Source organism: Vicugna pacos, chromosome 7, assembly GCF_048564905.1.
Source record: "Vicugna pacos chromosome 7, VicPac4, whole genome shotgun sequence".
NCBI classification, from domain to species: domain Eukaryota; kingdom Metazoa; phylum Chordata; class Mammalia; order Artiodactyla; family Camelidae; genus Vicugna; species Vicugna pacos.
Window position 1 is genome coordinate 21,418,390 of NC_132993.1, and position 511,131 is coordinate 21,929,520.

At 45.5% G+C, this 511,131-nt stretch overlaps 4 protein-coding genes, 1 long non-coding RNA gene, 1 other non-coding gene and 1 pseudogene across 11 annotated transcripts; 3 read left to right on the forward strand and 4 right to left on the reverse strand.

Moving 5' to 3' along the window:
- Positions 1 to 2,596: 2,596 nt before the first annotated feature.
- LOC140697544 (uncharacterized) lies at positions 2,597 to 35,140 on the reverse strand. Of its 6 annotated transcripts, none has more exons than XR_012074687.1 (5): positions 35,004 to 35,140; positions 34,655 to 34,730; positions 4,024 to 4,193; positions 3,504 to 3,622; positions 2,597 to 3,401 (listed from the first exon to the last, which is right to left on the reverse strand). XR_012074687.1 is itself a non-coding variant. In XM_072965410.1 (5 exons), exons 1-5 carry the CDS (start codon positions 33,965 to 33,967, stop codon positions 2,659 to 2,661), a joined length of 588 nt encoding a protein of 195 aa, XP_072821511.1. In that variant the 5' UTR covers positions 33,968 to 33,996; the 3' UTR covers positions 2,597 to 2,658. The 6 variants fall into 6 exon arrangements, 3 of the variants coding, with proteins under 3 accessions (XP_072821511.1, XP_072821510.1, XP_072821512.1); XM_072965410.1 differs by lacking the exons at positions 34,655 to 34,730; positions 35,004 to 35,140 and adding an exon at positions 33,923 to 33,996 and having other exon boundaries at positions 2,597 to 2,809; positions 3,009 to 3,114; positions 3,504 to 3,619; XM_072965409.1 differs by lacking the exons at positions 34,655 to 34,730; positions 35,004 to 35,140 and adding an exon at positions 33,923 to 33,996 and having other exon boundaries at positions 2,597 to 2,809; positions 3,009 to 3,114.
- Positions 35,141 to 43,984: 8,844 nt separating this feature from the next.
- LOC116278836 (small nucleolar RNA SNORA33) lies at positions 43,985 to 44,114 on the reverse strand. Its single transcript, XR_004188192.1, has one exon. It is a non-coding gene; the product is annotated as a small nucleolar RNA SNORA33 (small nucleolar RNA).
- Positions 44,115 to 101,256: 57,142 nt separating this feature from the next.
- On the reverse strand, positions 101,257 to 480,660 carry SND1 (staphylococcal nuclease and tudor domain containing 1). Its single transcript, XM_006202257.4, has 24 exons — positions 480,330 to 480,660; positions 453,620 to 453,769; positions 447,993 to 448,113; positions 444,385 to 444,463; positions 441,785 to 441,945; positions 441,001 to 441,092; positions 440,229 to 440,387; positions 438,853 to 438,959; positions 436,514 to 436,604; positions 425,555 to 425,668; positions 344,216 to 344,305; positions 311,528 to 311,628; positions 280,427 to 280,537; positions 265,312 to 265,384; positions 245,217 to 245,358; positions 195,843 to 195,952; positions 116,477 to 116,665; positions 110,739 to 110,880; positions 107,397 to 107,520; positions 106,431 to 106,500; positions 105,213 to 105,326; positions 103,526 to 103,729; positions 101,946 to 101,990; positions 101,257 to 101,832 (listed from the first exon to the last, which is right to left on the reverse strand). The coding sequence occupies exons 1-24, from the start codon at positions 480,405 to 480,407 to the stop codon at positions 101,767 to 101,769; spliced, it is 2,733 nt and encodes a 910-aa protein (XP_006202319.1). The 5' UTR covers positions 480,408 to 480,660; the 3' UTR covers positions 101,257 to 101,766.
- On the forward strand, positions 158,339 to 163,600 carry LRRC4 (leucine rich repeat containing 4). Its single transcript, XM_006202256.3, has 2 exons — positions 158,339 to 159,739; positions 159,921 to 163,600. Exon 2 carries the CDS (start codon positions 160,021 to 160,023, stop codon positions 161,977 to 161,979), a length of 1,959 nt encoding a protein of 652 aa, XP_006202318.2. The 5' UTR covers positions 158,339 to 159,739; positions 159,921 to 160,020; the 3' UTR covers positions 161,980 to 163,600.
- Positions 183,385 to 188,434, reverse strand: LOC140697344 (uncharacterized). Its single transcript, XR_012074293.1, has 2 exons — positions 187,780 to 188,434; positions 183,385 to 183,857 (listed from the first exon to the last, which is right to left on the reverse strand). It is a non-coding gene; the product is annotated as an uncharacterized lncRNA (long non-coding RNA).
- Positions 397,326 to 398,082, forward strand: LOC102535980 (small ribosomal subunit protein eS6-like; annotated as a pseudogene).
- A 24,453-nt stretch (positions 480,661 to 505,113) lies between the features above and the next one.
- PAX4 (paired box 4) lies at positions 505,114 to 509,381 on the forward strand. Its single transcript, XM_006202337.2, has 9 exons — positions 505,114 to 505,425; positions 505,721 to 505,936; positions 506,260 to 506,335; positions 506,907 to 507,032; positions 507,259 to 507,341; positions 507,646 to 507,715; positions 508,401 to 508,456; positions 508,736 to 508,877; positions 509,200 to 509,381. Exons 1-9 carry the CDS (start codon positions 505,117 to 505,119, stop codon positions 509,379 to 509,381), a joined length of 1,260 nt encoding a protein of 419 aa, XP_006202399.2. The 5' UTR covers positions 505,114 to 505,116.
- Positions 509,382 to 511,131: the final 1,750 nt, after the last annotated feature.

Consider the following 511,131-nt stretch of genomic DNA (forward strand, 5'->3'; position numbering starts at 1 on the left):
GATGAGGCCACCTCTGGGGAGAACAAAGGACGCTCTGTAGGCTCTGCTGGGAGGAGAAAGCTCACCCCCGGGAGAAAGGCAGGAGGAAGGCGCGGCAATGTTGCCATACATGCTCGTGATATTATCAGGTTGGTGTCTAGGATTATGTGTCGTTAGGATCACAGGGTGTAATAACTTCAAGTGCATTTGACATTTCTATTCAAACCGTTCTCTGGGGAAACCTATAGGTTTCATTGCTGGTAATTTCTCTGACTCCTTCCTCCCAGAGCTTGGCGTTCTGCCTCAGCCTCCCCTCCTCCCTCCTTGTCTGGCATGCCCACAATCTCCTCCCAGCTCCCACCCTCAAGGGCAGCAGGTGGGCCTGGGAGGGGAGGAGATGGTAGCTGAGGGAAGGAATCCAGCACATTCCTCTTATGTTTTGGATGCAGAAGCTGAGACCCGGAGAAGGAAGAGGACTGGAGCAGGGATTCTCCACCAGCTTGGCCCGCGGACCCGAAGGGACACTTTGCCCAGGTGCTGCTGGGGCACTGTGAACAGCCCAAGAGGGGGCACTGGCCACCTGGAGAGACTTCCCATTTTGCTGTGAACTCTCCCTTTCCTTCCCTTCCTTTCTTGACTTTCTTTCGCCCTTTCTGCACCCTCTCCCCCTTTCTCCCTCTTCTGAAGACTCAGCCTTCACCCTCTGGCTCACTCAGGCTCTCAGCACACCTCCTGTCTGGTGGGCCAGGCAGAGGGCATGCCACCATGGCTGGTTTCAATCAAACAGCTCACAGCCAAATGAACACATACTCACAAATGCAGAAAGACACAGCAATGCACAGGCAGCCAAGCAGCTACTCCCCAGAGCTGACACCCCCAGACTCAGAGCTGCGGGCCTTCCTCTCTGTGGTCGTTGTACTGGCAGTGACTCCTCTCCATGCCCCTGCAAGGCGAGCATTATTATTCCAATATTACAGATGAGGACACTGAGGCACCCACAGAGAGGGTAAAGGGCCTTCCCAAGGAGACACAGCTCATAGAGGGAGGACCTGCGATTTGAATCCAGATCTGACTGATTCTGAAGGTCAGGTTCTTTCCATTAACATTGGAAGCAGGAGCCTTTCCCGGATACTCCCTCTCCCTGGGCCCCACTCCCTTGCCTGGGAACAGCTTCCCTAGGGGGCAGGAATCTGAGTTGCAGTTGAGGGGCTCAAGTGAAGGGCCAGGGACAGTCAAATGCCTGGGACCTGGACCCAGACACTCACTTTGAAAAGTGACCTAGACCCAAGGGAGTGGCCTGGCGTGCAGACACCTTCCAGCAAATTTCCATTCCTCCTTCCCTCCCTCTCACCCCCTCACCCTCCATCTCTCTCTCTTCTCCACCACCCCTCTCAGGCACTGATACGCTCAGGACTGAGCCTCAAAGAAACTTCAGTTCCAAAGGCAAGATCTGCCTTGCCCACCTTGAACAGAGTGGGACTCCGCACGGGTGGAGTGACCCATGCATAGAGCTCTTTGGAGGCTGTGGGGTGCGCTACCCCATTATGACCACACGATGGCACCCTTGAGCTGCATATGCATTCCCCACAGGCGGGCAAGTGGCAGGGCACGATCGCCTTCGCAGCTGGGTGGGATTGGGAGGTCAGGGTGGACCAGGGGTAGGAGCTCTGGCAGTCACAAGCACTGGTCAGCAGGCTTTGTCACCATCTTACCATCTTCTACTGATACCTGACTGTGTCCAGGTGGCAGCTCAGCTGACCTCACACACCTACAGTAATTGCTCTGGGACCCATACACCCATTCCTCCTTCCCGAGCCCTCTCACCCCTAGTGAGTCCCCAGCCTCACTCAGGATCCTTCAGCACCTTTGAACTCAGTGTGGGCCACACACCAGCTCACTTGTTGTCTTACACTTGTCTCTAGTGGCTTCTACATGGGGAAGGAAACTTCCAGCTGCCTGGTTTCCTGTAGGATGTGGCTGGTGTGACCTGTAATGGGTAATGGGCTTGGGGAGGCCCGACACTGTGTCCCTCACCTTGGGCTGCCCAGGCACAGCAGCCAGGTAGGGCCAGGTGGGAGAATTCCAGATAAGGAGGGGCGGGGGAGCCGGGCGTTTCCGGGATGTAGCGTGTCAAGGCACTCAGGACCTCTCTCAGTGGAACATGAGATGGAGCCTGTGCAGCCATCCCTGGTCTGCCGCGGACTCACTGCAGCTGCAGCAGCGGTCTCCAGACACCTGGCATCCAGCAGGCGGGACAGCAGTCCACACCACCTGCAGCTGTCATAACCCATCTCCCATCTGTGCCGCATTTAGGAAACGAGGACCCTATTTATCTATATTTTGCATTTCTCCACATTATATAGGTCCTCCTCTGTCCCGCATCCCAACATTGTTCTCACCTTTGGGAACATTTCCTCGGACCCTAACCCAAGCCTTGTATGTGACCTCTGCCCTCTGCTCTGTCCCCTGTCCACTGGGGACTGACACCGTGTGGGCCTCCCGAAGGAGGGTCACTCAGCTCCCTCAGGCCCCTTCCCTTCTCCAGGGTAAGCAATCCCACCTCCTGCCTCTAGAGGTCTCTCTATCCTGAGCCAAACAACTCCATTGACTGCTTAACTAAAGCAATAAAGGATTTTATTGGAAGGTTTGGGGGTGGTTCACAAGATGAAAGCAGGGCAGTTAAAGGCTAGGGAAGGGAGGTGCCAGGCAATTCAGGGGACACAGGCGGCACAGCTCACCGTCTTCTCGTCCGCACAGCCGCTCGGCAATCAGTGTCGATTGTTTCATTTCCAATCTTGAATCCCTCCGCACAGCAGTCCAATCCCCAAGGCTGGGTTTTGTACCCAAGTGGGCAGGGAAAGTCAAGATACCTCGAGTGACAATCCTCAGAGAAGTGCCCACGGGGTCGGAGAGGTAATTCCCCAAAAGGAGCCCAGAGGGAGGTGGTGTACAGACAGGACAGAAGGCTAGAGCCAAGCCTCCACAAAACATCCACCACCTTGAACTGAGCCACTCCTGTTTCTTCTTACCTGGTGGAATCTCCCATAGACCTGCCCTCAGGTAGTTGATCGATGGCGCGGTGGAGCACTGAGGCACAGAGAGGTTCAGCACTTGCCCTAAAGCCACCCAGCAGCTCTAAGGGATAGCCAGGTTGATGGCTCCACTTGGTGTCTGGGCGTTTGGTGTGTAACCCACTTGGAGCCCTTGGGGGGACGTCCCCTCTCTGTAGACAAGGCCTCCCGCAGATACTTTTTGGGGTAAGGGCTTCCTGACTGCTGCAGAGAGGAACAGCAAGCCCAGACCGCAAAAAGATCCAAAGGAGACTGCGGCCCTCCTGGGGCAGGAGGGCAGGAGGGGAAGGTGCACCCCTCAGGCGTGCTGGGCTTGCAGGAGGCCTTCCGTCAGGGAGGTGGGGCCAGGACCTGGGGGGGGGGTGGCGGAGCTGAGAGCCCCAGGAAGCAGGTGAGGCTGGAATCCCAGTCATCCCTCCCTCCACCCACCCAGGGACACAGCCTGATTCTTACCTGATTCAGAGCTGGGAGGAGAGTAGTGTGCCCCAGGCAAGGGGCTATTTGAATCTGCATGTCGCCTCTTCTGATCCAGGCCTCCCTGTATTCTGATCTTGTGGAATTTTAGTCTCCTGCTGTGATTGGAGTTCAGTTAGATAATTTGGCTGGTGATGGGGGAAGGGTTCACTGCAGCATCAGTGCACCCAGGTCCCTGTGGGAACTCTCCCAGAGTCACACAAAACACCAAGAGCCCCAAGGAGATGTTGCTGGGTGAGACTTCTGAGGCCCGATACCTCTGGTCTGTTCTGACAGTGCCCTTTGTTTCGGCAGATGAGATTGTTATGGCGAAGTCAGGAATCAAGCGTCAGCAGGCTTCGCCTGATAAACCTCCTCTGCCTGTGTCAAATGGGCCACTTCACGTTGGTGGCAACTAAACCCCCACATCTCAGTGCCCTCCTGCTCCCATGATGGGGGGAGTCGGCCGAGCTTTCCAGAACTCCCTGAGCTGGCCTGGCCTAGGTCTTACCTGCCTTACCTGGAGGACCCCCCCGGAAGCCACAGGTGCTGAAGAGAGGAGGAAGTCGTGGCTGAGCCAACATCGCAAGTCTGCACAACAGACGGCTTCGGCCTGCGGTCCATGCAGGGCTCAGGATGGGATGGTTTGACTTGTGCTTTTCCTGAATGAGCTGAAGAGGCATCCGGGTCCTGCCAGAGAGAGTGGGCCCTCGTGCCTCCCAGACTCTCAACACAGGCTTGTAGAAGGGGCTCCCTAGGGGCTCTGACCCTGCTCCTTGGACTGGTCTAGGGGAGAGACCAGAATGTGGGACCCGTAGCCAGAAATGAGAGCATATGGCCGCCGGGCAGGCTGCAGTGGAGGGCACGGGGGTGCCTGTGCCCGGACAGGTGTCCATGCTGCTTCCGCATGGGTGAACCTGAGCCTGCTTTCTCAGGAGGAAGAAGAGGAAACCCTTTCCTGCCCCAGGGAGCGGGCCTCCCCTTCCTTGATGCTCAGCCTTACCCCCATCTCTCCATTCCCTGGAATCCATTCCTGGTGGTGACTCAGCTGCATCAGAGGACCAGAGCCTGCTGCTGCTTCAGGGTCTTCATAGGAGTGGAGAATCACCCACAGCCCCCTCTGAGCTCTGGCTGCTCCCAGTGTCCCCCCGCTAACTGCCGGTTCCACCCTACCCAGCATGGTTCCCGGGGGATCTCTCCTGCCCGCTTCCCTGGCTGCAGTCTGCACCGGAACCAGCACGAGCACGACATTGGGGGCATGGGGGAGGCACACCGGAGGGTCTGAGCTGAGCCACGCAGGCCTGGGTGCTGGACCATGAGGCAGGGCTGCTGAGGGCCACCAGGGAGTGAGCCCGCCCAGACCCAGAGGGCCCCGCAGGGTGGTCTCTCTTGGGCCTCACCTGAGGCCTCCTCTCCGAGGCTCCTCCTTTGACGTCTGCGCTCATGTGCGGACCACCAGCACATGCTGCTCACTTGATCCCCACTGCTACCCGGGGAGTGGGAACTCTTAACCCCCTTACAGGGGAGGACGCTGAGGCCGACCTGTCTAATCACAGCTGGTGAGTGGCTGAGACCCAGCGGGAACCCAGCTGGGGTCCGTCTGACCCTACAGCCCAGGCGGCTCCCTCCACCCTTGGCCTCCAGGACATGACAGGACCTAGACTGTTGCTGATGGCCCCCTCCCTGACTCTTTCCTTCTCCTACTACCTATCTGGGGAGTTTCTGCTGCCTTCACGTCTTAGGCTCAGTTCTAGTTCCACTGCCCAATAGTGGGTACTTGACCTCTCTGTACCCCAGCGTCCTACCCTGTGTCTGGGTCAGACAGAAACACCTCGTGCTCCTGCTACCAAGTCTACCCATCCACCTGTGCGCTTTGACCTCCTCGCCTTCTGACCTACGGTGAGCCATCCTGCCCCTACCTAAGGCCCGCCCCCTCTGGCCACCTGGCAGATGTCGCCCGCTCTCCCCTGACTGGTCAGTCTCCCCTCTTGGGTCGTTCCCACCGAATGAAAGCCTTCCTCTGGTCACGTGTCACTCTCTAGGTCCTGCCCATCTTGCAGGCAAAACTATTTGCTGCTCCACTTGCCCACCTCCCACTCTCTCCTGGACCCCCTGCAGTCACTTTTGTCCCTGAGATCACTCCTATCAAGGTCACCATCATGTCCATGCTGGAAGTCCAGTGGATGATTCTCCAAACTTGTCTCACCTGACCAGTCAACAGCCTTGGACAGTTGATTGCTAGGTCCTCCTGGAAACTAAGGGAAGGTCTTCCCTCAGCTCCTGGAACCCTCTTGCCACCCACCACCCCCCGCCACCCGCAGCTGTCCTCCTGCCCCACTGACTGCTCCTTTGCTGGCTGCATGCTGAGCGCTGCGCCACCTCATCTCCCCAACCCCCCGGTGCCAGAGTCACCCGGGGTGTGGTCCATGCCCCTCCTCTCCTCTCCCTCCACTCTCAGCCCTTAGTCATCTCGTCTAAATCAACTGTGACCCCACCTCTGCACCCCTAATTCCAGTCAGTTCCAGATTCTGCCTCCAAAGGCCTCTCTGATTCCAGCTCTCTGTGCACCTGCCCCCACCCCCTCCCACCGGGACTGGCTGAGCTGTTCTGATCCTGGCCCCTCACCCCTCTGGCAATAAGCTGTGTACTTTGCTGAGATCCTCACCTTCCCAATGTGGCTCTTGGGATTTGGAAAGTGTAAAACATGGGATGGAGCACCGGAAGAGGACCTCGGGTTGCCCTCCTGCTCCAACTCTTCCCATGCAGGCTGGACAAGCTTCTCAGAAATGCTTTCCTCAGGCCATGCCCTTGCTGATGACGGGGCAGGGGATGGGGGTGAGTCCAGCATCTCTGGTCTACTATGGTGTCTGGTGGGGAGGCTGGAGCTCCCTCTGTCCCCCCGGCTCTTCTGCCTGGCACACCGCCTGCTCAGACAGGATCAGCCTCACCAGACCCCAACATTGTCCCCTGTCCAAGCTCAGCCCCAAGCTCTGCTTGTCCCAAGGAGGTTATCTCTCCCTCCCCCAGGATGTCTTCATCCTCCAGCTCCTGCCCACTTTCCCCGTTGAACCCCTCCCCTGCTCAGTCTCCATCAGTTCCACCTCCTTCCTGGCACTTCCCTGGGTTCCCTAATTGTGGTCCTGAATTCCTGACGCATGTGCTTCGGGGCCACTGGTTGTTCACTTGGCAGATGTCAGCTGAGTGCCTGCCACATGCCATACCTGTGCAAGGTGCTGGGGGTGGAGACATGAGCCCACTACAGACCCTGCCCCAGGAGCTCCCAGCTTAGAAGGGAAGTGTAGACACCACCCTCTGGATGCCCTGAGCCCCTCAGACAAAACTCATCCCCCACTGAGCTCCTTAGCCTCCCCAGGAGCTGATCTCCCTCGGGCTCCCCTCTGCCAATGTGCCAGCACACACAGTGACGGGCTAGGTCGGCAGCGCTGGGTGCTCAGGAAGGGAAGACTTCCCCGGGCAGGGTTGGGGGAGCATGAGGAGACTGCCGGGCTTCACCAAGGAGCTGGGAGCTGCACCGGGGAGGGTAGGAGGAGTTTAAACTTCTGGGACTGGCAGGCAGAGAGCGAGACTGGCAGAAGCAAAGGCTCCAGGTAGAAAAAGGCCCCAGGGCGGAGTGTGGGGTGGTTTGTTGGGGCAGGATGGGGAGCAGTGAGAAAAGGTGTCAGGCCATGGCCAAAGCTCAGCCTCCAGTGTCAGGCATTTGCTCCAGCAGGCAATGGGCAGCTTCCGAAGGTTTCTGAGCAGGAAAAATTTATGAAATTGATTGGAGGAGGAAGAGGCTGCAGGTGGGGGAGAAGTTAGAGGCTTTGCAACAGTTCTGATGAGAGGTCATGGGACGGACCTGACCCTGAAAGATGGGAGGAGGGGCCGATGCAGCAAATGTATGAGGATGTAACAGTCAGGAGCGGACAAGGTGCACGTCATCCGGGAGGTGGGGAGTGGGGTCAAAGCGGTGAGGACAGAGGGGCAAACCCAGGGAGAAAGTGACCTGCAGTCCAATTTAATAAACAGAAGTCGAAGGCCCACTGCATAGAGGGGCACTTTCAGCTCGCAAGGTGTAGGACTTGATAATGACCGGGCTATGTGAAGGGCAGAAGGGGCAGAGGGAGGCAGAAATAGAAGCTGGAGGCTGCCCAGAGAGGAGCCACAAAGCAGGAGGCAGGGAAGGGAGCGCGTGGACATGGCCACTGCGCTCCAGGCTGGTGTGGGGAGGCTTCTCTGGCACTGATCCGCAGCCCTGGCTGTGCGGAGGCTGGTGAGCAGGCTGTGCCTGCAGGAGTGGGCCCCAGCAGGCCAGGCCTGGGGTGGGGGGTGCACAGGGAGCCAGCTGGCTGGGGTCTCTTGAGACAGTGGAATCCCCATCCCAGCTTGGAGCAGGGAGCTCAGTGGGGATTTGTGCCCAGCACCACTGAATGGTGGTCACTGGGCACAGGTAGAGCTCTGGGTTCCAGTCCCAACTCTGCCAATGGGCTGGGTGACCTCGGGGGCCTCCTGCACTCCTCTCAAAGGCCAGTTCTAACGCCCCTTAACTGTAAAATGAGAGAGTTTCCGACACTCAAAGGAGGGGGTGCCTCCACCTCCTTGCTGTTCTGCCTCCACCTCCTTGCTGTTCTGCCCAAAATGTAGAGCCCATTATGGGAACCTCCCCTTCCTCACCCCTTATTTCCAATATGTCTCAAATTCAAACTTCTGAATGTATTTTGAATCTACCCATTGCTCCTGCCCTATAGAAGACCCCCCTGCACTGGCGACCTTGTTGAACACAGTAGCCTCCTACCTGGTCACTCCACAGCCACTTGCACTTCGCAATTTTTTTTTTTTACTGCACATCTGCTCATTCTTTCCCCTCCTTAAAAAAAAATCCCTAAATAATTTCTTACCATCTTTAAAATTAAACCCACGTGTGATCGCCTGCCCTCTCCAGCTCCCAGGGCTCCTCCTATGTCAATCTTTCCCTCTCTCCTGATGCTCCAGCCACATTGGCATTCTTCCAACTCCTTGACCATGCCAGGCTTGCCTCAGGGCCTTGGCCCTTGCTGTCCCCTCTGCCAGGCACACCACCCCTCCTGCTCCACCTGGACAACTTCCACTCAGCCTCCAGAGCAGGGCTTCATTGTCACTCCCTCTAGGAGACTTTTCTGAGCACCTAAATGACATCCAGTCTGTTAGTCCGTTGCATAGCACCCTGGACTTCTTCCTAGCACTTAATCTTCTTTTGCAAATATATATTTATTAGTGTGTTTTTTTGTTTGCTTGTTTAAGGCCTGCCTATCCCACTAGACTGTAAACCCATGAGGACAGAAATCATTCTGTCTTGTTGGCTGCTGTATACCAGCCTCCATAGTTAGTGTTGCTGAGATGAAGGAAGAGAGGAAGGTAAGGAGGGAGGGAGGGGGAGGGGGGATGGAGCAGGGACCATGCTTCCTTGTTGTAACTGCTGCTACCCCAGCTGATCCTCTCTCCCCACAGAGCTCCCGGAGACCGCCCCTTCATACGTGCGTCCCTTCTATTCCTGTGAAATAGAGCTCCTGCTAAAATTAGGCATTTTTACATTGTGACTTCATCATTTGCTGAATCACCTTTTCTGTATCTTTCTTCATTTTCGCCTCATATTTTTTTATTTGTCACCTGCCTGGTAACACGTTATTCCTTGTAATTTTCTCCACTTCATATTTACGTTTTCCTCTTTCGTGTTAAAATAGAAACATTCCTTATTCAAGTTTTGCTCATTAATTTATAGACCATTCCTTTTATCAGCTCAGTAATAATATTTCTCGGATCTATTATAAGTCCTTGTTGTCCTCATAGTTTCATTAACCATAAAATGAAGCTAAATAGAGTAACAGTTGTTTAATTTAACATCTGAATCTTATTCTTGTTCAGGAAATAATTTAGATAAAAATAACTGTTGCATACTCTGAATGGTGGGTGAAGCGAGGTACTGCAGTTTATAGAATTTCGTTCTATAAATAATCTTAGCGTTTCCTGATTTGTTTATTTCTGTTGCCTCCCACCCCCATTCTGCCATCTGAACTCACTGGGTCTGGGAATTTGGATTCTGAAAAGAGGGCCTCAAAATCTGAATGCTGCCCTGATTCCCTGGGTGTCTCCAGGATCTGACCTCCAGAAGCAAGAACTTGTCCCAAAGGTCAGATATTTAAGTGTGCAGAGAGAACACTGCTCCTCATTTACATGGAGACCAGGCCTGGAAGCATCGCCCTCTGGATTTAGAGGGAGTAAGATGCAGCTAACTGGCCCAGCAGGGGAGCATATCACACCCGAGGAGGAGTGGTTCCAGGAGTTGTGCTGCTGGACCTGCCTGGAGGGGCCCTCGGGGGGAGTCTGGGGCTCAGAGCTGTGGCCAAGGCCACACCCAAGTGCCTAGGAGTTGGGTCTCAGCAAATGCAAGCCGACCAGCTGGTCTGGAGGAAGCCTGGGGACAGGGAAATGGGAGCAGAGGCTTGGGGTTCGTTTTCCACCCTGTCTGGGAGGGAGGCAGCCTGGGTCTAGAGGAGGGAGGGCCCACGCCTGCGCTCACTCTCCTGTCCCTGCCCACCACGCGGTGCCCTCCTCCTAGGCTTCCCAGATGTCCTCTGGTGACCCACACCCACACAGCAACTTAGGCTGTGGACAGCTGCCAGACAGGAGTGTGCCAAGCCCTGGAAAATTACCCTGACCCTTTCCACCCACAGTCAAGGGATAAACCTGCCTTCAGGCCTTCTCTACTATTAGTGAGCCCTGGCAGTGCTCTGGGAGAATGAATGGAAAGTTGTGATTCTGACGCTGCAAAGGTCACATGCAGACTGGAGACCCAGAGCACAGGCTGGCGTGGAGGCCCAAGGAGAAGCCAGGGCTGCCCTCCCACCTGCCCTGCCTCCCCTCCTGCCTTGCTTGTCTTCCCTGGGAAGAGCTTTTCTCTAGATCGCTGTCTTCTTCTTCTGTTCCCACGTCTCGGTCCTTCTGCCTGTCTCCCCCCGCACAACTACCTCCTATGGAAGTTTGGTTCTCTTCTTCCTGGGGCAGTAAATAAAGCTGAGCGGGGAAAAGGCAGTGAGAAAAGTGAAGTGTTTGCCACCTTGTCCCCACCCAAGGTCTGCAGGGCGTGCAGACCAGGGCAGCACTGGGACGGACACACAGGGACAAGCAGCCACTGGCTGAGTATCACAACGTGGCTGTGACCCACACGGACGTGGGTGAGGAAAGTCTGTTTGACATCATGAGTAACTGTGACCACCAATTACTCACGATGGGGCAGAGGAGGTAAAAGCAGGTGCCGGACTTTGACTCCGGCCACGATAGAGCCGCCAGGACTGGACTTGCCCTGCTGACTTGAACCACAAATTATGTGCAGCAACTGTTTCAACTGTCGGGTAACAGGCAGTGCAAGACTGCAATTATCGAGAAGGGACAGACAGAGGTTAGGTCCCTGTTTGCCTCAGATTTCTAGCCAGGCACTTTCTGCATGGCAGAGATCAGAGTTCAGGGCTGCTGAAGTGGCCAGAATTTGAGGGGCAGGATAGCTGTCATGGGTGGAATTGTGCCCATCCCACAAATTCACATGTTGAAGCTCTAATCCCCAGTACCTCAGAATGTGACTATATTTGGAGACAGGGACTTTAAAGATGTGATTAAGTTAAAATAAGGCTGTTAAGGTGGACCCTAATCTAATCTGACTGGTGTCCTTATAAGAAGAGAAAATCTGGATACACAGAGACACACACACGCAGGACACTTTGACCTCATGCTTCTAGCCTCCGTAACTATGAGAAACAACTTTTGGTTGTTTAAGCCCCTCAGTCTGCGGCACTTTGTTACGGCAGCTCTAGCAGACTAACACAGCAGTGAGGAGAGGGGAGGTGTGCTGGAGGGACCGGTGGCATCTACAAGGTCTCTCCAGGGGCTCCTCTGCGTGGGGCAAGACTCCGCAAAGCCCAGCAGAGAGTGGCTGCTGTGCAGGGTGACTGCGGGTCATGCAAGGTTCAGAGACCAAATTCCAGTCCAGCCAAAAGTAGCAAGACCTCAGGAAGGACTGTGAGCATTCAGGAGGGATCCCAGAAAGGCAGCAGTTTAGGGCTAACAACCATGACTTGGTGCCGTACTCTAAGACCAAGGGGAAAAAACCATATTAGCCTGCCAGCATCAAGATGATACACCTGCAATTTAATGTCTACCAGAACAAAACTCAACAACCTTTAAAGGAACAAAACACAAACTAGACTCCCTAAAATGTCTCATCCATAATGGCCTAGAATGAGAAAACAGTTTAGACATAAGGAGAAGCAGGCAAATGAGACCCATAATCAAGAAAAATAGACCCAGTACAAACAGATCCCCACATAACCACGATGTTAGAATTAGCAGAGAGGAACTTTAAAAAAACTATCATGAATATGTTCGGGCATTTAAAAGGAAAAGATCTTCATAATGAGTGAACAGATGTAGAAATTTCAGCAGAGAATGGAAAAAAGAACCAAATGGACATTCCAGAACTGAAAGCTACAGAATCTAAAACAAAAAATGCACTGGATAAGCTAAAAACATCAGATTGGAATCTGCAGAAGAAAGAGTCATTGAGCTTGAAAATAGATCAATAGAAATTATCTCATCTGAAGACCACAGAGAAAAATGATTTTAAAAAAGGAACAGAGATTCACTGACCCATGGGACCCATGGGACAATGCCAGGTTATTTAACATAAAAAAACTCAGAAGCAAAGGAGGGAGACAATTAAGCAGAGAATATACTCAGAAATAAAAGTTGAAAATTCCCAAATTTGGTGAAAACTTATTCACCTACAGATTTAAGAAGCTGCAGCTCTAAGAATGGTGCCCTGACTTGAGGCTGAGGAGGAGGAGGGGGCTGGGCAGGAGCCAGAGTGCTGGAGAAGACTGGTAATCTGGGGGTCAGACTGGGAGAGTGTAATGGCCCTAGGCAGGGCAAGTGCAAAGGGAGAGAAGAGGGAGGGGGAGGGGAGAAGAGGGAAAAGGGGAGAAGGGGAGGGGGAGGGGAGAAGGTGGGGAGGGGAGAACCAGCAGGGCTAGCTCTCCCTCTCAGCAGCCCTGCGACCTCAGGGAAATGAACCCGGAGCCCACAGTCGGCACTTGAGGACTGGGTGGGGAAGGGGAAAGCGGGAAGAAAGGCAATAGCCTGAGATAATTTATTTTATTGTTTAAAAGTTTACTGCTGAAGGGAAAGGAAGCAGAGAGAGGGCAGCAGCTGAGGAGGGAGCTAGTTGAGGGGAGTTATTGCTGTTTTAAGTTGTGGGGAAGTGATTAAAGACAGAAGAAAAAACAAGTAAGATTTTCAAAAGAGTCAAGCAGGTATGGGGCCAAAGACTCAAGTGGAGCCCCTTGGAAGCCCCTTGGAAGCCCCTTGAAAATACCAGCATGTTTGAAGGAGAAACAGAGAATACAGTGAGTGATGTTTCAACTCGGTGGGAAAGGAGGCTGAGGTCAAATCCCAGAAAGTGTGGTGCAAACCCTGATCTGGTCACACAGTGGCTCATACTTAGACAAGAGCAGGCACTGATCTAGATGTGGACATTTGTCCCCACAGCTGCCTGTGAGATAGGGGTGATTATTTCCCCCATTGTACAAGTGAAGACAATTCCCCAAGGTGTCACAGCCAGCAAGGGGTGGAGCCAGAATGTGAACCCAGGCAGTGAGTCCAGCACCAACGTCCCCCTCTTAACCACTATACTGTGGCATCCAAGGGCGTCGCTGCCCTGCCCACCGCCCAGCGCTGCTGTGAGAGCAGGATGGGAAAGCCCTATGTGAATGCTTACGGGCTCATCACATGTAACTTGGGGTTCCTGTTGATCAGGCATCTTCTCAGGAGCCCGGGAGCAAGGGCACCTGCTGAGGCTTCAGCCCCTAAGGGATGGCAAATGGGAGGGACAGAGGAAGGCATTCAGCTGTGATTTGAACCATCCTGGTTTTGAGTCATTAGCCAACTATGCTCAGATGTGCTAGGAGAGACAGACAAGAAAGGGGAAAGGATGACTGAATCTCAGAAAATGATTTTTGTTATGAATCACTTACTCTGTTCTATGCACTCTGCAGGGTACTTCCCTAAACCATCTCATTTAATCCATCTTCAAAATGTAGCTATTGCATAGGCATAATTATTCCCATGTCACAGGAGAGGAAACTAAGGCTCACAGAAGTCAAGAAACTTGCTCAAGGCCACACAGATGGTGCGTGGCAGGGGTACAGTTTAAATCCAGATGTTTAACACCAAAGCCCATGTCCTCTCCAGGCTCCCACGTGGCCTCCGAGATTAGCACTGGTGTGGCAGTTACAAGATTAGAGGAGGGGGATGAGGGGGAAGGGATTCTAGAGGGGGCTTCTCAGACATGAGCAGGTGGGGAGAGGCACACTGCGGAGTGGGAAGGTCAAGGAAACCCCCTTCTCCACTTAGAATGTGACCCTGAAGTAATGGTTCCTAAAAACTGGGGTCCAAGACCACTTAGGGAAGCTGATAAAAAGTAGACTCTCACCTCAGAAAGGATGCCCACATTTTTTCATGGTATTAGGGAGCTCATGGCTCCCTGAAGTCAACCTATCCATGCAGGGGCTGAGCCCAGGACTGGCTTTACAACTGAAGGACTTATTCTCCCAGCTGCGGGGAGAGCTGCCCCCTGACGGTTCCCATCTCTCTTCTGGAACTGTCCTTGACTGAAGAGGGTCACCTTGCCCGGTCTGTCTCCTTCCCAAGGCAAACCACAGGAGTTTACTGACTCCGGGCAGCTCTGAAGGACGCCTCCCCTCCTGGCTGGGGATCTTGAGAGCAGTCTCTAATAAACCTCCCATCTGCCACGCGTCCTCCCGGAGTCAGCTTCTCCCAGAACCTGGAGAACTTGACTGACTAACCTGTGACACATGGACTCTATTCCTTTAATCATGACAGCAACTGGCAAGGGGAATATAACTCCTAGTTTAAATCCTGCATCTCCTTTTTGCAGGTAAGAAATCTGAAATGTAGATGGCTGCTTGCCCAAGGTTCCAGAGCTGGCAGTAGCTACAGTCAGGATGTGAACCCAGTCCATCCAGAGCCAAACCCTACATTCACTACACCTGCTTTCATCTGAGAGGGGGCAGCCCCAAAAGAATTGCACCAGGAAGGGGACACATGTTAGGCCACTGTAACATAGAGACAGAGCCCCTAGGTCCTAGAAGGGTGCCCCATCCTTTTGCTTCTGGGTTGCGTGGGTACATTTAGGGTCGGACAGTTAACCAAGCCACCCGGCGGCTGCCTTCAGCAGGGAGGGCCAATGGAGGTCTCTGGGCTCAGCTCTGACAGGGTCTTGCAGGATGGGGATGGCAGTGCCTACAGGTCACACTCTTACCCGGAAGGCTGAGACCTGGGTGTATCTCCCACCCCCGCTGCTTATTAGCTGTGTGGGTGGGGCTGGAGTGGGGGACGCTCACGTCCCTCTCTGGGCCCCATTCTCAGGAGGGTCTTCCAGGCCCAACTGCAGGCCGCAGGGCTAGTCAGCATTCCTCTCTCCACCCATTGCATCATTCCAAACATTCCTGCTCTTCTTCCGCAGGGCCTTTCTTCCAGCCATGCCACCTCCCCTCCTCAGTGTCGTCAACTTCCAACTCCCTGGATGTGCCCCATACTCACTGAGACTTACGTCCAGCTCACTGTCTTGCCGTCCATCCCCCAGCCTTGGCATCATTTGGGGGTGACCTCAAGATCATGCAGGAGGCCCATTCAACAGGCCAGCCCCAGGGCCCTGGGCCTCCTCCTCTCCAGCTCCATCATCTTCAGCTGCCCTGTCCCCACGGGTCCCCTTTCTCCCGGTCTGTCAGTCACCTGAACTGTTCCATCTCAGCCTTTCTCCCACATGAGAAAGCACTTCCTGTGGTCCCAACAGCACAGACTTTTTGCAACTGTCAGAAACGTGGCAGAGCATGAAATCAGTTACGTAAGTTATCTGGCTCAAGCCATGGTGCATTCTCTGCTTTGTGACAGGGCAAAAATGGAAAATTTTGCCTCGAGGCAAGATGGAAATTTGAAAAAAGACAACCTATGCTAGCCATCTCACAGAGAGGCCCGGCACGGCGTGTGTGTCCATCGCCAACGTGTGGGACCCATTCAGCTCTGCGGCCCCAACGGCTGCCGTCCACACTCACCCATCAAAACCCCAGCCTCCCGTAGCTCCACAGGCCCTGTCCACTCTCAGTTCTCCAAGAAAAAAAAATGACTTCATCATCTTGCAAATGGATGCCACAAAAAGCCAAGATGTTTAACCTCAGCGGGGCCCTGACATCTGTAATAATCCTTTGATCTGCCCCATTTCTCTCAGTAGCTGTTGTCAACTTCCACGGTTTGCCTCCAGCCCTCACCCTCCAACCTTGGCAGACAACCATGCTTCCTTGACCTTATAAAAACTGAGACCTCCAAACCATGACTGACCTCAACTGATGTGACCTCTCCCACCTGCCCTGGACTCTCCTTCTGGGCTCAGCGTGGGCTGCCCTTCCTCCTATTTATGACCACCTTGCCCCTGGTGTGCTGGTCCCACTGTCTGCTCTTTCCACTAGTATAGAACATATATTCTGGGCACAGGAGTCACTACGGCTTTGGTTCTTTCTGCCCTCGCCTTCTCAGCTAAGCTTTTTGAAAGAGTAACTTGTAGTCTCTTATACCAACATTAATGTGAAAAAATATATATATTACAAATAGAGTCCAGCAGAAGAGTAATAAATGTAATAGTGTAAATGACAAAGTGAAGTTTATTCCAGGAATTCGAGGAATGTCAAACTTAACAAATCTATCAACGCAACTTATCTCAGGAATAGACTACAGGAAAAACATCAGATGACCAGTTGATAGACCCCCAAAAGGCATTTGCTAAAATATAGTATACATTTTTTAAAAATCTCCCTAGAAAACTGGGAATACAGTAATAATTCCAAAGAGGGCTAAAGAACAAATCCAAACCAAGAGCTAATGTCACGCTTAGAGAGAAAACACTGTCCTTTAACTGCACAAAGATGTCCTTGATTCGCGCTATCATGAAAGACTGTGTGGAAGTAAGTTCTAGTCAATGCCATCATAAAACAAAAAGAAAAATTGATATAATTATTGGAAAGGGAGGGTCAAAAACCTGATGAACTCCATAGAAAATCCAAGGATCAAGTGAAAATTATCGTAAGTTTATTAAGGCAGGTAGTTACAAAAGGAAGAGAAAAATTTATTAGATTTTCTATATAGTGGTAACAACCAGTTAGAAAATATTATGGGAAAAAGGGTTGCATTTACAACAGCAACCAAAATATAAAATATTAGGGGTAAAAATCTTAACAGGAAGAGTGCAGAACCTCATAAAAAAAAAAGCTCTCACACTTTACTGCAAAATTCAAAGAAATAGAAGGCCATCCTTGGTTTTAAGATAAGACTTGATGTAAAAATGTCAACCTTCTCCAAATTCATCTATTTCCCACAAGTACAGTCAAACTCTCAATTGAATTTTTGAGTTGAAGCTGATCAAATGAATCTGACATTAATCTAAATGAATAAATGCAAAGAAATACATAAGAAAATTTAGGGGGAAGAAGACTGAATTAGAGCATCCCCTGATGTTTGTCATATCAAATATGAACAAATATATTTTAAACCTATAGTAATTGCAGCAGTAAGGTACTGCTGTCAGAGTAAACAGACAGATCAAAGGAACAGAATAGAAAATCCAATTGGCACCTCAAGTCTGTGAGTGAAAGAATGTGTTGTTTAAGAAACCATGCTGGATTTCATGAAGACTGTTTTCTTCTGATTCGACTTGATTTACTAAAACATTGAAATTTTCCATATGTCAAAGACACTATATTACCAAAATATTTACAGATAAAATGTTACAATATCTGGAATTTGCTTCAAAATAATAAGAGGGAAATGGGAAGGATACAGCTGGAACAAAATTGGCTATATTTTGACTGTGGTCGAAGCTGGGTAGTTGATATGCAGAGGCTTATAGTATCATTCTGCCTTCTTTTATATAGATTTGAAAATTCCCCAAATAAAAAATTTTAAATATGGTATGAATTAAAAATTCGAAGTAGGAAAAAATTTGCAATATGACACACAAAGATAAATGTCTCTAATATATATATTTCTCTTAGAAAGCAGTTTTGACCATTCCAACAGGAGGAAAGAGATGCTGTTGAGTGAGAAAAATCAGATTGAAAATAGCGTGCAAGGTAGGCCATCCTTTCCAAAAGAAAAAGAAAAAAAAAACCATCAGTAAAAATATCTGAAGAATATACACCAAAATGTTAACTGTGATTTCTCTGAGTGATAAGACTAGGGATGGTTTTGCTTTCTTTTTCAACTCTCTGTATTTTTCAGGTTCTTTTTTTATGAGAAGCAAATACTCTTATAATTAGAAAAATACAAAATTCTTTTTTTTTTAAAGGAAGGAAGAAAAGGAGAAAAGAAGGAAGGAAAGAAAGAAGGAAAGAAGGAGATTGGCATCATATATTCTTCCAAAGTTACTCTCCATCTATACAAAATAAATGTGTTTACTTTTTTAAATACAAATGGTACATAGCATGCTCTACACATTGTTCTTTCCTTGCCTTTTCCACTTGACAGTAGATCCCGGTTATACCAATTTAATCTTCCACCAATAATGCACAAGTGCACCCCATCCTTGCCAATACACTATTCTATTTTTGATCTGTGTTGAGGTTTTTTTTTTAACATTTTTTATTGATTTATAATAATTTTACAATGTTGTGTCAAATTCCAATGTAGAGCACAATTTTTCAGTTATACGTGAACATATATGTATATTCATTTTCACATTTTTTTCTCTGTGAGCTACCGTAAGATCTTGTATATATTTCCCTGTGCTATACAGTATAATTTTGTTTATCTATTCTACATTTTGAAATCCCAATCTGTCCCTTCCCAGCCCCCGTGTGTTGAGTTTTGATGGATGAAAAATGACACCTCATTGTGATCTTAACTTGTAGTTCCCTCATTATAAGTGAGGTTGAACATCTTTTTATCTGTGCAAGAACAATGGATGTTTCTTTACCTATGCATTTTATTCACATACTTTGCCCATTTTCAACTGGATTTTTCATTTTTTATATTGATTTGTAGTGGTTCTTTCTATAGAAAAGTAGACATTTGTCTGCCATATATGCTTGCCAGTGTCTTTTAGCAATTTATCATTTGTAAAATCAACTTGTTTACATGTGATTTTTTTCCAATGCATATGTGTGTAATTTTTTTAATTGAAGTATAGTCAGTTTACAATGTTGTGTCAATTTCTGGTATACAGCATAATAGCTCAGTTATACATATACAAGATACATATAATTTTTAAACAGTTGATTTAACTGGTCTTTTGTCAAAGGGCTTCATAAGCACACAGTCCTCCCCTATTCTAAGATTTTATATATATATAAATTATATATATATAATTTTTTAAAACTTTTTTTAATTGAGTTATAGTCATTTTACAATGTTGTGTCTGTATAAAATTTTTAATGCTCTATTTTTTCTTCTATTACTTTTATGGCTTCAGTTTTAACTTTTATATATTTGTTCCATTATTTTGATACAGAGTGAAGTAGGAATCAACTTTTCCACCAGATATGTCTCCAGCTGTGCCCAGATGTATTTATTGAATAATCTGTCTTTCCCCTGCCAATTGATATGCCATTTTATGATACTCTAAACTCCCATATAAATTCATGCCCGTTTCTGAACTCTTTATCTATTCTATTGCTCTGACCAAATATTCTACAGTACCTCTCTATTTTAATTATGTTTTCACATAGGGTAAAGCTGGTGTCTTCTTACAACTCCTTTTTATGAGAACTTCCTGGCTATTCATGCATGTTTATTTTCCCATATGAACTTAAGGCTAAGCTTGTCTGGTTTCAAGAAAAAGAAGTATCTCGATATAATCTAGATATTTAAGTGTAACACACAATTTAGGAAGAATTAACATCATTATATTACTTAGGATCAGCATTTTCCAACCCAAGAAGGAGGTTTTCATCTCCTTTTGATGAATTCTTCTATTATGATCCTCAATGATGTTTTAAAAGACCTCATAATGGACTTTGCCCTTTATTGCTATTAAAATGGGTTTTTCTTTCCATTGTATCTTTAAATTTCTGGTTGTTTTACATAGGAACGCTGTTAATTTGTCAAATTAATTTTGCATCAACAACCCCATAGAATTCTTATTATTTGCAATTTTTTTCCATTGGATTCTCTTGGGTTTGCAAGTTATGCAATCACATCATTTTACATTAGTGATAAAATTTTACTTCCTGTTTTCTAATTCGTTGCCTCATTTCTTTCTCATATTTAACTGCTTTAGTTAATACTTCATCTAACTACTCCCTACCCTAATGGGAATCCTTCTACGGTTTTATCATTAAGCTAGATGATGAATTTGGTTTGAAATAAATAGAAATAGAAAAATAATCAAAACACAGAATAGGTATATCACAGAGTAGGAAATAAAAATGGCTCATGAATATATGAAAAGATGCTCAACCTCATCTAGGGTGCTATTCTTGGCCTGTCCTTTAAATGCTAAAATCCAGGGTTTGGTCCTTGGTCCACTGCTCTTCTCACTGGATGCTCCCCTTGGGCCATTGTCCTTATTGTTCAACACAGGTAGATGTCTCCCAAGTCTACAGCTCCAAGACTGACCTGTCCCCAAAGCATGTGTCCCATTTGTATATTCAGCAGCCTCCTAGAAATCCCACTTGGGTTTCCTGAAGTCCCTCGACTCAACACATACAAATGGAATTAATTATCTTGATCACCAAAACTCCGTCCCATCTTAGTGAGACGCCCCATCACCTGCCCACTTCTCCCAGTAGAGAGCCTTCTCCCTCCTCCTCACTCTGCCCTTTAATCAATCATATATTCCCACATATTAACTTTCTAAAATTTTACTCTGCATTTTTTGGTGGGGGAAGGTAATTAAGTTCATTTATTTACTTATTTTATTTTTTTAATGGAGGTACTGGGGATTGAGCCCAGGACTTCATGTGTGCTAGGCATGCACCCTGCCACTGAGCTACATCCTCCCCCCTTACTTGCTAACATTTTAATTTGCCTACTCCACCCCCACCCGCTGTCCTGGTTCAGTCCCTCATATACTCCTCCACCTAGGTTGTTACAATGGCCTCCTAGAAGGATTTTCCTTCTTCATTCCTGACTCTTGTAGACCTAGCTTCCAGAATTATCACTGTCAAGGTGGATTTCCAAAACACAAATTCAAACATGCCACTTTCCTCAAAATAAGTGGTCCCTGTGGCACCAGGATGGAGTCCAAGCTCTTAACAGGGTCTACAGGGCTCCCGTGGCCTCCCCCGATCTCCCAAGAGCCCAACTTGGATTCTCTGCTCTAGTGATGCTGGACCCTGCACTGGTCATCCTGACTCTAGCTTCATGCAACTTCACTCAAAGCATACTGCTCACCGCTTAACCATATTTTGATTTGAAGTTTTTAAAACAAACAACAGAGTGTATGTGTTTGTTTATCAAACTAATATGTGCACATGTTTTTTTAAAAAAAAAAACAAGTTATACAAAGTCTGATAATGAATAGAAACCAACCTTCCCCAGGACCACCATTCCCATCTCCAGGATCACCTCCTGGAAGCAACCACTTCTAACTTTATCAGTCATTTCTTTTGGTAATTACTTTCATAGCTCTAAATATATGTATTTATAAAGTTATTTCTTAATTTATCAAATTTGTACATCATTGTTACTTCTTATATAACATCGCCCACGCCTTGCCTCACTTTCTAGCACCATCTTTGGTTAAATAGTGTTTATGTTATTGTGATTATATAAACATGGCCACTGCAGAATCAATTAGGGTACAAGGTTTAAATTTGTTGTGTGTAGATTTTTGCTTTTCCAGGAATTTCCAGTTGTCTTTGTTCTATTTTTGTCATGCTCGCCTTCAAACAATTCTCCATGCTTTCTTTAGAAGCTCTAATGCTTCAGGTACTTTATCAAGTTTCCTCACTTTCGGGAGACCCCTGCCATGAGCCCTCTCTCCTTGGGCTCCCACCTGGATGGCGGCTCCCTGGGCTCAGCTATCAGCCTGGACATCTCCCAACTGCTCTCCAGATCAGAGCCAGTGTTTCTGGAGTTTTCTGTCCCCCTTTCTTGGCTTCCTCCTTTATTTTGTAGAGTATGTTATTAACAACTTCCTTAAATGGTGTGTTGAGTCCTTATATAACCTGAAAGATATCTTTATTCTCTATTCATGCTTGATGATAATTTGTCCTGTATTGAATTCTGGGTTGAAATTACTTTCCCTCTGAATTTTGAAGTTCTGGTCCCTTTGCATTCTAGGGTCTGATGTTGCCATGAAGAATTCTCATGCCATTGTAGTGTTCACAGGGATCTTATATTTTCTCTCTGCACATTTTTGGGTTATTCTCTTTATCCCTGATATACTGAAATTTTAGGTTGACATACACTGCTGATTTTATTCTTTCTCCTGCGTGGACTTGGAGCTCTGTAAAGAGCTCTAAACTTCAGGGTTGATAATTTTCCTGTATTATTGATTTGATAGTTTCCGCCCTGCAATGCTCTCTGTTCTCTCTTTCTAGAACTCCTATTAGTCCAGTGGGAACATACCAAATTTATTCTCTTTTCATTTCTATTATCTTTTCCATCTGTCTTGTTATTCTGCTTTCTGGGTTATTTCCTCAGCTTCCAATTCTATTGAATTTTTATCTTCTGCTTTCCAGGAAATTTCCTTAACCTTATCTTTTTTTTTTTTTTTTGAGCAAAGATAGATTTATTCAGAGAGATTCATGCTCTATAGACAGAGGGCAGGCCGTCTCAAAAGGCAAGAGAGAAGCCTAGGAGGTACACATTTCATAGGCAGAATGCGGGCCATCTTACTCAGAAGGGTGAACAGTGGCCTCAGAGAATGAGGTCAGCTAAGAAAAACCTTAATCTTATCTTTTAATTCACCTGAATATTTCATTCTGACCAGCCATTCTTAAAATGTTTTAATTTCCAAGAGCACTTTTGTGTTCTCTGAGTTTTCCCTTTTGGTACTGTCTCTGTGGACAATAATTAGAGGCTGTGTCTGTTTTGTTTGAGTTCTTTTCTGATTTACTTTTCCTCGGGGGTCTCCTTTCTCTGTGTCTCCCTCGGTTTCATTATGTTGGAGGCTCTTCTTGGAGGTGGATTATCTTTGGCTGTGTCTATTCATATGTTGAAAACTAAGACACTGAAATGTCATTCGGGAACTAAGTGTGCGTGGGTGGGGCTTTCTCTGTAGCTGAGTTTGGCTTTTGGGTTCTCGGTGGGAACCAGCTGTTCTGTGGGGATCCTCACATGCCTGCTTCCTGGGGCCATGCAATTTTCTTGAGAAGAAACCTCCAGTCACCTGGCTGAGGGCTGGAGCCCTACCGGTAAGTGTTTGTTTGGTGGTACAGATTGACTGTAACGCAAGTGGACTTTCAAATAATCTCCTTACTCTGGTACCAGATATCATTCTTGCCTTCTGCCACCGCCAAGCCCTGGGGGCTCCAGGTCTCAGGGATTCTCTGGAGTAAATAAGCCCCTTTTCTTCCACACCCCCTTCTCTGAGCTCCTTAGCAGATGCTTTCTCCACTCCTCTACATGACTGTTCCGTACATCCACTTGCTCTTTTTGTTTGTTTTTTTGGTTTGGTTTTTTTTTTTTTTTGGTGGAGGTACTGGGGATTGAACCCAGGACCTTGTGCGCTAAAGCATGCACTCTACCACTGAGCTATACCCATCCCTCTATCCACCTGCTCTTAGTTTTCTAGAATTCTGTGACCCCTCCCCATCACTGGATATTTTTTTTAAAGAACATTCCCTTACTGTAAGTCTACTGGGGTCTCGGGAAAGAAGGGCGATAGGAATGTGTTCAATGTGCCACTTCATGTGACTGTTTCACCACTGGCTGAGCTCCCAGGGACAAAAGCTGTTCCTCAATCACCTTTATGTTCCCAGAGCTGAGCACAGTGAGTGGCATAGGTCAGCATTTTGTAAGTATCCATTGAACAGAACGGAACCTACTGGTTTCTCTGAAGCCCTTTTGCTTAATATAGTGCTTGCTTGGCCAGGATAACAAAGGGCACAAAACTCATGTCAGGTCCAGAATGGTGAAGAGCCTGCAGACATTCTGTCTGGAGAAGAGAAGACAGTTGGAAGGGGATGCCTAGGGGGATATGCTTGGGATTTCTGGCCACATACAAATATCAGAGAGATCTCATGCAGAAGAATTGAGACTTTCCATGTGGCCTCAGAGGACATAAGTAGGACTAGTCGGGAAGGGGAGTTATTAGATGACAGGTTCAGCTCCTTACGGGCAAGCTGCCCCTTCACGTCTCAGCTCAGCCAGCTGCCTGATGATGGGAGAGACTCCCCAGAGAGGTGATGAGTTCTCTGCCCTGGAAATGGCCAAGCAATCTGGACAACCAGCTATTAGAGTTGCTGTAGAGAGAATTCAATTCACTGGTTGACAGATTAGACTAAATTTTTTCAAACTCTACTAGCGTTAAAGCACTCTCTTTTATAGCAAATAGTTGATAATATCCTCTTTATTATGCTGAAATAAAATAATAGAGAGTAAAACCTACTTTAAATATTTTTTAAAAAATCAATACAATGTAAATTGTTGCAACTATTGTATAAAACAGGATGCAGGTTTCTGAAAAAACTAAAAACAGAATGACCATATGACCCATCAATTCCAACCCTGGGTATATATCTGAAAAAAACAAAAACACTAATTTGAAAAGATACATGCACCTCAAGTTTCTAGTAGCATTATTTACAATTGCCGAGGTATGGAAGCAACCTGTGCCCATCAACAGATGAATGAATAAAGGAGATGTGATATATATATACACACACACACACACGCACACACACACACACACACACACACACACACACACACACACACACACAATGGAATACTACTCAGCCATAAAAAAGAATGAAAATTTGCCATTTGCAGCAATATGGATGGACTTGGAGGGCATTATGCAAAGTGAAATAAGTCAGAGACAGACAAATACTGTGTGATACCACTTATCTGTAGAATCTAAAAAATACAACAAACTAGTGAATATAACAAAAAAGAAGAAGACTCAAAGATATAGAGAACAAACTAGTGGTTACCAGTGGAGGGGAAGGGCAATATAGGGGTGGGGGGAAAAGGGTTACTATGAGATTCAATGAAATCATGTGTGTGAACTTTTGAAAAGTGTAAAGCCCTATAGACTTTTAAAAATCTTTCATTCAATAAAAACAATCAATACAATTCCTTAACTGATATATAAAAATTTTAAAGGACACAGTTATAATATAGGAATATGTATTTCAACACATAAATGTTCAAACAAGATGCTGCACAATAGAATAAAATTGTATTGTGAGATGCTTGCATCTATGTGTAGAAGCAGCAAGAATGCGACAGGTGCAAATGCCGATGGATACAGGTATGTTGTGTCAATGGCTCAATTACGGTGAGAGCTTTGCCCTTAGAGAGGTTGGTGAAGTTCTGAAGTACAATCTCTCCTCAAACATCCCTAGCAAAGTCAACTGTGTTTATATGTAGATCAGGGTTCAAAGATAATTATGAACAGGTTTCCACTGCTTGGCAAGGCATTTGAAAGCCATGGGACATGTGGGACAAGCCTTTTCTATGCAAGACAGTCTGGTGCATTACTACTAAATGTTAGTAGCATTGCTCTAATCACTGTGATAATCAAAAAACCCCCTCCCCCCATATTACCAAAATGCCCCCCGGGGGTCACTGCTGCCAAACCCTTGGGCTGGATGATTGCCACGGTTCCCTCTAGCCTTTTTAGGATCCTCTGATTCCTTCAGGAGCTGAAGAAAGTCAGCAGGAGGGGAGGTGCGTCTGACATTTCTGTCTCTAGAGCCATCAGGGCCGGTGGACCCAGAACAGCCTCTGCCTCATCCATCTGTGGGGGCTTCCACTCTCCAAACAGATCTCACTCAGCCAAGATACTGGCAGCCCCAATACCCCCCACTCCCATGAAGTAGGATCACTGAATGGGTGATGCGCCTGCATTTGACCTTCATGAGAAGGGCAGCAAAACTTGATCCTGAAAATGATGGCACTGACAGGGTTCTTCACAGCACCCTGGGTACCCTTGCTTACTTGCCCTTTAGGCTAACTATTCTCAAACCTAAAGGAAAACAGCCCCGTTTATTCTCCTCACCTCACTGGGCCACTGTGGCTGGGAAAAAATGCAATGCTGAGGCCACTGCAGACATGGGTCTCCCACCTGGCTGGCGCTGCCTCTTCTCTCTCGTTCCCCAGGACCTCTTGTGGTTCCTGAGGCTGCCCAGCCCACTACTTCCTCCCAGCTGTCCACAGATGACCTGCCCCTGGCCAGAGAGCACAGAGATTGATGGAAACTACTTTCACATCCTCTCCTCCCCAAGATGGATTCCCCTCTCTCTGTTCTGAATCCCCTCTCTCTGTTCTGAATCCCCTCCTCCCAAGCACCTCTGAGACATGAGCTGGAGGATAGAGATCCTCTCTACCTTTGTGTCTTCAACCACTTTTGACTCTTTCTTCTCAGTTCAGAAACAGGCTTATCTTCTCCAATCTAAACAGGAAACAGAAACCCTTTTGTCTTACTTCTGTTTTAAACTTCCACTCCATCTCCCCCTCTCTTCCCACCAGCACTGGAGATTAATCTACACTCTCTGTGTCCACTTTCTCAGTACCCTGGGCCCACTGTAGTCTAGCCCCTCTCCGCACACACCATTGCAACCACTGGGCCACTGATGACCTAATTATCAAATCCAGTTTTCAGTCTTCATCTCCAAAATTCTCCTCAGCATTTTACTCCATGAACTACACTCTTTTTCCTGAATGTCTCTTTTAATTTTCAGGCATCCTCTATCTCAGAGTTCTTTTTCCTTTTCTGACCCATTCCTGCCAGCCTGTCTTCACTGGATCCTTCCCACTTCTCCACCCTCCTTCCCGTCCCCCTTCTTTTTTCCTCCTCCAATCTCCCCTTAAATAGTAAGGCCCCAGTATTCTATCCCTCCCTCTTCCCTTCCCTCTTTAAATTATCTCACTTACTCCTACGGGTCCAACCACCCTTGGATGCTGTTGACTCTCAGATCTCCAACCAGCCTCAACCTCTCTCCTTAGCTCCAATCCCGAGCACACAGCTGCCTTGCAGCCTGTCCGAAGTTGCTCTTCCCCCGGGTTCTTAGTCCCACTGAATGGTGCCTTTTCCACCTAGTTGCCTAAACTCCACACTCAAGATTCATGCTCAACTTCCCTCACTTCAATGCCATAAGCAATCTGCCCCTCGGTCCTGCAGATCCTTCCTTAAGACCGTCTCCCAAGCCTGGCCCTCTTCTCCATCCCCTCTGCCACCGCTTCCTTCTAAGAGTCCCAGTTGGTCTCCATAGCCACCAGGTTCCCTCCATTCCAGTCCTTCTACTTAATCTTTCCTAGTTCTCTTTAGAAGCCCAATCTGAGTCATGACTTTCTTCTCCATTTTATCTAAAGCCTCATTGTCCACAGCTAAAGCCGAGGCTCCTTGGAGGGGCACAGAACACCCTTCTCCATCCTGCCCGCCCAATTCTACAGCAGCCATCCTGAGCCTCTATGACCCTGAACACACCTGCCCTGTAAGACGATCCCTTTGCTCTGCAGAGAGAGAGCACCATTCCTTGCTCTCTCTCACACAGTGTGTCTTTTCCACTTCTATGGGTGTTGGCACTGCCCTCATGTTCTGACAGCTATGCTCTCGTTGCACCCCTAGCCTTATTCATCTTTGAATAAGCAGCGCCCAGCATGGTGCTAGTATACAGCCAGCACTCTGTGATTATTAGTATAATGACTGAATAAATGAATGAGCAGATGGGTTGATTAAAAAATTATGCCCTCGTCTGCCTCTTCATCACATCATCCCCTAGGCCAAATTTGAATGTGCATACTAATCACCTGGAAATCTTGTTAAAATGCAGATTCTGATTCAGCAGGTCCAGAGTGGGGCCTGAGATTCCGCATTTCTAACAAGCTCCCAGGTGATTCTGATTCTGCTGTCAGCCGACCACACTTAGAGGAGCCAGGCCCTACCCCACGCCAATGATTTCCAAACCTGCCAAATATTAGAATCATTTGGAAAGCTTTTAAAAATCCTGATGCCCAGGGTGCACGCCACACTAAATCCGAATATCTGGGGGAAGAAGCCAGGGGGCAGTATTTTTAAGGATCCCCAGATGACTCCAGAGTGCAGTAAAGTCGAGGAACTCCTCTCTGGGCGTCCCTGACTCCGCCGAGGATGATGCTCGGCCTCCAATGTCCATTAGACTCACCTAGGGAGTTTTTCACACCCGCTGATACCTTGGCACCTCCCAATTAAATCAGAATCTCTGGGGTTTGAACCTGACTGTTTTTAATGCCCCCATGATTCTAATATGCAGCCAGGGTTGCAAGCCCCGTTGTTTTTAGGCACTGGCTCTGAGGAATGGCTGCAGATCTGAGGGATCAGGAGTCCAGGATACAGAGTCAGTGTGAAGTCAGACCCCAGTCTTGGATCTCCAGGTATGGGCTGTGTAATCTTGGAGAAGTTAATTTAGCCTCATCATTAAAATGAGATTAAAAATACACACCCTCCTTACCCAATTTTAACAGAGTCTCGTGGAATAGAATAAGAAATGGAAACAGAAAAAGTGCCCCCACAAGAGCCTGTCTTCACCTCCCTAATAGGCGGTCACTTGTGTCCACACCTACCAGGTTGGCTTCACAGGCCCATCGCTGGGAGAAGTCTGTGTCAGGAATGAGCTCCCAGCTGCAGGCCCAGCTAGGGAGCAGATGGTTCAGTAGCAGCCCAGGCCACCAGAGGGGAAGTCACGAGGACTTGCATCCGCAGGCAGATTGAGAGGTGGAATCAGACACAACCCCTGCAAAGCATTCTGGCCTGTGGCCTGGAGGCTGCACAGTGGGCTGGTTGGCCCAGGCAGGGACAGGGCACACCTGCTGTTCTCTGCACACACCGCAGCGCGGCCACCTGACCCATAGCAAGGAGCCTGTGGGTTTGCACCAGACGCCTCTCTTACGAGCTGTCTCTGCAAATCTGTGCTGGTATGAGATGAAGACAAAAAAAGTGGGGTTCAAGACCAGCCTCCCACCCCACTGCCCCTGGCTGCCTGAGCTTGAACTCAACTTCCTCAGCTGCTGTTATCATTATTTTCTATTTTATCAGCATCATATAAATATATATATATGTGTGTGTGTGTGTGTGTGTATGTATATATATCATATAAATATATATATATATGTATAAGGCCCTGGACCAACCTGCCACATTCCTGTCTCTGGAAGCAGCAGAAACCCAGAGTCACAAGGTATGAAGAAAGGCTGGGAACAGGGTCCCAGATACCAGAGAATCTTGACATTGTCTGTATTTATCTGAAACTAAAATGGACACTAGGCATCCTGCATATTTATCTGATAAATCCAGCAACCCTCCAGTAAGGGCAGGAGGAGTTAAAAGGAACAGCAAGCGCTGCTGCGAGACAGGCCTGCATGGGGGGCCTGTCTGTCTGAGCTGAGTCTGGGCTGCAGGCTTCAGGGCTCTAAAAACCAGCCAGCTTTCTTTTTTGGTTTTCTTGAAAATCAAATTACACAAACTCTTCTGTCCCTAGAGCATCTTCTGGAAATAGGTCTGTTCTGGAAAGAGCCCAGCCAATTCCCTGAGGCACATGAGACCTTGGCTGGGCTAAGGGCTGGGGGAGGGTCTTGATTCACACTCCCAGCATCCCAGCATGTATTCACCCCAAGGCACTAAGTCACTGTGACTCTCTCCAACTCTGAGGGAACGAAAACGCCCTCCTGCTACCTGCCTTCAAATACCTGTACCCACAGGGATCCGGCCTGGCATTCCACAGTTAGAGTCTTTGAGGGTCACAGCACAACAAACCTGAAAGAGCTTTTGAATTCAATCAACCCCCTCTGGTTGTTGTTAAGAACCCTGAGCCCAGAGGAGGACACGTTTGCCCAAAGCCACACAGAGAGTGGGGAGCTGGGCTGAGAGCCAGGTGTCTCCATCCTTGTGGTCAGTCTAACCCCACACCTTGTCCCCACCCTGATCATCAGAATAGAAACGCCAATGACTTTGTGTGCAAATCCACTCCTCAGCTCCACAGTCTAGGCTCAAGAGGAGCCAAAGAGGGCCTTTGGTTCTCTCTAGTTACAACCCAACTAGAAGCAAAGCTGCAGAGAATCCTGCTCTGAAAAGGAAAAGGGCTTTCCCGGGGCATCTGGAGATGGTGGGGTTGCCCCGGGGCCAGCCCTGCTCACTGTGCCTACCTTGAGAAGTAGCTGTAGTTTGTAGGTGTTCTCACGGATGGACAGCACAAGAGAGAGTGAGCTATGGAGTCAGGAGGCCAGGGCACAAAGCCTGATCTGGATGGTCTAGGCTGATTACCCAGCCTCAGTTTCCTCATCTGTGAAATGTAACTCCATCACAAGGTGTCACGAAGATGAAATGAGATGGGGCGCAGGACCTGAGGCATTGTATTATGAGGCCCAAAATTTCAAGTGCTGCCGTGACATCTTTGAGTTCCAAAGCCCTAACTGAGAGTTCTCTGCTCTTTCTAGATATGTCTCCCACCCAGCTGGAAAGACTCCCCATTCAGTTCCCACAGCTGCACCCTGCCTGGTCTTCAACCTAATGGGTTTCACTTCCCTGCCAGGCCAAGAAATTATTCAAATGAGACAATCACAACCTCCCATAAGAATCAGGGGGCAGCCACCCTCTTGTCACTGCATAGCCTGTACGCAGCCCCTGCTGGCTCGCCCTGTTCTGGAGGGCAGCTCCTGAGTGCAACACCCCCATATGGCCCCTCATGTGGCCTGGCATGGCACGCAAAGTCCTCCCCGCCAGGCTGTGAGTGCACGTGACTGATAAATTCCTGCCAGTCTCACCTGTCCATTGTCAGGTGTTGTATGTCCGACCATCTCATACTATCCAGCACAGGGGATTTCTCTTTCACCAACAAAATGACTAGGAAGTGGCCAGAACATATGGCTTAGTAAGACTGTGGGGCTCTGACACTCAACAAACCCCCTAAATCCCTATCCTTCTGGGGAGAGGGTCCTCCTTGCATTTCTGAGTGGCGGTGCTTGACTTCCATGCACAGGGAGTGGCTGAGACCCTGACAACAGAACTTGGCCAGACAGCATTTGGGGAGACGGCATTCTGGGGTCTTCTCATTCTTTCGGGGTCAGCAGCCCTCCATCCACTGACATGCTTATTTTCACTGTACTCATCAGATAGCGGCCGCCTGTGAGGCACTAGGGCAAATACTATATCTCTGTTTCCATGCTGTGCAGAGAGATGACCAGTCCAAGGTCACACACACAGGGAAGGTAGGGCTTAATGCCTGCCCCCAACCCACTGTCAGTGCCAATCCTGTGACCAACAGCCTCTGGGGAAGCAGAAGCACTGCTTGTGGGGTTGCTCCCCTACGCCAAGGAGACAACTCCCCCACCCCCCGTCTCACTTCTGAGGGCTGCAGAATCCAAAGGCTGGTTGACCTTGGGCTGAGAGCCATGTTTCCTGGGAAGCTCCGCATAGGGAAGAGAACACCATGACCTTGTCCTAGCTCACTCAGATCTTGTCTTGGGTCACAATGGGCCCAGGGGTCCCACTGATGGGCAGTGAGGTGATCCGGAGGCCTCTACATGATTCCTTATAGGAGGCAATACCTCGAGCTTCTTGGCCCTAAGAGTAAACTTTAGGACTATTTCTATTTAGCCCTCCTGACCTTTGGGGGAATGGGGACTGCCAGTCAGAACCCTGAGCTGGGAATTAGACTTGTGTCACTTTGCCCAGTGTGGAGCTGTTCCTCACACATGCTTTTCATTGGGCACCTCTCTAACAGCAGTGAGTCCCTGATTTCTCACTGCTATGATGGGGCTTAGGCTTCCATCCACAGGGAGAGGATGAGGCCATGGCCAGGGGGCAGGGAAGTTACCACTGGATGTGGGGTCAGCCTTTTCCATGCTACAAGGCACCTTGAGCCTTCCAGAAACCCAGGCATTTTAGGAGCCAGCTGTCCTGGACAACTCTGATATCAGATGCTAATACACTTTCAGAATAAGGTACCCTCAGAATAAGTTGACCCTTACACTGTGGGGACCATCCCTGCTTCAGCTAATCCCCATTATGCAGATGGAGAAAGTGAGGCTCATCCTAAAGACTTGCTTAAATAATCAGCATGGAGCCAGAAGGCCCCTTGTGTGGGGAATGGTGCTGAATCAGTCCAGCTCCCTGATGAGAACTGATCCAGAAGTGTCTCTGGCCTGTGGTCAAACAAGGACAATCTCAGAGACCTGGGCTCTTCCCCACACCTGGTGCAATGTCACATGCAGGCTTCTTGCAGGGTGGGGTCCCTCATCTTCTCTGGCTTTCCTCCCCAGGTCCCTACTGTGCACAGAAAAAGACAAGCCAGGTTCAGACCCATGGGGCAAACATCTTTCTAACTGCCTGACCTTGGCCAGCCTTCTCCTGAGGCCACAGCCAGATGTTACCTAACTGAGCACAGAAGGAAGCCAGGGAACCAGGGAAGCTTGGAAAGTAGCCAGGAGTGGGACTAGACAGATGGTGGCAACTCTGCTACTCCCAGAGGACCAAATTTTAGCAGCAAAAATCCTGGGGCACAGGGTAGGGGGCACTGTCCTTTAGTGGAAGCTACATTGCTGTTTGCATGTTTGCCCAACTGCCACCTCCTTAACCAAGTCACACACAGCGCTGTCATAAAAATTAACTCCTTTGGGAGAACAGCCATTTCCTGACTCCCCTTGAGACTCGTGGAAACTCAGGATCCAGGATTAAGCATCTACCCTGTGAGAAGGAAGTGTCACTGGACTGGGGTGACTGTCTCTCCTTCCCTTGTCCCTACTCTGGGTTGTTTTTTTTTTTTTTCTCCCTCTCTCTTCACTCTGATAGCTCAGAAGCAAGCTGAACAATGGCTTCTTCAGAGAAAAGGCCATTTCCTGCTGGCAGTGTGCATGCGTCACCCCAGGTCCCAGAGTTCTGTAAAGAGGCACCCTCCTCCCTAAGTGCAGACCTCCTCTAGTGCTATAGGTGCACTAGGACAAAGACAACACTTGGATCTGCCCCTGCGCCAGATATAAAAATGTCAGCCTAATATCTGCTACCTGAGAGAGGAGACTATCTAGGGAGGAAGAAATGTTCTGATTTCCAGGTAGAGAAAGAAATTCATGGTCCCCAGCTTGCCAAAGGCCTCTGAAATAGGGTGGGGTAGGATGGAGAAGTGACTTTTCTTTAGCTTCTTCACGCATCCCTGAATCAGCTGGTTCATCATGCAGACCCTTTCTGTTCTTCCTGGAGGGGTTGGGATGACAGTAAGTAGACACCTGAGCAAGGTGGAGAGGGGTGTCTGGGACAATATTCCAGCACCATCTGTGGTGCTTTCATCAGCCAAAGGAAAGCAGGGGTGGAGAGAGCCACAGGTAGACTGGCTGTGTCTTGGACTCCACTTGGAGTGTGGTAGGGGCTATCTCAGAGGTCTCAGTCCAGCAAGTGTGGTCTACACAGAGCTCTGCCACCACAAAAATTACTTTTGTGGTCTCTTGGGCAGTTTAGGGCACGGCTCTGGTTAGAACTGCAGACATCCCTCCATCCAGAGCCCCAAAGCCGAGAGATGGGTAGGATTCACACCCTCTGCCCCTCTACTAGGTGAGGCCTAGATTTAGGAAAAGAGGAATGAGCGGGGCAGTGAGGATGTCTGGAAAGGGTAACAGGGGCCACTAATTGTTCTTTGAGAATCCAGAAAATCCTGGATCTTGCCAGTGCCTTCTGAAGGCTAGCTCGCTTTTGGGGGGAAAGAATCTGGCTTTATCTACTTATTTTAATAAACTGAGGTGAGAAAGGGGAACTTGTGGCGGGGCCTTAGCAGCCTCTGTTCAGGGTCACTACCCCTCAGAGGAAGCCAGGCCGCCACGCAGTGACACCTGCCAGTCAGTTTAGGAAATTTCGCAAACTGGTTTTTAGCCTCCAAGCTTCCGGCCTCCGGACATAGGTCCAGGATGGGGAGGCACGGGCCAGACTTGTGTGTGTTGGGGTGAGGGCAGTGGAGTGGGAGGGTCTAGGGTCGGGTTCAGGAGTTAGAGGCCGGGTTTGGGGGTGCCCATTCCCAGGCCTGGCGCTCAGCGCGGGGAGGAAAGAGGCGGCACCGGGGCAGGCCTGGAGCTGTCCTCACCCTGGTGCTGAAAACGAAGAGCTGCAGCCGATCGGGTGGAGAGCAGTTAACGAGACAGCCTTGCCCCGAGTGAGAAGGGGTGGATGGAAAGGGATTCCCTCCTCTTCTACTCACGCTCCAAGGAGAGAAGGGCACAAATGAGTTGGAGTAAGAAGGCATGTTGAGCTTTGAGAAGTGTTTCCTCCCGAAACAACAGCCAGCTCCGCGAAAGCAGGCCACGGCCTAGCTGGGGGTAGGGAGCAATCAGGGACAGCTGCTGCAGATGAGCAGGGAAAAGACCCTGGACCTGGGCTGGCCCCTTGCTGGCTCCCTACACTCCAGGCAGGTACCCTGGCTACAGGTCAAGGGAGGGTGCATGAGGTGTTCTCACACGTATGGTACTGACACACTTGCACAGCAGACTTCAGTGAGTGCATACATACACACCCCATGGACACACGGCGTGCTCCCAGAACAGGCACACACCAAGCACACACGCGCCCTGTACACAGGCACAGCTCCCCCTCCAGGCTGCTGAGGCTGCCACTCCAGGCTCACATCCCCAAGTCTGGCCTGGACGTCCTTCCCACTTGGCTTCCTGGCCTCAGATGGCGCCTCCAAGGGAGGCACAGCCAGTGGGAGGCCCCAGTTCTAGCCTGCGACCGATAAGGTGCTGGAGAGGGCCAGGGAGGCGAACCCTACGCTCAGAAAGATGGGGGAGATAGAGGAGGGGCTAGGTCTCAGACACCACTTCTGCTTTCCCCAGACTCCCAGTTAGGGTGCCAGAACACGAGAGGAGTGTGGACAGGAGTGAGTGTGAGTGTCTCCCTCCCCCATGCTGGGGACACCCTGAGAACCAGCGCGTACCTGTGCGTGGTAGGCCCCGCGTGGATCTCCCTCAGCGAGTCCGGACCTGCTGGCTCCTCAGGCTTCCCTGGCTCCCCTGGATAAAGGTGAGGTGGAAGTGGGGATATCTCACTTGCCCTCTACGCCGCCTCATGTCCGTGGGCAGCAGAGAAACTCCGTCCCGGGCAGCGGGAAGTTACCCGGGTCCGGGCGCTGGGAGGGAGCGCCCTCTGGTCCCTGGGCTTGGCCGGGGTTCCCGCGCCCCCGCACCCGCCGCCTTCGCCACCTCGTCAGCGCCCTGTCGCCCGTAGACTGCGCCGAGCCTGAAAGCCGGGAACCCGCCCGCCCTCCTGGAGAGTCTGCTGCTGACCTGCATTGACGTCATTGCGTCATTAGGTTTCCCCTGGAAACACTGGCGCGCCCAAAATAGTAACACATTAATTCAGGCCGGGGGAGCAGGGAGAGACTGTTTGTAACCCTGCAGCTAACTCTGCGCGCGCCAGCGAGCGCGCAACGGCCCCCACCCGTTCCGAGGGCAGCGCTGAGCGCGCTCGCCGACTATTTTGAGAACAAAGGAAGGCAAAATATAGAATCCCAGAGAGAGAGTGCGGGGGACGCCGAGACCCCTTCGCCTTGCAAGCGCGCACACCCACACACACCCACTCACAATGCACAACACACCTGGGTCTGTATACCTCGGGCAGGCGCTCCCTGCTTTCGGGCTCTTTCAGGGACCTAATGGAGTGTGTGTGGCCAGATCTCCGGGGCAAAAGGATAGGTCCAGGTCAGGGCTTCCTGCCCTGCCAGATTTGAAGGACGAACTCCCTCCTCCAACCCTACGACCCGGCACGGCCGGCGGGCGGGGCGTCCTCCCTCCACACGCCCATCCCCATCCACCTATACAGACCCGAGCAGGAAGGACTCCTCTCCCAGGAGGCAGGCGCACCACTGCGCTTTCTCCTTTGGCTGCGCCGGGACCCCACGTGCGGGAGAAACCCTGCAGGGATCCAGCCCGTAGCCAAGCCACACTTTGGCGCCCCTGTACCCTTTGGCAGCGGGAGAGAACTGACTTCGGACGGAAGTACTGAGGGCCAGGGTTGCTGTCACGGGCTCCAGAATCGTTTCTGCTGGGGAGCGATCGACTTTTTTGAGCGTCACCTCGCTCCAGCTCTCGGGAGATTGGTATCTAGCAGAAAAGAGATGTGGCTGAAACGTGGGCATCAGCTTCAGAGGCTCTTTTGTAAGCTCTCCGTCCTCCCGTGACTGGGCCCTTGACTCACGCTGCGAGGGTGAGGAGAACGCTCCTTTGGATCAAAATAGCAAACGTTTAGCCTTGGGCGGAGGCGGGGAGGCGGCTCGAGGGGTGTCGGAACTCTGAGCGCGAGGGCTGAGCCCGCTGGGCAGAACCGGCTCGGCGGGCTCCCTTGAGCTCTGAAGTGTAAGTGGGGGAGCAAGGAGGACCTTTTGAAACGGCTCAGACTTCCCCTTCCTCCCAGAGGCCTCAGAGAAGTCTCTGCTTCATTCCAGCCTGGGCTTCTCTCTGGCTGTGGAGGCGGGGGGTGGGGGGTGGGGGTGGGAGGTGCCTGGGATTTAAAGGCACGTCCCCCAAGGACTCTGTGTCTTTATGCCTGTGTGCAAAGTTCAAAGCAGTGACGTGGCTCACACAGCACCCTCTCCCGCAGCGAGGAGGGAGGGATGCCTGTCAGACAACACCCTAACCGGAGGTATCCTCTCTTGGCCTTTGTTGACCACAAAGGTGACACATAGGCACCGACGCACTGACCTTCGTGGATAAATTCATCTGCCCCTGTCAGCAACCAGATCAAAGAACAGGCTTTGGAGAGGACAGTCCTGGCCTCACCGTTTGTGAGCTGTGTGTCCTCCTGCTGCACATGCCTTTCCCTCCCTGAGTTGCAGTGGCCTCATCTGTAAAACCAGGTCATAAAGCTCACTCCATAGGCTGTTTTGAAGATGACAAGAGATGATTCCTAGAATGTGCTGGAGAAATGGCATGCCCTGTTCCTAGTCCTGACCCCCACTCCACCCCTACCCACCATGGGTCGTTTTTTCAACAGTGAGTGAAACCACACTCCTCAATGTGTACACTCTCTTTGGTGACACCTTTGAAGAAAGCCAATCAAAGATCACTGGGGAAACTGACATCGAGTGCCCTAGCCCCCAGAAGGATGGCATCTGTGATCTTTTCCTCCACATCAACAGCCTCTGAATAAAGCTGCAAAGTATGTGTCTCATGCCTTCAGATTCAAGTTCAATTGAGTGGTGGTGGCAAGGGGTGCGGGTGGTGGGGAATGTGGTCTGGCTTTGCTTCTCTTTCTCTAGGTTTAATTTCCAGCAGGACGTGCACTGAGGCTACATGTTCTGGAATCCCCTCACCCCTGCCCTTCTCACCCACAGCTCTGGTCCCACTGAGCTTTGGCCATCACCTGCCTGTCTGGACCATGGCAGGGACATGTGGCACTCTGTTTCCCCAGCAACTCCTAGCACAGTGCCTGGCACAGCAGCTGACATTAATTATTGATCCCAGTGACTGACAGTCCTTCTTTTGGGGATCTCCTGCCCCAGCCCCACCATTTCCACACTGTCTCCACGTCCAAGTCCACCCATCCCCAGCATTTGGCCTGGGTCAAATGCTGACCCCTCCATGCAGGCCTCTCTGTCCTCTGGGATATGAGCTCACCTGTTCTTAGTTCGTGGATCACTTGGAAGGGCTTTTATGGCTTTGATCATATTCTGCCCTGAATTACTATTCTCTGTGTAATTTCTACATCTCCCTGCTGGGTTGTAACTTCTTAGAGCCAGAACTGGGTCTTGCCCATCTCCATGTGCCCTACATAGCTCATCTGTGCCCAGCCCAGGCACAGAGTAGACACTCAAGTGATGTTTTCTGAACTGAACAATGGACAATGATGCCAATGGTGGTATCTCTGCAGACCTGGGCTGAGAGAAACCTGGGCAGGGTCAGTCTGGAGATGCCCCACTCCACCTAGTCCCAAGGAGGGAGGCCCTAGCAGAGCATCCTTCCTACTTTTCTTCTAACCTGGGGGAAATTGCAGAGCCTGTCTGGCAATCTGGGAGTATGAGGGGGTGGTGATGGAAGGAAGAAACCCACCTGGGTCAAACTCACAATCTGCCCAATCAGCTGTTTGATAGAAAAGCCAGGGTTTTTCAGTCACGTAGGCTGCTCAGCAGCTCATATGTCCCTGCTTTCTTCTGGCCCTCTCTCTGAAGTTCAAACTGCTAAGAAGAGGAGAATCCAAACAACCCAGGTAAGTTAGTCTGGGTCCCTGTCCCAGGCCACCTCTAGGCTCCTGGGATGTCCAGAGACTGACAACACTTGGCTGGTAGGATCTTGAGTTCAGACTGGAGTAGGACCCAGTGGGGTGTGGGGGCTGCCCTCAGCAGAGCTGTAGGAATGATGAGTCCCTTGGAAAGGGTCCTTTGATGTGTTGAGCACTTGGCTGGCTTGTTCAATAAAATCATGCTCTAGAATAAACCTGGACGTCTCCCTCCACCCCTAGCCTGGGAAGATCAGGATATTGCTGATCAGGTGGACAGCAGGTTTCATTGCTGAGCTGATCTTCATGCCAGGCCTCTCATGGGGCCCACAAGACCATGGCTAACCTCACTGTGTGCTGCTGATGGCAATGGGATCAGAAAGGCCAATGATCTTGGGGGGAGCCTGCCAGACCATCTCCCCAGAGGCTGCTCCATGCCCCACTCAGCCCCCACTTAGTTTGCAAGAACAGGTTCAGTCAAAGAAGACCTGGGTCTCCTGTGGAACACAGAGAGGCCAGGAGAAGAGCCACCCAGTCCCCTCATCCCCACTTGAGGCCTTGGTCTGAGCCCCCAAAAGATTGAGACCTTTGGGCTGGGAATGAGAACTGGCTTCTAATCCCAGCACTACCATTAAGTTACCATATAACAAGTCAAGTGACACCCCTTCCCTGGGACTATTTTCACCTTCTGCTTCATGTACTGGTGAAATGAGACAATCAAGGAGAGTCATCAGCACAGACATGGAGACCTGGTCACACCCTTGACTTCAGTGGAAATTGACCCAGACAACAGGAGCCCTATGCCTCTTGAACCTGGGGGCTGTGGTGGGCAGGTGGCAGGATGAGCAGCTCTCTTGGGATTTGGCCTCCAGCTGGCTGGGCCTCTGGTGGCCTTAGGCCCTCTCCTGCCCAACAAGTCATTCATCTGATGCTTTTATAGCCCCTCTTGTCTGGAGGTCTCCTGCACCGAGCAAGGATGCCACAGCACTCTAAGTTCTTCCCAACAAACCAAGTGAAGATCCATTCATTCAGCCATTCAACAATCTCAAATGGTCCAATGCTATTTTTGCTCAAATTGTTCCCCTCTCAGTTCCTGTTCCTTGACCACCAGATTTTATTCTAGGCCCTGCTCAAGCTTTGTTCTTAACATTTCCCAGTCTATGGGTCCAACGTCTCCCCTAGAGGCACCAGCAACTCCTCATCATCTTACCAACCTCCAGATCTGCATCTGAGAGTCCTAGAAAGCTTCCCCCCTTTCACCTGCTGTGCAGTTCTCCTGCCCCTTAACCGCAGTCGTTCCCCACATCCTCCTAGCTTTCCATACCTGTGAGGGGAGCGCTGAGCCAAGGTTACAACTTTGCAGGACCCTAAATTTGGGTCTTGCTTCTGATAGAGGGGCAATTATGCTTGTTGCTCTTTTGGGCAAAGGTGGAGGTAGCTAAGCAGCAAATGATTAAGTATGGAAAACCTGCCAAGGATCCAATGGCATAAAGCCAAGAGCTGGATTCAAATCGAGAGGTAGAATAGGTGCCAGCTAGGTTGGTGTGGACAAGTTTGGCAACCAACATTCAGAAAAGGAAGCACCCAGGCTGGAGAAAGCCAGCCAGCTTCACAAAGGGAGGTGTTACTTGGACTGAACCTCAAGAGGTGAATAGAATCTGGAGTGGGGAGAGGGAACGAGAGAAGGACAGATAGATGGCAGCAACTATATGAAGCAGTGGGTCTCAACCACTGCTCACTCTGAAGTCACCCTGGGATAAACCTAGGCTTAACCCGAAGATGATACAAAGATGCTCAGGCCCTCCTCCCAAGAAACTCAAATTCTACTGTTCTAGGATGAAGATTTGGCATTTGTATTTTTCAAATTTTCATTTGCACTTTGTGATTTATTGACCATTAATTATGTGCCATGCTATCAGAAATTATTTTTAATTTGTAATACTGTAATATAGTTCGAAGGACCACACAGTGGTGGTTCAGAGGGAAGTCCTTTTTTTTGGAATCCTGCCTCCCCTCTCACTGTCCGTCTGACCAGGAATGGTGTCCTAAACTTCCTAAATTTGTTTCTTCATCTGTAGAATGGTGACAATGACAGTACTTACATCCCACGGGACTGCTTTGTGGCTCACATGAGATAATGCTTTCACCTGTTGAATGCTAACACCTGGGGCACTGATTATGTTCAATGGCTCCAGATGATTCAATGTGCAGCCAGGGCTGAAGATCTCTAGCATAAAGCAAACGCCAAAATGGGTTGTTTGGGGGGACTCTCTGGATGTTGGAAAGATCTGTACCAGAGGCAGGAGAAACTCAAAGGGATGGGGATCTATGATGAAACAGTTTCATGGCAGGGTGACATGTTGGGGCTCTATCCCAATAAGCACAACAGGAGGCCAGATTTCAGGGTTTGAGGATGAGGCACGACATGATGAATGTGATACCTCAGGAGTCTGGGGCTTGTGCCGCCTCAATTAGAGGGAGCCAGATGCAGCCGAGAGAGTAGTCTGGGATCAGAACAGACATTGAAAAGAAGGGATGAGTGTGAGGTGAAGCCAAAGGAATAATCAACAGGATTTAGGACCTTTGTGGACATAAGAGTCTAAAGGGATTGAGGGAAGAGAAATAAATTTAAGTTTTCAGGTCTAGCAGGACCAAGGAAGCAACACCTGTGTTGGTTAGGATTATATATTTAACTCTGAGTATCAGGTAACTCAAATCAACAATGACTTAAACAAAATAGAAGTTTATTTCTCTACCAGTTGAAAGTCCAGTGGTGTGCAGTTCAAAGCTGGGAAGGCAGCTTTGTTCCACAAAGTCACAGCTCACTCATCTGCCATCTGGGGCATGGTCTTTATCATCGTGGTACCAGCTGGCACTTGGCTTCTAGCATCCATATGGAGAGAGGAATAAAAAACTGGCAAAAGGCAAGACCCAGGGACTTTTTGAGGGAGGTTTCTTTTTGCTGCCACGCATCACTTCCATTTATATTCCACGGTCCAGAAATTAATCTATGGCCACACCTAGTTACAAGTGAAGTTAAAAGTGTGGTCTTTATTTTCTAAGTGGCCTTGCACCCAGATAAAAAATTCTGATAACCTAATGATAGAAGTGGATTCTGTTTCCATGAAAGAAGAGGAATTCAGGTACTGGGAGAGAGCTAACAGTTGCCTCATTTTCTTAAATTGTGAAGTTGAAAATGGAGTCATTTTGGGAAACTGTTTTCCTGAATATGTTGAGTTTGAAACAGGGGGCAGTAAAGTATAGACTTATGGGCTACGGTAGGCAGAGTTCTAAGGTGGCCCCAAGATTTCTGACCCCTCTGGCATACACACCATTTATAAATCCCTCCCTGTGGATGGGACTTGTGAATATGCTGGGAGTTTTCAAGAGGGCGCTCAGAGTGGCATGATGGGGATGCAAGTCAAACTGTGGGAAGTAAATGAGGGGACGGCTGATAAGAAAGGGGAGGCAGCCATCATGATTGAAAAGCTTCCGTGAGTTGGCCACTATCTCCCTCTCCAGACTCTCCTACCAATCTCTTTCTTTCACATCGTTTCAGAGGATGACTCTCAGGCTTCTGATTCGAGAAACTTAGTGGCCATGGTAGAAAACACTGGTAAAGCACGGATCTGAGGAAGAAGACAAGGAGTTATGCTGGACCGAGTTTGAGGTGTCCGTGAAAATATCAAGCGGAAAGATCCCAGAAACAGTTGGGATATTCAGCAGCACGGGAAAATACAAATGTTGATGGCCTTGAAGGATCATTTCCTCTTTTTTTAATAAATCAGCAGTTTGTTGGCTCAGCACGTCTGAATCAGTTCATGGGAAGAACGGGGTGGACCCAGCACTGAGCTTGGAGGTCCCCCTTCCTTGACCACGGAGCTGTCACTGTCCCAAGGCTGCACAGATGTGTCTGCCCACTGTCTCTATAAATAAGGAGCATTAAGGGAACAGAGTTCCTCTCGACCAAATGGTCTCAGTCTCATCTTTAGATGTCGCCATCAATATCTGTGAAACAGGCTCTAGGAAAAAGACTAAAAAAGCTATCTTTATTTAGCTTGGAGAGGAGAGGGAGGGAGAGCTGTGAGTTGCTAGGAATAAACTGCTGTTTTTATCTTTTTGTCCTCAAGGAGGCCAGAGGAGGTGGACTTGGGATACAGTTGGAGAGTTCATTCTCAAGGGGGTGGGGAATGAAGATTTTTGTCCCCCGCCCCTCACCAAGGGACATTTGGCAATGTCTGGAGACATTTTTGGTTATCATGACTAGTGGGAGGTAGGTAGGCGATGCTCCTGGCATCCAGTGAGTAGAAGCCAGGGACGCTGTTAAACAACCTAAAATGCACAGGAGAGCCCCACAAAACAGAATTCTCTGGCCCCATATGTCAACAGTACCCAGGTTGAGAAACCCTGAGTTAGAGGAATTTTAGTTACCTAATTTCTTTTGAAGCAAAGAAAAAATAGTCACTCAGTCTACTTTAAAGGAAAGGGTACCTTATTTGCTTGCTTAAGGATATATGTGGCTGGCAGCCAGGGTTAGAACAGGACAGCTGTTGGAAACCCAGCTTTCTCAACCTCAATGTCTCTGTTTCTCCTGGTTTGCCTGCTCCTGCCTCCCCTCACTGCTGATAGGCCAAGCCTTTAAAATTCCAAGGGAGGCAGTCCGATAGGCTTAGTCAGATCACTGCTGCTCCTTGAGAGGCTCCAAACAGGCCACCTTCCTAGGTTCTGGTCAGCCTATGGATGGATGATATATGCTTTGGTCAATGGTCCAACACCACCCCTTTTCCAACCAGAAGCTACTCATATACGAAACAGTCTGGACATCTTCCCTGGGTAGGAGATCGTGTGCAGGGCAGTGTGAGTCAGAAAGTGATGATAGAATCGAACATGCATGACCAGCATTTATATTGCTCTTTCTGGCTCACTGGTATCTTTTCCTTAGTGCAGCCAAGATAGGAGCTGAGTACAAAGCTGCAGTTTTCCTTTTTACTCCGAAGCTGTGCTGTCCAATAAAGTACCACTAGCTACCACTAGCCACATGTGGCTATTCAAATTTAAATTACTTAAAATTAGATACAATTAAAAATTCAGTGCCTTAGTCCCATTAATCACATTTCAAGTGCTCAAGAGCCAAAGGTGGCCAGTGGCTACTGCATCGGACAGCACAGATACGGAACATCTCCATCACTGCAGACAGTTCTGTTGGACAATGAACGACATTCCAAAGGAAAATATTGACCAAATTGGAAGGGTTGGTTATAAATGGGAAACGCATTTTAGGGTCAGCCCTAGAGAGAAATCTGAGTCATTTTTTTTATCAATTCAGTCCTTACTGCAGGGTGTGTGTGAGTCTGTGAGCAACCGTGCCTCATATGGAGTTCATGCCTCAGGTTGTGTGTCCCCCAGGGATGACATGCCTCTGCTCGTGGAAGCAAGAGCTCGGAGAATAATTTCACCTGAGGAGGATTGCTGTAACTCACCCATTTGGAAGGGTGCTATAAATGTTTAAGAGTAAGGAGTTGTTGAAGATCTCTGAATAGTGCATAATCAGCTTTTCAAACACCATGGCAATAGATGACACGTAGCAATTTACAGCTCAGGTGAACACAGGAGTGTGACCAGGGCGGTTAGTCTCACTGACATGCCTTTCGGAGCTTCTGAGGCCTTTCTTTCTTGGCTCCCATCTTTCTTGCCTTCTTTTTTTTTTTTTTTTCTCTGCCCTATGTGGTTGTCATTACTGCTGTTTACCAAGTACTCCTACCCCCTTTCAGGCACAGGATAGGATTGCCCTTCCTGTCCCTTGTGGTTGGGACCTGAGCCTGTGAGACCAGCCCTGGCTGGTGGGTGAAGTGCTCCGTGCTCTTCTCCAGGAGAGCATATGAGGTCTCTTTTTGGCAGGGCAACTGGCAGTATTCAAGTTGGCAGCTGCTCTACCAAACTGGATCCCTGAGTGACCACCATGTGCAATGGGTTGGAGATATAAAGTGGCAGGATATAAACCTAACTTGTGTTCTTTTCAGACACCAAGATTTGGGGATTGTTTTTTTTTTTTTTCCTTTGTAACCAGTTTCAGGGACCTTAAAAACCTCAGTGTCTTTAATACTCGTAAGATGGCTTTCCTATTGCCAGCATTTCTTAAATTTCTGCAGAAACATATTCAGGTAAGCAGATTCTTTGGCTGGCTTTGTGTTTTCTTTTTCTTTTTCAATTGTGGCAAAACCTAGTCAATCCAGCCCAGTTACTGTGCTTTTCACATATCCACACCCCCAGCAATTTGTTGTGTTCATTGGCTGAGGTTGTTTCCTATTACTTAGAAAGAAAAGAAAGTGAGTTGAAACTTTTTATATTTGTAGCAACCACCAAACTTGGATGTTTTCAAGATGAATCTTTTTATGGATTGGGTCTCTTGATAGTAGAAGAAGGAGCTCTTCACCTGCTGAAGTATTTCTTTTCTAAACTAGTTAAGTACCAGCTGTCTCCTTGGTTTATTGCAGAATAACTTAAGGCTAACATTTTTGGAAAAGAAACTCATAGTGGTTAATAACAGCAATGGACCCAAGAGGAGAATAAAACACTGGGAAGGAGCCGGTGGGAATTATCTCAATCCACGAGATGGAAGTCGCGCTGCTAGAGAAATGGACACAGTTCCTGGGCCAAGAAAGGTCATGCCTTCATTCATTCATTCATTCATTCGCAAACAATCATTGAGCACCCAGTATGGGCTTTGCCCAGATGGAGCTTCTACCCTGGAGGGGTAAAGGGAAATAAGTAGACAAAAGTGCAATGAAGGAGATAAACACAAATGAAATGGAGCAATGGGGGGAGGAGCAGAGGGCCTCTCAGAAGAGGTGACACTTGAGAGGAGACTCGGAGAAAAAGGAGTCAGTCATGCAAAGAGCAGAAAATCATTCCAAACAGAGAAACAGCAGTTCAGAGGCAAGAGGAGGAAAGAACTTAGCATATACAGTAAATGGGTGGTGGCGGGGTGGGGGGGCGCACAAAGCCAGCACGACCAGAGTGTGATGATGGTGGAGACAAGTGAAAGAATATGGGTCAGGGAGGTGGGCAGGGGCCTTTGGGATTTCAAGTTTCACTCTGAGAGGAAGAGGAAGCCCATGGAGGAGGTTGGGAAGGGGGTGATGCTGGCACACTTTTTCTGTAAAGGCCGTATGATCTCTGTTGCAATGATTCAGCTCTGTAAGAGCAGCCACAGACAATACATGAGGGAATGAGTGTGGCTGTTTTCCAATAAAACTTTACTTATGGGCAATAAAATCTGAATTTCATATTTTCACATGTCACAAAACATTATTCCTTGGTTTTTTTCCCCCTGATCATTTAATAACATAAAAATCACTTTTAGCTCATGAACCAGATTTAGCCTACGGGCCATCATTAGCCAACCCTTGATTTACATCATTCAGGCTGGATGACTGTTGAAGCAGAAAACCTGCTTTGGAGACTTTTGCAAAATAATCCACCAGGTAGTGAAGAAGGCTTGACCTGGGTGATTGTTGGAGGTGGTGAGAAGGATTCAAGATGCGTTCTGGGGGCTGGAGCACAGAACGTGCTGATGAGCAAGACGTGGGGGTGAGAGAGGAGCGGAGTCAGGGATGACTGAGGGGTGATACCATTCTCGGAGGGCCCACAGGGAAGTAGATCTGGGGGAAGCAGGCGTTCCAACACCTGCCGCTTTGGGTTGGTTTGAGTCCTGATGGATGCAGCCACATGTGATCTGGAGCCCAGAGAGCAGGGAAACCCCCTGGATTTTTCCAGAGCCTGTTGCTTACCAGCTGTGTGACCCTGGGCAAGTCACTTCTGTTGAACATAAGATCTCCTGCCCAACCCTGTCTGGATGGTGGTAAGGATCAGCTGAGATTTCACTTAAACCTGATTAGGAATTCCTACCCGAGTCAGGACCTCAGCACTCCCTTCCTCAGCACCAAATCTGACTCTAAAGGCATCAATGGAAGATTCTTTAGGTTCTCTCAGGGAAATGGAGGAGTTGTGTCACTTACTGGCCATCAGAACTTTCTGAAAATCTTCTCTAAACTTCTCTGTTCTCTCCACGAAATCCCTCTCCCAGGCAGCTGCCTCAGTCTTCTAAGATGAAGAAAAAATACACAGTTTCTTCTTTAGACTCAACACTTCTGACACCAAATGTATGGATTTCCCCCACAATAACCAATTCTAGAACTCTCTGAACACCCGCTGGGTGTCCTACAATTCAGTTCTGATGCTAAATACCTGGGGTTAATGTGGATCCCACTGGTGAAGGGCTCAGTCCCACGAGACTGCCCCTACTTCAGCTAATCGCACGTAGTGGGTCCTCAGGTTATTCACAACTCTGTCCATCATGGCTACAAATGGGGGCCACATGCCCCTCTCCTTAGGTTTGATACTTTGTTATGAAGTCTCATAGAACTCAGGGAAACACTTACGTTTACCAATTTATTACGAAGGATACAGATGAACAGCCAGGAGAGAGGTACATAGCGCAAAGTGTGGAAGGTTCCCAATCAAAGGAGCTTCTGCCCCCAAGGATTTGGGGTGCATCACCCTCCCAGAACGTGGATATGCTCACCAACCTGGAAGCTCTCTGAACCCCATACTTTAGGGATTTTTATGAAGGCTTCATCACATAGGCATGATCAATTATTAACTCAATCTCCAGCCCCTCAGGCCAGAGCCCCAGAGGATGGGAGGTGAGGCTGAAAGTTCTAAGCTTCTAATCCTAGCTTGGTTTTTCTTATGACCAGTCCCCATCCAAGAACCCCCCAAGAGTTGCCTCTTTAGACCAAAAAACTTTCCTATCACCCTGGAAATTCCAAGGGGTTTAGGAGCTCTGTGCCAGGAAATGGGGCAGAGATCAAATACATTTTTCTTATTTTATCACACAGGGTCTTGCCCCTTTTTTTTCCCCCTTGAACTTGCTCTCTCCATGGTCTCTCACATTTAACACTTGAAACCCCCTGACTAGATTTGCAGAAACTCAGGGTGACAGAATCACTCTGACTGTGGTGGTGGTACACAGATCTACACACGTGATGAAGTTGTGTGTAGAAATAAACACACACACACACACACACACACACACAGGAGTACGTGTAAAACTGGGGAAATCACAGTAAGATCAGTGGCTTGTATCAGCACCCGTCCCTGGTTGTGGTTTTGTATTATAAGGTTAAGGGCACAGGGGATCTCCCTGTATCATTTCTTACAAGTGCATGCGAATCTACAATTATCTCAAAATTAAAAGTTTAATTGTAAAAAATCCTGCTTTGTAATCCCATTCAACAAGTTAGAAGCTAACCTTTTGAGCAAAATCCCCTCAAGGGCTTTATGAAACAATTTTCTCTACTTTTTTCTAAATCTGAAGTTTTCATCAAATAGAAGTTAACAGATACAAGCCCTCACTAGCCAAGCACAATTACTCTTTTTCAAATCTGAGGAGCTTTAATCTACTTCACCCTAGCAATAAGAAAACGCTTTTAAAAATATGCCCGGGTGAGGAGTTGTATCATGGCTAAAACACCATACATGTATTGGACATCAGGCCTTGTGTTGAAAAGCTAGAAATTCAGGGGATGGTGTACGGAGAACCCAGATCTCAAACAGGTGGGGAGAGAGAGGTGATGGGGGCTAAAGCTCCCCCAGTTGATTAAAACTGGAGACCCCTGCCCTGCCCCATTCTCCCATGATTAACAATCACCCGTCAATCCCAAGAGCATGAAATTGGGTGCTTTGAGCTTGGGGGACCCTCCCACCCGCAGCCACAGTCCGAAAGCCTAAAATCTTCATAAGGCAGAGAGTGATCATCATTCTTTTGATGATGATGATCACGATTCAAAATTGCTGTAATCCAATTACGTAATCTATTTCCGAAACAGTGTTCTCAGACACGGGTTCCATGGGACATTTACACTTATTCCTTGAACAAGAGTCCCACACAGTGCCGGAAGTTTAGGCAGCTGTGTACAGTCCTCCTGTGTAAATTTCTCCCTGAAAAGTCACAAGGGGCAGTAGAATTTAAAGGTTCGGACAAATCCCACAATAAACCTACTTAACTTCGTTGGAGTCAGCAATTCCCCAATTTGTTAGCTACCTGTTAATATCACTTGCTTATCCAGTGTTTGGGGCGGGAAGCACATTTCCTATCGTCTCTGTGCCAGGCACTGCAAGGTCTCAGTTCCTTTGCCGCAGGTGTGGGAGTTCAGACCATCTTCCCTTTGCCTTCCTGTTGTTTGCAGCTCTGGAAGGCCAGGAGGTTTCATCCTTCCCAGAAAGGGGAAAGCTCTAGGTTAATGAGCCATCAAGTGTTATTGTGAAATAACTGAGGAGGGAGAAGGGTTTCCTGAAAGGGCAGTTTCCTAAGAAGTGGCGGGCCCTTGCCTGAAAAGAGCTCAGAGAGTAGACTTTGCCAAAGACCACTGTAAGGAGGATTATTGGAAACCCTAGCACCCAAAGGAAGCCGAGTCATTGCCTGGGACCACCTACCCCCCCACTGCTCCATCTAATAGTTATTACCACCATCTACACGAAGGCATCCCCTCACTGCCCTTTCTGCCAGCATTCAGCCTGGCCTGATAACTGCCAGCAGAAGCAGAGCTTTGCCCAGTGCACCTGTTGGCTTTCCGTGTGTGGAAACACAGCCCCTCCCCTCCCAACCTTTCCATACCCCTCAAGCCCCAGAAAAGAGGGGTGGGATCCTGCATTCTGTCCGAATGGGGTAGAGGTAGGGAGGGGTAGGTACGTGGAGGACTGAACTCAACCAGCTCAAGATCTGCAGAACTAGGTCACTAACTACTAGCACCTCTGCAAAGTAAGCATTATTACTCCCACTTTACAGATAAGAAAACCGAGGCTCAGGCAGCTTAAGTGATACGCCTGAAATGTATATAACTACTTGGGGTTAGAGTAAGAAATTGAACCCAAGTGGCTCTTACTCAAAAGTTTGGGCTCTTGACAACAATCGACCCCACCCCCACCCTGCTGGGCTGCCAGCACCCACACTCACTCACGTCCCCATGTCCACCGTCCCCACTCTGCCACAGCAGAAGGCCAGTGTCTGCTCCATGTGACAGCAAGACTTCTCCAAAGCAGTTGTCACTGCTCCTCCACCTCCAGATCAGCAAATACATATTGGGACTCTATTATAATAACACACATTTCAGTCTATGGGACAGTTTATATATAATAGTTCATTTGCTTTTTGTAACCTCCCTGAATGGCAAAGTTTTAAACTGAAATAATGCCCCTCAAAAATATAAGGGTAAAGATAATCATTATCTGTATTCTCACCCCCAAGAAATAACCTCAGTATGATATTTTGGCATTTTTGCTTTTCTGCCTTGTATTTTATGTTTATATTTTTAAAATTATATAGATAGTTCATAAATACAGTGTTCCCGACCAAAAAACTTTAGGCATAATAAATAAAGCTAACGTTTCCCCTGACCTCTATCACCACCCAATCCTAATCCCTTTCCATTGCCAGGAGAAAAACTATTATGAATTTGGTGAGTTCCTTCTAATTGTTAAAAATGAATTTTATGTACATAATTGTGTCCATAGAAAATATATACTTTGTTTTGCAGTTTTTATTTACATAAACCAGTGTTATGCTGTACATTTCATTCAACATCTTGCTTTTTTTCACTCAATATTATTATTTGAGATCTACTGTGTTGATATATATTGATTTAACTTTTTTTAACCATGAAAGGAGTTGCTTAATCTCAAAGTGAAGAAAGTCTTTTAAAATACAGAACAAAACCTAGATGCCATAAAAGAAAAGATGGGGAAATTCAGCTATAGAAATAAAAAAAAAATGTCTGTAAGGCAAAAGCCACCACAAAAAGAGTCAGAAGACAAATGGCTATACACATGCATTAGCATTTCAAATCATAGGTAAATGGATCATTTTTCTCTTTTTTTGGCTGTATTGAGGTATAAATGACAAATAAAATTGTAAGATACTTAAAGTGTACATCATGATGGTTTGACACATGTATCTACTGTGAAAGGATTCTCCCCAGTCTAGTTAATGAACACATCCATCACCTCACATATTTATCCTTTTTCTTTGGTGGGAACATGTAAGTTTTACTCTCTTAGCAAATGTCAATTATACAACACAGTGTATTCAACAAGGGTCCCATGTTATATGTTAGATCCTCATACCTTATTCATCTTATAGCTGAAAGTTTCTACCTTCTAATCAACCTCTCCCTAATTTCCCCCACACACCAGTCCTTGGCAAACACTTTTCTACTCTTTCTTTCTATGAGTTGGACTTTTTTTTTTCAGATTCCACATATAAGTGACACCATGCCTTACTTGTCTTTCTCTGTGTGACTTATTTCACTTGGCATAATGCCCTCAAATTTCATCCATGTTGTCCCAAATGGCTGAATAATACTCTAATATATATACATCAATATCACATCTTTATCCATTCATCTACTGACAGACACTTAGGCTGTTTCTCTATCTTGACTACTGTGAATAATGCTGTAATAAACATGGATGTGTAGATATCTGTTTGGTATCCTGTTTTCATATTCTTTGGATATACACCCAGAAGTGGGTTTGCTGGATCATATGGTTGTCTTATTTTTAATTTTTTGAGGAACCTCTGTACTGTTTTCCATAGTGGCTGCATCAATTTACATTCTCATCAACAGCGCACAAGGCTTCCCTTTTCTCCACATCCTGTCAACACTTGTTGTTGTCTTTTTGCTCTTGTCTTTTTGATGATAGCCATTCTAACACATATGAGGTGATATTGTGGTTTTGATTTGCATTTCCTTGATGACTGGTGATGTTGAGTACCTTTTCATGCACCTGTTGGCCATTTGTATGTCTTCTTTGGAAAAATGTCTGTTCAGTTCCTCTGCTCATTTTTTAGTTGCATTTTTTTCTATTGAGTTGTATGAGTTCTTTCTATATTTTGGCTATAAACCCCTTATCAGATATATGATTTGCAAATATTTTCTCCCATTCCATCCCAACCTTTTCATTTCGTTGATGGCTTCCTTTGCTGGGCAGAAGCTTTTCAACTAAAAAGCTTCTCAAGATTTTAAGCACCAGTCTGGCAAAGACCTCAGGCGGGTATCATAGGATTCCCAGATGTTGTCGTTACCACAGTCTGCTTTTCCATCCTTCTCTGGTGGGACACGGGGATTGTTGCCACCCTGAACATCCTTGCACAGGTCTCCCTGCACGTGGTTGTGACCAGAAGCAGAGCTACTACCCGATTGCCAGCAAAGCCATTGAGCCGATTTACACGCAGGCCGGCACTATGACAGGGTGCTACTTCACCACTTCACTGACAACCTCTGAAACTGTTAGACTTTCACATTTTTACTCAGGACAATTTACTCAGGACAAGATAAGACAAAACAAACAAACAAACAAAACAACCAAAACCTGTATCCACAAAGACAAATCAAAAATCCATTCTCTCTCCGCGTGCCCTCACGCTGCCACCTCTCACTCCCATCACTGCAAAAGCCACCAATGGGTCTTACTCCCTTCTAATCTATCCCCCACACAGCTACGAAGTGCTTTTTTTAAAAATAAAATATTTCAAAAAATGAGACAAGAGAATAATATACTAAGACACCCATGTGCCACTTTATCAAATACTCACTTTATCAATTTTGAACATTTTGTTGTATTTACTTCCCATCCATGTTTTTATGTTTTCCTACAAATTTATGTAGTAACCATAACCATAAACAATATAGAGAATCATTTTGCATATTTTGAAACTTTTCGTAAAAGGCGTCAGGCAGCCTGTATCCTTCTGCAACTTACTTGATTTAGACACTGGTTTTAGAGGCATCTGCACTGATACATGTTACTCTCGATTCTTTACTTTAACTGCTGCACTGTACTCTGTTATAAGGATACATCACGATTTATCCATTCTCCTGCAATTTCGGTTTTTCATCATTACAAACAGTGCTGGGGTGAGCATTCCGGTTTATAGTCTCCTCATATATATGCATAATAATTTCCCTAGGGAATATGCCTGTGAGGAGAACTGTTGGCTGGAGGGATGTAGTCCTCAGCTCTGCTAGATTTTGCCAAATTGCTCTTGAAAGAGATTGTACCAGCTTACACACCTAAAAGTGTAAACATGTATTCATATTAAATGTTTAATATCTGATAATGTCATGATGTGCATTTAGTGTGCAATTCCCTGATTAGCCTTGACATCAAGCAGGTTTTCAGGCTGATATAGTGACCACTTAGAGTTCTACTTCTGTGAGATGCCTGTTGGAATCATTTGCCATTTTTTGGAATTATATCTTAACTTAAAAATTGATCTGTAGGACTTTTTAAGATATACTAGATGCTAACTCGTTGGTTATTTGCATTCCAAAAAAATCTGTCTTGTCTTTAATTGTGTTCATAGTATCTTTTGTTGTACAAAATTTTTAAATTCTAATGAGGTTGAATTTACCATTTTCTGTAAATGAGAGGTTTTATGTCTTGTTTAAGAAATCCTTCTCTTAACTGGAGATCACAAAGAAACTCTACTATGTTTTCTTCTAAGAAATTATGAAGTTTTGCTTTTCACATTAAAGTTTACATAGAATATTTGTATAGTATCTATGAAGACTGATTATCCCATAAAGATAATAACTTATCCCAGCATCATTTATCATATAGTCTTTTTTTTTCCCCCCACTGGTGTAACAGCCTCTCCCATTTATCGTATTTCCAAACGTGAGTAGGTTTATTTTCTGGACTCTAGCCTATTTTAAGCTATGAAGCTAATTTTTTGTCTCTGTGCTAACATGTCACTGTCTTACTATAACTTTATAGTAAATCTTTATATATTCTCTGGAAAGTCCTCTCCACCCCCTTGTTATGCCTCTTCACAATTGTCTTAGCTCTTCTGTTTGGCTGTGTGTGCGTGTGTGTGTGTGGTTTTTTGCTTTTTGGGATTTTTTTGGTCTTCCACATTAATATTAAAATAAGCTTGTCAAGTTCCACAAAAAAAATTTCACAGGAATTTTCATTTGTACTGCATTGGATTTATAGATTAAATTCAGGAGAGATGACACCTTGATGACGGTATCTTCCAACCCATGAATATTATCCTTGAACATTTTTTTAAAAATCTCCATTTATTCAGATCTTCTTTTATGTCCTCCAATAATATTTTGTCATTTTTTCTCCATAAAGATCTTGCATATCTTTTGTTAGATTTATTCCTACCTTAAAGTTTATTGCAATTGTGAATTACTTTTTAAAATATATTTTCTAATTCGTTCTTATTTATATAGAGAAATAGTATGGATTTTTCTATGTTGACCTCTTTCAGCAATTTTCTGAGTTCCCGTATTAGTTCTATTTGTTTTTCTGGGTATTTTCATGGCAAAGAATTCCAAGGACTTCTATTTCTAGAAATAGCAGCCTAGTTACTGTTACAAGTCTTGTAGCCACAACCATGTCTATCTAGCTCAAAACAGGATTCTTATTACACAGCTGGGATTGCAGGAAGTCAGGGAAACTTCTAGGGGACCAGTGAGCTGAAACCAAAGTGTGACGCTATAAGCATTCAGTAAAGATGGGACTGCCCTGAGTGCCAAGGCCCATGCATATAAGTGCAACAAGATAAACTTTGTAAGGTTAAACTTTCAGCCAGTAGCAAGGAGGAGATGAATCCAAACCCCCTGAAATAAGCTCAAACCTTGAAAGACGGCTAAAGTGACTCCAGCCCTGGGTTGGTTCATCCCTTGGCTTCCAGAGAAAAGCAAATGCAAATCTTCTTAGAGAAAGTCATCTTCAATTAAGTCTCAAAGATTTCCACAGATTACTATCTATCAATGTGAACTGACAGTAAAAGATCTCCAAAGACACTAGGAAGAACTCCCATTAGTGAGAGTCAGGAGAAAAACCAACAATAGGGTTTGGTCCTTAAGGATACTGGATATTAGAATCATTAGACAGAGGGTATAAAGCAACTATGTAGTGAGTGTGTAAAGTGAGAGACTGAATCATGGAAGCAGGCTAGCAATGAAAGGCTATCAAAATTGACTGGGAAGAGCTGACAAATACTGATAAACATGTAATACTCTCAAAAATGAAAAATATGATTTTAAAATTAAAAAGTCAGGAGGGAGTGAAGAGCAGATTAGACCCAACTGAAGACTTAGTTGAAGAGAGAATTAGTGAACTGTGAAATGTGAAGATATTACCAGTAATTCAGCACAGATTAGGACATAGAAGCTATGAACAAGATTAAGAGATAGGAAATAATCTGGTGTATGTTTGACAAGAGTCCAAGAGTAGAAAACAGAGAAAATAAAGGAGAATTGAATAGATAATGGCTGAGAAGTTTCTAAAATTGGTGAAAGACATCAATCTTTATTTTTCCTGAGCAGGATGCATTAAAAAGGAAAAATCCACTCCCAATGTGGTGGATGGAATACCTATGCATTCTTCAACAGTTCACCTTTCAAAAGGTGAAGACTAATTCTCCCCCCTTAAGGTGGACTTACTTTTTGACTTCCACACCTCTTAGTTTTCTATTTTCTCTCTCTGCCTGAACACAGAGGAAAGGCCATGTGAGGATGCAGCAAGAAAATTGTCATCTGAAAGCTGAGCAGAGAGGTTTCAGCAGAAACCAGCCATGCTGGCACCTTGATTTTGGACTCCCAGCTTCCAGAACTGCCAGAAAATAAATTTCTGTTGGGTCAGATACCAGTCTATGGTATTTTGTTACAGCAGCCTGAGCAGATTAACACAATCAGGATTGTATTTCTTTTCTTTTAATAATTACTTTTACATTTTAAATATGAATTTTAAATTATAAATTATTCTAGCAATGTCAAAAATTTAGTATTTCTAGTCTCCTTCTAAACATGAGCCTGCTAGTTTATTTTAACCACCGCTGGACACCACTCCGCCCTATGAATTTACTGTCTTTTTAGAGTTTGTTTCACCCTTTTCAAGTCACAAAAACTTTCTTTTTAAAGTTGACTAACTTTACTAACAGATTTTATCAATGCTTGTGCTCACTATTTTCTGTTGCATCCCACGTCTTCTTTCTGGATTCATTTGTTTTCTTGCTGAATTACTTTTTCTCTTGGTGAACATCTGGGGGAGGTAAATTCTCTTTGTCTTTGTGTGTCTGGAAATATCTTTATTTTGTCTTTGCTCCTGCATGATAATGTAGCTGCATATAAACTCAGGGGCTTAAAGATATTACTCCATTGTCTTCCAACAGACACTGTTGCTCATATGAAGTTGGCTGACAGTCTTAATGAACATGCCTTTAGGTATATTTTATCTTTTCTTTGTAATAGCTGCTGTGGGTTGAATGTTTGCGTCTCCCTAAACTCATATGTTGAAATTCTAACCCCCAAAGGTGATGGTGTTTGGAGGTTGGGTCTTTGGGATGTACTTAGGTCATGAAGGTGGAGCCCTCATCAATGGGATGAGGGCCTTATAAAAGAGACCTCAGAGAGATCTCTTGCTCCTTCCACCATGTGAGGATGTGATGAGGAGTTTGTGACCTAGAAGAAAGCCCTCACTTAACCATTCTGGCACCCTGGTTTCAGACTTCTAATAGAGCCCAGAACTATGAGAAATAAATTTCTATTCCTTCTGCAGTACTGTGTTATAACAGCTCAAAAGGACTAAGACAATAGCGTTTCTTTTTTTTTTTAATGGAGGTACTGGGGATAGAACCCAGAACCTCATGCATGTTAAGCATGTGCTCAACCACTGAGCTATACCCTCCAGCCTTTGACAATAGCTTTTCTGATTCTCTTGATATTCTTCATGTTCTACAGTTTCTGTACAGTGTGTCTAGGTGTAGACTCATTTTCGTTTACCTTGCTTGGCACCCTGAGTGCACTTATAATTAAGGAATTCATGTCCTCTTCAATCTGGGGAAACTCTCAGCTTTCTGTCTGCAAATATTACTTCTCCCTTCTCATCTTCTGAGACTCCTATTTTCACAAGATGGAGCCTCTTCCAATCATGCATGTGTCTTAATTAGCCCTTATTTAAATCTCTTCATTCTCTACTGCCTTCTAGACTAATTCTTTTGTATTATCTTTAAATTTACTAATACATCCTTTGTTTCAATTGTGGAATCTATCCTATCACATTTTTTAATGGCTAATTTTTTTTCTCATTTCCAAGATGTCTACCCTCGGTTCGTTTTTTCCTGTTAGAATGTCTTCGTTTAAAAAAATTTTAATTTAATATAAGATATTCTTCAGTCATCTCCTTGAGCTCCTTCAACACATTTATTTTTAAAAATTGTCAAGCTAGTCTATAAAGTAATGCCATCTACAGTGACTTTGTCTTGATCATAGATTTTGTTGTCTTTCTTAGCATTGGAATTCCTCATATGTTTTATAATTTTCAGTGGGAAATTTTATTGTTTTGGGGTTCCCCCTGCTTTCTCTCTTTGGCATTTTTTGTTGTTATAGTCTCTCCCTGGCACCCCTGAAACCCACAGCTTACAATTAAATTTTCCAATAAACCATTGCCCCTGACTTTGTGGGGCTTAAATGTTAATGGGAAAGGACAGACAAAAAAATAAATCTATAATATGTCAGTTGGTGATAAGGGCTACAGAAAAAATAAAGCAGGAGAGGGGACAAGAATCGCAGCGGTGGGGGCTCATTTGAGCAGAGACCATGATACTCTTAGGATGTAGGCTGAAGCCAGGCTGCGAGAGTGCTGGAAAGCAGCATCCACCCCAGCTCAGCTCTCTGCCCCACCCCATCGTGCAGCCCTCTCCCACTGTGGCTAACCCTCTAGCTGAGAGCCATGAGCACCTCAGCGTGTGCAGGGAGCAGAGAACCGGCTCCTCCACAAGATTCACTCTGAAGTGGAGCAAGGGGTCGGTGGTGGAGCCTGGGTGAGATGAGGTGGGTGACTAGGGGGCAGCCCTCCTGGGTGTGGGTCCCCTGCTGGGACCATCTGCATGCAGAGACCAGGAGCCGCTAGCAAGGCCAGGCCATGAAAGCCTATGAAGATAGAAGAGCTGCTGGGCTGTAGGCTGTGCAGCTGGCTTGGGGCCAAGAGAGAGGAGAAGCAGGGGGTCATTCGTAGGACCTCAGCAGGGGCCTGTACAGCCAGTGGGGGAGAGGAGTGGACAGGAGCTGTGAGAGGTCCTGCCCGGGTCAGCCTGGTCCCAGGTAGGACGTACTGTCTCCAGCAAGCACCTACTGAGCCTGGCACTGGGTGCAGGGCACTGCTCAAGATGAATAAAACAGCCGAACAGCCACTGCCCTTGAAGGGCTTACATCCACTGGTGATGAAACAGTGACCTATTCCACTACAAAGAAAAGGTACCGTAGCAGTCCCAGCTGAGGATAGTCAAGATGTGCCAGTGGTTCTGAGGTCTTAATAGAGCATCTCAGGGCTATCGCGTGGTAAGTCCTATTTCTCCCTGAAACTGGTAAGAAGAAGAGGGGTGGAGGATTAAGTGCCTTGCTCGAAATCACCCAGCTGTTAGGGATTTGAACTTGGATCTGTAGAACTGCCCACAAGTGCTGTCATCACAACTGAAGAGGAGCCTTAATCCAAACTGGGTATCGGGGGGACTGGTTGAGGGCTCTCCAGGAGGAGTGATGCCCAAGCCCCACAGAAGGATGAGCAGTCAGAAAATGCTCAGTCTGAGCAAGGGAGGGCGGGGATGTGTCCTGAGGAAGGAGAATCCCTGAGAGGGCTTGAAGAACTATGCCCTGTCCTGGCACCATCACACCTTGCCTCTGGCCTTGGGGTGGTCTTTAACCTAAAGCTTTCCCAGGAAACTGGCCAAGGCAAGGAAATTCCCTGGGGCCTGGGTCCATCCTATCTCGACTTAGGAGCAGAAACAGGTAACACAGTGCACGTGGGATGGCTGTTCCCCGTCCCCACCATTATTCCATCCTTCCCTTCAGTCATTTCTTCCCCAAATGGACCGCATAAGGCCGTCTAGGCGTGCACTGCCCTCTTCCAGCAGGCTTCTTTTAATACATGACTGTATGGGAATGGAATTAGTGGGAGAGAGAAGTTAAAGCTCGAAATTCTCAGTGTAATTTATGACTCATTCACTCAATCAACAAAATCACGTTAAGGGCCTGCTGTATTTCCGAGGTTAGGCCGATCCTCCAGAGACGCGTGGTTTGCAGGGAACCCACTGGACCGGGCATCTTTGCAGGGAACCCACTGGACGGGGCATCCGGGTCCCCGCTGCGGTCCTCCCGCCGCCTTCCGCGCCTGCCGCGTCGCAGACACTGAGCTCGCGCGCCCCCTCGTGGATCCTCGGGGAACTGCGCGGCGCCGCCCCGGGCCCCATCAACCTGGTACCCTGGGCGGCTCAAGGGGGCAGAAGTGAGGCTCTCTCTAAGGCAAGGGTGTGCTGAGGACGAGGACCTGGCCAAATCCTCCGGTCCCTCGGGTCCCCAAGGTTACTTCCCACGCTCCAGATGCCTCGTCCCCTCAGCCCACCGGGGTAGGGGGTGGCAAAACCTATAACTGCAGTGAATGGACCCTCTTCCTCCTTCAAACCCAGCCTCCAGCTCACCTTCCTGGCTCCAGACGGCGCAGGAGGTGGACACCGGCGGGGGGGGGGGGGGCAAGGTCCAGGCCCACTCAGACACCCCATTTCAGGGTAAATATCTCACTGTCTACTCTCGGCTTGAGGAGGTTCCAGAAGGAGCTTGTGTCATCTCTGAAGACAGGGACTTTTCCAAACACGACCCCAAAATGAGGCTCCTGCTGTGAGAGGCTCCCTCCCTCATCCATATTCTCTCTCATCTGGCCTTTTAAGACTCACACTAAGGATAATCAGGGATGCTGGTAAAGCTGGAGTTAGGAGGATGGTTGTTTACGTAGCAAGGATCCCCTTTCCACCTCACCCCACCCCTAGTATCTGTTAGCATCCGCTTTCACATGAGGGCTGAGACACCTTCGAAAGCAAATCAACCTGACCTTGTGGGTGCTGGGGTGCTGGGGCTGAGCTGCACCGCCACAATCTGAGGGCTTGGCAGAGGGGGGCTGCTGGATGAGGCCACACAATAGGCAGGGACTACGGGGTCTTGTACACAGGTCTCTCTAAGAGAGAAGGGAGTTTGACCCAGCAAGCCAGATCAGCCATGGGTGTCGGCACCAGGAGGAGCCGAGTGTCAGCTTGCGGTGGAACTTAGCTCACTTCACCATCCTGGGAGTGTGAATGTGCCCGAGAGAGAACGAGGGCTCTGAGATTTTCACTGACTCTAACTCTTCAGAGCCCAAGTCACCTTGACCTAACTCAATGTACCCCCGAAGGGGCACCCCTCACCCACCCAGAGAGCCTCTCTGGGTCTATATCTCCAGTTGCTGCAGCTCAGTGCAGAGGCAACGCTACACGGCTGTCAATCCAGCAATCACAGAGCCTGGGTGCCACCAGCAGGGACAGTGGAGAGCGGGCCTTTTGTCTGGCTGAAACAGAAGCAGCAGGGGCAGGAGCCCAGGCTGGGGCGGGCTGGGCTGGAGTCAGAGCAAGGACAAGTGACGGCGAAGATCGATTTCAGAAGTGCACACAGGACTCTCCTTGGTGAGTCCAGAAATGCCTGGAGAAGAGATCTTTGCAAATAATAAAAATTCCTGTGTGAGCAGGTGGAAACATCCAGTCTTCCACTGAGGTTTATGAATAAGTGATTATGTGAACACATTTTAGACTCACGTCAGTGATGTCTGGGTCCTTGAAAGGCCATATTTTTAAGAAGCAGTAAAAAGCTTTATTTTATTTTTAAAGATCCTGTTACTAGTTAAATCTGGTCCAAGATTTTGTGGGACACTGAAAACCAACAATCTTCAGCAAGATGTTAAGAGAGTCCCATAAATAGCACCTCTCTTCTCTGACCAGGTTCTAGAAATTGAAAAATAAGACAGGAACAACGAGAGGGAGAAATAAAATGTCACCTTTCCTGATGACCAAGCCAAAATTGCAGGACTTAGCTCAGTCTGAGAAGAAAAAGGCTTGATAACTGAGCCCCAGTAGGAGGCAGACTTGCCTGCTCATTCCGGGCTGGGATGAGCTGACTCCAGGAGGAAAGGTGAGTAAAGCGGTGTTGAAAAGCCAGCAGTTACACTAGTGGAGACTTCCAGGAGTGTGGATGAGTGTTCCCCCTCATAATAAGGATAAACTTCCCACTGCTTTATATGTTGGTTGGTCCTTTTTTGAAATTTAGAATGTATGTTTTTCCATATGAACTGTTTTACATGTGACCCTGAAAAGTCCATTGAACCTATATAGGAATAGACTTTTAGTACCAACTTGAGCTCTGGCCCAGGGGAGAGAACATGCAGAGGAAAGAGGATCAAGGCAACCATCCCAGTATCCTTATTCCACCCCAGTGTCCCCCTGAAATACCTTGTTTTCCAGTACGTTTCCCTTCCACTCCATCAATCCAACTCCTATTCCCCAGGGTGGGAGACTTCAGTTTGGAGGTTAAACAATTTCACATTAAACTGTCATAACTGACAAACCCTTCTCCTTTTATAGTTAAAAAAATTTTTTTAAGCAGACCAAATCTTATTAATGCAAATGCATTTCTAATACAATCAGTGGACTTTCAGAAAGAGTGAAAAAGTAAAGTGAAAATTCACACAGTAAAAAAGAAAAGATCTTTGACAGCCTATGGGGAGGGAAAGCAGTTACTTCCCATAAGATCAAGTGTGAAATAGATGAGAACAGGGAAGCCTCAAGTTGGATAATTAAAAGGCCTAAATAAATGGAAAGACATCAATAAATGGAAAGACATCATATTCATGGATTGGAAGACTTAATACTGAATATTATTAAGATAACAATACTCCTCAGGTGGTCATCAGATTTAATAACTCCCTTTCAAAATCCCAATGGCCTTTTTTGCAGAAATGGAAAACTTGGTCCTAAAATTCACGTAGGATTGCAAGAGACCCCCAAAAGCCAAAACAATCTTGAGAAAGAACAAAAAGTTGGAAGATTCAGACTTCTGGTTTCCCACAACAAAGCTACAATAATCAAAACAGTATGGTGCTGGCATAAGGCTAGGCATATAGACCAATGGAACAGAATTGAGAATTCAGAAGTAAACCTGTACATTTGTGGTCAATTGATTTTGACAAGGGTGCCAAGGCCATTCAATGGGGAAATAATAGTCATCTCTTCAGCAAATGATATTGGCAGAACTGAAAATCCATATGCAAAAAAAAAAAAGAAAGAAAGAAATTTACCCTTACCTCATACTATGTACAAAAGTTAACTGACAATGGATCAAAGAACTAAAGATAAGAGCTAAAACCATAAAACTCTTAAAAAAAAAACCCATAAAACTCTTAGAAGAAAACATAAGGATAAATCTTCATGACTGGGTTTCGCAAAAATTTCTTAGATATAACACCAAAAATATAAGCAATTAACAACAAAGATAAATCAGACTTTATTAAAATTAAAATTTTTGTGCACCAAAGACACTATGAAAAGACCCACAGAAAGGGAGAAAATGTTTGCAAATCACTAATCTGGAAAATGTTTGTTAATCACTAATCTGGGTCTAATATACAAAATACATAAAAATGTTACAACCCAATAACAAAAAGACTAATAACCCAATTTTAATACAGGCAAGGGAGTGGAATAGACGTTTCTGAAAAGAAGATGTACAAATGGCCAACAAAAACATAAAAAGAAGCTGAACATCATTAGTCATTAGAGAAATACAACTCAGAACCACAATGAGATACCACTTCACACCCACTAGGATGCCTATGATTAAAATAAAAGAAAAAGAATTGGTTAAGATGTGGAGAAATTGGAACCTTTATACATTGCTGTTGGGAATATAAAATGGTTACAGTCACTGTGGAAAACAAGTTGGTGGTTCCTCAATTATATTCCTGGGTATATATTTAAGACAATTAAAAACATATGTTCACATAAAATCCTGTATTTGAATATTCATAGCAGCATTATTTATAATATCCAAAAATATAAACAATCGAAAGATCCCTCAGTTAATGACTAGATAAGTAAAATGAGATATATTCATACAATGGAAAGGTTTCCATTCATCAAAAACAATCAAGTATTAATACCTGCTACATCTTGTATGAGCCATGAAAGCGGGCTCAGTGAAGAAGCCAGACACAAAAGGCCACATGTTGTATGATTTCACTTATCTGAAATACCTGGAAAAGGCAAACTCACAGAGACAGAAAGTATATTAGTGGCTGCCAGGAGCTGAGGGGAAGGGGCAATGGGAAGAGAATGCTTCATGGTTTGGGAGTTTCCTTTTGGGATAATAAAAATATCCTGGGCCTAGATGGTGGTGATGGTTGCACAATGTTGTGAATGTACACTGGCATTCGAGAGCATTAGAAAGCTGTGGGGCCTGGGGGAGGGTATAGCTCAAGTGGTAGAGTGCATGCTCAGCATGCCTAAGGTCCTGGGTTCAATCCCCAGTACCTCCTCTATAAATAAATAAATACCAGATAACTCCTCCCCTTAAAAAAGAAAAGAAAAAGAAAGCTGTGGGGCCAGTAGGTGGAAAGTAGTGATTACCCAGTAAGCAACAGCAGAGATGGCAGAGCACACTGGAAGGAAGGGAGGTCTCCATAGCAACCCAAGTGGCAAAGACTCTGTAGTGAACTTTAAGCAACTCATAATCCAAGGAAGGAGAGATCATCCCAGAATAGCATATAAGAGCACAAAGAAAAGTATCAGCAGAAAATGAATGGCTCCAGAAAATCAATCCAGTCCAAACCAAACTAAGACAATTCTCTAAGTCAAAATTGTTCAAGGTCTTCACCAAGTTTTGAGTAAGTCAGACTTGAAAATTGACACCAGGCTTCCAGTTCAAGGCATTAGGCATCCATTTGTCTTTGTCCCATTGAGGTCCCATTAATATGATGAAAAATCAAAGAAGACTTAAATACTTGGGGAGAGATATTGTGTTCAAAGACTGAAGACCCAACATAGTGACGATGTCAATTCTCCCCAAACTGATCTATAGGTTTAATGCAATCTCTATCAAGATCTCAGCAAGTTTGTTTGGGCAAACATAGACAAGCTTATTCTAAATTTTATGTGGAAGCACACAAGTCCTAGAATAGCTAAAACAACCTTGAAAAAGAATAATAAATTGGGATTAATCGCTCTGCCTGATATTAAGGTACTAACATAATCAATCCTGTGTATTACTGCCGAAAGAATGGAGATAAAGACCAACGGAACAGGATGGAGAACCCAAAAATAGACCCGAATAAAGATACAGGACTGAATTTTTATAACTGTGCAAAAGCAATTCAATGGAGGAAAGATTGTCTTTTCAACAAATGGTGCTGGGCCAACTGGGCTGGCACCGGCCAAAAAATGAACTTTGAGCTGAGTCTCAACACCTCATACAAAAATTAAATCAAAACGGATCACAGACTTAATTATAAAATGTAAAAACTATAAAACCTTTAGGAAAAAAGTAGGAGAAAATCTTTAGGATCTAGGGCTTGGCAAAAAATTCTTAGGCTTGACACCAAAAGGAAGACATAAATGGGACAACTGACGAAACAGACTTCAGTGAAGTTAAGGACTGTTGCTGTGAGAAAGACCTTATTAAAAGGATGAAGAGACAAGCTACAGATTGGCGGGAAATATTTGCAAGCCATATACCTGACCTGCAAACTGGGGCTCCCTAATTCCCGGCATTCCCTCTCTGCTTCCCTGTACAGTTTACTCTCCACTTGAACAGTTTTATCTTCTCTCCTCTCCTCGAATTTCCAACACTTCCTCACTCTTAACTGATGATGCCCTTCTTATTTCACTGAGGAAACATAATCCATTGGAAGAGGATTTCCACATCTGTCCCCGCACCCCCGCCCCGCCTTTCTTCTGGTGGGCAGTACCTCCATTTGTATCATAACATTCCAACCACTTTGTCCACTCCAAGACTTTCACCTGCAATTATCCCCTCTTTTCTCCGTGGTACATCAAATTTTTCTCTCTATTGGATCCTTCCCATTAGCACATGGGTATGCCTTAGTAAAACAGTCATTTTAAAAGAAAAAAGTTACTCCCTTGGCCTCATATCCCACCTCCAGGCATGATCTCATTTCTCTGATGTCTTCTGCAGCAAATTCCTCAAAAGATACATCAATAGTGGGTGGCTCTCTTCATTAACTTTTTCTGCATTTGTTTTTATTATGAAAAAGTTTTATTATGAAAAATAAAATATTCACCACAGTGAGAGAGTGGTATAGTAAACTCCCATGTACCTGTTACAGACTGAATTGTATCCCCACCCCCACCCCTCCAAATTCACATGTTGAAGTCCTAACTCTCAGGACCTCAGAATGAGATGTATTTGGAGATAGGGCCTTTAAAGAGGTAATTAAGGTAAAATGAGGTCATGTGGGTGGCCCCTAATTCACTATGACTGGTGTCCTTCTAAGAAGAGGAGATTAAGACACAAACAACAGAGACCAAGGGGCGACCAGATGAAGACACAGTGAGAGGCAGCCATCTGTAAGCCAAGGAGAGGAGTCTCAGAAGAAACCAAACCTGCCGACACTTTGACCTTGGGCTTCTAGCCTCCACGGCTGTGAGAAAATAAATAAATTTCTGCTGTTTAAACCTGTGATATTTTGTTATGGCCCCAGCTATCTAATGCAATACCCATCGCCCAGATTCAGTCGTTACCAAAGGTTTTTCTCTCCTTAATTGGGACTGATCTCTCCCTTTTTTCTAAAGTATTTTAAAGCCAACCCTGGGCATCAAGTTATTTTGTTCCCATGTGTGTCTGGGGAGGAAAGGCATATTTTCTTATATAATCACAATAGCTTTTTCTCCCTTAGAATGCTAGCAAGAACTACTCTGTAGAATCTAATATTCAGATTTCCCTGATTCTTTAAAATGTCCTTTCAGAGCCATTTTGTTGGAATCAGGATCCACACTGGCTTATTGTGTCTCTTAAATCTTTTTTGTCTAGATTAACCCCTCCCCCTGGATCCTGCCTTTTAGTTCTTATCACAAAGACATTGGAAAAAACCAACCAGGTGTCCTGTACACCAACCCACTTTCTGGATTTATCTCTTGGCTTTCTCATCTCTGTATTTCTTTCTTGTGTTTTTGTTTGTTGTGTCCTCCCTCTTTTTATTCTCAAATATTTCAAACTTAAAGGAAAGGTACAAGAGCAGAATTTTTAAAACTTCCTTTTTCTTGAACTGTTTGAATGAAAGTTGCTGAGATCACACCCCCTCACCCAGGAATCCTTTAGTGCATTACCTACCAACAAGAACATTCTCCTGCAACGCACCTGCAAAATGAGGACGTTAACATGGATACACCACTGCCACCTAATTTGCAGACTCCATTCAGGCTTCACTGATTGTCTCAATAATGTCTTTTCTATCAATACAAGATCATGCCTTTCACTCAGTTGTTATGTCTCCTCTCATCTTGAATAGTACCCCAGGCTTTCCTTGACTGGCAGGACCTTGACAGTTTTGAAGATCCCAGCCCAGTTATTTTGTAGAGGCACCTCAGTTCAGGTTTGTCTGATGTTGTCTTGTGATCAGATTCAGGTTATGCATCTTTGGCAGGAGTATCACAGAAGTGATGCCACATTCTTCTCATGGAGTCCTGGCAGGTGATACAGGATTTCAATTTGTTTCATTACTGATGATGTTAACCTTGTTAGTTGATTCAGGTAGTGACTGCCAGGTTTCTCCACCAAAAGCCACTCTTTTCCTCTTGGTAATCAATAAGTATTTTGATTTCTCTGTAATAGCCTGTTATTTTTCAAACTTTCACTCACTAGCTTTAGTATCCATTGATGTTTCTTGCTGAGTTTGTTATGACTAGGAGGGTTGCCAAATTTTCTAATTCCATCATTCTTTCTGTATTTATTGTTGGCATTCTATTATAAAGAAAACCTTCTCATCTCCTTTCTCTCTCTCTCTCTCTCTCTCTCTCTCTCTCTCTCTCTCTCTGCCTCTTTTTCTCTCTATCAGTATAGGCTCATGGATGCCTATTTTATTCACTGAGTTATAATCTTTTATCATTATTATTTAATTTAATACTCAAACAGCCCCAGACTTGACAGTGAGCACCCATTCAGGCTGGCCTCTATGTCCCTTTATCATGTTCTGAGCATCTTCTTACTTCCTGATACAATATGTTCCAGGCTTATCTTGTACTTTTCTTGCCTCAGCCTTGGAATCAGTCACTTCTCCAAGGAACTCTGCTTCCTTGTAGGGGACAGTGGTATTTAAAAACCGAAATCTGGATACTTGGTGTGCTCTCTGACTTTGAACTGTGCTACTCCCAGGCCCTCTCAGTGGACAGAGTTAGAAAATCTCTCTACACAAGTTTTCGTCTATATTTGCTTCTATATCAATCTATATTGAAAGCCATTAGTTCATACTGATGTGTCTAATTACAGTCCAACATCGTAGAAATTCTTTCTAATTTTCTCTTTTTTGAATTTAACTTTTTTCCACCTGTGAGGAGGTGGAACTCTGTATCCCCTCGTCATCAGTATGTTTGCTTATTTCATCAATTCTCATATGTAACCAATTTACTGATGCTGACATCACAGCTCCCCACCCCCAAAGATGCCCTCATTACCCTGCTCAGGTTCTAACACCCCGCAGCAGGCTCCCCCTCCACTCCCAACTACGCATACTTTCCTGGCCCAGCACTACCTAGGGCTTCAGGACTGAATCACTCAGGAAGAAAGGGAGGAAAGAGGGAAGGGAGAAAGGAGTGAAGAGGTTGGAGCCATTTATTCTTAAACCTACGATAATCAGAAACCAATACAAGGTCACCAGCTATTTCCCATGGTCAAGTCCTCAGTCCTCCTCTTGTTCTCTCAACACTATTTGATGCAGCTGTTGACACCCTCCTCCCTCCCCTACTTCACTGGCTGCTCTTCTGCAGATTTGTGGGCTGGATCCTCAACTTTTTGATCTCTAGATGCTGGAGGGCTCACGCTTAGAATTTTTCTCTTTTGTCTCTCATGTTCTAAGAGATTTCTTCCAGTCCCAAGACTTCAAATACCATATGTAGAGGTCTTCCAAATTTTTATCTCAAGACCCAACCTCTCCTCTAACTTCACACTCAAATATCCAATTGCCTATTTTAATCACACATCTAATAGGAAGTCCAAAGTTAACGTACCCCAAACCAAATTCTTAATATTTGCTCTCAAAGCACTCTCTAATTTTTTATTGAATCCAAAGCATATTCTATAAGTAATACTTTCAAAACATATTCCAAGACCAACACTTCTCATAACTGCCACATCTACCCTCCACTCCACATCAGCACGTTTCCCTAAACCTCTGCAAGAGACTCCTGACCAGCCCCCTTGCTTCTTCTCTTGCTCCCAAATGCTCCATCCCACACAGCAGCAGCCAGAACGGTCCTAAGGATGTGTAAATCCCACTTCCAGTTCCCGTAATAGAACAGACAGAACCTTTTCGGAATTTAAGACTAAAGGACAAAGAGCATATTTATACCACAGAAGTGAGAAAAGAAAACAAAATAAAATGGAAATTTTAAAAGTTAAAATGGAGATTTTAAAAATTAGAAAGTGACAGACGTATAAATGACAGGTAAAGCTAGTCCAACATCACATAATCATAGTCCCCAGAGGAAAAAATCAAAATAATGGAATAGAAAAAATATATTTTAAAATACAAAGACAAAATTTTCTGAAATAAGAGAAGAAAGACTTAAATCTGTATATTGAAAGGACACATTGGTTCAAGGCAATTAACCTGGAAGCATATTTGGGTCTGTCTCTGAGCATCAGAAGGTGCTTCCTAACCAGAGGAGGTAAATCCTGGGAGGCTAGAACCCAGGAACTACTGACTGGGAATTGGTTGAAGCTGCCAGAACATAAGTGTGCAGGCGTGCACACACACACACACACACACATACACACACACTGCACTTTGGGTCAGGCAGCAATAACTTGAGTATTTGTCTCAGGTGAAACAATAATGAGTATAAGAGCTTAGACTGTAAAAAGTACAGCCATACCCCAGCCCTAGTGGTTGGGAGGAGCAAGGAACAACCACAGCAAGGGAGAACCAGGGACCTAGGAACCCAACAGGCTGTGCATGACCCGTCCACTCCCTCCACACACACACTCACTGAAAACAACTATATCCTACCCTTCTTCAGGGCAGGACATTCACACAGATCCAGAAGATTCTCCTGAACATTTGAGGAAAGCCATGATCATTGACTAAGCAACAAACAGAAGAATCAAATCTAAGGAGCACAGGGAAATATACACAAAATGTTATGATAAATCACAGAGAAAAAAATGTGACAATGAGTGTGTATATGTCCATGAATAACTGAAAAATTGTGAACACTGGAATTTGACACAACACTGTAAAATGATTATGAATCAATAAAAAATGTAAAAAAAAATCTAAGGAAGCAGTTAACAATAGAGTGAGCAGGAGAGTATTTTTAAATAAACATTGAAAATATCTTCAGAGGGATGAAAGGATATGGCATCCATAAAACAAGAACAGCTTATTTTGAAAAATATCCAATAAGAGGTCATAGAAATTAAAAATATACCTCTTGAAGATAAAGTCAATAAACGGGAATAACCGAATATACTCAGTAGAAGAGCAAGTTAGTGAGCTGGAAGACAAAGGTGAAGAAGCCTTCCAGAATGTGGCAAAAGGTATCAAGTTATGTACATCACGAAAGAAAAAAATACAAGACATGGAGAGCAAATCAAGAATTCCAACTTGCACTTACTACGTGTTTAGAGGAGAAAAAAAAAAAAAGAGATCAGAGGAAAGTGATATTTAATGGTGTGTAGAAAAATAGATACAGTTTCCCAAAACTTAAGGAAGATAGTATTCTCAGATTGAGAAGCTCACTGATGCTAAATAACTTCATACCTGTCACATCTTTGTATAATTTAAGAGAAACAAGAATAAAGAGAAAGTCTAGAAATTTCCATGACCAAAAAAAAAATTATCTACAAAAGCATATGGTGAGATGGATAGTGATTAGATCTATTAAAATGAAAGCCAGAATTAGCAAAATAATATCAGCCAAATATATTTCAAGGTGGTAAGCATTTACACCCTCTAAATAACTTAGGTTACGCAAAACAAGACCAAAAAAAAAGTTATAAACTATTTATAACTGAACAAAATGAGAGTGTTATATAACTTATGGTATATAGGCAAGTTGTACTCAAGAGGAAAACTTATAGTCTTAATACATATATTGGATAATAAGAAAGACTAAAAATAAATGAACTGTGCTTTCAAATTAAGCTAGAAAAAAACAACAAAAGTAGTACAAAGAAACTAGAAAGAATTATAAAGATAATATAAAAAGATTACATATAAAGAAAGATAAAAGCAAGATCCAAGGAAAGAGAAAAGAGTAGAGAAATCGTTCAACAAAAATAAAACATGGCTCTTTAAAAACGTTATTAATATAGACAAACTTTGGGCAAGTATAATAAAGAAAAATGTAATAAGATTGAATAAGTAGCATTAAGAAAGGTGGATATAAAACTACAGACAGAAGTGATTCTTTTTAAATATAAAAGAACATACAATTATTTTATTTATTAGTAAAATAATAAATAATGACAAGAATAGTCCAAAGAACAAGTGGAATACCCAAATAGGCCAATAAACATGAAAAACAAAAACAAAAACAAAAGCTGAAATGGTGGATAGGGACCAAGTTCAAAAAGTACCAGATCCAAACAATATTTGAGGTGAGTTCTATCAAACTTTCAAATTGCTAAAGAATACCCATCCTCTATAAATGTTCCAGAACACAGAAAAAATGGGAACGTCTCAATCTGATTTTATGAGGATAGGATCCTAAGCAAAGACACAGAAAGCACGTGGCAGAAACCCATAGGCCCCTCCCACTTACAGACACAGATATAAAAGTCTGGATCAATCAGTGACCAAGTAGGGTTGTTCCAGAAGAATTTGCTAGAAGTGACTTGAATAAACAAAAGCAATACCATGTTCATGGGTGGGAAGTCTCCTTATGGGACTTGGACATTTTTCTTAGGTTTTTCCCAGATACTTTAAAGTTGACAGTGCAGTTAAGATGCCAAGTCTCGGGGATACAGCACATCCTGGGTCCAAGAGCATTCAAGATACATGCTAACAAAAGTGGTGAAGAAAGAAGCTCAGTTTCTTGTTAACGTCATGGGGCCTCTGTGCCAGCTTTGGTCTGGATTCCTGTGAACTTACTATGTCAAACTAAAATTCCTATTACAGTAAATGTCTGTTGCCTCTGTTACTCATAGTTGATAGAAATCCCAGTTAAACTTCCCACAAGATTTTTTGTGAAACTTGACAAGTAATTCTGAAATTCTTATGAAAGGATAACACTCTTGCATTTTAGGCAGTGAAAGAAAGAAGTGAAAAAGAGGAAAGGGCAGTGCCTATAGCAGGAGAGTAAAACTGTCTCCAAAATGTCCCCGTAGATTTCTGCTTGCTTTTCCTGGACCAAAGCTAGGCCCATGGGAGCCCCTAGCTGCAGAGGAGATGTGGAAATATTGTTTTCTTTGTGTACACTATTACCATAAAGCACGCTCAAAATGAGTTTTAAAGACCTCAATGTAAAAAGAAAAAGCTTTAAAATCATTAGAATAAATTACAGAAGACCATCTTTTTCCCTTTACAGCAGGGAAGGCTTATTTAAACAAGACACAAAGTCTGCACACCAAATCACAGAGGAGATTTTTACATAAAAGAAACCTTACGAATAAAAATTTTAAATTTGTACAAGATACCATAGACATTTAAAAGGCAGTCAACACACTGATGGCAAACATTTTAAAAATATAGAAAAGGAATTAAAGTTTAGCATTTATACAACATCTATAAATCAACAGGAAAAAAGAAAAACCACCCAATAGAAAAAAAAAATGAACAATAAGGTTCACAAAAGAGAAAATATAAATGCTGATAAACAGAAAGATGCTCAAGCCCAGGAGTGATCAGGAAATGCAAATCAAAACTCCACTATTTTTGATTTTTATATTTTGGGGGGTTTTTATGGGGGGAGGTAATTAGGTTTATTTATTTTATTATTATTATTATTATTTAATGGAGGCACTGGGAATTGAACCCAGGACCTTGTGCATGCTAAGCATGTGCTCTACCACTGAGCTATACCCTCCCCCCACTTCACTATTTTTAATCACCAGCTTGAAGGAAATTTCTTTATAATCTCAAGTGCTGGGGAGGCTGGATGGACATGGGCATGCTCGTGTAACTGCTGAGGGAGGGGTGTTAGCTGGTACAGCCACTTTGGAGGGCGATTCGGGAATACCTATTTAAAATGGAAAACATGCATATCCTATAATCGAGTGATTATGCTTCTGTGTCAGCACTAGAGAGACAGACACACAGAAACACTCACACATGTACACACAGGTGTGCACAAGAATGATCACTGAGGTATTTCTGAAATACCAAAATAGTGATATGGAGCAATAAAGTGTAGTATCTTCTTACAACAGAAGACGACGACACTGCAGCCAGAAGGAATGAACCAGGTTTAAACATATCAATGTGAAAAACATCATAGAGTGAAAAAGCCAGTTGCTGTTGTAGGGTCTCAGAATGTCACCCCCAAATGTACCACTTTGGCGTATTGATTATTTTGAATTAAAGGAACTTGAGAAACAGCTGGGGTAAGAAGGACACTCTGACCCTCCTTTATCTCCCTGAAAAGCAGGAGATAAATCTCCCCCGTGAAATGTCCCTTCTCTGTACCAGGAGGGCAGAAGTCACCCTTATCACCAGAGATATGGAATTTAGGGCGAGAAGGCTGTATAAACAAACCTTGTTACTACTTTACCGATTTATTACTCCAAGCCCAAAACCCTTTGTCTGGTCAATTCTTCACAGATTTATTGTTTCTTTGTTTAAAAGGTATGAAAACCTCCTACTCTGGTCATTTCTTTGAGTCTTGTATCTTTGCGGGGCTCCTGGAGGTCTGTATGTAATTAAATTGGCTTTTCTCCCATTAATCTGTGTTTTATTATTGGGGGAGTGGAAGGGGCAGAGTTCTCAGCCAAGAAACGAGAAGACAAGGGGGAAAATTATTTTTTTTCCCTACATGGAATAAATATGATACCATTTATATATATGTTTTTAAAGCACACACCCAAAATAATACTATTTATTTTCTGTAGGTCTATCTAATGGAGTAAAACAAATATGTTTAATCTAAAGGACCCACACCAAAACCAGAATTGTGGCTCCCTGTGGAGATGGGGAGGGGCAATACAGTTGGGTCAACAGAGACTTTAGATTTATTTTGATAATTTTGAAGGTGAATGGATTCATGTATTGATTTGCAACTGAAATGAATTCAAACTCCAAATAATAAAAAATATAAATTTATATCAGAATGGTTTGCATATTGTCCACAGACTTTTGTGCATAGTTATGAGCAATTGATAGCAAACCCTGTATGCATGCCCACAGTTTTCAATGAATCCTTTTGCTGTCTTCACACAAGGGCTGGGACTGTCGGATGCCAGTGTAGACAAGCAAGCAGGATCCTTGGACACCTTGATGTGACAAGGCCTGTTTTAAGAGGATACACAGCCTCTGGGTGCCCTGCGGGATCTGGCTTTCCTAAGCTGCCCTGATTTCCACAGCTCACGTCCCTGGATTTGCTCTGCCAATGATCTCCAGTCTTAACCTGCTGTGGCTGGCAGCTGAGACCACGGGGCCCCTTTTGTAAGTGTGGGAGCTGGAGGCCCTGCGTGGATGGTCGGATTAACATCCACAGTACCGTGGGTTTCCATTCCCCAGTTGTCTATTCTGTACCAAACACCCTACATCTGTAGCACCTCTCCTGCCCCTACATAGAGGGGGCTCCAGGCTGGGCTGGAGGATGGCTTGCACCATCTCCGCTCACGTGCTGGGCCTGCTCTGGTGCCGACTTGGAGGGGTCAGCAGCGCCGCTGCCGGCCTCAGGGGCTCATGGGCTGCCTGCAGGCCCCGGAGGTCCACGTGGTGGTTGCACTGTCTGTCAAAAAGGCCTCACCCTCAGAATCCCCATTATCCCCAGAAGCTTTACAGCTGTTCATCCCAGCCAGAAACATAGGCCACCAAAGTACCACTGTCCCCTCTGTGAGGGGTGGACTGCACCCAGACCACCAGTTTGTCTCCAGCTGTAGGGACAGGTCTCATACAACCCAGACAAAATGAGGGGAAAGGTTGTTGCCCAGAAGGGCACCCGGCAGAATGAAAGTCACAGGGAACAAGGGAAGATCTGGTATCGGTTTCTAGCTCCTAATTCTCCCCACTGCTCAGAGAGGTAAACTGAGAGCAGGGGGCCTGTCCCTGCATAGAGTCAGAGACTAGAGCCAGGGACCCTCTGGCTACCTTCAATCCCACACATTCCCCGCTTCCCCCAGGCTCGGTCACGTGACCACAAAGCCCAGCAGGGGTGGGCCCTCACCCACCCATCCACACCCTAGGTGTCTCCCCCTAGAGTGGGCCCTGGGCCGGATCCCTGAGGGAAATCAGGATCCCTGGCTCTCCCCCAAACCCAGCCCTCGCCTCCTCCTCCCTCAGAGTCCATCCCTGGCAGGCTTAATTAACTTCCAGAGACACTCGATAGCCCTGGGTGATGGGAGCTATAAAACTGCAAAGTCTGATTAAAAATAATAATGAAAATGCCCATTTCCCATTAGTCTGTGCCTGAGCCCTTAAGGAGGGTTAATTAATTAATCATCCTCCTTGTAGCCTGGAGGTGGGGCAAGGGTTATCTGCAGACTTTCAGAAGTGGGGAGAGGGGGAAGACTGCTTGGCTCACCCGGGACCATTCTAGCTGCCGGGTCACCAGAAGGGAGCTCAGGCCGGCCCTCAGGAATCGCCCCTCAAGGGTGACCCTTAACTTTGTGGCTTGGGAAGGTAGCTCCCTATCCCCAGCCTCAGTTTCCTCATCTGTAAAATTCAGAGATTGGAATGATTGCTTTCCAGCATTCCTTCCAACTTCCATCTTGAGAATAACCCAGGTGGCCCAGAGGCCAGATCTGCTACCACCACCCCGGGGAGTCCCGTATCCCTGCCCCTGCCCTGCAGTGAGACCCTGGCCTGTTTCTCTGGCCTTTCATGCCTTCATTTCTGTTTTTTAAATCGTGGTAAAATACATGTAACATAAATGTTAACATCTTAACGGCTGGTAAGTGCACAGCACAGTGGCATTAAGGACATTCACATTGTACTATCCATTTCTAGAACTTTTTTTTCTGTTTATTGTTTCTGGATTTTTGTTTGTTTGTCTGTTTGCTTAATTCCAGAACTGTTTTTAATCTTGCAAATCTAAATCTGTGCACCCAGGACACAGTAACTCCCTACACCCCTTCCCGCTGCCCCTGGCAAACCATTTTTTCTGTCTCTATGAATGTAACTAGTCTAAGTACCTCATAAGTGGAATCATTTGGTATTTGTCCTTTTGTGACTGGCTTATTTCACTCAGGAAAAAATCTTCGAGGTTCATCCATGTTGTAAATTCCCTTGATTTTGATGTCAGGATTTTCCCACCTTCTGGGGTTCCAGCCTGGGGTGCATGGGGGTGGCAGTGCAGATGGACCTTCACCTGGAGGCTGGTTCTCATGCAGGGGCTGCCGCGTCTTGTTCCAGGGGCTCCTGGAAGATCCAGGATAAAGGAGCATAGCCTCTGAGCACGTCAGTTTTACTTGTTGGTAAATATTGGGAAACATTGCACATTAAAATAAACATGAGTCTAGCACAAGACAGAATACAAAATGCACATGAATTTTTCACTCAAAACCGGGACTTGAAAGAAATTCTGTGCTTGTGGCAAATTTTCTTCCAACTTAGAACTCTGGGGGGTGAGATTTGATGGGAAGTTGAAGGAACATGAGCCCAGGAGCCCCAGGTCTGGCTTAGAATCTGGTTTGCTTTGGTCTGAAGAGTTGGTGGCAGCCGGGGAGGGAAGGGGCAGCAGAGGGCCCACCACACCCTGGGCTAAGTTAGGCCTTAGAAACCAAAGGGGTTAAGATTACTGTAGACATGGCGGTGCTCTAAACCCCACTGCTGCTCATCAGAGATGCAGCTCCTCCAGCCCAGGGACCTGTAGTGGGCGATCATCTGTCTTGGATTCAAGTCTCGCCTTTACCTGGGACCTAACGGAGGAAGCTGACCAACCTGATGACGAAGGCAGGAGTGGGCGTGGCCAACTTTGAGCCTCGGGCTTCCTGTGCTCCCCCCAGCACCTCCCTCAACCAGGAGATGTCGCTAGAGGCAGCAGCCACGGAGGGCAGGTGGGCAGTCGAGGGCCACCCTCCACCCCTGGCCTCTGGGCAGCCACCAGGAAGGGCCAGAATCTGCCCCAAGGCCGTCTCCTCTGCAGCCTGAGCGCCCCACAATAATTTGGCCTGAGAGATGAGCACCGGAAAGTTGCCCATTTAATTTAATTTATTTCAATTTAATTTTAATTTAAGCTATTTCACATTTGCTTCCCCCGCTATCTTTTTTCGCTCTCAGCGTTGTTTAATTATTGCAGCTTGTGAAAAGGAAGATGGAAAATGGTCAGAAAGTCCAGCGGAGCCCAGCCCCTATCCTGAGACCCCCTTCCCCTTCCTGTGCCTGACAAAGCGCACTGTGTGTCCCCTCAGGGCCCTCAAGGCCAGACTGAGGTGGGAAGTGGAGAACCAGCACTTTCAGTGGACCCAAAGCCCCCTTTCCCACTACAGATGAAAACAGTAATGATACAAACAATTCACTGGGTGTCTGCTGCACACAACCCCATCTTACCTCATTTATTCTTCCCACACCCTGCTGGAAAGCGGGCATTGTCCCCATCTTTCAAATGAGACACCTGAGCTCATTTGTCCAAAGATACACAGCCTCTGCAAGAGGATCGGGAGGAGGAGCTTGCTGTGTGTCCCTGGATATGGGAACTGCCCTCTCTGAACCTGTTCCCAAATTGCAAAATGGAATGATAGTAATCATTCCTAAAAGAGTTTCACAGGTATACTGGCCTAAATAAGTGCAAAAAACTTATCAGAAAGACTGAACTTAAAAAATGTTGGAATATCAGGAAGATTGTTCTTTTAGGATTAAAAGCAACTTCTGCCTTGGAGGATGAAGACCTGGCTTTGTCTCTGGGACCAGACTTCCTTTTGTTCTGAAATGAGCCCTTTGGGAAGCCATGTAGTTATGTGGGTGATATAAGGACCTGCCCCTTGTTGGGAGGCTGGGTGGGTGGACACCTGCTGACCTAAAGTCCTAACCCAAAGTGGAGGCTTGTTCTGTGCTGTTTGATCTTCCCTCATCTCATTTTTGGAAGAACCTACGCTTGCAGAGGTAGAGAGATTCTTTTTAAAAATCTAAAACCTAGAAAATTTCTTTGTTTTTGCCCAAAGCCTCAGGGCCTTTGCACCAGCTGCTCCCTCTGCCCTGGACACACTGCCCCAGCTATTTACATGGTAGTCTCTCTCCTGTACTTCAAGATTTTATTTAAATGTCACCTTCTCAATGAGACCTTCCCTGACCACCCTATTTAAAATTGCAGCTCTGCTCCCCTCCTCCCACAATCTCCACCCCTTTCCCTGGTTTACTACGCAGCCCCTGACCTGGGCACTTGACACCTTCTAATATCCTGTGTTATGTATTGATCTGGTGTCCCGTGTGTCTCTCCCACTAGAATTTAAAGGCAATGAGGGCAGGAATTTTGTCCATTTGGTTTACTGCTGAATCCCCAGTGCCTAAGATAGTGTCTGGCACCACATAGTAGATACTCAACAAATGTGTGACTGAATTAAACAAGGGAAAGAACAAGGTGAAGTGAATAAATACATTGGAAAGCAGGAATCCTTAGAGGAGAGATGATCTCAACTACAATGTGAAAACATGTTGCTTCGACAGCAAATGGATGATGCTCAAAACAAAGCCAACAGTAAAGACAAGACAGTAATTAATATCCACGACCAGTTTCAGGATATTGTGAGCATTTTCTCATTGGAGATGAGGAGCAGAAACAGAAACATGGTTGGGGGAGGACAGGGGCAGGCCCCTAGTTCCCTTCACCTCGCACCAGAGGAAAAACCTAGACCAGAACTGGGACGGGTTTCACCAGCATGACCTGGGATGGATGGTTGGTGACCACTTGCAGGAATGTGACCACAAAGACCAGGCTCTGGAAGGACACTGCTGGCCCGTCGGGATGGTCTAGTCCAGACAAGGCCAACCACAGCCCTTTCAGGCTGCCTGTTAAAGTATGGCTGGTCACATAGGAAACAAGGCAGGTCCAGATCTGAGAGTGGGGAGGTTTCTGTTGAATCAAACTCAGCTCTCCATAGAACATTCTCAGGGTGGTACAGAGATGGTCTCTGCTATACAGTGCAAGCTGTGGTAGTCAGGGAGCCAGCCCACCAAGAGCAGGTGACAGTCCGGGGACTCCAAGGACAGCCACTTCTTTTTCAAAAATTTTTATTGAAGTGTAGTTGATTTACAATGTCGTGTTAGTTTCTGGTGTACAGCATAGTCATTCTGATATATATATATATATATACACATACATACATATATACATATATATATTCTTTCTCATCTTCTTTTCCATCATGGTTTATTATAGGATATTGACTATAGCTCCCTGTGCTATACAGTGGGACCTTGTCATTTATCTATTTTATATACAGTGGTTTGTATCTGCTAATCCCAAACTCTTGATTTATCCCTCCCCTACCCCCTTTCCCTTTCATAGTCATAAGTTTGTTTTCTATGTCTGCGAGTCTCTTTCTGTTCTGTAAATAAGTTTATTTGTATTATATTTTAAATTCCACATATATAAGATATTATAATATTTGTCTTTCTCTCTCTTACTTAACTTGCTGCAAATGGCATTATTTCATTCTTTTTATGGCTGAGTAATATTCCATTGTATAAATATACCACATCTTCCTTATCCAATCATCTGTCGATGGACATTTAGGTTGCTTCCATGTCTTGGCTATTGTAAATAGGGCTGCTGTGAACACGGGGGTGCATGTATCTTTTCAAATTAGGGTTTCCTCCAGATATATGCCCAGGAGTGGGATTGCTGGATCATATGCTAAGTCTATTTTTAGTTTTTGAGGAGTCTCCATACTGTTTTCCATAGTAGTTGCACCAATTTACATTCCCACCAACAGTGTGGGAGGGAAAGGACAGCCACTTCTAACGGCAGTTGGCAAGTCTGTCCAGGTTTCAGAGGAAGAGCCAAAGGGGAGAGAAGTGATCTTTTCCTAAGGCTGTGAGGGCCTCGGCCATAGTCAGCAGAGGCTTAGGGATCCAGAAAAGCGGTGACTGGAAGGAGAGGCAACAACGTGTCAGAAGATGAAAGCTGAGCCAAAACAGCCAAAGGAAGCTTTTCCAGAGTGAATGTATGCAAGGCATATTGGCTTATTGTTTATGAATATCCAATTCTGACAAACTACTATATACCAAATAGATAAACAACAAGGTCCTCTTGTACAGCACAGGGAAGAATAGTCAACAACTTGTAATAACCTATAATGAAAAAGAAAATGAAAAATTACATGTATGTACGCATAACTGAATCACTGCTGTGCACCAGAAACTAACACAGCATCGTAAATTAGCTATACTTTTAAAAAACAATTAATTAATTAATTAAAAAAGAATATCCAATTCTGATTTTAAAAAAGTAAGAGAGACTTATTTATAGAAGCAAATAGCTGGTGAAACATTTTAAACATAAAGTAGATAGAATTATGTATGTGAACAGAGGGGCAAAGAATGGAACAGATGAGTCTTACTGATAGATAAAAAGGATAAAAAAAACAGGCATCAAATATCCATGGTACACTAAATACACATGAGGCTCCCAGCATACTCAATATTCACAAGGTCTTCACTCGGCCACCCACTGGTGACACTCATTCTGGCTCTATGTGTCCTACACGCAAGGAAATTAGTACGTTTAAACATCCCAAATACTAACGTCTATTAACTCCTACTGTGGGAAATACCTGTAATAATCTAAATAAAGCACCAAATGGGTTTGAATCTTCAAAAAAAATAAATAGCTCTACCACAGGCTATAATTGGTGAGCCAGCTCAGCCTCTGCGCATCTCTGATAGATTGGGCGCTGGCTGCAGGCACTGCTGTCCGCTGGGCCCCTTTGCTCACCTGACTGGTCCTCCCATCACATCAGTGACAAGGCTGACGCAGCAGGGAGAGGCAGGACGTGTGAACCCGGGATTCGGCCCTGTGCTCCTTCCACCCGAGGGCACCCAGCCTAAGTGGCCTAACTCACTCATCTCTTTCCTCTTGCTTCTCACCGTACAGTTTTAATTGATTTAATAAGCCATGTAATTCGAGACTCCATCCAGTCTGTGAGCCTTTCTGTCCTGTGAGCTCTGGGACAGCTAGCCTGGCCGTGCACAGAGGTAATTTCCAGCATGACAGTGTGACATGGAGTGTCACTGGGACACTTTAACTCTCCAATATACCTGGAGGAGGGAGGGCTTTGGGGGACTCAGGTCATGATAATTTGGACTTGAAAGGGAGGGCTACCTCCTTTTGTGAGCATAGTCTGCAAGCGTGGCAGACTGCCCTTTCCAGGATGGCTGCAACACTATCTCCCATCCCAGACCAAGTAGGGGGATCCATGTCCCCTGCCCTTGACCCTCAGCGCACGTTTGTGGCTGGTGAGGCTGCGAGGTAGTGGTGGACGAGGACGGTGGAAGTGACGTTATGTGGCTTCCAAGGCTGGGTCAGAAAAAGCGATAAAACTTCTGCTTCACCGGCTGGAATGAATTCTCACTCTGGAAGTCTTCAGTGGTCACAGAAGCAGTCTGACTACCCTGAGGCTGCCACACTGGGAAAAAGCCCAAACTGACTCATGAGCAGAAAGGCCACAGAGAAAGGCCACTCATGGCTGTTGTTGGAGATCCCAGCCTCTGCCAGCATCAGCTGCCAGAAGCGGGGGCGAGTGAGCCTCAGAGCCCTGGCCCCCATCGCCCTGGTCTGGAGAGGCCAGGACACTCTGGCTGCAAAGACATTTGTCCCTGGTGCTGCCTTGCCTCCCTCTGTCCAGGCCTCCTCCCTGCCAGCCCGGCACTGCAGGCGGGAGAGGAGTGCTCACATCTTTGACAAAGTCCCTTCCTGGGTGGCAGCCCAAGCCCCCACCGCAGACCATGCCTGGCCAGTGCTACTGTAGTACTCAGTGGCGGTCACCTGGAGCACTGACAATTTGGCTCAGGGAGTGACTCTTCCTGACACATCTCCAACCCCACAAGTCCCCCCAGCCTTTGTGCCCTCAAGGTTGGTGGCACCATGGCAAAGCGGAGATTGAGCTGACTGAGTTGAGGAGAGCCGAGCCTCTGCGGGGCGCTGGCCCTGCTCGGAGCCCATGTGCTGTTTCCTATCGATCTGTCTCTCAAGGCCTTTCTCTTTCTTTTCCTTTAAAACGATCTTAACAAGAGCAGCTTCCAGCCTGTCTCCAGCCTCTCGTTTGCTCTCAATTCCATGTGCATCTCTTGGGTTTAGTCCATTATTTTACCTCAAGGCATCTCTCCTGTCCTGGTTCCCCACCCCCACCCCAGGTCACTCTAGGGGATTTTACTGAGCACCGCACAGGGAAGATTGTTTCATGATGCACCTTGGGGCCTTGCCCCATCTCCGTCTTCCCAGTTCTGGGCTAAAGAGTTGCTCAGAGGATTCACTGAGGACCTATGAGGAATAGAGGCAGTGTAAGAGAGGCATTACAAACATGGCCAGGTCCAAATCCAACTTCACGGCTCACCAGCTATGTGACCTTGGGCAAGTTACTCAACTTCTCTGTGCTTCTGCCTCCTCATCTGCAAAATGGGGTGTAGCGGAACCTACTTCAGAGGGTAAATGAGTGAATGCGTGTGCAGCATTTGGAGCAGGACTCAGCACACAGTGACTGCTGGGCAAGTGTTTGCTATGATGATGATAATGGTCTCTGTGCTGCCAGTGGTGGAGGGCACAGATAGGGCTGGAGGTTCTTGCTTCCCCCTGTAGGGGTCCATGTGCCTGGAATATTTTTGTTTAAAAATTTTTTTTTAATTTAAAAATTTGGGGGTGGAGGCAGGTGATTAGGTTTATTTATTTATTAATTTTTAGAGGAGGTCCTGGGGATTGACTCCAGGACTTTGTGCATGCTAAGCATGTGCTCTGTCACTTGAACTACACACTCCCTCCTTCACGTACTAGAATTCTTTGTGAAAGAGGAGAAAGGTAGCCCACCTTAATATTCACCACAAACAACCCTCCTCCCACACCCTTCCCTCCACCACATGTCCCGTCCAAGTCTTTCTCTTTCGTTGCTCTGGCCCTGCTGGGGAAAGAAATATGGTGGTCTCCCCTTTTTCCAGACAGGAAAGTGGTAGTGCAATGATGGGGTGGTCAGCTGGTTGGGTCAGCCCAGACCTCCACACTCCATCCTCCCTACTCATCATTCTTTCTGCCATCGCCCTGTCCCCTCCCGTGGCCACAGTCGGGGCAGGATTCCAGGGAGCTCTGAGTCCTCCGTTCATGCCAGCCCTGGAGCCTGGAGACACCAGATGTCTACAGGACTCGATTCCTCCCCTGTCCCTTATTTCTTGCTTTGGGGTGCTGGGAGCCCTGGGAAATGGCAGCACGGGAGAGAGCCTCTCTGTTTGGGGACCATTTCCAGCTGAGCGTGAAAGGAGGCTGCTGGTGAGGCCTGGCCCCTCCTGGAAAGAGCTGATGAGGGAAGAGCTGCTGTGGTGGCAATGAGACAGTCGCAGCTTTCCCACGGGGCTGGCCATTTGGAGACAGGTGCCCGGGATGCCTCAGTCCGCCCTCCTCTCCATTTATCCAAGCCCGTGCCATCCTTCCAGCCCTTCTCAGGTGTCCCCTGGGAGATTCTGGCATCCCTTCCCCATGGGATCTTCTCCTGGGTGGCTTTGAGAGTCCTATTGATACATGATGCTGTGATTTGCTCAGCTATTTCCAGTGTCCCTCTGGCTACCCGAGCCACACTGGAGGCTTCCAGAATGCAGGACCTGTGCCACTCTTGACTCTGAATCCCCACAGTCCTGCTTCCTGGGGATGTGGTACAATGACTGCTGATGTGACCTGGAGACTTCAAGACTCTTGTCCATATCTAGAAGCCGATATGGTAGTAAGTCTACATGACTCACAAGGGCCAGGAAGATAAAGTCATCACCATCAGTGCCACCTCCGTACCTTGCTTTTGTCAAGTCTTGCCTTTCTGAGCTGTGACTTAATATCTCTCCACAGCAAGAGGTCCGTGACAGGAGATGGAGTCGAGCTCGGTCCTTCTGAGGGAAGGCAGGGCACAGGCTGCTGCCTGCCCCTGGTGAAACATCAAAGTTGGAGAGGAAAGATGGAAAACGACAGAGGAAAGCTGCTTCCCTCCCTTGGAGCTCCTTTTGACAGATACAGCGCACACTGTGTAGAACCAGGCACAGAGCCGGCAAGCTGGACCCAGGGGTGAGGGGCAGGTGAAGATCATTTATAATTAGTCATAGCCATCCACAGCGAACACTCACGGAGCCCTCACCACCTGCCAGGTACTGGGCTTGGCATCGTCTCACTTACTCCTCACAATAGCCACATGCGACAGAGCCTTTTATTTATCATCCCTATTTTATAGATGAGGAAAATGAGTCACTTGCCCAGAGACACACACACAGCAGCAAGTGGCAGAACCAGGATTTGAACCTGGGAGTTCTGATTCTTTATCACCACATTAAGAGCAACCTTACCCTACACCTAGCATCAGAATTCACTCAACCTGCCTATGGAATAGCTTTCTGCCAAGGCTGCATGCTCAGTCCCATTATGTTCCAGTCTTCCTGGACCCATCTGTCTCAGTCAGCTCTTGGCATAATAATGCTGTGTAACAAAGGACCCCCCCCACCAAAATCTCAGTGACTTGCAACAAAAATCATTTATATCATGGGTCTACAGGTCACTGCGGTTTGGCAGCATTTATTAGATGCCTATTACTGGTGACAGAGGGGAACATGCGCGCTGGGCTTTGGAAAGTTAGTAGAATTTCAAGAGACAGTGAAAGTGGAGAAGAGTGTTCTAGAAAGTGGGAACTGCCTTTAGCCAAAGCAAAGGGGGATGAAGAGACTGAGGTGTTTAGTTTCCTGAGGATCAGGATGCATGGGCAGGCATGGGTGAGGGACTAGATCAGTCACAGATATGGAAGGGTCAGGCCAAGCAGTTTGAGAAGCCCTCGACATTTTTTTAACCTGGAGAGTGGACTTGAAGAGGACAGATGGTTGAAGGCAGGAAGATGTTAGAAGACTTTGGCTGTTCTCTAGGTAAGACATGTTAGGAATCTGGGGTCAGCTGGACCCAGTGCTGGGCGGGTGGGAGCTGGGTGTGCATATTCCCAAGGAGGGAGGGAACAGAAGGGCTCTGGGCAGCGTGTGACAAAAAAGCAACATGAGGATTATTTCTGTGGCACCCACATTCTCCCTCTATTTCAAAAGAAGCATAATTGAGATAAACCCATGTCCCAACCCCTGGCCACAGTGGGGAGGTTTTGCAGAACCCTCACTCAACCAATTCCTTGCTAAAATGTCCATTCTTTGTTTGAAAATAAAATAGCCACTCATACTTTTTTTAAATTGAAGTATAGTCAGTATACAATGTATCAATTTCTGGTGTACAGCATAATAATCCAGTCATACATATACATACATATGTTCATTTTCATATTCTTTTTCATTATAGGTTACTACAAGATATTGAATATCATTCCCTGTGCTATACTGTATAAACTTGTTGTTTATCTATTTTATATATGGTAGGTAGTATCTGCAAATCTCAAATGCCCAATTTATCCCTTCCCACCCTCTTTCCCCCCTGGTAACCATAAGTTTGTTTTCTATGTCTGTGAGTCTGTTTCTGCTTTGTAAATAAGTTCATTTGTCTTTCTTTTTCTGGCTTATTTCACTTAGAACAATGATCTTCAGGTCCATCCATGTTGCTGCAAATTTTATTCCTTTTTATGGCTGAGTAGCATTCCATCATATAGATATACCACAACTTTATTCAGTCCTCTGTCAATGGACATTTACTTTGTTTCCATGTCTTGGCTATTGTAAGTAATACAACCACTCATTCTTTAGAGTCACAGGTGTACATGCTGGACCCTGCTAGAGACTCTTAGAAGACCCTGGGGCCCAGTGTCCACCCTGGGGTCTTCTCTCCATGGGTCATAGACGACATTTGAAGAGAGTCAGCCAGGTGAAGGGTGTGCATGTATCTCGCCACCAAATGCAGACAGATGGGCCCCAGGACCTTTATCTCTGGTCTCCTTAGGTGCCCAACTCCAACACAGGTGCTCAGAAAGTACCCTTTGCCGGTGACCACTGGATGCTCAGAGCTGTCGGGAAGCCGTCTGGTGCCGGATAATCGAGCTCCTAGGAAGCCACCCGGAGTCAGGAACCTCCCACCCGTCCCCTTCTCGTCCCTCCGTCTGTTCTCCCCCAACTTGGCCTGAGACAGGCTATGCGGAGGAGATTCCCATCTGGAGACGAGAAACGCATTTCGCGGTGGTCGGGGGTAAGGGGTGGAGGCGGAAGGAGGGCGTGACCACAGCCATGGGAGGCTGCCAATTTTCAGCCAGTTTATTGGCTGGGGCTTTGCAGACCAAGCCTCCAAGGCTCCTGCCTCTTGCTGATGCTGTTACTTTCCCCACCAGGGCTGGGAATTGGTTTATTTTCCAGGCAGCTACCTCAGCATCGCCCGCTGCAGCGCCAGGCCCGGGGGCAGGCTGCTGTGTGTGTTCGTTTTGATTGCCCGTCTTTTGGGGCATGAAATCACCGCGGGGAACGCGAGCATCCCCAGGCGGAGGCAGAGGGGCGGCAGCAGGGTGGTGCCGGCCAGCGGTCCCGGACTCGCGGTGGGGCTACCACCGCTCTGTGCTTCACGCCCTCCGGCCCCGGCGCGGGCACGTGAAAGGCGGGCACCGCGAAGCAAGAGGCAGGTGTCGGGTGGGAGGCAGGGCGCCTGGCTGGTGCTGTGCGGGACCAGCCCTTCCTGCCCAAGGAGAGCCGAGGCGGTTCGGGGCCTCGGTGTCCCGTTTCTGCCAAGTCCACTGGGCCGTGCTTCCTCTACAGGAAAGCTCTAGGGGAGAATTCCTTGCCTCTTCTAGTCTCCGGTGCCTGCTGGTGTTCCTTGGCTTGTGCTAATGCGAACGTTAACTCCAATCTCCGCTTGCCGAAGGGTAGCAAAACATGCCTGGAGGAGTTCAGGACATGCTGCTCTAAATATGCCACCCTGTTGCATTGATTATTTTAAACTGTAGGCAACTGAAAGACCGCAAATGAAGGGAGAGGCTTTCCCAGAACTCCCCTTACCTGCCTAAATACAGAGCATCCCAAAGGACCTCTATTGTCATCAGTCCCCTCCGCAGTTTCCATCAACCAGGGGGACTGACTGTTATTACAGGAGAGAAAAGTAGAAGTGACACCCAGGGGGATGGTATGCTCAGTGGTAGAGCACAGCACGAGGTCCTGGGTTCAATTCCCAGTACTTCCATTTAAAAAAAGAAAAGAAAATTAGAAGTGACACCACACCCAGACTGTCATAAACTACTCTACTCCCATCTGTTCTTCTGAGAGTCCATTCATCTTTCCTAAAATTTATTTACTTTTTCCTAAGAGGCCAACCTCCTCTCATCCTTCCCTATATGTATTTTTTCTTTTAATTCTTTTTTTTTCCCCTTGGTGAGGGTGTTAGGTTTATTTATTTATTTAATGGAGGTACTAGGGATTGAACCCAGGACCTTGTGCATGCTAAGCATGAGCTCTACCACTGAGCTACCCACTCCCCCCAGTCCTTCCCTATTAAGATTGTATTTAATCCTGAATTCTAAAGCCACCTTGGGGAGTTACGCATTTTCCCCTGGGTCTCTCCCACATATACACGAGTTGTATATATTCATAAACTTCTGTTTGTTTCTCTCTTGTTAATCTGTCTTTGATTACAAGAGTCTCAGCTCAGAATGCAGAAGGGTAGACGGAAGGTCATTTTTCCCCTCGTACACTGCCATCTTCAGGTGGCCTCTCCCTGTGTCTCTGTCCCAAATCTCCCCCTCCTTTCTCCTATCAGGACACCAGGCATTGCATTTAGGGCCCACCCTAAATCCGGGATGAGCTCATCCTGACTGAGATCCCTCCTTAACTCAAGTACAAACTTAATCACATCCACAAGGACTCTATTTCCAAGTAAGGTCATGTTCCCAGGTTTGATGGTGGCGGGGTGGGGGAGGGGGTAGGGCTTGGCCATATCCTCTGGGGGACGCTATTCCATTCGTTACAGCCAGGCCCCCGTGGAGCTGTTTCTCCGTTCTCTCCCCTAGCTGCAGTGTGACAAGGTCAGAGGGCACAAGGCTGCTCCATGAAGCAGTTTGTCTGAGAGCTGCTTCTCTGCTGGGCTGTTCCATTACCTCCTAGTCCTGGTGCAAGTGAGAAGTCTGGCCGGCATCTGAGCCCCAAGTGCAGAGGAAAGGCTTACAGCAAGCCCCTTTCCTCCTCCCTGCTGGCAGGAAATCCAGAAAAAATGAAGACATGGGAAGAAAGGGGATTGAATTAAAGAGACCCAAGCCTTACAGAATGTGTGGCCACCCGGGGGAGAAGGAAGGAACAGAGAAAGGGGCAAGTGGGGAGACCTCCAGGCATAAACCCACAGAGATGCTGCAGCCCTGGACCTGCCCCTACTGGGCAAGGAGGGGTGGAGTGGGAATGACCCCTGGGGACCCCTGGACGGCTCCTGGTAAAACTCAGGTGCTTGTCTTCCCCTCTCCTGCCCCCATACTGGACTCTTCCAACTGAGGTATCTTCCCTGGAGAGCCAGGCCCTCGCTCTAGCATTGTGCCCATTTTGCGTGGTTCCCCTCGGCGATCACGCACCCCAGGAGCTCATTCTGCTTTCAAAATATATCTGGCACATGGCTCATTCCCTTAGGCTTTCTTTTCTCAGCTTTTCAGGTGATAGGGAGCTAATCCTATAAACAAATTCAAACTAACTTGGGAGTTAATGAGGGAAACTGTTAATGACTGCTAACAACAAAATGGTGGGGAAGGGGGCATTTTAAATTTTGCATTTTAGTGGAGAAGAGGCAGAGAAAAGAATCAAGAAATCCCTAATGGTGGCTCGTCGTCCTGCTATAGGTGGTGAAGCATATTTTATTGACAAGGGGCTTTGTCAGCTCTCTGGACACAGTCCCCCCATGAGTTAACCATCCGTGCATGGCTGCTGGGGGGGGGGGTCACTTCCCCCAAGCAACCAGCAACCAGAGCGGCTCCCCTGCCCTGCGTGTCTGCTTTGTGGACCCTCCCACCCCAGAACAGGTCTTGTTGGACCAGCACCATGTTTCATAAACATGCCTCAGGATCTAGTTAATATGATTTCCTCCTATCTTAAAGATGAAGCAGCTGAGAAACATGCCAGGGCACGTAGCAAAACTGCTTTGATTCGAGCCCAGGTGTTCTGGCTCCAGAGTCCCCGCCTTTTTCTCTTTTTTAGGGCATTGTTTATTTACCTCCTGTCAACGTCACTCCCTCTCCGCCCCAAAGCCAACCATTCTAAAGCGCTGGATTTGTAAAAGCGCTTGCAAAATGGTTTTATTTGTGTGTGTGTGCCTGCCTGTATTTTTCATCTTATTTGAGTGCTTCAGAATTATGGATCTCATTCTCTTTCTCGCTTTTTTCTACACGGCACTGCTTTTAAGATTCTTGCAAGTTTATGTGAACAGTGATTTCCTTGCTCTCTCGGAGGGCCTGGGATTTGCTTCCAGTGCATTTTGCCCATCCAGCCTCTCAGGGATGGGCGCTCCATCTCCCACCATAAGGAATATTGCCACAGACATCCTTGTCCCATCCCCTCGTGAGACTGTCTGTGAGGATTTCTGATGGAGGACATGCCAGGAGCAGAAATGCTGGAGCCTGCGTTGCCTCAGGACTGCCGTTCCACTCGCCGGAATGGCCACTTTGGTCTACACCCCATCTCCACTGCTGTATGGAATTCTTTCCCACTATATCATACAGGTTTTCTGGCCATGAAATAGTGCGTGGTATCAGGTAAGATTGTTGAGGCTGAAGCTGAATATAAATTTTGAAGAACCAAACGAGTGAGAAGGGAAGCACTACAAAGATTCGCTACATAGAAATAATAATCATAGTCACTGATACACTGTTACATTTCAGCCAAATTACCAGACTGGCTAAATTACCAATATTTCCCAATATGTGTCAGTGTGGATGCCTTCCGTTTGCAGGTCCAGATCCAGTTCCCATCCTTCTCCACCCTGCTCTTTGCTCTGAGGCTGATCTGTCTGGGCAGTACCAAAAGCCTCCCTTGGTCTCTGGCTTCTGGTTGGCGGTGGCCAGTAGCAGTTGCTGGCAGGAGACTGGAGAGTTGGGGGAGAGAGAAGCAGGGTTTTCTGCTGGCTCCTATCTCTCATCAAAACTTGTCTCATTCCCTTAGGTTTTCCTTCTTTTTTCAGCTTTTCAGGTGATAGCCAGTCGCCTGTCTGATGGCCTTTTCTTTATCCAGCAACCATCTCAGGGTTCCGTTAACTGCCTTGCCCCTTGCCCTCGAGGCCTAGGGGTAGTAACAGCTCCTCTTTCTTGCCAGCCCTGGGGTCCTGCACCATCTCTTGTTGATTTCCCTAAACTCCGCCCATATGCCTTTGTGCATATACCTTTACTGAACAAACTCTGTCACCTATTTCCCTCCATGATCCATAAAATGTTGGATTAGACTCGATATTGAAGGACCGTTTCAGCACTCTGGTCTTGTCTTTTTTTGTTGTTTTTTTTTTTTTTCTGTTTTGGTCTTGTCTTTTTTTTTTCCCCCCCAGCACTCTACATTTGAGGACAGCTACCAGGTCCTCTCGTACGCCTGTCTCAATGCCCCTGTTAGAGACACGGCCTGGGCTGGGGTCTGGGCTCTAAGACACACTCATCTTCACCCCTTCAGCTGTCTCACTTGCCCCTCTCCCCAGTAGAGGCCTTAGGTCGATGCCCTACACCCACCCAACTCATCCTTTGTGATTCTTCGGCTCCCTGGGTTACCTTGTCATAGCTTCCACCACCCACCCCACACCGCACCCCTGCCTGTGTCATGACTGTCACAAGATTGTGATCTCTCCAAACCAGGTATGGGTCTCAGGTTCTCAGATTCTTAGCACAGGGCCTGGGCCGTGGCAGACCTTTAGTGTCTGTGGAGTGCTTGCTGGCCCTGCAGTGGTTTCTCTAAGCACTGGGGTCCTTTCTAGCCCAATGGAAACAATGGTCAGCATCTGTCTGGTCCTTCCACTACCCTGTCCTGGACCCGTGGCTTGTCCCATTTCGGGAAGGAGTCCATGACAGAAGCTGGAAGATGTTGTTGGGAGATCACGGGGAAAGGAGGGGCGGAGGGTTGGCACTTTAATTGCATAATTATTTCCTCAGTGCTGATGTGCTGGGGAAGACGAGGCCTGCTGCCTGCAGGATGGATGGTGTAGGGACGGGTGAGTTATATTTTCCCAGATAAAAGCGTCGATTGCCTATAAACTCTGATTCTGCCTGATGTAAAAGCCACTTTATTGCACATCCAGAAATTACTACCCGTATAAAAGCACATTATTGTGATGTAAAAATAGATTTTTATATAATTTTTTCATGCCACCACCTTGTAATTCCTCATTTCCCAGCACCCTGAGATTGCACTGAGGTTTATTTTTCTCTTTTAATTGTTTGCCATGGCATGCCAATTTATGATGAGATATTCTCCCTGAGATCAGAGCAAGGCCTGGGCATAAATAACAGCCATCACTTCATGGCAGGCAAGGTTGTGGGGCACCCAAAATGCCATTAAACAACATCAGGCTCATGTGATGCTACAGTTTGGAGTGTGGCAGGTGCAATTTCATACTCATTTGAAGCCCTTCAGCAGGCAGGAAATGGGGAGGGGCTCTATCCTTCCCACCTGGCCAGAGGGAGCATGTGGTATAGTCACATCTCTTTGGCCCCCTGCCTGCTGGAATGCAGCCAAGGAAAACTGGCTGATCCATGTGGCTTATGGGTCTGTCCTCTCCTTGTTCCCTCATTGTATGGGGAACCCATCTCCCCAGAAAGCTTCCCCTTCAGAACTTTGACTTTTCCACATTGAATCCCTTGGCTGGGGTTCCATCCCAGGTGGATGGCCCACAGGAGTGCTTACTTGGGAGATGACTGCCCTCCCCAGCAGAAACTCTTGGCTGCCCAGTCAGGCTACCTCCTCTCTGCAAAGGGCAAGACCACTGACCCTCCAGAGACTTCCTTACTTGCCAAGGGCAGAGGAGGTCACTTCCCAGTCCTTGGAGTTTTGATGATGGGTGCTGTGAGTGCAGTACCAAGGCAAATCCGGACAGCTTCTCCCATACCCCACCCCAGGGGACCGTTTGCAGCCATTCACTTCCCTCCTGGCCTGGACCTGAGGCCTCCTTTCTAGCTCCTGATTTCCTGGTCTGCACTGGACCAACGAGGAGTGCCTCTGCCTGCCGCCATCCAAAAGCTACTGGACAGCGTCTTCCTGATGGTCAGGCTAGTCGAGCACCTTGGTGCTTCCGGGTGCCCCTCCTCCACTGGCAGGTCTGTCGTATATGTCAGCGGTGACTGAATAAATGAATGAATGTTTGGATCAGAGGTTCTCAAACTTTGGCGTGCACCATAATCACCTGCTGGGTTCCACAGTTTCTGTTTCAGTTGATCTGAGATGAGGCCTGAGCGCTGGCATTTTTAGCAAGTTCTGGAATGACGCTGGTGCTGCTGACCCGGGACCATATTTTTAGAACCGCACAAATCAGATGTGTCTCTGTCATCCTGGTGGATGGGAGGGATTATTGAGAGTTAGGAGAGGGAGATGGAGAGTAATTGGGTGCCTGCCTCACAGTTGCTGGGACAGAGGTGGAGAATATGGGGCGAGAGGGGAGAGGAAGAACAACGAAGTACAGGAAGTGCACACAGACCTCGGGGGAGAGGGTCTAGTAGAGGAATCAGGAGACGATGAGCTTCTCTGGGGCTGGGGTCCAGGGCGCCCCGGCCGCCCCGGCCGCCCCAGGAAATGTCAGCTTCCAGCACCGGAGGCTGCTATCTGGAAGCGGCCCCGGGGCAGGAGCAGCCGAGGGGCTCCGCCTCCAGCACCGCGCCAGGGTTGGGCGGGTCCGGCCCCACTTCGCGGGCCAGACATCCCGGACACACTCGGCGGGGAGGACCGAGGGCGCGGACGCCCGCCCTCCCAGACCTGCTACCCTCCCCGACGGCTGCCCGACTCGAGGTGGGGCCCGAGGCGTCCAGGCCTGACCAGTGCGACACTGCTCCCCCGGAGCCCTGGGCGCTTCTGCGCAGCTCCGCCCGGCGCGCGCGAACACCTGCGAGCGATCGGCCCAGTGCGCGCCACCCTGTGAATGACACAGTGCTCTCTCGTTAGTGTGCGCGGGCCCAGGTGACCCCCATCTGCGGATGCCGGTGGTCGAGGCGCTCGGACCCGGGACGGAACGCGGGAGATGGGAGAGACGGCGGCCAGAGGGGAGGAGGCGGCAGGCCTTGCGCGCAGAGGCGGGGAGCTAGACGCCGGGTCCCAACCCCAACCCTGCAGCTAACTAGTTCTGCGACCCTGGTCGAATCGCTTCCTCTCCTCGGTTCTCAGTTTCTTCATCTGTAAAATGGTGAGATGATGATTTCCGATTGTGAGGCTCCACGGAATTGCGATATGGAAGGCACAGAAAAGCTCCCGCATAAACCAGGCCAGTGATTCCCTACCTTTTGCTCGCAAGCCAGCAGCGATTATCCTCGGAAGAACCGCCACTCATGGCCTCCCTCTGGAGGCATCTCACGAAAACAAGACAAGGACTACCAGCACCCTGGAGGCTGCCCGCCTCCAGGTCTTGACTCCCGGCCGCCTCGCCTTAGCCTCTAGGGGGCGCTGTCTCCAGAGCCTGGGCGTGGTCGCTGGGGTTGGAGTCTCACCTGTCTGCGACCTTGGACCACAGCAAGGTGGCTGTGGGACGCAAACATATGATGTGTTTGGCACAGAGCCTGGCCCACGGGGAGTGGAGTGGTTCATATATATGGCCATTTGGATAATGGGATCCTGACCAGCCCTCAGCTTTGCCAGACCCTGCCCTGCCCTCTCAGCACAGTGGACCTGGATCCAGAATTTTTCAAAAAGAACTAGGGAATCATCTACCTGGAGCAATGCAGAGCTTAAGGATTTCCCTTTTTTCCAACAAGTAAAGGCTGGCCACAGGTTCCCAGGCCAACTTGTTCAGACTAAGTCCTGCTGGGGCCTGGTGAGAAGGGAAGGGGCTCCGACCTGGTTTGCCATCCTCCCTCTGGCCTGGTCCCATACAGTACCCTCTGTCTGGGCTGAGCTGCCCTTTAGTCATTCATTCATTCATCCATTCATTTATAAATCATTTACCAAATATCTGCTACTGATAGACACTGTGCTGGGGAATGGGAGACAGATGAGTAACACATGGCCTATCTAGATTCTAGAGGGTTTCTATGACACGAGGCCAAAAGTTCTTACTTGATAGAGCTACACACTAGTGCTTGGCCAGTGCTGCGCACATGGATTGCTGGCTGTCACTGATCTCATGATCATATTGAGACCATATAGTCTAAAGAGAGCATACACTCTAGAGAGTAGCCCTGCCAGCACTCTCCACATTGTCCCTGGCACCCTAGGGTGGAGGAATTCTCCCCCAGGTCAGGCTGTCCTGCAGAGCCACTCCAGGGTGTGGCCCCTTCCCTCAGATTTCTGGCTCTAGGCAGCAGGAATCATGTTCTCTCCTGGTCTCCAAACTCAGACTTTGGTCACCTCACTGGTGCCCTCTGTGGGGGCCTGGTGGCTTCTCTACCTACCTCCTCCTGGGAGGCTCTGAAAAGGGGGTTAGCAAGGGCTTGCTCCCCACAGATCCTACTGCCTGGGAGCTTGCTAGAAATGCAGACCCTTGACCTTGTCCCAGACCTACTGGATCAGAACCTGCATTTTAATAAGGTCTCCAGATGATTCACAAGCATGTTTGAGACATGCTGTTCTGGGCCTGCTGACCTGGAAGTCCTACCCTCCCACCCCCATCCCCGCCCCCACCCCGGGGAAAATGGAAGGTTGGTCTTCAGGGGATGCCCACAGGTCAGGGAGTGGATACTGCCAGACTTGGGGCCTCACCTCTTCCTGCCACTGGAGAGCTCCCCATCTCTGCCTTGAGGGCCCTGTCCCTCCCCAAGATAAGCCCGTCTTTCTGTAGCTGACCAAGTATCTGCAGATGACCCCCACCTGGCAGGACAGGGGCCTTGATGGAGTCAGCTGCGGGTCTTTAGTGCTCGGTACAAAGTAGGTGCTTAACTCAATGTTTATTAAACAGCAACACATTCTTTGCAGTTGGAACGCAGTACAGGAACAGGGTAAGAACTGACTATGTTTAGCACCACTGACTTGAGAGGGAGCCTCCAGGCCTGTTTGAATGGAAGCTGATGCCTACTGTCAAGGTTGCTATGGAAGTGACCCCCGCTTTGATGGGGTCAGAGGATTCCTGAACCCCCTTCCTGTAAAACACCAAGACAAAGATGGCAAATATATGGGACACACATGACCATCCCCCCTTCCTACATTCTTGGTAGACATCAATAATTGATTGCAGTTGACTTTCTGGCATGACCTCAGAATCCTTTTCTACACAGCACCCCAGGGAGCCAACATCAATTGATCAGACGCAGCACTATTTGAGATCTTTGCCTCAGGTCTCCCTTGGGAGCTGCCCTCTACAGACCAGGCCAGAGGGACAAGGAAAGCCAGGCCAGTTCCTAGTGACGCCCACTGCTCCCACCTCTTAATCAATTGCCCAGAGTGGTGGCTGTGTAACTGCCCTCCCCAGATGTTCACAGTTGGAGGGGTGAAATCCAGCCCCAGACCTGTTTTGCCCAAATAGGTCCCCTTCCCTAAGGGACAAGATCTCATCAATGATCACCATGGTGGGACTCTGTGCGGCTTTTCGTACCCTGTATAACTTTGAATCAGGTGCTGACTTTTCGTGGACTCTGTCACCTGTCAAATGGGAATACCCTCTACAATCATGCACTGTGGTGTCCCAGTGTGCCCCTCTGACCTCAGGATTTCGGTGGACTGGAGGGGGGTCTAGTAAGCGCCCGTGCGTGGGTGTTAACATTTCCTGTTTGGCGTGGTGTTCCCTCCGCATAGCCCTGCTCTGGCTTTGCTCCCTGGGAGGAGCCCGAGACCCCAGCCCTCCCCTCTCACAGCCAGGGAGGCCTGTGCCCAGTCCTGGAGGCAGGCCCTGCTGGGGCCAACACACACATGTAATTCCCATGGCAGCTCTGAGGCGGGAGCGTGGCTTTGATGCTGCTGCATCTCAGGCTCAGGGAGGCCTCGTAACCTCCAGCGCTGGGCTCCCTGCTGGCGGTGGGAGAGCACCGCTCGACATGTCAGAGCTGCGGCACCCTGCGCTCCCAGCACTGCCCCTGCTCCCCAACCTGCTCACCCACATCAGCGGGGAGGAGTCATTTTCTGTGGCAGGTTATCAGGTCTGCTGATCAGACTGGCAGCTGAGACACCTACACACAGCCAACCCCTGCCACCATCTTTTCCTTCTGCCAGCTAAGCCAAGATCTTAGGTGTGAGGGAAGGTGTTCATGTGTAGGTTTTGGCTGGGTGTGGTGTCCCCCAGACCCAGCTGAGTAGGCACGTGCCTGCACTGATCCACAAGGTCAGGGACCCAGTGCTATCTGCTGCTGTACCTTCAGCACATCTTAAGTGCACAGTACAGCTGGGGTGTCTGACTTGGCTGCGGGCCTAGTCTCAAGCCATCAGAATTGGGAGGGAGCCTGCACCTGCCCCCACCCTGGGTGTACATGACTCCCTCCCCCACCACTCTGCAAACTGTAGACAACCAGGGACTCAGCCCAGTGACCTCAGCTCCCTGCCTCTTCCCTAATGCCTCTGGCCTGAACCCCATGATGCTCTCACAAACAGGAGGAGGACTCTGTGTGCCTGGGTTTTGTAGCATCATCACTAATTCCTTTCACCCACACAGTTCTGGGCTGGTTACCTAGGCGCAGACAGGCTGCTGGCACTGTGTCTCCCCTGCCCTGTAACAGCGGCCACTACTGAACGCTGGGCCGGTGCCGGGCCCCACACGAAAGGCTGGACAAATTGCACTGAATTCTGATATCAACTTTAAATGCACAAACTTTTATGTTTTTATCTTTAGTTTACAGACAAGGAAGCAGCATCAGAGAGGTTAATTAGCTTGCTGAACGTAAGGCTCAGCAAGAAGTTCTTTGGAATCCAAACCCTGAACCACCTGCTGCAGGATAGGCTGGAGAGAGGTCGGCCTGAGGCGCTGGTGCAGGCAGGGCAGGTGCCTGCAGTGGGCGGGCAGGAGGCTGGGAGGCTGCTGTGCAACCCGTCATTTCCTCCATGGAGGAGCCGGAGGCCGAGACCCTCCCGTCTGCAGGCGAGCTGTGCGTGCAAATACATCCCAGAGCCCACAAGGTACTGCTTAGATTCGCCACGGCTCTGGCCTCTCCTTTCATGGGCTCCATCCCTGGCCACATTGAGCTGGCCTGAACCAGCACTCAGGTGGATGCAGGGGAGTGCCTGAGACCTGTTTGAGAGTAGAGGGGGAGGTGGCTTCCTAGGCCTGGGCACCCAGATGACTTGTATGGACTGAGGCTGCCTGCTCACTGAATTGCCTCAATGTCACCTGCTCCCATGGCACAGCAGCTGGGCCCAGGGCCTAGAATAATGACTCCATCGAGCTGGGGTGATGAATCTGTGCTGCCAGGCTGAGAGCCGACAAAGCCCTCATGCAGCAAGGACAGGGACCATTGCCTTTTACTGGCCTTGTCCAAGGTCCTGAGGCAGCCGCGGCGAGGCCCTGATCCTGCCCAGTGTCAACTCTAGCCGCAGGATTGGTGCTCTGGCCAAGTTCCCAGGAAACTGTGTGTGTGTGTGTGTGGGGGGGATGTCTTTTAAAGACCCTGGCCCCAAGAGTATCCAAAACTATGATGACAGAGGTAAAAGCTGTCATTACCTTTTTTGAGGTTTCTCTGACCATAACTCCACCTAATTCCCAGGAAAACTTTCTCTCCTTTGAGTTCCCATTCTGCCTTATTAACTTAATAATGTAATAAACATCTATGGGCACCCCCCCCGACCAAGACCGAGACCTAGAACATCCTAGTAACCTACGTCTCCCTGCCATCCTGCCTTACCCCGCCTCCAGGAGGTGACCACTGCGTTTATCATCCCTTTGTTTTGGTTTGGTATGTGTCCCAGTTGATATGTCCCAGTTTCCTTGAAAAAGTGCCAGTTTATGTTTGTGGTCCAAATGTAAGGATTTAAGTGTCCCTTTAGAGTCTCAAAAACATCCCATAAATTGCATGATCATTCAACATACACACACGAAAGCAATGTATTACCTGATTTTGATTTAGAATATTGGCATCTTAAGGTATGAAGTTCTCTGAGATGTGCTTCATTGTTCCCAAAATTGATCTGTGTTGTTCTGTGTTACAATTCATTCCTTTTCACTGCTGAATAATACTTGGTCATGTGGTGTCTGTTGTGCTGTTACTTCACGCAGGAACAGAACCGCAGTGGCCACTCTGGCATGGGGATTCTTGTGTGTGCAAGCAGGAGCCAGGAGGGAACTGCTGGATCACAGGCACTCAGTAGATGCTGAGAAAACAGCTCAGAGACATTGCTGCTGGCATGAGCGGTGGCGCTGCACAAACTATGGGCGTTGTAAGCACGCTGAGGTTGGAAGTGCTCTGGGCCTGTGGCAGAAGGGGTCAGTCTGGCCTCCCTCAACTGAGCCAGGTCCCCAGCTCGCCGCCCGGCTCCCTGAGGGCCAGGCCCACTGAGCCGGACACCCACCAAGGTGAAAGCCATGAGGTAGAGAAAAATCACAGGCCTGGGCCAGGGGACCTGTTTTCTATTTCTGGCCCTGCCATTAATAAACTGGCTGACCTTGGACAAGTTACTTTGTCTCCTTCCTCATCTTGTAAAATGAGTTTGGACAGTGATAGCTAATTCTTGAACTTACGAACTCATCAGAATCACCTAGGAAGCTTATCAAAAAAGTGCAGATTCCCAGGCCTGGCCCAGCCCAGGCATCGAGGTCTGGAGTGGGAAGTGATACATGCATACTGACTTGGCTGTGAATTAAAAAAACAGAATCAGAAATACTCGCCTTTGGTGAAAATATACTACGCGGGGAATGATTAAGAAGATACACTCCCCACCCCTAGTTGTGCTCCCTACACGCAGCCACTTTAAATCATGTTTTAGATCTCTGGGTGGTTACCATCTCATTGCTAAACAATAGGTCAGTTCTTGTTTTAACAACTTCAAACATTACCCATTGTCTTCCTGCAATGCTAGGTGAGGGTTTAGCTCACTCACCCACCTCCCTTCCCAATACAGTCCTGGCATTATTTTTGGAAGCTGCATTTTAATCAGCACCCCAGGTGGTTGTGAGGTAGCTGGTCTGCCAGCCACACTTACAGAAGCACCAGCCTAATGAGACTTCTTGGTAGAGACGAGTCCCCTCCGACCATCTCTTATACTCTTGGTTTTTCTGCTTGGTTTCTAGAACTTGCTAACAGCCCCTTTCCCGACTGCGAGAGCTCTGACAGGCTGGGCAGGGGAGCCGTGCTGGCAGCCACACTGTGCGGGGCTTGTGGTGGGTGGACCTGCCCCGCCATCTTGCTACCCCTTCTCGTTACATGTCACCTCCTGTCCCCAAGTTGTGTAATCAGGATGAGCAGATTTCTCCTTTAGGGACTGGCATAGCTCTGGCTCGAGCAGATTGTTGAGCATCTGACTTCTTTACAACAACCAGAGTGGAACCTTCAGACAATGGAACACAGAGAAACGAGCACACACACTCTGAAGCTGGCAGAACCAGGATGAGGCTCACAGATAGGCTAAGCGAGAGAAGGCAGGCACACAGGGATGCATATTGCCCAACTCCACTTATGTAAAACTTAAAACCAGGCAAAAACAAAACCAAAACCTGCAACACTGGGCCAAAAGAGAGCAGTTCCCTTTGGGGGTGACAGTGACTGAGGGGAGAACTTATGAGGGGCTGGTGATGTTCTAAGCTTTGACTTCTGTGCTTACGTGGCTACAAGCTACACCCCTGTAATTTGTGCACTTTTCTAAATGTATCTTTTCTCACAAGTGTTACCAATAAAAAAAGAAAACCACGCAGCAGTTCTTCCTCCCCACTAAATAAGCCCTTCCCTAGGATGAGCCCAGGCAGGCCAGGGGATGCCAGAATTCTGTGCCTGTCTGTGTGGCACACTGGGGTGGGGGAGGGGCGCGGATTCTGCTGGTCGTGTTGTATCTCAGGCTTCCAGCCTGGCACCCCATCGAGCCCAGTGGCTTCCTGGGTCACGTTGGTAGCTGGAAATGAGGCCCAAGCACGTTCCCTGGGAAGGCTGACAAGATACCAGCCAACCAAGACTCGTGCCACCTTCCCCGCCTGCTAGCAGCCAAGCTGTCCTGGGGGGAAGGGTGGCGTATGGGCCCCCAGCCCGCCTCCCCAGGCTGCTGGCCAACCCAGTGTAAATATTATTACACTCCTACGCATCTGAAGGACATTAATTATTAAAACACATGCCACCCAGGGTAGTGCACTGTAATTAGGTTCAAATTAAATTAGCATCCTCTTGTAATTAGGACATCAATAATCACTCTTGAGGCCCCAGTTCTCCAGCCCCTCCCTGTTGCTTCCCAACATGGGTGAATGCAAGAAGAGGGGTCCACTGACTCTTCCTGGGACACAGAAGTAATCAAACCAATACATAAAGTGGAGGCAGCCATGCCCTACTGCACACTGGCAGGGAGGAGGAAGAGGAGGGTCACTGGGGAGGGGTCTTGGGAATCCCTACTTCTCCCCAGTGGCTAGCCCGAACCCTAGGGTCTGCCGCATCAGCCCTCGGAGACTGGGAAACTTCCAGAGCCTGTCCAGATTAGCAATGCTGCTCTCCTGCCGGCCATTAGCGCCTGCCTGGTAGCCGGGAGGCTCCTTGTCCTGGTGCGCTGCCACTGCTCTGGCTCGTCACGGGTGTTTCTGCACCTGCTGCCTCCTCGCACCTAAACTGCAGGCTCCGGGGAGCCTATGGAGGGGGACTTGGCACTCGCTGGACCGAATGCTGTGCCGGTGCTGCTGGGTCTTAGTCCATGTTTTGTGGATGGATGGATGACAGGTGCTTGAAAGATTTTGTTCCTCAACTGGAAAGGCGGATGGGGAGACTGCGCTGATGGCCCTGACACCAGGGAGTATGGTTTGTAACTCCAGAGGGAGAAGGACCCTTGGAGCAAGTGTTGATGCTGACTGGCTTCAACTGTGGCTGAGAAGAAAATATGCCAGTGCACCTGCACACTCTGAGTGCCTCCTGAAATTCTGCATCCCAGGCGCCTGGCTTGCCTCACCCTAGTCCCAGCCCAAAGAGGAATGCTGAGCTGCGGCCAACAGCAGATTAGCAACAGCAGTGTCTTTCAGCCTGGTGAAGATTCTGACCTTTGTCCATACCAGCCTTGGAGAAAGAAAGGAAGAAATGGGAAGGTTCAGGCATCATTTCAATTGGAGAACCATGGAAAGTTTATCCTTGGGTGCAGATGTAACCAAGGCAACTATTAAGACAGTGAGATGATTTCAGACCCTTTTACAAAAGAGTGGGCTGGCATCTTGCCCCTCTGCCAATTGTGCTCAAGCGAAAACACACCAACCTACCTCTGGGCCCTACCAGGAGGTAGAGAGATGGGTGAAGCGGGCATTCTCTTCTCCATGACCAGCCTCCACGATGGATAAAAATAAAACGAGACCGTGGTGAGAGTGGGCCTGCCTGCGGGGGGCTGTGGAACAGCGTCTCAGGGAGCGGGGATGGATGGATGGTCTCACACTGATTCATCACTCACACTCCTGCAGACCTCTTGGGCCCCATAGGGACTGTATGCAGTCATGGGAAACAGTTTACTGGACCATAAAAGATCTGATTTGAGGAGCATAAACACTTGTTCTGACCCAGAGATGGCAGGCAGAAACTTTTGAGTCCTCCAGAGAAGGAAGAGGGGCACAGTGGTTTTGGGAGCTGCACTCCACATGCCTCAATATCTCTCCCCACCCCCACCCCTTGATTATTCTGTCACCTCTCCCCTTAACTAGAGTCACTCCGAGTACAGGAAGACCACCAAGTGAACCTGGGCCTGAACAAGTGGTTGTAGGGCATTACTGCCAGGAGCCAGAGTTTTCTGGGGCCCAGGACCTCATTTAGGAATGAGAGCTGGTCACCCAGGCCCCATCACCTCTACTGTCTTTTCCCAAATACTTGACCAAAGGACCAATCTTACATGGCAGCTTGAAGCATCACCCCAGATCAGAATGCGGGCTGGGAAGTGGGGCCACCTTGTGTGACGGGAGTATATGCCTGGGAAGGTCAGGGCCTTGGGGATGGGGTCCTGGGGTGTGGGAGAACAGGCATACCCCCTGGACATGCAGATGCTGGAGTGGCGAGCCCCACATCACGTGCACACCTGCTTTCTCCCCCTGGTGCCCCCTGAGAAGCATGTAGGCTCCTTCCTACACATGCCCCAGTGGCTGCTCTAAGGGCTCCCCCTTGGGTCTAGGGATAGCCTGGGGTTTCTGAGCTCCATAGTTAGCCCTAGAGGACTTGGGGGAGACCCTGTCAAGTCAAACACAGCAAGAGCCAACCTGGAGACACAGGCCCTCCTTGGCCAGTAGCCCCGACCCCTCTTGGCGCCCCGTCCTCCTGCTCCTTTCTCCAGTGAAAACACACTGTGGAGGGAGCTGGCCAGGGACTAGGGGCTCTCGACCTTAACCCACGCTGTGCCAGCCTATCTGGCCTTACCCTTTCCTTCTGCTATAGCAGGGAAGGGAAACCACCTCATTTCCCTCAGCGAGTCCCTTCTGGCCCCTCGCTGGGGTTCTGGCAGGTCTTGCTGAAGGACAGGATCCAACAACTTCCCGCCTGGGCCTGGCAGGCCCGAGCCTGGCCTTTCCTGCATGGAAAGCCCTGGGCACGGCTTGCATAGATGCTAAGGTTGTTGAGGGCAGCTGTGTGTGGTGGGGTCCAGACAGATGAATCAAAAGAGAAGCTCTAGGGGGTGTGGCCAGGCATAGGGATGAGACCTCAGGGGCCATTCAAGCGCCCAGGCACTCCTCCTCCGAGATCCCTCCTGGCTCTGGGCTCCACCGTGACCAATAAGGGCTGCAGACAGCAGGTACTATTTTATTGGGCCTCAAAAGCTTTAAATACAGAAACGGGGAGGGCTGGCAAAGGGGCAGATGTGGGCACGCTGGCGTTTGAGAATGGAAGTCATCACATAATCAACAGCTGGACAGAGAGCTGGTAAGAAGGGCAGTCTGAGACAGAAGTGGGGCGCCAGGATTACACCCTCCATTAGGACGAAGCCTTTCGTGTTTCTTCCTGATTTGAGGACAATTTTTTAAAAAAAACCACAAACCCTGAAATAAAAACAAAATCAGCTGGGAAAGACTGGATGGCAGGGCCCGTCCTCTCAGAAGACAACAGCCTGCCCCCTGAAAGCCTTGGGTTCCCCCACCCAACCCCAGTCCAGATGCCGCCCTACATTTCCAAACACTGAAGCAAAGCTGGACCCAATCTATGCCCCCGATTTGAGGTCTGGAGCTGAACACCCTCCTGGCAGAGGGAGAGGTACTGGCGCGAGCAGAGCTGGGGGCCAGACCCGATTCCCGCCTTAGCGGCTGTAGCCAAACTCATCTGCGTCGTCGGCTCGGAAGTCTCCGTAGCGCCACAGGTTCAGCTGTGAGAAAACAGAAGATAGCTCAGGAAGGTCAGGGAGGTGGGACATGCCGGAACCCAGGGGGCTAAGCCCCTCTCTCAGCCCCCTCTGGGGCTCCTGAGACGAAAACTCACCCTGGCGCTTTTGGCTGACTCCTGGGCATTCAGGTACTCTGTGATCTGGAGGGACGAGAGGAGAAAGTGATGGTCAAGGTGGGGGTATTTATAGCTGAGCAGCCAGAGGGACTTGGCAGATGCCCAGGTTAGGTCAGGTCATGTCACTCCCCTGCTCAACAGGTCCCCAGCTCCCTAAAAGTAAAATCCAAATGCAGTCATGGTTTTCTTGACTCTGCGCTGGCTGTTCCATCTGTCAGAAACACGCTTCCCGCTCCTGTCCACCTGGCTACCTATTCCATCCCCTTCTACTCTTTGATCGAGTATCACCTTCTTAATGAGGCCTCAAATGACCCCATTGAAAATTACAACCCACTCTGACACACTCCTACTGCCTTGTTTTCCATTGTATTGCCTAACATTTGATTTCATGGACTTATTATATTTATTTTATTGATTGTCTCCTCATGCTAGAATGTAAGCTCCATCGGGCAGGAATGCTGTCTCCTGCTCCCCGAGATCTGCAGGCCCTCAGTAAACGTTTGCTGAAAGAATGTATGAGTGAATGAACGAACACATTTGGCCTTTCACAACACCAGAGACATGAGAGGTAGCTAAATATGGGGGGGAACACTAAGATCTCTAATTTCACAGGGAAACTTAAGCTAACTCCTAGAAGTGATTCAGAAAACTAGGGGGAAGACTGCAGGTCAGGCCTCTCCTGTCCAGATGATAAACAAGCAATTCACATTGGGGTCTTACTGAATTATCCACTTGCATAACCAGACCCATGGATCCGCAAACTGCCAATTGATTATGCGGGGAGAGGGGAAAGGCAAAAGCAGGGCCGGGGAAGGGGAAGCAAGGGCACAGTGGAGAGAGAACGCTGGTTTCAACCCTGGTCCCTCCAAAAGGGTCATGGTCATGTCTGGGGAGAGGCTGAGGGATCTGGGGTGGGTACGGTGCCGAGAGGGAGAGGCCTGGTCCTAATGATCCAAAGCTGAGCAGTGCAAGGTGGTTTCTCAGGATCCCCATGGTCCCGCTGTGCAGCAGCCAGGCCTGCAGTGCTCTCGCTTCATGATCGGGAGACGTGGGCCCAGCTCTAAGCCTCTGGCCTCTCCAAACAGGCTGGAGGTGTGTTGTGGCAGAGTCCCTTTGGGCCCCTGGTGCTGCCTCCTGGCCAACTCTGGCTCCAGGTGGCACTGCGTGCTGGGAGCTGGTTATGGACTTGGAAGCTGTATGTTGGACAGGAGGAGGTGAGAATGGAAGACACAGCACTGCAGGCTGTGACCCTCTCCATGCCACTCCTGGCAAAGCTTCCTTGCCTGTCACCGGGGGGTATGGACAAAGGGAAACTTTCCGCTCCAGTTTGCAGCTGTGTTCTCAGCCAAATCGGCAGCCAATTAAATTAATTTGGGATATAATTAGTTTTTTCTTTTTTTTAAACCCCAACAAACCCAAATCCATTATCTTTCCCCAGCAGGAGCAACAGGATAGTGGGTTACCTGCTCCCTCACTGGCTTTCGCTGCAGTCCACACCCAGTCCCCCTCTGTGACAGTGGGATGCTCTGGGGATCCCTTCCCCGCTTCAAAGCACATACCACTTTCTGGAACTGTTTCTCCTTGCGCACCTCCACCATGACCAGTCCCTCCTTCACCAAGCCCAGGCCCACGTCCCCCTTGGAATCAGCAAACTGCAGGGTGACATGGGGGCAGCCGGCGCTCAGGTGTTCCACGTTAAGCAGGCACTGCGTGTTCTGGATGTCGCGCACCACGCTGTCCACGGCATCTGTTCGGGCGTCCTCCTGCAGCAGGGACACACGCAGGTGAGTGCAAGAGGCCAGCGCAAGCCAAGAGCCGAGAGAGCCCCAGGTCCTGTTCGTGGACCTCAAGGACCACTTCCCGCTCAGATCCTAAGGAGGTTGGAAACAGGCTCTGGACCCAAAGGGCCCCCATCACCCTTTCTTGCACTTTTCATCCTGACAAGCCTACTTGCTTATCGTCCCACCCTTCTCCCCTACTCTTGTACTCCCACTCACCTGCCCTATGTCTCCAAGGAAAAGGGGCATTTCCCGTCCCAAACAAGTCGTCCCCTGGCTGTCTGGCCCCTGTCATTCCCACCTTTCGGGGCTCTGCTGCAGCACAGTGGCCCTCAAGGACCCCGTCTCCCTGTCTTCACTGTCACCTCAGGCTCTCTCCATGTTCATCCTTCACCCCCAACACTGCCCCTTGACCTATTTTGTCAACATCTTCTGTTGTTCCTCTTCTACCCTTTGGCAAAATTTGTGAAAAGGCAGAGAATGTTCCGTGGTGCTGATTCCTACCCTACCTTTTGCTCCTTAGTGCCCTGCATCTGGCGGCAGCTCCAGCCATGCTGTTCAGGCTGCTCTCACTGAGGATCAGGGGCCGCCTGGGTGCTGATGCCAAGGGCAACCCCTCACCCTCAGCCTGTCTGACCTCCCCTGGGAGCTGGACACTGCAGACCAGCCCTCCCCTTCTGGAAACAGGGTGGCACCTGTGACCCTGGGCTCAGGCTGCCCACCCTCTTCCTCCTTCTCTCCAGATGCCCACTCGGCCTCAGGTCAGCGGCCCTCTCTTCTCTACATCCCATCTTCTGTACTCACCCGTGTACACTCATGGTTTTAACTACTAGAATCCACGATTCCAGCTCTTACCTTGTTTTCCAAATTGAACATAAAGGCTGCCCAGAGCTCCCACAGCCCCTAATTGCTCCTTCTTGGTCCCCCATCTAGGCCAACGGCAACACACCCACGCGGACAAAACCCAGAACCATCTTGGATCCCGCCTTTCTTGTGCCCCCACTGCTACAATGTGGCTCTGGTCTGGCTGTCACTGTCTCTCCCCTCCTAAGCTTTCAGCTGCGGTCTCCCTACTGTTCCTTCGGCTCAGATGCCTCAGGACTAAATTCCAAGACCAGATCTGACCATGCAACACCTCTGATAAAAATCCTGCCAGGCCCCTCCTGTCTACAATCCGAAGAATAACCTCCTTGCCCAGCAGACAAGGGCCTGACTTACCTGTTCCTTCTCCTCTCCAGTCACTGCCTGCAAGGCCCCTGACACCCAACTGTCACCCAAAGTCCTCCTGTTTCTCAAGAACCAGCTCAGATGCTCCAACACCATCTTCCCTCAACCTCCGTGGTCACGCCCATCTCTAACAGACCACCACCACGATTTCTACCTCCTCCCATCAGCCTGTGGGGCCACAGCAGTGGCTGGGTGTGATGGGACAGCCCCCTCTGGGAGGAAGGCAGGTGTGAAGACTCACGTCTTGGGGCACCTGGATGAAGGCAAAGGCGTACTCTGTGGCTTGAGCTGGTAGCACGCGGGTGCTGAAGGCAGGTGGCAGGGTACCCAGGCGGGAGGATGGCAGGATCTCTCTCTGCAGAGGACACACCAGGCCAACAGCATCACACACTTGATGCCCCATTGCTCTTGGGGAACAAATCCCATGGTCAGGCCCCTGGGAATTCTAACTCAGCACCCGCTCCCCCCACCCCCGCCCCACCCTGCTTCGTCCAGGACTCGTTTTCACGTAGCCACGTGCACAGGCTTCCCAGTCAGTGAAGCCTGGGAGGATGGGCCCTGCTGGCCCCTGTAAGAGGTGGGCACCTGCGCCTCACACCCTCTCATCCTGGGCCTGGGGCTGGCACACCTGGTGGCCCCTCCTGGAATAACCAACCTGGTAAGTGGACTCTGATCGCTTTCTCCATTGCTTTCAAACGCCTTCCCCCAGTGACATGGGTTCCCTGACCACCTTCTCATGGGCCGGTGGGTTCCTGGCTGGGAAAGCACCCCTATACAAGGGTCCCAGCAGGCCTCTCCTGCCCATGGTCCTGGCCCAGGTGTGTGAGGCAACCCCAGCCTGGCAGGACCTCTTCCTTTGTGTATTCCCAGGAGGTAAGTTGGGAGCACGGCCTGGGTCTGGACTTCCTGTTAACCGACCCTCCACACTAGTTCTGAGAAAAGCGGACAAGCACCACCGCCACCCCTCAGGAGCGGCGCGGTTCTGAACGACTTTCTCTCCTGCTTGCTGCTGGGAATTGTCAACAGAGTCCTGGGCCCAGACCAAGGGGCCTTTCTCCCAGGAGACCCAGTCCCTTCTCTGCAAGTGTGGTCTTGGGATGTGCTGGGGACCCGCACAGGAGCACCCAGTTGAGCATGTGGACCAGGAGCCATGGGGTGCAGAGGGCCTTCATGGACCCGCTCCTCAGAGGGGTGGGTGGATGAGGAACTGGGGGTGTGGCTGCAGCCTGGGCTGCTGACCTCAGTGCTCACAGGCCTCTGGCTAGGTTTGCCCAGTCACTCAGGGGTCACTGGCCTGTTACAGGAACAGGAGAGAGGCCCACATGCGCACCGTTCTGGCAGGGAGGGAGTCCAAAGCTCGGAGGGACCTTTGAGAGGCCTACGGTGTTGAAGGGCCCTGGCAGCACTGGGGCCTTCCCCTTCCCTTGCGCACTGGCCCTCCCGCCGCCCCCACACTCACATTGCCATAGTCGATGTAGAAGACGTGCACTTTGGCAGGAGACTCGACTCTCTCTACTCGGGCTCGGTACCTGCAATGGCATCGTGGGCAGAGCTCAAGTGACAGCCCTGCCCGAGGAGTCCGGTCTCCCTGGAGCCTCAGCGACGGCAAGGCAGGGGGCACAGCACTTCCCTGCCCAGGGCTCAGAGGGAACACCCATGGGTGTCACAGAGGGCAGATCTCAGACTCCACCAAGGCCCCGGCTTGGGGCGCAGAGGCCACCATGTAATGGAATCAGAGCATAGCTGGGAGCAGAGGGAGGGGGAGGGGAGCATGTGGAGCAGATTAATGTGTCCTTGGGGCATAAAGCAACAAGACTAATGACTAGATTGATGTCTGCTGTTTAAACCCAGCACACTAAACAGCAGCTGTAATTAGCTGGCAGATCTGTCTGGGAGGCCGCAGCAGGGAACACATCCAAATCACTTCGTCACCCTGGGAAGGCCATGGGCCCTACCCTTGGTAGATGAGACACAAGTGACCTTCCTGCAGCCTATGAGCACTGTGGCTCATGTCCCAGACAGCCAGGGTGGAGGGTGGCAGCTGGTCCGGGCTCACTGACAACCAGCCTTCGCCCTCACTCCCTACCCTCGCCTCAACATCGTTTTTCCTGGGGTAGGTGTCGGAAAGCCCCACCCAGCCAGGGCTCCGAAGGAGTAGCGCACAACGGAGTAGCCCAGGAGAGAGAAGGAGGGGCATTTCTGTATGCCAGAGGCTAGCAGGACTGCAGAAAATTCATGGGCTAAAAGCACAGGCTCCAAATGGGCTGTGGGCAAACAAGAGGGCCACCCTGGAGAGCTGGCCAAGGTCAAGAACAGCCATCCAGTGGAAGCAGGTTGCTAAGGCAAATGCCTGAATCTGGTGAGTGGTTCTGCAGGCTTGCTCCCTGGGGACAGACCTGCTATGGCCCAGGTCCTGGGGGCTTACCATTCTCCATCTACAAATTTGGCAATGCAGAATTCGCCCCGGCGGGGGGCGTAGGAGCCCTCGACAGGAGGGTGGCTGGCGATGTCATTGCGCATGTTCTCCATCAGCTTTTCCAGCTGGGTGCCTGCCGGGAGGAGGAGGGAGTGAGACCTGGGTGTTCTGGTCTTCGGAACCTCATCACTAGTTGGGGCTGGGGAGGCAGACAAGCCTGGGGAGTGGGCAGGATGTGGAATGCTGTAGGGTACCCGCGGCCCTGGCTTGCCCCCGCCCTGCAGGTCGAGGAGGTTTCACAAGATCTTGCTGCCACTTCAGGCCTTAGAGGCATCCAGTCCTCCAGTCTCAGTCCTCCAATCTACTGGCCATGGCCGAGGAAGCCCTGAGGAACATTCCTGGCCTTTGGTTAAGGAGGTGGAGAAAGTGAGTGGGCACAGAGCAAGACCGAGGCCAACCAGCCTTCGTTACTCCCACCGGGGCCGCCCTGGGGTCACAGAGGTGGTAACTGACAGCAGCCTCTCTCTGCAACGTCTCCCAGGGACAAAAGTGAAGGATGGGCCCCACACACGCAACCCTGGACAGGGAAAGGGGCCCAGAACCCATGCCATGGAAGGTGGGGACAATCCTGGGAGCAGGGCCCAGTCTATTCGAATGTTGCCACTCTGACCTGATGCACCCCGTGAGACACGTGCAACCAAACCTCCAGCGCTGCCAGGCTGGGGTTCCCCTCTCCCAGGCTAACTCAGAGCCCGCGTCAACTGTGAGGAGGGAGACTCCTTCTCTGCCTTGTCTTTCCTGAATCACTGCTCCGAGGTCACGGGCCCCTGCTGCTTGTCTCTGTTTCACCAGGTGCCCTCCCTAGCTTCTTCCTACCCTGTCTCCTCACCTGTACTCCGCTGAGCATCAGTCCCCAGTGGCTTCTCCTTTACATCCTTCTGGCCCTGATTCAAGCCCCACACAAGGCCCTTCGTACCCCTTTGCTCTCTGAGGTGAGGGTGGCTGGGTGTGCGTGGTGTAGGTGAGGGAGTCCTCTCCCTAGCCGCACGGCCCCAGGCCACTCGGTTACAGGGCCCAACACGTGTTGGTCTTTGGTACACTTGTCACAGCAGGCGGGCCTTATTCATTCCTTGTCTGGGTTTATGTTTCTGTCACTGCACTGTGAGCTCCTTCAGGGCACAGACCATAGCTCACCCGGTTCTGCTCACTCTCAAGAGGCCTTGTAAAGCCCCGCCGTTCACGGTGCTAGTTCATGGCACCGTGGGGGGCGAGGAATCTGCAGACGCGCACAAGGACGCGTGTCCACTCCCGGGTCCCCTGTGCGCACACTCACCAGATGGTTTCAGGGACTTTTCTTCATCAGCTGCCCTCCCCCTGCCCAGCAGTAAACTCCATTGTTCTCCTGTGCCTGCGTTCCTTCCCATACGGTAAAGTTCCGGGGACTAAGAAGCCTCTGCACAGACAAGTTCCTCCTATGCTTGGTCTATTTTTATTATTATTATTATGGTTTTGCTCCAAGGCAAAAGTTCTGTGAATAGGCAAAGCCCTCTGGGAGGTCCTTACACAGAGCCTGGTTGGTCATTTACAGCCAACGGCAGTGTGTTCATCATTTCATCAGATTCTTCCCGCAGGCACCCTTTAAGAGAAGGGAGACAGGGCGAGAGATGTCCCCCTCCTCCAAGAGGGGCGAAAGGTTTCAGAAGAGGGTGGCTGGGCATGCTGAAGGTTTGTCTTCAGGCATTTGATGGAGGGCAGGGCTTCCTCTGGAGCCCATCACAACCACTCAGGTAGCGTCCCATGCGGCGCCTCACGCCCCCTTCCAATCTTCAGGAAATACGTGGTTCCCCTGCCCGCTAAGTTCCCTCTCTTTCTTTTCTGCCTTGGCTACCACTCAGTGCAGTGTCTTGGTTTCCAACAGTGGTCAGAGGCAGCCAGGTGGTTGCTACTCAGCAGGACCCAGAGGCCAGGTGCTGCTTGCCCGGGAGCAGGGTACCCTGGGCAGGGTCTTCTTTGAGTCCCCTTTCCCCAAGCTCTGAGGGCTATTCTCGCTGGCTCCTATGCTCAGGAACATTCCCACCTGGGCCACCACCCAGACTCCTTTCCCATCCCACCACCCAGACCTGGAGGCCCCCTCTTGGCTTCAGTCCCGAGGCAGAGGCTGGGCCCTTCTCACCAGGGCTGCAGCTGACTGCAAGAGAGTCTAATCCTGCAGGCTCATCAGCTCCATCTGCACCCTCCCCAGCTCTGCTCTCCCTCCCAGTTACAGCCAGCCCAGGGCTTGAAACGATCAGTTTTTCTCAGTGAAATGACATTGCCACAAAAGCAGCTGCCTGGGAAATAACATTAGCGGGAAAGTGGCTGAAATGAGGCTGTTGACAATCGGGAGTGGGCCTGGGGGTGGGGCTGCGGAGGGCAGGCAGAGCCGCACCCTGCCACCCATGGGGCTGCCAACAGTGCTGCTGACACCTTCAGCCCCTTCTGCCTGGCAAGGATCTGGCTCCTTGGACCGAGAGGTGGCTCTAAGAGCTTTTCCCTCTGACCTCTAAACTAAATGTTTCCCTGCACAAGGTGGCACTGAAGGGAGGGAGGTCAGGATGGGAGAGTAAAGAGGGATGGTGGGCTGGAGGGGCCACAGCGCAGCTGCTGTGAGAGCCATCTCTACTGCCCGCCTCCCCTCCAGAAGCCTCAGGTCTCTGCCTAGGGACCCTGACCACAGTGCACAGCACTTGAGGGCAGGAGGAAGGAGAAGGATGGAGAGAGAGAGGGTCCTTTAGAAAGACTTCGTGGGGATGACTTCCCCTGGAGTGCTGCCTGTTTCCATGGCAACTGGCTACCACTCAGGGCTATGGTAACCTCTAGAGGAGAAACCCCGGCAGAGACAAGCCCAAGCTCCCCGCCGCCTCCTGCCCTCCCAGGGAAGCTTAGGGGGGAGAGGCACGGAGCAGTGCCGGCTTGCGCTTTCCGACAACACAGACAATCTGTCCATTGCTTCCATATAGACTCCGAGGGCCACAAATCCTCACACCCAGCCCCTCCAGGGGTGTCTGGAAGCAAAACAATTACCTAAGAGTCTCAGAGCACCACCCAGACAAAATTGGTTACCTCACCAGTCCTCAGAGGACCTGCTCAGCCTCGCCCATTCCAGGGCTCACTTGCAGTTAATAAAATGACCTGCAGGCCCAGAGTGTGGCGTATGGGGCCTGGGAGGTGGGCAGCAGCCACGAGGTGTTTGGAGAAGCCCCTGGAACCCTTGAGCTGTGTCCCTCTCTCCCCCTGAAGAGAGGGGTCCTGGACGCTGGACCACGCCAGGAGCTGAGGCAGCAGGGCCTGGGGCCAGGTCTGCGCACTCACCCGTCTCCACATCCTGTACGTAGAAGTGCAGGTCGTCGGTGATCTCGGTCACAAACACTGGCTTGTAGCTGGCTGAGCGCTCCTTCTCCTCCAGTACGGGTGTCACCTCCTCCACAGGCTGTTCCTCATAGTGGGCCCAGACCTGCACGTGTGGTCAGCAGAGGGGAGGAGGTGAAGTCAGAAAGGACACCAGGAAAGGGGCTTTGGACAGGGGAATCACTGCCCCTGGGCGAGTGAATCTGGGGTGACGGCACCAGAGGGCACACATGTCACACTGGGCTGAGCCCTTGAAACTCTCCTACCTCTGGGGGAAAAGGGAGGGTGAGGAGAGAGGTTCTCAAACTCTGGCAGGCATCAGAAGCAACTGGGGAGCTTACTGAAAAGGCAGGTGCCTGGGGTCCAGCCTGCCAAATTAGGATGTGCTGTAAGGGTCCCAAACAAAGGCTCCCAGGGGATTCCCATTTACACCAGAGTGTGAGAACCTTGGCGCCGGAGTGGTGCTTGGTCCCCATCTCCCTCCCTTATACCATTCTGCAGGGGTCACTCTGAACCCTTCAGGCCCTCCTGCTGTCACAGGGCCACAAGCACTCCTGAGGCTCTCCAAGTGACAGCCCTGGGCTGTGGAGGGGAGGGTTGCCACTGTGAGAGACTGCCTCTTCTCAGCAACTCCTCTGTCCTCCTCACCTCAAGCAGGTTACTCTGACCCCAGCTCAGAAGCTGGGCCACTCCCCTCCACCCTTCCTCCCCCAGCCCTGCACTGTCAGGGCCACAGCGGCTCAGAAGCTGATTCGAGGTGACAGCGCGTCAAGTCCAATCCTGCGGCCAGGAGATTATCCCAGTAGTGAGGCCTGTCAGAGCAGGGGAGGAAGGTGGCTTTCCAGCTGAGCGGCAGAAAAGTGAATTGGGGGAGTACAGGGGCTGGACCCACAGGCGGGGTCCCACAGACACACACAGCAATCGGGGTGGTGATAAAAGTATTAGCTAAAAACATACATGTTTACTACGTGCCACACTCAACAGTATTCAAGCATTAACTCACTTGATCCTCACAACATCCCTGTGAAAAGGCATTAACATTGCCCCTATTTCTACAAATGAGGAAATCGAGGCACACAGGCTTGCTAGGAGTAGCAGAATCAGAATTTGAACACAGGCAGCCTGGCTCTTGGCCTCCTCAAGGGGAATTTTGGCTTTGACTGGGTCTTTGGACATCATGGGGCGAACTGAGCAGTGGGAAAAGATGTAGGTGGGAGACGTGGGCTCGGTCCTTTCATTTTGCCCCTTCGTTACTGTGTGACTTTCGTCAAGTCACATGCCTTCTCTGAATCCTCTTTTCTTCCCTTGCAAGAGGAAGGAGTCTGACCACATCATCACTCAGCTGACAGCCAGATTCTGGGGGCTGGGGGAGCTGGGGGGTGGTGGGCAACAGGAAGTAGCTGAAGGGCAGGAATGCTGGAATTACTGAACCACCATGGGCCATGCTCACAGGAGCCAGGCTCCCGCCTTTAACGTGGCATGAGTCTGTTGTGTCCATTCAGCAGAAGGCAAGGGCCCTGAGAACTAGCATGAGCAACAGGCACTTTCTGAGCCTGCGGGAGGCTGCCAGGCAGTGGTGGAGAGGGTGGGAGAGACATCACCTAGGCCCAAACTTCTGCCACGGCACATCAGTGCCCTCTGCCTTCAGAGGCTGAGTTTGTGGGCCGGGCCCTAACCCAAAGAGCTCCCAACCCCTGTCCCTTCCTCCTATCAGCACAGCCACTTTATGATCAGTGCCAAGACAGCCCCAGGCTTGGCCACCAGGGGAGGAGGTAGGTGGCAAGATTTTAATTCAGTCAGATCAGAGACTCCTGGCCTAACCCCTCGAGGGCCCACCTACCCTACGGAGAAGGGGGCCTCTAGCTTTTAGACTTTCCTGTGAAAGGGTCTCTCCAATCAGAGGCCGTGGCACGGACCACTGAGAGCACTTTAGGGGAGCCACAATTATGTCCAGTCTCCAGGCCTACCGCCTGTTGCAGCTGAGGCTTTCCCCCTGGGCCCCTGAGCCGGAAGAGTCCCAGAGAAGCGACTACTCAGTCGATTACTCCTACGGACACATCTGGACTCCCAGCAGCTCGAAGGATCAATGAGCGACAAGCCTGTCAGCACTACCACAATGAGCTGGAGCCGAGCCCTGTCGCCTCCCCGCCAGCGGCCCTCCTGGCCCAGCGGTCTGTCCCCTGCCCCCTTTCCCACCAGCACCTCCAATCTGTCTGTACTCTGCGCCCCTGCCCCTTCCAGACTGAGTTGGTGGCCCTCCCCTCTCCCATCCTGCTCCCTCCTTTCCCAGCACACAGGGGGTGGGGTCGGAGAGACGGGGTCTGGCTCCTTAGTGGGCCCCCATCCCAACCCGACCCGACCAGCTTCCCTGGGCTGCAGGGGAGGGAGGCTCTGGGCGGTGTTGATGAACTGGGAACAGACTGACAGGGTGAGAGCGGAAACTGCTAACGACTCCTCAAGTAAAGGTGCCTCAGGCGACACCACCAGGTTTCCTCCAGGGGAGAGGAGGTGGAGCGCCTTTCCTGGCAGGCTCAGGTGGGCAGCAGGCAGGAGGTCACGGGCGATGCAGACAAAGCCTCGGGGTCGGCCCCTTGTCCTACAGGGAAGCAGCAAGGGCCGGTCCTATGCAAGGCCCCATAGCTCACGGGGCAGTAGGAGGGAAGCAGGAGAGTATACGCTGCTGCCTCCTGAGGTGAGAAGACACCAGGAGCACGAGGTTCCCAAGGGCAGAAGAGGGAGAGCCTAGCCCTTCTGGTAGCAGAGACTTGCAGGTTCCCTCAACCAGCTGGTAAACGTGGCCCGGCCAGCTGGCTTCGGTGGGGAGTCAGTCAGCTGGATGGGTGTGGCCCACAGTGATTTAGGTTGCCCCTCTGCAGAACTGGGGCAAGGAAGGGACAGACACACTGGCAAGACACCCTCTGACCCCTCCATGGCCCTGGCTACAGACCCAAGTGGGCAACAGGCAAGGGACACCCCTCCCTTGCCCACTCCACACCGCTCTGTCACGCTATTTCCTGTCCTGCTCAGATTGCTTCTGCATTCTGGAGCCAGGTCAGGAACAGAGGCTGTCTCTCCTCCTGTCCTTACCCTGCCCCTGGCCCTCCCTCTTCCCTGCGCTTCCTCCCCAGGGAGCCCTGGGTCCTCCTCCTGGCAGGCGATGGGCAATGTGGACCGAGGCTCCACTGGCTGGAGCCTTTCCTTTCTAAATCCTATTTAATATCGCTGTTCAGGAGGCTCCGGAGGTGGGGCTGGCGTGGGGCCAGGGTGGTGGAGGCCTTCAAGCCCGCAGTGGGGAAGCCAAGCTCAATAAAAGCCAATCAATGGCCAATCCAGCCCTGTCAAGGGCCCTGCTGGGGCACGAGTGGGGAGGAGGGATGGGGGAATAGTCCAGACAGCTGCCATCTACTGCTCCCTCTTTGGTCCTCAGACCTGCCCAGGATCCCTGAAGGGGGGGTGGGTGGGTAACCCTGCATCAGCCTCCTGCAGAGGAAGGGGAGGGCTGACTAGGAGAGGAGTCTGCACAGCACAGGGAGGAATTAGGTCTGGCAGGGAGGCAGCTAAGTTCTCAGAGCCGGGAATACAGCATTGTTGGATTTCCCCAGACAGACCTACTCACAAATGCACATGCACACAATCACACCCACCTAAGATTTCTGCACGCTCCTGGTCTCACAAAATCTCAGTATTACCTTCCTCAGTCAGCTCACAGGTACCTCCATCATCTTTTAACCCCAGATGTGCAAGGTTGGGGGGGGGTCCTGGGGACACCTCAGACATGTCATTTACTGCCCCCCAGCAGATGACCAAATTCTCTCATCTGAGTCCAGTCAACGATGAGGGCTGCTGCAAAGCTCTGCCCATGCTGCTCCTGGGACATGGCGCCACGAGGAGAAGGCAGGCCACGCTGGGTTCCCCCAGGATCCACCAGAGGATGAGATGCGTAGGAGAGGGACCCAGGAGGCAGGCAGGCCCTTGCGCTCAGTCAGAGTGGTGTACTGCATTTTAATTGGACTGGAATAAAACCACGCAGCCTGTGTAAGTAATTAATCACTGGTAATTACTCCTCAGCACCATCACGTGGCACCAGCAAAATGATGACTCGGACTCTTTCAGACAAATCTACTGTGTAGTAAGTAGTGATGCCCAGTTCAGCACCCAAGCAAGGGACCACCTTTCTGTCTTTGGCCAGATTCCCCTCTCTGCCCTCTCCTGGGTCCCTCTGGGATCTCTAATTTTCAGAGGGCAGAAGATGACTAAGATCTGAAGCGTCAGCTTCTGTGCTAAGGTGCTGAGTAGCCAGGGAGCAAAGATGCTTTCAGAATCTGGGCCTCAGAGGCGGCTGCTTGCCACACTGACCCCGAGCCACTCAATCTTTGGTGAAGGTTCAGCCTCTGCATGTGAGGCTCCAGCACCACGTCGCCTTTGTTTCCCTGCAGCCGGCAGAGGACACGGGGGTGGCAGTCTGACGTTCAGCTGTCACAAACAGGAAATCCAAGAGGAAGCGCCTCTGCTGTAGGAGTGAGGCTCCCTTTCACTCTAGGAAGAACAGGGTTTAATGTGAGCTGAACTGGGACAAGGAAGGGTGGAAACCTCCTCGGAGGCCCCATGGTGGCCCACTCACTCCTCCAAGGTATCGGCAGTCCCCTTCACCTGTCCTAGCTTTCTGGGCCCCCTCTCCCTGGAGTCCTCTCACCTCCATTAGGGTTGGTCATCTGCACCAGTCCCCAGGGGATGAGAATAAGAGATACAGAGAAATCCAAGGTGTCCCGAGCCTGGCTCCTGGGGGAAGTGAAGTATTGCCTCTTAGAAGGAAGGCAGGAAGAGCCTGAGCGAGGACGAGAACCAGGGACCTTCTGGGCCCCAAAGCCCCCTACTCCTTTTGGCAGGTATCTGGGCTGTGGCTCTGAGAGGCAAGTTGTAAGCCAGATGGCTGTCCCATGGGGAAGGAAACGTTTATTCCTGGAACAAATTTATGGCTCAGCACGGCTGTCCCATGAAATCCTCCTCAAGCTCAGAGAAGCCCTGACAAATTGGTGGCCGGCTGATTTATCCCCATTATCAGGGCTGGGCTGTAAGTCAGCGGCGACAGGCTGAGTGTGGGGGGGGGGTGCCGAGCCGGGCTCCCATCACCAAACCACTGGGTTCCTTAATCGTCCATTTGTTTCCAAAAGCTGCTTTCCGACCCACCCCCCTTGTCTCTTCAATGCAGTGTCTGCAGAGACTGATGGGCTGTAAATCTGCTGTCCTAACAGCTTTATGCATCTCCTGGGGCAGCTTCCAAAATGGGCTTCACTACAGGGCAGTGTGAAGGAAATTCAGATGGGGGCTGCAGGCCGCCCAGCCCCTCTGAGGGCACTGGAGGGTCAGGGTGGGCGAAGGTCACACCTCCTGGTCTCCTGCTTCCCAGGGGCTCCCCAGTCGTTTCTCGCATTACTCCAAGGTCACCTTCCAGACAGCTTCCTGCTCCAGGGCCACCCGAGCAGGCCTGACAGGGGTGCCCAGAGCAGATCTGGGGCCTGCCTTGGCTTAGGGTTCCAGACCTGGAGTCTGAGACCAACACCAACCAGTGTCACTCATTTGGGGTCCGAGAGAACCGCTTCCTTCTGCTGTATGGAGGCAGCAGTGCTAGTGCTTGCAGGGGGAGAGGAGGGCAAGGGAGGGCAGCCGCCTCCTCCCTGTCCAGGCCCAATTCCACAGCCTACCTTCTCCTTCTTCTGCTTGGCGGCCTCCTCGGCAGACAGCAGGGATTTGTAGTAGGAGCTGCGCTCAGCAGTGAAGTGGACCTTGGAGAGCGCGTGCTCCACCAGCAAGACGGACAGGTTGGCGCTGTCGATGTGCAGCCAGCCGATGAAGTTGCCGGCCTTGTCCATGCTCTCCACCTCCACCTCCACCTGGGGAGCAGAGAGAAGGGGCGTCAGCCTGCGAGGGTGAGGAGTGTGCAGGGGAGGAGGGCGGCGCTGAGGCCCAGTGCTCCCAGGCCCTGGGCAGCTGCCACCACGGTCACTCCATGTAATGGGAGCAGCTGGAATGAGGAGAGGGAAGAGATGAGATGAGCAGAGAGCAGGAGCTCGATGGAGCCTCTTAGGCCCCTTTACTTCCATGCTGTGAGCTGGGTCTACACATTTTAGCCTCTCAGACCTCAGAATCATCCTCAATAGATACATCACTGACAAAGCAACTTCAAACCTCCCCTCTCTTCTCAAATCCCTTCCCCTTTCTTTTGGCAGGGAACTACTAGGGTAAACTTGACTCTCCTTAGCTTAAGCGAGCTACGTGTGCATGTGCACGTGCGTGCAGCTGAAGGTCAGAGGTGAGACAGGCGGCAGACGCAGCTCTGGGCACACCCCCTCTTCTTAGCACGCACTGACCCCAGCTCTGCTAGGAAGAACAGGCAGGCCCTGGGGAACAAGGCAATCCCTGAGGAGAGGGGAATGGGTGTTCTTCCTGGAAGAGCTGAAAGAAGTAATGCTTCAGGAAGGGAAAGCCCGGCGAGGACAGGAGGGAAGGGGACTGGTGGGCAGAAAACACACAAACACACAGGGGGTAGTTAGGGGGTGATTCCAGCGGGAGGTTACCCCTAAACAGGAATAACTAGAAGGGTGTATTCCCTGCCATTAGTCCAGACCTTGGGGCCGAGCACTGTGGCTGGTCCCCAGACCCCGCAGGGTGCCTGCAGGCCCTGGGCCTCCTCCCCCGAGGGCCTCCCCAAGACCCAGGGGCCCACAGCTGGCACGGACTCTGCTCCGGCCTCATGAAGGCAATGGCCTGGGATAAACTCTCTCTTTGATTCTTTCCCAACATCCTTCTTCCCCTGCTAAAGGGGCTTATAAAAGCCTCTGCTGCCAAACGTAAAAACTTGTATTAATTTAAATGGCTTCAAGCTCGATTAAGCAATAAAATGAATGTCTAAATACCTGGGAATTCTCTGAAGCCTGGGCTGGAGCTGGTGGCAGTAGCCGAAGGCAGAGGGCTAGGTTTGAGGGGTCAGAGGGGAGGAGAGCAGCCAACCACCCGGCGGAGTTCTGACTCAGCAGGGGAGGTGTTGGGGACTCCCTGTGAGCAGAGGTGGCTTGGCATGCAGAGGGAAGGCAGTGGGCAGGACAAGGAGCAGGACTAGGGAGGTGGGACCTGGCTTCCTCTTATTCTGGAACACCCTCTTCCTACTTGAGGCCCCCTGTTACCCCCTTGAGTGGAAATACAAGTCCAACAATGCCTGAAGTGGGGTGTATTGCAACGGGATATGAAGAGTTGATTAGAGCTAGAAAAAAAAATATACTGCTTAGATCTAATCCAACACCATTTTATTGGTGGGGAAAGTGAGGAACAGAGAAGGGAAGTGGAGTGAGTGACGGCAGAGCTGAGAGCAAGATCCAGGTTTATCTGTTGCCTTCCCCACTGCCTCCTTTTCTTGGGAGCAGAAAAGACTCTCCCCTATCTCCTCCTCCATAGCCTCCTGTTTCAGGAGCAGTCCTTCCTCCTCCAGCCACTACTCTGACCCCCTTCCTTGCTTTTCCACTGGGTCCATCTAGGACCCTGGGACCTTGCAACTCCCTGGTAGAGCCAGGGGGAAGTGCTGGGCTCTGCTGGGCTGGGTCTGCCCAACACTTGCACCAACTGCTGACAGGCGAAGGCAGGAAGAACCAGCATCCTGCACCTGCAGATGACAAAATACGTTTCTCCTTTCTCTAATTCTGGCAATTAACTTACTGGGTGACCTGCATTTGCGGGAGAGGACAGCTGTGCAAAATTGTGCTCGATAAAAAACAGGTGCCCCAAGAACTCCTAAGGCACAGCTAGTAAGGCGCCTAAATTCATCGAGGAGAGGAATGGACTCCCTGAAGAGTCCTTTGCCACCCTGTAAATGCTGGGGGCACCGGAGCACAGGGCACCCCTACTGTGGCAGGGCTGAGGAGGGAGAGGCTGCCGGGCTTGCTGGGATCGGACAAGAACAGGGATGGACAAAATGATACACAGGAAGACCCTCAATTATTTTTCCTCATTTGCTGAGCTTTATGCTAAAGCCAAGAAGCAGCAAGAAGTCCCAGAGGAATTCTGGGGAGCAGAAGGAAGAACAGAGGGGCTGCCTGCCTTGTGTCTGGGGGCTCAGAGACCACAGGCAGAATACGGGGGTGAGGAGGTGCCAATGCTGGTTTCCACCACCAAGCCACTGGGCTCCTCTGCATTTGGGGGCTCATGAGATCCTCAGACCCTCATACAATGAAACTAGTACATTTCCAGGCCAACACTGAGCCCAGGCCCATGCCAGCTTCCCCATTCCTGGACCTCTTGTCTTACACTGTGTTCATTGCCAAGTGTCCTTTCCCTCAAACTGGGGATGGCTGCCCTGCTTGAGCACAAGCTCTCCCTCCAGCCCTGAGAGCTTGTGGTGGGCCGGTGTGGCTGTGACAGGAAGCGTGATGGCTTCTCTGGGCACCAGATTGCTGGGGTGGAGGCAAGAACCTCAGAGATGGGTCACAGAAGCAACTGCACAGGTACAATCCCTCTCATCCTAGAAGGTGCGCACGCTCTACACAGAGAACGCCAAATTCACACCTCGTCCTCTGAGGCCATGACCAGATGCTGGCCTCTCAAGGGCTGCCACTGGAGGGAGACCCCAGTGACCAGCAGCCACGCCGGGGGCCAGCACTGCTGGGGAGCAGCCAGGCTCTTTTGGCAGGTGAGCCCTGGCCGCACTTACCCAGCCTCTCCCTGCCTGCAGTCGATATGCTAACTTGGGCTTGACAAGCCCCTGGGCCCAGCCAGCCGCAGAGGAAAGAAATCTCTGGCCTTGGGCACTGTGCTGCCGCCCAATCCATCTCCCGTTGTAGAGAGAGATAAAGCTGTCGCCCGTGGGTCTCTGCTTCCCCTTTTATTACAGCTGCTGCAACCACGGTAATTTCTCAATCAAACACTGGCACTCAGGGGAAGGGGGGCTCGGCTCAGCGGAGGGATGGGGCTGGGCCAGTGCCCCTGCTGCTCCCGAGTGTCTGGGCTTCCAGCCTCTCTAGCTGAGCCCTGGGCTGTGTCTGTCCTTCTGCACATGCCTCAGCCTGGATGGCACAGGGGTTCAGTTTGAAGATCAGCATCTTGGCTCTTTAGCTCTGGGAAAGTTACAGGGGAAACAAGGGGAGCAAACAGGGGGTTCGGCAAGGGTACATGTGTTCATCCTTCATCATTTTTCTCTTTCATACTGACCGCCGGGAATTTGTGACTTGACTATATTACGTGGGTCCACACCTGTAAAAGCTCTATTTCTTTGTTCAACTTTTAAGACGTTAAGACTCAAATTTCTGAGTTTTTCTAATTAAAAAATTATGTATATACACATATGTATATGTACATACACACACAAAATATATATACACACATAAACAAATAAACATAGTTATTTGCAGTACTTACGTGCTATAAAGTCACCATGAACACTGAATTAGCGAATTCTGGACCACTGTCTCCAGGGGAAACCCAGGGTTAGGTTCCTAAGCCTCTGGTCACATTTTTATCAACTTATCAATACACAACCTTCTTCTATAAGTGTTTCTGTTTAAAGATACTTTATTTAATACATATTGATGATTCACTAACACTGAGCTCACAGCCAACAGCACTGCACCTCATGCCTGAATAAAGCTTATCTAACACATGGATTTTTCTCCTTAAGGCACATCACAGCCTTTCCTGCACTCAGGAACACTAGACGGCACTTCAACACTATGCTTGGATTTTAAACTATGACAAAAAGTGCAAGAAATTGGAAAAACTTGGTACTAAACAGACATGAGGAAGACACTTGTCTGTGGTATGAGGGCTGAAACGAGAAGGCAGAGCCCTGCTTGTTCGACCTCAGCTGGGAACGTGCTCACCAGGAGATTCGAATGTTTTGCTGATCCGTGCACATCCACAAATGATCTAAGTGCCATGGGTACTGATTTTGAGGTTACAAATCAATTTTAGCAAGTAAGTGAATTTGCAAATACGGAATCGCATATAATGAGGACTGACTGCATACACAGATACACAGACAGCAATTTCCTACAAGTTGCCTCAAACTAAGACAGGAGTTAGAAAAGGCTCATTCTTGTCAAATACACAAGAAACCTCTCCTGGTTTACTTTCCTGCTACTGCAAGCATTAGCGAGATACCGCTCACGGAGTGTTGTGTCAAGTGCAAAGTGCTACACACTATGGCCACCTGTCTCTTCAGCACCTTGGAAAGTTTCAGGAAGAGATCTGGACTCATTGCCTTCCCGGGGAGACCTCCTACAAGGGTACGTGACATCAGGGAGTGCAGGCCTGGGGTGATGACCACGGGCTGCTAGAGAACTTCATCTGGTGTGTATACACGTGGGCTGACACGGCCTTGAGGTTACCACGCAGTATGTGAACACACGGACACAACAGCAAGGGACAGATGGTGGCTCTTCTCCTCACTCCCCCTCAACACTCATGCTGAAGCTGCCTGCTGAGACCTAGGAACGCACAGAGCTGGGGGGAGGAGACCGCCTCCCGAGAGACTATGAGAAGGGGGTGGGTGGTGCACACGGAGGAGGTGGCTTGCTGATAACTCTGGTTAAGACAGAAGCGAGCAGCCTAGATGTCTAAAGCCAGACCTGGTCCTCAGGCGTTGAAGGACACTGAGGTGCTGCCTCGCTGTGCACCCCTGCTGGTCTGGTCACCTGCCAGCATATCTTGCCTTCTGCTCTCGATGCTGGCAGAGTGGTGGGGATTTTGTGGTCCTGAACTAGGCCCCATGAGCTGAGCTCTTCCAGTTTCAACGCCACCTTCCTGTGAAGGCGTCCCTAACCCCTGGCTTGCAGTGAACTGAACACCTGGCCTGGAAATCTGTGGGGTCACCCTCCCTTTGACACGTAGGGGCCATAGTATCACACAGAGGTGAAGATCGTGGACTCTGGAGCCAAACTGCCTGAGTTCAAATCCACCCACCATCTGTACGTGGCCGTTGGTGAGTCACTTAACTTCTCTGTACCTGCTTACTGTAAACTGGAATTACAACAGTACCTACCTCAAAGGATTGGTTTTGATGATTAAATGAGCTAATTTAAGTATGTTAAGCACTTAGAAGAGTGCTTCATCATCATTATCTATTTACTTCCTGGTCGGGGCAGTTATTTCATTTCCAAATATTTATTCTCCAAACAGACTGTCAGCACCAAGGGGAGTGAAGCTTGTCCTCTGAATCTGCCCCAGAGCTGGGTGTACTGCCTGGGCCACGAGGTGGTGGGAAGAGGATGGATCTTGCAGTCAGACAGACTTGGGTTCAAATCCTAGCCCCAGCTATGAATTTTTGGTGATGTAAAACTGCTTCCCCTTCCTTCTACTAGGGGCCAGCTGACAGCAGCTGGATCAGTTACATCCAGCAGCAGCCCTATTTGGCTGAGCTCAATTCCCTTACAGCTTCTCCAACCCAGAGAAACTTTGGGTTTCTTATACCCAGAGTGGGAGGTGAGGAAAGTGCGCAGTGATGGGAAGAGCTAATGAGTGACTGCCCCAAACCCAACTGGACAAACAGATACCGTTCTGCTCAGGGGATGGAGGTCTTTATTCACCACAGGGCCAATCAGGGGAGGAAGCGTGGCCCAGCCAGCCATGCCCAGCAGGCAAGCAGCTAGACACCTTGGCCCCGGGCTGTCTGGGGGCTGGGGTGGCCAGCGGGTCTGCTGCCTCACAGTGGGACACGTCCTCCTGCTCCCAAGCACATTAATGCACCTCTAATGAAATTGTTCTGGCTTATTTACCAAATTAATACAAACGGCTCAGGTCGTTAATTTGCGTGTCTCCTAATTACTGAGGAAGAGTTCCCATCCCAGGCAGCGTGCACACCTCAGTGCCCACCTGGCTGAGCTGTGGATTTGCTCTTCCTAGCTGCGGGAGTGCGAGGAAGGGGAGAAGGGGGAGGAGGAGAGAGGAGACGTGGAGCCGCTCCCACCCTCCATGGCTGGGAGCTACTGAGGGAGGGAAGGTGGCCGTGAATGTTTTGTTTCCTACAGCCCTTTCCTCAGCAGCCCAAGTGTCCTGGTCCTTGGAAATGTATACTCAATCACTGCCCCCCTCTCCCCCTCCATTCCCCCTTTTGCCCTTGTCTGGATTCTGTTTCGCTTCTTAACACAGGAACTACTTCAATCAGACAGGCAGTGGGGGCTGAGTCATTCTCCCACTCTGTGCTGGGGTGAGGTGCACGGCCGGAAAGGTGAGGGGTGTGCAGAAAGCAAGAGAATTTAAAGGCAGGCAGGGGCTGGTGTTCATACAGCGATTACAACTCTAACTTGTCCTGGCCCTCCCACCATTCAGCCTTCAGATTCTGAAACCTTTCGTAAAGGATACATGCGTGTCTGGGGGAAGATACCTAAAAGCTCAGCTATGAGACCACAGCGGAAAGTCTGATTGCCCGGGGGTGCCTGTAGCTGGCCTACCTCTTCTTCTCTAGGAGCCAAGTTGGATGCCTAGTGGCTCTAAATCTGGGGCAACGCTGGTAAGATGCAGGTCCCCTCCTACAGGGGCCTGGACTGCTTTGGGTCTTGGTGGAGTGAGGGGAAGGGCACTGGAGGCTGCCTCCCCTGGAAGGCTAGCCCAAAAAAGGCAGCCAGAGGCACCTGGGGCAAAGGAATTTTAAAATGTTGAACAGGGGAGGACACGCAGCAAGCAGGGGGTGGCAGGCTCTGTGTGGTGACTGAGGGCAGCCAAAGGATGCAGAACACAGAGGGGATTTATGGCAGTGGGGGAGGGTAAGAGACCCTCCTCCCTTCCCACATAATCCACCTTCCCCCTTTTATGTGTTAGGAGGATGGAAAGCAGTAAGATCCCCCCCAGAGAGCCTCTTGTGAACTGCCTGAGGCAGCACAGGAAATTACTGAGCCTCAGCCTCAGAGGCTGGGAGGCTGTGGAAGGCCTGGAAAACAGCTGCAGGGATGCTCCCTGCCCCAAGGGAGGCGGCTGCCTCAGGCAGGACAGGTGATGCCAGGTAGGCAGAGTAGCAGCTCAGGACACCCTGGCCTGCCCTGGGGCATCTGGAAAGGAAGACTTCCTGCACAAGCGGAGGTGGGGGAGGTGGGGAGGGTGGGGGGTGTTGGTTGCATGTTCCTCCAGAAGGCAGAGCAGGAGAGCTCAGTGCTTTCTCTGGGGAGGCGACATCAGAGGTCCCAATGACAGGCAGAAGCCTCTATCCTTTCCATATGCTGTCTGGCCATAGCCTTGCTTTAAATAACCCCAAAGCCATCAGCAACAAACCTGGAACTGGGAATAAGATAAGAATGAGGCCTGGCTGGGGAGAAAGCACTGAGGAGTAGAGACAAGACCCTGGACTAGAAAAGGAATCAAGGTACCAGCTCTGCCTCTCCTGGGCTGGGGCATCACAGCCCCCTCCAGGCTGTTCTCCACATGTAAATGAGAGCTGAACCAAATTTTTAAGGTTTTCTCTGCTTAGAATTTTCTAAGGTTAGACTTGGGGTTGGGGGTGGTGGTGTTGGTATGACTGGGAGATTGAGAGAGAAGACAGACAACGGGTTATGTGGGAGAGAAGGGCAAGCCCTGTAGAAGTCTTGGAGAGGGGAAGGTGGGAAGTGGAGAGAGAGGAAGAAAGGCACCCCAGCTCTTCCCAACCCACGCATCTCATCCAGCACTTTCTGCAGGAACGTGAGGAGCGGTCCAGAGCGACCAGCGCACAGCTGAGCCTCCTTGCTGGCCGTGCAGAGGTAGCCAGGCCGCCAGAGAGCTGGGCTTTCCACCATCACCGATGCTGCGTGAAGGCTGTAATGTGCTGCCACAGCCAGAGCCATGAACTCGAAGAGACACCTCACCTTAATATAGTAGCAGTTTAACACAGCCAGCTCGTCCCCTCCATTCGTGGCCACGCGCAAACACACCAAAGCCTTTCAGAGATGATGAGCATTAACACGACGCAATTAACAACATAACGTGCTGGAACTGCAGAGGCAGTGCCTGTGAAATGCCTCCTGGGTCTCATTACCCCCGGTGGGGAGGGGGCAGGCGAGAGGCAGTACCAGTCTTCCCTGGGCTCCTGGAGCAGCGGGCCCCAGTCCCTCCCCTCCTAATCCCTCATCACCTCCAGACCAGAGGACTCTCCCAGGCCCAACCCACAACACTGACTGTCCTCTGGAAAACCTCTTTTCTGACTTGTGTGCACTGGTCCAAGCCAAAGCCCTCAGAATGTCTGAGATTCAGGCTTGGGTTGGCACAGTGGCAAGAGGTGCCAAGAAGCTCCTGGAAATTGAGGGAAGGCCTGAACACTGAGTGAGACGGCTCAGCCAGAAGCTCAGGGCTTCCTCCTCTCTCTTGGACTACCGCAGGGATAAGGGGTAGGAAGACAGGGTAGGAGGGCAGCTCCTGGTCCTACCTGAGGTGGAGAGGCAGGAGCCAAGGCGATCAGCCTTCTCTGAGTCTACCGGGGAATGCAAACCTGCTGACTCTAGGTCTTTGCAAGCGGTAACACAGTTTACAAACTGACGCAATCTGGTGCAGACAATAAAGAAAGCAGACTGTTCATCTTCCCAGGAAAACCTGGGGCTGGAGGCTGGAGGGAGATTTAACTCTCTCTTCCCTGAGGTCCTGCAGGGAATGTGGCTGAATCAAGGGATCGTCATTCTGCCCCTACCCTGGTCCAGGGCACCACTGCTGGCATCCCTTTCCATAGCTTTCCTGGGCCTGAGGCAGGCTTTGGAATCCCTTCTGAAAGTGGGGCACACCTGAATGGTCCAGCTCCTCCTTGTGCTCCCTGGCTGATGTGGAGAAGAGCAGTCCAAACCAAAAAGAATAGTGAGGACTGCTCTTCATCCAGTGCCTCCAGACAGCATCCTTTACCCCACCCCCCTGACTTGGGCCAGGGAGTCAAGCTGCAGTGGGGTTCTCCCAAGCCTGGCCAGAGTCTCTGAAGCTGCACCTGAGCCCTGTAGGGACTGAGCTGGGGGTAAGAAGATGGTTGACCTCTTTTGGCAGGAGAAATTAGAGTGTATATGACCTATGGAGTAGAGTAAGTGCATGAGGTTATCAAATCTCTGGCCTGATCTGAAAGTAACCAAATGTTGTCCAATCAGCTCAAATACAATTGTCAGTTCCCTCTTTGCAGGCACGTATGCCTTTCTGATGCCAAGGCCCGCTCTGGGGCAGGTGCACTCCGCTTTGCTGATCCCAACTCTCAGGCTTTCCCTGAACTTTTCTCAGGCTGTGGGTTTCTAGGCGGACCCACACTTTGCCTTTATACGGCACTTATGGTGGCATCTGTAACCACTTCTTCCTCTTCCACCCTGGGGAGAGAGAAATGACCCTGGCTCTAGACCACACTCTCTCTTGCTTCCTCAGGTACCTGTTTCTATCAGTCACCGGCTCTTCCATCATCACCACCCCTATTCCCTTTTCACCAGTGTCTACCTCTTTGCCCACAAATATCTTGCCCATCCTAGAACACCTTGCTTTGCCCTCACATGCCCTCCAGGCGACTTCTCTCTCTCTGATTGAGAGTATTCTGCTCACCATCCTTTCACTTCTCCGTCCAACCCAGCTGGTCACTACTGTCGATATTCCAGTGTTAACTACCATTTCCAAGGTCACTCAAGACCTCTTAATTGCTATTCTATTCATTTCTTCTCAGATGTCATTTTTGACCTTTCGAATGATCTGACAAAGCCAAACATCCCCCTTCCATTTGGAAGCTGCCTTTTTTTAGGCCTCTGTGATTTCCAAGCTTGGCCTCTTCTTCGTGCTTTTTCTTGGTTTCAGTTGTGAATTCTCCCCCCACAACAACATGCCCCTTGACTATGGATAGTCCCCAGGGGGCCATCTGGAGCTGTGGACAGTGTTTCACAGCTCAGAGTTATATGACACCATCACTTCTATTTCCAGTCCAGACCTCTCTTCAGGATTCACCTCCCCCAGATAAATCTCAAATGTAACGAGTCCAACCCTGAATCTACAGATCTTTGCTGTAAAACCCGCTCTTCCACCTGCGTTTCTTATCTCACTTGGCAGCACAAGCAGCTGGGGAATCATCCTGGACGTCTTTTACACTCACAGTCAATCTCCAGGTCACACCGGTTCTATTTCATAAATATTCCTTGAATTCTTCCCCTCTTCTTTATTCTTATTGCTGCTCTCTAAGTTCAGGTTCTGGCTATGGTGACAGTCCCCTCAGGGGCATCCCTGCCACCAGCCCTGCCACTCCCGAATGGCCCCTCCACAACGCTGCAGAGGGTGGCTTATCATGGGCAGGGCAGCACAGTGGTTAGAGGCAGGCTCTGGGGCCAGACCGCCTGGGTTCAAGTCTTGCTCTACTACTTACTGGCTGTGTCATCTTTAGGGGGTTAGTTAACCCCTCTGGGTCTCGGTTTTTTCCTATTTGTCAATTGGGTGTAAGAATGGTACCAACCTCAAAGGGTTTTATTGAAGAACGAACTGACTCACAGTAATGAATGAACTGGCACAGAGTAAGTGCTCAATAAATGTTGCTGTTACTTTGTAAAAAAGCCTGAATTGGATCACGTTCTCTTTTGCTGAAATCCCTTCCTTGTTCTCTAGCACAGTTGAAATTCCTCAGCATAGAGCATAAGCTCTTTATATAACCGGGTTCTTACTGGCCTCACCTTCTACCATTTTGGCCCTATTTCGCTCTAGTCATGCCCAGCCACCTCCAGCTCCACACAGAATGCATCGTTCCAGGCTTCTGGACATGCTATTCGCTAGAAAGCTTCTTCTGATGACTTCACCTGCAAACTCCTACCCAACCCATCAGTTAAGATTCTGCACAGATGTGACTTCCCTTGAACCATTCCATTATTTACTTAGGTAACACTTTTCCTCCCAGCACTTTGTTCACACCGCTATTAATTACAGCATTATATAACGGGCATTTATTAATGGTACACCTAGTTAATGGCACATGGTAGGCAAACAATAAACAGATAATGCAAGGTAAAAGGTCTGCGCTTCCCCCAGATCACTGGCAGAAGTAAAGTTCTAGGGACAGAAAACTCCCTTGGGGGAAGTCCTGTGGCACCAAACTGACTGGAGGAGGCCTGTTTTGAGAACAGCGACAGGGCTGTCCCACAGATGCCCCATCAGCGCAGGTCTACTCGTAGAAGCCCAGAGGGGCAGAAACCAGCTTTGGTCAGTGCAGCCGGCACTGATGACTCAGAGGCACCCAGACGTCACGAGCAGAAGGGGCTGTTTCGCACTTGGCTTTGCCTGTACTGAATATAACTGGAGCGAGGATGGGCTCCTCTATTTATCCAGGCAGGAGCGCAGGCAGCAGCTGCTGCGTGCCTCCCCCTGGTCTCCTACACATCCATCCCTCAGCAAGGAAGAGGTGAAGAGCAAAAGCAGGCAGGAGACAGCTAGAGGAAGAGCTGTGAGGACAGGGCTCCAGACCACGGTCCAGCGCTCAATTCTCCAAGCTGGGGGGTTAGGTGTGCTGCTTAGGCCGCGGTCTCCTGAAGGAACACGGAGCTCAGGGCTGAGAAAGCCTTAGTGTCTGGCCCTTCTAAGGGGAACACAGAAGCCACCGAGGAAAAGGCAACTGTGGTCGGAACTGAGGAAATCTGGGGCTTGGACTGGGAAGCCAGCTCCCAGTTGTCAGAACTGGGCTGTGGTTATGCGGGCCACGCAAAAGCAGTCAGGCTGGGGCAGGAACGACCAATGCTGAGGGAAGGGGACACAAGACTTCTCTTTTACTGTCACCTGGTCTCTTGGCAACAGGCACACACACCAATCCCTCTTGCAGGCCAGAAAAAAGGCACCAGAGAGAAGGACCTGAATAGATAAAAATTCTACACTGCAGCTGGGGACCAGAGGCAGTTTACTTGTTTCACTGAATTGAATATAAGAAATGGCAAACAATTCAATCCAAAAACATGGAATGTTCATCCTTCCCGACTAAAGTCAGATCAATGGCATGAAGCACAGCTGAAGGCACTGAGAGGCTAAAGGAGCATCATCCCCAGAGGGGGATCCCCTGCCCCTCCTCGTGTCTCCCTCATCATCCGGCTGACTAAGAAGGTACCATCTCCCCTGGTATCTACAGTCCCCACCCCGTCCCACTTGTATCCTTCCTTAAATCCATCCTGCCTTCAGTTGCCAAGCAGGAAGCCTGGCATGGGCCTGCCCCACCAGGCTGCACATCGTGTGTGCTGTGTGTGACCACCCAGGAAGGCCACTCTTTTCTGAAGCACACGAAGGCCTACAGCCCTGCGGACTTACATCCCTGGATGGGCCAAAGGGAAAGACTCCTGTCGTCTCACCCAACTCAGGCCCAGGAGAGAGGAGATCTGGGCATTTGGGGGTACTCTGCTCATGTCTGATGCACATCCCCAAACTCTGTTACCAAACCTACTATAATGCAGTCAGGAAAATAAAAACACCCTTTGAGATGCTTCGGAGCCCCAGCAAATGCAGTCTTTGAGTTCTGGCAGTGCCAGTGGGCGAGGGCTGTCCTGTGCTCACCCGCCTGTCACACGGGAAAACAGGATTCTTGCTCTGTATAACCCAGAGGGCTCATGATCTCTCTCGCCTCTCAGTAATGCAAAGAAAAGCCCATGGGTAAAAAAAGGTCATTATAAGGTCTAAGTGTATACAGCTGAGACTGGGATAAATGCAGCCCACCAGGGGCCAGATCGGCCTGGTTAATTACCCTGGAACCTGCCCTCCTCTATGGGTTGAGGTTGGGTTTCCTCGCAGCTAATGACGATTTTAAAATGGCACTGCTTACACTGCCGGAGTAGAGCTCTTGTAGACCACAACCCCTCCAAAATCCCTGCGCAGGGCTGGAGTGTGCACCCAGAGACTGCTGGGTTACAGTCTGCAGCCCGGTCCCAGCTGACTCTGCAGAGAGAAAGCTGGGAGTGATGGGCCGGGCTGGCAAGAGCACTCTGCCCTCTCTGCTTCTCCGCACTGGAACCACAGTCCCACGTCCTCCTCCACTTCACCCACTGCCCAGAGCATGGGCTCCTGATGCTGTCTTGGGACTTGTAATCACCTCTTGAAAGTTCCCAAAGCCACAGCCATGAGATCAGAGGCAAGAGAGGGTGAAATATCAGGGGTAGCAAAGGACAGTTGTAGGATGGGTCAGCGGCTTGCTGTTGATGACAACTCTCCACCCCTCCTCTTGAAGGGAGCCAAGGTCCCATTAATCACAATTATTTCTCTCTCTCCCATTTCACCCAAAAGTCCCCAATACATTTCAGCTTAACGAGGTCCCAGGAGCTAGTGGGGAGCCCCTCAATGCTACCATTTGCCCAGGCTGACTGCGACCTGTTCCAGGGCAGGGAGTAGCTGTCCTGTGTTCCCTGCAACAGGGCCCAGGTGGCCTCGTTCGCCTCCTCCAGCTCCCAGGTGGGCTGCACTACGCAGAATTCCACTGGCGGCTGCTCTCTGCTCCACGTGGGGAGTAGTCCTCCAAGGTAGGTGTGTTCTGAGGTGGAGCCAGGAAAGGCAAATGTTCACTATCTCCAGCTAAGATTTCCAAGTCACAATTAAACTTTTAAGGGGCATCTCTCTGACTCTGGAGGAAGGCCAGCGAGCCTGACCTCTGCCTACGCCTAATCACCTGTTGAAGGCTCTTCTGACAGAGGTCAGGCCAGCTGCAGCTCCTGCTGGCGGTGCAGCTTCTCCTGCCACGGACTGACTTCCTGCCTCAGCGCCCTCGGAAAAAGCTGTGAGACTCCTGCCCTGCCGCTCAGCGTAAATACCATTTAAGAATTTGATTTCTTTTAATGCTATTCGGAGGTGCTCTAAATTGCCCGCTGCTCCTGGGCTGCTGCCTGGAGCCAGCATGCAGAAAAAGCAGAGTGGGAAGCTTAGGATCAGCAAAAAGGAAGGGAAAGGCCAACCTGCCCCATTCTCTATCTAAATGTCTCAAAGGGATGCCTCAGGGAGGGTGGGGAGAAAAAGGGGCCAAAAGGAGATTCTCAGCATCTTGTACCTTCTCAAAGAGAAAGTATACGAGATGGGGCTCACACCCCCACCATGTCCACGGCCTCATTTCCTCTAACTCCCCTTCAAAGACCCTCTGCCCTGGCCTAGCTGATCTGTTTGCTTCCCTGCCTGTCCCTGAGGCCACAACCTGCATCACGGCTGTAAAAGCCAGAGAAGAAACAGCCCCTGCACTGTTGAGGGAGATGCAGAGGTGGCAGAGCCCACTCAGAGAGATGCCTGCTCATTTACCAATAAAGGAATGCTAAAACAACCCTCTTCTGGAAGTTTCTGCCCTGGAGTGCAGGATGAAAACATGTGAAGCTGTTTGCAACGGGCGACCTCACACCACTTCTGTCTCCAGGGAGCCCTCCCTGATTCACTCTTCCCAACAAGGAACTCAATCTTGATGCCCATGTTCTGTCTTGAACTTGTCCACCTTGTCAACCCGTGAGCTTTTATATTATGCCCTTCGAATGAGGCTGTAGGCCGATTTCCTTTCAATCCACCCCTAAGTCCCCACAGCCTGTCCTGAGTAGCAGGATTCTAGGCAGTGCTGGAAGGTGCTTGATGGGGAAGGATCCTGGCCTCCTGGGAGAGGATGTGCTTGGCAGGACTTGGTGGTTTCTGGGTGGCACCCTCTACGTGGCTGTATTTCTGGCTGCAGTCCAGAGCTTCCCTAACAAAGACAGCTTCCAAGGCCAGGTAGGCAGCAGGAAATGCGGGTTAAAGTTAAAATGGAGTACAGCATACCCTGAAAAGGGAGATCACTGGTTCAGCCTTACATCTCTGGAAAGATCCACCAGGGCTGGAGAAGGACCAGGGTGCCAGGTGAGTTGATTAAAGAGATGATAATGCCTCAAAATGGTGAGGATTCTCAAAATGGGAAGACAAATGCTGAAGGAACTGAACTATATAAAAGGACTTATGTTATAGGACTAGATATTATATAATATACTGCATATTATGTTATCTTATATATATTATATTACTAAGACTTATTGTCATCAACCGACCAAGAAATAGTTATGTGGCACTAAACAGAAAAGCACTGCATTAGGCACTGCAATAGATCCGAAGGGAGAAAAAAATAACTTGTCTTCAAAGAGCTTAAGATCGAGTCAAGAAGACATGGTGAAGCCATATCAAGTTAACTAGTGAAAAAATGCCACACGACCACCGAGTGGCAGCACAGACAGCAAATACTGGAGGGGTTCAAAGAAAAGAGCCAACTTTGGGGGCTGGAGAGTTGGATAACTCTTGGTAGGGCGGGGGCAGGGGTGGCGGGCAGGTATTAAAGTCTGGGCGGGACACAACCAGTGGGGCAGGGCAAACACATCCTAGTGTATGGAATGACTTGGGCCCTGCTCTGGAAATAATGCAGGATGGGGAGGAGCAGGAATGAGCAGAATTTCAGGACAGAAAGGGAGGCTGATGCCAGTGGAGGGGAAAGCAGGTATTAGAGGGAGAGAGAAGGGATGAGAGAGAGAGCAGAGGCCGGGGGCGGGTGGTGGTGCAGGGAGCCCAGAAGAGCTCAGGAGGGCAAACCGAGGGATGGGGCAAGTCAGAGCCCAGCCCGTTCTGATACAAGTCTCGGACAAATGAGGAGGTGGATTCCATACATTCTTAGGGAGGCAGGAAAGACTGGAACCTAAACAAGATGCACAAAAATCCCATTACAGTCACGAGTGAGGGAGGCAGGAGTGAGGGAAATGAAAAAGGCCTCCTGGGAGCTTTTCAGTGGACGGTGCTGACTGCCTCGAGTCAGAACGCACTGAGGGGAGACAGGAGTCAGGAGGAGACGAAGGCAGATGTCCCAGCCTGGACCAGACCAAGAGAGATGGCAAATCACCTTGTGTCTAGTCTTACCTTCATCCATCTGTCTTGATCCCCACATTTCCTCCTGACTAGGGGGATCTTACTCACTGGCAGAATTGCACCATGGTCACCAGTGAGAGCTCTGGGGCCAGACTACCAGGGTTCAAATTAGATTTCTGCCATTTAGCAATCTTGAGCAAGTTATTTTAAGCCTGTGCTTCAGTTGCTCCCAACTGTAACATGGGAGTAACAAAACTGAATGCCTCCTCGTAAGGAAAATGTGAGGCTTAAATGAGGCAGCACTCGGAACAACGTCTGGTACACGGTAAGCACTCAGTATGCTGGCTCTTCTTATTGGGTCAAGCACATAGAGTGAGGACAGAAACACATTTTGAGTGCACCCAGGTCACAGAGAGACTGAACTCAGGTTCTTGAAGGAAAAAATGGCAGGCCTTTGGGCAACATACAGTCTAGCTTACTTGGTCCAACTCTTGGCATATGCCACCTGACCTGCCAGACCTGAGCCCTGGCAATCACCCCGTTCAGCTGAACCAGCAGAGCTTTCACACCCAATGGAAAACGTGGATTTGCTTGTCCCATCTCATTTCCCACCACCTCCTCTTCCTCTTACACTAACTACATGGACTTGTTGATCTACACAGACAGTGCTACGTGTTCCCCCAACAGACACTGAAATGTTACGTCTCTGTGCCTTGGCACATGCCGTTTGTGGCACAATTCCCATTTCCCAATTTTCATTCTTTCCTTCTTCCTTAGTAACAGGCATCCTTTTAGCACAGGCCTCGGTGTGGCCAGCTTTAAGACTGTGCCCTCTCTCCTTGGTCACACCACTGAGATTCGGCCGAATCTTCTGAGTGGGACTTCTAAGGAAGCATTTGCTCTTGCCGGGCTTTCTCCCATTCTCTTGGCATCCTGTCAGGAAGGAAGACGTGAATGGCTGGAGCTCCCCAGCCACCTTGGATCTCGAGAATGGAATCCACGTGCTAAGAATAACTGAGCAGGAAGATGATGGGGCTCAGATTCCTGGTGACACTGGGAGCCACTGTACCTGTTCAGGACTGCCTATGTCTGGACTTCTTTTTTTAATGAGAAAGAAGTGAACTTTAATCTTACTTAAATGAACGTGGTTTCTGGGGCATATCTGCAATTGCATGCAATTCCTAACTGATGCACTGGTATCTCTCTCTGGAGTCCATGTCCTTCTTCTCCCCTTGGCTTAGCTGATGCCTGCTCATCCTGAAAAACTCGGCCTAAGCAGTACTTCCTTCAGAAGTCTTTTCTGAATCCCCGGTTGTACTGAGAGAATCCTGTGAGTTGCAGAGCACGTATCTCCTGGTACTCTGCCGATGAGCTCTTGAGCCTGCCAACTCCTTGATGGCAAAAAACAGTTTCCTTGACTTTGTGGTCCCAATTCTTAGCATGGTGCCTGACACACAGTAGAAAGTCAGTATGTGTTTCGTAAATGAATTAAATGAAAAGAAAATCCATATGCCAATCACTGGCACTCATCTATTGATCTGTCTTGGCTTTAAAGAATCTTTGATTCAAAGATTATAAAAGGAAGATAATCTCAGACAAACAAAACCTTTCTTTTATTATCTATCCAAACATAGTCCTTGGCACATAGTTTCTGGGGCAAAGGCCTGCTCTGAGTATCTGCCTCATTCTTCTAGCTACTGCCCTGCGCACAGGTTCTGTCTGACAGCCAGGCTGGGCAGGGGGTGGATCACAAATGCTCCAGGCCAGAAGGTTCTGCAGTTTCCACTTTCACATCTGAAGGACAGACCAACAGCTCCTTATGAGAGGGAAGTGGGAAGGGAATTAATATTTATTGGGTACCTGCTGTGGGCCACACACTGAATTAGGTTCACAGTCATGCATGTTGCCTGAGTTAATCCTCACCACCTTTTTATGCAGTGGTTATTTTTAGTCTCACTTTTCTGATAAGGAAATGAAGGCTTGGGGAGGTTAAAGCAATTATTCAAGGTCATCGAGTAAGTACGGGAGCCAGAATTTGAACACAGTCCTGCCTAATTACAGAGCCCAGCTATTGTCACTAACCAGCGGGCAGAATGATTCGCTGACATCCATGAGAATCACACTCCCAGGTGTCTAAGAGTTTTCTGGAGCCCTGACCCAAGGAGTGGGAGGCCCATTAGGGGACGGAGGAACACATGCAGAGAAAGGCCGGGAAGCGGACCTAGGGAGAGGCATCTGTCTTCCTGTTGGCCCTGTCTGCTCTGTTCTTGGGCCGAGGGGTGATGTGTCAGCACAGAGGAAGAAAGTCATTAAGAAAGCCGCAACTCCCCTCTGCACAGATTTGCCTGAGCTTGTTTCCCCAATGATCCCACGCTGAGCACTTCAGTTAGCGTGTTCTGGGCTCATTACCCTCTGGGACTCGTTGCATCTATTCTCCGTTGGTTGCTCAGCAGGAGCCCAGCCCCGGGGAACGCATCACCGCCTCTCTGACTGCCTGGGAGAGCCATGGGCTGCAACCCACTCTCTTGGGCTGGGAGGTGGTCAGGCTAGAGCATCCCTCTGTCTTGAGGCCAATAGATTCCACCGCTCCTATTTCATTCTGCCCCTGCTGTCCTGGACTCCGCAGAGGAATGCCATAGGAGACAGACACCCAGAGAGGGCAATCTCACCTCTGAAGCTACAGGGGCTCCTTTAAATCCCTGTGGTGGGAAGATCAGCCGCACCAAGAAAACAAGGACAAGGAAAACCAGTCTGACGGAGCTGCGAGGGGAGGGGCGCAGGTCGTGGAGAAGGTTAAGGATGAAGGATGAGGCAAACCCGGCACACCTGGCCGCCTGCCCTAGCCCCCTGATTGGATCTGCCTTTTTAATCCTCTGACCAAAACAAAATCCTTCCGGCTTCCCCAACTGAAAACTAAGCTCATAATTGCAAAGCCCAGAGAATTTATTGCCGCGGAGGTGAGGAAATGTGAAATTCATAACCATCCTGCAGGGCAACAGATCAGGCAGACGTCCATCCTATTAGAATAACTCTCCATCACAGATAGCCATCTTATTACATTAAATGGTTAAGCCTGTCCCCACACCACAGAGATGCCCGCTATATGGTTTTCTGCTCACCTTTCTGAGTACATTCATCAGCCCGTTTTGTTTCCTCTGCTGCAATCGGCCTCAGAATTACAAACTGCTGAGCGGCAGCAGAAGTTTTAAATTAAGCATTCATGGGCGTAGGTGAGCTCGGGAAATGATGGTGGGTCGCAAGGCAGGCAGGCAAGATTTAGTGTCTTGTGTGTGGGGGAAAAGCTGAGGCTCCTCAACAAGACTTGATCCAGCCAGGGATGCAGAAGCCGGGGAGAGGCGGAGAGGGGAGAAGGCCGGGGAGGAGGAATTTAAAAGCTCTCTGGTCAAAGGGCCAGACAAGCCACATGGCAAAATGGAAATGACTGGAGACTTTGAATCACAGCTAATGCCAACCTCCGCGCAAGGCATAAATATCAGAACAATGGATGTGTGAGGTGGGGACCTTGGGAGGACAGCCAGCCAGGTGCGTGCGCCTCCCTCTGCTTCCCTTTGGGCATTTGTAGGCTCCACGACTCCATCTCCTCCAGCTAGTTCTGGGTCACTGGGCACGTACAGCCCAGGTATGCGACAGCAGAGGCTGCACTAGCAAGGCTTGTCTTGAGGTCACATCGGGGCAGAACTCTTTTCCTCCCCATCCCGGTTCGCATTAGGAGGTAAAATCGCCTCTCTTTCCTGCCCCTGGGGAGGTCTGCGAAGCCCAAACAAGGACTCGTGCCTGTGCTGCGGCTGTTGCTGCTACAACTGACCACCGCATGGGTCACTCGCTCAGCCCCAGAAGGAGGCCCAGGGGACGGCAGATGACTTACTGACAGCGGCCTTAATGGTGATCAGTGGTGCGGGGAAGACGGGCAGCAGCAGGCCCAGCTCTCCTGGGCCCACCCCCTGCACCAGCCATTCCCATCACCTCGTTTTATTTTCTTTTATTGCAAAGAAGCTCCAGTGTGTGGGCAATAAAGCTCCGATTGCCGCACCCACAGGCTGGGGTCGGGGAGTGCTCGTCAGCGAGGGGCGAGGCGGCCCAAGCAGGGGCTGATTCCCTCAGAACAGTGCCAGAGGATCCTCCCTGAGTCTGAAAGGCCCTCTGCAGACCAGCAGCAGCAGGAAACACTGAAACTCTGGCTTCTCCCAAGCCTCCCATCCATCCAGGATCCCCATTCTCTGCTTTCTCATTTTGCAGCCCTCCCCAAAACACCTCATTTTTCTCAGCTCCTTGCTCCTGGGCAAACCTCCTTCCACCACCATCCACACATCCCACGTCTGTCTTTTGAACAATTTTCTTTTCCACAGTCTTCTAGCTGCTTGGGGGAAAAACATTATCTTCCAAAGTGACTGGCCTCTTGCATCAATTTCTTTGATACCTGCGAGCCATTCAGACCCCTGATGGGAGTGCAGGCAAGAGGGGAGAATTACCGGGCACAGCCCCTGACGGCGGTGGGGAACAGGGGAGAGTTCTTCACTTAAGAGCCAGCAGCCTCGGGAAATGGAAGTGCTGCAGTGGCAGAGGGTTAGAGAGGGTCTTCCTGAAGTTTCAGGTACAGGCTTGTATGGGATAAATGAGGCATTAGGGAGAGGAAAGAGTGGCTGCTACCTGGCTTACTGCCAAAACACAGGGTGATGACTTCTCAAAGCCCCAAATGGTTTACAAACATAAAACCTTTGCCAAAACTTGTCCTTAACAATTTGAAAGCCTTAAAACTCCATAACTGCCTCTCTAATGAGAGCTTTTAGAGACCTTCCCCCACCAATTGTCTATAACACTCTAATCTGGTCACACCCTGTTCAAAACACATCTGCAAAATTTTAAATGCAATCCATTTGATTTATGCTCTATTTTATGCCAATCAATTCAAGATATTTATGGGTCGATTCTGTAGGCATTGGAGCTGCACTGTCCACACAGCAGCCACGAGCTCTCATTGGAAGTTCCTCAAGGATAGTGGCTGGGACTGGTCTCTTCACATCATTGACTTTCTGACAGATCTTTTTACTTTCACATTAGATTACTAAATTATGCTTATGTTTATTTTAGTTAACTGAATTAAAACTCTCATTTAAAGATCCATTAAAATGTTACAAATGTGGGGAAAAAATAAACAAACATGACACGACTATAATTCTCCTGCCCCAAGGACCCACTGCTGTTAACACTGAAATCCCAGCAGAAACAATTTTCAGGGTGCAAAGTAGGGTGGGATATAAGACTGGCATTCCAGGCACAGCCCATCGGGCCAGGCTTTGGACAAGGAGATGGATTTTGTCTGATTTCCCTTGACGGACGAGTTGTGTTCAGCAAACAGCCGCGTGTGCGGCTGTCACTCTGATGCTGAGCTCTGACAGGCATCGATCAGGCTGCAGTGTGAGCATGCAGACACACACAGGCCTCGTCAACAGCTCTGCTCGGAAGACAGTTCTGTCTGGAGGCAGGATGGCCACACCCCTCTGGGGGGATGCTGCCGCCAAGGAGACTGCACCAATGGGGAAGACAGATGAGGAAGGAGGGAGTCTCCTTAAAATGCCCATTCTAGGGTGGGGTGGGAAGACAAGCTATGACAATGAAGTGGAGTCAAAAAGGGGAGGGGGGCCAGATCCAACCTTGATTGACAGGCTGCCAGGAAGAGAGCTTGTTCAGGGTACCGAGACAAGCAGCGAGGGGCATGGGGTGAAGGCTGGTGTAAGCGGCCTATAAAGCATGAGCAGAAGAAAGGGGAGCCCGTAGTCCTAGCCTCTGCCCTCCCCCCACCCCCGCCCAGCAGCTCTCCTGTACCTGATGCCACCCTGGGACAGCCTGAGGGAACTACACAACACCCAACCTGAACCAAAGGTCATCTTGGTCTCCTCCCCAATCCAGATGTTCTCCTCACGCCTCTGGGAGGTGCTCAGCTACTATCAAAATATTCCCTAACAGGGGGCTCTCTATTTTAAGAAGAGCCCATCCCGCTATTTCGAAAAGTCTCATCTTTCAGCTTAAAACCCACCAATCTGTATTTCCTCCTACTGGTCTAAGTTTCGTAGTCTGGAGCGATTTGTAACAAATCTGATCTGGATTCCCTTTTCTTTATTCACCTGTGGGTGACTTTGGGAAAACTCTCTGACCCCAAATACTTCTCAGCTCTGAGGGCTGCTTTGAGAATTAGATAAGAAAGGAGGGACTAACACAGTGCTTAGCAAAACCAAGTCCACTGCCTCCTTCTACGAGACAGCCATTTGTATTACTAATGCTTGTTCTGTTTTGCTTGTTTATGTGTTCTTAAGAAAGTAAAATAAGCATTTATTAAGAGATAGAGAGTACACTTTCAAGGGGAGAGCAGGTAGGCTCAGGTGAGCAGCTGCCCTGAGTTTCTTTTGCAAGTTGGTTACACAGAATATAAAAATGAATGGGCAGAATATTCAACGGGGAGGGAAGGGTTTGGAGTCGTATTCCCTGATTTTCATTCCAATTCTACCTTCCCGAAGGGAGGAGGGATTTTTGTTAGTCTAGATCAGAAGTGTCATGGCATTGGAGCATGATGGTTACCTTCTAATCTGCAAAGATAATTTTATTGAAATGAGGGCATAATGAGCAAAAGGTTACATTCAAACTCTGGAGACTCCTACCTATTCCTTCTGCCTTTGTCGGTCTCCAGGCCACTTGTCACCCTAAAATGTATGACCACTTATCAGCCCAGACGTTCCTGCCTTTTCTTTATTCTGTTTTTCTCTCCTCATCCCTACTGATTTCTTTTACTCCCTGGACCTGGATCCCACCCGCACGCTATACACCTGGTCCCTTCCTAGGAATGCTCCTCCATTTATGAAGAACTGTCTAAAAAACACTCAGAACTGAACACAGTATCCCAGATGTTCCTTGAGCAGCAGAATGACTACCTCCTGTGATCTATAAACTATTTCTCTATTAACGTAATTTTTATCAGTCATTTTACACTGCTGTTAGTATATAGTTTGTAGTAAACAAAATGCCTTGGGGTAATTTTCAAATGAACTGCCATCAAGATAGGTCACCTTCATCTGGTAATTGTGTAACTGGTTTTTTGAACTTAAACATAGGACTTGGCATTTGTTACAACTGGTAAATTACATTTTGCCTTGTAAGGTGCAGCCCATCTCTATACTTGTAAGAAATTTTGAACCCTGATTTTCTGTCCTAGCAGAACACATTCTTGCTCATCTCAAATGTGATAAGTATGCCTTCTGGGCTCCCACCTAAGTCTCAAGAAGGGCAGAGAAACCCAGGAACAGAAACAAACTTGTACTGTAGCTCCAAGATGCTCCCTATGTAAGGAGTTGGTGAATACTGTTGAGAAGGAAAAACCTATGGTGGGAGCCTGTGGGAAGCCCTGGGCAGAGCATACCAGGCAGAATCAGAGAAGGACAAGGTCTGGATTCAACCCTCCGGAGAGCCCTCCTTCACAGTATTTTAGGTTTGGATAAGTGAAGTTAGTGCATTTTACCAGGACCCAGAGATGGGTTGAAAAGGAAGACGAGGCAGAGGAGAGCTTAGAAGTGTCTCAGCAACGATGTGCTTCCTCAGCTCGGGAGGGCTGCCTGGGCTCTGTCCCCTCCCAGGGCCCCTCATCGTGGCGGCTCTGCCTATCTTCTTGGAACAATGGTTTTCTCAAATAATTATAGGAACTCTCTGGGGAAGCCTGGCTGGGTCACAGGTAGATGGCTGTGGGAATGCAGAAAAGGAACTTGGCAGCAGCACAAAAAGTGGATTTGCAGGCGACATGATAAATGGAAGAGGGATTTGGGCCCAAGGACCAGGGGAAGATGGTGCGAGGGAGGACCAAGAAAGAAATCAGCCAGGAACTTGAGGCTGAAACAAGTTTTTTTTTCCTCCATAGATTGCTCTGATGGCAAAACCTGTGGACTTCTGAAGGGCATGTGGGACTCATCGGGGGTCTGACTCCCTGGATTTTACTTATTATAAAGACCTCTTTCTGGATCATTCAGCAGCAATGATCTGGCTATGGTGCAGTAACGGAATTGCTCGAGTCAGTAGAAGGCAAAACTTGCAGAGGCCTTCTTTTCTCTGCGTGAGGCTGGGGGCTGTGAGGGTGAGCTACCCCGGGGGAAGGGGGAGGGGGAGGATCGGTGAGGTGGGGGGATCTCATCCTACTTTTCTCTTCAGGACCTGCTAGGTCACACCGACTCAATCGGTCTATAAATGATACAAAAATGCAGTAAAGATAGCCAGAAAACAGTGGTTTTTACAAAAATTCTTTGTCTCCAGAGGGGCATTCAACAGAAGAAACCTCCATGTACAAAAAAGGAGAGAAAGAAAAGGGCGAAAACTGGGTAAATATCTTTCTGTTCGCTCCTCTCTTACACATGCACACACACACACCCATGTGCACTAGCTGCTGGTTCAACCTCAGAAAACTGGATGGGACCAACCCTGCGGTCCCCGAGGCTACCTGCCTGGGACAGGGTGTTGGCTGAGGTCAGTTCTTGATACAGAAAGCAGTGCTCTCTGGCAAGCCTTTCCTGTGTGTGTATTTACCCTGGCCTCCCTGGTTTCAGCCAAGCTTTCATTGAATGACCCTAAAACATCAGCTCAGAGTCTCTATCACCTTCACATCACCTCCAGAGATCCACTGTTCTCCTGACCTCACCATGCTCTCCCTTCCTGCACGCCAGGGATTTTCCTCCCATAACTGCTTATTAATATCCCCCCCCCCCATTTTATGGTTGAGAAAACTAAAGGTTAACAAGTTAAGTGCCTTATGTCTAAGGCCACGCAGCCAGTAAGTGACAGGGCCAGAATTCAAAAGCGGGTCTCTGATTCCTAGGTCCACGCTGCCAACAATCACGCCACCCTGCTGCACTCACAGGGCAGGAGATGGGAAGCTCTTCAAGTCTTCTGGTCTTAGCAACAGAGGAGTTGAGAGGTGGGGGGCGGCTGGAACCATGGTGGACCCAAGAGGAAAGGGAAGGAAGAGGGGAACTGGGGGGGCCCTGTGTCAGGAATGGCAACTGAAGAGACACCTGTCCCCCTCGGGAGGCGTTGGAGCAATGGGGGCAGCTTAGGGAAGTGAGCAGCTGTGCGAGGACGAGTCAGGAAGAACGAGGGCTGGCAGATGAAAGTCCGGAGCAGACGGGCCTTGTTTCTTTTATCTGGAGTGGAAAGAGGAAACCTTCTGGGGGACGAGGCACAGCGACAGATCAATCGCTGAGCCCTCCACAGTGCTGTGAAATTCAGACCTACAGGGGAAGGAAAGAATGAAAAGCTCTGGGGCTTGAAATGATGCTGGATCTGCTCCTGTTAGGGTAGCAGAGAAAAAGGGGAGATGAGGAAAGAGTGGGGAGATAACAGACCCACAGGGGTAAAGGTTCTGGCCCCACATCTACCCTCAGGAATGACTGCGAGGCGAAATTATCTGAGGCTGCTTGGAAGGCGCATAGAAAGGCTCTGCAATGCTGTAACCTTTCCCCAAGGTCTCCAGTGGACAGAAAGATGGACATACAAGCACCCATGTGGACAGCTAGGAGGGCTGCAAAGCGGAGCACATCCTGACACTGCACCAAGCCAGCAGGCAGAAGTAGCATGCCGAGGAGTGATTAATATTTCACGTGGAGAACGGAAGCTCTCTTACACCAGCAGGGATGATACCCATACACGTGGATGTTAGCCCTCTCCTAACAGCTTTCTGCTTTCTTGCCCTCAAAACAAAATCAACTGGTCCTGGCAGCTCCTCCCCACCTCGCTCTGCCACACAGCGGGACAGGCCACCCTGGGGAGTTGTTTTAGTCGGTGACACCTCCCGTCCCTCCTTCCCTCTGTTCCCCAGGCTGTTACCAAACAGCCTGCGTGTTTCCCCAGTTCATCCCACTCTTTCCAATCAGCGCTAATTGAACCACTTAACTCAAAGACAATAACGTTTGTCGTTTCAAACCATTAAGAAAAGCGTCTCAGTTGAGGCGTTCTGCAGCGGGCCTGCTCCAGGACGGTGGTGCACCGCTCACAAGGATGCCCACAAGGCACACTCAGTGTGTAAACATGCACACAACAGCTCCAGGAGAAATTTTCCAAAAGCATGGTCAGCAAGTGTCAGCCTGTCGTTCACAATAGGGTTTCCTGAATTATTAAAAAAAAAAAAAATCCTTGCCAGTTCTAATTCAGGGCCTGGAAATTGCAGCTGTGGTCTCCTCCCCTTCCATCCAGAGCTTCAGCTTCCTGTGTTCTCTAAGGTCTGGAAAGAATAGGAAAGAGGAGAAATGCACACCCCAGATCCTGACTCACTTGGCAATGAGAATCTTTACGGGGCAGGTGAGAGAAGGGGAGATAGAAGAAGTACACTCCCCAGACCCTCTGGGGGTCCCCTTATCTCCCTGTCATAAAGATGTCCACAAGCGACGGGGTTAAAGAAGAGGTACACAGGGCACCAAGGTTTGACATCCTCCCTACGGCCTTAATACAAGCCTTACAAGGCCGCAGGAATGAGAGAGGGCCCAGGAGAGCAGCGCTGCAGGCAAGGACAGGGAGATGCACTGCTCAGCCCTCCGGGGCCTGGTGAGGCAGAGAGAGGACAAAGAGCAACAGGAAGAAGGGGCGAAACATCGGAGACTGGAGGGAAGGGAAAGGAGAGCAGAGGAGGGGAAGGAAGGCGGGAGAGTGACCCCAGACCTATTTTAACACTGTGAGCAGAAGGAGGAAAACGTATTTTTAGTGACTTAAGATAATGAGTGAAAATAGCTCAGAGCAGGGGACAGACAGGCCTGTGGGTTCTCATCTCAGCCGCTGCTTCACGCCAGCGTGCCTTTACGGTGGATCACTTAACTTCTCTGGGGTTGTGTTTTCTTATCTCTAGATGGGGGATGGGATCAGACTTCTGAGCTTCCAGCTCTCAAGCACTCTGATTCCACCCCTTGGCTCTGCACCCTCAGGCTGCATGCCCAGTTCTACCCCCTCTTGCAAGTTCCTCTCCTGCTAAGACCAGGGCCGAAACTGCTCTGGTACAGCCGCCTGTCTTCTGACTTTTCGGATCTCTGCTCAGCTAGTTTGTCTCTTTTTGAGTTTGGGGGCTGTGCCAAGAGGGGTTGTCTCTTCTGCCAGTGGGTTCCAAAACTGATGCCTTCCCCCCTTAAAAGTCCCACTGAGTAACATCGAGCCTAATCAGTTCATCAACAGCTGCGGGGGCCCAGAGAACAGAAGAGATGCTGTCAGAGTGGAGACAGGCAAACGCTAGTCTGAGCTTTAAAAAGGGGAACAAAGAATAGAGCAAAGAAAAGGAAAGATGATGGATTCCATGAACCATAGGTAAGAAAGCTTAAAGTCTGTCCTGGACCAAATCCCAGACGCAGTTGCTGAATGTAGTTTGAGGGTTCTTAGAAAGCAGTGATCATTAAGAGATGACTTGTTCGTGAAAACTAAATCAGACTAACCTCATTTCCTTACTGGGTGGGGGTCACTCGTCTGTAAAATGAGGAGTCTATCACCACCCCGCTTTTTCCAACGACAGAATTATTTTAGGTGGGGCAATGATAGGACATAGAATGACAAGCACAAACTGAATCATTCCCTGTTCACTTTCTCAACTCCTCTGAATAAGTTACGGTGAAAGTCTTGGTTAGCTGCTGATCTGTCTTTAGCATCGCTTTCACAAAAACAGGGCTCAGAGCCTTGCAGGCAAGCAGGATTTATCCAGAATTCAGTAACTCTGTTCTGCATCCTCTGTATTTATTTTTTAAATTTCCTTTCATTTGTGGTAAGTGATGTTTCCGTTTTTAAAAGTTCCTCTTAAAATAATTTCAGAAAGAACAGACTGATTTAAAGAAAAATGTGAAGGAAATAATGGTGAAGAGAGTACTTGGACTTGGCAATAGCACATGGATGGTAAAAGAAGTTCAGGAGACGTGGCTGTAAATTCAGCGCAGCAGGGCAACAGCAGGGACGCAACCACTTGGTGGCACTTAGGCTGCCTGAGTCTCTGGGCACTTGCTGTGGGAAGGCCCAGCAGCTGCCACTCAACAGCCATTTCCCCTTCTCCCTGCTGGCAAGTCTCTGTCATTTTTCCTTGTGGTATCTCTGTGTGTGTCGGGAAAATACAAACTGACCTAAGTTATTTTTTGTGACATGGGACTCGCTGGCAGCTGAGGGGGACCTATGGACCCCTCATATCATAGAATAATATTTTTGGATACATTAATTAAAATACATAGGACTGCAAAGGAAACCAATTATACTGAAATAGTTATTAAAATATTTAAAAAACCCACCTAAATCAGGGTATAAGGTATATTCCTCTTTATTAACACATCGGGGGGAGGGTATAGCTCACTTGATAGAGTGCCTGCTTAGCAAGCATGAGGTCCTGGGTTCAATCCCCAGTACCTCCATTAAAAAAACAAACAAAAGTAAAGAAACCTAATTAACTCTCCTCAAACAACCATAATGAACAATCAAAAACAATACAACTAAAGTTTAAAAAAATTATTTAAAAAAACACATTGAAGAAAAAGATCTAGCAGTAGTTCTGAAATCTCTAATTTTAAAGCAATGATAAGAGTAAATACTATAATGAAATTCTTGTAACTACTATAATGTGATATAAAAATACTTGGGATTTCTATTGATGATAGTCACAGATACACTAGTTTTACTATGATTTTTGGCTTACACTTATATTCAAAGGACGTGCTAAATTTGAATTAGAGGTTAATAAAAATAAAGACATAATGTTTTCCCCCATCCAAATTCATGGACCCTATGAATCGCTGATCTCAAGTCAATCATGGGAGTGAGGAAGAGGAGCTGTCTTTCCTGGGCCCACATCATAGTTTGGCAGTGGCATCTAAATCTGGACAATAAGACATAAGAGGAAGTCAGGAGAGAGGCATTTGGGGAAGGATTTTTTTGCTTTTAAAGAGATGCGTGAACAAGACATTGCTTCTCCTGCCTTCGGAGACTGGTGTGTGGGTTTGCAATGCGTGGCGCTATGGCAACCATCTTGCAGCCAAGAAAGAACTGTGGTCATGCTAAGAGAATGGCTCAACAGAGAACAGGGTGCCCGATTCTGACCTGGAGCCACATCTCAATTAAACTAACCCACCCTGGAGCTGCCCTATTTTGGGAGTGATTTTTTACATGAGATGATACATCTCCTGCTTAGATGTTCTATTACTTATATAGGATAAAACACCTACAGCCTAAAGTGACCCATGAGCCTTTCTCATAATTACACCTTTTTTAACCTCCATAACAAAACTCAGTGGCTGCGTCCCTAATATTACTGTCCCAAGCCCATCTCTGGGTCCTCAACGTACAACAGGGAGGTGCTGTGTAATAAGAACTGACAAGATGGAGGCCATAGGGACGGCTGCTGACAGGAGAGCTCTAGCAAAGGATGCCACCCAGAGTACCCACTCAGAGCTCTATTCCGGTGCAACAATGGGGGTAGTGAGAGGGGGAGCCAGGGTTCACGAAAAGTTGGTCTAGAAAAGAGGGCACAGGTGGGGCAGCAGAGTTACCAAGTCAAGAGATACAAAGTCTAGGCTTTCAGGTTCTTAACTGGCACTCCAATTCTTTCCAACAGGTCCTTTTTATCTTTGCCCTCATCAGCCTAGATCTGCCTCTAGTTTCCATCCTATCAATGTACAAATTTCTCAATTCAATGCCATAAATCTGATAGAAAGCTTGGAGGAGACATCAGGCAGACCGTATAATCTCTGCTAATCCTGTAATCAGAAGCTAAACCCAGGACACAAGTGGATTTGCAAAGTAAGGATTTCAGAAACTCAAATGGCATTAGAGGCCCACAGAGAGCAAAGTATGTAACGACTGAATAAGACCCATCAATCCGGGAACAGATACATTCCTGCGACTCCACATGAACTATTGGTGGTGGTGGGGGGGCGCAGAAGGAAAAGACCGAAGGGAAAAGGCTATTAGACCTGAGGATTGAGAGCAAGGCCATCCCAAGTCCCTTCTCGAAGGATCTCTTAAATTATAAATTTGGGAGTAGGAGTGAGAGGAGGAATAAAAGGTGGGGGAAGTTAGGAGAAAGGGAAGACAAACCATTCTTTCTTCAAAATCCCTTTTTATTATCTTCTTTGGGAGAAAAACAATGAATGATTTCAGCAAGGCAAGAACTAGGAAGGCTTTTTAAAATAAGCATGTTGTGCATGCACAGGGCCCATGCAGGAAATTCCTCGGTAACCAGCTTTCAAGTCACTGGTTTCAGAATTTCTGCTCACACCTGACCTGCTGCAGGGGACAAAGGTCTCTGTGAAACAGGCAGGGCTATATTTGTCTACAAAGCCTGTCTCTTCAGAAGCCTGCCTGTCCCTTTGGGGATGGGGTCTGCATACATCTTTCTGGGCTATGCATCAGGGCGGAAAAGCTCCCTGACGGCTGACTGCAGTGCGTGGGGCAGTGATTAACACACCAGCCACAAGTGCCTGAGCCCAAGTGAGGTCGAGGGGCACTGGGGACGGGAAGTGGGTCTGGGAAGAACTTTTTTTTAGCCGATTGGAAATACTTCCCTGGTTTTCTTCTCCAAGTATCCAGGTGTGGCAGCACTGAGTCTGTGGGTGGGTCCTTGTATGAGGCCACATCTGTTCCTTTTGGGGACCGAATGTTCCTCAGGAGAAGCTGAGTACGGGTCAGTGCGGGAGACCCTACTCTGCTGGCTGTGGCCCCTGACACAGCCTCTCTCAGGCCCAAAGCCCTTCCTAGAGGCTTCTAAAAGATTTTTTTTAAAAAAAAGGTCTGGTTACACTGTCCTATTTAATGGGCACTCCTTAAAAAACTGCTGCAATGTTTAGTACAAGTATATTATTCTGATGGACTAAATATGGGGAACCATATTTTTTGATAGTTTTATCCAAAGAGTTGGATATCAGGCCCTTGAGCGATACACTAAAAACAAGACACAGAGGGGGTTTTTAACCCCGGCAAAGGTGAAGCCAGAATGAGAACCCAGCAGCACTGAAATATGAGGGGACAGGCGCACCTCTGAGATGGAGGACATCACGGGACAAGTCAGCCAACCTCTCATCTTCTTTCACAAACAAACGCAGCCTCACACAGAGATGTTAGACCCCCCAGAAGACTAAAACCCCTTCTCCTTTGCTTTGCCAGTGCTGCTGTCCTCCAGGCTCCCATAGGAGGCTTTAGAAAACCCTTCAAGGCCTACTTAATTCTCCTCCTTCCTAGAAAACAGTATTTAATGAGTTGTTCACCTAGGGGAGTGAGTCAAGGTTATGTGTTTAGCAAACTCATTAATAGCAAACATTCTTAAAGAGACAGACTCAGACAGAGACGGGAACTGGCAGGAAGAAAGCCTACTCCTCAGGTGGCCTTGAAAATGGGGCGAGGCTGTCAATAGTGGTGCTGAAGGCCAGAGGTGGGCCTGGCTTCCCTTCAGAGCTGGAGCTCCCTCTTGGTCTCAGTTTGATAAAGTTTACCCCGCAGCTCCCAGAAGTATACGAGCAGAGGGTCTCATTTCTGTCTCTTTTCAGACCACGGGAGCAAAAGACTGCTGTAGTTGGTTAGGAAATCAAAAAGGCTCAGACCAACACAGGGTCCTGCGGGCCAAAAGAGATTCTCTCAGAGGTTTCCACTAGAGGGAGGAATTAGAATGTCCCCAATTTGTTGGTTGGTTGGTCTTCTCACATTCACCTCTCTCTTTTCCACTTACTGTCTCGCGTGCACACATGGCCTTAAATAGGTCCCAGGGACTGGCATCAGGAGGCAGACTGCCAGGTGCCAGGGCGGGGAGGATGGAGCTGAAGCTGCTCCGTGTGCCCGGGATCCCAAGATGGTCCCCTCTGGGGGAGGGATCCCCAGGGGCTGGGCGCCAGCACTGAAGAACCACCGAGTCGCTGGGCCAGCGAGGCCAGTTGCGGGGAGGGAGGGCGCCCAGCCCCGAGACGGCTCACTTACATAAAGAATCCTTTCAGAGTTACTGGCTGGCAGGGCTCCCCTCAGACTTTTTTTCAGAGCTTGTGCACTGAATATAAATCGAGCAGCCTCACTGGGCTGTCACACAAAACTGGCCCCAGTCACCAAGAAAGTGATACAGAATGAGGGCTCCTCTAGCCAGGCTGCCAGCGTCCAGGCATCACGGTGGGAGACTCCCAGATCCCCAGCTGGTGGCTCCACAAAAGCGGGGCTTGAGCGTCCCTCCTCAGAAGCAGAGCCATTTCAGTCTGGTGTCCTTCAGAGAAATAGTTTGAAGTAGCCCAACAAGACAGGTTCCTGAGAGGACGCTGCTTAGCATTCCTGGCTGGTAGTGAGACACAAACTGAAAAGACAGGGATTCGTGGCTGCAGGTAGGGTCGGGGTAGGGGCTGTGGGAGGCGGTAGGGTTCTGGGGTAAAGGAGAATCAAGTTCAAGGTAAGTCATGTTACCCTTGGGTAAAAACAAATCTGCCTGTCACTTCTGGCCAAATTCAGAACTGTGTGTAAGAGTTAGTAAGTGAAAGAAACAGAATATGAATATGAGAGACCAACCAGCCAACTGGGGGGTTCTAATCCTTCTCTCTGTATCTGATAGAGGAGCTGAGGGTCCTAGCTCTCTTATTTCACGTTAACCCACCCCAAATTCCTCCAGATATAAAAGTGATTCCCACTGGAAGCCTGTGCAGATAGAATTGCATCTAAAAGCACGGATCATGAGCAAGCTGGAGGCTGGGTAGATCTAACTCCTCAAGAGGCTCATATGATGAAAAGGGAACGTGGCATCCAGGAACCTGGACGTCAGCCAACCCACCCATTGGTCGTCTGATGACTCATGGGGAAGCCAGTGGTGTGAGCTACAGGCTAGGCTCCTGGTGTTCCCAGTGCTGCACTACCCTCCATTTCTGACAGAGTCATAGCCTGTCCTTCTGCTCAAGGATGGGCTGAAGATGGTCACCACAGCAATGGAGAGACAAAATTCAAGCCCATATTCTCATTAAGGGTCCTCCAGAAGTCTCCCTCAGAAACTCCTTAGCTGAGCCAATGAACCCACCCTTACCAGGCCAGTCAGTACTGCAGGATGAACTGAGGCTACACCACCTGGAAGTAAGAAAACCCTAGCTACAGCTGGAGCTGGCAGCAAAAGGTTGAAAACAATTAAGTTGTGGGGGGCAGCCTGATGGCCACAGATGCTGATCCACAAAGAAACAGAACAACAGATCCAGAAGCCTGGCAGGGAGAAGGCGATGCCAGCGTGGCACTGCTCTACGAACCGAGGGGATCAGAATGGCTGGGAGGCCATGGGAGAGATACACAGGAAGAAACAGCAGCAAAAGACCCAACAGGTTTCAAGATAAACTGGACAGATGAAGAATAAAGGAGAAGTTCCAAGCTGAGTATATTTCTTAACTTGAGTCAGAAATTCCCTAGGGTAAATATAAGAAGTGTGTTCCCATCTTGTTTACTCTCTCTAAACTATAACGTTTTCTCTGAAGCAGTGAGCTGCCCAGTAAGGGGCCCTAAAATATTCCCAGGAGAATAGCCCTAAACCACATGGCTTTTTCTAAAAAAAAATTCTGTGACACTCCTTTGGTCAAGGAAAATGGAGTCACAACAGGAAGCAGTCATCTTCCTTCAAGGCAAAAGGAAAAGAAAGTCTGTAACAAAGCTAGGGAAGGACCCAGGTGGTCAGGGATCCCAGTCAGACTCACCACACAGCTGTTGGCTTCATCACCCCCTGAGTGTTTTAAATTAAGAGTCTGTGGATAGAACTGTTTGTTCTTTAGTCATGCAAAAATCTGGGGACTGGCAGCTAATGGAGATAAGGACCCTGGACAGAGGCTCCGGGCCCCTCTCACTGCCCAGCCGGGTGCCTACCCACTGCTCAGGCACTCAGTGGGATATTTATAGCTGCCTTTAAATTTACCCAGCTCTCCATAAAGCGAGGTAATGGGGCGCCCTTTACTGCTGCTAGTGGTGATTGTCCTAACATTCTTTAATTAGCAAAAAGCGTTGGCACAGCCACTTTCAAAGCATTAGATCTTATGGTCCTGGTGTTCCCTATTTCAGGCTCACCAGCCCTCACTCCCTTTGGAGAAAATGCACTTTAGCAAATTTGAAAATGACAGGCACATGCGTCCATGGGCACAGATAAGCGTATCTGTGTCCCTCTGTTCACTTCTGCTCACTGCTTACTTACCCACAACTGCCAAGAACCTGTGAGCCTTGATACACCATAAAACTCTTGCCCATAAATCTATCAGCAAGGAAAACTGAGGACTGAAGAAACTTAAGGTCACTAGGCTCTTCCTTAAATTTCCCAGTATTAAAAAAAAAGCTGGTAATTTTTCACCTGTCTTTTGGAAGATTTATGGAGTAAGGCTAGGGCTACTGATATTAGGGAGGCCTGAGCTCTCATTCACTTGGGTCAAAGAACAGTCCTCTTTCCTGTGAAACAATTAACTCGCCACTAGGTTCTTGGTGTTGGGCACAAGATGGGAAGAGCCTCTGTCTTCACGGGGTGTGCAATAAACAAGTAAACACATATACCAGGTGATTTCAGAAAATGGTGAATCAAATAAGAAAATAAAACCCACTGATGTGATTATGACTGGTGGGGCTACCAAAGTAGTCTAGAGACAAGGTAGTCATGGAAAGTCTCCAGAGACCTGCTCAAGAAGGAGCCAAGCATCTGAAGATGTGGGGGAAGAACATTCCAGATAGAGGAGAGAACAGAGGCCTTTCTGGGGAGAACCAGCTTAGAGTATTCCACAGAAAAGAAGAGCAGCAGAGCTGAAGGGTAAGGATGAGCAGGAAGATGATAAAAAGGAAGGCACAGGAGCAGGCAAGGCATGGTGGCTTAGGGCTTGTGGTCCATGGTATGCTCGTGGGTTGTTACCTGAATTATGAAGGGAAGGACACTGGAGTATTGTAAGTAAATCTATAACATCTAATATAATGCCACAAAGATTCCTTTGGTGGCTGTGGAGAATAGGCTGTGGAGGGAAAGAGTAAAAATCTATGTCTTGAATGCTTTAACTTCTAGTTTTGAGTCAATGTTCTGTGATAGAAGATCTTAACATAAGAGGAAGCTGGGTGAAGAACATATTCTACAGTCTGTACATTTAACCTGTCTGTAAGTCCAAAATGATCTCAAAACTAACTGTTGAAAACAATGAAAAACACCTTATATCTTTAAAAAAAATTTATAGCCTGCCTTTTTATTCAGGTTTTTTTTTTTTTAAATGGAGGTACTGGGGATTGAACCCAAGGATCTCATGCATGCTAAGCATGTGCTCTACCACTGAGCTATACCCCCCCCCCAATACACCTTATATCTTAAATGAAGAATTGAAAGGTCTAAATTAGGTGCAATACCAAGAGCAGGGGGCAAAAAAGGGGGAACAAATCTTCTCAATAATTGACTTGGGTTAAAAATATTTCCCTTCTACACTAGTTTCCTTATTAGAAAGTAATAGCTGCTCCTACTTCTATTACTATCGGCTCAGACTGACTGATATTTCTTACTTGCTTCTAGTCCAATATCACAAAATAAGCAGTTATTAATCCTGCTTTACACATGAAGTATCTGAAGCTTAAAGAAGCAACTTATATACCATATGCTTTGAAACCCAGGTTTCTGATTCCAGAATACTCAAAACCCACCACTATGCTATAATGCCCATTAGTATGTATGTATGTATGTATACATACATATATTCATTCATTCACCCATCCATTCATTCTCTCTCTCAACACACTTTGTAGGACTCAAGTGTGGGGGAAAAAATGGGCTCTCACCAACCAAAACATGATTAAATTTATAAAACCACTGTGTATATGTGTGTACATTTGTAGGCATCGACTCCTAACTAAGGGCTGAAATTGTGCTGGAGATATTTGAAAAGCAATTTACTTCTAACTCTCACTCCCACATCTGCATCTGCAGGGCCCTGACCTTTAAGTCTTTCTTAATCTCCAAGGAGTGTGAAGCTCCACACTTCTGTGACTTAGTTACAGTTGAGCCAAATTTTGTAGCAATGCCAAGAGGTACTTCTAATATTACTAGTAAATGCTTAAATGTTCCAAGATCTTTGGGATAAAATCTACAGGCCATGTAAAGAAAGAGTGAGAAAATTATCAAGAAAAGGAATCAAGGCAGATTTCTTGAGTTTCTCTGGTCTACCCGCCCTCCTGTTCCCTTGGCTCATGTGATGCTTCCTAACTGCTGCACTGACTGAGGGAACGTTCTCCCTTCCCAAGGGGAAGACCCAATAGCCATACTGCTCACACTTGGCTTCTCTCCTCCCCTCCTCACTAGCACAGGTAAACAGAGGTAAGATGTTCCCCTCCCTTTCTCTTCCTCTTAAGTGGCACATCACAAAATCGCAGTGGTTTAAAATTTGAATGCTGAATAGAGTTGAGGTGGAAACCAGGCTCTGTCACTGCAAGTGAGCTGAATGAGCCCAGAAAGAAAATGGCCACGCCCCAATCCCCAAACCTGTAAATGCTACCGTGTTTGGGAAAAGGTCTTTGCAGATGCAAGTAAGTTACGGATCTTGCAGTGACATCACCCTTGATTATCCAGGGGGGCCCTAAATCCAATGATAAGTGTCCTTAGAAGTCAAAGAGGAGGGAGACAGAAAAGGCAGAGTCAACACGACCAAGGGGGCAGAGACCGAAGGGATGCAGCTGCAAGTCAAGGAATGGGACAGTCACCAGAAGCTGGGATGGGCAAGAGGCCAGGAACAGATTCTCCCCTAGCGCACTTGGAGGGAGGATAGCCCTACCAGATTTTGCACTTTTAGCCTCCAGAACTGTGAAAGAATACATTTCTGATGTTTTAAACCACCAAATATGTGGTAATTGTGATGACAGCCTCCAGAAACTGATAGTCACGTACTAGTTCTGTGATCCGAGAAAGCTTCTTAAATTCATCTGCAAAATGGGGAGGCTAATGGTACCCACCGCACAAAGCTGCTGTGATGATTAAATGTGGGTACCTATGGACATCCCAGTAAATGTTGCTGTCAACTTCATTATTGTTACTGCAACACAAAGGCAATCAAAGAGAAAGGCAAATCATTGGGCCTGTACCAGGCTAGTATACGTGAAGCGTACATTTCCAAGGCTTTTGGGCTGGACTTCTCTGGTCTGCTTGACCATACATGCAGATGACTGTGGCTGGAACAGGCACCAAACTGTCTGTGCCAAAAGAGGTGACAGTGAGGGTACTGGGAGGCTTCTCCTTTCACTGAGGCCTGGCAGCCCGAAAAGAAACTGTAAGCCCCAGAGAAAAGACCCTTCCATTCTACAGCTCTTGGCCATTCTTATTAAGCGTCTTGTCTTTTCTTTCCAACTTTTTTTGCCAATTACTCTGGATGGGACCTGCAGGGAGAGTGCTTTTTTATCCACTTCCTTCTGATTTCCTTATAGAACAGAGTTCTTGGGGGCAAAAGAAGAGAGGATTCTGAGGGCACTGGAAAGAGTGGGTAATTCTAGTACAGCTGTGTCGCCTTGAATCATTGGGCTCAAGGAATAAAATCCATTCCCTTTATGACTGTGGGTAGTAATGGCATGGCCACAGGCTCCTTACGGGATCACAGGCAAGAAAAAATCATCTTATTTTTTTTTGCAATGGTGACTTTATCCATTAACCAGAAACTTCATGACCAGTTGACCCTGGAGGGGTAACTGTCCATGTGGGTGGGAGTGAGTGAGTGAGAGATGCAAATACACACACAATGTGTTCATTGCCTTAGGAAGAAGGTGACTATCTCCAAACAGACCATTTCTTGTGATGTTTTGTCACTACTCATTCACCAATCAACTGATGTCTCTCCCTTTGTGGAGGTCAATTTCCATACCATTTTTCTTTTTCTTTCCTTCTGTTTTCCAAATCCCAATTCCTCCTTTGCTCTTGTTCTTTTCTTTAGTCAAAATGATAGCACAGAGTTACAAATGGAGGAGGTGTTTGAGTAGAGCTTGGCAGCTTGACAGTATTGCAAATAGGGACCTAGAATTTCATGGAGTACATATGTGATCTTCCTGCCATGGACGGACCTACCTTAAGGGGCCCAAAGCCTACTGGAGGCAAGATAGTGTCCTGCTCACTCATGGCAAACCCTGCGAGGCATTATGGACATCTAGTGGCTGCTAAGGATAATGCCTCAGGGATGCGTGTCAGGGTGGGGAGTGGTCCAGCATGGGCTTTACCAGGAGCTCAGTTATCCTGGCTGGTGAGGCACTCCTGAGCCCTCTCAGAGTCAGACCCTTAAATGACCATTTCCACTTCTTCTTAGGGGTTAAAAGTCATTCCAAACGGTTCTACCGAGACCCATCGTTAACCCAGCCCAGTAAAGTATAATGACAGCACCTGTGTACACAAGAACACAGAAGACAGGCATTTGGAAATATTTTCAAGCCCCAGGTTAAATGCCAATTTGCCATACACTGTCATCTTGACTGAGGGACTGAGCTCAGAAAGGACAGAGACTCTGATATTAATTAGTCCTGTGGTGCCAGGTTAGTCACTGTGCCTCTCTGAACTTCATTAATGACCATCTGTAAGATGAGAGGTTAAGTCCAGATGATCTCCAAGGTCCCTTTTAGCTTGAACACTCCGTGATCTAGGAGCCTTTTTTTGCATCTGGGAAACACAGTTTGATCTACTCTGCTTTGGCACAGTGGATCTCTAGATTAAACGGAAGGAATCACTCACTTCTCAACCTCGTGGCTCATTTCCAAGACTTGGCTACTATCCCAAAGGATCAACTTTCTTCACAAAGCTTCATCTCGGAGGAAGAGTGGGAATCGTGAACTATGAGAGCTGGAAGGAACTTTCTAGTCCATTTCCTTAATTTTGCAAATGAAGAAATCAACGTTTAGAGCTGTTTAAACAATTTTTTTTTTAAATGGAGGTACTGGGGATTGAACCCACGACCTTGTGCATGCCAAGCATGTACTCTAGCACTGAGCTATACCCACCCACCTAGAGCTGCTTTAAGATTTGTCACATGTCTGATCAGCAGCAAAACGGGGACTAGAACTCAAGGATCCTAATCTTGGTGCAGGTATGAAGCTGCTGACACAGGCCTTGCCTGACTGCCAGCTGGCTTCTTCGGGCTCTCTCTAGCTTTACCGAAGCAGTCTCTCTGTGGGAAACCACAAATGAAAACACTCCTAACTCCGTGTTTCTTCCTTCTCTTCCTCCTCTCAAAGTTTAAGTCTTCCTCTTCCTTTTATTCCCTAGTGGTACCACTCCAAATCAAGGAAGCAGTCAGAACCGGGGACTGTGGAGAGTGACAGACCGATGATGGCTAGGTGACACTCCGGTGACGGGATTAGAAGCTTCAGTACCACTTTCAGTGCACGAGGGCTGTGCATGTAGCGATGGCCCCACCACCTCCTTGGGCCAGTTGGTAGTTTCTCTGATGCTCCCTTAGCCCAGGTGGCCTACAGAGGGCAAAGCAGCTCTGTCTAGAACTCTGTGGGCTGCATGGAGCTTGGGCATATTCATCTCGGAATAACGGTCACAAATATTCACCATGAGACCACCTCATTACTAAGTACTTATCTGATTCTACCCTTCCATCAACCTGCACAGCATGCGGTCACACCTTCTGTTTGTTGGGCCTGGAGCTGAACAGATGGGGACCGAGTGTGCCTACACTGGCCGGGCAGGATCCTCTTTTTTGCCCAAGTGTACCATCCAGATCCGGGCCAGGGTCTCCTCTGGAACTCTACCAGCTCAGCGCTGGTAAGGAGAGGAATCTCTCAATAGCCAGGTTTCTAATTCTCCTCCACAGATCCCTGTTGGGCTAGATTCACACCTGGGTATAAGACGGCTGTGTCTGGTTGAAGCTGATGACGTGCAAATGGGGCTTCAGTCAAGAAGGTGAAAAAAACTACTAAAGAGCCCAGATGGCTCTTACCTCCATCTCTTTCTCTGATTAGCAACTGTGAGTGAAACAAGTAAAGGATCTATTTTCTCCTGCCCTTCATTCTACCTATAACTCATATACTCTTTACTGAAGTTTTTTAATGCAGCCTGTCCACCCACCTTGCCTCCCCATTTACTCTACGCAGAGTGAGCATGTTGGACATATTTGTTACAGTGATGAAAACACTGGGCTCAGGGTTAGAAGACTGGATTGAGATGCTGGCTCTGTTGCTTTTTGGGTGTGTGACCTTGAGCACAGTACCTCCATCCATAAAATGGAGACAACTGTGGCAATTGTGTCACTGGGTAAAGGAAGATTAAACAAGAACAGATCTATCTATCCACACATCCCCGCATCCTTAGTATAGAGGAGAGCACGTAGTAGATAAACATCCCAGTAAATGACTGTTGAAGCAGATGAATGAAACCTGAGCTCTCACTGACTGAGAGAAAACTCTGGAGAATCATTCCCATGCCCAAGTTCTTAAACATCTGAGCTCTACCGGGGTTCAAGAGATCACATATCACTTACTATGTGATTTTACATAACATATTAACTATTAATGTTGCTACTATTTGATTGCAAATGCATAATTAAACAAAGTTGGTAAACGATGGGGAATCCCGCTTGCCTATAATGGAACTATTTCCATTCCATTCAGGGACTTCAAAAATTCCCTGGCATGTTTGAGGTCTCAGGTTACTCGGCAGCAGACAATACTGAGATCCGGGTGTGGCAGAATCCAAAGAGCAGAGAGATCCAAGACCTCCTCCTCTTAAGCAATACAGCCCAAGTGCAGGTGACAGGCAAGCGAGCTGGCCAAAGTGGAGGGGGACAGGGCACAAGGAAAGGAGTCTGTAGGTGGCCCCTGAAAGGAAGCAACACTAAACCAACGCTATAATTATCCGCTGGCCTTCCAAGGCTTAGCTAGCTACAGACGGCCCCACCCACTCTAGGCAGAGAAAGGGGCAGTCTTTCTAGGGTAGGGAAAGGCTGACCCAGTCTTGTTCTCTCTCTTGCACTGGTCTGTTAAATGCCCCGGGGTCTCCTCTCACCAGAAGTAGGGGCAGGTTGCTACGTAGTTCTCAGGGAGTCCTCGCAACAAAGAAGAGGTCATGGGGCAGAAGGCTTAAGACCCATCCTCCAATCTCTGAGCGCAGGGAAAGGGCGCGGGGCTGCAGAGTGAGAAGCTGCATGAATGAACGCGTTGTGCCGTGGCTGCTGGAGTTCACCTCAATCCTTCCTGCTGGTTGTTGTGCTGTCCCAGGTTGTCATTCCCCAGGCTCCCTGAACTTGGTCTTTCCTTCCACTGTTTGCCTCCCCCGCAACCCTCATTAAGAAAACTATCGTTTAAAGCCCTAGTTAAAGCCGGGGGGTGGGTGTGTGTGTGAGGAAATGTGCAGAGGGGGCAGGACGAACCAGCATCTGTGCAGCAGCTTCCCGGCCGCCCCCGCGTCCCCCCAGTGCAGCTCCGAACTCCGAGCGTGCAGCCCAGGCCGGGCGGCCGGGAGCCCCGTCAGCAGTCGGCGGGGGTGAGGATGACGCGGTCCGAGCGGGAGCCCCGCCAACTGCAGCAGCCTCCGGCTCCCGGGCCCCTGAGCCCACCGCACCCAGAGCCCGAGGGTGCCCGGCGCCGGGTGCGGAGCGGGGGCGGGGGCCGGCGCGGTCCCTCCGCAGCAGCCCCACGCCGCTCCAGCCTATCAGCGGCCACCCGGCGGCTCCCTCCGACCGGACCAAAATAGCTGCGAACGCCTGCGACTTGCGCGCGGCCCCTCACTTGACGCTCACTCCGGCTCCCTCGCGCGGCCCGCTCCCCGCGTCTAGAGGGGGCGGGGAGGAAGCGCCGGGGAGGGGGGTGGGGGGTGGGGGAGAGAGGGAGGAACGGAGGGAGGAAGGAAGGAGGAAGGAAGGAAGGAAGGAAGGAGGAAGTCGGACGGAGGCGCGGAGCTCCGGGCTGCGCGGCGCGGGCCAGCGCGGCGCTGGAAGGCGCCGGCGTTAACCCCTCGAGGGCAGGCAGCGGAGGGGGAGCGGTGTTAATACATAAGAGCACTGCATCACGCTAATCTTCTCCCCAGAACAGTATGCGTCAGCAGTACATTCACGTTCTGACTGAAGGACAAAAGGATGAGAGAGCAGTCTGCGTGGCTGCTGCCTGCAACACCGCGAGCCCGGCGCGAGGAGGAGACGGTGGGCGCCGCGCGCAGGGGCCCCGCTGCTACTGCCGCCGCCGCCGCTAGCGAGCGGGGACCATGTTCCCGGGCTCCGGAGCGTTCCCCGCAGCCGCGACCCCCGCTGCTCACGCCGCCGCCAGCACTGGGGCCGCTGCAGCAGTCCGCGGGCAGCGCAGCCGCTGAAGGCGCCGGGGGCCGGAGCCCCGAACTCGCTCCCTCCGCGCAAAGCCAGAGCCGGCGGCGCGCCGAGGGCCCGGCTGCAACGGGCGATTCCCTGCCGCCGGGGGCTGTGGCCACTGCCGGACCCGCGCCCGCCCCTGGACTCCCCGAAGGGGCCTGCGGTGCGGGGCGACCCGGCCGCCCCGCGCTTCTCCGGCCAGCGGACTCGGTCCCGGCACTGTCGCCACGCCGCTGCCCTTCGGGGGGCTGGACGGATTACTGCTCCTCGTGCCAGCAGCCGGCGGACTGGGAAACTAAGCCCAGTTTTGGTCTTTTTAACCCTTAAGGGAAGAGGCGAGGAGAGAAGGGGGTGTGTGTCTGGGGAGGGCGAAGGAGCGGCGAGCACCTCCTCTTAACTCTCACAGCACCGCGAGCGAACGACTGCATCAGCTGCCTCGGGCCGGGAGCGGCCGACACAAGGAGAGGGGGCAGCGCGGCGGCGGCGGCGGCGGCAGCGAGCGCGGCCTGGGAGGCTGCGGGGCGCCCCCTCACTCCCCGCCGGGTGGCAGCCCCGGAGCGGGCGGGGGGCGCCGGAGGCACAGTCCGGCGATGAAGCGGCTTCCCCCTTGGCTGCTGCGAGCCGGGGCCAGGGTCCAAGGACAAAGCCGGGAAGCGCTGGTGGCGCCGCGCCTCGGGCTGAGGGGGGGGCATGCACCTGCATAGCCCGCCGGGCCTTGGCTCTCCCGGCGCCTCAACTCCGCGGCTCCGCTAGCCGGCTCCGGATTTATTAGAAGCCATTTTGTCTCCCCCACCCCTCCCCTCCCCTCCCCTCTGCCCTCCCCACCCCCTCCACTTCCCTCTTTTGTTAATTAAAACTAAGAAGTGAAAATGGGAATGAGGTGGACGGCTCCGGCAGAGAACGCTTAAGGACACCACGCCAATTCTTCCCTTCCTTCCTTCCGAGGTAGGTGACAGCGAATGATTGGGTGGGGATGGTCGTAACGGGGGAGAGAAAGTCTCAGCTTTCCGAGGGCTGGCTTTGAGGGGGGCTGGTAGACGAGGGGGCCACTCATTAGTTTGGCAGGATTTTTTCCGGCCGATCTGCTCCGTCTCTCTAATCGCCCCCTCCCCACCTCCTTCTCCAGATGGAAAGAGGAGCTCCTAGCTCACTTAAGCCGGGGTAGGGCTGGTTCTCCTTTCCGAGCCAAAATCCCAGGCGATGGTGAATTATGAACGTGCCACACCATGAAGCTCTTGTGGCAGGTAACTGTGCACCACACCTGGAATGCCGTCCTGCTCCCCGTCGTCTACCTCACGGCGCAAGTGTGGATTCTGTGTGCAGCCATCGCTGCTGCCGCCTCCGCCGGGCCCCAGAACTGCCCGTCCGTCTGCTCGTGCAGTAACCAGTTCAGCAAGGTGGTGTGCACCCGCCGGGGCCTCTCCGAGGTCCCTCAGGGCATCCCCTCCAACACCCGGTACCTCAACCTCATGGAAAACAACATCCAGATGATCCAGGCCGACACCTTCCGCCACCTCCACCACCTGGAGGTCCTGCAGCTGGGCAGGAACTCCATTCGGCAGATCGAGGTGGGGGCCTTCAACGGCCTGGCCAGCCTCAACACCCTGGAGCTGTTTGACAACTGGCTGACAGTCATCCCGAGCGGGGCCTTTGAATACCTGTCCAAGCTGCGGGAGCTCTGGCTTCGCAACAACCCCATAGAAAGCATCCCCTCTTATGCCTTCAACCGGGTGCCCTCCCTCATGCGCCTGGACTTGGGGGAGCTCAAGAAGCTGGAGTACATTTCTGAGGGGGCTTTTGAAGGACTGTTCAACCTCAAGTACCTGAACTTGGGCATGTGCAACATTAAAGATATGCCCAATCTCACCCCGCTGGTGGGGCTGGAGGAGCTGGAGATGTCAGGGAACCACTTCCCTGAGATCAGACCTGGCTCCTTCCACGGCCTAAGCTCCCTCAAGAAGCTATGGGTCATGAACTCACAGGTCAGCTTGATTGAGCGGAATGCTTTTGATGGGCTGGCCTCGCTGGTGGAACTCAACCTGGCCCACAATAACCTCTCTTCTTTGCCCCATGACCTCTTCACCCCCCTGAGGTACCTGGTGGAGCTGCACTTACACCACAATCCTTGGAACTGTGATTGTGACATTCTGTGGCTAGCCTGGTGGCTTCGGGAATACATACCCACGAATTCCACCTGCTGCGGCCGATGTCATGCTCCCTTGCACATGCGAGGCCGCTACCTGGTGGAGGTGGACCAGGCCTCCTTCCAGTGCTCTGCCCCTTTCATCATGGATGCACCTCGGGACCTCAATATCTCTGAGGGTCGGATGGCGGAACTTAAGTGTCGGACTCCCCCCATGTCGTCCGTGAAGTGGTTGCTGCCCAATGGGACAGTGCTCAGCCACGCCTCCCGCCACCCCAGGATCTCTGTCCTCAACGATGGCACCTTGAACTTTTCCCACGTGCTGCTCTCAGACACTGGGGTATACACATGCATGGTGACCAATGTGGCAGGCAACTCCAACGCCTCGGCCTACCTCAACGTGAGCACGGCCGAGCTCAACACCTCCAACTACAGCTTCTTCACCACGGTCACAGTGGAGACCACTGAGATCTCGCCTGAGGACACAACGCGCAAATACAAGCCTGTTCCTACTACATCCACTGGTTACCAGCCGGCATATACCACCTCTACCACGGTGCTCATTCAGACCACCCGTGTGCCCAAGCAGGTGGCAGTCACCGCGACAGACACCAATGATAAGATGCAGACCAGCCTGGATGAAGTCATGAAGACCACCAAGATCATCATTGGCTGCTTTGTGGCAGTGACTCTGCTAGCGGCCGCCATGTTGATTGTCTTCTATAAACTTCGCAAGCGGCACCAGCAGAGGAGTACAGTCACGGCCGCCCGGACAGTTGAGATCATCCAGGTGGATGAAGACATCCCGGCGGCGGCATCTGCAGCAGCAGCAGCAGCTCCATCCGGTGTATCAGGTGAGGGGGCAGTAGTGCTGCCCACAATTCATGACCACATTAACTACAACACCTACAAACCAGCACATGGGGCCCACTGGACAGAAAACAGCCTGGGGAACTCTCTGCACCCCACAGTCACCACTATCTCTGACCCTTATATAATTCAGACCCATACCAAGGACAAGGTACAGGAAACTCAAATATGACTCCCCCTCCCCTCAAAAACCTTATAAAATGCAATAGAATGCACACACAAAAAAAGACAGCAACTTTTGTACAGAGTGGGGAGAGACTTTTTCTTGTATATGCTTATATATTAAATCTATGGGCTGGTAAAAGAAACAGATTATATTAAAATTTAAAAAGAAAAATCAAAACAAAACTATTTTCTAACTTGTAAGTTCTATTTAAAGGGGGCGGGGGGACCTTGGGAATGTTGTGGGGTAGAAGCCACAAGTCAACTTGCTATGCTGCCAGAAGGGATTTCTGGTATAAGGTTGAAACTGCTAAGATAAACTAGAACACCAACCAACATCCCTAAAGAGTTAGGGTGCAGGCTGCCGAGGGTCGAGGGTAGACTGAATCTCTTTTTTTTTTTTTAGAAGATGCTTCATAGGACACAGGACTACCCATTTCTATAGACATCTTTCTTAGGCTGAGAGCTGTCTTTGCAGATTTCTCTTATTTAAACAAAAAAGTACAAAAAAAAAAAAAGCACCAAGAATTTGTACTGTGCTAAAATGTTGAGAGGCAATAATCTTTCTTTCTTCAGAGGCCAAGGGAAAGATAGATCTATAAAATGTAATTTAAACACTAAAATTCAAATGAACCCTTAAAGGGACTGAGTCTTTATGTGTGTGTGTCCCTGTGCACGAGTCTCCTTGGTTTGTGCGCTGGGACACAGTGTGCCCCGCCTGACAGAGCACTTCGGGAAGAAGCAGAGAAGGCAGGGAGCTTGCGTAGCTCTCAGTCAAATGCTTTCACATTGCACCAGATTCCTGCAGTTGGGCTTAACTCACTCTGTGCAAGGCATGTGTCTATTCAGGGCTTCCCAGGAGAAGGAGGCGGCCCCTGAAGGGGGTGCGGTACGGAGGGGGATGGGAAGGGCGAGCAGAAGCAGAGAGAATGTATTCACAGGAGGCCATCACTTTGTGCCATGTCCACCTGTTGTTCCCCGTATCTGACAATTGTAGACAATGATGGCATTTGATGATTTTTTAAAAAATGGTTGGCTTGTTTTAACGTGGAGAAGGGAGGAGAGGCTGGGAGTGGGAAGCTTGGGGGAGTGGAAGCTTTTCTCATGCTTGGGATTTGGTGACTATTCTAAATGCTGATTCATTAGGGATTATTACAGTTGATGTCAACTGGCTGTGGTGATGGGGTGGGGGCAGAACATGAGTAGAGGAAAAAAAGGAGAGATGGAAAGGGCACTGGCTCATTTAAAGTGATGAAGCCTTTCCCCACCAGGATGGTTCACAAAAAAGACGTGAAATCCACAGTTAAAACAAAAGTGATATACAGGCACACAGAGTGAGTTCTGCATGGAGTCCTGTTGAATGTAGCACAGTGGGGGGAAGGCTTCCCTCTCCCAGGCCTACCTCAGGAAGTGGTGGAAGAGAAAGGGTGGGTATGGGTGGGGAAGGCAGAGATCTCTGTTATTCTGGTCCATTTAATGATGTAACTTTCATTTATTATTTTAGCTTTAAAAGGAAATAAAGGGTTCAGTTTGAAAGGGGGTGGGGTGGGGGGGATGCCAACAAAAGAACACTGATTGTAATGTGAGAAAAGTGTATTTTTGTATTTTAATAAATATTGTTCAATTTTTAATTCAATGTCCCCAAAGGGTTAAATTGAGTAAGACCCTAAACCTATAGATTCTTATGAGCATCGACCAAATCATTTCTATTAAAAAATAAAAAGGGAGGGGAGGGGAGGGGAGGACAGTGTTCAGTTTCTTTGAAGTATGGGAAGACGCTAAAGCTGTCAACCACCTTTCCTTAGCTTAAATAAAAGCACCCCGCTTCCAGGGCACCTTTCACAAGCTACGTGTGTTAGTCCCTGGCTTTGTTGGGGTACAAGCAAATTCCCTGTGCCCTGGAAGAGCAGGGGAAATGGGTCAGCCTCAGCTCCTGGGACCTGGCCAGAAGTTAAATGCCACCTCAGCAGAAGTAGCCCGTCAGGCAGCACCAGCTCTACTCGGGGGCCCCGGGGGACCTGGATTTCAAAGGTCTGCAATAATGTTGTTTGGCTGAAATATGCTACAGGCAGTGTTGCTTCCATTCTCTGGATGCTAAATAGTCAAATGTGTCTTGGTGGCGGTGGGTGTCTGTCTCCTGATGCTTAGCTGAGGAAGATGTCCAGGCAGGCAGCGTGAACTGGGACCCTGTGTCTCTTCAGCGCTAGTATTTATACTAATGCAGGGAATCAGGACTGAGTGGGTGTGATCTCCCTGGCACTGAACAAGGAGAGAGGCAGGCAGCACTTTGCAGCAGTTGGCTAAGAAAGAGCCAATTCTCAATCCTGTGTGTGTGTGTGTGTGTGTGTTTTATATTCCTGGGTATCAGTGTTTGTGGCAGCATGTATGCATGGACTCACACATGGGCTCACACTGGAGTGCCATCCACGTTTCTAGGCTCCAAAGATATGTTCCCTCTGCCTTTCCTTTACTACCCTACCCCCAATGAAGAGAGAAAACTGCAGCAGAGGAGAGGGTGGGACTTGGCTAGGACCAGCTGAAAAACGCAAGAAATCACCCCCTTTCTTAATGCCGTAAGACACAACTCAGGCTGTTTAGAACAGCTTCCTCGGTACCATTTAGAGGCAACTGTGAAGGAAACAGAGGATGGGGAGCCCATTTTCTAATAGCTCTCCCTTTTGACAGCTCTCTGGGCGGTCAGGGAACATGCAATAGCTCTGGAATGACAAAGGGCCTGGGGCCAAACAAAGATCTGAGAGGAGAGGTGAAGAAGTGAGCCTGAAACATCCCTGGGGAAGGGTCCTAAGAAAAAAGGCATCTGTCTGGCGGGTAGAGCATATCCAGGTCTTGGAATCTGAGGGAGAAGGAGGAACCTCAAAGGAGCTGGGGGAGACTGAGGATATGGTTCCTGGGTGTAAGTGTCCTTAATGCTGCAAGGGTAGTTCCTTTCCCACTGGGCCTGCTCCCCGACCTGGGCACCGGTTCAGCTCTTAGAACGCCAGCCCTCCTTTGCCGGAACGTTGGGTATACCCTCCTTTGCAGCAGGCACTTGGGATAGCTTTTCAGAGAGGAGTCCCATGAGCAGCCTTTAATGCTGTGCTGGTGACTCATCCTCGGCCTGGCCAAGCTGTAGGGTTTGTGGATGGGTTGGTAGCTCTTCAGGGGGGTAGTTATAGCAACACGTTAGAGGAAGACTACTGCTGATAATATGGAGAATTTTCATTATAGAATTTTTTTTTTTTTAGGGCTGTGAAAAATTATTTAGTCTAATCCCTTCACATTTTATGGTCAAGGAAACTGAGCCCTGGAGAAACTGAAACCTATATCCAAGGTCACAGGGCTAGTTACTAGAAGAGGTGGGGCTGAAACCCAGGTCTCTCTACTCCCAAAGCGAACGTGCTTTCTTAGTCAGGCTCTTATTGGCTAACAAGAACATCCTTCTTTCCTGGCCAATGTGCAGTGAAAGTGGGACCTTCCTACAGATATTGCTGTGTTCTCGTCTCCTTCCTCTCAGAGCTGTCCAATCTCCTGCAGAACCAGCTCAACCGCTCTCGGAGACCTGAGCGAAATTCTCACCACAGGGACCCCAAGTGCTCACGAAGGAGAGCTGGATTCTCAGGACTACACATAACAGCTTCCTGATTCTTAGGTTCAATGGCAGACAGAATCCACAGGATCCCACAGAGGGTGACAGCTACTAGGGAAAAGGTGAAGTAGACAAGGCAGGGTATTCACAATGGGAAAGGTAGCTTGGCCTTGGAAGCTTTGCGAGTAAAGAATTGACAGAGGACCTTTCAGAGCAACTTCTCTACAGCGGAGTGGTTTCTGTTTATTTGACTGAACAATGAGACTGCTGGGGAGGGTGGTGCACCTGAACACCTCTCCTCCACTGAAGCTACCCTAGCCCCAGCTCTTTAAGCGTCATGATCTGGTTGCCACTCTCATAATCTGTTCTAGGGCCTTTTATCACTCTTTGGTGTAAAGCTGCATCCTATTATCAATGTAGAATCGACAGGTTAGTTTTTAAGGTCCAGGGACGTTAGCTTTATCACGGCTGTTAACATGTACTTGGGTGAGGAGACAACGTAGCAAAGACTCCCTTCAAGACAATTCTTGCTGGTGGGGAAGAGGTCTAGAGTCCATGGCCTTTAACAGCGGAGAGCTCTGGCTTCCTCCAGTGGAGACGGGTAGAAGGGTAGGCGTGGTGGGCCTTCATCAGCCCAAGCTACTACCTTAGGGGGCCAGAGCCCACAATTAAGCCTCCAACGTTTTACTGCAACAAAGCAGCAGGGGCTTAAAATTAGAGAAGAAGAAAAAGAGAACAAGAGAGAGAACATTTATATCCAAACATATGTCTGATTTTATCTCCTCTGCTGGCGCTCCACACTCCATGCCATCGGCTAATGCAGGCACTGTTCACGCCATTTCTAAATCCTGCCTCAGCTAAACTGCAAGGCAGCTTTTGGCTCAAAGCACCTCTCTTGGTTTCCATCCATTCAGAAAGCACCCTTTTCCCCAGAGCGGGGAAGAATGGTTTGGGCAGTGGATTAAGGTTGTTTTCATCTTTGCTTTAAATTGAAATGAAGTAAATTGCTTCTTGGAGCAGGGATAAATGCTTTGGGAACCAGATCGGTGAAATACACATATTTGCAAAGCAATATAGCACAGTGCTTTCAAGTATAGACTCTGGAGCCAATCTTCCCGGGTTGAATCCCAGCTCCATCACTTACTAGCTGTGCCACTTTGGGTAAATACTCACTTTCTTCATCTGTAAAATGGGCATGATGTTGGTAACTATCACGGTGCTTCACAGGTTGTTGGAGGAATTTAAATTTGACAATATATATAAGGCGACAGACCAGCTGACCAGCCCCATTACCACCTCTATTCCTGAACTTCATCCATGTCCAAAGAGAGAGTATGCTATTCCAGAGAGGAAGGGTGACTATCCAGCAGTCAGCGACAGCAGGGCAGCGCCATCTACAAGCCTCAGCACAATGGGAAAGATGGGTTGTACTTTTTCTTCCCAGGAAAACACTGCCTTATGCTCTGTTCTTTAATCGAGCTGTAGAGAAGGCCCAAGGCACTGTCTCAGTCCAGGAACAAGATAACCCTTCCTTGTGATGGGCCAGGAGAGATGAAAGGTGCTGCTGGTGGGGGTGCACAGGCTGAGGGTTGGGACAGGAAACAGCTACTAGGAATTCTTGGTCCTTTACCAAGAGGGTAAGCTTCCTAGAGTCTTCTCCACCTATCTCTGCTTCTCTGGCAGGGCGCTTTTCTAAGTTGGGGGATGGGGGTGGGAGGATGGAGGCACCAGGAAGGAGAAGGGAGCACAGAGTCTGCTGGGGCTTCAAAGCAGTATTGGAGAGCTTCGAGGAAAGAAAGGCAGAAGAAAAAGCACCACAATCGGAGCAAGTGAGAGCAGAATGGAGCTAGCTGTATGGCAGACACACAGCTAAGGGTCTGCAATGCAGTTAGGGAGGAAAGCCAGGGAGATTCCTCTGCCTGAGCAAGAAGGGGGCTGGCTGGACCCTAGATGGGGGAGGACCCTTAGTGTAAAATTCGTGGCACAGAACAGAGGAGAAGAAAAACAGGGAGATCAACTTTCCAAGAGAAGCCTAAGAAAGCAAGCATTTGACTTCCTAATGAGAGGCTAGAATTAGATTTTAGGATGATCACAGGTTTCATTCTCTCGAACATGCCAGCTCTGCTGTCAGTACTTGGGCCAAACCACCTACCCACAACAGTCCTGCTCCCTGTGCTGGAGGCTGTCCACTGCTTGAGGGGAGCAACCCAGCCCTCAGGGCTGTAATCTAATTCTGATCCTGATGGGCTCACTCAGGGGCCAGGGGCTCCCTCATTTCTGTGAAGGCACAGTCATGGGGGGAGGGGGAGGGAGAAGGAGAGGGTGCAGCTCGCTTTTTATCCACAGAGTTACTCCAGAGGGAGGGTGTTATATAAATTGTGTTTTCCTATGAACATAATCATGACCATGAGTTCGGGGTACATGGACCCCGGCAGTGAGTCACAGAGATCAGGCCAGGCCTGTGGGGGATTGCCCTGGGAGAAGCTGTCTCGGCAAAGGAAGTTAGCATTTGAGAGTATGGCGTTGTCTTCTCTAGGGTGCACCGTTAGAGGTTCTAAACCTTCAGCAGGGAAGCATTGAGATGAGCGGCCACGCTAATGCCAGGTGTGGGGATTAGATGGACCAAAGCAGTACTTAGCCTTTCAGGCTCATTCTGTGCACCTAGGAACAATACTAGAGCAATTACTCAAGTTTAGATTAATTACTAAATACCAAAGGAACAACCCTTGAATTCACTTGTGTCTTGAATATCCACCTTCTTACATCTTCCATTAATAAAAACACACCTCCCTCAGTTAATTCTCATATCAGGTTTCCCACCCACAACCCCCTTTAAGAAAGCCTGTCTGTTGTGATAGGACCTAGGATATCCCGCAACATCCTTCCACTCTAGAAGATGGATGGCTCTTTCTTCCTGCTGATGGTCCTGTTTCCTCTTCCTAGGCAAGTCTTTAAATCTGTAGTCTCTTATGTGTCTTTAATAAGGTCTCAACCCTAGTTTCCCTGTCTGCAGGTGCTGATTTAGCCACCAGATAAGCCATTCTACCTGCTCAGTGAGTCAGCAAGGATGACTGAGAAGAGCTCTTCGCCCACTAAACTGTTCCCTGTGCAAAGTTTGGTTTTCTGGCCTTGGGCTACGTCTTCCAGGCCCTACCCACTCACCCAGGTTCATCGAGACCATTCAGACAGGTTCTCCCGCTCAGATTCCACCCCGCAGGTGAACTGAATGAGCTATAGGCAGATGTCTATGAAGACAGCTCCCTGGGTAGTGCAGCCGTGTTTGTAGGAACGCTCAGGGCGTCCCTCACAATAGGCCCATCACAGCCCCAGAAATGGAGCTGAGGCCTCAGATACTAACAGCCTGTCCCTGCAGCCTTCCAGCTGCAGTGGATACAAATTATAATCTATTACCATTGCAAGAAGACTTAATTTCTGGACTTAAAGGAAGTCGGATAATGCTTTATCCTATTAGTGTCTGCCTGTGTGAACTGACAATGGCTTCTTCTGACATGACAGCATATTCTTCCAATTCATCTCTTAAGGGGATGAATTGGAAAAGTCTGGAGTGAGATAGGAGGGAGGGCCAAGGAAGAGACTACTATGGGAACCAGGGAAAGGGAAGACAACTTTTTAATTAGGAATGGGGAGAGAGGACTTAGAAGGATACAACAAGACAGACATCTCAAAGCACGTTTGCATTTCATTTTGTTTCCCTTGTGAGGAAAGTGGTTGCAACTACTGGGTGTGCTGTATGCATGTGTGCGAGGGGAAAAGGTTTTGAGGCCACAGAGAAGTATGAACAAAGAGTAAGGAACCGGCCAATTCCCTGTGCCTCTAGTTTCAGCACATCAGGTGTGCTATCAAGGCTACTGGTCCACCTTGGGACAGCAGCGAACACTGAGGACAGAGTGACACTGTATGGCTTCTAACTTCAGGGATGTGGAGACAGTGAAGGGAATTCCCAAGTTAATCCAGACAACCTAGTTGGACCTTCTTCATTCTATTTGTGAGGAAAATGAACCCCAGGGGATGGGACTGCCAGGGTCTGCTAGCTGGGGATGCAGGCCCCTGGGTTCTGGTTTCTCAACTCAGCACCATTACTGAACGCCGGCAGGGAGGGCCACCAGGACTTACAACTCCAGGGAGTGCCATTTACAGAAGCTATACCTATACAGTGATTGGTGCCCCCTGGAGTTTGCAGTTTGGTGCAATCCTGTACCCTTTGCTTCCAGGGAGAGAGCGGAAGAGGGGGAAGGCCTTTCATGCTAGTACTTTGTATCTGTGCTTAATGCGCTCAGACAGATGGTGCCCACTCCTGACTTCAAACTGCTAGAGCTGAGAAATGAGGCAACTTTTTCTCTCTGACCATAGATGTTCCAGGGCATGTGCTGTGACGGTAGCCCCAACAGCTAACAAACAGAAAGCAACATTTGTTGCTCAGGCCGCCCTCCCCATTCCCTACAAAAGTGAAGAGTTGTGAAGAACAGGTATCCCTGTGCAAGGAAGGCTTGCAGGAGCTCCATCGTGTCAGAAGTCTGTTCAAGGTCAACACGACCACTGGAGAAGCAGAGACGTCCAGGGCTCTGCTTCCACCTGCCCTGGCACTGTAAGCAACGGGACCCTCACAAGGAACGCTCAGGCAGCCCAGGCTGACTCGGGGCCTGCTCCAAACCAAGAGTCTAAGAAGCTAGTGAATGCCTCCTCTTCCCCCATCTCAACAATTCTCTCTTGGGGAATAGAGTGGCCCTGGCTAGAATTTTATTACCTACATTTAATTAGAATGTGTCTCCTTCATGATGGTTTCAAGCAAAGTCCCAACGGAAACATTCTTTAAAAAAAAAACAAAAAACCAAAAAACCGCAGCCGCTTTCAGCCAAGGATCTTTTAACCAAGTTAATTTTTCAGAAATTTGCCATCTTGGATTGGGTAGAGTTACCTCTTTTTTCAACTTCAAAGCTGGGAAGAAAGGGGAGGTGAGGAACGCAGAGAAATAAAGAGGAGGGCGGGGGCTTTGGAGCAAATGAGTTTCCATCTATTAGAGAGCGGTAATTTCTGCTAGCTCCCCTAGAGACCGGTCCCCTCCAATAATGGCTTGACTTTAATGATTCCCACTCCTAAGCAACAGCCTGTGTTCTGCTGGTGTTGAGATGAACAATGCCAGAGAAATTCCCCTTCTCTCGGAGCTGCTGCTGTTATCAATATGCAGGAGAGGTTACCAGCCAGGAGTATGTGCTCTTGGCGGGGACACAAAGATAACCAGAGAATGTACCTCTCTCACAGGCATGGTACTGCTGACCTAGGACAAAAAAGGCTGAGAGACAGGCTAGAGGTGAGTGGTACGATGAAAGGGCAGACACTCTGGACAGGCTGGAGAAGAGAAAGGAAAAGCTCAGGCACCTCCTGCGGAGTTGATGAACTCAATGCGGGGCAGAGGCAGAGAAGGTCTTAGGGGTGTGGAGTGTTTGGGTTAAGCTCAGGCATAATGAACAAAAACAAAGAGCAGCTGAGATAGGTGACATGGTAGCAGGTAAGCTAGAAGAGTAGGGAATACATTTCACGTCCCTAAATATCGGTCACGTTCAGGAAAAAGCACCAGCAAGTGGTCTAACACTGAAACTGGGGTGGTGACTAATACTGAGGCTGCAGTGTCAGTCGGGGGGGGGGTGGTCCTCTCGTTCTGCCCTCTCCCCTTTCATGCACGCAAGTCGGTGGGAAAGCTAATCCTGTGGCCCTAGTGATTGCTGAGGCTGCTGCCAGCAGGTCTGGGGTAGGGGGTGGGGAGCCCCCTTATTTTGCCCCGGGGGGCTTCCCTGTGATGGAGACGGACTGCTTCCAGAGGCTGCCTTGCCAGATGTGCTAGCAGGCAGCCCGGCCAGAGAGCCTGCAGTGCAGACAGATGCCCTGGGCCATATTCAGAATGGCGAGACCCTTTATGGTACTGCGGCTCAGCTCTGGGGCAGTGCCAGAATAATGTTCCTCAGCCAGATTCATTTTACCCCAAACCTCTTCAAATATGTGGGCCATGGAGAGAAGCAAATTTAATTAAATTACTGTGTCATGGGCTGCCCTTCCCGGGCAAGGGCTAAAAACGGTCATGCTGACATGTAGACCCATCTGTGTACACAGGGCACGCACGCGTTTCTTTGTGCTTGGCTGTCAGCAGCTGGACGGGGGTGGCAGTGTCCAGCGCTGGCCCCGGTGAGCTGGCCTCTTTGCCGCAGCGAGAGAGAGTCAATACTAATCCGGCCCAGGCCCCGCATGGCTCTGATGACCTTTTCCTTTCTACTTAAAAGATGACTGAGCGGCACTCCCCCTTCTTACATCAGTTCATTTCTCCTCAAATGCCTCTCTCGCTGACACCCAGGACTTTCCTGTCAGGCGGTGCCCTGTGCTGAGCTGGGGCAGGACTGAATCTGCAGGGAGGTGTGATTCAGAATGGAGCACGGGCAGGGTTTGTTGAGCTTGGCAGGAGATGGAGGGGTCTCCCTGGTGACTCTCTAGAGTGCTACTTCAGCACTTCCCTACTGGCAACTCCGTGCTGGATACAGAACCACTTTCGGGTGCCAGAGCACAGGAGCAAAGCTTTCTCTCCCCCGCCCCTGCACGGATGTCATGGCTGATACAGAATCTGACCATCACACAGAGGCAAGGAACTTCAGTATCAACCAGAACCATTTAATACGTGGAAATCAGCACCCCAAACACACGCGGGCTGTGCTGTACTTGTCAGCCTCGCAAGGCCATCTCATTTCTGTTCTGGAAGTTCAGACCTCACTGCTCCAGCTTACAGATACCACGAGGGCGAAGAGCCTGCCCGAGCAGAGCTGCTGGAGCTCGGGTTTCCTTTGGCTGCTGGGAAGTGGCCAGAGGTGGACTTGGGTGTGGTGTGTGGAGTGGGAGACCCCGAGGGGGACCCGTAGGGGTGGCTTTTCCATTTGGAACTGAGACCCAGGAAGAATCAGCTGGGGAATCTTTTCTGTACTTGTCCCGGGAGAGAACAGAGCCACCTCTCATGCCTAAAGCTCTAGTGAATGCAACACATGGAGCCTGCGAGGAACAGGAACAATCTTCCTGGGCAATCTGCAGGTGTACTCAGGCAGCCCCTCGGGCCCAGGCATGCTGGCATCAAGCAGACACCCAGATGACGTGAGCAGTGCAGGCAGCTCTGGGAGTCGTGGTGGCCCTCTAGGTCCCCGGCTTGGCAGGTTTACGGGCAGTGCCACAGTGAGCTTCGAGGGCTGAAGACGGCCAGGACCTCCCCACCCCAATCTCCAAGCCTCTGAATCACCCTTACGTGACAAGGACCTCAGCGGGGTGGAGACAGAGCTCTGCTGTCCTCTAGACATTGTGCTTGGTAGCTCCAGGGCCGCTCTCCCTCCTAAGTGGAGGTACAGGGTGGGGTGGCAGTGTATTGGCTGCAGGTTTTTGCTGGGTAAGGTTTTTGGCTACAAAAAAGTTAAAGGGTTAAGACAAATACTGTCAATCTCTGATCCTTGGGAACTGACTCAAGAACCTGGACTGTGCCGGCAGTTCTAAATGACTAGAATTTGTGGATTGAAAACAAAAGCAGGCAGATCACTAAAATGTGGTCAGAAGAGAATGGGCCCAAGAGAGTTAAGTCTCCCGTGGTTAACAGGTTAAGCAACAGTTGTAGCAGGAAGAGAAAGCAACATATAATACTAGACAGAAGCCCTGGAAAATGGGGCCATCCCAAAGCACCTGAAACCAACCAGTCTGGGGATACCTGTCATGTGGCTTTGGAGAAACAAAAAGGTTCCTAGGTACTGGACAATGGTAAAGGCTCCTTCCTTCCTTCCTTACCAAATCAGAAAGAAGAGCGCAGACCCCGCCCCTTGGTGCAGCTAACCGTGGTGTCTGGAGTGGAATAAGGCCCCTTAATTCCATTCAATCCACTGTCTCATGCTTCCCAGGACGAGGGCTCACAAACGGCTGGTTCTAATTGTAGGGGTAGAAGCAGAAACCTCTTCAGGCAGCCTGTCTTCTTTATTCACTTTGTTATTGGTCCTTGGGTGCCAATAGAGATAGATTGTATCAGTATCAAGGATGAAAAATATCCTTAATCCTGAAGAAAATGCTCCAAATTATAGAGGGAGGAGGTAATGTATTTCAGTCCTGATACTCCCCCATGAAAAGGGTTGGCTTTAGGGGCCGTGTTTAAGCAGCTTCAGACTAGGACAGTTTTCTCCAATAGAGCAGAATGCTTGAAATAATGTGAGCTAAGAAGCCTCAGGGTAAATCATGGGAATATGGGCCTTACTGCAGCAATGGCATTCCAATAGCTGTAGGGCTCCCTTAAGTTTACAGGGGACCCGAATGAGCCAAAGCTGCACAGGTGGGCGAGAAGCCTGCTGCCACAGCATCCCTCCCTGCTGCAGGCTGTTGCCAGACAGTATGGCTGAGGGTCTCGTTCAGGCTGGGCCTGCTAGATGGGACCCCCGTTCCTGCGCCTCGCCTGTGGCTTGGCAGGGAGCCAGCATCGGGAAAGGCAGAGTGAGGCCCCAGCCCTGCTGCGGCATATCTTTCATTGTGTACAAGGTCACCCATGACCCCCCTCACATCTGTTATCTGCCACTTCATTTCTCTTGGAGAGGGACAAGGAAAAAGGAAAGGGACTGATTACAGGCACCACCTTTTGGCACCTGGAGCCAATCTGAGAAACCCAGGGGCCACAGAGAAGTTGCTCAGTCTGTGTTAAAGGGAGAAGAGGGGAGGAAAAGGATTGGTGATTTCTGACACTTGCTCTCGCCACTGAGTCTCAGCTCTTCTTAGGAGGCAGAGTGGGTAGAACTAAAGCTACATGCAAAAACAACTTAGCTCTCATGCAGGCTGGCAAGTGTTTTCTGCATAATCTGAATTTAGACCTTGTTATACCCTAGTCCTATGTAGTTCAGATTATAAAAAATTTTCTTTAGCATGTCATCTGGGTTAATATGCTCGAGCTTGAACTAAGAGTGGTCTTCATGGTAGCCCCAGGCTGACCTGCAGGGGAGGCCTGGCCCGGCCCCTTCATCTCTGGGAAAGCAGGGCAGGAGAAGGATGGGAGTGGCGGACGTCACTGGATAGGGCTGGGGCCATCTGCACGACTGCGAATCAAGGTTGGCTCAGACAGAAGGCGCGAGGGAGGAGGTGCAGCTGCTGATGGCTCAGACAGCTTGGACCTGTCCAGGCAAACAAGCCGCTCAAGTGCAAGAACAGCCAGCCAAGTAGTCAGAGCACAAATAAGGACTTAAAGCTGGAAATATCTGACAAGATACAGAGGGAAGGGGGGAAGCTGTCTGGGACTTCAACTGGTGTCTGGCCTTGCCTCTCACTGCTAAGGCAGACGTTCCTGCTACTGGAGGGTGGGAGGTGATGCCTGGGAGCTGGTGGGTGTTATCCAGGTGAGCATACCTTGAGCTACATTAAAAAAAAATTTTTTTTCCATCTTAAATTGCAAAGACATCTCTGGACTGTTCTCCCTCATGAATGCCTCTCTTCAAAACAAAATCGAACCACTGTCCACAGATATCTATCTCCCCTCCAGTCACCTGCCCAAGGTTAAGAAGCACTGGGCTGTGTGTGTGCATGTGGGGGCTGTGGCTGCACCATCAATCACACAGTCTGGGATGGGAGTCGTGCCTCAGAACTAGCTGAGGAAGGCGACACAGGGAAGCCCAGAAGCGGCAAGCACGTTTTGCTCTCCCACCCTCCTTGGTGGGGGAAGGGAGGCCAGCAGTGGGATGTTCAAGTGCTGTCACATCCTTCGCGTGAGGACTCTCTGAGACTGTGGTTGTCGGTCCCAAGTACACATTACCCGCTTGAGGGAGCTGTTAAAAAATACCAATGTTCAGACTCTAGATGAGATACGCTGGAGACAGTACTTTGATATTTCAAAAATACATCCAAGGTGATTTGGGCCACACCTCTGCTCTAAACTTGAGAGAGCAGACTCAAGGGAGAAGACTCCGTGGTCAGACAGGACAGCCCTGTCACTAACTCCAGACGCTCTTCTTGTACATGGGTTTGCTTAAGCTGAGCTAGCGGCCCTGAGGTTTCACTGAAGTTCAGGAGAGTAACTTCAAGGAAACTGGACAGGTATCTTGGCCCTGAAACAACAAAGGGAAACCCTCCTTCAAACATATCACTCTCCTCAGAGCCCCTTGCAAGGAGGGACAGAGGGCAGATTGTTCAGAGGCCCATGAATATCAAGTGGGAGAAACTGAGGCACAGAGAAAATACCATTTATTCCAAAGAAAAGTGGGAGGAGAACAAATAGCAAGTTTCTCTTTGGCCCTGACCAGCCAGAAACCTTCCCTGGTCACAGACTGCTCTACACACTGACTCGGGCTGGGCTCCAGGTCACTGCACAGTTTAGGTTCCTAAGCCTAAGAGAACAAGAAACGGCTTTTTTCAATGTTCGGTTTCTGACGCCGAGCCTACTGGCTCTCCCTGCCACAGGCCTTCTTTGGTTCACTTCATTCCTGTGCTTATTTAGTCTAGTGACGGGCACCGGGCCAGGTGCTGGGGAACAATGGAGATGAAAGACTCGGACCTTGCCCTTGGAGAGCTCAGTACAACGGGGGAAACAACGAAGATGGAAAGTCTAAGAGCAGCGACAGGGGAGATACGGACTGGGGGGCAGCACGGAGTCAGGGAAAGCTGCCTCCTCCCGTCCAAACAGTGCCTGTGAGGCTGCTCGTTCTTACGTGGAAGAAACTCCCCCAGTCGGAATTCTGGATGTAGGCACTGGACGGTGGCAGGACCAATAGTGACTCAGACCCTGGGGGGAAGACAGATGCTCCAGGCCCTCCTACAGAGGCGCAGGAGGTGACTGCTGCGTCTCTCTCAAGCTGGCGTTTGCTGAAAGGACTGTCTCCAGGCTTCCCCTGGGAGTGGGAAGGAGGGCCCCCGGGCTCTCAGGAAATACTACTGGTAGCGGAGCTCTGGGCTGTCTGACCTCGGCAGTTGGTAGCCTTTCCTCTGCTTCAGCTTCCCTTAGCAACACACAGCCTTGCTGAACGTTTAGGTGTCATCACAAAGCCCCCAGAGTAAAGAAGAGCCAGCAGCTTGCCCCTGAACAAAGGGTCCTGAGCAAGGCTGTGCTGTGTGGATGGAGCATGGAAGCTTCCAGCTCCACTTAGCTGGGCTGCAGCAAGCTGCTGTTTGCCCCACCTGCTGAGCAGAATTCTGCTTGGGAGTTGGAATAGGCACTGAGGACACAAAAGAGCCATCACAGACTTGCATGCAGACTCCTGGGGGTGAGGGAATGGGCAAGTTTCAGCCCCCCTACACCCAGCCCAGCTTCAGGAAAATCCCACTAGGTATAGTGATGAACACGAGGCACTTAGGACTCTCCTGTGGCATATGTCACAATGCAGCCATCTTCCATCTCCCTGTGTGGCAAGGGAGGTCCTCAGGGTGGAGTGTGGGAATGCTGGCAGGCAAACTACACGGCACAGCAGCTCTCAGAGCTGGGTGACACCCAGGTCAGTCGGTGCAAGAGCCAAAGCAGTCTAGCTGTCCACTCTGGACTCCGATTACAGACACAGGTCTAGATTGTTCTTCATGCCCATCCTGCTCCTCACCTAACCAAGAGTTTCAGGTCCGGATTATTTATGGGAACTCATCCTGAAAGGTCAGTCTTAGATTATTCAAAATCAGAGCTGATCTAGGGTATGGAGATCCAAATTTAATCTCTCAAACCACTGGTTCTCAACCTTGGCTGAACATTAGAATCACCTGGGGAGCTTTTAAATTAAAACAATTTTTTTTATTATTAAAAAAACCCTTTTGATTGGAAAAATGTGAAACACTGGAGAGAGAGAATCGTCATGAACTCCCATATACCAACCATGCAGACACAATCAACAGAATGATTCTTTGGTATCACTGAATATACCTGCAGAACTTAAAAAGCTGGTGCTTGATGATGCCAGAAGCATTGGAGAGAGGCCCGGGTATCTGTCTCTTTCCTAAGCCTCCTGCAGCCCCTAACTCCAGTGTGCAGCTGGGGCTGAGAGCCACTGCCCATCACTCCTGGACCCTGCTATGGGGTCTGACATGACTCGATTGTCCTATAGGCCCTGATCACGTGGTATAATTAAACAAAGTCAAGGAAAAGGTGACAAGTCATAGACCAGGATGAAAGGGAGGAAAACAAAAGGACTAGAAAGTTATTAGCAAGCCACAGAACAGAATCCCTTGTACAATGCAAGGCTGCCTGTACCTTTAGGAGTCGAGGCCAACTCATAGGAGCCGCAGAACCATCAAAGGTCTGAGAGGCTTGGAAGGAGAGTTGCTGCCAGCTGCCCAGAGGGCCCAGCACCTCACACCAGGCCAGTCTGCATTATGCCACCTCTATTTCCAGCTCCTCTCCCTTCTGTACACACTGTCCCTCTGGCCTAGTATTCTGGGCAAACTCTAAGCCTCAGCACCTGGCCTTGGACAGGAGTAATCAGGCCTGTGGTGATGGGGCTGCATCAAAATGTTTTGGGTGTGGGCATGGAGGGCTGGGACCATAGCCTTCAATTTTACTTACCTCGTTTAAAAAATAACTGAAACAAAATATCCTGCAAAAAGATGAGACTGTATCATTACAGCTAAAAATACCTCTACTGAGGGCGTCCGCTCACCAGCTCCTCAGTCAGAGACGCTACAGGGCCCTTTGTGAGCTGCGCAGTGCTGGCAGCACCACAGGGGCTCTGGGTGGCTGCAGATGATCCCTGGAGCAGTGACTAGTGACTGCTGGGTGGAGGGAGGCTGGCGAACAACTAAGCCAGCTAGGATGATCGGCACTCGTCAAGGAACTCCCACATCCTTCCTTTGCTTTGTGGACTCACTGCCCAAGCACCTCTGCTACCTCCTGTAACAGGCTGAGATGCCATCTCTGAGGATGACCCGAAGTAACTGGGTACTGTTGCTGACTCCCGGAGGTTCACAAGAGTACAGTAACAACCAGGAGGGGGCGATGCCACCCAGTCTGACTCAAGGTGTGTCTGTGCTGGACAATGTCCAAGCATTAGTGGTTAACTAGACACAGGTGAGGCCTCTCGTGACCTCAGGGAAGGGATGCTTTAAATGTAGGCTTGACACCTAAAGGGAATAATGGGGTGGAGGTATAGGGCTTCAAGGCAAAGAAGGCCTCTTTCTCTGGATCTCTTTTCTTGGTCCTCTAAGCACTCAGAGGTCATTCACTCTAGAACAGTCGTTTTTACTGGAGAAGATGGAGCCTTGGGAGGATGATTCTCGTTAAGGTCAGGGATTTAGGAAATGCAGAAGCCAGGACTTAAACGTGGGGTTTTTGATTATAAGTCTAGTGCTCTGTTCCACTACGTGATGTCATTCCAATGAGTGGACTCACTCTAAGCATTCAACAAGTGCTGAAGCAGCTGTGGGAAAAGGTATCGTCACAGTTCAGGGACCTCAAGGTGAGTGTTCCCTGGATGACCTGAAATTCTGCCATCCCTGCAGGTTCTAGAGAACTCAAGGGTCGGATTCAGCAACTGAATCAGATATGCAGTGGGGACAGTGACAGTACCGCAGATCTGTGATCTCAGCCAGAGATCCAAAGCCATTCCCTTCTTTTCTGCCTGGGAGAGTAGGAAACACCTGGTATTTAGCCCGACTCTGGGCTGTCAGGAGAAAAGGGGGGCAAGGACGAGGCTGCCGGCTTTGATGCAGGCGCCATTCTCCTTTCTTATTTCGTGGCATTGTGTATCACCCTCATGAAAGAATTTGGAAGCTTAAGTCAAGAGCATGAGAGACTGGGTCAGGAAAAAAGTGTTGGGAAAAAACAGCCAGAGGTATGGGAGAAGGTACTGATTGCTTCAGGAAGAAGGGTGAAATGCAAATCGAACATTTCCTGAGTGCTCAGTGTGGGCAAAAATGGTCTAAAGTCTTCTGCTGCCCAATATGGTGGCCACTAACTATATGTGGCTGTTTAAATCATGCAACATTCCGTGTCTCTATTACACTAACCACATTTCAAGTGCACAATATCCAGAAGTGGTTAGTGGCTACTATACTGGACAGCACAGATAAAGAACATCTCCACCACTGAAGTAAGTTCGATTGGACAGTGCTGGCAGACTCTCATTTCTCGCTGGCCACAGTGAGGACTTTCTGAAACCCTTTTGGGGAAGCACTGAACTGGGGGAAGCTAGAGGGTGTCATTATTCACTCTCCAGCAAACCTACTAAACCTGAAACCTCAAAAGCGTAGAGCAACTAGGAGCATGAATCCAACAGTGTACTGGGCTCACCAGGCACTCACCCTCTCTCTCCAGGGCCTCATCTGCATGTTCACAGCCATCCTGACCTTTGCATATTTTATTTCGTTTCTATTTTATGCTGTTTTAATTGATGTTTAATACAGCTTAACTCTGCGTGGTGTTCAAAGCCCCTCACCAGGGGGCCGTTCACAGGCAGAAGCACAATTAATAGCAATCCCCAGAAAATTATGCCCTGTATCAAAGTTGTCATTGCACCATATAAATGCTTATTATTCCTATTGAATTCTCCAGCCCTGACACCTCCCTGTGTTTACTAGGTAGCAGATAAACCTCTGTGTTTGTGCCCTCCCTACTCTACCACACCATCAGGACTAAATATAGCCCTCGTGTGTATGTTTAGCTCCATTTAGCTGTGCTTTGGAAAAGGGGGAAGAAAAAAAAAAATCAGAGTTAATAAAAAAAAATTGCCGGAAAATGTAATTAGTTCCTCCCCCACTTGCCAACCCCATGAAAGACAGACAGACATCACCGTCAACAAGATGGGTCACCAGCCTCAGCTACAGAGTGGAGGGGAAACCCGGACCCTGAGAACACAGCATGGCTTTTGGATCAGCCTCCTGTGAGAGCAGAGGGGGCAGGTCTAAGAGCACAGGGTGCTGGGAGGGAAGGAGGGCACCCAGGGTCCACCCTGTGCCTGGGCTGAATGCGACCAGAACACAGGGCTTGAGTTTGAGGAGCACTTCCAGCTGGGAAATCTGACCTCCCCACCAACTCTCTCGGTGAAAAAACAAAGCAAAACAGTACTGTAACCCCCACCCCCAACACACCCATATACAGAGAAAAAAGAAAGAAAACCCCTTCAACTTACAACAGCGAGGACTGTCGTTTCTTTTGGGCTTTTCTGAAACTTAGCTTTTGGCATGAAGACAGCAGCTTTTCTACGTATCAGGAAAAACAATGGAAAATTCCAGGTGGGTCAGACACCTGTCCTCCTCCCTCTCGGGCATGCCTTCTCATCCTGTGTGCCGTGTGCTTGGCACCCTCTTCATAGGACCCCGAGGCCCCGATGACCCCCTCCTGACTCAGCCTCTTGTCCTCTCACGGAAACAGCGTGCAGAGAACACATGTGCTGACCCCTTCTGCCCGCCCGTCCCGGACACCTCACTCCCTCGTACAGGACATCTCGCACTGTGAGTGGACGGACAGGTGGTGGCGGCTGCTGTCAGGGAGGCAGGTGGGGGGGTGCAGGGAGGAGCAACAGGATGGGAGTGTGGAGACCTGCACTCTCCCAGGAAGTGCCCTGTGAATGTGCCCCAGGATCACCTGCTTCCAGGCTCAGTGCTCTCAACTATGAAGCCGTTTGTGGACTGGATGATATAACGACCAGGGGCCTCAGAGCTATAAACTGCTCTAATTCGGTATTCGGAAGGCTGTGTGCTCCAGTCCTTGGAAGCTGAATGGGTCATGCTTACTTCTATTTATAGTCCATTTTTTATTTCTGCACTCAATGCTCTATGGAGAAATGTAGATTTCTATTCTAAATTCTTCTGACAAAGGAAAAGCTCTATTTTAGCTTGTTTGACAGGGAAATGTTTCTAACTAGACTGCATCTCCCAGATTTTATTTGTTTTGCCTTCTTGCACCTTTGCCTAAAAAAAGAAGTTTCTAAAAAATCAGTAATGCTTTCTGTGCTCAGGCAGAGCAGGGATGAGGCTGCCTTGGCCAAAGGAAGATGGTGCCCATCTTGGGCCCCAGTGGAGCAGGACTATCTGCCATCTGCCACACTCACTGCCTCGTCTCCAAATCGGGCCGGTTCTGTAGTTTGATGCAAATATTTGGAGCTGAGCCACTAGCACGTCCCACCCATGGCAAGCCTTGAACCCTTTGTACGCTGGCTGCCAAGTCGATCTGAAAGCCGGGGGCCACTTTCCAGCTTAGGAGAAAAGCATGTGCATTAAGTGGAAACAGATTTTTCTCTTCCCTCCTCGCCTCACCTCCAGCCATTTTGAAAGCTTTAGACTGAAAGGGAAGAAAGGAAGACCTGCCCGACGAAGCCGAGGAAGGTAATGGAATTGAGACTTCCCTCATCCCATCTAGGCAGGCCAGGATGGTTTATTAATGATCCACAGGAAAAGAACAATCGTCCTGCTGGCAGCTTCAAGTGTAATTAACCAGCTTCACGGAGAGCTGGCTGCCTTCTCCGGGCCTGGCACCTGCAGACCGCAGTGCTACCTGACAAAGCAGCACCTACTGGGAGAGGGGCATCCAAGTAGTGACCTCAACCCACTGGGCACCCACTCAGACACGTGGCTGCCACGGCAGTGCTCCTCTGGAAAAGCCTGGCCCTGTGCTTGGTCTGACACCAAAGACTGCAAGCTACCTGATGGCAACACCCAGCCCTGGGAACCACGACTCCTGTGACATGCCCGCTCAGGTGAGTGCTCCCTCTGCTGGGTGGCGGAGGTCAGGGAGCAGGGGCAGCTTCTCGGTAGCTCTCTAAATACTCCAAGCCCAAACTCTACAGACTGCGGTTTCTGGAACTGGCTTACACTGAGGAGGGGCTGAGAGGGCTGAACAGTTGTGCCTGGTGGACAACAGGTGCTTTGGTGTAAGGGTGTGTGCTAAAGAACCAGCGAAATTCAAACTCCGCTGCAGGAAGAGAAAAGAGGTTGGGTTAGCCCAGTGTTGCTCTTCTAGTCAGGGCCAACTTCCCTCTTAAGTGCCCCTGGGATTCAGAGACCCCTGGGCGTCCCACCATAAGTATTTGCAATTCCAGATGCAGTTATAAAAATGAACTCTTCAGTGTGTGGCACCTGAAATGTCACAGAGCAGGTGGGGGTGAGAGTGGGGGGGTCTCCATCACCTTTCCCAAGTTAAGAGTCAGAGGGTGTTTCTACTGAGGGAGAACAGAAACACACACACACACACACACACACACACACACACACACACACAAATACACACCCCTTCTGGGGCTTGTTTCTAAGGTTGAGAAAGAAGCTGATCATTTCTATCAGTTGTCTCCACTCTTTACCCCTTGGCGGATACAGATCCCGTCTGAGCACCAGAACCCTTGCTCCCCGCGCCCACCCCCCGAATTCCCCCAAGGTGAGCCAGAGTTACCCTCTGAAGGCTCATGGAGGGAAGGACAAACCTTTGCACCCACAGCAAAAAGCCAGTTCACAGGAGTCATGGGTTTTTCACTTAGCACACTCAATTTACGCTTTGTAGGAAAATAGCTAATAAAGGCGGACTGTGCCCTTTAGAAAAACAGAGGGAGGGAAGCGTTGGGTGAGGCAGCAACGTCCATCAACTGCTGCCATGCTGCCTCTTTGTGAGAGTTGAGCACACGCAGCCAACTCCACAAATAAGGCCACAGAGAACAGGCTCCATGGGATTTCTTGCTCATCACCTGCAGTCTCCTTGCCCACTCAGCTTTGGTCCGAGGAGCCAAACACAGTGGGCTCTCATTCCTGTCGCAGCAGCCGGGAAACGAGTAACCCCAGCTGCAGAGAAGCAGAGTAACAGGCAGAGGGAGAGGTCACTGGTGGCTGGGTAGGAAAGGGACAGCTCCTGATAAATGAATTGGCACCGCCTGCCATTTTTCCTTGCCGCCACTTTAATCAATAAGGGAAAAGGTGAATTGCTATTGATCTCTTCAACATCTCTCAACGATACTGTACAAATTACAGAAACACAAGGGGGAGGGTGAAAGAATGAGAGAGAAAGGGCAGATGAAAGAAGTCTGGGCAGTGTGAGAAGGCTGGACCTCCCTAGAGCTGGTCCTTCCTGTCACGGGGTGTTAGGGATGCTCAGGTGCACATGCGAACGTGTCAGGAAGAGCCCTCCTCACACCCTGCAGGGCAGCCGCGGAGAGCAGTCTTGGGGCCCCCTCCACACCTCGGTGCCTCCTGGGCCTCAGCAGAGCAGGTTAAGCCACGTGGTTCCTCCTGATGCGAGGCCTGAGGTCTGTACTTTGCGAGGCTCTATGGATCCCAAGGCTTCATGAAGTTTTGACGTTGCCATTCTTTAGTGGTGTTTGGCCGGGCTATCTCAACAGCTCGCTAAAATTCTGTACAGGAAGCAAGATTCAGATGCTTCGAGAGTAATCTCTAGCTCCACTGTACTCACCCACCTGTGGGTCAACTGGCAAAATAAAAACTAGACAGGAAGCCGAAACCATCTTGCCTCATACTTCATAATAACAAAAATGATGGCTTGTGGGGTTCAAGCCTGTCCTTTGAAATGCTCAGGGCTGAAAGATAGGTCACGAAGATCAGAGGCCAGGGTTAAAAGATGAGGGGTCAGATCTGAACCCTGGGACGACGACCACCTGCAGACAGGTGAGATGACCAACTGTTTATGTAAACAGAGGCTTCCCCAGTGAACCCGGAAACAGCACAGGTGGGCATGAGCCCCCAACAGGAAGACATACAAGTAGTGTCTGATTCTCAGGGCTTAGTCCAACCAGGTGGCCTCAAGGAAGACAGAGAACCGTTCAGTCCTCCGGGACAGTGGCAGTTTAGGAAGTACTGCTTATCAGAACCAAAGTCATGTCAAGAAAGAGGCAATGTAACAGACTGTATGGCAGAGAGAAAAGGGAAATTCGGCCCATGGTTAGCCTAGTGAGGTAAAGAACGCTCAGATCTCAGGGTCTGCGAACACAGTTCTGCTGTTTCATCATTTCGGTCTAACTATTCAGATGCAGGTCTCTCTAGGTCACACAGAGCCCCCGGCTTGTGCGTGGTTAACTGTCACCTGGAGCTGGCAACCCTTCTCTACAGATGTGGGGATAACTGAAGGCCCCTCAGGAACCTCGCCATCATGCCTTTGAGTCCTCCAGGCTGAGGAGGGCCAAATGCTCCCATTTTGCAGATGGTGAAACCAAGGCAGGCAGTCACATACCAAATACAAAGCAGAACCCAACCATAAAAACCCATGCGTGAAAGCAGTGAGCCCTTCAGGATGCTCTTGGCACTCTGACTTAAATCATTCTCCAGAGACAGTGACTCAGGGTGTAATTGTGTAATGCTGAAATCAATGACAATACAGTTCGCCAGTCTCCCTACGTCCCTCCCACAAATACCTGAAGGGCCAAAACGTAGAGCAAAATAAAATACAAGTTACAAAGCTGCTGATGTGTTTAGAGTGGAAGTGCTGAGATTAGAAGGAGGAAGTGGTGAAGTGCACCCTGGGCGGCTGGAAATGGCCACGTCTGCAGCCCTGTAAACCGGTGAAGGATGAGCCCTGGCTGCCTCTGCCAGGCAGACAGAGACGGCCCCACACTCAGGAGCGAGAGCACGGCTGTAAGAGGGCGTGAAGATAAGAAACAACTATTTAGCAAACACCAGTATCCTCCTACAAGGAATCTTCCAATTCCGAAAGTGACCCTATTCTAAAATTACCAAGTGGCAAGTAGCCAGGCCAAAAATCCATATCCAATCAGTGGTAATGGACTATTTGTTGCATTTCCTCATATAAGGTTGGAACACTGCTATAAAAATCCTGGGTCAGTGGTTTCAGACTTATTTAACTGGAGCGGTAACAGCATCCCAGCATCCCAGCACTGCAAGCACATAGAGACTTCTGAAGTGCAGTGGCCCCTGCAGGGCTCTGGTTGGGAAAGGAGGAACCTGTTGGTCTTATTTGCATGATCTTCCACCTCTGGGTATACATTCAGTGCCAAGATCCTTTCTTGGCGACTATCACAAAGAATTCCACTGCATTAAGAGAAGGAAAAGGGGGAAGAGGAAGGCATCATGTTAACGTGGAGAGAAAAATGACACGGTGCAGCAGCTTCCAATTCCACTTTCCATTCCTGCCTCAGAAGGATAGCTTTTGTTCTTGCTGCAGCGAGCGTCCCAAAGGATTCACCTTGGGGTCCTTTTCTTGTCCCTTTCAATCCTGGCTAACACGTAGATCTTTCTTTCAGAGGCTCATCCCTGGCACTCCACTCTCTTCCAAAGATAAACTCATGGCAATCTTTGGCTACTGTGGTCACGGTCAGGCAGTATGGGGACAAAAAAGAGCACTGCTTCATTATCAGAGGATCAGATGAGGAAGCATGGACTAGCCCAGCTCTAGATAAGTCATCCACGTAGCCCTCATTTTCAAGTCCCAGTGACACTGGGAAATGAGCAAGGTCACAGTCCAGTGTAAAATGAGAAAGCATGGAGAGCCCACGGTGTTGGCAGATCACCCTCCAAACCCCCCACGGCAGTGTGAGCACCTGGCACAGATCCTCAAGCCACTCTTCCTTAGACGTTCATGGGGCGTGTGTCCACGTAGCTTCCCTCTCCATAGTGAGGGCTGGCTTACCTGTCCATTGTCAAGTCTAGAAGAGGCTTCATGTGCAGGTTCAGGACTTCTCAGAATTAGTTTTCCCACTGAACAGGACACTGCCTAGGAAGCAGCTGTTCCCACGTGCAGGATGACGCAGAAGCAGCGGCAGAGACCCTGACTTTTATCCTACTTTGTAGAAGAGAGACTGGCTGACCCCTCATTCTGCTTAAAGGCTCCTAACACATATGCCTAATGCCCAGCACCCCTGCCTACTCCGAGTATAGCAGTTTGTCCTCAGTCAAGTTCTCATCCTAGATTTTTAGCTAAATCCCAACAGAATTCTGACTCATAATAAAAATGATGCTATGAACTGTTGCTCACTGTTCACTATCAGAGCACCAGTGCTGGGCACAATACACAAATACATTATTTCCACAATGACCCTACAGAGAAGGTACCTTTGTTGTAGGTAAGGCAATTAGGTTTAGCAGGACAGCTGCATCACACCACCCCAGGGGCACAGTCTGTGTTGAATTCTACTATGCATCAAGACTGCCCTGGTTTTAGAGAGGCTAAGGATCGTGTCCAAGGTCACACAGTAAATGGTGACGATGGAATGAGAACCCAGGTCTGATGCTGCACACGTTACTAACAGAAGTGAAGTGACCAGGAAGGGAAACTTGTCCTTACATGTTCTGGTGAGGGGTCTAAGAATGAGCTTATCCTCCCTGAAAATGTGACACATGTTGTTCAGACCAGGTTAGGGGATCTCCACTGTTAATTCTCAAGCTTGCTCATAATCTTATTTCATGCACCAGTGCATTTCATAACAGACCATTGGTCACTTTCATTTTCAAAATCCATTTAAGTTCAGCTGACCAGAGACTGTCACGGGTGGAGCGGCAAGCGGCAAGTTCATCAACAGAGCCAGGTGTAGAACCCAGAAGATCTCGTGCAGTCCTTGGCGGCAGGCGCAGGCGGTGGGCAAGCTAATGACAAGAAGCGGACAGGGTGAAGGTTGGCTCATCCAGCGGAACAGGCCCGCCTGCGTCCTTGGGGGAGCCGCACGACCAGCACCGGAACGTCGGCACTACCTGGAGAGCAAACGCAGTCCACAATCTGCTTCCTCCTCGCCGGCAGCTCCGGCGGCCCTGCTATTGTCTATCAGGAGCTGTGTTTTCAAATGAAATCAGCTGAATTATCTAATTCCAAGGGGAAATTATTAATATTCAGGCAGCAGGTTTGTCTGGGAATAGTTAAGACAAACAGAACAGGGAGGCATGAGGCCTGAAGACCCCCAAATACGCCGGCATGAAAGCTCACACCCAAGTCTCCACGGGCGTGGGCTGGGGTGCCTGGGGCGGACGCGAAGCTCTTCTGGAAATAGGGCAGGGCTCATCTGTCTGGGGCCGCCTTTTGTGCAAAAAGTAAATACGATCTAAAGGTATTAATGAACTAGAACTATTTTCCAAATTAGGCTTCCAGAAAGAAGTGGACAGATTTCATAATAAGGGATTTCACCTGAAAGACACAGATTCTGAGTCCCTCTCCTTCAGCCCTTTGTAATTGAGAATGTTAGCTTCTCCCCCAACCCCCTGGCTTTTTTCTTTTTTAAAAAGAGAATTCTAACCAAAGCTTAAGAAGCAGTGAATACCCAGGATGACTGAAGAGGTAAGAGAAACTTAAATTAAAATAAATGGCACCCAGCTCACCTGGCACAGGCCTCCCCTTGGAGGAGTCCAGTGCTCTCTCACCTCCTGATGGCAATTCTCCATCTGTTCGGGTCAGAGGCTCTCTGCAGCTCTACAGAAGGGAGACCGGGAGGCCGAACGTGCCTGGCAGTAGCCGGTTTCCACAGGGATGGTTCATAAAGAGCACTGTTTTATGTCAGGCAGGCAGACAGTATCGAACACCAGAGGAGGCAGGGGTGCTGCTTGGCAAGGCTCTGTCTGAAGGATTTTCATGACCTTACGTTTGTAGTGACAATCTGTTCGTGACCCAGTAAATGCATTCTCCAATGGCAATCCCTGCCCACTATACACACTTCCAGGCCTCAATTTAGATAAGGTTCAAAGTAAGTACCGTGGACCATTCTAGCAGAAAGATGCAAGAGGAAGTCATGTTTGAGTCTTTCACAGCTCTATCCTGGGACTCATGTGGTTAGAACTGAAGATGGAAAGGAAAAATCAGTGCCAGGGACTGTCTTGGCATTGCCAAGGCATCTACTTGTGGAAGAAATGACTACACATCTAATTTCATTTTACTGGTAGAAATAGTAAGAAGAACCAGACTGAACTGTCAAGGAAAACACTCAAGTCTCTTAAGGAAGAGTTCACAGTAGTGGAACCAATTCCCCAGGGAAAGGAAGAATCCCTCCACTGAAAAGGATTTCCTTCTCTGGGACAGAATTACATCCTTGAGACCTTACATCTTCTATGCCCCAAGGAGGCCAAATCTCTTGTGGCCCTAAACCTTATTCTGCTCCAGATCCCAGCAGCCAGCCTGGGATGTGAACATTAGCCTCTGGAGGGCTGTGAGGCCTATCAAACCTGGACCAGTCAGGCTGTATGATATAATTACAGGTAATAAGATCTTGGCCAAACCAGTGAAGAATTAGGCCCAGCAGCTATTTCAGAAGAATGGATGCAATTCTCTGCCTGACTGGCTATGAAAGTTCCAAGCAAAAGAATAGGGGAGCAGACAACGGCCAGCTGAGCCAGCAGCTTTGCTGAGAGGAATCCCACTGGAGCCAGCACTCCGCTGGCTCCTGTCAGCGCACGCTGCTGAGCTTGCTCGGGGAGGGCGACCGGTGACTGGCTCCCAAGGAGTTTAAAAGCCGACAGGGGAGACCCAGCAGCCAAGGGAAGGGGAACAAAGGGCAATTGTGACATTCTTCATTTTGACCTCACCTTATCATTTTGATGCCACTTTCATTTAGGGGCTAGAACGGGACTTGAGGGCCCTCCTTCCAGAGTTTTTAGAGCTACTTGGCAAGGGTTAGGTAGGGCCTGTACGTGGGCAGATAACAGCCTAGTATTCACTTGGTGCTTAAAGCCCACCACTGAACAGGAATTTGAACTTCAAACTAAATCCTTCACCTCATTTAATAGTTAGATCAACAAAGCAGAGGATGGTAAATGACAAGGGAGAGAAAGAGATAAGTAGCCTGTACCAGGAGAGTGGTGAAGGGACACCAATGTTTCCTAGTTGAACACTGAAAGTTTTTCAAAACACTCAAATACCATTATCTCATTACCCACCTGTACGATGGGGAGACCCAGGGAGGTCAGGGTCCCATAGTAAGCATAAAATCAGGTCTTAGTAATTGGCTTTTTCAATGAGAAGTTCATTAATTAACAGCTGTGTGTCCAGCCTCAATATTCCAAAGACTTCCTCCCTGCCCCACAAAGGCTGAGCTTAGAGAACTTTTCCAAAACTGTAAGACAAGAACAGGTCTTCTTCCCGATCTCTAGAATTAGGTCACAGGGAATCAATCAGTTGATTTAATGAGTATCTATCTATTGCATAGCTCCCACACACCAAGCAAAATACAGAGAACACAAAGACAAAAGCATGCTTCTTGTCCTGGAGGAGCTACCAATCTAGTGCAGAAGCCAACACAGACAGATGCCTTCAACATCGTTGGCCAGTACATGACAGATGCATGTATGCACAAGGCGTTTGAGACTGAAGGAAGGTCATCTCTCCCAGCCTGAGAGATCCAGGAAGGGCTTCCTGGAGGAGGAGGTGCATCTTGAAGGACAGGGAAGAACAGAGAGCACAGGAGGGGAATGGTTTATATACTGGGTAGAGACAGTAAGCTAATGTGGGGTAAGGGATGGGAAAAATGGAGTGGAAAGTTATAAATGGAGAATTTTGAGTTCAATAAGGTCCCTTCTGATCACGTACAGGCAATGAAATGAGTAGTGGCGATTTTCGAAGTTGAGAGGTAGTCAAGGATATACATAAACCCAGAAGACTGGTCTTTATCCCACAGGCAACGGGGAGTTTAAGGAAGATTAGTGACAGAGATGTGGATATACATGATCAAACTGAAATGAAGCCAGGTAAGTTAGAGAGGAATCAGGAAGTCAAAAGATCTAAGAAGCCTGACAAGAGGAGAGTAAATACTTCGGGGAGGCATGGTATGAGCAGCCTCCTCAGAGCCCTCCACAGTCTCATGAGCTCCCAGAACCACCCTCAGCAGCAGCTGCCCACTGAGTCAGTGCTGGACCTCCAGGGAGACCCTTTACTAATTCATTCGTTCCAGATACTGAAGGGTTGAGAAATACACAACATGGCTAAAAAGAATGACCACCTTCTAATAGCAAAACTGGCAAAATTCTAGGAGAAAAAGCGCCTGATTGGGAATGCAGACATTTGGGTTTGGGGACTTATTCTACAATAAGCTTTGTGAATAGAGGCAGTTCACTCTGCATCTTAGATTCCAAAACTGTAAAACTGGGGATAATATTTCTCTTATAGGTTTACTGTGAGATTAAAACAAAATACTGTATGTGTGAAAGCACTCTTACACCAGAAAATGCTACATAAAATGAAAGTTTGATCACTATTAAGACAAAGTCTTTACCAGAGCCCCCTTCAAAGAAAATAGCCTTAAATGGAGAATAGATTGAAAGACCACTGGTGGGTGATGAGCTGTCAAGCATGTGTGGGGAGGTGAGAAAAGCCTTAGCCCTCGAATAGCCTTAAGACCTCGTGGGACAGGAGAGCCGCTTAGAAAGCTGGCTGTATGACATCCCCTCTTCCTGGACAGTGGCAGAGATAATCTAGACCAGGGTGTTTCTGTGCAAATAAATGCAACATCGCTGGACAGCTGGCTTGCATTTCCAGTGGGTTATTATTCCCAGCTCAGCGAGGGCTACCGGGGGAATGGCACTGATGGAGCGTTAGGGAGCAGTGGGGGTCCTCCACCCTGAGGGACTTCCCTGGGGTTCGAACTACCCTCATCGCTTTGATCCAGAGATACAACTTGGCCACTATGCCTCCTCCCACGTGTCTCCTGGACAGGGAAGGGGCCCACACAGACAGATGGGAGTGGGAAGGGTGAGGGTACGTGCCGCTGCACTTGTAGGGAAAGACAGAGGGCACGGGGGAAAACACAGATTTAGATCAACAGTGACTGCTTAGACCAATTTCTTTTTCAGACAAGACACAGCACACTTGGTGCTAAAACAAAGGAGAAGGAACTACTTCCCTTCCAACCCCCTCCATAAATATACATCGCTATTGACTGCTAAGTCCATTTTCCTTTGAAACATAAATACTTGTTCTTCAAACCACAACAGTTGCTTGTGATGCTTTTATGCATTTTTGTTTTTAGAAAAGCAGGGGTAGTGGGAGGAAGGGAATCCAGGGCTGTGCCTTGGCCACTGTAGCCTGCAGAATGAGCTCCCCAGGGGGACATCCTCCCTTCTGATGCCAGCAGGAAGAAGGGAAATAGGTCAGGGCAGCAGCCGGAGTTTTCAGCTCGCTGTCCAGCACGAGGACGTCATTTTCCAGGCAGCAGCAGAGGGCAATTTTGGCAATCTCAGAGAGGACAAAGGGGTCATTGAGGAAGGCCTTGTAAATGATCCCCAAATCTCCATACACCCTGCCCCTCACCCCAAGGAACAGCACCTCGAGGCTACAGCCTGGGACTGGGAAGAGGGTTCAGTGGCGGCACTGATCTTTTAATAATACCTTAGGGCCCCCTCTCTGAAAGCGCAGGTTGTCCTAACGGCGCCGTAGGGGCAGCAGCTGGTCAGGGAGCGAGTGCTGGCTAGCTGGCCCTCCGACACGATGGTGTGCAGAGATCCCCAATGTTTTATTCACGGGAAGGGCCTCAAAAAGGAAGAGGGTGGCTTGGGATCACTGGATCACTGTTTTAGACAGGAATGCCAGGGCAGGAAGGAATCACTTACCCAGGACCACATGATAACTGGAGTGTGAAAATCTCGGAGTTTGCACTTTAAAGCCGGTTAGCTAATGCTCTTCCTCACCACTACTTCTGGGAACATGCCAGCAACGGACACAATTCCCCATCTGGGAGATTACAACACATCTTCCTGTCCTTGGCAGGGTGGCAGGGAATTGCCTGAAAAAGGCAGCTGTATGGGGGGTGGGGGTGGGGTGCCTGGAAAAGGGGGCATCACCAAGCACATGCCATCCAATGGGACACAATGATCTCACGTTCTGTGGTCCAGAAGTAACCCAGACTCAAAGGCAGGGGACACGAGGACAGACTCATTTTCAGGGCTGTACCGGGCCATTTAAACCCATCTCGGCAAACCCTGCACAGCAGGGTCAGCAAACATTTTTGATAACAAGACAGTAAATGTTTTAGGCTTTGTGAGCCATATATCCTGTTGTAACTGCTCAACTCTGCAGTTATAACATGAAAGGAGCCATAGACAGTACATGAAAAGGTTAGTGTGGCTGGGTTTCAATAAAGCTTTATTTACAAAAACTGGCAGTCGGGTGGATTTGCCCAATGTGGCTACAAACCAACTGAGTGAGGCTGGGAAGAACTGTTGGAGTCCTCTGTGAGTTCTCTGGTTGCTTTGGCCTTCAAGGTCACAAAGAGAATCAGGTAACAACATGGTGTCTAGCTTACTGTTCTCGCCCTGAAGCTGGCAGCACCACCAGAACACCAAGACCACTGACCTGGAACAGTCCTCCCAGACTCCCGACTCAGGGAAAGGAACAAGAGCCAGCGGGAACCAATGGCTGAGGAGAAGGACCATGGAGCAAGAGGGAGAAAAAGAAGAGAGGCAATGAAAGGTGGCAGGGGAGACACTCAGGAAAATAGGCTGAGTGATGGTCAGAAACGTCAGGTGCTCTGTCCAGACCAGTGTCACTGTAAAACACATCTCCGCAAGCAAGGCTCTCAGGTCTCCAGATCACGGGGCCCATGTGCAATGGGAAGAGTCTCGTGTGAGGCAGTGCAGGCTCCACGTGAGGACGTGGGGTGGAAAGACTACAAGTCTGCCTTCACCCAAAACAGAGAAAGACGCAGGCAGCAATTCCCGCTCCATCTACCCAGAGCTGGGACAATGCACTTCAAAAACAGGGAGTCAGGTTTCTGAGCCAGGTGTCCTGTGCCCCAGCTTTCTGCCTGCTCCCCGGCAGGAGCTGACCTAGGGACAGTGTCCATTATATAGTCCTCTTCAAGTCAGCCTATGGGTTCCTGAGTCCAACTTGAGGGAGATACCTATGGGGGGTCACACAAGGGACCCAGGAGGTGCCGTGAAATCATGAGGTCTGTGTGTTTCTCCTTTTCTGTATGATACAGCAGATTTATAGTCACTGGGAAAAGCAGTTACTGGGAAAGCAACTGGGAAAAAAGGAGGGTAGAGAAATCCTGGTCAAAAATAAGATACCAAAATTTCAAGAGGAGGGATGGGACAGGGTCAGGGACACTCACATCTTCACAACACATGAGGACCTGAGCGCAATCTGATTATCAAGGGAACAGGCACAAGGAAAGAAGACCTGCTCGTCTGCAGCCATCTCAGCAGCGGGCCCGGCCCCAGCAGGGGTCTCTGGCGGCACCCCACACGGAGCCTGCCCTGAAGGTAAGAGCTCCGTGAGGTGGGAGGCTGTGGGCCCACGCGACCACACTGTCCTTTCTCCAAAGGGTGGGAAGGACCTCTGCACCTGAGTACCAGTCCTTAGGGGTAGGGGGAAGAAGGCAACTTCAGGAATGAAAACGAAGGTATGACACGGGTTAAAGGAAGTGAATAAACCTATAACAGAACAAAACCTCTCCATTTCTACACTGTTCAGAAAAGCGTTTTCATACATTACATGAAGGGAAATGCCCAGGAGAATAGGCTGTAACTGGTTCCTAGAGTCAAAATCCCACGTTATCCTTTGTCTAGGCCAGACTCATCCTTCCTCTGGATAAAGACCTTTCAAAACAGTCAGCCTAAGTAATCATATAAGTAGCTAAAAATATGCAGAAAGGTTCTTTATCAAGAGGCCCCAACTTACAGCCACAAGAGATCAGGACACCACAACCAAGAAAGATAAATATGAAGTTTGTATTAGACTAAGGATCTGTAGACTTACTCACACGCCAGGGGCACAGAGAAGATGGGGAAAGTTTTTTCTTTTTCAACAATCAAATATCAGCAAATACACAGACAAAGGTACGGTCATAATAACCATGAGAGAGTAAAAGAGCTTTGGGCCACTCACTCCTTTCAGTGGTCAGCATTCTCTTTAACTCCCTTGCGCTTTTGGAGACCAGCGGGCGATACATATGGTCAGAAAGAAAAGTGGCTGGGGAAACAAGAATTGTACGAGGAAGGGAAAGAGGCTTCAGGAGAAGTGAAACAACAGGGAGAGGACTATGGTGAGAAATCTGAGGCAAAACAGAAATGTGGTTTAGGTTGGAAGTGATGAGGATGTTACTAATGAAGGTCTGAGGCAGCCCAACGACGAGCTTTCCTCCCTCCGCCCAAAGCACGACAGACAGACAAACATCTATTCCTGCTCCCTCTGGATCATGACCTTGAGTGGACTCACCTGCTTTTTCCAACATGAAACCGCTCTGTGGTTCGTTACCCAAAGGATTATTACACAGAGGGAAACTCTAAAATATCTGCCCCTTCAACCTAATTCTTGCGCCACGTCAAAAATTTCAACAGCTACTGACAGACAACGGGAGTGCTTGGATTCTGGAAATACCTCTCCGGCGGGAGGTTATCTTTAACTGTTAACAATTCAACCTAGTTGTGCAGTTACAAAATGTGGGGGTGGAGGGAAGACACCCTGCATGCCAACATAAGGGTTTCCTCTTTACCAGCAAATGCATCTTACCACAAACAAAATACAGGGCAACATGAGACTGATGAGACAATTTGGGGGCTTACGTCCCTCCCCTGACATATTCACTGGCCATTCAGATGAAAATGAGAGATGCTGGAACTCATACCCAGGTATCTGTATCACTCGCCATCCCGAAGACGCCCACACACCTGCTCTCAAGAACCTACAAAGACCCACGAGCGAGATAACCTCTAGGACCCCCATCATCTTTTTCACTTGGTGCGTATTATGATACTGCATAAAAGCTGGCGGTATCCCATGGATTTGATTGTAAAAGAAGTGAGGGAAAAAGGCAGATCTAAAATCCTAAGCCTCAGCCCAGCATGCTCCCCCACTGTTCCTTTTTTGTGCCCACCTAGCAGGATGAGCGACTGGCATACTCCTGGAAAGAAGATGGCTCTGGTGACGAAGGTTGATAAAAATTAGCAGGTAGATGGGCACCATGGCAGCTGAGGAGCCCGACTCCTGCCTGCGAGAGCCAGCCCAACCGGCAGCAACAGAAATACAATTAAATTAAGTCAGAAAACCCGCTACAGAAAATGCAATTACTCAGAGATACAAATAAATGTTCAAAGAAAATTGGCCCCTGACAGGGTTAGTCAAGCTTCCAACTCCAGCTGGAGGCAGGCAGCTCAGGCTAATTCGCCAAGGAGGAGATTGCAGGCTGCAGGCTCTCTGCATCAGGGGCCTGGCTGGGCCGGCCTGGTGTTCACCACGCGTCCCAGGACACCCACAGTGGGGAGCAGCCGGAGGGCGGCAGGCCAGTGAAGCAGGGCTCAAGGAACAGGATGTGGGCAGACACAGAATGGGTCACGGATGTGGGAGGCTGAGCACCGGGGAGAGTGGCAGACTGGTCTCTGACACGGCGGAGAAACATGAGACCAAGTGAGCCCGGGTCCTACCTCCTCCTTATACAAGAAGCAACCGAAAGATGTCCTACCTCTCGCTGTAGCACCAGTTCCTTGGTGAAAAGCGTTGCTTCCTCACTGAACGGCTCTCCCTCCTGCACCAGGCCTGGGAGGTTTCGGGCTCCCCTGGGGCATTCGATGCCTGTGTTGGGAGAAAAGAAATGGTGATGAGAAGGGGCCCACGAGGCCTGGTGTCCAGCAAGGATGACACTTCTAATGAGACAGGCATTAGGTCAGAATGCTGCCCCAAGAGACAGGGCAGTGGTAGCGGTACAAGCAGAGGAGTTTCAGCTCGCCTGAGGTGAGAAACACTAACGTGACCAAAGCAGCAACTACCGAGCGGGGATGTCAGTCACAGCACCTGGGAATTGTTAACAGTTCGGGGAGTTCCAGACAGGTACGTGGGAAACGTGCGCACACATACACCCAAGATGGGCTGAATGCTCATTTTGCACTCCTCGCTGCTGGCAGTCTTAGAGCCTTACCACTTAACCCATCACTTACGTCAATGGCCCTCTCACCAAAATTATACTGATATCCTCCGCCATTCCGCCTCCTAAGAGCCATTCCAGCTGACTCCCAGACATTTCCTCTTTACTATCTGACTTTCACATCCAATTCAAAAGTGTTAACTCAGTGTCATTTTCCTCTTTAAATAAGCTTCCCTCTCTGTCCTCTGGCTATGTGTGGGGCAGCAGTGCCATCAGTTTTTCATTCAGAAGGAGAGACAGAAAAAAACAGAATATTGATCAAGTATGAGACAGACCTGGCTTCACATCCTAACTATCATTTACTAGATTTGTGACCTTGGCCAAGTTACAGAACCATGGAAAGCCTCAGTCATCCTATTGGCAAAATCGGTTTAATATAACTACTTCACACGGCTGTTGGGTGAACTGTGGCAAATTATTATGTAAAATACTTAGAACCATGCCTGACACATGGAAAGGTTCAATCCATTTTAGCTCTCATTATTTTATCAATATTAACATTAACACTCTTAGAAATAACCCACACTCAAAACCTGTCATCTTTTACTCCTCAAACGAGCCTGGGAGATTCCTGAGGACACACTCTCACAGTCCTATGTATCCAAGGACAGTATTTTACACAGTATAGATGCTCACTAACCAAAGCAGATGGCCTTTAAGGTCTTTTTTGATTCAATCATTCATTTTGCAAATATTTATCACTAACAGTGGTCATCTGTGACAGGACACGGAATATGTCACATTTTTATGTCTGAATTAGACTTACAGGTATTTCAAAACAGTCACACTGCAGCTGTAATCATGAAGTAGAAACCTGAACTAGGTTACAGACCTAGAAGACGAAAATGATCAAAATACGGAGGAGCAAGCATTTAGTGCCCATGTCTCTCAGTCACGGCGGGTCTCTCCTGCTGCAATAAGGCATGACTAGAAGGTGACACTGTGCGTTTACAAAGAGCCTCAGATGAAGTTACAAAAGATGCGGCAGGCGGGGCAGCAGGGCGTCTAGGCTACTGCAAATACCTGCTGGGAGTCTCTGGGAGAAGAGGGGCCACCACTGCTGGGACAGAAGGTACATCCCTTATGGAGGAAGCCAGGTGGCTGCTCATGTTTCTGGCCACAGCACCGATTCAAGGTCATAAAGCTCAGAGGAGAGGTAATAGTTTATACTCTGGGTTTTCAGAAGCTCAAGAACAGAGCTTTTTCCCCAAGCCTCCAGGCCTCAAAAAAGGAATACACGACATCAAACAGAACGTTAGACTGGGAGCAGAGCATCAGGAGAGAAACGGCAGGAGGAAAGCAGCCTGAGCTGGTGGCCAGGACCATTCTCCCACCCACAACTCCCCATTCCACAGAGAAGGCCCCACCCACGTGTCACACAGGTAAGATCACCAGGGCTGCCTCACTCCATCCCAGCACCTCAGTGGCAGGCTGTGAGGGAAAAGTGGAACTTATTTTTGAAAAAGACATCAATAAACTCATAGAGCCAAAAAGCCTGAGGTTAACCTTGAAAGGAGTGATAGGAGCTAGAGTGAAAGATAGCCCGTGATTTTTACAATGATAATAGCCAAAAACACTCTTCATTTTATATCTGCAAACTGAGCAGGAATAGAATTGTCAGAAAAAGAAGCCATTGTATTGAACTTTCTGGCCACATAACCATAGATAAAGCACAGTTGCAGAAACACGAATAATGCTAAAACAAGTCACTCTTAGCAGCCATGTGGATAGGACAGAAGTGGGGTGCGGTTGGTGCTGCTGCTGTGAACTAGGGACCAGAACTGGGAGGAGCCTAGGGCCACTCACTGGGACTGGGGGAAAGAGTTTCCACTAAGAGGACAGTCTTCCAAGTTGAGCAGATGTCCCTACTCTATTCCTGCCACTTCCTTGGTATTCTGAAATCCCCAGCAGCCTTCTGTGAATCCTAGGAGACCACCAAGTGACCACACTGAGAAGCATGATGGCCCAGTGAGCCCGGGGAGTTCAACAAGTCAAGCTGAAATGGATTCAGATTCTTTTCCAGGAGCAAGTCCGTTGTGGATGCGCTCCATGTGGATGCAAAGGAAAGGAGAGCCTTTGTCCCCTGCTCCTCTACTTGCCAGGAGCTGGGCTCCAGTTCTCCAAGAGGAGGGAGCTGAAGGAGGAGTTTTCCTGCCCTTTAAATGAAAAAAGTAAACACATCCAAGCCTATCAAGTCCTGTCAGGCAGGCAGGTAAGAGAAAGGAAAGTGAACAGAAAAGTTGCTTGAGAACAGGAGTATTTTCTCTGCTTTTATCATTCACTTCCTTTTCTACAGCACTGACTCTTACGACTCTTTGACCTGTCTCCTCTAAAGTAACCCTTTCCCTGTCAAAACCTGTCTCAATGTCACAACTCAGCTCAGGGGTAAGTATGGCTTGGCTGACACCACTTACTAGGGTAGAGAGGGGTTATATCTTAAAAACAGAGCCAGTAGGAGCAGGTGACAGGTAAGCCCAGGTGTAAGTGCTAGGAGAACCAAGAGGGGAAAGGTGAATATTCACTCAGTATCCTTGACTATGAATCGACATAAGGCCCCAAATCACAAAGCCACTAAGGGGACAATCTCAACTGCAGTGCCAGATGCTGAAGTCACTGAGAAAACATCCTGTTCTGGAGCTGAACAACACTGGACCCAGAGTGGGTCAGAATCACACTGGAGACTAGGTAGGAGGTGCAGGGCTCTGGGGTAACTTGATTACTTGGTGGGTAGGTGAGCAGAGTCAGGAACTACAGGCTGGGGTTTGCATGTAAAGCGGAGGGACCGCTGGCACTGGGCTTGTCACGCAGAAGAGTCCCTGGCACTGGCGGACTGGAGCAGCAGGGGAAATCCTCAATACGAGAGGGCCCTGGGCAAAATACCACGACAGGGACTCAGAAACAGGGTGGACGGGCAAGGCAGAATCTATTATCAGAACAGTGCTCCAAGTTGGGGCCAGGAGAGCAGGAAGGGTTTTTATAATATAGAATATCTGAGTGTTAGAAACTTGATGAGCCAAGCTACTTATACAGATGGATTGTGTAGATGAGTGTTTTTCAAACTTTTAATGTTTATTATGACCCACACACACACTTACATATGGGTATATACACTTAACATGGAATAAAGTTTGCACAGAACAGTGGTGAATCGTGACTACATGTGATACTCCCTGTCTCCCTTCTGCCCTATTTCATTAACGAAAAAAAATCTATGGTAACGACAATGAATTAACTGAAGACCTCTGGTGGGGCAAAGCCCACTGCTTGGAGAACACTGGTGCAGACTGAAGTGTAAAGACAGAGGCTTGGGGCGATGGGTGGGGGGAGGGCCCCTGATGGCCCTCTTGGAGAGTTCAATGTTTTCAGACTGAAATAGGTGAAGGACGAGCCATTAGCAAGGAGAGTCCCATTGCGTCCTCTTTTCCTAAGAGCCTGGTTAGTAAGGAAACCCAGTTCGCGGTGCCCCCTGACTCCCATGACCGCTGCTGGCACTGGGCTGGTGTCCCAGGGGCGGGGGGGGGGGGGCACTTTGTGACCAACAATGATGGATTTACAAAAGAAAAAGTTGAAGAAAATGGATCAAGGGGAAGAAAATTGGGTTCTCTGAAAGTAAACTGGGGGCTGCAGTTGCCAGGCTAGGCAGGCCCACAGGCAGCAAAGAAGAATCCCAGGAAGGTGAACATGATGTGAGCTGCCACTGGGCTTCCAGAAGCCCTTCGCAGCCAGGCGGGGAAGACTCCACCATTCTGGATTGTGCATATTACCACTAATCGCTGCCTTCTGATAATACACAGGCGCGCGCTGCCTGCTGATAAGGACAGGTTAGGCGCGCTGTGCTTCCAACATACAGGTGCAGGTCAACTGCCAGGCTTACCTGACACTGACAAGCCATTCACAGATGAAAAGAATTTTAGAAAACAAAACAACAACGAAAACGCCCAAACCCATATCCTTGAACATTTCCTTCCCTATTATTTGGGGGAGGGAGAGGAGAGTGCCAGAATGGAGAGGCCCTGTGGGGGCCTCTCAGCTGACTTGGCCACGGGCAGACACAGAAAAGGCAGGCAAGACACACCCCCCCCCATCTGCTCCATAGGCCCTGGGACCTCTTACAAGCCCTACAAGACCGACCTGGCTACGTAAAACCCATTGTTTTTCACATCTTTTCTATGCTTCCTGGGATATGATGGTTGGTCAAGACTATTAGACACAAAAAAGATAATTTTCCTGGTTTCGTATGGTTTAGAAAGAGAAAATCCGTCACTACTTACAACCATTTCTGGTTTCTACTCAGCCACTGACAAAGCATAAAACCCTTCCAGGCCCCGAGGTCTGTCTGTCTATAAAATGAGGGAGCTCCCCAGCCTCTCCTGGCCATAAAAACCCTTCAATCTGGGTTATGCCCCTTTGAGATTCCCCATCCAAGGCTTGACTCCTGGAGTGCAGGCTTCCTCCTTTCAAATGTAAAATGCTGGGCTATCAGAGCATTCTGTTACAAAGAAATTACACATTTAGAGACACTGACTAACTAGGTCAATTAACGGCAACGCTTTGGTCAGTCAGCTCTGGAACAAGAAGTACAAATTCTTCTCAATGATACGATAATGTCTGTATAAGAGATTCTATTGATGGCTATGTAACAGAGTCATGTATCTCTGAATATTTTACGCTGTATGCTGACTTTTATGATAATTAAGCCTCTGGGCTTGGACCGCGACTGCTTTCTCCTTTCCTGGGAGTGAAAGGAGAGTGTGGCAAACCTGTCTTGGCCAGAAGTGACAGCTTCCCAATGGCACTGAGTCCAGCAAACAAGAGACCAGGCATTAGCTGCAGGAAACACAACTCTAGTAGAGACAGTTAACCACTTGGAAGGATTAGCTGATGGTGCTCATTGCTTGTCCACTGTGTGCTTGTTACTGCATCAGACATTCGTGAGGGGCAGCAGAGCAGGCATGCAGACCTCACCTTTGCCTTCCGGTACTCAGGATACTTGAAAATACCACAGTTCCCTTGGTAGACCTTCCTTCCCTCCCTCCATTTCACAAATACGTCTCAGTGCCTAGTCCGGGCTAGACACAGTGTTGGAAGGTGAAAACTCAATCATGAAAAAGACAGACTGCTAATGATTAGCATGACAACATTAGTTTCCTCTGCCATTGTGTAAAGCATGCTACGGGGAGTGAATTTACCATTCAGCCTGTAGGGTGCAGGATGCTAAGAAGTAACATGTGAGAACTGGGTTCTGTCAGGAGGATGCATCAGTGTCTAGGAGACGGTTGGTAGGATGCACGGGACAAGTCAATCACGGGGCTCACCACTGCCACGTCCCTTGCTAAGGGTCAGCCTCAGGCAGCTATGTTTTCCAGCACGTGACCCTGCCTTCTGTCCTCTCCTCTCACCACAAGTTGGAGATGGAGGTCAGAGCAGACGGTGAGAAATCAGGGAGGGAGGGAAGGCGGGTGGAGCTACTGCTGCACTGGATTCAAGGGCGGCCATTTATAGTCAGGCTGGCAGTGGGAGAAAAGCTCTATCTAAAGAGATATGAATCGTAACAGGTGAGAAAGATTCCTTCTGGGCTCTGGACTGGGCAGTGTGCACATTAGCCCATCCGGAGCAGGGGGAGGGAGGGGAGTACGCTGCGTCATCATTGGAGAGCTAACACTGGAGATCTCCCAGGATGTCCTCAGAACCAACTCCAACCCACTATCACCCTCCGGGTTCCAGGACCTGTGGGATCTGACCTCGCCTTGGATCCTGTTTAAGAGTTTCAAGGATGTTCCCATAAATCTGTTCTCTCCCCTCACTGCCACCACAAGCGAGCCTATGTGAGAATTCAGTATTTCCAACCCAAATAAAACTAAAAATTGTTTCTTAGGGTGAGTACTGTGTCTTCCTCAGATTTTATTTTTAGCATCCAAACACTGCTTAGCACACCGTGGCATTGTAGAGCCTCAGTAAATATGTTGGATGAACATTTGTGAGAAGTACTTCTGGAAAGGTGGGGTAGGGTGTAGCTCAGTGGTCGAGTGTGTGCTCAGCATGTACGAGGTCGTAGGTTCAATTTCTAGTACCTCCATTAAAAGATAACAAAACATAAAAATAAATATGTATTCCACCCCCCCAAAGGCATTAAAAAATACTTCCGGAAGGAAGTATATACACAGACAGAAATGGCTTATGAATGGCCAGGGCTGTAGACCTTATGCAAATACCAAGAGAGGGGCTGACAGAATCCCTCACTACAGGCATCCCACATCCCCATGGTGACATTGTACTTCAATGATGAAAAAGCAAGCACAGCTACACCCCTTGGCCCACCGGTCTTTGCACACGTGGGCAATGCAGTTTATACACAGAGAACAAGTGGGCAGCACCGACCAGCAATGTCAGTGAGACCTGAGGCTGGAGCACCGCAATCATGTTGTTTTCAATACGGCAAACGGGGAAATAATTCCCACTCGTGACCCCATGCTCAGCTCCAGGAAGCCATGCGGCCATATGGAAGTGCAGAAAGCCGCAGCTCACTTAGAGAGAGTGGCAGAAAATGACTCAGGGGCGGGGAGGCCTGCCTTGAAAGGAAAGATAAAAGGTGCTAAATCTGTACAGCTCGGCTAAGTGGTGACTAAGAGGGTGACATGATAACAATCTGCAAATATTTGAAAGGTGTAAACACAAAAAGGAGGGAAAACACTTAGTCTGAAAATAGGGGGTGTAATTATTAGGGGAAAGAAAATCTGGATGAAGTATCGGAAAAACTTAGTGTGGAGATGACTATGGGGTTATAAATAAGTTTCCCAATGGCAATGAAAAGGCAGTTATTCGATCCTAAAGCTGGAAGGTGGCCACGAAGCCCACCCCTCTGCTTCCATGAAAGGAGCCCAGACCAGGGAACTGTGATTTTTTTTTTTCCCTATATTTAGGGAAAGACTTCTTAAATAATATTCAACTCAAAATCCCTCTGCTTTAAATACCGCTCCCTGAAAGTTTAACACAATTTTTCATCAAACCACAGAGAAGACAAAATGGCAGTTCTGGTGGGGCTTTCAGAACAAAAACAGGCTTTATCTGCCAGCATGTGGCACGTGCCTGGCTAGCAGGCACAGTGGAGCTAAGCAGGGCCAAGGGACAGAGAGCTGGGAAAGGGACAGTGTAAGTTTCCAACATAAGAAACCAGGGCCACCTCTCCCTTCTTTCCATTTATACAGTTCCCTGGAGTAAACGTCAAGGACAAGGCAAGGGACAGAAGGAACTCCAAAATAAGCTTCCTGTCACACTGACTGCTCTCCAATACCTTTGCTTGAGTTCCTGCTGCTGCAGCTGGCCAATTTATAATTCACAGACTCCCAGCAGACATTTTTACCCCCAGATTCAATTAGTTTCATTTCTATACTTTCCCCTGCCATCCTTCTCCCCAACGAGAAACAAAACAAAATCTTAAAAACCCCACTTCACAAAGACAGCAAGACATTTAACTCTGCATATAGCCCAAGAAAAGTTAACACTCTCTCACTACTCTACTCTTGCCCTAAGCAGCAAGAACACCACCCAGGACTCAAGCTTTGGCACAACACGCAGAGGCAGACAGGAACGTGGTTATCGCCTGGCTCTACACGCAAAGCCCAACCACTTCGCGCTGCTGGATCTCAGAAATGTGACACACCTCGTGTACGAAAAGCTTGCTCCTGGTCCTCTCTCGTAAGCTTTAAAGCTGAATCACCTGGAGATCTTAAGCTGCAAATGTTGTCAATGAATCAGTTAACAACTAAGAACTGCAAACTGTCCCACTTAGGACCAGCTGGTCCTTCATTTTCATGTCCCCCAAATGGCCCAGAGAGCAAGGCAAATGGCAGACCAGTTGGTTCCTAAGAGTTATGAGTTCTATACAGTATAAGGCCTCAATTTGTATTAAAAGGGTCAGAAGTAAAACAAGGATTTTGTACTGCCTCAAATTCTTTACTCTCTCCCTTGTTCTCTAAACTGTTATTTTGTTACCTCAGGGGAGGTAGCATCTTCTGGGCCAATTTTGGAACATGTCACTGCTAAGGCTCTTTCAGTGATGAGAATAAAGGGATAAAAGAAGGAAGGAAGGAATCGTAATTAAAGGGATCAAACTCTTCAGGTAACTGTAGTCAGGGAGTCGGAACTGGGCAAGAGCCGAGACCGAAGCTGTTTTTACTTCATAGTTCCAATTGTATAGGGGAGACTTTTATTAGGTTGCTCTGATTTGGTCATGTGTGCATCAAATACGGAAAGACCAGAGGCTGAAGTTAATTGGGAACAGGAGCAGTAAGATCCCAGTCCTCACAATGTGACGGGGACTGCGGCTCCCTTTGATGAAAGACAGCGTCTAGAGAAGGGAGGTCCGGTGCTTGGCTTCGAACACGACTTCAGTGTCTTGGGTACAAGCACAACAGGAGAGGGGTGACGTCTCAAGTCTCATCTCCAGTTGTTAGGGGGTCAATGGTGGACCCCCATGCAGTTATTTGAGGTAAGGGGTACGCTGGTTCTCTCATAGTATCTGGCCAACAGTAAGTAACCGCTAAACAAACGCCAGAGAGGAGAAAACCTAGCAAAAACAGATGCAGCAAATGTAATAGCAACGTCCTCCTATTCCTGGTTCCTGAATGCATTCTAGTTAACACTTCATGCACTCACAGAGAAATCGAGTTACTCTTCTTTCTGGGGCTTTAAGGCGAGTGAGTGTTAAACATTCAATCACTGACTGCCTTCCAAGGAGGAGACAAGGAAGGGATGGCTGAGAGACCTTATGTGGGATTTCTTGCTCTCAGTCTGGCCAGCCAGGCAGTGCGCAGAAGTGGCTTCACCAAACTTGATTTATTACTGGCTTTAGACACCAAAGAGTCATTTCCCAAAGGGAGAAAAGCTTTTTCAGGTGGAGCTGGTGCAGCAGAAAACAATCGGGCTAGCGTCAGAATAACCACATGATTCTCCACATTTCAGACCAAGATCTGAAAACAATGATTTTTAAAGGGAGGGAAAGACTCACCGACGAGGCTGTTCCCTTCCTGTGGCCTCCCCAGCACATGGCCGTCAACAAGCCAGCCAGGCTTTCCGGGGCGGGGCGGGGGGGGGGGGTTGGTTTGTGTGGGGGAGGGGGTGACAGCAGGCTGTCTGCTTCTCATTACACATGTTCATTGTGGGGTTTGCTACAAGCAGCAGATGCGACAATACCACCACCAACCAGGAGCAGAATGAAACAACTGCGCCCTCTAAAACTCTTTCCCACTGGGTTTCTCCTAATTACCCGCATCAAAACCATAATCTCATAACCCCATTGCACGGAAAGCAAAGCATCTGAGGTCAAGAGCTAAGGCCACAACGGTCTTTCCAATGACAAGAAAGCCACATGGCTCGAGCTTTTACGTAACACTGTGGTGCCATGGAGACGGCGCCTCACCAGCGCAAACCCATGTCTGAGCAGCGAGGGGGAGTTGGTTTCTATGAGAACCTCAACTTTTGCTTCTTCTGACTTATTTTAAATGTATAACTTTATCTTTGACTCCAACAGAACTTAGATTTGGAAGATAAATGTCACTTTTGGTACCAAAGAATTCCAAACTTGGCCTTTTAAACTCCATGTTCAAGGACACAGAGAAAATACGAGTCTACCGCCCAGGCTGGCAGAGAAGAGCTCCTGAGTAAGGAGAGAGCCATGGGAAACACGCACGTGGATCCTGCAGGTAGCAGCTTCCAGAAGGTATTCTGCCACACACCTGGCAGCCAAATGGAAAAGCTTCCCACTCACATAAATTTAGAGTGACTTTTTCTAAACCAAGCTGTGTTGTGATCTGAACAAAATGGTTCTGAGGTATGGGGCGTACACTTCCAAACCACTGCCTTTCTTGAGCTTTCCACTCACAGAAAATTTCTCTGAGCTTCTCCTCTGGAGGCAAGTGAACTCCCAAGGCCCAGAGATTAGTATGCTCAGCTAGTGGAACTGAAGAAGAAAAAACCAGCTAGTGTTAGGAATACTAAGACCCCCGGAGCAAGGAGAATGAGTAAGAATCTGAGAGCTGAGCAGCTCTTAGGAAGAGCCCTCTACCTCACTAACTTTATGCTTAAAGGAATAAATGAAAACGAGCCAAAAAAGAGAGGACTTCTGAAAAGTCAAGGTTCCACAAGAGCACAGGCTGATCTTGGACATATAAATACATCCAATCCTGACGATGCAGCTTGACTCCTGGGCTGTGGGTGAGGACCAGCATCATTCTGTTTTGGTCAGCATCATGTAAGGGGGTCAGGAGACAACTTCCTGTGGACATCCAGCCCGCCGCCTGTTTCCGTACAACCTGTGAGCTAAGAATGGCTTTTATGTTTTTGAATGGCTGGAAAAGAAATATTTTGTGACATGTAAAAAACTATGAATTTCAAATTTCAGCGTCTATTTACTATCTGGCCCTTGATAGAAAAAGGTTGCCGACTCTTGCTCTAAAGCACGTTGTACGTTGGTTAAAAAAAAATCCAGGCAAGGCAGAGGTCAACCTCCCCGCACTAGAACATGAGTACAGCTGACAGCACGAGAATACCCTAAATGATAATAATAAAGGTACTAGAAAAGCGCTCGGTCATGCAACCGAGGAGGTAAAAAGAAAGCAAACCCATGTGGCTCGGGAAACGGAGGCAGCTGACGTCAAGCACAGGAGTGCCCCCCACGCTTGCTCTCCTGTACCCCATTTTAGGAATGTCTCCTCTCCTGGACTTGCAATCTCTCCCCTTTATTTCCACAGACCCTATTCAAACCTTGAACTTACCAGAGCTGCCACTGTTCCTTACCATAACTGCTTCTTTCCACTTCATGACAATATACTTTCACTATCACACTTTTCGCTCCTACAGTTTTGTACTCAGACTCCTCTTTCTACTCTACTCAGAGGAGAAATCTCCTCACTGACAAATCTCACTCATCACCTCTCCTCAGTAGGAGTCCTGCTAGATCTCTGTATGCCATTGACACCGTGTACCAGCAGGCGGTGAAATCCTTCCCTCCCTTTGCTTCTCTCTGCTGGGCTGCTCCCTCTCTGGGCTGCTGCTGTTGGCTCCTGCTGTTGCCCTCAGTTATGTCATGGGCCCCTTTCTTTTCACTCTGCACTGTCTCTTGGAAAGCCCATCCATTTTCACGTTCTCCATCACTGTGATCATGCAGAACCCACGGACGTATAACCTTGAACTGTCCTCTACACTCTAGATCCAATCTCCAAGTGTCTGACAGACATCTCCCCTTGATTATCCTGCCCATACCTCAAACTCAAGTCTAAAACTAAACTCATCTTTCTCTTGCTAAATCTTCACTTCTCCCCCCAACCCCTATTCTGATTTCAGCACTAGCCACCCCCCAGTCTAAACATCTCACTTATCCTGGATTTGTCCCTAGTTTATCCTCATAACCTACTGATGGCTACATCTTACTGATTCCATTAATATCGGCTCCCTAGTTGTTTGTATAATCCATCAAATCCTTTCCATCTTCAGCATAACTCTGCTTATTGAGGCTCCTGTCACTTCTGGCCAAGAATCTTCTGATCTACCTGCTTGCCCTCCATTTTCCCCTATAGTGATTCTTCCTGCCTGATTAATTTTCCTAAAGTACAATGTTCTGCTGAAAACCCTTCAGTGGCTTCCAATGGTTTACCACATAAAATCAGAACTCCACAACCTGACATTCCAGGTCTTCTAAAATTTGGTCCAGTTCCTGGGGACCACATAAAACATCCATTACCCACTTGACAGCCCTTCAAATATTTGAAGACAGTACAACATCTATTTCCTCTCATCCTCATGTCTTATTTTCTCCAGACTAAACAACCCCAGGTCCTCATAAGACATGTGTTTTGATTTCCTACCAGTCTACTGTTTTTCTTCTTTAAACCCAGATAATAGAAAGGGCATCTTCCAGTAGGAAATCCCTTTCTAGCTGATTTAATTAAATAGTCTGATGGGATGTGGGGCTCGCTTGATAGAGAGCAATCCTCACATGCTGTTGAGAGCCGCCTTCGGAGGTGAAGTTCGCTGCCTGGGTTGGATTAACTGGGGCAGGGCACGGAGAGCGCGTGTACCAGCCCCTCTCCCTGTGACCGGCAGAATTAGACTTTTCCTCCAGGCAGGACGCTGCAGCAGGAGACAGCTCCATTAGTGCAGGAGGAATCCCCGGGATGCGGGAGGCCTGGGGGACTGTGGGGAGAGGCGGAGCCGTCCTGTGGAAGGCGGCTGCCTCCATGGCCCGGGCTCCGGCCCACTTCCATTCTGTCTCGCAGCAGCCCCAGGCACCATGGAGACCCCGGCGGGGTTGTGACCAGCAGTCTATTCATTTCCTGCTGTCACTCACCGGGCTCTCGGGGATAAAAAGGAACAGCAAATCCAAACCACTGCCTAGAATCCACTTTGCAGAATTCAGGCAAAGATTGTTCTATTGAAGTGAATATTTTCCCTGTTTGGAGACCTGAGGGGAAGAAAAGGACTGCTGCATCCTTTGCCTTCCACTGATGCAGCACTGCGCAAACCATCCCAGTCATCACTGCGGCCAGTGGGACAGTGAAAGCACAGCTGACACTTAACTGAGGCTTTTTAGCTCCTGTCACAGTGTGGCAACAGGGCACCAAAGCACCAGGATTTGAACTGTGATGCTGGAGACAAAGCTTCTGTTGAAAAGCAGGAGAGAAGGGAGGACAGCGAGGGAGAAAATCAGGGACCTGACAGACAAGCGGCCTGATTCTCTGCAGCCGAATGGGAGGTACTAACCTGTCTCATCAGGCTGAGCCTGTCTTCAAGGGAGGGGGAAGCTGCTGCAGTGGGCTTATTACTCACAGCTGAAGGGCAGCACGAGGCGCAAGCCCTCCCGGACGAGAAGCCTGCCCCAAATCATGATTTCTAATAAGGGCGCGACTGGTGAGGATGGGGCCAGGGTGTGTTTAGGGAGTAGGGGATGACCCATTTCCACACACGGCTTGCAGCCAAGCACGCTGCCCAGTGATGATTCCGGGTGTTGTGACAACCAAGGGGCATGTGTGTGTATGCGTGTGTGCGTGCTCACACTTGTATGTGCTCACTCATTTGAGGAAAGAGGGTGGGAAGAGGGGAGGAAAGGGGGAGAACAGAGGAAGGAGGCGCCGAGGAAACCGCAGTGGTCGTAACGACCCAGACCAGAGCCTGACAGCTGGAGGGAGAGGGTCACCAGGGCTGCACCCACCTACCGATGGGCACAAACACACTCGGTGTGAGGTCCTGAAGTGGCAGAGGCCACAGACAGGAACACATGGACTCCTCGGTAGAGCACACCTGAGAATCAAGGTTCGTTCCAGGGAAAAGGAGAGCAGTCACCCCTTCTTCCGCCTCACGCCCTTCGCATCTCTTCCCAAGCCCTAGGCTGCGGGCAGGTTCCCTTTCATCATTCTGAGAACTTCAGAAGATGCTTCGTTTGTGCCTTTTCTTCTGTTCCATGTTTACACTCCACCATATCCCAGCCCCACTCCCCATCAGGCCAGCCCTGTCCAGTACCACAATCAGAAAGACACGCCAGCAGCGGAAGCCTTCAAGACCATGGACAGCGGCTCCTCAGGAGTGTAAGTGGCGGGGAGCAATCTCTCTCTCTCTCTCTGTCTCTCTGTCTGTCTGTCTGTCTGTCTCTCTCTCTCTCGCGTGCGTGCGCACAAGCAAGGGCAGTGCTTATCCTCCACGCCCTCCTATCACAGCCAGAGCTGGGATCTATGAGGCTTCTTACAAGGCACCGAAATTTCAAATAAATGCCAGGGGGCACGTCCTTGTAGGGAATCTGGAGGGCTCTGAAAAATCCATATACCATATGTAGTTGCCTGTTTTATGTAACAATATGTTTTTCTGTTTCCGCTGCTTTTGTCATTTAAAATGACTGTTCTCTGGACAGCTGTGGGCAGGGTTCTTTCCTTCTGGGCCCTCCATCAAGTCTAGTAAATTCCTACAAGTCCTCCCGCCAAGATGGATCCCTCGGGGTCAGAAGGCAATTAGATGTCCGGACGCAAGGAACTCTCTGGCTACACAACCATGGGCCCAAAGGGAAAAGGGAAGGAGGTCTTTTCCATCTCAGCCAGCCATCCGAGGGAGACATCAGCTCCTGAATGGCAAAGAGGACAGCTGTTGGTGAGAGGGTGGGGGAGCGAGGAGGCAAATTTCACAGCATAACAGCCAAGAGAAAAACAAAAAACAAGAGAAGTGTTTCATGTGAAGGCTGTCTCCCCTAATGTCACTAAAGTGGAAAACTCTATATTCTGCAATTCACTCACCCTTAGACAGCTGTTCATGCTCAAGTCAGGAGATAGATGAATGCTCTGGAAGTGGGTGGGGGGATTTCTCCTGAGCAGCCTGGATCTCAAGGAGCCCAACCAATAAATGATGTATGTGGGGACCACAAAAGGGGCTCCCTTCCCTAGCTCTTAGAAGGCCAATTCCCTTCCTGTACAGCCAACAAGGACATAGCTAAACTGCTACTGCAGTGTGACCCAGGCCAACCTCACAGAAGGAAACCAGCACGGTCACTTCCAGCCCTCAGGGCAGACAGGATCAAAGGAGTACGTTTGGGAGAACCCAAACCACTGAAGACACCTTGAATGGACCAGGAGAACTGGCATTTACAATCTGACAGGACCCTCAGGTTCCTGTTTCCTTGTTACCAATGTTCTGGCTGAGGCTCTGTAATGCATTAATCTTTGTAGATGAGTGATGCGGTTTAAAATACTGCAGAGTTTGGCTGCCGTTCCCTCCCGTGGGGTCTCAAAATAACTCCACACAAATCATTTCTGCTAAACACTCACTCAGGCAGCTCGTCCCCGCCGGAACACACACATCTTATGTAACTGAAGGAGCCACCTTGCCTGCTGGGAGAGGAAGGCGTTCCCAGAGGGCGGCGCTGCCTGCTGCCCGCCAGGCTCTGCACCCATCCCCGCTCCCGGCCCACGGGTGGGCACACAGCCTGGCGACCGTGCCCAAGCTCCTTCGGCCAAAGAGACCCGAGACTCAGGTGGTCACTACAGGGAAGGTCATCCGAGTCAGGGCTGCCTAAGAAAGAAGGGCCGCCTGGACATTCAGTGAGCATTTAGTGAGCTGAAACAGACTCTGCTAGATTCTGGAAAGCAATGAGGAGGTGAAAGCACATGGCGCCTCTCCTTGGAGGACGCACACAGTTCAGTGGGGATGACAGGCGCATACACAGACTAACACAACATACAGGAGGGGGAGAGGCGCTACCGCACACCTCTCCTTAAGCACTCTGAAGCCTCCTCCCAAATCTAAGGAGTGTGCCACACACGCTGACCTTGGCTTGGTGTCTCCGTAAACCCTCTGTCCTGCCCGCCCCTCCCCATTAATCCAAGTCTCAGCTCTCAGAAGCTCTCCTCCTGACCGCTCCTTAACCTCGCGGTTTCACAGCTGCTTCCTCCTCCAAACCACACTCCTAGGCAATCCCACTCACTCTTCGTGCTTTACATCCCATTATAAACTGGTGACTCTCAAAGTTTTCATCTTTGAGATGAAACCAACCTTTCTGCTGAATTCAGCTGGAACTGCAAAAATCCATAGGCATCTAACATTCAAGGTCTTAAAAGCGACCCAATAACCTTCTCCTTGCAAATGTTCTATTATTTATCAGCTAGAAAAGTGAACTGTCTTCTCCCCATCCTCTGTTATCAAATAGCCAACAACATTGTAGACGAGAGCCCTCCTAAACAGACTCGTTCTTTCCTCTTCATTCCCACTCTGGAGCCTAGTTTAGGCTTCCTCCTATCCAAGCTTCCTGACTTCAGTTTGGATCCTCCCCATCTGGTCTTCGTAGTGTTGTAAAAGTAATTTTTTGAAAAATAGATAATGCAACAAAAAAGGAGGGACTTCCACAGTATCTAACCACACAGATAAATCTCAGACAAAAGCTGGGTAAGATAAAGTTGGGTAAAACAAGATTATGATTCCAGGCATGGAGTCCAAGACAGGCAAAGCTAATCTATGGCCACAGAAGTCAAAATATGGGTTATCTTCAAGGGGCAGGCCACAAAGAAGCCTGCTGGGATGCTAGAAATATTCTATTATCTTGATGTGGGTAGTGGTAACTTGGAGCTATATGTGTATTTTTATAGCCATATAAAAATTAATCAAGCTGTATATTTAAGATGTATGTATTTTACTATGTTAACAGTCATACGTAAATTTTAGAAAAATGACATAACGTGTAACTCATCATTCATTGCTTCCTGTTACCAATCTTGGGAGTTCCTAACCTGGGGGAGGTGGGGCATGGGGCAGTGTTAAGGACGGGCCAGTGGAACTGAATGAAATCTTTGTGTGGACACGTGTTCTCTGAAGAGAAAACTGATAGCCCTCTTCAGATTCCTCTTTCACTAAGAATGCCCGTGACTCAAAGTCATCATAAACTTCTCCATGAGGTAAAATCTACACAGCCTTGCAGACCCAGGGCCCCTCAAAGACTGAGGAATCTGCCTTTCCAAACTAATCTGTAACCACTGTCGCTCTTACAGGAGACATAATATCCATATGAAACTACCTGCCATTTTGAGTAACAATGTTTTGTTTTGTTTTTACAAGCTCCCTCCTACCCACCACCCACTTTCTTGGCTTCCACCCTTTTTCTCATCGCCGTATCTGGCATTTTCTGGAGAGAAGGCCTACAGTTTTCTCAGATGTAGAAAAAGGCTGGTGTTCACCCTCATGAGCAAAGAAACTGAGCTACAGGGTAGGGAAGTGACATCTAAACAACTCAGCTGAATCCCAGCCATTAAATCTCACTGCAAAGGATGGCCTGAGCTAGACAAAAGTGCAGTGAAGACTGTTGAAGGAATGAATGAATCAGAGCACTTAAATTCATTGCTTTTATGATGAAGACACTGAAGACCTGCTTACCTAATATATATCAGATGAGAGAACAATTACAAAAAGACTCAATGAAGCAAGAGTCAGAGGTCAAAGTTAACAAGATAACACGGAAAAGGGGTAACATCCAATGGTCAACAGTAGATTGGGGTGGGGGCCATGGTTTAATCTGAGTTCATGCATAAAGGACCTAGAAAACACGTGCATTGACTACAACTCTGTAACACACAGAACCTCAAGGAAAACTTGGAGAAGACAATCACACTGCCTATCTTTCCCAGGTTCCCAGCCTAAAACACAAAAGGAGATGACCGTAAGGACATTGACATGCGTCATGTTAGCATTCACAGAATCACATTTACAGCTGGAAAGAACCTTAGAAACTGCTGATTTTTTTACAGGGGATGGGATGGGAAATCAGAGAAGTTAAATGACCTACACAAGGTCACCTGCCAGTTTGGTCAGCAGGCACAGATTATAAGTCGTATCTTTTGACAGCCAGTTGAATCCTATCAGCTCAGGCTGAATGCACCTCATCTCACCCACGTTGCCCAGCGTCCTGGTTTAGCCTACGGGAGTGTTTTTGGACGTCTTTTCCTGAGTGGACAGATAATCTGATGGGCTATGCTGGTGTTTAGAAAAGATACTAGGAAGTAGTTGGCATTATCATAGCTAGGTTTACATCTATTTGAAAGGTTTTTTGACATCTATTAATAACAACTACCGTAATTTGAGTGCTAACTTCTTTCTGTTGTGGTTAAGCACTGGCTTAAGTACTTCTGAAAAACTTTTATCATGCTATTCAATACACAGAACACTCCTAATTTACAGATGAGAGAACCACAGCAAAGACAGGTTAAATAGCTGGTCCTAGGTAACAGGGTTTATAAATGGCAGATTCAGTAGTTGAGCCTATCCCTCGGAGACAGAAACCTGTATTTGTTATGAATTCACTAAAGTGTTTCCCTAAATTCACAGACTATTTCACAGAATCCCAAAACTGGAGTCATTAAGAGATCCTTGAGATTATCTTTGTCCACTTCCATCATTTTACATTTGATGGAGTGAAGCCAGCAGCACACACCAAGCACTGTCTCTTAGAACACTTTCTTTTTCCTACATGCCTCCGTGCTGCATGAGACTACAGGTTCTGCCTGGATGTGCGGTAGAAGAACATGCTCTGCACGCCCTCCTCCCTCTCTGGTTTAAGGTGCTCACGGCGACAGGCTAGAGAAACGGACAGGCCACAACGACGCACTTCCTAGGGACACAGAGGTCAGATAGGTTGAACAGTAGGTCAATACCCCACTGTGTACAGAGTTTCTACCATGTCCCAAGTGTCAAAGCTCCAGACAAAGAAACAGTCGCAAGGCAATGCAATGACAATGTGGTTACAAGGATCACGCAATGACAGAGGCAGCAGAGGATGCCATGGGAACACAGAGGGGGTTAAGGCTTTGTAGAGGAGTCAACCCTAGAGATTGCCCTTCAAGAATAAACAACGACTGGCCAGAGGAACACACATCGAGCAACAGCAGGGGCTTCTTCACTGATACTCCCATGTCCATGCCGGCAGAAGGCTGCTACACAAGGCAACTGGGAGGGCGGAGCAAGAGCAAAGTCCTCGACAGATGTGCAGGGCTCTTGAGTTCCTTCTGAGAACCGCAGCCTGGGTCAGGATATATGTGAGAGTGGATGTATTAGCCCTCGGAAAGCACAATGCCACACCTTCCTACTACACTGACTTCTAAGTCAGAAAAAGTACTGGCTGATTAGCAAAGCAGGACTGCTTCCTATGCATTCTTTCTCCCAACAAATTTTTATAATTTCAGAATCAAAAAAGGTAAGAATGACTCCAACACCGTGTGCATATTTACTATCTAAACGCAGCTTTTCATGATATCAGATTTCTTTTTAGTTAAAATTATGATCTATATGAAAACCACAGCTATTATCACAGCTCTCTTCTTCCCTCTGTCATTGTCTAATCACCAATCCTCTGCAGAGAAATTCAAAGGGAGCTGAAAGTAAAAAGTGGACTCCTAATTGGTTAGCATTTTAAGAAATCTTTAACTTCCCACTATTAAGGAAACAGCTTTTCCTCACATTACATACATCCATCAGGCACCAGTGACTGCAGGTCTGTGTTACTGAGACAACTTTCAAAACCAAGAGCAGAGTGGGTTAAAGGGGGACAGAGATATCTGATTGACAGGAGGTTACATTTCGTTGGCAGAAGAATAAAGAACTTGTCTCAATAGAAGATAGGAATTGAAAAGCTTAAAATATTCTTTTAAAAAAAGAATCATTGTTCTGACATCCAAAGAGGACAAATCAAATTGGTCTCCTCTGAAAAGGAGAAGGAGGAAATGGTGGAGTACTAAGTGCCAGTTCCATCCTTAATTAAGCTTTGTGACCTTGGCCAAGTAACAAGTTTTCTGAGTCTCAGTGTTTTCACTTGTTAAATGGCAATAACAATAGCCTTTCCTACCTCACAGCGTGGTCATAAGCATGGGGGGGGGGGAAGTACATGAAAACACTGAAAAGTATGTATTATTATATGAGTTTATCCTTTTAGAGGATAATTGTCCTGATATAGTTGGTGTATTTAACCATTTCAGTATATTTAACCATGGTCGAAAATCACTGCTTGATGGCAGATCCAACGACCCCCAAAATACCACTGGAACTCTGGCCAATATTTTTAGGAACTTTTGGTTTCCAAGCAAATGCAGAGTTACCACACCAAGAAGTAAAAAGATACTACAGGAAAAGTACAACATAACACTAATGCTTCTGAGTATAAAGAGCATGGCAGGAGTAAGGATCCGCCAGGAGGGGCAGGGTGCTGATTAGGAAGAAATGGCCTCATCTCCTAGATGCCAGGACTTATTTCTCACTGAGGCTGGTGAAGCATGAAGAACAGACAACAGCTGGGGATTCAAGAAGGGAGTAAATCAAGCTGCTGTTACTTATGCTCCCAGAAAGAAACAGCATGGATGGCAACAAGTGATAATTACATGAAAGCAGAAAAGATATTCTTTGCTGATTTTTCCCATTGTGATGTTAGCACACTTTCCGCCACCAGCCTCGCTCCTACCACTTACTCGTGCATGGGCATTGGGCAGCACGAGAGCTCTCCTTCTGGATGATCCTGCTGGAAAGGAGAATGTCGACTCCTCAAGAAGGAAAACTATTTTCCAATGTTCCCATCTTCCTTCTCCAACACTGCTACCAACGAAAAGATCTCTCACTCGGGACTGTGCACCACCACCTGGGAGCGTCGGGAAAACTGTGGGGGTGCGTTATTGATGCTTCCAATGTTTCCGCTGGGAGAAGGTGCTAAGGCATTCGGGAGGGAGCTAAGATGCTAAATATCCTGCAATTCAAGGGAAGTCCAGACGAAAGAAAAGTGCTACCCAAAATGCCACTATTGCCCCCTGTTGGGAAACAGACAACTCAGCCTCACCTCCCGAGACTCCCTCACCCATCACCTACTCTCACCCAGAGCGAGCAACCTGCTGCACCAGGCACATGCTTTGCATCTCAGTTTCCAAGCTAGCTGCCTCTGTCTCCTGGTTCAGGTCAGAACATAATGATTTTGGCCTACGGCTGCTGAACAACTTAGAGAAAAATAGATCAAATGGAATGCAATCATCAGAATATGCTAAAAAGTAGTTGTAGATTTGACATGAGTTCTAAGGAGGAAAATACACTCTACTCCAAACTTTTCCATAGACTCCAAGAGATCACAGTGTCATTTGAACTGATGCTTAAAGTAGGTTTGGCTCTGAGTTGGGAGCAATCTCTTCAATTAAGGTCAGCTGAGAACAAGCTATACCAAGGGGAGGATATAGCTCAGCAGCAGAGTATGTGCTTAGCACACAGAAGGTCCTGGGTTCAATTCCTAGTACTTCCACTAAAAATAAATAACCGAATTACCCCCCCCCCCAATAAATAAGTAAAATTGTACACGAAAAAGTTCTTACCCTCCCCAAAACACAAGCTATGCCAGAGAGCAAGCTGTGGAGCTCCAAGTCCGTGGGAGGAAGTCCCTGCTTTACCAAGAATACAGCTTGCAATCATGATGATGTCACTCCACTTTTTTGTGCCTCTGCTTCCTCATCTGTAAAATGAGAAGCTAGGGAGTTGCCAACACTTGCTCCAGAGAGGCTGTGGAAGCTGCCTGCAGGATGGGGCTGAAGAACGAATGAACACGCTGAGCTGGATGGAGTTATCCACCCTGTGACCCAGCCTTCCAGGAATGGCATGTGCTAGCCAGAACAATGTTAATAACAATCACATTAAACAAACAAACAAAAACATAGGAAATCTGGGACTCCTTGAAGCTAGAAAACCAATCCAAGTCCCACCTACTGTTTGCCAACAGGCTCGTCTACATTTGATAAAGATTATTCTTTGTCATTTGGGGAAATCTGCTCTGTGTGTTTTCTTCATCATAGATGGATGATACTTTTTGCCAAAGAGATCTGAGGCCACAGGAATGGAAATGCAACAAGTCTTTGCACATGTCAAGAGAAACATACACATATGTACAAAGAGGCTGGTTCTGCTCAGCCTCAACTAAGATCACGTATTCTTTAGCAAACACTTCTGTTTGATTTGCAGTCAGCTTGCTTACACAGCACTATTTGGGTTTCAAGACTTAATTTATTTGACTATATTCATTCCCATTCCCCAACTTCCTTCAAGCACCGCAATTCGAAGTAGTGAGAAAATCCATCAAGTTCCTTAATGCAAAGAGTACTTCGGCTTTACATTAGAACTCTGAGATTACTTTTTCTTTTAAATAATAACAGGAAAAGGCATAAATAATGTGCACCAATGTAGTTATCCTACATTTATACTCTCTTAATAAATCCTAAGAGTTAATCAAAACGATCCTAATATGCTGATCAAATCATTGCAACTCACAGGTTACATAATGAGAGCGGTCAGGCCAACCAGCTCTCAAAGGGAATGCTAAGAAAGGCGCCCTTTCTGTTTCCAAAGGGCAACACTATTGTTGTAGGATGCCCTGTTTGTTGATTTCAGCTAGCTTGGTACCATATACCCTTTCTCTTCCAAGTAGGTCTCAAAGGCCTGGTAAGGAGCGGACATTGGCATTTGCACTGATTTATTTTGGTTGAGAACGGACACATAGGAAATGGTAGAGAGACTTGTTCCAACCCAGGCAATCTTTCTGCTTTCATAAGCCCAGAAAGATACTAAAAATGAAGCAACAGAACAAACAGTAGATGATGATGTCAATAGAAGAAAATGAGGCTGATTAGACAATTTCACATGGCAGAAGTGGTATTTAAATTTTGGTTGTGTTGGTTTTAGGTTTTTCCTTCTTGAAAAGGAGTTCTTTTCGCACGTGTTTGGTACAGTGGCAAACACACAATCAAAGAATTTAATTTTTATTTGTTTTGCTATCACTCCTAAGGTTTCTTCTTGTCTCATGTTTCAGCTTGCTTTTCAAGCAGCTCAAAATGAAGATGTCTGAATCCAGACCTCATGATCATGTAGCTTCATTTGTTTGAAAGAAAAAAGAAGAAAGAAAGAAAGGAGAAACATAAGTAAACACAATAGTTCATAGTTACTGTATGAAAAAAAAAGGCCACTGATTGACTATATCAAGATTTTAGAAATACACTTAGATACTTGGGCAATAGGTCACAACTCCATGCTTCTTAATCACTCTAGCAGGCAGTTTAATTCTGCAAAGCAGGCAGGCACCTACTTTACATTATCCACAAATTCAGTAACTATCTGGATAGAATGCTACAGCTGTGGAAAAAACCTGGCCACAGGTTTGAGGGGGTTTACATGGTCCGAAGAACAGGGATGCATTTAATGAATGCCCTCTCTTGGCAGGAAGAAGGAAAGCTGACTTTTTATGGTTTGAGGCACCTCTGTCTACACCTCCCAAGTCCACTAGGGAAGGAATGGACACATCTGGCTCTAGAAAACTCTTCTCCAAGACCTAACTTCTCTTGGGATTCCCCTAAGCTTCATTCCAGGATGTTTCTGGACAGCTGGCAGGCTAGAATTGAACCTTGCAGAAGTTGAGCTTTCATTCCAATTTCACTGTAACACTGCAGCATCTGATCTAATCCCTTAAAGGCTCCCTGAGTCTGGTCCTAATCCCCCTCCTAAAATATAACTCAGAGGAGATGTGAGTATAGATGGCAACATGGTCTATTTTTCTGCACAGATCAACACAGAAGGATCATGGTGAATTCAGCTTTAATGTCTATTTTCTTAGCAACTGATACCCCTGGGGCTGTAGAACAGAGCTAAATGGAGTAAGTCATATAAGCAGGCTGATTTGATTTCGTTATTAATTCATCTTTACTTAACCTTGGCTGGGGCCTCAAAAAAAGTTATGATGCTCAGCAAAACTTCTGCACTCCATCCCATTTTCTAGATAACTGTAATAGGATGTTTTCTTTCTTCTTCTACTAGAGATTAGTGGTTGTAATCAGGAGCAGTATCAACCCCCAAAGGGAGTTTGAAAATAGGCGGGGAACATTTTTGGTTATTGCAATGGCTGGAAGGAGGGGAGTGGCTCATGGTACTTAGTGACGCTCACCTGGGCAGCCCCACACCACGCGTCTCACAAAGAGCCTACGCCCTGAGGGTATATGAGGATCCATTCTAGAAAGTGGTGAAAAACAGGGTGCGTCTGCCAACAATCATGGTATTGGCACAGATCCTGTCATGTGGGACTGGAAAAGGAGGAAGCCACAGAAGCAAAGACCCTATTGGCCCTTCTCTTCCCACCCAGGCAGTCCCAGAGGACAAACGCGAGGCAGCCAGAGGGGCAGATCGCTTTCTACTTCCCTCTCCACCTGAGTGGGAGCAGATAGCAGACTGGGGGGGGGGGGGGAAGAAACTCGAGGAAGAACATGAACAAACTCCCCTGTTGGCTGATGTCTGCCAAGTACTGAGATAAAATGAAAATCTACACTCACAACATGGCTGCCAACACACCTTTGTAGATCTCCACATCACAGGCCAACACTGTGGCTATTGGCTGGAATGCATCCATCAGCAAGTATTTACCAAGCACTTACTATATGCCAAGCATAGCGGCACACATTAGCAATACATACGTTGTGGAGGGGTGGACAGGACACACTCGAAGGCCACAGTAAGAACTCCAGCTTTTACTCTGAGTGAAATGCAAAGCCACTGCTAGAATGGCAACCGGGAATGTATAAATACACAGACAGCTACCTGTGTAGAAATGTGTACATAAAAATGACTGCAACTTTGTCTGCTAGGGACAAACAACTCAGTGGTATCCCCATGACCATGAAGCAGAGTCCCCAGGGCCACTGCCTGCCCCTGTCTAGGTACTGTTCATCCCATTTCCTCACAGAACCAGGACAGGGCAACCAGCAATGTCTGGGGAAGCTCTGGAGGGAATCGCCCCCACCTCCTCCTGAACTTGTGGGCAGCTGCTGTTACAATCACTACCATTCTAGGATGGTGTTAAATTAGCCAGTTTAACAACAACAACAACAACAGAGAGCCCCACACAAATGTAGCTTCCAACGGTACATTCATTTTTATTAATTGGCTCATTTAACACTGCCGTAGAACTGTAGTAAGATGGTAATCAGCAAACACGCCAGTGTGCTGCACACTGTCTCCATCCCCGTACCCTCAACTCACACCTCTGGTCTGATTCCCTGCGTGTGCAGAGCATCCAGGTAGCCAAGAAGTTCCAGTCTGTACCCCTGCATGCTGCCTCTGGGATGCTGAGCCTAATGCATTTGGGACAGGCTAGGGGAAGGTGGGAGGGGCGACTGTGGTGGCCAGAAGCCCTGCTTGCCTCTTTCACAGCAGAGCAGACAGAGGTCCGGAGAACAGGAGAAGGCACTCTGGATACTTACGGATGGAGAAAACGAGGTAGAGTAGCCAGTCTAAGACAATGAGTTACATTTATCCAGGGGCTTCACACAGACTTGAATCTCTATGGGAAACTGGAACCCCAGGCTGACGGGATTGTTACCATGCCCACCAACCCTGACACTTGAGGAGTAAAGGGCTTCAGGGTTAGTCCTGTCCTATTTCTTCTTCTCAGAGCCACCACACATGGCCATGCTGCCATGCCCTGATTAATTCCAGGTGTGCAATTTACACAGCCAACTGGTATCAGTATCCTCATCTAAGAAATAGGGTGAAAAGCTAAAATGCATTATAGGGTTATTATTCATGTTAAATCAGATAATTTACTATTTAATAAGCACCTACCAGTGTTGGTACACAGTTAAGTGCCTACTACCGTAATTCAGAATCCTTTTTGACCTCAACCCCTGCGCAGCAAAGACCAGTGTGATTTGATAGGGAGGAAACTTCTAAAAGGCAATCTGAACCTTTGATCTGGACTGGACTGGCCTCACACTACTGGCCTTTCAGCAGATTCTGGGGTCTCTCGGTTCACCGTGTACCCTCCTGTCCACCCCCCAGCCTTTAACACAGATGCCTGCACGAGCTGCAGAAGCAGCCGAACACTTGCTGATCACAACCCAATTAACTGCAGCCATCCTCTCATCACACAGTTCTTAGTAAGAATCCTGAGCAATCCTTTTCTGGATGATCCTCTGACTACACCACCAAGACCGGCAAGGACAAGCCCATGATCTTGCTGCTGTTTAAAAGGTACAGGCCAAGTGGAACAGATACAACAGCCTTCCATGGAACAGGATGGTCAGATGCAGACACTTAGGAGGTCATATTCTCAGTCCCGGTTTTAAATCGAGATGGCAGCTGTGGCATCAGAACAAGATGAGGGAACGAGTTTCAATTTGTCAACGGCATTTTCACAATGAAATGGCCGTCTCATCGGCTGCCACCTACGCAGGACCAGTGCCTCAAGGCTGGGGCTCCACCAGGACAAGGCTCCACCAGGATGCTGAGAACCTCAGCAGGAGAGGACAGTGTATTACCACTGGGCCCAGACACGATGCTACACTGTGTCCTACACTGTGTGGTCCTACACTGTCACCTCTCCATTCCGTTGGCTCAGAAGCAGCAGGGACAACGTGGTTAAGATACCTTTGATGAAAAACTATACCTGGACTTACTTTTAGGGGAGCTGGGGGTAGAACTATAGGATCATGCATTTTAATGACGTATTTCCAGTTCCCCTGGCTGCTCAACAATGAACAGACTGGTAAATGCTAGGTTTCTATATGGCCTCTCATGTAGAGTTTCCTTGTTCAGGGAAATGGTCCTTATTGATTTAAGGCCCACTATGAACTCAGCAATATTCCAGGTGCTACGTTTCCCTCTATCACAGCACATGAAGCAGAAAGAAATCCCCACCTTCATGGACCTTACATTATAAGTAGAGGGAAAAGATATTAAACAAGTAAAGTGTATAGTGTGACAGGAGGTGACGAGTGATACGTGGTAAAATAACCAAAGTAAGGGAGAAAGTGCCAGGGAGAAGTTGCCCCCAAAGCACACACACGTGCACAGACACACACGCACCATCAAAGCGTGTGGAGTGGAGCGCTCAGGCCGGGGATGAGGAGGTGACCTGTCCCAAGTCATGGTTTGTTCCCATCATCAGAACTCAGCAGCAGGCCAGTCATGGTCACTGGCACACCAGGACACATCCCCCTGGACTCGGCTGATGCTCCAGGCCCTCCACGGGGCTCCTCCTGGTCACTCTTTCTCACACAAACTTCCACCTTCTATAACCACGTCCTCACTATGCTACCTTGAAAATTTTCGTCCAATTTAGCAAGCACACCATCTTCTCCAAATGGACTTGACACTCTGATGGGTGCCACCTGGGCTCAGCATTGCAGGAAGCCCTCAGTCATGGAGGAAGGAGACGGGAAAAGAGACCTCGCAGATTACCCTGTGAAAATTTTGTACACTGCTCTGCTCATTCAGCATGCACAGACCACGTACCTGCTCCACCCCCAGCACTGCGCTGAAGACTGGGCACCCAGAGAAGAGTAAGGAATACACAGGCTAGTGGAAAAGACAGACATGTCTACACAGATAATCTGGATGCTACACTGAGGTTTCCTTGAGAGTACATACCTAAGCTGGGCTTCTTGGGGTGAAGGGGTGACGAGGAAAGGAGAGAAGGGGCCAGGTACTCCAAGCTGGGAGAGCACAATGTGTAAAAATCCCTCAGGCCAGCATGGCTGGTTCTGGACATTTCAAATGCCTCTGATCAGGAAGAGGGCTTGGTGGGGGTGCAGTGAAACAAAGATATAAAGATGAAGAAGGCTCAGATCATGAAGAATCTTAAATGCCTTACTCTGAAGGCAAAAGAACCACTGAAAAGTTATAAGCAGAGGAAATGCCATGAGCAGAAATGCATTTTAGAAAGGACTCTTATAAGGCGGAGAGACCAGAAGGATCATGAGCACACAAGCAGGAAGATTCATTAGGAGACTGGAATCCTGTCTGGGAAGGAAGATTAGAATGAACAGATTCTACAAACTGTGCAGATTCCTGATAATGCACCCAAGAAATGGGATGGGTGTTGGTCCCCAAAAGGCTGGTCTCAGAAGCTCAAAAAGAGTCCTAAATTTCTGCTCAATCACAGATTCCCAAGGGCCAGTACCAAGGACAATATAACAGCAGAACTTGGCTTGTCTTTTGTCCAGCTCTCTCTCCACTCACTTTTCTATTTTAATCGCCATTAAATTTACCAGTCCTATATTTTAAGGACAGAGAAACAGACAAGTTAATCCAAGTTAGTGAGGGCCCTTGCATAAGACATGGAGATCAAACCAGGTCTCTCCTGGCTCTCTGAGTGGGCAGGGACGAGGTAAGAACACAACAGCAGAGGAGTCAGGCGCAAATGCTGGCCACGTTTGGACGATTAAAGCGATTACCCATGTTTCAATGTTTCTATTTTCACATAATCATCAACAGCCATGTTATTTCTTTGAAACAAACAAACAAACAAACAAAACCAGATAAAGAAACCACCCAACCCTGTTTTAAAAAAGAGTCTATACAGTTTTAAGGAAAAAAAAAGGAGAGAGAAAGGGAGGGGATGCCAGGAAGGCGGTCAGAAGACGCTTCCTTGAGGAGGGCTATCAGGACCTGCATTTCCCTTTCTCCTGTTTTAAGTCCCAGATGATTTCCATCCAAGTCTCCCTCGTCTGTATAACCACGTGCCACCCTCCTCAGGGAGTGAAGTGGCTTCCCAGGGACTGGGATGGGGACAGAGCCCCGCACTGGGGCAGGATGAGTGATGGGAGTGCTCTCTCCGCTTGCTCTCGAGATAAGGTGCCGCTCTCCCTGGGAGACACAGGCAGATATATATCAGGGCCCTAACCAACAGAGATAAATGTCGTAACTCCAGCCTCTGTCCATAAACATGCAGCGGCAGGAACAGCCTTCAAGAGCCCACTGTGCCCAGGGTTTAGTGGGCTTCCTTACTCGCTCAGGTGCTGAAAAGTGCTTTTAGGAGGTGGTAAACAGGCACATTATGCAAACTCAGGGACTACCAAAGTAAACAATGCATGCTCGTTACGTGGATGTTGCCCACAGGGAGAGGCTCTACTGAGCGGAGCGGCGGCTCTGGGGCCAGTGTCCTTCACACCAGTGCCAGCTGTGGAGGCAGGGTCAGAGATCCTCCACCTGCACAAGCCCACTGCAGGTACAGGGAGGCTCGTTCTGATCAAGCCGAGAGTCTGAACAGGAGACCATGATGCCTCTTCTCTGACTCTGCTGCCCGTCATTCCCTAGAGATTTAGAGACGTCTTGGGTGTACCCAGTAGGCGCCTTCTCGGTGCAGCACTCTTTATGATTACGGTGGTTAGCCTTTAACCACCTCCCATCACCTACTCCTGCCTTAAGCCCAGGCCATCAATTTGGCTTTTCATACAAAGCTCTGCTCCTAAACAAGCAACTGGCTCATCTCTCCAAATCAATGAAGCTCTCCAGCTCCCCGGAGAGGGATATATTAAGTATCAATCATGTGTATTATTTTACAATATAATTACTTCGGCAATTAATCCATAAAAAGTATTGCTTTCCAGATCCTAACTTCTGCCAATACAAATACAAAGCTCTTGGAGAGTGGTCACATGGCTGGAGACTGAGTTTCCAGGGGAAGAGAGACAAAGCTGAAGACATAAGCGACGGAAGGATGAGATGACTCTCCCCGGAGCCACTGCTTCATCATGGAGAAGAAATCAAGCAGAATCGAGGGAAGGACTGACCATTTCAGATGACAAAGGCTCCTGGCTCTCATGAGGCTGATGGTCTGCATCTAGCAGGGAGTGAAGATTCATATTTCCATGAGTAACATCTTCACGGCAACTCCAGGCAAAAACCCATGCCGTGAAGGGGGGCTATAGTCTTGTTCACTGCTGTGTCCCCAGAACACAGTTCAATAAATGTTTGCCAAAGGGAGAGGAGGGAAGGCAGGTTGTGCCAGACTCACTCCATCGAGAGGCACTCACCTAGCTGCCCTCCATACTTTCTCATCTCCATCAATCAGCCAATTCATCTCTGCCTACAATACTGAGAGGTACTTATAAGACAGTGTATTTCTAAAAGTCAATCCCATTTCCCAAACGTCACTGCTGTCAAGTTTTTCCGTAACTGCCTCACAATAATCTAATTAAAAAGGGGGTATCAACACTTACTATTTAAACGTTCCTTCCTCTCCCCTCTCCATCTCTTCGGTGGAGGAGGAATGGTGAAAAGGCTAAGATGAGAGCAGCAGCAAGAGAGAGCAGAGACGGAAGTGATAATTGCCCAACAGAATAAGCAGCCTCTGAATAAATGAAAATTAACCAGATTTGTTTTCCAATAGCTTCAAAGCTAAGTAAAAAGAATTCACCGACAGGATGAGGAAAATATTTCATTTCGTTTGAAGCATTTAGGACTTCTCCTTGGTGTTTCTTTTACTGTCCCCCAAACGAACATTATGACAGCAAAATTAAATCACAGGCAGACAGAGTTAAGAGAGGTTAAGTGAGTAATCCCCGTGAATGCAATGAGCACAGACGCTGGTTCGTCAGCCCCCCAGAAAGAAACTCCCAGCCCGCCTTCCTTTCCTATTAGCGGGAAGAGGGAGAGAGAAAAAAAAATTAGGAAACACAGAAGTATCTCGGATAAGTAAAGAGGAAATGGACTCAAAACTGTAAAACACTGGAATAGGAATCATGGATGAGAACTGTGTGTGGGAAGTCAAGACGAAGGAGGAAAAGTTCAATGGGAGGGAACATTCTCAGCACATGGCCCTCTGCTCCCATGAGCAGACCTCAGAGGCCGGTGGGTGAGGAAATGCCAGAGTGGGTCAAATACCTCATCACAGATGCCTTCTTTTTCAACTGCAGGATTTTCTTATCTGTGAGATCATTACCCATATGAGGAAAAAAGGTCAAGATACAGGGATAAAGATGTTTTACAAGCATCTACATAAATAAAAATGTTCTAGTTAATTATGGGCCTCAAAATATTGGGTATCTAACACTCTCAATTTTGATAATCAACCTCAGAAAAAAATCTGGATTGTTGTAGCCTGTCATGTCAAAGATGAGTTACTAGCATGCAAAGCGAAGGCAAACAGCCATAAAATCTAACAGGGCTGCTTTCCTCGGTGGCTGATGGATCTGCTTCGGAATCTCCAGAGGCTGTGAAGGCCATGGGTCTGAAAAGATACAGGAAAACTGCGAGTTCTTAATTTTCAGCCTAGAGCTAATAGTTTCTCAGTCAAGTTGGCTTTCTCCGGTTCCCCGAGCTTGTTCCATCAATTTGCACCTTCTGTGGCTGTTGCCTGCCCCTTGGAAACCAGTGATGATCTCTATTTATACACAGTCTTGGTTCCTGGAGGTAGAAGAGTCTCAAGAGAATCTTACAGAGGCGTGTTGTGCCATGAATACAACCACAGAACAAAAATCCACGTGTATCTTAGAGGTGAGTGCAAAGAGAAACGAAGATCAAAGGGTGCCATACGGTGAACTTGTATGTTAGACTGTTAGCGCTATTTTCCACCAAAGAATGCACGGCTCCCAAAGTAAACAGAATTTCCACCTGGTCCACAGATGTTTTTTGAGTGCCTACCACGTGCCAGGGACTGTTAGGCACTGGGTGGGGTACAATAGGGGAGAAGGTCTATATTCATTAAGGACTTCAGGGGAGCATAAGGCAGGGAACTCTCGGCAACTCTGGGAACACATAATAAAGGGGAAGGGCTTACTCTACTCCAGAGTCAGCAAAGTTCTCTGGGGAAAAGAGAAGAGATGGATGAATAGAAGCCGGCTGCTTCGATGTGGCAAATGTGGATTTTCCAACACACGGGCTGAAAGAAGGCCAAGTAAGAATCAAAGAACTCCATGCCTTTGTTTTTTCAGTAATAAAAGACAAAACCTGAGGCACACTCACCCACACTCACCACTAAGGAGGGACCAGGGCCGGTGAAAGGTCCCGTGAACGTGGGCTCACTCTTCAACCAAGTCAGCCCCACATTTCCACTGTCCACTTTTAACCATCACACTCTGACCCCAACAAATTAGCTTCACTCCCAAACTCCTTCCCACACACAGTGTCTATGTTAAGGGTCTGGAAGAGAATACACATCTGAGATTTAACTGGCAACTTCCATTGCTACGGAACACATTGTGTGCGGACCCTTCCCTGAGGCTAATTGCCCCACTCTACTGTACCACACAGGGGGCTGAATATAGGCATCAAGGTAGAAAATATCCAGCCCAAATATTCAGCCCAGCTCCAGAAGATGCAGCCACATGGACAGACCAGCCAGGGATGCTCCACACCCCTCAACAAGCAAGAGCTAACGTGAGCAGGAGAAAGGGAATGTCACAGTGAGAGGACAGTCCCAGTTCCATGAATGGGAAAGAAGGCGCTGCCCTAAAATCCCCTAAGGCTGAGGCCTCCCTGGATGGTGGCATTTATGTGAATGGAACTCAAATCATGTATCAGGTCTGGGCTCAAAATGGCCACTTGGGTTTTCTTGTTACTGGATGAGCAGCACTTCATGGGAATGATTTACTGGTCACAGAGGAACACCATTTCATTCCCATTTTTTTTTAAATGGGGGAAACTCCGAGTTTCACATTTCTAGCAAGTGGGGGGGAATGCAGACAAGATGGGGACCAGTCCCCAAACCTGTCCTCTAGCCACTGAGGCTTTGTGTGCAATGGAGATTTCATAATTCCCAAGTCTAGGAGGAAAAAAAAAAAAAAAAAGGAAGGTGGCCTAGATCATTTCCAGTCGAGACTGGGCTATGAACGGGCAGCACTGGCATCACCTGGAAACTTGTTAGAAACGCAAGATCTCTGACTCTACTCGAGGCCCATGAACCAGTCTGAGAAGCACGATGCTAGAACTCATCGGAAGTGAGGAGCTTTCAGAAGAGCCAGGGAGCCCTCCTGTGATCTCAGGAGACACCACCACCCACAGCAACAAGCAGTCAGTGCCGGTCAGTTCACACCCTGGTCCTGGTGACTCCAGGTCCTATAATGTTTCTGCTCCAAATTGCAAACCAAGAATTTCTTCCAGGTGCAGTGAGAGGAGGGGGGCTGAGAGGGAAGGGGAGGGACTGAAGAGCCCTTTATCTTCAAATTCAGCATAAACCCAGGCCCACCAAACAACAAGGGAGAGAAAAAACAAAATGAGAGAGTGCTAAACACAGCTGGCGATTAGCGCTGACAAAGGCTGAGGGAAGCACCTCTTCTTTCTTTAGAGAATCTAACCCACGCTTCACCACTTCACCACCGCTTCACTGCTTCACCCTGGGCTGGGGCTGAATCTTGAGCAGGGAGGGAGCTCGGAGGAAGGGGAAGGAGCTTGGTCTGGAACAAGAATTTCCTTCTCAGATGAAGTTCAAAATAAAGATAAGAGGACTTCAGAGTGACCTGAGTACAGGGGTGCTTTTGTTTCGCTTTTTAAAATTCAAGACTCTACAAACGGGCATATGCTATAGACGAGACGGTTTTATGCTCAAAAAAACAAATCAACAACAGCAAAAGAAACCCACAGTTTTGTTGTTGTTACTGTTGTTTTTAAATGCTGCTGGGAGACTGGTTGCATTTCAAATGCAATAGCTAAAGCTGCAAACTTCCTTTCTCACTGTGTGTGCTCATCTCCTTCCAAACATGAAGAGATTAAGATCCACCTCCTCTAAACTTGGCTCATTAAAGGCAATCTTCCTGCTAAGTATTGAACTTGAACTGCTTTGAAGCTTGATGCAAATAAAGGTCAAACTATTTTACCTCTTAAAGATTTAGGGGAAACAAACCTCCAAGAGGGCAGGAGGTGGAGATGTAGAATGAGTCCTGAGAACTCACCATTCAAAGGGATTCAACCAAGAACGGAGTTTCATCTGCTGGCCGGCTCCCCGTCTGATCATCCCTCCCCTTCCAATCTCTGCCTGTTTGCACTGTTCAGTGTAAAATGAGTCAGGAAAGTGAAGGTTCTCATAGCAACCGCTAACAATCCACAGCGTCGCACACAGGCAGCATCGGCAACTGCTAATTGGGCTGTTGCTAAAGGTGAACCCTTAATATACCTCATGTGTGAAGTGGGCGAATCAGCATTCTACCAGACTTTGAAACTTCTGTATTTCTCAGTTTGTGTTTAAATCCGTAGCTTTAAAAAGTGGGCACGTGAAGAAAAACAAGGCCGAGATAAGCCAATCCTTAGCACAAGGAGTCTGTAATCCTACCACGGAGAGAACCAGAAACCTGAGACAGCGGAGTCATGGAGAGGCCCAGGTCCTACATAAACACCTGGTGCACCCCACATAAGCCCCCAGAAGCTGGGAAGACAGTTCAACCCAGCTTCTCCACTTCTTTGGAGCCACCCAGAAACACACAGTCCACATCTCATTAGGGCCCTAATTGCTCTTCTGAGAACTGGATCGATTAGCATTAGCCCTTGGCTAGCTTACCTTTAAGCTCAGGGTACTTTAAAACTGAGCTCTGCCATCCAATTAGAGAGTGTTTATCTGATGAACCGAGGGAAGACACCAGTTGTCTTCTGAGCTGTCATCTCCTCCTCCTACAGATTACACTAACATCAAGGGGAAAATCCAATCAACCCAGTTTACTGAGTAAGGGAAGAGTCCGTAAAATCATGGCATTTCAGGGCTAAGAAGAAAGTCAGCTGTCATTTAACATAACCCAAGGCCACATAAGCTAGGACCACATCCTGGAGTTAACAATGGTTGGGTGGGGCCTATAAGCATACAGCCAGTGGGAAGTGAGGACAGGCACCTGTGTGAGCCTTGTTACAGGCCACGCAGTCAGCAGTGGGGTCTGGAGGAGAAACAAGGTCTTCCCATTTCTTGTCCAGTGAACTTTCTATGATCAACGTTCCTTTAAAAATTTTATAGATACCTTTCACTTATTGTACTCCCCTATAAAGTTAGGCTTCCTATTCCAACTCTTCTAAGCTGAATATTTCCTGCTGAACAAAAAGGTGACAATCTCTTGAAGTCCTCTATAGGATCATGGAAAGCAATGGGGACAAAATGCTCGTCTAAGTACAAAAGCTAATAACGGTGGGAACAAGATTGTGACAATTCTTGCTGTTATAAAATCAAGGTCATTCACCGGCGAATAAAAACACAGAGCCTAGTGAAGCAGAAAGAGACAGTCAATGAGGGTGAGCACAAATACCAACATGGTCTTCATTTCCATGAAAACTCGCCAAGACGTGATATGGGGAGTGGATGCAGAAAAGCAAACAGGATAATGAGAATGAGCAAAGTAGAAAGAAACAAGGGTCTCTCAAAATTCTGTGGCATGAATCGGGAGACAGGCAGTCAAGTCCTTGAATAGGAGCTGTTGTGCTTGTTAGACAGCTTGTTGGGAAGCACCAGCCTCGAGAGTCTTCCTCACCGGTGCCCTGCAGCTTCCAGCAGGTTAGAGTTCAGATAAATGGAGAGCTCCTCCAGAAACCACTGAGATTCTCAGAGCACCTTTAAAAAAAACAGAACCCAAACATGCTTGGACGTGTATATGAATGAGTCACTTTGCTTTAATCGGTTCCATGATTCACTGAAATCGGAAAGGAAGCAACATTAGAAAGCCTCTATCATTTCTCCGGGTAGCATGAAAGCTCAGATGGCAAACGTGCTGAAATGCTGGGATGGGCGCGTTCCCAGGGCTGCCAGGCAGGGCTGGAGACTCTCAAGGAAGCGCTGCTTCCAGGTTCCCAAACATCTAGGGCTGCCAGAGCCCCCAAAGTTACTATAATCCCATCTTATAAACCAAAAAGACCCACTGGGGCCTGGCACTTGACCTGGACTCTGAACAGTGCACTTAAAAGCAGAAGGTTCCCCTGAAAAGCGAGGAGGCTCAGAGGCCACAGCCCACCTTCCAAAGCCCGCCAGCGCCACGGGTGCTGTCAGGGAACGGGTATTTTTAAGTATATTCTGTATGAGATGGGAAACAATTATTTTATACTGTTTACAGATGTGAGAGGCAATTTGGCAAATGCCTTGATTCTAAAAATACACTGACAGGAAATGGGGCAATATGGTAACAATTCAATAAATGCTTAAGTGCTAGATATCCTGGGACACTGATTCATGATTACCACAACACTCTGAGAAATGGGCATTAGATGCAACAGTCCAGGGAACCTTAGCAGGCGTCTCCTCAGAGGAAACCCTTTCGCCAATCTCTAATATTAGCATTTCAACATCAGTTTTATGCATCATCTGTCAAAACGCTGCTATTCAAGATAGTCCATTTAACCCTTTCATCTCCAAATGAGACAGGAGAGTTCCTGGGAGATCAGCAAATATTGTGTCCCTCTGACCTGTTCTCTCTGAGCTCTACTTAAAGTATCACCAGGACTAGGCATGTTGCTTGGCCTTTTATTAGCAGAGCAGCTAAATAATTTATAAGGGTTGCATAGGGCCCATTAGAAGTGCCAGAGCAGTAATAACTGGCTTAGGACTTTGCTTACTCAGGGCTAAAGTTTAATTTGTCCATAAATGCCCCTGCTCATAAACCTGTCCCACAGGTCTACCTCCCCAATCACACGTTCTCGTCAAACTCTCATCCTAGATGTGTTCCTACTGGTGTCACCTGTGGAGCCCAGAAACAAATCCAAACTCCAAAACAACCACTAGAATCTCACACCCACATCGCTTCATTTCCTCAAGAGAGCCACTACCACTGCCCCCTGTAAAGCTTTGCTTCTGGCCATCCCAAAAGAAAGGCAGTATCTGGTTGATTCCCAGCCAACAAAAGAGCATAGGCAGATGCAATGGATGGAGGGAAGCCTGGAGAAACAGAAGAGGTAAGACCTTGGTAACAGTGCATTCAATGTCACAAGATATCACAGTAATATTATATTCAATGTCAAGTTGGCGCTGCATTCTAAATGACAGCACGTATGGTAAGATCAAGAAAATGTGCTCTGCCCTGTATTCAGCAAGAAAATTAACTTTCCTAAGCCTCAGCTTTCTCATCTATGAAATGGGGATTGTAATGATATCCACGTAACAGCTGTGGTAAGGATTAAATGAGGCAATTCACAGCACGTAATATTCATTAAGTAAAAGCTATTATTATTAGAGATTCAAACCTGGCATGAACCCTAGAGAAAACTTATCTGATCCCTTCACTTTATGAAAAAACTCCAAGGCCCAGAGAGGCTATCTGACTTGGGGGGAGTGGAGGGGGGGGCGTAGTTCTAAGCTTTAATCCAGTTCTCCAGACAAGACACCCAGTCTGGTGCTCTGTTTTCCATTTCAGGGCTGTGGAGGCTCTAACACTCACTCTCCATGGTAACAGTATTGTTATTTTGTTTTTAGAATTTCAAAATAAGGTGTTAGCCCAGAACCAGAGTGCATTCATTCATCCAAGAACCTTCTCAGGAAGGCTGCCTCTGGGTCAGGCCTATTCCCGACACTGGGACCAGGGTTCTGCAGTCACAAGACAAAGTCCCTGCCTTCAAGCATCTTATGTTCTGGTGATGCAGACAGTCAATTTTAAACATAAGCTACAAGATTTCAGATTGTGGCAAGTACAGAAAACAGGTGACACAAGAGAGTTGGCGGAGGTTGGAGTCGGGAGGGTACAAGTCTCTTAAAAGAGGTCATTCATGCCGGTTTCCCTGCAGTTTCATCTCGAGGGAGATGGCACTGGAACACGGGTTTCAGCATATGCATACATGAATATGCATGACTGTATGTGATAAGAAGAAATTATACAAAGTGGCATAAACCCCTAAACAGTTCACTCTTGGGCAATCATATCAGAAAGGAACATACCACCCATTAATGGCTTTATCAAAACAGACTTTTTCTGGTCTTCGGTCTTCCCTCCCTGGCTACTCTGGGGTGGACATGTGGGTTCAGGCAAAAGGATACCAGAGTAATGCCAGAAGGGGGTCACGTGGCCCTCGTTCAGGTGAAGTTCATGTCTCTAGCCTCTGGGGGTTGGCTTCTCAGCCCCTTGGCATCTGTGCTTTGTGCCATGAAATTCCTGCCCCAAGAACCAGTTCAGGGGATCAAAGAGCTTTTATTAATGTCTCAGTTCAGGCCGATGGAGGGAGGGAATGGTGGAGGCGGCAGGCCACTCACCCCTCCGCTCAGCCGCCCTCCTCCACAACGGGGCCATTGAGCAGGCGCCACAATCAGGGGCTGAGAAGAAAAGGCCGAAGGAAAGCACAGAGGGCCCCGCGCACAGACGCGGTCATTCATCACCAGGCAAGTGCCAATATCTGGGAACAGCCATCTCAATTTCTGCAAATCCTCCAACCTGCAACAGCTGCTAGTGACTCTGGTGGGCGGCCCTGCGGCTTGCGCGGGGTTCCAACACCCAGCCCTGGCCCGGAGCCAAGCCGACGGTCCTCGGGTTACAGACACGCTGGCTGCGGAGCGCGGCAACAATGGACTCACAGCTTATAAAGCAGCTTACAAAGGGCTCCCGTGTATTTCAGAAAGCACTTCAGATAGCTGGTGAGAGAAGCTATCTGCACAAACGCATTCGGGCAGTTTATTCCTAACCCACTTAATTCAAGGTTTCTGTCAGAAGCCAATGGCACAGGGTGGGAAGCTGCAGGGAATGGCAAGAGGGCCAGCCGGGCGGCACTGGGGTGATGCAGTCAGCCCTTCCCTCCAGAGTCCCAGCAGGTTGGGGAGTCCCGGCAGCAGTCAGCCCTTCATATGAATAACAGAAGGAATGAAGAAATGAAAGAGTCTGTGGGATTCCTTGGCTTGTTGTGAGCTGTCTCAACTGTTCCCATCGGCATCCTGATGGCGCATTTATAGATGACACTCTGAGTGCCATCTAGACGCCTGCCACCACGCAACCCAAAGGCACCTGTGTCTGACTGCACCTTCATTGTCTGACCGCACCTTCATCGTGGGGCCAGCCAACTCCTGCTCTGCTTACCACTCGCCAGTCTCCAGGGACCCGCCCATCTCTGTGTGATCTATCCTTGCCTTGTTAGGCACAGCTTAGTTCTGGACAACAGTTTTGCCAGCCAACAGGCAGAGATCAAAAGAAGCTAGAGACTAGGAAAAAAAAGAAAAAACAACAAAAAACCAACATTGAGGCTCAAAGGCCCGAGTTTGGAGTCTGGAGCTCACGGAAGCCACTGATAAACACAGAGCGCACCAAACAGAGATCATCCTCATGGAAGAAAAGAAATACAAAGGTGAGTAACAATTCTTTATCAATTGTGTTGTGCCCATCAACCCTTCAAACTTAAGTTCTTTGGACGAGTTGATTGGCAAGACAAAATTGATAAAAAAAAACCTGTTACTTACCCCTGTCCTTCTTACCCAGAATGCACATCTACTATTTCCAGTGTGACTGCCCTGGGTTTTTCGTGATGTGTTTTAAACGTCAGAATTCACCAAGAGGAAGGGTCCCTGTGACAAGACGTCAGAGAAACAAGATCTGATATCACAAAGAAAGAGCACAATGGCGTGAAGGCACAGCTACCTACCAGAGCTCTGCTTCCTGCCCCTGACGCGCTGCCGGCAACCAGCCAAGCCCCAGCTGAGGCAGAGCGGGGCATGCGCACGCCCAGGAAGGCTCCCCTCCCTGGCCCACCATCCTTGACTAGGCACTTCTGCCATGGTTCTTCGTATCCAGGTGCTGAAGTTTCCATCTGCCAGAGGAATAGTTCCCCGGAGAGGACTTAACTACTGGCATTTATTTAAGTATGTGCTGTACTGCACTGCAAGCTAAGGGTTTCTTGTCAAAAATAAGCTCCTTGAAGGCATATACGAGTTCCCCTTTCCCCCCGTGCAGCGCCAAGCACTAGCAGGTGCTAACGAATAACCTCTGAGTAACCAACTAGGGAAAAGAGGGATGCGAGCATGAATACAAGCAAGAACAAGTATCTGTTACCGTGTCTCCCCGCCCACCCGACTGTGGAGGAGAAATTCCCTCCTCTCTCATCAGAGCAGGCTGCCTCCCCGGAGCATCACGTGAAAGGGAAAGAGACCACTCCCCGCACTGTGCCTATTTTGATACGAAGGGTTGGTCTGTCATCAGCACATCCTAATCAGCAGCACTCACAGATAGGTCTAAACTCGGAAAGGAATTTAAAAATTCCCAATCAAACAATGAGAATCAAGAGTAAAAAAGAAATAGCAGTTTGTGGAAAAAGGGACTAAAATACATCAGGGCCCTAGAAGAGTTATTTCTGCATTCCCTGCACATACGACATCATTCATGAAGAAGGCAGTGGTACAAATATAGCATAAATGTCGTCTGCTCTAGCTTGTAATTTAAAATGCAAATGCTAATGAGCGAACTGGTATATCAGCGGAGTTAATAACCGCATGCCTAGCACAGGGGCTGCATCCAAAACACACACAGAGAAGAGACAGACACCATGTTCCAATTTAAAAATAAAAACACCCAAATTAACCCTAGAAAAATCACTAGCAGATGCACAAGCTCAGGAAAAGGAGGCACACCAGGGCAGGGAAATGGGAACTTCTCCACCCGCCACAGAGTAGTCCATTTAAATATCTTCCTACATATAGTGAAGGTAAGCATGGGGGTTACTGGGTTTATTCAGGACTGCTACTATAAAGCATGAGTATAACAAGAAAAAAACTACAGGGAATCCAAAAAGCTTAAACTGAAACTTTTGGAGAAAGTTTCTCCAAAGTCCATTTAGAAGCCTGTAAGGCAACTTTGCAGAGAGCGGTATCCCTGGAAATCGAAAGCCACTGAAGAGAGATGCAGATCTCATTTATGAGACCTCATGGGCAAAGAGTGGTTAAAAAAAAAAAAAAACTCCACAACTTACAAGGCCTGGATTAAGTGGGTAATCTAAGTAAGTGGGAAAAAGCTCTAATGACAAACAAACAAGACTGAGAGAATGCAGTTGTGTCTCAGGTGCCTTCCAAATATGAAAGGAACTTCTGCGGACTGTTCTTGCTCCTACAAGGTCTGTGCCTGGCAGCCCTACATCGGGATCTGGGACCGATCCCATGGCACTGAGACTGAGTGCAGCTCCGTGGGCTTTGTCGGAGCCCTTGTGCACGGGTTGTGAGGAAGCGTGTGACGTGGCCAGTGGTATCTAGCTACTTGAATGAAAACCCGTGGCGCCCCCTCAGGGGCAGCAGGAGAGTGTGCTTGGGCTGCCTGCCCACACCGGACACCACATGTGTTTTAACTCCCCTGTAGTGCCGTTCACTCCAGTTTTACACAGAGGGCCAGGATCAGGCGCTGCCAAATCCATCCCATTAGTTTGGGGAACCCTTGGGAAAACTTTCTGAAAGGAACCCAAGGTGAGCAAAGACCTGAGGCTTGGGGGCAGATACTTATCAGTGATGAAGACTTTTTTTTTTTTTAATCCAGTTATATCTCTGTTTGAAAGGGGGATGTGAAAGGTGGTACCCATAGCAACCAAGATTAAGTTGTTATAGGCACAGTATGCACTGCTCACCCCAGGGCTGCCCATTACCAGATTTCAAAGCACTTCCCTCTAATTTCAAATTACCACACCATTTACACTCCCTCTCCTGCATGCAGGTCCTGACATTTTCTGCTCTGAGGCCGGCCAAACAGACATGCCCGCAGGGCAGGGGAAGCACTGAGCAGCCCAATCCTGGATGCTGCTGCTTTTCACCATCGCTACTAAATGGCTGGTAGGAAATGCTAACAGGTTGACAAGATGGCACTGAAAAAATCCACACTGAAATGTGTTTTTCTGGGGACACAACAAGAATGGGATTAGAGCGGAGACATCTGGGCACATCCAGAGACAGGTGCTGTACTGGAAACATTCCAGCAGAGAGCAGCCATCAGAATTCTGTAAGCTTCCCATTCTTTCCCCTCATGCCCACCAGGTAGAAGGCAGACTAAGGAATGTTTAATACTCAGAAAGAACCTTAAAGCAGGAGCGGGGGAGAAGGAAAGGAAAAGGAACCCATGGGAAAACGCTCACAGGTCTGACCCTTTTGTACCCTTCTACTGGCTCTTGTCAGCTCTGCAGAGGACAGGCCTGATACCTACACAAGATACTGTCCCCTGGTCTCATCAACTCTGAAACACCGAAGAACACCGAAGCAGGAAGAGTAAAAGGCAATAGTAAGACGCCGAAGTCACGATTTAGGAGGTGAGGATTCTTTTCACTTACCTTTGACCTATCCATCCAGAGACAACCAATGGGCCTAACGAGAAACAGAAATCCACATCTCTCTTTTCTCGGCACAGGAAATCCAACTGAGATGGTGAGGGCTCAACATCCCGATTAGGAGGCTGCACCACCCTCAGACCAACTCCACGGGAAGTGGTGCCACCGCGAGGGCTCTCTCTGCCTCAGCTGCGGACAGACTGGCTCAGAACTGCCATGTGGGTCTTGCTGTTTCCCTCACTTCTACGTCCCAGCATCACATCAAGATCAACAGGCCAGTCTGATGGAAATGATTCACTAGGAAGCAGGAGAGCCAGAATTCGTCTTTAAGGGGTCTAGCTCCAAGGTCTGTGGCTGCCATTAAACCACGGCAAACGAACTTATTTTTACTGATCTCTTTATTTCTCTGTTTCAACCCCCCCCCAAATTGAAATGACTATTCAAAAAAATGGAATCCCTGCCTCTTTTACCCTGAGACACTCCACTGGGTCCTGGAAGTCTCCTTTGATGCCTTCTACTCGTCCTCAGGTACTGGGCCTTCTTAGGTCTCTGATCATCCTAGTCACTCACTTCTGATTCTTCTACAGTCGGCTGATGTCCTTCCTAAAAGAGTGGTCCTTGGATGGACTATCATACTCCAGGCCTGCACTGAGCAGGGATGAGCCAGCACTTGGCTCCACCACTCTCTGGATCCTGTACTTTTGGGTTAGAACAATAATTTTTCTAAAATCTGAGCTGTTTCTCCTACCCGTTACCCTTTTTCAGATACTATTTTTCTTCATGTCTATACATTCTGTACTTTGGTAGATACAACTACTTTGCTTGAAGGCTGGAACTACGTCTTATGCATTTTAATATTCCTAGCAAAGTGCCCAGTGGATATAAAAAAAATTATGAAATGGCCATGCGATTGAACGACCCACAAGTACGATGAGGCTCATTCTGGGGATGATTCATGATCTAAAGATGGAAGATAATCAGGCTGTAAGTGTAGGCTTGCACTTTCATCCTCATGACCAGTGGGTGATGGTCTGCCTGCAGGGATGGGGAGCGGAGGGCAGAGCACTGAGAGGCCGCAGGCAGGAGAGCTGAGACAGGAGTTTACGTGCCCAGACAAAAGCAGAGGGAAAAACGATAGATGAGTAGATCCATTTCTTTTAGGCAACTCTTCCTGAGAACTGAGGACACAGGCAAAGTTGTTCTGCCTAGACGAATCACACCCAGCTTGCAAAAGAAAACGGTCCATATCTTCTTGGATGCTCCTGTGTCGTCTCCTTTGGGAAGTCTCTTCCATTCCTCAATTGTTGTCTCCTCTGCGTGCTCATCCTATGTTGCCTACACTTTTCATAACTCCATTTTGTTTCTCCCTGTTGAAGTTTTCCATGTGGCTGTTTCAACTACTACACTAAAAGATATCCAAGACAGCAGAAATTATCTGATTCGTTTAGGCACCATCCACATCCTGTCAAAGATGACCATTCTTTTAGCAGCCTTGTGAAAATCTTGGCCTCATTAAAAGAGACTCCCCCAAATCTGTTTATTGTGCTAATACTTTCCTACGAGTGACCCTTCAGGACCTTCTGACATGAACTCAAATAATTCATAATGATATCTCTGGAAGCGAAGAAGTAGGGCAGCCCCAGACAAGTCTCATGTCAAGCTACCCATTTCCAGGAACTGGACCCAAGTGAAAGCAAGTAGGCGGCGGAGACAGACTCAAATGGAGAAGTCCCAAGAGAAAGAATACCCCACTTTACACATAACCATTAAGTTGCAATCCAATTAAAGTATCTGAAAAGAATTCGTAAGTATCAGCAGACCCTGTAATTGCTTAATTAAGGATAGAAGCCCAGCAAACACAACTATAATAACAGCCTGATTCATTAGCACCTCTGTGATAGCAGAATGGGATTTCTCACTCATACATACATTGGCCTTAATTGTGTAATTTGGTTAGGAACTGGTAATCAATGGGGATCCACCATTCCGGGGATATTCCTGTTCACCTTCCCTGTCCTCTCTCATTAAAGTTTTGCCTCTACTGAAACAGGCAGTTGATATTCCCATTAGGATTGGCTGGAGAAGGGATATTACAGAGAAAGAAGGAAATGAGGTACTTTCTTCAAAGGCATTCAGGGTAGGAGGACAGACACATGGCCAAACCTTCAGTTCATCATGCACCTACCGAACACCATTTATCAAATTCCAGACATCCAGAAGCCTTCCTCATTGCCTCTCTTGTCATGAGGCAGCTCTAAAAGGGGACTTATAATCAAAGAGAAAAAAAAAATGCCAAAGGGAAGTCTCATTTTCTAGTCTTGTTTCTTGTGACTAGGGAACTGGTTCATTACAAGTCACCTGCTGGGATCCACATGGGAACCCCCTGTCAGGTGCTGCCACCTCCTAGGTCATTTGTACTTTTGAGTTCCACCCCTGGTGACCGACCTTCTACTCCCCACCACCCCAAACCCAAACCTGTCTTGGTCCACAACTCCTCCCACATACCACTGTCCTACACCCAGTCACCTGGAAATATAAAAAGGGTTAGGGGGATGTCAGTGAATTAGAAGCCTCCAAATATCTGATACGAGACTCTTTAGATACGAGACCGAAACTTCAAATGATTATTCTCTTCTCATTCAGGCACTTGGTTTCCAGGCACTAACTGGACCCCTGCTATGCATGGCCAATAGGACAACTTCCTGAATTGTGCCCTCAGCATGACCCAGATACCCCAGAGCTAAGAAAGTAATGCAAAATAAGGAAATGTAATATCAAGGTCATAGCACAGGACACACACTCCGTGTCCACTGGTGCTTTTAAATAAAAATGTGAAGAATGGGCCAAGTGATTTGCAAATTCGTGCCTCAGTATCTCTTTAGACAGGATACTAAGTAAAAGGTGACACCCAGCACAAGTGAAAATAAACCAAAAATAAAGATTGAAGGTAAACCGCTGCTGTTTTAAGAGAAGGAAATGTATGGAGCTCGTTAAATGCTAGACGAGGGAAAAGGATGCTTTTGAACAAATGTAGGCTGCCCGGGGAATCCTGGCTTCCCTGTTAACTCTGGACAAGAACTGACTGTGACTGCCCCAAGACTGAAATAAGGATGCACAGGAGGCGGCCACAGCAGCAGGCTGAGGGACCTTGAACAGTCTCAGTCTGATGCTCTAAGGTCACCTGCTCACCAGCCAAACCTAAGCCAGGTGCTCAAAGGACTAAAGGGCAAGAGCTTTCAGGAGGCGCTGACCTGTTAGCTACAGCTGACTCTGCCCAGCCCCACCTGCTATCCCATCTGACCGAGCAATCATTCCACATACAGGGGTGCAGGAACCGTGACAGAGAAGCCAGCTGGCTTGGGCCAAATGCCACTCCCTATCAAGCTGTGGGGCCGTCTGCCCAAAAAAGGCCACATAAAAATGGAAACTGTCCACCCCACCTTGAAGTCCAGAGGGCTCCCCAAAAGGCTGGGATTAATGGGACCAGCACATATGGGACAGCAGAACAGTGATCGCGACTTTCCCCTTGAGAACCACAACGTCAGCCCCGCTCCTGGCTGCCGGGAGACGTCGCTGCCAGCAGATGCCACTTGTACAGGATGAAGACTGCGGTCACAGAGAGCTGCCAAGCTGTGCACCAGGACCACCGCCCAGGCCAGCATCATGTCGCTCTACACTCGTGTTCAGCTTTGTGTTGGTCTCAGGTGACCAAGGGGCCCTCCTCTCTCTAGGCTACCCCCTCCACCTGTGTGCGCCGTTTCATTCATCCATCTCCTCTAGGTCACCGCCCTCTCAGTCATTTATGTGCGTCCTTCCTGAGTTCCTGCTCCTCACAATTCAGACCAGAGCTTCTCACTTTCCCCTTGATTATCTTCTCACTTCATCTCTTTTATATCCTCATTTGCCAAGATGATTTTGTTGAGTTTTACATTCTATAATTGGCACTAAGAAAACAAGAGGTCTACTGAATAGCTTTCCCAACTGTCCATGCCACGTTCAGCTCCAGTTCTGAGTGAGAATCACAGTTATCAAAGGACACAAGCTGCTGACATCCTTAGAATGTTACCTTGACCCTTCAGCTTTCACTTTTCTGGACTTCTTTTTCTGTTCTGTTAGATTTTTGTGAAGAGCAGGCTATTTTTAATTCTATTCCTTATTGCCCACGTTTACTCCCCAGTCGCCTGTAATCTGCTGTTAGCTGAATCAACGCTGATAAAACTGCACTGACAACAGTCATCTGTGACTTACTAATTCCTAAGTAGTATGGAATCACTGCATAGTTGTTACCTACCTGATCTGTTAAGGTAAAACCTGTCCCTGGCTGACTCCTGGGAATTCCTCCCTCCCTCGGCTTCCAGAAGAGTGTTCTCTCAGGATTCTCCAACGAATCCTCTGACCACCGATGATCTTCCTAGAATCTGTTCTCAGCGTTGCTCTTGCAGGTGGAGGTCAAAATCTGCCCAATAACTCAAGCCTTGGACCTGTTTATTTTCTCTCCTATACTCAATGTCACCCCCAACTCCTGACCAGAAAAACCCAACCACTCCCTGAATTTGGAAGTCTTCCTCCTAACTACCCTTTCAGTCTCTGCTTCTCTAGCCTCCAGCCTCGTTTGTTACAATTTCGACCAAAACATTCTTAACACAAGTGTGAGCATGTCACGCTCCTAACACTGAGAGGGACTCTGAAGGTCCACAGTACATCCCACACAAGACTAGCTTCCATCTATGTTTCCAGCCTCACCCCACTCCTCACTCTTTACACTCCACCAGCACCAAAGGGTTCATGGTTCCCTGGACACATCAGAATATAATCATACGTCTCCATCTTTGTACCTGCTGGTACCCCTACCTAGAATATTCCTCTCCTCCTCCCACCCCTCCCATCCTGTCCCTACAACACTGCTAACTCTTATTTGTCCTTTAGAGCACAGCTTAGGTGTCAGCAACTAGGGCACACAATCACTGATTCTCCAGCTAAATAACCCCAAGCATCCACTCCCACCTCTGCTACTTCTGAGCATTTAAAATCATTCTGTTATCTCACCTAGTGCCCAACACTACAGTTTGTTTACATGTCTGTCTTCCCTCCAGAGCTTACTGAGACCAAGGACCATGTCTTACCAGGATGCAGGGTTCCTTGCTCCAAACACAAAGGGAAAAGCCAGTGGCTTTTCTTTTAGTGAGCTTTTTGCTTAGTCAGGAGGAGGCGAGGACAGCTCCTTCTCTTGACTTATTTGAATTAATGGGTAGGTCAGAGTCTCCATGGTAGAGCCAGGGCTACGTGCACACACACGCCGCCCAGCTGCGCCACTCCACACAGTCAGGGAAAGCTCTGGTTATGAATTCATTAAGTCTTTGTGAGAAGAACAGGAAGGAAACATTCATCGATGATCAGCTTTATGGCACGCTTGTTCTGAACCTTTACACATCTCATTAAACCCTCACAAAACTCCTGAGAGGCAAGAAACTCTCTCCAGTTAACTGATGTGTAAACTAAGGCTTGAAGAGAATAAAAAACCTCCCTCAAGTCCCCTGCTTGTACATAGCAGAGCCATGATTCAAGCTGAGGTTTGCTTTCTCTTACAACACCCTGTATCCCTGACAGGTTTCTAAAGAAACCAGAAGATGCGTCAAACAACTGCATGGAGTACGGCAGGAGAAAAATGTAAAAGCTTGTATTTTTAACAAGTATTTGTTTCTGTAATCTGTCTTTCACGATGTACGTTAACTCAGACAACACCTTCTGAATTGCTAAGCTTCGAATAAGGCCAAGTGCACGGAGGAACCGGCTGCTGCAGAGTCGAGTGATCAGGCTTCTTGTGTACAACCAGCAAGGTACGACCAGAAGAAAGACTCCAGCCAAGACAAGTCTAAGCTCTGAGCCGGCTCCATTCAGGTCGTTTTGAGTTTAGAAGCCAGAATGTCAATGTTTTCTTTTCCCCTATAGATCTGTGGCCAAGTTTCCCAGAAAGAATAATACTGTTTATCTCTCACACCTCTGGGATAAAGCTCTATGCTGCCAGAAGGATGCTTGTGTTTTGCAGGCAGAGAGCAAAGAACGAGCTGAATATATACCTCAAAGCCTGTGAACAAAAAAACGCACTGCTGAGAAACTCCTCCGCTACGGGTATCTTAAGGTCTCTTGCACACACGTTGCCCCTCCGCTTACAACGCACATTAGCAGGAATGGAAGCACAGCCCTCCAGTGAGGTGTGGATTTGTTGCGGCCTTTCTTCTCGAGAGCTGCCCCTGAGCTGCCTGTCAATCAGCCCCTTCAGAGGGCCAGCCGCTGAGTAGCGATCATCAACTTCTTAAGAGCGAGCAGCAGCCTCAAGGAGGAGGAAGGCCGAGCAGCAACCGTGGGCCTCACAGCCACGTGCTCAGTGATTAATTTCATGTAATAATCCACTGAGCTGGGGCCTGAGGGAGACCTTTGTGGAGAAGAAAGTATCCGTGCCTTCAAGGAGAGGGAGGCTGAGGCAATCCAGCAGGGGATGGCAAGCATGACCCCGGTTCTCTTCCCCTGATGGCAAGTTCTACTCAAGAGTTTGATGGAAGAAGTGCTGAGGCGACAGGACAGCTTCAGAGAAAGCGACGTGCATCGGGCAAACACAATGGAATGTGTCTTGGGGTGGGTGCACGGTGTGGAAGTAAAATGACCCTCGCCCTCCAAGACCATAGCCTCTGCAAAGTACTGGCTGGAAACAAGTAAGTTTTTCGCTGCTGGCAGAGAAGAAATGAATGCTCCTGAATGCATACATGTAAATCAGCCCCTTCAGAGCGCAGAGAGGTGTTCGTGCGTAGTCTTGCTGGCCTGTGAAATGTTAAGCGACTAGAAAAGATAGGATAAGGAAGATGGACAGTCAGCCAGCAAAGAAAGGAGGAAGGCTCACCCTGGCATGTCAGCCTTAGTGCCAGATGGAAATAATGGGGACGGAGGGGCCCGTGAAGGTCATGTCATGTGTGGGTCTCCATAAAGGATCTGGATCCTAGTGATTTGCAAAGCATGAAAGAGACGAACGGCACTGCCTGGGGAGCTACAAGGACAGGGGGTCTCAGCCCCCATGGCCCTGCTCATGTGTAACACCACAGGGCAGTCTACCCCAGATGCGACACACCAACCAGGGGAATCCCATCAGTAACGTTTTCCCACGTGTGGAATTCCCTTCACCGGGGCTGTGGGAGGGTGGGTGCTGTCTCCTAAGCTGTCCTACACTCCTGCGGCCTGTGGTTGGTGGAAATGAGCAGCAGCAAAGGACCAGCACCAGGTCTGCAGGAACAGACAGATCAAATCTAGGAACTCTGCGTTTATATCCCAATTCAGAGACTGAAGCACCCACGTGGGCTCCAGGTCCTGTCGGCAACAGGGGGGAAGGAGTGCACATGACCTCCGCTGATGACTTCTGAGCTACAGGAAGAATTTTCGGAACAATGCATAACACACAGGACTTACCTGCAAGCAAGAAGGTGATAAGGCAAGTTTCCTTTGGCAAATACAGCTTGAGACGAGACCCGCTGAACACGTACTCCACCACCGCTTCAGAACGGCCTGCCCGCTGGAGGAAGGGCAGGAACTGCTTTGCTTTTTGGGTATCCTGGGGGCGAGAAGAAGAATGGTCAGAAAAGTAACTGCAATCTAGGCAAATGTTTCTTTCTCTCCGGTCTAGGGCAAAAAGTCTGGCCGACCACAGAAAGCCAGGCAAATAACCCTAGAAAATCAGACACTGCTAAAACCAGGACGGACTTTCATAGGAGAAATGTAGTTAATCAAAAGCTTCCAGAACATTGACTCTCTGCTTCCCTCTGTTCAGTGACGAAGCACTCAGTGGATGTAAAAGTTAAGAAGGTGCCCTGAAATGAGAGTTTCACCTTTCTTCTGGGACAGGACAGAAGAGCTCTTATTCCTTCTACATAAAATTGAGGGGAGAAAACCAATACTCACTTTCTGTGGAGGTTAAACTGAAACCTTAATTAAAAAAAAAAAAAGTGACTCCCAGACTCCGTGATATAGCCCTTTCCCAGGAAACTCAAAGCAGTTCACCTTGACTCTTTCACAGATCATGTAGATTAAGTATTTCCTAATGAAGGGAAAAGCGCAGCCTTCCCTGGGCACCAATACCGTGAAGTCCTGCTCTGTGCGCTTTTCAGGAAAGTCAGGACCCAGGGCACACCTCTCCTGTTCCCGGCCTGGGATATCTGTAACAGCAGGATGTCATCATCCATGGGGACCAATAAATACCACAGCGTGTCAGAGTGAGTAATTACAGACACAGTAAAAACACATGAAGTGGCATAGCGCTTTAAAAAATTTTTTTTCACACATTAACACAAAGTGCATGCATTCTACTCTCAAGGGTACCAAATCACAAACCTTTCCAGCCTCAGAGCTCTCAGCTTCAGAGGAGCTCAGAGCCTTCAAATCCTTTCAGTCTCTCAAGCTAATTAAACAGATGATAAGGTAAGCAAGCATTGAAATATCACATGGCATGTGCTGAGGGAATAGTCACTGGAGGTCAGAATTCCGCAGCTTTGCAGAGCAGCCAGCAGACCTGCCAGCTCCCTCTGAGGACAGCGAACTCTCTGCACAGTCCCGACTCCTACGACCCAAGCAGTCAGCACTCACCAAGCTCTTCCTTTCTAACTCTGCTCCTAGCAACAGAGCTATTGTATCTAAATTAATGCACATTAGATAATGAAAGTTTAACAAGCCATCGAGTATTTGAGAGTCTTCACAGCAGCCAAAGGGGCTCCTCTCATTCAGAAGCAGTGAGGTAGGCTGGGATGAAAACAATATTTATAGTAATGAGATTCATCCTTCCCTTCAAAGAGATTCTCAGAGAAAAGGAGACAGTCATCCATTCTCAGTATCTCTAAGGGTGCACTGGTAAAAAGTAAGGCTAACAATGAGCTTTAGGGGGACAGAAACTCCCCCGGTGAACACTTAAGCAATACACATTCTACTAGACACATACAGTGGGGAAATGCCTTCCCGGCAGTTGGCTGCAGTCCAGGAGAGTCAAGCAAGACAAATGCTCCATGGGAAGGAAAGCACTACCTGATTAAAATCCTTTTGCCATACCAGTCTAAATCTGGGACATTATTCATGAGCTGAGCCAATAAGTCAACCACAATTATCAAATTGATTATCGCAAATCATGAGGCAACTTAACGTCTCCGAAGAGAAGACCTTTTCCCTCAAGACTGCACTAATCTCTATTTTTCAGAAACAGACGTTTGCTCATCACTGTCTCCTGGATGTATTTATCCGAGAAAAAGATGCTTACAGGAATACAGTGGCACACATGCAGCCAGCCCCTAGGGTTAACACTAAAAAGGGAAGTTGTAGCAGACTCTCCTATTTTGCTAACCGATTACCTATCTTACCAAGAGAGATACTTAGGCTGAGGATCAAGGAGAAATTAAGGGACATTACTGTCAGCCATGCAACAAAAACATACAAACAAAAAGACCCCAATAGATGTTCCTGATTCCTCCTAAGTCTCAACCTACAACTTGGTCCTATCACACAAAGAAAATATGGCAAGATGGTAGAGGATGTAACATGTCATCAGTTATGACAAAGATTAGAAGTGAAAGCCAAAGGTGACAATCAAAGTCATGAAAGCAAATTTCAAAAGCCTACCAGAACTGGCCATGTTTATTTCTAGAGGCAAAATTGCAAGACAAGATATGGAGAAGAGGATATGCCTATGGATCACCCGTTAAGGGAAGAGATGGAAATCTTGCCCAAGTTGGTAGATTTGGGGGAATAACAAATTCTTACAAAGCCAATTAATTAATTACATTGAATGTAACCCCCAAAAGATGTCAGCTCTTTCAAATTTCAGTCACAGGCAGACAATGGTGTCTGTCTTTCCTTGTCATCTCAAGCTCTTCCTTTGCTTGCCAAGTTCCTTTTCAACACAAAAACTCTTGAAACCTTTAATATTTGTTTCAGTCATTGGCTCAAATGAAAAGACTGGTAAGGCAGATTGACAAGTTCCTGCAGGTGGTGGAGCCATAAATCATTCTCTGCTAATTCAGGTATGGAAATTTTTTTTTATTGTAGGAATTTTGATTATTCTACTATAAAATGGACTAAATGTTATGGTTAAATGATTTGCTTTCCCAAGATACAGCAATGTGCTAGACTAACACCCATTTCTAAGGTTACAGCAATAGGTATATAAAAGAAAACATGATTATGAGAAACAGTATAGTAGAGGCCGGCTAAGGCCCTACTGAGGAGTTTAAGATGCCAGGTGGATCTTAAGGGTAGCCAAGTGATAAAGTATAAAGGATGTTATTAACATGACATTTTAAATTCTCCTCCAATAACCCTGAAGCAGGATCTTCTTCTAAGATTTAGTGAAATTAAAGATTTCCTTGGAACTCCAAACATATTTTTAAATAAAGATTAATGGTCTCAAATTTAAAGAGATAACAACATTGAGACTTATGACATAGGACGCTCATTTCAAGGTAAGACTATCAAATATCAAATATTTCTGCTCAGAAGTCTAGTTGTGGCTGATTTACATAAGGTCTGAGAATCTATTTGCCATAGTTATCTGGCACTACACAGGCCCAAGGCTTTGAGAATCCACGCAGATAAATTAGCTATAGTTTTCTGGACCAATATTCCTCTCCACTGGTGTAAATAATCAAGAAGCAACTGTACTTCTGAGCAGATAAGTCTTTTTTGTTGTACTGGTAGTTTTCACATTACCTGTGCTACAAAACAAACCAAACATAAGTATTTTTCGGCTCTCCTAGAAAAGCTAATTTAAGGTTGCATTAGCTACATTTAACCTGCTATTGTGGATGGCATCTCTTTAAGGAATGTTTCTGCCTCCTCAATGCACCTTGAAATTGAGAAAGTAATGATGCAACAAATGTGCCTGGGGTGACTTCATTTCAAAGGATTTAATATCTATACCTCAGACTTAAAGGAGTGGGGTTTTGAACGACCCTGAAGAAAGGTAGCATGATCCTTAAAGAGTTATAAAGACATCTTAATTACACACCCCTACTCTGCCCCCACTTCTGGACTGGCAGGCCAACCCCTTGCAAATGTGGGTGCATGCAAATAACCCCCTTCAGCAGGCAAGACTGCAACTTACCTCTACAAAGTACCTTGCTGTGTGAGCAAACACGTTTGAAATAATTGAGCACAATGAGTTACCAAGTTTGGAAGGGTGAGGAAGTTGTGGGCAGGAGGCAGGGAGGAAAACCGGGGAAGCAGAAACCGTACGTAGTAGGCCCAGGACAGAGGTCCACAAGGACACTGCTTAGATAGCTAGGTCTCCTGCAGCCTTGAAGAGCAGAACTTACATAAATCAAAGTTCTCCGAATTCTGGAACAGGGATTTAGCCTGTCCGTTCACACTAGATGTTAGCAAAGTGAACTCTGGGATTTTTCCACCGAAAAACACCCACATAGTAGGTAGGCATTTACATAGTTAGGACTGGTGAGAGGCAAACATCACATCACACAAAACAGCACAGGGAAATGGGAATCAGGATAAACCTATTAGTTAACAATTAACCACTCAGGATTATCACAGGCAAGTCTCACACAGGAACTGTTAAATAATGAAGCTCACTAATTAGTTCTCATCATCACAATCACTCTTTGATTAACATCATAGAAAAAGAACTAAAAACAAATATGCGCAGAGTTTATCATGGTACCATGGGGGTACTCAACTCCACAAGCACTTGAGAGACAGAACTCGAAACAGGCCCTTCAACCCTGATGAAGCTTCCTGCAGGGACAACTGGGTCCTGAACTCTCCATTTCAGCAAACCAGGAAGCTTCCTCTCCTAAAAGGGCTGACTATCCTGTCTCTGTAAGGCTGACCTGAGGCGAAAGGACTCCAGAGTACAATGCTGTTTGGGTCCAACCAATCTTAATGTTGAAGCAGCAAAATCTGTGTGTACAAGAGGACACATGCACAGGGGAAAAAAAGAGCACGGAAATCGGGACTTACGGCTAAGGATATGGAAGCAAACACGTTTCCTCATTCTAAGGTGTACTGTGATAACTCATCATCGTAGTTATCTAATTTGCCAGGGCCCTCCAGACCAGAATTTCTCCTGCAGCCATGTGGGAGACAAATCATAACCACATCCCTATCAGAAAGCAAAAAACTCATCCATCCCTTCACACTCTTCCTCCTTCCCATGACCTGGGCACTATGGCCCCATGTGATGTTCTAATTCACAGAATGAGTTTGTGGTTCTCTGCAAGGAGCCAGCTGTACAGCAAGATAATCTCCTGATATAAATGGGGCCCTGTGAGGAGATCCTTGGGATACTGTCCAGCTCCATCATCACCCGAAGCACTTAAAAACTTGAAGCTAACCTCCCCTGGCTGGTTATCAATGTTTCATGGTGAGGTGTCTGTAAGGGGGACTGGTGGAGGGTGTACGACTTCAATGAGGGACAAGCTTAACAGGAATGAAGTGAACCCAGGAGACAGCCCTAGAGAAAAGCACTGACTGAAAAAATGGAACACTACAAGAAAACAAAGCATAAAAAAAAGGTTGAAACTGGTCCGTCAATAATCTTTCGTTAGGTGTTGTCTGTGGTTTAGTTTCTCACATTGTTTACATGGTTGGCACAGCACCTTACTTGGGCCTCCAAAGTTGTCTGAATGTAGGAGAAACCATGTGCAGGCTCTGGGCTCCACTCCGGGGAGCATGTATCAAGGGCACATTTGTAGGAGTGCTAAGTTGAAAGAAAGCCCTCAACTTGGGAGGCTGCCTTCTCATCTGTAGCACACTCAACAGAGAACACGACCTTCTGTTTTCTTCCCTGCTTCTACTTCTTTACCAATCATTAAGGGAGGGCAGCCCAGAAGAGTGGAGACTGAAGGGCAGAGACTGGAGGGCCTCCCCCACTTGAAGAGGAAGGAGGAAGCTTCCGAGCGTGTCTGCGCACGTGCAGCTTCAGGTCCCCAGTATGGAGCAAAAAAAAAACCTCTCTGCAACCAGACTGGAAATGTTAAGGATGTGCCTGCCCTCAGGAGCCCTGCAAAAGAAAGGTGTCTACAGATGTCTGTATTTGGTTGGTCTCGCCCACCACCTAGTTCTGCTCCATGAGGTACAATAGTGGGAAAAGAAAGCAGGACTTGGTAAATGCTAAGAAGAGAAGACACAACCCTGTGTTTAGAATGAAAATGTGCAAAAGCAGAATTCTGACAACCACGGCAGGGCAACTGAAAACAAGTCAAGCCCTGTGACAGAAACAGAAGAGGGGGCTCCCAGAATATGGCCTGGACTTCAACTGTCATCACCCCAACTTGGATAAAACTGAAATGCCCCTCAACAGGGAACTGGATAAACAACTGTAGTCCACCAACACAACAGAACACTACTCTGCAATGAAAAGGATGCAGGCGACAACATGGATGAATCCCAAACACGTGATTCCATTTCTATGACATTCTCGCAAAGGCTGAACTGTAAGGACAGAAAACAGATCAGCGGTCGCTGCGGGCTATGGGAAGGGCTGGGAGCTGACTGCAAAGGGGGCGGAAGAATTTTGATGGCCGTTGTCTTGACTGTGGTGATGGTTACATGTGTACATGTTGGTCAAAACTCCACCAACTACAATTAAATTTTAAAATAAATGAGAAAACATGAACTCAGTAGGCAGACAATGTAGTATTTTCATTCTAAACTCAAGAAAAATTTCCTAGTCAACTAGTTTACATGGAACTGAGAGTGAATAACAAGCTCAAAATTCAGCACAGTAATTGTGTTTTGAGTAAACTACTTTAATTAGCTATTCAATGCATTAAAGTACTTAAAAAATTAAGCAGAAAATAGTCTGGATGAGAAAACAAGGGGTTAGGAGAGCATAGGGAAAAAAAAATCTGCTTCCCCAAAGCAGCATGGAAGTATCAATCCCAGGCAGTGGCTCAGAGAAAGCGCACTGCCATCCTCAATTGGCTACACAGAGGAAATGCTGTGTTCAAATAAGGAAAAAGGACCACTAAGTACATATGCCTATTGACATTTCTTTCCTACCTTGAAATAAAATCATTATGTGATCCGGCTTAACATGAATAAAATAACACCCCATTCCCAATCAAATGAAAGTTCTACACAGGCTCCGAGATTATTCTTTTATTGAATGGCTTTCAGTTTCCCACATTTAACCAGCTGAAATTATGCTGTAAGAACGATTCAGTTTAACCTTTAGAAATGAAGTCACTGCCTTTCAGTGGAAAAATCTGCATTTGGTCATCAGGAAATACAATGCCCTTGGCTTATTGTCTAAGACCAAAAAAAGTTGATTTATAAGTTTAGCATAGCCTCATATAAAAGAGTAGAGGTAAATAATTATCTGGTGAAATAGACACCTGGTTAAGATAACATAAATATATACTTTAGGATAACGTATCACCCACAAAAGCTTGCTCTCTTCTGATCTACACTCCTTTTCCCCTAATGTGGATGACCTAGGCAGTGCCAAGCCACCTCCCTCCTCAGGTCTGCCAATCCACACAACTATCTCAAAGTTACGGCTCTGTGGTGTTTAGGAGTTTCCACAAATAAACTCCACCCTCTTTCCACCCACAACTCCACCCCAAACAGCCCCTCTTCCCATTTCTACAGACTCTCACTCTCCCAAAGATCATTATTAGAATTCTTGGTTAAATTGATATTCAGTGTTTCTAAACTCCTGACTCTGTAAATCACAGCCATCCCTGGAGCGCTCCCATCCTCGGGTGTGCAGTGCGCGGTGGCCCACGAGGCCTGCTACGCAGCAGGTGCCCCGGGCCTTTCCTCCACCAAGACCCTGGGAATTCCCTTCACAACTTTTCCTGGGTTGTATTTCCCAAATCCAGGCCTTCCCCGTTCTTGGTTTACTCCCCTCTCCTTTGAAAATTTAAACAAAAAAATTCCTATCCTTATTTCATAGAGCAAGCGTCTTATCTAAGGTCAGGTAGGTAAATATAGGATTGCTTTTGTGTATTTTATTCAGGAGAAAGACTACCCTGTCTGTGAGAACTCTGAATCAACAGATAAATTCCTTCTATTATCCATCAGCATCGCAATACACTCTAGTTTCGCTGCCACTGGTTGCTTTAGTTATGATAGGAAGAAAACTTATTTTATTGTGAAACAATTACAATTGCTTTAGAATATGGACATAAGAGATAGTTGTCCAAAAATATCAGTTTGTAACAAAAAAATGTTTATAGAGGAGTTTAACACACTGAAAGGCATACCACCTTCTAATTATTTTCAGGTTATGTATTGCTCCAAAAACATGTAATTTATCTAAATTACAAAAAACCAATTTACATAAAATAGACAATTACATTGATAAGAAAACAGTTAAAGGCAGTATTCCCATCTTTAATTGGTAAGGATAAACACAACCAATGGTGGATATGAGAAAAAGGCTATTTTGACTTTTAACAACTTACTTTTCTAAGAAAAAAAATAATAAATTGCTATAGCAATACCACAATAAACATCTTGTATGTTTCCAGAAAAAGGACATGAAAAGGACATGAGACTGGTCTAAAAACACAGCTTACACATGATATGCCCAGTGAGAATATGGAACAAAGCACATCAACCAGAGTCTGTAATTCTGGATAACAATTACAAGGCTAGGATGAAAAAGTAACATACAGGCCTGAAACACATTCTTTTCTTTAAAAATTTTAAATCAATTTTTATCACTTCTAAAGTTTCTATGAAATAGGTAAGAATTTATTACCGAACCACAAAATGGCTTGAGAGATATAATTAAAACAATATGTGCAGAGTAAAGAATTTAAGACAGTCTGATGAAGCTCAAGTTTTCATTTCATAGGCAAATCAAGGACTCAGAGGCAAGAAAACTGATGCCATGTCAAACTCTGCCCCACCTGAGACAAGGACACTACTTTAATAAGAAATCAAAATAAATGTTAAGGAAAAGTTAGATGACTAAAATAATTTTGACACCCCCTAAAAGTACTTTTAACTTTCATTTTTGCTTGCAGACATATTTAGGTCCAATAAATCTTAAACAAAAAGTTTTTCAGTAAGTCTAATTAGTCTTCTTGAAGTCCTGCATTTTTAAAGAGTTAACAAAAATTATTATAACATTTGCAAGACAAAGTTCTAGTTTTTGAAACAGAAAAAGGACAACCATTATGGTAGAAATTATTAATTAATACAGAAGGTGGTCAGTTTTAAGAGTAATAAAGGCTGATTGGATTATTGCATTCTATTGATTCTTATTTTGTGGTTGGCTTTATTCCTTTGATACTTATGTGAGTTAAGGAAGCTAAAGCTCTAAACTGTTCTTAGAAACAATGATCAGCCCATATACGTAAACTTAAAAAAAAATGTGCAGTATATTGTATATATGTAATTACATGCAATATATTGTATATGAGTAGTCAAATTGTAACAATACTAGCTAATAGAACTGCAAAATATGAAAAGAAGAGCAATGAAGGCATTTAACTGAAACCTAATCATTTTAGCGAATAAAGATTTGTAGGGTGATGAAGCTAAGAAACTTTATGCTATCATTTGGCCTAAGTTTCTACCTTCTGGAATTGTTCTAAGAAAATAATTACAGACTATGATTTAGCTAAAGGAATCAATGTTCTTTGTCAACTAAAAAAATAACCCAAATAAACTAAATATCCAACAATACATAAGACAGAGTACTAGGCAGACGTTAAAAATGACGTAAAAGAATAGTATTCGTATAGAAAAAGAATTAAGTGGGAAAAGGAATTCAGCAATGATTCTGTGTCAGACACTGTTCTAGGCACCAACCGTGCAGCCAGGAATAAAACAGAGAAAGTCTGTGTTCTGAAAATAAAACCTTTCATCATTAAAAAAAAAAGGGGGGTGGGGAGGAGAGAAAATGAAAAACAGAGAGAAGAATTTTGCCGAATAGTTCTATTTTTTACTGAAAAACTTCTGGCAGTGCTAGTAGAGATGATTTTCTTCCTTTGGCTTATTTATACTTGATGCATTTAAAAACAAAATTGTTGACAGAAAATTTGTGTTTAAAAAAAGTGTAAGTTTTTGTTTTGAAAAAAGGAAAATACAATTAACATTCAGGGCTGATTCAGTTTTGCCCAGATAAATTTGCAAATTATTCAGGTCAGATAACGGTCTCTTCAAAAAAAAAAAAAAAAAAAAGGTTTTTTGAGCCAACAGTCAACATTCTCTGGAGTGAATTAGTTCTCTATAATTGTTTCATATATTTTGAGACAAATAAATATTATGGACACTGTAATAACGCCTGTGAACTGATTTGGAAAACATCCTGAATTAAAACTGCATGTGAAATTTGCCCCACAATCCCTTCAAGTACAGCATTTAAAGCACGGGCTTTATGGCACTGATGACAGCAAACTAGCTCTTTTCCTAAGGAAGAGAAGTTTAACTTAGACAATTGTGGTGCAGAGCCAAGAGGAGTGTCGGCAATAGGTAGAAAACAAACAAAAATCACACATTAGCCTGATGTGAGAGTAAGGAGAATGTGTTGCTAGTAACGTCTGCAGCGTGATGAAAGAAAGAGCCCCATGGCTGGGAACAGAAATAGATTTAATAAAGTCCCCAGAATTCCACACATATGCCAGGATAAATGTGCAACGGTAGGCCAGACAATAATAAAACTACCCTTAAAGAAAAATAACTTTAGACATGTAGGGTTTGGGGGTGTGCTGGGGAATTCTATTTCTTCCTAAGAAAAAATACAGACTTATAACCCTGCCTCTCACCAGTGACTTCACCACTTCGCTATAATAAATTCGCATGAGGATACTGTACTGCGGTCCTAAATGTGAGATTCTATGAATCTAGCCTATCAATGGAAAACCATGTACCCCAGGATGCGTGAGTGGTGGCAGAGAACTTAGACAAAGAGATTTGGTCACGATAACAAATTTCTTCTTCAGCCAAAGATCTCCCATTGGTGTCATTTCTCCATCAGTGCGTACATAAATATGGATGGCACTTGTGTTGTGAAGTGCTCTCTCTTCTTAGTTTCTATGATTTTTCCCTCTCACAGCTTGGGAAGCTCCTTTTGAAGTTTCTTTTAAAGTATTCAGGTTGGGGTTTGGCCTGGACCCCTTCTCCTAATTCTCTGCGCAATTTCACACACTCCTGTCTATATGTCCAGAGATTCTTAAGTTTCCTCCCAAATCTATGCCACCAGTGTTTTATCATATCAGAAAAGCAGCACCACCACCAGATATTTGTGCTGGACATTCAGATATACACACAACATTCACATTCCATCCCCCTTTTTGACCCCCGGTCCAGGCAATGGCCAAATCCTATTAGTTCTTCTACCAAAGCAGACCTCAAATTTCTCTCTCCACGTCCACTGCCACAATGCTAGCTCCAGGCACCATTCAGGTCCCACCAAGCACACTGCAATGTCCTCCCCTAACCAGGTAAAGGTACTAAAGCTACTCTTGCCTCGTCTGTCTCCACAGAGCAGCCAGAACAGAGGGGAAAATGCAGACTCCACTACACCTCTCACACGGCACTTTCCACCTCAGGGTCTTCCTGTGCCTAATTTTATCCTTCAGCCCCAAACAAGACCTTCAACTAACTCCTCCTTAGGCCTCATATTAAACTCACTTAAGTGGGGGGCAGGGAGGTATATAGCTCAGTGGTAGAGTGAGTGCTTAGTATGCATGAAGTCCTGGGTTCAATCGCTAATAAAAGACAGTCTCTGACCACACGGAAAAAGGTATGGCGGTGAGGACACACTCTCACAGGCTTCTATCTTCTAGCACAACTGTAACCACAGAACAACTGCATATGCTCTAGAATGACTGCATCTGTCTCATTTCATGTTATATCCTCAACACCCAGCACCGTGCCTGGAATATAGTAAGCTCTTGATAAATACTCATTGCTTGATCATTCATGTGATCACACTCAGTGTGACAAACTTACTTAAACACAAGCCATCAACAGCGTATGTTACATGTCAAGGAGAGAGAAAAAGGCAGTAAAGAACTCAGGGAAGGAAGGAGTATGATTTGGGACTTGAATTGGATAAAAAGTTTGGGATACAAATACCACTGATGATGGTGATGGATTATTTTAGAGGGCTTTCTGTCTGCTAGGCCGAGCGCTCAGCCATTTAATAACCTCCATCCCCACCACCACCACCACACTGGTCTCTCTTTATCTCCTATTATGTCAACTGCTCTAAATACTCTACATGTATTAGCTCTCATTCAAGCACAGCACAACCTAATGAGGTAAGGGCCATGATTACATTCATTTTACAGGCGAAAAAACTACCGCACAGAGAGGTTAAATAACTTCAAGGTGACAAAGTAATAAGCAGTCAAGCTTGGACTTGAACGTGGGTGATCTGATATTGGAGCTCATATTATTTATCATGTATTCCACATTGCTGCTGCATTCTAGAAAATATACATCCTTCCTGTTGCATCCTCCTACAGGTCTGCCCACTTCTGGTTACTATCCAGCACAGCTAACCGTGTATCTAGGATCCAGGGTCACCTTTGTTCAAACACAATTTCATAGGGTTTAGGTCACCACCTGGTGGATCAAATCTAGACTAGACTCCGTGAAGAGATTAAAAAAAAAGATCCCTATTTCTTAGGAGTTTAGAAACTACTCAGGACCCACTGCACATAGGTCAACCTGTGGGCAATCACTATATCAGCAAGTACAAAATCATGGTAATGAGTGATTGTGTAGAAGCTGAGGGCAGGCATGATGAGAAGGGAGTGAGGATAAAAAGGTGACACTGCCAGGGAGAAGGGAGATGCTCTGGAGGAGGAGGAAGGCCTGGTCAGGAGAGAAAAGCCAGTAACTCAAAAAGAGCAAGTAGCCAGTCTCAGCAGAACGAGAACATGAAATAGTGGAACAGACCAAATGCGATATAAAAGAAGAGCCCCCACAGCGGGTCAAGATCAAGGCATGTTTCAGGAATGTACTAGGAGAGAATGTAGGTCTTCCTCCAAATTCAAAACCTCTCAAATATAATATAATATTAAGAATTCTATCATTTCCTCCTCAGAACACCCTTGCCTTGGCACAAAATTACTAGGTTATTCTAAAGCAACCCTGAGGTCTGATTCAAGGCTATTTATCTGGACATCAACACGGCCAAGAGTATCCACAATTTTGTACAACATATTCTGTAGGGAATATGTTGGAAGCATGCTAACTAAAGCCTTAAAATACGAGTAAGCAGAATGTCTATGTTAGTAAAATGACTTACTTTGAGATGTTTACATAAGCAATAGCCACAGGGCAAAAGGAGTTCAATCCAGGGCTAAGCAGTGTTACGATGGTGAAGTGGAGAGCGAAGCCGGGGCCAGGCAGAGATGCTTCAAGTTTGATCACATCACTCAGATCAGACAACCCGGTCACACACCTGGACCTGGGAATCAGGAATTTTATCAACTGCCTCCAAATACCCTAACATTCATTTAGCCAAGCCTGTAATGGGCTCACTTAGCCCATTTGGACCCATACAATAGAATCATAGGATAATACCCACATGCACACAGAAAACAGAAAAGCAATGAACAGCATGAACCAGCAAGGAAAGGATCTATGCTAGAGGCAATTCTCTCTGGAAAGAGTGACACTTCCCTCAGAAAAAAATGCTCCTGAGCTCCCTCAATTTCCTTTCTCCTTTCTTTGAACAAAGAAAGAAAAATCATTATAGCTCAAGACACTGAAATGAAAGCTAGGACCCTGTTTCTAAGGGGCTCATTTGTATGCATTCCTGGGTGTGAAGTCATAGTTGACAAGGAGTCAGAAGGGAACTAGAAAAATATGTGGCAGAAAACTTCCTGAAAACAGAATTCACTGCAGTGACATATCAAGTCTATAGATTATTTTGAAAATAAGATGTTTTAGCGAAAGGAGCTACAAAGTTAAAAAAAAAAAAAAAAAAGCCGCCCCTAATAGTGCTCTACCTCCAGGCAAGTCACCGGGTCAAATGTTTCTTTCCAAGGTTTTTAAGAGCTGAATTTAGAAAGCTGGGACACAGCTACCAAATGTCAATGGGCCCTGTGTTCAATGTCCAATCCCTCTACCTCAACCTACTATGGATTTTTCCATACAAATATGTCTGGATTTTTCAACACAAAAGCCTGTTGGTGACGGCAGACCAAGTAAGGGACCGGCATGGAATCGGCATTCTGCAGATGAGAGACACATTCACTTCAGAACTTTATGCTTTAAAAGAACTTTCACAACCAAATGACTCTTCATATTTTCAGGCACAGAGTAGGCAATAAAACAAAGATTTTTCCAAGCTCATAATCACATGATCTCTTACTGCCCCATGTCAGTTTTGTATTTCTCTCGTTTCTGTAACTGATTCCCATCTTAGAGGATAATTTTCAAACAGGTAAAATCATGACTTTTATTCAAATATAAAATGAAGACGTGTCAAAAGTTTTATTTTAATTAACGAGAGAACCAGAAAGATACTACAAGTGATTCAGAGGAGAATTTGGAGGACAGATATTTACACACAAATTAGGAATGTTGAAGTGCATTTGCTAAAAATGCAAAGCTGCAGAGGAAAACGACCGAGTGAAAATGTAGTTTTGAAATCATCTTTTTTACACAGTGGAAATTAATTGTATATATACAGGACCACATTTGTACACACAGGAGTCATCTGCATCATCATTAGGTTTCACAAGTTAAATTCTCCACTGGGGTGCAAAACAGCCGAGTTAGAAACAAAAGGGGGCAGGACTGCTACAGAATCAGGTAGCCCCCCAAGGGTTTACCAAGCAGTGCCCAGTTCTCTGTTCAAAGGGTACCCAGTAATCTCGCCAGTTTCAAGGTCTATTAACAATTTCTCCTGATATCCCCAACTATATAAGAGAGGTGAGAGACTATGTCCTAAATTTAATGCCCTATAGTGCAAAAAAAAAAAAAATTCACTAGGAGAACTCAGTTGAAGAGTGGATTAAATTTTTAAAAGAAGGTGCTTAAACACAACCCCTGTGGTAAAGGCTGAAACACAATCTTTTTCAAATTCCAGCCTTTCTTTTCAATTTCATTCAGTATCATGTTCAGCCGAAGAAAGACAGACTTCTCTCTTATTCCCACGGAAAGCAGAAATGCTCTCCGACTTCTTTGTCAGGAGAGAGGGGGACATTCCTGCAAGTTCTGGGGAGTGTGAGTAGGAGAGCTTTACGAAACCAGAATTGGTCACACAGGACTCCTATGGCTGAAAGACTGATGGAGAAAAGGCAATAAAGCAATGCCCTTGACCATCAAGGAGGGCAACCAGCTGAAGCAAACTTCCTGACGTGACCAAGGTCTCCTCAACCAGCCCCAATTCTTTTGCAGAGGGAGGCGGGCAGGGAGTGATGGAAGGCACCACTGGTACTAACCGTGGCTTCCCTGCACGGGGCCGTCAGATTTCTAGAGGACAGTAAGTCTTCTAGAAAGCAAGGTCAGCAGCCAGAGCTCTGACTCTTACAGGACAGGGTTCCTTTGGGATTTCCCCCGGGCAGCAAGGATGGAGTGTGAAGGGAGCTCTAGTGCTAAGCAAACGAATCCCAGGCAGAACCACAGGCCTTGACCTTGTGTGGTCAGCACAAAAGGGACATTAGAATGTTCGGGGGTTACTCAGAGGCTAAGGGAGAGTAAAAGAGGGAAAAGTTATGAGAACAAAACAAACAAGAAAAGGAGCGTTGTGCCATCAAATCACCAGTGAGTGGAAGGAACAGAAAGGGGGCTGAAAGGAACTTCAGGATCACGTGAGGAGGAGGAGGCAGCCTAAAGAAGTAGGCGAGAAGACACCTAAGGGCAACTGCTCTTCAACACCGACCCAAGGTATGAAGTCCCCGGGTGACTGTCCTGCTTTTTACCTCCCTCCCATTTACTGGGCAAATCACTTTTTAATTCTCTTCAGCCAAAAGTTATGTTTTAAAACTCTTACATCGAGGTCCAGCTCCACTGGGAGATAAGGAAAGATAACTTCTGTTAGGGTCCCCAAGCCTCCCTGAAAGAAAGACTGCTTCTAGTACCCCGAGGAAAAGAGGACGGCGCTATTCAAGTTCAAGAAGATGCTGAGAAACCAGGGACTCAAGGAAGAGGTCAGGAGGAAATGCTTAAAATCCTACTTACTTATTGCATTTTAAAGGAACACTGCCATCCTTTATATTTGCAAGTTAGAATCTCACTGGTCAACTCTGCAAGTCTTCATTTCATGACTTACTGGAAAAAAAGGGACCTGCAAGTCTGGCCACCTACCCTCCATCCCCAGAGCTAGCCTTTGGACCACTGTAGACCCTGGTTTCAGCACATTCATATTATTAATACTATGCCTCTCCAACAAAAATCAGTCATGGATAGAGGAGGTTGCCAAAAAGTCAGTATGTAACATGAGCAAAGAAAACCATCCACAAGAGAGCCCAGCCAGAAGGCAAGGAAGGAGATGAGGAGATCAAAGAACAGTGAAATTTGTTTCCAAGTTATCAGGGTTCCACTCATGAAAAGGCAGAAGATGTTCAGGAGCTGGACAACCCCTGGTAATCTGATCCATTCGGGGGGCTTTTCGAAATGCAGCCTGTCGATGACAGGATGCTGGGCTAGGCTCTATCCTCTCGTGTGGTGTGGTCAATGAACAAACATCCTAACGTGCACTAGAGAGGGAAAGGCACACGCAGCAGGAAATAGAGCAAAAGTTCAACAGACACTGTGACTCACCGAGTCCTAGTGGAAGGAGGCAGAGGAAGAAGTCGGTGCATGCCGGCTACGACCCGAGGGGTGGGGAGCCCATGCTTTCCTCGGAATCGTAATTGATTTGTCTGATTTACCACGACAACGGTAAGCCACGCACCAGCCACATTTTATTGCCTGTTTTACACGTTACATCTGCAGGAGATCGTATTTATTACAGAGCAGGCTACAGCAAAAACAATAATAAACCTAAGATTAGCAACAGCCTTATATTCCACTGACACGCACATTCTGACTCTTCTTATGCCGGAGAGGGAGGGAGCCGAGGCAGGATCAGGGAAAAACAAAACAAAACCCACTAATAATGAAAACATGGATGTATGAAATGAAGGAACACCACAGAACCACCCTCCAAAGCAAATCAGATCTCGTACCAAGTTGATCAAATTCTTAGTTGGTTTTACATTCATTGGAACATCCTGGCCCGAAGGGTAACCCAGCCGATTATAGAAAGGACAGCAATGACAAGTACTTGAAATACCCCACCTTCAGAAATCAGAAATAAAGGAAACCAGTAATTTCTTGAGGATCCAAACTACCAGGGTTTTTGTTCTTAGTGGTTACCCTGAAAAACATGTGAGGAGATGCAGAAGAGCCAAGTTTAACAAAGCCCCAGCCAAAGGGTGGGTTCAGATGGCATTACACACAGATGCTGTGTACTTTACGGAAAACACAACACTCGATATGGAAAGGGATCTAAGAGGCTCAACTGGGGAGAGCAGAACATGAAGTCTGAAGGCACTTCTAGTAGCCAGCACATGACCGCCCAGGCCCGGGGGAAGCGGCTGAATGGACGTGAAAAGGTCTGCTTGTTTCAGCACCACGTGACAAAGCCGTCCTGGCAGGCAGGCAGGCAGGCAGGCAGGCAGGCAGGCAGGCAGGCAGGCAGCCTCATGCTCCCGCGCTTGGGTGACTTAACTTCCCACAACAGGAAGGCAGCCAAGCAGGCCCTGCACTTGCTGGCTTTCCACAGGAGGGTTTCCACGCACTCTGCCCCTCTCTCAGTGCAATCATCTTGTAAAATACAAGAGAAGTGACAGGGACCACGGGTAGAAACTCAACTCTGAAAAGTGTGAGGCCATCAAGACCAGAGCAAACGTACAGGTCAGCAGTCTCACAACTATGATACAGCCTCTTCCGTATGGCACACTTCTTGAGTGTGTTTAGGAAACAAAAATCGAGGAGCTTATATATGTCTTTTTCCTCCTTCAAGGATGTGTCCGGGGGGTGGGGGGGGTCACACACAAATATCAGGTCACAGTCAGTTATCATGGCAGCATACTGAAAAAACTGCCAGCTCAACAAAAACTGCCATTTACCATGACCTGCAACCGAGAGGGGGACCAATGGTGGGACACAAAGATTAAAAAAAAAAAAAAGATTAAGCAACTTTAATGAAACCACTATATATGTTGGTGTTACATGGCCCTTATTCTGCTGTTTTTTCCTTCATCCGGATGTCAACTATTTGTCTGACACCACGTGCCTATCCGTCCCTCAGACTCTAACATCGCTAGAATGCCTTGCGGAGCCGAGTACCCATATATCTCAAACAGCCCAAGGGCACACACACACTGAACGTGACACTGATGTGAAAAGGAGGGAAGGTTAGAAGGGGGAGACAACTTCTACTACAGAAGGCACCCAAAACCCCGCAATCTAGGTGGACTAATGTGTGACGAAGGTAGACAACAAGGTCATTCTGACACCTATTAAATGGAAGAGCTTTTTCATGTTCACCCCGCCACGTGATCTAGCTCTCCTCTTTTATTTAAGAGAGAACTGGGAGAGATTAAACTTGCATTTATTTTTCAGTAACTTTAGGAGCAAATCAATTCTCCAATATCCAGACGGAAAAGAGAATAAAGGTATGTATGAAACCAAGCTACAGTTTGGTGTGGGAATGAGACAAGTTTCCTAAGATCCACTGCTACCAAAAAAAAAAAAAAAAAAAAAAAAAAAAAAAAAAAAAAAAGAAAGAAAGAAAGAAAAGAAAAGAAAAAAAGAAAACACATGAAGGTAGGAGGCAGCATGAGACTAAAGAAGAGTGGTCAAGATCATTAAGACACTACACCAGGAGCGTCAATGGACAGCAATGCGCCGCTACCTCAAAAACCCGCTGAGGATGTTACTCAGCCACCAATGGGAGACCTGAGCAAGAACATGGACTCCAAGGCCAAGGGAGCACCACCCCCACGGTGTAATCCAGCTGCTGGAAGGCCCTGGAGTGTGGTCCAGAGGGGAGCGTTTGGGTGGGCTTATCCGCCCTTATTAGCACAAGAGTAACTACTGTATTTTCCAAAACGGTATGTCAAAACTTTCCCCCCACTGCAGCTGAGTAACCAGAAAATTGCCTTTTGATTACTCCAACATTTTCACCAAAAGGATGATATTAAGGATAATATGGCTGAGCATGTCACAGCAGATACATACAGCTATGTGAACAGTAATTTAGCCCGGAGACCACAGAGAAACGCGGCCTGACAGCAGCATGCTGGGAGAGTCACCTGTTAACCAGGAGCCTTGGTAGATACAACTGAGTGATCTGTGGCTCAAAGGCCATTAGCAACAGGTTTCAGGGCTTCTCACGACGCTCAGCTACAAGGAAGCCCAGTGCTGAAACCCAACAGGGGACACCACAGCTAGGCCAGGGAGAGCTGGCCAGACGGGTCTGTAAGTCACCACAAGGCACAACTGGCCAAGCTGCAGCCAGGCTCGGGGACACAATGTAACAATACAATACACGGAATTCATCGCTGCCCCAGGCTCAGCTCGGCTGCTTTTGTTTATGGTACTATTTTCTTCTTAGAGCCCAAGGCAAGCTCAAGTGTCCAAGCTGAGATTTACTAGTCCTTCCTCTGTCACCTCCCCTGGGCTATGTGCTCCTCCCTACGTATGACCGGCAGCCCCTCCTCACCCATTAGCGACATGAGAACTGAACTGGACGGTGTGTGTCCAAGGAACAGCCGGTGAGCATCCCCTGGCCACCTGATCAAAACCAACACCGGAAGCCTCGTTATCACCTTAGTTGGTTCTATTTCTCTCGAGGCAGCTGCCTGACAATGCTATTGTCTCCCTTCCCCTTTGCAGGTAGGGACTTGAGTTTTGTTTAATGTTATACTCTCAGTGCCTGAAGCAGCTCCAGGCACAGCAGGCACTCAGATACTTGCTGAATAAATGAATAAACCTATTCTCAACTAACAAAAGTATCTAATTCAGCCAGAAGAGTTCCTAAATGTGCAAGGGTATCGTCGTCCTCACTAAGGAGTCCTTTAAACACAGCTTTTCAGAAGCTCAAAGGTATCTGCACCATCTATTCTTTGAGACCATCCCATATAACTGTTAGCTCAGAGGACGCTGACATATTTCTCCTTAATTAGGGATTAATTTTTAATTAGGATTAATTCTTAAACTTGTCCTAAAACCTGTATTTGACCTTTTTCCAATAACACTTTCTAGTCATAGAATTAAACAGGGATTTTTTTTTTCCTAAGGTAATTTCATTCTAATACAACGTGAAAGAAATATCTTTTAACTCACGATAATAAGAAACTGGAAAAGCAACAGTAAAAGTTCGAGCTAGGAGGTTTTATGCCCTAGTTTAAATTCTGTTTTCTCAGAATATAAAACAGAGATTCTTTATAGATGCATTAGCAGAAGCCCTGGAAAAATTCACATTCAGTGCCTGAAAACAAACGAGCTACAGAAAACACATAAGCTGAAGTCCTTTAGTGAATGAGCAGCCAAGCTCCTGGCGCCTCTGAGCCACACAGCTCCATTCAGCGACACAACTCACCCCAGATATGTCTGCGACGCGGTGGATAGGCACTTCCTTCTTGCTATGCAATCCTTTGCCATTCTTAATAGCTCTGTAAAGGAAGAAAAAAAAAGCCCAATGAAATACAAATCACACTAGGAAGGGGTAAAGGGGGTGGGAAAAAGGGGCAAGGAGAGAGGTCGGTCCATTGGGCATATGGACCACCCAGGGCATACTGCTGAGCATTTGGCGGAGGGGAGGGTACCAGCCTGCTCTCCGAAGCCCAGTTACCATGACTTGGCCGCTAGTTTCGGTTAACAGTGTGCCTGGAAATCAGAGAGAGCTCCTGAACTTGTTTCCAAATGAAAGGCACTGTTCCAGGCACAAAAGAATCAGTTGGAAGAGCACGTTCCTAAGGAACACAAGTAATAATGTTTCTTTCCGTGGTTAATCACACGAAACGTTTTCAACGCAAAATATGTAGCCACACCAATTTGAATGGAAATAAGTTCCCTCCAGGTAAAAAGATAAGTTGCCTTGAATGAAGCAAGAGTGTACAGAAAAATATTTTTAATAGTAGGAGAAAAAAATTAGCCAAGGCTACACAACTGACATTAAGCCTCATTTTCGATCAGTCTCAGGTTGTAATGACACTGGGCTTAGCTGGGGACACTGGGACTCCGCCACGTGTCCGATCACTAGGTGGCTGGTTCCAACCTCCGACCTTTTATCTCCGAATCCTTTGAGTGGTAGCTTCAGGGACATGATCACGCAAGTAACAATGAAGGACCACAGAATCAAAGCTGACAGGTGCATCACCAAGTCACTCTGCTATTAGATGAGACCTCCGTGTGCACTGCTAGCCTGCAGACCCAAGCAGGGGATGCCGCTGTGTAAGGAGATTGAGAAAGAGACTCAAGAATGTACCTGCTCCATGAGCCAGACTTTCCAAATTGTAGAAAACAGGTAAACAGCTCAGACTAGACTCAGCATGTCAGGCTCTCACACTCTGACATTCTCCCCACTCAGGCTCCACTTAATGACCAGAAGGAAAGATCCTAACTTTCTGGATCAAATTTACAAACCAAACCGGGCAGGTGTTGCTCAGGGCAAAGTGGAGCAGTCATTTCTTCCATCACTCCCCACGTAGGGGAACTGTCTCTCACTCAACTGATTTGAAATGCCCTCTGTTCAGAAATGATTTAAACAAACAAAACACTTACCACCTAGTTTCCATTCCAGGATGAGGGTAAGAAGTTAAAGTACAGGAATAACAAGAAAAACAAAATCATCCACACACTCCAATCTGAACTGCTATTTCAAGTTCTTCGAATCCCATGGCTCCTCCTGGATTTGAATCAAAGGCTTCAGTTTTAGAAATTCCTAGGGGGTCAGAATTTCCCATTTAATTTTAGTCCAGTGATTTGTCAATTTAGGGAGTCTGATACTGATCACGGAGCAGTGCTGACTCTTGAGGTTTAGCCCCTGGTCCCTTCGGGTTTGCAAGCTAACAGTAACTCCAACTCCCCCGCCTCTCAAAGCCCTCTGGATACCCTGCCTTGTGTCCAGTTTCTACAGCCTCCTCTGCCAACAACAGGCCCTCTCTCTTTTGCTACCATAAACTCGAAGGTGTAGCCTTAGGAATAAAGCCTTTGAGAGGCAAGTTAAGCTCACTGCTACCCTGATTCTAACTCAGCTTTCTTCAAGGCAAGGCCAGCTAAGCTTTCTGCAGGTCCTATGGGGGCAAAAACTGCCTACAGCCTTATCCTGTTCTAACAACGAGGACAACCAAAACAAATGGACCTGCTCAATAAACAGACGGTTCATGTGAGAACACTGCTGAACCCCCGGCCTTTCCTGGGGGCTGGAGAGCATCTCATATATTACGAGGGAAAAAGAACAGGGCCTGAGCAGTAAGACAGAAAACAGGCTCTCAAGGCAGAAGCAGTGAGGTGGTAAACTGAAACTCTGCTTTTTTCTCTGTGACCCCAAAGTAGCTCTGCGCCAGAAGCAGAAATCCAGGCCTTCACCAAGATTAAACACGCTACCCAAAGGAGAAAAACAAAACATCCCGAAGCAGACAGCATGGATCACAGTAAACATGTGACATCGGAGACAGACTGGAATTCTGTAAAACTGTCTAAATATTAAGAAAAAAAATTATGTTTACTTCGTTCCTAAGAACGAGTATCACTAGACACTTACTTGCATTCAGGCATTAATTCTGGAAAAACCTTCAAAGACTTCATCTTTTCATATCTTTTTTTTAATTGAGTTATAGTCAGTTTACAATGTGTCAGTTTCTGGTGTACAGCACAATTTTTCAGTCATACATGAATATACATATATTTGTCTTCATATTCTTTTTCACCATGAGCTACTACAAGATCTTGAATATATTTCCCTGGGCTATACAGTATAAACTTGTTTATCTATTCTATATACACCTGTCAGTATCTATAAATCTAGAACTCCCAGTCTGTCCCTTCCCACCCCCTCCCCCCATCTTTTCATACTTTAGATATGACTGCTATCTAAATTTCAAACACATTTATGAAGGAGCACCAAATACAGACTGAGAAATAGTTCTTACTGTTAGCTCTTACCCAAACAGAGACAAAATTGAGAGTTAATAATTTGTAGACACTACGTACAAACGACGCCCACCCAGGAAGCACTCTGAAGTGTAAGTGGTACACCGGACCCCGGCTGCCACGTGTGAGGGATCTCAGGGCAATGAGCTCAATGGTCTAACACACCAGCTGCGGTCTCCCTCCCCGTGTCAAGACATCCCCAGAAAACCTCCTCCAGCCTGATACGAGGCCACAGCAAGGGCTTCTCCTTGAGAGAGTACCTGGGGGAACTGCTGGTGTAGAAATTCACGTTTGCCTCTCAAAGAGGTGAGGAACAAACACCACGAGTGGCAGGCTTACCACAGTGGTTTGCCAACAGGAATACAACATACACCTTTGTTTCAGGATGTAAGCATCCATACATGACACGACTGCCTACTACCAGTTGTATTTATGGAAAATGAAAATGTGGAGATCCTGGTCTTGGTGTCTTGCCATGATTTCTCGGTGGGGCTCCCCTTGCATCTGACATAACCCAGTTTATAGTGGGATATGTTTGGGGAGCTGTCTTTGGGACCTGGGAGGGTAAGCCAGGCGGCAGGTTTGCTTCCACTGATGCCTGCTCCACAGAGCAAACAGAGACTCCCCTCCCTGCACTTCCTGCAGGAGGCTGCCTCCACAGCGCCGTATCTCTTTTCATTAGGCAGAGAATGAAACTCCCGACTTCTCAACTTCGCCTGCTGTGTCTGCTTAATAGCTGCTTTCTCACAAAGGCAGGCTGCAGCTCTGGCCAGCCAGGAGAAAGGAAGCAGTGGGGCAGAACACAGCCTGCTCCTCGCTGCGGCTTTCTCCTCCCAGGAGCCGCATTACAAAGATGGAAAAGACCAGCAGTGTCAATAATGGACAGAAATCATCATCCGTCAGGAAAAGTGAGGCTCCGGTCACATACACACAAAGAGGTATCAGTGAAGGAGACGGATGAAAACTCAGGTTTCTAGGTTGCTTCTAAAAGCTACAGCACAGGAGAGGAACCTCATTCAGATCACTGGAAAATTCTTTCTTTAAACAACAAAGTCTGAATCCTCCTGTGTGAGATGCTACTGCCTTCCCACTAGAAGACAGAACCATCAACTCTGCAAAGGCAGACAAGGGTGCTGTTAAAGGGAGATCACCCTACTACCTTAGCACAACAGGATGACAATCCAGCACTCTTAATGCAAAGAAAGAGCTTGCTCTATAGAGTAAACATTATAACCTACAACCTAAAATAGGTTTTGGGGTCCCTTGCGCAGGACAAAAACCTCCCTCTCCAAGGCAGAAGCCTTAGCACCAATGACATTATGTGTCACCAGTTCATCTTGTGCCAACAAAGAGGCCATGATCTTAATTCCAATTCAATGATGGTAGGCTGTTATTCTGAACAAAAGGTTTTGTGAAACCTTTTACAGAAAAGGTTTTATAGAAAAAGTTCAAAGAATGTACAGTTAGACCTAACCTTACCCCAATCCTAAAATAGTTGTCCTATCAGAAATTCTTAACCTGGTGACATAAGTGAGCTTCACTTCAGATGCTGGGAGTATCTATTAGTTAACCTAAAACAGGAGTAGAATTACATATATGAATTGTTCTGGCGAATGGGAACTCCAACAGTTTCACAGAAAGAACCACTTTCATATATAAAAGGGATCTAAAGAAAGTGATGGAAAGTACACAACAGCGGCAGCAGGGAATGACGAAGCCAGGGAGGCTCCAGAGCTGAGATCAGGAGCCCCTGAATCCAGCTTCCCTTTAACAACACTGTCTTGGTAACCAGGAACCAAAGTGTCCCTTAACTCTGCTTCTAATTCACTGCCTACGTCCAAAACTTTTTTCCTTCCTAATTGTGCTCACTTCGCTCTTCTGTTACCCTCTTGGGCCAGGCCCTCACCAACTTATTCCAAGGTAACCTCAGGAGTATTTTAACCAAATTCACTCAGTCCCTTTCGACAGCGCACACCACTGCTGCATGACTTCTCCACAAAAATCTATTTCTCATCATTTTTTTCCCCTACTTAAATCCATAACAAAGACCACCAGCCTGTGACATCAAGTGGAAAGTATAATGCTTAGCTGTCATGGGCCCCAGTTTATGTCTTCCCATGATTTCCACTTTACTCCTTCTAATCCAGTTAGGTCCATTTTCTACATGCCCCCTACGTGCAAGTTATCCACTACACTGTCTTTATAGAGCCACACTGGAGGAAGAAAAGAATGACAGCTCATCTGCAGCCATAACCAAAGCACAATCATAGAACAGTTGTTGCACGGGAATTTGTAACCTGGGGTCCTAGGTGAGGGGCAGTTTGAAGGCTATGAACATAGAATGATATGTGTGAATGTGTGCACGAATGTAATTATGAACGGCAATGTGGTACTTTGAAACTGTATCATGTGTTCATCTTTACTTCTACAGCTAGACTATGGGCCCCTTGAGGGTTAGGATGCTGTCCTTAATATCTGTCATGGTATTTAACATAGAGCTATATTCACACAGTTGTAAACTTAGGGTCATCTAGTTCAGCTACTGCGTATCTAGTAAAGCTGAGCAAAAGCCAGGTGACTAGTGCAGAGTGCTGAGGGTACTTCAGATCGGAGGCAAGGGCAGTGCCAATGGGAGGGGAGGCACAAGAAGGGAGTGTATGGCTTTCCTGGAGGCACAGGTGTGTGATACACGCCCCAGGTCACAGACATCTTGGTCTTGCTACTTGGAGGGGTGCAAGGCGGAAGAGCTTGAAGCTGGGCCGCTGAGCAGACGCAGATGTGCACGAAGAACCAGAGCCTCACACTCCCCTCCATCAAGTCTCCTAGACCTAGAGGAGGTGGTCAATGGTCTCAGCGGCAAGGAGTGGGAGCAGAGCTCTGGCCCCCACAAGAAACAAAACAGAACCAAGTGGTAGGACCATCCGGAACACCTACCAGGTAACACAGGATAAGTGACTAAGGAGAAAGGGACATAATTCCAACAGAAAAGGTTAAAAAGCAGAACAAAGAGTGAATAACTTCCTAAACTTCTAAAGGACCACTCGCCGTGTTTTAGATCACATTGATGAATACAGGGTTTCAGCATGAACCCAACACAGGTAACAGAAAAAGGACAGCAGCTTCCTTTGGCCCTTTTACTGATTCCTTGGCAACTGGAGGAAGCTACAGGGTCCTGACCCTCAGAAGATAAGACACAGGTACACAATGGTAGGTGGAGGTGCCAAGATTATGCAGCTGAATTTTCAACGCTGCACATCAGAATTACTGCTAGGACAGAAAAGATGGAGAGTACACAGACTAGAAAGGAGGAAATTGAGTCCTACAGTCAAGGCAAGGTGGGTGGACTAATGAGTCAGGAGGTATTATGAGGCATTGAAGCAAACAACAAGGAACTTGAGGTCATCACCTCACCTAAAACTAATATAAGACCAAACAAAGACACATGCTATTGCACCAGGTCTGACAGATCCACAGTGCTCAGGTAAGGAGGGAGCGGACCCAACTCCGCGGCAGAGAACCACCAGAGAAGAGAGGCAGCCCATTACTAGACTGATGAGAAACACAAGCAAACCATGTCTTCGATTTGGACCAAAGGACTCCTAGAGCCAGGCAGAAACGGCCAGTGCCAGTCTAAAGGCTTCTTGAGAGGACAAGGTATCAGAGAAAGATGAGATTAGCAGCAACGATAGCTCAAAACTGCCCCAATGCCACTGGTCTTATGCTTTTTTCATGTCCTGATCACCAAGACAATTCAGGCCCAGAAGAAAAGTAGGGGAAGGAATGATCCATAATTCTATTCCACATCATTAACATAATTTCTAAGTGTTTATACACACATACCCACCTACTTACACTTGAAGAAAATAGTGGGTGAAATTTTGGAGCCCTTTTTTTCCTCCCAGAAATAACTAAAGGAACACTTCTTTATGTTACTAGTTTTTTTTTAACATCATTTTTAATAGCTGCACATATATCCATAACATGAATGCACATTCCATAATTAGTCAATTGCATATTGCTAGATACTTACGTTAATATAATATTCCAGTATAATACTTCCAGTACTATAAATAATGCCACTGGGAAGAACTCTTAAATGAACTGTTAAGCACCTCCACTATTTATTCCTTAGAATAAATTCATACAAGTGGAACGGCTGGTCGTAAGTCAGCAAAGCACTATCCCGTTTTTCCACCTCCCTTCCCCAAGGCAACCCAGATAGAATAAGCCGTGCCTCGTGGACTCTGTGGATAAACCCTTCAACTTAGGTGCCCCTTTCCCACACATCCCAGAGACCCACTTATACCTCTATGCTTATAATTATCGTTGCAATCCAAACTTGCTCATACAAATCCTCATTAGACCATGCATTTTTGTTTTTATATATCAATGCGCCTGATAAAATATTTGTTACTGTAAAATGAACAAATCAGAGAAAATTTTAATGCTTTTTACTCAGTCAAAAGATGCAACAGACTTACTTTTTGGAAAACTGTTTTTCTGAAAACTGTTTTTCTAAGTGAGTACATTTACCGGGACCTGCTGGAAAAGGCTTAGAGCTGTCCGCTAGAGATTTGGCTCTCTGAACTTGATGCAGAAGCAAGAGACTTGGGAAGTAAGCCTTCTCAACTTCTGGACCCAAAGCTGGAGGAGGGGAGTCGGGGGCAGCTTAGGGGATAATGTGTGCATGAGGGAGTTTACAAGAAATTTAGATCCAAAGAATCCTATAAATGAGAGAAAACTATGAAGATTTCCCCTTCACAAGTAGCTGTAAAATTCTGTGCATTGATGTATCAGTGATTAATTATTTGAACTACAGATCTCCTGAGAGATTTCTAAGGATTAAAGCAGAAGCAGGCTAAGTGTATCTGTAATAGAGACTCAGCTCTCTGACCCACTCAGCCACCTGACACGCAGATGAGGCACATCAAGGAAGCACAGCAACCCTCAAGATGATTTTGCATGAAATTAGCCAAGAGCTGGTGGAGGCTACTTAGAAGGAATTTAGTTAAGGAGCCATGAATGAGAGAGGGGTCAAAGGGAAGGCTTGGTGAGGAACAAGTATGGCCGGGAGGGAATCCAGAGATCCAAAGATCGTCCATTCCATGCCTTATTCTCCATGACCTATAATCACAATTGTAATTCCAATTATTCAATTAATGTACCACAAATGTAGATACACATTTTGATTTTTTTTTAAAACAATGGTCATGAATTAATTTGGGGCAGTGGTTCTCAAATTTTAATGTGCATCAGAATTACCTGAAGAGATTGCTGAACTCAACCCCAGACATTTTGGTTCTGGGTTCTGGTCTGGGTGAGGGATGATGTGGGGAGATCTGAGAATTCACTTTTCTAGCAAGTTCCCAAGTGACAACGAGGTTGCTGGTCTGGGGACCATACTGTGGGAACCAGTGGTTTAGGGAGTCAAGTTATGAGACATTCAAAAAAAGTCAAGGGTTATCATTTTATTGACACAATTTATTTTGAATTAAAATTGTATTCTCAGTATGAGAACCTTTAAATGTAATCTTCGAATGTTCAAAAATACATCTGAAATATATTTTGAAACCTCAAATATTTTGGGGTTTGTGAAAGGAGCAAGAGCCTCTTGGGTGAGAGGAGTAAGATGGCAAAGAATGGACAAGGGGCTCTGGACAGACAGATGAACAGGGTGGGGGTGGGGTGTGCTGGGGAAAAAACCAAGTTATCAAGGAAGATTAGTCTAGAATAACTTCCTCTGAAGGAGTACAACCAGCGCAGACTAATAATTACAGATAGTATCGGGCAAGAAGAAGTTCATTATTTGACCATGACCTACAGAATGACCCGTAGTATCTTATGTACAACATAAGCGCTAATGGGTTCCAACTTCACCCCAAACCCAAGTCTCACAGCTTGAGTTGTATCAGATGGAACTGGGGGTGGGAAGAAATATGGGGTAAAGAGCGAATAGATCCTCTTAATATCCTGAAAGAGAAAACTATTTGGAAATGGAGATATTATACAGCTCTCCAGAAGTGGCCATTTGTGCTGCCTTAAATGCAGATTGATTACTGCTATTTGGATGTTGAGTGCATCATCTTTTCCGAAGAAAGAGAAAAGCTAAATTTCCCCACATTCAGCTGTAGCGTCAAATCACTTCCCAGCACCAGCTCTTTTAATGCATTTTCCTGTTATCACATCCCCTTGCGATAGCTGATCTAGCCCTCTCCCCAGCAGTGAAACCCCCCACACTGGCATGTGCTGAATCCCGTCGGCAACCTCCTGGCTGTGCCACCTAACTGTAAGCCCCAGGCCGAGCGGGGCTGAGGAAGAACAGAAGCCGTTAGCATCCAGGAGAGGAGGAACAGCCTCCCCTCTGGTGCTGGCAGGATGCAGTGCAGCTGGGTGAAGAGGGCAGAAGCTCATCACCCAGCTCCAGCTTTCTAGAACGCTTGAGCTCCAAAAACCCACCCATACCCTGGCGTGACAGGAACCTACGATTCAACAGCCAAGGATGGAGAAAAAAGTCAAATTACAGTTCTGTTTTTAACAGTATTGAGTAGGGTCTAGTTTTATTCAAAGAGAATTTTCACTTGTTCAGGTCATTAGATCGAAAGTGAGAACTCTTGGTTTATTTAAAGCTGGACCATTAAACTGTTGAGAAGAACAGAGGCTGGACGGAAGAAATGAATTTCAGGGAGATGCCCTCATGGGACAATTTAATAGAAATGAGAGACGAAATAAAAAAGATGTAAGGCAGGTAGTGTTACTAATGCAGAGAGAGAAAAGAGGAGGAGGAGGGGCTATGAAAACAGGTAAGAAAAGAGAACAGGAGAAACAGCAACACCCAGAGGCTCCAGTCCAGTTGTTCAACGTGTGTCCCTCCGAGGTGGCGTGCTCTGTCAAGGCTCGAGTCTGTTACTTTTTCTTCACCACCACTGTCCCCAAAGCCTGGGACCCAGGGTACACTCCAGAAAATGGGAATAAAAAGAAATGAATGCAGAGCCATCACGCGCAAGAGAAACCAGCCTTCAACAACTGTCCCCGGTAGAGGAACGATTCGTTTTCTTGAAGAAATGGTTAACTCATGTGGTCTGTACACTTTGAGAGGAGGTATCAGTCTGAAATCTTCAAAACACAGATCAAGCTCAACACCTGTTCCCTCACGGGACTGGCAGGGAGATGAAACGTGCTTCATATCAAGGCGTTTAACGAATCAGAACTGTGTCAAACCCGCAGTGTTGACGTCTTGCAATGAAAACAAGAGTGCAAAAAAGTGCTGGTAAGTCTTCACCTTTTATTCGTAACCAGAACTGTAAATGCCGATTAACCTGAAGGCACAGATGGGAAAGACACTACCAAAATGTTTTGTGTTTTTTCAAGCACAAGACTTTTTTTTCTCCCCGCCTATTTGACTTTTGGGGGAAATTCCCCTATAAACCGGGGAGGGGGGGAAAGTGGAGCTGCTCTGGCTGAATCAGGAGTAGAGGTCAAGCCCGCGTCTCTCCCAGTGACACTGGAAGTCCTTCAGTAGAAGCACAAAATCCATTTTCAATTCACTGCTACAGGTTCCCAGCAGTTGGTAAGCCCACTGAGGACCCAGCAACTATGTCACCAAGAGATTCTTATCTGAAACAGTTTCCCTCTTTATAAAGACTCCAGGTACTGGCCTAAGGAAGAGTTACCAACAAGTTTTAGCCTTCTGATCAAAGTCTGTGATGGAACTGCCAACACAGATTTCCTAGAGGTTTAAGCAGAGAATTCTACAATAGGGTGGGTGCTGTCAACAACGCTGGGAAAAACAAGAGAGATCTGATTTTAATGAAGGATCGATGTTTACAGGGTTTGGTGATTGGAGATGCGAAAGTCAGCGAGGCAGGAGCGCTAGTTGGTTTTGTTTTTAAAGGAAGGGGAGGTTGCAACGTTCGCGCAATCAGAAAAATGAGTCCCTGCAGGGCCTGGGAGGACAGGAAGCCAGAGCAAGAGTGGAGACGGGGCAGGCTTGTGCTTGCCTCTCAGAGACGGAGGACAACACTAATTTTCTTCATCTGCAGTGCGCCGGGCAAGAAAGGGAACACACTGGAAAAGATAAAGAGAGCCTGCCCTTTTCTCTTCTCCCAAGATAACCCTGACCTCATTATGTATGTCCAGAATGAATCTAAATTCATTTAAATCTGCTCAGACACTAGACTGTTCAATACAATCGTTTTCTCACAGTAAAACTGGAGCATCAGTTTCTTTTCTGAATGTATACATCCTATCTTGAAATCACAAAATCTTAGAATTAAAAGGTGCTTTAAAGGAATAAAGCACCGACTTCTGTGCTTTCCTGCAACAAACCACAGATTTTAATAGCTTTCCAAAAATATTTTAAAATAGTACACGTTAATATAAAGTTATTGGTAACTTTTGGAAAATGAACACAGATGATATCCTCCAGGTCAGGATGTCCAAGGCAAACAGCCAGGCTTTGATCAGACTCCAAGCACTACTACTCTTTAGCATCCATAGCAAACTCAACAGAAGCCCATTAGGAAGATCTCTAGAATGCTAAGGGAATTCACATTCTGGCCCGTTTAAAATCAAACAGAATGTATTACACCAAATACACAGAACAGAGCTTGACAGATTTTGAAACATCTTAAGAGTATCAGAAGGGTCCCCATAATAACCCAGTATCTTGGAAATATCTCAGGAGGATGTAAGAGACTCTCTGAAGAAGTCAAAAGCCCCACCTTTAGCTCAGAACACTTATCAAGACAAAGCAGCAGACCCGCTGAGAGATACTGAAGGTAAACAAGAGTCGGAAACGCTGGGAAGCCAATATAGGGATGAAAAATTAGAATGGTGCAGAAAAGAACTGGTGTGACACACTGCCTAAGGAGCCCACACGATGCCCCTACACAGGGGAGACCAAGTTCAGGAATGCCATCAAAAAGTGGGGTAAGGAGCACCAAGTTCTCTTTACTAAAAATATGGAGGACACACAATGGGGCTCACCAACGCCAGGGACACAACCAACGGCTTTTCCATGGAGCCCACGAGGGAAGTGAGGCCGGAGAATACACACAAAAGTGCCAAACCCTTATCTTGCCAGGACACAAGGCAAGGAGGGAGGAGGCAGCTGATGACAGACAACTGAACCAGAAAGGCAGGGCGCCTGTTGGGAACTAGTGGCTTATTTATCTTTTAGACGAAAAAGATGTGGCTTCCTCTACATGCACCTTGTGTTTGAGGTATATTGAGGGTTTCCCAAAAGCTGACAAGCACCTGAATGAAGATGCCGCCAAGGATCAGGCCCATGGAACAGAGCTGCCGAGAGCATTCTAGCCATTTCTAGCGGGCAAGTGGATGCTCTTGAGAACTCAGGCAACTGCAAACTGGTTGTCTTCCCCTCCTGTCTCACCTGGTCTCCCTGCTCACGCCTAATATGTCATTCCCTGAGCTCCATCAGATGATGTGAGGAAGGCCGGCCGATCATCCCCTCCCCACAGAGGAAGTGGCGGCCGCAGAGCCCCGAGAAAGCTCGTCAAGTCCTGGGCAGGCAGCTGTGCTGACCCGAAAAGTCAGACGAGTTAACAAGCTGCCCTTTCCCCAAAGCTTACAACGTTTCTCTAAAAGGATTAATGGCCAAGCAGTGCTCTGGAAAGCCAAGTCAATGGAAGAGCACTGCGCACCAGTGCTGATATCACTGGTGATAACCAGAGGGGTCGGGGTCAAAGAAGTCTCTTGGGATCAATATCCTTGTGGGGAGTCTCTTGGGATCAGTATCCTTGTGGGGAGGGACTCATGAGAATGCTGGCCTTGCCAGGTTACCTTCCCCCGTTTATTATTTACCCAAAGAGTTCCAGGATAAATGACTTGCTATGTACACAGCAGATGTTATTAATTTGGCCTTTGCTAAAGCATTAGATACAGCACCTCAAGAAATTTTACTTGGGAAATTAATTCAGATTGGCTGGGTTCAGTACACAATCACTGAAGATTAAAAAGGGGCTGAAGGATGCTAAACAAAAGACAGTTAAGTGACAGTCCATGTGGTGAGAGACTTGGGGTCAACACCAAAGCCATTCTTGTTTAGTGGTTCTATTCAGGGCTGAGGGAAGGAGTAAACAACTCGCTAATGAGATCTGCAGAGGACACTGAGCTGGGAGGTGGAGGAACCGCATCGACAGGGACATAAAATTACAAGGCAGAGTTCAACTTGAAAAAAACCCAGCTCATCTATCTAGGGGAAAACCACCCTAAACTCAGATAATATCCTCCAGCCAGGCAGGATGAGGGGCCGAAGCAGCATGTCAAAGGAGCCCTGACAAGCTGTAGCACAGCACAAGCACAGAGAGACGCTCAGGCAACACGGGGCGTGTCTCACAGGGGACTGAGGGCTTCAAACCGAAGTCAATGTAAAACAAAGCCGTGTTAGAAGAGATGTGGTCTTGAAGAGAGGTTGGCTTTATTATTTTTCTAGAAAAGGGGACATTCCACACTGAAAATATTCTTCAATGGCTGCAAAGCCACCACTCCTATCTGGCCGGTGTGCTGGTCTTCCTCGAGTCTTAATTCACCTCGCTGGGGGTTTGCATCTGGAAGGCAGCGCTGGGCCACCTTCCTGGGGCTCGCTGACAACTCTGCTCTGGGTTCACGCCGGCCATCTCCCCCGATTCTGAGGTGTGTACCGCCTCCTAGCAGTGCCTCACACTGGCTGGGGGAAACGCTCAAATTCCCTCCGTATACTCAACCCGCAACAGTGCCATGACCCCAAAGCCAGTTTTTCCACCATTGGTCTGGAAGCAATGGCTCAACACAATTATCTCTAGGCAGCTCACTGCTTTAACAGGCAAGCATCTTGTTACATTCCTTCAGCTCAAAAGGAGTACCAGACTAAAAAGGCTGCTTTTTCTTCTTAAAACCCAAAAAACTTCACTATCTCTGCATACTCATTAAACATTATAGCACAACATAGCTTCTTCCAACAGCATAATAAGAGAGCTTGTTGTGGCCTCACTTTCCAGAGCAGCCAGGCGAATTATTTTCATGCTTACCTGCCTGTCAGAATTAAACATTCACCAGTGGCAGGGTGAACCCAAGGCGGAAAATGGGACTCTGTCTAGATCCCACTGTATTGCTAAGTGCTCCTGCTACTCTCGGGCTGCACAACCTCCTCTTCAAGTTACCTCCAGATCAGACTGAGCATGCCCAGCGTGGACTGAAGGCCAGTCTAATCACTGCCTGTTTCCTAGAACAGTTAGATCATCAAGTAGTACTTAGGGATGTGAAGCCACATTTCCCACTATGGGTTCTTTCAGCCCAGCTGGCTTAGTGATAACACAGGCAGGGAGAGAAGAAAAGGAAGTAAGCAAGGATTAAGAGAAACACCAATTATGGACGATGTATCATTATTTTATATTAGACATTAATGAGCCTTAAACAACCAAAGATACTGAGCTTTGCGCTCAAGAATTAGGTCCTAGGCAAATCCTGCTGGGGAAAGCCCATGAGAAAGAGTCCAGAGAACCAAAGCGGCCTGACAGGCTGATTTCTTACCTGACATTCTGTGCGACATTCTATAGATGCCCTATCCATCAGGACGTAAGACAGTGTTAGAGGTAAATGTCACGTATCAGGGCAGTGTTCTGGGCCAAAGAGCAAGAGAGGTGATTTCAACGACAAACCTTAAAGCACAGATGACATGCACTCAAACTCATTCCTCCTCTAACTGGAGAGCATGACCTGGCAATTACCAAACTTCTAGAACAAACTAAGTCCCAGGTCACAGAAAATGCTTTGAAACAATGGATGTATTTTGAGTCCAAGCAGTCTGCGGAGCTGTCCGAGGCAGTCCGGCAACTGTCACTGTGTTTTTGCTGTTTCCTGGGAAGTCTGGGAATCACTCAAGGACCAGCACTGCCCAGTGGCAGAAGAGCCCGGGAGAGAGAGCCTTGAGGAATGTCACGGGTAAGAAATACTGCTGAGCAGTACACGTGTCCTTGGGGCAACCAGCCACAGGGATGAAGGACGAAAGTAAAATGTCACAGGGTTTCTCATGAATGCTCTCCTGCCAGCTGTCAGACGTGTGAAACCCAAACTCATTTCCTAATAAATGTTTTCATTTCCGCTGTACACAACAAAAGGTCAGGAGGTGATGAACATGAGGCCTGTGGGGCAGAGGACTCTGGAGGTGGGGACCTGAGGCAGATGTCCTGCCCTGGAAGCAGGGCGTCACTGCTAGTCCCGGGGAAGGGTGGGATGGTGATGGTAAAAATATCCCACTAAGTCCTTTCTCATCTGTGATTCATTTCACGACATCTACGTAAGACAGTATTTAACAGAGGCCTATTTTGCAGATTTCAAAAAAAAATGGAGGCCCAAGTGTGTGCACTGAAGGTTACCCAGTGAGTTTGAAGCGAGCCTCCCCCTTTGTTTTAATGGGGAACACCTGGAATGATAAAGGAACACAAGCTTTCTCAGTGCATTGTTTTCTATCGCATTCCGCTCAGAGACAGGCAGGAGAGTTAGAAAGAAAAACATGGGGATGTGGGACCCCAGGCGTTGACTTTAATAATTATTCATCTCACCTGGCTTCTGCAGCGAGCAGTTCGTCATAGTGAGAGGACCGCTGGTCGTCATCCTGCCGGTATCTGATCACCGTGGCTAGACCTTTGCTGACAAGGGCCTCAGCGATGTTTCTGCAACAGAAAAGATAGGTCAGTGAGCACTCGAGGTGTGTATGGGACTCAGTCAACAGAAATAATAACGGTTAGCACCTGGAGGTCTTAACGCATCCTGCCAGAGGGAGGGAGAAGCCAAGGATTTCAAGACCAATGAGTTGCTAAGCTAGAAATCCAAATAAAAGGTGGAATAATCAAGTCCTCTAGCTCAGCATTTTTCTGGTTAGTACAGTCAGATGCTCTATCAATCTATACATAAAACCTAGCAGAAAAGATCTGTCAAGAGCCCACATTAGGCAGGGCTATTTACAGAATGCTATAAACAAGCCACTACCCTCAAGAAAAGTCTGCTCTAAAGTATCAGGCACACAGATAAAAAAGCGCATAAAAGCATGACCTAAATTTCTCAAAATCTCCTTTCTGGCCTATCCTGCAACTAGAAAATATCGTGTTCCAGTTTGGCAATGTTAGAAACGCTGGTGTCATGGAACATTCAAAGTGTGTCTCTTCTCATCGGAACTCCTGACGCTAGCTCTCCCACCCCAAGGGGGTTTGGAGGAGGTACAGCTAGGAAGAAGATGGGGAAGAAGTGTTGTGGTGGAATGAAAGTTCTTTATAAAAAAAAAAAAAAGGCATGAGCAAGGGGAACAACTAGAATAAAGAGTATAAAGTCTGAGATGACCAGCTTTGGAACAATACTCCAAACAGTTCTTTCAGGACCATGGAATATTCAGATTAGAATCCTGCTTTAAAACCACTGTCAAAGGCACCGAATTGTCTTTCTTCACTAGAATAAGAAAGAGGTGCCACTCTAAGTGGCTTCCATCTACTCAAAAGAGAACACTGGAAATGACTCTCCAACAACTAATGAAGTCTCCTGTCTGCATGATTCATCCCCAACCTGGAGAGGGACCTTTGATGTGAAAACATGGAACTGCAACAACAAATTTTCAAAAATTACCCATAGCAAGTACTGCAAAACAAGAGGCAGGATACCACTGGGGGAGAGCGGCTGCTATGTCTTTCTTTGTGTCTGTCATCATTACACCAAAGGCCCCACTCAGACCATCTGGTTAGCTGCCCTTTAGGGAGGAGGTATGGTAAGCAATAGGCCACTGGACCATATGCTATGATTTAGTGTTGCTGGGGAGTGTGGTTAACTCTCAACACACTAGGGTTCTTAGAATCTCAGGCTGTGGAGATGCGGCGAGCTGGACTAACCAGTCTGTGTGCGTGTTTAAGCCACTGAAAGGTCCTCTTCATCAAAACCCAAGGATTTACTTTAAAATAAAAAAGGAAAGGAAAAAAAATATGTGCAAATAGAGAAAGGAGGAAAAGATGCTGTGGCTGATTCTCTCCTCATTATGTGCCCCTCTGCTGCCTGTTTATCTACTGCCAGCACGATATTAATATCTCCAAACTGCCACGGAATTAGCACTTCTCAAAATCCACTCCCACAAAGAGGCTGCTTTGCTGGCCACCCTGTCTCCTGAGTCACTGCAGGAGCGTGCTGGCAAACGCTGTCATTATCACAGAGTTGAGTTTGGCAGCCCGGAGAATGCCAACAGCCCCAAATCAGCAGCTGTAAATGCTGATGTATGGGGAGAATTTAACTGGAGGTGCCACCCAAGCCCCACAAGGGCAGGAGGGAGGCTCCGCCCACCAGGAGGCCAGAGAGAAGCCGGGGACAATTCCATTTGTGACAGGTTGAGATGTGCTAGTGATTTGAAATGCCAGAAGAACAAAGACATATTTGCTACTGCATTTTGAATAACTGCGCATTGACATTTCACAGTCAACATGTGGGGTCTGGAGGAGAAAGTTGGAATGACAGAGCAGGCAGGAGAAAATTCACACAAATAAGCTTCTATGTGAAACGCTAGAGAACACTAAGCAAAATGGCACAAATGTTTAATGATCCACCCTCTTTAATGCTGCTCAAATCAATTCACAGTATTGAACTGAGTTCCGGCGTGGCCAGCCGAGCACCCACGGCACAGCCCTTCCCTCTCCGCAGGGATCTTGCTCTCTGGATCCTGCCAGCAACATCTCCAAACCAGTTAAGACCCCAGGTTCTCAACTCCACAACATGCCCACCACTCTCTCTCTAAAGCTGCAGTATAAGCCATGTTCTCTTAGCTTCCTTTCCCTAAATACAGACTTCTGGAGGAACGGTTGTGATGCTAGCACGGAGAGGGGAAAAACGCAGGAAACAGCACAGATGTCATTGCTGGGTGCTTACTGTGAGCCAGGCATGTGAGACTCACATGTCTTTTCTTCTTGGGGTGTGCTCCCCTGGGATGCCGTACCATATTACAATTATTCATCATCCAGTTCCCAGTATGAGGTCTGAGAGGGCAAGGGCTGTGTCTCTCTTGCTTTGTACCCAAGTATGAGAAAATCACCTGATCATTCTGGAAGAGCATTGGGACATTATTTCTTATCCTCAGCAATTATCAGCCAAGCTTGCCTAGCATAGAATTAAGGACAAAAGATTTCTCCATGCCTTCCCAGCTTTTGTCTTTCTCCGCCCCATTATCTAAGATTTGTATTTAAAGAGAATGAAAGAGAGACAAATAAAATAGAATTAGTCTAGAACCATGTACTTGACTCTCTCATTCATTTCTCTTGGCCACTAATGAAAGGTCAGGAGACATCCCCCCGGCCAAAGATGGCTCAGAACCCGACACTGGTGTATTGATTTGTTGCCCAGTAAGTAAAGAGAACGTTAAATTATATGCCATGACATTATGCTGCTTTAGACAAATTTGTAAGTTCTGCTTCCTTGAGTGTATCAGTAATTCTACTCCAATTATACACGTCTGGCTTGAATGGATAATTCACAATCAGCATACAAAATGGGACCTAATAGCTCTGGAAGTCTAACAGGAAATCATCTGTCTCGGTATCAGCTAGAAACACAAAGAGAACTAGTGCTGGGAATGAGATGCTTCTCCAGACTCAAGGAGAACTTTAGGTTATGTGAAGAGTGAACCGTTTCCACCAGGCACGATCAGCTGTTCCTGCTACAAGCACAAGCAACACAGGTCTCACGTACAGGATCTCTCAAAAGATTGCCATGTAGTTGGCATCTTCCCCGCCCAGCCATTTCCACAGCAAGCAGGTTACACAAAGCTCTTTCCCATTATAAGATACCTTTGAAACCATGGGGTACTGTATTCTGCCAGCATGGAGAAAAGGTGTTTTATGCTCATACATACATGGGATTCTTAAAAAGAAGAGTTCGGTCACAGTAAGCTGTAAATTATCATATTTTTGCCTGTCTTCCCCATCCCTTGGCCCCAAACCCAAGATTGAAAGTAATACTCTATATATTAACTTAGGATCAGATAACTGACTATATTCCCTAGATTACTTATAAGTACGTGCAATTTTGAAACAAACTTACAGAAAAGTAGCACATACAGTAAACAAAGAACATGCTGTCCTTCAATCCACCTGAGAACAAAAATCTGACCTGTTGTACCATTATCCTGAAACCTTTCAGCTTTCGTATGTTTCCTACAAACTGGCATATTTCCCTACATAATCAGAAAACAGTGGCTTGAATCAGGATATCAATATGGATGCATCGCTGCCATCTACTCCATAACCTTGTGCAGATTTTACCAACTGTTCCAACAGAGAACTCAGGGGAACACAGAACTAGTTCAGAATCAGGTGCTGCACTGAGTTGTCCTGTCTCCTCAGCTGGAACAGTTTCGTCAGTCTTTCTTAGTCCACCACGGCCTCAGCACTGTTGAAGAGTACAGGCCAGTAATTTCGGTCTGTCTGATGTCTCTTTGTGATCACATCCGAGTTATAAATCTTTGGCAGGAATATCACAAAAGCAGTGCTGTACTCTTCCTGGGGCCTCCTATGAGATGACGCACAATTTACTGATAATGTTCACTTTGATCACCTGATTAGGAGTGTCTAGGAGGCTTCTTCACTGTAAAGTTATGCTTTTCCTCTTTATAACAGATACTAAGAGACACTCTGAACTAAGTAATTTTCACCAAACTCCCAAGTTATTCATTATGTGTATCAGTATACTGTCATGAAATATTTTATTGAAAGGGCCACATAATCCACTGCCACCAGTATTCATTCCAATGCTGAAGTTTTTCCCAATTTGGCCAGTGGGAGCCAGGTCAGGCTGGCTCCTGTGTCCTATGGACATGTCCCCTGTCATTCTTTGAGCTCCTTGCTTTCTGGCACATGTTCCAGGCTCATCTTGCACTGTTTCCTGCAGCTCTGAAATTCACCATTTACCTAAGCAGTCCATACTTACATTTTTTTCTCTAAATGTTGATTTCTCTACCTATAACTACTGAAAATCATGTGTGGCAGTCATGAAAACGTGCCTCTCGGACCTCTGACTACAGGAAGCATAACTGGCTAACAGCCCCAGCTGCTGTGCTCTGAAACCCATCACTGTTTCAGCCAAGGCTATGCCTCCCACCAGCGGCTTCTAGCCAATGACTGCGTGCAGTGGAGATACCAAGGCAGAGAAACCTGGGGCTGCTCTGATGGGCAGTGTTGGCTTCAGGATCCCTTAGATTTGCTGAAACTCCTAAAACTGACCACAGCTTAGGCTTTTCAACCTTCCATCCCTCCCTTCTCCACAGAGGTTAGGTACTCACAGCCTCCGCCAGCTCCCTTCCCATCTTCCCTCAGAGTTTTTCCCAATCAGCTTCTTGTCTGTTTAATCCTGTCTTGGCATCAGCTTTTAGGAGAATCCGAATCAATGAGTTCACGAAGGTTCCTACAACCCTCTTCCAACACTCCAGGGTTCAGTGTAGTTTTCTTCCTTTCCGTAGCTGTACCTCCCCCATTCTGACAGTGCGAAGCTTGGCCTCCATTATACTTACTACTTTTACTTATATGAATATCTTCTCTAAGCACACATACAGTGTCTCACTTACATATTCATTGACTTCCATGATTTGATCCTACTGCAGAGCTAATTTAAAGGGTATACACTACTTGTTAAAACCTGGGGTAAATGGATAAGTATGTTTCAAGAGTGGACATAAAGCATAACAGCATCTCTCTCACACACACACGACACACACACTGCCCATCCTCCATCTGAATAAGGATAACATAACCCTCAATGGCTCTGGCTCATAGATCTCTATCTAGCTATTTGAGCTTAACATCTTCCACTTAAAAGCCATCAACATTTTATCAGTCACTGAAGTGTCCATGGAGATTACAAAGCAGAATACTTCCTTAAGGCAAACAAACATGGAAACACACATTCAGAATAAAGTAAGTCCATAAAGAAATGCCATTATGGACCAACAAACAAACAAATGCCTTTACACTATATTTTAGTCAAGGCTAAAAGAAACAGAAGATGATTAATACCTTAATTCCTTTATAACAGTCACATCGGCTATAGCAGAGGCCCGTCTCTCACATGTGTGCACACATAATTTCGTTACCAGAACTTCAAGGCCCTGTGGGTCAGGTTTCATAAACTGAGCATAAAATGCACCCCATGGCTGTTTACTGTCAGAGAATGTGACCCAACAAGACATCAGGTGTGTAGCCTGGGCCTCTGCCACCCAGGACCCGCAATGACTCCAGCACCATATGCTGGAAGACTGCCTCCACTTTCCTTGCATGCTGGCTGTACCTTGGCTACAAGGACAGGCTTTCTCACAAGGGCTGAGATGGAGAGCCCCAGACGCCAGGGTTCCAACACCGATTTCTAGCATACCAAATGCTCACCTCATCTCTCCTTGGCTGTACAGGAATGTTCTACCGTGGGGCTGAACCACAGGGAACTGACAAGGGGCTGACGTCCTTCTCTGCCAACAGGTTAGAGACAAGGAAGGAGAGAGAGGTCACCACAAGATTCAATGAGGCTGAAAGCAAAGAGGACCGGAAAACTATATTCTCAGAATGTGAGGTCCACCTTCACTCACATATCTGGATAATATGGGCTCTTGGTCTGAGAGAGAGTGAAGAAATGAAGAAAATGATTAACAGCTAACAGGTCCCGAAGCAAGGTTCCCCTCCGATCTTCTCTACAAGCTCCCACTAAGACCTCTAATAACCATGTCAGGCAAGTACCTGCTAATTTCAGGCTGGAGATAGACTTGACTTTTACAGGCTGACAAAACAAGATTATAAAGGGTGCGAGTGAAGTTCTAAAGGAGAGGGATCTACAGACCATGGGCAATGAACAAACATCTTTACTGAGTGACTGGTTTTCAACCAGGCCTCAAATTAGGAAACAGTCTACAGAGCCAGAGGTAGCCTCTATAAGCCAGCATAACGACGTCTCCAAGGGGTCACACCCACCCAGTGTCTTTTATCCTCCAAACTCAGATTGAATCCCTGTGAATCTGGAACAATGAGTTTCCCAATTTTTTCTCAAAATGCATCCAGGAGGCGCTTCCCACATAACCAAGCAGCATATGCAGACAGGAGATTCTGTTTTAGAAGCATCAATAATTAGAACCATCTGAGGTGGCACAGCATCCTTTATAGATTTCCCAAATCTCTCTTCCACTGTCTTCCCTACATTTTCTCTCACCCATTAAACTAATGTAATTCTAAAAATAACTAAGATAGATTTTTATTTTATCTTTTTAACAAGTACTGTCACCAGAGGATCTGGGCAGGGGCTAGAGACTTTCCCAGAACTCGTAACACAGATCAAAAACTAAGAGAAAGATTCCAATGCCTCCATGTCCTTAGTCAGGCTTGAGAAACTACAGTGAAATGAAGGAGGAAAAAAAATAGCAATTACCAAGAGCTGCACTGGGCACCTGGAGTCTTAGGGCAGGACATACTCACTCTAGACTTAGAGCCGAAGGTGACTGCTTTTTGTCAACCCACCACCCCACCAGCAGCTGTGGTTATACGGAACACAAAACCTAGCATGACTCATGAAGAAGCATGACCCCAGAAAGCCAGACTCAAGAACATGCAAGTACAGAATAGACTGACCTGAATAGCCTTAGAAGCTGATTAATGAAGCAAAAGAAAAGCACTCTTCCAAATAAAACACTACAGTAAGTTTTAGTTCATATTTAATGAGCATTCATTATATATGCAGGTTCTAAACATAACTGGTCTACCAATGAGAGCATTTCCCAGAGACTGGAGTTGAGATTGTGAAAATCAGTAACTCTTAGGAACAAGGACTGTGTCTTTGTTTTTCCATGAATCCTAATCATTCTTCCTCATGGGGAGGGAGATGTGGAAAGAAAACAATGAAGACTGATATGGATTTAGTCCAATTTGAAGACCCCAAAAGGATGTATGATTAGAATGAAACCAAAGCAAATCCATAAACCAGTCTGGCAGAAATGAAGAAAGGAAAGAAAGAATGAAAGAAAGGAGGGAGAGAGGGGAGAAAGAGGAGAAAGGGAAAAGGAAAAAAAAATCATTCCATGTAAAAATTACTGCTTTGCAGACAGATAAATCCTTGAATCCCCAACACACCATCCATCTAAACTTCCGTATTCCTAACAGACTTACTCCTGAGCACGGACAAAAGCCTCTCCAGCTTCAAGGCCATGATCCACTGAGCACCAACAGCACTCTTCACTTTGGGAAGAAAGAAATAAAAGCAAAGATATCTAGGGATCAGGGTGTAAAAAGTGGGTGATGAAGAGATGTCACTCCATCTTCAATCTGCCAAGAAGAGCTAATTCTCTACCCCGAGATGTGTCTGAGCCGCATCATCCCCACTCATCACCCTATTTCCACCCAGGCCCTACACGAGGGCACAGCGGCCCTTGCTCACCTGAAAAAACAACTAACAGACAGGAAAATAAGACAGAAATATACTTGGAAGCCATAGAATTAAACACCTAATTCACTTCCTCACTCGGGCTGGTGGAGAGAATAGGGTTGAAAATATGGGTCAAAACAATTTTCAAAGGGAAAGGGAAGAAGCAGAACACCAGAGAGTCATGCTTACTAAATAGACAATTTTATTCTGCCCCCAGGATTTCTGAAGGACTGTAATCTTATTGTCACCTCTTAGGTGATAGTTTCATTTATTCAGCAATATTGCGGCAATGGCTTTATAAGACAGGAAGACTGGTATTATACTCTATTATGCCAGCTCCTCTCTGAGGATCGCTGCACCTCCAGGTCAGCAACATATCTGAGGAGGCTGGGCCACGATAGGCCTTGGCTGAAGTATGAGGTGCATACTATATGTAATAAGCAGCAATAAAACAATGCCGCCTTTAAATATCTAATTATTTTCCCCCATCTCTAGTCCTCAAAATAAGAAGAAAACAATGTCTGTTTCATAGACAGAAACTGCAGGGGCTAACCTGGCTCTCCCTTCTACTACAGGACAGAATGAGGGGTACAGACCCAAAGTGATACTCCCTCTATTGGACCATCATGTTTCTTTCCCAGAACAATTCAGACAGTCAATCAAACACTGGATCTAGCTTGAAGAACGTAAGCTGTCTAATAAACATGCACTTCCAATCCAAACCGGTCCCCTCTTGTTGCTAAATATGCCACGCATTTACATTTCAAGCTATTTGCAGGACATGTGAATTTGCATGACTCATCACCATGTAAAACTCAGCATTTCAAAAATAAAACTCACTTCCCTAGATTAAGCCCTTCTGAAACCTACCAAATCAGCTCATTCTCCTAACATCTCTAATTGTGGGGCCTTCATATTCCCAGTCACCTAGACCTGACGTCTCTCTCACTCCCATATAAAATCAGTTGTCCAGACTTTGAACTCAAATCTCCAGTGTTTCTCCCATGACCATCTTCGATTCTATTGTCTCTCTAACCCAGCTGTGGCTCCCACTGCTTCTCCCCTGGACCACAGCCTCCCTCTACCTTGGCTCCTTGCAAAGCTGACCAATCTCGAGCACTGTCAGTTTAACCTCCTGAATTTCATTCTCAAGCCCACCATAAGCACAGAAAACTAGTATGAAATTTTCCAATAATATTTTCAGATTTAATGAACATCTACTGGGTGTCTACTATAGGACAGGCTTCTAAACACATATTAACCTAATCCTTCTGTAGCAATACAGAGGTTATAAGTATGTATTTCTTCAAAGTATATATTTCTTCTCCAGTTTCAGGCTTGTTACCAGTAATCCTGCTAGTAAGTAGCAGAGTCACAATTAGAGCCAGACTTTTCAAAATTTAAAATCCAGTTTTCTTTTGACAACAGTGCCACAAAGTACAGGTGACAAACTATTATAAAGTAGCATTCGACAATGGGGCCCCTCCATCTACCTCTCTAACCCTATTCTATCAAATGCTTTTCAACCTCCTGTTTCAGCTCAACCGGTTAAGCCTCACAGTCTCCCCATCTCAGCTCCTTTGGCTGGGCCATTCATTTGGCGCTTAGCTTTTACTGCTGCATGTTATCATCTTCCTTTGTAAATCATATTTCCTATTGGTCCAAAAAAGAGCCAAACACTTAGTAGGCACTCAATAAACATTTATTGGCTAGATGATTTCATTCTGAGTTCCCAGAGGGTTCTGTGGGCGGTTCCATGAAAACAAAATAACTGAGTCATAGAATTTGAAGCAAAAAGAGTCCACAGAGATAAACTAATCCAAAACCCTCCATAGACAGATGAAGACAGACAGAGAGAGAAACCCTGAAAATTGTTAAATGAGTCGTCTAAAAAAAAAAAAAAACAAAACAGAGTGCCACCGTCGCAATGGGTATCAAAGAGCCTTCTGATTCTCAGTCTATTTCCCTTTATTACGCTGCTTTTAAAATTCTATAAAATAGTAATAAATATATTGTGCACATGAACTATCAAAGACATCTTAATATATTAAAAATTTATCAGCACATCAAGAATATCCACCCACATCATATTATTAATTTGATCACTAACAATCCTACTAAAATATATATTAAATATTTAATTATAATAATTTGCTTGCCTTCTGGGGATTCTGAAGACTTTTTTTCCTTCTCTGTATTCCAAAACAAGGTTTAAATGCTGATTGTAGGCATAAGTATGCTTTCTTCATCCCTTATTTTCTCTGCTCCTCTTCCTTTGAGACTAACATTTTACAAAACAGTGGCGTGAGGCAAAAACCTCCTTAAAGTTCTCTCCCTCAGTAACAGTGGAGTGTATGGACTGATGGTTTGCATAGCCACTCAGGGGGCTCTTGCACTACCGCCGTCCTGACTCCTGAATCAAGTCACTGATCTACAAGAGCTCCTGCTACACGAGACTGTAGTCATTCCACACTTTCAGGTATAATATAGTCTTTACACCTGTTTGAAAGCCAAATAGTCATGTTAAATGATGAATTTAAGCAACAACTGCCTTCCCCCTTTCCAAGTGAAGAATAAAAGCCAATTTAGGAATATCTATGAACATACTAAAATGTGGAATATATGGAAGGTGAACACCTAAAAGTCAAGAAGATACATATTTATGTTTTTACAAACTACTACTGTATTCAGGTAGCGGGATTATAGGTGATTATAAGAATGAATGAATGAGGTGAATGTGATGTATGACTACTGTTACTAAAAGATACTCTCTTAGTTTCTAAACAAAAATGAAATAATTCATTTTCTTAATGGAAAAAACAAATCAGAGGCCCTAAACTGCTTAAAACAATTTCCTAACATTAGGAAACAAAAACACGTTCAACTTTAGTTTCTTTCATTTGCTTTCCAAAATGTACGAAGAAGAAACTAACTTTCTAAAAGAGACATTCATGGTGTGGTAGAGGTCATTTCTAAAAGGAAGGTCTAATTATCGCATCTCATATCAACACTTTAACAAGGGAAAAAAATCTTCATCTAAGTTCAAAAAATGAGTGAAGAGACAGAGCAGCACAGTAAAAACAGATGAATGTGGTAAAAGAAAAATGTTAAGAATAAATGTTTATCCAATTCTCTTCATCCGACAAAGAAGACAAGTTACACACAGCATTGATGTTTATTCTTCAATAGTGAAAGCCACTGAATGTTTCCCACTTCCTCCAGCCCTTTGTGGCCATAGAGAGCAATTATGAGCTTGTTTCATAAAGAACTCGTGGCACAGAGCCGTGATTCAGGGCAGAGGATCTGGGTTCTTACCCTCGTTCTCTGGCCGTTTAAACTCTTATAAAGGAGTACTAAGCCTGCATCAGTTTCCATATCTATAAAATGAGACGGTAAATCTAAATGCTCTACAAAGTACGTTTCAGTGCAGAAACATTCTAATGTAATTTTTAAAGTGAGCTAGGATTTACTGATCAATAGTCTTACATATCTTTACACTGTACGAGGCCAACTAGATTATGCATCATAATCTAGTATTAAACACACCTCAGCATTTAGACATACTTCTAGTTGTGGCTTGCGGAGCACTGTGGCCACAGGCACAATTTCTTCCAATCCGTCCACTAGGGGCTGTAAGTGCCCTCGTCTCTCTGCACATACACCATAGTGGTAAAGTCCAGGCTGCTTGGCAAACTTACAAGAATTCAACAACTCTAATGCCCACAGCTTTAAGATATACTGTATTACTCAAATGCTCTGCAATATGAAAAAGAGGAGGGAGTGATGAGCATATAAGAAATACCCATTTTCTACCACAGAAATGAAAGTCTGGCAAATTCTTCACTGTCTAGTTGCTTCTACTTTGGCTAAGAACTTTTATCAACAGCAAGAAACCGACTGACCTCATTAGTAGAAATGTGTTCAAAGTACTGGATTCAAAAGAACTGATTCAAAAGTAGAATCAACATTTAACAACCATTTATCATATTTCTTCTAACTCTCAGGCTCACTAGATTATATAGAGCTGGAAGTTTACTTCTGCATCTTATCACTGAAAACAGGGGGAAAAAATCAAAGAATCACCTTCACATTTACATAGTCTGCCAAGTACTACTTTGGCCTATCAAGTTTATACTTGAGAAGTATAAGTAGCAGCATTATGCCAACAAAACAACTATGAGATGTTTCAGGAGTCCTTCTGAGCTTGACAATACACAAAGGACTAAAGGTTATTACACAGTAAGTATTAATAAAAGAAGTGGAAAAAAATCACAAAGACTTCACTCATTATAATCACAGAGTTTAGAGCTGGAAAGATCTTGGTGTTTTACTCCAATTCTCTCATCTGACAGGGAGCTAATCTGAGACTCAGAAACATGAAATATCATTCAGTGACCAAATGGAACTAGAACTCAGGTCTCAAGTTAGAAAACAGACATTCTTCCACCAAGTCAGCCTGCCTCCAGTTTCCATATACAGACTTGAAAAGCTATTGATACATGCAACAACTCAGTGGACCTCAAAATTAGAGAGATGGATGACAGATAAGTGGTTGTCACGGATGACGGGCGGGACAAGGCTTAGGGAGGGTAGCACAGAGGAGGTCTGTGATGACTGAACAGTTGTCAGTCTTGATTGTAGTGGTGGTAACAGGAATCTACACCTGCGATAAAATGGCATAGACCTATACACACACTGTGCCAATGCCAAATCCTGCTTTTGGTATTGTACTATAATTATGTAACATACAACCACTGGGGGAACTGGGCAAAGGGTATATGGGATGAACCTCTCTGTACTACTCCTGGAACTTGTTTGAATCTATAATTACTCCAAAATCAAGTTTTAAAAAGTTTTTAAGAAAAGTCAATATAAGAGAGAAGGAAGGCACCAGAGATTCTAAATTTCATTGTCAACCGGAATAATAATTCTTGGTTAGAATAATCCTTTGAAGATTCAAGTCCACAGACCTTGTCACCACTCCTCTGCTCAAAACCCTGCAGTATCACCTATCTCGTTGAAAGTAAACGCCAAATACTTGCAATGACCCAATAGAAACTATATGATCTGGTGCACCCCACCTCCCGCCCCCCTCCTGGATTCTGTACTGGGAATTGAAAGAAGTATTCGTGACCTAGAATTCTAAGTGCTGAAAACCTTGTAATTAAGTAAGCACAGGGTCCTGAGGAAGGACACAAATAGATGCCCAACTGGGATCTCAGTTTGGCTGGGTCCCAAAAGATAAAGTTAAAAAGTCAAGAGCTGAAGGGTGAGTGGGAGCTGGCTGGGAGAAATCTATGTTCCAAGCACAGGGCAAACAGACTTCAATGATGGTGTGGTTAAGTTTTTTTTTTTTTATTTAAAGAAACAGATGAGAGCCAGAGAATGTTAAATATAAACATGGGGAGGTAAGCAAAAGCCAGATCATGGGTTTGTTTTAATCCTAAAGGCAGTAGGTCGATTAATGAAGACTTTAAGGAGAACAAACAATCAGATTTGTTTCAGAAAGTAAATTGCAACAGCAGTGTGAAAAATGGATTGGAAAAGAGTAAGACTAGAAATAGGAAGGCCAGTAGGAGGACCGAAGCATAAACCAGGCAATGAGGAGAGGAAGGCTGAAATGAATCTGAGATATACGCACAGATAATCAGGCACGGAGAGCAAGAGAGGTGATAAAGATGACACCTTGATCTGTGGAATAGAACACTAAGTAAAAGGTGGTGTTAATCAGGATGTGATCATTTGAGTAACGGAACAGCTTCTCAAGGGGAGGCCATGAGCTCAGTTTTAGCACTGGGGATGTCCATCCATTCAGTTACTAAATATATTGGTGGAGAGGCTGGAAGGAGGAACTAGGGGTAGAGAGACAGACTTCTGGTTAGAACAGCAGCATCTACCTGACAACTGAAGCCTGGGGATGAATGAGATCACCCAGGGAGACTGAGCGGAGGTAAGCGTAAGGAAGCCCAAGGACAGAAGCCCAGGAAGCACAAATATTTACAGAGCATCCAAGCAGACTGAGGACAAGTAATCAAAGCTGTAGAAGGAAATCCAGTCAAGTCTGGTGTACTGAAAATAAGGAGAAAACATTTTCAAAAAAGATGGTGATGTTCTAAATACTGCAGTGAGACCAAATTAAAGTAAGGACTATGAAGTGTCCTTGAGGGAAGCTTTGGTCTTCTAGGTGAGCTCAGTTTCACGGATGTGGTATGGCCAAAGCCAGGTGGCAAAGGAATGAATAGCATGTGGACAGAGAATGAAAACTGCTTTTAACGCTTAATAAACTTGGCTATGAAAAGAAGGCAAGAATCAGAAAAGTAGGTAAGGTAAGAGAGGACTGAAGGAAAACTTTTAAGGATTGTTTTAAAAGAGGGCTGGCTAACTGACAGCACAAAGTCCTCAGGAGACCAAAAGAAACAGAACTCAGAGCACGTAGGTAGAAAATCAGTTTGAAAGAAAGAGGGTGAAATCTTCAGAGATGGGGAAGGAGGAGACACGAAAGCAAGCAGGAGGAAGACAAGTCTGGGGCTGAGAGAATGAGGAATTAAAGGCATTTTTCTCGATAAGCCCATATTTTCTCTATAAAGTGGGAGATGCGATTGTCTGCTGACAGTGAGGGGAGACAGAACGGAGTCGGGGGCTTGACTGAAGATGGTTGTGAAAATCTAAAATAGCTGTTTGTAGTGAAATAACAGCATGAAAACAGCATTTGTGGAAAATTGATCCAGCAGCATTATGCAGGAAGAAATGGAGAACAGAAAACCTGCTGTTAGAAAAAGGCACATCTAGAAGGCTATTGTGTTAATATAGATCTGAGTTGTTGATTGCATGGAGCAGAGTGAGGGCAAGAGTAATAGGAAAGAATTCTTCAACAAACCACTGCATCACCACCTCATCACTAAACTGCTTTCTCCCAAGGCCTCAAGGGTGGTCAAGGCAGGATCAAGCATCCTTCAGTATTTCAGCTCCTGGTGTGAACTAAAGCTATGGATGGCTCCTCCCTGGCTTGTCAGTGATTTTCAGGCTTCCCAGTCCAAGATGCTTAATACTACTTCTTGAACGATGCTGCAAAAACCAACATACGGACCCATTAAACCTGAATGGCCATGCCTGTAAGGAACATCTGGAACATATCCCGTATAAGTGGGGATCGATTCTGATAAGTAAGCAACACAAGTGATTCTGGGGCACATCTGAGTTTGAAAGCCAGTTTGAAAAAAAATCAGCATCAGTGTTAAGTATGTTGGCTTTGAGATGAGAGTAGGACATACAAATGGGAATGAAAGGCAAGTATGCAGTAAGTTGGGGGTAGGAATAAGCAGTGAGAAATTAAAAGTTCATAATCATCAGCATTCGGAGGATAGACGAAGCTAAGCATTAACAGCACAGCGGAGGGAAATCATTTACAGACAACAGAAAAAGCAGGATCAAGAAGACCTTTAGAGAATATGAAGCCAGAGGACTTAAATCTTTTCTTTTTTTAAAGTATTATATCAAGGCAAGGTATGGCACTTAGAGTACATCCAGTTCCTATTTCTCATTTCATCTCTCAAGTTCAGTTCTAAAGACTGACCGTCAACAATGCTGCTGCTGTACAGCATCTTTTCTCTCAAGAAAAACACAATATGGTAATGCTTTGAGATACATTTACCTAACCTACTTCCAAAACTCATCTTCCTAAATTAACCAAATGGAGAGAAAGTCACCTCAAATTCTCTGTTATTATAGAAAGCAGTAAAGGTGTCTGGTAACGCAGAAAGGACCCTGGCCACGAATATGTAAGCTTTAGAGAAATTCAAGAAACCAGCATATGTGCAGATGTCCTCCGAGGGACACACCAATGCAATCACCAGTAGTGTTTCTCTCTCAATGGAATTCCTGCCTGACTGCTGAGCTGGGTGCAAGCTCATTTCCCCCATGGTGAAAACTGCTGTTGAGATGCAGAACTCTCCACCATCTGCTACTGAGAATTAGCATAATGACAGATTATCTAATCCCTTACAGTTAACAGATACACGTGGTGCTCTTACAACCCCAGTTTGGTCGCATCCTCACTCATGTGGGCCTACCCCCACCCTAAAAAAATTGGTCCTCCTACCCTGCTGGTAATGAATCCGGCCTGGAATTTACCCCCAGTCTTGCCTAAGAGTCCAGGTGCTTGGCCCTGAGAAGCTGTGCTAACTCATTTCCTTCAGGAATGGGAATGCAGCTGTTATTCCAGATGCATATGGAAAGAAAGAAAAACTGTCTCTAGGAGACCCGCAAAACTACTTGTGCAGGGCAGTGTCTTCAGAAAACAAGACCAGGTTGAAAATTGCAACAGGGTAAGACGAAGCAAAGGTTAAGTTCGTGCTGATCCTGTGGAGTGACAGAAGGAAAAAAGAAAGGCAGAGGACAGATGTCAAAGTTCATGTTTTCAAGGAAAGCATCTTTGGGGAAATAGCCGCAAAGTGAGCCTCACTTTCCAAGTCCCGAAATGTGTCCAGCTGATGAAGCCATCAGCGCAGGATTCCGCTTCAAATCCAGCACTCCTGGGGGACAGGTCGCCCTGGGCTGATAAAGACGCCATGCTCACCTCTTCAGCAGCAGCATGTGGCCTAGGAAAGCCGCCTACCCCCCCAGCCATAGCACTCCATCACCTCGCCACCGCAGAGCCAAGATTCATGGCTCCCACAGCAGTCCAGTGTTATCCAATATGCATGAAATCAAAGTTCTCATCATTTCCAATGGTCAGAGGCCAGTGGGTGTGAAATCCCAGAATACCAGGATTAATGAAGGAGTCATCAGAAACCCAGCATTAAATCACTTTTGTGGCCAATGCCGAGAGTGATGTCCGTGATACATTACAAGGCTGATTAGAAAGAAACAAGTTCCAATTTAGAAATGAATTACTGGACTAAAAAATAAACTGGTTGGATGGCTATCACAGCAATTTCGTTATTACAGGGGAAGGCGGGTGGTGACAAATCAGTTATGTCACGAACGGAAAATCACAGGAATCAGAATTCAGGGGTGAATACTTTCCTAAAGACATAGTAAGAGGAAGAAGGGAGTCCTGACACTATGGCCAGATTTCACCTCTTTTCCTTTCTCGGTTTTCCTGGTGGTCGGGGGTAGGGATGGGGTTTGCAGGAGGCGGTGCTATTAATACTTTGTGCCCCGGAGAGAAATTTACTCTAGTTTTATCACAATCACAGTCTGTTTACAGTCCTGCTGTCCCTGCCAGACTAAGAAAAGTGAACTCATTCTTCAGCTCATGCTTAAATTTTAAAAAGTACACTTTCCAGAAAAAAGACGACTCAGCTATGAACATAGAGGGTAAGCTGTGGAGAGGGCTGCATAGGGCAGGGGGAAATGGGTGCTGACCCTCGTCAACTCTCTTCTAATCCACAACGAACACGGCCTTGTTGCTGAGCACAATCTGTCAACGTGAGAAACAAAGCCCTCAACTAGTGCTCTGAAGATAAAGTGGGGTGGAAAACATGCAAGAGGCAAAGTGGGCAAGGTATGACCTCCCTACACACTACATACAACTTTCCTGATTTTCCAGATGGGAAAAAACACACCCTCCAGAGACTCTTACTTACTTTTATGGATCTACCTTAGGACAGTGCACTGATAAGAAAAATACGTGCCCCTCAAGTTCTATTCAAGCTCGGGCTAAGAGGATCCCTTTACAGGCAACGATTTCCAACTACAGCCTCTCAACCCACAGAGTTCATCAACGCAGGACAAGGTATGGAAAACAATTCCAACTATCCAAACCAAAATAGGAATAATTGTTGTTGACTCTTCCAACCCACTGGAAGAACAAGACTGGTATCTCTCCCTGAAAACCATCTCTAAGACCAGGTGATATAATTCAAATACTTCTCTCTCATAATCGGGCTGACAGTCAAAATATTTAACATTACAGTACTGGCTACTTTGTTATCCCCATGAATACTAGCTGAATATAAGCCCTGTTCATAAACTGAAAGGCAGGAAGGAAAACAGCCAGGGTCATAAATGGGGTTATATCTAGAAGGGCATCAACAGAAAAGCAAATCACTTGAGGATATTAGTTTGGATTAAAGGCTTCCAAATAATTATGCCTCGGTCATCAAAATACACACTGTTAATTGCAGATCCATCAGTCTACCCCACAAAATAGAGCACAGAAAACTCTAGGGCCTCTTAAGATATTTAAATGTGGGCTTGAGTCTTTAATAAACCCCACAACTGGCATTTATTAAGTCTAACAAATGGATACATTATCCTTGAATTTTTTTTGTTTCCCCAAAGATACAGTTCTGGTTAGTTAATTGCTCTGGTCAAGTCTGATTTTGCAAATCCACAGACTTCCAAGTGAACCTAGTGTTTATGATGAAGAGCCTGAGGAAGGAAGGCTACGCAAAAGGAAAAACCCACACCAAGCCTTAAAGCCAAGATTTTAACACTCCCTTTTAGGAACCTGACGACAGGTTTAATAGAATTTTACATTACCAAGAAGACATCCATTAAGGAGGCGTAATATTAGCAATACTGTTTATGCCACTTTCTCCTTCAATAAAGGCCAGATTAGGGCCTTAGGAAACGAGGGTGAATGACGTGCCAAGGACACTCTACAAGCTGGAGGCAGAGCTAGAAATAACCATCATCCCCTTCGACTTCACGTTACTCTGCCAATCTGCACTCTTCAGAAGCAGAGCTGGTATGACAGAAGTTAGTGGAGGGACACGGCTGAGCTTACGGACTGAAAGGGAACTGAGAAAATACACATCTGTGAGGTTACTTCTATTCTTCCTATTACCTATAGCCGTACTTATCTGAGAGTAGATGGGAATGTGGGTTTTGGAACCTCCTGCTTCCTCCAGACTTCCTTTCATGGCGCTTATTAATATTGGCAGCACGTTAGCATCACCATTCAAAATAACTATGCCAGTAAAGCCAGCATCTCTAGGGGTAAAGATCAGTATTTTTAAACTGTTTAAAACAACAAATACGAGCACCTAGATTTTAAATATAGGGCACCATTGCTTTTTTAAGAGCCCCAAGTGGTTCTACCATGTAGTTTTATGAAAAACTGTCCAGACAACTAATATATTCTCCTTTTCAAGAATTTAAGGGGCTAAGAATGACTGAATACAACTCAAGGCCCCCAGAATTATAAATGTGTCGAAGAACCTGGCATTCCCCAAAGAACAAGAACATAGGAACTGTGGGTAGGGGAGAGACCCAACTTTGGAACTGGTTCAGAATGGCAAAGTCATCCCTAGTGGTTCTGTTTAGGTCATAGGAAGACAAGGACGCCGTTATGGGAGCAACCAGGGAGGAATCTCTCCTCTTTGTCTCTTTAGAACAGAACTGCCAGTTGCCATGCTGCATTTTCTAGGCAGCTGTGATGACAAGAGCCCCATCGAAAATGTAGGCATCACTTGGGGAGGGGGAGTTCCCCGCCTCTCAGAGGAATAAGGGACAAATAAGCAAACGCGTGGCCATTATGACAAAACCAGGCCTACGTATCCAGTTTATTATTAGCCTGACATTAAACACCACTTAAAAACAAAACAAAACCACCCACCCACACAAACACACACCCAAGACAGAAAATTACATAATGGCATCTGGAATGATCTGCTTTGACAGTATAAGGAGAACCAGCCAAATCACAGAGGGGTCCAGCAGAGACCAAAATGGGGATGGGGCAGCCCTGGAAAGTCTTTTTTCAAGTCCTCTATAGTTTCTGCATGCATTGTTTAGAGGAAGGAATTCAAAATAATACTCTAGATTCTGGAAGGCTGTCACTCTGTTCTGAGAAATATCAAGCCACTATTAACTGGAAGAATAACCACCTTCTTCTACCAAGTCCAGTCATTCTACGTTAAGTCAGGAGAAGGCTGTCTTGGCACAGGTTGCTTCTTGGGGTGGAAGCTCACGAGAAGTTCTCTCATATGGGTCAGAAAGGGAAAACGGGCCCAGTAAGAATTCTCCTAATGGCCCTGTTACGGCTTCAACATCTCCAAATCCTACCATGCATAACCCAGCCAGCTGGCACCACAGGAAGAGACGAGTTGTGTTTTTTTCCCCAGAACCCATTAGCCACTGGACCAAGCCCAACATCAGTGCGGATAAGGTCTAGAATGTGGCAGGGGCTTTAGACTTCCACCACATAAACAAAACAGACAACCACTGCAGGTAAAAGCTCTAGAAATGAGTTTCCACTTATGAAATGACCTAAGTCAAAACAAAGATGTTTTCTGGTGGCCAACTTTTTCCTAAGAATTAGAAGACAGTTTTGTGGGTTTTTTTGTTTTTTTTTAACTAAATGATTCTTAGGTTCGGTACAAGCAACAAATGAGCCCAGCAACATGGTAAGGGTTTTGAAATTTCCTCCTCTCCCCATCCCTTTGGGGAGAGACGGGTTATTTTGGTTCCTTATTGTGAAATACAGTAAGCCATTCCAGAGCCTTGGTGGTCAACCCTCACTCAAATGGTCTCACCTCTCCATAACCACAGCCTGTGCTCAGTGACATACGAAGGAACCCAGTTTCAAAGGAAAGTTTCTCAGAAAGTGTGACAAGGATAAATGCTTTACATAGGTGCTCCTTACTTTAAGGGGAAAATAGGGGATTCTGCAGTCAATGTCAAGATGATTTTTGTTTTGGAAGGAAGAGGGATGGTGTAAGAACTGCAATGTAATTAATTCCCCTTGCCGCTGACCTGATACGTGACGGTTTATAAATCACAATTGTAACACAACAGAAGCTCACATTAAGGCAGTCGTTTGCTGAATCACAGCAGATATATAAACAGGTAGATCAGAAAGCCAAAAGGCTCCACGTAAAACCCACACTAGAAACTTGATTAAAGGCAGTCCCAGGTTTCCTTTGCCCTTTATGAAGTACGTATCATTAAACATCTCCAAATTCTAACATGTATGTTGCCCTTTAAGGTCCAGATATTTACTAAATCCCTCCACGTTCCACTTGCTGTAAACAAACACACTGACGGCAAAAAACAAAAAAAACAAAAAACAAACAAACAAACAAAAAACACAAAAGCATCACAGCAAAGAGGATCATTCTACAAGATCCAAAAAACCTGACTTACAGTAAGACTTTTAAGATGGGGTTACCGACTAGCAGCATTTCTCAAAACAGTCAGGAGCCCTCTGCCTTTTAAATGTTTCATACATACAGGTAGGAAATAGGTACATGCAAGCAAGGACACCCAGGTAGGCTGCTTGCTAGCACACCTCTTGGTTTAAAAGGTATCACTCAATAAACTGTTTTCACTAAGGAATAAATATTGTCCCTATTCAATGGTAAATGTATGTTGAACCTCTTGAAACACTAAAAATTACTCATTGTAATAGCTCAGTAGTAGAGGGCATGCTTGGTTAGCATGCACAAGGTCCTGGGTTCAAGCCCCAGAACCTCCATTAAAAAATTAGTAAAGAAACCTAATTACCTCCCCCTCGAAACAAAACATAGAAACATAATTGAAGAAATCACTAAATAAAGATGGTATTTTAAGAAATTACTCATGAATTTCTACTTCTACCTTTATGGAAGTACTTATTAGTCATCACTGCCTTAGGTGAACAGAGTATACACTGAATATTTAGAAGGAAAATTTAGTGGCAACTGAAAAAATGAGAAAAGAGATAAATCTAAAACCAAAGTGTCTGCCAAGGAACAACTGCAATGGACCAGTACAACAAAATCTAACCACAATCCAACGTGGCTTTTTTTTTTTTAACTAACCTTTGAGCATGTTCTGCATACCATTTTCTGTATCTTAATCAAGCTAATCTGTGAGGAAGAAATATTATCAGTGGCTAGGCTTGGGGGGGGCGAGGAGGATGAGATCATGAAAAGTTAAGAGGATGGAACAGAAAAACATTCAAGAACAATCTTGAAAAAGGAAAATGCTGCGTGAAAAATGGCCAGAGATGTAGGAGAGGTGACAAAGAGAAAAGACAGAAGAGACGTCTAGACTTGAAATTAGGTCAGTGACCAGTTCAGAGGCCGGGCTTAGGGTTCATTTAAGTACTTGATAATCATGTAAACACTTCAAATGCACTAGCACATTTAATCCTCACAACAGTCCTATGAGTGCAGTATCATGATACCTAACTTTCAGAAGGAAAAACTAAGGCCCAAGGGTGCACAGCCTTCAGGGAGCAGAGCGGAGGCTGAATCTCAAGTGTGTGTACCTCTGAAGCCTACTTTAAAAACATGTCCACAGCATCTTCAGATCCAACAATAGCGAGTCTTCATCTCAACACTATGCTAAACAGTCAAAGTTCTCCTGTTCCTGAATTAAATTCTTAAAAAAATAACCAGTACTCAAAGGGAATAATCTCCAAACAAGTTATATTGGCATGATGAAATAATGGGTGATTTCCAGCCCCCTCATCTTCTAAACTTTTGAAAATGTCACAATTTTTTTTTACTTATGTTAAAAAAAAAAAACAAACAAAAATCACTCAGTATGAACTGGAACAAATCCCTGTTAAGTGGCATCACCACTGGGAGATAGAAAAATCTGTAAAACTCCATTCCTATTTCCCTCACCACTCTGTTCTGTGCTGACCACAGGAATTGTAAAGAGAAAGGGGCTGAGAAATGGCATGAAAAGACACACAATTTATCCTTATTGGTAACCATGTCAAATGTCCCCTCTCCTTATCACATCAGTCGCACTATCCGAAGGAATAAAGGAAGAATGCTTGAGGGAGGTCGGAATGGCAGATTGAGAACTTCTGTCCACATGGCTTTCTTTACAAGGTCCCACTGAAATGACAGTAAAGACAGATATGCACAAGAATAAAGCCCTAACGGTGCTGGAAAATAAGAAAGCGTGTTAACAGCATATCAGAAAGTCTGCACAAATTCTGAAAGACAGAAAGCAGATGGGATCAGATTGGTGGCGAATCGGGGGCGCCTCAAGGGCCTTTATTGACACAATGAGTGGGCTTTGGGAACATAACCAGAGCAATTAATCAGGAACAGCATTCAGAAGAGCTGGGCTGGCCGGCCTTCCCCGTCCGCCCCTGTGATCCCCACAGTGTTGCTGGGAGCGGAGTTTTGACCTTCGGTGAAAGAAAAATACTCTGCCTAGCAAGTTCAGGCAATTCTTTCATCACATACTTGCATGTATAATCCTGAGCAGATCACATCCCCCCAAAGCACCAAAAACCCTCAACAAACAGAGTTACAGGCAGACCATTTAACCCCTGTGGAAATTCCTAGCTTAAGCACCAGCAAAAAACAACCCTAATAAAAATGGCTCACAATTAAAATCTCTAACCGCATTGCAGCCTTGAACTTGGGCGCTCATGCCTCCTCCTCCATCTAGAGCAGGCGCTACAGGGCTTTGTTTTCAATAGAGACCATTTCAATCAAAACAAAGTCTGATGCAGTGTGTGGCCTTCATTGATCCACTGTTTTCATTCTGGAAAAAGTGTCTTTGCAGCTTTTCTGACTGCACCTGCAGGTTGCTACTGAGCTTAACGTAGCGAAAAGCATAAAGGTTCTTGAAGCCACTCAAGTAGTGACTTACACTAAAGGAAGTTATTGCTCTAGATTTCTCAACTTCACATGTTTAGGTTTTTCTTAAGTCTTTATGTATTGATAAGTCTCTTCCTTTAAGAGTAAGAAAGTTTACCCCTTATTGTTTTAATACTTTAATGTATTTGGACCATGTTACTTACAAACCAACAGGACTTGAACATAGCTCCTTAAATGTAGAACAAAAATGCAAAGGTTTTAAAAATGGGAAGAAAAGTTAGAGATGTGAATCATAAGATACAATACTGCAAAAGAAAGAAAATAATTCAAGAAGCAACAATAAAAAAACCTCTTTGAAGACATTAATGTTCAGAGTTGAAAAGCCAATTGAGTATGCAGCCAAAAGGACAAATCTAGAAATATTTTAATAATATTTTGGAAAACCAATGATAAATTGAAAATTGTAAAAATACTTCCAGATCTGGGGGTGGGGGAGGGGAACCTACTACATTTAGAGAAATAGAAATTGAACTTCTCAAACATTGCTGAAGCAACAGAACCCATCATCTTCAAAGTTTTCAGGAAAATAATTTTGAAGCTAGAATTTTATAATGAAACAAATTGAGAATACAGACAAAATTCAGATATTTTCAGACATTCAGAAACTTTACCATGCAACACATGAGAAAAAAAATCAAGATTCTTCAACAAATGAAAGGAAAAATCACAAAAGGAATGACTTGAGATACAGCGGCAACTGCATATGAAGAAGTACAAAAAGGAAAAATAGACACACATACACACACAGAATTAATTCAACATTTCTCTGGGGATTTAATGGCATAGATTTTTCTATAGGTCTGATCACATTACTATACTTTTGGGTCCAACAGTAACACATACACAGTCCTAACTGCTATGGGGGGTGGGGAAGGATAGGTTTAAATATTTACGATCAACTTAACAAGCCAAGGTTAGAAGACAATTACACTGATAGCAGAGAAATTGAATAAATGCTATAAATTTTGATAAAAGCAAAAAATTCACTTTTTAAAAAGAATAAGAAAAAGTGTAAGCATTCTAATTTCCTAATCTTTCAGAGTAGAAGGTACATAAATACTATATAAAGTTACACAGAAACCCGAAGATCATAAAGTTCACCAGTGGTAAAATAAAGATAAGAAAACTAAGGGTTTAAGAGTAGAATTAATAATGCATATACATTAAAAAGCGAATATACTATATAAAGCTAAAAATTTAAACGTTAATAGTGTTGATTTATAAAATTATAAGGATAACCCTCCAAAAGAGTGAAAAGCAGACACTGCAGAAGGCATCCAGTCCTCTGTCCGGGAGGCAGGAGCCAGGTACGTGGTTCTTTAGGTCCCTAAGAGGACACAGAGCAGGACGGGGACCATGGCGAGCTGTTGGGATTCAGAGCTCTACTAACACTGAATGACCCAAGATCTGTAATGTTAGCAGGACAAGGACAAATGGCTTCAGAAGGTGGTCACCTGAGTATTTCATTCTGTCTACTGACAGTGTAAGTTATTGACTCATCTAAAAATTGAAGATATAAGAGGAATTATCTTTCATTTATATTTTAACCTGTTTCTGAGTGATCAATTTGTTCAAAGTCCCTGGCAAGATCTGAATAGAACAGAACCTTTTCTGGTACCATTTAAATGAAGAACAAGGTTCTGTGGGCAGCAAGGCCAGATACCCAACAAGGACTCTTGATGGCTCAGCAACCTAAGCCAAGAATCCTGAGAAAGAAGGGCAGCCAGGAGAGCCTCAGCACACGGGAACGCCTGAGGTTGTGTCTGTGGCTACATTCCCAGTGCCTGGCACACAGTAGGCCCACAACAAATACTTGCTGAATAAACACATCAATCTGTTGTTCTTAGCAGATGATACAGGAGCAGTAACCTGTCCCCTCTCTGGGCCCAGTCCCCAAGTGAGCTATTTTGAGGGCTCACAGAAATCAGAAGAGTAACATTTCTACTTTTTCCAAACAAGACCTCTAAGATTATTCTGAACACTATCCGTATCTCTAAACTTTCTAGAATGTTCCTCCATGATGATGAGCTCCCCTTATTTGAAGAAAAGCCTCACTTTCTCCCAGGCTCTCAATGGTATACTTTGTGAAATAGACTGGGGGGGCAGGCAGGGGGCACTTCCCAATGACAGGCTCAGTAAATACCACCATCCACTACTTGGCGTTCTAACTCAACTGATACTGAAAAAAAGAACAAAGGAAAAGGGGAGAAAGAACACTCTTGCTAAGCAAAGGATTCTGCTGATTTGTAAGATCTGTGCCCCATTATGAAAAGCTTAATTGAACTTCCATATAGTGATGATGGTACTACAATAATCTGAAACTGTCTCGTCTTAAAAAAAAAAAAAGACTCAGCAGCATGAGATTCCCATAAATAGACAGCCACAAAACGTCTGAGTCAAAGATCTGTCAGAAACTAAACAGTGTTTTCCTGACTCCCACCCAAACCCTTTGAGACAAACAAGTTCCTTCTTACGGTGCTTTATGGGGCCGGTCTCTTGATAGGATCACTGTACTTGAGCCAGCAGGAAAACAGGTCTAGTTATTCCACTATTTCTTTCCAAAGTATTCTAAATGCCACTGATGTTTCCAATGTCAGAATGGTCGATAGGCAGAATTCTACTATTCGACATAGCAGAAGGAGCACAATTTCATAAATCAAGCGCCTATGATGCCCAGAAAACAATCTAAGGTGCTCTTTTCAGAGGTGAAGGTTGGTTGCGTGTTTATGATTTAGGTAGGGGGAGGAACGCTTACTCTGATGTCTTCTTTTTCCTTCAGAGCAGGAAAAGCTGTGTGTGTGTCGGGGGGGGAGTACTCCACTAAAGTTGATGAAGTGTAAGCAATAAATCTGTGCAGAAAAGCAGTGGCTACAACCCAAATACTACCTCCTGGCCAAGCCACTGAAATTACTACTACCTCAGGTACAGAAAGAGCATCTCTTCAGGATTCTGGGGGCCACCTGGTGAACAAGAGCACAAGGGTAGAAAATAGGGTTTCAGGAAGCCATGTTCTTCCTATGCTGAATTTGCAAGTCAGGTTTTAAGATCTGGCCTGACAGCGAAAGCTTTAAAGCCACAGAACTCAAGCCAGAAAAGCTAGGGGCTGAATGACACTTATTCCTGCTATGGCTGAGAAAAACTGAACGAGGATTAGAAAAGCATTATTCTAGAAGAAGGACAAGACCTAACCTCATGCTTCAGTCACTAATAGAACAGCCGAGGAAAGAAGTATCCCTGCAAATTGAACCAATAAAGAGGAAAAATAACCAAAAACAAAAGTCTGATTCCTCGCTAATGTAATATATAAATGTATAAATGTAGAGTAATATATACAGTGATCTAGGTAAATACAGTGGTCTGTGTAAATGTAATAAAGACAAACTATCTGTGAAGAGGCCAAAGGGACGTAAAGGAAGTTCATAAACATGGCTGTGCATCTGTGACGTAATAATCATTACAGCAGAGAGGTAACTAAGATGTCCCGGGACCAACAGACCTTCCATAATACCTCTGGTACTAAGAACCCCATGGATGGCAGTGGCTTTGCATGGATGGGATGGGGAATAGAAATGGTCAGGGCAGGGGAGCAGCAGACTGAAATAATGTTTCAAAAAACTGCTGTCACAAAATCCAAATCACCTCTCAAAAAACTGATCTTGTGCAGAAGACAAGCATTTTCCAACTGTTCCTACTCCCCAGGTTCCACCTCTGTGCCATCTATCACTTTTCAAAATGGGCCATGTCTGTCGTCCCCCACTGTTGTGAAACACTTCACATAATGAGAAGCAAAGGGGCAGTACCTCAGTGACAATGTATCTACTGGGTAAGTGATAATTTTCCAGGGATGGGGGATGGGGTGGTGGCATTTATGAGTGTCTATGTGAGAGGCTTGACCCCAAGTTATATTTTTAGGTGCCCCTCTATAGATGTGAATGATTCTTTAAACACTTTTCTTCTCAATGTGATGGACGAAAAGACATAGGCAATGAAAAGACAATAGATTCTATGTGTTCACCAAATTGGAGCTCAAAGTAAATGTGGAGCCCAGCACAAGTAAAGGTCACCCACAGAATCTCACTCTTCAAGAAGGCTCTGGCAATAACCAAAGAATGAGATTTTAATCACTGAAGCTAATTACATAGAAGACTAAATCACAGGAAGAGTTATTTAAGTGTCTTAAATACAATAAAAAGTAATTAACAGGAAGCGCCATCTTGACAGCTTCATGTCACAATCCAGGCCTGAAAGGATCAGCTAATTCCCAACCTGGGAGCCAGAGAACGAGAAACAACTCGAAGTTTGATCTTTTTATTTTTTATTTAAACTGTTTTGATTAACAGATAACAACTCTTGCCAACTCTGTAGTGAAGTTAATCAAGAAAAAATTTTAATCTACTAGAGGAATGACGAACCTCGCTTTCATTGATTCCCCAGAGGGCAAGAGACGGGGAGCTGAAGACTATGTCACACCAGAGAGGTCACCCCAAGGCCATGTGACTCGACTCCCTCTCGGACAGCAAGACGAAGCAGAAGGATTAGACCTAACCCTACTGAGGATACAGATAATCCACACACTTCGGCATGTGAAATACATTTAAAAATCTGCTTCGGGGGAGGGCACAGCTCAGTGGTAAAGTGTGTGCCTAGCATGCACGAGGTGCTGGGTTCAATCCCCAATACGTCCATTAAAATAAATAAACCTAATTACCACTCGCCTCCAATCCCCCCAAAAATTTTGCTTTGAAAGAAGGCCATCTCATCTGCCTCTTCCTTCTCTTCCTCCTGGAATAAGCAGCTTGAGAAAAGCTATTCCAGTGTCAGAGAATCCTGGAAAGGCCTCTAGATGCTCCGAAGGCCCACATGGAGGTATACGAGCCTTAAGACGTAATTTAGATTGGGTCACTTCTTAATTCTACAGCATTTCTTCAGGCTGAACAAAGCCTAAAGCCTGTCATGAGAGATGCAGCGCGTAACTATAGATAAGCTCTAATCAACAGCCCTCCTTCCCTCAACTGATCTGCACATTCTATGACCTTGATGCCACTCTAATACACCTGTGCACTTCTGTCCCCAGATTTACAACGGTCATTTTAACTACGTACTTCATTAAATATTTTATCAAATTGAAATATGAGCACAAAAAGAATGCACATTTATGAAAATAGGTGAACAGTTTAAAAAGGTTTAATAAGAGGAACGGCCTAAAATAGCTGCAAAGTGTCCAAAAACGAGTGCAGGAAAACTGTAACAGATGACAGTAGTGTAAATCACAAAAATTTAGGATTCCATAATTAATGTTTTGAGTCACCATTCCAAAAAGGAAGTTATGCAATTCACCAGGGTATCAAATAGCTGATCCTTGCTGCCCATATAACAAAGAGTTGGAGATGTATGTACATTTTTGTGTTTAAAATGAAATTAATGTATCTGAGATAAAATTAAACCCCGGCTCTAGCCAATGTTTCTGAATAACTAACCATTGAAGGTCAGAAGGTTTTTAGTGTACCTTAATTCTAAATATAAGCTGAGTATTTGGTCATTATTATTAATACCTCCCCTTTTCTATAGTATTATTTGGAACGATTTAAGTATAGAAAATTCAAGGAAAAAAAAAACAAAATCAAGGCCATGGGAAAATAAAGAGATGCCATGAGTAAGGCCCAGACATAAAAAGCAGACTAGCAATGCACTATCTTGGCACTGATCCTTCAATAACCAAACAAAAGAGGAAAGTCATCAGATAAAAGTTTTAGAATATTGATGAGATTAAAACAAACCTGTAGCTAAGAAATTGCTGTCCCAGGTAATGAGACATCTAAGTATTCCCAGCTATAATTCACAGAGATATTTTGAAATACAGGGAACAGATCATTCATAAGTTTACTGAACTCCTACCATCTGGTGAATACTGAGACTACAGCAGGGAACAAAAGCAACAAAAATTCCTACCTTCAGGGAGCTTACTATCTAGCGAGGGTTAGACTCAAATAATATTAGTTTATCCTCGCTTTTCTCCCAATTGCCACCCAGCGGTTTACTCATCAAGTCCAGCTGAGTGGAAACAAATCTATAAGGAAACTCAGAGCACCCAGGTACCCTGCCAGGCTGGTGTAATCTGAGGTAAATACTTTGGTAAATCATACAAAAATAAACTTTACAATCTGATTACAGGAACTTGGAGATAAAGAGTTTAAGGTTAACTCCCCTCTAGAACTCTTCCAGAATGTCTGATTTTAAGAAGTGTAAATTCACTGTGAAAATATGCCTCAACGGTAAGCAAACAAACAAAAAATCCACTCTAATGGGTCATTAGATAAAGATGAATGGAAGTCATCTGCAAAAATAAGAAGATGTGCATTTTGACAGTAGTAATGATGTTTTTTACCAGTAATTAGACAGGGGGAGTGGTTATTTGAGAGGATTCCTTGTTTGCAACTATAGTAATTTTAACATAGGGGAATTACACCTTCCAGCTCTCCGTAGTAGGAAAGCATGCATCAAGCTCCTAAAAACTGGTGAAAAATTGGTAATAATCATCACTGCAAGTTATACACATAGAAGAATAAGCAAAATATTTCCTAGTTTCCTCCATTCCAAAAAAACGTTAATTTCTCAAGAACCTGCTTCTAAAAACAACCTGATGCCTGTGCTGGTGCTAAGGTAATGACATCAAAAGCCTATATTCAGTTCCTCTCAACAAAAATGAACTCTCTGAGTGCTGTGTTAACATTAACGCGTATGGCAGTGGTAAGGGTAGCTAAAAATGCTTCTTTCCAAAAGTGAACAGCACAAGCTGGGGGGGAAGGGTGGGGAAGGGAGCTCCCGTGTGATAGGAGAGCTTTTAGAAAGTAAATTAGCGACAAGATCCGCTTTTCTCTCAGAGGCATGCTAGAGCTTAGAGAGGTGTTTCTGCTAACGGCTTCATTATACTTTCAACAAGACAATCCCTGTTTTGATGAGAAACCTATTCTTTTCTTTCCCTCCACCATGCCCCCTTAAAAAGAGAAGAAAAATACCAGTTTGGTAACAAACAGCACTTAAGACTGTTAACTAGAGAGGGAACCAATTACCACGCTGATCTATTTTACGCAGCTAGAATTGCTACTGGGGACTGACTGTTTTAACGTTCATTGTGGAAACACGGCCCAGCAGGCTTCCTCCTCCCCCATCAGATAAGGTCCCTTGGATGGTCCCCTGTTCATCAACAAAGCTCCCAAGAGCCTTTGGAGTAAGACCAGGACACAGGCAGCACAGCAGAAGAGGAAGACCCTGTCATCTACTGATTGCTTACATCTATACAAAGAAAATGCTCAATTAACCTCTCTGAGTTGTTTTTTTTTTTTGCTTTACAATTAAGCTTCCTAAACTATTATGCAGAGAATCTTTCTAATTTTGGATAGTACCTAAGAGCCTGATCGACACTCAGTAAATGGCAGTATTAAGAGTAAGAATGAGTGCTAACTTAGTCCCAAGCCCACAGAGCCCAATAAATCTTAAATACCAACAATAATGACAGGACATGATTAACTAATGAGTGATTATGAGCAGTCTGCAAACGAAGTGCTACACAGGCACGCGACAGTTATAAGCCACTGTGTTAAGAGTAACAGAAAGCAAAGCAGGGCGAAAGGGAGAGTTAAGTGAGGCGAGAACTCTCAGCTACAGCCGAGCTGCTGTCAGCCAAACACTCACATCCCTCCGATTGTGACGGTGGCACAGGTCCGCTCTGAGAAGGCAGGCACCGTCTCTGTGGCTGGGCTGGCTGGTCTAATGTAGTCCACAGTCACATTGACCTGAAAATAAATAATCAGGGTAGTTAAGGTTGAGAATTTGCAACACGGCAAATTCACTAGTAGTCACGTTCGCCTACACAGCCGTAAAAGCTAACCTCATTCACAGTATGATTTTCTGTGTGTAAGGGTTTAAAAAACAATCAAAAGAGAGCTGAACCACACACTGGGGGAAATTACCTGTAAAAGTCATCTCTGATAGAGGACTGTTATCCAAAATACAGGAAGAAAGTGAGTATGATAAGAAAATAAAAACCCAATTTTAAATGGACAAAGGACCTGGACATCTCACCAATGAAGACAAATGGCAAATAAGCATATGAAAAGATGTTTTCAGGGAAAGGCAAATTAAAACAACTAAGAGTTCCCACTATACACCTATTAGGATAGCCAAAATCCCCACCACTGACAACAAGTGCAGGGGAAAATGTGTAACAAAAGGAATTCTCATTCACTGTTACTGGGCATACAAAACCATACAGCCACTTTAAGAGGCGGTTTTGTACAAAACTAAACAAACATTCACCATTCGTTCCAACAGTTGAAAACTTAGGTCCACACAAAAACCTGCACATAGATGTTTCCAGCATCTTTATGGATAAATGCCAAAACTTAGAAGCAACCAACATGTTCTTCAATAGGTGAGTGGATAAATTGTGGTTCATGAAGACAATGGAATATTATTCAGCACTAAAAAGAAGTGAGCTATCAAGCCATGAAAAGACACGAAGGAATCTGAAATACATACTGCTAAGGGAAAGAAGTCCATCAAAAAGCTATATATTGTACGAAAATGCAAAAATACGAAGACAGTAAAAGATCAGTGGTTGCCAGGGGTTAGGAAGACAAGACAGGGATGAACAGATGCAGCACGGAAGACGTCGACAGCAGTGAAACTATCCTGTGCCAAACTATAATGATGGACACGTGTCATTATATGTTTGCAAGTCTATACAACGTACAACAGGAGCGAACCCTAGTAAACCACGGACTTTTGGATGATGACGTGTCAATAAGACACGTTCCACTAAGGACGGAGGCTGTTGACAGCAGAGGAGGAAGCATGCATGGAGGGCGAAGAGGGGATAAGAGAATTCTCTGTACTTTCTGTTCATTTATGCTATGAGCCTAAAAGATGCTATGAACCTAAAAAGAGAACTGATACCATAAGAGAAAGACGAATGGCTGAATATTTAAGGCCCCAGAGAGAAGAGGTTTGGAGCTTTCCTGCAGGACTCCTAGACATTATGGTAAAGCAGTTCTTTAACCTTTTCAGCCTCCTCTGAAAATCTGTTTTTTACAAATGTGAAATGCCTCTATAGAAAGGCTGCATGTAATTTCCGTCAGGAAGAGAGAAATTATAATAAGAAAGCTGCTTAATTCTAGTATATATTCAACATATGGATATGGACACACTAAGCAATGTTTTTTCTTTAGGAAACCTTTCAAGAAAATATGTTTGTGTCAAAATAAAGGCGTATGTGGTATCCGTTAGGTAACATACAGGGTCTATTTTATAGAATTAAGGTACATGCTTGGCTTTGGTCATGGCCAAGGTTTACATACCAGTACAGAGGAGATACATGGGTCCACCACCCTGGAGCCATCACCACAGTCTCAAAGCCAGGAAACCTAAATACATCTTTAGTTCCTAGCAATCAGCTTAAAGACAGCATGTTGCACAAGCACCAAGTTCAGCCACACTGCGGGTGGGCACCAGCAAAATCCTTCCAAACTTCCCGTTCCCTAGAAAATCCATTTGAAAAATGAATATGGAAATTTGGAGAAGGACTGCTGCCTCAAAATTCTGACTGTCAGCTCACTCTCTTGAACTCATCATCTAATCACATTTTAAAAGCAACAAGGAACCAGATCAGAGAGAAAGCCAATTAAGGGCCGAAGGTAAGTAAATTTTGTGAGAAGTACTGTCATAACACAGTAACACAGAAAGAAGAAAATATCGAGATGACTCCTCAAGTCAGATGTCTACACTGACGTTACTGCTTAGTCTGATCACCTCGTCTAAAGCGAAGGAGACGATAAATGTGACAAGTGTGATCAGATGGCAAGCGGGGTAGAGACAGGGTTGAAAACTGGTACCTCCAACAAAGAGGTTTTAACAGTTTCCCTGAAGGCAGCTGGCCAGACATTACAGGTCAAGACAGGGCAAGGAATGGGAGGTCTACACACAGAGAAGCATGGGCGACTCAGCCAAATCCCTGGGAAGGGAAGAAATTTTCTGCATGCGGTCTATGTTGATCCACCCTGGACTCTCCTCTGGCAAGGCCTGATAACTAAAAGAAGCAGGAAGAGGGCCAGGAAAGCACGAGGAAACCTCTCGAAGCTTATGGCAAAAAATCACACAGGAAATAAGAGGCATACAGGAGCTAAACCACAAATGTGCCCACACCATGGGATGTAAAGTAACTCAGGGCCAAGTTTAAAAGGGGCATAGCCACAGGGTAGGGCCCAATTTGGGTCATTCAGTGGGAGGTCAAAAAAATATGTGGAGATGTTCACTTTTCTTTGTGTTTTCACCCAAACCATCGAGTAATAAGCTTGAGCCCTCAATTCTACCACCAGGGGGAGAAAAATTCATCCCTGCTTAAAAATAAACTAAGTGAATCTCAAGGTTACCTTGCACCTGCCAATGACAAGCCTCCTCCTTGGCAGACAGGAGTGGGACAGCAGCTCATCAGCGCAAATACACATGGCACAGAGTAACATCAGCTCTCTACCCTGGGAGCATGCTAATTAATCAGGAAGACCACTTGAGTAGTGGCGGTGGTGGTGATGATGGAGGTTTAAGAGTAACAAACAAAAATGAACACCTAAGCATCTCACCTTCCAGGCCAAAAGGCATGCTATCCCCAAACTGTCTTCAAAAGAAATCAGTGGGCAGGACCCCCACCCCCTTTAAATCTTTCATCTTCAATAACCAGAAGAACCAGTAACTACATTCTACATCCATCGGTCAATTAATTCTAGAAAAAGAGAACTGTAAGTCAGAAATTAAAGAGCTCATCGGGGAAGTAACAGTATTAAAGAAAATCTCAAATACAAATGAGGCCCTGAGAATAGCCCACAGCCAAGACACACACCTGCAGACAGCTATGACAAACCAGGAATTAAAGTCAACGTGTAATTAGCATTTATGTCCCTCTCCTGGGGATTCTGAGATCTGTTCCCCTGCTTCATCTCGATATACTCATCCCTGACTTGTCAATCACTTCAAAAAGAGCAGTTTCAATTAAAACAACTGCAAATCATAGCAATGCCTCCCTCGGAATAACCGATAACCCAAATTTTGTGCCCGTGGGTGATTACATATGGTGTAGCGTGAGTTAAAAAGAAGTAATGGGTTAATGCAAACGTGCCCCTCATTTTTCCAACAAAGATACTCCTGGAATGATGGGCATGCCGAAATTTTCACGTACATGACACGAAGGCAGGGCCTGATCCCTCTTTACAGCAAGGACCACAGGGAGCTCAGGGTTCCCACTTGGTTTCACCTCCTGTTCTCCTCCTACGAATGAGTCACATCACATCTCTGGGCCACACTTTACTTCACCTGGTAAATGAGAGCACTAGAGCATTACTCAACTCGAGAATTCTGAAAGATAATTTAGCCAGATATGGTTTCCTTAGACCGGTATAATTCCCAGCTTACATTTACTATAATAAATGAATACAGACAGACCATAAGCTCCAGGAGAGGGAAAACCATGCCTTTTATTCACTGCAACTGTCGTCAAGGGGTCAGTACGGTGGGAGTGTATACAGTGAATGTTTGTTTCATGAACAGATATACGTAATTAGGAACCCAGTCAGACATAAAATTCCGAAGGGTACTTCTGAAATGCGAAGGTTAGGCATTTTGAAGACCACTTTGTCAAGCCGTGACCATTCTGTTTTATATATTAATGTAAAGCATGAAGGAGGGGAGAAGTATTTTGAAACTGGAATAAAGCTTTAGGTTAAGAAAAACACATGTAACTTTCCGTATTATTTCTCAAAGAGGTTCTCAAGAAGTCTGAAACTATTACAACAGAATACATGCCGGCCACACCTAAGGAATTCTGACCATCTAGTACAATGTTCTTCAACTTATAGTGTCAAACCACCAAAGACCTTTGTAGATTTTATGCTGCTAATGATAATGAAATGACAAAATCTCAACTACCTATGCATTAAAGATACACATTTCCAGGCCACAGCCTGAGTTCAGGCTGTTATATGAGCTCTTTTGCATAATTACATATAATCCCACCCATTATTCCACGTGGTCAATCATAAATTCACAAAGAGTTGTTAAAAAAAAAATACCCTGCCTCATGAGATAAGCTTTTATACAGCCTGTCACTCTCAGGAGAAAAACAAAACAGATCATCATCTGGGCAAGCCTGGCTGAAGCAGCTGGGAGACAAAAGTAGAATGAAGTATTTCAGCCAGCTTAGGTAAGAGCATGGACTCTGGAGCCAGCAGGCTGCAGGGTTTGGTTCCCAGCAACTCTTGATATATGCTGTGTGAACCTGCAAAAGCTACCCTGCTTCTCTGTGCTTTAGTTCAACATGGATAACTCTACCTATCTCACTGCTACAACAAGAAATGCATTAATATACAAGAGGCATTCAGAGCACAGCCTGACTCATAATAAGCTCTATGTGTCAGCTACTTTTAGGTAAACATATACTGATTTTCTTAGAGGACAGTGTGGCATACAGTAAGTGCTAAGTAAGTTATCAGTGAGATAAATACATACATGCATATATACATACAGGCATAAATAAGATGCATGCTGACTTTAAATCATTAGACTACTGAAATCATTGGCAGAAACACTCAAGCACTCTTTTCCCCTTCAGGAGCCTCAGCAAACAAGAGTGTATACCTCATACATAATCATCACAACTTAAAAATAAATATGGCTTATTTTAAAGAATGATATACTATTTAGTACTTAGACACTTTTCAGATTCACTTTGTAAATACTAGTTACTGAAGATTTTACTCACCAACAATAACTGAGGCACAGTGGGAAACAGAGAATCATCTCAATTAACAGATTAACTAGAAGAGGTATTTGGGGAGGATCTTCCTTGCCTTACAACATTGGGAAGACAATGAACAGAGACCAACCAAGTTTCCATTTGCTCTGGGCATAACAGAACCTTCTGTTAATACTCCTCAATTTTTAGTTCATGTATTCTTGATCCTTTTTCCCTGCTAAGAAGCATCTTATATAATTATGCTTAAAAAAATTTAGATTAAAAAAATTTATTTTGAAACATTTTCAGTCACCCATTCATCTAGATATAGGATAAGCTTCAAAACAAACTGCCAAGGAGCCTCTTGGTCCTGCTTCTGGGCATGTGCTCAGCTGAGAGATCTGTTCAGATACAAGCTAAACTCTCATAAGAGGATGTCAAATAGGCACTATGCTGTCTAGGACACAACAAAACACAACAAGAGTCACAAATGAGAGCAACCTGTGTTTACATTTTCTAGTAGCAGCCTTAAAAAAGGAAAAAGAAATGAAGTTATTTTTTAATAATATTTCTGATTTAACTCAGTATCTAAAACATTATCATATCAACATATAACCAATATTAAAGTATTGAGTTTCTTTCCTTTCTTTCATGGATATAGTCTTTGACATCCTGTATGTGTTTTGTGGGTACAACATACCTCAGTTTGGCCCAGCAGTTCTTCAAGTGCACAACAGCCACATACGGCTCTGGTCACGACACTGGACGGTACATGCCTAGACTCTACATTAAGGGACAGGAGTCTCAGCCTCATTCCTCTATTATATGATCTACCTTTTTTTTCTCTGATTACCTCTTGTGGTTATATTTTCCTCTATTTTCACGTAGGAACTTTTGTTATATTTTATGAATCCTTGTAAACACTCTTAAAGAAAATGTGAAAAAATATGGTGTAAAAACTAAAATGTCTACCGTTCTATTTCTTATTAAAAACTCCATTACCTGACTGGACTAGAAAAGAAAAATAAGGTTTTTGTGTAATTCTACAGTTCCAAAAAAACAATTTCAGGTGTGAGAATAAACGCATACATAAAGGAAAAAAATTCCTCTAATTTAGAATTATCATTTCAAAGTATATTCTGTTCAATACTTGATGTAGATACTTTTCAGTGACTTCTGCCAACTCAATGCCTGGACTTTATCCTTGATTTGCTGACATAATTGTAGAATTATTCTTCATCTTCGTGTTTGAAGTGTATTCTAATGGATGGATGGTAACTGGAAACTCAGGTTAAAGAAATGTCTGCCTTTGTAGTTATGATTCATGTTTCTGCTGAGTGCTGATATTATTAGAAAGAAAATGAGCAACTGGTAGACGTGAACTACTTATGTTACAAGCACAATCAAAAGTTGTAATCTGTATGTTCCATTAGGACATCTTTCAGCTGTGATGTGTCTTAAAAGAACTTCTACAGATACACTGACAAAAAAGTACATGTCTACACTGCAAAGATAAGGAGACATAAACCAGTGTTCCTTTCTCACCTCTCCAATCCAGCCTAGATGTATTCTGTAACACCCACTTGGAAATCATTGTAATTAGGTGCTAAGGCCGGTTGTTTATTCCCATGTATTTATGTTGTTCTCTCCCATCTACAATCTCCCTTCCCAGCTCCCTCACAGAGTCAGAACTATTTTGAGCACATTTCATTTTCATCAATGGAATTTTTAACCTGTATGCTCCCAAAACTCTGTGAGCACAGTCGACTTTTCTTATTTGATGCATTTCTGACAACATGAACCCATTACTCCCCACCCCTGTGTTGGATGGGCAGCTGCGTTAATCTGTTTTGAGAGGAAAGGTAAACTCCAGCTTCATGCAGGGCCTGTGGAGATGCTAAGAGCCTCTATCTGACATCAGGCATTCATTTAAGTGGACATCACCACTTCCTGATAAACACTCAGTTTGGTAAATATTTAATTAGAAGCATACACAGCCATGAGAACCACAAATGTACGTGAAGACATTTTATCTAAGGGGCCATTAGAGATTGGTAAAGATTTCTAGAAGTAGTGATAACCAACCTGACAACAACGAAACATTAAAATGGCCTGAAATATGACGCACAATTTATGTATGAGGTAAATAACAAGCACACATAAAGATCATCAGGGAAATGAAGTTCTGACACCTGAAAATATTTCAGGTAGATCTGATAAGGATCACACAGAAAAACAGAACTTACTATTGCGAATAACCTCACAGCTGCAAGCATTTCCATTAATCCTCTTGATTCTTAAGTCCTTATAAACCTACACATGTATCTAAAAAGTGTAATCTGTGTTTGCATTAATGCTCCTAAAGCTCCAACCACTCGATTACTCATTACTGTATTACAGTATAAGTTATCCCAACACCTAATTTTAATACCACATAGTTAGTCCCTCTGAGACAATGCCAGGAACTCCAGTAACACTACTGGGAACTGTCCCACATGTCCCCTGCATGTCTCTTCTTCTCAGAGCTACCATCTCCCACTGCCTTCCTCCAGAGGATAAAGGTTGAACATGGGTCTTTTTTCTCCTCTATACAAGTGTCAATCACAGTCATCCGTGTCCAAAATTTCCAAGGTCAGCAGCAGTCAGGGGAAATTAAATCACTCTGTCCAGAACTCTCCCTGGAGGAGTTCCAGTCACACAAGCAGCACAAATATACAGAGATACTTCAAGAATACACAAAATGTCACCCAGTCTTTAAAACAACAGCTGTAATAAACCGAGATGAGATGCTCAGGGACATGAAGAAAAGGATTTTACTTAATGGCATCTAAGAAGAATTACTGGCAGGAAAAAAAGGCATGCTTTTAAGACATGGATAAAAATAAAAAGGTTGAATTATATTCCCTGCAAATATGTGCCCATCTATGAAGGCAAATGTTTCCACTCACCAAAGGCCAAATTGGGAAACCTGAGCAATAAAAGCGGGAGCTGAAGTATTCATGCGACCAAGAGTTCCGATAAATTCCTGCTGCTCTGGGGCCCAGGTATTGCTTGGGGGAGCAAAGCCAGCACAGAAAAGGCATCCTGCATCCACTACGATTCAGGGAATGGCAGACCCATTTCTCCAGCAAGCCTGGGAGCTGGCAGTTAGAAGTCAATCGAAGGAAACATACATTCAGGTAAGTTAACTAAAGGCGAGGGTTCAAATGGTGAATTGGACTAAAAGAAGTGTTATTACCTCAAAAGAGAATTTTGAAGAAAAATATAATTCTTAAGGAATGCCTGCCAATGGAACAAAGAAAAATAGTCCAAAGATATAGCTCTTCCATTATATAAATTATTCTTGGTTTTGTTGCTAAAAAAAGATTCCACGATAGTCAGGTGTTAACATCATAGGCCTTTCTTCCTTTAGACATGCCTCCTTCTCCCGGTATTTCACACAGAAGTTAGAGGCCTACTAAATAAAATGAAGTTCCTTGCTCAAAGGCACAGCGTGCATAGCATTAATACCTGAGGTCAATGTCTGAAACTACACAGGGACACTGATCAAAGACCATCCTGCATTGCATCTGTGTCCACCTCCAAAATCTGGTCTCTTGAGCAGTATATGTATATGCATACAGCCAACTCCTCAGCCCACAAACACATACTAGGAACCTGGGTGATTAGCACTGGAACATAAGCCTAGGTCAAAGGCACCATCTGCATCCCCAACAGCTTAAAATCATGAAGTAAGCTACCTCTAGGCAGCTGTATGAACAAAGAAGCCTTCTTCCAGACTCACAATTCTTTCATTTCCACTACTAACATATCAGAGACAGAAAGTAAGAAAGTATCACTGGGGTCCTTGAAAACTTTAAAAACTGAATTACCATAAGATCTAGAAATTCTACTGGATATATTCAATCAAGGGCCTCAAAAATATTTGTACCCCATGTTCACAGCACCACTACTCAAAATAACCAAAAGGTGAAAGCAACCCAAATGTCCACTGATGGATGAACAAACAAATTGTGGCAGATATACACAATGGAATATTTTTTAGCATTAAAAAGTAAGAAATTCTGATATATTTTAGACTTTGAATGAATCTTGAGGATGTCATGCTAATAGAGCCAGTCACAAAAAAGAATATGTGATTTCACTTAAATAAGGTACTGAGAGTAGTCAAACTTAAAGGAACAGAGTAGACAGTGGTGCCTAGGGGCTAGGGGGAGTTCTTAAATGGGTGTAGAATTTCAGTTTTGTAAGATGGAAAAGTTCTGGTGATTGGTTGAAGGACAATATACTTAACACTACTGAACTGTACACTTAAAAATGGTAAAGATGGTAAATTTTGTGTACTTTTATTTAAACATGGCATCTTGCCACATTTAAATATGAGTGTGTGTGTATTTTTTAACTTAGGCTATTCTACCCAAGTACTCCATGAGGCAATAACTTAGCAGCACAAGCCATGTAGAGGCCAGACAACTCCACAATCTCTTTAAAGAATTCAAGAGGATACTTCCATCTCTCAGGAAAAGAGATGATTATCCAAAGGCAATAATAATTAGAAGTCATGTCCCAAAACCCACTAATAAAGGAGTAGCAGTCTCAGATAGTCATGGAGCACAAATTATTCCATCTTTCTCAGGATGTGAAATATCTATTTTTTGCTTCCTAGGTACCATAGGTCTAACTAAATGGACCCACTTCACCATTTCTGAGAGGCAATTATAGCATAGGATAGAGTAGTCTATAGCTCTCTGATTTCCTATAAAATCGTCAAACAATTTTGCATATCTTGTGCTCTGACACATTCCCTCTACGAGGAGGAATAGAGTTCCCATGGAGATGCGGCATGTGTAGACTACACTTTTGGGAAACTTCGTTGCATCCCACCGTAATTTCCCACCTCTATCTAGTTCACCAGTTGCATTTAATCACTGTTGTTCACGCTTTTGTCTAACGCATGTTCAGCTTTCATGTGCTGCTTTAAGTGGCATTTTTACTTGTTGGTAGGAACCTCAATGGGTAAATCTTTTGAGGTCAAACTGGCAATTGGACTAACATTTAATAATGTGGATGTCTTTTGACCCAGTAGTTCCACTTCTAGGAATTTAGTCTATAGAAACAAAGATGTATGTACAAGTTTCTGTCCTTCGCATCCAGAGCAGTTTAATACAAACACATAATTACAAGTTGTGCTCTCACCCTAGCCCAAGATCTAAGCTGGCAGTGACCATAGCAATTTTTTCCCACTGCATTGCAAGCATGTACCAATAAATATGCTATAGCTGTTGAAAACAAATGAGATCTATATATTCTGCTATGGTAATGTATCCAAATGAACAAAGCAAATGCACAGGGTACCTATAATCCTATTTGGAGGAATATAAAAACAGAATCTAGTGGAATACACCAAACATCATTAGAGCTTACCTTCAAAGGTACAATTATGGGGCACTTTCAACTTTTCAAACCATAAATTTCTTAAAAGATTTTAAAATTTCATTTGGAGGAGGGAAAAACAAGATTAGGTTAAAAAATAAATGAGTGGTTAGCTGGAATAAGATATACAATGAAAACATGTACTTTTAGTAAAAACAAAACAAAACAAAAAACTGGCCTGCCCACAACCAGAACCTTCAATGCTGAATATCTATTTCATCATACTGGGTCCCAGGCTGCGGCCAGGGTCACCACTCAGGGGTGTCTGCCAACCAAAAGGGATTATGCAGGGCAGGCTAAACAGTCATAGAAGGGCTGAATCATGAGGGCTCCGGGTGCCCAGTGGTGCACTGTTTCCATGGCAGGTGGGCATCACTAGCTGCAAATGAACTGCCAATCTCACTGTGAGCTGATAATGATGCTGCTACTACCACCTGCCTGCCATATGTTTTCCCTACTTGTCACGTAACAAGGAACTGCATTTTGGCATGCTCATCACTGACAAGTCTGATACTACTGGTTAATGTCTGTTATAACTAGCAGTGGCCCTTCATATAGCTGAGGAATAGTGGATGAAGAATAAGATATTCTTTTGCCAACTGACCACTGACTAAACCTCCACATTTTACAGTAGACCAGCCAGCTGTTCTTCCTTCACTCCTAAGTCCAAGAGCTACTAATTGAATGGCTCTAACCTATTCCCAATTTGTGCCCTGTGTTCCTGTTTCCCATTTGCAGAGGAGACAAGGAGCATAGACTTCCCACTGTGATGAAGTGAATCAATCCTCTCCCTAAATCACCCTAGTACAGTCAATAAAGACTGATGTTAACCCATGGGGTTTCCTTTTTTAGCTTGAACACAAGGCAGAGATTAGCAAAGGGTATGACATCATAATTCAAGAACTGCTGGTGATGGAACACTGTCTTATAGCAGCAGATAATCTGAACATAATACAATATGGTAAAATACATTTGGTGTAACCATCAACTGCCTCCACGTTCACTGTCCCTATTTATGTCAGAGAATTTCAAAACATAAGGCGAGTTATCTACACCTGGTCAACAAACTGAGACCTAGTTTCCAAAAAGAAGGAAGGATAAATGATTTTGAAAATCATTTATCTTTTTAGGTAAAAGAAAGTGAACACACAAATGTGACAGAAATCAATGAAGCATGTCAACCAAACATCTTATATTCCCATTAATGATGAGAACTTAAAGGTAATTATCCAACAGCACTTTTTATGAATTAGTTAAGTCACTAGACAAGTATATACTTCCCTTAATAAGGGCACTCCTTGTACATTTCAGCTGCCACCTCCATCCACACTCTCACCCACCACTTAACTCACTGGATAAAATGCCAATCAGCAATAACACTGAGATAGAAATACCAAGTCCTCCTTGCCATTCATTTAGCAGTCATTCTGCCAACAGTCAGTAACAGTCAGAAGTATACCAATTTGGGTGAGTTTTAGTGTATTCACAGTGCTGTGCAACCACCATCACCTAATTCCAGACTCCTTTCATCACCTAAAGAGAAACGCTTTATCCATTAAGCAGTCACTCCCCATTCTCTCCTTCTTCCAGCCCTTGGCAACCGCCAATCTACTTACTGTCTCTTTGGATTTGCCTGTTCTGGACATTTCATTTAAACAGAAACATACAGTAAGTGGTCTTTTGTATCTCATCTTTCACATGGCGTAATGCTTTCAAGGTTCACCCAGGTTGCCCTGTATGTCAGTACTTCGTTTCCTTTTACAGCAGAGTGTACGCAGAGTGTGCGTGTTACCATATTGTGTTTCTCCGTGAAAATACACGTTTGAGACTGCAGCCATAATAAGAGAAAATGCATTGAGAACCACTGTAATAAAATCTTTTAATGATAAAAATAATCTTATTTTTTACAGAAAAAGGCCTTGAGAATCCATTGAGAGCCGCTGACACCATGTGCAGAAGAATTACTATTATTAACAACTACGCCATCAGAGTCAAATCATGTAATGGAAATACTTGAATATCCTAATCTATCCAGTTCGGAGAGTCCAACCAAATCTATTTATTAGAAAATGCCACTCTTTCACAGAGAGGAAGAAATCTTTCAGGGTTTAAGTCTCAGGGGATGGTTCAAATAACCAACCAGCCACTCCAGAGGAAAGCAAACTTCTTCCGAGCAGGTCATTTGCTCAAGATAAATAGCAAGGCACTGTTTAGAATGCCAAAAATGATACAGATAGAATCTACGAACAGGGGCTTTCAAACAACACGATCCCTATAAGGTACTAACCCTCCTATGGGCTGCACTTTCTTCCACATTTCCTTGCATAAACTTACTTAAAAAGAACCAGACTGTAACTCAGGTTTCAAGGACTCTCATGTCCTCATTACTTAGCCTGTTTGAATATATCCTTGGTATACATAGCAATGTATTTCTCCCTGATGTGTCACGTGTTTCTATGCGATGTTCTTCCTACCAGCTGACCCAATTCCACAGTGGAAAACGAATGGTAAATTCTACTACAGCACAGAAGTAAGGGAATAAACAGAAAGACCAAGGAGCCCTCCTCCATAATTCAGCATGCAAAGATGTTTTTATCCTTGTGCTATTAAAGAAAAATCTCTATGTCTTTTAGCACATAAGATAATCTCAAAATAGGAAGAATCAGTTTACTCATTATGTAACTGTTTGAGCTATAGATTAATCTAATCATCAAAAGATCCACCAAAGAATATAGTGATGATACTTAACAATACTCTGCCACTATAGAATTACCACAGAAGTTTAGACAACTCCATGGGAAAGAGGATAAAGCTCAAACTTCTAGCTGCTCTACAGGGTAATGGGCAAATGCCCAGGGAATGTAAGCAGATCCTGATGCAACCACCTGGATCACACAACAGTACCAACCTCTGAACACGAGAAAATCACCAACTGAGGTTTCTATCTATAGCCAAAAGCTTACCACAATCACTGGCCAAGATCTTCATGCAAACTAATCTACAGGGAGATTTCTCAATCTCAAAAGAATGTATGATGCTCAATCACTTCATTTCATTCAGTACATTTCAGAACAACTAGTAGGTGTAGGAAATAGAAATCAAACTGTCTTAGAAAAAGAGCAGGCAAAATATATACACAGATACACAAACAAAATTTCACATATGTATATATGTGAAATCAAACAGAACAGTAATGCGTATAAATATATTAAAGAACAACAATGAAATTTCAGGTTAATTATGTACTGAAAAAGAAAGGGTGGGTCCATAATTTATCCTCTCTTACTTTCTCTGTAAAAGATACAAAAGATCTTTTTTTTTTAATTTGGCATGTCAAGACGCACAGGCATGTTTAAATCAAATAAACTGAAGCACTTATAAAGAGAAACTACGTAAGAAATGATGGTAATTAATAAAAGGTTATAAATTGAAGTGCTGTATCACAGTCAATAAAACGAGCATTCTATAGTGACATCCAATAAAATTCCCATGAGTAAATATCAAAATAAACCTAACAATATAGCAATTAAATCAATAAAATATTCGATGATAAGTATGAAGTTCAAAAGTCTAGAAGAATAACCCATAGGTAATAGGAAATTGTAGGCATGTTAGTGATGCTCTAGTCTGGAGCAAATGTGAAAGAGAATAGAGAAGAATTAACTAGAATTGATAAAAAAAAAAAAAGCAACTCCCAAACCTAAAAAAAAAAGAACATAATCAATTTTTAATAATTTCATACTATGTCAGTAATCAATCTTTATCTGTGAAAGTCTTTAAAAAAAACAGACATTTTTGCTTCTCCTAAACACTGGGAAACTATTTTTTAGCTGCTTAAAGGTGGCTAGGCTGTGGAGCAGAGGGACATCTATGACATAATAGTTATTCAAAGAGGATGAATAATCTGCCCAAAAATTATACAAAATCTCTTCTGCAACATAAAATGGCAAAGTCATACAATTTGGAACAGCTGAGCTTACAAAGACTGAAAATAGAAAATATATCTGAGTAGTAAGTTGCTTCTTAAAAAATGATGAGTTAAATTTTTTATTATATAAAGATCATTTTTTAATTCCAACTCTTAGGTAGTTAATTGAGCTTTTAAGGAATAACATAAAATGAATGACTGTATTTAAAATCAAATGAAAGGGACCACAGTTATCACTTAGGGCAAGCATACACCACTATATAAAGGAAAGCAGATTCAGTTGAGTTATGTGAATTACCCAAATTTAAACAGCAATTCAATGAAAGAGTTATGACTAGATTCTACATATCAGAGCAAATAGAATTTGAAAGAACAAGAATAGTAATCTGCAATAAAAATAAGTCATTTCAGTAAATTAAATCTGTTACATGCCTGGAGAGAAATACAGTCTAAGAGCCCAAGGTCTTCCAAGCCTCAGTCATTTCAGAAGCAACCCTTAAAATAAACAAAGGATACAACGCAGGTGGCTGAAGGGGTAGTTCATAAGAAGGCTGAGTGATAGAAACTTGCAACTTCTTTTACTGTCTCTGGCTCTCTCTAAAACTACCCAACTTACACCTATGCTTCCTGGTGATCTATTATGCAAGCAAATCCTGTTGTTTTTAAATAACTAAGGGAATGATGGAAGGTTAAAATAAAGCATTAAGCTTAAAATTAGAGAATTAAAATCTCAAAAAACAAAAGGTTGTCTTTTTATTTTTTATTTATTTAATTTTTCATATCTTTCAGGTTGTCTTTTTAAATGAGATAAAACACATGGGACTTAATGGGGGGGAGAGCAGCTTTTATACTTCTTAAATGATCAAATCCTGCATAAAAAAGTACTGAGCGTTAATTAACAGACCTAATTATACACAAATTATAATTATATATAAATAGGAAACTTTTTGTACTTAACTCTTCTAAATTTTAGATCCTCCTAGATCTAGAAGTCTGATTTTGTAAGCTCAGTGATTCTGATTATACGGTATGATCTGTTTATTAAAACATAGAGCCACCAAAAAAATTAAGATGAACATAAATTGGTGAAATAAATAATACAGTCATGGAATAAAAATGACATAGCGATTGACATTTTTGCTTTAAAAAATTTCATTTAAGGATGTGAGGAAATGTTCAAGTGACACTGCCAGTTTGAAAAAATAAGGACATATAGATTGATTCAAATAAAAACATTTAAGTAAAAGAAAATATCCCCAAATGTTAACAATGCTGTGAATTACTTTTAATTCTCCTTTATTTTCCAAACTTATTATAATGAACATATATTGCTTTCATAATCAGGAAACAAAAAAACACAGAAGGAAAACAAAAGATCATCACAGTTAAGATGCAGTCTAGGTACCATTAGACAACAGGGGAGACTTGATTCTCTGGCTCTAACTCTCCAGAAAGCTTGTAATCAACTGACAAATTTTTATTCCGTGTTTACATGTTCCTACTTCCCCATTTTCAAAGATAACTTACAAAACTATCGTTAACTGTGTACAACATTCTAAAAACCAGGAAAATATTTGGCAAATAAACCACCTGAGGAGGATGTCAATGGGGTTATCAACAAAGAAGGGTCAAGATCAAAGGTTTGCAATGCTTTCCAAAGTCCAGAACTAAGGAAGTAAGACAGCACACAGTAGCAAGCTGATTAGAACTACTCGAAATGAAGACACTCCATTTCTCAAAAAGATAAAATAAAAATGGGAATGCACAAGGAGATCCGTATCTGTGGAAACCGCATAGGAATCTTTCATTTTTTCTGCGAAATGGGAACGCTACCTCTACTTGAGTGATTACAAGACCAGACAGTGATTAACACATTGAGAATGGAGAGAGATCAGAATTTACATTCTAGGCTATACAGCCAAAGAGAATCCTAAACCTACATTAATTTAGTCCTTAAAAGAAAAACAAGCTCATGAAGTTTCAGGTACCAAAGGAAAAATCAGAGCTGGTCTTCAACCCTTGTTATATCTCCAATGACCAGAGAGAACCAGATTTAATTGCATCAGGGAACTTCACTTAAATGTTTATAAAAATAAAACAAAATCTCACTACTTTCCTAAAAATGATGCTTTCTCTAACTGCCTTTCTGTGAAGAATTCACATGACAATACTGCTGAAGATGTACCTGGCCTAATTTATCTCCATCTATTTTGGTTAATACGCACTTAACTGTACCATTTAGAATCAGTAGAAACCTAAAGGTAACACTATGGAAAAATGACAATATAATATGATACTATCTGCATAACCAGTGTGCCTACATTTTTTTTTAATAAAGCTGCATTTCCGTTTCATTTTGTTCTCAATATAACTCTTGTTTAGTACTAACACAAATCATTAATTGCTTAAGTGTTGACTATGATATGAGCAACCAGGAATCATCATTCTCTAATACCAATCATAACAAATCTCTCACCTAAAGTATCAGTGAAGTACTTTAAACAAAACATGCTACCTACAGGATTAGAAATAAACCCACTTCACAGTGTTACTTCAAATGTAATGAATATCTGAATTCACTGATGACTCTAACAACCCACCTCTTAAAAGTAAATCAAATTGGCAAATTAATACTTTGAAATGCTGGATTAATTAATTGACTGTTCATTTGGGGAGTTGAATAGCAGGACATTCAACATTTATTTCTAACTGATGGTCAAACAAGCTATGGTTGTCAGACAGGTGAGTTCAGAAGAGGGAGCCTCTTCAATGTGGGGCTTTGAGTTTAAGGCTGAGGGTTAAAAAAAAAATGCTGGATGGGGCATACTCCGCCCTTTATTTAGCTTGGTTTGGGTCACAGTAAATTAAGTTCTCATCAGATCTCCTGTCAGTTCCCATGGAAACTATCAGGCTGTGAAAAATGTACCAGGAATTTCAGAAAAGGAAGCCAACTGGATGTTGAGTTCTCCCCAGACTCTCCCTTCCCCAGGCACACTCCCACTTCCTCTCTGAGTCAGGCAGACACAAATCAAGGCCACAGAGCATAGCCGGATCAAAGAGGCTCTAAGAAGATGGGCAAGCAACAGAGTGTACTCTTGTTAGACTGGTTTTAAAGGCCACAGGGGCTAAGGAACATAAAATGCTGGCCACCTTCTCTCTCTTAAGAATTCATTCTGTATTCCTCTCCTCTCCTCCCTGGCTCCTTTTTCACTTCCCCTTCCCTCACTCAACCGCATCAAGACATAGACTAGAATAAGTTCACATTTTATCTGTCATATTATGTACTGCTCCCTGTTCTTAATTTTCCTAAGCCCTGACTCAGGAGTTTGCTATTATCGATTGAGCTCTTATGATATGCCCAGCATTGCACTGAGTGCTTTCAATATATTACCTCATTTAATGCTCATGACAGGCCTGAATTAGGTAATGCTACCCCAGAGATTAAAATCCACGTCTATTTGGTTCCAAAAGGCCATATGCTAAACAACTGCTAATAGCCAACAATAGGACATTGATTAAATGCTCACTTGGTATTAAATGATAGAAGTATTTCATGTACAAGTCTATTTAATGACACAGGGAAACCATCACACTGAAGGTTACAAAACAGTTAAACACCATATAATTACTGGCTAAGTTGAAAATTATGCAAATAACCAACTGCATAAGAAGAAGATTGGAATAATACATACTCAAGTATTAATAGATGCTACCCCTGGGTGGTAGTTTCTTTTTGCTTTGACTTTTTATATATATATATTTTTTTAAAAAGGAACAAGTATTACTTTTGTGACCGATAAAATAGGCAATAAATGTTATTTATAGCAAAACAGCAAAAACAAAATACACTATCATAAATAAGGACAGAATGGACACTATAACCAATATTAGCAGAATTTGTAGTTACATTTTCAAGTAGGAAAATTATGGCCACAGAGAAAACTAGGCTGAAAACAATGACAACTCTTTAGAAGTTTTAAGGACATAAAAATGAAACACAAACGCAAAGATATCATTTTTGATAATATGTATGAAATCTTAAACTATTTAAGATACTAGTATTTGAAGAATACCCACCCAGCCATGAACACATCTAACTATGGAGGCCTAAAATATCTCTGGAAAGAGTTACAAGGAAATGGTAATACTGGTTGCTTCTGAGGAGGTAAACTGAATTGGTGAAGGGTCACAGTAGAAGGGAGCCCCTTTAATTATTTACCCTTTACTAGCGTTTCAGTTTTGAATCAAGTGAATGTATTCCCTACTCAAATAATTTAAAAAGTAAACAACCTCTCTCACACACATAGAAGAAAAACTTAAAACAATGTTATTGTTTTCCTGGCAAATAAAAATGTCTGAAAGACAAAATGATATGTTAACTAATTTAAATGTCTGCCTATTTCATATAATAGTTGGTCAAAAATATCCTATGTTTCCATATTGGTTTTCCTGCCAAATGACTTCAAAGATGTCTGTTTCAGCAAATGAAACAAAAAGAGTCGTTTCTTGATTTGACTTTGAAAATCTTCAGGAGAAAATAAAAAAAGATGCACTGCTTTATCCATATATGTGCTTTCTAAAAATGACACCTCCGTCTATTTTTTTTTAAGTAAAGACATGTTATGTTATATAAAACAAAAAAAATAGTTTCAAATTATGTCTCCCTGGCTGTTTAAAAATTAAATTTAAGAAACCCTGTAAGGAAAAGTATCTTTGCCTTGCCATGGAAATCTTACAAATGCAAAGAGGAATTTCTACAAGCAAAGGAAGAAACAGGAACCCAAAGACAGCAACCTGGACACACAGGGGTAGAGGACAGGATCATGAAGTGGAGGTCAAGGAAGAAACAACCAAATCCAAGCATCACTTCCAGGAAAGCAGACCATGCAAGGAAAATACACTTCCCACAGATTCTGAAGCAGGTCCCAGTGTCATTCAAACAGTAACTCTTTTCTGAGTGAATATGATGTCCAAGCTCCCCACATAGTCAAGTCAGCTTGATGCTGCCACTCACTTAGCACACCTACACCCTGGTCCATCAACTACAATCCCCTCCGGAAGGGACATCCAGACTTAAAAGGGATGATCAACAATTTTTTTCTCATCCATGCCTCCCCCTTTCCAAAAATAGGGAGAAATGATAATTAAAGTAGGTAGAGAATTTTACATGTTTCACAACCTCATTTAGCCTGGAAAATTTTGTGTCCACCCCAGATGGCCCAAGCCTAAGAAGAAACTGGAACCATCAAGCCAACTAAGTGGACTTTTTTCAGAGAGAATCTAATGCTTTGTTAACTTTGATAAAGAACCAAGTCTCATGCCGCTGGGAGGAAGAACAGAAACAAGAAAAAATCATTTAGCAAATCACTTTTTTCCTCAGAAGGCCAGAAAGGTCCCAGGGATCCACTGCATCGGCCAAGTCAGACAGCACGGCAGATGGGGCACGTGTGTTGCAGAATGAGAGCTACCACAAGCTTAGAAGTTTGAAGGTCTAAGCCCCTTGGAGGAGGGGGATGGAACATGGAAGGCAGAGGATGAGAGGGAAAAGGCAGGACAACAACCAGAAGGTTAGAGAGACAGAAGGAAAGGAAGAGCGAGTGTGTGTCTGTACAGGGGGAGACATGAGAGACTGTCAGTATCATTTGCACTCCCTGAACGGACAGAGACGTCACAAATCCATCTAGACTTAGCGATCTAACTACCATTTTCCCTTCTGAAAGCTATGGCTAGCGACAACCAAATGAGAAACACTAAGCAGCAGCAACATGACTCATCTTTGTCTTCAAAAACTCACATGCTGGGCAGTTCAAACCGCACGATGCTTTTCTTCCACGCAGCTGGTGGCACCACTGACAATGGGAGAAAAACTGGTAGAAAATATGAGAAGACTCCGGGCCAACTCAAGGAGTCACTCATTCTGCTGCATTTGGTTTCTAACACCATTATTTCAAAATATAGTGGACTGATAAGTGATGGAGAGAAACAAACCCCGGCCCTCCAATGGGAGGAAATCATCTGAAGGTCCCAAAAAAGGGAGAAGAGAGGTCCCTGCCCCAATGGGAAACTTGATTGTGACCCCAACCATAACAGTTTAAACATTTCAGGTGAAAAGATCTATAAGATACTCTGACCATAACTCAGTAACATAAGCATTAGTGGGAAAAGAATGAAGTCAATCTCTTAGCTTTCTCCTGGGGAAGGTCCTGCTAGATAAAAGCTAATTAGAGCCACTCCACAGAGGTGGTAGAGATTTATCCTGCATGCAAACACACCTCTCAAACCTCAGGTATTCACATTCACTGATGTTTAAAATAAGTCTTTCTAGTGTGCAAAGATTAAACTTTCTGAACTGTAAAGGGATCAAGTATGTCAACTAGTATAAACAGGGTAAAAAAACGTTCACTGCTCCTTTACAGAGAAGGAAACAAAGGAAATCAAAAAAACCATCAAACAAGGTCCTAGAGTTAGAAGTGCTTTTCCCACCTCCAGCCTGTCTTGTGAAGGGGGTGGAGGGGGGCAGCCTCGCTACGATAGCCACTCCCCTCCCTCCAGAGTCACTATCAGGAAAGCTACACAGTGATCAGTAAACGTTGTTACATCAGGGACTGATCAGAGATACCAGGATGACCAACTGAGCCTTTCTGGATTCTTCAGTAAGATCCTATTAAATAGGTTCCTTTGCATTTTATAGGACAAAGAAAATAAGGCAGACTGGAAGAAATAAATACATCGCAAGTGTAAAAATTTGAACAGCATCTTCAGCTGCATATCTTGCTGCCTCTGAGGTCACAGAAATGTGTCCTACCTTTTCATTGTAATGTGGGCTGACAATTATGGACAAGACTGCAGGTCTGCATTTGGGGTGCTAGTTTCTCTTCCTATCCTGAGGAACTCAAGAGGGTCCCATGCAGCTGTCTGCTTCCACCTCCTCCCCAAATTTCACACCCGAGTTTCAGCTGTCAAAATACTATGCCCACTTTGCAAGTAAAGAAACAGAGGTATCGTGAATGCAAACATTCGGGGCTGAGTCTCTCTGCTCTTAAGATCCACTGGAAGAGGGAAGAAGCTGCCCCAGCTCTACAACTGTGCACAGCACCATGTTACCAAAATGTTCAACTGGCTACTAACCAGTGCCCAGGTCACCCTGCTATTCACCTCCTTCCTTTCTTCCTTTCTCTTACATTCCCTTCTCTGCCCTCCTCGCCCTCTCTCTTTTCTGATAATGGGATGTCGGCTCTACAGGTGGCAGAAACCAGGCCCAGTGCAGGAAAATCAGATGCTTACCTGGCTTCTCCTGTCCAGTGCCCTCAAGGTGTCAAAGTCTAGCCCGGAAGGCTGAGAAGCGGGGCTCAGCGGCACTGGCCAGGCTGAAAGGGACCCCAGACATCACAGAAGTAGCAAAGTAGAGCAAGTCGCTGACTTATTTACTTCCAATTCACGTGGACTATAATTGAAGAATAGGGACACGATGAACCCCGAGACGGGAGATGGGACCGGCAGGAAGCAGTCAGGGCCCATCAAGCGTCTGTCACTTAGAGCTTTAAAATAATAATGAAGGTTTCAAGTGAAAAACATTAACTTTCTGCCTACGCATTGGCTAAATCCCTCTGTCAAATCAGTTTTTGGAGAGAACAAATTACAAATGCTGCACATTTTCGAAAAGACAGAGAAATGGCCCCAAACTAGACTTCTTGCACTAGAGACTGACTGCTCGGCTGCCTCATGAAGACGGTTAAGAGCCCAGTGGTGAGGTGTGGGGCGTCTGCTGATCTAATCTGGAGCAATTAGTTAACACCTTACTTCTGTGAATAAAAGTCATATTTTACGTTAAGACAAGAAAAATTTAAACATAAAAAAGTCTTCTCTGCCCTCTGGCCTCCTCTCCCCGCACTGTGCACTGTGTATCTGTACCATGCATCCACCACATCCCCCCCGCCAGCAGGAATACCTGCTCAACCATGCAGGCCAACATTCTCCCAGCATCAAGACAGCTCCTTAAAGGACAACATTCCTTTCTTTTTTATGTCTTTTTTAATTTTTTTTAATTTTTCTTTTATTGAACAACATTCCTTTCTTGATTTTGTTTATTGTTGTTGTTGTTTTTTAACGGATTGAACCCAGGACCTCGTGCATGCTAAGTATGTGCTCTACCATTGAGCTACATCCATTCTCTGTCCCTTTCTTCATCTTATAAGGGGGTCACCTGACCCACCAGGATGATGCTTAGATCTGGATTATGTAAACTGTTAATCATATATCAGATATCATCTGATGTACAGCCCCGTGTCTCAAAAAACTTATATAACTGTGCCTTCATTTCTAACTGGTGGAAGAATTCTCAGAGCTTTCTGAGATGCTCTTCCCAGGTTATAATCCTCAAATCTGGCTCGAATAAAATTTTCCATTTCTTTCTCAGATGGACTGATTAATTCTTTGTCGACAATTTATATCCAGAAAAACAAAAGAAAAACATATTTATTCTATCCATTTTTAAGGCCTTGGTTCGTACTTGTCAGACACAGCTACCCTAAAAGTCTCATTAACGTGGGGCTCAAGGTCTATATTCGCGTGAGGAAATTAAAGAAGACAGGTGACAAGAAAACCATCTGCCCTGCTTAGCGATGCAGGATGAGCTTCTGACAACTCTTCTCTGTGCCTCAATGTTCGCAATCCTTCTCAAGGGCTCTCAGGTGCAGGACAAATCCCACCTCTTCCATTAAGACTTATTGGAGATTCGAATCTGATCCCTGACATCAGGAGCTATGAGCTAAAAAAAAGGTCAGGCAGGCTTTTTGCCCTGTGTGGGCAAGGGAGGGAGCTCAGGCCTGGGAACAGATACTAGAGAAACTGGCAGAGTAACAGGACGGCATGCCACAGGCGTTACACTGGGGAGCCAGAAATACAGGATCACGCTCTGATTCTTACAGGTTCTACTAAAAATAAAGGTTTTACAAAACAGCCTGAAGGCAAGAAGTTGTGAAAGGCCTTGGCATGTCGATGCAAGGGTGAGAAGTTCTTTGTCACACGTTGTATGGAGGGTTGAGGAGAAAGCACTGGAAACGGAAGCAGGATCCCTATATGACACCAGGCTATTTTCTATACTATTGGTTTCCCTTTGCTTTTATCTTCATATGCGGAGTCAGATGCTTTTCTGCAGGCATCTGGGTCACACCAGAGTTTGTGAGATGACCACAAATGTCCATACAGAAAGCAAACCTGACAGTAATAGGAAAGACGGCACAGACCAGAAGGAGCAGGATTGCTTCAGCCGGAGTTATAGTAATTGAGAAATAAGGAGCACACAGACTAAAAGTCACCGGTGATACTGTGAAAAGAAGGGTTGGAGGAGGTAACTGGCAGAATCAGGAGAACTTGGGATGGGGAGACCGCTGATATGAAAATTGGGATAATGGGTGGGTGGTGACATTATTTAAGACCCACACCAAAGGTGGCCAAGGCAGTTTGTGGGCAGGGAAGAAAAATCACATGGAAGCTAAGAACTTCATTTTGGAAATAACAGATGACAGCTATCTACTGGAATCTGTATTTGGGTATCCAGTATTCAGCAGCTGAAAACAGATCTGCAGGCAGAGAAAGAAGTTAGGGGTGGAAATATTCATAAGTATGAGGCAGCTGGAGCCATTAAGTACATAAGGTCACACAGCAGGTGTGACCTCTCCTGCCTCTGAAAGACAACTATGATCTGTACAATTCACATTAATATTAATCCAACACTGCCAAGAAACACGTTTCTGTTATCTCACAGTTACTCAAATCTGTTTTTATTCAACTTCACACACTGATGTAATCTTATCACAGTTAGACTGTAAGCAGTGACAGAGATGATATTTTATTCATATTTTACCTCCAAAAAGGTACCCAACAACCATATGTGCCTTTTTCTAAAATATTAGTGCCATGAGAATAAGTGTTTGTAAGGTTCAATCCCCAACGTCCTGAACAAGGTAGGCATGAAGTGGTTGTTCAAAAAGTATTTGCTGAATAATAAAAATGAGGTGATCTCACCCATGGCCTTCTTAAACTATCGAGTGATTAGGCATGATGAAAGCTTTAGGGACTGAGTCCTCAAAGAAAATAAACCCAGTAATCTTGGTCTTCAGAAGAGGACGACCCCACTCATCAGACCAGTCCAATCACTTTTTGAAGCCAGAAGAGGTGAGAAGGCTAAACTGCAGAAAAGTGATCTAGCCCAAAAAGGCCAGACTGAAGACAAAACCTGGGATTCCTACAGTTACAGAAGAAAACTCACACGCAGCACCCACAGAACGCACTCCAAACCAGCAACACGTTAGACCTGGTGCTCCAGAACAGGCCTCGGCTAATTATTCCTCATGTCCTATTCATCAGCTTTAAGTGGGATGAGCATGGTTCATCAAAAGCTACTGCCGGGAATGATTTCTCCCAGGGTAGGTCATATTTCAAAACACTAATTATCGAAGTCAAAGCAATGGAGGCCCGGTGACGGTGGCAGCCCTCCTAAGTGGATACCGGCACTCATCCTTCAAGGTAGGAAAACAGGACAGAAGTCTGAGGATGAGCCTACTGACAAAACTGGAAATGTGCTCCAGTATTAATTACTCTATACCAACTGGCAGCTGGTCTGGAGATGGGACGGCATTACAATCCAGGAGAAGTAATGACAGAAAGAATCAACACAAATATAGCAAGATAAGACGGGCGGGGGAGTGGAGGAGCAAGAACATCAACATGGAACCCTGTCCTATGGATTGCTTTGGCAAAGGAGTGCGTGACCCATGTACACAACTGAACAATGAGCGCTCCAGCCGGAAGTCAACCGGCCAGCTGCAGGAAGAGGCTAACCGACATTCCTACCCTTTTACTTTCCTAGGGCTGCTGTCACCAAGTATCACAAACTGGCTTAAAACAGAAATTTACTCTCCTAGTTGAGGAAGCTTCCAGTTTGAAGTCAAGCTGTAGGCAAGGCCCATGCTCCCTCTGAAGGCTCTGGCAACAAATCCTTGCCTCTTCCCAGCTCCTGGTGTCTCCTTGGCATCCCATGGTTTGCTGCATCACTCCAACCTCCATCTCCACTGTCACATGCCCTTCTTTTTCTGTCTCTGTGTCCTACCCTCTTCTGATGAGGGCAAGGGTCTTTGGGCTTAGACTCCACCCTAGCCAACTATGGTCTCATTTTAACCAATTACATCTGGGAAACCCTATTTCCAAATAAGGCCACACTCTGAGTTTCCAAAAGGACATGAATTCTGAAACAAAACTACTCAGCCCACTGCACCCGGCATCATGAAAACACCAGGAAAGACGGTCCAAGCCAGCAATCCTCAGGGGGCAGAACTGCAGTATTTTAGGAATACCTGACAATCTGCCAGAAAAAAGAGAACTCGTAAGTGAAAGCAAGAAGACGGTGCCAGGTATCAGTAAAAGGACTTGATTTAGCAAGAACAAAAAGCTTCATTCAGATTTTAAACACCTTAAAACAAGAAGCACATATCCTTTGCATTTACAACCATATGACCTCAATTATGAAACTGTAGCACCTCAGTCACCCAGCTGTGAAGAACTGAAGGAACTTCTACCTCAGAACCAACATACAATTGTGCACACCACTTTCTTGTACACCCACAAAGTATTCATGCCGTCGAGAAAGAAACAGTCAAATAGCTGAAGCATCAGCCAAACTTTCTGCACAGAGCAAAAATGGAGGCCACAGAACGAAACCCTAAAAAGTCTGTGCCAAAAAATTGGACTCACTACTTCTGAATGATGTGCTATTTTGCAAATACAGCAGAAACTTTTTTATTAGGAAAGTTATCTGTACTATCCCCGTACAGACCCTTAAGATGAAAACTACTGGCGAAAAAAACATTGTGAGAAAAGGTGGCAAGAGTCGGGTTTCCTTCCCAACTGAGCACATCTGTACAATCTCACTTTACTCTCGTCTACAACATATTCTATACACTATTATCCAGCCAGAGCTCAAAACAATCTATTCTCTGTAAACCAAGAGGTATAGGAAGTTGGGAGATTTGCAATTCAGCACATTTTATAGGGTTTTTGGCACATAAGGGTTATTTTTAAAGAAGAAAAAAAAGCCTGTCCTCTCCCTACCCCCAAACACAGCTGAGCTGATTCAGCACAAAACTCCCCCTAAAATAAAATCCCAGTGTGCAGAGAACAAGCATGGAAAGTTCCAGCCCCAAGGACGACATTTCAGAAATCAAGCTGAAAAGATCAGGAGTGGGTGGCTTAAGACAAGCTGACCAAAAAAAATCAGTTATAAATGTAAGAACTTTCACCAGAAACCTACGAGCAACTTAGAAGTCCAGGGAAGGGAGTCTTTAAACACAGCACTGCTACGAGTATTACCCAGAGATAGGAGATGGTGAGGATTCCGACAGCTAAATCATTTCCCACAGGTGAGCATATAAAACAAATTTCCAGGAAGGCAGTTTAAAGTTCTAGCTTCTTTATTTAACCTCGAGGTTCCTTCTGAAGAAGACATCACAACATACATCATACAAACACCACACCTTCACCAAAACCTCAACACCCTGATGGTCCCAAAAGCGCAGAGGTACTTTTCACAATATACAGATTTTAAAAACCAAGAATCCATCAAAAAGAGGACTTACATGGCAGCAGGTGAAGCCCTATCTTGCTGAGAAAAATTCAGTTTCCAAAAACAGGCAACTCTACAGTCATTTCTGTTAATTACCTTCATCAGACAAGGGAGATGATGAGTCAAGGATCATTCCCAAAATTCAAGGGGGCAAAGCCATCTAAAATGACCCTTGGTTTCCAGGGCAACTGACACATCTCCATCCTGTCTCGGTGGGAAAAGTCTTACTAGGAAAAGGCACAGTCAGAAAATACCAGTCATTCAAAACACCTCTTGATTTGGTAAGAATCTTCAGCCATTTATTCAAAAAATTTACAGCCACATTGATGGTAACAGCTGGCACTGAGAAGGCAAGGACGAGCAACCTCATATAAACCTGTCAATTTAAATCACAGTGCACTCACAACCTTAGGGCCTGTTTGGATCATTAATGTAAAGGACTTTTCCATAGCGTGTGTGACTCACATTAATATGAAATGAAAAATGTGGAGAAGACAAAGGAAATGTTTACAAAAACCAAACTAAAATACATCTGAGGTTAATTAAGAACAAGAATCCCCAGACTGCCAGCTCTGTACTTAACACCCCGGATTAAATCACATACTGCCAAAGACAGAACTTACAAGTATTTTTAAGGGAAAAGTACAGCCCTGTGATACAGCCAGTGAGAAAAGTGAAGGAATCCTCAACGATCCATACCCCTGAAGAGCTCTCGCTGGCTGAGAGTAACTGCTTGGGCTGAGGAATGCCACACTGGTACCTTCAGAGACCTGCCCTCGCACAGGGAACTGAGCATTGAGTGTGCTCCCCAACCTGGCGCTGGGCCAAGACAAATAGGCAACCTGTCCTTTCCCTCCTCCCAGAACTCACCACTGCCAAGAGATGGAAGAGAAAGGAAACTCAAGCTTCAACACTGGCTTGGCAGTGTGACCTATGACCTCACATTGTCTGTGTAACTGAAGAGGAACATGTAATCTGACACTGGTTTCTGATGAAACATCACTTTGTAGGGACATCTCAAAGACTAATGAGATAATGTCTAGAGGGCTGAAAGCATTCAGAGGGCTGATGGCTGGTGCTATCACCCTGAGGATATCTGTAGACTAGGACGATGCGGCTGGAGAGAATCAGCTTCTTATAGCAGGTAAGTGTTCCACACAAGAATGGGCGTGTTCCAAAAAAGGGCTCTAACCATGGCTATCTACACATGATTCAGTACACACAACAGGGAAGCAGGCCTTTCTCGATGCCCTTTAATTCAGAACTGCAATGAAAAGCACAGACATCTGGGTATAAGATCCCTAACTTCTATGAGATGCAGTTTCTTTGCTTAAAAAAAAAAAAGGAATGATACATCTTGCAGGTTGGAGATGAAAGTTAAATTAAATAGAAGTGAAAACAAAATTTAACAACTCAATAAATGACAGCTCTAACTCTTCAAGCTAGAAAGAGCATGAATATGAAGTATCTTAAAGAAAAGTCTGTCTGGTTCATGCTACTTGTTGGAACAGCATGAAAATCATGCAAAAGAAGCCACCAAAGAATAAATGAGCCATATCTTCTACAGTCGATTTAGACATTCAGAATATTTTACCCCATAGAAACAAGGCTATTAACAGTGGTTGGATTGCCAACCTGGCTCATAAAAGCACATTAACCCAGAATAGAGATAATATTGTTTACGTATGATACCAACCATTCCAGACAATGACGTGACTCCCAGAACACTACAGGAGACCAGATTTATCACGAGTTCCGTTTTGGACCTGCTATATTTGTAAGTCTGCCAGACATGGAAATGATTCCCAACCACCCTAAAGAGTTCCATGCCCCCGAAAGTACATACTGCAGGTAAGATAGGTTTCCAAAAGAGAAGGACAATCTAAAGCAGTTTGAATTTGAAATAACTCCCTAATTTAAAGCCCAATAACTTCCCAAATGTCTGCATTTATCTAGCAAATTACCCAATTTTTAGTGCAAAAAAAAAAAAATTCAGCCCAGTTTACAGGAAAAAATGTCAATGGCAAACAAAACCAAAACCAAAAACAAAAACATACAAAGTCAGATGTTGGTTTACAAGTGAGCCTTATCCCCCAAATTTACTTATACAACAAAAACAGTGGCAAAAACATTTAGGGAATAGACGAATTTGGGGACACAGGTTTCTGGAGACAGAAGAGCCTGGACTGAAGAAGAGCATATATCTAGTGCCAGGGCTAAAGCTTCCTCACTTCTTGGAATTTCATTTTTTGTACCATTTTTGACCCTTCAATTGTCCCAACAAGGAACAACTTGGAATACAATGGTTCCCATGGTGATAGAAATTCTGTAATCAAGGGACAGAAGTTACAGTCATTCATAGGTCATTGGTAAATGCTGTATTAAACAGATTGAAAATATTTAGAACTTCTACTTTAGAGATTCTATGAAACAGTTGGGAAAAATTCCCAATGAAGATTCCATTTACCATCTTACCTCACTGAGACCAAAATGACTTAGGAACACAAACTCTTGCTTTCCTTGGGATGATCATCTCCAGACATTAAGAAAAAACAAAACAAACAAAACAAACTGTTCCTACCATCAGAAGAGGACTGTAGCCCTGGTTCTCTCCTGAGGGCATAAATCTCACTATCTCATACACACCAAGGATGCCACCCCAGAAAACTAAAGGACATGCTGAAGTTACCAAGAGTTCCATGTGCCCACTATACTAGGACCATGAAGAACCACAGAAAAAATCAGCAAGACAGTTCTCTCCTCCATGCATACTCCTTAGTCAAGATTTTAGAGAAAGCGCAGATGGCAGATGGTAAATGGGATGGGGAGGGCGTTCTACCAGAGACTATGGCAATTCAGACAGCTTCTGAAACACTTCCAGGATACACACGTATCCTACCCCTCCATCAAACCAGATTTTACACACACACACACACACACACACACACAAATGTATGGTCTAACACGAGTGGATACCCATTTTGTGGAAGTGGGAACCAGGTAACACCCAAATCTGTGCTAGGGGTTGATGGCAGTCAAATTAGTTGCACATTGATTCATGTCTCTCGACCTCAGAGCCGTTAAAAAAAATAAATAACTAAAATAGTCAGGCTATGCTAGAGTCTGTATGAAAGCAGTATTATTAAACAAAACAAAACAATATCATTTACTGGCATCTGGAAAAACATGAAAGACTAGTATCATCCAGGATTCTCATCCATTGGAGAGAAAAGGCAAATAATATTCCTGGTCCACAAATGATAAAATCAAGGCTCAGAAAGGTGCCTGGTTACTTTAATCAAGGCATTTAGCCAGAATTAAATCTTGAGAGTGACTCAAAGTGCATTTCCATAGCTGAGGTAGAGGACACTGAACCTAACAAAGCACCTCATCAGTTTACCTGCAATCTTATTTCTCTACATTCTAGAAACCCCTCAAACCTGCCTTATTATAGACTCTCTGGGATGGTCAAATTATAGTCTGGGCAGAGACGATGATTTTACCTCCATTATCTTGCTAAGCTGTGACAGGCTGCCCTAATCAGCTTCCGTGCACACAGGCACACACAGACACACATGCTCCCTCTCGCTGCCTCCTGATCACCATGTGCCGAGCTGAATAGCTGCGGAGGTCCGAAGGGAATTGGCAGAAATGTGTGATGATGTGCTAGCCACCCCCCTGAGGCAGCAACTGCCCTGCCTGCTCCCAGACTCGAGAGCACATGGGTGTTTACTGTTGCAACGGATGGGCCCAGAAGACAGGCAAGTGGTTTCAGGTGGTGAGTCAGGAAAAGCAGTTTGCATCAGGAATGTTCCAGCCCAGCAGAGCCGAGCTGCATCCTACTCCCTAAGCAGGGGTAAGGTATCCATCATTTACACAATGTCACTGTGGGGGACGAAACTTGGGCTCCGCACAAACAGCACAAATAGAATCCAATCAACTCTGATGCAGAGGAACCAGTCAATGAGATTTCTGCTGCAAAGAAGAAACCTAATTGCTTAAGAATTGCCACCGTATCTGACACTGGAGGTCAGTCCCCTTATCCCTAAGATAGAGGACTTTACAAAGGCCTGGCAGAGCCCTGGGCTAAACGTCTAGAACCATTCAGCACAGCTGCTGCACCGAGCTGTGATCTATGCTCCCAGGGATGAAACGGAATCGGAGCAGGACGATACTCAAACCAACCAGGTGGATGGCGTAACACATGCCACACAACTGGCTGCACATGAAGCAAATGTGCACTGCCGCTCGTTCCTTTCAATGTAACTCTGGATGGATTTCAGTAGGAATGCACGCTTGTGGGGGAATTCCCTGCTTGTCTAGACGCCATTGTTTATGAGCCAGTAAATGAGCGATATGATCTATCAACTTGGTGAAATAGAGATGTTAGACATTAGATCAGATAAAAGGAGATCCAGAAACTGAAAGAGGGTTAAAGCCATCATTCGCACTACACTTCATGAATGAACACAGCACTCTGTCAAGTTTTACACAATGACAAATGAGGGAACCTGAAGGAACCTGAGGAGATTTAATATTCGTTTTAGGGGATCCAGTTTGGTTTCTTGACCTCAAAGTTAGCAATTTCATCTTCTGCCCAGCTTCAAAATGTCTTGCTGTATTTTATCATTCTCGTGAATATGGTGTATGATAAAATGGGTCCTACTCATATTCATTGTACGCTACTTTGACAAGCCTCTCACATCACCAATCATTTAAAAACCTACATTAGTCAAGAATGTTAATATGGCTTCAATGTGCTGAGGCCAGATGTCGAGAAAATGACCTTATCATTCTGAAGCCACAATAAAAACTGGCCCAAAACATCCCCGTTCCTGGAAGAATCCCCAGTGAGCCAGAGTAAGGAAAAGGGAAATCACACTCCTTCCCTGAACAGATCTCCTTCAGTTACCAAAGGAACCACTCTATTCATTCCTCTGTTTATCAAGGACACAAAGAAGTGCCTAGGATATTCAGGGCAGGGAGGTCGGGAGAAATGAGGGGAAGATCAGAGGCTCATTATCAGCTTCCCAGAATGGCAAATTCTGCAGCGGTCATAGAATATTCTGCTCCAGCAACACAAGGAAATGCATTCCGAGGACCCTGGAGCCACTTGCTACACTACAAAGTCGGTGCACTACGTGAGTCCCGCAGGAACAACCAGGAAACCACTCACTCTTCCCAACAAAGGCAGACTCCCTCCCATTCCAGGAGGGCTCCTCTTGTCCTGTCCCTCAGAAGTAGGGGAGGGAGGAAAAAAGCAGTAACCTTCCCTGACTAGCAAATCTCACAGCACCGATTTTTAATGGAGGTGTCTGGAGAGAACCAAAGAGCCAAGAAGCTCAGGGCAATATGCAATTATTAAAACTGGAATGGAGCCTGGACTCGGGAAGGAACATGTCATGAGAGCTTTGGCAATCACACTGTGGTCAGGGCCCCAATTTTAGATTTCTCTCAAGGGGATACCACTTCCTGATACAGGGGCATGCCTCTCTTCTTAGCAAAGTAATACCGCTTGACTTAGTAGAGGAAAGTCATCTGCCGGTCTCTGGGATTCCATCACAAGGGCCCAATTTAAAACAATCCCCAACTATTTGCAAATATGTTTCTGTCATTACTTACCTTTTTCCCAATAAGCTTCTTTCGCAGAAATTCACGGGCTTCAAACATATAGGGAATGTCGTAGAGAGGACGGAGTTTCTTGTTCTTATCCTGAAAGCAAAATAAAACACCACCATCAGGAATGGGAAAAACAAAACAAAACCACACAAATGAACACAGTCAACAGCACAAGATACTGAAACATGCTATCTCCCAGTATGACAAATACTGAGTAAGTGGCTAGATATATAGTAAGCGATTAGTAAATACTTGATTGAAATGCTTTACGGGGAAATGTTCACATGACATTTCACATGACAGGCTTTTTCACATGATGGGCTCAAAAGTAAGCAACGAAATGTTTACACAATTGGAAACAAACTGAACACTCCTCAACAGAGAAAGAAGTACAGAAACTGCAGTATGTAAGAGGCTAAGTATTCGGGCTCTTGTACTATTTGTAGATATACTATCAATTTCATTGTTACTCTCAAGCATCTACCACTATTAGTCCCTGATGAATCATTATGTAAATACTATAATCCTTGACTCAGAATCCTTGTAACCTAACAACAACAATGGAAGAAATCCTGCAGATATGAAATAACACAAAGCAGTACTGAGTAAGTGCTAAAGTCTGTGATACAGACTAGGGGCCAAGTGCTATAAGAATTCAGGGAAGGGGAAAGATGGAAGTAATCAGGAAATGTTTCATTGAAAAGGTGGGACTCAAAGCAAGACAGGAAAACTAGGAAGAAAAGCAGGAATAAAGAGTATTTCCACACACAAATATCCAGAAATGAACACAGCCAATAGCACAAGATATGAAATTGATTATCTCCCATTACTACAAATATTGAGTAATAGAGATACAGTAAATGATGAATAAGTATTTATATTTAATTAAAATGCTTTACAGGGAATAAGATTATCTTTTTCATCATTACATGGGCCCCAAACTTCCCCCAAAAGTGGCGCTCCAAGTAGTGTAACTGAAATGACAAGGGCTCAGATGAAGGCCACAAAGTGGGGATGGATGGGAATTTAAGAGAAAGGAGAACCAGTTTAAGAAATGAATTAACAGGAACTGACAAAAGGAGTGAATGGGGGAATGAAAGATGAGGAATCCGATATTCCAAGTCATAGTGACAGGCCTAAGAAATCAAGAGAAGTTTGCTTTTGCTGGGGGGCGGGGTATGGAGGACTAGAACATGTGTACAGGAAACCAAGAGATGCTGGCTAGAATGGTGGGGATGATTCCTTTAATGTGTCTTTCCTGTTTGCCCTGAAGTTCCATGAGAACAGTGATCCTGCCATTTCTGCTGTTCTTTGTGACCCGAGACTCAAGTATAGTACCTCTCTCATAGGGTATACTCAAAAAAATACTTGGATGTACCAATGACAAAAGAAATACGAAGAGTAATTTATACACACACACACAAGAACAAGTATGCTTGAAGAACAGAACTGCATGCATATATTTGTGTGTCTCCAGGGCCCAGAGAATATCTGAAAGAAATTCAGGCCCAGACAATATCTCAAAGAAATTCAGAAAGAACAGAGAAAATTAAGGAATAACTCTTACCCGAGATGCACATGACTGCTTCTCCATCCTGCACAACTTAGCCCTCCTGGCCTCAACTTTGCTTTGATATCTGTTTCACATCTGACACAACAAGATCTATATATAATCCATTCTATACTTCTTTAAGTATTCAAATTCGGTTTTCTGAAACAGCCAACTACTCACAAATAAAGAACACTTATCATTTTGGTAATATTTAAACTAATGCCAATGACAATACTGAAGTCAAGGGCATCAAAATTCATGTTTCCTCCTAGATCCAAAGCAAGCCTTGGTGTCCATTCAACATTTCAATTCGTTGATATCACCAAGAATGTACCATTCTTTAAGTTTGAGCTTCACATTCATCATCCAGCTGTCCTTTAATTCCTTTGATTAAAAAAAAAAAGGCAGCATCTGTCTAAGGAAATTAGGAAATGAAGAATTTAAGGCATCCTCAGAATCGAAGGTGAGTCTCTATCTCTTCACAGAGATAATGTGTGAGAATCAACATACTCTGAACAGGAACAACTGGGATTTCTAAACTCTGATCAGAGTCATGGGGATGCCCTGATCACTGTCTAATAAGTAAGGTATGGACCTAAACATGAAAATCTTTAAAGAAATAATGTAACACTGGAAAATGGGGCACGTGAGAGCTGCCTAGCCAGAGGGAGTGCTGGGTAACACAAGGTGTAGAATTTTGGATATTTTATAAGTGCCGAGGCAACCAAATGAAAATAGTGGGTCACTACTGAGGAGCCCAAAATAGAATTTATGATGACAAGCATTGATAGTGTAAGAATGCTTGCTAGACAGAAGATGCTAGATGCCAGTAATAAACAGGATATTTAATAAAGACAAAATCAATGGTTATCAGAATCAGCCATCAGGAATAAAGAAGTGTCAATGCATTCATATTCCCCTAGCAATACAGGGCAATCTACATAGAGTATATATATTGTGTAATGCTGTGATTACACAAGACTAAGTGAACAATAGTTTTTAAAATAAACTAAACAAAATAATCAATATTTCCTTTACATAGCCTTATGATTTGTCATGGAACCTGACGTCTGAACCTTACCCTACACAGTCTGAACACCACAGAGGTATAAGGCAATGCCATTTGACTGGAACTCCAAAACAACGAATGGTAAGAAACTGTTCCAGTAAGCATTCAAATGGAAATTATGGGATGAGATACAGCTAAGTATGTGAACCTGGCAGTCTGAACATCAAAGACACTCATCAGGACAGGGCCAAGCCAAGATATTCTCAGAAGAATCAAAGTAAATAAACAGTATACCAAAAAACATCCCTATAAGAAACAGGGCAACTTCAGAGTCGGATTATATGGCTCTCATGAAGCTAGGAAAGAACTAATAACACACGCAAAAACAAGATATCACAAGTGAAAAGAGAGTGATCTTGTTCCTCTAACCCTTCAGAGCTAGTAGCTATCGACATCTGCAAACATCTTACAAGAGAGATATTAGAAGTCCCTAAGAAACTACAAAATAAAAGCAATTCCTCCAAATTACCAGGTACAATAAAAGCCTTTGAAATCTCTAAGAGGCAATTGAGGTATGGAATGTACTCTGAGAAAACAAGACTTTAGCTGAATCTTGCCTGCAAAAAAGGACTGTCTAGTTTAGATTCTAATTTACATGGAAATGTTTCTGAAAAAATAAAAATAGGAAAGAATGCTTGATTTACCTGGTGGGCGGATAATACACAAATCAGTATGTGTTGTCCTCACTGTTCATCCTGAGAAGGGACACTGTATATAGGCCCTGCAATGACTCAGATTAGAGGTAACTTCCATCACCTTTACCTCTCATTGGTTTGGGATGGAGGCCCAACACCCACATCTCAGCATCTAAAGACATGGCTGACATTTTTTATAGGAATTTATTTTGCCAAAATGAGGTCTCTGGTCAGTGCTCATTTAAAGGGAATGGAAGGCATCTCCAATCAAGGTTTTATTCTCAACCCCATTTCAGGACTAATTTTATCTAGCTCATCTTGTAGCCAAAAAAAAATGTAGCTAAAAACTTACTGGACCCTGGGATCCTGCAGGATTTCTTAAAACAAGGCTGAACAAACACAGACTATGAAAAGATTGATAAATGTGGCTCCACTAAAAATTTTACAGTTCCTTACTGAAAAAGCATCATGAACAAACTGGTTGGCCAAAGCATGAACTCAGCAGCTGATAAATGAAACAGATACAGAAAAGGCAGAGCAGGAGGAGAGAGAACTGGGGTACTGGGCCACGGTTGTAAACATCTCAGTGAGGCCTACCTTGATCACACTACATTTTAGCAAAGGCTCAAAGAAGGTATGAGATGTAGTCATCTGGAGAAAAGCAGGCAGAACAGCCAAAGAGCAAAGGTCCTGGGCTGGGAGATGCCTGGTAGATTCAAGAAACAGCAAAGACATCATTGTGGCTACAGAAGACGGCACAGGAGACAAAGACACAAATGTGACTTAACATTTGAAGGAATTACTCTGGCCACTGTGTTGAGAACAAACACTATAGGAGGGAAAGGGAGAACCAAGGAGATGCATTAGGAGATGATGACAGTAATCTGGGCACTAAATGATGGAAGATTATATTGAGAAGGAGCAGTGAGGGAGGTAAGAGGTGGTCAGAATTGGAATATCCTGAAAGTAGATGGATGGAATGGGAGATGAGAAAAAAGAGAAGTTGAGGGCAACTCCAAGGTTTTCTGTCTGAGCAAATATAGGTGGAATCATCGCATCCGATGCGGAAAACCACAGCGAGAGGACACTAAAGGGAGGCAAGTAATAAGATTTAGGAGTTCATTACGGACATATTAAAGTTTCAAGTGGAGACGCTGAGTAGGCAGCGTGGGGTTCGGGAAAAAGCTCTCAACTCGTAATATACATTTGGGAGTTGTTGGCATACAGGTGGTATTCAAAGCTAAGAGACTGAAAAGGACAGAGGATGAGGCATTATAACATTAAAAGGTAAAGAATATGAAAAGGAATGTATAAAAGGAGAATGAGAAGCAGCAATGAGTTCGCTCAGCAGGAGGAAGCTACCAGAGTGCTCTGTCCTGGAAGCCAAAGAAAGAAAGTGAATTGAGGAGGGGAAGATGAACTGTGTCCAATGCAGGCAGGCAAGTGAGGCAAGGACTACGATTTGCATGTTAGATTAAGCTAAGCGTGGGTCATCAGTATCTCAACAAGGTTAATTTTGATGGAGCAGAAGGGGCAAAGGCCTGGTTGGAACTAAGAATGGGAACTAAGAAGAAGTACGTACTTTCGAAAGTTCTGCTGCAAAGGGATGCAAAGAAACTATGTGACAGCTGGCAAAAGCAGCTGGGTGAAGAGAAGGTGCTTCTGTTTTTTCATTTTAGAGGAGAGAAAAAACAGGCAAAGGACTGGTGGGAAGCAAGTAACTGATAATGCACAAGAGGATAGAATTTTTAATGCAATGTCTTTAAATAGATAATGGGGGGGGTGGCTTTACACAGGAGCATCAATAATTCACCATAGGTGTGTGGATGCAGACACATGTGGAAGTGAGAGTTGCTGGGAATTCTCATTGCTTTAATTTACTCAGTAGAGGAGGGAAGGAAGAACTCTGACAAATCAATAAGAGAAACAATCCAATAGAAAAACTGGCCAATTTGAAAAAAAGAAAAAAAAAACTGGCCAAAAGGTATGAACAGCCATTTCAGAAAAGAATGGCAGCTGAACATTAAGTGTATGGGGGAAAAAAGTACTTCATTAACAATCAGGGCAATGTCAGCTGAGACACTGCAGGACGTCTATTCTACAGTCAAATCCTAAAAATGAGAACAAAGGGGAAGCAGGTGTTCCTTAACCTCTGATGGGATTATGAAGCGGTTCAACTACTGTGGCACTTTCACAAGGTGGTATTCAACACCATTTCATTAAAGCTGAGGATACGCACCCCTATGCGTGGAACAATTCTACTTACAGGTAGGTATACGCTGGAGAAACCTCACTCGTGCAAGACAATGCTCATGTTAACCATGTTTACAGTACAGTCATAAGAGCAGAACACAGAGCAGTTAGTCTGAATGAGAGCAACACAAACGAACAAATTTGAAAAACAACATTGAATAGGAAAAGAAGCTGTAGAATGACACTGATTTAAAGACAGACTTAAAACAGACACAAGCAACATTATTCCTAGAGCTATGTAAGCAGCAAAAGTACAAAAATACCTAGAAACAGAAGTCAATGGTTACTGATGCAGGATGAGGAGAGGAAGAAACGGAAGGGGAAAGAAATGAGTTGGAGATGAGTCCACAGGGATTTTCAACTTCATCTGCAAGGCTGTCTCTTTAGAAGAGGAGGATCTGAAGCAAGTGTGGTATAATATCAAGGCAGAAAAAGGAATGCGTGTTATGTATCATTATGTAACATTGGCATGCTTTTGTTTTTAAATGGAGGTACTGAGGAACTGAACCCAGGACCTCATGCATGCTAAGCACCCACTTTACCACCGAGCTATACCCTCCTTCCTCTATTTGAGCTTTTTAAAGCCAAACAATGTTTAGGGATAGGAAACTACCACACCTTGTTTGGTCAACCTTTCCCTTGGCTCACAATGTCTCATACTTTTGTTTCTCTCTGAGGCAGAATAACCAGTCATTCTTTACCTCATAAGAAATGCATTAAATTCCTTTTTTTTCCTTTCCCCCAAATGATATTATTTCATAGATGTGGCCTTCCATGAGGCAGAAGGGAATAATGTAACTACAAACGTGCTCTCAAATAACCAGGGTCAAAAACAAGCCTGATTTAAAAAGAGAGAGACAGACAGACAGACTTGAAATATATTAAAAGTAGCCAAGCAGAATTATACTCTATGAAGATCTTAAAACAGACTGTTGAATTAAAATAAGAAGAGACATGATCAGATTAAAATGGATAAAATTTCAAACAGTAAATGGACCACTCCCAGTTGCCCTGCCACACATGCTATGTTAATAAGCAAACGTTGCAATTTCCATTTGTATTACAGACTTAAAATAGGTACATTACCACATGCCCTGGCATATTTACAATCAAGGACCTTTCAATTTCCATGGCAGCCAGAAGACACAGTCCACCAGGAGAAAGAATCCACAGGGATATCCACTATTTATTATCCTTAACACACGCAGTAGCACTTTTTAGAAACATAGGTCTAACTAGAAAGCCACAGGCAGCAGCTGGGGAAAGGTTCAAAATAACCACCCAGGCCAAATGGAAGACAGCTCGCCCCACTGAACCCACAGGACCACACATGAAAAATTCATATACCCAAATGTTCCCCAGGAGTTGCTTCAAAGAAAAAGATGCTTAACTTCTCAATTAGCTCTATTTCCTCCTCCCAGTAAAATCTCTCTTAAAGGTAAACAGGGTCTATTAGACAATAATAATGCAATATATTTCATACCTATCTCCAAGGAAACAAAGAATACTACACAATAAAAATTAAAATCAAATGTCTTTAAAAATCTGAAAGGTGATTATAAAAAAACCCATAGGCGTGAGAATGGAAGACGGTTGGACTTTGAACCCTGTGACTATGCGAGATATTCGGCCCCTGGAGAGCCCTCACATTTCTTGATTTTTCTGGCAGTGTTTTTTGATCCCGCTGACCTCATGTTTAAGGATCTAACAATATATGTAACATGAAAAACACTGGAATTTAAGGCATAACAATAACTGCTAGTGTTATTGATGGGGTTCAAGCTAAAGGTGTTTTAGAAAACAGAAAGCAGAATTAGTGAAAGTCTGACTTTCCCCCTACAACAGGTCATAAGCCCTCACGTGAGAGGTGCCTCCCCACACCTGGAGAGAAGGACTATCCTTATTTCCCAAGAAAGAGACCCTGAAGAATCCGAACAGACCTTGCTGAGTTTCCCTGACTTCCCTCATACTGTGTGACCTGTCACTTCTACAGGACTGCCCACTCTTCATCAGACCTCGTATAAAAACACTCAGGTCCATCCAGTTCTTAGAATCTTCAATTCACTGTGAATTGGGTTATGATCCCAAATTATACAAGGAAAGTGGGGGTGAGGTTTAAGTGACATGTCTCACGTCACGTTAACAAGCAGAGCTGGGATTCTGATCCCAGCTCTCCCAGGGGCCGAAGCTGGAGAGTGGACACTACACTCTTGGCTTTTTACCACCAAAAGGCAATCATCACCTGTCAGTAAATCGTCAGGTTTCATGTGCCACAGAGTCACCTGGGAGCTTGTAAACATGCTGACTGCCAGGCCCACACCAGATATTCTGATTCCACAGATCTGAGGTCATTTCTCTAATTCTGTATTTTTAAATAAACAGCAAGGCGGACGTGGGCCACACTCTGAGAAATGCTTTTGAGCACCGTTTGAGCCCTTTGGCCCCATTTAAACCAATGGAAATAAAAGAAAAGGGAGCCCAAAGGATTAGAGGGTCAGAAAGCAACACCAAGGAGCTTGATTAACCTCAAAATGGGTAAATAAATAGGTAAGGAAGTAACTGGGGAATTCAGGTTTATTTCTGCCTATGTAGCTGGAGGTAACTCAAAATATTCCTTAAACATCTTTACAGATAACACACCTGGAAACATTCTAGTAATGGTGGGAAAACAAAATGACCAAATATTCCTCGAGTCCCACTAAAGAGGACTAAACGTGGAGAAAACCAACCTGCCCACACCAGGGAACAGCACGACGGGCATGCCCTGAGCCCCCACGGCCCCCCAACACAGACACCCAGTGGTCTAGCCCTACACTAGTCATGGGGACGGCAGAGAAGAGAGAGCCTGAGAAACAGGACCAAATGTTTCCTGGCACGTTGCCAGAAGGAAACAGGTTTCACAGTATCCAAAGAGGGAAAGACACAAAGCAGATTTAGGCAGCCTCACGTCCTTGAAGACTCACTTGCCGTCATCTGCAGTGCACAGTGCAGGATTCTGTTCCACAGGAACTTGCTCATCCCCAGATTAAAGTACCTTTCCAAGACCATCAAGCAAGGAGGAAAATATCTGTCTCTGGAGACTGTACTCCAACTCAACTACATTAGCCAATTAAGAGCATTTTCAGAAGTTCGTGCTATTTTATTACGCAGATGCTGTAGTGACGGAGCAGGGAGGGGTGCAGGAGAAGAAGGGGGCCAAACGTTAGGTCTCCCCTGCCCCCCAAGACCCCGTCAAGACTTTAAAGAACACTTTAAAGGCTCTAAGGGCTCCAAAACCATCATCCCTACAGCAAACCAAAGGGGTCCCTACACTTAGCTATAAATAGTTTCGCAGACATAGGGAAAAAAGGAATAAAGAACAGTGCTGTGCCTCACAGACTCAAGACCAAAGAAGGCAAGGCTCCCAAGTAAGGAGCTGTGCCACCAGCAGCAAGGCCCCCAGACCCAGGAGGAAAATGGCAAGTAAGCAAGACCCTAGAGCCCTGCCCCATCATGCACGCGCCGCCCCAGAGCAAAAACTTCCCCCACCCACCAAGTGCACTGAAAATACAGATCCCCTCCCAGAGGGAGTGAAGTCTGCACCACCTTTCCTAGAGGAAGAGCAAGGAGTCAGCCCGTAAGGTGGGGATAACGAGAGAGAAAGGGCACGGGATCCTTGCAGAGAACAAAGCTCAAGTTCAGCACTCGTGAAATCAGACAAAAAGAGCTGCCCCGGACCTGAAATCAAATATTCCTCAAGCATCTGATGGCAACAAATGATCAAGTGTCAGTGGGCAGCTCACTGCTCATCAAGAGACAAGAAGCCCAGGCTCTGGACAAGGATCCTGCACCAGCAGCTCCCAGCGGCCAGCTTGCCTGTCTCCTGCTAATAATCAACAAGTTAAGAACTACCTGGCGTTACACACGATTTTACAGTGAAAGACCAGGCAAAAAAAAAAGACTTCAAAACCCTGTAAAAATCAGGAAGGGGCTAAATATGTTAGTACAAATTCAGGCAACTCTTAACTTCACATTCAAGGAACATTTCAGGTAATAAGACACTCGGTGGGAAAGACCCCACACCTGCCCGTGTTACTAAGAAGCAAAGCTACTTAGCTGAGTTAAGTTCTACAGCAAATAAAATGGATATTAACAGCAGCTAAAATATCAAGAGACAGAAGAGATAAGCCAAAGTTACAGCACTAATCACCTTCTGCCTCGCATTACTGTAATTTAATTACTTCTCACAGGTCTTATCTTTCCTACCAGACCACAGGAGGGAGGATCTTCAAGAGGGGAAGAAAGATCTTTATAACACCCATGAAGTGCCTAGCACAGTGCCGCAGTCCTAGAAAATGCCAACACACAGAACAAAATGGGGAATACGAAGATCCTCGCTAGAAGGTTTTTTAAAACTCAAACTGCGCTTCGGATTAGGGGAGTAAATGGAACTGGTCAGCAAAGAAAATTTAGGAAAAGATGGAGGCAGCAATACCACTGCAGATTCATATTCTTGTTAGTAATGACTGCCTCTTACATAGCACTAGTTGAACGTGAACTATTTCTAATGTTTTTACCTTCTGGCAACTATTACCAGACATGACTCTATACTACACAAAGATAAGCATATTCCTGAACAATGACTGAAAAGAACTCTTGACTAGACATCTCTCTGTACAACCGTAACACCAAGGCTCTTTGTAAGCAGTGATGCAAAAGCAGAGCTCTTGGCAGTTTCAATGTGTCATGTTGGGGGGGAGCCCCAGTTTTACAAAATCTGAGTCATTAGTGTGTTCTTCTGACCTGGCTAGGACTTTAAAGGCAATCCCCTGCTCTCTACAAGCCTGACATAATGGATTCAATTACTGGTGATCTTTGAAATAACACACTCTCAAATCTATCATTAGCTAATAGCTATCCTTACAGAATATGTGTAATTCAAGGGAAGGTGAACTGATACTGTAAAAATACCAAGTGTGACAGTTCAACACTAAATAAAATGATAGTAAGCTACACTATAAAACAAAAAAAATTCCCTTAATGTGGAATCAGAAGTACCAGCATCCCCGCCCCAATCAAACTTCACGATGTAGAGATGAACTAAGGCTAAGCAAAGCCGTCTGCGGGGCAGCATTCTTCGCGATTAAGGTGGAAGAACAGAGAAGGATAGTGAGGGGCCGCAAAGCCCTTCTGTGGTCCTCGGAAGGGCAGTCCGCAGAAACACCAAGAGGTGTGAGGTTTTGCTGAATGATGCACTCTACATGCTGCTCAAATGAACAAACGAAGCTGAGAAGAACGAAAACACAGAATCTCTCTAGTAGGCCTCTTTCCACAGACCTAACAGTGCTGAAGATGGACTGCAATGCAAACTTCAGTGTTAACATGGGAAACCCTTCACTGAAAAGGACACAACAAATCTACAGATAAAAAACCAGAGTTTAAAAGTAGAGAAGAAAATGGGGGGTGGGGGGTGATGGGAAGGTGTGGGCTCACTCTTCAAGGACAAGAGCAAGCCTGGAGGTCTGTGAGGTCACAGAAGCTAGCAGGGACCGGTGTAACTCAACGGGCTCTGCCTCTCTGGGACTTTTCCTTTTCACTGGAAGCTCATAATTAACCAGTTGGCCCTAAATCATGTTTTCTAGTAATGGGGAAATCTTTTCCCACATTTCTCACCCTTCATCCCCGGGCTAAAAATGGAGAACCGATGCCCTCGGAAGAGACAACCCTGTTACTTAAAGCACAGGCTGCAAGCCAGATGAAACCCATCCAGTGCGGTGATGTGCCACCGGCCCTCCCACAGTTCTCTCCAAGAGAAGGGAGGAAAAGAAAATAAATCTCTTACAATAGGAAAGCAATTTTCTCTGGAACAGACAGCAGGATCGGGTGAGCCCGTCCTGAAAAGAGTATCATTCTGTTAGAGAAATGCTTCTTTGTGAATGCCTTCCCTTCTCCACCATATTAAAAAATAATAATTATTATTAAAGTTTCTTCCTGGAACAACACAGAAGGGAAAATGATGCAGGATATGACACCATTGCTTAACTGGTGCCAGTGGAACCTCCAATTGAGCCAGATTCCCAGTCAAATTGGTGCAATAAATTGTGGTGCATTTCCAAAAACGAGACTGAATTATGTAAGCACACAGCTTAAGGCCTCCCTTTAGACACTGGGTTCCTGCCTTGCCAGTTGCAAGACTCCAAGGTCTAAATCAGGCTGCCAGATCTAGTGCCACATATTTTAATCTACAAAATTCAAAGTACTCTCGGCCTGTGTTTAAATATTCAGTAAAATGGGGCCTGTACTTTTTCAGGACAGATACCATTCTAACCCTGCAGAACAAAGATGACTCTCTTGTACTGTACAGTCTACTTATCATCAATCAGAAAACTCCGACATCTCTCACCCACAGCTACCATGAAGAAATATGGGCAAGTGAAGCTACCAGAACTATGAACAGCACATCCAGCCCCGGCACACAGGCGGCAAGGCAGTTTCATTCTAGATATATCACATGCCTGCTCCTGCTGCAGGAAGGGACCTCGACAAGCCTGCAGCCAACCTGGCGGAGGCTTCTCCTGGGAAAGAGACAAGACCTTCACCCAAATGGAAGAAACACTGGGGAACGTGCTGGGGTTACTCTGTGCCAGTTGTTGGCATCAGTGAACAAGGAGACAAGCAAGCAAGTCTCCAGAACAGCCAGGTGGAGGTGGGGGGCAGGAGGGCGTGAGTAGGGGGCATCTCACCCTCAACAGTGGTTGTCACCCACAGCTGTTTGTGTCCCTGGGGAAGGACACAGGACCTGAGGCCAGGGCCTTGGTCTGGGAGAACATACCCTGAGCTTCTGCTCTTTATGTAACGTCACTTTAATTGGGCCTATTTAGCAATGTTTTTAGGTCAATCACATCATCACCCCATGTTGACAACCACACACTTTCCTTGCCTACTGCTGGCCTTTCAACTTAACTCCCTTAAAACCAAAGGTCGTCTCCACTTTAAATTGCTACACCTCATATTATTTCTAATTCCCAGGGCAACTCAACTGAGAAGTTGGGTAAGAGCATGCCCCAGGTCCAAAGACCCCAAGAGAGCCCAGGCTGGTTTCTATCCCCTGCCTCCCAACCACTGAGGGAGCAAGAATTGACAGATGATCCACAGGCTTCTCACTCCCATCTGGTTCCACGCACCAACCCTCCTAGACCTGCAAGGGTCCATTCATTTCCGCACACAATGTATGCCCACCCAAAGCCACCAGCTCCTGGGAAGGTCACAGAGATTAAGGAAGTTAGACACAGTCTTGGTGCCAATTATGAAGCTACTGTCACTCAGTTTCAAACCTAGTCTTTTCTAAATTCCACTCTGTGGTGCCAGGGTGGGAAGACTGCCAACCACATTTCAGCTTTGCCAGCTGGTTCCCTGTTAGGCTCTGCCAATAGGGGATGTTAGAGGGAGAATGGACAGGAAGAAGAAGGGACACACTCTTTCCTATTCCAGTCGGCTTCTCCAGAGCAATACTGTCCCTCTCAGCAATGGCAGCTTGTTCCAGTGACAGCGACCGAGTCCAGCTAGTAGTTCTCCCAGCGCTGCCAGAAAGTCTCACCACACCTCCTCATGTGCACCAGAACCAATCAACTGGCAGCCCCTCCTGGGAGGTCTGGATTCCAGCTCCAAGGAGCTGCTCTTCCAACCTTCATCAGCTCAAAGATTTGAGTTCCAATTCCAATGGATCGGTACTCCAAACTGCCCCAAGTTTTCTATTTCAATTTCTTATTCGTACCCAGAGGTTGTAGCTGTGTCGTGTAGTTAAAGCCTCCATGTGACCCTCAGGGTTCTCTTGTTGCCTTTTTAATATCCCCATATCTGATTAATGATTCCTTATGTTAAGTCGATTCTGTTAAAATAGCTGGTGTGATCTGCAGCAACATGGACGGACCTGGAGATTGTTACACTAAGTGAAGTAAGCCAGAGAAAGAAAAAAACCATATGGTATCACTCATATGTGGAATCTTAAAAGAAAAAAAAAAAGTGGAGCTCAATGGTTACCAGAGACTGAGGGGAAGGGAGAAGGGAACTAATTAATGAGTATAAGGTTTCAGTTCTGCAAGACGACTAAGTTTTGGAGATCTATCTAACGAAGTGAATATACTTACACTTTTATGTTACGTGCTTTTTAATCACAATAAAGAAAAAAGTGGAACTCATTAAAGACACTACTTTGATTTAATCTGGGAGAAGCTATAGCATGTTATCAAATTCGAAATCCAAGTTATTAACACGAGAATTTGCAGATATGAATCTTAATCTTTCAGCAGGTACAAAAAGATATTACTTGTGGATATACTCAAACATGCTAGCCCCACTTCTGATCCCAGTAACTATATTCCAAATTGTTTTCTTCCTGAACCAGCCCCAAGACTGAATCTTCTACTCTCCTCTTTGTGTTATTTCCTGTGCCTGGATGTGACTGCTGTCTCAGTGCAGAAGACTTTGCTTACTCAAATGCCAGACGTTTTGCAATGCCATACTCAAATGCCACCCACCATCCTGGGAAGCCTTCTCTGAGCTCTCTAATCAAATATCCTGTCTTCTCTCCTGGCTCATGTGACCCAAGACAGCATAGGTGTTTCTTACATCTCATAGTCGATTAGAGGCTATTTGAGCTTAAAAACATCATCTGACTCTTCTTTTTAATCCCATTGTACTCATTCAATCCCCAACAGAATTCAAGAGTCAGCAAATATTATCTTTATGTTTTTACAGCTGAAGGAAAAGAGGCTCAGTGTAATTCAGAAGCAAGCTCACAACAGGAGAAAATGGCAGGGACAAAAATTGAACTCTAAATGATTCCAAAATCTACGGCCACTGGATTCTATTACCAGACATCTAAGGACCCTATGATGCCTCTCCAGCTTAGAGCAGGAGAAAAGTCATTTTCTTCTTTCAAACGATTGGCTCTTTGTAGTGTAAGAGTGGAGCTCATATGCAAAAATAGAAAAAGAAAAAGGAAAATGAAACGAAACCCAGTCAGCCTGAGCATTCCATACAAAACACTCCCCTCCCCCAACATGGAAATATGTACAAGGTGACCTCCTCACCCAGAACTCCAGCTCAGCCTCACCACTGGACGACAGGGATGCTGGGTGGCTCCTAACAAATGTTGCTGAATGAGAGAAAACTATCCAGGGTCACTGCTAATGAGAAGCCAGAACATCTTGCCACTTAGCTGCAAAATGTTCACCTAATAAATCTTACAGATCTGAATACAACCCAAGACCAGGAGGTTACAGGGGGGGAAAAGAACAGACAAAAAATTCGAAATCAGCAGCTTCAAAATCCACACCCCCACCTCCATTACTTCCAAAATATAAGGTATAATGCATCAGATTCGTTATTGGTACTCATAAGAAATAAAAGGCTCTAAGTAAAAACAAAACAAAAACCAAAGAAAATCACCCAAAATTACCTTTTGAACAGTTTAATGGTAATGTATGGTCACTAATTCTACTGAGGACATTCATTTTACCTTGATTTAGCTTTATTGATCTAATTTTAATCAAGGACAAGTGTACAGCAAAGGATGAAGGATCAGCTACCCAAATGAAATGGGGAAACAACAGAAAAACATTTCAGCTCAGCAAATGATTCAGCTTATTAACAGGCCCAAAAGCACTAGTATGGCCATGCAACACAGAGAATTAGGCACTGGGGAAAACCATTCTGCATGCTCTTTTTTAAATTGTAGTATACTACATTTCCTTAAAGACAAAACCTGTTTTTTTGCAGGAGGGGGTGCTGCCCAGCACACGTGAACAGTAAATGTTTAGGTTATCATTAAATATAGAAACAATACCATTATATAAGCTATTCACTACTGTATTGAGAACTGGAAAAATCTCCTTATTTCAGCTGTAAAAAATTTCAGTTATTTGTCTCAGACTAATTATGAACTAAGATTTAATCAGACAGGGGACAGGCTCAAGTTTATACATGTATAATTTATGAATTTTTAAAAAAGATTTGTCAATCGATTTGAGTGTAACTAAGGGTTATGTTTAAGCTTCTTAAGTGAATTAATATACTGACAATTGATAGCACTATCAATCTACCCTTAACAGCAAGTCATCGCAGGCTGTTTCTTGGCAGCAATGTACTGGCCTAGCTCATAGAACTTAGGAGAGGGGTGGAGAAATAAAGGGGCAGACTGCTGGGGAGGGAAAGGGTGCCCTGAGCTAGGGAGAAGTCATTCTGGGTTAAAGTACATTTTAAAAACATCATCATGTGCCAGTCGCTGGAAAAAATTGCCCCTTGTCCTCCAGAGAGAAAGAGCTCAAAAGGAGAAGCTTGATATACAGACCACAAAATTACAGGACTGGTAAATAAATATAAGACTCTAAGAAGAGATGAGAAATGGAAGTGCCTCGGCTTTTACAAAGGTCAACTATGCTTCATGAGGAGATGAGATGTGAGCTAAGTCTTGAAGGATGGCCAGTTGCTACAGAGATGCGCAACGGTGTGGCCCTTCTGGGCAACTGAGAAGTGGCAGATGAAGTTCAAAGGGAAATGAAAAAGGGAAAGAGGCAGGAGAATCAGGCCACCAATGAACCACGGGAGAATGGAATTTAAGAAGATCTGACAGAGTCAGCGTGTTCAAAGAGGTCACAGTAAGGACAGAAACGTGCCCCCTCAAGATGGCGATAACTTCAGCAAGAGCAATTTCAGACGGTTTTATTAGGAGGTTGAACAGCTGCTAAAATAGAGATGGCTCGTGTCCACTCATCTTTCAACAAAGAGGTGGCCAAAAGGAGCATGGAAGTCAAGGGAGAACACCAGATTTAGTACCACAAAACAAGTAAATCAGTGAAAATCATCTTTATTGGATCATTTAATAAAGGTAGGGGGAAGGACGGAAGGCTGACATAATTTTTGTCATATATAGCTCTGATAATGAATGACTCATAAATATTCTACTTCCTATCCTTCTAATTACAAACTGTACAATCTGAGAACTATGTATTTATCTCTAACAGGGACTTAAATGTATTCAGCCCTGTAGCCCTCAGCTCCTAGAATCAGGTCTGACATATGGTACACATTCAATTAATGTTTGTTGAATAAAATTACTTAATCTCTCTGGGCTTCAATTTCCTCCTCTGATAGAAAAGAAAAAAAAAGTGGCTGGATCTAAATAATATTCCTTCTATCTCTAAATGCCTACTGATCTATAAATGTTACATAGAATGGATCAATTCCCTACAATTCCTTGAAAATTTGCCATGTTTTAACATTAACATTCACATTCAAGTAAGGGGATGATACATCAAAGCTACATCCATTCACCTAAAAATGAAAATATATGTTATTCTTGAGATCCTCCTTTGAGGTGGAAATATCTTCACCAAATCGGGTCACAGAAAGGAAACAGAAGATAGATCTCTTCAGAAAATGTTTTAATGAGTGTAACCCTTCTGTCTACCCCTCCTCCAGTGTAACTGTCCATCTGCACAGATATGGGTTATTGCTTGGAAACCTTAAAAATGTAAAAGAAACCTTTTATAGCTCATTTTTTTAAAATTCAAAAGTGATAAATCTGCCACTGTGTAAATGTCTTGTTTTTTCTAGGCCTATGCTGTTTAAGTTTTAATGCAAATTGAAAGCTGGGGCGGCCGGTGGGTGGGGGGAGGTGGGGGTGGAGACGACAAAGAGAAGGAAAATAAACGAAGCCAGATTTCAAGGTAGAGATGCCCCTGTGTCTGCAGACAGATAACAGAAATCCTGTGAGACATTAAAACATCAACACTAAACAGCAGCACTCAAATGAATAACCAATTTCCCATTATTATCAAGAAAGCCACACAGCCTTCAAACTCAGAGGGCAATTATGTCTGCTATTACTGTGAAATGCCAGATAGAATCGGACTCTAATAGATGGTGTCTCAAACTTGTGCTGCCCCCCTCTCCCCACCAAACATAACTGGAGAAGGGGAGTTAATATATTGTTTTATGACAAATATATTGACTCATCATTGCCACCACTACCACACCCTACAACCCTGATTCCTTCACTGGCCCCTCAAATCTTCCCAGCCTTTTCTAGAACTTCCATTCATTCAACCTGCAAAATCAGAAGTTAAATATAAAATAACTGCGCCTCATCCATATGAATTCTGAACAGACAGGATAGATAACTATTTAATCTAGCTTAATCCACAGGAAATATTTAGGTTACAGGCTTTAACAATACAGTTTTGGTCTGGGATTATTCTCAAAGAATATAGATTTAATCTCCAAATGGTGATGTGTTCATACTCGGTAAATTACCACCACTTCATCCTGTCTGCAAACATTCAGCTGACTATTTGGTTAATCAATCCAAATTGAAATCAAATAGCTCTGTTTGAAATTACTGCAGGGGAAAAAAAATCCCAACGTTAACAGAATATTACTGATTATTTGTGCTTTTAAGACTCCTCTCTACAATAAGAACTTAAAAACCCATTTACAGTTATTTTTCCCAATGCTTCTACAACATAAATTGATTTACCAATAGTCAATTTTATTTGCAGCATTCCCGGAAAATTCTAATGAGGAGCCGTACCTTTTTCCTTTGTGTTTCCAATGCTTTTGTGAAGTTAAAAGATCATTATTTAACACCAGTAGAGCTACACTCTTCAAAAGGAGAAAGAAAACACTGATGACTTTTTCAGCAGGTTTACACAGTGTTCAGCGGTAACAGACATTATTGCTCGACGTTCTACACCAAGATTATAATCTAAGAATTATGAGTGGCTGGGTAGAGGATTAAGTAGAAAAGGGTTCCAATGAGCAGATGGACGCATGACCATGACGGAAAGCTTATCGTATGTACCAGAGGCAGCCTCACAAAGACATGGTGGAGAAACTATAAGCAAATATACAAATTTTGGCCTATCATAAAAGAGAATCTTATTCAGACAACCCATATGGGGTATGTATATGATATCACATTCATTTAATCATTCCAAAATTCCTTGTAGTTTAACACATATGCTCATACTTTTCTAAGAAAAAAATAAACAAGCAGTTAAAAAACCTTCAGCAAAGGATGAAAGTAAAACCAAAAACAGATCAAAGGAAAAGCAGAAAGAAAAAAGATGCAAAGTTCTTGAATTGAGGAGGGAGATGATACCCCAAATACAGACCTCTGTGGTTCATTTTAACTCTTGTGCAAGTTCCAGTACTACAAAAACCAGTAGGATAGATGGTTAACAAAGGGTGGACAGAGAAATTGCTCCAAATGAGATTTTAAGTGAGTCATACTCGGTAACCCAGACGATTTCATTTACTTATCTAACTGAACAATGTATTTTATCCAAGAACACATTGCATATGCCTAAAATATAGTGATCAATTTAAAATGAAATTCAAGACAAAATGATATGGGTATGAAACAGAACATCCTTCACAGCTGCAGCTTTACCAAATTTAGCCTCAAAATTTTAAGTTGAAATGTGGTGTAACTTTGGGTCTTGAAGTATAATCAAAGAAAGCAAACATTAGAGAAGGGGGAAAAAAACTGATGTCAACTAATCACAGAAAACTGGTATGCCTCAGGCTTCAAGAAGTGTCCTAAAAATGTCCCTATCATTTGTTTAGACATCTTTCCTAATACAAGTAGATGTGAAGGTAGAAACCAAAATTGTTTTATTTTCTTCTATATATGCTTAGAAAGCAGAAAGACACAGGAAGGTCCTGGGACTAAATAAACATGCTGCATAGCTTGGGTTATGAAGGCAGCCAGATCTTCTGCAATCTCAGTACAACTTAAATTCAATGATCTGTGCCAAGAGTCAGATAATAGAAAAATTTAAGTATCCAATACATATTGCTCTTAAACACTATCCTGTCAGCCACCATTAAATACCATTTTGCTAGCCTGTAAAATTGATATTTCATATCTAGGGAGTATACAATGGATAACTCTGGGAAAGCATTCAAGGCTGTGGACACACATTTAAGGTTTTGCAAATAAACATTAAAAATCAATTCAACAGCAAGAATGCTAACTAAATTTCATGACTATCGAACACCTAGCAATTAGAGTCACCCAGAAAGATACTGAATTGTTAAATTACTTTCAGGCCAAAAGGCTTAGATGGCTCAAGTTCCCCAGTGGCCACCACGGATGATATTTCTTAAAGAATGTCATCTCACCGCTAATAAACTTGTATAAAGAGTTTTCTTTCTTTCCTCTTTGAATAGCATGCATCAGAACACAGACAATGAATCAATATCATTTCTGTCTCTGAGTAATTGAGAACCAACTCACAAAACTCAAATGGTCATTAAACAGTCTTGAGGGAGGGCTTCATGTCTCACCGTTGTTCTCAGGGCCGTTCATCTTCCAATTAATTTCCACTCTGTCTAACCCCTTCCTCTCTTCCACTGGTCAATTACCATGCCCTCCTTTAAGTCAGCTCCCTTTCATGATTACCAGGTTTCTTCAGGTCTTTCTACTCTCGCACTGTTCTTCCAATATCCTTCATTTCAATAAACAGAATTAAATTTTTTTTCCTGCTTTCTTCACATCCTCACATTTCTAGACTTTATGTCAATTTCACTACGTACGCAAGAGACTCAAAAAACACAAGTGTGTACACTACTACTTGTAGTGAAGTCCGCCCCCCCATTTTCAAAAATGAAAAAAAGGGACAGCAATGTGTTGAGTTTGGGCTTGAATAAATTTACAGTAAATTATGCCAGACTGATGGGACTGTCCATTATACACACACACACACACGTATTACACACATGCATGTATTTTTTACTTTGGGGGAATAAACTGTTCATTCTCTTAAGAAATAGTGATGTCAGGAGAGGCACTTTTCTCAAGTTTTCAATCAGGAAGGATGAGTAACAGTTTTCCAGCTGTAGAGACAAAAGATAAACTGCCGGAAAGATGAAGAATTCAAAAAGGAGCAAACGCTGGAGAGCGAGCCAGGGGAGAGCTCACCAAGGGCCTAGTGCTGTTTGCCCGGCAGAGATGTTAACCTCTGGAATCTAGAAACAGAGAAGACTCTCTGGGACAGGGAGAGACGTGATTGGAATTTTACGAAGACCAACTGAGCAGCAGTGTCGAAAGATAGATTGAAGAGAGTGATATTTCAAACTGTGGGGTAAAAAGCTTGAATAAGTAAGACAAAGGATGAAGATTTCAACAGCAGGGGGAGGAAGAATTCTGAGATAATATTCTGAAGCCTCAATCGGTTAATATGTATAAAGCACTGGAGTCATAATAACACGACCCACATGTAGAAACACAAAAGTCAGTACCTTTCTGTTCATTTGGTTTTCTTTATACCCAGCAATACCATCTAGATGCAGTTTCATTAGCGATAAATATTTAAAATTCCAAAGGTTTCAGTTTAACATGTTTCCTATCAGTACAACAAAAATGTCAAAATAACTGGGCTACGTTCCCACCTTCATGAACACTGATTATCCAAATCAAAATTTTAGTATGTTATAACATGACTAAAGTCACAACCAAGTCCAGAGAAAACCTCAGAAGTCTTCAAGGCTGAGCAAGAAAGATCTAATCATGGCTAGAGAGAAACTTCTGTCATGAAATGTCACATGAGGACAAAGAGCAAAGAGAGGCTCAGTCGAAGTTCAAGTTCAGATGCTACAGAAGTCCCCAGGAACATACAAGTATGCTTGGTTTATCACCACTCCCTTCACATTTGGCAACCTTGATTATCAACCTGTTAAGAGCACCCAACCTCTCTAATAAGCCCCAGCACAAAAAAGTTAAAAATGGAAAGAAATTCATCTCCCAACTGTGCTATAGCACAAGCTGCTGTTATTCTGTTAATTCAAATATTCACCAGGGGAAAACAAGAATCACAACATTCTGCAACTCATTGTCTGATGATCAATATCTTGTCAGTCAATGGGGAGAGGAAGCCGGTTCCTTTGGGCAAAAATTGTTCGTATCTAATAAGGCTTCAAAAACCTAAAAAAGGCTGAAGCAGCTAGAATAAGGATATTAAAGAGGTTAGGTAACAGCTGCAAGATTCACTTCTGTAATAGCAGGCACATCTGGCTCAATGTCTGCTGGGAATAGTAACTTGAGCTCTACATATCCAAAAGATAACCGAAAGAAAAAGGGTGCCACGCTGGAAAGTGGTTCATGCATGCGTTAGAGGTGAGCTGATCACTGCCCTTTAAAGGAAATACAGCCAAACTGACTGCCCTCCCCAATTTTCTATGAGCACGTGCTTACCCCAAGTACCCACACCCCCGCAATATCTTTGTTGAATTAAAAGAGGAAATCACTGGCCACACGCATTACTATACTACCCCAATGGGCCTCCCTCCTATTTCACAAAAGAGGAAAACGAAAGTCAAGAGGAAAAAGAGAACGCCTCACCTACTAGACAGTTCAAGTCCTTCACGTTTCCACAGCAGTTGAAAAACTCAGGTCAGGCCTTTGAACATGTTGGCTGGCACTCCTCAGAGCTGGGGCCGACACCACCCCTCCAGCTATACCCGTGGCCAGAAGCTCCAGGGTACACCACCCACAATCACACACCGAGGTCTACAGAACTGGTCTGCTGAGGAGCACTGTTTCAAGTGGGGTTTCAGTTATGTTTTCTAACTTCCGTACAACCTCAAGGACCTAATAGGCTGATTGAATTACGACTCTCTTGCCAAATTAAAAATCATTACTTTGTACAGTAGCCAATTAAGTTCTATTTTCAGCAAACTAACAGCCTGTATCTGCCCCCAAAGGGCTGTAACCTATGACAGAAAGAGGTTTAAACAGAAAAATAAGACATCTTTAAACAGCTTGGAGAGCTTTACCTCAAAGGAACCGCTCATCTCATCTGAAACCAGTACCTTATCAGAATCCCAGGAAGAGAGTGCAGGTCAATGTCAGGATGTAGGACCTAGTAGTGGTTTTCAAACTTATACACATGTATCACAGAAGCTACTATTCTGATTAAGATCTTTTTAAATTAACTTCCCTCTTCCCCCTGGAAATCAGACCCCAAAGGTAATCATCCTCAACAACCAATAAAGGAGGTCGGCGTGTTTAAATTAATCTCCCTGGCCTGGGAAAGGCAATCAGGAAGCAACAGGAAATCAGACAGGTAAATAAGGTATTGACTGTTACTCAGGATCCTGCCAGGCAGGGCAGGAAACTTGCCTTTGCCTCCTTTATAAAAAATGTGTAGACTTGAGTAGGATCATAGATATTGTAGCTTGATCACAAAGGTACCTGAAAGGAACTGGTCAAAATCTCATGGAAATTTGTCTTAAGTGGGAAAATGGGAATCTGGACTTGGCTCTGCAAATAATTCCCTATTTCAGTATCTTGGGTTTCCCCTCTATGAAAGGAAGACTATGAATAAGCCAGGTAATTATCAACATGTATTTTATGAGATTACAAATCTGAACATACTTTGAATATTTTCATTATTATTGGAATGATATTTCATTATAATTGCTTTTACTTTAATTATTACTAAGAGAAAAGAAATCTCTATCAAATATGTAACATCTGGCTAATTTGCTCTAAGGCTAGCCAAAGGTCATTCCTGGGATAAAACGTAGGACTTATAAATCAAATCATCAGATAAAGTTCCAACCCCGATTTCTGTATCATAGGCAGTAATTCAATATCATAGGCAGTAAACCAATTTCCATTTTTCTTGACGGATAGTTCAATTATATCAACTAGTATAATAAAGGAAAAAAAGGCAGGATCATTGCCACGTGGTGTGTCAAGAACCAGCTACCTCACTGGTGATGAATGTGTGGAAATCTAAGAGTACGTGCATTGTTTCTATGGGAACTTAATCAGTCCCATCCTTTTCATGAATTATAAGCCATAGAATCACAGGGTCTGCAGGTTGGATGGGAACTTAAGTGTACGTCTAGCCTCCTATGCAGTGTCAAATCCCCTCCGCAACATTCTTACCATCTGGTTATTCAGCCCCTGTGTCAACGCCTTTGATGAAAGGAAACTCTAACTTCCTGGGACAGCCTACTCTCTCACTGAGCACCTTTCTTAGAACGTTCTTTTTTCATATTAAGCTGAAATATGTTTCCCGATAACCAGTCCTAGTTTTACTCCTTGATGTCCAACAGAACAAATCTAGCAAGCTTTCTCACTGACTGGGCAATGTGACAGTTACTCGGCAGTGCAGCCTAACAAAGACGTTATAAAACTTTATAAAACTAAATACTGCCAGAATCATAGAGAACTCAGCTTTCAGCCACAGGGTAGTTTAGGGTATTAAATCCCAGTGCCTTGTGAAACCTATTCTTTACGAACTAGACTGCCTGATGCTCTGATCTTCTAAATGACCAAACTAGATAAAAGCGGATCTAAAATTAAGGATTTCAGATACGGCATTGAAAAAGTTCTAGTAAGAGATGAAACTAATGGTGTCATTATGATCAGTGAGTTAGACCCTAAACAGAGCGCACTGGGATAGGCTTTCATGACAAGGAGGAAAATCACAAAGGAAGCCATCTTTGAAGAGGCAGGTGACTAAGTACAAATTAGAGATGTCAAAGAAAACAGTGCTGAATTGATTTTCATTGGAATTCCCATGGTTGCTTTGGTCACGTTGGGATGAGGCAAGTGCCTATAATGCAAAATAAAAAATGGCACCATAAAGTAAGTCATGAGCTAAGTGTAATGGTGGCTCAGCAGAGAGATTGCTCCTGACACAATGGATCTGAGCAAGCTTCATGACCATGGTCCTGTATCTGAACACTGAAGAGTGGGTAACACTGGTACACAGATAAAGGGAAAGAATAATCCCAGCAGAGACAGATTAGGAAAGCAGAAAGGAAAGAAAGCATGAAGCATGTATGGAAAAAGCACAACCCAATTTGTCAAAGTTGAGCCATACTGCTCATACACCACACCCTTTCTGGCCAAATCTTCCATTGGTAGGACTGTCCCATCTAGCATTTTTGGTCCCCTATCCAGTAAAAATGTCCCCCAGTGACATGTCCAAAACAAAACAAACAAACAAAAACACAACCCACACACACTGCTACACATATTTCCAACTTCCCACCATTAAGAATCACTCTAAAAGCAAGTATCATATAAAGAGTTTGGACACTTAGGCCACATCATGGGATTTTATAAGTTTGGCTCTTTCCTCCAGGAAATGAGAAGCTTTTTAAAAAGTTTTGTATAAGGAAAGAGGCAGAATCTGAGGTACGTTGTTTCAGGCAAATTAACCTAGCAGCCAAATATAGAAGTGAATTTAGAGAGGGGACAACTGGAAATAGAGAGGCCAGTTAGGAGGCTATTATAGTGGCAGAGAAAAGATGTAATTAGGACCAGAACTACTCAAAAGGTGTTCTGTTCAACAGCACATTGTCTGAAGCAATTTTGATGACTCCAACCACCATGTATCACCGGCTTTCATGATGTACGCTAGTGTAGTACGTCACTTCCGCTCAGGTCAGATGTGCTGCAGCAGTCCCGCCCATGGTGCAAAGCTGAGCTTTGCACAGAAAATTTCCTATGCAAGTATGCAGATGGGTACCTTGCTTATTACATATGGACTAATTAGAAAGCACATTATTTGTTAAGCCATTAGCATAACAAATCAACTTAAAATGACATTTGAGAATAGGCCATTCAAAATGAAAGCCAAGATTATAAGTCTAAGTCTTTCAACAGGGAAAAAAACCATCAGACCCAAGGGAAGCAGGCAGCAGCTCCCGGCTAGATGGATGTGCAAAGTGAAAAGCTAGAGGCTGCTTTAAAGCACCTTCTTATTTGGGGATCCAAAGTGAGCCAGAGCTACTAAGTAAGCGAAACTGACAAGAGTTAATTAGTAACTACATAATATTTGAATACACAATATGTGAGGCACTATGCGAGACCCATTTCATATTCACAAAGACTAAGATTTCAACAATGTTATCAACTTCACAGATAAGGAAGCCAGAGCTCAGAGGTATTGAATAACTCATCCAAGGTTAGTTATCACCAAATCACAGAAATCGACTCACTGACTGCAAACTGTCCTTTCTACAGTATTCAATTCAGAAGTCACTAAAACAACAGAACAAGAACAAGGCAAGTGATTTCAAGACACACGTAAAAGGGACTGGCCAAACATGACCAACTAGGGTCAAGAATGTGTAATGTGGAGGGCAAGAGGCAAGGTGTAACATCAAAGGCAAACTCCTGAGAAAGCCTGACAGAGCCACCAGGCTGAGCAAGAATGGCTGCGAGCAAAGGAAGGTACCTTTATCCATTGTGGGGGGGGGGGGGGCGCAAGATAATGGACAACAAAAACCAGTGTCTTTCTCCTCTTTCTCATGAAATGTACGGAGGGTCATTGTTCTACAAGTGTCAAAAATGTCTATGATATAGTATAAAAATCGCAAACCCCCCCCCCAAATCCCAACTGATTTTCTTTTGTAAGCTGTCAAATCTATTGCACGTTCCCTTTCAACACCTTGAAATACATTCTACTCTAGGGCATACTGTGCTCATGTGTTTTTGAAATCAAGAACGTTGACATCCAATTTCATGTAGTATAGCAGCTGTCCTTTTCCTGCTGCCCACTCCTGTCTCTGTCCCCAAATAAGGACGCCAAAATTGCCCTTCCATTTATCCTAGCCAGCAGGAAGAACAGCAGACACCCCAGCCTGCACTACTGACTAAAAGAACACCAATTCCAAGGTGGCTTCCTCTACTGAATCGTGCCTTAAGTCAAACAACTTTAACAACTCTTCCTTAGAGTTTTTCAGCCTTTATTTCTAACTCTGTAATGGTATTTTCCATATAATGTTAGGATATTAGTCTAACAACAATACAATTTTTCCCTATGTTCAATCTCCCTTCTGCCACAGGAAGGCCTCCACCTTCCTCTTGGTGTAACATCTTAATAGCTACAAAATTCACTATTTGTGAGCAAGGATGTAAAGGGCTCTAGGGGCTAAAAATTAGGAGGTGAGCATCCGGGAGACTACAGAAGAAATGCTGTCACAGTTCAGGGTTGACAACAAAAGTAGCAAGTGCTTTGCATGAACCCACAGGTCCCGAAGGATAAAGGACCAGCACACTCGTAAAACTCGTCTGTCCCTGAGCAGAAATTTCTGTTCTGAGCTGGAATTAATGGAACCGTGTTTGCATAAGCACTGGCCTGGAAAGTGAACATCACCCCAACATCCTCCTTCCCGTGACCGGGCCATAGACGCCTCAAACCCTTGGTTTGAAGAAATACCCACTATCTGTTATCACCCACTGCACTTGAATGTCTAAATGGCACAGTGACTGGAATCACACACATAGAAGTATCTCTTAGTTTCTTCACCACACCCTTTTATACAGGTAATGCCATTTTCACACATTTTACTGAATACTTAAAATTATAGGTCTTTGCTACTCTATTCCCAAGAAAGTGTCTCAAGATTAAGAGGACAATTAATATGCTGACTAATAGGAGTATTTTTATAAAGGTTCTTGTTTTACCCAGGAAACTGCATTCTGCATGGTCTGGTCTCCATGATATGAAACTTCAACACACTCATCTTCTCATTTAAACATCACTGCGCCATATGTTCCTCATCTTTTAAGAAACAACCACCACTACCACCACCACCATCAAATCTTAAGTGAAAATAAAACAAATATAAACTTTCATTTCTACAGATTATCAAAGTTGGCATGTAATGAACAAGGAAAACTGGCAGATCTTTTTATTAGGGCAATTTCAAAAGTTACATCTTGCTTGTGAAGATTAACCCCAAAAAACGAATTACTAAGATTTCACTCAGTTTTGTCTTCAAACAGGACAAGAACCAAGAGATGGAGATTTTATGATAGTTTGGCCAAAGGATAAAATGGTCAATATAAATTCATGTGCTGATTAGAAAGCAGTTAGAAATACTCGTTCATTATACAGACCAGTAAGTTTCTATTAAAATGATACAGATTATAAGCCTGGTGATGTTCTGTCTCCTATGAAAAAATATTTCTAATTTCAAAGGAAAAGTGAACAAGTAATGGGAACCCTTGTATCGTATCATTCAAGCTTTACAGTGCATCAATAGCATCTTGTTTATACATTTTTTTCTTGCTTACAATCAAGTTTTACCTTGAACAAATGACTAATTTTCTAGCTATTCATCCTTCTGGAATTTTTATAATTCTACACTGCAGTCACGGTGTCAAAGTGGGGTATGATATCAGAGAATAAACATTTTTTCTCTTCAAACTTTTAGTAGCTGCCACTCTTTAGCAGCATTACCCTGGGAAAATTTACTGAACTACCTGTGCCTCAGTTTCCTCACCCTATAACTGGTGAGTATAAATTCTTTCAGTCACATACTATTACTAGGATAAAATCGACCATACATGTCAAGTGCACAGAAGAAGTACCTGGCACGTAGGGAGTTCTCAACAAATGTTTGTTACTGCTATTCAAACCTAAGCCACTTGAGAATGGCAGTAGCAAGCAACCTGAGGAAACGTGCACACATATTCTAACAATGGAATCAACACTAGGTGGCAGGCTCTCCAGCCAGAGCTCTCACATGTTATGGAGTGCCCACCAATGTCCATGTTAAAGTCAATTTTCTGTTCAGAAGTGATGGAAATTCTGCACTGAAAACAACACAAGTGTTTTGTCACTAAGGAGTTCCTGAAGTTCAGTAGTCTTCCAGAATATCTATATAACTGCTTCAAAGACGCAGCATGTAGAATAAAAAAACCAGAGTTTCAACAGTTTTAAATGTGTGGTTTGAGCTGAGCTAGAGTGAGCTGAGATACCAATCACTCCTCTATCAAAAAAGCTGGTTTCTCAAAAAACATCAACAACAAAAAACCCCACCACCAAAACACAACTTTTTTTATTTCACCAAAGATTGCAATAAACTTCCAGTTGTATCTCATAATTAAGTATTAAACAAATAAATAGGGTATACGATGAGAAAAATTTAAGGATTTAAGCCCACCTGTGCAAAGACAAATTTGACATAAAATGATTAATGACATAAAATGATCTAGAATTTAAAGTTTTACAAAAGAAAATGTATTATATATCTAAATATAGAGAAATAGTAAAATGCACCTGAAAGGCATGCAAGAAGATTTAGATACATAGCCAATAAAATAATTCTACTTTAAAAGTAATCAACAAATATTGATGGTTTACACAAAAGGAAAGTAAAATGTAAATTACAGGAGAAATGCACATCCTTACTAGTAATTATATGCAAATGAAAGCAATTTAAGGTCCTGTTAATCTAGGAAAACAAAAATGACAAAACAATACTAGATTATAAGAAAAAAAGTTTAAGAATTTATGGGGTACAGTCTGAAAATTAGTTTACCCTTTGACTTATTAACTCACTTTGAGGATATAGTTTCTGAAATAATCCTAAATCAGAAAAAGTACATGTTTAATGCTGTTAAGAAAAATGAAAAACAGGAACAAGGGCATAACTAGAAAATAGTAATATTGGCTTAATGGAAATATGTATGTGTGTGGGTATAAAATTAAATGTGCCATCATTTAAGAAAAATCTGCAACTTCCATTTCCACAGATGAAACAAGCTTCAAATCTACCCTCCTGCATAAAACAACCAAACAAAAACATTTTGAAACACGATTTCTAGTAAGATAGACGGTAACAAAGGACAGTGATCCCTAAAAAGCAGGACACAAGAGAGCCCTGCAATTGCTTGCTGCCTAGGAAGAATTTTTAGTGGGAACGGACAAGGGTCTGCGGAGGCCAAGGCTGCTAGAGTTCACGGCACACAGTACCAGGGAGATGAGAGCACCACAGAGATGACCTCTGAGAGCCACACAGGGTCCCTTTGAGCACAGTATTGATCAGCCCAGGAGTGGGCAGAAAACAGTCACCACCTGAGGAAACGGAATGAGCCACAGGAATGCATTAGAAGCAACAGTGCCTACTGTCACTATAATGATTCAAAAATTTTCAAATTGCACATTTTAAATACATGCAGTTTTCCAGCATATCCATCATATCCCAATATAGCTGTTTGTAAAAACAGAAAAAAACGTTGTGGCATGAACAGTTATAAATATCAGAATACAAACTAACCTGTATACACTGGCCACAATCATCAGAAGTTTAGAGATCTACATAAATAAAATCTGTTAAGGTCTTTGGAGTTTGTATTTAAATACATTTTAAAAATTTACACCCATTGCATTAATCTAAAAGGCCATCCTTATTTTGTAGAAACAAGAGTTGAAGGAGTTTGCCCACGATCATGTGAAAAGGTCACACGAAAGAAGCAGAGACCACACAAACTCCTAAGATGCTGATCTCTGTTCTATATTCGCCACTCAGCTTTCACCACTGCCAACACATGAGAACACGCTTAGAATAACAAGATGCTTGGGAGAAAAAAAAAGACAGCTGCTTCAGAAGAGCTGTAAGCAGAGAAACTAGAGAAAATGTTTCCTAATTTCACTAGGGCAAACAGGGTACTCCCACGGGTAAAGCTTGAAAGGAAATCTTGTACAGAGGAGGGATGACAATGTCTGGAAATTAGCCTAGTCTCACAATTCCCAGAAATGTCAGTTCCTTTAAGATCGACTGAAGCATGCAAAGCAACATTTTGAAAATACAAATTAACATGCCTTGACATACATGATGTTCACTTCAAAACTGTGTGTGTCATTTTTGTTTAAAAAAAAAGGGAAAATCATTCTTAATCACAAGAGATAAAATGTTTTAAAAAAGGAAATGGGGTGGGTGCCATTGGTATGTATTCAACATGAAGAGTTATGAGAAACTCATGGCTTCCAACAACCTGAACATATTCTCTCACAGTTCAGGCCCAGAGTTTGAAACTCTGCATGTTGACAGAGCCATGCTCCCTATAAAGGCTCAAAGGAAGACTCCTTCCTTGCCTCTTCCCAGCATCTGGAGGCCAGGGATGCCTGGCTTGCAGCTCCGTCACACCAGCCTCTACCTCTGAGTGCACCTGATCACCTTACAAGGATATTGTCATTGGATTTAGGGTCCAGCCTAATGAGGCATGACCTCATCCTAACAGATGATACCTACAAAGACTCTATGTCCAGATAACGCCACAGTCATAGGTTCTGTGTTAGAACTTTAACGTGTCTTCTGGAGGACACGATTCAACCCACAATAGGGGAAAAACACCTACTAGTAAAATTCTCCTCAAGGGGGCAATAATGAGGGAGAGCAAGATGTCAATTACCATAGCAAGTAATATTTTCACTTCGAAATACACATTAGTGGCCATTGCACACCGAATCAAATAACACCTCAAAATAACTAAAAAAATGCAAAACCTGGTTTCCTTTTCTCTTTTCCCAATTTGAGAATTATGTATGCAACAAACACCCCAGGATCCATAACTCCCTCTGATTAAGAATTTTCATTCTCAACTAAACTGCTTGGATTTGCGGAGCTGAGACTTTACTTCTACAACCAGCAAGGAAAAAGCAAATAGGTAATTGAAAGCTTTTTTTTTTTAAGTCAGAAGTGAATCTGCTACTAAGGGGTGTATTAATCTTGTTCTTTCAAGCTATGGTCATTACAAAGGTGTTTTACAATGTTTTATGTGTGTTTGTATACACACTTATTTACACATACACACACTACTGTTAGAGTTTACCCTTACATTCTTACATGGCTAAGAGTAAAGGATTTCACAACGGCTCATTCTTACAGCAGTGTCAAAATGGCCCTCTTACATACTCTTAACATTTGTCAGCATTGATGTGATCAGAATAGAAACTGCGGGGATTTTTTTTTTGATGATTTCTAATAAGCAAAATATGGTTAATATTTAGGACCTAGATCTGGTATAAGCAGATATCAGATCTAATACAGTCCATTTTTTCCTATCCTAAAAATTACCATCAATAAGGGAAAACACCCCAAAACACTATCAACACTACCCCACGTTTTAAAAGCACACATATAACAAAGAAGCCTCTCTAGAACTGAGGTCAAAGACCCACTATCTACGGTAAAGGTTCTGCAAGCATAGGAAAACATTCTTATAGAATGGGTGAGGAAATGCTAAACCTTTGTATACATGGAAAAGGCCATGTATCTGAGGTACCTAAATCTCATTTTGACTAGTGAGGGATAGAAGACACATCCTCAAAGTCTCCTCTAAGTCTAAGTCTCTAAGATTCAAGGACACAGCTAATGCTCTTTCTTTTCTCCTGGTGAAGGTAAACAGCATTAAATCTAAATGAGTTTTCACTGAAATATATGCTCCACTCCCCTCTTCTAATGTCCCTCTGCATTGATTATATTTGTGAAGACTATGCTTCTAGTGCATTTAAATTAGACACCATCTTTTCCATCACCTGCAATTCTCAAATGTCACATAAACTCTGAAGCGTTGCATAAATTATCCAACGGGTAGGAACGCACCAATGATGAACAATGAATAGCACATTTTTTAAAGCAAGTGGCCAGGCCAGAACCAAAAGAACTCAGGTGTTCCTAATACTTAAATTGCTAAGTATTTGGAATAAAGGAAGTCAAAAGGAATAGAGAGGATAGTGGGCATTAGAACCAAATGATAATGCATAATGGAGCTATTGTATTTAATTAAATCTAAGAGTCCACTTAAGATGCACTGTTTCATAATGCCATTAAAAACAAAGCCCTCAGTTATGACTAAGTTTTATCCTGAAATCAGAGGTGTTAAAATTTGGGGATGCGGAGAGAGATATCTTTTAAGAATTAAAGAAATGTGGTATATTTCTAATAAGGTCAAGAAGGCAGGATGTATTTCATAAATGCAAAGATTTTTCATCTATCACAGTTGAAAAATCTTACTGGCAAATACTGCTTATAGCTATTCCTACCCCATACGTTCATTGCGCATCATTCACATCAAGTATAATCACTCATCCAGCTAGTGGATCTAAGATTAAGACTATATCATGCCAACCATAGAGAAAAGAAGACAGAAGGCACCTAACTAGCTTACAGCTTGGCCAAGCATCACCCATCCAAATCACTTAACAACAATCTAGGGAAAATAAACTTATATATGGTCCTTTGGGAAACCAACAGCATGTGCATGCCAAGTATTAGCCTGTGGCCCCTGAGCTGATCATTTTCTTTGCATTAACTCACAGTGAATAATGATCAAAAGGCAATTGGCAGAGACACACAGCCCCCAGCTCTGTTTGATGCATGATCCTGTGACAACATGATGTGCATGAACCATTTCTCTTACACCACAATACTGAGTCCAGAGGTCAACCTGGTGCCTGGAAAAGATGCTGCACAGTGCCAGCTGTTTGGTGCTTCCATGCTGAATAGAGCTGCATTCTGACCAGACACACACTTTAACCAGTAAGTTATCAGCACATTTGTAAAGAAAACATTACCAAAAAGAACTCTGGCCACCAAAATTAAATTAGCACATACTCTTTTTTTTTTTTTAAATCTGCTTAAGTCATAATAAATAAGGGGCAGTTTTGCAGAAAGATGATAAAGCAACTACTGCATCTTATGTAATTAAGCAATAAGCATATAGAAGCAATTAAGTGTATAGCATGAAATAGCAATAAGCATCCAGCACAACACAAATTACTCAACACATTCATTTCACTACATCTTTAATTGAAAGAACTGGTGACCTAGATAAAGCATTGAATTGAAAAATCAAGAGAATTTAAACAGTAAGATGTGGTGGTTACAAGCACAGCCTTTGAGCCAGGCCTGGATTCTGTTCCCAAGGGTTCCACTTAACAGCTGTTTGACCTTGCACAAGGAACTTGACCTTTCTTTGCAAGCTCAGTTTCCTCACATGCAAAATAAAGCTAATAAAACCTTCACCTCACAGGGCTTTGGCTTTGTGAGGAATCAATTAGTGCAGGAAAACTCTTACCCAGTGCCTGGCATAGGGGAAAAAGCACAAAACAGTACGAGGTATATGTCATTAGTACTAGTTACAGCACTATCTAGCTATGCATTTCCCAATCTTCAAACACCCTTGCTCTGATCTTGTTGGTTTTTTGCTTTTGTGCCTTTCCTAAAACATGTCTGTTCTACCTTGTTTTATTTGTATTTTATCTCGACTCAACCCATCACCCCCATCTACTTTTGGAAACACCTCTGTACCCACCTCAGTAACTAATATGACACCAAAAAATGTTTCAGTTCTACACATCTGCTAAAAAAAAAAAATCTGAGCAATGAATGAATGAAGCATAAATGAACCTAATTCTGTGGGCTTGCGAGCCAGTATTCACTGCCTGGCATCCTGCACTCTGATGAAGGTAAGGAGCATAAAGCTGAGAGGCCAGGAGGGCCAGAAGCGGGAAGAGGTCCCAAAGCATTTCCATTTCCCTCCATTCAGAAGGATGCTGCTACATAAATGCTTCAACTCAAAGGAGACACTAATGTGCTTCGGTGGAATTCTGCCAGTCTGACCCATAAATATCCTTATCACGAAGAGTCAAAAACTATTTAATTCATTACAGGCTGAGAGTTGAAAAAGCAAGAGAGGATTAAGCAATGCACACTGCAGTAGTGGGCTACAAAAGGGCAGTGTTCCAGTTAATATAGCTGCCTTTGTGATAGAAAAGGAATAAGACACAAGATACATACATACGGAATTCCATATTTAAAATATACCTATATACCAAAAAAATTATTTTTAAGTCTGCCAACATTATATAAGTAAAAGGAAAGACATTTCAAAGAACCCTACTCAGGAACAAGATGCATGGAATGACTAGAGCTGGACAACGAATATAAGCTGGTCAGAATATACCTAATAAAAGAGATACCAGGGGGAGCTGCCAAAAAGGTAATCAGAATTAACTGGATCTGTTGTTAGAAAGAAGCCAAAAGAGCCCTCCAAATTCAGCAAAAGGAGAGTGGGTATAGCTCAGTGGTAGAGCATATGCTTAGCATGCACAAGGTCCTGGGTTCAATCCCTAGTACCACCATTAAAAAAGAAAGGAAGGAAGGAAGGAAGGGAGAAAGGAAGGAAGGGAGAAAGGAAGAAAAAAGAATTCAGCAATAACTCAGTATCCTAGGTAGGAAGTCACCCTATAATGGCACAAGGACTGCAAGAAAGCGGGACAAACATGTTGACATCTTGACATCGACAAGGGAGGGCAAACTTTCCTGACCTAGGCAGGCAGCCCACCTTTCTGAAAAAGCCGTTTAGTAGTTTAATACTGCCACTTCTTCAAAAACAGTCTACCTAATGCTTCTGGGCCTCTTGAAACCAACCTAAGCCCTCCCTCTTGACCACTGTGAGCTGTGGGTCTGCAGCTGACACATTACCTCAGCAATATCAAGACCCTGTCTGTCCCCATTTCATTTGGTTTCCTCATACCTACATGAATCTTAGAAACTCCTCACAGCTCCAGAGGGGCAATGAAGACACAGAGTTTGGCTCAGATGCATATTTAACTTACTGGTATATAACTGTATTCTCTCAGAGAGAAAAAAAGGGGTCAAATAGAATGCAGGTATAGATATAACTTCAGATACTGATGTCTATCCATCCCTGTTTCCTCTCAATTCCACTCAGAGAAAGGACTTGATTTTAAACTGGTCCAGTCCTAGACAATGCATCTGAGCATCCTAAAGCACTTCTTTTTATGCAAAATGAGGGATTTAAGGGTAATTTTCACTATACTCAATCTTTATTATCATACCTGAGACTCTAGTCCCCAATAAGATATAACTCCACTGTAATTTGTCCTTCTGATATTCAATTAAAAAAAAAAACAGTATGGAGATTCCTCAAAAGACTAAAAACAGACTTACCATATGATCTAGCAATCCCGCTCCTGGGCATACATCCAGGGGAACCTTAGTCCAAAAAGGTTCATGCACCCCCAGGTTCACAGCCACACTATTTACAATAGCCAAGACATGGAAACAACCTAAATATCCATCAACAGATGACTGGATAAAGAAGTTGTGGTATATTTCTACAACGGAATACTACTCAGCCATGAAAAATAAAAATAGTGCCATTTGCAGCAAAATGGATGGAACTGGAGGCTGTCATTCTAAGTGAAATAAGCCAAAAAGAGAAAGAAAAATACCATATGATATCACTTACATGTGGAGTCTCAAAAAAAAAACTTATTTACAAAACAGAAGCAGACTCTCAGACATAGAGAACAAACTTGTGGTTACCAAGGAGGAGTGGGGTGGGAGGGAATAAATTGGGAGTTTGAAATTTGAAGATACTAACTGACATATAGAACAGATAAACAAGTTCATACTGTATACCACAGGGAACTATATTCAACATCTTGTAGTAAGTTATGATGAAAAAGAATATGAAAACGAATATATGCATGTTCATGTATGACTGAAGCATTGTGCTGTACATCAGAAACTGACACAACATTGTAAACTGACTATATTTTAATTAAAAAATTAAAAAAAAAACATACAGAACTCCCCTATATAAAGTTTGCAATCAGAGAAAAACTGGTCTTCCAGCCACACGAATGCTCAAAGACGATGCTCATCGCCTGGAAACGTTTAGTTTTATCCTTTCATTTAAAATTACTCCTCAAATATCAAAAACATTAAAAAAAACCAACCCTCTGTTCTGCAGTAATCCCCATGATTCCAATCAGATAGCTACATTGTCAAGGTCTTAACCTTAAGACAAGATATTATGGACTGCAGATCAGATGAAGATGTCACCGGTTCAAATCTGAGTGCCCTGTCACACACACACACACACGCGCGCACACACACACAGGTTATGAGCCTAGGTGACAAAGCAAATTGGGGGATCATTCTGTCACTGAGCATACCCAGGACAGTTATGTGCCTCTCTGATGCCTGTGTAATCCTCTAGTACTAGAAGTATGCTCAGCCTCACAAGCTTGTTATCAGGGAAAACTGATACAAAACAAACAGTTAGGGACTGAGAGAATGAGCAATGAACAAGGCAGAAAATTAGACAGTGAAAGGACAGATTTTTATTAAAATCAGAGGACAGATACATTGACCCTATTAAGGAAAGATGAAGGCTGACAGGCTGCTAATGAGGTGCTGAGATAAATGAAGCAGCCCATCGCAGACAACTATTCTAGTTCAATCCATGAACCAGGATTATGCTTTGGCATGTTCACTTATTCAGCCTAGTTTTACCAGAAAATCCTCTTCCATGTTGTTCCTTGAGACTATGTATGGAAGAAAAGGGTCTGAAGAGGCTGAATGCCCTAGAAATTAGGTTTCAGGTACAGCCTGGTCTGCAGTCAACGGCAGACTGTGTTTATTGCCCTTCCCCCTTTCACACCAAAACCAAAGCCTGTGGTTGCAAATTTTGAAGGCAATTCCAAACATAACACTGATAAACCATATACATGTGACTTTACTCTGCCCCAAAATATACTCAGATTACAGAATTAAAGGAAATAAAAGAATGAGAGAAAAAAACGAAGTGGCTGGCACTAAGAACCCTATATGCCAGTTTCACCCAGAATTTGTGTCTTCTTGGTCTCCAGCATTGATCACTGAAGGTAGCTAATAGATTTGTTAGAATCATTATTAGAACCTAAGAATTATTAGAACCTCATTAACAGAGTCCAATTACAGAGAGAAAACCAAGCTCTTTTAGCTGAATATTCATACCAATGGGAAAAAATAGAGCCTTCTTAATCACTTTCATTATCAAAACAGACTCCCTGCTGGAGCCTTTTAATTGGAAGTCTACCATTTTAAAGGCATTTGCATTTTATCAAACTATATTGACAGGGCTAATAGAAAGAGCTTCTAGCTCCTAGCTTCACATCTCCCAAATATGTGATGACATCTGTAGTGATCCACTGAAAAATAAAACAGAAAGACCAGGATAGGAAGCGAGGCCTCCAGCACACGAGCATCTGGCTGGAAATCTCACCACGATGGCCACCAGCCTTTTCCCCCTCATCTTTTTTATGCTAACAGACGGAAGGAATAATAAGGATGCAAGGGACCAGCATCACATCTAGTTTCACAATGAAATGTCCCAAAGATAAAGCGATGTCATTTACTAACAAATGAACAAAAATCAGAAGCAGTATTGATGTGTATGAGAAGATGAAAAGGTTTACATACTAGACATTTTCTACCGGAGATAGATCTCTCTCTCTCCCTTTCTCTCTTACACTCTCGAAATGCGTAGGGTGCCACAATGTTATTGCCATGAGCTATATTTTGTTATTTATAGAGGCCATAAAAGTACACAGCACTTTACAAACCACAGAACATAGGCACTAGAGCCTGGAGGAACTCAGCCTAAATTAGACAGGGACAGAGTGGTGAGGAAAACAGGGAAATATTTACTTGCACCCAAATTTTGGCAAGAATAATTCTGGGAGGCAGTAAGAAAGGGACTATTAGCAGTTATCTGCAGAAGGAGAGTTCACAAACCACAATCAACCCATCAGTAAATCCAAAGCCTTAATTCTTGAAGGCAAAGAGTCAAGATCATCATAGCAACTCTACGGCAATTCCCACCTCTGGCATTAAACATGAATTTTAGTTTTCTCGTCATAGGATGCCAAATTCATTCAAATGATATTAAAATGTGAATGCTGAACAAACATCGAAATACTCAGGAGAGAAGAAAAGAAAAATAAAACAAAAAATGATCTTTTGGTCCAGGTGAACTGCCAACCTAAATTAAGTTCAGCCCTTACAAGTGATAGTTACAGAATTTACATCAACTAAGTGAGTCATCAAGTCCTTTATCCTCCTAGGTAAGTGGAAGTTCTGGGCTTCTAAAATGTTTATAAAGTATCTTCTAAGAGACACAGACCTAAAACACAGGAAATTCTCTCCATTGAGAGAATACACAAAAAGTTGTATTCCCAGACATTCACAATGTACCCCACCAACTCAATGAGCCACAGCTCAGAAAGGTCTCAACATTGAAATGTTTAAGGATTTTAAGTTTGGACCTCATTGTGTTCTCTTCACTTGCCAGAGATTCAGCACAATGGACAATTTATAGTATTGAGTTTTGCTACAGAAGACTTAAGGGCTGTCACACAATTTTGTGATGTATTATTCCCATCCTGCAGGGAACTTGAAGGACCTTCTCAAATACCCAGTAGGTATCTGGCAAAGACACAAGCCAGGCCATCAGAATACCAATCACAAATACTTTGACCTCTATTTCAACATAATACCATAACTACCTAAAACTAGCCAGGTTCATTTCTCTAAACGCAAACCAAAAGTGCTAGGTAGTTGACTATCAAATAGAAATTAGAAGTAACCTAAGGAATCCTTCAACCTCTGAGGTCACTGAGGATATACACAACAAAGTTTCTTGTACTACTTTTATATAAAGTACCAGACAGTCCAATGTGTTCTTGGTGTGTTCTTAGGTATCATTTGCAGTCAATATTGAAAAGAATCACCTAACTGATTCTGATGGTCTTTTCATAAATTTCTCTTTAGCCTCCCAAAAAAGCATATTACCAATTCACTGCAAAAAATCAGACTTTAATCTCCTCCCATTTATTAACAGTGACACCAGCCCCCTTTTCTATTCAACGGGGAAACCATCTGCAATAGTTCTGCCCGATTTCTCCTGGAATTTTAGCTTCGACTGCCTAGTTTCTGAACCCTCAGCAATGGGAGCAATTTACCTCGATCGACTTCACCAGTCACTGTTGCAATTTAGCTAAGACATTTCCCAGGGGCCTATTAGAAAAGGTTCCAATTTGAAAAACTCACATCTGATCCTACAAACTGGTCCTGGAAACATCATTTGGTACCAGCTTACAATTTTTTCCCCCTAATCCTAAATCCTTCTCTTTGATACAGGAAATGTTAACAAGGAAATGAGAATTTTTGAGAATTCTCAAATACACAAACATTAAAAGACAATCTGACAAAACCACAGCCGGCTCTATGCATGTCAAGGTTCTGCTTTGGTCTGGTCTTGTTATTTGACTCTACATCAAGCAAACGGAAGATGGCGGCCCAGGGCAGAGGAAGCCTTCGGTGGCATCTGCAATACAGCAACATCAGAAAACTAATGAGGATGTGAAATTCCTTCCAGAGTTAAGGACCATGAACAGCCAAATCGCTCTATTAAAGTACTTCAGACACACACACAGAGCACCTACTCAATGGAACTAACCAAAAGAAACGTGGAAATGCACATTATGCAGGAATAGGCAAAAAGGTGAGAGAGAGCTCCTCTAGCAGAAGAAATCAAAGACTTTAACATCAATATGTAAAAAAATCAGCCTCTACCTTCATTACTGTTGTCAAAGTCATAGTATTCAGACTGGAATTAACATAATAATCAGATTAGGAATTAAGTTTTATTGTAGAAATAATTCTATCATTATTTGAAATTAGACCGAATAGGCCTTGACAGTGTATTTTAGTAGGTCTCAATCTGTGCTTTTCTAGAACACTGGCACTTCTGAATCAGTGTAGAAAGAGTCATCACCACTAAAAACAGTATTATCAAAAATTCAAAGTTAGTAAATAGAATACTCTCAACTTGGGATTTTTGTCCGTAAGTTTTTCTTTTTCTTTTTTTTTAATTTGGGAGGAGGGTGAATAGGTTTGTGCTTGTTTATTTTAATGGAAGTACTGGGGATTGAACCCAGAACCTTGTGCATGCTAAGCACACACAATACCACTGACCTATACCTTCCCCCCATAAGTTTTTCTTTGATAAAAAATATTTGCTATCAAATGTCAAACAACAATAAATCAATGAACCAATATTAAGTTAACATCATTATTACTATTAATTAACAGGATGCATCTTTTGGTGCACACATATGCTTGATTTTATGTAACTTACAGATAATGTGTTTCCTACCTGGAGAGTCATCCCATACCAAAGTGATGGCATTGAATACTCCTACATTCCATGAGTTCTAGGAGGTATGCCACCTGAACCTGTTTGAGAGCCAGTGCTACATTTATGAAACGTAATGGTGGCAGGGTCCCAAACGTTCAGAAAAACAGCTCATGTTAGATACTAGATACTAAATAAGGGATGCAGGGGATACACAATTTTAGATGCAGTACTTCTGTTCTCTGACAAAGGGGGCAGCCCCAAATTCCAGGATTTCTTATCTTCCATAAGTATAATTAGAGAACATATCTGCTCTTTCCAGCTAGTACTTTCATCCAAGCTTCAACTGTAAGTGAAAAGAGTAAGAGGATTGCCAGAAGAATACTGATTCACAGTTGATACCTTTTCCTTATCAACAACAGTACTATCCACAATCTATAGCCATGCACACTTCAAGCCAAAAGGTTTCTACAAGATTCAGCGCATATACTGTATGTGATTTACAATGTCACTTTTGAAATACTGTTGTTTTAGAGCAGCAGTTCTCAAAATGTAGACCAAAGGCCCTTGGCTCCTCTCTTTCCCTGCCTTTCCAACTACTTACGTGTGAGGCTAGAGTTCCTTCAAAAATTTCAACCAAAATAACCCATCAAAACAAAGAAAATGCAGAAGCAGTTAAGATTCCAGCTGTCTTCTATTAAGCCACACATTAAACAGATCTGCATAAAAAATAATGTGTCACTCTTCTCATTTTTTGGAAAAGTTATTTTTGTTAAAAACTTATTTAATAGATAATGGGCTTCTTATTAATGAGTTAAATATTTTTAAATGTCTGCTTTCATTGCTGATATAGGATGTGGCAATAGATCTACATAAACAAAAGCTCTTTGGGTCCTCAATAAACTTTAATATATAGGAGGAGCCTTCAAACCAAAAAGGTTGAGAACCACTTTTTCAGAGGAACTCTGAAGAAAAACTAGTTACTGACAGCATAAGACAGGCTCAATGCAGGTGAGCCTTAATGTGAGGCTCCTCCATCAGGAGAGTCATTTATATACACACAAATTTGGTAAAAAAAGAATTCCTTCAGGGAAGTCAAAATGAAAAACATTCACTTTACTCTTTATCCAAACAATTGTTTAACCTTGATCTAGAAACAATTCCCCTTCAGTCTTACCGCATGTTCAGGTTTTGCGTACAATTATGCTAGTGCAGAGAGAATGATCTTTGCCTTTCTGATCTCTTAACATTGCAGCCCACTAAACTTCCTAGTAGTAATATAATCTTTTAAGTTTTGGTAGAGAATTAGAATGCATAGTTATATACAAATGTAAAAATTCACCAAGCTGTACACTAAAAACCGTAATTCAATTTATGAAATTTTAATGGATCATTGATATTCAAGAATTTACTTAAGCTAGCCTCTATGTCTGGCTATTTTAGGGTATTTCTACTTTTTTTCTGAGCCATCGTGCTACAGTGAACATCCTCAGACAAAAAGCTTGGCTCTTCCTTTAAATCCTTTCCTTAAATAGAGCTTTAAGAGGGTGACAACTCTGATAAAGATTATGCACATTTTATGAAGCCACCCACATCTTGAGCCAGTCTGACTGTTTGGTCCCAACAGCAAAGGATATTATGCCATTGCATATCCAATTTTCTTTCACAATTATTTCTTGAAAATAAAGAGGATTTTACAAACTTGAAACAGCCATAAGTTCAGTTTAGAAGTTGCTTAAGAGTGTCAAGCCTCCTGTGGAGGAGAGTCAGCTCCTATGTCAGCCTGACGTGGGGCTCAGTGTGAGCTGTAGACAGAGTCTAAGTCTAAGGCAGTCTTCTCTCTGCCAGACCAAGCTACCTGGTACTTCTAGGTTACAGTTATGAGATAAGATGTTTCCCCCAAATTCATATGGTGAACCTCAGAATGTGACTGTATTTGGAGACAGGCCCTTTTAGGAGGTAATTAAGTGAACTAAGAGTACCAGAGTGAGCACTCCTCAAATGTGACTGGTGCCCTTGTAAGAGATGAACAGGACAGAGACACCAGGCTCATCCGCATACAAAGGGATGACCGTATGAAGAGGAATCAGGAGGGTGGCCGCCTGCAAGCTAAGGAGAGGGGCCTCAGAAACCCCCTCATAACCACTTTGGATCTGGGACTCCAGGGCTGAAGAACTGTGAGAAAATGAATTTATTATTTAAACCATTTAGTCTGTGATACGTTATGGCAGCCTTACTAATCCAGTTACCACTCTGACCCTAAGGACATTTCCATGCTCTTCCTGATCTACTCCAAACCTTTCCATTTACAGATAATGGTATCAAGCTCTATGTGGTTAGTTTTCACCTGTGGCTAAACAGCAAGCAAGTGGAAGGTCAAGGTAGAGAATCTAGATCTCTTCTCACCCCAAAACTCCTTGTGCCACACAATTATAAGAGTCCTAGATATTTCTAAGCATCAATACCAAAGGCCTACAATTCAATCTTAAGCCAATTTCTGGAACACAGTTCCTGAGGATGCTCAAAAACAGCCAGTAGTTTTGAGCAATATATCCAGGTACAAGCCTTGCAGATATGCTACCACCATACCGGCTACACAAAAGCTGTGCCTTCAGAGAAAAACTGAAATAGAGTAATTTTTTAAAGACACAAGGTCTTCAAACAAGTAAAACGAAGGACTCATTTTGGAAGGGGATGAAGCTAATTCTAACAGCTTTCAGGGGAAAATGGATGTTAAGAATAAGGTCAAATGATCAGTAAGACCAGATAGATGCTAGTTTTGAACGATGGATGAAGACATTCAATCAAAATCGAAACTTTTAGTCTTTAACTTTGAGAACCTGTAAGAATGGAAGAGACTTCTGAGTGGTACAGGAACAGTTTAAACATGACTATGTGTTTATTTTAGATGTCTATGTCTCTGTAAATCATCTGTCCTTAGCATGTTAAGTATTTTCGTTTAGCTTTCCTCCCTGAATTGACACTTTCTCAGCTAAACGAGTAAGTAAAATAAAAAGAACCCCAGTGTATCAGATGAGCTGGTGGCCAGAGCTCTCCCACCTTGAAATTCACTACAAATAATCAACAAAATTGCAGCTAGCATTAGTTATTAACCCCTCAACTCTAGGGATTTGTTTTATAAAGGAATTTGCATATAAATATTAAGAGCATTTTCCTCCACCAAATCCTTCACCCCTCACAAAAAAAGAAATTCATTTGAGTTTCGGAATGATTACCTTAGTTCAAGTAAGGGAAGCTGTGTTGTAATTAGAGGCAGGCAAAATGCTCAAGTTCCTCACCATGCTAATCTTATACTTGATGGCCAAAATGGTAGTAGTAGGTGGCCTAGAAAACCATATGGAGATAAGATGGAAACTGTGATTTCCAAAAGTCCTCATTAAGGAATATATGGAGAGTAACCACATGAAATCTATCTTTGAACTCTTTATACACTTTGAAATGTGCTCTAAAAATTATATTGTGCTATAAACTGAAATTGCGATGATGAATAAATTTGTTCAGAATACAGTTTGCAATTATAATGCAGTTTCTAGTTCATCAAGTCCATATTCTTATAATACCAGCAATTAGTAAATGCCTGGACATGTATTAGGGTCTCAGTGCTTGAAGGTATGAAGAAACAAGCAAAGGAGGAAACTGCTAGACAAAAAGCTAGTGCTTAAGAACTACTGTATATAGAGATATAATTAGGTTAAAATCTTGCAGAGGCTTGTCCCTTAATAGCAAAAAGATAGAATGGCAAAACATAGCAGAGAGGTGTCTTTTGAGACTCCTAAATGAAAGTTATACATTAACCTCCTGACTAATTTTTCGTATTGTCATGTATATACATAGATGATGGTTCTAGGCAAAGCTAGGAAAGTTCAAAATTAATAGTGTTAAAGTCAAACAAATACTTTCCCCTTAATTAGTTATCAATAGGTGATCAGATTTCTCCGGAAAGCAAAAAAAAAAAAAAAAGTGCTTGTTAAATAAATGTCTCATGCATTATCTTATTGAACCCCATTTACTACACAGCAATCAAGAAAAATCAGCATTATAATGCCCACCTTACTGACTCAAAAGCATTTAAATTTAGTTACCCTCTTAATGTCTCACAGCTAGTGGTGGGCTGGTCTCAGACAGCAACTAGCCCAATCTTTTTCAAGTCCTTTTCCATTCAGCATCAGGTCTCTCGAGTAATAAATAAGCAGGACATATTAATGAGGCTATAAAGTCAAAAAAAAAAAAAAAGGCCCAAATGCACCCACATTCAACTGCCCTGTCACCCAACAAAACCATTACTAGGCAGACAGCAGGAGAAATAAATGCATGCTGACCAAAGACATGTACAAGAATGTTCATAAGTATCTTCATCATAATAGACCCAAGCTGAAACAAGAAATCTAACTGTCCAAAAATGAGAGAATGGATAACAAAGTGTAGTAAATTTATAAGATGGAATATTATACACAAAAGAAAAGAATAGTACTGATACACCCAATAGCATGGATATATCTCACAGGCATCACATTGCATGAAAAAAGCCAGACATAGAAGGGTACTTAATGTGTGATTCCACTTAGTGAAGTTCAAGAACAGACACAATTAACCGATGATAATTACAATAGTGGTTACCTCAAAACAGAAAGCACTGTCTGGGAATGGGCACCTTATGGATGCTAAAACATTCTATGTTGATCTGGTGGTAGACACATGAGTGTATACACACCTAAGAATTCATCAAGCTGTACACTTAAGATTACTGCACACTATATGCACAACCAGATGTTTAACCTCAATAAAAGGGTTTCTTTTAAGGGGGAGAGTATAGCTCACTGTTAGAGTGTGTGCTTACATGCACGAGGTCCTGGGTTCAACCCCTAGTGCCTCCATTAAAAATAAATAAACCTAATTACTTCCCCAAAAAAACAAAACAACACCCCCAAAACCCAAACAAACAAAAAAGGGTTTTTTTTTTTTAAAGTTTCCAAAAGTGGCAGAAACAGGCAAAGTAATGCCATTTACATTTAAATAAAGAATAACTTACTAGGACTGGGAGTAGAATCTGGAAATTACTTGATATTTGTATCACTACACAAATATTATTGTTGTTTCTGGTAGCAACTAACAATGCTACCTCTTCAGAAACAAAGCTGTGTACCTAACCTGTTTGGGGGCAGGTAAATGAATCCAAGAGGCCAGAGTCTATATTGCCAATGTACCTGGGAGGAGATATGCCTTGGACGACAAGGAGGAATGGCTAAGCAGAGGCTAGTGGTAAGAAAAAACTGAAGATGTGCAGGAAGATAGAGGGGCAGGGGAAGGACACCAGAAGAACTAGAGAGGCTCTATTCTGGAACACAGCTTCTGCTTCAGAAGAATCAAGACAAAATGGGAAACATACCAATTAGTGTTCTCTCATTTGTGGTTTTTTATTTTTTTACATTGTACAAAATGGACTTATAGAACTTACCTGCAAACACCCTTTGCCCTGCACCAGTCTGCTTTAAAATAACACAGAGTTCTGAACCATGAGCTGCTCCTAAAGCAGATATTATGAAGGAGGTATCAGGGAGAGGGGAAAGGAGGGCTAACAGGCAACAACATCATTTGTTGGGGTGCAAATTGTGAATGATCCCAAAACACAATGATGCTTAAAGTTGACACTATTAGGGCAGAAAGCCTCAATCACTTGCTGCTTTAGATTTACTAAGATTTTTTCAGTGACTTTTTTTATGCCAGTGCCCTAAATTCTTGATTGCCTGCTGCATTAACTTGGCACAGTTCATAACTTGCACTCTAAATGTCTGCATGTTGGTAGGCAAGTGACAGGAGCCTGCTACAGTGCGATGCTCCTTCTCCAAGGTCCTGAAAGGAGAGGCCCACTGTTACTTATCTCTGAAGCTCTGAAATATAACCATGCTTGCTGAAATTATCCCAACATCCATGTACTCTCACGGATTCTGAAACTTCCTGGTTCTTACGCTACAACATTTTCCATGATGCAAACACATCTCACAGAAGCCACGGTCGGACTACATAGAATTCACAGGAAACCTCTTACCTACCTGAACTAATCCTTTCTCTTGGATGATGTATTCTTTTTACAAACATGGTTAACCAGTTCTAGTCAACAATCCAAGATTCAACTACCTCAAATCATCAGGTATATATAATTACATGAGAGAATTTGAAATTAAAATACTGCAGATTGAAGGCCATAAAAATGTAATCCATCTCCCCATCAGCTCCAGCAGTCTCCCAACTGAAGGCCAAACTCCAGACAGATTTAAGACAAAAGCTCTTCTAGATGTAATTGTTCGTAAAAACCAGAAGTTTACCTACTGCCCGCCGGCATCTATTAGCTCTAATACTTCAAAGGCTCATACAACAGCTCATCTGGTTTTGAGCTCTACAAATGCCTGAACATTCCTAAGTACTTTTCAATTCAAATTCAAATGAATATTATTTTATTAAGGACAAACAGAAATACCAAACTTAAAAAAAAAAACAGAAGACTATTTCCACTATCAAACCCAGAGTCCGAGTATCTGTGAGGCTGCACACTCCTGTAGTTGTGTATAATCATCCCACACACACACAGCGCTGCAAACCCATTAGCAGCACGCTTAAATTAATAAAATTGTTTGTCTTGTCAGCTTGTGTTACACGTTGTACAAACTTGTTAGATAATCAGCAGAGGCATGACAATTCATTATCCTACAGGGAGCGGGTCTGAAACCGGCGGCTTCAGCTTTCAGCCGGAGCCGCTGCATCAAATGAGTGCAGCGTCTGCAGCCGGCTGCCGCACACTCTGAGGGGCAGACGCAGAAACTCTGCGCGCATCCTACTGTTCGCTAGCAGCAAGGGAGGTTTTCTATTTCACTCCCAGATACAAAAGCACCTACGGCTGCCCGGCATCAGCAGGACTGTCTTTTGAGAAATCTCAAACAAGACCAAGTCAACTTCTTCTGGTCCTTGGATCTACTGGCAAGGGTAAAAGCTGGGGTCAGATTTTACAGCGGGTTTTAACATCAGTGCTTGGTTCATATTAAACCACCAAGTGTTACTCTTCTACAGCAAAGATGGGGAGGGTGGGGAGGGTGATGAACCCCGCCCTGAACAGCAGAAAGTTCTTTCGATTTCACTTCCATCAGCTGCCTCCACACAGCAGCTGCACACAGGTGGGCATTTAGTGGTCACTCCATTGGCTGTGGAAGAACAAAGTGTCACTCTCTTCCTGGACTCCATGCTGCCCATGCCAACAATGCTGCACTGGATTTAGCAGGAGCCTACCTGGGTGTTTTCGGTAAAAGGAAGTACTCGTCGGGTACAAAATATACTACTTGGCAACATTTACCCAAAATACAAATTGGTGGCAGATGGAAGACCATATTCCAGTTGCTTTTTGTAGGTTCCAGTGATCACCTCTATAACCTAGCCCCATAACTAAGCAAGCTTTGCTAATCAGAACAAGTCTGTGGACCCAAAGGGATTTATTCAGATCTGAAAGAAATGAAACTTTTGGAAAAGTAAAAATGCTAAAGAAAATAAGACCCACAACTTGACTACTATATTCCCTTAGGTGTTCAATGCTTATCATTACTGACCTATCAGACCACTGAAAGTTTTGCGGTCCAAAAGCAGTTTTCAACTTTCTTCCCCAAAGTGAAGGAGTATGGGTTCCCCATTTGAAGCTGGAGAAATCTGGCCACCCATCAAGTCTGTGGTATTTATTGCCTCTTTTTCTCTGGGAGAGGATAATAATCTCTCACCTCACTGTCAGGCTTGGCCATGTGGTTTATAGAGCCCTTCCCAGAGGCAGGCTTACACAAGGCTGTCCTGGTGAACTTGGGAGGGGCCAGTTAAACCATGATGAGTCAGTGTTGACTGGCATGTCTCTTTTCCCTCCACTACAGCACAGGTAAAATCCCAGATAATGAACGATCCATCAGCCTGGATCATAGCCATCGCCTACCTATGATGGACGTACGAATGAGAAATAAACCTCTAATATTACAAACCACTGAGCTTTTGTTACTGAAACAGAACTTCGCTTAAGTGGACCAAATAAAAGCTATAGGAAATTTGGTCCTAGCAAGGATTTTTATAGTTAAAAGCAACAAAACATCCAGAGAGGCAGAAAAGAATCTTCCACAGAATGATGGCTCACTTTAGGAAAGCAAAAATTCTTTTACTCTAACTGACCTCCTCAACTGGAGTCCCATTTTCACTCAAGATGATAATCTATACAATTCCAGCAGAGAAATCATTTTCTATCCTTCAAAACAGAAAACACCGTGGCACAAAATGACACATCATATTCAGAGTGTCTAGTACTGGTTTCATCTTTCTCTGCTTCCTCTCTTGCTAAAGGCTGTTAGATCCAATTCATTTCTAATTGATAATCTACTTTGGGCTAAGTGTGAATAAAATATCAACAGGCTCTGAGTTTTCAAGGGGGCTTGACTGAAAGCTAATTTAGGAAAATAACTATTTTGGCTCTTTCAGGAGTCTGAATTTTACTTCTCACTGTAACTGGATAGGTGAGGTATGACAAAGAGGTTACCATTTTAGCAGTATTCCATCAGGACAAAATTGTATTAGCAGCACGGAGTCCAAGAGATAAGATATAGGAAGTGTTGAAGCACATTTCTGTGTCAAAAAAATTCTTCAGGGTCCTAAGAAGGCAGGATACGGCAAATAGTACCTTAATGAATGTAATAATGAGGGAAGGAAAATCCACAGACCAGGCTGCTCCACCTTACGCTGTTTATACATTCGGGGTTTTCTGCCGAAGAATCAAAAGGTTTATCAGAAACAGATGCACTATGCATCTAGGCACCCTAGGAGCCTCTCCTGCCCTACTCTCTTCCCAGCTCTATTATATAACCAACGATCAGAAAAAGCAAGGATTTGGTCGGAGGCGGGAGTTGGGGTTGGAGAAGGGGGAGGGAAGCATCGTTTTCAATTTAAAAAAATGAAAAAGAAAAACAACATCTCAATTTTCATGCCCAGCACACCGACATACATCTGGCTCCCAGCATCCAAGGCCCCCATGGGCCTGTTGTACACAACCTCTGCTCTTTGAGATTCAAGAATATTGTTTCCTATTATCAATATAGTTGTTAGTGAAAATTTTCCATTCAGATTTTCCTTCCCAAAGCATAGAATACTCTATTAAGGATTTAAAACATATCGCTCTGAACCCAATCTCTTCTACACCGAACTCTGAGCTAAGACACTTGACAGGAATTCGTTATCCAGGAGCAGGCACTGAACCTCTGGCCCTCTGCAGCCTTGAAGAGGGATGCTATTTGTCCCTAAAAAAAAGCTGCGAGTGAGTTAAGATCACTGGGTCAATACCGTGTTTGTCTCCAAGATGCCAAACCACACAAACAAGAGTTCAGGGGGAAGAAAAAAAAGAAACCAGCACCTGATCAACGCTAAGCCAGCTGTCTTCAAAGAGCCACTCCTGAGACGGCAGCGGAAGAAAAGGAGGCCAAGTCAGAGGCCAGCGCCCAACACCTTGTACCAGGAGGTGGGCTGGCAAACTTCTGCCCACTGGCCAAGTCTCTCACCTGCTCCCTGGTTTTGTATGGCCTGTCGACTGAAAATGAGTTTCACATTTGTGAGGAAAAAGTCAGAGAAATATCTGGAGACAGGTGCAAATAACATGAAATTCAAATTTCAGCGTTCATAAATGAAGTTTTGTTGGAAGCCAGCCACAGCCATCATTTGGGTGGTGTCTATGGCTGGTTGCAGCTCCAGTAGCAGAGTTGAACTGTTGCGACAGAGCTTAATATTTACTAACAATTACTAACAATATTATTTAGCCCCTTACAGAAAAAAAAAACAGTGTCAACTGTAGCCTTCTGCTCTCTAAATTCCCCCTGTGCTTCCCCTAGAGAAACAGGGGACAGGCCCAGAGCTCACCACTGGAGCCATCGGGGCATACAGCAGAGCAGTCCTGCTGGCAGGGAGGGGCTGGCTGGGACTCCTGGACAAGTGGGCAGATTTATCTTTTCATTTCCCATGCCTAGCACACAATAGGTATTTAATAAATGCACATCACTGAATGGCTTGTGAACGAAAGCAAACTCACCACACAGGGTTTACCGACACACCCAACCCCCTCCAAATTTCCACCCACTCGTTTTGAGAAACCACAGGACACCAAGAGCTGAATGAAAACCACTCTCAATTTATATGGAGACCAGCATGCCCAGTCTAATTCCTGCTGGAATCAACTCTCCAGTTCTATTAGGAAGACAATCTCCAAGGATGCTGACAGGAAGGAAGAGATGAGGAGGGGAAAGGCTGACATGCTACGTCTAAAAACATGGCCGGCTTAGCTGGATCCCAGCCAGCACCCGGCCGCACTGATCAGATATTCACAGAGCAGCACAGAGAAAGGAAGAGGAGCGGGGCAAGCGCTAGCCTTACACTCGGATGCTACTTGTGATTCAGGCAACAGCTGCACATCGGGTAATGCTCCCATGAGCAGTCAGCTGGGGAAGCGCTGGGTCTCGTCCTCACTAAAAGCTCCGGCTGCAAACCCACATACGCTATTTGGACAGCCAATTGCCCGTGACCAGGCCAGTGTCCAGACGGTGCTGAGGAACCAGGGAATGCAGGAGGGTCACTTGTTCGTAACAACAATCCTGGCAAACTGAAAGGACCCTCCTTATTTTCCAAATCCTCCCCTAGCTGAAGATTTGCCAGAGCAGAGACTTTGCTGTGCGTCCCACAGAAGCGCACGCCATTAATCTTCCAAACACATGAGGACACAGAGGCTCGTCTCTTGAGAAAGAATGTCCCCGGGGCAAATGACGCCTATAACCCAAGGTTCCCTCCAAGTTTCTTTTATTTGTTTTTTAATCAGCAAATTTGTCTGCCTTGGAAAGCCTTCCCCATTGTAACCCATCCCTCCAATCATATGTCTAAAACCAGGGGAAACACCGGGGTGGTACAGAGAGTCTGATGTGGGCCACGCACAGACACAAAGGCACGCTCCCACTTTTCATCCATTATTCCAGACAATGCTGATCTCTACACTGTCTTAGCGAACGAGTCTCGGGTGCTCAGAGCCAAGCCAGAGTCTGTGAAAGCCACCTAGAGGAGTTAAGAATGCTTCTTTTGCAGCTGCCACAGAAGATCCCAGACCCCCTCAGGACAGGGACAGTATGTAGGTGGCAGGAATGGAGGGGGCAGGATGGTTACCTCCTCCCCAATTAAGCATTTCGCCCTTTCCAGTTTGGGGCGGCATGAGGCCTGCTCCTCTTGTCTACCCCTCCCACCACAGCTCCCTCCCTGTGATGGGGGGAGCCTGGGGGGAAGCAGGGGCACAGTCTCCCTCCACCGAGCCCCTGTATGTAACTTGGAGTGTGTTACCTTCAGACCTTTCCACTTGTACTTTATGCAAAATGGCTCGTGTGAGGGCTGCAAGCTGGAGGGTTGTGCAGGCCTCAGGCCACAGGGAGGCACCTGTGGAGTACGGGAGTTCATGTACCCCTCTTTTTCCCCAGAGGGTCTGGACTCAGGTTAGTCTGGAGGTGGGGGCTCCTGTACTTTGCCACAGGCATGGGGAGGGTTCTCTCCTCACCCTCTCTGCCCTCCAAACTTGGGTTGCACTTTCCAAGAAGGTGATTTTCCCCTCCCCCCGTCCCCATCCCCAGAACAAAACATGCTGATCATGTGCAATATTTCTTACTATGCCGAGAAGCCACAATGACCAAGATGAAAGCTGTTAAACACACACACACACACACACACACACACACACACAAAAGAATGCTTCCTTTGAACCATGTCTGACCACCCAAAGCCTGAAGTCTAGGTAGGCTTAGCTCCCCTCAGCAACAGAGGACAGACTGAATAGGCTTTGACAAAAAATGCTGCCAAAACAACAACTTAAAATGGACTTGTTTGTGGATGTTGTCTGAATCTTTAGGTTGGCCTCCATAACATCAATAAAGCATCTAGAATGGCCTGCTTCATTAGTCACTGGTAAACCAAACAAATTCTACCACCAACGTAATTATCATTACAAACACCCTAGAAGGAAGACTAACTTGATGGGAAGAAAAGCATGGAGTCCACAGAGATTTCTTACATTTTACTTTCTGCTTATTTCTGGTTTGGTGGGTAAAGAGGGTAGATGGCGGTGGTAATGTCCTCTGTCAAAATTCTCTAGCAGAGTAATAGCATCAAAGTACAGGTCTATTTACAATCATGAACTCTTTATTAAAAGCTCTGAAAACCAAAATGTAGTTTTCATTACACATTTGCTAGTAAAACTTAACCTAATCTAAATTTGCTGCAAAACCTCACCTGAACAGATGTGATGTTAAAGTCTTTATCCCATTTAGTGTCAAGATACATATGTTTCATTGCAAACATATTAATGTGTTTAATTATGGGGCTGCTATCCACAATCCCACTAAGGGTGGTATGTAATTAATATACCATACTTGGACCATATACCCTTTCCAAAATCCAAGAACTTCCAAGTTCAGAAACATCTGACCCTAAAGGTTTCTGACAAAGGACTTGTGGGTCTATGTTTCCTTAACCTTCCTCATCACTCCCACCAGTGGCCAGTTCTCAAAACTTTCCATCCACAGGAACCAGCACATTGAATGCCCCTAAGTCCTCTACAGCCCAACCCTCAAGCCTTCTCGAAATGTATTCTTTGACCCATCTGCAGTATGTGCAATCCTTTGCTGGATTAACAATAAACTTCTATGCCGATGAATCAAAAACTTGTGTTGTCGCCTTTTTCGCAGCACCTTGGAGGCAGTCGGCTGCTTCAGAATGAAGCTGAACATCTCTTTTCCGGCCACCGGCTGCCAGAAACTCATTGAAGTGGATGATGAATGCAAACTTCGTACCTTTTATGAGGAGTGCATAGCCAGAGAAGTTGCTGCTGATGCTCTGGGTGAAGAATGGAAGGGTTATGTGGTCTGAATCAGTGGTGGGAACGACAAACAAAGTTTCCCAATGAAGCAGGGTGTCTTGACCTATGGTTGAGTCCGCCTGCTACTGAGTAACGGGAACTCCTGTTACAGACCCAGGAGGACTGGAGAAAGAAAGCGCAAATCTGTACAGAGTTGTATTGTGGGTGCCAATCTGAGTGTTCTCAATTTGGTTATTGTAGAAAAAGGGGAGAACTATATTCCTGGACTCACTGATACTACAGTGCCTTGTCACCTGGGGCCCAAAAGAGCTAGCAGAGCCCGCAAAGTTTTCAGCCTCTCTGAAGAAGATGATGTCCGCCAGTATGTTGTGAGAAAGCCCCTCAACAAAGAAGGTAAGAAACCTAGGACCAAAGCTCCCAACATTCAGCGTCTTGTTACCCCACATGTTCTGTAACACAAACATTGGCATATTGCTCTGAAGAAACAGCGTAATAAGAAAAACAAGGAAGAGGCTGCAGAATATGCTAAACTGTTGGCTAAGAGGATGAAGGAGGCTAAAGAAAAATGCCAGGAACAAACTGCCCAGAGACGGAAGCTGTCCTCTCTGAGAGCTTCTACCTCTAAGTCTGAATCCAGTCAAAAATGAGATGTGCTAAGAGTAACAAATAAGATCAGACATCCAAAAAAAAAAAAAAAAACTTTTGCTGTCACATGTTCTGTCTAGCTACATCTCACTTACTTCCATCTTCCTACTTGAACGTTGCCACTGGTAGGTTGTGCCAACTTGTCTGAAGCTGAACTTCTCGTGGTTACCCAGTCTCTCAAACCAGCGCCATGTCTATTGATCTACATAATTTTATATAAACTCTCATCACCCTCGATCAAAACCTTAAATCTCTATTGTCAAATTCACATCCACTGATGTGGGTAACTTAACCACTCCCTCCGCAGGTTTAATCAATCAGCAAACTTTGCTGACTCTTCCTGGCGTGAACATCATTGCATCCTTTTCTCTTCTGTGTCCACTGCCTAATTCAGACTCCCCATACCTCATCGTTAATACCCCATGGAGCCTCCACCATGTTGCTTTCTCCTCCCATCTAATCACCACTCTGCCGCAAGATGAGTATTCCTACCCTTCTCCTCCATCACAAACACCTGCTCAAAAATTTTCACAGGCTTCTCAGCCCACAGAATAAGGCCAAAACAACCCTTAGTGTAGCTCTCAGGACCCTCCAGCGTTGGCTAAGAAATCTTCTGCAGGTTTATCTTCTTAAGGCTACCTGGACACCTGAATCAACAGGGGGACTTTTTAGATATACCACATCCATGACTATATAGCCCCCCATCCCTATTTCAGTTTAACTGTGAGGGGTGTTGTACCAGACAGTTTGTCATTGTTGCTCTTTGTATTTGTTCGTTTTTTTTTTTTATTTCTTAAAGCTCCTCCATGATTCCCACATGCTTTCATGAACTGGGGGCCACAGATCTAGAAAAACTTTTTACTCCCAGCACCTACATACACCTTGCACCTTTCCCTCACCTACCCTTCTAGTCTTGTTAAAATGCCATTTCTATTAAGCCAATCTTTTCCATGCCATTCTGAAACATTCTCTTGCTCTTAACAACTACAGCAATTTGTAACAAACTCATAGTCTTATATTTATTTTCTACTGAAGTACAAATGTTTTATAAGACACTTGTTTTTAAAACTGTGTTTAAGCTTGTTGCTCAATGAGATAATTTAGAGGAAGACATATTTAAACCCTTTTCTAGTCTCACCAGGTTCCTAGGCTTAATTCTCATATATATGATTAGGGTATCTTTTGAAAACTTGTGAACTTATTTTGAGATTACTTTCGCCATGTATCAGAGGGTTAAAAGACTTCATGGCTACAAATTCAGACAATAACCACCAGAATACATACACCTGGCTGGTGTAGTTATGGTCCAGAGTACCCAAAGGTGGGTGGCAGTGCTCTGGAAGTGTGCTGCCATGTGTACAAACTCGGCTCCCAAGGCACAGATGCAAAGACCTAGTCAGAGCAATCATGTGTTACCAAGTGTTATGGTCGGTCTGCATGGAGTCAGAATGCAAGAGACAAGATGTTACAACATGAAGATACAGGAGACCAAGCCAAAACAGCGGAAGAATCACAGGCAGAGTCAGCCAAGACAGAATGGCTCTCACGAGTGTCAGATACTCCCTTCAATATCCTGTTTTCACACAAGCTTATGTCTCCAATGAGCTAGAAACGAGGTCAGAGGAACAGGCTAGCACAACACTGACTCAGGCAATTGATAACCAAACATATAAGAAACATAAAAGACCAAGATGTTTCCTAATCCAAAGCAATACAACACACATAGAAAGGGGTGAGCAGGGGGTAAAGTAACCGCATCTGGGGCACCATCATATAAAAATGTGGTAATTCTACAATCATCAAGATACACTGTTCTCCCCTGTTGTCTACAATAGTTTCTTCCTACATTAGTCAAATAAAAGGCAAAGAGAGAAAGCCCAAGTGACAATACGACGTGGTGACATTGATAATAGAAAGGCATGAGTCGCCTTTAGCTAAAGAACTGCAAAAAATGATTACAGTGCCGTGTCCTAAACAATTAGTCCTTGTGAGAAAACACTCCGCTGTGGGCCTACACAAGCAAGAGCTGTTTCCTCAAACCACTGATGTTCAGTATCGTCAAATACGTCAACCAGGCTCTGATAACTGGTGTCAGTTGGAAGAAAGTTTTTTTTCTAAAGGATCTTCCAGGCCGAACATCAAGTTTGTGAATTCTGACTCCAATTTCCCTCCGTGACTGTAGCCAGAGAAACCACTCCTCTCCAGAGAACACATTCTCACAGAAATGTCCCTCGACCCTCAAAGCCAATTCCTTGGAATACCCTGCAAGCCTGGAACGCATTATGGTAACTGGCCATGTTAGTACATGTGTTGTATTCTGTATGAGCAAAAACCAGAAGCCATAATTATTTTAAGTCCACGATCCTTCCGAGAGACAAGGACAGGAATGGCCATGGGCAATCCAATCCTACACGTAAGAGTCCTCCCTACAGCCACATGGGCTACTTATAGCCAAGGCACAACATTCAGGGCCCTGGACAAGTCATTTAATGATAGGACTCACCAACATGTCTATACTTTTCAAAGGAACAGAGATGTCTGTCACTTTAAAGAACTTAGCCAACCTGGAAAACAATCCTAGAAATCACATTTTCCCTTCATTTCTCTATGAACTCTGCCACCCAAGGTACACCCTCCACATACACATCAAAAGACACCTTATGTGTACTGAACGCAAAGGCATTCATAAAGTGTTTATTAAATTATCCTGACACAAGTTTTTTTAAAGTTATTTTAATGCCGAAGAAAACACAGAACAAAATGTGCTTGCAAAGGATACAGCACAAGAAAGTACACTGCTAAGATTGAACGTTAGCAGCCTTTGTTAGCCATTTCTGCAACTCACTGATCAGCGGCTCAAAGTGGCCAGTCGTTGCTCTGGACTGAGGGAAGAGGGACTGGACATCAATACAGCCACATAAGCTCAGGGTATAAATAGGTACTTCTGTACTACCAAAAGCCAGACATCAGTTGTCTAGCCTAAAACGCCACCACACTCAAAGGATGAATGTTCACAGGATGCAAGGAACAGTAGGAAAAGGCCAGCCGCACAGGGCAATCAGAAGCATGTCTCAATAAAATAAGGCGCAGAAAATTAGGAAGGAGGGAGACTTCCCCTCCACCAGCAGGATATCTGTGTTTCCATTCTTCCTTCCCATCACTCATGCCCTCATCTGATGAGTCTGTGACATTACAAACAGATTTCTCATTTAAGCATTCATTGGCTCCTGCTATTTCCTCCCACCTCAAATCACAATCCCTATAGTTGAGGCCCAACAATTGGTTGTTATGGAAATGAACTGTTATGGAAATGAACATTAGACCACGAGGGCCCAACAGCTAGTTCAGGGGGCAAGAAAGAGCTGAATGAGAAGTGTAAGGAAATGAAGACCTCTGACTGCTTCTGTTTTTAAGACATTGGTCTGACCGAAGCTATACTTTTTTTTTACATTATTTCTAAAATTGCAATGCATTACAATGGCAGGCAGCGACTGTGCTGTGAAACAAAAAAGGGATTTCAAAAAACGCATCATTCTCTACCATGACCATTCCCCGCAGGTGCTCCCCACTATCTGCCTACGGGTGCGTATGCGTAAAAACAGCATCAGCAGTCAGGGGTGTGCACAACTGTGGCCTCCTGGGTAGGTGAGTGTGCAGCACACCCAGACAGCCTCGAAGTCGTCTCAACACTTAGGAGGCCCAACAGACAGGAGCTCAAGGTGGGGGCTCTGATGCAGACCCCCCCGGCCCGATGCCTCCCTCAAACATTCAGACCCTTCAGTGGCTCAGGTCACCCAGGACCACCACTGATCACCAACATTTTATCAGACTATACAGGTTTCATGAGTTGAAAAGGTTATCGCAGACTTAACTGTGTCTATGATGGAGCTGCTCAGTACACAAAAGAAGATAAAAGTCACTTTTTTGGGTAAGTTTGTGGGACTCCTTGGAAGGGGAACAGAAAGTGTGTATCAATCATAACCTGAGAGAGAGTCAAAGATATCTAATCCGAACTGATTTACCCTTGTGCTAAAAAGATATGTCACCGCATGGTTACAGATCACTGGTGGCCTGCTACAAAAGGCATTCAACAGAGAAGAGTCTGATAACAAAGTAGTAAAATTCTGAAAATAAGACACAGCAACATCCTTATATCTTCTATATATATATATAAAAAAAAGGCAGCAGCCAGATCTACAGGACAAATTAAGTCCCCCGTTTCCATCCTTCTCCCAAATCTTCACACAGTTGAGTGAGCACCTCTTCCCATGAGTATCTTTCTACTTATCAAGGGTGTTTAACGGATTAACAGTACTATTTTTCCATAGTTCTTAGAATTAATCTCCCTAAATATCAGGTTATGAATGTAATAGAAGTTTAAAAACAGAAATCCTTCTCAGGGACTACACTTAAAAACGAGACAAGATGCAAATGAGACAGCACTTAGAGAAAAATCAGTTGCACTGGGGGTCATCTTAGAATGTACTTGAAGCAGTCAGAGGGAGGTTTTTGTTTTTGTTTTTTTTTCTAAATAAACAAGAGTATTTATTATCTCTCCAAATGCTCTCTTCCCACTCTCTATTTGGCACTCTTTAGAAATCATTTCCCTTTCTGCATCTGTATTTCTTAATTTACAGGAAGGAGACCAAGATTAAAAGCCATCATCTGACAAAATTATTTTCTTGAACACAGAAAAAGGAGAAGAGATGATCACACAGGTGATTGCTTTGAGGGAAGACATGGGACAGCTGAGGGGGAGTGGGCACATCGTCATTTACATACTCACACAGGAACCCCAGGGACCAGTTTCTCAATGTTTCTTGTGCAGGACAGACCAACAGACAAGAGTGCCCTGCCATGCAGTAACATTTACTTTGTGTTCACCGTATGTGCAACACCTCTACTCTGGTCATGCAGAATAAAAACTGATTTATTTAGCAAATGAGGGTTTCATCATACAGTACACTGATTTTTTTAAATATCATAATTTCAGTACACAAAGGGAAGCAAGCAGAACATCTAAGGTCACCAGAAAGAACAAAATGAAATACAAGAACATGGAGGAAATATGAAAGAACAGGAGCCTAAGCCTCAGTATATTTAGCACACCTTCAATATCTATTAATTATAAATATAGATCTTCCTTAAATCAGTGGTAATTGCAAAGAGAATATTCATGATCACTTTGCTAAATAAACAGATGTTTGACTAAACTTACAACTTAATCACCAGCATGAAAGATGATAATCTACCATCATTAAAAAATACCACATACAAACTTAAATTAAAAGGGGTTTTTAGGGCAACTCTAAGTTCTTCATTAGAACCAGCATCATTACACATTTGAAAAATATTTGTATCCCCACGCAATTTACATGCCTGTTGATAAAACAGGTGCAAGGCCTGGTAAACGAGATGGAGTCTCAACTGCAGGTGAGACACCTACCACTCAAACCACCATGACTGCTTTGGCCCATTTCAGTAAGAAACTACTCAAAGTTACAATCTGCTCAAGCTATAAAACAGGACAAGAATGACAGGCCATATATATGGTTAAAGTTATTAAAAAAAAAAAAAGAAGAATAAAATCAACACTACTTTCTTCCAAGAGCCAGAAATCATAAATTATCAACTTCCTCCGGAGGAGCAAGGTGACCATCTCAAGCTCACGGTCAATACAAGAACCTTCCGACTTTCTGAATCCATTCTCTTTAAAATACGGCTTTTTACAAAAAACAGCGTCTAGAAGGGACAGGTTAGAAAGATGACAGTGAGGACAGAGCAGACAAGAGAAGGAGAGAGAGGGTGCTGACCTTTCAATGTGGAGCTACCAAAAGGCCGGGGGCTATTTTGCTAGAAAGTAAAAACATCACCTTCCTCCCTGGCATCGGAGTAGTGACAGTAAATGCTTGCTGACATTCAGCAAGAGGACGAGAGCTGGCTGCCTGAGGAGTGGCCTTCACAGAATGTCTAGGTAAAAAGCAGAGCTTCAAGGAAAACCGCCTTACAGACTTAAGACTCCTGGGCACTGCAAGGGCACCTCTCCAAATGGAAAACATGAAACGAATGACCAACGCCTTGCAAGTTCGCGGGGCTTTGGACCAGTGTACAATTCAGGGCCATCCCTAGTATCAAGCTCCGCACCAATCTTTCATGTCAGTCATCTTCCTTTCCCCAAGAGGAAAGTTAAACAGCTGCTTGGATATGAGGCTGGGTCATGCAACACTGGATTTGACCAAAGGGTTTAAAAGAGATGGAAATCCCTGGAGTGAAAATAAAATTTGAGGGTGGGGAGTGGGACATGTGTTACCTCCACAATCCTGCCCAGAGACAGGCCTGTGTTTGGGTTTCTACCTCATGAGAGGTACAAGCAGGAAGATGACCAGAATCCAAGTGTAAAGAACAAGTCAAACGTGATCGCTCTGTCCTCTGAGTCCCCGCAGCACCTGGGTTGCATCCCTTCCGGCACGTAGCATGTGCTTGTTTAACATGTGCTTGAGTTATTTCCATTACCAGACTGAATTTTTGACACTGGAGACTTCATTTTCATAGCTTTGTATTCCTCATCATTCCCAACACAATACACTGTTCAGAGTAAGGACCAAGTAACCACCTGAAGAACCGTACTGCAATAGAGTGACTAGACACTGAAAACATTTCTATGATGCGTGCTTTGCGGAGCACTGTCATACAAAAAGTGGTACATGGCGCTTGCCACCGCCCCTCCCCCATGCCTTCCACTCTTTAAAGTACAACAAACAGGGAGTTAACATTAACTTATTACTATGGGCTTAAAAAAAAAAAAAGCATCGCAACAAAGATGAGTATGGTTCAGTTGAACTGGAATGAAAATGCTCCAAAGAATCCTCCAAGGAAATTTCTTGCCTCTTCAGAATGCGGACTGCTGAGTTACTACCCCTAGTGACCCTCAGGGAGAGTGACAGTTCCAGAAGCTCAAAGCTGCTGAAAATGACACTAATTCAGCCCTTTGGTGACACCAGAGTGGAGAATGAGAAACACCCTTTAATTTGATGCAATTTAAACATCTGCCAAAGACATCTTGGAGGCACACAGTGTCCTCTGGTCTCACTGGTTCTGCCTGGGGTCAGCTTTCACGTCCACTTTCACACACTAACCCTAACACTGTGACATCCTTCGTCTAAGGCTACCCACATCTGGCCACCAGCTGCCTATCAAGTAGATCTCTTCACCTAGATTACAAAGAATACCTTTCTCAAGTCCCTAGAGGACTTATCTTCCAGGTAAAGAAGAGCTAGGTGGTGAGTCTTCCGGCTCAATTACCAGAAAGGCGTCCTGGGAACCTGTCCAACTCCAGAGGGGCAGCACTCACACTGAGAACAAGACAGTAGAGCCCAGCAATTTCAGGGTATTAGATGTAATAAGAAGGAATACCTTACCTGACTCAAGGGAAACATTGTGGGAATAAAATATAAGGCTTTTAAAGTGGTCTGAAGTCCCCCAAAAGAACACTAAGTTAGTACCCATTGTTACCACTTATTAGAAGCAAAGTTCAAGAGTAGAGAAATCTACTGTGCTCCATTCTAATAAGAGGGACTTTTCAAGTCACTCACAGAAGAGAAACATTACACCTTTTGTAAGGGCCGTAACAGATACACAGCTGAAGGAAATGTTAAAAAGTGAAGAGGGAGGAAGTGCTGGCCAAGAAGCACATCACGGAGCAACAGTAAAACACAGGGGTATGCAATCCTGTTTGAGAATTACGATCACCTGTGTGTGGTACAACAAGGCCTGCGCTCTGTTCCCGGAGACTGATTAGTTGTTCTGGTCGACTCCTGGGCTTTTTTTTTTATGTCTTTTTTTTTTTGTCTTTTTGTTTTTCAAGTTCCACATGTAATTTTCAGGTAATGTCCTAGCAATGTTAAAAACAAAGAACAAATAAACAGGTAAAAGGCGAATGGAAAGGGGCATTTCAAGGAGCCATCTTGTGAAAGAGGAAGTCTTTAAAAAAAAAAAAGAGAGAGAGATAGGCTGGGAGCTGGAACCTCTACCAGAGAGCCTGTACCTGGACAGACACCTCCTGGAGCAACAGAATACAAAGAAACTGTAAGGGACTAAAAATAACTACATGAACGCACAGTTGGGGGATTATAAACAGTAAGAGACAAAAAGGCCACAAACCAACGGCCATTTCTGAGGTGCAAAAGCAGGGTACTGTGTGTGATTCCGGCATAGAGCACCACCAAGCAGATGGACAGACCACCTAAGCTAGGCCTCCTGCCCAACCCACCCCTACTGTCACCCCATTTAAGGAACCAGCTTGGCCCTGCCTTGGGGAGCAAGCAAGGGTATCTGTTTCCCTCGTGCTGCAGCCCCAACCAAGCCTTGCCTAAATTTCTCATCTGGCCTCTTATCAATTTCTATTGATTTAAGAGTCCAAGGACCCAGGTCGGTAACAAAACCACATTCAACCTTTGAGAGTCATTTTAATTTCCTGAGAAAGTTAGTTATACACAGGACAAGTCAATTCTGGGATGAAATACCCACCCAAGTAGCTGAAAAATTGCTGGCATTCCTAAAGAAGAATTAAAGTTTCCCAGGTAAGTTTCATAAATCAGGCCACATTACAGCTTTTAAGGCAACTACTGGCCCAGATCAGAGGACAAAAAGTCAGACACTAATTTGTGTACCAATTCTAATATGCGGGGGAAGGGAGTGTCCCCACAGCACCAAGCAATTCTCTGACACCAGTTGGGTGCCGTACCAATTTAACTCAACTCTGACACTACCTAGTGTCAGATCCCACTGGTTAAGGGCAAAGTCCTCCAAGACTGCACCCCCCCCCACCTTCCAGATGCCAATCACAAGTCCAGATTGTCACCTGTGCTTCTTACCAAACGGCTATAAACAACCAACAATCTCCTCCTTCGGTTTGATTAACCTGCTGGAGCGCCTCACAGAACACAGAGAAATATATTACTTACTAGATCACCAGTTTATTTTAAAAGGATACAACTCAAGAACAGCCAGTTGGAAGGGATTCGCAGAGCAAGGTATGAGGAGAGGGCAGAGAACTTCAATGTCCTCTCCAAACATGCACGAGGCTCCTGAAATCTCCAGCGTTCACCAACCTGGAAGCTCTCCAAACCCAATCCTTTGGGTTTTTATGGAAGCCTCCTTAAATGAGCACGGTTGATTAAATCACTGGACACTGGCGATTGTTTTGGCCTCCAGTGGCTCCTCCCCTTCCCCTGATGCCAGGAGGTGGGACTGAAAGTTCCGATTTTCCAATCACAAGCTTGCTTCTCTTGGCAACCAACCCCCATCTGCAGGTGAAGCCCAGTCACCTTATTAACATAACAAAAACCACCTTTATAGCTCTCATCACTTAGGAAATTCTGGGGGCTTTAAGAGCTCTGTGCTGCAAACAAGGACAAAGACCAAAGATATGTTTATTATAAGTCACAATATCATAAGTATGATAATGATTTTCTCTCCCTACCTCCAGAGGAGATATGGTATGCAATAATGCTTTATAAGGAAAGAGCTTTCCAGAAAGGAAAAAAAGTCCTCTTTAAAGAAATGAGTGGCTATGACATCTTTGTTACAGAATAACTGAAAATTCCCCGAAGTGTAAAAAACTATGACTATTTCAGACAATTCTTAAGGCAAGCTTATCAAGATTTATATATACATGATTTTGACTTAGATGCCATTACTTTTAATCTTAAAACCCCACCCAGAATCAATCCCACTCCCATCTCCACCACAGCCATCTAGGACACACAAAAAAGGGGATTCTCAACCCTAGCTGCACATCAGAAGCATCTGAAGAGCTTTGAGGAAGGAGGGGGCGGGGGGAGCCATCTGGGACCCACACTTTGAAATTCTAATTCAGTAGACCTGGGGCACAGATGGTTTTTAAGAGATCCCTAGGTGACTCTGATGTGCAGTCAAGGGCCGAGAACCTCTGCATTCAAAGCATCGACACTTAACATTTCCACTCCGCATTACTCTGCTGATGGAGCCCTGTTGCTGCGGAGTCAGACACGAAGCAGGCGCTAATCGGTTCTGTTCCCTGACACACAGATGAGTTACTGTGATTCTTTAGGGCTGTAATTTAGTGGAGTTAAGACACTGATGAGTTCATGGCTTTGTTTCTCATTAATCTTTTACTGCATTCCAAGTTGTGTGTGCTTTTCATTCTACGATTCCAAATCAACACGTAAGACATAAATGTTTAAAAAAAATACCCAAGCTGCTGCCTTCTTTTGGTAGCCTTTTGCATTCAAAAGATGATCGATGAATAAAAGACACCCACCCACTCCCACCCCAGTCTCCCCAGCCACAGGCACAGCCAGGCCTGTGTCCATTACAAACAAATGCAGCTAGTTACCCTTCAAACAGGAGTGATTACAGAAACCGGTTTGGGCTTGAATCTTTAATACCTAAGATCTGTGCTTCCAGGCAACAATGAGAATTTAATTATGGGGAGTAACCTGAGCACAGGCTCACTTATAGAAAAAGCTGTATAAGTGCTTTACACTGGCCAATATGGGCAGGGGTAGGGGGCTGGGGAGCAGGCAGGCATTTTATGAAGGGTGTCTCCCCACTCAGAGGCTCTCTTCTGACCAATCTTCTACCATCATGATTTTAGACTTGGAACCCAAGATCTGTAATCTATTTCCAGAGCAACATCTCCAACACCATCCTCATCAGCAATTGCCCAATTATCCAGGCAGAGGCAGGTGCGTAACAATTTCCAGGGGTAGGGTATAGTGGTAGAGTGCAGTGCTTAGCATGCAAGAGGTCCTGGGTTCAATCCCCGGTACTCCATTAAAAAAATAATAATAAACAAACATAATTACCCCCCTTAAAAAAGATAAAAAGAAAAAAGAACTTCTAGAGCGCCCTGGCCAGGAAATTAACTATAACAGAAACCCTCAGACCTAGGACAAGAAAAGCTCCCAGAGCAAGAGGTCCAAGTCCAATGTGATATGTGGCATTTTCTTTCTCCATCTCTTCCATGGTTGTTCTGGGATCTGGGGGGTCAGAACGCTGAGTCCTACTCACTGATCAGCTATATACCCTCATTGAGTTACTAGCCCTTGGTGGGGGCACTTGGGGTGGATTTATTACCACCCACCCAGTGGGAGGACAGCAAGAGGCTTCATTAAGTCCAGGAACACGAAAAGCAGTCCCCCGAGGATGCAGGCCAGGGGAGGGCAGATGATTATTACCGAAGAAATCATGGCGGCTGTCTGGGCCTCAGAAAGCACCCAGCACTGGGAGAAGCACGTTATTAAAAAAGACAGTAAAATAAATAAATCAGCCTTCTGGGTTCACATAAATATTTCGCTAATCAGTTAAAAGGACAGTAAAGGGAATACAGAGAGAGTACCTAACATTTAATGGGGTTTGGGTAAAATATTACACTTTCCAAAAGTTACTCAAGTGTGACAGGGAGTCTATGAGCTAAAATTACTTTTTCAAATGACCAAGACACTAATTTCTTCTTCAGACCCACAGGGAGGGACCCATACACAGTATCACAAAATGATAACCAGCCATGCCTATTCTTTCCCTTCCTGAAATCGCAAACACATTTCAGCACAAACCCACCACTCAGCTTCATTAGAATCAAACCAGAGGGAGCCAATGTCACTCCAAGCTATACACCTGTGCACAAATTAAAATATCTTAACTCACACTTCCTTGTGCATCAGACACAACAAACCCTGGAAATCTTCTACTGGCTCTTACAGCTAGTTCTCTGGGCCAGAGGGAACGGGGAGTAGGGGCGGGGGTGGGGGGGTGCAGGGGTGAGGGTGTGGGTGCAGGGGTGGGGGGTGGAATAAAGGGCACCTCCTGACACTCTAGTAATTGAGCTCTTATCCCTCTATCCTCCCCTGGTCTCCTATGTTCCCTGACCATGTTTATCTGAAGAGACGGTCATCTCCAAAGGATAGAGACATGAAAAAGACCCAAGTTTAAAAAACAGCAAACAGATGCAACTTTAATTTGGAGTCAAAACTCACTTCCTGCTGATGGAGTTCTCCCAGATAAGAAGCTGATCCCTACAGAAACAGCTTTCAGTGTGACCACAACTATACTGCCGGTGACTAAGAGGATCCCCAGGAGTAAGCAATGTGCCAGTCTTGGGATGTAGGGGAGGGGAATGACTTGCCAACAGCAAGTACTGACCCGCAAGAAAACACACACAAAAAACAAGCAAAGAATGCACAACTGTGCATTTGAGCAATTTAGAGGATGTGACAGTGCCTTCTAATTATCCCATACAGATGTTAACCATGCAAAGAGTTGCGGTAACTTCTGAGTCCCCACATAATATGCTCTATGCTCCCCAAGGCACCAAACCAGAGTTTTTGGCCAAGTAAGAACACAATAGTTCAGCTGCTGAGTGACACAGATCACAGAGTACACTGTACACCTGCGGCTGCATGTCAATGGCTCCCGTTTTGTCTGGAAGTGTATTTGAGATGCTAACTGTAGCTTACTGCCTCAACGATTTGAGCCTTAACTCTCTGTCAACACCACACCAGAAGTGGTGACTTCCTGAGATCAAACAAGACTCTGTTGCCAGTTTTACACACAGAGACAGCCCAGCTGAGCAGAGAACCCGGTTTGTCTCATTTCCTGCCAACCTTGAATGGGCACCATCCTCGTCAAGATGGGGGCATTAGTAACATTGCTTTAAATTAGCAATCGTGATTTTAATATCTACCAGTCACCAATGCTGTTGTATTTTAGTTAAATGTAACTGCTTTTCTACCTCCTTACTTGGGGGTAATAGTTTTTCTCACAATAGGGCGCAGTGTAATAATCCGCAACGTAATTGTGCAGATACTCGCAGAAGCATGCACCATGGAAGTCACGGACGGAGCAGCACACGGGACGAAACCAATAAATAGTGCAGACGTACTCAGAGAGCTGCCAGGGGAGCCCTTGTGTTCTCATCAAAGTGTCTAACTATATCCCAGCCAGGGCCACAGAAAAGAGCAGTGGTCCCCAGGAGAAGATTTAGCATCTACCCTACCCTTTATTTCAGAAGCAGCGAGTTCAGCTGCTGGGGGGAGGGAGCCATCCTGGCAGCAAAACACAAAGGGCCTGGATCACAGCCTGCTTCTAAATAACACAAACAGATAGGAATTAGGTGATTAGAGAGTCTACTGTCAGCGGGGCTAAATACCACCCCCTTTGGGAACACGTGTCTGCGGTGTGAATTTCCTACACTGGAGTACACACAGCACAACTGGCCCGAGAGATGCCTCAGATCTGAATGGACCTTCTCCCACTGTCTACTTCAGGCAAATCTTCTAAGAATGAGGATTAATAATTTTGTAAAGATGGGAAATAATAATTTATACACACAAAAATCGGTGGAAACTGGCAAAGTAAATTATGTCACATCCATAGTCTTTAAAATTGCACAGCCATTAAAAATCACGTTTTAGAAAATTATTGGGAGGCCAAGGGAAATGCCTGGTTACAAAACATAAACGCAGAGAAGCAGGCGAGGAGGCCATGAGGTATTAACAGTGGGGATGTTGCCCCTGGATGGTGAGATATAAGCAATTTATATTTACTTCTCTAAAAATTTCCCCACAATTTATAAGATGAATGCCTCATTCATAACAAGGAGGAAAATGTCTATGGTAGAGAATGTATGTAAAGGTGAAATCAGAAGCTCAAGCTATCTGATGGGGTTACTTTATGAAAATACTGAATGAAAATTAAACACATAATGAAGTACCTAGAAGCAGGTGCTCAGAGGGCTCAGAAACCCATACAAAGATGACCAGCATTGAGACTCTTTATTAAAAAGGGAAAATCCAATCCCTTCATAGAGTTAGCCTGGAAAACGTCTTACAGGAGACAAAAATACTAAGGAGGTACAGTTCACCCACTTTTCTGACATTAAACACCCATTAGAAATATAAATTCAAATCTCTCTTGGTATCAATTATGATGCCTCCAAAATAGTTGCAGGGAATATTTTTAATTTGTGAAGATAAGAACAATGCCTTTGTGTTACAGAGAAAATGAGCTGCAGCTTCTGGTAGCTGGCAAAACTTCTGAGAAAAAAGAGCTTGGAGACAAGTCCACCCAGTGTAAGGGAGAGGGTCACCACCTTGCCCAGCCAATGTGAAAGTCCATGGGGCACATGTGACTACGAGTAAGACAGATCTCAGTTAGAATCCTGGTTGCTTCGCTTACCAGACAAGGAGCCTTGAGTGAGTTATCAGATCTCCCAAGCCTCATGCTTCCTCATCTATCTCAGGGATGGGGGCGGAGCTAGCACACACCCAGCACCTCACACTCTGCCTGGGCCACGCAGACATCCTGTGCACCTGAGCCTTCCCCAGTATCCAGCAACCCCCTGCACTCCAAGCCTGTAAATAAGCAGACTTCCTCCAGAAGAAAGAGAACACCATGGCCCATTAGAAGGTTCCTTCTGGTCTACTTGGCAGTTGGACTTCATATCACAAACCAATACATCCACAAACTGACTTTCAAGTCACATCTCTATGAGTTCTTTTAGCATAAATCGATGAACCAGCCTGAAAGACAGCATTTCTCAGCCTGTGAAGCTCAGAGCTGAGCCCTAAAAAGAGCCGAGCTGAGCTGAGAAGACCTTCTTTAAGATCTTAAAAAAGGACCAAGTTTCCTCCTCCTCAGGCTTCAAAGAGTCGTCAGCATCTGACACTAAACTTGCATGATATACTTTTGTGCGCCTGTCACGATTTGGAAGGCTCTTTAGGATCTTGCTACTCAGGGTCCTGAACTGTGTGATCAAGCTCCTGACGCCTCTGCATGTGCCACGCAACACTGGTATTTCCTTCCATCCGTCTGAGGGCTGCCTGCACGTGCCGAAGGCAAGCACATCCTTTATCCTGCCCTCTTTCCTCCGCCTTACAAGTTCAGTTAATATAACGGCACATGAGGTGTGAACCCAGCTCTAACAAGGCTCCACTTCATAAACCTTTTCACTTTTATCCTGACGCTCACCCAGAAACCGTTAACAGGCCCCATCTCAACCAAACATCGGCTCCAATAGTATGTCATAAACCCTAAGAAACTCCCCTGTTCCCTAGAGAGCCCTGTTCTCTGAAGCAGACAGATTTCTTCTAGCGGAACTCTTACATCTCCTTTCACTGGAATCCCCGGGAGATGTTCTAAGCTGAGAACGGATACGTCTGGTTCACAGTCGGCTCTGAGACCTAGGGGAAGAAAAGCTCATCCAGGAAACAGCAGAGATGTTATTACTGCATCCAAGTCTGGCTTTAGGAAGAAAAATGGTACTGTCAGAAGCCAAAACCTGGACAAACAGCCTTAGTCAACCCCCATTTTTCCACTGCTAGAAGCAACAATCTAGAACACTAGTCTTAAGGAACACGTGGTAATTATGAAAAATGCACAGTCCAGACTCCAACCACAGAAATTCTAATACAAGTAGCTTCCACACTAAACTGTAAGAAAAACTGACCTGCCTCTACCCTGGGGTTAAAGCCTGATTTCACATGAGCACCAACAGAGCATACAACTTTGCCTCTGAGCTAAGGCTTGGAGGGAGGGGGAAGGAAGGGAGACTGGGAAGAGAAGGGCCGTGGCAGACTTCCATTCACACTGCAAGTCGGCTCTTCAACGGAAAGATAAGGCATCAAGAGAGATCCATTTAATCTTTGTCCTTGGAGCAGTCCTGTGCAAACCCAGAAGGCCAGAGCTCATTTGCAGCAAATGAGAAGCAATAATGTTGGCAGCCATGTTTGCAGTGACTCTAACAGTTAACAATCAAATGATTTGCCCTTATAGAACTTCCCACCAGGGGATACCTTGGAACCACACCTATGAACATCATTTTCCTAGCAGAGAAGCAGACAGAGGTGGAAGAGACGTTCCGAGGTTAAACAGAAGCCAGAAGCAGCAATGAGTCCCTGCTCCCAAGGCCCTTCTGAACTTCAAGGCCCTTCAGCATCACAATTCTTTAAGGTATGAAGGTGGGAGAGTCAAAAATTGCTTCCTTAGGTTTTACACCCTCAAGTCTCCCACTGCATTAAGCTCAGTTACCTCTACTAACAGGCAGGGCTCACGTCCTTGAATTAACCATGGCAGGAGGTCATAACTGAGCAGAAAAGACACAATCAGAGTCAATGTGGACTTAAGGGGAAAGGAGAAAAAGAGAAATGAAACTAACTTCTTAGGTCTCTACCTCTTATTGCTCCTGACCATCACCAGAGACGGTGATAACGAGGACTCGGCTAGGGAGAGGGAAAGGTGAAGATGGCAATGAAAGAGGGAGCAGAAAAGCAGTTTGGAAACGTAGCTTGAAGCTACAATTGTCTGAGGCCTGCTTCCTCCCACAGGCACCATGGAAGTAAACCACACAGCCTCTGAAGAATCAGAATTTTGCAACCTTCTACCCATACTTACAAACACCGAGGTTGAAATTCGACATTAGAAGTGACAAAAGAGTCCTTCCTTAACCAAACCGGACCAGGATTCAGGTTCCTCTCAACTCTCTTCTCAACTAGGCCCTGACTTTAAGGCACTATGCTCCTCTCTGCTTTGTCCAATTTTAGCAAGAATCCAACTTTAGCCAGATTTCCCCACCCTTGATATCTGATCCCCCTGGATATCTGACTGGGTTCCACATCCTCCTCCTTCCCCAAGCCCCACCCTGCTCCTTAATTGAAAGCCTCCACCTTTCCTTATTGTATTCCGAGACCAATCTCTCTCTACCACTGCAAAACCCCACTGCAGTGGTCCCTACACCCACCACAGTTGTGCTGAATCAAGTGTGCCTTACTGTTCTTTAACAAGTATCATGAATAACTGTTTAACACAAGGAAGCCAGAAGGAAGAAAACTCAGCCCCACTGCAAGCTCGCTGCACAGGCTCAAACACTCATTTAAAGACAAAGACTCGACTGCAATCAGGCACCTTCTTCGAACCAGTATCTATCAGCTATAGATTTAGAGACTTGACCAACGAAGACATGAATTACATAAATTCTGGGAGCAGAGGGATATTGGCCTGGCTTAAACCTGTGCCAATGTAGTCTTCTAGAAGCTAAAATTGCATTTAATAAGCAGCTTAAATGTGGTTATCCAAGCAAATGAGAGCAGGCCAGTTTGGTTGTTAATGTTTTAAGTAGTGAATTCAGGTTAAAGATGCCACCCGATCCTTCTGGCTGAACCTAGAGCAAGGAGGCTTAATGGCGACAGTGGACCTCAACTCTGTTAAGCTGAAATGAGGATTCATTTGTGGGCTCATGCAGCATCTAAAACACAGCACAGAGAGTTTCAGAGCAACACTTAAAGATGAGGGGGATATAGGGAAAAGTCACGAGCTCCTTTGTAAAGTGTAACAGAACAACTGAACTGCATGTGCTGGGAGTGACTTCAACATTTAAATCTAAGGTTACAAACTCCCTCTCTGCACTCCCGGAGGGAGGGTGGGAGAGGGGAATGGGAGGAGCCACAGTGGGGGCAGGAGAGGTAACTAGGAAAAAACCCAAAGGAAAACTAAAGCCGCAGAAGCACCAATCTGCATTCTTACCATCTGGATACCTGCAGAAACAAGGGGCGGGGATGACAGACCACAAGTCTCCAGAGCAACCACTTGGGGGCGGGCACAGGAGCAGGGAGAGAGCAGGTTCCCACTTGAGCACATCCAATTACAGTCCAAGACAGAGATATTAAACACTATCAGCTTCTTCCCTCGGAATTCATTTCTTGCTGGGTGATGAGGGTGAGAGATGAAAGGCTATAGGATTTTACTGCACTGAATTTTTTCAGTTTGTCAAGTCCCATTTACTACAGCAGGGACCCTGGGACTAATCTGTATCTTTTAGGACGGAGGCATCTCTCTCTAACAGAGCCCCGATGATTATTCTCTACCTGTGAGATTTTATGGATCTCTAATAATAACAAGGGGCCCAAATGGAGTTACCAACGGAAGCTGCCTAATGGTTTCTCAATTGAGAAGCTCACACTTTTCGAAACATAGATATCACGGCATCTAAGCACCTCCAGAATAACCGTAACTTGGTATGCAAACAGGAGCCCTCTAGACTGAAGGAACCAGTCATTCCTCCAAGAGAAGATTAGAAGAGGGTGAGAGATAGAGCCAAAGGCTTTAAGAGCGAGGAGGCAGTGGGCCCCGCAGAGCCATCTGCAGAGGTGAGACAGAGCCTGGCTCAAAGGGCAGGGAGGAACCTGAATGTTTTCCTGAGAAAACACTGAGCTGTTAGTTTAATACACTCTGAAAGGAATAGCAAAGGGCTGGGATAACTTCTTTCCACTTTAAAAGAAATAAGAAATAAGTAAAATAAGCTGCTTTGAGTGATGTCAAGTCTTCCTCCTCTTAAAAGTACAAGCTGGCCTAATAATCCTGGCTGTCCCAGTGGCCAAAACCAGCAAATGGAGCTGTCTGCCAACTACCATGCAGAACACGGGGCGCTCCCTCACAGCGGCTGCGCTCAGAGGATAAAGGGGAGAGAGGGTCCAATAAGACTAGTGTGGGTGGTACACTAGAGTCTGCACCCCCATCTGTAGGGACCAGCTCCCACCAGAGCCTGAGGGAGCAGGAGGGAACCCTGGGCAGGCGACACGTGGCGTATCAGCAGCCCCTCCGTAGACATCCACCTACAGCTTCTGCCTGGCAAGGTTTCTAAAACAAGTCCCTCCAGCTGGATAAGCAGATGCTAAAGGCAGCTCTACATGAGTAAGAATGCGGCTTTCTCCTAATTCCAGACCACCTTACAAAAGACGGCAGCACATTAAAAAAACAAAAAACAAAAAAAAAACTTCAAACCCTCCTACCAGCCTCTCCAGTAATGATGAGGAAAAGGTCCTAGGAAGGGTACAGCGGCAGACTTAGAAAGTCAAGTGTCAGCATGTTCTGCCCATCTCCCACTCCCAGATTATGAACAAGTAAAGAGAGCAGATGAGAATGAAATGAGACATTATACAACAAACATGTGCGTATCAACTATGGGCCGGGGAGTGAGCTGGCAACAGATCTGAAGAAATGAGAAATCTACTGACCCGGGGTGGGGGAAAATCATATAGCATAAGGAAGCGCTGGGGGTGGAGACAGGGTACAGATTTTAAAGCAGAAACTAGAAACTGTAGAAACTACAGGTATCCCTCATGTGGGTTATCCAGAATCCGCAGGACAGCAGAAGGAACCAAATTCTGGGACTGATAAACAGCAGATGCCCACACAGAGTGGATGTTTCTGCTTGGCCTTATGAAGAACCCAATACAGTGAGATAAGAATGAAGGAGACTGCAGCCACTGGCTTCCAGTAGAGAAGTGAAAAGGTAAAGCACATAGTCTCCATAAAGCCTTCATAGCCAGACTAAACAGAGACCCCTCTGTGAAAGAACAAGACACCAAGGTGGCCACCAGCACAGCCCTGAACCCGGCAAAGGCATCTGCAGCCCGAAACAGACTCAATCACACTCGCCGGTGAGATGAAGGCCTAAATGATGTGAACAACCATAAACTGGCCATGGATTTCAAAGGAGGGCTGAAATGAAAAGTGACATCAAAAATATGCCCAAGCAATAGGCCTGTCATTTGCTAGGAAAAAAAGCAAGCATCTGTGTCCTTCAGCTTCCCCTTCCAGTCTCAGTTCTGAAAAACACTTTCCGAAGCAGTGACATGACCTGATGCTGCTTCATCCACAGTCTACCATCCAGACTGAAGTCCCATCTCGTGAGCACAACATGCACATACTGGTCAGGGTCTGAGACTCACTTTCTAAAATTATAAACATGTTACCAATAAAAATTATTTCCCAAGTCCACAGTGCCTCTAATACATGAGGGACATAACATGTTTGGTTTTTTCAAATGGAACAAAATTTCCCTAGCACAAAGCTAATTAGTCCACCAAGGAATGCAACCTACAGTCCTGGCAGAAGTGTAAGGCACTGGATGACTGCACTAAACTTGCCTGGAATATAAATGTTATGCAAAAAAAAAAAGTAATTTATCTCAACACAGTGTAGGTAGCTCTGCAATCAGTATCTCATAAATAAAGAGAGAAAGATGAAGGGAAAGCTTCCCTAATTGATTTTAAAATTAGTTCCAAGCAAAGAAATAATCTGACAACCAACAAGGTCGACAACAGTTAAAAAATACATAGCCCTCGGGAAAACCGTGCACCTAAACACTCCAATGAATCAAGACATCTGAACTACTATGAAAGAAGGGTATTTGGGAAAGCCTGAAAACAAGCAGAAGTGTTAAAAAAAAAAAAAAGTCAGTTGGGGACCGGTCAGCAAAAGCACTTAAAATCCTGAAATTAACCCCTCTGATGGACTGAACCCAATCTGTACCACGCTAAGAATACCATTACGAGGGAAACCACTGCTCAGAGAGAGGCAGGGCTCGGCAACCCAATAGCGATTGAACCCAACTCAACTGAAATGAAGTGGGGGCAAGAGGAAGTGCCTACAGAAAACTAAGCCATGTGTGACCCGACCATCAAAACAAGCAGTCCAATTAGGAAGTAGGAAAAAAACAGACTGCAAAAACTCCCTCCTGGGGCCGTTCGACACCAATACACAGCCTCAAGTTGCAATGGCTCTCAGAAGCAGTCGAGGAGATTGGCGATGGACTGGGAGGCACTAAAAATGATGCCACTCAAAAGCAGTGTACAGAGTAAGTCTTGAGCCTCAGCACAGCACTGATTTACACATTTATTAAATGCCTACAGTAGTCACAGCACTCTACCAGCTTCTGAAAAAGAGGGTATAGGAAGCTGAGAAACCCGTACCATTTCCACTGTCAGTGAAGTTTAGGGTTCACAATGGAAAGCAGGCCTGGACATCAAAAATACAGGACAAGACGATCCAGAGAAGGGAGACAGTGTGTATGGAAATCTCTGGCCAAAAGAGGCTTTCAAGAACCAGAGCAAGAAAGGGGGCTACCTCAGCACAGCAGCTGCATGCCGAATGGTCACAGGACAGCAAATACGATGGTGCTGTCAACTCTGCAAACAACAGAAAATTACTGCAGCTCACAGGACTGAAGAGAGGCAAGAAATATGGACACTAGCACAAGGAAGATTTAGATAAATTGACAATACAGAACTGTGGAATAGTGATGATTAAATGAAGAGAGAAGAACTAGATGGATTGAAAGACATAAAGGCACATGGTTCGGGGAAGGATCAACCAGCAAGGCCCAGTAGGAGACTGTTAAAATACCACAAAGATTACTTGTAGGGTCCAAGCAAGATCATGGGGATGGGGATGCATTAACTAAAGGAAACAGATGAAAACATAATTTGTAATAGAAAGAAGAAAGTAAATCAAGGAGAAATAGATAGGCACTTGCTGTCTTCTCTAGGTTGTAATTCACTCATAAAGATCAGTGGAACATACATTTTGGGGCAGTCTGGATCAATTCAGATATGAAAATGTCTTGACCTCACCTCAAGGAGGCCTGCCACCTCTCCTCCCCTCATGACCTCTCCAGATGAGCAACAGATATCAATCTTTTAAAAATAACAGGATATATACATTCTGGAATCTTAAATAGATGAGCTAAGACCAAGCCATCGCCTCCTAATGATAATTTTTTTCAGTCCTTTAACAAAGAATTTTCAAGTGTTCTTCTCAAAAACGCCCAGACCAAAACAAATCTGAAACCGGGACGGAATGCCTCTGCTGACGCTCTGACACATTCTACGTCTTTTGATCACATCGTTGCAGTCCCCAAATCTCTCCACTGGAAACCGGTGAAACGCTATATCCATTTCAAAGAGCTTTTGCTTTTCTCCAAGGTCCTCAATACCAGGCTGGAGTCCCTCTCCAATTTGCTATTTACCTTATGCTCCCAGTCACACGCGCAAGATCACAGTCAGTTGGTTTATTGGTTTGCCCCATTACACTTAGGGACCGCAGCCCCACAGCTTTCTGTTGGTTCTGTTGGTTCACATCTCAGTGGCAGCATCATCTGCTTTAGGGTCCAGAGGACCAGTCATCTTGCTTTCAGAAATCTCAACTGCAGGGATTAGGCCAAGAACCACTTTTAATTGTGTCCAAATGGCAAGGCACTCTGGGGTCTTGCACACCAAATGGAGTTATTAGCCCCCTGAAACTGCCTTGCCTCTGAGAAAAAGCCCTCACACATCACTAATAACGTGCCTACCTGAAGCTGTTTCCCATCACCTGCCTACAAAGGAGACCCAGTGGGGTCGGGCCTGGGAAACAACCCCCCCAAACAGGCAGCAAGGACTGACTGCAGCTTTAACAAAACTGACCTTACAGTGCCCGGGTCTGAACACTGAGAGGCCCTGCTGTGTGAAAGAGTATTTCTGTGGTAACTTCAGTGGGAGGAGGGAAAGACAGGGTGATGGCAACCAATACAAGTTGAAAGCACAGAACTATGGATGACAGAGATAAGGAGAAGGGGTTCCACACTATCCGGAGAGTCTGTGCGTGAGCAATAGGTAGGCAAGCTAAGGAAAGGAGTTTGAGGAAAATGGCCCTGCATCTGAAAGCAAACTGTCTACACTTAAGACCTGGGGGTTGGGTAAACTACATACCTGTTTTCCAGGTGAATTTCAACTCTGTATCTCTTTGCCCACTATACTAGCACCGCTTGAGCGGACTTCAGCGGGGAGTAAGTCAGCCCCTTCATCAGATGCCCAAGGGCTGTATTTTCTTTATCATTAACACTCCAAGTGTAACACAAAGCCCGCAGCAGCAGCCCTGGGCAATAGAGCACTAGGCGTTCCAGTTTCAGATCAAAGTCAAAAGCTCTCCACGATGTCCTGAGATTGCACAATGTGTTGTCTCCTTTAAGGCAGTAGCTCAGAAAACCCATAGCCTTTCCCCAAGACTTGTATTTTTGTGGCAAACAACTGGATAAAACAAACTACACCTGTAGAGAAACCCTGATACACCTTCGGTCCACAGGAGCACCACACATCGGTGTCCAAAATGCATCTCAGCCTGAAGGAGCTACAGCTCCAAAAAGCTGACACTGGGTTCACCCTGAATAATCCAAAGATATGGTGCCACGGAAACACACTCAGTAGCATCAGACATCCGATTGTAATCCTTCTCAGGGAAATACTACACTCTTGCTTTCAACTCTGTCGCTCATTCTACCAACAAATCAAGCTCTAACCAAAATCTGTGAGCAGAGGCAACGCACAAATTCCCGGGTACTACTGGAAAGGAGCTGCCTGGAATGAAAACAGCTTTTCTGACCACGCAGTTTTGTCCAGAGCCCTTCCTCCAGCTACAGTTAGAAAATACCCAAAGCAGGGGGAGTGAAGTACACAGTGAGCCTTGAAAAATCTCCTTGCCTTCATGTATCATTTAATAGAAATCAATTTGTCTCTGTATATAATTAAAAAAAAGAAATTTCAATTTGCCCTACTATCTTTGACAATATATATGCCTCAGAAGATCTATATTAGTTGATGTCAGGTTACTGGAGTTTTTAGGATATGGGTAAGATGAACATTAAAAGACCCCTCTCCACAGCTCTTACCTGAAGGGCAAGCCCCACTGGGTCATCATTTGGGAGCCTGTAGGGAGGCCAACCCACAGCAGGACTCACTGCATGCCATCTGCCTGCCCTTGAGGAAGCTCGTGCAAAGACTTTCCTCTTCATCTACTCCTCCAGTTCTTTAGCCTGCAGCTTCTCCCACTCTGTTCTTTTGTTTAGCACTCCAAAACCTGCCAGGTCATCTTTGTCTCCATTTCGAAGCCAATAACCACCCCTCCCCCCGAGAAAAATTGGGAGAGAAGACAATCTCCTGAGGGTTTCATTCATTGTCCTCCACGGTCCATCCATCCATTATCTCCAAACAGTTGTCAAGCATCCTTTGTTGCTGCAACTACAAGACCATTCCCCAATTCCCGAAACACACCCTCAACGTTCTATCAGCCTCGTTCTAACTAGGGCAGCCACACATTTCTGTACACACAGTGCCTTCCTTGCACAAGGGCACCTGGCCAAGGGGATAGAGGGAGAATGGGAGCTGAAATTCAGCCTCTAATCTACTTTCCAAGCCATGCACCCTGCCATGAAGGGGCATCCTTCTCTAACTTGCCCAAGGGTGCAATGTGGGCTAACAGAGATTCTGGTTCCAAATCCATGCCTTGAATACTTGACTTAACTCCCCTTGTAGCATAAGAAATGCTGGTAAACAGTAAAGAACACCAGGGAAACCAAAGACTCCAAAGGGACCCCTTTTGCCTAGTCATTACATACCTATAGTTACAGCCTCACTGGGATTCCTGGGTGATTTTTATTCCCACACCCATACTATCAATCTCTGGTAACTTTCAGATAAGCACAGAGCAGAATCTCCACTCACTGTAATTGTTACAGGGGGAATTCTTTAACTAGAAAGGCAAGAACTCTGACTCCTCCAGCACGAGGGACTGCTAGAGCGACGTCCACAAGCTCTCAGTCCTCACACCCTTCACCCCCAGGGCACTGCTCAGGTGAGATTTACCAAAAACAAAACCACAACTCCGGGCTGCAGATCAGTTTTCATCTAGCATGATTCTCTCTTATAATGCCAAGTGCTTTCATGTTTTATAAATGCAAGCCACAAACACAAGCACACTCATATCCAAACATGCAGTCCCTCGTTTATAATTCTTCAAGGCAAAAATCTAAAAAGCATGGCACACATGGTTCCAACACATGGCCCCTGTCTAACTCCCAAACCTATTTCTTACTAGTCCCTGGCATTAACTACCCTCTGTTCCAGTCAGACAAAATTACATGCAGTTCATCATATGGCCCATATTCTCTTCATGAATATCCTGAAATATTCATAGAACATGCACGATCTGGCCCTGTCTGTATTTTGTACCACACGGGCATCATACCATGCACCACCCACAGTGGCCAACCATTCCCTATCCCAAGGCTCCCCCGATTCTCGGGCAGGAATTGTCTTTTCCCCACTTCCACCTAGCTAACTCCTAACCAGCCTTCAGGCCTTAAATGTCACTTCTTCAAAGAAGCCTCCCCAGATTATGCATTCTCATCAACTCTAACCTTTCCTTTTGCAGTACTTAACATAAATGCAGTTATCTGCATATTCCCCCTACTAGACTTTAAAAGTTCCAAGACAGTAGTTCCAAGAAGGTTTATTCCCTGCTGCATCACCAGCACAGTATCTGGTACAAAGTGGGTCCCCAGTAAATATTTATCAATGGTGATGAACCCATTCATCTGAATTCTCCACTACAGCAGCCACTGTGGCCAGTGAGCCCTAGAAATATGCTAGGACGAATCAAGATGTGTTCCAAGCACAAAATATACACCACATTTCCAAGACATAGCAAAATTAAAAGTAAAATATCTCATTAATTTTTTAGATTCATTAAATGTTGAAATGATACTATTCTGGATATATTAGGTCAAACTGCATTAAAATTAATGTTTTTTTAAAATATAACTACTAGACAATTTTAAGTAACACACGGATATATAATGCAAAGCCACAGATGAGCTCTATCGAACAGAATGCCCTTTCTTCCATCTGCTAACTTCTCCTCATCCGTGTACACTCACAAGGTATATATACTAGTTGCTCCTAGAAAGACTCCCCTAGCACCCACCCCAACAGGGTTCCTCATGGCACCCTTCACCCCTGTACTCAAGGTGTGTCCTATTAATTCCCTATGTGACTCTCACTAAAATCTTCCAAAGGAAATTACTTCTCATTTCACTCAAAAGCCATATGTTAACTCTCAGAGCTGAACCTCTCTTGGAACTTTCTTCAAAATGGAGTAAGATCTCAGGTATAAACAGAGGTTGAAAATACAAGATAACCTACCTTCGTAAAGAACAAGAACTTCTATAAACATGACCCTGCCTAAACTAGGAAATACATTCCAACAGATTTCCGTCGTCCACTAGGCTAAGGAACATCCACCCATCACCCCTGAGGAGTTTCAGAGAATCCTGGAAGAACCAGAACTCCTCAGTGGTAGTTTAGTTCTTTCTCCAGAAAATCTACTATCATCTTACTTAAGTTGTAACAACCGACTCCCCCTAAAAACTGCTTAAAATTCAGCTACTGAGTCTGCGTTAACATGATGCTTTGGCTGATGATACAGGCACAAAAATCAACGTTCAAGAATTTCAAGGTTGTGGTTGCTGTGGGAACCTTAATTCCAACTGCATGGCGCAGATGCAGAATTGTGGACTACTCCCAATACTGATAAAATTGGAGACGTCTATTTACTCTGTGCAATGAGGCAGAGCTACAGCTACTGAGACCTTATTTTGGCATTTCCAGGCTTTCGTGCATTTAAATTCTCAGCCTTACCACGATACTGTTTGCTGCACTAAATTGCCTCCTCTATGGGGAAGAAAGGCAGGCGGAGGGGAGAACGAACTGATTGGCCTGGCATTCAAAGAACCTCCCCTGTATGGGTTTCTCACACGTGATCTGATTCAAAAGACCATCAAGATATTTTTATTTTACTCTTACGGGTTGTCTATAAACTCTCACACAAATGAAAACAGGGCCTGAATTTTAACTTGGGAATGTACCAAGACAAGCGTACGTGCAAAACATCAGAAAAGCAAATTTCAAGTCTTTATAGAACGACAAAAGGGATAAATCAAAAAAGCCACACAGCACTAACTTCAACCACGCTGAATCTGCCTGCAGCTCTGGCTCTCACTGAGGACCTGGTTCTAGAACCAGTGAACACAGTTACGCACTCTGACTCTCGGAGGGCGAGGGCAGGAGCTGGAGAGACGTCTATGAAAACAACTGCCCAACAAACAGAAGAGTTCAACCTCAATGCCCTTCCCCAACCTCTTATAACTCATAAGAATGGAAAGAAAATGGTCACAAAATTTAAACCGAAACTGTCTGCAGTTTTCATCCTAAGCGTAATTTCTCAAACTTGATAGGCCCAAATCGTACACATTGGCTAGGCAAACACCCAGGCTGCCAAAAAGAACCAACAAATAGCACAAAACAGTGTGACAAGTAATTCCAGTTGCTATTTGGAAAAGATGAGAAGGTGACCCCAGAGAATATATATGTCAAGATTCATTTCTCCCTGGGGCAAAAAATGCAGATCACATCAAAATAACCAACAGAACAGGCCTCAGGGCCATGCATGGGAGGTACAGACCTCTTCCTTGTTCTCAGAGAATAAGATCTTGTTAATAAACAAGATTCATTCACCACCTGCCATATACCAACCCTACCTTGTCTCAAACCCCTTTGGGAGGAATGGCTGCAAGGCCCATCCAATGAAGCAGAGCAATGAATGCGGTTCAAGAGGAATTGAGACCTGCCCAGTGGTAGCTAGGCTGCAAATACTCAGAAATACTACTTTGGAGATTTACCCTACTTGTCCATTCGCATTCTCCCACACATATACCATATGTAATTAATTCTCCAGCTCCTCCTCTTTGGCTCTGGGAAAGAGACTCTGCTGTTCTTCTAGGCTCACCTGTGTATTCTCCCCCTCCAGCCTCGGTGGTCGGATGCTGGACAAGTGGATGGTCTTGTAGTCTCCAGAGTTCAGCTTCACAACAATGGCATCGGCATTCAGCACCTGCATCACCTGTGGGCAAGAAGGTAAAACTGCTTAACTGTGTGTCAATGGCTGTATCTCGTAGCGCACATGCTAGGGAGCAAGGCACAGCAGTCACAGGAAGGAGAGAGAGATCAATAGCCACTCGGGGTAGATCCAGTTATCATTCCTTACCGTACAACAATGTTGGAAAAAACCATGCTGTAATGATCAGTCCCCAAAGACATTATGATTCCTCAACGAGGCAGTATCATATGTATCATTCATAAAGACGGTCAAACTTTTTATCTTTTTCCCTGACCAAGATACGCGGTTAACTACAAAGCTTACGAACTGGAAATCCAGTCTGTTTGTGTTATTGAAGATTTTCCTTGAACCAGGTTCTAAGCTAAAATCAAACTGCCGATCTCAATGTGATTCTGGGAGAAGAGGCAAGGGCTGGATTAGAAGACGACGGTACCAGCACCAGAGGAGAAAGAACCAAAATAGGACGCCCCGATGGAGAGCAGAGAAATCAAAGGCAAGTGAAGGGCAAAAAGAATTGTCATCTCAGCGTGAGAAAGCAGGTGCTTAGCCATTAATCTCACAGATGGAAACATTAAATTGCTAAGATATTACTTCAACTACTCTGAAAGCCACCTTTTCAGAGTACTACCATGGACATCTCTGTTTTAGAAACCAAAGTCAGTTAACACTGGACCCCATTCTTAGCTCAAGATTAACTCTGAATCTGGAGCAGCTTCGAGGTTATCTACTCAAAGGGCAAATGCACAAATACTCCTCTGTGGAGGTTATCAGAAAACCCCACCAATGTGTACAGAATAAAATTCCACTGAAACCAGACTGGGGTTATAACTAGAACTCATAATTCAGCCAGCAGTCTACAGTTCATCCAATTATATTCAGAGCCTGTTGTTACAAGGTTGTTAGGTTTTGTGGGGCTTTTTTTTTTTCTTTTTTTTTGCCTTTTTGTCGGTTTGTTTTTTCCAAGTAACACTTTGCTGCAAGGTAACACTTGACTACAGAACACTGTCACTATCCACTTTATCTGCAGAATCAGAACCAACTCTTCCAGGCTTCAATCAGACCCCATTAGAAGCAAACAGGTAGCTGAGCAAACTTCAGAGTCAGCTGCCACAGTGAGGGGAGACTCGCAAAATGTCCCTCCTCTTTTATACGTGAAACAAAAGGAGCTAGACTCTCCTCTGCTGTGGTGGGTATCACACTAATAAGTATCCTCACAGAGCCCTCCCTAACTATCCCCTGGAAAGCTTCACATCGTTTTAACACAGAATATACCCATTTATTTGCAGACTCCTACAAAAAGGGCTGTTCCCTACCTTTTCTGAAGAACCAGCCAATCACACAAGAAAAAGAGTGAAGATTTAAAGGACAATCTGAAGAAGGAGCAAAAAGCAAAACCAAGTGAGAAATTATACATGACAGGAAATAGCAGGAGGAAAGTGCCATCAAACAGAATGAATGAAAAAAGGAAGATGACAGTTGGAATCAAGCTGGAAGTTTGTGGAAGGCTGACTGCGGGGGGTGGGGGGGTAGATGGCAAGATACCCCAGGGTTCTAACACCACCAGTAATGAAAGAAGTGTAGAGAAAAACAGGCCAGGGACCAAAAAAGTAGTAAAAAGTCTGCGAAAGAACTGTGTAGACTAGGTGAGCGGGTAACTACTTTTCATTTTCAACTGTGTATAAGATTAACTCGCAACCCTGAACTCAGCAAAAACCCAGCCTCAAATCACCACAGCCATTCTGCTATAACCTTTTTCACAGATAGGAGAATCACATAAAAGCTAAACACTAAAACCCAGGCAACTAAAACCCAAAATTCGGCTGGTCAGAAAAACTTTGTGGAGTCTAAGGGTAATCAAAAGCCATGATCCATGCTCACAGGGCAGGAGTGAGTACCCAGGTGTGGGTGGTGCCAAAGTATGCGGGACCCTCCAATCACAGAGCCGCCTTACAGCAACCCAGTCATTTCAGGTGCAGAACTTAAAACCAGCCAGGAAGATATAACCAAAACTATAGATCCAGTAATTGAAAGAAAAAGGGTACAACTTAGTCCCATTACCATTTAAACACATGAATGCCAAGTAAAAACGCCCATATCATAATGGACTCTACCCTCAACTCCCTAAGACAGTAGTCATAACTGACCAAGAAAGACCCCAGCTGATGGCTTCCTTATCCTTCAAAATCCCACATTTGTATGAAAGTTAAAGTATTACAAAATGGATGACAGAACATGGCTGGGGGGGTGGGGGGGGGTCCATGATACATGCTATACCGCTGTCCCACCTTCGAATCAAAAATCCCACAAAGCCGTACCAAGCAAAATAGCCAGTATCGCAGATCAATACTGCTCCTCCCTGAAAAGTGCAGGACCGCTGCCCAGCGGACAGTAAGGTAATAAGATCAGGGTTCTCAAATGCACACACGCCACAGTATTTCCTAAATCTCAGTGATGGACCATGCTACACATTTCTCTCATGCCAAAACTCTTATTAAATTGTCAGTTACCAGAAACATAGGGAACTTCCTACAATCAAGACATGAGAAATATCTAGACATTCTCCACTCCCTAGTCACACTCAGAGAGAAATAAAACCAGGCGAAGTATCATAGTGCTCACATCTTCACCCCCTGATTACAGAATGTGAAGATCTAAGCATACCCCTGTGACAAGTTACTGGTATTCGTCACCCCTTGTAATGCGTTTGCAGCCACAGCAGCAGCGAATGGCTGCTTGGAGCTGTAGATTTCAGGCCTCTGCAGCAGACTCTCTGCTCGGCATCTCCCTGATTAGAAACCTCCTCTTCAGGAACTGTGCACGCTGACGCTGCCAGTTAAACGAGGTCTGCCTTTCTGGTGAAGGGGTGTGAATGCGCGTGTGCGTGTCTGTAAGTGGGGTTCATGATGTTTTATTCTTCTCTAAATTGTGTCATTGCTGTCCGGAGAACAAGCAGCTCCTGGGCAGCGACATGGAAGAAGCAATAACATAGCAGTTATAGTCACACACTGTGTAATAAGTAAAATGCAGAGTGGATTACTATCCGAAGCCCGCTCATCAGTACCGTCACAGACCACATTTATAACAGTGATATTTCTTACGGTGCTTTTTACTAGGACAGTTCACACATCGTATGCCCACATCGCTCACCTACTCCACAAGCTACAGATCCCTGCTCAGGGGACACACACACACACACACCCTACCCTACCACACACTCCAGGAGCAGAAACCTACAAGGAAAAAAGTCATTGGCTGGACTTGAGATACATGCCCTAAACCCAATTCCCTCCCTATTTCTTGCAGCCCAATTGTAAAAGGAAAAATGAGTGGCTTAATGATGACAAGTGCAGGCTAAGGGCTGCCACAAGTCAGGAGAACGGCAGAGTGCTGTCAGGGCCAAGGGACATCCATCCCTCTCCCTGGCCTCCTGCCACACTGCCCATCTGCAGAGCCCATCCACAGTGCTACGCATCGGATGTGAAGGGCTGCTGCTGTTCAGCTTCTTAAAGCCCTCAGCATGTATAAAATAAACAAAAAGCCTACATCAGTCTCCTGAGCTACAACAGAGACCCCCAGAATAGTCTCCAAACACAACTACCAGCACTTCCAAAGCTGCCCAAATTATACCTACCAGATAGAAACAGAAGGAACATCAGCCCCAACAGGGCTTCTACAGGTACCACCAGCGAGCGTGCCCTTGAGGGGGCCACTGGAAATGGGACACCAACACCCTTTCTACTCTCTAAACTCATGACATCTAGCTGTTTCTCTAGCTCCCTAAGGCTGTATGCCAGATCTGTTCTTTCACAGAGAATCTGGAAACAGTAGTGAAGCAACACCAAAGTGGGAAAAATAAAGAATACTCCACCTGGTTATGGCGATGGCCGGGGAGCATGAGTGGGTCTCCATCCCCCAGAAAAGTACAGCTGCCACCCTGTGTCCTCATACAATACTAAGCACAACGATTTCCTGATGCAGATATTTCTGGGCATCTAAGCACAAGCAAATAAACTGGACACGGTGATAGGTACTTAAAAGGAAACCAGGCATCAGACAAATTCCCATAGAGGAGCAGCCTATAAAATCCCTAACTCAGTACTGTCAAGGTCATCAAAAGCAAAGAAAGTCTGAGAAACCACCAAATCCAAGAGGAGCCTAACGAGACATGACAACTAAATTTAGTGTGCTGTTGTGGATGAGATTCCAGAACAGAAAACGGACACCAGAGAAAAACTAAGGAAATCTGACTAAAGTATAGACTTTAGTTGGTAATAACACATCAATACCACTACACTACTTATTATCAATGTGCCATAATCATGCCAGATAATAACAGGGGAGACTGGGAGGAGGGAGAGCGTAATGTGGGAACTGTGCTCTCTGCCAATTTTTCCATAAATCTAAAACTGTTCTGAAAAATAAAGTCTTAACTTAAAAAGCTAGGTAAATGGTTTTTACAAATCTTACTCTAGTTAAATCATTTTCTTATCAGCAAATTAAGTTTGTAGCTTAAGTTAGCAAGTAAGTCTTGACCTCTTTTTGGTGAAGGAGAGGCCACCTTCCCAGCCAGACCCCTCCAAAGAACTTCCTTTTCATCTGAAAGCCATACGACAAAAGGTCAAGGAAGTAGCTGGTACTTTTTGTTCTCTCTGTATTACCAAAAAGGAATGTAACAGCAAGGTCTAGATACCGCCAAAAAGATTGAGCATCCTTGTTTAAAAACCATCTCAGAGAGGCATGATAATGAACTCCATTCAAAACTATGACATTCTGCCAGCAAAAAATAATCAGGGCCAAACCAAGTAAGTACTAGAATCCAGTGCATCCATGAATAGCTTATAACCTGACCTCCAAACTTGGACATCGTCACCAATACCAGGCAGTTAACCACTAGGGTAATCACCTAGATGAAGCTCCTGGAGAACAGGAACCACTGCTCATTCTTCTGCATCTTCTCAAAGCACCTGGTTCGGGGCTCTGCTGGTTAAGCAATCAATTGGTACAGAGAACCAAGCGAGAGGCCTCTAACCAGGAAGGCCAGTGAGAAGACTCCACCCCCTCTCCCCTCCCCCAAGTGTTATTCAGGTCTGTGAAATCCGCAAGGCCCAAGCATCCAGCAGCAGGGACAGGGAAGCCAAGCCACGTGCTCAAGGGACCATATGGCTACAAACAGCACAGATCAGCTAAAACGCCACAGGGAAGGCAGGCAGGAAACTGGCAAGCCACGACAGGCACAAAAGTCTCAAGCAGGCTCAGCTAATCGCTGTGAAGTGAACATGCCTCTCTGCTAACCTGGAGAGACAAGGAGAGCCCTCCCTCACATTTCCTGCCTCAAGAAGAGAAGCTGCTTAAGCAGAGAATGGAAATCAGTCTTTCAGCAGGCCACGTGTATCAAGAGAATACTTTGCAGAGTTTCAGATTTCTCAGAAGTGAGACTCTTGGCTGACACTCTAAGCTACAGCATTGCATCAGTTCCAGAAGTTACCTAGAGGGTCCCAGCGGCACCTGCTTAAAGATTTCACAGGTCACCTTTTGCAGGCTTTTCATGCTACTTAGCTGTTCCCTGTACAATTAATTCCTAGGAAACAGGGTGACTGCTGAAGAGAGGACTACTATTTGTTCAGGCCTTATGGTCACATCAGCCTCAGAGCAGAATCCTTCAGCAAAAACTTGTAGGGCTGTCAGACTATGTTCCAGAAGGCCCAGGGCACCTTAGGATCTATTTTAGTTTCCTCGAAAAGTAGTTTGGCATTAACAAATGTTCTAAATCAGGCAAAATGACTACAAAACTGCAGTTGGGTTCTGGCTTATGAGAAGAAATGCAGATCATTTTTACTTTTACATTTAATGCTGACATCCCATGTTCTACAACAGGGTTTGGCAGACTGTGACCCAAGGCCCATCCAATCACACCGCCTACTCTTGTCAATAATGTTTCACTGGCACACAGCCACGCCCATTCATTTACATATTACCTACAGCTGCTTTCTTGCTATGGCGGCAGAACTGAATAATTGCAAAGAGACTACATGTCCCACAAAGTCTAAAATATTTACTATACAGTCCTTTAAGAAAAAGCTGGTCCAGCTCTGCTCTACAACATATTACAAAACGAGCACACAAGGAATATACACTGGTTAACATTCCTGGGGAGCTGTTTGGCAAATGTGCTCAAAAACACTCCTAAGGAAATAATTACCACTTACACAGAGAGTTATTCCATTTTCTAAATAATGGGAAAATGATAAACTACATCAATATCAACCTGCTGGGGACTAGTTAAATAAATTATGATGCAGTCTTACAATGGAACATTAAGAATAAAGTCAGCTCCAATATTTACTTTGTTACCTTCCCTAAATACTGCTACACAAAAATAAAGGGTTTTTTGGGTTTTGGGTTTTTTTGGCCAAAAGCCCAAAAGGACAAAGATAATGGGAGAGAAGACTACAGCAACAAAACGTGGGAAGCTGGAAAGCAGAGGAATGAATGGTAACTGACTCCATAGACTCACAAAAGCTAAATCCTGAGCTAACAGTGAGAAGACACAATAGCATAGCACAGAGAACTATATTCAATACCTTGTAATAGCCTATAGTGAAAAAGAGTATGTTGTATACCAGAAATTAACACAACATTGTTAACTGACTATACTTCAATTAAAACATATATATACATACACATATATAATAACTGAAATAAGTAAAAAATGTAAATAGAAATAAATACAAAATAATATCAGGAAAAAAAGGGAAAAAATTAATCCAATAAACTGACAGTAAGGAAACTTAGGGGAAAAAAAAGAAAACACAATAGCCATTCTGATGTGCACTGCAAACTTGCTCCGCCTGCCAAAACTAAGAATGATCAAATCAGGAGTCTGACTTGGAGTGGAGATGAAAATAAGGCCAAAAACTAGACTGGTTTAAAACCTAGGTAAGAAGCACCTAGATCTAAAGATGGACACCCTAGATCCCATTCGTAAGAGTTCACTGCTTCTAAACCGTACTGACTACCTCATTCTTTAAGACAGACAATCAAGGATCACCAGATGTCTGAGGATCCCCTCTACTATTGAAAATAAGGGATCAAAATAACCGAAGAGAATTAAAAACAACTTAGAGAACACAGACTATGGAGAGAGACAAAAGTCTTCAAACAATTATTATTAATTCCTCAAAAACTTGATGATAATCATCTCTGAACCAAGTATTAGATATCACTACTTAAAGTAACAAGAGAAACATTCAGAGAACCAGAGAAGCTCTTAGAAATTAAAATACAGTATCATAAACGAAATAACCAGTAGAAAAGCTGAAAAGTAAATATGAAGAAATCTACAAAGAAGAAAGGACAAAAAGATGGAGAAAAAACTTAGAGTATCAGTGCATGAAGTCAAGTATCCAAACAGCAGTTCTAGGAAAATAGAGACCAGAGTAACTAGATGGAAAAACAAAACAGTTGAAGTTCCCAGACATAAAGGACTAAAAATTGAACCACAATACGCTCACACATGGATAAGCAAAGCGCAACACCGTGAAATTTCAGGATAAAGAAACTTGCTGAGAGCTTACAGGAAGAAAACACGTATCACAAGGATGAGAAATCAGGATGGTTTCAGATGTCCAAACAGCTAAATGACAGCGGAGCAACGCCTTCGTAAATCTAAAGATAAAGAACCTCTAACCTCTATACCCACCTAAACTAGCAAGTGTAACTATAGAACAGGCACGAAAAGTCTCAAACAGTGTACCTACCAAGCACTCTTCTCCCAGGAAGCTAGAGAATGTGTGCCACCAAGACACAGGAGTAAATCAGAAAGAAGCTGTAAGATCCAGCAAACATAGTTCCAACCTAGGAGTGAGGCAAAGAAAACCCCAGGATAACAGTGAGGAATTTCAAAGATGATAGCTTTCTTAACAGGGAAAAAGGAACTAATCCAGATTGGTACAGGTCACAAGGCTCCTGGAAAGCAGTACTGAAAAAGATAAAAATAACATACGGAATCAATGTCTTGAAAAGAGATTTAGACAAGTAGAATCTGGGGGTTGAACTAATAATCAGTATGTAAAAAATATATACTTTAAAAAAAATTAACTCCAGGGAAAACAAAAAGTCATGCAGGAAATAAAATATAGTCCTAATACATTATATGGCTCGGAAGTGATTAGCATTTACAAAGTAAACACTGAATATTAATTGAGCCAGAATCACGCTGTAGTCCTATTAGAAGGACTGGAGAAGAGTACATGAACGCACACTCATGCGAGTATGTATGTGAGTGAAAAAACCAAATCCTTGTCTTCCACAGTGTGAAAAAAATGGGGGGGTTATACCTGAAACATTAATAGCGAGCAATATGAACATTTTATCTGGAGAAATGGATTAGACAAGAGTTGATGACAACTGCCTCAAGGAGGAGGGAAAAGGAAGAGTGCATTTCTTAAGAAGCCCAGAGAGATCTTTAAAAATGTTTACATGTTAAAAATAAAAACTTAACCAACTTAAAAATTACACACAGAAGAATACAAGACAGTCTACTCAAAAGCAGCTGCCAGTCTGCAACGAGATGAGGAGCTCAGAACATAAATCAACGGCATCGCTGAGAACATTGCTGACGTTCTTTTCTGTAGCAAGGCTTTCTTGATGAAAGCAGCAATGCCTTGATTTACATTCTGCTTCAAGCTCCTTATATCGTATCAAGGCACTTTGAGCAGGACGGTGATAGATCAAAGGGTCAGCAGACTTCTTCTGTAGAGGGCCAGATATTAAATATTTTAGGCTCGGCAGACCATATGGTCTGTCACAACTACCCACCTCCGCCACTGCATCACAAAAACAGTTCTAGACAATATGTAAACGAACAGACGTGGCTATGTTCCAATTTATTCAGGACACTGAAATTCGAATCTCGTATAATTTTAATGTGCCACAAAACATTTTTCTAGATAAAATCCATTCTTACCTTACAGGCTACACAAAAACAAGTGATGGGTCAAATCTGGCCCATGGGCCATAGTTTGCCAACCTCTGAGACTGATAGTATGATCAACTTGTTTTATTAAAAAAAAAAAAAAGCTGAGTTACAGTAGTTTCATCTAGTATGAGTGTTTTTCCTTCTTTTTATATCTTTTTCTGTTTTTAAAAAAGTGAAAATAATACTAGAGAATTTCAAAAATTCAGTAAGTTTTAAAACTACTTATCTACCTACAAACACATTTTTCTCTCTACTCTGAAATGCCATATATCCAAATGGCCTAAACTGATACTTGAGGTACTACAGGATCCTTAATCAAATGATTTTTAAAGGCAATCTCCTTTATCCTGGCAGTGTAACAAATAAAACTTCGCTGTAATTTTTTTAAAAAGCCTGACCCTGTTTTAAAACAAAAAGAGACAAAACATGGATTCTGGGACCCTGGATTTTTAGAAATGGAAAAATGCCCTATAACCAGATCTCCTTTTTCTAGTTACCAATACAGTCACATTTAAGATAAATGCAAAGCCACTGACTCAATCCTCTGAGCCTTTAAATGAAGGATTGCTTTCTTTAGCAATGCTTTAGGTTCCCAGAGGCCAAAAACCTTCGAAATTCTTCTAGGTTTCTCTACAAACTCAGTTTCAACTGAGGAGGGGCTGGAAGGGACACTGCAGGATAATGAAACCCTCCCAAGGGCCACCTACATCACTGACGTCACAGACACTCACAGGGATGATGGTGAAAAATGGAAAGCCCGCCTCTCTTGTTAAGTGAAAAACCATCCTTTCATTGTGGAACTGTAGTCCTGGATCACAGGAAACACAAGCACAACCAAGTTAAGTTCCAATCAGGCAGGGTAGCCATGTCCAAGCTAGCTAGCATGGTCCTCACTCAACGAAGCAGGGGTCCACTCTGGTCTGCATCAAGACATGGAAGATGCCCAGGGAGTATCCAAGCAGGGACTCCTCCCACTAATGTCCACCGAAAAGCGTGATTATAGTTAACCTGACAGTTGCTGGGAGACCAACTACTAGAAGAGGGAAAGGGGCCACTTGAGCACTCTGTGACCTATTGCTTTGGGCATCATAAAAAAGGAAGTGAAGAAATTCAGGCAATTCCTCAGAGGCTTGTTAAAATGTTACCAAAGAGAAAGCATTCCAGGATTTTTCAGGCTGACAGTGCCACCTAGTGGCTTTCCATCTTAAACTCACTGGTAGACATTTAGGATAGCCACTTCTCAGTCCAAGGATATATGGATATTTCACATCCATAAAGGCAAAGTTAAGTTGGAAATACTACAAATTTGGGGAAAGTGAGGTCTACCGCAGGTCTACCACTCAAGGTACCAAACCCCAAAACAAAGCAAAAACACTTTTACAGCACTGCTGCTGGAATCAATCTTTTCAGTAGCTCTAGCTTCCATCAAAGAAAATCCATCTCAGGACACATCAGCAGAGAGATCTCAGAAAAACACATCACATTAGAAAAAATTCAAAACCACCAAAGTCCCAAAAGAGAAAGCAGAGAAACTTGAGGTCACATATACTTAGGCATAAGAAATCTAAGAAAATGTCATTTGCTAAATAGACAGAACCCCTGGAAGATGAGAGATTTCAAGTGTCAATGCCCACAACTTGAACTCATGAACTTCTAAGGAAGTTATACAAATTTACAGCAAGGAATTTAAATTCTTCTGGCTTCTAAGTCCTCAACAATAAACACACATGTGCCCACACTCATGCACACACATCCACACACCACTGGCTTACCTTGATTAGAAATGTTTCAGCTCTTGATTGATTATTCAAATCTCTGTGTTATCACTAGGCCCATCCACAATGCATGCCAAAATGCCGAGAATGACTCACCTTGGCAACAAACTGCTTGTCCTTTTGGTCCAAATTAGCAGTGGGAGCCACATAATCTCTCCAGATTCTCAGCCTGCGCTCCTTGGCAAACCTGGCAACAAAGCAAGGATGCAAATCACTCAGACGGACTAGGTCAGTAATGGAATCTACCATCACCATAGGGGCAAATGGTTACAGAATCTGACCCTATCTCATAGTCAAGGCACCCAGGAGGAAAGGCCAGTCTAACCAGAACAGAGTGTGACAGTCACAAGAAGGGCAGTATAGCGACTGGAACTACCCAAGCTGCCATAAACCCATGGCTCATAGGCTAGGGTCTAGGTATGCAATTTTTTGAGCCTGGACAGTACAAGCCCACATTGATAATTAGCTCTTTGGCTTATCAAGAATCTCCTGGGTGATTACTAAATGCCAGGCACTGGCATGACAAACACAGAGCAACTGGTCTCTTAAATGGGAGAGAACACACACATCTAACAAACACGTTTTTGAAAAGCATGAGTCTGCTCAATTTCCATTTGAATTATAAAAAGGTTATCAGCTACCCAAATCCCAAGTGGAAAACCAGAACAAAACTGTCACTACAGAGCATCTAATGAGTAAGAAAAACGGACAGAAATCCAATAGAATTTCACTGATGAAAAATCACGTTGGCAGAAATTTGTTTTAGAGTACTAAGCCCAGAAGACAGTTTTCGAATCAGACTAGTGAGGGAAAGGGGACATGTACAAAGGTTTCAAGGAATTAAAAAGTGAACAACTGTCTTGAAGTATTTACAAATAAAATGGACGCAGGGGAAAGGAACTATTTATTATTTCTGAAAACAGTATTTCAACTTTTAAAAGAAGCACTAACATGGGAAAAGACAAAGCAGCATGTAGCAGCTGTCAAAGACAAGAAAAATTTCAATAGAGATTTACCAACAATGCAAACAAGCCTAACACAGCATGCAGAACAGTAGGCGAGTAATCGTATCGTCGAACTACGATCTGCATTCCTTGGTCTAGACCTGTTTTCTAATGATGAGCACTCTGAAAAATCCTTAAAATCTCCTACAGATGTTATAAAACACGTAGATATTACTGTCACTGTATTCACTTTCTTCACAGAGGCATGAACTTGAAGAACACAAAGAATTATCAAGCAAAATAATAATTTATAATAATAATAGACTCAACGGGATTTCCTGAACAACAAAAACAACTGAGCATCACACAATAATCAGTGGTATTTGGAACTGTGTGCTTGATAAGTGTTGTATCCTTTGAATTTAATTGTGGAACATATAGACTAAATTTATATAATGCATTGTATTTCATCAATCAGTCTACCTGAGTCAGGCACGCCATAGCAAACGGCCCAGATTAAAGTCTACTTTTACAAAATTTTTCAAGTACTTCTGCTACAGGTGCAAAGAATGTAAAGTACCCAAGGAAAGGAAAGAAAATTACAACCATTCGATTCATGTTCTTGCATGCATCAGCTACAAATGCCAAAGGCAAAAATGGGACGTTATCAAGACCATTATAACTGTACAGCTCTGGTTATAAAAACTCACACAACAAGCTTGAGAGGGGAGCCTTGCCACCGGTGGTCGTGGCCTTCTACTTACACGTATCCTGGGAGGTGGCGGCTTGGACTTCACAGGCATCATTTCTATCTACCTACTCTTGCTCCCTGCTTCCGTTTTCTTCCATCTGCCTCATCAAGTGAATCAAGTCCACCTAAACCTACAAACACCTGATCTTGACACTTGAAATAGCAATATCCACTATCATTCGCCTGGAAATGAGTTATTTCTACATTCACTTTAACCATGAGGCAACTTGCCAAAAACATGACACCACCTCACAGTCGCATTAGCATTTATAATTAAAACCTACTTTTAAATAAATGAGGGCATTAGGCCTCACAAAGACATTGGATGGCCCTGTTTCGGGGACTCACAGGCTCTATCTTTCCATCATACTCCTGGACCCAGATTGCCTAGAGGAGTAGCTGATATGCTATTTCATGAGCCCCAAGTTTATTTCATTTCAAATACCTAAAACCTGGAGTTTAAGTGAGGAGATGGGGGGAAAAAGTGAGCCAAAAATATTAAAGAAACAAATCAGGTGAAGAATAATGTCTGAGTGGAAAGTCTAGGACCTTATATACAGCACGGAGCAGACTGGACCTGAAAACTTAGAAGTAAGCCACTGCCCTGTGGGACCCTAGCGTCTCTCGGAAGTTCTCTAAGCCTTTACACCGACATGGATGAGTGAGAGAAGACCATCATATTTCTTCCCTGGAAGATCCCTAACAAGTTCCTTGGCTCCAAGGCTCCCCTGACACCTTACCTCTCAGCCGCCCTCAGCTTTTCTGCGCCCCGCGTGTAAACGGCAATTGACCAGTCCACACAGCGGGCAAAGCCTTCCTTCAGGAGGAGCTCTGTGATGTTGCCATTCTGAAAAACAAAGCATGTGGGAAGGCAGGCATCAGTTAGATTCTGCTGCAAAAGAACCCATTTCTCTAGACTTCTGACACGATTCACAGAGCTGCAGTCCCTTTCACAGTTATTAAAAAAACAAAAACAAAACAAAAAAAAAAACATAAAAACCTAGAGCCATTTTCTCTCATTAAGAAACCAGCCCTAAGAAGGGAGACACTGCCTGGTGACTCCTTTCAACAGCCTTGGCTTCATATCCCTACAGCACCCAGCACAGTAACTCTCACTTAACAGGGGTAGGATAAATGTTAGTGGCATTGAATGGAATTGACATTTCAATAGCTCTTCTTGTGGGCAGAGGACGTTAATCTTCAGTAGAGATTATACCTTATTATTTCCTTCCCTGAGATCAGCACTTACTCCCCTTTTCATACAGGGAAAGCTGAAGAACAGGCTGAGTAAGGGAATAATAACTTAAGCTACATTTCACCCAGTGAATTACAGTTCACACTCTCCTGTGCCATACAGCCATCTGGCAGGGCATGGGCAGACAGCAAGCACTCCAGAAGAAACAGACAAGACCTTGGCCCATTCCAAACCAAGTCTCCCAGCCTTCCCAACTGCCACCACGGCAGAATTCTCTGTATTGGATACAGGTTATAGTAATGAAAATTCCCTTAAACTTGCGTGTTAAAAAACAAGGTCATTTCCTGTCCGAGAATAACCCACCTGCCAAAGTATCCAACAGGGTAAAACCCCTAAATAGGAACTACAAGAACTAAAAGAATCTAATTTCTACTCAAAAGCAGAGTCAGGCTGTAACCGGACAAGGCCTGGAATACACAAAGTTTTTCCACAGAACGGTTTCCTGATCATAGTTCTAATATTCCAAGTAGCTAACTTACTTCTAGTCCTACATCTAAACCTCAACAATCCTCTACAAGTTTCGGTGCCTCTTCTAACTGATGTAGCAACTTCCCATCTTTCTCATTGGCTTTAGGACCAACACTTGGGAAAATAAGTGATAGACCCCTTCTTCCCCATATAAATCCAGTAACAATGGAGGCTAATTTTCTAAAAGTCCAAAGTTGCAGATTTGTCCAATGCTATCGGGTAACTGCTAACTCCCCTTAGAAAAAGGCCTCAAAAAATCAGCGGATGATAATCCTGCCAAGACATTTCAATGGCTCATAAATCCAGAGAGGAAGCAGAGAAGCACACTACAGCTCCTCAAACCCCATCTGGACCCCTCACCCCACGCAGCCCAGTCTGCACAGGCATACTCACTGGATGAAGGATGGTGCCCAGAATGTTCTGGTTGTGGCAGCTCTCCAGAATGATCTGGACATCCCTCTGAAGCAGTCGAGACTCGGTGAAAAATTTGGCTTCTGCAGCAAAAGGCTCCGGTGTCTCACTGCCATCTGCTTCCCGTCGAAAAGTTGGGCACTAAAGCAGAAGTAAGGTGGGCGGGAAATGCCACTTAAATGTGAGTGCGAGGCCCTCTCGGGCCACAGGGAACGGCCCAGGAAGCACAAACCCCACAGAGCTAAGCTTGGAAAGGTCTCAAATCAGGTCTGCCCACCCTTTTGAAAACACACTGGAAAAAACATGCTCAAAAGTGACTGGAAATACCATCATCTTAGACTTCTCGGGAAAGCAAATAAAACTCACGTTACTGTGGGGGAAAGAATCTTCATTGCACTTGAAAATGACCCCTTGCCAAGAAGAGATTTCCAGTGCCTAGCTTTAAATCCTTAATATTTCCTTAATCAAAATGGATCCTTTATATTAAGACAAGCCACACTCAGCAAACCTCAGAGCTCCACAATCTCTCAGCACAGCCCACTCCAAACAGACCCTGAGTACTTAAAATTTTAAAAAGTCTTATTTGATCTAATTAGAACTGTCCCCCCGCAAAGTTTAAAGTACTCCAGTCAATGTTAATGACCCACCCTCGGAAGAAACAGTAGCTCTGAAGTCCCCAAGCAGAAGAGTCCACCGATCCCTGAACACCTCCCCCAACCCTACGACCACCCTGTAGCCCAGAGTATGATCTGACCTTGATCCCTGACAGCATGACCGTGACCAGGTAGTAATCTGGGAGGAGCAGGGCCCTGACCACACTGCCGTCCCGCACGTGCTCGATGATGGCTGCGTGACAGAACAGACAGCTTGAGTCATTAGCAGAAGTCGTGCTAAGGATAAGCAGTGCCCCCATCAAACTGCACTGGACACAGTTCCCTCCCCAACGCCCCAAGAAAGTCTCCCGCTGAGAAGTGATGGAGCACTGGCAGACCCTGAGTGTTCATACAACAGGCTCTTGTACAAGCTCTTCCCTGGGGGGTTTGGTTCAAACCAACTTCCATGTCTTTTGAACCTCCTGAGACCCCATAGCTCATCCCTAAGCTTTGTTATCTGTAAGCCAGGGTTGCTTACCTGTGTCCTGGGTGTCCAGCAAAAAAACAGTAACAATTCAAGATTGGAAGTAATTGCATTATTTACTGCGTCTGTAGTTAAGGTCTCAAAGTAGGGCCAAGAAATATGCAGTGTGTGTGTGTAAATATACACAGAATACACATTTCTACCTCAAAGTTTTGGGGATGGTATTTAGGTGGAGAAGACTATGTGCAGTTTACTATCCTGCATCAGCAAAGGACTGACTTCTGCAAAATACATGTGATGTGAGCTATGTGACCCGGATTCAAGTTCCCTTCTAAAACACCAGTGTTCTACCTTAACAATTTGCCTTGGATACTAAAGTCAAATAGGTTTTTATATAAACTTCAAGAACAAATAGAAAGAAATCACCCTGAGTCATATCTGTCTTCTCCCGACAGCCTCACCGTTAACAGGCTTCTGATGGTGTGAGTCCACGAAGTGCCGAGGGTTCTCAATGGTATACTTGAGGTCCCGGATAGTATGTGAACCGTTCCCCTCACTCCACATCCCTTTCTTAGCCGCCTTCGCTTGTTCCTCACATTCCGAAAGCCGGTTCTGCTCAGGACTGGGGCGTGAAAAATAGTGGATGCGTGTGGTTAGTGAGTTCACAACAGAAATATCAGGCTCATGTCTGATTCTGGGTTTCTTCAGCATCTTCTCCTCTTGAAAAGATCAAAGCATCTGTTTCAGATCTACGGCTTCAGACCCAGGCCTATAACCAGAAACCCAGCACACGTGCAAGTTCTGGATTCCAGACTTATTCTCTCAAACAAATGATTCAATCATAAGAGCGTTTAATGACTTATAATGGCCTAAAATGAACAAGAATATGAAAAGGAATATACATAAATGAAGCACTAGGTTTACACCAGAAATGAACACAATACTGTAAACTGACTATACTTCCTTTAAAAAAGAACGTTTAATGAGAATATCTGAAGACTACACATCCCAGTACTGCCACCATCAGTGATCACAAGATAAACAAGTGGCTCAGAAGGGAGCCGCTCCAGGGGGCAGAGCTTCATTTAACCACCCCAGATTCAGGAACTGGAATCCAGGCAGAGCTCAGCAGGCACAGTGCAGGGCAAGTGACCAAGAACCACCCATATTCCCAGTTGCTTGCAGAACACGGCTGGGGAAAGCAGGACAAATACCATTATTATGGAAAATGTCACCCCAAAACTTACACATTCAACAAGGCCAGCTAAGCAAAAGCAGTTTGAAAACAGAAGACGACTCCTTCAATCAGGCAGGAAACCAAACTACATACAAGAGCAGCCACAAAGTCAGTAGACGGGCCAAACAACAACAAAAAACCAAAACCAACCAAACCCAGAAACGGCTCTGCTCTTCTCTCTCACAGACAGATCTGAGCTGAACACACTGGAAAGCCTTTCCACGATGTCAATACCTGATTCTATCAATGGCCATCTGTATAAACTGAGCCTCCCACCTTGATCAGTAGGGATTTGGAGCAGGGATCCCTATGACCTACAAATCTCAAACCAAGAAGTCTTCAGTACTGCTCTTTCCCTCCTCTTCCCCACAAAAAAAGACAATTATCATCTTCAGGGATCTAAAACTGCTGCCAGAATTCAAGGGGGGGGGGTGGAAATGTAGTCTGAGATAAAAACAACACATAGAAACTGGGAAAGAAGCTTTAAGTCAAAACAACTTTGGAGAAAAAAGGATTGGGACTACAGGAAAGACTTCTTTGTTGAGATGGTACAATGCCACTATGGGCTTTTTGTAAATTCTTCACCCTGATTGCAAACTGGATTCCAAAACACACTGCAATGGTCATCATGCCAGCAATTGTCCTTGAGAAACAACTTTGGCATGCTTCCCAAAACAGCACCTAAAACGTCAGAATTCAATAAATTCCCATATGCTCACATCCCAACTACAGGCTCTAGCAAATGACTCTTTGGAGTTAGAAAGGACCTAAGAAGTATATGGTGAATGACTGGAACACAGTCTTGAGGGCAGAAAGAATGTAAACTGTACCTTTTGGCTTTGCTCATCCCCATCATTGATACAGTTAATGCAAATAGTTATCTAAAGTTTTTTCTAGAGCTAAACCAGTCATAACAACAAGGACTTAATGATTTAAACAGCATCTTTAGCCTCCAAATTACTGATGGAACATATCACTTTTCAGAGACTGAAGTGTTGGTTAAAGCCAGCTGCAAACCATCCTACTGAGACGCCAACATTGGTGAACTTCAACATGATACAAGCGCTACAAACCTCACATACCTGACACTCATTTCTAACAAATTCACACTGCCATTAACAACAAATACATTCTCCCTACTACTTAAGTATCTACAGATCCACAAACCAAAACAGACCTAAAAGGCTTTGGAGAGATATAAAACTTCCCTGACCTTCAAACAGAACCACTGGGCTCTTGTCAGTTTTCTGAGATTCTAAGCAACAGATTTTGCTTTGAATTTTATTTATTCACTCTGCTTTATTTTTCAGGGCACTTATTCCTTGTACCTGGTATAATATTGTACATCTGTCTATTAATTGGTTTGCCGTCTGGCTTCCTGTTAAATCGTTAGCAGAAGCTGAGTCTCTCTGTTCACTGCCACATTCACACTGCCTAGAACACAGCCTGGCCTATAGTAAATGCTCAATAAATGTTTGGGAACGGCCTGATAAATACTCTGGAACTAAGCAGTGTAAGACATAAGCCTAACAACTCTTATGAAGAATAGCACTGCCTCGTCTCCAAGCCTGTTTTTAGAAGAGTTATGCACATCAAATGCCATTCGTGAATGCTGAGCAAACTCTTCATGCAGAATACACACCTGGGTGGAAATGTCCTAGAAGCCACGAGAATACCAGACATTACCCTTTCCACATCAAGGAGCAGGAATAAAAATGCCGCAAAGCCAACGTAGAGCTGACTCCCCAAACTCCCTAGAGTGATCCCTGCTCTCGCCGTGGAGTGGGAGGAAGTCAGAGGGTCAGAAGAGTAACGAAGACTTACTTGTTAACTCTCATGCCTTCTCTCCGGGTGGCCAAGCCCTCTGCAACCAGAGATTCTGCGATGTTTTCCCCATTGGTATCTGAAGAGGAAAAAAAGGGAATTAAACACAAGATTCAAATCTATCTCCGACAGCAACAAGTCTCTAACGGTACCACTTTCGCCGTTAGCTCTTCAAGGAATGATGTTGCCAGAGAAGTAGACAAGACAGCAATGCAGGGTCGGGTTTTTCAGAAAAACTCTCTTCTTCCCCTAAATACCTAGTCTCCAGAACCCAGAGGTCTATAAATCTTCTTCTCTAGACTCCGTTTCTGATTTTCCAGTGTATCTCCCAAGCCAAAGGCAATCTCAGGAACTCCAGGAAACAGGAAAGCAAGACACACGCAGCAGAAATAACACTGACCTAGGATAAGAGGCTTGGCCCCGAAAACAAATTCTGCCACTTAATAGCCCTCTCAGCATCTTAATACCCATACTTACCTATAAAGTGGGAAGAGTACCTGCCCAGATGGGTTCTGGTGAGAATTAAATATGTTTAAATCACCAAGCACACAGCAGGAATTAAAACAACAAAATCAAAAGTTAGCCCCCACACCTTGTACGATCAGATAGACAGGTTCACTTAGGATTGTCTATTACATTTTACAGGAGAAAGTCCAGCTCCTCTCGGGATGTCCTATTCTCTGCTCCAAGAGGACACCCAGACAAGCTACATCATTTGACAAAGACTGTCTCCTGTTCTCAGAGATACAGGGGTCAGCATCTAGATTTCTAATCTCACACAGCCTTCAGAGCAGGCAAGAAAAATGAAGTTAAACATAAAACACAACCTGATTAGGTTCCACCTGGGCACTTGAAACATTAATTGCATTTCCATGCTATTGAAAAAGCTTTCAGGCTCTGTGTATTCTCTTAAATCTCCACTTGTCAGCCAAAACGATCAAAGACGACATCTATGAGGGAATCACCACATAAAAATCTTCTAATATAGCAGAGGAGCAGCTCCTAGACAAATCGAAACACAGCGGTCCGGCTGACAGGTAATGTCAGCACACTATAAAATTCTCTAAGATTTATATTCGGCACACCACACGTTGACTTCTGCAAGCAACCACAAGCATACACACTACCCCCAAACCCGACCTAAATGCCTTACCATTAGCACTGTCAAAATTTCTACAGGGGCAAATCGTAAGCCTCTTTCCCTACTACCAAAAAAAAAAAAAAAAAAAGTTGAGATGAATGCTGTTGATACAAAGAACATTCAGGTTCTAAAGCTGAGCGTGGATCACAAGAATCTTTCCACCGAGGTTACTGCTGAGGCCAGACACAGACACACACAGCTATCTGACATCAGTAAATATTATATTGGTTCTTTCAAAGCAACAGGAATCCCACAGAGTGGAAAGTCAGAAGGAAGGATTCCACAATTATGGGGAAAGTTGAGCAACAGAAAGCCAAGAGGTCAAGGGGTAGAAAGAATGAAGCTCAAATACAAACAAGGTGAGTGGCCAGAAAACCAGCCCGTCAACAGCAACATAATAGCTCTCAGACAGTCCCGGGCACAGAGCACTGTGAAATGGCTGTTGGCTGGCCCATTTCTAAATGAGTTCTGATTGCTCCTTCAGAAGGGAGAAGAATACATTTCCCTGGGCCAAACTCCCAAAGGCAGCAACAAAATTTAATGGACAGAATACTGAAAACAGGGAATTTGTAGGGCAAAGACCTGATTCTTGCTTATTACCAATCAAGGTATGAATCTGATCAAGTCACAATTGGGGATGGTACTCAGAACAGGTGGGTGACTATATCTTCTCCAAAAGTCAAGGGCTAATCAATCATCTCTTTTTTGAAATAAGTTCTAAGTTAACCACAAATTTTCAAATTCTACCATTCTCCTCCATCATAAAGTAGCCACAAAACAGGATAAATATATGAATATTAATTAGCTAAGGCACTGTTTCCTTTCACCTACAATTGGCATTGAGATGGTTAAAATATCTGAATGAAAATATTAAACTTAAAAGCCGCTTAAGCCTTTAAAACTGAAAGATTTAGATGACTTCAATCATTCTCTCAGTAAATATTTATTTATTGCTCACCTCCAATGTGCCAAGTTTTATTAAAAACACTTGCACATTAACGTGCTAAATTACATCCACTCTATAATTTGGGTCACTTTAAAAAACAAGCTTTCTAAAAAACAACTTTAAATTTTAAATGTCAGCTTCTGTTAACACAGATAATTTAACCACTTTATAGTTGGAGACTAAGGTTATTTAAAAGAACACTTAGAGGTGGTCTCTATATAGAGTATCTGTGCCCAAGAAATGTTCTGTAGTCCCGTTAGGTCTCATCAGGTAACAGAAGACTAACCAGCTGTTAGAGAACTGGATTATTTGGGGTAATGAAATCCTTGAACAGTTGCATTTTGAAGGCAGTACACTTGTATTTGCCTTACAGTCTTTCTAACCAGTAGCCATCCAACAATAATGCTTAAGTGTTTTATTACCTGCTATATTAATTATAGGTAAAAGGCAAATTTGTTTATTTCTCTTTTTGAAAAGATTCCATATATTTCCATCATTTCTCAGATGCAGACAGCCATTTGTTTGGGAGGCTAACAAGGGTGTTTCTCTACTAGGTAAACTGAACAAGGAGGCTCCAAGGTCATTCACAACTCACTTGTCTAAGACCTCTACAATTAAAATCAGAATTTTAGGGGATGTTGTTAGCCTTGCCATATGCCCTGCTTGCTTACTTCCAGCTTATCGGCCACCCAAGGCAAACAGCTTACATAAAGCAGCTCAGTTGGAAGGTTATTTTATCAAAGAATCACAGGAAACTTTAAAAATTCTCCCTCCACCTAATCCAAAAAAGACCAGAACACCTAACAGGCCATGAGTCAACTGGCCCAGCTACACAACAGGCATATATGTGCACAGACACATATCTGAGTGCATATTCTGTGCTGGAGAGAGATGCTTCACAAGTACTATCTCTTTAAACTCTCTAAAACCTGCAAATGAAACTATGGCTTAGAAAGGTTAAGTTAAGGGTTAAGCAAGAGCACATGGTAGGAGAGCCAGGAACCATGTCATCCACATCACTCCAGAGCCTGTGTTCTTTCCATTCCATTACAAATCACGTGGCTTGCAAAAAAACACAAGCTCTGCACAAATTTTCCTTTCCTAAAGAGAGTCCTCAAGAGGAGAAGAAAAGCCACAAGATAGATAAAGAAAATAGAAGTTGCAATAGGAAATCTATAGGAATTCAATTAGCACTCTGACCTAGAAGTACAGAGCCAATGAGTTTCACAGGCTGACGGCCTAAATACAGGGAAGGATAACACTGTGCCAGACACACACACCTAAACCAAGCCAGGAAAGCAGGAGCAGGACTAAACAAGAAGCAGGAGGACCAGGGCTGTTCCTCTGCACCTCCGTGTCACCTGCATGACCCTGCGCACTTACGATGACACTTACAGCCAACTGTCCCAGAGCGACCCCCTCCAGAACGCAGGTGAACCCGGCCTTCAACCAGATGAAACCCAATCTTCGGAGGAACTTCTGACTTGGAGAGAAACAAGTCCTTTCCTCCTTGATACTCACCTTTTCCAAGGTAGATCATGCCATACTCTCGCCCCTGGGGAGTCTTGTTTTCTATCGTGAAACAGACTTCCTTCCCAATCAGCTTCTTCCGAAGGAACTCTCGAGCAGGAAATGCCCAGGGCTGAAAGACAGAACAAACGTGCTCAGGAAGTAGGCAGTTCTCGTGCGACCCAATCAACATTCGAGCAACTTCATTCCTTCAACAGCCTGGCCCAGCACTAGGCCCTGAGAATATAAAAACGAGATGCACAGAACACAGATCATACGCTTAGGGGGCTCCTAAAAAAGGAAGGTCTAATAGTTGGTTTCACTAGCACCAGCCCTAAAAACAGGCACCTTGGTTTCCCAGACATCAGCATGAGTACTTTTCCCCCCATGGCTGTCTATTCAGAGCTATCGCTTACTTCTTACTTAGTAAGCGGCCCTGGTAAGGGATCAGCCTGACAATGGTGGCTCTTTCCTCTCACCCATTAAAGACCCTGACACAAGGAGTGAGCCATATGTCCACAGTGGGTACAAATAGAGTCTCCACATGAACTCAAGATATTGTGCAAAGGGACGGTTCTGCCCCACCACTTCCAGGATGGTACAAAGGCAGATATCTCCTCCGAAGCAGCCCTGTCACAGTCAGTAGTCACTAGCACCTGAATTTACAGTCTGGACCTAGCTCGGTACCCCCAGATTCCCTCAGAACAGAAATGAGGAAGGAGAGGGTAAAAGAGTTCAGGAGTATATGATCTGCAGAAGCTGGTGTACTGGAAAAAAATGCAGTGTATCAAAAGAGTAGCGTGGTATATGATACACATACACATTGTCTCTTATCTCTTGGTGCCACAGAACTCTGGCTATACGTAGTAAAGGCAAAACGGTACGTCAGTGATCTGAAAAGGAAGCTTCCGCTAACATTTTCAGTCCATGAAGATTATTCCGTGGGGTTAGCCAGGAACCTTTTCTAGAAGAAAAACATCCACATGACTTCCCAGAAACCAGAGGCCAATTTAAAGGTGGCAGTCCACCAACCCGTTGGGCTGGTAATTACAAAACCAGTACGCTCAGACATCAACTGTGGACAGTTCTAGGAAGAACTAATCCGAAGTAAGTGCTCTTAAAAACACAAAAACTAGCTTATACTCACTCATCTAATGAGCTCTCCTCAAAGTGCCAACAAGCAAAAGAGCCAATCACTCAATGGCAATATAGAGCTCACCATACTTCTCTCCCACTTCCACCCCTTGCCCACTCCATAATAATGAAAACAGATACCCCTGACCAAAAAGGTCTGATTGGTAATGAGCCCAGTTATCAACCACATCACAGAAACAGTACTAAACCAATTAACACAGCCTCACACATTTTTATTACCTTAATGATCCACTCCCTCTACAAACATCCTCAGCTACAGATCTCATGTTCAGGCTTCAGTTTTGAGTACTACCTTAATAACTAAAATTCAGTAATACACTGCTTTCTTAAATGAAAACCTCTAACAAAACAAAGTATCCCTAAAGGAAGCCAAAACTTTGGTAAAAATTCATTTATCAAGGGTCAGTTCACAAGGCAATAGCCAACCCCTGTGGGGAAACCTCCAATTTCTACCAACTAGGCAGAATTACTAAAAGCTTTTAAGGCTTGCTAAAGGAGCACCTTTCTCTGAGGACTACATGTTTTACAGCTGGTCAGTTGCTGGGCAGTAAGAGAACACCACACCGGAGGTCCTGAAAAGGACATAAACCTTATCCTGTAAGAAAAATAACCTAGTTTAATATTCTTTTCTTGAACCAGCTTCCTCAAGTTGTGTTCCATCCGAGGTTGGGCAAATTCAACAACTGGACAAGATATTAGGTACAAAGAGAGGAAACTGGGAGACTCAGGAAAGCAGCTGATGCCGTCACTCCCCACAAGGGCAACCGAGCACTCCATCCCGGAGAAAACCCTTGTGCAAGTGTCCACACACAGGACAGCCAGCAGAAGGCTACCCAACGGAGAGGGCTGGCCCGGCAGAGCCTTTCAGAACAAGTCTGAGTCAAGTACAGGGAAATTTGCTCACAGCAGTCATCAAATAAGGCCAACAATAGTGAGAATTACGGGGGTCTATTCAAATGATGTTCCAGAGCTCCACCAAGAGCTATCAAGTAGCTGAGACTCAAAATCGCCTCTTCCCTTTCAAATGCCTAATGCCAGGCAATCTAACAGCTTGCTCTCCACTGCCAGACCCATGCAAGGTTCTCAAGTCTACTGCAATGAATGGAATTTTAATTCCAATCTTTCCTTTGTACCAGGTAGACTTCTAAACTGCTGAAACAAGATTATGTCCCACAACAATGTAGAAATCTTAAAGCTAGCTACTTCTGTATGTGGCCTAATAGTGAATCACCCCACTGTACTATCTGTACATGTAATTAATTTGCCCCAACCACCCCATCACCCCAATTCTCAAAAGCTCCACTGTGAGACAGCTGTGACATTCATTTCTGTATTTCACATGAAACCAACATACAGCCTCACACATAACAAGAGCTCAATAAATCTGTGGGAAATAAATATATAATTTGCACAGTGCCCATCAATGCAGTAGCTAGGCAGCCTAGAGTAGCTAGGCAACGCTGGGGATTAGCCTGGAACAGGGCAGTGACAGCTGGGGACATACAGCAGAACTGCTTTTATTGCCATAGGACTTAGGAGAGAGCTGAGTTTCTTTGAAAGCAGATATGAGAGAAGGCAGCAAATAATCAAGTATATACTATTTGGGACAGTGATGCAAAAGGAGACAAATGAGCATTAATGTCCTCGACCATTTGAATGTGAAAAAACTAGACACGCTCCAAAACAGTGGAAAGCCAGAGGGCAAGCAAGTGCTACCTTCCACAATCCACTGAACTCCAAAAGGAGATGCTCAAGGTTCTTTCCCTCCTTATTCACTTAAATGCTTACTCACTGTACACCAGCTCTGTGTCAGGCGCTGACAAGGCACAAAAACACAGATGAGAGACAACATCCCTCCTCTCGAGGAGCTGACAATCTAGTAAAGAAAAACATGTAAACATGGAATGGGATGACAGCACAAAAAAGGGACAAGGAAAGGCGCTGTTAAGTGTGACTTTTCAGGAGGCTGAATCTTAAGAGATGACAGGTGACCACCAGGGCTCAAGGTGGAGATGAAGTGGGCAGCATGAGCGGGCAGAACTCCAGGGACCTGTTAGGAGACCTGAATGCTTCCTCAAGGTTGGGACTTCACATCCCAGAGGGGTTCAGTAAGAGAAGACTAAAAGTCAAATCACAAATAGGATTGTATTCCAGGCTCAGGCAGCTAGATTTGTCCCAGCAGTAATGAGAAACTACTGAAGTGTCTGGGAGCAAAATTGAGCCAAGGAAAAAAAATGAAATTATGTTTCAAAGAAATCTGAGAGTACATAGAAAAAGGATTAGAGGGAAGGAAAATGAAGGCAAGAAGACTGTTATCTCAATATTTCAAGCACATTATCAGAGTTGAACAAAGAACAATAGCAGTTGTAATGAAGTTTCAAGAAAGGAGGAGAGAGATTTTAAGGAGGCAGAATCTTTAGGTCTTGATAAAACCCTGGACGTTGGCGGGGGTGTTCTGAATCGGGTTACCAGCTGGCGTCACTGCTAACTTGAGCCAGAACAGCTTCAAGGGCATAGTAGGGGGGAAACCAAATCACAGCAGGGCGAAGAGAGACCAGATTATTAGAGAAATAATGATGACTAATAATAACAATAGACTGTGGCTGACGAAGGGTAAAATCTGTAGCTCTCAAATACTTCACATCACAGGGAACTTTGAAGAGTTACTAAGAGAAACTGAGTTGCTCTGGAAGAGACAAAAGGCACTGGGCTGTATAAATATATGAAACTAACGAGAGCAGGGATCAGACTGTATGGTATTCTTTCAGCTGGGAAAGTTCCGGTAAGATTTTATTGTCCTGTTACAGAGGACACAGTTAAGATATCTGAGAACAAGCTCCAACTGGCCTTCATTCTCATCCACGAAACAGGAAATTAAAACCCACCCCTTCTGTCCTAGAGGCCACACGGCTTCTCCCTTCTGGGGAAATGAACTTGATCGTCTCTAGCCAACCAGAGTCAACCCTCTTCTCCTCTTAGCAGCAGACAAGCTGTTACACAACACGAAACTGAAAGCAAAAGAACTATTCAAAATGTCGGGCAAGGAAAGCACTTAGCACCCAAAATCTGAGAAGTGCTGAGAGAGATTTCATCTTCAGCACTTGGACCAGCAGTCCTGCAAGTGTTTGTAGAAGAAGAAAGTAACTAGCAGCACTAGTGATCACCATAACTAACACTTATTAAGTAGCTTACAAGCAAATACTAAGCATTCCACATTATCTTGTTTAATCCTCACTCAACAACCCTGAGGAGTACACTCTGATTATTCCCAATACTTGTGCTTACTGATAGAAGACCAATGAAAAAGAACTGATTTTGAACTATTAAGTCATTATCCCAAGAATCTAACTGCTGTTGATTGAATTGGGGGTGACTTTCTTCTATTTCCTGTAACACTGCTTCACTACGTTAATTCAAAAATGCTTTTTTATTAAAGATGAAAAAAACGACGTGTTTTTCCTTAAATCAAAGGGCTGCTGCTTTTCCTCACTTCCACGATGGGGAATAGCAAAAGGGAAACTGAGGTACCAACCTGCCCATCATCACCAAGCTGAGGCCAAGGACAATCAGAATCCAGAAGCTTCATTTCTGATAGCCAAGGCACTACTGAGGAAGAGACAAGAACTGATGTTTCAAAGTACAGGCGCCAAGAGGACACAGCAGCTGCCTGGAGAGGCAAGAACTTAAGGAGCCCAAGGCAGACCAAGGGGGCAAGGGGGCCAGGTATTAGAGGCGGGGGGGGGGGGGGTTGGGGGACCTGAAGGGACAGTGGGACAAAAGCTCAGAAGAAGTTTCTCAAATCGCTGTAACTCATGGTGCTTGATAACTACTGAGCCCCACGATGCCCTGAGAAGCCAATTTGGAACTCCTTCCCTTAAAAATACATGTTTACACAAAAGTTTGCAAACCATTTCATGGGGTTCATAGATGCCTTCAGGGGTGCATGGATCCCAGATTAAGAGTCTATGATGGAGCACAGGCTTAATGTTTACAGTATGCCACCATTTATGAAAATGGGTGTCTGCTGGTATAGGAGAAAAATGTCTCCCGACACTCAGGACACTAGAAACACCAGCATTCTCCAGGGAGAGGAACCAGACTGTTCACTGTGCAGCCTTCTGAATTTGGAGGGTGAAAGAAGGATTCAAACCTAAATTAATAAAAGAGCTCTGTCCTAACCGATACCAACCTCCAACCACTGAGCCTATTCTAGGAAACGTTCCAACCTGCTCCAAGACCAGAAGTGCAAACACTGCCAACCCTGAAGCGGCTCCAAACCTGTGGGAAAGTACGCGAGGAAAAGCCCCAAGACCGGGGTTCCCGCTAAAGGCAGTGAACGTGTAAAGCCGAGGTGAGCCACTGGGGCTCTAGCATCAGTCCTGTGTCAGAAAAATACTAAAAATATATAGAAAAGAAAGAGCACATCAAATGTGCAGTCAAGGAGGAGACCGGACTATAACCTGGGAGGTCTCGGAAGCACCTACCTCATCCGGCGTGTCTTTTGCATCAGGTTGTGTGGCAGCCGCCCTGCGGGCAAGGTTTCCAGCTCGAATGTTGCTAAGGTTGATCTGTCTCTCGGGAGGAGGCCCACCACGAGGCTGCCCGCGGACGATGATGGCACATCCCGAGAGGACCTAGATGGGGGGAAAACAGAACATCAGCACAGACGGTCCACAACTGCATCCTCAACGCCTAGAACAGTACTTGACATCTCGGGAGGCACTCAAGCATTTGCTGAATGACTACATGAAAAAGATCGTTTTGTAATTTTACAGGAGAAACACCTACATAAGACCTTGGGCTAGATTCGGAAATGACTGACTCAGAAATACAAGTAAGAATTAAACAAAATGATAAAAAAAAAAAAAAGAAAAGTCATAAAATAGACCAGGGTGAAGAGCATGTGAGACAGAGATAAATTCTGTAATTTTGTTCCAGCAAGCTGACCACCTGTGTTCTTTTCAGTTATTAAATTGAAATCTGGAAGGAGCCAGGTAGGCCCAGGGCTAATGTGGAAACAGTGCATCCGGAGTCCAGAGCTCACACTCCATCTGGAGACAGTGCTCAGAGTCCAGGCTAAGAGAGAAACACAGAAGTTATCTAGAAAACCCATGCCCTCGGCGATTAAAACAGGAAAACTGAAGAAGCACCTTAAGGCCCCTAAGCCCAAGGTTCCTGCTCTCTCTCTCTCTCTGAAGGATGCCAGGCCTAGAACCCACTTGCCAACTGTGCAGAGAGCTCTGAAGCTCACTAGTATTTAACTTTAAAATATCTGAAGGGAAGAAGAAAGGATTTCAAGTGGGAGAAGAGAAGGCATACAGAAAAAAATGACACAAACATCGCCCAAGCTGTTCAAATTCTTAGCTCAGTGAGGCACGATTTAATCAACAGGTGGGCTCGGGCACTGGCTTCCCAAGAGCTGAAAGACTCAATCTCGTGCCTCAAAACAAGAAATAGCTGCTGAGTGAAAAGCTAGCCAAGAGAAGGTTGGAGAGTTTCGCCAATGTAGAACTCTGCGGAAGCCAAGACCCCGGCGTCCCCTGTAAAGGAATGGTCCTCGGAAAGGAAGCTGACTCAACGAAAGGAATAGAAAGGGAAGCTACTCCTACATGCATGAGCTTAGCTGACGTATCTCCCTCATCTCTCTGCCTTAACTAACGCTTTAAACTGTGGACTATTAATATAAACACAGAAGTGCATTTCAAGACTAAGAAGCAAACAACTGAGTAACCACCACCCAAGCTAAAAACTACAACACTGGCAGAACCTCCGACTCCCTGTGCCCCTCGCTACCTGCAGCCCCTTCCCCTGACCACGCTCACTATCCTGGCTGTTGTGATAATCCCTCCCTTGCTTTTCTGGACAGTTTCACCATTTACATACACATCTCTATGTAATATGGTGGCTTCATTTCTCCTCTTTCTGAACTCTATAAATTGAATCTACTTCAGGTACCCATCAGTAACTTCCTTCTTACAATCTCTTTTGGTGAAATTCATTCTTGTCAAAACACTACTTTATTGGCTTTCATGACTGTATAGTATTCCACTGTGTGAATACAGTCTGTTTTTTTTTTAACAGAAAGCCTGTCCAACAAATATACACATTCCAATTTGGGGAGAAAAATAGCGCTCTGGTTAACATGTCATTATTCCCAATACCTTAAGCACGCAAACCTTGGTATAAATGGCTCCTCCCCAGCTATCCCATGGCACACATAATAAAAGACTGTCTTCCTTATGTAGTGGTAAGTCATGCTTTTCATTTTTATCCTTTGTGATCAAGTGTTACCAGTAATTTAACTCTACAGCTTCCAGCCAAATGGCCTTGCTAACAGCCTTTCTCAAGAACCCACACCCTGGGCATCATCCAGGGATCTGACATTCTAAAAAGACAAGCCCCCCAAACAAAGCAAAGCCAGGAAAGAACAGGTATACAAGGGCAGAGGATGCTTGATGTTCCTGAAATGAGAAGGGCCAAAAGAAGAAAAGGAAAAGAACTTGGATGTGATTCATTTATAGTCAGATCTTCACAAGTAGCAGAAGAACAGCTCATTGCAGAATACCTGCCTTGAAGTCATTCCTGTACAAATTCCAACGGGACTGAGAGCGTACCGCATTCAAACCAGAGCATCTGCCTCGAATGCCTGTTCCTCACCTTTAGTCAAGTTTTCACAAAACTAAAGCACTCCCAGGAGACTTAGTACCTCCTGGGAAGCCAAGCTGGAAACTCACCTTGGCTAACCAGTGAGCACTTACCCAGGCTAGAAAACAATCCTTATTTCCCAAGTCTGACAAAGCCCAATGAAAAGCTCAAGAACAGAATGACTAGTAAGTACTCCCTTTTCCCCCTAAATATCAGAAAGGTGTTACCTCTAATGCCTACTTACCTAGTAAACTAGATCCCTGGGGGACAACAGGTCTACAACTATGATCCTGGCCCCATTAAGGGCTTTGGCAAACAACCTGTACATAGGAATTTTTAAAAACCTCCTTTGTACACCCCCACCCCCCGAACGCTATTCTGAAGACTGCGGCCAGAGCTTTGCTGCATTACTGAACCAATGTGCTATCTGGACAATAGTCAATAGTTGAATTAATATTAGAGAGGTGACTTTTACTTTATAGGCCGCTCAACATCTTTTATACAACTGAGGACACAAATGCAAGCAGCAGTCACCAATTCAACCTCCCAAGCAACAAGGACAGATATTCACTGTGGCAGGCATTGCCATTCCTGTTCCCAGAGGAGAGGACTGACGTGTCTACATCTTTCCTCTGAAACCCTCTCCCCTTCACTCAGTCATAGCCTTGGTGATGAGGTAGGAATAGGCTGTCTGCAGACCATTATAGAAGGAAGAGACCTGTCTACATAGGAAGAATTCATTTCCTTCCTATTATTTATAGGCACTGAAATACTTCAACAAGCACTACTCCTTCTTGGTCTCTCCATTTTATCTTCCAAGTACTGTTGAACTCCCTCCACCTGCCTTACTTGTCAAAAGTCTTTACTCAAGTTCTTCCTCAATAAAAATATCCAATGGCCTTCTCTTGTCTAAGGTTCCCCACCAAATTAAGCCAAGGTGGGAGAAATATTTAAAATGTCTTCATTGATGGGAAGGGTATAGCTCAGTGGTGGAGTACGTACTTAGCACGCATGAGGTCCTGGGTTCAATTCCCAGTATTCTTTGAAATAAATAAGTAAACAAATAAATCTAACTACCTCCCCCCAAAACAAAAAACTCTTTAAGTAAAATATGAAGACGACCAAGGGTCTATCAAACTTAATTTGTATCTCCTATGGCACCAAAACAAGTAATTTTTACTTCTAAATTACAAGACCGACAGCTAAGTTGATTACTTATAATTTTATCCGTTGACCAATTCATTTATTCATTTATTCATTTAACACAAATTTACTGAGTGCCTTCTATATGCCAGGCATTGTTCCCCGCAAGTAACACACCTCAGAAACAGAACAGTGAAAAACATCTGCTCTTGGAGGGCTGACATTCTAGTGGGGGGAGCCAAACAAACGTAACAAGCAAAATACTGTTTGTTATTGAGAATTTTAATTCCAGAAGAATAATGTTAAGATTGAGAGGAAACTGTCAGGGATAATTGTTCTGCCAAAGCTGTACTGATTCATGTTGCAAACTTTCATGGATGCAGTAATTATCCTTAATTGCTAATTTATAGGGCATAGAAAGCAAGTCATATGGTAACTGCTTTCTCCAATTATATTAATACAATGACATATTCTAGAAAAACGATCTTAGCCCTACCTGATACAGCAGGAGGTTTGTAAAAACAGCTGTCACAATGAGTCAGTTTGATTGAGGTTATGGATTAGACACTTCTCAGCTCTGCCAATAAAGGCTGCAGAGAGGCATGGTGTGATTCAGATGACCTGGCTTCAGGGCACAAGCTGGATGGTGACAAAGGCTGAAACAAGCCAGCTGAAAAGGAAAATGGGGGCTCAAACTGTTCAAACCCTCTAATAGGTTTACTGCGAGATTTACCTACAGTGAAACACTTTACGGACAGCTACCAAAATGCTGCCCAGCAACAGGACTACCACCCTAAATCTTCACTAGATACTGGTTTAATTCTTAAAACTCCCAGAGCACAGACACAAAAAAGAGAAAACTTCTTACACAAAAATCTACTCACACTATACTTACAGCAAAAAAAAGTGATGGTCTAGAAATACATCAGTATGTCAATAAAATTAGTATTTTTTCTCACAGCATGAAGAGTAAAAATCATCTTGACCTTAGAATAATATCTTATTAGCTGAGAGCATCCTATTAGCTCCACAAGGAAGACTGGCCTAATAGATCTATCTGCCTGTTAAGACAGAGCAAGACTATCTTAGCCATTATCTGCCAATATGAAGATCCAATATAAAGAGTAAAGGCAGCCACGTGATAAACGCCAAAATGTCACAAAAAGAGAGCCCAAAATAAATCCCTAAGTTTATGGTCAACTCACTTTCAAAAGGGGTGTCAAAATACTTGGGAAAGAACCTTTCAACAAAAATGTGCTGGGAAAACTGGACATCCATGTGCAAAAGAATGAAGTTGGACCTCTTCCTCACACCACATACAAAAGTTAACTCGAAGGATCAGAGACCTGATTCTAAGAGTTAAACTATAAATCTCTTGGGAGAAAACATAGGTATAAATATTTGTGACCATGGATTAGGCAGTGGTTTCTTAGATATGACACCATCTTAGAAAGCACAATCAAAAATATTGTGCTTCGATGGTACAATCAAGAAAGTGAAGGACAATATTTACAAAACATACCTGACAAGGGTCTAGCATCTGGAATAAAGAACTATTGTAACTCAAAGATTAAAATGGGCAAGGATTTGAAGATATTTATCCAAAGGAGATACACAGATAGCCAATTACCATATGAAAAGGTCCTCAACATCACCAGTCATAAGGGAAATGCAAGTCAAAACCACAACTGACTCATCACTTCACAGCCACTAAGGTGGCTATAATCAATCAGACAGTAACAAGTGTTGACAAGGATGTGGAAGAACTGGAACCCTCATACACTGCTGGTGATGCAGTCACTGGAAAACAGTCTGACAGTCTCAAAAGTTAAAAAGAGTTATCGTATGACCCAGCAAGTCCACTCAGGTATATACCCAAGAAAACTAAAACATGTCCATCTACAATCTTGTACATAAAGGTTCATGGCAACATTATTCCTAAGAGCCAAAAAGAGTGGAAAGTATCCAAATGTCCCACAAGTGATGAATGGATAAACAAAATGTGGTATATCCATAAAATGGAATTATTACTCAGAAATAAAAAGAAATGAAGTGCTGACGGAGACTACAATATGGTTGAACCTTGAAAACATTCTGCTAAATGAAAGAAGTTAGATGGAAAAAAGCCACATATTGAATGATTCCATTTATATGAAACATCCCAAAAAGGTAAATCCATACAGACAGTAGATCTGTGGTTCCCAAGGGCTAGAGGGAGAGAACAGGGAGTGACTGCTAACTGGTCCAAGGTTTCTTTTCCTTTTGAGTACCAATGAAAAATGTCCTAGAATTAGGTAGTGGTAATAGTTGTATAATTTTATGGTATGTGAATTTATTTCAATTAAAAAAATTTTAAGTCCCAATATGGAAGTACATGACATAAAACGTCTGTTTCACCACAGGGGGATTTCCATAGCTTGCAAGAAGATTAGACCCTTAGCTGAACAAGACTAACAAAAAATGTTTTTAAAAGGCAGCTGACTCAGAACCAAAAGTCAAGCATGGTGATAATGATTCACAGCCGAATGAAGGGCTACTGTCAACTTTCAAGGCCTTGAGAAATAACAAGGTAGAAGTCACAGGAAAGGAGCAGAACTTTAGTGAAATCTACAAAGCCCTGACGAGCATAAAAATGGCCAAAAACAATAAAAGCTTTTTCTGAGAAACAGTACAGCAAGTAGAATGAACTCCTTTCCCTCTGTGGCACAGAAAGAAGAACCAAGAAAGTCATTGGAGGGTAACAGTCCGTAATACCATCTGGAAGCTTGCAAAGGTCAGAACCCAAAGGCTGCACCTTTTGGGGCTGTATGTCAAAGGGACAAAGAAGCAGGCCACCGACTCTTTGGACAAGGTGTTTTCTCCACCTAAAAATACCATCCAGGGTGGGAAAGAACTCTTGAGCACTTTAATGAAGCAGAAAACTTCTTCTAAGAAGTGGAATTAAAGCAAGAGCATAACTTAAAAAAAAAAAAAAAAGGAAGCAAGAAAGAAAGGAAAACTAAATTGGAGAAAATCTCAAAGTGTATCAAGAAAAAGCTTCCTGGCAGGCAGCACTGTTGCCTCCACAGGAAGAATCATCTCTTGAAAATTAAAAAGTCATTTAGACAAAGAGCAAGCAATCCCCAAAGAACTTAAGCTGTGAGGTCTTTCCCAGAATACTCACCAACACAGCTGGCTTTTCCTTTCTTTTTCTGGCAAGAGGCAAACCCAAATGAGAGGGCCCAGCATTCCAGTACAATGACCTGGAAGCCCATGGCCTCATGATAGGCCATTGCACTTGCGCTGGGTACACGGGCTTGTTCAGGAGAGACAGGCATAAGTAGCTACTCCTGGGCCAGCTGTCCCAAAAATTGGCAAGAGGCGAGTCCAAATCTCAAGGGGATTCCACAATCACTGCAGAGAGAAGGCAGCTAAAGGGAGCATCTAATTGAGGCCCTTTTATTTCACAGATGAAAAATCTGCCAGCAAGACAAATAAAGTGACTTTTGCTAAAAATAAAACTGATGGCAGGGCAAGGACCTGACCTGAAGTCCCCAGTCCTGATGTTCCATTGTGCCATATACAGAAACAAGCAACTGGGGAGCTGTAGAAACAAGTATTTGGGGAGTTGATATCTGTTAAAACGGTGGGTGAGGTTACCTACTGATAAAATCTTTTTTGCTGTTAAAATCTCCGCTTACATGTGCCAGCAGAGCAGGTGTCAGAGACTAAATCACCAAGCAAGAAAGGTTTTCATGAGCTGGCTGCCCCAAACCAAACCAACACTTTATTAAACACTACCATATGAAGGGAAAGCAGACTTAAGAGCCCAGTTTTACAAACAAATACCCAAAAAGGAGACACAAAAGAAGAAAATTTCAGAATGATAAAAAGCAGGATTGGCAAACTACAGCCCACTGGCCGACTCCGCCCTACCACCTGTTTCTGTACAACCCATGAGCTAAAAATGGTTTCTACATTTTTAAGTCGTTTAAAAAAAAAAAGATATTATGTAACCCATGCAAAAAAAAGAATGAAATTCAACTTTCTGCATCCATAAGTAAAGTTTCACTGGAACATGGCCAAGCTCATTCATTTCTGTAACTGTCCACGCGGCTGCTCTCATGCTGGAACAGCAGAGTCGAGTAGTTGCTCCAGAGTCCATAATGCCTGAAAAGCCTAAAATATTTACTGTCTGGCCCTTTACAGAGTCAGTTTGCCAACCCCTGATATAAAACATTGCAACAAGGGAATGAGACGAAAACTAGCTCTATGGTAGTCTAAACAGCTGACTGCATAGGAAAAATTAACTCTGGGACAAGCATTTCAAGTTACACAAACTGCTCATTTTTATAATCAGAGAAACGGTAGGGGCATATGGCACTAAGAATTCAGTTTCAGAATCAAATATCAATGTCAGTGGTGATCTCGGAAAGTTCATTGGCTCTATGAGCCTCAATTTCTTAACTTATAAAATAAGTATATCAGAACATCCATGAAAGATGTTATGAAACCTAAACAAGGAAACAAAGTCTACAGCACAGAAGTTGGCCAGAAGACCCAATAAATAATAGCCAATACTGTTATAAGAAATAGCTCAAAGTGTGAAGTAAAGATTGGAAGTATATGTACAACAAAAGAAAACATTTCCTCTTGGGATTTAAAAGTAAGTATCAAAATCACAGAAATTTTCCCACCACTGAATTCACCCAGAAAGAATTAGATAAATAATCCATAATCTAGCTTCCTTGCTTTATCAGCTAAGATACCCACTCTCTGGGAAAGTGGATTTAGGAGCTGATTTTTATAACTACGAAGACAATGGTAAGCAAGTATCATAGTGTAAGTCTCTGCTGAACTTCAAACCTGACTAAGTATCCTGACAGTCACAGCCTCAGATGACCATGAACTCTGAAATCAGTCTTAAGTTTGAATACAAACTCAAGTGAAAAGCATTCCAAATACTGCGATATTCCCTCATCTATAAGTGAGAACAATACTACTATCATCTTCTCGGGGCTTTAGGATTACTAAGTGAGATGCCTCACAGTCCATTGGTCTCTCTTCCTTCCCTCCCTACATCCATTCCTCTCCATCCTCACAACAGTGCTCTGAGGAAGCAGAGCAGGCAGTTATCCCCTTTTTACAGATGAAGAAACTGGGGTACAGTCAGATGATGGCATCAGGACTAGAACACAGTGTTCTCCCAGTGCACTTTCTAATTAATTCCAAATGCTAAATATCTGATCTGAGAAGTACGAATCAAAAAATGAGTGACTTACATAAAGGCCATCAAGGCTATAACTTGCACAAATAAAGCCTCACCATGAAGGAACTAACTCAATTTGCTAGAAGCCAGAAGCCAGAGGATGGTCCTGTGCAGAGCCAAGTCCTCACTACCTGACACTGAGCTCTACTGTGGTCAAGGAACCAGTTACTCAGAAATAAGAGTTCAGCAGGAACTCTACAACAGGCAAATCAAAGTGTCATTTCAGAAGATTCCATTCCAGGTGTCAAAAGAATATTTCAGAGTGAGCAACTATCATGTGTAAAAATTATCAAAGAAAGAACCCCCAATTAATTGACTCCAAAACCTAAAAAAGATCACTATAGGACTTTGACCCTTCAACCAGATGTTTAGGGTCAAGTACTCAGACTATTAAAGCTGAAGGAAAATTACTGCAGTGGTCAGGTTTTTTGATTTTGCTGTTTTTAAAATGGCCCCCCAGGCATAGTCTTGTAGCACAAAGCAAGCCGCTATGATGTGCCTTACAGAGAAAACAATGCGTGTTGAGTAATTTTCGTTCAGGCACGAGTTACAGTGCTGTTGCTCAAAAGGTCAATATTAACGAATCGACACTGTATATTAAATAAAACATCTTTAAATAGAAGAACACAGAACAAGGTTGTGTATCTACCACTTGACTAAAACGTGGTGACCAGAGGCTCACAGGACCAAACTCTGTATTTCTCAAAGAAGCAATGGCTTGAAATTCACCAACTCAGTGCTTGCAACTTTATAGAACCAAGAATAATGACAGTATCTAATAAATACAGAGAGGATGATATTGCAAATGGGGACTCTGCGTGAAAGGGTCACAGGAGTTACTTGTATTACTCTCGCAACTTTTCTGTAAGTCTGAAATTATTTTAAAACAAAATTTTAAAAACTTTTTAAAGGTGCTAAACACACTACGGGGCTGCTTCAGAGCCTCGCTGACAAAACAAATCCCTAGAACTAGATCTCCTTGGTGTTGCTAAGAATTTCTCCCGCTCCCCTCCCTCCACACACATTACTAAGAGAATGAACGTCAAACTGAAACCTAGCAGGACCCTGTGGGGCCATCTCAAGTACAAAAGCCCCTCCGTGTCCGTTTCTTGTTTACAGAGAAAGGCTTTAGTCTCCTAGGCCTTTGGGAGTTCCAAAGAGCAGGCACAAGAAGTTACTAATTAGGGAAGGGAGGGAATGCAGAAACAAAAAGCAGTTAAACAAGAAGAGTAACAATAGTTCAGTGATAAAACAGTCCTAGTTCCTCCCCAAGGGCCACACATAACCATCTGACAACATCTTTGAGGTGCTCTGCAGGAACTAAGACCCCGACCCAGGCGGAGAATGGTGACTACATCTGGGAACCAGCAGAGACAGACCTCAGGCTGGCTGGAACCAGAAGGTTAATGATTAACATTAACAGCACCCGGAGACCTCACCATCAACCAATCAGAACACAGTCATACACCCTGCAGCCCTCACCCCAAAGGCTGCCTTTAAAAACCATTCCCTGAAAGCCATCGAGGAGTTTAGGTCTTCTGAACTCGAGCCACTTTGCTTGGAGCCCTGCAAATAAACGCTGTACTTCACCATGATCCAGTGTCAGTAAATTGGCTTTGCTGTGCGGCAAAGTGGACCCAAGTTCGGTTCAGTAACAAAACTACTACTGTGTTGCAAAGGCCTTGTCTTCCAGTATGACCCATTCATTGCTTCGTGTTCTTCTTCCAAATGAAATAAAATGCTGGACGCTTTCAAATCAAAGAATTCAAACCTCTGGGTACACAGTTCAAAAAAAGGCTATTGCCCCCAAAAAGGATCTTGAGTTTTAGGCAGATACCCTCTTCCTTCCAGTGCTACTTATCTGGTGTGGGTTTTAAAAACTCACACGTGTAATCTAATTAGGCTTTATAGTCAGAAAAGCCCAAAACCCCTTAATTGTCTCAAAAGCTTTGAGAAAACAACTGGTGAAAGTTCTGCGCTAGAGTAACTGAGAACATTCTGCAAGAGGTAAGAGCACCATACATATTTCTCATTCAAGTGAAGTCCTGTAATCTTTCCCCCCTGGGAGTTGGCCTTCTTTATCATCAACTAAGAATTTGACTATCAAAAACAATGCCGGAGTCTAAACAAAGGGGAAAATGTTTTGGGATATGCCAAGAGAGATCTGTTAATTTGCAAGATACTGGACTCTGAGTTTAGGGGTTTATTTTCTTTTGTCTTTACCAAGTCCTAATTTCCTCCTGGCTTCCCCCACACCTTTGTCCGCCTCGACAACGCCAAAGGGTCAGGATCAAAATGCCAGCACAGCAGAGGAGTACTTTCAGCCAGCACGTGGAGGGGGCAGGAAGAGTAAGAGTCTCTACAGCCAATCAACTATACTTTGAATGCCCCCGAAGTTACATCACTGCAGCCACCAAGGCCACAGATGAATCCCATCATCTTTTCAACTGAAAGAAAGAGGAGAAGGATGCACAGCCAGCCAGCAATCACCTGAGAGCTTGTTAGAAATGCAGGCTCCGACTCCACCTGGACCTACTGATTCAGAATCTGCACTTTAACAAGATCCTCGGGTGCTGGGTAGCACAGTGAGGTTAACTCCCCGCCTCCTTATTCCCCTCTCGGCCTGGGGACTTTGTCCTGGCTCAGATGGGTTCTCCGGCAAATTCAGCTTAAACGTTTTACTCAAAGAGGCCTTCCCAATTCCCAGACTAGGTCAGATATACACTGGATATACTCTGACCCTCTCTCCCATTTCTTTCCCAAAGAACTCATCACAACGTTAAATAGCATAATTAATGCTTTAGTATCAATTTTCCTCTCCATGCGGCAAGTTCTGTCCGGGCAACGACTCCGTCCTTCTTATTCACCACCTAGCCCCAGAGCCCAGAGTAAGACCGGAGACAAAGTAAACATTCAAGAAGTGGGTTTTTTTGGAATAAATGAATGGTCTTAGTATGTATGAAGCACAAGTATCAAGTGCTGGACTATGAGGAGAAGGGACAAAAACAATTAAAATAGGGTCCTTGTCCTTAAGTAGCTCATAGCTTAGTGGATTTTGGTTGAGGCTAACAAACTAAGCTCTCCAGAGCAAGTGGTGCACTCACAGCTGTTTTTTCTGCTTCTCTGCCAAATGACAACAGGTAGCCCGAATGTTCTCCAAGGCCTTCCACGGGCTCCCTCCCTAGCATCACCAACAGGCCAACATGTCCTCATTAACCCTCCCCTCAAAAGATTCTCCCGGCCCAGAGTTCAGCACCTCATCCAGCCTTCTCTCTCTGCCTTCTAACTCGACATCTAAATGACGTCTCCAGCATCATTTCATTCTCCCCTAAGATGTTCGTTTTATCTCTGGGAACGCTTTCCTTCAACCCGTTTTCTTCATTAGCCCTCTTACTATAGGATGTCAAATTCCCCTTAAGAATGTCTTACCCAACTCATTTCCAAACACTCGATTATTTCCTGTGAGCTGTCAGGTCTATTCTCAACAGAAACCACTCAAATCTATATCCCAGACCACACTGGAGAAACCTCCCAATTAACTATTCAATTGTCTTCCCACTTCCCTCAGATATTTCCCATATCCCCCAAAGAGATACTGTCTGAACAAATGCTGTCACCTCTTCTGAGTATACACTCCATGATCTGGTATTTATTCTTGTATAATAGACAAGAATCTCTTGATAGATGTATATCCCAAGACCAATATCCAAATACTAGCGTAACAAAAACATCTAAATGCCTAAACTGATAGCAATGAGAGAGTAACATTTTTTCATTTTATCTCTAGGAAAGAAGCTTGCAGAGAAATGTAAGTGGAAGCAAAAAAACATACCAACAGGGAGAGAGGTGCTCAGTGGAGAAGAAAGAAACCATCAAAGCAGCTCACAGATTCTCCAACGGGCTCAGAATCCAACCCAGATCCCAGCTGGAATACAGTACTGCCACTAAAAACATCAAATTCTAGACCTACGACTTTGTAAAGGTCCATTCTAAGCACTGTTTGTGAACGAAGTATTACAGGCGTTTTCAGGTGCTAGTCAGGAATGGGGTTAGAAATTCCACGGGCCATGCCTTCTGAGTATTTTCCACATCCCAGCCTCTGAGGCGGGAAGTCCCATAAAAAGGCAGCAGGACCCCTAGGCAGGGCCTCTGCTCTTCTCCCAGTACAGTCCGGTTCCCTGGCCCAGAGGCTCTCTACTTTTTGCCTCTAAAGCGGCTAACTTACACCTAAAATTTTATTGGTTCCCTGAGCTCATTTCTGATTGGTTATTTCCTTCACTCCTGATTGGTTATTACTCTCACTTGATTGGTCCACTTCCCTAACTTCTGATTGGTCTATTTATAGTACTTCGTTTGCATGGAGCTCACTCCTGATTGGCTATTTCTCACTCCTGATTGGTCTATTTCTACAAAGCTTGTTCCTGGTTGGTCAACTTCTGTTATACTTCATTTGCATGGCAGCCTATAAAACGCCTGTGTAAACCTACAGACGGGGTCCAGGGCTTGAAGTGTTAACTCCTCTGGGCCCGCTGGGGTAATAAACCTGAGTTCTCCAACTCTGAGTGCTGCTTGGTCTCTTGCCCAGATCCAGGTTGCTGTCACACTGGGCTGTAACAGCGAGCTGTAACACATTTCTCCGCAACACCTGTAGCAGTGTTTATCAATGGTGGACTGGAGCCCTAGTCCGCAGATTTGGTTTGGGGACTATACGAAATTTTAACACTTCAAGTACTTTAAAAAGTCACTTTTTTTTTTTTTAATGCTTCAAAATATTCACTTCTAGGGCACCTGACCTCAGCCTCTTTGGTGGGTTTCAAATAACAATGCCATTTTTCTTGTTCAGATACACTTTGCATACATGCCCACTCTGCGTTTCTGAACTGCTATACATGTGTGAGAGGAAGGTTGAAGATTTTATTTCTCCCAAGTTTATGCACTGGCACTGCAGGGACCAGAAACAATTCCCCAAAGACGGAGTACGCCTTCTGTGAGGGAAGCTCAAGAAACAAGTATTCTGATGGCAAAGACTTCTTCTCCCTTCAGGGGTAAATGGAGGTAATGTACCGGTTGCCAAGGAAGGGTGGAGAGACCTACAATCGTATTTCAGGGGTTCCTTAGTTCCCAGGGTCTGTGGGTCCAGCCCCCACCCCATCCCCAACTCTTACTCCCATCTCCTCCCCACCTCCAATGCTCAGAGGAAAGGAGAGGTGCAGCCATGATTCCTGACCCTGGGCTGGGGAGAGTCCAGCTACCACTTTCCTAGCCTCAGTGGCTGTAACGGCTGGCATCTCTTATTTCTCCTCACGGCACCACCATCACCGCCACCCTGAGCAAAATGGACAGTCTACAAAATACAATCATAATCCAATGATTAAAAGGGGGTAGGAGACCTGTGCCAGATACAGCTAAGTGAAAGTGTATCAGAGATTTTGCAACACCCTAGAGAAATGACTGCATTTACTGTTCGTCGGGCTTGCTTTCTCAGACCTACTGTACATAGCCATGGGAGGCTAGATGATTGAGCCTAGTACTCAACACTGTTCAGAATGAATCATCTCAAGAATAACTGATATATTTATTGTGGTTTATACGTAGGACTGACTGCAAAACTTTGGGAAATCAGGTGACTTCTATGCTACCCATGAAAAGCATTAATTTTCCCATTTTATCATCCAAACTTCTTTGGAAACTTTCCCTATTTGAAATGTTGACAGTCAATTTTAGATGTCAAAATAAAGAAGTGCAAACCACAAATCTACCCTAAACCTTTTTGAAGTCCTTTATTGCTAAATTAATGTACCATCCCAGGGGTCTCCTTACCATTAAAATCCTACAGAGACTACGAAGAAGTCCCTAATCAACTGACACAGCCGGAGATTACAAGTGATCATTCCTTCCCTAGTCAAAGCTGGTGCCCTGGTCCGCCCCCATCCTCCACCAGGATGCAGATTCGTAAGAAATTCACCCGAAGGCCTCGATCAGGAATTTGCTTGTGATATCTTCACTGCAAGTACTGCCCAGAAGAGACCGTGCCCCCATTTTTATTGAGAATACCAGTAACAGTCTACTCATACCACTAAAACCCAGCTCTGTGATTCTCTCATCTTTTTTGGGGGAGGGGGAATATTCTTTCCAATGAATAAGAAAATAAAGGAGAGTCTTTAATATATACAGCATAGAAATTTCATGTGCAAGTTTATGGACAGCTCAGACTCACGGGGCACATGTGTAGCCTTGTGCCACCAACCCCTTTTAAAAACCCATTTTCCCTGTTCCTTAGAATCTGAGTCCTAAGTTTATTACTCTCTCTACATAGGCTTTCAGCTTCTCCGGTTGATAATCAAAGAAACATCTCTTCTGAAACGAGAGTTAAGAGAGGTACTTTCACTAAGAGCACCAATCCGAGGCTTAGGACTCAAGTGGCAGCCGAGCGCTCTGGCTGGAGGCCGCGCACCGCCTGGCTCCCCGAGGCATTCCTCTCGCGCCTGAGTGGAGATGACTAACACAGGGGCAGCGCCGGCTGAGCTGGGAGCTGGACCTGTGCCCCACCGAGAGCCTGCGGGAGCTCCCGGGAGATTCTAAAGCTCTCACAGGAGAGGAGTTTAACAAGATAACTCGGCTTTTAAGTAACAGAGGCAGCCTCCTGGCCTCCGGGCTGTGAAAGGGCTCACCCGCCAGGAGTAGTAACACAAGCAATTATTGCACACAGAATAATAGATCTCAGCGAGATTCCAGGATCCAGGTACCGGAGTCTCCCTCTCCCCTGCACGGAGGGAAGGAAAGGGAGGAAGAAATGCCCCACTTTCCATGAAGACCTGGGAGAATCCTATTGGGTAAGCAGATAAACAACACTTGGCATAGTAAGTCATTGTTTTGCATTGTTGCCAAAGATAAAAATGCACCTGGTATTAAAGGCTATATGCACCCTCCCTCTCCTGGAACAGAATTCATAAAGTTTAAAAGTTCCCTAAATTCACATTCCAGAGACCAGAAACGCAAACCTACCTTGTTCGTTTCTCTACCACCAACTTCCAGCAAGCCTTCCTCAATTCAGGCAAGTTGCCTTTAACTAGCACATTGACTGCAGATTGCTCACAGCTGCTTTCAAGAATGTCTGAGTATTCCCACCTGTACCTACCCATTTCTCCTGCCTTCCAGTTCATCCATTTTATTCCTCCACCTCTGTCAAGGCTTGTCACCTTCACCATCTCCCCAGAAGAGATGTTTAAAACAAAGAAACTGATCTGAAAATACCACATCTGATTTTTCCAGCCCATCCATTCTCCAAGAAAACCTTCAGTAATTAGAGTCACAAGTGCCCCTTTTCACCATAAAACTAAGCTACCTGCCTCTGTTTATCAGGAGCATTTTAATGATACTGACAACTAAAATCTTACCAGCCCAAAGCTTTAGCCAGAATCAGGCGCACAGCCTGGTCTCAAGCCTGGAGACCCCCCTCCTCTCAGGCCACCCTAGATGCTACTCACAGAACATCTACCTCCCATTTTTATTGGCCTCTGAGAACTGTGCCACCCGACCTTCTTTCTCCTAGATTTGACTCTTCTTACTAAACCCACTAAATACACATTTTATCACTCAAATCAGGACACTTTGAGAGTGCAAACGGGCTGTTAACTGACGATAATCATGCCAAGATAACAGCCCTGGGCAGACTGGGGTGTAAGTCGCCCTGCCCTTACAAAGGTAGAGGCCAGATAAGCAGTGGTTCCTTGCAAATAACCAATTTATGCTGGTTCTACATACTGTTTCTCTCTGGGAGACTGCCAGTTTGGGGCACTGGTCCCCCAAACAAGTTTGGATTACCTAGCCCATCTTGGGGCAAAGATAATAGAAAACATTTTACATTGTAGTGGAAAATTCTTTCTAAATATATCAACTTCATGTTTTGACATGTTTTTTTTTTTTTCCTGGGGGGCAGGGGTGGGGAGGCAGACAAAATGCAGGCTGGTCCTAACGTACCAGAAACTAGAGGGCTGCTGGGAGGATAGGGCAGGGAGTCCAAGGGAGCCTCAATTAGCCACACCTGTGTCGCTGACCCACCACTAGCATTCACATACACAGCTGCGCTGCTCCGTTCCATGCATTACTGAAATTTTGTTTCATCTTTCCTAAAGGTTAAATAAATGAACGATACCCCCCAAAGCTCAGAAGGTTACACATTTTCTGGTGCCCATATTTCTGCTAAGCCAGGGGTTCCCAGACCAGTAGCTTCCCTCCTCCCCAAATTAGGGACTGACATGCTATCCATTTTTTATTTTTGCCAAGGACATTAGAAAAAAACAAATGCCATCACATTACTTACAAAATAAAGGACATTTTAGTCAAAAATAATAATCTCAAAATTAAAGCCAGTCCTTCAAATTGAACAATCTTAACATCACAAACTTACCAGGTGCCGTTGTTCCTCTCACTCTGCCTCAGTTCCATTTCCATCCCTGTCCAAGTTGGGGACAGATACGGAAAATGCTGGACTACCAACACCAGTCAATGGTCAGGACACTGCCTTCTCTTTTCACCAGCAACAGCCCCATGAGGTGAGCCCTGTTACTATGCTCATCCACAGGCAAAGCTGGAACTTAGAGGGGTAAGATGACTTACCCAAGGTTTTCTGGCTAGTGGTCAGTGGAGCTAATGATATGAACCACAGACACCCCAGAAAACCAGTTCAGTTCTGCTCAAGACACAAGTTATGTCTGTTTCCCAGGGTGTGGGCTTGTTTAAAAAACAAAAACAAAAACAGAAACTGTTTTAGGTGGCATATAAGCCCTGTACGTACCAGCATTTAATATTTATACATAAATAAGAGCTATGCCGTCCCCTTTCAACTCTCTTTCAGTCCTTCCTATTAAATGAAGGAGACAATTTCATTTCGTTGGCAGGAAGCCTTTCACACATCTCTAGCTCTTATTAATCACAACTTCCTTCAGAGCCCTCTGCAAAACGCAGTACCTGCTAGAATTTAATAACCGTTTTGTTTTCACTGTGCGGTTTTCTTTTTTTTAAAAGTACTTTCTAGTAAGTAACAACCAGTAAATAATACTGGTTTCCCATTTTCAACGGTGAAATTGCTTCCTTGTAAAATAATATTTCAATTTAAAAAACAGCTGACTGCCCAAAAGATTTTTAAACTACATAAAATTAGAAGTAGTGTTTCAAAACATGCCAGGAAACTTTAGGTAACAGTACTGGACCAAAAGGCTGCAAATAAGACTCCCCTGGTTCAGTCTCTCCAAACAACTAGGAAAATGGCTGGGTTTTCCTGAGCAGGATGTGGTCACGCTTACCACCACCTACCACCACCATCTTCTAATCCAAGAAGAAAAAGAAAAAAGAGGAAGAGCTATGTACCAGCCTGTAGGAAAAAAAAGTCAGACTGTCACGGGACCTTGCCCTCACCCGCTCCTGTCACCTGTAGTTGGGTGGCTGCACACTTCCTTAGCCCTGGAGCTCCCTAGAACCCAGAGGAAACAGGTAAGGCTAAAACTCTGAGAGCCTACTCTCCTTTAAGTACTAAGACCTTACAGCACCTGGAGGTCTTTAAACAATTAAGCAGTGATTTAAGGATGGCCAGGTGCGGGGCTCTGCCCTCCCCTGAAGAGACAAAGTGGTTGTCAAGGATACTGACTGCGGAAAGAGACTACCAAACGTGACGTGATTAATGAATAAGGCGATGTTAAGCTGTATTTTGCCCTAAATCTAATCTAAGATGATACCTGTAAGAAATAAAAAGGTGCAGTCTAAGTAAAGCCCTCCTACAACCACCAAAAACATTAAGCACACTTCTAGGAAGCCGTCTTACAAAAATGCCGACACAAGAACACCAAGATTTACCAAAGAATGTCCATATATCAACAGGAAAAAATGGATAAGTAAATACACTCGAATGACGGAATATTCCTCAAAAATTAAAGAATGAGGTAGATGTGTAATTATGACATAGACAGTTACAACAATTAATTTAAAAAAAAAGAAAGTTACAGGACTCATTATGACCTAATTTCTATTTCTTTAAAAAAAAAAAAGGGTGTATGTAACTACAGAAAAAAACTGTAGGAAGCACATTTACTTAGGGGAATGAGAATAAATGTTAGAAAGCTTGTAAGAACAGAAAGATTTCTGCATTTGACTTTACATACTTCTATAACTGTCTGAAGTCTTATAAGCAAGTACTAAGTCCAAAATTTAAATATCACTAATTATGAAATAATTAACACTAGACGGCATTCACCTGAGCCTTTGGAAGGACTTCAGGTATGAACCAGAAAACTGTTGGTCAAAATAAGGAAAGGCCACCAAGGAACTGCAAATACGACTTTTGATCATAAGGACTTCAAACACCTGAGAATTACAAGAAAATGTTATTTCCATCTTAGGCAAGATAGTGGAATAAAAAGTAAAGACTAAGACCACCAAAGAGGTCATGTTGGCTTTTACTGTTGTTCTTGTTAAGAATGGGGCTTATAAACAAGAACCAGGATGGATCCAAACAGACAAACCAAAAAGCCCACAGAGGGTAATGGCTCCGTCGGATTACAGGAGCAGAAAGCGAGCACAGAATCCTCCTGTCTGGAGATAAGACGGAAGACTTCCATAGTACTAATGTGCCAAGTTATTGGTGCCAAATTATAGGAGATCTTGGGAATCTATGCAAATAGAAGGAAAAGTGGCAGATGAGTGTTAAAATGAGCATATGGCCTAAATCAGGCACAGAAAACAACAACTCAGCTGTCAGTTATGACCTAGGAATAGGCTCTCAGAGCCACTGCAAATGGACCCCTGAGACGGCAGCCCAATACTGAGCTACAGATTAAAAGCAATGCAAAGTGTCCTGGGAGCCAGCAAGACAAGTGCTAAAAAAGAGAAAAAAAGAGAAGCTACTATCCTGCCTCGTATAAAATTATGGTGCACTGGCCCCAAAAACATACACTTCTTTTGTCATGTATGTCCTGCCCCTTCAACTACACACGGCACAGGAGTTATACAAGATCATCAGTGGGTCTCAAATGCCAACCCTGGGGGTCAATTCCAAATGGACTTTCAGAACCACCTAGGAGTGGCTGTTTAAAAACACCGATTCCCAGACCATACTTGGAGAGATTCTAATTCAGTGCCTCAGAACAGCCTCCTAGGTGGTCCTGATGCAACGACCTGTTTAGGAAAGCACCGTGCTTCTTCTCTAAATCTACTCCCATGGGGGCTGGGTGTAGCTCAATGGTAGAGCACGTGCATAGCATGCACAAGGTTTAGGCTCAATCCCCAGTACCGCCATTAAAAAAAAAGACTCCCAGAAGACTTAAGAAAGCTTACAATAAAAAATAAATGCAAAAGAAAAGAAACCATGTGACGAATTACCCAGAATAGATTAAGATGATTCCTATTCTCGAACATTAAATAGACGTGGGAAAGATCTGTAAGACAGTGAGAATGATCTAAAGGAAGAGGCTTTGGCTCAGAACCCAACCAAGCCCCATACTCCCGCCAGACTCCCCCAGACAAGATCAGAGCCAGAAAAAACTCTCCCCACGAACTACAGGTTCCCAGAGTGCCCTCCTCCTCCTCACCCTTCTCAAGACCCGCTGCCCCAGGAGCACGTGGGGCTGTTCTGAAGCAGAGCTGAGACTGCGTAATGTCATGTTCCTCTGGGTCCCGAGCAACCACTTCCACGAGTCTATCCTGATACCACCAATGAAGCCATGAACCTCTCTGGCTCAATTCTATCCGCCCTTCACCCACTCCAGTATCTGATCACTTAGTTTAATTCAAACTCTCTGGTCTTTCACACTAGACAACCCTATTTCAACTAGGACATCTTCTCAAAAAAAAAAAAAAAAAGAAGAGGAACAGAAAATATGTTTCATGCAGGATAAGCAACAACCCAAAGTGAAGACTACCAGAAAGTAAGAGATTTCTCAGCTCTTAATTCATGCTTGAAGACATGTAATATAGGGTTTCTTATACAATCACAGCCTTCGAGGACTGCAAAGAGCTTAGAGACGATGAGTCCAACCACTTCATTTGAGAGAGAAGAGGCTGAGAGGTGGACTACCCTACCCACATCGCCTGGATGGAGAGCAGCGACATCTGGCCTGGCACTTGTATTTCCTGAATCCCAGGCCAATGACGTCTCTTCTCTGCCAGGTTGTTTCCCAGGAACAATGTTCATATATATTTACTAACCTAAAGTACCATTCCCCAAATCTCCTCAATTCCTCCTATTACAGATGAGGTTGGTGTTACCAGATCATCCCAAGGAGACTACTTCCTTCATAAGGAGAACTTAAAGCACCTCAAAATGTGCTGAGGCACAAAGAGGTGGTGCCTTAAAGTCACTCACTATAAGCATGTAAATGGAGAAAACGCGCCGAGCCCAGCTTATATCACAGATTGAACATCTCAAAAATGACATCTGAAAATGTCATCTAAATTTTCATTAGGTTTATTTTCCCTGTAAGTCATTAACTTCCTAATTTTTAAAAAATGCTGACTGAAACCACTGTTCTTTTTTTCCCTAAACATTGGAGCTAAGTGAGAAAAACATAACATTAATTTATCATATTGAGTCTCACTGCAAGCGAAATCCCACAACACTCCATCTGCATCCAATGTTCACAACCTGTGATTCTGCATCAATTTCTGCTGTAGAACAAAAAGCATATGTCAGTCTCCCAGGAGAAGAAGTAGCAACAGAAACAGGGTGGGTATCCATCTCCAAACAAGAAATAGGAGGAAAAGTGACATAAGCCCAGTAAGAGTTGAATCCCTTTACTTCATTCCTTGTCTGTGATGAGAAAAAAGAATTTCCTACAATATTTAGATTAGCTATTCCTTGAAGAAATGAAATAAAATAAATCCAAAGACCAGATTCCAAAGGATATCCTCTGTACCCTCTGCTAGAACCACACCTGTCAGCTGGATTTCTAGTTCAAGCTGGTTCAAGCTGGTTGCAGGATGAGCTGTAGAACCATCTTACCTGGATTCAAAAACCTGGCCAATTTTCTCTTTTGAACTTGCCAATGGCAACTAAACTGTGCACTTATTTCCCAAGTTTCATTCTCCAAGTAAACTGGGGCAGAGACTCACCAAATCATTCACCTGCTTATTACCAGCACTGATCACTATCCGGCCTCAGAAGTCCCCACTCCTGTTAATAAGCCACACTGCACGTGAGCTGTTCTATCCTGACGAGCTACTAAATTCCTTGTAGTAATAAAATGCTAGCAGAAATATAAACACCGACAAGTCCTAGATGCTCTGTAAGTCTCTTGCCTGCTCTTGGCACTTATTTTCTCAGTCAGGTCCCCTCCACTGAAAGGTGATGACCTTGGGAATGCACAGGACTGGCTGATGAGAAGTCCAAAAACCTCTGTCTTGGCCTGTAAGAAACATGAATCTGATCGAAAGTAAGTATTTTTCAATCAGTCTCCCACTGGTTACATTTATTCAGTAGACTTACTGATCATACCAGGATACCAGCCACCATCTCCACTGCCTTTCTGCCATTTATCACCCTGCAACACGTATATTAACAGCTCAAGTTAAGCCCAAACTATTTACGTGGAACACTGAACTTGAAGAAATTGAAGAGCTACTATAAAAACACTGAAGATCATCATCAGTGGAGACCCCAGGACCTTTGCACTCGCATTTCCTCTGCTGGGAACTCTTCTCCTACTGCTGATTCTTTGATGTCTATCAGATCTCAGCTGAGGGAAGCCTTTCCTAAACACCCTATCTAAAGGCATCACCCCTTCCCTTATTTCCAACCACTCTGTCACATTCCCCTACCTGAAATCACTCTTATATTATAATGCTTACTTCTTATTTACTTGTTGATTGTCTGTCTCCTCCATGAACCATGAGGGCAGTAATCTGATTTACTTTTTTTACTGCTGCTTCTCCAATACCCAGACCGTGCTTCACACAGATGATCAACAAAATGTGTTCAAGAAAGAAAATATGACTGCTCATCATTCTTTATCATTAGTTACTACACGGCAGCAGCCACTGTTAGCATGACTAGAGCCAGATGGATGCTTCCTTTTCATAAAGAAAACATGACAGAAAGCCTTTAAGATACAGCAAAAACTTAGTGCCCCTTTACTTACAATTTTGATTGAAAGCTACCATGCTCACCTGAGGGAAGTAGGCAATTTTAGGACTAGAGGGAAAAGCCTTCCACCCTAGTCTACCTACTTCTTTGCAAATGGCCCTATTAAAATACTGCCATTCAGCAACCTTGCCCCTTTGAGTAGCAGGAGAGTATTTTAAGTAGCTTAAGAAAGGTGTTTTTCTTTCAGTCTGCATGAGCTAAGTGCACAAAGGAAGGAACAGATCAACAGACTACTACTCTGTCCCCACACCACTCAGGAAAGACACATACTTCTTAGTTCAGACATGGAAGAAACACTTAGCTATAGGCAGCATTTCCTACCGGCTGTAATCTGTAGAAACTTCCACTAAGCTACTCACCACAATGTCTACATCCCGCTTTACCACAACTGGCAGCCCAAGTCCTTTCGAAGGAGGAAATCGTGGCCATCTCCTCCTACAGGTGCCCTATGCTTTAGTTATCGGGTGAGAATCATGATTCTTAGCACAAAACCAAAGATGGACAGAGGGATTCCTTTCCCCTCTTAAGTGGGGCAGGGTGAAATGGGAGCCAGGATTTGGAACTGTCCTCCCTCTGGCCTTCCACACCACAAGCAGGGTAAGATATGCTGCTTCCATGGCTGCTTCTGGTAAGGGCAGAAAGTTCAAGAACTGTGGCGGATTCATTCTGCTGGGTGCTCCTGCTTGAAAAGACATGCAAACATAGGACACGAGAGTTACAGAGTGAAGGCACAGAAAAGGGCTCTATCTCCAAAACAGAAATAAATCAGGTCAGTAAAACCAGAGAAAATAGCCATCTCTAAGTAGCTGCTAAGTGGGGTGACTGAATTTTATACTAAATACCCCAAGACTTCTCCCAACCTCTATTTCACATGTGCTGACAATAGTCTGATGCTGCTGAAGTCTAGCAAATTATTCAAACCTAGAGTTAGAATCCTCTAGGGTTTTGAAAATATATCTGACTTGACAGACATTTACTTTTCCAGGTTCGATTTTGTCTGCCCACACACCTGCCAGTCTCATCCCAAATCAAAAAATAAAACTCCACCTTCAGTTTTCCATCATCCCCACTGTCTTTCCAGTAACAGAAGCGCTCCACGGTGCTCGTGTTAACTTACTGCCCACCTCCTCCTTAACACATTCCAGAGCCCACTCTGTCCCTTTCCTCCTGCTCTCAATAGCAAATGCGGCCTCTACCATCACCATCGTTTGAAAAAACTGGTCAAATGCCAAAATTCTGTACAACTGGATTCCCAAGGTCTGTCTTCGTCAACCTCAAAAAAGGAACACAGCACTTACTGGGACGGAAAGGCAGAGACCAGAAGAAATGTGCACTTTCCGCGGCCTTACAACCCGTTCTTTTGCCCAAAAAGAGGAAGGACTAGTATTCCTCTTTACTGCCGCAAACCTCAACCCTAGGCCACCCCAGACCTTCAGCTCACCCTCTGTCCAGACAAACGCGGAGGGCTCAGCCTGAGAGGCCCGCCTCTGGTTAGTCAGGGTTCTAGTTTCTGCCCTGCTCCTCTAAGACAAAAAAGCAGTGACTACTGTGTTCCCATTCATCAAGCTATTTCCTTCACACCTTCCTCTGTCAGAGAGTTCCATCTTCCCTCGCAGAGTTCTTACGAAGCAGTTCCTAGTACCGCTGGAAACGATTACTCTCCAGGAAAATACAACTTTGCTTAGCAGCAGAGCTTCACACAGAGCAATTTGCCAGGGGTCGATTTTTCATTCCAGACAGGCTTCGAAGCCTGGCACAAATCTGCCAGCTGCTCTGCAGTTCACTCGGCTTCCCTCCCCTAATCCTTGCCTGGAACTCACCGCCACCCCCCCAACCCCTGACCCCTTGCAAGCTTGGTCACAGAAAAAGATCAGTATAGACGACCACTGAGTCTTCAAAGCCTCCTTCCCGATCCCAACGTGTCTTCTACACCACACTCTTTTGCACATTAGAACCATAAGCACCATATGAAGTCACTTACCAAAACAGCAGCCCCGGGATAAGACAGGAGTAAGAAACATCTAATCTTTCCTCGGCTCAATTACAGTCAGCTTCACTTTCCTGCAATTTTGCGGCCGTGCATCACGGGCCCCACCCTCCACTAAAGTTCTGCCCTGGAGTCAGAGGCATCAGACCAGGATACTGAAGAGCCATGTGCTTTGGCAGACAGGCCTGGGTTCAAGTCCCATCTCTGCCTCTTATTACAAACAAAGTCCCTGTCCTGGGGGTCAACTATTCCTTCTAAACCTCAGATTACACATATGTAAAATGTAGCCAATGAGCCTATCTACTTGTTAGGTATTACAAACGAGAGGAAATAAATGGAAGACTCGGCACAAGACAGGAGCCTTATTAAGCAAGTGATTGCTGATATTCAATATCCACCGGGGTAATCTGTGGGCCGGCATGGGCACTCCACAGCATCCAGATGCCTTGGAAGGTTCCAGCATTGGCAGAAGCGACAATATGTTCAGCTTCATTCTACTCCCACCCAGCAAATGAGAGGGGCCTTTAAGAAAAATTCAGGCCTTAGTAAAGGAAAAAACTCAGAAAGATTCACTCAAGGTTCCCAATCCCACCATCAGACCGCCAAGCGCTGCTTTGTTCCCGTGGTGAAGGGAAAGATCGGTGCACGTGAAAAAAGCTAATGAAAGAAGAGCCACTTAAGGATAATCCTTTCAGGGGTCAGGTCAATATTTCAAAGAGGTGAAAATATTTGGACCTTGGAAATTCCCTTCTCATTCAGTTTCTGATAAATTTTGACTCTCGGTTTATGTATAAAGGGGAAAAGCAATACTGAAAACCCTTAGAATCTCAGCTGGAGGCAGAATATTGCCTAAGGAATGAATACATGAGAACGGGGGAGGGGGGTGTCTTGAAATCTAATTCACACACACAAGCTGAAGAACATTATAATCCTATGAAAGACAATGAACCAAGAAAACAGAATGTTTTTTAAACTTTTAAACACTGTGAAGCTTTGGGACAAAGTGTCATAAAGAATATTTCAGATGGAAAAGTCAGAATTGCAGTCTGAAATGAATTCTAAAAGTCTGGTCATCACAACCAGAAATTCTGTTAACCATCAAGAAATGTCAGGTTCCAATATTTGGAAGGGTTGTGAGCAGGACAACAGAGTGGACAACTGGTAAAGAGAATTTACACTCCAAAATTATCATGGAGCTGGAGATACATTTTCTTTAAATGAAACTTGCAGGGTTTTAAATTCATAATTCAAGGATGTAGGGAGTGAGGAGATACAAAATCAGGCAGAATCTATAGTGTTAGAGAACTAGACTGGGAATCAGAACACCTGGGCTCTGATCCTGACTCCAAGCCAAACCACTGTGACCTTAGGCAAGTCACTTGCCCTCTTCAAACCAATCTCATCTGCAAGGGGTGAGGGAACAATAATGATCACTAAGATTCCTATTGGCCTAACACTTTAAGAGTCAAAAACGGGGGGATCACAAATATAAGGAGCTCTCAGGACTACAGATTTGACACCAGAGGTGGAAGGAAAAAGACAGGAAAGGAGAAAAAGGGAGCGAGAAAACTCGGAGTAAGTAATTGAGCGTCAGTGAAAACATAAAAGCTTCAAGATGGCCAAGTACTCCAGGAGTTCCTTGTAAGAGCAGATGTCAGGATCTCGAAAAACTGCAAACTGCTCAGCATATGTCAAAATGGACAGGAAGACGGGAGGAACGGAGGACCAGATAACAACGAATTATCCCCGTTAATCAATCAGTAACCGGTCTGTCCTGGTAAACAGCCAGGAGACTGAGTGCGGCGACCACGGAAATCACTGTGACCCCGAATGCCAGGGTGTCCGGGAGGCAAGGTACCAAGGGTAGTCCGTGTCGGGTTGCGTCTAAGGAGGGAATTCCGAGAACGAGTGAAAGTGAGGAAGGGGGCAGAGGAAAGAGGATCTGGGACACCACGCAGGCTGGCGGGAGGGGAAGGAGCCAGCGCCAGACTCCCGCTCGGTGGCAGGCGGTGGGATCGGTGTCCGGGGCCCCGCTCTCACCATCTTGACGATGCCCCGCTGCACGGTGGGGACCGCGGGTCCCCCGGAGGAGCCGCCGCTCTGCGCGGAGGAGGCCATGTGTAGAGACGGAAAGGCAGCGAGTAAGGCGGCGGGCCGGCTTGGATGTGTCAATGTGCGTGTCGGCGTTGGTGAGAGGCCGCCGCAGAGAGGAGCTGGCGAGAGACCGGCTGCGGACGACGGACGGGACGGACTCGCCGGGCACTCACGAGAGCAGCAGCGGGACTGAGACCGAAAGAGACGCGATCTCCGCCGCCGCCACACGTTCTACTCGCCGCGCAAGCGTGCCAGAGCGCCACCGCCCTCCGGCCAATTAGCGCCCGGAGTCCGCCGGACCCCAAGCCAATAGGCGCCCTGCTCGAGGAGCCCCGCCCCTTGGTCTCAAAATGGGTGGAGCGTTTCAGGAAGCGCTGAAAGAGCTGATTTGCGGTGATGGGCTAAATATAGGGCGGGACTTCCGGGGCAGCGGTAGTAAGTGGTGTCGGGAGGTGTAGTGAGAAGGAAAGGACACGTCAGCATCTGGCTGTGGGGCGCGGTGGGCCATGGGAGCCCCGGGGGCGGGGTCAGCCTCGCCCTCCGGCCTGGCCCCGCCCGCTGCGCCCCGCCCCGCGGGCCGCCGGGGAGCCCAAGTGGACGCCGGTGTTCCGGGAGGGGCACGCGGGTTGTGGAGTGCGGACTGGGAGCCCGAGCCAACGAAGCTGGATCCTAGAGGAATCTCAGTGCTGGTGCACACCGACTAACGACGTTTTACCCAGCTTAAAGTGTGGGACGAACCTGGGAAAGTCTGAACACCGTGAAACCTACGGATGTTGGCCTTGACCCCGAACGTGGCCGCGCGCCTCTCTGTAGTAGGGAGTGTGTCCCCGGTGTCTAGCTCTTGTTAGGCGCTCGAATAATTTTTTTTTAGCGTTGGGGGGATGGTGGAAGGAATAAATCTCTTACGCGGGTGATATGTTTGTGCACGGGGCCGAAAGGCCCTCTTTTTCGATCTCTTCCTAGTTGCGCCAGCGAAGTTACGGAAAGCCTTGCTAACACGCACTCCTTGAGCCAGGAGGAGGCAGTCCCTTGATCAAGTGTGAAGAACCCATCCCTACACCTAGCCCTGGTCTCTTTCGAATAAGGATATTAGGGGGAGGGGGGCGCAAAGCAAAGGCATTTAAATGTTTAAGTGAACGTTGAGAGACAACTAATATTGGTCGAGTGCCAATACTGTGAGGATTATAGGACCTTACTTTCATGCTGTTAATCTTAGTCTTAAAACCTGGCCCTACACCGAGGACATCCATTTCCCGTGTAGCTCTTTGGAAAAGAGGTTATTCTCCAACATTTCATATATCCCAGAGTCAAGTTTTGGGGTCAGCATTTTCCTAGATGCCTAGTGCCTCTTCCCTACCATTAATTTGCCACCCTCTTCAAAACAAAAACAAAACAAGACAAAAAAAAAATTTTTATGGAGGCTCATTCCACCTGATTATAGCATTCTCCATCTTACTGCGGTCGTCTATTATTTGCCCCCAAATGCCACCTTGTCATTCACTGAAACTGACACCTCGTGAACACTTTTCCCCACCTAATGATCCCGAGTGACTTCAACATTCATGTGCCTGACTTATCCAATACCCTGGCCTCTCAGCAACTTGACCTCATCATCAGGGAATTTGACCTCTGCACATGTTTAGCTCCCTCTTTAGGACAGGAGAAGCATTACAACTGCTCCCTGGCTGAAATCGTAAACTCAAACATCCCATTCTCTGATCATAATTGCTGTCCTTTCTCCCTTCTCAGTTACTTCTCTGATACCTTGTGTTAATTATCTATTGGTGCATAACAGTCTAGCCCCAAACTAGTATTAAAACAATGAGCATTTATTATCTCACAGTTTCTGTCAGGAATCTAGGCAGGGCTTAGCTGAGTGCCTTTGCCTCAAGTTCCCTCACAAGGCTGCAATCAAGGTCTCAATGGGAGCTGTGATCTCATCTGAAGGTCTCCTTAACTGACTAACAGAGGATCTGCTTCCAAGATCACTCATGCAGTCACTGGCACGATTCAGCAGGGCCTCATTTCCTTGCTGTGTGGGTCTCTCCATAGGGCACACAACATGGTTAGTGGTTTGTATCAGAGCAAGAATGTGGGAGAGCAAGCGAGGACAAGCACGAGTCTTTGTGAACCTAATTTCAGGAGTAACATCTCATCACTTTTGCCATGTTCTATTCATGAGAAGAGTCACTAAGTCCAGCCCACACTCAAAGGCAGAGGATTACACAAGGGCATGAATACCAGGAGGCAAGGTCACTGGGGATCATCTTAGAGGCTGCCTATCACACAGTTCTTTAAGTAGAATTCAAAGTCCCTGAACCTCTCTATCCTCTTTATATCAGCTCCCTTCTCCTTTCTCCTGGAACCTTGATTAGACTCCGTTATTTTCGCCCCTCTCTTACCAGGATCCTCATCTCTAATCCCCATTGTCTTCCATGGGATTTAACTGTCAAAACTCCAACTCTAGATCTCTGTCTTCCCCAAACTACCACTTTGCTAGAATAATCAAACGTGGAGGTTGGTAGCACACTGAATTCGTGGGCCTTCACACATCTCACACATTGCCTGAAATTTCTTGTTTCCTCAGTCACTTTGATGTCCAACTCCGCTGGGTCTAGTTTGTTGTCATTGTTGTTGTTTAATGAAGACTGTTTTTTAGAGCAGTTTTAGGTTCACAGCAATATTGAGGGGAACGTGCAGAGATTTCCCATACACTCCCTGCTCCCACACAGGCATAGTCTCCCTCTTTATCAACATCCCTCACAAGAGGGGTACATTTGTCACAGTTGCTGAATCTACACTGACACATCATAATCACTCAAAGTCCATAGTTGACATTAGGATTCACTCTTGATGTTGCACATTCTATGGGTTTGGACAAATGTATAATGGACATATATCCATCCATCACAGTATCACACAGAGTCTTTTCACTGCGCTAAAAATCCCTAGGCCTGTTTTAAAGCTTCTCTGTTTTCCTCGTAACTCCAACTCCACTGTCTCCCACACTCTCCAATAGTGATAAGGCCTCCTACTTTGGAGAGATAATAAAAACCACTAAAAACTCCCTCTATTTCCCACCGCAAGATCTAAAAACTTATCTTCCTTCTCATTCCTCTCTTATTCTCCCTTGTAACAAAGAAAGAACTTCCTACTGCTTAGGCTAAACTCTCCATCTATGTTTTGGTTCCTCCTCCTCCACCTTCTCAAGGACTCTCATAACAGATAAGTCACCCTCCTGTTTTCACAGCCAGTTTATCTTAGATTCTTCTCATTAGTATTTAAATATTCTCAAATGTCTTGCACAGTAAAAATAATTTAACTGAATAAATCTTTCCTTTACTCCACATCCCTCTCCAGATCGCTCTCCTCCCTTCCTAGGCAAACCCTCTTGGTGAAATTCTTTATCTTTTTTGCCTCCACATCCTCACCCTGCATTCAGTCCCCAGCCCACTGCACCCTGACAATTGTTTTTATGAATTTACTGAAACTGTTCTCTCCAAAGTCACAAATGACTTCCTGGTAAGTACATTCAATGGGCACTTTTCACATTTGGTGGTCCCTTTGCCTAGCTTTCCATCACATTTGACACTGTACTCCTTGAAATGCCCCTTTCTTTCCCATATTCCTTATATTTCACCATCTCTCTAGCTATTCCTCCTCATCTCCATTGTGAATTGTGACTCTCCTTTTGCTTACCCCTCAATACAGATGTTCCTCTGGGTTCTTCTCAAAGTATCTTCTTTTTCAGTTCAAAACATTCTTCCCAAGACATCTAATCCATTCCTATGGCTGCATGCCAATGATTCCCTAATATATAGCTCCTGTTAAAATAACTCTTGAGCTCCAGACCCATGTGTACAATAATACTCTGCATATCTGCCCATGGCTGTCATTTGGGGAATTCAAATTCAACACATCAAAAAAAAAATTCAACATTTCTCACAAGGAATTCATTATCTTTCCTCCCAAACCTGTTCTTTCCTAGCACGTGTCTCAACCCAAATGATGGTACCAAAAGCTACCCTGCTACAAGCCAAAAATCTAGAGATCATCTGTGACTCCTCCCTCTTCTTCATTCCTTAATTCTTAGGCAATCCCTGAAATCTGTTAGATCTACAGTAGCCAGTCTAGCACCTAGGCGCTGGAGCAAGAATGCCTGGGTTCACATCTCCACACGGTATAACCTTGAGCAGGTTATGTGGTGTCTCTGTTCCATGGATTTCTCATTTGTAAAAATAAAGATAATAATAGGGCCTACCTTCTAGGGTTGTTCTGATTTTGAAGACTGTATGTGTCAGATGCTAAACACATAGAACACTGCCTGGATATGTGTGTTAAATTTGCTATGATTATTATTAAATATCTCCTATTGCTTAAGCCTGGCATATTTTGTTTATTTTTTTAATTTTCAAAAAATTTGGGGGCAGGAAGGTAATTAGGTTTATTTATTTATTTATATTATTATTTTTTTTTTAATGGAGATACTGGGGATTGAACCCAGGACCTTGTACGTGCTAAGCATGCACTCTGCCACTGAGCTATACCCTCCTGCCCAGCCTGGCATATTTTCCCCTGGATTGCTGCACTAGGCTTATAATAGTGTCGCTGACACCAGCCTTCCTTTACCTGTACCCCGCTCATCCTTCCTACTGCAGCCTAAGTGGTATTTCTAAAGTGCAGATTTGATCATGTCTTCCTGCTTCCTAAGCCCCTCCTGTGATTTCTCTACACCAGCTCTTCTCTCACAGGTCTACCCTTGCACAAGCCACGTGAACGTGGTTTCAGTCTTTCAACACAACACTCCTTTGCCTCCAGGCCCCCACGCATACTTTCCTGTCTACCTGGAGCTCTCTTTCCACCCCTCTGACCTCCTCCCCGCCCCCACTGCCTATCATTTTTCCATCCTTCAACTCCCCACTTGGAAATCAGAACTCCTCCCCTGGAAGGCTTCAAGAAGAATGCCTTTCCTCAGGGCAGAATTAGTTTTGTCTTTTCTCCCACTTTTAGTCTGTTAGAGGATTTATGAGATTGTAGTATCATTGTCTCTTTCACCTCTAAAATGTCATCAGACTGTGTCTGATTTACTTACAGTGGAATTCCTAGTGCAATGCCTGGCACAGATAGCTGCTCCATAAGTATCTGTGAATAAATGAGTGAGAGGAAAGTATTATCATATTCATTTCACATGTAAGGAACTGTAAGCTCAAGTAGGAAGTTTGTTGAAAGTCACAGGACTAGTAAGTCATAGAGAAGAAATTTGACACTAGTTCTTGTGACTAAAGCTTCTGTTCACTGTGCCTTTACATGAAAGAGACTTTGAAATCCTTAAATGTGGTTCCTATGTGGTGGAGAACACGAACACACAAACACACACACAAACACATAATCTGGAGATAGATAAGTGTCATTCAAACAAATAAACAAGTACTCTATTTCCTGTACTCCTTTGAGAGTAAATTTAGGAAATATATCCTTGGTAGTAACAATGGCCAAAATATATGGAGCACTAAACAGTACACAGACTCTGCTAAATGCTTATGCCTGTGTTACATAATTTAATCCTTAGAACAACCTTATGAAGTAGATATAATCAATCTCATTCCACAAAGGAGGACATTTAATGCTTAGAAAAGGTGAGCAACCAACTCTAGGTCAATAGCTAATAAGGGATGGAGTCCAGATTTGAACCCTGAACTTTCTGTCCATAGTCTGCTCTTAACCATTTGACTAGCCTGCTTCTAAGGTCACCAAACGTGGCCGCCTCATCCTGGATCTGCACCTGTAGAATCCAGAGTCTTCAAAGACAGTTTTCAACTCTCCAGCAAGCTCCCTTTGGGTAAACAGGAGCAAACTCAACACTGGTACAACATCCTGCCTCCACCCTTCTGAGCCTATCCCCAACCTCAACCCACCTTCCACACTGTTAACTTGCTGTTCTTTCTAAAATGCACATTTCAGTCATATAGACCCCTCCTTAATATTGCTGTGGCTCCTGTTCTGCTTCAGATAAAGTTTCAACTCCTCAGCATAGGACATGAGGCCCTCACCATCTGCCTCTGACCTGCTTTTCCTTCTCCTCCACCTTCTCCTCCTTTTTTAAAAATATTTGTTATAGACTGGATTGTGTTCCCTAAAATTCATATGTTGAAACCCAGACCCTCAATATGACTGTTTTTGGAGACAGGGCCTTTATGGAGGTAATTAAGGTTAAATGAGGTCATAAGAGTCACTCCCTAATCCAATAGGATTGAGGTCCTTATAAGAAAAAGAAGAGAAACCAGATCTCTCTCTCTCTTTCTCTCTCTCTCTTTTCCTCCATCTTTCTCTGCAGGTGTACAGAGGAAAGGCCACAAGAGAATACAACAAGAAGGTGGCCATCTGCAAGCCAGAAAGAGGTCTCCCTAGAACCCCACACTGGCACCTTGATCTTGGACTTCTAGCCTCTAGAACTATGAGAAAATAAGTTTCTATTTTTCAAGTCACCCAGACTGTGGAATCTTATTACGACGAGTCCGAGCTAACTAATACAACATTTTACTGTATGTTTATTTAAAAGAAAAGCCTCACAAACCCAAGTTGTCAGGATCAGCCCTGTCCAAAAGAACTCTGCAGTGATGGGAATTTTCCATATATGTTCTGCCCAACCCAGCAGCCAGCAGCCACATGGGGCAAATGAGCATTTGAAATGTGGCTAGTGCATCTGAGGAACTGACTTTTTAATGTTATTTAACTTTAATTAATTTAAATTAAGTTTAAATAAACACCTGAGGCTAGTGACTAATGTCTTGCACAGCACTAATCTAGGTGATTAAACTTGAATCTTGCTATTATATCTGATACCAGAATCTTCTATGTAGGTTTTTAAATTAAGTTATTTCTATATGCCTCATGTAGTCCAAACTTGATGAGAATGCATGATAACATAAGGCATTATTTTTTTAAATCTTAAGAAACAACAAGAAGTTTGTAACATGAAAAATAGAACTCAAATTCTATTTCTAAAAAAAGAAAGAAAATTAAAATAGCTATATACCAGAAATAAATGGTGCATTGTAAACTCACTATACTTCAGTTAAAAAAAAGAAAAAGAAAAAATAAAAATGATGTATCCTGTGATTGAGGCTCAGACATTATTTCTCAAACCTCACATAGTAGAACAAAATTCATAATAACCCAAGAAAGATAATGTGCTCTTCCCAGTTTGCCCTATCTATGTAGTAAGTCAATTAATAATAAAGGATTTATAAAGATGTAATAATGTGACGATGGATAAGGAAGATAACTTATTGTTTCATCCAGATTCAGAGATGCATCAAATTAAAAGATAGCTCCAACCAGCAAACAAGCGTTTCATGATGGTATTCAAGAAGAAATGGTTGGTGATGTAATATGTGATTTGGATGATGGTTACAAAACTTTTAGTTAACTTTGTACGCTGTCCTGTTGTCATTTAATGGCCAGACCAACCTTCATTCCATTCTCCTCAATGCCATTAATCAACGCCTCTGGGTCTTCAGTAGCCTTAGATAATTGTATATTGATTTGCTGCTGCTACAGCCATCCGCTTTAACCATTGTCCAGTTTTGTCACCTCAGACCCTGCCTGCCACACTCAAGTCTCTAAGAAAAAAGGCCTAAGGAAAGCTCCAGCCAATGGTACCACCTTTATCATGGGGTAGCATGCCTTCAGAAGACAGTACCAGTCTCTGTGGAAGCAATGTCCCCAGGATTGAAGATGTGGCCCTTTCCAGGGAGGGCAGTAGCCTGGAATAACCAAAAACTGATCCAAAATAAGGCTATGTCTCTGGAGTGGGTTGGCGTTGTCCCCACTAGGCAGCCAGTGTCAGCTATCAGAGCTGAGGGGCCAGAGCAACAAAGAGGAGACAAAGCAAGAGGTCAGGGTCAGGATGAGTGATGAAGGCGAGGGAGGCAGGGGCAAGTGGGGAAATGGACTCTGGGAGTGGGGAAATGGGCTCTGAGCTTTGGGGACAGATACAGGGTAGCTGGAATGCATGGGAGTGGGGCTGCCAGCGTTAAAAGAGCAGAATCCCAGGCAGACAGGCCTTTTGCTGGGAGTCAAAGAACAGGGGTGGAGCTAAGGTAAGAGACCAGAGTTCAGGTGGCAGCTTGAAAGGGTACCCAGGCTACTCAAGGTGGACTTCAGGATGGTCCACGCATTTTTCTCAGGCACCCTTTTCTGGATCTCCTCCAGCTTAATTCATCCAAAGGGTAGCTATTTCAGGTGAAATAACCCCCCATTTCAGCCATATTCCGCATGAAACCACAGAGACATCAGAAAATAGAAAATCTCTTTTTTCCTCTTCACCCCAAGTCTTTGAATTATGCATTCATGAGTGGCATAAATTCCATTAGGAAGCAATTTTATGAAAAGGTAAGGTAATTCTAATATTATACTACATCCTGTTGTTGGCTGGAGAGCAGTTAATAGTTTCCTCTCTTAAGGGTGCTTCAGAGGATAGGATGTTACTTTATGCTGCAATTGAAACAGGCTAAACAACCACAGATTATGTGATGTTTACATATTTTTTAAAAAAGTAGTCTCTTTCCTAACACAAAACCTTTGAAATGTTTCCCTCAGCCTGGAGCTCTGTCCCTGCAACAGGAATAAAATAGACAAAAATATTTAGGTATTCCCCAGTCCATACCATTTTGGTGAGGGAAGATGTACAGAGAGACTCTAAAATCAGATTCTGTGAACTTGACATGACCCTGACCTTTCACTAAACCTGCTGATATCACTGTAGACTGGTTCCACATGTATAGAGAATAATCTGAAATATGTATAAGAGCCTTCTAAAATTGTTGATGATGATCTGGAGAATTTGAAATTACACATAGTCCCAAAGATGTGAAACTAGCTAAAAAAACTTATAATATGTAAACAATGAAATAGCAAGTAGCTTTTAAAAATGACATGTATGTAAATTATCTTTATACTGCAGTATAAAAGACAGGACACGAAATCTTTTTGCCTATTGATTATAACAAGGTAAGAAGACATGTATACAGTACAAATAATCCAACAGAATTTTTAGAGATGGAAACAGAGTTTAATGTTCTGTTGGTTTGCTGGGTATCATTTCTAAAGCTCATAGTGAGTTCTTTTTCAAATAATCTTAGTTCTCAGTGCCAGAAGATTAATGATTAATTTCTTACCCTTTTTTTATGGTGAAATGTAAGACACAGGAAAGTGCCCCCAAAACAAAATACACAGCTTAATGATCTATCACAAAGTGAACACCAATGTAATTATCACCCAAGGCAAAAAAATGAATGGCCAGCATTCCCAGAAACTGTCCTATTAATTGCTGTTCTCCTTAAGCATGTATCTCAAAACACTATAATTTTGCTTGTTTTTTAAAAAATTTATAGCTGGAATTAAACAATATGTATTCCTTCATGTGGCTTCTTTGGCTCAACATTACGTGGGTGAGATTCATCCACGTTATTTCATGTAGCTGTTGTTTGTGCCTCTTCATTGCTGTATAATATTCCATCACGATGACTATACCACAATAGGTTTATCCATTCTACTGTTGATGGATATTTGGCAGATTGTATTTTCCAAAGATAGTCACAGAACTATCTTTCAGGGGGGAGGGTATAGCTTAGGGGTAGAGTATGTGCTTAGCATGCGCAAAGTCCTGGGTTCAGTCTCCAGTACCTCCATTTAAAAATACATAAACAAATAAACAAACCTAATTACCTCCCCCCCAAAGCTTTTAAAAATAAAAAGAAATATCTCTGAACACACATATTCTTTTTACAAAGTGACCTCAACATTCCTCCCATTAAAAGGTGGAATTTATGTTCCCTCTCCTTGAAAGCCATTGCTCTGCCTTAATCAACAGAATGCAGCAAAAATGACTTAAGTCACTTCATAAAATATGCCTTGCACTCCTGCCTTGTTCTCTGGGGATGCTGCACTTGGGACCCAGCCACCACCCTGGGAGAAAGCCTAAGTTACAACGTGGAGAGGCTGCGTTCACGTGTGACAGTCAACAGCCTCAGCTGAGTTCCTGGCCAACAGCTGACATCATCAGACAGACGGATGAGGAAAAGGCCTTTAGATGATTCCAGCCCCTCACCACTGAGTCACAGCCTTTGAGTCTCCCAGCAGAGGTCACAGACATTGTGGAGCTGAGACAAGCAATCCCCTCTAAACCCTTTCTGAACTCCTGACACATAGGATCCAAAAGTGCAATAAAAACAGTGGTGGTTTTATGCTTCTAAGTTTGAAATGGTTTAATATACAGAAATAGCGTCAGGAACAGGACAGTGTCCAGTTTTTAGCTATTATTAATAAACATTCAGGAACATACATTTCTTTCGGGAGTATCTAGAGGTCATAGGTTATAAATACCTCTAACTTTGGTAGATAATGCCAAACTTTTTCCAAAGTGGGTGTGCCAATTTAGACTGCCTCCAGCAGTACATGAGAGTTCTAATTATTCCATAGTCTCACAGACATTTATTATCAGTCTCTTTAATTTCCCATCATTTTGGTGGATATGCCCTAGTATCTCATCAGGGCCCTAATTTGCATTTCCTGGATTTCTAATGAGGTCAAGCATTTTTAAATATATGTAACTGGCATTTGGTCATAAAGATATTCTCCTATTTTATCTTCTAGGAGCTTTATTATTTTGCCTTTCACATATATAGCAACAATTCCAAGAGGTACTATGACATCGGTTTGGGGGGGTTTTCCCTCAAGTCATTTCTTGGGATTTTAGCCATTTCAATGCTATCCTGATCCAAAATGCAGTAGGAGATTTAGAGAGGATCTAACCTTGGAATAGTCTCCTGCTCCCAGAGCTTAGAAATTCTCCATTGTAAACTAAGTAATAAAATCAAAGTCCTAAGGCCCTGGAAGAGTAAAACTCTTTATTCTTCAAGCAGCCTAACTCCTACTAACTCATTTGGAACCCAACCTCTGCCGAAGAGTTACCCCCTCACTGTGTTCTCCTGAACTCTGGATTCCCAGATTTAGGGGCAAACATGAGGACATTGGCGCATTTTACCTATAAATTTAGACTTTTCCATCTCGGTGTTTGTGAGTCCCCCTGGAAGGGTTAGGATGGCTTTTCTTCCTGGGAAACCCATGGAATTCTGAGGAAGTTAAAGTTCCAGCCTGCTCTTTTCTAAGATGTGAGACCAAATTCTTCCTCCTAGCCATGACAGACAAATGGGAAAATGTGTGCAGCCACCCTAGTGTTTACTGCTATAGAGATCCCCCTACTCTTTCAGTTCCCTTCTCCTTCTTCTCTTCCTCCCATTCACCTTCCTTCTTGCTCATGACTTCTCTGTATTCCTCTTCCCCCATACTAAAAGCAAACACATTATAATTAAACACCCTTGGCCTAGCCAAGGGGGCCTGAACACACCAAAGTAAATGCTAAAACACAGAGCTATTTGGGATTACAGTTCCTCAGAGAGAGAGAGTGTTGGAGTTCAGTTCATTTCCTTATGTCTTCTCCTGAAATTGCTTCTCTCTCATGGGGGCAAATGAAAGTACAAGGCTTTACTAAAATCAATAAGGGCTGCAGAGTGTGGCCAGTTTGATATATTATCATATTATCTCATGAACTTGCTGTAATAGTCCCATGGGAGAAATGTTTCCATTGTAAAGGCAATAAAACTGAGGCTCAGGAGGACAGGATTCCAACCCAGGTCTATTTGACTCCTAAATTCAAGGTGTCCTTCTGTCAGTCTATTCATGGGCATGCTTTTGGAGCCTCTTAGAGGCCATCCCACCCCACACAAAGGCTGAAGTCATTGTCAAAGACTTCCTTTTAGCAATATTTAATAATAACATTCACCTTATCTGCTCATTTTTTCTTATCTCACAAGGCCTTTTGCCCACCCATCTTTTATTTTCCCCATCAGATGATCTTTTTATTTCAGTCCTAGAAACAAAATGCTGGGCTAGATGAGTCATTGTTTGGAGCCACTGTGACAATTCTCTGTGTTTCTCCCACAGAAACTGTTATCTAGCATCTTGGGTAATTTTCTTCTCTTTTATCCAACTTGATTGTCTTTTCTCTCCCCAGAAAAGTTCTGTTTCTACAAAGTAGCTATCAGAGAGAGTCCCCTCTAAGCTCCCTGGGTTAAGACAGAGCCGAGTATACCTGAGAAGGTTTGGAAGTCCTGGGAGAGATTTTTAAGGAAGGGATTTGTATTTATAGTCCTTGTTGGTCCCAGCCCCAGCCCTCGTTTCCAGGGCCTTTGTTCCCGCAGGGATTCCTTCCTCCCAGGTACTAGGGAGCCAACACTGCCCTCTGGCTGCCCAGCAGAGGCCTTGATGGCAGGGCAAGCCCAGTACATGGCCCACAGGCTCTTTCTCTACCCCAACTCACATATTCTGGATGTCATAGGGTGGTAGAGGTGTAGGCAGGTGGCAGCCAGTTAACTTGAGGAATTGTTTATCAGATGGACCTTGGACAGCTCCCGATATCCTTAACCTGGGGCCTAGAAATTCTGGGGAGAGACAGGATAAACCTAAAATGAGATCTAAAAGCATTAACAAGAACATGACAATCAGCAAAAAGTGGTCTTGGCCCCATGGAGTGGGCCACAAAGAGGAACTTGCAGTGAGGGCTTCAGGAGAAATGACATGATGGTGAGAGCTGAGAGAATGATTGCCTTGCTGAGTGCTTGCTCTGGAGTCCACCCCCACCCCCTCCATGAAACAGGGTAGAAACTCATCTTCGGAACCAGACAGGACAGGATAGAGCAGAAGATGCTCCCTTCTTGGTATGTGGCTTGGAGGGGCATGGTTATCTCTCTTCAGACCTCAGTGCTGAGGTTACCATAGGAAAGGTGCTAATTAAAACAATGGAATCATTCCTGTTATGGGTTGAACTATATCTCCCCCACCCAAAAAAAAATTCATATGATGAAGCTCTCAACCCCAGTAACTTACAATGTGACTGTATTTGGAGGTAGGATCATTGTAGATGTAACCCCCTGAGTTACAATGAGGTCATACTGGAGGAGGGTGGGCCCCTAATTCAATGACTACTGTCTTAATGAAAAGAATGCCTTTTTTGAACACACACACACACAGAGGAAGAATGTCATGTGAACATTGGAGTCACAAGCCAGTGAACTACCTACCAGAAGCTAGGAGAAAGACCTGGAACAGTTCCTTCACTAGAGCCTTCAGAGGGAGCATGGCCCTGCTGACACTATTAAAGTGTCAGACTTCTAGCCTCCAGAACCACGAGACAATAATTGTCTATTGTCTAAGCCACTCAGTTTGTGGTGTTTTGTTACAGCAGCTGTAGCAAATTAATACATCACCCCATGACAAAAAGAAACAGGTGAACTATTTCTATTCATTAGAAAGCTGAGGTCCCACCACAAATAAGTAGCAGAATTTGGCCTAAATCTCAATTTTTCTAGGCAATATGCTCCCCTCACACTCACCAGTGGTATCTTCCCACTGTCTCTTGATGGGACAGGACAGAAGATGCCAGGCAATCGAGAGGATAGGTTTTCCCATGTCGTCTCTTTCTCGTTCCCTTCCCACATACTACTTCCTCCTATTTCAAACTTTCCCCCTTCACTCCCACTCCATACATTTCTAAAAGATGCCAGTGGATTAGGAGAGGAAGAACATAGACGCTAGGAGGCAAGACTCACTTGGGCATCTTAATTCCTCTATTTTGCCCCTACCTCCATGTCACCTCTCCAAGCAGACCAGAGCTCAGAGGATTCACCCTCCAGTACAGAGAAACCCTAGAAGGAGGAGAGAGACAGGCTGTCATTTTTCTATTTGAATTGCTTGGTGTCCCTGTGGGCTGGCTGAAGAAATCCTCTTGCCTTGTCTTCTCTCTCAACTGGGGCTCTCCCAGGACTCAAGAAATGTGCACTTGGAACTCTAAGGAGAGTCTGCTCTTTATAGATTTGTTTTGCCTCTACCCTGACATCTCCTCTGTTGCCCAAGGCTCACAGACTGACACCTCCATTCAAACCCAAGTCTCCACCAATAGCTCCAAAAATAGCTGTAATTTTTTGAGACCAGGGTGATAAAGGGAAGTGGAAGCATGCATAAGGACTTCCTTTTCAAAGACATCATGCTAAATGAAATAATCCAGATACAAAAGAACAGATATTATATTATCCCACTTACATGTGGCACCTAGAAAAGGCAAATTAATAGAGACAGGAAGGACCATAAAGCTCCAACTGTTGGAGGGAGTGAGGAAAAAGGAGTTATTGATTAGTGGGTATAGAATTTGGGATGATGAAAAATTCTGGAAATGGAGAGTGATGATGGTTGTATGACATTGTGAGTGTACTTGATGCCACTGAATTATACACGTAAAAATGCTTTAAATGGTAAGCTTTATGTGGAGTATATTTTCACACAATGTAAAAAGAAAAGAAAATACCAGAGCTAAACTCAGCATTCTTTACTGATCCAACAGAATTATAATTTTTTTCTGAGTTACTAAGATTAGTACCTTTGGGCAATTATGTTAGATAATTTGACTGATATTTTACTGGGTGCTTTAAAATAAATTCCTTGTTTTCGCCTGAAAAAAGAAGAATTCTATTCTCAAACCCAGCTTCCTTAGCAGTGGCAATAACACCCAAAGGATTTTACTCTGTTGGGTTCTGGAGCGTGTCTTTTCAATTCCATCCCTGGAGGGAGTCAGACTCGCCGTGTGGGAAGCGGATATCGAGGGATTCGGGGTTGAAAGCGGAACTGGCAGCTCAGAGCCCTCGCAGCTGCCAAGTTTTCCCCAGGCCTGCACCTTCTTTGCCCCTTCTGACCTGATGCTGATTCCCTGCCAGTCAAACTGCTCAGGCTCTCTGGGGAGATGTGATGAAGGAAGCCTGGGTTAAGGACAATTACTACCACGCTGTGTCGCTACCAAACGCAGAGCACTGGGCAGGCTGCAGGGGGAGCCCGCGTGCAGACCCTGCGGGGCGGCCTCCATCTCCCAGGCTCCCAAGTGACCCATCCCAGTGGCTGAGGTCAAGCAGCTCTAGCCAGCGCTGTCGCCAAACACTGATTGAAATTATTATTATTATACATTAAAAGTTATGAGAAATAAAAATAAGACCAAGTGAACCAACACAAGGACCAGGAGACTGAAGAGAAATGGGCATAGTGAATGGAAAAACTCAGGGCTTTCACTGAACGGTCTAAATGCTGGATGGTGGGAGAAGAAAAGAGAATCAGAAAGTAAACAAAAAGCTTCCATGAAACATTAAGGTTGAACTTTTTTTCCAGAAAAAGAAAGAAGGAGAAAAATGTGGAGCAGTCCAGGGAAGACTGAATAATTGATTTCAGGTAGCCGAGATTTGAGAAAGTAAGAACAAGAAGTGGACCTGGGGGCCAATAGGAAGAAATTAGGTGAGCTGAGGGTTGGTGGGCTGATGATGAAACGTGGGACATGGACCGTTCAGTCTCGTTATTGTGTTTGATGATGCCAAGCCAGAGATAGTAAGAGGCTTGATTATAATTACCTGTCTTTGCGTAGCTTGTCCTCTCGGTAGCACAGCGACTTCCTTTGGGCTGCGCAGGAGTTATTTGGGGTCCTTTGTGGGCACAGTAAAGATGAGGAGCTCTGGATTCCTGGGACAGAGGTAAGATCCCTGTCTTCGGGGAGGAGCTTTCTTCTTTATTGCCTTTGGGTCTGGTAATCAGTGGAAAGTTACCCCAGCTGGAGCACTGAGCTTTCCCACGTAGGACCTGTTACAGAGATAGTTTTGGTAACAACTAAGATTAAATTAAAACAGCATAGTCCCCTTTCACTCTGTAGTGAGACCAAGGCCAAGATCCCCCAACCTTCAGAAAGCATACAGGCAAAGACCTTGGATCATCAATGGCTTATGTTCCTCATCCTCTTCCCTTCCAAAAATGCAAAAGTTTACATCTATTTCAAAGGCAGCCAGAAGATAGCCACCCACCACCTCCTGGTAAGGTAACTTTAGGTCAGAGAGGGACTTTCATATAACAGGCTTAATAAGCCAGAGACCAAGAGGGTCAGTGGAAGAAGCAAAGAGACAGAAATAACAGGAGTACAGAATTAGGGCAGCAAGGATGGGGATGGGAATGTCCTGGGCTGGAACTAGTCAACTCAGTCAATAGATTAGCATTACCTACTGGCACGTAATAGTAGTAGCAATAGTAATGATAACATTTACAACATAATACTAAGTTTTAATAATTACTGAGCTAGACAGTCCTGGATGTTGTACAGGAGTTGAGCTTTGTATGTATTTCAGCCTGAGTTACATATGCTTGACAACTCCTGCCCTCATTCTCAGAGCAGGCTATCTAAGGGAACACTTTCGAACTCATTTTCTGAGACCAGTGTTAATTACCCTAATACCAAAAGAGATAAAGATACTATAAGAAAGGAAATCTGAACACCAATGTTTCATGACCATAGATGAAAAAATGCTCAACAAAATATTAATAAGTTATAGCCACCAATGTATAAAAAGGATTATACACCATGACCAAGTGAATTTATTCTAGGTATGCAAAACTAGTTCAACACTGAAAAAAATCAGTCAGTATAATCCATCATATCAGAAGGTTAAAGAAAAAAATCATATCAATTTGTATAGAAAGGGCATTTAACAAAATTCAATACCTATTCAGGATAAAAATTCTCACCAGGCTGGGAATAGAGGGGAACTTCCTCAACTTGGTGAAGAAGATCAATAAAACTTACAGCTTAGGTTCATCAAACAAATGGAAGATATTAAAAAGGAGGGGGGCTATGCATGTGTAGGGGCAGGGGGCACATGGGAAATCTCTGTACCTTTATCTCAGTTTTGCTGTGAACCTAAACTGCTCTAAAAAAGTAAAGTCTAGGGGTAAGGTCGTACCTTTTTAGATACAACACCTAAGACATGGTCCATAATAGAAATAATTGATAAGCTGAACTTCATTACAATTAAAAACTTCTGTTCTTGAAAAGACAATGTCAAAGAAGACCTACACAGACATTTCTCCAATGAAGACGTGCAGATGCCAATAGGCACACGAAAAGATGCTTAATATCGCTAATTATCAGAGAAAGGCAAATAAAAACTACAGTAAAGTATCACCTCACACTGGTCAGAATAGCCATCATTAAAAAGTCCACATACACACAAAAAAGTCCACAAATGATGAATGCTGGGGAGGGTGTAGAGAAAAGGGAGCCCTCCTACACTGTTGGTGGGAACGTAGTTTGGTGCAGCCATTATGGAAAACTATACGGAAATTCCTTTTAAAAAAAACCTTAAAATAGGCTTATCATATGATCCAGCAATCCCACTCCTGGGCATCTATCTGGAGGAAACTCCAATTCAAAAAGATACATGCACCCTAATGCTCATAGCAGCACTATTTACAATAGCCAAGACATGGAAACAACCTAAATGCCCATCGAAAGATGACTGGATAAGAAGTTGTGGTATATATATAATCTAACCATATTGCAGAAGTATAAAACAGCTTCAGTGAAGTGAACGGGGGGAAAAGATGCTAACTCAAGTAACTGTGGAAATGAGTAGAGTCTGTAAGACTAAAGGTAAAATAAGTTGTACATAAGAATTTTACAGAGTTTCCAGATAAGCAAGGGAGGAAACTAGAATGATCCATGTAATAATGAATTAGAGTTGGAGACAACTGTGTGAACTCATGTTTGGGTTAATACAGATACAAATGGTTACATATAGAGCTGTTTATAGGTATGTCTATATATATGGGTTAGTACACACCTGTATTTCTTTGCTCTGTCAGCTGAGAGAATCCAGAAGCACTGACACCCCAAGTAGCAGCAAGCACACCTAGTGCCCAGGTGTTTGTTTCTCATACTCTTCTCCAACAAAAGGTACCAGAGCTCCTTGAGAAATGGTGGATTGTGGGACTGGGTAGGAAATGCACAAGATAAGCCTGGAGCATCTGGCAGTACCAGAAAGTAAGGATGTACTCAAACACACACACACACACACACACATACACAAAGCAAAAACCTAACCCCACCATAGTGGGGGTATGCCAAAGGGACACAGGAGCCAACTGAAAGAGCTCCCAGTGACAAAAGCTGGGACAATTTGAGGAACAAAATTAAGTGGTATATTGGATAATCATCCAAAGAATAAAATATGTATCTATAAGTCCATATTGACATACATAAATTATTGTACAAATAAATGCGAGAGCAGTTAAAAACTCTCCTGGGCAGAAGAAACCCAAAATCAATGTAGACTCCATCCTCAAGGAGGTGAAGCATAACTCTCCACTCCTCAAGTGTGAGTTGTCCGTAGGACTTCCAAAAAGGACTGTGTGGAAAGGAGCAGGGAAAGGTAACTTCAGTAGAGAAACCAACAAACACTCCCTCAGCCAGGCGCTCAAGGTCAACAGCAGCAGAGGGGTAAGTCGTGTTGACAGCACGTACCCTTGATGCCGTGTGATGGGAACGGCACTTCCCCCGTTTCTGTCTTCCTTCCTCAAAACCCAGAAGCCCAGTCTAATCAGGAAAAAAACACCAAATAAATCCCAAATGAGGGATGTTCTACAAAATGCCTGACTCCTCAAAAATTTCCTGGTTATCAAAAAAAAAAAAAAAGAGAAAAACCTGAGAAGCTGTTATAGCCAAGAGGAGCTTCAGGATACCTGGTGACTAAATGAGCTGACCTGGATGGGGTTCTGGAACAGGAAGAGAACGTTAGGGGAAAACTGAGGCAATCTGAATAAAGTCTGGACTTTAGTTAATAACAGCATATCAATCTTGGTTCATTAATTACAACAAATACTAAGGTAAGATGTTCATAATAGGGGAAATCAGGTATAGGGTGTATGGGAACCCCCTGTATCATCTTTAAATTTTCCCTGTAAAACTAAGAATGTTCTAAAAAATAAAGTTCATTAAAATATTTTTAATTCTTTTTTTTTAATTGACGTGTAGTCGATTTACAATGTTAGTTTCAGGTGTACAGCAAAGCAATTCAGTTATGCATATACCTACATACATGTATGTAAATAAATTTTCAGATTCTTTTCCATTACAGCTCATTACAAGAAATTGAATATAGTTCCCTGAGCTCTACGGTAGGTCATTAAAATATTTTAAAAATGGACTGCTCCCTGCCTCCCCAGATCCTCTACCCCCTGAAAAGTGGGGCAGGATGGAGTGGGGAAGTGTGCAGAGTGCAGAGCTGGCCGTCCCCAGGGAACAGATGGGTATTGGGGTCACCAGGCTGGTCTGAAAAGTCCAGTGAGGACACAGCCCTTTCCCCTCGGGCAAGGCTGGTGCGTTTGCAGACCCAAGGGCGCACTCTCCGCAGGTGGCTAGAAGAGCATTCTCTGGCCGCCCCGTGCCCTGTGGTCTGAGGCCCACAGTACAAGAGCTGGCAGCTCTGGGCTGGGCTCTTCCTCGCCTGCCCTTCCCATGCCCCCCCCCCACCCCGGTTTCCTCTCCAGGCTTCTTGGAGCCCAGCTTGCTGCGGGTTGTCTAGGGGAGTGCAGACTCACCACCACACCTGGCAAAGCCTAGTCCTGAGAGAAACATGGGGAGGGTTGAGCTCAGAGGTGAGGGCTCACGGTAAAAAAGAGGGAAAGCTGGGGTGCCTTCTGTGTCCCCAGTTCAAAGCCAGTTGGGAGTAAGTGCTCGCCATTCCCTCCTGGCACGTTCAGAGGGAGGGAGCCGGGCAGCCTGCGTTTCAAAGCTGAGCAGAAAAGCGCAGGGATTTGTAGATGTTCGATTAGGGTCTGGGCTGGGAGAGTTGGGTGGCTGTGTTGAGCTTGCAACTTCAGCTCCAAGCTTAGGAATATCCAGGGAACTTGAAGATTCCTCACATTCTTATAACCAGAGTCGACTTTGACTTTAAACTTGGAGGCACATGCTGACAGAGAGCTGTTTCGTGCGCTCTGGAAAGCTGAGAGCTGGCAGGAGATGGGGCTCGCTGCAGTGAAGGAAGAAGGGAGCCAGAGCCCTACAGCCCACTCAGAGGTGTCACAGGGAGGGGTGGAAACAGCCTGGAACTGGCGTCGCCTCCCCCAGGGAGTGCCCAAAGCCCGCGAAGAGGGGTCAGAGCAGAGCCGCCCAGTGTCCGCCCTGGCTGCGCCCTGTCCTCTCCAGCTTTACGCACGAGCTTGTCTTGTCTGCTGGCCCCGTGAGGAGGGCAGGGGAACTCCAACCGCTTCTCCTGAGGACAGATCTTTTCCCATAGCCTCAGGGCTTTATACCAGGGGCTCCCAAGGGCAGAAGAAGCCAGCGGTCAGGGTTCTACAACGAGGGCGAGGGACAAGCAGGAATGGCCATGGCCAGCCTGGAGAGGGGCGCAAAGCTGGCTGGCGGGTGGCAAGACCTTTGAGTTAATGTATAATTGTGAGCAGATGGCGGGGGCTGGCGGCAGCCTGGGACCTGGGCCCAGCTAATGAGGGACAATTAGCCCCAAGGCCGATCGGGGAGGTTGAGAGAGTCAGACAGTGAAGGCAGATATTTGCTCCTCAAACAGTCTGGCGCGTTGGGCAGAGGGCTGAATGGCTGAGCCTTTGGGCTGGCTAGGCCCCCCTGCCAGGGCCCTTCCTCTCTTCTCCCTCCCCTATCACCTCTGGGTCTAAAGCCTCTGTTTGTTCAGACCCAAGAGTGCATTGTAAAGGAGGGGGGAGAGGGTAGTTTATGGGGGAAATCGCTGCCACCACCATCTGCCAGGGCTTGTCCCTTCTCCCCCTGATACCCCTATCTCCACCCTCACACAGCTGTCTATGGGAACAGTGGGTCTGGACATGGAGACTTCGGCCCCCAGATGCAGGGGCAAACTGGGGGCAAGAGATGAGGCAGGAAAGGAGGACTAAGAGCAAGGCTACCCATACCTTCCTTGGGACCTCCTCTCACCCAGACATGGCTAAGTACAGTGACCAGCAGTCCCAGGAGCCTTGGGATTGAAGGAGATCTAGAGCCCCTGGGCACGTGCTATCTTGTCTCTGGGGCTGAAACCAGCTACTGCGGTCTCCCCCATTCCCCGGAGCTCTGGGCTAGCCTGAGGATGCTGGAGAAGGCTGGCAAAGGAGGACAGATGTGTCAGGGTGAGCTAGAAAACTCACTTCTGTGATATACTGGTCCTGCTTTGAGAACAGGGGTTCCCAACCCTAGGATCAAGCTGAACATACAACACCCACTGCCCTGCACCCCCCAAACCAAAGCATTTACCCCTGAAACCTATTCTTCCCAGCTCTGGGTCTAGTCTTACAGCACCACACCCTGCTTACCTTCAGCCTGACTTTGAGAGGGTTTCACAGAATCCAAGGTATGGGATGGGCTTTCTGTCTTGGCTCCTTCACAAAAGATCTGCCCAAGATCATAGTGGCAACAGAGCTTCCATGCACTGGGGCCTTTGTTTCCCTTCCAGCTCCTGGGCCCTCCACCCCAGCAGTGATCCAGACAACTTGTGGTGTCCTCTGCGGAAACAGGATTGCCATTCATAGCTTAGAGTCTAAAAAGTACCAAATCCCTGGTAGAATGGAGCCCGGTAACTCTAGAGATGGAAGAATGAAAAGCAGGCTGCATACCTCCTTCTAAACACCCCACCTGCATCCGGACTCCCCTAGGAGGCTCATTCCCCACCCCCACCACTGTTGTCAGTGCTATCAAGTCCAGGATCCCCCAGTTTCCAGGCAAGAATTAGCCCTGGGCATCACCTCAGTCAAGGAGCCAGATGGAGAGTTGGTGAGGACACTCTGGGAGAATGGGAGCAAGTGACACACTCTCTTCTACAGGTACCCTCATTCTTCCACAGATTTATGAGCCAAGTTGATCAGTATTTAGGTGTTGGTCTATATACTCATTTATCTTTTTAGCAATACACATAGAACCCAGGAGTTGACCCAGAACCAGGCACATGCATTCTGGCTAGGAAGCTGTGTCTCTAGTTCTGGAAGTCGCCTTTGGGCTTCTGTGCATTCAAAGCCTTGCAAACACAATCTGCAATTCCCCATCTTCCTCATTCTGCATTCTCTTCGGGAGCGCTGGCTCCTGAGTGGGTGCACTCAGGGTCCAGGGAGCCTGCTTTGAGAGAGGCTCTGTACCTGCTTCAGGAGGGCAGGCAGATGCAAGGTGGGCTCTGAGGACTTCCCGCGGAAGGACACAGTGGGTCATTGGCTGTGGTTTGCCCTGTCTCAGGGCCAGTGTCAGTCAGCCCCATACACACCTCCCTCCTCCTCTCTCCTCTGCTCATGGCCTGTGACATCACTGGCTGCTCCCAGAAGGCTGCCCTCTGCTCCTGAGCACGGGCTCTCTGTAGCTCTGGACCCTCTGGCAGGACTGAAGCAGGAGTAGAGTGGAGGCTGTTACCAGGATCGGACCACCACCATCCCTGGAGCCGGCAGGGGTCTCAGGAGCCCAGATTAGGAGACTGAGACCCTCCCACAGAAGCTCTCGCTCCTTGCCTGCACACAGGTAGCTCACCAGCAGCCTCATTGTCTGCTCTGCCTCCCATGCTATCTCCATGTCTTTGTGTGGCCAAGCCAACCTCTCGCCTCCTCTGTTTTTGCCACTGCCACCCTCCTGCCCCTTCAGCCCCCTCTCCTGCTTCCTCACCTTCTGAGGACCAGTTCTTTTATTAGACAAGTTAGTATAAATGTTGGAAATGCCTGGTGCAGCTACTGGGAATGGGGTTTCTGTCTGTGAGTTGGCGCATGATGTTTTTATTTTGGAGATCAGTTCGTTTTGGATATTGAACCTGAGTCCCCACAGCTCCTCTGAGCTCTGATTATTCAGCAGAGACACAGTTTTCTCAAGGATTCAGGGTTTGACTGATTTTCTGAGCTCCCCCTCCCCTCTACCCCCACCACTTGCACTGTCCCGGGCTTAGCCCTTCACATCCCTGGATTGACTCTTTCCACTGCCTTGGTGGCAATTACACGAACGTGTCACAGGAATGGAGGCAGAGAAAGAGCCTCGGGATTAGAAGCTGGAAATTTCGGCTTTTGAACCTCCTTGAGCTTTGCTCCCTGGGTGGCCCCTGACTTGTGGGAATCCAAATTTGTGCCTCAGTTATCTTGCTGGCGAAACCACTGCCTTCCTTTCTGACTTTCTGGAAAGATGGGAGCTTGAAGGGGAATGTATCTCTAACTGCCTAGAGAGGAGTGAGTAAAAGCCGATTTAGCTCCTGAATTTATCCAGTAGCTCTGGACGACATAGTCTTTGTGCATTCATTGTTGTTTCCCATGCCAGTCCCCTCTCCCTAGTTGCCCTGTAATCTCCTGGAGAGCAAAAACCTTGTCCCTTTTCTTTTTACTCCCTTCATCCTGAGCAACCAGCTCTGTGCTCACGATTAATACCTTATTCAGTAAATAACTGCAGATTAGTTAACTGAGCCAAGATAGCATGGCTATTACAGGAAAGCTCTATGAGTGAGCTATTCTCTGGGATGACCTCCAGCCCTGCCAGGGTTCCGGGCATGAAAGGAGGCAGCTTCAACTCCCATTACCACCTGATGAAAGCAAGATGGACATGGTGGCCCATGACCTGGGTCCCATGTTGCCCAGACTCCCTCGTGTTCACATTGGCTTCTATGCAGGTCAGACACAGCTCTCGCCTGCCTCTCTCTCCCTCCCTCCAACATGACTTCGATAAATGTTAGTTGAAGGAATGAGTGTCTAGTCCCAGCGAGCGGGCCTCTGAGAATGTGAGATCTAACACTCTCCAGGGTTAACAGGAAACAACAACCCCAGCGGACGAGAAGCTGCCAAGAAAGGTGTTTTGTTCACCTCCACTTCAGTGGGTGGGACTAGCGCCTCAATGCCTGGGGGTAGAGCTGAGTCCTTGTGTTTCCCCAGACCTTCCTGGAGAGGATGAAAAAAACACCAGGAAGCAGACATTGCTGAAGTGCTCTAAAGAAAGCTTTCTGGCTGGTGGTTTGGAGCTCTGTGATAATGAAGGCAGAGCCATGAAACTGGCTGTAGCCTGGGACCAGGGCGATTGGGATCTTTGGTCCCTCATGCCCCACCGGCTGGACAGAACATCCCAAGCTTTGGTTTAGACCCTAGAGCTTGAGCTTAGGAGGCAGGAGCCCTGGTCCGAGTGCATCTCCCAGGGGCTGAGAAGACTTTGCGGGGGAGGGGGGTGGAGAGGTCAGAGGCAACAGTTGTCCATTTGGAAAAGGACAGCATCATCCCTTCCCACCTCCCTGACCTCCTATGAGGGACGTGTGAGAAAGAGCCCTCCTAGGCCCTTATCAGGACATCCAGAAAGATTCAGTCCTCTGCTGGCCCTGCGGTGTTTCAATTCATCACTGAATGGTTTAGTAAAGAGAATTTGAATTTTCTTAGCCAAACTATGGGCAAATTTTAGAAACCTCACCCACTCATACAAAATGCTGCATCCCAAGACCATTGTAAGCAAGCGAGTTCACCCAAAGAACCCCCGAATACTGCAGGCTCAGCCCCAAGAACAAAGAAGGAACTCCCAAGGGGACTCCCCTCCCCAGTCCCTCCAGTTCCTGCCCTTGGGTGAGGAGGCTCAGCCTGGAGCATGCCACGGGACGGTAAGATGCCCAGGGCACGTGGGAAGAACAGGCTAGCGTGAGGAGGGCGGGCTTGTCTCAGGGCTCTGCTTCCATCCACATAGTTTTACCTGCCGTTGGCCAGTGTTCTGGGGGGGCTCCGTCCAGTCCCTTCCCCCCTGCTCTACCTGATTCCCCTAGATCATGAGGGTCAGTGCATATGGCCAGGGGGCATTGATTCACCCATGAGCCAGCTCCCAGAGAAAATGGCATGTTTGGGGGACCCTGGGAGCAGAAGGGGAGCATTCGCCCGGGGAGAGCATTGTCCCTATGGTAGGCAGCCAGGCTGGAGGGTCCTCCATGCCACAGGTGGGCTGGGGAGAGGGGAGACGAGGCGTGAGGCTGCCTCCTTGTCCTGCCCAGGGATCAGCAGTGTGAATCAGCTGGGCGGACTCTTTGTGAATGGGCGGCCCCTGCCCCTGGACACCCGGCAGCAGATCGTGCGGCTGGCTGTCAGCGGGATGCGGCCCTGCGACATCTCACGGAGCCTTAAGGTAGTGTGCTGGGAGCTTCACCTAGTGGTGGGGACAAGAAGCAGGGGGAAGGGGCCCCTTGGAGGGAAGTCTGGGGCTACTGCAGACTCTGAGGGCCTCTGGGGTTTGGGCTACTTCCTAGAAGACCCGCTTGAGGGCTGGGGTAGGGAGTTGCAGGCTTCTAAAGGTGAGGCTGGACTTGACTCTGTGACCTGGTCCAGTTAGTCTCATTTTGCCTTGTAGCTTCCTTTTGTCCCAAAGACACTCACCCTCTGCCCATCATGCCCTACCTGACCCTGCTTCTCACCTGATCCAGGTATCTAATGGCTGTGTGAGCAAGATCCTAGGGCGTTACTACCGCACAGGTGCCTTGGAGCCAAAGGGGATTGGGGGAAGCAAGCCACGTTTGGCTACACCCCCCGTGGTGGCTCGAATTGCCCAGCTGAAGGGTGAGTGCCCAGCCCTCTTTGCCTGGGAGATCCAACGACAGCTCTGCGCTGAAGGGCTTTGCACCCAAGACAAGACTCCCAGTGTAAGTGCCCTGCTCGCCCCAGAACCGGGGCTTGCAAACAGGCTGTCTAGGGATGGAGAAGAAGATCCCTTCTTACTTGGCAACGGGGCCTCCCAGGCTGCGGGCGGGGCTCCTGGGCTCTCTTCTGATGCAGCAGTTTCTCTTCTGAAAAGTGGTGGCGGTAAGACAGGTGAGAAGAAGCAAGCTTGTGGGGAGAGAAAGGAGGCTGACTTTGGGAACGAGGTATGGACCGAGATAGGAGAGAAAGGATCTTGGGGAAACATCTTCAGGGTGCAACCCTGTGTCTGTGCACCATCTCCCCACTCAACACCCCACACCCTCAGGTCTCCTCCATCAACCGAGTCCTGCGGGCACTACAGGAGGACCAGAGACTGCCCTGGACACAGCTCAGGCTGCCAGGTGGGTCTCGGAGCTGCCTCCAAAGATGACCAGAGCCCAATCTAAGCATTATACAGTTCTCAAATTCCTTTCCTGGTCTTTCTTGGATCACCCTCACAGTAAGACAACAATGAGGGCCTGGCAGAGGGGTCTTACTCTCTCTTGGCAGGAAAAAATTGAGGCTCAGAGGAAGGGAAGTGACTTACCCAAGGTCACCAGCTAGTTGTTGGCAGGTACTGGAACAGAACCCAGCTCCCTGGGCCCCTAAATTCACAAGATCTGCTGAGAAGGAGGCAGGACAGATCCTCCACACCCTCCCCCTGCTTCATTCACAGTTTCTTAGAACACCCTTCATGTGCTGTGGGATCATGCAAGCCTGGAACAAACTTATAGCTGTCTCCCCCCAAGTGCTAAGCATGCACCCAACATGGCACTGAGTATATCTCCTACCAAGTAATTGCGGATGCCCCAGTGATGCAGCTCTGCTCTCACAGCCACTCTGTCCCCAGCATGCAGCCCCAGAAACTTGGGGACTCCATTTGACCAGGAGAATCACCATACAAACCCCACCAGCCATTGTCTCTCTTTGCAGCTGTTTTAGCTTCAGCTCCTCACACTCCGCAGAGTGGTTCTGAGGCTCCCCTGGGTCCCCACCCAGGGACCAGCCACCGGAATCGGACTATCTTCTCCCCAGGACAAGCTGAGGCACTAGAGAAAGGTGTCAGGGCTGGGGTGGGCGGTGGGCCAAAGGGTGCTCGGTGGGCCACATGGAGGCAATGACTCTGAGGTTGTTGGGCCAAGGCCAAGAGCTGGAGGCTGTGGGTTGCCCCGCCCTGGGGAGGAGGGCGGTTCAGGGTTGTCGCAGGTGGGGAGTGGGGCCCGCGTAGGAGACAGGCCTTGCTCCTCTCCCCGCGCCCTGGCTGTGAGAGCCTCCATCTCTGCAGAGTTCCAGCGTGGCCAGTACCCTGATTCAGTGGCCCGGGGAAAGCTGGCTGCTGCCACCTCTCTGCCTGAGGACACAGTGAGGGTGAGTGAGCTCTGCCACAAGTGTGCACAAATTACAGGGACAGTCTGGGCCGGGAAAGCTTCGGGCTCTGGTGAGCTAGGGAAGGGGGCGAGAAGGTGCAGACAGGTTTGTTTGGAGCAGAAATGAGACAAGACCCTCTTTTTCCCTTCTGCTGACTGTCTCCTCTCCTCCTCACCCCAAGCCTTTGTGCTGAGGAAGGAGACAGAGAGCAAGGGCCAGAGCAGGGAGGGAGGTCAAGTATGAGGACAGGTCTGCACTGAGTCCAGGTCAGGAGGCCAGCTATGTTATTTCTGCTCTCCCTCAGATCTGGTTTTCCAACCGAAGAGCCAAATGGCGCCGACAAGAGAAGCTCAAGTGGGAAATGCAGTTTCCAGGTGATTTCTCTGCCTATCCATCCACCCATCCATCCACTTGCCTATCCTTCCTTTCATCCAACCACCCATCTTTTCTTCCATCTATTCCTATCCATCCATCCATCCATCCAACCACCCATCTTTTCTTCCATCTATTCCTCCCTATCCATCCATCCATCCACCCATCAATCCATCCATCCTTCCTTCCTCCCTTCCACCCATCCATCACCCATCTTTCCTTCTAGTCATGCACTCACCTTTCATTCCCTGCTTCCTTCCTCCCTTCCTTCCACCTATCCGTCTTCCCTTCCTTCTGTCTATTCACTCACCTACCTATCCATTCATCCATTCTTCCTTCCATCGATCCACTTATTCAACCATCCATCCATCCATCCATCCACCCACCCACCCACCCACCATTTACTCAGTACCTTCCATGCACCAGACCCTGTGTTAGATGCTTGGGATATGAAATCCCTGCTCTTCAGGGTTGCACTGTCCCCAGTTCACCATCCCCAAGATTTAATCCTTCCCCAGTCTTCCAAGACCCTTCCTTGGGGAGGAGAGCAGTTTGGGGTTGTAACATCCATCTCCTCCACTCCTGCCAGAAGTTGTTGCCTTTCCTAGAATCTCCCTGCCTCTCACTGCCACTACCTGCTCCCCAGACCCGTTCTTCCCTCTAAGTGGATCGACTCTTCTCTTGTAGGTATTTCCCAGGGTCTGACTGTGCTGAATGTTTCTCCAGGGATCGTCTCTGCACAGGTATCCAGGAAGAGAGGGGGGTTTGTGAACTTGACAGACTGAAGGGCTCACCGCTTTTCCCACTCCTAATGAAGGCCTGAACTAGAATTGATGGCTCCCCTGGGCCCCCACAGTGCACGCTTCTAGAAAGCACCATCCTCATTGTCTTCTCTGTGAATGGCTCCCTCTGGAGTTTTTCAGGATACGGCCTGGACATGGGGGGTGTGCAGCCCTGAGGTCCCAGTCCTGCTAAATAGGAGACATCACTGGCAGCTGAAGGTTTCCTCTTGATTTTTCTAGCAGTCCCCTGGAAGTGTGTCCACAGCAGTCCTACCTGCCCTGGAATCCTTGGGTCCCTCCAGCTATCAGCTGTGCTGGGGGACAGCATCTGATAGGTGTCTGAGTGACACCCCATCACAAGCCTGTCTCAAGCCCTGCTGGGGTAAGAATCCAGGCCTGGTCTTCCTGCTGCAGGATGAGGGGAGGACTGACTCCCTGACCCACAGAAGGGCATGGGTCTCCAGCTGGGGTCATCAAAGGAAACTCAGTACAGCTTTCCTCATTCCTTGCATGGCCCACAAGAAGGGGAGGCCAGTGTCCTCAGTCTATACTACCCTTGACAGTCATAGCAGCAAAAGGGGTGGGGTTGGGATTCGAGAGTATCCATCCCGTGTAGAGAACCAATGCCCGCCCTTCTCCATATCAGTGCCTTCGAGGGGGTAGGGTGCCAGTGACAAGCCCAAGCTCACTCTCTATCCCTCCAGGCTACCTGCCGCCCCCAGCCAAGCTCCCTGGGTTCAGTGCTGCATTGCCATCTTTCCTTCCACTGCCCCGGTCGCCAGTCTTTGTGCCCCTCAGGCCTTGCGCTGGCCTGGCTCCCCACTGCAAGGCCTGGGACGAGGGAGGAGGGCCAGAGTGGAAAGGAGATGGGGTGGGGAGGATCTGATACAGCCTGCCCAAGCAGTTCATGGCTCCTCCCTCCTTCTGTGTCTCCTCATCTGTGGGCCTTGCCCCTCCTATGTGTCAATTGATTGGAGGGGCTGGAGAAGCCATGCCTATCTATTTCTCACTCTTACCTTAAGAGGCTTCCAGTTGTCAGTAATAAAAATACTTTTTAATTAGCAGTAGTTCTGTTGTTCATCATGTTTTTCCCATGGGCACTCATACTCCCACCCCCATATTTAGCAATTATAAACTATCTGACCCATATCTACCTACCTACCTTTCTACCTGTCTATTTAATGTATCTATGCATCTGTCTAGCTGATCTATTTATCTATGTAACTATGTATCTATCTGGCTATCATCTATCTAATCTATTTATGTGTCTATATAACTATATATTACCTATTGTCTACCTATCCAATCTAGCTAATCTCTGTATTTATCTATGTATGTATGTATCTACATATGTTAGTATCTGTCTTGGTGTGTGTGGGCTCGTACACCCGCACATTCGCCCAGGTACACATCCACACACTTGAGAGTACCTCATGGCACGTCACCTCTAAGTCCTCCAGCATGCGTTGCCAAAAAATAAAGGAGGTTTTCTTACATAACCTCACACCACTGCCACACCATTAGCATGTCTAATGAAATGTATAATAATTCCTTAATCTAAGAAACAGACATTAACAACTGAATGGCATATGTATTTTTTGCATAGCTGCAAACAGAGCGGAAATGCCATTTTTTATATTCTACCTGTTTCATTATACACGCTTCTGGGGCACGTTTGCTTGGCAGTAAATTCCAAATTGTCTCCATTTCCCCTCCTCCTGGGAAGCCTTGGGATGTAGGGAAAGAGAGGGACACAGGGGTAAGAGGGTGAAGAAGGGGCTATATGGAATGGGGGATGGGCTCACCCCTCCAAATTCTTTCCTTTTTGGGGATGGTGCTAAGCAGGGTAGGCGGTGCTGGGGGCACGTTTACTCACTCCCATCTGCGACAGGCACTGGTCCAGTTGTCCTTCAAGATGTCTATTTATCATCAAATACTCTAGAGCTGTGCTGTTCAGTAAGTAACCACCAACCACATGTGGCTATTTAAGTGTAATTACAATGAAATAAAATGAATAATTCAGCTCCTCACTCACACTAGCCCCAAATCAAATGCCCAATAGTCACACGTGCCCATGGCTCCTATACTGGACAGCAAACATTATACCGCATTTCCATTGGCTCAGACAGTTCGATGGGACAACCCAGCTCTACAATGAAATTCCATGGGTAATAGAACACAGCCTGCCCCTGCCCTGCCTTCTCCCCCACAAGCTGGGGGGCCCGCTGGACAGATTGCCCAGGGAAATGGGCCAGGTTTTGTAGGGTGACAATCTTTACAGTATGGCCTGAGAATAAGCCATTCACCTCAGCGACAAAATTGACCTCAGCAGTGGAAGGAGCTGTCAGCTGAGGCCCCATGGCTGAGCACATTCAAGTGGAGGATGGATGGCCACCTGTCGGGAACAGGGAATAAGGGGTGTATGTGTGTATGTGTGTGTGTGTGTGTGTGTGTGTGTGTGTGTGTTCCTGGGCTCATGCATGCATGCCCGTGTGTCTGAGTGTGTATATGTATTTATGGAAAACCGAGGAATGGATTCTGCACTAAATGACCGCCAAGGTCCTATCTCTGAAGACTGTATTCCACTCTCCATCTTTGGCCTGTTCTTAATGTCCTCCAGGAAAAGAGATGTGCTG

Bases quoted from the DNA above. Each gene is read 5' to 3' on its own strand.
- LRRC4 (XM_006202256.3), top strand. From the start codon at position 160,021: ATGAAGCTCTTGTGGCAGGTAACTGTGCACCACACCTGGAATGCCGTC.
- LOC140697544 (XM_072965409.1), bottom strand. From the start codon at position 33,967: ATGCCTTCTTACTCCAACTCATTTGTGCCCTTCTCTCCTTGGAGC. The intron at 3,115-3,503 runs GTAAGAATCAGG...GCTATCCCTTAG, and splicing joins TCCTCCCAGCTCTGAATCAG to AGCTGCTGGGTGGCTTTAGG. The intron at 2,810-3,008 runs GTAAGAAGAAAC...TACAAAACCCAG, and splicing joins TCTATGGGAGATTCCACCAG to CCTTGGGGATTGGACTGCTG.
- PAX4 (XM_006202337.2), top strand. From the start codon at position 505,117: ATGAGCCAGCTCCCAGAGAAAATGGCATGTTTGGGGGACCCTGGGAGC. The intron at 507,716-508,400 runs GTGATTTCTCTG...CTTCTCTTGTAG, and splicing joins GTGGGAAATGCAGTTTCCAG to GTATTTCCCAGGGTCTGACT. The intron at 508,457-508,735 runs GTATCCAGGAAG...TGATTTTTCTAG, and splicing joins CAGGGATCGTCTCTGCACAG to CAGTCCCCTGGAAGTGTGTC.
- SND1 (XM_006202257.4), bottom strand. From the start codon at position 480,407: ATGGCCTCCTCCGCGCAGAGCGGCGGCTCCTCCGGGGGACCCGCGGTC. The intron at 116,666-195,842 runs GTAGGACATCTT...TCTGCTCCCCAG, and splicing joins AACTGGTGCTACAGCGAGAG to GTGGAGGTGGAGGTGGAGAG. The intron at 103,730-105,212 runs GTGAGTCTTCAC...TCCCTGCTGCAG, and splicing joins TCATCCAGGTGCCCCAAGAC to GAGGACGCCCGAACAGATGC.